The 576,716-nt window shown below is 42.3% G+C and overlaps 1 protein-coding gene and 1 long non-coding RNA gene across 4 annotated transcripts; one reads left to right on the forward strand and one right to left on the reverse strand.

Annotated features, from left to right (window-relative positions):
* Window positions 1-109,118: 109,118 nt before the first annotated feature.
* Window positions 109,119-463,200, reverse strand: NRP2 (neuropilin 2). 2 transcript variants are annotated; one of them, XM_033944681.1, is made up of 17 exons: window positions 462,671-463,200; window positions 399,851-400,028; window positions 366,039-366,220; window positions 345,204-345,434; window positions 343,750-343,905; window positions 342,945-343,114; window positions 336,266-336,421; window positions 306,167-306,311; window positions 301,364-301,713; window positions 295,916-296,060; window positions 271,940-272,047; window positions 264,857-264,997; window positions 209,491-209,756; window positions 205,211-205,307; window positions 193,261-193,302; window positions 119,820-119,879; window positions 109,119-109,867 (listed from the first exon to the last, which is right to left on the reverse strand). In XM_033944681.1, exons 1-17 carry the CDS (start codon window positions 462,741-462,743, stop codon window positions 109,551-109,553), a joined length of 2,817 nt encoding a protein of 938 aa, XP_033800572.1. In that variant the 5' UTR covers window positions 462,744-463,200; the 3' UTR covers window positions 109,119-109,550. The 2 variants fall into 2 exon arrangements, with proteins under 2 accessions (XP_033800572.1, XP_033800575.1); XM_033944684.1 differs by lacking the exons at window positions 109,119-109,867; window positions 119,820-119,879 and adding an exon at window positions 159,770-164,748.
* LOC117360626 lies at window positions 234,000-264,983 on the forward strand. 2 transcript variants are annotated; one of them, XR_004539468.1, is made up of 4 exons: window positions 234,000-234,212; window positions 261,040-261,163; window positions 262,017-262,102; window positions 264,848-264,983. It is a non-coding gene; the product is annotated as an uncharacterized LOC117360626 (long non-coding RNA). The 2 variants fall into 2 exon arrangements; XR_004539469.1 differs by lacking the exon at window positions 234,000-234,212 and adding an exon at window positions 241,759-242,288.
* Window positions 463,201-576,716: the final 113,516 nt, after the last annotated feature.

Here is a 576,716-nt window from a genome sequence, read left to right on the forward strand (position 1 = left end):
TGTTTACACAGATGACATTTCAATACTCATTCCTCTAACCAAACTCACTTCAGAAGTGTTAAATTATATAGCTTTTATTCATACACAAGTGGAAATTTGGACATCTACATTTAGATTGAAATTAAATCTGGGCAAATCAAAATTCTTTCTAGCTAGTCCTAATGAAAAAATTACTGAAACAACTTTACTTCTAAACGGTCAATCTTATTCGATATCTCCTTTGCTGAAAATTTTAGGGGTTATTTTAGATCGGTCCTTATCTTTTAAGGCCCATACAGATTCTCTGGTTAAGAGATGTTTTATTGTTCTCTGGAAACTACATACTATTAGGAAATATTTTGATTTTATATCATTTAAAATCCTGGTTCAATCTTCAATCCTTTCAATATTGGATTATTGTAATGTTATTTATCTGGGATCGTATAAAATAACTACTAGTCGATTAAAAATCATACAAAATACAGCTATTCATTTGATTTTTAATCTGAAAAAACACGATCATATCAGTGTATATTATCAAAGCTTCACTGGCTACTGTTTGAGGCTAGAGTACTATTTAAATTCAGATGCATTTGTTTTAAAGTTTTATTTGGCTTAGCACCGGCTTACCTTGTTTCTCATTTTAGTTTTTTTATTTCTAAGAAAAATATTTGCAGATCTGGTTGGTTTTATTTTCCTTCAGCAAATGCATGTCGTTACAAAATTTTTTTAGATAGGACCTTAGCATTCCAAGCAGGATTAATGAATTCATATTTGAATCTTCTTGTTTCTCCATTTCTTACTTACTATCAATTTCAAAAAGATCTTAAAACCCACTTATTTAAACATTATAATATACATTATTGATTTTTATATTATCATGTAGTTATATAATGTACTTTTTAATCTTTTATCTATACTTATTTTAGTTTATATTGTGTTGTCCTTATTCATTAGTTTTAATGCTTGTATTAGTTATTTAGAATTTTATTATGTATGATGTTATTATTATATTGTATGCTGAGTACCTATTGTGTAAACCGCTATGAACTGCTGGTTAGGCGGTATATAAAATAAAATTATTATTATTATTATATTGGTCAGGCCCAGTAAGGCTATTCTTATGTTCTTATAAGAGAACAATTAATAAACAGGAAACATGAAAAATATGCATGAAAATGGCAGTAATAAGAACCAATCTGCTATGTGCGCAATGAGCATGAACTCTAAATTAGCCAGCGGCTAAGATATATACTCACTTATATCTACTGGTTGGAAGATACTTGGGCCTGAAAGGAGAAACATCCACAGCAGAAAATGCAGGTGATGCAGAAAGAATCAGAATAGACAGAGGGCGGGTCATTCAGACTCTTGCATGGATTAATAGAAAGATTACCAAAGGTAAGAACCTAATCTTCTATTCTGTTACATATACTCTGGAGTCTGTACAATAGATGATGTACCAAAGCAATGGCAATGCCTAGGATGGAACAGAAGAGCCTGCCCACAAAACCGAGGTCCCAAAAGCAGCATCAGATCGAGCCACCACATCCACTCTGTAAATCTTTGTGAAGGTATGAAGCGCTCTACATATCTCGGCCAAATGAACCACTTAAGACTCCATTCATGAAGCTGCGACACTCTTGATCGAGTCAGCTTTGAGAGGAACCAGCGGCTGCTTACCACAGACAATGTAAGTCGACAAAATGGCCATGCAGATCCATCTGGCAATAGAGGCCTTGGACACTGGCCAACAACACCTGGATAGACTAGTCAAGACAAATAGATGGTCAGAAAGATGGAAATCATTGGTTCTTTCTAAGTAGTGGAGTAAGACTCTATGCACGTCTAGTTTTCGTAAGATCTTATCCTTTTGCTCCGACCCCGTGGGACGAAAAGCAGGCAGACAAACTTCCTGTTTGACACGGAAATCTTAAACCATTTTTGAAAGAAAGGAAGGAACTGTATTGGGAGATCTGGAGAAAGGGCTCTCTACAAGAGAGCAGTTCAGAAATATGCCTTACTGAGACAATCACCATGTACGCATATGCATAAGTGGCTCAAAAGGAGATTCAGCAAGCCCCTACAGCACATTTGGATTCCACATAGAAAAAGGCTGTCGCAGGAGTGGTTGCAAGCAAAGTGCCCCCCTGAGAAAGCTTGCTTTTTTATATAAGATTATGGTTAATTCCTTTGCTATTGAAAATTTTGAATAGGAAAAAAAATCATGTTGCCTTGGATTTTGTAACTCATTGGATTGCAGGAAATTTACTATCCTAAGTCCAGGAAATTCACTTGCTAACACCTAATCACTAGAATTTACATCGGTTATATGTATACATCGGTTAACTGACACATTAATATATGCATATTTTCAGCAATTTTGCTAGTATTCTCTAAAGGAAAGACATTTACTTTTATTTATAAAATAGGTGCCATAACTACCGCCTCTGGTGAGTGCCCTCTTATAGAATTACTCTCTACCTATGCATATGCTCCACATCTCATTAATATCACAGGAAGTCCAGCAGAAGACAAACCCATGTAAACAACAAGAGCCAGGCACAACTGGGATAAGACAAATGGATTTTCCACAATAAACAGAGCCAACAGGATGATGTCAAAATGTTTATTATATCCAATCATAATGGTATGGACCCGACACAGTACTGCGTGGGGTCACAAATACTAAAATTAAAACAAATATTAGATAAGTGTAAACCTGATTAAAACTTATCAAAAATATAAAAGAAACATGAAAAAAACATATGGCCAACCTATGGGACGAGCATGAATGGAATAAAATCAATAGCGCTTTAAAAATAAAGAATAAGAACATTGTCCTTAAAAAAGAAACAAAATATCACATAAAATGTCATATAGATATGCAAGATGACACTATCTCATTAATTTCATGACTTGGCTGCTAAAACTGATTTTAGCCTGCAGACTAAAATGTTTTTTACATACTGCTCTGTGACATGATCCCGTAATGACAAAATGTTAGCATGCATACTACCTAAAGGAAATAGATAAAAGACAAGACATAAAATCAATTATGGTTAGATATGAATTGGGCCTGAGTTCATACGTTTAAAAATGAATGAATGTAGACAGGTCAGGGACGTTTGTGTCCTTGGAGATTTCCATTTCAACAGTGTCATGAGCAATCTTTTCAACCAAAGCCAGCATGGCATAGCATAAAAAGAACAGAGCCTATTTCTGATTTTCTGCAATGCCGTGGCAACTGTCACAAAATTTGTCTTCTACCAGAGAATTTGCTTCTGTCTGTGAAACCAGAGGGGCTCTGTTGCACTGGTTGCTGCCTCTGACAATTAAAACCACTCTCTGCTCTCAGATTCTCTTTCTCCCTCCTCTGCTGCTACAGCAACTAGACTCTCTCTCCTCTTTGCTCTCTCTCCCTGTCTGATATATTTTCATCTTCCCCACTGGTCCATCAGAGTTATTCCTCAGTACTTCCAAATCTTACCAGCAGATGATTTTTCTCGTTTCCTCTCCCTCCACTGAGTCATCACTCACTGGGGGCAATTCTGTAACATAGGCTTTAATATTTATGCAACCTTGCACAGGTAAATGTCTGGAATATTGACATTTCCGCATAAATTGCACTTACACGCATGTAAATGCCAAAATTCCCCCTCAGTGCTATTCTTCAAAAATACCTGTTTAACTTACGTGGAGGAAATACAAGCAAATAAAACAGGGGAAACAAAACCACAAACTCAAACGCAAAAAGGCAATGTGGAATTGTCCCAATCAGAATTGTGAACACTAAAAAAAGTGTCCTTCAACTCATCTGATGAATACAATTATCTTTATTGGTTCAATATCTTGTATATATATCCAAAGACTCAACGACCCGACATGTACATGTTTCGGCCCAACCAGCCTGCCTCAGGAGTCTACAAATATATACATGGATATATATGTTAAAAGCAATCAAAATATTTATTACATTAATAAAAAAGTTAAAAACATGTGAAATCAAATATGAATAAATAAACAGCAAAGAATAGGCATAATTGCTTAAAAATGGACATGTGGTCTCATTAAACTCAAAATAAACAAATCTGATACAATCACAGGGGTTAATACATATATAAGCGTCCTATTTGTTATATGCCATTGCAACTGATACATAGCGATACAAAAAGATAACCATAAAAAGCCAAAAACCATGTGCAACCATATAAAATCATATTAAAACAGCTACCATATAAAAGGTTAAAAAAAATTATATATATGGAAGTAAGTTATAAAAACATGTAAATAACTTAAAAACATAAAAATATATATAGGAGTAAGGCTATTCACACTATATGAAAATATATATAAAAGGAGTTAAAATTATTGCTAACAAATTAGCCATCAAGGTGTGAGTTTAAAGAAGAGGAGATAGTAAATATGTGCTATATTAAACTTATAAAAAACTTTGATGTAGAAGATAAAAATAAATAAATAGCAATATGTGTGCAACATACCTTATGAGCCTATAAAGGTTGTATGAGAAAATCACATGGGATACAAAGTAGCACACACTCTCTTACATGGAGGGCCATTTTCAGTATGACATCTAAGTCCGAGTTTGGATGTTTTCTGAAGTGTGTCAAAAAATCTGGTAGAGAAAATGGCCATTATTGAAACTGCAAAATGTCATTTTCAAAAATGACCTTTTTAGACATGTTCGCCCTTAGTGCATACAATATATCTTCCCCCCCCCCCATTTTCGAAAAACAAAACATCCAAACGAAAAACACATAAAAACAAGCCATTGGGATGTAGATGGGCCAGCGTTTTTAGTAAATTGACCCCTCAGACATCCCAGAAGAGTAGTGGGGTACCTTAGGGGTCACTGCAGTGAGCTCCACATAATGGGCCCAGGTACACATCTCACCATAATACCCTTACTCACCTAAATCTACTGTACCCAACTGTATACCACCCCAATAGCCCTTATGCCTTCAGGTGTTACCTATATGTCAGTAGAGTAGGGTTTTAGTGAACTCACATGTTCCACCACAGATGTAGTACTTAGAGTGTGGCTTGGGTCCCCATCTCTGGAGTCCACTGCACTGACCAGCAGGTTACTCTAGACACCTGCTTGCTGCTCTACTGTGACTGGCCATAACATTCGCTGCTATCATACAGACAGGTATATACTGTATAAATCATATCTTTGGGGGAGGGGAGAGGGTCAGTGACCACTCAAAGACTGTAGGGGGTTATGCCCTCATGCCACCAATGGTCATATGGTCAGTTTGGGCACCTTCTTGGCACTTGTTATTAAAACAGGTCTAGCCTCAAACGTGCAAATTGTGCCTTGGACGTTTTGTAAAATGTTTATTTACATAGGCCAACAAAATAAGATTTTTTTCTTGGTGCCTTGGGTTTTTGACCTGTTCCTGGGATTATATGGGATGCTGATTCAGAAAACTGCATTGGATAGACCGCATCAGCTCTAGTTTCTTAGATATGGTTATGAGATAGTAGATATGTCTTTGGGATAGTAGAACCAAACATGAACAAAAAAGATTGGCCTCTGAGGGAATATATGGTCGTTGGAGGACAAAATGTAATCAATGAACCTTAGGTAGCATGAGATAGAATCATACTGCCACCACTACATAAAGCTAGGCATGTTGAAACAATTTGTAAAGGCTTTGAATAAAGATGGTTCGTGTATTGAATACATAGCGCATATATTACCTGGACTTACTATGGAAAAACTGAAGGCAACTTATAAATGACCCACATTTCATAGCATCAATGAATGAAACCAAATCATGTGCCTGGTCTTCATTTGTTCTTGTGAAAAATTTTCTTGGCAACAAGAAGGCAGACAGCTACACACAATTAGTAGAGGATATGCTTTTTCATTTCAACAGGCTTGGCTGTAGCATGGGTGTTAAAGTCCATTATCTGCACAGTCACTTAGATCGCTTTCCAGAGAACCCTGGTGATGTAAGTGAAGAGCAAGGTGAAAGATTTCACCAAGGCATAAAAACAATGGAAGCCAGACACCAAGGAAGATGGGATGCTCACATGATGGCAGACTATTGTTGGAATCTTATGCAGATTCCCACTCTCGGAAGTCTTACAAAAAGAGCTTCTTGTGTGTCAAATGACAGGAAAGTTTGTATCATAAGCTTATGCTATTGGTATGAAATAAGTAGATTTTCATGTTGTACACTTTTAAAATGTTTTTAATATGTTTCCTTCATGCTTAAAAGATATTAATATAAACACTACATTAAAATATCCTGAATTTTTAATGGACAAGCAGAGTGAAGAGTGGTATATGGCACATGTTCTGTATCTCAAAACCTAGAGATAGGAGAAAACTGGTGACATTTTTGGAATCAGCAGGTCAAATATACCCTGAAACAGGTCTAACAAGCACCAAAATGAGTGTTGGCCAGTGTTACCACTGCAAAATATCCAGGTTATAAGCCCGTCCTAATCTTGCCCAAAACACGCCTCCAACACGCCCCCTTGAAATTTAGATGATCTACACTTCTCCTTTGGTATTCGCGGGGGTTAGGGGCAGAGCCGGACCATGAAATATGAAAAACCGCAAATAACTGTGCCAGCTCTGAACCACCCCCAGACTTTACCTGGTGGTCTCCGCCTCCGATCGCCTCCTTCCGTGCGTGTTTGCAGGGGCCAGTGCAGGTGCTTCGGTCTCCTCTTTCCCCGTTTCGGTGTCGGGCCAGGCAGAGTGAAGATCGTTCCTATCTGGGCTGGGCAGCCTGTGCCGACCTTACCTGGTAGTCTAGCGGGCTTTCGGGTCAGGATCAATCTTCCTACACTCCTGCCCCATGCAGATTGCCAATAGAAAATGGCTGCCGTGAGCTCCCGATGGGAATTAAGACTACGACGGGAGCTCATGGCAGCTATTTCCTATTGACAATCTGCATGGGGGCAGGAGCGTAGGAAGATCGCTCCTTCCCCGAAAGCCCGCTAGATCACCAGGTAAGGCCAGGATGCTGGGGGGAAGGCGGGAGGGAGGCGGGGAAGGTCCAAAACAAAGCTTTTTTTCCCCCTAAAAAAAAATTGCGAATAACCGAATCCGCGAATGCTGAAACCACGGATTTGGAGGGGGAAGTGTACTGACAAACTGCATAGAAATCCATCTAGAAAATAGGTTTTGAAAATGGTGATTAAAATGTCCAAGTGCTGAGAGCATGAGCGGGGCTCACGCTTACACATATAAATTATAGAATACTATGATTTACAAGTGTACCTCTGACTTTTAGGCACTCATACCTACATTAGCTTTATGATGGGCATAAACATTTGCACCTATATGTTACTCAGTTAGACTAGTATATTTTTTATACAATAGGATTCTACCAGGTGCCCTCCTGACACCTAATTTTGGTGCCCTGTTTTATAATTGTACCGATTATACCATTATGCCTTGTGCTTTGTTCCCTTCAAGCATGGATTGTCTTCTTTGTGTCTCTGTACAGCGCTGCGTAGGTCTGGTAGCACTGTAGAAATAATTAATACTAATAGTGGTAGTATTCATAACACTGCCCTGTGAATTCTTTTCCATGCTTCAAAACTGGACCACATTAACCCTTTACTGATTAAACAACACTGGTTACCAATTACTACTGATTAAATTGCTTACATTACCACATAAGGTCTTACATTCCAGTAACTTTGGCTACCTCTTTTCACTAACTCCCATGACTGGACAGAACCATTCCCTCACTCCACAATGCCTGCTTTTTCAATCCCCCAGTTTTATGCACTCAACTGGAGTCTATAGGTCAGTCTTCCTTTTTTTGTGCTGTTCTTCTTTGAACTCCCTCCCTTTCCCGCTATGCACTGAACTGTCTTTCCTGAAATTCAGAGTAACACTCAAGACCCCCCCTCTTTAAACTGGTGGTTGGAGGTGGAGTTCAGGCCTAGGGATGTGCTGTGTTGCTATCAGTTGATGTGTCATCATTGCTGATGCCAATACTTCACCCGGTCAGCCCTCCCCTTTACTTGTATCTTTCACTCTGCTTTTCCCTGTCCTATGTACAATGAAGTTCTTCTTCTAGTTTTTAATTGATTTAACTGAAAACTGCCTTGTTATTTTTGTAATGACAAGTGGTATATAGAAAATCCATAAACCATAGACTTGCCTGCTACAGCTTTTGATCTTTTCCCATCACGCAAGCCATCACAAGAGTTGCTGTGGCACTTCGTGTAGTCTTCTAGCAGGGCCACATCACAGACATCAGGCACATGAGTAGAAGCATGGAGGAGAAGAGGAGTGAACCAGCCCTAGAACTAGGGAAGCCAGGGTCAGCTCTCATTGCTACTCTTTGGGATCTTGGGCAAGTCACTTAACCCCCTATTGCTTCAGGTACAACCTTAGACTAAGCCCTCTGGGTCAGGAAAATATCTACTGTACTTCACTATAATTCCTCCTGAACTATTGAGAAAGGAGTGAACTAAATCCAAGAGCATCAGTTTGAAAATTAGCATCAATGCTATCCCAGCTTCTTGCCTAGGACATCAGAAGAAGTGGTGTTTGCCATATTAAAGAGGGAGGGGAGTTAAGGGGCTGGGATCAAAGCATAAGCGTCCTTTATTTTTTTATGGAGGAAGGGGGAACAGAGTATGCTGACCCCCTTCTGTCAGGAGATGGGAATCGAGGTTCCAAGAAGGACAGAGAAGGGAATAAGGTATGCAAGACCATATCAAAGATTGGGGGAAGTGATTGGGGAATGTTGACTGCTTATTGCTGTTGGTGAGGGGGTAAGTGAGAGAGGATTCAGGGATCACAGGCCTCTTAAATTTTGTGTTGGGGAATTAGGGGACAGAACTGAGGTATGCCAACACTCCTCTAGCACCGAACACAACCACCATCTTACATCAAGCAGTCACCGCCAGGAGAGGTGCTGAATTTCGTGATAGTTCACGAGATTACGTGCACATGAACAAGTTGCACTGCCTCCAGTGGTTACCTTACATTCTGGAACGTTGCCCACCTCACTGCTGTAACCTCACGCAAGTGCTTTCCTGCATCTGTACGAAATTGTCCTCTCCACTGCACCTCACAATCGCGTACAGATGCAGGAGAGTGCTTGTATGAGGTTATAGCAGTGAGGCAGGCAATGTTCCAAAACAATGGTAACATACCTTGAGTTTGAGACCACTGTTGTAGAGGATACTTTAGCTTGCTGTGATGTGATAGATGTCTTGGCCAACAGAATATCCAATCTTAGGACATCCAACTTTGTTCGCCATTTTAAAATTTTTTTTTATGTTTAATTTTGTATTTTTTTACCAAATGCATATAAGTAGGTTATTTTCAAAAAAATAATAACAGGGACTTTTGTGGTGTTGCCATTTTCAAAAATGGCTGTTTCTATGCCTCCGACTTTGTCCAAAGTCAGATTTAGACATCCTATCAAAAATGCCCCTCAATATCACCTTTTACCTGTAATATGTAATGACCTATACAGTGACTCCGCCTTTCCTATTAGCAGTTGAAGAATAATACACTTCTCCTATCCAACCTTGCTGTAACTTTAAGTGTTTCTGCTCTATGAGCCTTGTCTCCTGCAAGCACACAATATCCACCTTGTGTCTTTTAATCTGAGCTAAGATTTTACTGCACTTAACAGAAGATGAGACGCCTGAGATGTTCTGAGAGATTATTCGTACAGATTTTGACATCAGTAACTCTCTATCCCATCTTTTTTTTTTATTTAGCACTTTCTTGTTACCACTTAATCTAATTTCTCCAGGTGTCCAGCCCTCACCCAGAGATCTAAGTACCATATGGAACACAAGCTGGTAACAAGCCCGATAACTTACATATATTGAAACTCCAAACATCCCACCACTTCCACCCATCATCCCTTGTAGTCCCCCAACTACCCCATGCAAAAATACCCCCCTTTCCCATCCTTCCCCCCCTCCAACTGTGCTTTGCGTTCTGGATGCATACATCCACCCAGAGGAAGGCGAGTTATGTACATGTTCAGGAGGACTCCCCCCAGACTCCCCTCCAAATAAGATTACTGTATAAATTGCCATTCACAATCAAAACTATTTCATTTTAAAACAGACCACATTTGTATCATACTGTCTTGAATGATTAGTTCATTTTCAAAGTTCCAGTTCAAGAACTAGATAGACAGCAAGCATGGTAGGTGTAACCACATCATACAATGTAAGACAATTTAATCCTGGCAGTATCCAGTGTTAATAACCACTCTTGAGCCAGGTAGAGTAACATAAAGAGCAGCTTACATTCCACCAGAACTGCACAAAAGGCATAAAAGCCTTTTGACGCTCCGTGAGAGATGGCGAATAATCCTGAAAGATACGAATTTCATAATTGTCATATTTAATATCTGGCCACTGCTGCTTAAATCTCCACTTTTTGAGAATAACTGTAGAATTTGGCGACAATTGGGTGAGGCTGCACTGAACCCTTGCACCTGCGGCCAATGCGATGTGCGCGTTCCACGTGATAAGCTTGATCTCAAGTACTGAAGAATTTTCCAATCCATGCTCACCTTCCTCGGAGTCAAAATCTCGAATAACCTCGCAGAGACAGTTAGAATAGAACCCAAGCATGCTCTATGCCAGAGGAAACTGAAAATTCTACTTTTTGATAACTAATATCTACATGTACCTTTTTCTTTTGCTTAGTTTGATTAGGCCCTTCTTCTCCTTTTCTCCTCCTTCCCCTTCCCTCCCTCTATGCCCCAAGACACCCTTTCCCTCTGCAGGTTTCCTTGAGCCTGTTTAGTTTTGTGCGACGCACAAATAATAGATTAGATTAGATCTCCAGCAGGAAGCAGGAATACAGAGGTCAGCCATTCTTCCAACATTCTTCCAACATTCATTATTAGGCCTGGTTACAACTATTCACTATTTTCTGGATCAACATAAATCTGTTATTCTCATATCCCTTGACTTAGCTGCGGCATTCGATACAATTGATCATTGTCTATTACTTCATCGACTTTCCTCTATAGGTCTTACAGATCAAGTATACGAATGGTTCCGTTCTTACTTTACAGATAGATCTTCCAATGTTTTCTTTAAAAATTCCTTTTCTAAGCCTAATCAAAAAAACAATTATGGAATACCACAAGGATCCATACTTTCACCATTATTGTTTAATATTTATTTGGCCCCATTATTAACACTATGTCAATCCATAGGCTTCACTGTATATGCCTATGCAGATGACTTCCAACTCCTGCACACCATTGACCCCAATAGTTTGCAAGACATAACAGAAATCAATAATAAGTTAGCAAAAATTCATGAATGGTTAAACAATAATCAACTTTCCTTAAGTATTAATAAAACCACAACTGTACTCTTTTCAGAGAAAAACGGAGTTCAACTTACAAGTCCAATTATAATTGATAATAAACCCCTCATTCAGACCATTAATACAAAAATCTTGGGGGTTTTAATAGATAACAATCTTACTTTTCGAGGACATATCAGTGCAACGGTTAAAAACTGTTTTTACAGATTAAGAATGATCCGTTCACTTGCTCCCCTTCTTGATTCATCTTCTCTTAATACACTGATCCACTCATTAGTTATCTCAAAATTGGATTATTGCAACTCCTTATTAAAAGGGGTTTACCAAAAGGATATAAGGCGTCTTCAACTCGTTCAAAATACTGCAATAAAGATAATCTCAGGTTCCAAAAAATTTGATCACGTCACACCCTTACTTCAAAGTGCTCATTGGTTGCCAATATCTTATAGGATTACTTTCAAAATAGCTCTTTTAGTTTTCAAGACATTAAAATCCAATACTCCTGCATTCATAGATAGGCTCTTGATCCCATACAGTTCATCTAGAACTCTCAGATCATCTTCACAATGTACTTTAAATGTCCCCTCTCTAAAAATTATTGGAACCCGTCGTGCTTCAATTTTCTCCGTAACGGCACCAATGTTATGGAACTCTCTTCCTTTATATTTAAGATTAGAACAGGATTTAAAAATATTCAAAAAGAACCTTAAATGTCTTCTTTTTAAAGAAGCTTTTAATTGACAGATTATAATTTCTCATTTTTTAGATTTCCTTTCGGTTTCTCAGTTTTTCCCTTACCTCCCCAATGTGTTTCCCTTTTATGTAATCTTTAAATAAATATTGTATTTCCTCCCCACCTTCCCATTGTTATCAGCTGTCTTCTTGTCTAAATATGTTTCCCAGTATGTTTCATGAATATTAATTGTATAAGTAAGTCCACTTTATTTTATTTATGTAAAACGCTTTGAAATTTTAAAAGCGTTTAATCAAACAATATAATAAACTTGAAACTTGAACTTGAAACTCTATTTGATTCTCCGGCAGCATTTCTGGAGAAACCAATGAAACACAAGTTATCATGGTGGGAGTGATTTTTCTATATCATCAAACTTAACATAGTAGATGACGGCAGATAAAGACCCGAATGGTCCATCCAGTCTACCCAACCTGATTCAATTTAAATTTTTTTTTTTTTCTTCTTAGCTATTTCTGGGCAAGAATCCAAAGCTTTACCCGGTACTGTGCTTGGGTTCCAACTGCCAAAATCTCTGTTAAGACTTACTCCAGCCCATCTACACCCTCCCAGCCATTGAAGCCCTCCCCTGCCCATCCTCCACCAAACGGCCATACACAGACACAGACCGTGCAAGTCTGCCCAGTAACTGGCCTAGTTCAATATTTAATATTATTTTCTGATTCTAAATCTTCGGTGTTCATCCCACGCTTCTTTGAACTCAGTCACAGTTTTACTCTTCACCACCTCTCTCGGGAGCGCATTCCAGGCATCCACTACCCTCTCCGTAAATTAGATTTCCTAACATTGCCCCTGAATCTACCACCCCTCAACCTCAAATTATGTCCTCTGGTTTTACCATTTTCCTTTCTCTGGAAAAGATTTTGTTCTACGTTAATACCCTTCAAGTATTTGAACGTCTGAATCATATCTCCCCTGTCTCTCCTTTCCTCTAGGGTATACATATTCAGGGCTTCCAGTCTCTCCTCATATGTCTTCTGGCGCAAGCCTCCTATCATTTTCGTCGCCCTCCTCTGGACCGCCTCAAGTCTTCTTACGTCTTTCGCCAGATATGGTCTCCAAAACTGAACACAATACTCCAAGTGGGGCTTCACCAAACTTTTCTGTCGTCTCCTGGATTTGGCTCGTTAGGTATTCGAGGTCACGCTGGTAAGTGGCTGCATTATCCTCCAAGTTGGAAACTCACATTTCAAGCTCTCCTGTTTGTTTCATGACATCCAATAACATGCCATGCACCGAGGTAAGATGTTCAGAGAGTAAAGTCATCTTTACATCTAGGGCCAACAATATAGCAGTCATGATTTCATCCTTTAAGAGACCTCACGTTGTTACAGTCAAGGGAGGCCTCAAATCCACCATCTTTTCCGCTGATGGTTTAGTGACCACCTTATCTCACTTATTTGGCTTGCTGGACACTGTCTGCTGCTTTTACCACAGGTTTGTCCATAGAGTGTTTAGCTTGCAAGCCAAGAGAAAAATCCAACAAAGGGCTTAGCAGAGAAGTAATTTAGGAAAAATCCAGGAAGAGTCTCCGAGCAGCTACAGGCAAATATGTCTGTCCCTGCTCACAGCATCACGTGACTCCCTTCAAATAACATTTAAGCAAAACAGAAAATGGATCATTTAACTTATATTTAGACTTGTGCTCGCTTCAGGTCTTGCTCAGTACTGCAAAGATGGCCTTAGGCATCTGAGCCAATCAGGGCCTTGGGCTCCTACCCGTGTATCACATGATGCATCGAGGAGGGAAGGCCTGCCATTTTTAATTGTCAGGCCTTGAAGGTAGAATCACTGTGCTTTCCTCCAGCTTCCATCTTTGAAAAAAGATTTGGGGGGGGGGGGGTTTGAGGGAGCATCCAGTAGCAGGAGGGAGTAGGCATCCCTCCTGCCTTTATTTGGGGGAGTGGAAAGGGTAGGGTAGGGTATGGTTTGAGGGGCACCTGGCGCTGGAGTGGGCCTTCGCTGGCAGGAGGGAGTGGACATTTCTCCTGCTGTTTTGGGCTGCCCTGGGAGGAGATGATTGCTTCCTGAGATTTCAGGTGTGCCATGAGACGCCAGGGAGGAGGAGAGGCACCAGCGCAGGCTGACTGCCTACAGGACGTGCCTCTTGCAGTGAGAGGCACATCTTGTAGGCAATCATCCAGCGCCAGCACCTCTCCTCTCTGCACTTCTTCTCTTCTGGCACTTCACACTGGCGATTCAGGGCTCTTCTGGAAGGGCATGCGTTGATGTTGACGTGATGATGTCACACATGTGGCATGATGTCATTGCATCGATGCCTCGAGCCACAGCCACTACTTTTAGTATGCTGCGGTTTGACAAAGTTTGCGAGGCATTGCTCTAGAGGATCTCACCTCCTCCTTCCTGAGGATATTTCCTCTTCTTATCCTCTTCATCTTTCCAAATGCTAATCCCCCACTCCTCAACCTGGCCTTTCCTGACTCTTTCCCCTTCTTATCGGTGCTGGTCAGATTTGTATGGGCTGTGTCCCAGAAATGACAAGATGGATTCAGACAGGCTGGAGTGGGCTTCAAAGACAACTCCAAAAGCTGGAACCTAAGAACAATACTTCTATGGTCTATGTTGCAGAAGTGCTTAAGAAATAAAATACTTGATCATTGTCTATCACATTCATTATTGGTTTAATCATACATTAATAATGAGTGTGACTGGGCAGATACAGACTGGATATACCATTCTAGTCTTTATCTGCCATCATTTACTTTGTTACTCCCTCCTTCCTTCATTTGGTCTTCATCCCTCCCCTTTCTGTTGGCTCTTTTGCTGCCTCTCTCTTCCAGCGTTGGATGAGATCATAGATCAGGATTCTAGTCATTGTGATCCCTATAGGCAGTGACTTAGCGAGGGTAGGAGGCACCTGGGTTGGTGGCACCCGCCTATCCCATCCTCCTTCCACCCTTCCCGCTCCTTCCGTGCCCCCCCATGCCATACTCGCATCCTCCCTTCCCCCCATACCTCTTTAAATGTTTGCCAGCGTGAGCAGCTTCTCCAGCCTGCTTCTCGCTCCGGAACTGGCTTTCCCTATGACATTACTTTCTGGCCCCACAACTAGGAAGTGATTTCAGAGGGGAGCCAGGCTGGAGCAAACAGTAGGCTGGAAAAGTTGTTTGCACTGGCAAAGATTTAAAAAGGTACCGGGTGAGGGGGCTGGGTGGATGGGAGGGCGCGAGCATGGCATGGGGGGGGGGGTTGGAGAGGTACCAGCGCCCCTACCAAGATTTCACCTGGGGCAGTCTGCCCTCCCTTACTATGCCACTGCCTACAGGATCTCTTTTCCTGCTGCCAAGGGGCCATTTTCACAGACACAGAATTTCATGGCTCTTTTCATGAGACTGGCCCTGTAGCAGCAGAAGATGACATCCAATTAAATGTTTCTCCTGCTGCAAAATGGGGGAGATCCCAGTAAGGAGGAAAATCAGAGAAGGCATTTCTGCAATCTCTGCAGGAAGAAAAATAGTTAATGCCTCTTGCTCTGTATGAGTTGGCAGAATGAGGTGAAAAGAGGAGGGGGGAGATATACTGTTTCATCATAATTACATTCAGGAGGGAGGATGACTGGTCAGATTTAGGCCTGCAATTGCAGCACCTTGATTTAGCTGACCCAAGTTATATGGCTAGTGCTAAAAATCAGTATTAGCCAACTACCTTTCTCCTCCCAACTTATCCCCACCCCTAGGCCTGCCCAGAATTTGACCAGCTAGATTTAATCTTCACATTACAGTTAGGTAACTAAATTAAGGGTAGAAAACCTCCAATTCCCATGGCTTCCAATTAACTCTGGTTTTTAACCTACCCCTAATGAATATGCATGAGATCGATTTGCATACAATTGAAGCAGTGTGTGGGCAAATCTCTGTGATGCGCACTGATTAGAAGATTATTGAAACCTGAGTAGATTGATAGCTAGAGGTTTCCTAATCCTGGGCTAAATTTATTTATAGCTTCCCAACCTGGTCAGTTTTCAAAGGCTTTGATCTAGCTGGCTATATCCTTATTTATCTGGATAAAATCTCTCTGAATATTGACACCAACTTTTTCCACAACAAAATAATATCAATAAGAGCGAACATAACCAATAGTGCCAGTGCATCTTCACCCAAAGATATCATGGATAATTTAGATTTAGATTTAGATGAAGATCAAAAATTAAAAACCAGGTCCCTACATGCCACTTGTTCCAACTTTACCCTTCCATCTTTAACAGAATTAAAACAGCTTTTTCAAGGTCTAAAACTTAAAGGGTCTATATCTGAACCCTTTCCACCTTTTCTTCTCAAACGTTACTTCTCTGTATTTGGTCCAGCTATCCTTCAAATTATACATACAAGTCTGTCCACTTCATCAGTTCCAACGGATTGGAAGCATTCTGTTCTACTTCCTATTATCAAGGATACCAAAACCAGTTTGTCCGACTGCTCTAATTATCGTTCAATTTCGAATCTTCCATTCTTAGCCAAAATCACTGAAAAAGTAGTATTTCAACAATTATCAGAATTCATCGACAAAACTCAGGTACTACACCCTAATCAAACAGGATTTCGTAAAAATCATTCGACTGAACATGCATTATTAGGCCTGGTTACAACTATTCACTATTTTCTGGATCAACATAAATCTGTAATTCTCATATCCCTTGACTTAGCTGCTGCATTCGATACAATTGATCATTGTCTATTACTTCATCGACTATCCTCTATAGGTCTCACAGATCAAGTATACGAATGGTTCCGTTCTTACTTTACAGATAGATCTTCCAACGTTTTCTTTAAAAATTCCTTTTCTAAACCAAATCAAAAAAATAATTATGGAATACCACAAGGGTCCATACTTTCACCATTATTGTTTAATATTTATTTGGCCCCATTATTAACACTATGCCAATCCATAGGCTTCACAGTATACGCCTATGCAGATGACTTCCAACTCCTACACACCATTGACCCCAATAGTCTGCAAGACATAACAGAAATTAATAAGAAGTTAGCAAAAATTCATGAATGGTTAAACAATAATCAACTTTCCTTAAGTATTAATAAAACCACAACTGTACTCTTTTCAGAGAAAGACGGAGTTCAACTTACAAGTCCAATTATAATTGATAATAAACCCCTCATTCAGACCATTAATACAAAAATCTTGGGGGTTTTAATAGATAACAATCTTACTTTTCGAGGACATATCAGTGCTACGGTTAAAAACTGTTTTTACAGATTAAGAATGATCCGTTCACTTGCTCCCCTTCTTGATTCATTTTCTCTTAATACACTGATCCACTCATTAGTTATCTCAAAATTGGATTATTGTAATTCATTATTAAAAGGGGTTTACCAAAAGGATATAAGGCGTCTTCAACTCGTGCAAAATACTGCAATAAAGATAATCTCAGGTTCCAAAAAATTTGATCACGTCACACCCTTACTTCAAAGTGCTCATTGGTTGCCAATTTCATATAGGATTACTTTCAAAATAGCTCTTTTAGTTTTCAAGACATTAAAATCCAATACTCCTGCTTTCATAGATAGGCTCTTGATCCCATATAGTTCATCTAGAACTCTCAGATCATCTTCACAATGTACTTTAAATGTCCCCTCTCTTAAAATTATAGGAACCCGTCGTGCTTCAATTTTCTCTGTTACGGCACCAATGTTATGGAATTCTCTTCCATTATACTTAAGATTAGAACAGGATTTAAAAATATTTAAAAAGAATCTTAAATGTCTTCTTTTTAAAGAAGCTTTTAATTGACAGATTACAATTTCTCATTTTTTCAGATTTCCTTTCGGTTTCTCATTTTTTCCCTTATCTCCCCATTGTGTTTTCCTTTTATGTAATCTTTAAATAAATATTGTATTTCCTCCCCACCTTCCTAATGTTATCAGCTGTCTTCTTGTCCAAATTTGTTTCCCAGTATGTTTATATGAATAGTAATTGTATAAGTAAGTCTACTCTATTTTATTTATGTAAAACGCTTTGAAATTTTAAAAGCGTTTAATCAAACAATATAATAAACTTGAAACTTGAAACTTGAAACACCATGCGCTCTTGTAAGCAACCCAGGCCATTTGCTAAGGTGTTTGAGGCTTTTCTTCCTGGAAATGTGCTGTTGCTAAGAACTTCTCAAACCTTTGCACTCCAAAGTAAATACCAAGGCAGCTTGGATGACTGCCTACCCTCTGGGGAATTTGTGTGCTGATCTTCAGACTGATCAAATGGGCTTGTAAAAACCCCTTTTGCAGAAAACATTGTCCAGTATTCAGTTTTTTGGCTTCCCAGCATTATAATAGAATAATCACATCTGGTTTTATAAAGTACACACTGGAAGAATATACTGTACACATATTAGGCCTGATGGAGAAAAAATGCAACCAGGACAGGGCTATGACGACTTTATATAAATTACTGTGTTTGATCATTATGCTGGCATCTTTTGTGCAGAGAACCACTGTACGATCTGTGTTGCTCATCACAAAGCTTGATGCATTAATGCAAACCACAAGCCTCAGTGCAAAGGTATTCCACAACAAACATCACAAACATAATCCAGCTCCTGGGCAGAGGACAAACTAAACTCTTAATGCGCCATGCTTTTGCTGGGATCAGCTTCTGTAAGAAAAGAGGTACAGTGAACTGATTTTGAATTCAAGTCTTGTTTTTTTATGAAAAAGCAATATAGAAAAAAAATCAGATAGGGGGGGCTTACAATTCAATGTTTTTCTTTCACACGGTGCTCCTTGTTTAAGTTAAGGGGCCCCATTTGAGCACTGAGTGAAAATATAGTTTAAGATAAGGATTTTCCAGTGGACAGGGCTATTGCAGCCATATTAGTTACCCTAGGTATATATTCATTCTTACATGCCTCTCAATGAATTTTCACAGCTCTAGGAACCCAATCCTGAGATACTGATAATTAAACTCAGCTATCATCATATAACACCTTCCTCCCAGAATGATCCTATAAAAATGTATTATTGGGCATCATAAAGGCAATTTCATAACCTACACTGTATGCATGTAAATGTTTAGAATACTAGCACTTTCACACCCTACGCCTCGAACTGAGCGTTTCACTCGCAAGAAGAAAAGCAATTGTACGCACCCTCCACCTTAAGAACGCCCCAAAAAGATCTTACTCGCACTACCTAGTACTAGGGTTACCGTATTTCTGTCTATAGAAACCCGGACACATGGTCCCGCCCCAATCCACCCCTAGCCATGCCCCATTCTGCCTCAAGCCCCGCTCCCCCTCAAAGCCTTGTCTTTGTTTTCTGACCTCCAGGCAGCATCTGGAAGGTCTCCAAGCATAAGCGGATGCATGTGATGTCATCCGTGCATACTCAGAGGCCCACCAGACACAGTTGGGGGGTCGGGGCTTTCCAAAACCCGAACAAACTACCGGTTTTTGGAAAGTCTGTTCAGGCACCCAGACAGTTCTCCAAAAAAGAGGACATGTCCGGGTTTTCTCGGACATCTGGTAACCCTACCTACTATGCCTCTGAAACAAACTATACTTCGCCCTCCGTATTCGCTGTGATAGAGGATTAACAGACTCGCGAATACAGAAAAACCGCAAATAACTTTTTCATATGTTATTTGTTGTTTTCTATTAAAAACCATTGTGACTATGGTGAAATCGCAAATAACATGGTGGGAAACCTGGCCTGTTCCTGAAAGAGAGGCAAAACACGGCGAAGAAAGTGCTGGGAATCAGCAATTTCTCTATGAAAGCTGATGTAATTTGGGCAGGGCAGGATTAATTATTCGCGGCCCACCCCACCCATGTTCTGCCCCATTTATCTGTTTTCTTATTTACTTCTTTCTTTTTTCTTTAAATTCAAAACAAAGATTAGCATACCAGTGCACAGTTTTTCTTCTATGCAACTCCCAAACATCTCTGAACAAATGCCCCTTCCTTCCCTTCCCACCTACTTACCCAGGAATTTAACTCTGAACCCTTTCCATGCATATATAAAAGTGTTCAAATATTTATAAAGCAGTAATACTATCTGAAATATAAGTCTATATTAATAACCAAGTTTACAACGCCTCTCAACTGGCTTACTCTACATCAATCAACTGTAACCCATATGTATAAACAACCAAATCTGTAACTCCATGTATGTTAACTTGCAACAAAACAACAAGGCAAGCAGTCCACCAAAGAATCCAACATGAAACATAAGAAGATTGGCATAAAATAAGGAGATTCAAATCAGGTTAATTCAAGGTGCTCCCAAGAACCATGCCTGATGCATTTCGCCAAACAAGGCTAGTCAACGCTAAGAAAAAACCATCAGAGTACCTAAAACACCTTTGCCTAGTATGGAATATGTAATCACAAACTAACCTCTCCCCCTTTTACAAAACTGTAGCCATGGCCAGCGCTAAAAAATGCTCTACAGTTTTGTAAAAGGGGGGATAAAATAAAAATATGTAGACAAGGTTAAATAAAACCACCAAGAAGCAGGACTCTGCATACAATGCAACACCACAGAAACAGCGATGCATGTCCCCTAAAGAAAAAAAAAAAAAATAGAAATGTTTTCTACCTTTGTCTTCTCTGGTTTCTGCTCTCCTCATCTTCTTGTCACTCTCTTCCTTTCATCTTCTGTCCTTCTGTGCCTTTTCCAGAAATTGTCTGCCTCTCCCTTCCATCTCTTCTTCCCCCCCATTGGTGTGGCATCCATCATCTTCCCTTCCCTCCTCCAATGGGCTGGCATCTCTCTCCTCTCCTCCCCTTCCCTCTCCCATACCCCCATGGTCGGGCATTTCACTCTCTTTTCTCCCTTCCTCCCACTTCCATCAGCCTCTGCCCCCTTTCTTTCCCTTCAACCCAATTCCATCTAGTATCGTTCCCCTTATATCTCTCCCCTTCCCCTGCACACAAATTCAATCAGCCCCTTTCTCTTCCTCCACCACCCTTCCAAACCATCCTTCTCACAACCCTTCTATACCACCCTACCCCCTTTCTCTCCCTCCACCACCCATCCATGCTCCTTTCTCTCTCCCCCTCCAAACATTGCAGCTGCCGGTTCTGCCCGCTGAGCTCCTTTGCCCAAAGCAGCATTAAAACAGCTGACGGCAATGGGTTACCACCCCATGGCAATGCTCCCCCCCCCCGCAGCACGGGCACTCCCGTAGCAATGGCAACGGTCTCCCCCACAGCAACGGCAACGGGCTCTCCCACAGCAACAGCAACGCGACCAAATCTGTTACAGGAAGGTCCCGTGATGACTGCTTCTGCCGGTCCATCTCCCTGCTGGTCCATCTTCCGGAGCAAGTAAGTGACGTCGGAGGGGGATGGACCGGCAGAAGCAGTCATCGCGGGACCTTCCTATAACAGATCCGGCTGTGTGTCCGTTGCTGCGGGGGTGGGGGGCATTGCCATTGCCGTTGGGGGGGGGCCGTTGCCGTTGATCCCGGGAGGGGGCCATTGCTGTTTAAAAAAATGGCAAGGTGATTCATCCTCCTTCAGTGGGCCCCCCTCACAGTTTCAGGCCCTAGGCACATGCCTATTGGGCCTATTTATTAATCCAGCCCTGAATTTGGGGGTTGGAGCCAGCAAGCTAAAAACCGCAAATAATCGAAACCTCAATTGCTGAAACCGCGTATACGGAGGGAGAAGTGTACCTCCACACATAAAATCAGTAGGTCTACTTGGACTTCAGGAAGGCAGTAAAAACTTACCTCTTCCTCTGACCCTTTCTGAGAGTTTGCCAATCCAAACTCCCTGGACCTTCTGACAAAGGACCCCAACCCTCCACTATCTCGAATCTCAAACACTGATGTGATTTGTCCTCTGTCTGACTATACCATGTTCTACCACGCTATGCCATACTGTTCACCATCCTTGTCCTACTACACTATACTATATGCCATATTTAGCATACTGTGTTTGCCATATTATGTCTGCCATGGTACAATCTCTCATGCCATGCTTGTCACACAATGTTTGCTGTTCCATGCCTTCCATGCTTTATTTCATCATACACACTTGTCTTACCATTTTTGCCAAGCCATATCATACTATATTAGCCATTCTTTGTAATACAGTACTCCCCCTAAATTCGTGTGGCTTACATTCCAGAGATCAGGGGAATTGTCAGGGTGTGTGATCAACTGGAAGGAGTCCTCAGGGAGAATTCTCAGGGTTTGAATCTGGGAAAAGACAACTGAGTGACTGGAAGTTCAGATCTGGAAGAAGGAATAGCTGGAGGGCCAAGTAGAGCTTGGAGTCCAGGAGGGATGCAAGCTTAATGACCAGTAAAGGGACCGGTGAAGAGTGTCCAGGACCTATGGGGGCCCTGGCTGTGGAGTAAGGGACTGGTGGTGGCCCCACATGAAGTAGGAAGAGTCTGAGGTACTAGGCTGCCAGAAGACCCAAGAGGAAGCCTGTAGACCCTAAAAGCATTGGCCAAAGATGACTGGTGAGTGACTGTCTGAGGGACTGGCAGTGCTGGTGGTGACTGGTGGAGAGACTAGTAAATGGTACCGGGAGCTGTCTGAAGAACCGAAAGACCAATGAGGGGCAGAAAGGACCAGAGATGACCAGGGAGGACCCAGAGATGACTAGGAAGAGCCTGGAGGAAACTGGTCATGTGTTTTAAAAGTGTATGATTGATGTGTGTTTTTTTGTTTGTCATTTTAATAGTGCCTGATGACAGAGGAGGACCTCTTTATGTGCAGAGGTACCTGGGGACAGATGTGTGACAGGTATTGACCGCTCAGCCCGATCACAATGTGGTAACAGCAGTTAGTGTAGCTGCATTTAAAAAAGGATTGGACAGGTTCCTGGAGGAAAAGTCCATAGTCTGCTACTGAGACAGACATGGAGGAAGTCATGGGATTGGTAGCATGAAATGTTGCCACTATTTGGGTTTCCTCCAAGTATTTGTGACCTGGATTGGCAACTGTTGGAAATAGGATACTGGGCTAGATGGACTATTGGTCTGGCCCAATAGCTATTCTTAAATTCTTAAATCTCTTTTAAAGCAAACATATCAATTTTAATGTTTTTTAAGTTATAACATTTATAAAACTTATGAAACTTCACTTTCATGTTTCTAATCTGTCTATAGTGATTTTCTTATAGAGCAGAACCTGCTGAATTTGGTATGTAAGAAAATAGCACAGCCGTCTCTCTGGTTGTCTGGCTTCATTTTAAAAACTAAGAAAAAATTGCAGACAATATGTACAAGATGAAGTCTGTGTTTATTATATGAAATAGTAAATGCGGTCACTAATACCACATTTTTATAAACCAAGGGACCCAACACGTTCCGTGTTTCGGTAAACACACCTTCTTCAGGGGTCCATGGTTGATAAGGTTTTAAGGTAAACCGCAATTAAAACATTGCATTGCATTTGTATTGCATTTGTGATTTCTATTCTTAGAGCCTTGCGGTTCTAAGCGGATTACAGTTAAAAGAGATCAGGACATTACCGAGAGAATTACATTACAACGATTTAAGTAAATTACATGTTGTGGTATAGAAATACAAGTATAAGATATCTGGATTTATCGATAGAATAACTTGACAGGGTTCAAGTAGTTACAAGGTTCAGTGGGGAAAACAATATAGGCAACTGAAGAAAGATACCTAACTTTGAAGGAATCAGTTAAGTGGATACCTAAGGGAGATGCTTATTTAGGAGAAGGTTAAATGGATACCTAAGGGAGATGCTTATTTAGGAGTTTGGATATTTTTCGTAAATGAGGTTCAAGGGGATGACTAGTGTGTTATTTGCTGGGGAGAGTGCATGTGCGATTGGGGAGGGGAATATTAAGTAAGGACGTGTTTTTTGAAAAGAAATGTTTTGATTTCTTTCCGAAACACTTTGATGTCTGTTGTTTTGATCATCAGTTTGGTGATGGTGGGGTCAATTTTCGCTGCCTGAGTTGCTAGAAGGCTGTCGTAAAGTTTCTTACGTCGGGTACCATTATGAGGGGGGAAGGTATAAAGATTCTGAGTTTTTCTTGATCTGGGTAGTCGGTAGCGGCAAAGACGGTTGTTCAGGTAACTGAGGGCCATACCATGGGTTACTTTGAAAAGTAAGCAGTAGAGTTTGAATTGAGTTCTTGCTTTTATCGGAAGCCAGTGAGAGTCTACATAGGTGGATGTGACATGGTCGTATTTGCTGAGCGAGTAGATGAGTCTGATAGCTGTGTTCTGAACGGTCTGTAGTTTTCAAAAACAACAGCCTATGATAAGGTTTTAATGTAAACCGCAATTAAAACAACAGCCTATGTAATCAGTGATCACCAGCCGACGATTCCAGCACAAAATGAAAACCGGAACTAAACAGAGTTTCACTGGAATTGTCGGCTGGTGATCACTGATTACATAGGCTGTTGTTTTAATTGCGGTTTACATTAAAACCTTATCAACCATGGACCCCTGAAGAAGGCGTGTTTACCGAAACACGGAACGTGTTGGGTCCCTTGGTTTGTAAAAAGGTGGTATTAGTGACTGCATTTACTATTTGATATAATAAACACAGCCTGCTTCTTGTACATATTGTCTGCAGTTTTTTCTTGGTTTTTGACTGCTGTACTGCAGTCTTCGTTTGATTCCTTTTTGTTGTTTATCATTTTAAAAACTAGCTGTGATGAGCTGGGAGCAATATGGGTTCACTGCAGCCCTTGAAAGGGACCTGTGGACTGCAGATGTGGTACAAATTCTGGAAGCGAAAGTAAACATACTCGCACTGTCCTTTTCAATGGTCAGAATTTTACCATAAAATTATGCATGAGGATTTGAAAATTCCATCTATGCACATTCTTCTCCTTTCTCAAGCTAAAGGTCTCTCTATGCCTTTGTCCTCTCAATGCAGCTAAAATTCTTTGGGGCTCTTTTACTAAGCTGTGGTAAGCACGAATACTGCAGAAATAGGACATTCAGCCATTTACCAGCAGCACTAAAACTGGCCTTAGCTCGCAGGAAAGATCCATGTTGGAAATAACGCAGGCCACCTTTTTGCGCTGCATAGTAAAATGGTCCCTTTGCGTTGTAAAACAATGCACAGGCTTTTAGCTGCATTGGAAGAGGGCAGTTTTGATCTATGTAAATCATTTATTCTCCTGCAGTCTTAGCTCACAAAAAAATTAAGGTAATTCATTAACAAAAGCTGCATTACGGTAACATTATGGATCTAAGACAAGAAAAAAATTCTGTCCCCTTGCTTTACATCAACCATAACTCATACTCTTTTGCGCTGTCATTGTGTCACAAATGGTTTCCTATGACATCATTCAACAATTATGGGAAATACAGAAGTTTGAATATTTTCCCATTTAGAAATGCAAGCCTTAAAAGGATTCCTGACTCCTGGCCAAAATGAAATACCATTTGTCAGCACTTTATCTGACGTTCACAGAGGCAATTGGAAATTCATGTACAATGCAAAGATGGGCCATTGGGAAGGAACTTTAAGAAGGAGATGAGTTTCATGTTTGAAACTATGTGCTCCATTGAAATGGTGGCTATATGCTTGATTATGAAGCCAGCGTACTAACCTGAGAGAAAAGGTTCCGTACAATTGCCGAAATAGCACTCTATTTTCTATCCAAGCTTACCTGCATGTAAGCCTTTGTAGACAAATACCTCATAGCTTCTGTAGTTTTCCTATAGGGAAGTTTGCATGGAAATGATTACACATCATGTTGAAATGTAGGAGTTTTTCTTTCTGTTTTTGGAAATTCTGTCTTTGATGCAAATTCCGTGTGTAATTCAAAGCCATGGTAGAGGTTTCTACTATGGCCCAATGAGGTAAATGATCTGATGTTCATAGAATTCCTATGAGCGTTGGGGAATTTACCTTGCCGGCTGGTGGTAGAAACTACTAGTCAGCTTTGTAAAAGGGGGCCTTAGTAATGATCTGCTTAGCATAATTTTGCATAACAGCAACTCATTAAGTATAAATTTATATAAAATTATGCAAGCATTAAGGCCCCCTTTTATCAAGGGTTTTAAAAAAAAAAAATCACTGGCCACTGAGGTAAAAGCTCTAACACTCATAGGTTTGTATAACTGCCCCATGATATGCAGCTCTATTCTTTGGTTATTTACTGTTAAACACATTCTGGCCGATATTCAAAGTGATTTAGCCGGCCACTGGCCAGTTAAATTCCTTGGTAGGGGCTAACCACTAATTTTTAACAGCACTTAACTGGCTAAGTGCAGTTGAAATTCGCGTTGGCACTGAACACAAAGCTGGCTATGTTGGGGACGTTCTGGAGGAGCAGTCAACACTTGGCCACTTAAGTGTTGATATTCTTAAGCAGCCAATATGGTACTTAAATAGGACCACAATAGAAGCTTGTTCTATCTTTATGCTCTAACCCATGGTTGCTTAAGTGCTGAATATTGACTTAATGGGCTATATGTTAGGCAGCTCAAAACTAACTGGATATTCAAAGCCGAAGCCTGGCCAGGGACAAGCTTTGAATATCCATTAACAGTCAGCGGTGAGCACAGCGCTCACCATTGCTGGCTGAATATCAGGCCCCATAAGTTTATTACATAGAGAGAGTGAATCAGAGAAAGTTGGAATATGATGGTAGAGAAGGACCCTTAATTCCATCTAGCACGCAGAGCTTTCTTCCTAGTGCAGAGCTAAAATGTGAAATAGAGAAACAGAAAAATGAAGGCAGAAAAGACCATATGGCCTATCCAGTCTGCCCATCCATTTCATCTATGAGGGACTGCTGAACAATTCTTAGCGCAGCCAAGAAGAGAACGATGTGAAGCCATGAAACATACAAGTTATTCCACACTTTTCTTGACTCTTTTTGTTTCATCTCTTATCATTGAAATGAAAGTGTCAAAAGTGTGGAGTAACTTGTAAGTTTCATGGCTCCACATAGGTAATTCTTTTGGGCTGAGAACTTTTCAGTGGCCTCTTGTACTATCCTTCCTCTCCTTTACAGATTCTATACACTTGTCCCAAGCTCTCTCGAATTCAGATACGCCCCCTACAAAGCTGCCCTAGCATTTTTAGTGCCAGCAACCGTGGTAACAGCTCTGAAACTCATAGAATTCTTATGAACGTCTGAGCTGTTACTACCGCAGCCAGCGCTAAAAATGTTAGCCCGGCTTTGTAAAGGTGGGGGACAGTTTCATCCCCACCACCTCCATTCTACAAATTCACCACATTTTCCGTGAAAAGGTCTTGTACTTCTAGGCAATAACATCATTAAAGAATCAGAAAATCCTCTACAAAAAAGTCAATAGAACTTGAAGAACTGTAGAACCTGGTTATTCTTGTCGCAGAGCACAAAAATATTCCTCTTAGATGCTTGTTGCAATATGTAGGGGAGGCACTCTCAGGAGTATGTTTTAGGAGTGGACAGTCAGAAAATTTTTGTTCAAGTTGCTCTATATGCCATTTAGGGGATTTTTTGTTTTATCTGTGGGTAGTTGTTTTTTTTTTTTGCCATGTTGTCATTATGAGAGCAAAGTGCGCTCTTTTGAAAATAATATGCACTGTTTTCAAAAGTGTACACTGTTTCCCAATGGTTCACTCATGTGTCATGGTTCTATTACACTGGCTTACACATTTTGGTGCCTTAAATGTTAGACCTGTTTCTGGGTATATTTCACCTGCTGATTCCATACAATGGTACCAGTTTTCTCCTAGCAGCTCTAGTTTCTGAGAATTTTGATTTGCATTTAATCAAAAATTTTAATAAATTTGAAACTTGAAACTTGCCATATACCACTCTTCACTCTGCTCACCCATTAAAAAATCAGGTATTTAATTTAATGTTTAAATTAATATCTTTTAAACATGAAGGAAACATATTAAAAAATTTTAAAAGTGTACAACATGAAAATCTACTTATTTCATACCAAAAGCACAAGCTTATGATACAAACTTTAGAGTCATTTGACACAAAAAAGCTCCTTTTGTAAGACTTCTGAGAGTGAGATTTGCCAGGACAATCCCACATAAGATTCCAACAATAGTATGCCATCATGAGTGCATCCCATCTTCCTGGGTATCTGAACATAAGAATAGTCTTACTGGGTCAGACCAATGGTCCATCAAGCCCAGTAGACCGTTCTCATGGTGGACAAACCAGGTCACTAGCATCTGGCCAAAACTCAAAGAGTAGCAACATTCCATGATACCGATCCAGGGCAAGCAGAGGCTTCCCTCATGTCTTAATAACAGACTATGGACCTTTCCTCCAGGAATTTGTCCAAACCTTTCATAAATCCAGCTATGCTATTTGCTTTTACCACAACCTCTGGCAATGCGTTCCAGAGCTTAACTCTTCTCCGAGGGATAAAATATTTCCTTCTATTGGTTTTAAAAGTATTTCCCTGCGGTTTCATTGAATGTCTCCTAGTCTTTGTAATTTTTGATGGAGTACAAAATTGATCCACTTGTACCCGTTCTACGCCATTCAGGATTTTGTAGACTTCAATCTTATCTCCCCTCAGCCTTCTCTTTTCCAAGCTGAAAAACCCTAACCTTTTTAGTCTTTCCTCATATGAGAGGAGTTCCATTCCCTTATTCATCTTGGTTGCTCTTTTTTGAACCTTTTCTAGTGCCGCTATATCTTTCTTGAGATAAGGAGACCAGAATTGAACACAATACCCCAGGTGAGGTTGCACCATGGAGCGATATAGAGGCATTATAATATCTTTAGTCTTGTTAACCATCCCTTTTAAAATAATTCCTAGCATCTTGTTTACTTTTTTGGCCGCCACCGCACATTGGGCGGAAGGTTTCATAGTTTTGTCTACAATGACACCCAGATCTCTTTCTTGGGCGCTAACTCCCAAGGTGGACCCTAGTATCCGGTAACTGTGATTTGGGTTATTCTTCCCAAATAGCATTTTTCCACATTAAGGGCTCCTTTTACTAAGCTGCGTTAGGGCATTAACGCGTGGAATAGCGTGTGCTGAATTGCTGCACGTGCTAGACCTTAATACCAGCATTGAGCTGGCATTAATTCTAGCCACGTAGCATGCGGTAATATCCTGTGTGTGCTAAAAACGCTATCACACCTTAGTAAAAGGAGCCTTAAATTTCATCTGTCACTTGGATGCCCAGTCTTCCAATTTCCTATGGTCTGCCTGCAATGTTTCACAATCCGCATGTGTTAAGTTTAACAACTTTGAACAGTTTAGTGTCATCTGCAAATTTAATCACCTTACTCGTCGTTCCAATTTCTAGATCATTTATAAATAAGTTACATAGCACCGGTCCCAGTACAGACCCCTGCGGCACTCCACTGTTTACTCTCCTCCATTGAGAATTTGACCATTTAACCCTACCCTCTGTTTTCTATCTGATAACCAATTCCTAATCCACAACTGAATTTCACCACCTATCCTATGACTCTTTAATTTTCTCAGGAGCCTCTCATGAGGAACTTTATCAAAAGCTTTCTGAAAATCTAAATACACTATATCAACTGGCTCACCTTTATCCACATGTGTATTCACACCTTCAAAGAAGTCAAGCAAATTGGTGAGACATGATCTATGCTATGAAATGTGGGTCATTTATAAGTTGTCTGATCTGTGGACCATTGAAAATTCATAGTAACATAGTAACATAGTAGATGACGGCAGATAAAGACCCGAATGGTCCATCCAGTCTGCCCAACCTGATTCAATTTTAATTTTTTTTTTTTTTTCTTCTTAGCTATTTCTGGGCGAGAATCCAAAGCTTTACCCGGTACTATGCTTGGGTTCCAACTGCCGAAATCTCTGTTAAGACTTACTCCAGCCCATCTACACCCTCCCAGCCATTGAAGCCCTCCCCTGCCCATCCTCCTCCAAACGGCCATACATAGACGCAGACCGTACAAGTCTGCCCAGTAACTGGCCTAGTTCAATCTTTAATATTATTTTCTGATTCTAAATCTTCTGTGTTCATCCCACGCTTCTTTGAACTCAGTCACAGTTTTACTCTCCACCACCTCTCTCGGGAGCGCATTCCAGGCATCCACCACCCTCTCCGTAAAGTAGAATTTCCTAACATTGCCCCTGAATCTACCACCCCTCAACCTCAAATTATGTCCTCTGGTTTTACCATTTTCCTTTCTCTGGAAAAGATTTTGTTCTACGTTAATACCCTTTAAGTATTTGAACTTTAAGTATTCCTGCCTTCAGTTTTTCCATGGTAAGTCCAGATAACACATGCACGATGTATTCAGTGCACGAACCGTCTTTATTCAAAGCCTTTACAAATTGTTTCATCAGACCTAGCTTTATATCTACTGGTGGTAGTATGGTTCTATTTTGTGCTATCAAAGGTTTGTTGATTACATTTTGGCCTCCAATTACAATATATTCCCTTGGAGACCAATCTATTTTTGCCCAATGTTCCCAATTCTGCAGAAGAGATCTTTTAAATAACGGTAAAAAAATTAATAAATTCAACCATATCTAAGAATAGAGCTGATGCGGTCTATCCAATGCAATTATCTGAATCAGCGCCCCAAATAACCCCAGGAATAGGTTAAAAAAAACAACCTAAGGCACTGAGAAATTTTTTTCTGTTGGCCTGTGTTAACAGGAAATAGAGCTTGCTCTTTCCAAAATAGTGCACTCTATTTCCTAATAGTGTACAATATTTGTGATGAAAGAAAAATACAAAATGTCATGTTGTTTCTGCTCATTTTCAGTTAATGACATGCAATGACATGGAATCAGTGGTGTAGTAAGTGGGGAGAGGGGGTAGACCATCCCAGATGCCATCTTAGTGGGGGTGCTGGCAACTCTCTGCCCCCACGCCATGCTCGTGCCCGCCTTTCCCCGCCCCCCTAAGAACATAAGAACATAAGAATCGCCACTGCTGAGTCAGACTAGTGGTCCATCATGCCCAGCAGTCCGCTCACGTGGCGGCCCTCTGGTCTAAGATCAGCACCCTAACAGACTAGCCCTACCAGTGCACGTTCTTGTTCAGCAGAAACTTGTCTAACTTCGTCTTGAATCCTTGGAGGGTGTTTTCCCCTATAACAGCCTCTGGAAGAGCGTTCCAGCTTTCTACCACTCTCTGAGTGAAGAACTTCCTTACGTTTGTACGGAATCTATCCCCTTTCAACTTTAGAGAGTGCCCCCTTGTTCTCCCTATCTTGGAGAGGGTGAACAACCTGTCCTTATCTACTAAGTCTATCCCCTTCAGTACCTTGAATGTTTCGATCATGTCCCCTCTCAATCTCCTCTGTTCGAGGGAGAAGAGGCCCAGTTTCTCTAATCTTTCGCTGTATGGCAGCTCCTCCAGCCCCTTAACCATCTTAGTCACTCTTCACTGGACCCTTTCGAGTAGTACCGTGTCCTTCTTCATGTACGGCGACCAGTGCTGGACGCAGTACTCCAGGTGAGGGTGTACCATGGCCCGGTATAGCGGCATGATAACCTTCTCTGATCTGTTTGTGATCCCCTTCTTTATCATTCCTAGCATTCTGTTTGCCCTTTTTGCTTCCGCCGCACATTGTGTGGACGGCTTCATCAACTTGTCGATCAGAACTCCCAAGTCCCTTTCCTGGGAGGTCTCTCCAAGTACCGCCCCGGACATCCTGTATTGAGATTTTTGTTACCGATATGCATCACTTTACACTTATCCATGTTGAACCTCATCTACCATGTCGATGCCCATTCCTCAAGCTTGATTATGTCACGTTGCAGATCTTCGCAATCCCCTTGCGCCTTTACTGCTCTGAATAACTTCGTATCATCCGCAAATTTAATCACCTCGCTTGTCGTACCTATGTCCAGATCATTTATAAAGATGTTAAAGAGCACGGGTCCAAGCACTGAGCCCTGCGGCACCCCACTGGTGATGCTCTTCCAGTCTGAGTATTGTCCATTTACCCCCACTTTCTGTTTCCTATGCTCCAGCCAGTTTTTAATCCACGTGAGTATTTCACCCTCAATTCGATGGCTTGCAATTTTCTGAATTAGTCGTTCATGCGGAACCTTGTCAAACGCCTTCTGAAAATCCAGATATACAATGTCGACCGGATCGCCCTTGTCTATCTGTCTGTTTACTCCCTCAAAGAAGTGCAGCAAGTTCATCAAAAACACGATCTGCTTTGCTAAAACCGTGCTGACTGGTCATCAGCCCGTGTCCGTCAAGGTGATCAATGATGCTGTCCTTTATCAGTGACTCTACCATCTTTCCCAGTACCGAGGTCAGACTCACCGGTCCGTAGTTCCCTGGATCTCCCCTCGAACCTTTCTTGAAGATTGGTGTAACATTCGCCACCTTCCAATCTTCCGGAATATTTCCCGATTTGATCGACAGATTGGCTATTAGTTGAAGCAGTTCAGCTATGGTCCCTTTCAGTTCCTTAATGACCCTCGGATGGATACCATCCGGTCCCAGGAATTTATCGCTCTTAAGCCTATCAATCTGCCTACATACCTCCTCTAGACTGACCGTCAATCCTATCAGCTTTCCGTCTTCGTTTCCAGCATATAGCCTGATGGGTTCCGGTATGCTGTGTACATCTTCTTCGGTAAATACCTCTTTAAATCTTTGCCAGCGAAAGCAGCTTCTCTGGCCTGCTGTTTGTGCTTGCAGGTCTTATAGAAACACCGAACCATTAAAAAATATTTTAATGTAGCCAGGCAGGATTAATTCTTCTAGGGCCCCTAGGCACACAAGTACACCGGAACCCCCTGGACTTGCCCGCCCCTGCCCCACCCCTATTTATCTGTTTTCTTATTTACTTCTTTATTTCCACTTGTATTTCTTTCTTTTTTTCATTCAAAACAAGCAAAGATTAGCATACCAGTGCACAGTTTTTCTTCTATGCCAACCCCAAACATCTCTGAACAAATTCCCCTTCCTTCCCTTCCCACCTACTTACCCAGCACTTTAACTCTGAACCCTTTCCATACATATATAAAAGTGTTCAAATATATTGTAAAGCAGTAATAGTATCCAAAATATAAGTCTATATTAATAATCATGTTTACAACGCCTCAGTCTACGTCAGGGGTGTCAAAGTCCCTCCTTGAGGGACGCAATCCAGTTGGGTTTTCAGGATTTCCGCAAGGAATATGCATGAGATCTATTAGCATACAATGAAAGCTGTGCATGCAAATAGATCTCGTGCATTATGTGACAGGGAAGCGCCTGTCAGCAGTTTAAACCCGACTTTAAACCCTGCCTTGCAAAGGGCTGCCCCTATCCCTAAGCCCAGGAAGCTGCCAAGTAACCCTGTTCCTATCACCAAGAGCCAACAGGCAGGGCAAGGCAGAGAGAGAAGGGCAGAAACCACAACATCTGGTTTAAGGCACTATAATCCCTTTTATAACTCCTTGGGCAGTTCTCTAACAAAACCTCTAGTAAAGAAAACCAGCACAGGCATGGTTAATGAGAGGGGTGGGGCTGACAGGCAGGACGAACCCAGAGGGAGAGTGGGAACAAGCCTGCAGCATAAAATCAGCACAGCTGGGAACACTCGGGGAATACAGAGAAGGCAGGGGAGAATACAGAGAATGCAGGGAGGAATTCAGGAGGGAATTCAGGAACTGCTAGAACAAGAAGTGCCGTGCTGAGCAGGAAGGAGCCTGCTAGGAGTTCTCTGTCCCAGACCAGAGCTAAAGCACAGGCTGTCTTACAACCCTTCCGAGCTAACAGACTTCTGGCTCCTAAGCAGAAGTTCAAGGGAGGAGAAAGGTTCCCAGGGCAGGGCTGGCCGTTAGCTGACCCTGAAGGGAGTTCTTACCCGGTCTCAGAAAGCAGAGAGTCCCTAATGGAATTAGAGGGAGAGCTATCTGGAAGCAGTGAAATGGAGTGTGATCTAGCAGCCTGGGATCTCCTGTAGAATCACAGTCAATAAGGTATGAATGGGGGAGGGGAATGAAAGTGAATGTATTTTGTGTAGCGTTCTTTCTCCCTTAGGCAGAACTGTAAGCATGTGTGAATGAATCAATTAGAGCCTGAGAGAGAGGCCTTGTAGATAAAGGGAACTCAGAGACCCGACATCACGTAACCCTGAAGCAGGGAACTTTTGGGAGGGGACTTACACCAGTCATAAAAGGTTGGGTTATATAAAGTTCCCTAGCCCTACCCAGGAGCATAGGGGTAGTGGGGGCATTGGACTTCAGGTGGGTCAGGTAGAAAAGCTTCCTGAAGTATCTGCAGAGAAAAGTAGTAAAACTAAAGAGAAAACGTTTTGGTTTATTTTTGGCTTTTTGCCTGAGCAGCAGGCTGGACTATATTATAAGGAAGAAGCCTTGTGAATGTATGATTTGTTTTAAGTCCACTCAACCAGAGGGACTACTGGAACCCCAGTGCTGTGAACTGGGGGTAATAAAGATAAAAGCTGAACTTTACCCAAAAAGCAGTCAACTAATTATTCTACTGATTATCCAGTGGGAGTCCTCCTGGGAGCGCTCCGTCCTATGCCTGGGGCAGGAGCTGGGTTGCCCGCGCTAGGCTTACTCCTGGCCCCGCCACAATATTCATTGGGGAAATCCTGAAAACCCAACTGGATTGCACCTCTGCTCTACGTCAACCAACTGTAACCCATATGTATGTATAAACAATCAAATCTGTAACTCTTCTAGTACGTTCCACTCCATGTATGTTAACTTGTAATGAAACAAGGCAAGCTGTCCACCAAAGAATCCAACATGAAACAAAAGATCGGCAGAAAATAAGGAGATTCAAATCAGATTTATTCCAGGTGCTCCCAAGAACCATGCCTGATGCATTTCGCCAAACAAGGCTAGTAAACGCTAACAGAAAACCATGTCTTTCTTACACACAGAACACAGATACACCCTCACCCAGTAAGGAATAAGTAATCACATATTAAAAATAGAAATATATAGATAAAGGTTAAATTGAATCGCCGAGAAGCCAAACTGCATACAGTGAAACACCACAGAAATAATGACACATAACCCCCTATACTCTGCAAAATATAAATATACCAGATGTAAATTTGAAGAAATTGACACATTTTGATCACTATTGAAAATAAAATCATTTTTCCTATCTTTATTTGGTGATTTCATGAGTCTCTGGTTGCACTTCCATCTGACTGTGCATTCTTTTTTTTTTTTCCTCCTGCATGCTTCCTCTCCTCCAGACCTCATCCCAACCAACATCTCTCTTTCTGTCCCTCCATGAGTCCAACTTTTTCTTCCTCTCTCCCTTCCCCCTCTTTCTTTCTTTCTCTCTCCCTGCTCCTTTCTTTCAGGCTTTCTTTTTTCCTGCCCCTCCCCTTTCTTTCTTTCTCTCTCTCTGCCGCTGCTGCTGATTTCGCCAAGCCACCGCCCTCGAGTTCCTCCTGCTTCCCCGATGCAACGGGCCCACAAGCCTTCCTGCCGAATGTCAAATCTTACGTCGGAGATGAAGTTACGGGCCAGCCAATCGCTACCTGGTTGGCCCAGAACTTCAGAATTGACTTCGGGGGGTGGGTGGGGGAAGGAGGAAGAAAATTAGTAAAAACAGTTGATTGATCAATTTGTAACCTGATTCACTGTTTTTAATCTTTTATCCTTTTATCTTGTATGTATTTCTGATGATTTGTATTGTATTTTTTTCGCTGATTGTCCAGTACTTCTCATTGTAAACTGCCTCGAACTATTATGGCTTTGGCAGTATACAAGAATAAATTATTATTATTATTATTATTATATCAGAGGGAAAGTCAACGCCAGTGCAAGCATCAGGCTGGAGAAGCTACTCACACTGACAAAGATTTAAGGCTCCTTTTACAAAGGTGCTTGGGCCATAACGCGTGGAATAGCGCGTGGTAAATTGCCACATGCGCTAGCCGCTACCGCCTCCTTTTGAGCAGGCTGTAAATTTTCGGCTAGCAAGCGCTAATCCGGTGCGTTAAAAATGCTAGCGCACTTTTGTTAAAGGAGCCCTTAAAGAGGTAAGGGGGTGGGAAGAGAGGGCACGAGTGTGGAATGGGTGAGCGGAGAGGAGGGTTTGGGGAGGGGGGTACCACCACCCTGGGCACCTCCTACCCTCACTATGTCACTGCATGGGATATGTCTTTCACAATTCCTACGTCTTTGCAAATGACAGCCTATTCCCAGTCCTCTAGAAAGAACTAAAACCCACAGGGTCAGTATTCTAAAGGGTTTAATTCAGGGCAGCCCAAGTCCAGTCCTCGAGATCTACTGGCAGGCCAGGTTTTCAGGATATCCACAATGAACATGCATGAGAGAGATTTTTCCTGCATTACCTTCTTGGTCTATGTCAGAAGAGGAAGCCCAGAACAGGGGTAGGGAACTCCGGTCCTCGAAAGCCGTATTCCAGTCGGGTTTTCAGGATTTCCCCAATGAATATGCATTGAAAGCAGTGCATGCACATAGATCTCATGCCTATTCATTGGGGAAATCCTGAAAACCCGACTGGAATACGGCTCTCGAGGACCGGAGTTCCCTACCCCTGGTCCAGAAGGATGGCCTCCCTTAACTGATTCTTCTGGAGCAGCTGAAAAGAGATGATCACATGTTGACTGAATATGCATCTAAGGCTCTAAGAGAGAACTCTCCCTCCCCCCCCCAAAAAAAAAGTCTCAAGTTTCTGAAAGATATTCAAGAATCAAGATGAAGAGGAGAAGTAGGTTGTAGTGAGAGTTTCTACCTAAGTAAGGCCTCTTTTACAAAGCTGCGGTAGGCTTTTTTTTATCACCGGCTGCGGCGGTATTAGCTCTGCTGCTCATCGAATTCCTATGAGCAGCAAAGCTAATACCGCCACAGCCGGTGATAAAAAAACCCCACAAAATTTAATGCGGCTTCGTAAAAGGAGGGTAAACGAAGTTGCTTTTTAACAGAGTATCTCAAATAGTTGCAGAGGGAAATTGCCTCCCTGAAAGCCACGTTGCAAAAGTGCCCAGCCCAATCAGTGCAGCAAGCGATAGTTTCTAACTATGGCTGCGAATACTGAGGGGTCAAATTCTACTGGTTGAGATGTGCCAAGAGTTCACCTCATTCAAGAAGGAGTTGGAAGTGCTTCAAGGAAGTTATGCAGCCTGTTCTCGAGGGGAATTAGGGCAGTCAAGTTCGTCATCTGCTACCAATGTGGATGGGGAAGGACACAAGCAAAGAATCAGCACAACCCCAAAAGATTTGCAGAGAGAGGCTCAGGAATGGACTTAGGGCTAGATTCACTAAGGGCACAAATCCGTGAGAGATCCAATCCAACCCATGTCCGGGGGCCTGATTTACGAATCCCTCATGCAAATCACACCCCCAACCAACTTGAATCTAGCCTTTTTTAAAACTCCTTTTCTTTGCGAGCCCATGGTTTTAACCCGCTTTAAACCCATGGGTTAAAACCATGGGCTCGTAGTGCGGGGAAGGGCAGGAGAGTTGGGGTGGTGAGAGGAGGAGATTCAGGGTGGCAGGAGAGATTTGAGGCAAAAGCAGGGCAGAGAGTTAGGTTGGAAAGAAGAGGGTCTGATCGGTGCCAGATACAGGATGGGAGTTGTATCACTGAGACTTCCAGCAGCTGTTCTGTGCCCGGCAAGACAGTAACAGACAGACCTTGATGGATCCCAGCACTGAGGAAGCTTGGACTTCTGGGGGAAATTTTACAAGCTATTGGAATTGTCAAGTGTACCGACTGCCTGTCTGCCTCCCTGTCCACCCCAGTTTCCAGTGCAGTTTCACTTTGGGTAGCGGCAGAGAACAGGAGAGCCAGGCAGCGAGCCAGCAGAGAAAGTCGGGGAGGCAGAGAACAGGTCATGGCAGAGAGAAAAAGCTTATTGCAGGGCTGGCAGGACAGTCGGAAAAGATGTGAGCGACTGGTCCCCAGCAGTTGCTTCTTCTGTTGATCGGCCAGCCCAGTCGGTGTCCCAGATTTGTTTAGTGAATCGCTGCCTGCCTGCTTTGCATGCACGGATCGGATCGGCAGATGATCAGGACAGAAGTTAGTGAATCGAGCTGGAGAAAAATCAGGTCGCAAAGGGGTCGCAAACCAATCGGTACACGATCGGTTTACTTAGTTAATCTAGCTCTAAGCCTCCCAATCCCCCAAAGATAACTTCAAAGGGGCCCAGTGAAGGAGAGCCTGGTGTCCTGCAAAGCAAATAACACCAGTTCCTGATCAGTGTCAACCAACACCTCTGCCTCAGCTGCCCCAAAGGAATTATTTGGACCAGCTCTTCTGATGACAGAGAAAGTAAAAAGTTTCTTAATGAAAGAATTATTAGTGGATCATAGATTTCCATCATCTTTGGCTACTGGTATGAACTTATCTGAAGCATCTACCTCTATACCCTGTAGAAGGCTTGACCATCTGGGCCCTCAGTGAAATCTGCTATCCATATCAAAGGTATGTGACAGATCATGTGGATTCAAGAGACTGTAGCAGTAATGGCTCTTGTGTGCCCTGAAGCACAGGAAAGAACAACACCCTAGTTATCAAAGTCAAAAGAAGTTTTCCTCCCAAACTGGGGCTTTATAAAGAACTTTACTCCACAGGAAGAGTTGGAAATCAATCAGAGAAAGACATCAAACAACTTCCTTCTGCCACAGGAGGAACTAGTGGATTACCCAAGCACTCAAAAGTGGAGAAAAAAGACCTCAAAGCAACACAGGGGACATACAAAACAGTATGAAGTTATATCAACGTAAACCCACTGTCATCATAGGTCAAAAAAACTCCACTGAATAATGCGAACTCACTGGTTCCCTCCTTAGCAGGTAACTAATAGTAGCTGTGAAAAGTTCAAACAAGCAGGAGGCAGTATCATATGCCAGGATTACATTGCAGTTCAGTAACCAGCTTCAATCAATCCCAGCATAAAGCAACCAAAAATCACTTATCTGTGTATGTCATCCACTGCTGATGACCACAATCTGTGTAATCCCAATAGGTGACCCCGTTTTGCCAAAGTGTCATCAGGGGAAAAATTCCCCAGCATGTCACACCGGCTACTCACAGCAACTATTATTTACCTGCTAAGGAGAGAAATGGTGAGTTTGCATTATTCAGTGGAGTTTTTTGATGTATGATGTCACCGCGGCAGAGGGACTCACCGGCAGAAGAAAGCCGTGAAGCAGCCTGTTTAGCGTGCTGCGGCTGCCAACGCTGGAGGGAGGTTTGTTGTTAAGGTCATCTCGCTGGGAGGGTCGCATAGGAGGGAGAGATAGGAGAGTCAGTGGGTCTCGGAGCAATGATGCTGCCGCTTAGTGAGTGAGAGGAGGAGTCAAAGCACGCATTCACACTCTTGCCGGCAACGGATGGACGGATCACACCGATAAGAGTGCGCATGCGCGCTTAAGGTTTTATCCATATATTCTGCTTGTAAGGCAGAAGCAGGAAGTTCGGAACCCACTAACCATTCAAGCAACTGTTCTTTCTGCATGGTGGACCTTTCCAAACATCAAACTGGCAAGCATGCATCTGCAATCACATTCCTTCATCCATTGCCCCAGTGTGACTCTGGAATTTTGTTATCAAGTTTCAAGTTTATTAGGATTTTATATACCGCCTATCAAGGTTATCTAAGCGGTTTTTACAATCAGGTACTCAAGCATTTTCCCTATCTGTCCCGGTGGGCTCACAATCTATCTAACGTACCTGGGGCTATGGAGGACTGAGTGACTTGCCCAGGGTCACAAGGAGCAGCGCGGGGTTTGAACCCACAACCCCAGGGTGCTGAGGCTGTAGATCCAACCACTGCGCCACACGCTCCTCTTATGGATTTAACTCTCAGAAAGTGTATCTATTGTCCATTGATTACTAAAGTGATGAATTTTAAACAGTTTTATCAGTTTTATTTGTGCTGCATTGAATGTTTTGGGCATAATGATGTCTTTGCGAGTGTGGCTGGGAGCTGGGACACGAATAGTTCATTTTAGGCTGACACTAACCAGCCTAATAGGGTAACAGGAGCAATACTGTTAAGAGTATGTGCTTGTGGAAACAGTGAGAAGCATGTTGAAGTAATCCAGGCATGGATAATGGTCTTAGCAGTGAACTCAAAAAGGAAACTTTAGATTTTAGCAACATTGTATAGAAATAAGTGACACATTTTGGCGGTTTGTTGGATATACAAAGAGAAGGACAGAGACAAGTTAAAGATGATCCTGAGGTTGTGAGCCAAAGAGGATGAGAGCATTAGCTACTGAAATAGAGAACCTAGGGAGAGGAGAGGCAGTTTAGGAGGAAAGATAAGGAGTTCAGTTTTGGTCGTGTTTAACTTTAGATGGCAGCGAGACATCCATGCAGCAATGTCAGACAGGGAGGTTAAGACTCAGGCCTGGAGTACCATAGAAATTTCTGGTGTAAAGAGGTAGATTTGTGAGACATCAGCATAGAGATGGTACCGGAATCCATCTACAGTGTCAAAAGCAGCAGATAGATCAAGGAAGATGAGGATGGAGTAGTGGCCTTTGGATTTGGCCAGGAGTAGGTCATTGGAGACTCTAGCAAGGGTAGTTTCTGTAGAATGGAGAAGGTGAAAGCCCGATTGAAGGGGGTCAAGAATAGCTTGAGATGAAAGGAAGTCTAGACAAAAGCAGTGAACAGCATGTTTAAGTAGTTTGGATAAGAAGGGGAGAAGGGAGACAGGGTGATATTTGGAGGGGCAGATGGGTCCAGCAAGGGTTTTTTGAGGAGCAGCGTAAGTACGGCAGGTTTGAAGGCATAGGGTACAGTCACAGTAGAGAGGGATAGGTTGAGGATATGGCAAATAGAGGTGATGATACAATATTTCCCTGAAAATAAGACCTACCCCAAAAATAAGCACTAGCATCATTTTTGGAGTAAGTCTTAATATAAGCCCTACCCCCAAAACAAACCCTAGTCCCGGGATTCACCGGCAGTAACAAGGCAGATTGAATTCCCCGACAGACAAGGCTGAAGCAGCCTGTTTAGATTGTTGCCAGCCTGACGCTGTTTTGGATGAAGGTAGGGCTCACTCATGGTTGGCGGCGAGCGAAGGATAGAGGGTCAGCAGGGGACGGGGGGGGGGGGGGTGCTTAAGGATTCTGCTGCACAAGGGATGGGAGGGAGGGAAGGATATAAGCTGGGCAAGGGTTCTGCTGCATGAGGGATGGGAGGGTGGGAAGGCTAGAAGCTGGGCAAAGTTCTACTGCACAGGGGGTTGGGAGGGAGGGAGGGGAGGAAAGATACTGCACATGTGGGGGGAGAGAAAGGAAAGAGGAAGAATTGGGGTAATGGAGAGGAAGGGAGAGATGATCATGTGCATACCCCGAAAATAAAACCTAGTGCGTTTTATGGGTCCAAAATTAATATAAGACACTCTTATTTTTGGGTAAACACGGTAGTAGGAGAGAAGGTGATCAGTAGACAGGAGGAGATGAATTAGAGAGTTGCACAGGGACAGAAATTTCTCTTATCTCCTGTCCCCACTGGAATCTAACTCATCCCAGCTGGAATCTCCTTCATTCTCATTTACACCCATAAAAAAAGAAATAACTATGTTGGAGATGAAGGGGGCTGGAGGTGATCGACAGAGATGATGGCTGTGACACAAAGAAAAGATAGGTAGGCTGGCCTGGCATTATACTTCTGCAGAAACCGCACAGTTATCTCCTTAGGATTCCCGCTGACCTGAAGGAGATCCTCATGGAATTCCTGTGGTAATTGTGGGATTCCTGCTAACCCCATTCCCCTGCAGATCTCTGCTCTGAATACACCATAAATCTTTTATCAGATATTTGCCTAAAAGAGAGGTAACCTTATTCTAAAATTGGGAAGGGCTCATTATGTAGTGATTTGCAAATTATGCAGAGTAGCAAGACTGAAATGAAGGAAAGATAACATAATTACATGGGTAGAGCTTTTCTCACTGTCTCACAATAGCCTTAAATTGGAATGCACTTGGTGTAAAGAGAGAGAGAGAGAGAGCTGATGGTCGTAAAATGAAATAGGAAACTGTGAAAGTTGCTTGAAGAGAGAATAAGTAAACTTTAATGACTTTGCAGATGCAAAGCAACCTTAATGGAGATTTGCTTTTGTGCTTTTGTGAAGATGAATGATGTTGTTGGAGAGCTGTTCCCATTGCCTCTCTATTGTAAAATAAACTCAGCCAATGTCATAAGTACTTGAATTTGTGGTATGAGGTTTAGGCTTGAAATACTAATTGAATGATGGTGCATTCGGATCCTGATAGCTAATTATACTTATACCCTTAGCACCTGTAGTCCACTGCAACTCCTGTTTGATCAACCTAAATTAAAATTCAACACCTGTTCCCAATTATCCTGCAGGGAACCTGGTGGTGTTCGTTTCAGTTTCCATATTGATGTCCACAGAGGCAGAATACTTTTAGATACTGAAGCTAATACTTTGCTCTATGCCAGGGGTAGGCAATTCCGGTCCTTGAGAGCCACAGGCAGGTCAGGTTTTCAGGATATCAACAATGAATATGTATGAGATGGATCTGCATACAGGAGTAAATTCTCTATTACTGCGTTTAACTTAGGCATGCTTTGGACGTCCGATGTAAGTGAATAATTACGGAGTTAAGGGTCTTAATTAATGTTAATTGGGAAATAAACGACACATAGACGTCCCTAAGAGGTAGTTGACAGACTGACGTCTACAGAAAGCATAGTCCCGTCTCCAGCTCTGGACGTGGGCGTTCCGTGGGCGTTCCATGGGCGTGCCAAATGGGGACGCTAGATAGGCGCTACCTGAGCGAACGCCTGCGTCTAAATATCGTGTATTATGTAGACGTAAGAAACCCTGTTCTAACTTGGATTTCAATGCCGTTTCAACTTTCGTAATTGCGGCTCTTTGTTAGACACGAGGCAGACGTTCACTGTGTTTTTCATCAATAATTCCAATAGTGAGTTTGAATAGGTAATTTTCATCTTTTCTCTGTCCTAATAAATATAATGTCAATGGAACACATTATATTGCATGGATAACAAACCACATTTCTGCCCGAACAATAATATAATTTACACATGGCTTTTACAACCCTCTTTTTTTTTCTCAACAGCACTGCAATCGGCTCTCTTTTGAAAGCAAAGAAAAATCAGCACACATTATCAGCACTTAAAAAGAGAATAAACAGATACACATCTTAACATTCAGCTTCCCTTATTGCAAAATGGAGGTCTTCAGACAAAACACTGAAGTGGAAAGCATCATCAAAGTGCACCTGGAAGGTAGATATGCCACAAGTAAAATACAGGCTGGGATTTGAACCCTCAAAGCCCGGAAGATTGGTAGAGAGTGCCTTTCCTCACTGAGCTACAGCAACTTTTGCTCCAATGTGTGCTGTTTTTTCTTTGCTTTCAAAAGAGAGCCGATTGCAGTGCTGTTTGTTGTTCACTTTTGTTTCCTTGCATCCTAACAGTTCTCAGAAGTGGTGGAATTTGCTGTTTCTCCTCAGCATTCTGCAGCCACAGGTGCATGAGATACTTTTATGAATGTGTTTCTTTTGATGCAATATAGGCATTGGCCAACAGCTATGAGTTAAATCAAACTTCAGAGGGCTTGGACAGGTGAAGAATGATCCAGTTAGGGGGGGATGTTTTTGGTGGGGGAGGGTGTTCAGCATGAGAGAGAACAGGTTGCATTAAATATTAGACAATGGGCTGCACATAATAAAAGCTGAAGCAAAATATTGATATGTAAAGGCAAGGCTAAAGAGTTACCAGGTGTCCTGGCTGAGAAATGAATATAAACTATTTGCTAACCTTACTCAAGACTTGAACCCCCTGATGTATGGAAGATGAAAAGCAATGCCTTAAGGCATAGAGCTATAGAGGTAACTTTGTTTAGAACATAGAGCTTCGTATCAAAGATGTGAAGGAAATGACTACAACGTCACTACAGCTGTATATGGCAAAACGACATCCAATGCACATTCAATTAGATTTGAATCCTAACGGTTCCTATGACGTCAGCCGCTAATTAGGCGTGCATAGTATATAGAAAGCTTTGGCACAGCCATTTATCCTATGTAGGACCCCCTCATGTGAGTTGGTGTTTGTGGTGTTCCGTAGCCAAACTTTGTGCTATGACTTGGCTGTTCTCCTTTATACTCCCTTCTGCCTTTGACACTCCTCCCCACCCCCATTATCTGTATTTCTTTAGTTTATGGATTTTTCTGGGTGTTGGTGTAAGGGATTGTTGAGGACTTAGGTTTTGTGTTAAGTGTGGAGGGGAATCAATTGTTAGGGAAAAGAAGGGGCCAGGCCAGGTTACACACAGATGCCCACACCCACCACTCTCCCTGCTTTCATAATGTCATGGTCTGCCCCACCTCCATTTTCCATATCTGCAACTCTCCATGCAAGAAATTCGATTTCCGTTTTGGAGCCATGTTGTAAGGTGAAGACATCTTTTCAGGCTACTTGTAGAACACGTTCAAACACACCCCCATAGGACAGCCAATGAGGTGTGATGGGCGTGGTTAGGAAGCGGGACAAGCAACCACGCCCGAACGGCGCCCAATAGTCATTGGGAAAGTTTTCCCGCCCTACTGACGTCAGACGCTACATAGGCGTGCATGGGTATAAGAAGGTCCAGGTGAGTAGTGTTTCCTTTCTATTCTGTCCTATTGCTTATGCAGATGTTTGAGACTTTACTCTGCTTTAGTCTTTTACATTTTTTTTCTTATCTCTGCCTCCCATTTCTCTCTATTCCACAGAGCCATTAACAAGCTACATGTCATTCTAATATGTTGTTTTATCTTTTCTAGAAGCAGCTCAGATAGTAAGTCCAGGTGAGAATGATATTTTGTAAGCTACTTAGGTGTCCTTATGATAGAACTAAAGAAACCAACCAGAAAAACTGACTTCTCTTTATGGGCTTTCATTGTGTGCTATTGTTTATAATAGTTATTTTATTTCTGATATCTCCTACTCTCCATTCCACAGGGCTGACAAAAATGACTGAGAAGACTGATAAAGACCATGCTGATAGAAATTTTGCTGGTAGAAAATGGATATGTAAGTAAAATGGATGTGTTCACACATCTGAGAGGGTTTACTCATAGAGCTAAAGTTAATTCTTTGTAGAATCAAATTACAGGCAAGTTAAAATCAGGTGAGGAATGGTTCTGTGTACTAACTCATTGATAAAAATAGGTCGGGTGTGTTGGGGGGGGGGGGGGGGAAACACTGCCATTCAGTGGACATCCAATCAGTGTACATGGTTCAGGTGGAAAACTCCTAATGAGTGCCTAATGGCTGCCATTTTTAATAAGGAGTCTAAAGGTATATTAGCAGCTCTGTTACTTCTAGGTGTGTGTTCTGCCACAACTTCAGTGTTTAATTTTGGAGACATAGGTCTTTGTTAACAGTTTCTCTCTATTCTTCATTTCAGGTTAACTCTGCTCATCACCTATGTGTTTGCCAGAGAGAGACCAGACGAGCAGCTCAGCACACCAGCTTGCACCTAGCCAAACAGTTGTAGGTGAGAATGATATATGGTAACCTTTATTTGCTTACTCTACTATTCTTCACTTGAGTCACTCTTCTGATGAGTGAAATAAATGTTCACAAAGCTAACATGTTTCACACTTCTATTGTTCTCTTCACACAGGTATCCTTGATGACTTTCAGGAACAATAGTAAATTGATAATGTTGGCCTCATAGAACACCATGGCACGCATTCCTGCTGTTATATGCACACAAACCTTTTGTTTTCAGTTAGTCTATTCCCTCACATGAGTTCTAAACAGTAGCAGTGGAGGATTACAGGTGATATTAACCCACACCATCAGCGAGTTAAGGCTATTGCTTTAACAACTATACCACGGTGACATCTAAGCAGCTCAACATAAATGAGGTTAATACATTGCTTCAGGGAAGGGAGGACAGATATGGACCTTGGGGGTTGAATCCCCTGTTTGTGAACCTTGTGTAAACCATCTTCTCCTCTTTTCTGTTTTCAGGTGTCTTAGACAGGCAACTGCAGTATTGTCAGATGGAGTTTTGTATTACTGAGAGCAGTGCAGCTGTGAGCATCTTTGTGGTTTCCACACCTGTTTAACCAAAATAGTGCAGCTCAAGAACCAGGAGGATAGATTGAGGTATGTGGCCTTTACTTCCATCACCTTCCGTGAAAGGAAGAAAAACCCACATGTCTCATTTGGATTCTCCTGGTGTGGAGCAAACTCTTACTAGCAGTAACCCTATTCCTCAACAACAAATCTACCACAGTGACTTATATTCTCTTCCTTATGTAGCCATTTACTTTGGAACAGGGACTGGCTTACTTTGCACATCATAGCTGAGATGTCGTCATCTACCTACAGTTGCATATACCCTTGCATTCACTTGCTTCTTTCCTAGATTCTGCAATGATTTGACATTAGAGTGGCTAGCAGGTAATAGAATGAATGACAGACCCCAATAAAGATTGTCAAACTTTCTATATGTCACCTTGTTGTTATATTGAAAAGGGCCCATTCAGCAGTCCCTCCTGAACCCCTATCTACCTTGGACTCTGTCCACTAAACTGCTGATGCTACAAGGTTAAAACCACACAGGAAAGTTTAAACAATTTTTTTATTCAAATATAAAACTTTTTTTAAAATTTAAACTTTTGAACAAAATAACTATTTACATAGCACATAACGCAGGGAAAGAGGGTGGGTGCCCCCCAAGAGCAGCTTGAGCTACCTCAGGCGAGGGGGGCGGAAGAGGTGCAGTTATTGAGAGGGTGTATGGCTGCTGGCACCATGCCCTCTTTCGGCTACCAGCCACAAGAGGGCATGTTCCATCCTCTCAACACACCCTCTCAATACCTGCACCTCTTCCAAGAGGGCAGAGTAGGGCTCTATCTCCCTAACCACCCCCTCCTGAGGCTGATCGGGCTGCTCCTGGGGGGGAACAGCAAGGAAAGGGGGTGGGATGGGAACAGGAAGGGCAGGAGAGTGAGGGGAAGGGCTATGGGTGGGGAAGGGGAAGGTCCAACAGGGGATGGTGGTGGTGGTCCTGGAGGTAGTGGTGGGGCAGGCGGTGGAGGTCCAGGGGGCAGTGGTGGAGGTCCAGGGGGCAGTGGTGGGGCAGGCAGTGTGGGTGGTCCTGAGGGCTGCCAGGCCTCCTCCTCCTCCTCTTCCCTCTCCTCTTCCTCCTCCTCCTCCGCCGAGGACCAGGGTGGGGCTCCCTCCATTAGTTGCGGGGCCTCCTGAGGGGGTGCCTGTGCTGCTGCTTGACAAGAGAGAAATAGGATACAGTCAGATATGTCCACAACACTTTTGAACATGACATTCTTTACTAAGTTATTTTCTTCAAATGCTAATAACAGGATGCAAAGCACCTACTCCACTGTAAACATCAAAATGTAGCGTAAGTAAGTGAGGCAAGTAGAACACCATAAAGCCATTGTGACATGATATCACAATAGCAGCTTTACTGCAGATTTTATGATTAAGAATGGTTTACAGCTACTCAAGCATTTTCATCTATTTATTCTGGTAGGCTGATCACAAAGAAACACACGCTGGACTCATTACTCACCGGCTTCAGCGCACAATTCCTCCCTCACCCCCTCAAGGAAGGCCCGCTCCTGGCGCCTCAGCAGCCGCCCCCTTTTCCTGAGATCCTCAACCTGGATATTAGAGAGAGAGAGAGAAAGAACAGAGAGGGAGGGATATGATGAGTGCCATCTAGCACTGTGGCATAACATGTTTACTTAAGTATTGACCTCTATAAGCACATAAAAATGGAGTATGCTGCCCTCCAAGAGCCCCTATCCGCTTTGCTGCCTGCCTCCACCCCCTTCTGCCACATGTTTTACATGAATGTATTCACGTACTCCAGCATTTTCCCCTTTCTGTGCTGGAGGCATCGCTATCTCTCTACTGTACCTGGGACAGTGGGGGGGGGGGGGGGGGGGGTTTGAGGTGACATGGCCAGCATCACAAGGAGGAGTGTGGGATTGAACTCACAACCCCAGGGTGCTGAGGCTGTAGCCTATCAGCACTGCCCCACATTACAGCATGTCCTGGTGAGCTTACAATCATGCAGCAGGGGCAATAAAATAGTTTGGTCAGAAGGAGCAGCGTGGCTTGAAACCCCTGACGTCAGGGTACTGACGCTGTCACTTTAAACGTCATGCCACTATCTCCCTAGACCAGCAGATTGATACAGGAAAGTTGAAGGTATTTGAAATGACATAGCAGCACTTTAATATATTTGTTTTCCTTTGGCAAAGTTGATTTCAAGATGTTTCTATTACAAATGCGATGTTCATGACCCAAAAATTAGTTGTGTGCATGTTGTGAATGGAATAGATGCCTTATAGGAGCTGAATTTGTCATTTAAAATCCTACTACTGCTCCTTTGGGATGTGCTTTAATTTCAGTATTCAATGTAAAAGATTTTATTATGCAAAATTGTAGTTTTTAAAAGGAATCAAGATTTACCCACAATAACATGACCAATTTGATTGAGACAGGTTTCCATCATCATTACATGATTATTTGTGAGGGCCTGACTTGGAATACTTACTTCCCTGGGACATGAGGCTCTTCTGTTATACCGCCGGGTCAGGCGGGTCCAGGAGTTCCTGAACTGCAGGTATGACCTGCGATTGCCTGCCACTCTAAAATAGTGGTGCTCATGGACCAAAAAGAGCCTGGCCAGCAGCCTGGAGTCCTCAGTACTGAAGTTTGGCTGTCTCCTGGCAGCCATTTTAGGAGAAATAACTGCATATGAAGAACGGGTGATTCTATGACGTCACAACGCAAAAAAACGCGATGACGTTTTTGTGCCGCTTGGGCGTGCTTGCAGCGGCTGCTCCGCACTACATCAACACTGTTGATTACATCCTAAACCACGCCGATATCGCTGTTATACAAAAAAGTATAGCAGAACGCTTAGAAGCTTACCATGTAAACCTAATGAAACTTCACCTCCCCCAAACACAATGACAAGTTATAAATTAAATAAATGAAGATTGGGAAGTGAGGTTCACATATTTTAGCTTAGCTAAAATATGGTGGGTGAAAAAAAATTAATATTATGTCTTTGGTAACCTTAGTCAGGACTTGAACCCCTGCCCTTTGGAAGATACATGCAGTGCTTTTAAGCACTTAAGCTATGTTGGGGATTTGGGAATGGGAGTCTCCAGACATGACTTTAGGTACAAGCTTAGAAGCTTACCATGTAAACCTAATGAAACTTCACCTCCCCCAAACACAATGACAAGTTATAAATTAAATAAATGAAGATTGGGAAGTGAGGTTCACATATTTTAGCTTAGCTATGCATGTTTGGGTGGGTGGAAAATAAAAAGAATATTATGTCTTTGGTAACCTTAATCAGGACTTGAACCCCTGACCTTTGGAAGATACATGCAGTGGTTTTAAGCACTGAGCTATGTTGGGGACTTGGGAATGGGAGTCTCCAGAAATGGCTTTAGGTACAAGCTTTGACAAGGGGTAATCATTGCAAGTATCTACAGGTGTATTTGATCTGAGAACACCCAATGAACGTCCAAAACGATTTCAAAATTCTAATGGCTTCTATGACGTCAGATGCTACTTTATGGTTAGGGTTAGGGCTACAGTTAAGTAGCTCGGTAGCTCAGTGAGTAAACGCGCTGTACCAATCATCCATAGGTTGTGAATTCAACTCCCGGCTTGTCTTTTACTTGATTATAACTTTTACTTGATTATGCTGCAGGAGTGTGTTGTTGGGGTGTTGCAGGGGTGTCTAGGATGACAGAGAATAGTCACTTGCATTTTCAACAATGCATTTGAATTTCTTAAGATGAAACCTTAGTGAGCTGGGGGAGGAAGGTCACCGCAGCCTCGCGCCTCAGATGAAAAGGTTAATTTTTTAGGGACTGTGTAAGCTGATCTGGGACAGTCTTCAGCGACTCGGAGCCCTCCTCCCGGGTGGGCAGAAGGAGGAGGCATTGGCGGTGGTGGTTTTGGTGGTGAGTGAGGGCGGGAGGGGGGAGTCGCCTGGCTGCTGCATCTGCACTCCTGCTGGCCACAGACCTACTGATCACAGAGCAGAGATCACAGAAGCACGCAGGTATGTGCGCATGCGCGGCTAGGGTTTTATTATATAGGATATACACCTATCGCATCTCATTTTCATCACAAACACATTAGTGAGACTATACACAATACATTACAAAGTTGAGCTTGGGTTTGATAAAATAAACAGCATAATTTTGACTCTGTATTACATTTATTGAACCATACTTAAGAATATGGGTGTTGCATCCGTGACAACGGTGCTTTACACCATTGAGCTACCAGTCTTTTGCCTCAACTGACTGTGATATGATAGCTAAGTAGAGTATACTTTAGCACATCACTAAGGTATGCTATGACAGAGGAACCAGAGACACAGGTGTAGGTCAGTGAGTAAAAGCACTATATCGATCATCTGTAGGTTGTGAGTTCAACTCCCGGCTTGTCTTTTACTTGTGGCATATCTACCTTCCAGGTGCACCTTGATGATGTCACAATGAGATCAGCATTGTGCTGCTTGCTACTTCCTCTTCCTGTGAACTAGAAGCCACATTCAGGTCTAATCTGTGTTTTGATTCTGTTTCTAAGTTGGGCCAGTGTAAGTTATGGGATTTACCTTTGTTCTGAAGAATGAGCTGATTGTTGCAATGTTTTAAGACCAGGAGAGTGTTCTTTCGAGCAAGATATCACTTCTAAACTATCCTCTCTGAAATAATGTCTCTGGGAAATCGAGAGAAAGCTTATTGGATGACTTAGGGTGCCTTTCCTGCCAGTCTTTGTGGAACTTAAACAAAGTTTATATGGTGTTCAAAATCCTATCCTTTCCACTTCTAATAGGAGGTGAGTATGACATTTCTGTACAGCTTTCTGTGTAGCATACATCTACCGGTTCCCACCTTCCATACTGATAATGTAAGTTCAACACCCACTCGGTACGTTTCATCTTCTAGTTCTCCTTTGAAACATAACATATTTTTTTCCTTGTATTAATGGTAAACTGTACAATTCTGATATCCTAGAGGAAAAAGATACAACACAGCAGTGTTCTCTGTCTGCCATTCCCTACCTCACTGATATTGCTAGATCAACTAATATATAGTTTACAAAATGTCTTAGTTATCTTTTTCATCATCCAATACTTACAATGCTGAATGAGTGATAATAAAGAGTATAAATAAAGTATAATTTAAAAAAAAAAAACAACAAAAAAACAAAACCGTACCCACGTCTATCACGGGTCCATTGGAGACATCTTAATGACGTTTCAGAAACCTGCGTCTATTTTGCGCGAAGAGGTTGTAGGAACGTCTACCGCACGCCTAAGTACCGTTTGATTGACACTTGCGTTTCCCAGACGTCTAAAGCACGCCTATGTTAGACGTACTAATAGAGAATTTACCCCACACTGCCTCCTTGAGATGCAAATTTATCTCATGCATATTTATTGTGGATATCTTGAAAACCTGACCTGCCTGTTGCTCTCGAGGCATAGAATTGCCTACTCCTGCTCTATGCAGTATAGCGGTGATATGAATACTATGGCCACAAAAGAAGAAAACTATAGCACACAGATGAAAACAAGTGGACTTATAAACCGTGGGGTAAATATTTCGCCAGCAGTGATCAGCTTTTTTTTTTTTTTACTGCTGCCAGTATTAACCTCTAATATCCAATGTTAGGCCATGTCTGGTCACTGGTATTGATTCTCTGGGTTTATGTGGGCAGATGAAACTTATATATAGAAAATTGCCTGACCAAGTGGTCCAAATAATAAGCATAATTAGTCAGTAATATATCCCACTCTATTGAAAGGGAATCCTTTTTCAGATTGGAGCCATACGCACTTGTCAATAGAATAGACTCATTCATTTAGCGTATTTGGACAAATTTGCTCCTCAGTTCAGTCATTGGTCCCAAAACCCCCATTTAGATTATTTCTTTTAATCTTTTTTGTTAATTTTCTACTTATTTCTATTTGTTTAAATTTTAACTTTTATTTTCATAAAAGGAAACTCCAGTAATTTAAAAGTACCAACAGAATAAAAGATTAACTTATCTTCTTTTTGTTGCAATCTGAAATTCTTCTGTGCCGTTCAAAAGAACACCTGGGCTGATGCGGCCAGCGTTTCGCACAACTCAATTCTTCTGCTGCTTCAGGGCCGGATATCTCAGGCACGTTAAGCTCTGCAAGAACAGGAACATACATTAGCAGAAGATGATGGGAAACTGACTGGGTTGATGGTCAGTCTAGAAGAGGTAGGCAGGCAGATTGATAGGCTTAAAACAATAAATCCCCTGGACTGGATGGCATCCATCTGAGGGTCATCAAGGAACTGAAAGGGACCATAGCTGAACTGCTTCAACTAATAGCCAACCTGTCGATCAAAATGGGAAAGATTCCGGAGGACTGGAAGGTGGCAAATGTTACACCAATTTCCAAAAAAGGTTTGAGGGGAGACCCGGGAAACTACAGACCGGTGAGTCTGACCTCAGTACCGGGAAAGATGGTAGAGGCGCTGATAAAGGACTGCATCATTGACCACCATGACGGACACAATCTGATAAGTACCATCCAGCACAGCTTCAGCAATGGAAGATCTTGTTTGATGAACTTGCTGTACTTCTTTGAGGGAGTTAACAGGCAGATTGATAAGGGTGACCCGGTCGACAGTGTATATCTGGATTTTCAGAAGGCGTTCGACAAGGTCCCGCATGAATGACTACTTTGAAAAATTGCGAGCCATGGAATCGAGGATTAAAAACTGGTTGGCGGATAGGAAACAGAGAGAGGGGGTAAATGAGGAATTGGATAAAATAGTGACATAATTTTTACATGTTGGAAGGATTTCCCCCATTACTAGGGATTTACTTTGTAGCGTGGCCGTCCCTTAGGGCATAGCAGGGACTGGCACACAACCAGAAAATAGCCCCGGCATGCTTCTTCAAAAGGGAGGAAGTCCCTATGGTAGAGAGCTTACCTTGTGGCTAATGAACAAAATGGCATCACACAGGTAAGTATCAAAAGAATGAACTTAAATTTATTTGTCATCCAGTCAGGGCCAAAAAGAATACAAGAAAAGCAAAAGTGTAAAAATATCAGCAACAATAACTAGCAGCACAATAATGCTATACTCATCAGCCTGGTCTGATTAATACTCAACAGTGTTCACCTTATGTCCCAGGTAAGTCTTACTTCATTGTGGCAATAGAACAAAACTCAATTCAGTCTCCAGTAGTCTTCAATGCAAACACAAAAAAATCTTATCACTTTGCAATGTTGCAGATCTTCACTTTTCCCCAGAGTTCAGGAACAGAAGGTTGGTGGATTTGTCAAATTGGTTCCTTGTCAAGGCAAAGAACAAAATAAACCCTCAAATCCCACCACAAAGATGTTGGGCAGATCCTGCCCCAACCTTCAGGGTTTTCCAACTCTAAGAAGGACACTGCTAGTGTTGCCTCACTGCAGCCAAGCCTCAGCTTGCAGTGGCCATCTTGGCTAAAAAAAACAAAACAAACTTCCAAACAAGTAGAATAAATTGCTAGCACACTTCCTTCTTCTAGCATACACAGAAAATTCACTTCCTCAGTAGTGACTTTCTCCAAAACATAACAGCAGTTAAATCATTGTCCCAGCAGCCAAAACCCAAAAAGTCCAGAAAAAGAAAACTTTTCAAAAACAAGCACAAAATCCAATTAGCTTACTTCCATTTCTTCAGGAAGCACAAACTTTGGCAAAGCACTCCAGTCCATCTCCTCTGGTTCCTGGTTTATCTAGGCTGTTTCTTCTGTCTCTGGGTTCAGCATTTCCTTGTCTGCTGGCTCTTGAAGAGGTGGGGGCTCTTTCAACATGGGGGGTTGGGGTGGGGTTTCAGAGGGTTGAAACTTCTAAAAGGTGGAGTCATGCAGCAAAAGAACCAAAAAGGGCAAAAGCTTCAAATTTGAATAAACATTTGCATTGTGGTAGTCCTCTACTTTTTTTTCTGTTTTTGATAGTGGTGACATTATCATGGACTGCAGTTTGCAATGTAAAAAGTCATAGATTGAGGCTCCAAAAGGAGGGGCATGCACTGGGGTGGAGCCAGGAAAGAGAGTGAGAGACGGTGGCACTGGCAGTCAGTCGGGCAGATGATGGAAGTGGGGAGAACATAAGGGAGAGAGAGAAAGGGGCAGGGTAGATGATGGAAGTGGGGACTGGAGAAGGAGGCAGATGATGGAAGGGGGGAGAACTTGTTTTGTCAGTGTCAGGCACATATGGGAAAACAGCAGTAGTGAGGGGCCCTCACCTCCTCACCACTGCTGCTGCTTTCCCACATGCTGGATGGGGGAGCATATGCTGGAGGGGGGAAGAAGACAGAGTTAGTGAGATAGTGGAGGGGTGAAGGAAAGGGGTGGCAAGCTGTGAGTAGACACAGTGAAAAGAGGGAAATTGAGGACTGAATAGTAAGAGAGAATGTAATTTAGACGGAGGCAGAAAATAGAGAAGGAAGACCAGAGACTAAAAGGAAAGGGAAAAGAGAGGAAAGCGATGCCAGAGAAGAACGGGGTAGGAGACAGAGATCTGAGTGGAGGAAATGAAAAGAGAGAGATGCTAAAAACCACAAGGGGGAGGGAAATAGAGATGGAAGGAGAGAGATGCCAGACCATGAGGGGAGGAGGAGAGATGGCAGGGGGAGACAGACAGTTTCTGGAAGGGGCAGACAGTGGATGGAAGGAAGAGAATGACAAGAAGATGGGAAAGCAGAAACCACATGACAAAGGCATAAAAAAATTCTATTTTTTATTTTATTGCTTTAGGATAAAGTAGTATTGTAGCTATTTTGATAAATGGTTAGAAATAGAAATGGTGATCCTTTTATTGGACTAATTTTAATACATTTTTGACTAACTTTCAGAAAACAGGTAGATAAATGGAGGTGGGGTGAGGCAGGGCATGGATGGGATGTGGGTAGGGCTTGGGCGGGGCAGGGCTAGTGGGCCCAGTGTACTTGTGTGCCTAGGGGCCCTTGAAGAATTAATCCTGCCCTGAATAAGCACCAAACATCACTGTGGGAAAAGAAGGATATGGATGGGTAAACTAGATAGGCCATCATTTTCTGTTTCTATATTCCATTTAAAATTTAGTATTACATTTTGGTGTTGCATCTACACAGAAATTACATGCTAGCAGAATCACTTACCTTGGTCATATTCAGAGCTGCCAAAGGGGTCAACCTACAGTACTTAATGGGGATTTAGGGCCTGCCTTATTCTGCCCATTGCTCCACCCAGCACTGCCCATTGTTCCACTTGACCCAACCCATTTCTCCGCTTCTGGCACAGCTGATTGGTGGCCAGAGGTAAAAGAATTGGCCTCCCCATTCAGGGGCAGAAGGAAACACCTTCATAGAATGCCATCTCTTGTTTCTGTAGGATTAGGGGCAGCAGAGATGATGTAGTATGAAGAAATTTCTGCTGCCGTTGGACAGGGAAGCCAATCAACGGGGAGATCGTGGCTGCCCAGCAGGAGAGGATCTGCAAAAGCAGGAGTCTCCCGCTGAAAATGAGAGACTTGGCAGGTCTGCATACATGCAAACACAGTTTCCTGCCAAATACATAACAAGGGACCACTAAGGTTGCTGAGGGTAGAACAATAGTGATACAAGATTAAAGATTTATATGGAACTTGCAGTATAGGTTATGTTTTGGAGCTAGGCTTGCCAACCAACTAGTATTTTTTATTTGCTGAGTTTCAATTCTTATTTTTTTCTTTCTTTTCTTTTTACCTCTTGCCCCACCATGTTGTGTTATCCATATATGTTCTTTCTTTGCTATAACTATTGTAATTCATCCCCATATCCATTCTGTAGCAGTCCGGAGTTTGTACGTACGTATTGTCTCCCCCCATTTTTAGATTTGTAATACACTTTGAAATATTTGACAATGCATGTACATCAAATTTGAATAAAAACTTGAAACTCGAAACCCTAAGTTATGGACCAATAATTATTTCTCGGCTACTCTTTTTAGTCCATAAAACAACTTGTGATATCGAATAGCCTCAAAACAAGACCCAATACAGCAGTTTATGAGCCATGTTAGACCAATTGCTTTCTGTTTGTATTAAGTTGGCAACCATTTACAAACTTTTTGTGCCAGTAAAGCAGCAGTCCCCAACCTTTTTTGCACTAGGGACTGGTTTCATGCAAGACAATTTTTCCACAGACCGGGGAGGAAGGGGGGGTTTACACTTATACATAAGAACATAAGAAGGTGCCTCCGCTGGGACAGACCAGAGGTCCATCCTGCCCAGCGGTCCGCCCACGCGGCGGCCCATCAGGCCTATCACCTGAACAGTGGTCCCAGACTAATTTTGTAACTTACCTCTAATCCTATCCTTATAACCTACCTCTACTCCTATCTGTACCCCTCAATCCCTTTGTCCTCTAGGTACCTATCCAAACCTTCTTTGAAGCCCTGTAGCGTGCTCCTGCTTATCACTTCTTCTGGTAGCGCGTTCCATGTATCCACCACCCTCTGTGTGAAAAAGAACTTCCTGGCGTTTGTTCTAAACCTATCCCCTTTCAATTTCTCCGAGTGCCCCCTTGTACTTGTAGTTCCCCATAATTTGAAAAATCTACCACCCCAATAGCCTTTATGGCTGCACTTGTCACCTAATGGCAATATAGTAGGTTTTGGGTGGATTTTGGTGGGCTCACACCTTCCACCATAGATGTAGTGGGTAGATTGGCTTATGGGCCTGGGTCCTCCTTTCTATGGTTCATTAGCCCATCTACAAAAAAGGAATCCAACAGAGCTGCAGTAAACGTCAAACAGTCAAAACAAAGGAAAAATGCTGCACAGCTGATGTATTAGATGCCAAGTCTTTACTTAACTTCTGATCTCCTGCGGCGTTCTTTCACTCTGGCTTTCAACTCCTTTTATGCACTAATGCTTTACTACGAGTTTCGGATTTCTTGAATGTTGCTGTGGCTTTATTAAGGACAGTCTGTGTATGCAATCCTATTTATCGTAAGACCTCTAACACCCGAAGGACTACTTATGCACTTTTTCATGCTCTTGCTGGGGTTGGATAGTCATCATCGGTCTTTGCGTGAATATTATTATTTTCAATGCAGGCCTACTAGTATTTCATTACATTTTTATGGTGAGTTTATGTGTTTAAGAAGAGCTGAAAAGATAAGTGCTCTTCTTAAACACATAAGCTCACCATAAAAATGTAATGAAATATTAATAGGCCTGCATTAAATAAGAATAATGTTCACGCAAAGACCAATGATGAATATCCAACCCCAGCAAGAGCATGAAAAAGTACATAAGTAATGCTTTGGGTGTTTGAGGTCTTGCGATAAATAGGATTGCATACACAGATTGTTCATACCAAGCACGATTTATGTTAGTTGAACAATCTGATTTTCCTCTTTGTGGTTTGGCTTTATTAAGGATCCATTTGGACCCCTGAAGAAGACGTGTTGATCGAAACACGGACCATGTTCTACTATAGTAAAGCAATACAATGGAAAAACAATGTTTATTGACTGAAATGAAGACGGCATCTAGTACATTAGCTCTGCAGTGTTTTTCCTTTGTTTTGACTCATTAGCCCATCTACCAGGCTACTTAAGACACCTGTGTGATGTTCTACTAGGTTTTCCCATACCAGGTGCTGCTGTTCTAGAGACGGGTATGCATTGTTTTCTTTTACATCTTTGGGGGATGGGAGGGGGTCAGTGACCACTGGGGGAGTGTAAGGGGGCTCCAGTTTCGGTACCTTTTGCCCCTTATTCACTTTTAAAACTGGTCTAACTCCGAATGTCTAAATGATGCCCTGGACATCTTGAAAAAGGTTTGATTATCCCTGCAAGATGTCAGAGTACTAGGTCCACCCAAATCCCACCCAATCCATACCTCTTACACACCGTCTTAACATTTAGACGTCCTGGAGGGTGAATACCCTGCAATACATCTATAAAATTAGTTTTGAAAATCGTCACTTGGACATTTTTTTCGATTGAAATGTCCAAGTGCCGGTTTATGCTGTTTTTTGATGTTTTTCTCTTTTGAAAACGAGCCCCATTGTCTCCATTGTCGTGTCATTGAGGATGCTGGCTGAATGTGTCTTAAGGATCATATTGAAAATCAGTGCTCTAAAGTGTCTTGAAGTACTATCTGTGTTTGTAGAAGACACTTGGGGCTATTGAGGGTAGAGCAAATGTATGGAGATCTATATAGAACTTGCACAATGGACTCTTTTTTGGAGCATGTTGTAATAGGATTACATTTTGCATCAGTCACTCAAATATTGTATTTTATTGCCCACAGGAACATCTTGACACCAATACAAAATCTCCAAACCTAATGCACAGTTTGAGTTGGCTACCCAGAGATAGGCTCATTTTCACTTATATTTCTGCAGAACTGTAAAAACATTTTTCTCAAAGGTATTTCCAGGGGGAAAGATTAAAGATACAGTATACTAAATATCCAATGTGAGATTGCATTTCAAATTATTTGGAAAGTAATTGCAGTTGTGGAAAATATTTCTGCCAGTAATATCCATGGCTTTAAAATTCACCCATAATTACTGCAAGGGTATATCAGTCCTAGAAATATACATTTCATGGAAATAGGTTTATGTTTGATCTGTGAATCTGAAGCTGTTCTAGCTTAAAGAAATCTAATCAGATCAGTATGTAGCCCAGGTGCTGTAATTGCAAGCTCAGTTTGTTGCATCATTACAAATAGGATTAATAGTTTCCTGCCAGACAAGATGTTGAGTTCACTAATATTTGCTAAGCTCTGCTAACATTTATACTTGTCAGTTAAAACATGATAATCTCCATTAAATTGGGTTTTAACATCAGACAAATCATATGGAATGCATGTAAATGCATGCAATGCAGCTCATATAATGGCAAAAACACTTGATATTGCCATTATACAATTACCCTCCAATTCTTTATACTGCTCCCAAAGTTTCACTTGCAAATCTATGCATATTTCAGATTTACGCATGCAACTTAATCATTAACAAGCCAATCAGCACCAATAATTGACAATTAACAAGTAATTATTGGCACTAATTAGAATTTACATGCACAACTTTCGAAGCATCTTCTATAACGTAAATTCAAGTGTGCAGATCTCAAAAAGAGGCATGGTCAGAGGAGGATCATGGGAGGGTTTTGGGCATTCTAGAAAATTATATTATAGAATATGCCTGATCCACTGACAAGTTCTCAGCCCAGCCAACAATGTTGGGGCAGTCTACATCGAGGGCTATACTGTCCAGAAATTTTCCACTTTTTTCATTCCGTATTTTTCCGACAGAATAAATAAAAATGGAAAATCACTGGACTAAGTGTATAGCTCTCGATGGACAGGGGTTTTGTTGATTCTTGTTCTGTAATTCTGGTTGATAAAATGATAGCTGTACAGAATATTGCGTCTTTTTATACTTAAAACAGACATCAAAGACACAGCAACATATTTAAAGCACACATACAATACATATGTGTACATAAAAAAAGTCCATAATAAGGTCTATATTGGAACCTGGGTACCCAGACACTGTTCTAGAATAGTCATTCAGCATCTCAGCCCCTATAAAGAGGTGCTTACTGTACTTATAGAATGACCTCTATACTTCCCCTACACATACATACATATAAACATAGAAATATGATGGCAGATAAAGACCAAATTGACCATCCAGTCTGTCTATCCTCAGCATCCACTATCTCCTCCTCTTCCTAAGAGATCCCACGTGCCTGTCCCATGCTTTCTTGAATTCAGGCACAGTCTTTTCCCTCACACACACACTCTTCGTCCCACATACACTATCTTCATCTTTCCCCCATGCACAAAACCTCTACTTCACATGCTCAACCCCATGCACATATAATCCCTGCACCCACAGCCCCTCTGCACTTACCCTGAACAACCCTACACATATATGTCCCTGCACACATATCCCTATACCATCCTCATAGAGACAAATATATATTACATCATACACTTAAACATAAACCACATGCAACATTACTCATAACAAATACACACCACATACCTTTTCTTATCCAAAGATCCCCTATCAAGACTCACTTCACCATACTTCTGTCCTCCACAAGTACACATTCTAATCTCTCAGGGAAATGTGCCATTCTATCACACTAAGGAGGCCACGTTAGAAAGGTGCTTCTGCACCCATTTTACATGCAGAAAAGAGACTTTTCTAAAATGTGGCTGCTAGGGATGAGCAGCCAGATTTTTCTTTAGTGTCATTTCTCATGTTCTGGAGGATTTCCATTTTGTTTGGGTTCCCTCCCCCCATGCGTTGTGTCATTATAGGAGATAATACAAAACCAAAATGTTCTGGGTCCACTTCATATAGTCCCCTCTATATGATCCCTCTGCCTCCCTGTTGGCCCCCTCCCCACAGCCACCCCTTCCTCCCTCCAAATCCATGTAGACCTCAAGGCCTTCCTCAATCCCTGGTGGTCCAGTGGGGGTTCATTCGGGCAGGAACTATATCCATACACTCCTTTTCATAGCTATGGACACATCCAATATGGCAACCATGACCCTCTTCTGTGGGTAGTGCATGCATGTCCCAAAACAACCATGGGCCACCTCATTGTGCCTCACAATATGCCATTTTTTTACTGCAGTAAGCATGCCTTAGGGCTTATAGCAGCTTTGTAAAAGGACCCTTTGGTGTTTTAAAGCAATGTGGATTATAAAATTTAAAAAAGCTACAGCCTCAGCACCCTGAGGTTGTGGGTTCAAACCCACACTGCTCCTTGTGACCCTGGGCAAGTCACTTAATTCCCCCATTGCCCCAGGTATATTAGATAGATTGTGAGCCCACCAAGACAGACAGGGAAAATGGTTGAGTATCTGAATAAATGCATGTAAACCGTTCTGAGCTCCCCTTGGAAAACAGTATAGAAAATTGAATAAATAAATATATGCATCTATTATGGCCACTCAGTATACTGAGACTTTAAGGGTGATCATGCAACTTCTGTATGGAGTCCTGGTTTTTAAGATAGCAGGAAACTCAGCTATATTTCCCCAAACTGATGTAGAAAATAAGGACCCCTTTTACAAAGCTGCAGTAGCAATTCTCCAGCGGCAAATCTACCCAAGCCCATAGGAGCTGAAAGGGCTTCGATGCATTTGCCATGGGAGAATTGCTACCATGGCTTTGTATATGGGGCCTTCAGACTTACAAACAAATGAGCAGGAGATGTCACTGAAAATATGCTGTACTGAGGCCTCAAATATGATGTGATGCGAGACAATAGTGAATATCACACGATATAGTTAAGTTTGTGTGATAAGAGGGAAAGGGGATGGAATATGATATACTGTATTTCCTTTCTATGGTTACAATCAAAGCAATTTATGTATTATATACAGGTACCTCTCTTGTACCTGGGACAATGGAAGGTTAAGTGGCTGGTTTGGAGTCACAAAGAGCTGCAGTGGGAGTTGAACTCAGTTCTCCTGGTTTTCAGACTACTGCATTAGGTTTCCTTTCCACTCCATTGATAAAAATCCATTGAAAACGTATATAAATACTTCAGTATGTGAGCATGTAATAAATGCCATTTTTTCTTGCCAACTAAGGTGATAATAGCAAGCTTTAGATAACTCTGTTCTATATAACATCATTTGCTTGGCCATGGAGCTAAAAATGGACTAAACCTGCCCTTACAGAGACCAAGCAAGAAAAAAAAAAAAAAAGAGATATGACAGATCAGGGGGGATGGTTATTACCCATAAAAGAGAGGCCTCTGAAAAGGTTAGAGTACTGGTCCTTGGAGAGGGAAGGGCTATCAATTACTCTGACAAGGCTGAGAAGACAGGCCGTTGAATGTCAAGGGGAAGGGGGTAGGGGGGAGTTAGTGCATGAAGGTTGGACAGATCTATTTTCTTACCTACTCTTCTAAGCAGCCAAGGAGATCAGAGAGTTTAGAAACTAAGAAGGGCGCTTAATCCCAGAAAAGCATACCAGCAAAATATAGGGTACCTGCCCTCACCTCCCCTGTTGACCCACAGCGATGATGAATCACCAACGCGTAAGCACTAGCTTTCAACTTACTCCTTTCTTTACCCTATTGTTCTCTGTTTTGTTGTTAGACCTAGATTTCATTTTTCTCTCTCTTTATATTATTTTATGTCATAGATATAACCTGTACACTGTAGTCAGGCTGTGTCTTCTGTTTTTATAGCCCCTCCTTTGCTGGGCCGACCTGTTTAGCTGTCTCTGCAGCATTTGTATCAGTCTGAGGTGTACATAGTGCTCTGAGAGGGTCAGCACAGTCATGCATCCTCAATTTACTTTAATTCATAGTGGTGGGAATTACTAAGATTGGGAGCTTTCAAACACTTTAATATCCCCTTGGGAATGAAAATTAAGGTTGGAACAAAACAGGAGCTCTGAGAGATTTTGATTTGGCTGCTGCTGTAATCATCACACATTTTGCCAGAGACCTGCTGCTTGTTTAAATGGGTTGTAAGGTTGCCAGCTGTCTCCATTTTCTCCTAACAAGCTGATCCATTCCTGCTTATACTGCATGGCATACTTGAAGGAAATTAAACTGCAAGGCCAAAGATACTAGTGGATAAACTCTGAGTCTGAACTGGATCAACTTTTCTGTAAAAAATTGGGTCAGTTGGTAATGCTAATTGGTTATGATGACAGTTGCATATGGGTTGTGCAGTGGGTCCCAAACTTGTTGTAGGGAAACCCCACCAAGTCAGGTTTTCTGGATATCCACATTGACTGTGCATGAGAGAAATTTGCATGCAGTAAAAGCAGTGCATGTAAATCAATTTCATTCTGCATCTCACCCTACTCCTGGCCATTCTCACTGCATTCTGGGATATGAAGTCCTATTTATTTCAATAGGGAAATCGCAGAATGCAGAGAAATAGATTTTAAGAAAACCCAGACTGGATGCAGCTACCAAAGATTGCCTTATTTTATTCATTTGCATTTTGGCTCATGTCTTTTTCAGTTGTAGCTCAAGGTGAATTACATTCAGGTACTGGAGACATTTAAACTGGTCACAACACTCATTCTCAAGTTGGGTTGTTGGGGTGAGGGGGAGGGAGGCCTGAAACACAGAGACCAGAGTAGCTGAGGTGTTCTGCTCCAGTCCATCCATTCCAAGCAGCCCGCAAGAAAGAGGAGGGGAAGGGGTGAGCCCTGTGCAGAGTAGAGAACACTCATTCAGCCCCTTTGCTCCTGCCCCTAGCTTACTCTGTCCTCCCCAGCCTCTCTTTCACTTTAGGCCAGATTCTATAAGCTGAAAAAGAAGTAAATAAGACAGACTAGACAAGTATTTTGTATTTTGTCCTTTAATGATGCTAAAGAAGAATGTGAAGGCAATCTTTTTAGATGGATATGATAATAAAAATAAATCTTTGTAGATGTTTCCAAATGTAAAGGTGTTTATGCATCATGGTTGTATTTTCTCCCAGGAGTGATCAGAATGAAATAACCCAGCAGGGTGGAAGCCAGACTTGATATTGAGGAAGAAGTACAAAATTAGCATGGGTGGGTATGAGCCATGCAGGGCTAACCTATACTAATTATACTCTTAGGCCCGGATTCTATATATGGCGCCCATCATCGTCAGCCGCCATAAAAATGGCTACCAATTGTGTGTCAATCACATGATGGTGCTGTTTATAGAATCGCGCCTTTGGGAAAGGTAGGACATGTAGACCGCGGTAGGCCAGGCGCCCACCTTTCATGTGAATCTCACCTAAAGATGCACTTTATGACGCCTAATGCCACTTCCAGCATTAGCTATGCTTCCAAAGGCGTTAGGCGTCATAAAATGTCTCCGTAGGTATGATTCTGGTGCCTTTTTTAGCCGCCAGTAGGCATCTTTCTCAAATGGTGTTTTCAACTTACGTTATGCATCAATAGGGTGTCTACCAGCGCCTAACTTAAGGCACCGTTTATAGGATCTGGGCCTTATTGGCAAATAATAGCCCCCAATTACTAAGGTGATTAGTGCAGGCTAGCACGGTAATTGTACTGAAGCCCTTTAAATCTCTATGAGCTTTGGTGCAGTTTCCGTGTGGTACTTGCTAATACCACTTAGTAAAATGGGGCCAGTGCCTTAGAGTTTAGTTTACATGTGAATGGAAAGAAAATATTTAGCACAGCACTACCTCTATAACTGTAAATGGAAAAAATATCCTCATGAGGCTATACCTGCACAAGTAACAGAATTTACTATAGATATATAACTTTATATCAGTGGTTCTAGATCCTGTCCTGGGAGACCACAGCCAATTAGATTTTCAGGATACTGAATATTATTTCTCCTTGGGGAAATCCTGTGTAGACTGGAACGTATGCAGAATTCTGCACAGGTAGCAGCAGCAGTGGACTTTCCCACCAAAATTCAGATTGGTGATCAACAGACTTTCCTGCTTCATTCACCTCAAGCCCCATCCAATTGGATTTGAGGACCCAATGGTGTAGTAATGGGGGGGGGGGATGGGGCTGTCCATCCTGGGCGCCATGTTGGTATGGGCGTCGGCACCCCTCCTCCTCTCTGCCCCACCTCTTCCCATTCCTTCCCTTCATGTGTGCAGCCCCCTTCCCTCATACCTCTAGTTGAACTTGTTTGCAGTGGTCCACAACGTGCTTTTGCAACCCCGTTGGCTATCCCACTGACGTCACTTCTGGGCACCATGCATAAGAAGTGATGTCAGAGGGAGAGCCAATGGGGTCGTGAGGAGCATGTTGTTGACTGCCACGAGCAACAACTTCAACTAGAGGTATATGTAACATGACCATTTATTTTTTCCATCAAAACTAGACATCTATTAATTTTCAGTCCCGCCCCAATCCTGCTCTAGCCCCGCCCTCAATTTCTGCCTTTCATTTTTCATGTATACATAATATCTTATTAATTCATAATGGTAACCATAAAATTAAAAAAACCAAAAAACACACTGTATGCAGAGAAAATGTTAATTATCATTTATATTTGGGGGGTTTCAAAGATGTCAAGGCAGTTGACTTTAAAATATGCAATATCACCTCAGTAACTATAGAAAAATAGACAAATATAGTGCAAAATATAGGCAGCAGATATAAATTCTCAAAACTGACACATTTTGATCACTAAATTGAAAATAAAGTCATTTTTTCTACTTTTGTTGTCCTGTGATTTCATGAGTCTCTGGTTGCACTTCCTTCTGACTTTGAATCCAATATTTTTCTCTTTCTTTCTCCAGCCCATCTCCTTTGGGTCCAGATCTCTCTCTTTCTTTCTCCAGCCCCATCCCCTTAGGGTCCAGGTCTCTCTCTCTTTTCCCTCTGTTACTCTCCCCAGATCCAGTGTCAGTTCTTTGTACCTTTGTTCCAGGTCTCCCTCCTCTATTATGATCTTGCATCTCTCTGCTCTTCTTCAGGGTCTCTCCCCCTCTGTCTGCACTCCTTCCCCCCTTTGGTCCAGTCCTTTCTCTCTCTAGACTTTCTTCTGCTTACACCCCCCCCTTTCTCTGCCTCTTTCTCTCCTTCCTTCTTCCCTCCCTCCTTCCTATGTTCCCCTCACTGCCTTCCAGCCTTTGTCCCTCCCCCGAAGCCAGCCAGCCAGCCTACCTCCCTCCCTGATGCGCCAAAGCCAACCTGCCTGTCTGCCTCCCTCCCTCAGAAGCCTGCTACCACCGATTCAACACCCCCCTCCCTGTCTGCTACCACCTGCCGCCTGCTGCAACTGAAGAAAAGGATGGTCAGGGACCTGGCTGGCCCGGAACTTCCTTTCCGACATCAGAATTGATTGGAAAGAAGGTTTGTGGGCCGGCGCCTGGACTTTCCTTTTCTTCAGTTGCAGTGGGCAGTACTGGCGGTGGACAGGGAAAGGGGGGGTGTTTTAATCAGCAGTAGCAGACTTCGGAGGGAGGGAGACAGACAGGCAGGCTGGCTTTGGTATGGCAGGGAGGGAGGATAAGCAATAGCCTGTCCCATTGTCCCCACACACAGCTTCAGGACACTGTCTCTGAAAACGGGACATTTCGGCGTCCCAAAGCTGTGCGTGGGGACAACGGGATAGGGGATCTAGAAATGGGACGGTCCCGTTCAAAACAGGACATATGGTCATATTAGGTATGGGGGAAGGGAAGGGGGCGCATGCGACAGGCGGGAACGGGGAAGGATCGGGGTTGGGGTGGGGGTGGAGACTAGGGTAGGAGAGGGGTGCCACCACCCCAGGCACTTCTTATCCTCGTTACTCCACTATATATAAAGACAAACTGCAAACCTCACAGCATACCCTGAAGAAAGCCACAGCATGATAGCTGAAATGTTGGTTCTACCTGCCCAGAAGTGGCAAGACCCAGAAAACTGCAACAAGCATTTTAGTGTGGTTTAGTATATTCAGTATGACAAAATAAATATACTGTAAAACCTTGGATTGCAAGAAACTTGGTTTGCAAGTATTTTGCAAGACAAGCAAAGCATTTTATTAAATTTTAACTTGATATACAAGCAATGTCTTGCAATACAAGTACATACAGTATACACACATCACAACTGAGCCGAAGGTTCTTCTCTCTCTGATGCTGCGGAAGTGTAATGACTGTTCTAAACGAGCGAGGTCTTGCAATACGAGTATGTATAGTATTTTGTATTACAGTTTTTGGGTTGTGGAACAAATCATCTGAGTTTCCATTATTTCCTATGGGGAAATTTGCTTTGATATACAAGTGCTTTGGATTGCAAGCATGCTTCTGGAACAAATTATGCTCACAAACCAAGGTTTGACTGTACAAATAAGACACTGGGGAGGACTGAAGTAGTGGGAAGATACTGGGAAGAGGGAGAGGGAGAGGGAGAGGCAGGGTGATGAGGAAGGAGGAACAGGGATGAATGCTGGGGAAGGGGGAGAAAGGGGTGAAGATAGATGCCAAGGAAGAGGCGAAGAAGATGTAGGAGGCAGCTTTAAAGGCTATAGATGTGTCTCATCTACTTGATCAAGCTTGTCCAAGTTCAGTCCTCAAGAGCTGCAAATGGGTCAGATTTACAGGATATCCCTAATTAATGTTCATGAGAGAGATTTGCACAGAATGCAGGACTTGCAGGTAATGGGCATGGAAATCTTTCTTATGCATAATTATCATGGATCTCGAGAAAATCTGGCCTCTTTGCAGCTGCCTAGGACTCAATTTGGAGCAGTTTGTTCTAGACTTTAAGTAGGTCATTGTATAACTGGGCACCCATGTTTCAGCGCCATTTGTACTTGTGACTGTACAGAATACCTGCATGCTCGCAGGTAAGTGGATACTAAAGACATGTGTAAGTGGCAGCATAACAGGTGTTATTTATGTAAGGGTGGACATGGCCTAGCTGTACAGGGGTAGGCAATTCCGGTCCTCGAGATTCAGAGCAAGGTCTGGTTTTCAGGATATCCACAATGAATATGTATGAGATGGATTTGCATGCACTGCCTCCTTAAGATGCAAATCTATCTCATGCATATTTATTGTGGATATCCTGAAAACCTGACCTGGCTCTGGCTCTCAAAGACCGAAATTGCCTACCCCTGGCCTAGCACATCAATGCAAATGGGGCATTCACATAGGCGCAGCATGGAAGGGACATGGGCAGTGCTACCACTAATGAGCATCCAAGATACTCATGCCCTTCCACATTTAGGCTCCCACAGTTACACCAGATCTATGGTTAGTATAACTGCGGGCACCTAGATTTTAGGCATCCTGATAACGAGTTATACTAGTATTCTATGACAGCATCTCTGTGCCCAAGTGCTAAGCAGCAACCAAAACAACAAAGGTGACCAATTGGTGCTCAATCTCTTTTATCGTGCTAGACTCAACACGATTGTGTTTTGGCCCAAGAGGGCCTGCCTCAGGAGTCTGGAATGGAACATGTGACAAGAATATACATTTATATCAACATCCTCTAAAAACAAAGAAATGTGCCCAGGCGCTAAAACAGAATGGGCTGTTGCTGTTCTGTATCGGGATCAGTGGTGTAGTAAGGGGTGGGGCAGACCGCCCCGGGTGCCATGTATGTGGCGGCACTGGCACCTTTCTGCCCCGCCCCACCATACCACGCCATGTTTGTATCATCCCTCCCCTCCACCCTGTATCTTTGTAGGTCTTTGCTAGCGCAAGCAACTTTTCCTGCTTGTTGCTCATGCCAGCCTGGACCCCCTCTGAATCACTTCCAAGTCACGGGGCCAGGAAGTGATGTCAGAGGGAAATCCAATGCTGGCGCAAGGAGCATACTGGAAAAGGTCTTCGCACTGGCGAAGATTTAGAGGTATGGGGGAGGGAGAGATGCGATTGTGCCACCGCTCTGGGCGCCTCCTATCCTTATTAAGCCACTGATCAGGTTGCCTAAAAGGAAGCACCCACTTATAGAATTAACTCCAAAGCGTATCCAGCAAACTTGGCTGCTTTTGCTCCTAGCACATCACCTGTTTGCTCTCCTCTTATGATTGCTGACCAGCAGTGATTTCCAGGCTGTGCTGTGGTGGGACAGGTCTGATGCTGATTTAGTTGTTTAATCTTTCTCCCACGACCAGAACACTGACAGCATCTCCCTTTGGTATCAATCAGCATGCTATGTCTTCCTTCTGAGGAGGGGGAAGAGCTGTCTTGCTTGCATTTTGTGCTATCGTCTTCATCTGAACTGCCAGTCAACCTTCACTGCTTAAGAGATGTACTCTTTGTGGGGGGAAGGAGGTCTATATTGAAACTGTGACACTGGGAAAATTCCATCTCCTTTATAATGCAGGCTTCTCCCATTAGTGTTAATTTTTTCCGAACACGAGTGATAGAAGAAGAACCCCCCCCCCCCCACACACACACACACATTTTCCCTTCTTTCTTCAATTCCTTTTCTCTCTAACCTATTTTATTTAGGATGGCTCTGTGCTCTTTGGAAGAAAAGATGAACACCAGATATTTTTCTGTTTCTTTCTTTGAATCCTTCTCCAGTTGAGTGCTATATTCATACTTTTAAGATCCAGTAGATGTCACTATATTGTAAAATGTGTAATAAATAGGGATATTATGCAAGCCCAAAATATTTTGTTTAGTTTTCCATATGACCTTTTGTTTTATGTAGGTTTTTGATAATTCTTTTCAGTTTCGAGGGCAATGTCATCAAAGTACCAGTTGCTGAAATAGTGCACGCTGTTGTTCAAATTATACACACTATTGCACAATAGTGCCACCCCATTGCTCACTAGTGTGCACTATTGCACAGTAATGCACTTATTGAGAAATAGTATACTTTATCAAGCAATAGCGTGCACTATGTGACAAATAGTGCACACTAATACACAATAGTAGAAACTGTTGGGGTTTTTTTTCCTTTTTCAAGTTAAAAATGAAATGGCAGCCACATTTGGCAGCTAAAATTTAATGCTAAGAAATACAAGGTCATGCATTAGGGCTGCAAGAACCTGAAAGAACAGTACAGTTTAGGGGGTGAAGAACTTATGTGCACGACAGAAGAGCGGGACTTGGGTGTGATTGTATGTGATGATCTTAAGGTGGCCAAACAGGTTGAAAAGGTGACGGTGAAAGCTAGAAGGATGCTATGTTGCATAGGGAGAGGTATGGCCAGTAGGAAAAAGGAGGTATTGATGCCCCTATATAAGACTTTGGTGAGACCTCATTTAGAATATTGTGTACAATTCTGGAGGCTGCAGCTTCAAAAAGATATAAAAAGGATGGAGCCGGTCCAGAGGAAGGCTACTAAAATGGTGTGTGGTCTTCGTAATAAGGCATATGGGGACAGACTTAAAGATCTCAATCTGTATACTTTGGAGGAAAAGTGGGAGAGGGGAGATATGATAGAGATATTTAAATACCTATGTAATGTAAATGCGCATGAGTTGGGTCTCTTTCATTTGAAAGGAAGCTCTGGAATGAGAGGGCATAGGAAGAAGTTAAAGTAATCTAAGGAAATACTTTTTTACAGAAATGATGGTAGATGCATGGAACAGTCTCCCAGAAGAAGTGGTGGAGACAGAGACTGTGTCTGAATTCAAGAAAACGTGAGATAGGCACGTGAGATCTCTTAGAGAGAGGAGAATGGTTACTGCGGATGGGCCATTTGGCTTTTATCTGCCATCATGTTTCTATTTCAAATAAATGCGCGTCCATAGTAGTAGCTGGTGAGTGATAGGAAAGATCACTGCTTATAATCTTATATCAGTGACTTCATGAGTCACTATGGGAAATGTTATCCAGCGGAGCAAGGGAGGGAGAGTAAAAGCCTGTGACTCTCCAGGTTCCTGAAGGAAGCGTGCCTTTCTTCTCAAAGGAGGAAGAGCTTTTCCTCCCACTTCTGTGAGTTAAAGATTGGAGTGGCTTCAGGAAGGTTCTACATGCATTCAGATTTAGGAGGGCTTCTATTCTTAGCTCTAAAGAATAAGGAGGATTTTCAAAGGGATAGAGTTCACCAACAAGGTATTGTAATACCATTTTGAAGAGAAGACAATTTCTAATGAACAGGTTTCCAAGGGAGAGCGAGTGGAAGTCCATGTCTCCAGTTAAATTAATTATAGCGGCTTGAGAAACAGTGCTTTGTGATTTCTCCTCTTTTCATCATGTGAACTGTGCATTTCTTGTGATTTTGGTGCTAGTGAAGCCTCTTATTTTTGTCTTTGGTAAAGATAAATTTTGTTTGGAGCCACATACATCATGTGGATGTTTTTGGAACGACTGTGTGATCCTCTTGGGCCCCATACTGCAGGCTGCAGCTCAAATGAAGAATCAAGAATCTGAAACTTTAGAGAGTTTATAAGGAGGTGCAATAATTAAAGGTGTCCTCTAAGAGGGCCAGTGTAATCCACTATGCACGCTATACACTTGCCAAGGACAGTGATTCTGGTGGAATAATGGCGGTGGCAATGCCAGTAGGGGGCCCAATAGCAAGAGAAAAAGCAGTGCAAGCTCTGGTATAAGGAAGATGGGCAACACAAAGCCAAGTGCCAGAAAGAGAAACAGAATAGCTCCAGTAGCAGGATGAAATACAGCCCAAAACTTAGCATTTCTTTTTTCTGCTTCAGAGTTCCTTTCCAGGTCACAGCAACAGCTTATGACATCTATTAAATGATTCATTTAAGGGGTACAACTTTTGTCTTGAGACTCTCCCCCACTCCCACCCCCAAGTACTAGACATAATAAATAATAATAAACTTTATTTTTGTATATTGCCATACCAATGAGTTCTAGGCGGTTTACATAAAAAAATCTGGAAATCAGCGAATCATATAAATACACTTCATATACATATCATAAATACAGTACTAAACAATCAAGATATGAATTTATCAAACAAATAGGTTTCCAATACTTTTCTAAATGAATGACTGGTCTGCGTGGCATTTGGAGCATTGAGATAAAGCATCAAATTACTGCGTCTCAATGGCCATGAATTTGGGCTTGGAGGATGAGATGTACGGCGTCGGCATCTATGAGATAAACTTGGGTTTTTTTGTTACATAGAGCATTTTGGACCCCAGTTCGTTTACAGAAATTAGACAGCTCTAAGTTTAATAGATGCTGGCACTGTCATCTCAAAGCTTGGACATTAGATCATTTACTATTCTATTGTCCATTGATACTTAGTTTTTGGAAATCCATTTGGGGCCAAGTGAATAATCTACTGGAAAATCCGGTGGCATTATCATATGACACAGTGTTATTTGGTACTTCCATGATAGCCAAGAGTCAAATGTCTTCTAATAATAATAATAAACTTTTGCTCATCATGACAGGGGTTGCCATACAGCAAATTATGAAAAACTGGAAAAATTGGGATCGGCTGAATTATAATTTTTGATGGAATTCGTTATGCCAAATCTTTAAAATGGAACAGGTAATAGCCATACAGCAGGGATATTTTAAGAAATATTACTTTTTTCCCTTTGTTCATACACATCCAGGGTGGAGAGGTGGGAGGGAATATTTTCTGATTTATTATGCTTAAGAACAATTGTTGGGTATAAGGGAGGGGGATATTTGATGTGAGTTTGAATTTGATAGTATATTAAGTGATGTTAAAGTATAAAATGATTGTATCTTATGTTACACTTGTTGAAAGTTTTAAAAAAATGAATGCAAGGTCATGCATATAGGGAAAAAGAACCCGTTGTTCAACTACAAATTGGGGGGGGGGCATTGTTGGGAGACAGCAGTCTTGAGAGAGACTTGGGTGTGCTGGTGGATGCATCACTGAAGCCATCTGCACAGTGCGCAGCAGCCTCGAAAAAAGCCAACAGGATGCTGGGCATCATAAAGAGGGGCATAACAACCAGGACGCGGGAAGTCATCATGCCATTGTATCGAGCGATGGTGCGTCCACATCCGGAATACTGCGTTCAATATTGGTCGCCGTACCTCAAGAAGGACATGGCGGTACTTGAGAGAGTCCAAAGGAGAGTAACGAAACTGGTAAGAGGGCTGGAACACTGCCCATACGCCGAGAGGTTGGATAGGCTGGGGCTCTTCTCTCTGGAAAAAAGGAGGCTCAGGGGAGATATGATAGAGACCTTCAAGATCATGAGGGGCATAGAGAGGGTGGATAGGGACAGATTCTTCAGGCTGAAGGGGTCAACAGGCACGAGGGGCATTCGGAGAAACTGAAGGGAGATAGGTTCAGAACAAATGCAAGGAAGTTTTTTTTTACCCAAAGGGTCGTGGACATTTGGAATGCGCTACCGGAGGAAGTGATCAGGCAGAGTACGGTACAAGGATTCAAACAGGGATTGGACGGATTCCTGAGGGATAGGGGGATCGTGGGATACTGAGAGAGGTGCTGGGATGTAACACAGGTATAGAAAGCTAACCAGGTAATAAGTATAGAAATCCAACCAGGTTGTGCATGTGCAAGACCGGAGGGTTAGGACTTCGATGGGAAGATAGGACTCAATGGGAAACCAAGGAGGCAAGGGGGCCCCTTCTGGTGACTCAGACAGGCCGTGACCTGTTCGGGCCGCCGCGGGAGCGGACTGCTGGGCGGGATGGACCTATGGTCTGACCTGGCGGAGGCACTGCTTATGTTCTTATGTTCTTAATAAAGATTAAAAAAAAAAAGAAAGACATGGTTTTCTGATAGTGTTGACCAGCCTTGTTTGGTGAAATGCAACAGGCATGGTTCCTGGGAGAACCTTGAAAAATAAAACTGATTTGAATCTCAAAAAAAAAAAATGTTAGATTGAGCTTGAGGAATTAGAGTACTCCACCAGGTATTCATTTTACTAGCCTGGAATGCAAATGTTTGATCAAAAAATCTTGTAACGACAAGATTTGGGTGATGGAAACGCAAACCAGTAAGATTTGCCTGTGTTCATGTTCATTCTATGAAATTCAAAATGAGATACAAGATAAGCTGGGGTTAAAGCTGGGGTTAAACCAATTAATACTTTACAACAAATACAATCAAATTTAAACAGAACTTTTGCCTCACATGGCAACCCAGTGAAGTTGTCTATAATAGGAGCTAACATGGTCATATTTTTTTTAAACAAAAGATCAAGCGAACTTTCATAAGAGTCACTTGCTGCTGTGACCTAGGAAGGAGTTTTTAAGCAGAAAATAAAACAGAAGTTATCCTGGTCTTCCAATTTATTCAGTTCTTCCTGAAGTAGTTCCAAGAGATGACTGCTAGCAGTCATGGTGCCCATTTTAGATCCCAGTGCAGTCCTGGGTGGCAACAGGTACCACTGGACCACTCGGGAGACCCCAGTAGACCCTAGTGGGGGAGGGGGGTCAATGGAGAGTCTCTCAGCGCTGACATAAAATAAAACACTTTTACATAAAGCTATGACTGGTTATTAATGGATAGGAATCTAGAGATCTTGAACTGGACTGTTTTGTATTGCCCAGAGATACCAGTTACTGCTTGGGACTTGGTAAGAAATTTATTCTTATTCCAGTACTGTATATGGCTGGATTTTTCTGTTTGGTTCCTTCAATGTCTCTGAATCTCCCGTTTTATTTTTTTCTCTTGCTCATGCAAAGTTAATCTGGCATTATGGAGACTTTGAAAATGGTTTATTTAACTGAAGCATCTGGCCATATACTTCTGCTTGTACTTTTGTTATTTCTAGGAAAAACCGGTATTTCTATTTCTTGATATAGTTTATGAGATTATTTGTTTGTATGTGCCATGTGTTATGACGGTTTGTGATATTGTTTTAATTATGCATGTTTTATTGTAACTCGCTCAGAATTGTTGGATGGTTGAGAGTAATACGTTTTTAAATAAATAAATTTCACAGTTGAGAATATTTATTTTATAATCTCAGTGACTCACACTTTGGGTTTGTTTGGGGATACACTTCTCCCTCCGTATTCGCTGTGATAGGGGATTAACAGAACCGCAAATACAGAAAAACTGCAAATAACCTTTTCATATGTTATTCGCTGTTTTCTATTAAAAACCATCGTGAATATGGTGAAACCGCGAATAACATGGTGAGAGACTTGGCCTGTTCCTGAAGGAGAGGCAAAACACGGTGAATAAAGTGCTGGGAATCGGTGATTTTCTCTGTAAACGCTTGGAATCAGCAATTTCTCTATGCAAGCTGATGTAATTTGGGGGGAGGAGCCAGCAAGTTAAAAACTGAATAATCGAAACCGTGAATGCTGAAACCGCTAATACGGAGGGAGAAGTGTATTCTTCTTTCCTGTTTGAAGGATCCTCGAGCCCCCTCTGGATGATGCCCCTCTTTCATAGTTGAGAGGCTTCCCAGGTCTGTCCCTTCTATACAAGTTTCAAGTTTAATAATAATTTGATTAATCGCTTAATCTAAATTCTAAGCGATGTACATGTTAATAAAATTACAAAGTAAGGGGGATAATACAATAAATAAAAAAATTAAGACTAACAAGACTATTGACAAATTTGACAAAACTAGGAGCATAAGGGAGGAGATGGGTAAGAATTACAATTTGTATAAAAGTTAAAGAAACAAATAAGGGGGATACATAAGGAAAGGGAAGATAAAAAAATTACTTCAATAAAATTGTAGAAAGAAAAATAAAATTAGTTCAAAGACTAAATGATTAGTTTATAAAGGCATCTTTAAAGAGAAAACTCTTCAGTTTACCTTTACATTTTTCTATATTGGGTTCTTCCCTTAAATGACTAGGGAGAGAATTCCAAGTTTGGGGGGCCGTAACTGAAAAGATCAACTGTCGTCTAGTATTAATAATTTTAAGGGAAGGAATCGTTAGCAAATGCTGTTTAGTGGATCTTAATGATCTATTGGAGGTGTAAGCCCGGTCTCACCTGCAAAGCTAATTACAGCAGCCTGCAGAGGATCGCTGGTAGGTAAAATGATTGAAATGTGGCAGTTTTGAGAATTTATATCTGCTGTGTATATATACCAATGGAGATCACAAGGATCACACGCAAATCTCTGTAAGATGATTCAAGTATTAAAAAAAAAAAGCTACCAGAGGTCAAAAAAAAAAATCAGTCAATAACCATAGCATTTTATCATGTAAGCTGGATTGTATAAAGACTTATGATACCCAGTAGCAATTCAGTCCAACATACAGATGGCAGTGTCTAGTCTGAAACAGCAATATGTAATGTAATGTAATGTAATTTATTTCTTATATACCGCTAAAACGTTATATCTGACTAACTTGCTTGTCAACATGTATATGTACACTCACATTTGCAGGTTTTACAGACAAACATCAACTAAAAAAAATATAGTGTGATCTATAGAACATAATAATGAGGACTATAAAATGTAAAATGAGTATTAAATCATGTGTGCATCAAAACAGGAAGTAACTGAATGCAACGCCTCCCAATTTTGAAATTACATGAACAGAAATGAAAATGTGACCAAAATTTCCATGAATATAAAACGGGCTTTTTAGCATTCAGCGCATACTAATTTCATTACCACACGCAAAGTTTTAGTCATTTCTTTATACAAGCTTTTGATTCATGAGCACTGCTGTTACAGTTACGGAGAGCTGAAGATTGGTTAAGAAAGTAGAGAGGAGGAGTGAGACTGAATCGTGCAATACTGATCGCTTTTTATTTTCTTTCTTTACTTTTGTTTTAATTTTTCTAATTAGATATTATATATTGCAATTTTTTTCTTTTTTCCTCTCACATCTTTTTTCATTTATTACTGATTATTTGACAAATGTAAACCATTTAGATGTGATAATAACGATGAGTGGTAGATCAAGTTTTAGTTAAACTTGTAACTTGAGACTCCCAGAAGAATACCTTGGTTTGTGCACTGAGCAGTTTCCTTGACATGTGGGACTTGATCTACACTGAGCCATTGCTTTGTTAATATAACTTTGCTGTATGCAGTAGTAGAGAAGGCTGCGTCTGCAATAAATCTCAAATTCTGGAATCTATCCCGGATTCCAATCTGCAGCTGCAAACTGTTAAAGTAACTTTTGTTTTGATGTAGTGCCCTGAATGAATAATCGAGGGAACACACAGAAAGAACAGACTCAGTGAAGGGGTGATTGTGCTGCATGGACAGTGAGCTGAGGGGGGAGATAGAGGCTTTCTCTCTTGCAGTTCCTAGAGACCTCCCTGTGAGCAGCTGTGGATATCATGCAGTACTCAGGTAGCAGCCCAGGTCCATGATGACATTAAAGAGATGAATTTGCTAAGATTGGGTTCAATTCCGGCTGAGATTAGAGCTTCTGAAATGTGGGAATGGAAAAACAGGTGCCACCCTCAGCACTTCATCACTATCTGAGCACGCAGACCTGGAGTCCAAATCCAGATGGGTCTTGCCTTCCCACAGACACTTCTTGCCTCTTCCAACCTCAACCCAACATTCCAGTGACTTTTCCTGAGGATGGCAGGGCTCTGCTGGTACAAATTGGGTAAATATTTGCACAAGGACCCAGATAAGATAACATAGATTATGTAAACACAGGATACTGGAACACTGGAAGGTATTACAGGCGCATTAGCAATGTTACATATACCTTGCAAATAGGATATACACAGTGAGCAGGGGAAAAACACGCAGAATAGTTCAGGCTTTATTTCTGGGATATTGGATCTGCTTCTTTTATTTAAAATAATTTGTTTGCTTATGATCTAGTCATCAGGAGTCAAAGGTGATTATTACTCATTTCAAGCACACCATAATAAATGTTACATCAAACAAAAGTACCACACATTTTTGATATGCTTTTGAATTATGATTTGTATTAGTTTTGCCTTAATGCAATATGGCTTCAAGAGGGAGCAGAGCCAGTGATGGGTTTTAACATTCCCACCATTTTACTTTGTGGTAGGGCAGTGTATCTCAAACTGTGTGCCTCCTGATATTCCAAGTGTGCCACGGCACACTAAGGAGGAAGAGAGGTGCCTGCCAGTTGACTTCAATATGCGGTACAGCGCCAGCACTGCCTGATTCTCTGAAGGCCTGCATGTTTCCCCCTTCTCTAGCGTCCTCTGGCTTCCCCCGGCCTCCCGGTCTCACCTGCAAAGCTAATTACAGCAGCCTGCAGAGGATCACTGGTAGGTAAAATGATTTTATCTTCTATCTATATATATAAAATCGGAGGTATGTATGTGTGTGTGTATGTGCCACGATCACGCAAAAACGGCTTGACCGATTTGAAAGAAACTTGGTATGCTGATCCCTCACTACCTAGGATGATATGTTCTGGGGGTCTCGCGGCCCACCTGCACACGTGGGCGGAGCTACAAACAGAAAATCAGATTTCACCCATTCATGTCAATGGAAAAAATGTAAAAAGCTGCCATTCTCACAGTAATTCAAAAACGACTTGACCGATTTGAACGTAACTTGGTATGCAGATCCCTCACTACCTGGGGTGATATGTTCTGGGGGTCTCGCGGCCCACCTGCACACGTGGGCGGAGCTACAAACAGAAAATCTTATTTCACCCATTCATGTCAATGGAAAAAATGTAAAAACCTGCCATTCTCACTGTAATTCAAAACCAGCTTGACCGATTTGAACAAAACTTGGTATGCAGATCCCTCACTACCTGGGGTGATATGTTCTGGGGGTCTCGTGGCCCACCTGCACACGTGGGCTGAGCTACAAACAGAAAATCAGGTTTCACCCATTCATGTCAATGGAAAAAATGTAAACAGCTGCCATTCTCACAGTAATTCCAACTATAAAACACTTTCTATGACACTATAACCACTAGGGACATTGTTTCTATTCTACCACGGACACCATACATATAGAGTTTGTATGTTCTAACTGTGTTTGTAACTGTTTCCTTCATGCACCCCAGTTCATAATGTTATTACATTACATGAGTACTCACATATCCTGAACTAGGAACACAGGTTCCATTCTGAACCGGGAACAAACTGCATGGAGTTTCTTTTCAACCTGAGTTTCCACATATTGAGTTGTTTAAATCAATACTGAAACTTTTGGATGCCACTTATTCCAACAGATCTTCCTTTTCAGTTTAAGAGATTGCAAATTCCAGTGAGACTTGCATTCTCTATCACAATCAACAAATCACAGGGACAGACTATTACATACTGTGGAGTGGATTTAAGATCCCCCTGTTTTTCCCATGGACAACTCTATGTTGCTTGAAAGAATTTATATGTTCTTGCTCCTGGAGGTGAAACTAAAATTGTTGTTTATAATCAAGTTTTGTGTTAGTTGTATTGTATTCATTTTGTCAAATATTTCACATTATAATTTGATTATTGTACTTTTTATAAAGCTGTAAAAAAATAATTTCATTCACCACTATAAAGTATCTTTATTTCAATCCATTTAATGTGTTATTGCTATAATTAAATACCCGTGCAACGCCGGGGCATCAGCTAGTTTTCTATATAGTGATTGAAATGTGGCAGTTTTGAGAATTTATATCTGCTGTGTATATATGAAAAATGAATGGGAAAAATTGCATTACAATTAGTAAAGGGGATGGGATCTGGGGCAGAGCTTGGGTGGGCCTAGGGAGGTCTGTGGTTGGGGAACTCAGTTGATATTTGTTAGACTTAGGGGGTACTTAGCTTGACGTAGTTGAGAAACACTGCTGTAGGCAATCAGCTGTAGGCACCCCCTACTGGCATCTCAGGGCCCATCTGGAAGGTCTCTGCACATGTGTGGACGTTGACGTGATGATGTCACACATATGCGTGATGTCATCACGGCGACATCCGCACACTTCTGGGTGCCTCAAGCCGTGGCCACTACCTTTAATGTGCCCCGGCTCGAGAAAGTTTGAGAGACACTGTGGTAGGGGGATGAGGAGAGGTGTAACATTGATCTGCTAGGATTCCTTGCTACTGATTGGATCCTGTTCTAGTATGCCCAGTAAATATCTTAGTCTATTCATCAGTAGTGAAGAACCTGTGCATGCTGGTTGAGCTTCTCAGGTACCAGTTATTTTATTTATTTATTTAAAAAGTTTTATATCCCGCTTATACCTAGTTAGAATCTATTGAACAGGTGGAGGGGGCATAATCAAGAATGTACCTAAGTCTATGGTTGGATGTTTTGTTCAAGACGTCCACAAACCCAGCAGGAAAAATGGCCATTTTCAAAGCTGCCAAACATCTATCTTTTATTTTTGAAAATGAGCTAGGTATAAGTTTTGGTCCTTAGGATGTCTGCCTTTTTAGCCCATTTTCAAAAATAAAAACGTCCACGCGAAAAACATACAAAAGCAAGTTTTGTAGACTTACCCAACTACCTTGTCTTATCGTGGAGCCCTAAACCCCTCCCCCTGACATCCCCCGGACCTTCCCCTGACATCCCTGATATCCTGCTGACATCCTCCACATCCTCCTGACATCCCCAATATCCCGCTGACATCCCAGACCTCCCCCGACATGCCCTGATATCCCCACCTCCCATTCCCCCACTCCCACATCCTGGACCCTTCTCCGTACCTTCGGAAGAGCAAATGACAAGAGGGAAGCTCACTCCCTCCTGCCTACGGGGCTTCCTCCTCCCAATGCATCTTGGGATGCAGTAGGAGGGGCCGAAGGATCTGATTGGCTGAAAATTGGCAGGGGAAATCCCCATCAGCTGAGCCACCAGGAATCCTGAAACCGGCTCAGCTGATGGGGATTCCTTCAGCCACAATCAGCTGATGGGAAGGCTACGGGTTGTTGTTTTTTTTCCTCTTTGGGTGGTGAGAGGTGGTCGTGACCACTGGCGGAATAAGGGGGGGGGGGGTCATGCCTTAAATTCTCCAGTGGTCTTCTTGTCATTTTGGGTGCCTTTATGGAACTTAGACACAACTCAAACAGGTCTAACTGCTGGCGTCTAAGGGCTAGATTCACTAAACCTTCCGATCCTGTACCAACGATCGCAAAACCAGTGCATCCCCAGCAAAACGCAGCCACAATTCTGCTACCAAACCTAGCAAATCCTCCAAGAGCTCCAAGAAGGCTCATCTTGAGGTGGCTGCTCCTTGGAATTCCATTTTTTTCCACTGGATTTTATTCATATGCTATGCCAAGCATATTTGGCAAAAAAAAAAAAAAAAAGGAAATAAATAAAAATTTGCCATGTCCGCTCCCTATGGCGTTGCTTTTGGAATCGGGGGGTTCCCCCATGGCCTCTGCTACAGTCACCCTCTTCAGGGATTGTCAGTCCGATCATCGGTTTGTGCTGGTTGGCCCGGTCCACAAGGGCAGATCTGTGTTTAAGGCCTCCCTTTCTAGATTTATTTATTTAAGCATTTATAGACTACTTATAGTCTAAGTGGTTTACATTCAGGTACTCAAGCATTTTTCCCTATCTGCTTGACTATTTCCTCTGCTTAGGTGTCGACTTGGAAGCAGCCTCCCCTTTCGGTGGAGGCTCTTTCCACTCGAGATGTTGCCTCTTCATGGGCAGAATCCTCTGTTAAGATTTGCAGGGCTGCCACTTGGTCCTCTTTGTATACTTTTGCAAGGTTTTACAGAACTGATGTGGCGGCCCAACAGGATTCTGTTTGAGGGCTCTTCAGTTTTGGCGGAGGACTCATCAGTCCCACCCTGACTCTACAGGACTTCAAGTTTCAAGTTTTATTTTAATTTGATGAGTCGCTTATTTAGATTTACTAAGCGAGTTATAACATTAATAAAAAATATAAACATATATTTAGACATACCATTTAAAATTTTAAAATGATGGGTTAGAGTAGACCAACAGACTTACAGACTAATCAATACACAAGGTAAGGAGGGGTAGAACTACAATTCAATGCTTTAAAATACAGAAAAGAACCATAGATGGAAAGATCATTAGGGAGGGAAAAGTAGAAACTTGAAGGGAAATTAGTATAAAATTTGAACATAATTTAAAGATTAAAAGCATCTTTAAAAAGGAAACTCTTTAAATTACTTTTAAAATGGCTAAGATCATTTTCCTCTCTTACATGCTGAGGCAAAATGTTCCAAAGTTGCGGAGCCATCACTGAAAACATTTCATGTCGTCGAGTTCCAATAACTTTCAGAGAAGGGACTACTATGAGCTTTTGATTAGTGGACCGGAATGAACACGATGTACTATAAGGGATAAGAAGTTTATTAATAAATTGTGGTTCATTGGTGGAAAGAGTTTTAAATACTAAGCATAAAATTTTATAAGTGATATGGTGGTTAATTGGGAGCCAGCGTGATTTAATCAGAAAAGGAGTGGCATGATCATATTTTTTCCCGTTATGAATGAGTTTAACGGCCATATTCTGGATTATCTGAAAGCACTTATTTTCTTTTTGTGTGATATTTATTAATAAAGAATTACAGTAATAGCAAGTTTAGCAATAATTAAAGAGTGAATTAATATATTTAGTGATTTTGGCTCAAGAAACTTAGAAATCGAGCGAATCATTCGTAGTCTATAAAAACAAAATTTGACGGTATTGCTTATGTGTTCGTGGTAAGAAAATTTATCATCAATGATGACACCCAGTATTTTTAAAGATGTTACTAAATCCAGATGAATATTATCAAGGGTGAAAGGAACACTCAAGCTTATTCCCTTTTTCCATGGAAAAAGTAAAGCTTTTGTTTTCTGTATATTTAGAGCTAGCATGTTGGAATTAAGCCAGTCTTTAATCATCTCAAGTTTTTTTTGTTAATCTCAAGTATTTCCTCTTCTCTGTTATGTCCCACTTATCCAGGAATAGAGTGAGATTGTACAAGAACAAAAGATTAGGTTCTTACCTTTGCTAATCTTTCTTGTAAATCCATGCTCTATTCCTGGAACCCGCCCTGGAAGTTGCTGATTGTCTGCCTTAATAAGTACTTTTGAACTGGACTTCTGGTTTCCTGACCAGCTTTTCTAAGTGTACCATCAGGATATGTTCACATTTGCCTTGGGATTCCCTAGTTGTAGCACCCCTTTTCATTAGTGTGGGCTATGTCTCCGTATAGCACAGTTTATTTCAGGTTTATACTTTTTCATAATCTGTTTCAATTGTTATGATCTTTTATGTTCTGAGCAGATTAGACTGATATGACAGGGAGTTTCCTCGTACCCTCTCTTTTCGCTGTGTCCTGTACAGGTGACTGCTTTTATACGAACTGGATCAGTGACATGGAATGCTGATACAATTTGGGTTTTTCTCAGGTTGTGACTTGGATTGGCCTCCATGAAGGTGGATTACTGGGCTAGATGGAGCATTGGTCTGACCCAATAAGGCTATTATTATGTTCTTATGGCTTCCTGAAGGCAGTCCTTGAGGTAAGAGGATGAGGCAAAAAAGTATGTAAATAAAGCTTCCTACAAGCAGTCTGGCAACATGAGATATATAACCCACTTGTCCAGGAAGAGAGCGTGAATTTACAAGAAAGATTACAAAGGTAAGAACCAAGGGTTAGATGCTCTAAAGTCAGTCGTTAATACTGATTGGATTGCTTTTAGCCGATTCTCTGGTCGACTGTGGAGGAGCGATCGATGCAAATGATTTGCACGGAGGTGCAAACCCAATAGATCAATCACTCAGTAAACGATTGACACATGTGCAGAGCTGGGGAAGCAGCCTCCTGTCACTGCTGTTAAGGCTTTTTTTTTTTAAATGGCACAGATGTTGTGCGTGTGTTATACATGCACAATCTGCCCCATGAACTGGCACCGCAACCCCCTCATGGCAGTAAAAATGGCAGAAGGGATGCCTACTCCTTCAAGCCTGGCCAAATACCACTGCTCAAAAACTGAAACCCTTGTTGCTGATAATTGTCCAATCTATAATTGGCTAACACTCTTAATCCAATGGGAATAGCTGTTTTCAATCGTCTGGGATGGCAACTTGAGAAAGACAGTAGATTATTTCTTTCAATAGATTTGTGATGTATCTTGGTGGATAATCTCCCATTCTCCAAAGTGACAATTGCATCCAAGAAAGTAATGGAATGTCTATGACTTGTCATTGTGAAGCGTAAACAGTTGGTAAGAGAGTTAAGCCAGTTTGCAAAAGCTGAAAGATGTTCTTCAGAATTAATCCAAACAAAAAAGATTTCATCAATAAAGCGTATCCATCCCTGGACAATTTTTACGTGCCAGGGTGAAGAATTTAAAAGACAAGCCCAGATTTTGCAAAAAAAAAAAAAGTTTATAGCCAGAGGTTATCCCAAAAATGTTATTCATAAAGCTTATCTGAGGGCTTGGCCTGATGTTGGCTGAAAGTAGCAAGGAAGTTTCAACTAATCAAATTTGTGTACTTTCTCATTCTACTCAATCTTCTGCAATGGCCGCAAATATCAGATCCCACTGGCATGTCCTACAGTTACATCTGGTTTTTCAAGAAAACCCTTGCATCGCTTTTACTCATAGGAAAAATTTATCTGAGCATTTAGTTTCTTCTGATTTTCAAAAGAAACATTATCGTCAACGTGGCAATGGTTATCATTCCCCTTGTGGTAAATGCTCGCTATGTGACATGTCCCACTCAGGGAGCCAGTGGGTATATCCTATCACGAAGAAAGTTTATTATCTTGGGTCTCAAACTACCTGTGAGTCCAGTTTTGTGGTGTATGTGAGTTCTTGTCCCTGTGGATTGACATATGTGGGATGCACTACACGCAGCATTAAGACCAGACTAATTGAGCATTGCAGCTGCTTGAGAACAAGTAAACTCACGGCTCCGATGGTCGTTCATTATATGACTTACAATCATGACTTTTCTCAATTTAAATGGTGCATTCTAGAACAAGTTTACCTTATTGCCTCGGTGTTCTACACTTTGATGTCATCACGCCAATAATGTGCACTGTTCTCGCGGGGCTCCAGGGCATTTTTTTAAAGGTTTGATTGCACTACACTCTCGAGGATTATGCCGACAGGTTTAAATATTTCCTGTCGCTTTGCCAGGATATTGTTCCCTTGGTGATTTACTGCACTAGCACTTTAATCTCCATTCTTGATGAAGATGTCGAACGGAGCTCTGTCGAGTGGTGATATGAACTGTTGTGTGACAGTATGAACTTTCAATAGGATTCAGCTAAATATTTTTTAGAGAAAAAATATTCTTTTATGAATTTTTCTATGAACTTTTACTTTAAATATCAATTTTTCAATGAAATTTTTTTAGTGGTTCTAATGCACTTTGAAAACCAATTATTCAGTTTTATGAAATTCCAATGGGACTCAGCCTAGCACAGCACTTTCATGAATAATTTTAGCACAAATTTTTTATGCGAGCACTTTGCACTTACACATTTTTGATGCAGATTGATGATTTTTGGAGCTTATTAAGCCTTTTATTTTTCTCCGGTGTGAATGTTTGTTTATGACATATAATATTTTGACTAATTAATTGCACTAAACTGAACTAAATGATGTATGGGGCAGTTCTTATTTAGACTTATTTTCTGGTGCTGGTCATCTATGAGTTACTGCCCAAGCCCACAGTCCCTCATTTGTAATGGGCTCATACTGATGTCCATTATACTAATTTTTTTTTAACATTCAATTCTTAATTAAGTCCAAACATTTTCCCCAAGGGATTAAGAGGGTTAGCCAATTATAGATTGGAAAATACCACTGTGCCATGCCTGCACCTGGTCCTGGACCTCCTGCATCACTGACCCCCCAACCATCCCCTCCCCTCCCCCTTCCTCCCCCCAAAAAGGCAGGAGGGATGCCTACCCCCTCCTGCCACTGGATGCTCCCCTGAACCCCCCCCCCCACTCTCTGAACCCCACTTACCTTTGGCAGATGTTGGGAGCTGGAGGGAAGCACAGTCCCTCCAGCTCCAAGGCCTGCATGTGGAAAATGATGGGCCTTTCCCTCCACAGTGCACCATGTGATGCATGGGGAGATAAGGCCAATCAGGGCCTTAGGCTCTTCCCCTTGCATCACATGGTGCACTGGGGAGGGGAAGGCCTGTCAACTGAAAGGAAATTCCAGAGTGAGAAGGCATTGGTGTATTCTAAGGAACTGTGTTTTTACAAAAAGGATAGTAGATGCATAGAATAGTCTCCCAGAAGAGATGGTGGAGACAGACTGTATCTGAATTCAAGACAGTGTGACACAGGTACATAGGATCTCTTATGGAGAGGAAGAGATAATGGATGCTGCCGATGGGCAGACTGGACCTTTTTCTGCCATCACATTTCTCTGTTTCTTTGTTTCTAGGTCCTAGTGTAACATTTGTAGTGCTGCCTATTAATAGAACATAAGAACATAAGAATTGCCATCTCCGGATCAGACCCTGGGTCCATCAAGTCCAGTGATCCGCACACGCAGAGGCCCCGCCAGGTGTACCCTGTCATAGTTTTAGTCCCCATATCACTGTATGCTTCTCAAGGGAGATGTGCATCTAATTTACCCTTACCCGTATCACTCTATGCCACTCTTAAGGAGATGTGCATCTAGTTTACCCTTAAATCCTAGAACGGTGGATTCTGCAATTACTTCCTCTGGGAGAGCATTCCAGGTGTCCACCACTCGCTGTGTGAAACAGAACTTCCTGATATTCGTCCTGGACCTGTTCCCCCTCAGCTTCAGTCTATGTCCTCTTGTCCGTGTCACATTGGACATTGTAAATAACTGCTTTCCCTGCTCCATTTTGTCGAATCCTTTCAGTATTTTGAAAGTCTCAATCAGATCCCCTCGCAGTCTCCTCTTCTCAAGTGAGAACAACTCCAGTCTCCTAAGTCATTCCTCGTAATCCAGGTTCTCCATACCTTTCACTAGCTTCGTTGCTCGTCTCTGCACCCTCTCTAGCAGTTTTATATCCTTCTTTAGGTATGGAGACCAATACTGGACGCAGTATTCCAGGTGCGGTCTGACCATGGCTCTGTAGAGCTGTATTAAGAACATAAGAGTTGCCTCCACTGGGTCAGACCAGAGGTCCATCGCGCCCAGCAGTCCGCACCCATCAAGTCCATGACCTGCTAAGTGTCCCTGCCTTTCCTGTACCTATCTCTATGTCTATCTGTCCTTGCCTTTCCTATACCTGTCTCTATGTCTATCTGTACCCCTCAATCCCCTTATCCTGTAGGTATTTATCCAAACCTTCTTTGAACCCCTATAGCGTGCCCTGCCCTACCACATCCTCCGGAAGTGCGTTCCATGTGTCCACCACCCTCTGAGTAAAGAAGAACTTCCTAGCATTTGTTCTAAACCTGTCCCCTTTCAATTTCTCCGAGTGCCCCCTTGTATTTGTGGCTTTCTCTGATCTACTCATAATTCCCTTCTTTATCATGCCTAGCATTCTATTTGCTTTCTTTGCCACCGTCGCACATTGCGCCAACGGTTTCAGGGTCCTATCTATCAGTACACCCAGGTCTTTTTCCTGTTCGTTCTTTCCCAGAGTTACACCTGACATACTATACTTGTGATCTTTATTTTTTCTGCCTAAATGCATCACTTTGCATTTTTCCACATTAAAATTCATCTGCCATTTATCTGCCCACTTTTCCAATTGATTCAAGTCGCTCTGGAGTTCCTCGCTGTCCTTCTGTGATCTGATTGCCCGGCCAGTGACCTACCTAGGGTATGTGGCACCCGGGGCCCATCATTTTTTGACATCCCCCCCCCCATGTACAAAAATATTTTTTGAAATGACCATGAAACGGAATAAATGGTCAGAATAGAAACAGGCAGTGAAAATTTTCTTATATTCCAAACATAACATAACATAAATTATGTCTGAATTGTCATGACATCAGAAGTACATATGGAGTAGTTGCAGGTGATGCTTGGGACAGTTCTGATTGTGTTAGTTTGGTTTTATGTGTTTTTTGAATAGAAGAGTTTTTATTTCTTTTTGAAGGTTTTGTAGTCTGTGGTCGAGGTCAATAGGTTGTAGAATTGGGGGTCGAATGTTGCAGCTCGAATGGCTAGGAGGTTGTCGAACAGTTTTTTTCTTTTGACGTTTTTGGTTGGAGGGTGTGTGAATGGTGCGTGAGTTCTCCTATGTCTGTTTGAGGTGGATTGAATTATTTAGCTGAAGAAATTAGTTACCCCCTCATCCCACAGACATTAATTCTCTTCCATTTTTGTTCCCATTATAAAAAACACTGATAAGTTCCCAGAAAAAAAATACATTAAAATAAGAAGTGAAAACAAAGGCCCCTACAGATGAGAACATAACATAAGAATAGCCTAACTGGGTCAGACCAATGGTCCATCATGCCCAGTAGCCCATTCTCATGGTAGCCAATCCAGGACACTAATACCTGGTCAAAACCCATAGAGTAGCAACATTCCATGCTACCGATCCAGGGCAAGCAGACACTTCCCCCATGTTTTAATAACAGATTATGGACTTTTCCTCCAGGAATTTGTCCAAATCTTTCTTAAAACCAGCTACACTATCTGCTTTTACCATAACTTCTGGCCACTTCATTTTTAAGTTTAGATCTTTCCTTTCAAACAGAGACCTTGCTAGATGTCAAATACAGCACAAGGTAACTTCACATGGACTTAGCTGTGCAGGAAATGTGAATCTCCTCATACACTCACCATATAGTGCAAAAATGTTCAAAGGTCTGTTTTTTTCTTTCGATCACTAATGCCACACAAGCAGCGCTGTTACAAACATATTCTGTAGGTCAATGCTAAGGATAACAAAGTTTCCTTCCTTGGACCAGAAGGAGATACTGATAAACCACTGGAAGAGATCTCAAAACAACACCCAAAGACCCACTCAGTGTGTGAACCAGTTGAGTGGAGTGGACTAACTGGGGGGTGGAAATGGGCCCGGAGTTTGCTCAGCAGAATTTCCCAGACCACCTCTTCCTCTCAACACATTGACACACTGCCACAACCACCACTAGGAACACCTCACTGGGTAGGCCAGCTATGCTATAAACTTTATAAAACACATTATTATATTTCTTATAAAGCACATATTTTAACTGAACTCTCTGACATCCTCAGCCTTTCCATTCACAAAAATAGAAGGAAGAAAAGTTCCCATTTCCTGCTGTCTCATGTCCCCAGCCTATACAATATTTTTTTTCTGCAGACCCTTCAAAAGTCTGACCAAATCCTCGTTTCACTTGCATTATAAAGTACTGAGGATGCCATCTCTCCCCAATCCCAGGTTCTAAAGTCTAAGACAGTAGCGCAAACTAATGCTGCCAGATTCAGGAAAAAAAAATTCGATTTGATTCAGCCTATTGAATTGGTTTTTCAATTCGATTTTCCTGCCCAGTTGGGTGATTTTTTTCAAAACTCCTGGTGGGTTTTATAGGTTTTTCACCCCCTTTGGCTTCTCCTAACCACACTGGTGCTGTGGTGTAAATAAAATAAAGAAACAAAAAGGACTTTTCCTCTCTCTGTTAAATCCTAGCTTACGTTTGCAGTCCAACACCAGCTCTGGCAGGATACACATTTCAAATCTGACATATTGTAATCACAAAACAGAAAATAAAATTAATTTTTCTACCTTTTGTTTTCTGGTTATATTTCAAATCTTGTTGGTCCAAAGCTCAGGTTTTCTTCTGATAACTTGCTTGCCAGGGTCTCCTTCTTTCTTCTTTCTGCATGCTAACCATCCATCTGCCAACTCTGTCCTCCCTTTCCATTTCCCTTCCCTCCCCAGGAAGTCTGGTATCTTTCCTTTTTTTCATCTCCCTCTACAGATCCACCTTTTCTTAACTACCCTTTCATCCGGTATCTCTCCCTCCTTCCCCACAACCCCAGAGTCCACCATCTCTCTCTTTCTTTTCCCAATTACCCTCCTATCCAGTATCTCTATCCCTCCTCCACACCATCCCTTGTGTCCAATTTCTCTCCCTTTCTGTTCCTTCCCTCCTTCCCTAAATCCCATGGTCCATCATCTCTCTCCCTCTCTTCTATTTTCAGACCCATTATTTCTTCCCCACCCCCAAAGTTTGGCATATGCACGTCTCTTTGAACACCCCTTCCCTCCGTGTACTTCTAAACCAGGGTCCCCCTTAAAAGTCTGCCTGTACCCCCTTTGAAGGCCTGTTCCCCCCCTTGAAGGCCTGTCCCCCCCTTGTAGGCCTGTCCCCCCCCTTGTAGGCCTGTCCCCCCCTTGAAGGCCTGCCTGCCTGTCCCCCCTTGAAGGCCTGCACCCTCCTTGAAGGTCTGCACCCCCCCGAAGGCCTGCACCCCCCCCTGAAGGCCTGTCCCCCCCTTGAAGGCCTGTCCCACCCCCTTGTAGGCCTGTCCCCCCCCCCCCCCTTGTAGGCCTGTCCCCCCCTTGAAGGCCTGCCTGCCTGTCCAACCCCTTGAAGGCCTGCACCCCCCCCGAAGGCCTGCACCCCCCAAAGGCCTGTCCCCCCCTTGAAGGCCTGTCCCACCCCCTTGTAGACCTGTCCCACCCCCTTGTAGGCCTGTCCCCCCCTTGAAGGCCTGTCTGCCCCCCCTTGAGAGCCTGTCCCTCCCCCTTGAAGGCCTGCACCCCTTGAAGGTCTGCACACCCCCCGAAGGCCTGTCCCCCCCTTGAAGGCCTGCGTGCCTGCCTGTCACCCCCCTCCCCCTTGAAAGCCTGCCTGCCTGCCCACCCCACCCTGAAGGCCTGATGCCCCGACCCACCCCGAAGGACCGCTCGCCCCCCTGGTCTCCCCGCAACACCTTTGAAGCAGCCGCAGCAGGATCGTGACATCAGCGATCCCTACGCTGCTTAGGCGCTGCTTCCTGTGCTGCGGTCCCGCCCCTCCTCTGACATCAGAGGAGGGGGCGGGACCGCGGCACAGGAAGCAGCGCCCAAGCAGCTCAGGGATCGCTGACGTCGCTATCCTGCTGCGGGCTGCTTCATAGGTGGTGCAGGAAGGTCAGTGGGGCGAGCGGTCCTTCGGGGGTGGGGGTGGGGGGGGACTGAACGGCAAGGCCGGGAGCACCCCCTTAGGGCTGGCACCCGGGGCGGACCGCACCCCCCGCTCCCCCTTGGTACGCCACTGTGCCCGGCATAGCTTTGTGTCATCTGCAAACTTGATGATTTCACTGGATGTTCCTTCTTCCAGGTCACTTATGAAAATATTAAATAAGATGGGTCCAAGTACCGAGCCCTGGGGTACACTGCTAGTCACTTTTTCCCATTCTGAGAACTTTCCATTTATGCCCACTCTCTGTTTTCTGTTCTCTAGCCATTTGCCAATCCATCTTAGTATATCTCCCTCTATTCCATGGCCTCGTAATTTCCTGAGAAGTCTTAAATGTGGAACCTTGTCGAACGCTTTCTGAAAGTCCAAGTATACAATATCCACTGGTTCTCCATCAATTTGTCTGTTCACTGTCTCAAAAAATTGAAGTAGGTTCGTCAAAAATGATTTCCCTTTCCTGAGCTCATGTTGAGTGGCTCTCATCAGGTCGTGTGTGTCTATGCTATCTTTGATCAGCGCCTCAACCATCTTTCCAGGGACAGACGTGAGACTCACAGGTCTGTAGTTGCCTGGCTCTCCTCTCGATCCTTTTTAAAATATCAGCGTGACGCTCGCTATCTTCCTGTCGTCCGGTATCTGTCCTGTTTTGATTGACAGGTTGGCAAGTTTTTGCAATAGTTCTCCAATTTCAAATTTCACTTCTTTTAGGACTCTCGGATGAATTCTGTCTGGTCCAGGAGATTTATCACTTTTAAGTTTGTCGATCTGGTGGTCTTGCTGTTTGAATCATTGGAATTAGTGCTGCAGTTATGACAGTTATGCTAATTTATGTGATTAATTTTTGCTTTGGATAATATGTTTACTATAACTGTCTATATTTGCAGATTGAGTGATTGCATTTATAAATGTTAGAGAATTTTATACTGCTTTGCAGGATTCCTCTACTCCCAACCAGCTACTCCTTCATGCCACCTGGTTGCCAAAGTTTCGGGGATGACTGCTGTGGTATCAAATGTGTAAATGTTAGTATCAAAGTGTAAATCTTGAGAAAAGCACCAGTTAGGGGGAGAGTGTGACGCAGAGAGTTAAAGCTACAACCTTAGCATCCTGAGGTTGTGGGGTCAAACTCCCACTGCTCCTTGTGAACCTATGCAAATCACTTAATCTCTCCATTGCCCTAAGTACATTAGATAGATTGTGAGCCCACTAGAACAGACAGAGAAAAATGCTTCAGTACCTCAATAAAATTAATGTAAATTGTTCTGAGTTCCCCTGGGAGAACAGTATATAAAGTTGAATAAATAGTCCAAAATTTTGTTCATAATGTTGCAAATTTATCAAGGCTGTGGATTCAGAATCCAAATCAAAGGTAATGTGGGGTGGAGCTGAAGCTGGTAAAAATGTACCGATTCCATCTCCAGCTTGAAAATAAAAACATACACAACATTATGGGGTCCTTTTACTAAGGCGCGCTAGGTGTTTTAATACACGCTAAATATTAGCGCATGCTAAACGCTAATACGTCCATTATAGTCTATGGACGCGTTAGCGTTTTACGCGCACTAAAACGACTAGCACGCCTTAGTAAAAAGACTCCTATATTATTTTATTCTTATATATATTCTTTTGTCCTGGATCTAAAGTAGCTCCAGATCAAAAAATTTAAAGCCTATTGCGAGTATCAGTTGGAGCTGGAGTCAGAGTTGGAGTCAATCATACAGTAGAAAATTAGAGGAGTCAGAGTTCAAAGTTTGATGTACCAATTCCTCCACAGCCCTGAAATTTATACTTCTGTTAGTGATATTCTTGAACATTTTTTATATGAAATGTATGAATTTTCCAGGTAGATGTAGATACCAGCTTCCTTTTTATCCACAAATGAAGTACTGTGGCCCTTTTCTATAAATGGCGTCTTAAGTTGGGTGCTGGTATGCTCTCTACTAGTGCCTAACTTAAGTTGAAAATGCTGTTTAAAAGAATAAAAAAGCATTTTAAAAGGCAGAATGCAGGCACTTACCAGCGCTTGCAATGTGCCTAAAGAGGTACTTTACAATGCCTAACGCCACTGTAGGCGTAGCTAATGCCGGAAGTAGCATTAGTTGTAGTAAAGCACTTCCGTAGGTGTGATTCATGTATATGGTAGGCACTGGAAATGTAGACCTTGAAAACCCTGGCCTACATTTACAGTGCCTATCTTTTCTGAAGTTGTGATTCTATAAACGGCACCGTCGTGTGATTGACACTCGATCGGTGGTCGTTTTTTAAGGCAGCCACCGACAGCAGCACTGTTTATAGAATCTAGGCCTGTGTGAATAGGATTTGGTCCTGGTCCTGCTCCCCATTGCCAGCACTGCCCCCAATTTCACTTCTTTTTTTTGTCTACAAATTAAGCCCTTTGTATGGCACAGTCCATTATTCTTTAAGTTCATTTCTTGTACATTTTCAAGTAGTGCACAAACATTTACACCTGTTCCCACGCAGGCACAAGTGTTTGTGACTTCATTGTAGCCATGACTTTGCAGCTTTTCTGGGTCAATTATGTAAAGCACTGGCACTGTTTCCTATATCATATACCCCATACACAATCTCTCAAGACCTCAGCGGGACCGCTGTGCGAAATTCATTTTCATACGCACAAACTTGTGGCACCCAAATCGTCACCGGTCTTATCTTGTTTAGTGTTTAAATTTTTTAGTTTATATTTTTCAATAAGTTCAATAAGTTAATACTCATCTTATATATCAACTCGGCAAGGGGATTTATAGCTCCGACAAGGACGTTCCTCTGAAACAAAAGAATTAAATTCAACACATGTATATCTTTACCAAATTCCCTTGCAGAAACATGCTTTAAAAATTCTACCTTGTGTGGCCAAGTTGAAATCAAGGAGTTTATAGCCAATAAAGAATGCTTCCATATGATTTGTGGACATTGCCAGTGGTGAATAGCCCCTGCTTCTAGAAGAATACACTACTCCACTTCTCAAATATCATGTGAAAGCAAAGGAGTAGTCTATCTTATTAGATGCCCGTGTGATCTACTGTATATTGGTAGGACATGCAGTCTCTATAAGACTAACAGAACATAAATCTAGAATAACTACAGGGGACCTGGAGGCTCCGCTAGTCCAACACTGTCGTGATAAGAAACATTGTATCTCTGATATCAAATGGAGAATCATTTATCAAGTTGAAGCTGGGTGGGAGGGAGGTAATGAAGAAGCAAAATTAAATTTTAAAGAACAAAAAGGATTTATCAATTAAATTCTATTACTCTGGAAGGACTTAATATGGAGAAAGACTGGATGACTCTTATTTAAACTTATTCAAAAGTTCTGTTGAATATCTTCCCTTTTGAGTTGCTAGTCCCTTTAAACTGGCGCTTGCTGTCATTTGATAGGGCTTCCCTGGTTTAGGTACGTCAGAAATGACATCTGCAGTGACGTTTAGAAGGAGATCATGTGACAAGAATAAAAAGGAAAAAAAGCCGCGGCCATGTTATTCTTGTTTCAAAGTAGCGATATGGGAATGACTAACTCGGCCACGCACGGTAGAATCTTTAAAGCATGTTTCTGCAAGGGAATTTGGTAAAGATATACATATGTTGAATTTAATTCTTTTGTTTCAGGGGAACGTCCTTGAAAAACACAGTTCTATGTAGGGGCTATTAATCCCCCTGCTGAGTTGATATATAAGATAAGTATTAACTTATTTAACTTATTGAAAAATATAAACTACAAAATTTAAACACTAAACAAGATAAGACCGGTGATTATTTGGGTGCCACAAGTCTGTGTGTATGAAAATGAATTTTGCACAGTGGTCCCGCTGAGGTCTTGAGAAATTGTGTATGGGGTATATGATTCAGGAAACAGTGCTAGTGCTTTGGATACACCCCTCATTCAAGTTCTATAAATCTAAGGTGCAGGTTTATGTGTATTGTCAATTATGTAAAGATGACCTGTTATAACATTACACTCCGGATTGGTGGAAAAATTTTTTTTTTCTAGTTAGACAACTTAACATCGCATTTAGCAGCTGTCAGGTCCTTTGTTTTCTACAAATCATGTGCAACAAGTAACTGATTTGTTCCCTATTCAAGTTAAAGGACTGGGCAAACTCGCACCACTGCTGCCTCTGCTGAGTTTAAAATAAGGTTCCTCCAGTCACACCAGTATGCTAGGTGTAAGCAATTTCAATAAAAATGCTTTCCTTCTCTCTCATTTCAGCACACTAGCCTCTAACCCAGGGGTTTTCAACCCAGTCCTTGGACACACCCAGCCAGTCTGATTTTCAAGATATAAGAACATAAGAAGTTGCCTCCACTGGGTCAGACCAGAGGTCCATCGTGCCCAGCAGCTCGCTCCCGCGGCAGCCCACCAAGTCCATGACCTGTAAAGTGATCCTTTGTCTGAAACCCTTCATTCCCCTTTTTCCTTCTATCTATTAACATTTCATAGTCCTATCTCTACCCCTATCTGTATCCCTCAATCCCTGAATCCTTCAGGAATTTATCCAATCCCTCTTTGAAACCCCGTAATGTACTCTGTCCTATCACAACCTCCGGAAGCGTATTCCATGTGTCCACTACCCTCTGAGTGAAAAAGAATTTCCTAGCATTGGTTTTGAACCTGTCCCCTTTCAATTTCTCTGAGTGCCCCCTTCTTCTTGTGGTTCCCAATAGGCTGAAGAATCTGTTCCTCTCTACCTTCTCTATGCCTTTCATGATCTTGTATGTCTATCATGTCTCCTCTGAGTCTCCGCTTCTCCAGGGAGAAGAGCCCCAGTCTTTTTAACCTGTCTGCGTATGAAAGGTTTTCCATACCTTTTATCATTCTTGTCGCTCTTCTCTGAACCCTCTCAAGTATCGCCATGTCTTTATTTAGGTACGGTGACCAATACTGGACACAGTACTCCAGATGCGGGCTCACCATCGCACGATACGGTGGCATGATGACTTCCTTCATTCTGGTTGTGATACCCTTCTTAATAATATCCAACATTCTGTTTGCTTTCTTTGAGGCTGCTGCGCATTGTGCCATTGACTTCATATGAATGAGAGAAATTTGCATGCACTGCGTCCATTGTATGGAAATGTATCTCATGCATATTCATTATAAGTACCCTGAAAACCTAACTAGCTGAGTGTTTCCTGAAGAATGGGTTGAAAGCCCCTGTTCTAACCCAACCAACACTGGTGTTAATGGACTAGCTATTGGTGTCAATCTCTTTTGATAATGAGAGTATTCAATATATTAGTATGATAGTGGGACAACTCTTCCTTGTTCCACTTTCAGTTCTCATTCACGTGCTTTATAACATACTAGCTGATGCCCCGGCGTTGCACGGGTATTTAATTATAGCAATAACATTGTAAATGGATTCAAATAAAGATACTTTATAGTGGTGAATGAAATTATTTTTTTACAGCTTTATAAAAAGTACAATATTCAAATTATAATGTGAAATATTTGACAAAATGAATACAATACAACTAACACAAAACTTGATTATAATTTTTAGTTTCAACTCCAGGAGCAAGAACATATAAATTCTTGGGTGAACCCACCCTTGAGCAAGCAACATAGAGTTGACCATGGGAAAAATAGGGGGATCTTAAATCCACTCCACAGTATGTAATAGTCTGTCCCTGTGATTTGTTGATTGTGATAGAGAATGCAAGTCTCACTGGAATTTGCAAGCTCTTAAACTGAAAAGGAAGATGTGTTGCAAGTTTTGTTCAAATCGGGCAAGCCGTTTTTGCGTTGGCAGCTTTTTACAATTTTTCCATTGATATGAATGGGTGAAATCAGATTTTCTGTTTGTAGCTCCGCCCATGTGTGCAGGTGGGCCGTGAGACCCTCAGATCATATCACCCCAGGTAGTGAGGGATCTGCATACCAAGTTTAGTTCAAATCGGGCAAGCCGTTTTTGCGTTGGCAGATTTTTACATTTTTGCCATTGACATGAATGGGTGAAATCTGATTTTCAGGTTGTAGCTCCGCCCATGTGTGCAGGAGGGCCGCGAGACCCCCAGAACATATCACCCCAGGTAGTGAGGGATCTGCATACCAAGTTTCTTTCAAATCGGGCAAGCCGTTTTTTCGTTGGCAGCTTTTTACATTTTTGCCATTGACATGAATGGGTGAAATCTGATTTTCAGGTTGTAGCTCCGCCCACGTGTGCAGGTGGGCCGCGAGACCCCCAGAACATATCATCCCAGGTAGTGAGGGATCTGCATACCAAGTTTCGTTCAAATGGGGCAAGCCGTTTTTGCGTTGGCAGCTCTTTACATTTTTTTCATTGACATGAATGGGTGAAATGTGAATTTCTGTTTGTAGCTCCGCCCACGTGTGCAGGTGGGCCGCGAGACCCCCAGAACATATCACCCCAGGTAGTGAGGGATCTGCATACCAAGTTTCGTTCAAATCAGGCAAGCCGTTTTTGCGTTGGCAGCTTTTTACATTTTTTCCATTGACATGAATGGGTGAAATATGAATTTCTGTTTGTAGCTCCGCCCACGTGTGCAGGTGGGCCGCGAGACCCCCAGAACATATCATCCCAGGTAGTGAGGGATCTGCATACCAAGTTTCGTTCAAATCAGGCAAGCCGTTTTTGCGTTGGCAGCTTTTTACATTTTTTCCATTGACATGAATGGGTGAAATGTGAATTTCTGTTTGTAGCTCCGCCCACGTGTGCAGGTGGGCCGCGAGACCCCCAGAACATATCACCCCAGGTAGTGAGGGATCTGCATACCAAGTTTCTTTCAAATCGGGCAAGCCGTTTTTTTCGTTGGCAGCTTTTTACATTTTTGCCATTGACATGAATGGGTGAAATCTGATTTTCAGGTTGTAGCTCCGCCCACGTGTGCAGGTGGGTCGCGAGACCCCCAGAACATATCATCCCAGGTAGTGAGGGATCTGCATACCAAGTTTCGTTCAAATGGGGCAAGCCGTTTTTGCGTTGGCAGCTCTTTACATTTTTTCCATTGACATGAATGGGTGAAATGTGAATTTCTGTTTGTAGCTCCGCCCACGTGTGCAGGTGGGCCGCGAGACCCCCAGAACATATCACCCCAGGTAGTGAGGGATCTGCATACCAAGTTTCTTTCAAATCGGGCAAGCCGTTTTTTCGTTGGCAGCTTTTTACATTTTTGCCATTGACATGAATGGGTGAAATCTGATTTTCAGGTTGTAGCTCCGCCCACGTGTGCAGGTGGGCCGCGAGACCCCCAGAACATATCATCCCAGGTAGTGAGGGATCTGCATACCAAGTTTCGTTCAAATGGGGCAAGCCGTTTTTGCGTTGGCAGCTCTTTACATTTTTTTCATTGACATGAATGGGTGAAATGTGAATTTCTGTTTGTAGCTCCGCCCACGTGTGCAGGTGGGCCGCGAGACCCCCAGAACATATCACCCCAGGTAGTGAGGGATCTGCATACCAAGTTTCGTTCAAATCAGGCAAGCCGTTTTTGCGTTGGCAGCTCTTTACATTTTTTCCATTGACATGAATGGGTGAAATGTGAATTTCTGTTTGTAGCTCCGCCCACGTGTGCAGGTGGGCCGCGAGACCCCCAGAACATATCACCCCAGGTAGTGAGGGATCTGCATACCAAGTTTCGTTCAAATCAGGCAAGCCGTTTTTGCGTTGGCAGCTTTTTACATTTTTTCCATTGACATGAATGGGTGAAATGTGAATTTCTGTTTGTAGCTCCGCCCACGTGTGCAGGTGGGCCGCGAGACCCCCAGAACATATCACCCCAGGTAGTGAGGGATCTGCATACCAAGTTTCTTTCAAATCGGGCAAGCCGTTTTTTCGTTGGCAGCTTTTTACATTTTTGCCATTGACATGAATGGGTGAAATCTGATTTTCAGGTTGTAGCTCCGCCCACGTGTGCAGGTGGGCCGCGAGACCCCCAGAACATATCATCCCAGGTAGTGAGGGATCTGCATACCAAGTTTCGTTCAAATGGGGCAAGCCGTTTTTGCGTTGGCAGCTCTTTACATTTTTTCCATTGACATGAATGGGTGAAATGTGAATTTCTGTTTGTAGCTCCGCCCACGTGTGCAGGTGGGCCGCGAGACCCCCAGAACATATCACCCCAGGTAGTGAGGGATCTGCATACCAAGTTTCGTTCAAATCAGGCAAGCCGTTTTTGCGTTGGCAGCTTTTTACATTTTTTCCATTGACATGAATGGGTGAAATGTGAATTTCTGTTTGTAGCTCCGCCCACGTGTGCAGGTGGGCCGCGAGACCCCCAGAACATATCACCCCAGGTAGTGAGGGATCTGCATACCAAGTTTCGTTCAAATCAGGCAAGCCGTTTTTGCGTGATCGCGGCACATACACACACACATACATACACACATACATACCTCCGATTTTATATATATATATAGATAGATTAAAGCATAGAATGAGAGAGCACTGCTTAGGTAGTGAGGAGACAGCACTTAAAGCCTAAGACAGTGAATGATATGAGTCTCAGGTGGTGTTTCTGAGGGTCATTAAAAGCAATGCTAATATGTTATAAAGCAAGTGAATGAGAACAGAAAGTGGAACAAGGAAGAGTTGTCCTACTATCATACTAGTTTAATACATTTGGCAGGTGTCAGTTGTTAGCACTAGTAGTAGGCACGGCTAATGCTGCAAGTGGTGTGAGACCAATTTTGCCAAGTCGTGTCATTCTATGTTAATCATGCTTTGCAATACTAGGCTCACCATACCATGTTTGTCATATTATGTTAACACTTTTATATAGGGTCTGATTTGTTCTGATTGAGGACTGACTGTGTAATGTAGGTTTTGATGATTTTTCTCTCTTTTGTACTGTTTTAAAGTATTATGTATGTGGATATACTGTAAAACCGCCTAGGAAATTAGACGGTATAGAAATTTTAAAAATAAATAAATAAACTATGTTTTGCCATCCCTGTCAGACAATGTTTGCCATGCTATCTCCTACCATACTGTGTCTGAGAGTGTGCTGCAGGGGTTGAAACTGCAACCTTAGTACCCTGAGGTTGTGGGTTCCGACATGCGCTGCTCCTTGTGACCTTGGACAGGTCACTTGGTCCCCCAATGCCTCAGGTATATTAGATAGATTGTGAGCCCACTGGGACAGACAGGGGAAAATGCTTGAATACCTGAATTAATTCATAAAAACTGTTTTGAGCTTCCCTGGGAGAATGGTATAGAAAACTGAATAAATAAATAGCAGCTTCCAAGTGCATTTACTCTATAGCCCCCCCATATCTCTCCTCACTTATCTCTAGCGTGCTCCCCCCCCCCCCCAGTGAATTCCATTCATCGGGTAAGTCCCTCTTATCTGTACCCTTCTCCTCCACTGCTAATTCCAGACTCCGTCCCTTCTTTCGTGCTGCACTGTATGCCTGGAACAGGCTGCCTGAAGCAATACGTCATACTCCGTCTCTAGCAGTTTTGAAATGCAAGCTAAAAGCCCACTTTTTTGAAACTGTTTTCAACTCTTAACTCCCACTCACTGCTGTTAGATACCTATACCCATTGTATCATTTCCTGTACCAGAATCTTCCCAACCCTGAGATATCCTGTCTGTCTGTCCAAATTAGATTGTAAGCTCTTCTGAGCAGGGACCGTCTATTGTATGTTACATGTACAGCGCTGCGTACGCCTTTCAGCGCTATAGAAATGATAAATACTAGTAGTAGCCAATGTTCTCTTTTTATTCTGTATACAGCACAGGAAGTGTTTTTTGGATAGCATGACACAATTAGTGTTTACTGGATATCATCACTTGAATAGAATAGTATCCGGTAATTGGCTCACTGTAATGCCTGAAGGGCAGTCTCTGGTGTCACAAATGTGACAGAGAAATTTAATGCAACACAGCCTTTACTAGCTAATCCTTTAATATTGATTGTGAAACGTATTACCTGCCTGTAGAGTAAACAACAGTGGTATGGTCCCTTGCAGTGTTTCTATAAAGTATTTTCTATTTCTACCAAATTGCAAAGCCTCTGTTGAATAAAATTTGAAGGAACACAACACACATACACAGTAAACAATATACAATCCAAATTTCAATGACCACATTCATTTAAACCACAGTTGAAAACCAGTCTCTGTTGTATTTATTAAATAATTATTTAGAAAAGAGTTTTTATACAAATTATATTACACAGTTTGATCTTTTTTTTTTTTTTTTACATTGTAGTAGCACAGGTAAAGCTCTGAAGTCCTTGTATGCTGGCTCAGCCAGTAAACATAGATTCCTTTAATACTGCAAACTATGAGAAAAGAAGGCATTAGAGTACAGTGTCTGGTGACATAGGGATAACTAGAGGAGAATTGTTTGTCCAGACTTTTAACCCTACGTATGACTCACTGCACACTCTCCCAGCCGGTAGGAGAGTAATGTTTCATGCTGCACCTGCCTCCTCTGCTGGAGAGTTTCACTCTGGCAGGTCTTATGAAAATGTAAGTCTTTATGAGTTTGAACCAGCAGAGTGACACCAGGAGTAGAGACTGGGAAAGCAATAAAGCATCTTTCTTTTCTTTCTAACCAGAGAGGGGAAGGGAAGCTGAGAGAGGATCATGTAGGTGGAGAGGAGGATAAGGGTTTGAAAGAGAAGATAACAGGGGCATGGGCGATGGGATCATGGAAAGAGGGGGATCCGGAAGGTTCGCCCCCCACATTTCGCCCCCAGCAATTCGCCCCTCACATTTCGCCCCCCACATTTCGCCCCCAGACACATTTCGCCCCCACACATTTCGCCCCCACACATTTCGCCCCCCGGATGTTTCGCCCCCACACATTTCGCCCCCACACATTTCGCCCCCAGCAATTCGCCCCTCACATTTCGCCCCCCACATTTCGCCCCCAGACACATTTCGCCCCCACACATTTCGCCCCCACACATTTCACCCCCCGGATGTTTCGCCCCCACACATTTCGCCCCCACACATTTCGCCCCCAGCAATTCGCCCCTCACATTTCGCCCCCCACATTTCGCCCCCACACATTTCGCCCCCAGCAATTCGCCCCCAGGTATTTTTCGCCCCCACACATTTCGGATCGCAAATCCTTACCTCACGGGCCCTCAGTCCAGCTGCTGGTGTGCGCGAGCGAAGCCAAGGGGGGGAGGGAGTCGAAGTCTGGCCCCGCCCCCAGGCTTTCCCCGGTAACTGCGCCAACTTAAAATAAAAGAGACCCAAAATTAGGCTGCATTTTGTAAAAATTCTCTGCATCTGTTTTGCAGATGCCCACTCCCTCCCTCTATTCTGGCAAGCAGCTCCAGTGTCAGGGTAGTTCCAGCCCCTGCGGTGTCTCCTCCCGACTCTGCTCCATGGCATCACTGTCATCTGACGCCAGGTCCGAGGCGGTGTCTGAATCGCTGGCTTCCAGGCATGCCCGAGCTGGATTCACAATAACAGCCCGCCGTTTTTCATCCTCCAGCTGCAGTTGGTTCTCTTGCGTGCCTTCAATGTGCTGAATTACTAGACCAGCGTTTCCTGAACCCTCTCCATTAGGCACATGATCTTGAAAATGTGATGGCTATATTTCCGCCGCGGCCAGACACTGCCCCCCTCCTCCTCCCTGCCCTATCTTCCTACCTCTGCCGATCGTTGGCAAGCTTTCCGAACTCCTGCCCCGCTACTAACCGGTTGCGCGGATCCACTTAGTCCATCTCAGTGGCACGAGCAGCAGCGCGATTTGGCACTGCTTCTCAGCGCTGAGCAGCTTCCTTACTGGCTCCCAAGAATTCTCCCGAGAATTTGGGAGCCAGTAAGGAAGCCGCTCAGCACCAAATTGCGCTGCTGCTCATGGCATTGATTTGGACTAAGTGGATCCGTGCAGCTGGTTAGCAGTGGGGCAGGAGTTTAGAAAGCTTGCGCCTGCCTGCTGCTCTGACTGCCTCCCTCTGGCCCAAGCCCCGATCCCCCTTCATGTCCTAGTGGATCGCGGGGGCGGGGCCAGACTTCGGCGCTGCTGCTCATGGCATTGATTTGGACTAAGTGGATCCGTGCAGCTGGTTAGCAGTGGGGCAGGAGTTTAGAAAGCTTGCGCCTGCCTGCTGCTCTGCCTGCCTCCCTCTGGCCCAAGCCCCGATCCCCCTTCATGTCCTAGCGGATCGCGGGGGCGGGGCCAGACTTCGGCGCTGCTGCTCATGGCATTGATTTGGACTAAGTGGATCCGTGCAGCTGGTTAGCAGTGGGGCAGGAGTTTAGAAAGCTTGCGCCTGCCTGCTGCTCTGCCTGCCTCCCTCTGGCCCAAGCCCCGATCCCCCTTCATGTCCTAGCGGATCGCGGGGGCGGGGCCAGACTTCGACTCCCTCCCCAGCAGCTGGACTGAGGGCCCGTGAGGTAAGGATTTGCGCTCCGAAATGTGTGGGGGCGAAAAATACCTGGGGGCGAAATGTGGGGGGCGAAATGTGAGGGGCGAATTGCTGGGGGCGAAATGTGTGGGGGCGAAATGTGGGGGGCGAATTGCTGGGGGCGAAATGTGCGGGGGCGAAATGTGTGGGGGCGAAACATCCGGGGGGCGAAATGTGCGGGGGCGAAATGTGTGGGGGCGAAACATCCGGGGGGGCGAAATGTGCGGGGGCGAAATGTGAGGGGCGAATTGCTGGGGGCGAAATGTGGGGGGCGAAACTTCCGTGAACCGGAAAGAGGACACCCCCTGCCAAATAACTGGATGCCTCTCAAAGCCCTGACAATGCGTAAAGTATCTCTCTCCCTCCGCCTCACCGCCAACTTCCTGAATCCTCCATCCACAAAGGTCAGCCAGCCTGAAAGGATGTGTAATGTGAAGATAACATACATGGGAGAAAAGGTGTAAAAAAAAAAAGCAAAAGCAACGATGCACTTCAAATAAAAGATTGCAAATGGATACAGATCAAGTATTCTGCACAGGCAAAGAAAAATGGATTGAAACACACTAAACGTTTCCCTGTTACAAATACCATAAAATACAGCTTTGTGCATTATAACAGTGATACAGCCAGTGGCGGGACAATGAGGTACTAGTTCATCTCAATCACTAAAACATGAACGTTGGAATACCACAGACTGCTGCTTCCTTCTTGCTGTAGAGTGTAGAGCCTTAGAGGTCAATCCTTCCTCTAGTTGCCCTATGGCAGGGATCTCAAAGTCCCTTCTTGAGGGCCGCAATCCAGTCGGGTTTTCAGGATTTCCCCAATGAATATGCATGAGATCTATGTGCATGCACTGCTTTCAATGCATATTCATTGGGGAAATCCTGAAAACCCGACTAGATTGCAGCCCTCAAGGAGGGACTTTGATATCCCTGCCCTATGGTTACTTTGAAGGTAATTCTATAAAGAGGTGCCTATTTGGAGCCTATTCAGTAAAGGAAGACAGATGCTTTCTTCCTTTATAGATTACTAGTGTAACCAGATATATGCCATCCAATATATGCACAAACTTTCAGAATAGCACAGAGTCAATTTATTGCTATTTACGAGAGGGTGCTAAAAAGTTCTCAGCCCAGACAAGAAGAGAATGACATGGATAGGGTTCAAACAGTGATCTGAAACAAGGTCAAAACATAGAATTTCGTTTCTGCAAATACATGGTATTTAATGAAATAAGATAACACTCTTTTCAGCTACAGTGGCAAAATAACGCTCAGAATTTAGGACAGGGGTCTCCAAAGTCCTTCCTCGAGGGCCGAATCCAGTCAGGTTTTCAGGATTTCCCCAATGAATATGCATTGAAAGCAGTACATGCACATAGATCTCATGCATATTCATTGGGGAAATCCCGAAAACCTGACTGGATTTGGCCCTCGGGGAGGGACTTTGGAGACCCCTGATTTAGGAGCTTGGTTGGTGGGGGCTGAGAACTTTTCAGCACCCCTTCGTCTGTGTGTATGTGTTCACAAAAAAAACCCCAACCATTTTTGAGGAGTGGAGGAACTACAAAAATTCACGAAAAACAAAATCTCTCCACTCTACGTACTACAGGCATACATGTCGTGCCATGTTGTAAAAGCAGCAGTACAGTGGTCTTTGGAGTGATTTATTATTTGGTTAAAATACAGCTATCCTGTAGGTTTGTTTTTTTTTGATTTGTAGAATGGTCCTGTTGCCCTGGAAGTGGTAGATGCTACGAAACACTGGCCAACATCAGGGATACTATGAAATGATTCTAATATAACTGTAGTTTAAGGGCTCCTTTTACAAAGCTGTGTTAGCAGTTTAACGAGCGTAATAGCGTGCACTAATTTGTCGGCCGCGCTAGCCACAACCACCTCCTCTTGAGCAGGCCATAGTTTTTCGGCTAGCGTGGGGATTAGCGTGCGCTAAAAATGTGCGTGCAATAAAGCCGCTAATGCAGCTTCGTAAAAGGAGCCCTAAGACCTCTTTCTGTTAAAGACTGCGTGCTATTATGGGCTATTGAAGGTCTTTCATGCCTGTGATGGGCTATTTGAGTAGTGCATGTACAATACTGCTCACTCTTTGATCTGAAACTTTTCCTTTGTTACCCTGATCTAAGCGATACATATGTGCCTGTAGTGCATATAGCGGCGAGATTTTGGGGAAAATTCTATAAATAGTGCCTAGGTTAGGCGCCACTAACCACATGCACCTAGCAATGCCTAGAATTACTATGAGTGTCGGAGCTGTTACCGCCATGGCCAGTGTTAAAACCCGTGCTACAGCTTTGTAAAAAGGGGGGGAGGGGTAAAATTTGAGCACACTTTTTTAAAATTGGTGTAGTAATTGATCATGCCATTAAAAACCAGTTTTTAAAAAAATCAGGTTTTCAGGATATTCACATGAATATGCATGAAAGAAATTTGCATACAATGGAGGCAGTGTATGCAAATCAAGTTTGTGCATATTCATTGCAGATATCCTGAAAACCTGACTGGCAAAGGGGTACTCCAGGACTGAGTTGAGAAACACTGTACTAGACTACTGGTATTTATTTGCAGCCTAAGTCTTGGCAGCTCCTTATAGAATTATCTCCTTTCTAGGTATAAACATGGTGGGCTGCAGAAGCAATTGGAACAGGTCCATCTGCCTGTTGGAACAGGCAACTAATGCCTCTTCGGGCGTTAATAGAGAATGACACGGGGAGAGATCCCCGCAGTGAGCCGTGGGGAGCCTGCGGTTTGGCTGCGGGCTTCAGAGACTCTCTACTCAAATCGCCGCAGACACGGGGAAAAAAGTTTTCACCGCCCGCAGGCGCAGGTGAAAAGATTTGTCCCCGCAGGCCAATGTACCCCCTTCAAAGAACCGCTATTTACCGTGTCTTCACCGTGAGTCTTTGGTCGTGACCGGGTGTCATTTTTTTTCCGGCGGCCATGTTTGTCTTCGCGTGGTCTGTCTCCTCAACCCGACTTGCACGTTGCCGCATTGACTCCGCCCCCTAAGAAGAGGACCAATCGCTACTGCCACACCTGTAATTAAACCTCCTTCGCGGCTTTCTCCTCCCTCTGACGCGTCACTGATGACGCTACTGTTGGGAGGTTTGCTGCTTTCGCTGGGAAAGTCGGAAAGGTTCACTTGGGGGGGGGGAGATAGGAGGATCAGCGGGGGTTCGGCTCGGAGGAGGTTCGGGGGTTCGGTCTGCCTCGGTGCTCCAAGGCCTGGCGCCATTACCTTTTTCACCCCTCCCGCCCCCCCCCCCTCCTTGGTACGCTACTGCTCTCCAGCTTTCCTTAGTTTGCCGGTTTTCTTTTTCGGCCTTGTTCTCTGCCGGGTCCTGCCTACTTCCTGTTTTCATGAAGACAGGACCCGACAGAGAGGAAGGCCTGAAGCGGGCAACAGAAGTGAATTGTGAATGCTGCTGCTGCCCGATGAAGTTCAGGACATCGAGGAAGGAGCAGGGTGAAATCGGCTGCTGGCTTGGGGGTGAGGGTAGGGAAAGAATCGTGGAAGTGGAGAAATTGGCACGATGGCACGAAAGAAAGAGGGGGACCAAGGGGGGAGAGAAAGAAAGGCAGAAAGAAAGAGGGGGTCAAGAGGGAGAGAAAGAAAGGCAGAAAGAAAGAGGGGGTCAAGAGGGAGAGAAAGAAAGGCAGAAAGAAAGAGGGGAGCCAGGGGGAGAGAGAAAGAAAGAGGGGGGGCAGGAGAAGAAAGAAGAAGGATCAGAAGAAGGACCAGAGACTCATGAAATCACCAGACAAAAAGGTAGGAAAAATGATTTTATTTTCAATTTAGTGATCAAAATGTGTCAGTTTGAGGCTTTTATGCATGCTGCAGTGACGGTGACGGGGCGGTGAATGTGATGGCAGTGGCGGTGACGGGGCGGTGAATGGAATGGATGGCAGTGGCGGTGACGGGGCGGTGAAGGGAATGGCGGTGACGGGGCGGTGCAGAGGATGGTGAGACGGGGACGGGGCGGTGACGGGGACCAATTTTTTCACCGTGTCATTCTCTAGGCGTTAAGGCTTGCAATGATGTTAACAGTAGTTTCTCCTGGATTCTACAATACATCTGGCACCTGGATCTGTGAGCCCAAAGTTTTGCACGTGCAATTTAATTGAATAACCAACTCAAAAACATCAAGAATTGAGTGCTAACAACTAATTGGCATCCATTACAATTTGCATGTGCATCTGGCTGTGTGCTATTGTACACGGCAGCGTACCAAGCTCCCAAGTGAGGGGCCTAAGTTAAGGCACCATTTATAGAATATGGGCCCTAGGGCTTATTTTTTTCAGCACCAAATATAGAATTTGGCCTTATATTTATATATACAGTTAGTCTAGTCCCTATGATCATAAGTTTTACAGATGCCAAGTAATGCCAGTATAAGTAATAATTCTCCCACATTCAAGATACAGTAATTGCATTTGGCCAAATACTTATTACATTTAGTAATTGTGTATATATAAATATTCAGCCTGTAGTGGTCACCCCTTTTGAAAATACTGATACTCGGTGCCGGGCCTAATCTGTGTGCTGGCATTGAATATTCAGGACTTTTGTGGCCTCCAGAAGTTACTCAGGTTCAGCCAATATTCAGTGTCAGTACCCTGGTAACTAACAAGGCAAATTATGACAGCGATCATCCAAATAGTTACCTAGACAATGCCTGGATGACTCCTGGGTCTGTCCCAACTCAGCCCCCAGACTGGATGTTCCACTGCATATGCGCTCTCAGCCCACTTGGCATTAGTTAACTAGTGCTGAATATTGAACCCCATCATTTTTACCAAGCTAGTGCAAATCAGTTGCTTTGAATTTCTATTTGCAATGAACACAAAATTTAGAACCAGACTGGGAAGAGTGCAAGGCTGTTATATTACACCCTGCTGCAAACACCTGGACTTCACAATGGACACTAGAGATGTTTGTTCTTGGAGTGCGGAGAGTTTCTTCATATGATCTACTGTGGCATATATTTAGAAGCTACAGTATATTGCAGGGAGTTTAAGGTTCATTCCTATTATATGGCTGTTTAGCAAGAGAAAATATCCGTTAGTCAGGGCTCATGAAGCATTCTTTTTTGACACCAAGAGTAGGAGGAAAGGGACATGGGGGGATGGAGGGGGAAGCTGTTGAATCAAGCTGGTATGATACAAAATTTAGCTTATACCACCTTAGTTTGCTACAATAATTTAATTAGAGGGATCTATCGTGCAGATATTGTACTCTTTACTCTTTCTGATCATCCAATTGATTAATACAGTTGGTAGCAACAATATTTGCTATACTGTACATGGATGCTTTATTGTTAAACCAGTGCAGTTAATACTTAGATCTGGGTGCATGTAAACTGTTCTTTTTCTTGATATAGGGTGTCCAAAATGTGCCACATGAATTGTCTGGTAGAAGCATCTAGAATTACTGAACGAGGTTTGGTCAAGTTGGCTTCTCCCATTGCACATCAAATCTTGGTAGGGGTTGTTATGCTTTTTTTTTTTAGGAAAGATCAAACTATATTATCGTACATAAGCTTCTGGGATCACAAAAGTACTCTCTTCAGTGAAGGTCACATGAAGAGCCAAAAATAAAAGTATGCTACAAAGTCTGCAGCATCACCAGTTTCCAGACCAAAAAGAAAATAAAAAGATGGGTTTACTTATTATCAAGGCACTTGATAAATGATAATGCTAAATTCAAATGTTTGGGATGAGGTGATTAACCAGGAGGAACTTCATTTAGAAAGGACAGAAATACACATTTTTTGGTCCAAGCAGCTAACCATCCTTTGGTGGCATTAGCAGTGGTTCTGTAGCTTAGACCTGACCCTCATCAGGTAATAGAAGATGGCCAAAAGCATTTGTCACGAGATTGAGATGGAAATGATAAACTCAACTGATACAAGAGGGTAAGAGGAATTTCACAGTACCTTCCTATGCTCTGCTCATTTTTCCAATCTGTGTGACTTTCTGCATAAAAAGCAACATGGGTGAAATAAGCAACAACTGCCTTCTACTTTAAACCCCTTATCCCCCCCAAAAAATAAAATCAAAGCCAGCTCTGAATTTTTAAAGTCTTTTGATGGTTGTAATTTTTTATGAAAAAGAATAAGGAAAGAGGGTGAGGTATAGGAAAGAAACCATGTCCCCATTTTAAAGGATGTTGTTCCACAGTTCAAGACCTGGGTGCGGAAAAATGGCTCATGTTCCCAAGATACTTTAAGGCTTTTATCAATTTGTTTTTAAGAGGTGCCTCACACACCAAATTCCTGAAATATTTTGTTTCATCTTTTTAGAAAGTGTTGCAGTTGCTGCTTCTGTTCACCCATCAAATGGAGCACTTGCAATACAAGACAAAACAATTACCTTCAGGATAAGAAACATTAAAAGGCAACGTCAGGCTTTTTTTCAGTAATCAGAAAAGCTGTCAGACTAATTTTTTTTTCCAGTTTTTTAAAGCTTGGGTATTTGTATAGCCTGAACCAGAAAGAGTATTTGAAAGTGTAGCTGATTGAGTTTTAACTCTGTGTTTTGCTTCAAAAGATGGGGTACGCTTATAAAAAGTGTTCTGATTCTCAGCCTTCTTTAAAAACCAAAAGGAAAGGAGAAAAATTTACATCTTTTTTTTTTTTTTTTGCAAAATTTCCTTTCCTTCCCTTGTCTTTGTATGAAAGGAAATAGTAAGTAAAACAAAACAAAAACCCTTGTATTGTCCCAGTTATAGATTTAAAAACTGGTGCCTTACTCAAAATGTATTAGGTATCCTAGAGTTTGCAGTTTGTAGTCTGATTAATTCAAGTCTGCTCTTGTAGCCTAGCCTAGGCCTTGTGAGAGCCATCATCAGTTTTCTGCGCCAGTTTGCCTGAGGTTATGGCATTCAGTCTATGTAGACATACTTGTCTCCACTGTCCAGTCATGCTGGAACAAAATGTCATATGCAACCGTTGATGCCATCCATCATGCTTCTGAGCAGCATTTCTGAGGATTCATTTTTACCTTGTGTTTGATGCCATCGTACAGTTCAAAGTTGTAGTTCTCCAGTGTGGTGGAACTGCGAGATGACAGGCCTGAGTAAGAGCATGTGCAATAAAGGAGCAGCCCTGCACAGATAGCCCCCAGAAGAACTCCTAGGGCACTCAAGGCAATGATGGTGACCAGGATGGGATCAATTGTGTAGAGCCAGCTCTTCTCCTTCTCAGACATGGGGCTCATTGGCAAGTCAGTAGACATGGAGTTGACAGGCAAGGAGCTGGTAGAGAGTGATGACCAATTAGCTGCAACAAAATAAATGACACATATCAGTTCTGCAGTCGATACTGTGCAAAGCATTCATACTTCTAACATTAGGAGATAACTGGATAAAAGTAGGTTTTTAAATTCTGAGGGTTGCTAAAGGCATAACTTCTGGCCAATCATCTTGATCTTTGACTAAGGGCTCCTTTTACGAAGCCGCGTTAGCAGTTTAACACGTGTAATAGCGCGCGCTAAACTGCTAGCCGCTACCACCTCCTCTTGAGCAGGCGGTAGTTTTTCGGATAGCACAGGGGTTAGCGCGTGATGAAAAGCCCTGTGCGATAAAGCCACTGACGTGGCTTTGTAAAAGGAACCCTAAATGTTATCCATTTAAAATCAGAGGGAATCAGTTATGTGTCAGGGGTCAGCATCAATCTGTGATTGGAAGAGTAAATTAACGTTTTCAAATCTATATGTGTTATTTTCCACTGAAAGTTCACCTGCACAAAAGAAGAGGTGCAAAGTCATTTTCAAAATGGAAAATGCACCCGTACCTTCCCTTTGAAAATTAGGAACAAGGGGAAGTAATTCAATAAAATAGGCACTAACAGTTACAAGGGGGTGCTGAAATGTTCTCAATCCAACCAAGAAGAGAATGACATGGATAAAGTTCAATCAATGATCTGAAACAATGAGTTTTGTTTCTGCAAATTGGCACTTAACGAAATAACACTCTTTTCAGCTACAGTGGCAAAATAATGCTCAGAATTTAGGAAGTTGGTTGGTTGGGCTGAGAACTTTTCAGCACCCCCTTGTAGATTCCGATTACACATATAAATGATAGCATATATGCGTGAACATCTGTTACATTTATGTATGTAGCTAATAGAATACTATCAATTACACAATTATTTAAAGCATTAGATGCAAGTACTTACACCAAAACTATAGTTGACTTAAGTGCTCGTGCTTAAATTACATTTCTTTCTAGAATACGTGCTATTTAAATGCCCTGTAATAGAATCACCCCAATGTACTGTGCATTTAGACATTTTCCCATGAAATGTCAACCCCTACTGATAGCTGCTCACTTTCTTTGGACCTGATGAAAAGAGTGCAATTCAACGTGAACAGTATGAGAAGCATCACTCCACAACTTAAGTCCTATTAGGCATTAAGAACTGGATTTTTGCTGCTACTATTTGGGTTTTTGCCAGATACTTGTGACTTGGATTGGCCTCCATGAAGACAAGATACTGGGCTAGATGGACCATTGGTCTAATCGAGTAAGGCTATTGTTATGTTATTAAATGGCCAATATTTTCAATGCAGAAGGGTAAATAGTGGGGTTCACCAATTTTTACCTCCCTTCTGAAATACTTAAAGTCTTTACAACAGTTCAAAAATATGAAAAACTATGATCTTCATTGTCAAAAATGTTTGAGCACTATTAAATACCATTAAAGGAGGAAAAAGGAGGAATAAACCTCAGATCCCCGTATGCTGCAAGTACAAGACTGAAAAAGCACACTAGAGAGGTGAAACCACCTCATCGGCTAAAAAACCTCCAAAACTTCCCAATTTGAGCATATGCTGGAAAAATAACATTAATTCTAATTTTCTTCAGTCAAATGAAGGAAAATAAAGTTGTTCACTCCACGTTCAAACATTCTGTGCACTGTATGCTGCCTCTTCTGTGTCCCGGTCCATGACCGAGATATAGTGGATAGAGAATATATGAACAGCTGAGGTATATTAATTAATTATACAGTACATGCTATAGGCAGTGGCGTACCGGGGGGGGGGGGGGGCGGTCTGCCCCGGGTGCAGCCTTAGGGGGGTTGCACAGCCGGCCAGGTCTGGAAAATTCCTGGGCTGCAACGGTGACGGCACTCAGCGGCATTGGCGATGGCACTCAGCGGCATCGGTGCTCTCCCCCCCCCCCGGTGACGGCACTAAGTGGCATCAGTGCCCCAACCCCGCGATGGCACTCAGCGGCATCGGCGCCCCCACCCTCCACGACAGCACTCAAGTTTGGCCTCCTTCTCCCGGCATCAACAGAACTTCAGATCGGCAACAGGTGCTCAGTCAAAAGCTTCCCCTGACTCAGCTTCCTGTTTCTGCCCAGGCAGTTCAGTCAGAGGGAAGCTTTTGACTGAGCAACTGTTGCCAATCTGAAGTTCTGTTGAAGCCGGGAGAAGGATGCCAAACTTGAGTGCCGTCGCAGGGGAGGGGGGGGGGGGCCTTGCCAATCTTGTTGCCAAAATCGGAATGGTGAGGAAGGGAGTAAGATGGGCCTGTGGTGGATGGAGATATTGAGAGAAGAGGACAGATGATGGAAGTGGGGAGAGAAAAGACGGCAGATGATGGAAGTGGGGGGAAAGAGAGAGAAGGGGCAGATGATGGAAGTGGACAGAAGGGGGAGAGAGAAGAGGGCAGATGATGGAAGTGGGGGGAAAGAGAGAGAATAGGCAGATGATGGAAGTGGGGGGAAAGTGAGAGAATGGGCAGATGATAGAAGTGGAGAGAAGGGAGAGAGAGAAGAGGGCAGATGGTGGAAGTGGGGAAAAGAGAGAGAAGGGGCAGATGATGGAAGTGGGGAGAAGGGAGAGCAAATGCTGAATAGAAGTGGAAAAAGAGAACACATACTGGATGGAAGGAGGGATAAAGAAAAAGGACATATGCTGGATGGGGAAGAAGATAGAGTTAGTGAGATAGTGGAGGAGTGAAGGAAAGGGGTGGCATGCTGTGGGTAGACATAGTGAAAAGAGGGAATTTGAGGACTGCATAGTAAGAACGAATTTAATTTAGATGGATGCAGAAAATAAAGAAGGAAGACCAGAGAAGGAAAGGGAAGAGAGAGAGGAGAGAGAGATGCCAGAGAACGGGGAAGGAAACAGAGATATCAGATTTGAGCGGAGGAAATGAGAAGAGAGAGATGCTAAAAACCACAGGGGGGGGAGGGAAAGAGAGATGAAAAGAGAAAGATGCCAGACCATGAGGGAACAGAGGGAAGATGATAGATGCCAGACCAAAGGGGGGGGGGGTCTAGAGGAGAGATGGCAGGGGGAGACAGACAGTTTCTGGAAGGGGCAGACAGTGGATGGAACGAGCAGATGCTGGATTGAAGAGACAGGGCAGACGCTGGAAGGAAAAGAGTGAAAAGAAGATAAAAGCAGAAACCAGAGACAACAAAAGGTAGAAAAAAATCATTTTATTTCTATTGTTTCATTAGAATATATCAGATTTGAAATATGTATCCTGCTAGAGACATAACTGGGGACTGCAAAGCCCAGGCAGTGCTTCTTTAGCTTCCAGCTGGTTTAGGGCTCTCTTGGACCAGGGGGAATTCCCCTAACACTATTCCTGTCATGTTTGACTGCAGTATTCTGTTAGCATGATATTTCTGTGTAGCATTCTATAATAATTTGGCTTGTTTAGTTTTCTTGATAGTAGAGGGGATATATGTGAAGGGGAGGGGAGACAGGAGTTTTGTTGGTCCATGTTCTGTATATTTATATTTATAAAATGACAATTGTACAGAATATTGTTTCTTTTTATACTTTAATAAAATATGTTCAATATAAAATCATAACTGAGACTTATGCGGATGGGATTAGATGGTTTGCAGGGACTGAGCTTGTGGAGATGGGGCAGAAATGTGTTTTTTAAATTTTAGTCTTAGTAGTTTGCCGGTCCACAAAATAATTCTTTTATTTCTGCCAGTCCATGGGTGTAAAAAGGTTGAAAAACACTGCTCTAGAGCAGAGTCGGCAGCTGCGCTTAGGTGCAGGAAGGTCCCCCGATGACTCGTCTGCTGGCTATGCTCCGGAAGATGTAAGTTATGTCGAAGGGGTTGGACCTGGCAGACGCAGTCATCGCGGGCCCTTGCCACAACTCCCTGCATCTGCCGGGTCAACCCCTACCGACGTAACATACTTCTTCTGGAGAAAAGCCTGGAGTCATCGCGGGACCTTCCAGCACGTGGCTGCCGATTCTGCTCCAGAGCTAGTACGTCAGAGTGGGGTGGACCAGCAGCCGGCAGCTACAGTCATCGCGAGAGAGGAGCAGGACTGCTGGAATGAAAGAGTGGTGCAGGGAGAGAAAGGAGGCAGGGTGGAATGGAAGGGTGGTGCTGATGGAACTGATGTACAGGGAAAGGGGAGAGAGACATAAGGGGGAAGGATACTGGATGGAATTGGATTGGAGGGAAAGAAAGGGGGCAGATGCTGATTGAAGAGGGGTGGATGGAGAGAGAAAGGGCAGACATTGGATGGTAGTGTGGCGGGCAGAGGGGGAGCCTATGCTGGATGGAAGTGCAGATGGGAGAGATAATGGAGCAAATGCAGGAAGGAAATGGGAGGAGAGAAAGAGGGGAGCAGACGATGGAAGTGGACAGAGAGAGGAGAAGGTACTAGATGGAAGGGGTAGAGAAAGAGGGCACATGATGGAAGGAGGGGATAAATAAAAGGAGGGCACATGATGGGGGGGAAAGGTTTGAGTTATGGAAATACTGGAGGGGGTGAGGGAAAGAGGTGGCGAGCTGTAGGTAGACAGTAAAAAAGGAAATTGATGAGAGGGTAGTATGAACGTAATCTAGATGGATGCAGAAAATAAATTGAAAAGGAAAATGAGGGAAGAAAAGAATTGCAGAAGAGAGGTGTGGGAGAAGGAAGGAGAGGAGAGAGATGCCAGACCAATGGGGGTGAAAGGAGAGATGGAAGGGGGGAGGCATACAGTTTCTGGAAGGGGCATAGGAGAGAAGATGCCATAAAAGGGCAGAGAGATGGCAGACAGTGGATGGAAGGAAGAGAGTAACAAGAAGATGAGGAAAGCAGAAACCAGAGAAGACAAAGGTAGAAAAAAATTTTCTATTTATTTATTGCTTTAGGAGACATGTGTCACTGTTTCTGTGGTGTTGCATTGTATGCAGAGTCCAGCTTCTTGCTGGTTCAATTTAACCTTTGTCTATGTATTTCTATTTTATCCCCCCTTTTACAAAACTGTGGAGTGTTTTTTTAGCACCAGTCATGGTGGTAGCAGCTCTGATGCTCAGAATTCTATGAGCATCAGAGCTGTTACCACCATGGCTAAAATCCACACTACAGTTTTGTAAAAGGGGGAGGGGTTAGTTTGTGATGACATATTCCATACTAGGCGAAGGTGTTTTCTGTGTTCTGTGTGTTCGAAAGACATGGTTTTCTGTTAGGATTGACGGTGTAGGATTGATCTGTACTAGTCTGGCTTGTTTAGTTTTATAATGGGTGTATTGATGTTGTACTGCTCACTGTAAGATGCTGCCTTTTTCTAGGTACTCATGTGTGACGTGTGGCTTGTTACTAAAAATCATGTTTTTCGTACAGATGGGGGGGGTTCCAAAAAAATGATAGGCCCCTGGTGTCACATATGTTAGTTACACCACTGGCTATAGGAGAGATAAATATCCGAGCTACACTAATCAACTATAGTAGACATATACATAAGAACATAAGAACATAAGAACATAAGCAGTGCCTCTGCTGGGTCAGACCACAGGTCCATCCTGCCCAGCAGTCCGCTCCCGCGGTGGCCAAAAACAGATCAAGGCCTGTCTGAATCATCAGAAGGGCTCCCCTGCCACCTTGGTTTCCCATTTAAGTTCTGCCCTCCTATCGAAGTCCTAGCCCTCCGGTCTTGCACATGCACGACCAGGTTGGTTTACTCAGTACCCCACGATCCCTCTATCCCTCAGGAATCCATCCAATCCCTGCTTGAATCCCTGTACCGTACTCTGCCTGATCACTTCCTCCGGTAGCGCATTCCAAGTGTCCACTACCCTTTGGGTGAAAAAGAACTTCCTTGCATTTGTTTTGAACCTGTCTCCCTTCAGTTTCTCAGAATGCCCCCTCGTATTTGCTGTCCCCTTCAGTCTGAAGAATCTGTCCCTATCCACCCTCTCTATGCCCCTCATGATCTTGAAGGTCTCTATCATATCTCCCCTGAGCCTCCTTTTCTCCAGAGAGAAGAGCCCCAGCCTATCCAGCCTCTCGGCGTACGAGCAGTGTTCCAGCCCTTTTACCATTTTTGTTGCTCTCCTTTGGACTCTCTCAAGTACCGCCATGTCCTTCTTGAGGTGCGGTGACCAATACTGGACGCAGTATTCCAGATGCGGACGTACCATCGCTCGATACAATGGCATGATGACTTCCCGTGTTCTGGTTGTTATGCCCTTCTTTATGATGCCCAGCATCCTGTTGGCTTTTTTCGAGGCTGCTGCGCACTGTGCAGATGGCTTCAGTGATGCATCCACCAGCACACCCAAGTCTCTCTCGAGTCTGCTGTCTCCCAACAATACCCCCCCCAATTTGTAGTTGAACAACGGGTTCTTTTTCCCTATATGCATGACCTTGCATTTGTCTACGTTGAAGCGCATTTGCCATTTGTTTGCCCAGTCTTCCAGCTTGTCCAGGTCCCTTTGTAGGTCCTCACACTCCTCCCTGGTCCTCCTTTTCCAGGTCATTGATGAATATGTTAAAGAGTAAAGGCCCCAGCACCGATCCTTGTGGCACACCACTCGTGACTCCCCGCCAGTCAGAATATTGGCCCTTTACTCCAACCCTCTGCAGTCTACCCGACAGCCAGTGCTTGATCCATCTGTGCACATCCCCTCCCACCCCGTTGCTCCACAGCTTCTTAAGTAGCCTTTCATGTGGCACCTTGTCGAAAGCCTTTTGAAAGTCGAGGTAAATGATGTCTATGGGCTCCCCATTGTCCATCCGGCTGCTTATTCCCTCAAAGAAGTACAGAAGGTTCGTTAGGCACGACCTTCCCTTACAGAATCCGTGCTGGCTTGTTCTCAGTAGGCCATTCCTCTCGATGTGCTCACAAATGCCGTCCTTGATCATAGCTTCCACCATCTTCCCTATTATTGAAGTCAGGCTCACCGGCCTGTAGTTCCCGGGGTCACCCCTCGATCCCTTCTTGAAGATCGGTGTGACATTTGCCAATTTCCAGTCCTCTGGCACCTCACCAGTTTTCAAGGATAGGTTGCAAACATGTTGGATTGTGCCCGCTATTTCTTGTCTTAGTTCTTTCAGCACCCTTGGGTGGATCCCGTCCGGGCCCGGTGATTTGCCGCATTTTAACCTGTCTATCTGTTTGAGGACATCCTCCCTACTTACCTCTATGTGCTCTAATTTTTCAGCCTGTTCCCCACTCATGAGCTCCTCTGAGTCCGGTATATTAGATGTGTCTTCGCTCGTGAAAACCGACGAGAAGAACGTGTTCAACCTCTCAGCTACCTCTTTATCCTCCTTAATCACTCCCTTCCTGTCCCCATCGTCCAACGGCCCTACCTCCTCTCTCGCTGGTCGCTTCCCTTTAACGTAACTGAAGAATGCCTTGAAGTTTTTCGCCTCCTTGGCCAACCCCTCTTCGTATTTCTCTTTTGCTTTTCTAACCTCCCGGTGGCATTCCTTTTGGCATTTCCTGTGCGCCTGGCGATTTTCCTCTGTTGGGTCCTCTTTCCATCTCCGGAAAGATACTTTTTTGTCCTTTATCGCCCTCTTTACTTCTATTGACATCCAAACCGGGTCCTTTGATCGCTTGTTCTTGCAGCCTTTCCTGAAATTGGGGACGTACATTCTCTGTGCTTCCTGCAGGGTGTCCCTAAATAGGGTCCAGGCGCTTCCCACAGTCTCCATCCTCAAGATGTTTCTGAGCTTCCTCCCCACCATTTCCCTCATAGCAGCGTAGTTCCCTTTCTTGAAGTTCAACGCAGTTGTTGCGGTCCTCCTAACTATGGGTGTCCCTCTTTCTAATGTGAATCTGATCGTGTTATGATCACTGTTGCCTAGTGGTCCTCCCACTTACGACCGAGATAATCTAGTTTACTATATATGCTTTGGTGAGGAACTTATCTCTATGGTCTAGTTGATGAGTTTATCTGAGATCAGTTAGGCTTGGTCTTTTCATGGAGCTGGATTTGTGAAGAGGAAGGTTTTTATGGCCTTCCTGAAGTTCCATAGGCCATCCAGCAATCTGGTAGATGGAGGAATGAGGTTCTAAAGTTTTGATCCTGTTTTGAAGGTGTGCCCAGTGGGTATAGACAGCCATCTTTCTTTCTGAGATCTTAACGATCAGCTTGGGTTATAGATTGGTAGCTTGGGGACCATATAGCCTGGTACCAATTCCTTGAAGGTTTTGAATGCCAGGACTAGGTCTTTGAAGATACAGCGCTTCTTGATAGGTAGCCAATGAACTAATGCTAGCACTGGGATGATGTGGTCATGGGTGCTCAGGTTTTTTAATAGGCAGACTGCTGCATTTTGGACACATTGAAGGCGATATAGATTTTTAGCAGATAGGCCTACTAGTAGTGTATTAGAGTAGTCCATATGAGACAGCACGAAAATGTATAGTAACTGGACAAATTCAGGTTCTGAGAAGTATGTACGGATGCACTTCAGCTGCCGAAGGCAGTAAAAGGAGGTCAACACTTTGGGAGACATGGTCCATGAGTGATAGATTTGCATCCATTAGTACTCCCAGGCTGCGGACGCTGTCTTTGGCTGTGAGGGTCTTAGTTCCCAAAGAAAGACGTGGATGAGGGTATATGCAGTTTTCTTTGCGAACCCCGAGGAGCTCTGTCTTTGATGCATTTAGCTGTAGCTTGTTTATGGTCATCCAATCCTTTGTTCTGGACAAACAGTACTGTAGTTTCTTGATTTGCTCAGTTCGATTTGGGCCCAGGGGGAGGTAGAGTTGGAATGGATTTAGATGTGGTATTTTTCTGCAATGTCAGTTACTGTGCAGTAAAGGCAGGGGGATGTCCCCTACATATACTCTGGATTTAGGGCCTGATTCTATAAATGGCACCTAAAACTTAGGCACCGAGAAATGTGGTGCTTAAATGTGATTCTATAAAAGTTAGGTGCACTTTATAGAATTGCACCTAGCGGCATCTAAAGTGGGCTTAGGTGTTGATAGTGTCCTAATCTTAGGCGCATCCTATTTATGCCGGGGTTTTCTTGGCCTAAATGAGTGCACTTAAGTTAGGTGCCTAAGTCCAAGACAGGTGCCTACATGACAAACACGCCCATGAACCACCCCTAACCATGCCTAATTTCTGGTAGGCACCTTGGACTAGGCGCCTGCCTGACAGTGATAGGTGCCTACCAAATTAGGCACCTTCCATCCAATTATGTGCAATTTATCTCAATTATGAGGCACTAATTATTAATTATCAATGCCAATTAAGCCTTTATAACAATTAAGTTAGGCACCTAGATTGGCTAGGCATTCCAATCTAGGCATCTAACTTTGAGTCATTTCGCGACCTTAGAATTACAGGGTTCTAAGTGACAATTTTCAGTATTTTTAACTCCGATGACTTCCGGGTTCTATCTGACATGTAGATGTTACAACACTCATGAGGATTTATTGCAACTTAACCGTTCCTTCATTTCATAAGAAATTACATGGTTCTATGTACATAAATTAGTCTATGCATGGGATTACATAGCTCTAACTGCGAGCCAACAGTTAGAACCATGTAATTCTAAGGTCGCGATTTATAGAATCTGGGCCTTACTGCGCAGGGCACCCAGTTAACATGCAACAGGTACTGCAGTTCATGCAGTGCAGAGAGGGTGGGAGCACTTGTGCTGTCAGGTGTTGTATGTAAAGCAACCAGGCCCACTGAAATTAAATATATAAATAAGAACTGCTGCAGCAGCAGCAGTGTACCCCATCTCCCTCTTCCTCAATCTGATCCCCCCATACCAGCCAAGGTCCCATAGCCCCAGGCCCTCCCACATGATCCAATTTACCCTGATCATATTTCTGAACCTGTTCTGGGCTCCTGGGGAGGACCGGCTATAAAAATGAATAAATAAATATGATACCCATAAAGTAACAGAGAAATATACAAAACACATAAACTTCATTTCAGTTTACTGCATATAATAATATAGAAATTCTCATGCCTACAAACAGACAGAATCAAGTACTTACTATTATCACTGTGTTCTCTGGGGTTTGATTCCAACCCATGGCTGACTCTTGGAACTTCCACTGAAAGAATAAAAGAAACGCAGTGCAGTTCTCAGTACTTTCAATAACAAAATAGAATGTTAGGCATGATAAAGAAAGGAATCACGAGTAGATCAGAGAAAGTTATAATGCTGCTTTATAGAGCAATGATCAGACCACACTTGAAATACTGTTTCCAACACTGGTCTCCCTACCTAAAGAAGGATATAAAACTGCTGGAGAGGGTGCAGAGGTGAGCAACGAAGCTAGAAAAAGGTATGGAGAACTTGGATTACAACGAACGACTTAGGAAACTGGGACTCCTTGAGAAAAGGAGACTGCGAGCGGATTTGATCGAGACTTTCAAAATACTGAAAGGAATCGACAAAATAGAGCAGAAGAAAAAGTTATTTACGATGTCCAATGTGACTCGGACAAGAGGTCATGGACTGAAGCTGAGGGGGAACCAGTCCAGGACAAATATCAGGAAGTTCTGCTTCACGCAGCGAATGGTGGACACCTGGAATGCTCTCCCAGAGGAGGTTATTGCGGAATCCACCGTTCTAGGATTTAAAGGCAAGCTAGATGCACATCTCCTTGCAAGGCGCATAGAGGGATACGAGTGACTAAGGTTACGCCAGGGTACACCTGGCTGGGCCTCCGCGTGTGCGGATCGCCGGACTTGAAGGACCTAAGGTCTGATCCGGAGATGGCAGTTCTTATGTTCTTATGTAAAATGTTTTTAGTGATTTAAGAAACATTTTAATTTGGAAGGTTCATATAATACCTACATTTAATGAAGCTTGCTTGCCTACAAAACTTAAATACACTACAATACAAACTAAGGAGTGATGAATGGAGCCAAAGCAACTTATCTAATTAACCAAGATAGAATGGAGCTTTTTTTTTAAACCCCAAACAGGTGTGTGTGTGTGTGAGTGTTGGGGTGGGGAGGGGGGGGGGGTTGATATTCAGCATTCGACATCAAACAGTTTGTAAGCTTCTCACAGCCACAAGCCAATTTCATCCTGGATATTCGATGCCGGGACATGACTGACCTCCAGCATTTAGTATCCAGGTTAGTGTGGAAATTCAATAATTAACCGGACACTGACCGATATTGGGATCAGTGCTCAGTTTTCATGACAGATAAAATTAAGGCAGCCTTTCAACTGTTTTAGCTTTATCCATTCACACAACCAGTTAGCGGACTGAATATCACTGCTACATGGTTAAGTACTGGCTGTGCACATGCTTCACCCTGGACCACCTCTAACAGGTTAAGTGCCATTGAATATCTGGACAAGGCCGATTCAGTTGAGTTTAACTAGCCTTTGAAAGGTTACGATGAAATTCATTATCAGTGAAGCATAGCTTGTGTAAAGTGAGTAGATGTCCTTTGATGCTAGAGATTGACATGTTTCAAACTATTATTGTAAATCATTAACATACATTGGGATGACCTCCAGGGGGTCTGAGGGAGTTGTGTGTGTAACCAGGGGAGTGAGTGGCAGAGATAGTCTTCACATAAAACGGCTGAGGGATGGGAAGGAGTCTTCCGGAGTGTTCAGGAGAGTGGCAGAGAAGACCAGAAAGATCCTCAGGATGTGCATCCAGGAAAAGACAACTAAGGAACTGGGAAAGTCCTCAGCCAGGATCCAGTGTGTGAATCTGGGAAAAGACACCTAAGCAACTGGAAGAGGGTCTGGAAGAAGGAGAAGCCGGAGGGCCCAGTAGAGCTTGGAGTCTAGGGAGGGCTCAGGCTTGATGACCGGTGGAGGGACTGGTGAAGAATATCCAGGACCTGTGGGGACCCAAAAGTCTGGGGATTAAGGGACTGGCAGTGGCCTCATAAGCAGCCTGAAGAGTCCAAAGTCCTAGGCTGAAAGGTGACTGGTGAGTGACCGGCAGAGGGACCGGTGGCAACCGGCAGAGAGACCGGTAAATGGTACTGGAAGTTGCCAGAAGACCCAAGAGGACGCAACCTGTAGACCCTGAAAGAATTGGTCAAAGGTGATTGGTGAGTGACTGGCAGAGGGACTGGCGGGGCTGGTGGGTGACCAGCGGAGAGACCGGTAAATGGTACTGGTTGCTGCCCGAAGACCCAGAGGCCTAATGAAGGGTTGGAGTGGACCTGGAGAGGAATGGAGAGCCAGGGAGGACCTGAAGACCAGAGGTGCCTGGGGACAGATGTGTGATGGGTGTTGACTGCTCGGCTCGATCACAGCACCTAACTTTCAATTAAGTCCAATTAAACCCAATTATCAGCACTGATTAAAACTATTAATCAAATAAGTTAGGCACTTACATTGGCTAGACATGCCAATGTAGGTGCCTAACTTTAGGCGGACGGTATAGAATTTGTCAGTAAGGGCTCTTGTGTGTGCTAACTAGTTAGTATGCAAGAATGTAGATGCACTGATTGGTTAGTGCAGGAATATCCACTCTGTGCCCCAACCCCTCCCCCAAATTGTTTAGCATACCGGTTAGTGCGTGCACATTAAAAAAACAACTATGGGACACTGTAATGCCTCTTGCAGTAGACCTTGACTTGCTGCATTAGGCAGGCATTAAACCTAATTAATGCACCTTAATAAAAGGGTCCCTTTAATTTGAAAATGTTTTTTAAAAATCTATTGTTTAGAATGTTTTATATTTCTCTTTTATGATTATTATCAACAATGAAATAATAGGCTTTTTGTTTAGTTTGTTGAGCCACAAATTGTAGTATTCAGTGTGTCACACACAGGAACACTGTCTGTCAGGTATGTCACAACAGAAGAAAGGTTAAGAAACACGGTCAGTGCCATTCTCTTCCAGGACCATTTTCTTACTGAAGAAACATTAACCAATTTTAATTTGTATCATCAATGACCCTGATGATTAAATTTAGGAGGCTCAAAAATATTACACTGCTGCGCATCTTGATTTAATTTAGGGGAAACTCCAGCTGACTATTCAGAAGGGATGGTTTAAGTTTTCTGAGGAATACAATGCACCATGTGGTCTCTGCCATATGCAACTGTTTAATATATCTGAACTGAGCCTATTAAGCATATTCCATCTGACCTTTTAGATTGCAGCATTATGTCCACTTCTATTTTTAATAGCTCATCTCATCTGATCTGTTGACACCATTCCCAGATGCTTCCTGTATGATTTTTCTGCATTATCTAATTTCCCAGGATAACATCAGCACATTTTTTTAAAAATTGTTCACAAAACCAAAGAGGACAACAATTTGAACCATGGTAGAGAAAGATACATACTACAGATGTGGATATAAAAATGACAGAGGCAAGTGGCATCTTATAGACTTACCAAATTATTCAGGCATGAGCTTTCGAGGACCAGAGTCTGAAGTGTTGCTCACTATGGGCTAGATTCACTAAGCATACCGATCATGTATTGATCGGTTTGCAAACCCTTTGCAACCCGATTTCTCTCTGACCCGATTCACTAACCCGATCCATGCATGCAAATGAGGGGAAACAGTATGCAAAGCAGGAAGGACACGATTCACTACTTTTTCCTGACACACCGACTGACTAGCTGATCAAAAAACAAGCGACAGGTGAGGACCAGTTGCTTGTGTAAAAAACTGCTCTCTGCCCCACCAAAAGTGCCCTGCTCTCTGCTCTCTGCCGCCTCTCCTTCTCAGAACAGCACCGAAGGCTAGCCTTTATACTGCTCTTGCAGCCCCAACTCTCCTGCTCTCTGCCGCCCTGCCCCGCAGAGCGAGCCCGTGGTTTTAACCTGAGGATTGTAAAGCGGGGTTGCACTGAAGGGAAGGGCAGCAGAGAGCAGGAGAGTTAATAATTATGCTTGCTTTAAAAAAGTTAGCTGTGGTTCTTTGCGGCAGGGGCTAGCTGGGGCTCTTCAAGTGGCAGAGACTCACCGGGGCAGTGAACTTGAGCGCCGCTACAGTCTGCACTTTTGTCGAGTCGGTGATGGGGAAGAGGCTGCCGCCACCAGGGATCACCCTTCCCTGGGAGAGCAGGAGAGTTGGGGCCAGTAAAAATAAAATTTAACCCCCCCCCCAGCAAAAACGGACAGCATAGACATGCGCAAACCATCTACAGGCAAAGTAGATGGTCTGCACATACGTGGGGATTGCTACCTAGCGATCCGTGCCCTCAGATGGGGGCGTTACTCTGATCGCCCCCATTTGAATATTCTTCCTTTCTGAATCGATTGGCCCTGTCCAGATCGGTAACAGATCGGTTACGATCGGGCAGGTTAGTGAATCAGGCCCTATAAGCCTGAAAAAGGACAATGGCTCACTACAAGTGTGAATGAACTTCACTATCCTGTTTTCTCTCACTCACTATTGAACTATGCTGCTGTTATCCATAGGATGCAACTTTTAAAAATTATTAGGGGTTTTAAAGCCAATGTAAATGATCTCTCCCTGAACATAGTCAAGGAGGTGTTTCAACACTGGAGGTGCTCAAGCACCCAGACAGCTAGCTTTTATGCTGTTATCATTCTCTTTCAACACCCTGCCTGCACTTTTCAATAACTTCTTTGAATCCTCCTCCTATCCCCACATGCAACAGCCACCTCCTGATTTCACTTCCTGGATCAAACCAAGTAGATTCTGGTCCTTGAAAGCTCATGCCTCAATAAATTGGCTAGTTTGTAAGATGGCACTGTATCTGTCACTTTTTTTTACTCCAGACTAAGATAGCTACTCTGGAAGTTTTAAAGAAATGGATATAAGTGATGTCACTTCCTGGCCCTGTGACCCGGAAGTGATTTCAGAGGGGTGCCAGGCCGGCGTGAGCAGCAGGCCAGAGAAGTTGCTCGTGCTGGTGAAGATTTATAGGGGCGGGCGCAAGCATGGTGTGTGTTTGTGTGTTCGGGGGGTAGAGGTACCGATACCCCCACCATGCTGGTGCCCAGGGTGATCCACTCCCCTGCCCCCCTTACTACGCCACTGATTGATCTATAAAGGGCGTGAAAGGTTAGGTATCATGACGCAGCACCCAAAGCACTAAGTCTACAACAGCATCCTGATTCCATTATAGAATACTATTATGTATCAACATTTAGGTGCACCCAATCACACCAAGTCAACAGCAGACACCAATTCAAGTGCCTATACATGGCACTTTGGCATAGGCATGTGTGATCTCTCAGAGAGAGAAAGAGATAATGGTTACTGCAGATGGGCAGGCTAGATGGCCATTTGGCCTTTATCTGCCATCATGTTTTTATGTTTCTAACTTACAATATTCTGTAAGTTATGCACATAAATGTGGGGCTCTCCCATGCCTTGAAGCCCCGCCCACTTGTATGCTCCCCTTGCATTTATTCCCAAAGCAAATTATGTGCCTGTGTTGTGGAATACTGCTGAGCATGCAGCTAGTGGTTTCGTGCATAACTGTAATAATCACACATATACTTACCAACATTCTGTACCTTATGGGCCTGATATTCAGCCTGCGGCAGTATGCAGTGTCTGAGCCATTCACAGCTTTGGGATGACCTGATCCCCAGATATTCAGTGTCAGGGGCATGCAAGGCTCCCAGTATTGAATATCCAGGTATCAATGGTTACGCAGAAGTCAACTGGGCACTGTCCGATATTCAGACTGGTGCCCGGTTAACTTTAACACATAAATACTGGCTTTTACAAAGCCACTTTATAGGTTTCTACTGAGGGCTGGCGAGGTAAATGCTCTGATGCTCATAGAATTCCTATGAGCGTCGGAGTATTTACCTCCCCGGCCGGTAGTAGAAACCTCTACTGTGGCTTTGTAAAAGCCAGTATTTATGTGTTAAAGTTAACCGGGCACCAGTCTGAATATCGGACAGTGCCCAGTTGACTTCTGCATAAAAGGAGCCCAAAGTTAGGTCTGCCTTTTTTTCTCTTCTAACTTTATGTGGTGACTTACCTGGTTAGCGGACTGAAAAGTGCCGCTAACTGGCTAAGTAGACACTTCACCCACACTTTGCCTCCAGCCCATCTGTAACTTAAACAGTTGTTAGGAGATGGGTGGTCAGTGGCAATATTCAGTGGTAAAAACTGGTTAATTGCCACTGAATATCTGGTGTCAGGTCACTCAGCAGGGTTTAACAGTAATTCAGAATCTATCTCTTTAGTCACTCAACATCCTTCAGTCTTGCAGTCTGTCAACCAATGGATTATCATTCAGCTTCAGGGACTCATCCTGCCTAGGCGGAACTCTTGGTTTTAACTATCTCCATGCAGTAAGTCATTTGTTTCATTTATTTGCAATAAATATTTGGAAATTAAGAAAGCAAGTCTTCCTTTGGATGTAGGCTTGGTTGAACTGGATGTTTATTAATGCATGGAAAAGTGTTGTGAGAACAGCACACATGTGTAAAATCCAGTTTCAAAAAAGCACAGTTACTTACCGTAACAGGTGTTATCCAGGGACAGCAGGCATATATTCTCACATGTGGGTGACGTCATCTACGGAGCCCCGGCGCGGACAGCTTTTCAAGCAAACTTGATTGAAGTTTCAAGTTTGCACACTGCACCACGCATGTGCGTGCCTTCTCGCCCACTAGAGGGCGCATCCCACCTCGTGGTCCTCAGTTCCATAACTAGCAAGGAAGCCATCCCCGGGGAGGCGGGCGGGTTGTGAGAATATATGCCTGCTGTCCCTGGATAACACCTGTTACGGTAAGTAACTGTGCTTTATCCCAGGACAAGCAGGCATGATATTCTCACATGTGGGTGACCTCCAAGCTAACCAAAAAAGGGCAGGTGGGAGGATGGCAATTTAGGAAAACAGATTTTGCAAAACTGACTGGCCAAACCGGCCGTCACTCCTGGATAAAGTGTCCAGACAGTAATGAGAGGTGAATGTATGAACCGAAGACCAAGTGGCAGCCTTACATATGTCCTCCATCGGAGTGGATCGGAGGAAAGCTATCGAAGCTGCCATCGCTCGGACCTTGTGCCCCGTGACTCGACCCGGGGGAGGAAGGCCAGCCTGAGCGTAGCAAAAGGAAATGCAAGCGGCCAACCAGTTAGACAGAGTGCGCTTGGAAACTGGATGCCCTAATCGATTGGGATCGAAGGACAAAAACAATTGAGGAACCTTCCGATGAGGCCTGGTGCGTTGAAGATAAAATGCCAACGCCCTCTTACAGTCAAGCGTGTGAAGCGCCGTCTCGCCAGGATGGGAGTGGGGCTTCGGGAAGAACACAGGAAGGACAATGGACTGATTGAGGTGGAAGTCAGAAACAACTTTAGGTAAAAACTTAGGATGGGTGCGGAGAACCACCTTGTCGTGATGAAAGACAGTGAAAGGAGGGTCCGCAACCAAGGCTTGCAACTCCCCAATCCGCCTGGCGGAGGTGAGGGCAATTAGAAACACCGCCTTCCAAGTCAGAAATTTCAAGAGGGACTTGTTGAGTGGCTCAAACGGGGGTTTCATCAGTTGAGCCAGAACCACATTCAAATTCCACACGACAGACGGAGGCTTAAGAGGGGGACAAACCCTGAGTAACCCTTTCATGAAGCGTGTCACCAAGGGATGGAGTGACAGAGGGCGTCCCTCCAGAGGTTGGTGGAAAGCAGAAATCGCACTGAGATGAACCCGCACCGAAGTGGTTTTCAAGCCGGAGCGCGACAAATGACACAAATATTCTAAAACCGAGGATACCGGAACTGATACCGGATCCAGGTGAGCAGACGAGCACCAGGTGGAAAACCTGGTCCATTTCTGCGCATAGCAAAGCCTCGTCGAGATCTTGCGGGAGGCTTCCAACACCTCCTTCACCGATTGAGACAGGTCCGGAGGAGTCAGGGAACAAGAAACCAGGCTGTCAGGTGCAATGACTGCAGATTGGGATGTAACATGGATCCTTGACTCTGAGACAGCAGAGAAGGAGAGACAGGCAGGGGAAGAGGCTCTCTGGCACTGAGCTGGAGCAGCAGGGAGAACCAGTGCTGACGCGGCCACCGAGGTGCTATGAGAATCATCGTGGCCGTGGACGATTTTAGGTGTACCAACGTTCGCATGATCAGAGGGAACGGAGGGAATGCATACAGGAACCTCCCTTCCCAGTCGAGTAGGAAGGCATCCGCTTCCAGACGGTCCTGCGAGTACATCCGAGAACAATATAGTGGTAGTTTGTGTGTCTCCGGAGAGGCAAACAGATCCACATGTGGCGTTCCCCAGCGAGCGAAGACCTCGCGTAGAACTGCTGAGTGTAGAGTCCACTCGTGCGGTTGCAGAAGTCGACTCAGTTTGTCCGCCAGGCAATTCCGTTCTCCTTGGATGTAGACCGCCCGGAGGAAGATGTTCCGGGAGGCCGCCCACTCCCAGAGGCGAAGAGCTTCGGAGCAGAGGGGCCATGACCCCGTTCCTCCCTGCTTGTTCACATAATACATTGCCACCTGATTGTCCGTGCGGACGAGGACCACCTGGTCCTGCAATATGTGAACGAAGGCTCGAAGTGCTAGGAAGATGGCTCGCAGCTCTAGCACGTTGATATGACACTGACGGTCTTCTGACGACCACAGGCCCTGCGTGCGAAGACCGTCGAGATGGGCTCCCCACGCGTACTCTGAGGAGTCCGTGGTCAGGACCTTGCGAAAAGGCGGAGTGCGAAACAATAGCCCCCTGGACAGATTTGAAGAGTCTGTCCACCAACGCAGCGATTTCCGCAAGGGCGGAGTTACCGAAATGAGGCGAGACACCGGGTCGCACTCCTGACGCCACTGGGACGCGAGGGTCCACTGAGGGATCCTCAGATGTAGCCTCGCAAACGGCGTGACATGTACCGTCGAGGCCATATGGCCCAGCAGCATCATCATGCGCTTGGCCGACACCCTCGATAGTTGAGAGACCTGGCGGCTCATCCGTACCAAGGTTTCCAACCGCTGGGTCGGCAGGTAGGAGCGTAGGCGCACCGTGTCCAGCACCGCACCTATGAATTGAAGAGACTGCGACGGCCTCAACTGAGACTTTGGAAAGTTTATCTCGAACCCGAGAGTTTGCAGGAAGGCAATAGACTGTCGGGTCGCTGAGATAACCCCCTCCCTGGTCGGGGCTTTGATGAGCCAATCGTCCAGGTAAGGGAACACATGGAGTCCACGTGACCTGAGGGCTGCTGCAACCACCACCATGCACTTCGTGAATACTCGTGGGGACGCGGCCAGGCCGAAGGGCAGTACCCTGTACTGGAGGTGGAGGTCCCCCACCTGGAATCGTAAGAATCTTCGACAGGCGGGGTGCACCGGAACATGGGTGTATGCTTCCTTCAGGTCGAGGGAGCACATCCAGTCCCCTTCCCCCAAGAGGGGGTACAAAACCGGGAGAGATAGCATTCGAAACTTCTCCCGGGCCAGGAATTTGTTGAGCTTCCTGAGGTCCAGTATGGGGCGCAGGTCCCCGGTCTTTTTTGGGACCAAAAAGTAGCGGGAGTAAAACCCCGTACCCCACTGGTCCTTGGGGACCGGCTCGACCGCCCGAAGCTTCAAGAGGGCTTTGGCTTCGGTTATAAGGGTCGGTAGCTGCGAACGGTTGCAGGGGACTAAACTTGGGGGACTGTCCGGCGGCGAGGACACAAAGTTGAGCGAGTAGCCCTCGGAGACGATCCGGAGCACCCAAGCGTCTGAGGTAATCCCGGTCCATGCCTCCCGGAAGGACCGAAGACGGCCCCCGATAGGAAGGGGTTCCTGTGAAAGTGCGGAGGGGAACCCGCCCCGTCCGCTCAGCCCGTCAAAAGGAAGGCGCGGGCTTAGAAGGGCCCTGCGCCGGGGCTTGGGTTTGTCCCCCTCTGCCTCGCTGAGACGGACGTCTCGGAGGCGGTCTCGAGAAAGCCGGGGTCGACTTCTGAGGGTATCGGCGCGGCGGAGGCCGAAAGGGTTTCTGCGGCGGGGGCCTAGGTTTGGGGCGGACCAGGGATGCTAGAGAGCGCTCCTGTTCCGACAAGCGCTTGGTCGCCGCATCCAATGACTCGTCGAATAACTCGGACCCCACACAAGGCAAGTCTGCCAGGCGTTCCTGCAGGTTTGGGTCCATGTCGAGGGTGCGAAGCCAGGCCAAGCGGCGCATGGCCACCGAGAGGGCCGACACCCTCGAAACCAGCTCAAAGGCGTCGTACACTGCGTGGAATAGGTACAACCACAATTGAGACAGGTTGGACATAAACTTATCGAATCCTGCTCTTTGGGAGTCCGGTAACGAGTTTCGATATTGAGGAAGGTCCTTCACCATACCACGCAAATAGGAGGAGAAGGTGAAGGCGTAATTTAGAACCCTGGTGGCCATCAGGGAATTTGAATAGAGGCGACGGCCAAACTTGTCCAGGGTCCGCCCCTCCCTGCCTGGTGGAACCGCCGCAGAAACCCGTGAGGGCTGTGATTTTTTAAGAGCAGACTCCACCAGAAGAGACTGGTGTGAGAGCTGCGCCTTATCGAACCCTTTAGGGGGAATCGTCCTATACTTCGATTCCATTTTTGAAGGTACAGACGTGGCTGTAAGAGGGTTTGACAAGTTATTCAGCCAGGTTTGCAGAAGGACACTGTTGAGAGGGAGTCTAGGCACCTCCCTAGGAAGAGTGGGGAGGTCCTGTTCCTCCAAAAATTCTTTGGAATACCGAGAGCCTACCATGAGGTCAATCCCCAGGGCTTGGGCCATGTCCTGAACGAAGGATGAAAATGAGGACGGCCTAGCCTGGGGGGACGGGGTTCTCGACCGCCCCACCGAGGAGAGGGGGGAGGCCTCATGGGAATAATGAGCATCCCTAACCGATCCCGAATCCCAGGATCCCCTCTCGAGGGCCCTCGAGGGGGAAGGGGAAGTTATCCTCCTCGCAGAACCCTTGGGTGAGGACCCCGGGGTTCGTGGGACACTCTCCCGTTTCCTCGGCGAGGCGGCCCGGGAAGACTTCCCATGAGGTGAGCGGAGGAGCCTCGGGTTGTCGAGGCGCAACTCCGACACCTGCAGCGCCTCGCCCCCGAACGACGAGGAACGGTCGCGCCGAGGCGAGCCTCGGGGCCGCTTAGACTTCCTCGATCGACGCCCCGTCCGAGGTCGCGTCGAGGGCGAGGCGTGTCTGGAAGACCCGGAGGAAGAGGAGGAAGGACGGCGCACTCTGCGCAACTTTTCTTTGGGCCTTACACTCCGCTCAGGGGGTTCCCCCGAGGTCGAGGTCCGGGGCGGGGCCGAGACCGAGGTGAACGGGGCCACCGTACCCGAGGCCGATGTCGCCGAGGCCGGGGCTTCCGAGGGAGCCCAGGCCGGGGCCTCCGAGACCGAAGGCGCCCCGGCCGAGGTCGAGGCCACCGGAACCGCAGCACGCTGCAACACTTCCAGGGCTCCCGACAGCTCCGATGAGATCAGAGCTCGGAGGAGATCCTGGAAGGCCGGAATCCCCACGAAGGTGGGGAGTTCCGAGTCCGGGGCACACTCCCTGGAGGGCGACCTCGGTTTCGAGTATTCCCTCGGGGTGTGCGGAGTCGAGGTCCGATGCGGGGCCGGGGTCGACCCACCCGCCTTGGCCTGACTCGAGGATGGCTTCTTTGCTGAAGGGGATGGAACAGAGGACTTACCCGAAGCTTGCTTCACTGACGACGCCTTCGAGGAAGAGGGCCGAGGCGAGGCCGAGGCCCCCGAGGACGCCGAGGCCGAGGTCAAGGCCGGGGCCGAAGCCGAGGCCGACGTCGAGGCCTTAGGCGGCGCGTCGACGGCGAACAATTCGGCCATTCTTGCCTTACGGCGACGGAGGGCCCTGTTTTGGAAGGTAGCACAGCGATCACACGAGTCTGTCGGATGTTCGGGCCCAAGACAGACAATGCACCACCGGTGAGGGTCAGTGATGGAAAGCAACCTCTCGCACCGGCTGCACTTTTTGAATCCCGTAACAGGACGGGACATCCACGAAGAAAAAGAAGAAGGCCGGGAACGTACCGACGTCCCGCGGCCACGGATTCCGGGAGCCCCCGGAGCCCGATGAAAAACGAAAGACTTTTTTTTTTTTTTTTTTTGAAGGGAAACGAAAAGAAAAACAGCACCGCGAACTAATTCGAAGGAAAACAAACTAAACGCGGCAGCTAGAAGGCAAAAACACTGGAGCTCAGATCCACAGGGCTTTCTTGCTCCGCGGAAAAATTTGAACTGAGGACCACGAGGTGGGATGCGCCCTCTAGTGGGCGAGAAGGCACGCACATGCGTGGTGCAGTGTGCAAACTTGAAACTTCAATCAAGTTTGCTTGAAAAGCTGTCCGCGCCGGGGCTCCGTAGATGACATCACCCACATGTGAGAATATCATGCCTGCTTGTCCTGGGATAAGCCAATATTTACACATGTAAAGCTATACTGCATGCTAGGAGGTGTGAATTGGGTGGAACCAAAATCTACATGTGTCTATTCCCTATTTCAGACAAGGAATGCACAAGTACATTCTAATACTTCAATATTAGGATTTACTGCTACTTCTTTGTATGTAAAACTTTAATTAGACGTGCTTCTTTCAGTTAGCCCTTTATAGAAGGAATTAAGGGAGATATCCTCCTTAATCACTCAGGCCAAAATTCTTAACAGAACCCATTGCAGTTAGGCAGCGGTGGGTGCCCTTTCACCGCCTAACCAATCAATCAGGGGGCACATTTCTAAAAAAAAAAATTGAAGGCGCCATTCTAAGGCGCTGGTCTCCTATGAATGCCTAAGTCCGGTGAGGTCATGGTTTGCACTGAAAGTGACCTTAGGCGTCCATAGGCATCCCTATGCGCCTCCGTAGGTGTAAGACCAGCGAATTAAATGTAGACCTTTAAAACTCTGGCTTACATTTAAGGCACCTGTGTTAAAAACACAGCCGTGATTCTACAAATGGTGCTGGAGCGTGACTGACACGCGATTGGTGGCCATTTCTTAGGTGGCCGCCGATACCGGAAGCGTTTATAGAATCCAGGCCTCTTGGTTTATTTTCTCCTCCAAATTAAAAATAAATAACAGTTGCAGCCTCTGTATTCAATTAGCAGTATTCACATGTGTAAGTTTTCAAAATGGCTGCCATGTACATATAAGTGCTGAGCTTTACATGTATAAGTAGTAAAATACCATGTTACATGAGTAAGCACTGGTACAAATTGTGTTTTCTCTACTGTTTTTTTCCACATTTATAATTATAAAATGGCCACATGTACTGCCACACACACCCATTCCTGCATAAACTGTATACTGTATTGAAAAAGACTCTATGTCGCCAATCCTTTTGTAAAATACTGTCAGAACTGAACATGTCCCAACTTGGACATAACAATTTCAATTTCTACATTCTATCTGAAATGGACCTTTTAATTACATTTACTTTTAAGAAACTTGATGCAGGGTTTCTTGTATCATATCTAATTTACATCCATTTCTGCAGAATGCAACTTTCTCTACAGCAGTACAAACTCTTGTCCTGTGCAGTTTTGTGAACAATGCAAATCCTTATAGTTGTAGAATATTTTTGCTATATAGTATGGGACAATTAGTTGTATTTTCAACCTGATGATCAATATAGCAAGAGAGTGAACTCACACATTCCTTGGCTGCCAGTGAATATAAAAGCCCATTTAAACATCAAGACAATAAGTTCATAAATCACATTAACACATCTTAGTAAATGAGGGCCTAGGTTAGAGCAGAGATGTTGAACTGACTTATTTGCATACACTTCCTTTTCAGGACTGTATATCAGCCAAGTTTTAGTAGTCTCTATTCTCTGCAGAGGGTGTGTGAATGAATGTAAGCAAGTGTTCATGTGTTAGTTTCAGGAAGGTCACACATCCTGAGAGAAGTGAAGGAAACCCCACTTCTAGGAGGAGAAGGAGGAGGACGAGAGGGAATAAGCAGTGCATTAAAGTGTTTCTCTTTCAATGCTGAACCTTGCTCTATGACCCTGTTTGAATAGGAGAAGAACCATTCCACAGCCAGCAAAGGGCTATTTCCTAAAAATAATTCTCTTATTGAGAAATGTATTTGCTTGTATGAGTAAAGGGCCAAGGAGAACGACTGTGAGAATGCATAACAGTTACATTTTTCCAAAAACTGGAACACTCTTCAGTCTCCTCTTTCATTTGAATGATAAGAATGGAGCACACAGATAACACAGCTTATATGCAACAGGAGCTAGAAGGGAGGCTCTGTGAAGGGAAGAATGGTTGCAGATACATGATCAAACGTTTGGTGATGTTTCATCTACTGTAGCAAGTTACCTGCATCACAGTAGCACCCACTGATGAATTCCTTTCTTAACCAGCTATGTTTTAGCCAGCTCCATAAACCTGGAAATTTAATGCTTGAGCCTGGATATGACCTGATATTAAATTCCTGGGCATAAGGCCAGTACTCAGCAAAACGCTGAGCATTGCCAGTTGAATGTCGACTCCTAATCTCCTAATTTTAGGAGCATAAGAAGTGGGCACCAACAGCAGTGGATTTAGGGCAGGGAAGAAAGTTAGGAGCCCCCTAGTCCCACCCTGTTCTATGATCCTGCTGCAGAGTGGTGTAAAGCAGTGTAAGAAATGGGTTCTGCAGAGCCGGAAACACCTCTGGTCACTGAGCTTCCCCCCTCTCTCACAGTCAGTTAGTAACATGGGCTTCTCCTCCTGTGCTGTGCTCAGCAGCTCCATCACCACCAATGCTGTTCCATCAAAGATTGCATTATGGGACTGTCCTCTTCCCACCTCCCTGTTCTCTAGTCTGACTGGGCATGTGCACATGAACTTTGCTTACCACTCAGCTCTTCTGCTCATGAGCCAGGCACGTTTCTCCTCCTTACCCAAAAATAACTTCTCAATGCTCAATCACTAATAGTCCACGTATGATTTGCATGCTATTGGTGTTCATCATTGGGAAGTTATTTTTCAGCGCTGTTCTCTGCAGTATTCTCCTGCACTATAGAGAACAGTACAGAAGTTCTGAGCATCAGCCTGCTAGTGAGCAAATTCCCCTTCTAGTAGCAGCAGGAGATGCCTTAATAAAATTAAACGAACCGCTGTATTTTGAATTAACCTTAATCTTCCTAAGATGGTTTTATAAGCTCTCAAATAGATTATATTGCAGTAGTCAAGAATAGATAAGATTAATGCTTGAACTAATAATCTAAAAGAAGTAGGGTCAAAGTATTTTTTAATGGAACACAATTTCCATAATGCAAAGAAACATTTCTGAACAAGCATATCGGTATGTTAAATGGTAGTCAAGTGTAATTCCTAAAATTTTAAGAGAAGAGATTATTGGATATTCTTGTCCTCTTAAATAAAGAGTTTTATCCGTAATTTTATCGTTCCGATTAGCCAGGAAAAATCTGGTTTTTTTCAGTGTTTAATTTCAATTTAAATTCAATAGTCCATTGTTCGATCCAATTAAGGATAAAAGTGATCTGTTTTTTATTTCAGTAGTAAAAGAAATAACTGGTATCAGTATTGTGATGTTATCAGCATAAATGTAAAAAATTATATTTAAGCTTTGTAAAAGATTGGCCAAGGAAGCAACATAGATGTTAAACAAAGTGGGTGATAATGGTGAACCTTGAGGAACCCAAAAGGGTTACTCCAAGAATTGGAATACTGACCATTGCTAAAGACTTGGGGCTCCTTTTATGAAGCCACGTTAGCGGTTTAACGTGCGTAATAGCGCACGCTAAACTGCCGGCCGCACTAGCCGCTACTGCCTCCTCTTGAGCAGGAGGTAGTTTTTCGGCTAGCGTGGGGGTTAGCGCGTGATAAAAAGTCACGTGCAATAAAGCCGCTAACATGGCTTCGTAAAAGGAGCCCTAGATACGATCTTTTTTCCAAGAAACCCTGAAACCAATCTCGGACTTTTCCAGAAATTCCCATAGCATCCAAACAACCCAATAGAATCTCATGGTCCACCAAGTCAAAGGCGTTACTAAGATCAAATTGAAGTATTAGTGCGCTAGTGCCTTGGCTGAATAAGGAATGACTATGATCAAGCAAAGAGGTTACAACTGTTTCTGTACTGAAACCTTGTCTAAAACCAGATTGGTGAATGTGAAGAATATGAAATTGTTCTAGATCAGGGGTAGGGAACTCTGGTCCTCGAGAGCCGTATTTCAGTCGGGTTTTCAAGATTTCCCCAATGAATATGCATTGAAAGCAGTGCATGCAAATAGATCTCATGCATATTCATTGGGAAAATTCTGAAAACCCGACTGGAATACGGCTCTCGAGGACCGGAGTTCCTTACCCCTGTTCTAGATGTTTGACTAATTCTAAGTTGACCAGACCTTCCATTATTTTACAGAACAAGGGTATACTTGCAATGGGTCTGTAATTTGTTTTGGTAGATATAGTTTCTTTATGATTCTTTATAATAGGAGTAATCAAAATATGACCCAATTCATTCAGAAATAGCCCATTTATCAAAGAATAACTAATCCATTTAAACCAATGGTCTCAAATTCAAACCCTTTGCAGGGCCACATTTTGGATTTGTAGGTACTTGGAGGGCTGCAGAAAAAATAGTTAATGTCTTATTAAAGAAATGACAATTTTGTATGAGGTAAAACTCTTTATAGTTTATAAATCTTTCCTTTGAGCTGTCTTAATAATAATATTGTCATTTATAGCTAAAGAGACATATGATCAAGAAACTGTTTTATTTTACTTTTGTGATTATGATAAACATACAGAGGGCCTCAAAATAGTACCTAGCGGGCCGCATGTGGCCCCCAGGCCACGAGTTTGAGACCACTGATTTAAACAGATCTGCCTTAAAGGTAATTGGGGCCTTCTTCATAATTGTCGGAGAACCCATATCTAGTAAACAGCTTGACTTAACATATTTGTTGTACAACTTAATAAATTGTTGCCAATCTGGAATATCATATTCATTCCAGTGCATGTCAGCCCTTACACCTTCTCTCAGCTGCACTGGTGGAAAATGGGGAAGATCATTAGTAGATTGTAAAGTAGCTCTTAAGGTACAAATTTTCTTATTAAAGAATTCTGCTAATATATCAGCAGACGGAGATTTTTCATTGCTTGATTGCTTTATAGAAGCAGTATCAGTTAACGTGTTCACTAATTTACCGTATTTTCACGCATATAACGCACGCGTTATACACGATTTTACAAACCGAGTATAACCATGCGCGTTATATGTGTGATCGCATTATACAAATTTTTTTTTTCAGTGTGATCCGGCATCCCCCCTGCGAACCGGCATCCTCCCCCCCGCTCGCATCACCCCCCCCCCCCCGCGATCCTACATCCCCCCCCAGCACCGCAAAGACATCGGTCGCTTACCCGATTGGGCACCGGCACCAGCACCAATGCACAGGACGTGCCAGTGCCAGTGCCCGAAGATCCTCCCTCGTTAGGCTGGGCTGGGCTGGGCGGTGCGAGGGAGATTCTCCCTCTTCCCTGTGCCGGGCTGGACTGGGCTTTGAGCATTTGCGCATGCTCAAAGCCTTCTGGTCTTGCTCTCTCCGAGAAACCAGAAGGCTTTGAGCATGCGCAAATGCTCAAAGCCCAGTCCAGCCCGGCACAGGGAAGAGGGAGGATCTCCCTCGCACAGCCCAGTCCAGCCCAACGAGGGAGGATCTTTGGGCACTGGCACTGGCACGTCCTGTGCATTGGTGCTGGTGCCGGTGCCCAATCGGGTAAGGGATGTAGGATCGTGGGGGAGGGGGGGTGACGCGAGCGGGGGGAGGATGCCGGTTCACAGGTCAGAAGAGGGAGTAAGGGGAGTGGAGGGAGGAGGTTATAGCAGCATGCGCGGTATACGCGTGTGCGTGCTATATAAAATTTTTTTTACATAAATGGTTTGGACCCGCGCGCTATACGCGTATGCGTGTTATACGCGTATGCGCATTATATGCGTGAAAATACGGTAAATAGTTCTCTACTGTTAAGAACATAAGAACATAAGCAATGCCTCTGCTGGGTCAGACCTGAGGTCCATCATGCCCAGAAGTCTGCTCATGCAGTGGCCCAACAGGTCCAGGACCTGTGCAGTAATCCTCTATTTATACTCTTCTATCCCCTTTTCCAGCAGGAAATTGTCCAATCCTTTCTTAAACCCCAGTACTGTACTCTGCCCTATTACGCCCTCTGGAAGTGCATTCCAGTTGTCCACCACTCGTTGGGTAAAGAAGAACTTCCTAGCATTCGTTTTGGATCTGTCCCCTTTCAACTTTGGTTGTGCCTATCTTTTGTGCATAATAATTGGAGCATTTATCTTTAATAAGATTATTGTAAATTTTATCTCCAATTTTCTTTGTCTTTCTCATTGCCTGTTTTTAACCAGATCCTTTCCAGTTTTCTTAATTTCTGCTTAAAAACCAATAATATCTCCTGCTATTGCTGGAAGTAGAGGTGACTTCTGGTACCATGGGCCAAGAATCAGAGTATTCCAGGGGCAGAACTGTGCAAAGGGATGGGTGAGGATCAGCAGAGGGATGGGTAGAAGCATGGGTAGTCTGGGGAGCATGCCTCAAGTCTCCCACAGAAAAAGCAGGCCTCCTTGGCACTCCATCCGAGATGTTCTCCTTAGGTGTTTGTCACATACAGTTGAAGGCTGCCTCACTCTCTTCATGCATCAAATTCTCAGTACCAGCACTCTTAATCAGATCACTGCTCTGATGAGATAAAAGCTTAAGAAGAGAAAAGCCAGGTGCCCTCACATGTGAATAACTCAAGAATGGTATGTGTGTTACCTTTTACAAATGGATCAAATTATATCATTAACAGCATGAAGAAATATTGGCACATATTAAGAATGATCCCTAATGTCTTTGAAGAATTCCCCAGAATAACTTATAATCGTGGAAAAAATATAGGAGAACGCTTGGCACGTCATCGCTACCACGTGGAGGACAGGGAAACTCAAATTATCCATGGCCATCAGAAATGCCATAAGTGCCAATGGTGCAATACCACAATTGAAGGGCTGGAATGGCAGCCCCCGCAGAAACACACTTGTATCAAGGCTGACACAAATACTTCATGTAAGACACAGAATGTGGTCTATATAATCCAATGTCCATGTGATCTAATCTACGTAGGCAGGACTAGCCGTCAGGTTCACATCCGCCTTAATGAACATAAATCAAGAATAGTGAACAAAGTGATGGAGGCTCCGTTAGTCCAACATTGGGAAACCCATGCTCATGACATCAGAGATATAAAATGGCGTATTATAGCTCATGTAAAAGTTGGGTGGGAGGGTGGAAATTTTAAAAACAGATTAAACTGGCTTGAACAAAAATGGATATATAGTTTGAATACAGTGGAGCCGGGGGGCTTAAATCAAGAGGTAGAATGGAGTTCTTTGATATAATGTAGGTATCCTCTATTCGCTGAAGCAATGACGTCATTCAATAGGGGAGGTATTTATAGCCGACCAAAAGACGCCGCGGCCATCTTGATAAGATCAGAAGCACTTTAGTATCGGGATGGTCAGATAAAATAAAAGGGTGAGCATATGATTATTGTTATCTCATTTTCTATGTCTACCCAAAGAATAAGAAAAATATAAGGGTCATGAGTGAAACTGTCTTCTTTTGTTTGTGCAGGGGACTTAATCTTGAGAAAGCCTTGGGGGCGAAACATGTTGATTTGACAAGTCCCTGACCCGATCACATCAAAGAAAACAACGCATTTTTAAGATAAGTTATTTCACTTTAAAGACTAAAATATTTATGCAAGTATAAAGTATAAGCATGAGCACTTTATAAGAGGAAAAAAAACTTAAAAAAAACAAAAAATTTTTTAAACTGGGCGAATGAAGAAGTTACAGCTACAGACATAGCCAAAAGAGTTCTATATCGCTAAAATAGAAGCGAATAGTTGGAATGTCTGACGCCCTAAAAATAAAAATGAAAATGATAATGAAAAAGACTTTTAGAGATTGAAAAGACATTGACAGCAAGTTATTGGTTGTATATTATAAATCAATGTAAAGAATACTGGCTGATATAGTTACATCTCCTTACGAGAGGCATAGAGGGATATGGGTGACTAAAATTACATCAGGTGTATACCTGACTGGGCCTCCGCGTGTGCGGATCGCCGGACTCGATGGACCATGGGTCTGATCCGGAGATGGCAGTTCTTATGTTCCTTAATGGTGAAACTGAAGTCAGGGGGCCGGCTTGGGGTTAATAGCAAGTAGAAATACACTATTTAATGCACAGAACAATAGCAGAGACCGCCTCATAATATCAATGTAAGACAAGATAAGTAGCACTGTTTAAAGAACAAGTAAATATTTTTTGAAGTAGGAAAGAGGTGGAAAGGGACCCGATGGTGCTATGATGGTCCCGTGACAACCCATGCTGGTGAATTTTATATTTCACCTTGTTTTGAGATTGTGGGTCTTAGCACATCACTTATTTTCAAATAAGTAAAATGAAAAATATATGAGATAATTTATTGAATTTTGAAATGAGATTCTGTAATATTAGTATGAGTTGAGATTTTGAAATCACAGATATTACATGTTCTTTCCCATATCTGTGAAAAAATTAATATACAGGAAACAAGTTTCTTTCAATTGAAAGGAAGCTCTAGAATGAGGAGGCATAGAATGAAGGATGTAAGCTCTTTTGAGCAGGGACCATCTCTTGTGTGTTTGTTGTATAGCACTCTGTGCATCTGGTAGTGCTTTGTAAAAATAATATAGTAGTAATATTAGTAGAAGGTGAAAGGATAGACTCAAAAGTAACCTCAGAAAATACTTTTTCACAAAAAAGGGTTGTGAATGCTTGGAATGGCCTCCTGGTGGAGACAAAATTATATCTGAGTTCAAGAAAGCTTGGGACAAGTACATTGTATCTCTAAGGGAGAGGAAGGGATAGTAGATAGGCAGACTGGATAGGCCATATGGTCTTTATCTGCCTTCATTTTTCTCCGTTTCTATGTGCAGTCTGAATACCTGAGTGTTTTTCTTGACTCTAGGTTATCTTTCCAAGCTCTAATCTCATATAGGACATAATTAAGTTCGATTTCCTGGCCTTATGCAAACTGCATCACTTACGAAAGCTGCTTGACTTTTCAGCATCTCATACCCTTATAAATACATTCTTAACATCTCTCTTGGATTTAACTTTTTGTGAACATAAAGATGATCCTCAGTGCCGCAAAAGGTAGAAATGCAAGGAACCTCATTTATCTGATTCAATCAAGGGTGGATTTCCCTGATGTATATTTAGTAAGTCAAGTGCTACTGGGAGTCAAGACTAGGGCTTGGAAGGCTGTGCTGCTGCTGCCAGGTCCATGCAAGAATTAAGCTATATCTGAATACAGTTGTTCGTATGCTTTTTCATAAGACCTGCTATGACCATGTTACTCCCCTGTTAAAGACTCTCCCAAGAGCTCCTGTGCTGTGAATGCCTTGTCAAGAAGAGGTAAGTCAGATGAAGAAACCGTCGGATGAGGCATGGTTAGGAAGGAATCTGCCAAGGAGGTCGAGTAAGAGGAATCAGATGAATATAATGACTGATAGAAGGAGAGGAATTGAGATGATACCATAGGATGCACTTCACATTTGTTAATGACATTGTTATAATGTGCTCCTTGTTGGAGCACGCATATTGTTGGCTTTGTATTTCATCTTTTATAAAATCAATAAAACTTTTTGAACTAAAAAAAAAAAAAAGACTCTCCATTGGTTGCCTGTGCAGGCTAGTTTAATGTACTATGCTAGTTTTTAAGATTAGGAATGGTTTATGTAGTGATTATTTATTGCCACTGATAACATCAAAATTCACTAAACTTTCCACCACATCTATACACGTCAATATGATTCAGTATCTTTTCTTTTCTAATGCATAATTAGCTTCTTTTAAGAAATCTTTTGTCTTTTTTGTAGTTCCACAATGGAATGCTCTTCCTCCTCAGATTCAATCTGAAATTGACTATCTGGAAATTTCATAAACTACATAATACTTGGCTGTTTAACAAATACTATGGTTGATTTTATAATTTTATTGTTCTGTAATTTGAATTTATTTTTATAACTTTTTTTTACATTTCGTTCTCATGTTTAACATCAAGGAATATTGTTTTGTTTCCCTTATTCTGACTTATTGTAAACCATTCTAAGCCTTTAGTTTGACACAGTATATAAAATCAGCTATATTATGTTACGAAAAATAAGCCAGGGACCTCCGAGCTGCTGCAGGGCTCAAAGCTCTGCTGCATGAAACCCTCTGGAGAGAGATTTTGAACGCGACAGGATTTGTTTATTGAAGGCATTATGATAGTTGAGTTAGTTCACTGGCAAACAGGGAAAATGGTAAATTACATTCTAAAACCTCAGTATGGAGCTGGAGGGAAGAGTCACTGCAAATTATTGAACTTACTGTAAAAAGAGGGAACACTAACTGTGATCATTTCTACATGTAAAATTATTATATCTGCTAAAGGTAAAGAATTTACAGGGGTGGGCAATCACGGTTTTCAAGATTTCCACAATGAATATGCACAAGATTAATTTGAATAGACTATTTCTATTGTATGCAAATCAATATCATGCATATTCATTGTGGAAATCTTGAAAACCCAACTGAGTTGCGGCCCTTGAGGACCGTGATTGCCCACCCCTAAATTAGAATATGTTTAATGAAAGGCATATATTGTGCAGGAGTAACAAAAGCTATTTTGGGTAATCGCACAAATGCCTCACCCTGAAAGATAATTAGGGCAGCTGAGGTGGCCCTAGATGATCTGTGTGATTTTTGGGGAGATGGAAAGAGAACATATGAACATAAGAATTGCCGCCGTTGGGTCAGTCCAGTGGTCCATCATGCCCAGCAATCCGCTCATACGGCAGCCCTCTGGTCACAGACCAGTGCCCTAACTAAGACTAGCCCTACCAGCGTATATTATTGTTCACCAGGAACTTGTCTAACTTTGTCTTGAATCCCTGGAGGGTGTTTTCCCCTATGACAGACTCCAGAAGAGCATTCCAGTTTTCTACCACTCTCTGGGTGAAGAAGAACTTCCTTACGTTTGTACGGAATCTATCCCCTTTCAATTTTAGAGAGTGCCCTCTCGTTCTCCCTACCTTGGAGAGGGTGAACAACCTGTCCTTATCTACTAAGTCTATCCCCTTCTGTACCTTGAATGTTTCGATCATGTCCCCTCTCAATCTCCTCTGTTCGAGGGAGAAGAGGCCCAGTTTCTCTAATCTTTCGCTGTACGGCAGCTCCTCCAACCCCTTAACCATCTTAGTTGCTCTTCTTTGGACCCTTTCGAGTAGTACCGTGTCCTTCTTCATGTACGGCGACCAGTGCTGTACGCAGTACTCCAGGTGAGGGCGCACCATGGCCTGGTAAAGCGGCATGATAACCTTCTCCGATCTGTTCGTGATCCCCTTCTTTATCATCCCTAGCATTCTGTTTTCCCTTTTCGCCGCCGCTGCACATTGCGTGGACAGCTTCATCGACTTGTCGATCAGAACTCCCAAGTCCCTTTCCTGGGAGGTCTCTCCAAGTACCACCCCAGACATCCTGTATTCGCGCATGAGATTGTAAAGAAAAATAGGAGCGGGGTTCAGTTGGAAAGCTGCAATTAAATGTCTTAGCCTACAAAGAGTTAGAATTCAAAGGGATCTAGACAAGAAAATTCTCTCTCTCTCTCTCTCTCTCTTTCTCTCTCTCTCTCTGTCTGAGAGGAGGGGGTTTCCTCAGTGCTACAAAGGCCTCTGTTAAAGGACTTGGCTAAAAGAGGAACCAGATTCTCAAGGAGCTAACATTAGAGGGGTTCCTCAATGCTGGAAAGGCCACAGTTACAGAACTTGGCCAAAAGAGGGCTGAGGTTCTAAAGGAGTTAATACAGTGTGATTCCTCTGTGCTGGGAAACCTGTTCGTGCAGGTCACAGTTGACAGAGAACTGAAATCCTACGAGAGCTAAACTCACAATGATGTTTATTTGGATTTTCCTGGGTTGAAAGAAGGGAAATCTCATCTACTTTCTACCTTGCGTGAGGGCACCAGGCACCACAAACTTTAGGGACCAGCAGAGGTTGCCCAGAAGGAGACTTCTGCCAGGTTGGGTCCTTGAGAATGACATGGTGACAGAATTTGTCACCGTCTCTGACCCTATGGGAAACCATCTTCATGTCATTCTTTAAGGAGAGAGGGAAAAATCAGAGTACGAATGGGCACAGCCACTGACCCTCAAGCCTTGCATTGAAGAATGCTGGTGTAGAAGGACTGAGGTTGAGATAAATACTAAAGAATGACATGGGGAGTTTTCCCGCAGTTATCTGCAGAGATGGTGACAAATTTTGTTACATGCATTTCTATCTCTTCTTATAGGCCCACCATTAGGGAGTGGCATCCAAATCAATTTCCCTGGAACTCCTTACAAAAGGGGTACAAGCCAGGTTCAATCTCAAGGTTATATAGCCTGAAGGTGGATTTTAAAACCCACTCTCCAGTTTCTGTCCTGGACCCCTGAATGTCTAACACTGCTCCTGCTCTCATGGGAAGGCTGTGCCAAAGGAGAAGTAGAAATACTGAAGGGCCTTGAGCCCTAAATGGCTCAGAGGCCTGGTGCTTATTTTTTTAATTGCTGCAAAACTGGGCTGGGTTGCAGGGATCCATCTCGTAGACAGTGTTGGTGAGGTAAGGAGATGGAGTGGCTAAAAAAAATTTGCTGTGCCAGTATTTTGGTACAATCCATCCTTTGAGTCAATTAACAAGAATCAAAAGTCTCCCGCTTTCACCTACTCATCATGCCTGAGACTGCCAGTCCTGAAGAGCTTAAAAAGTTCCTAGTTATTAGAAAAAATTATGTGAAAATATGTGGTAATCTCTAACTGCTTTGAAAGACCCTTAGAATAATAAGGCCTTCTGTATTTGCAACCTAATGTTATCTTCTGGAAGAAACAGTAAAGCTTTTGCTATGCCAGTGATTCCCAAATCTGTCCAGGTAGCCTTTCAGGATATCCACAAGGAATCTGCATGAGATAAATCGACAGGCACTGCCTTCACTGCTATAAACTCTGTGGTTTTCTTGAAAGGGACAGCCTGGCACTATTGCCAGATAGTATATTTTCAGCATGGGATTGGTGTATCCCAGCTGGGGTTGAGCTGGTCCCGGCCAGAAGATACCTAGAAGGCTCTACAGGGGTTCAAACTACTTTAAAGGGTGACACTAAGGGCTCCTTTTACTAAGGTGCACTAGCGTTTTTAACATGCGTAAACCATACGCTAAATGAAAAATACTAACGCAAGCTCTATGGAGGCATTAGTGTTTAGCGTGCCTTAGTAAAAGGAGCCCTAAGTTGGAAGCTTTGCTGTTTTAAATCACAGTGAGGCTTAGACTTGAGGGCGTCTGTGTACTAGGCATTCTCTCCATAGACACATGGAAGGTAAATTATTACCAGGTTACCTAAGCTGTAAAGACACAGAGGCACAGGTGTTAAACTTATGTACCTTTATAAAATACCCCTCTCTTTCTGTGAAGCAGATGCAGGCATTTACCCCTGCTCTGAGTCAGGCAGAAATGGTATGCCTATGTTTGCATATTTTAGTATACAGAAACATAATGGCAGATAAAGGCCAAATGGCCCATCCAGTCTAACCATCCACAATAGCCATTATCTCTTCCTCTCTCTAAGAGATCCCACGCATTCTTGAATTCAGACACAATTTCTATCTCCACCATCTCTTCTGGGAGACTGTTCCACACATCTACCATCCTTTCTGTAAAAAAGTAATTCCTTAGATTACTCCGGAGCCTATCACCTTTTAACTTCATCCTATGCCCTCTCATTCCAGAGTTTCCTTTCAAATGAAAGAGACTCAACTCATGTACATTTACATTACGTAGGTATTTAAATGTCTCTATCACATCTCCCCTCTCCCACCTTTCCTCCAAAGTATACAGATTGAGATCTTTAAGTCCGTCCCCATACGCCTTATGATGAAGACCACGCACCATTTTAGTAGCCTTCCTCTGGACCGACTCCATCCTCTTTATATCTTTTTGAAGGTGCAGGCTCCAGAATTGTTAGTTTGTAAAACTATACTATATGTTTACATATACTATATGTTTACATACATGTTTACATATACTATATGTTTACATGTATACATAAAATTCTACATATGCATAAGGCAATTCTACAACCTGGGCGCTCACAGTTATGTTCGTAAATGTTTAGAATACTAGCATATATTCATGGATAGGCCAACATGTCACCTAATTACTATTCTGCAAATATATGCTTACTTTACATAGCACCTATTTGCAAGGGGGCATGCACAGAGGCAGAGCTTGGGCAGGACACAAGCAGGCCTCCCACATATGTGCTAACTTAAAGAATATAACATAACAATCCACTTATATACTGTTATATCTTTCAGTTCTAACGTACATGCACAGTGACTACAACGCACATATTAAAATTTATCAAATAAATAGGTCTTCAACATCTTTCTAAAAACCTGATAAGAATGAGAACCTGATTCTAACTTACTGAAACTCTTATCCCAGCATGCCGTTAGTAGGCTAATACTCTCTGAAAGTAACACTTATAAGTACAGCCTTTCACTGTGGGAAAGAAAATATAATATTCTTACGCAAAGATAGTTTTCCATCTGCAAAATTGAAATGGCCAACAAGATAAGTTGGCACCAAGCCATAAAATGTTTTATAACAGAATCAAGCCATTTTGAAAAGTATCCTTGATTCAACTGGAAGCCAGTGCAGTATTTGATAGCAGGGCAGGATTAACCAATAGGCCAAGTAGGCACGTGCCTAGGGCACGAAATGGTCAGGGGGGCCTGATGAAGGAGGGCATCAACATTGTTTTTTCCAAACGGCGATAGGCCCCTCTAGCATCGATCGGCAATGTGGGCCCCCCCAATCAGCAACGTAGGCCCCACCCCAATTGGCAACGCAGCCCCCCTCATCGGCGGAAAGTAAGACAAGCAAGCAACGCTGGTAAGAAAGGCAACGGGAACTGTAATTGTGCAAGCGGTGCTGCTTGCCCAAAGCTTCCCTCTGACGCAGCTTCCTGTTTCTGCCTGGGCGCATGGTGGGGCGGGGTGGGGCAGGGGGCCCAATGTACTTGTGTGCCTAGGGGCCCTCAATGAATTAATCCTGCCCTGTTTGATAGTACTTAGTCACATGATCAAATTTTTTCAGATTAAAGGTCAATCACACTGCCGTATTCTGGATGAGCTGCATTCTTTTCAAATTCTTTTTAGGCAAAACTAGATAAATAATATTGCAATAGTCTAAGAGACTGAGGATCAGTGATTGTACCAGAAGTCTAAATGCTGAAAAATTGAAATAAGATTTAATTGGCCGAAGTTTCCAAATATGAAATAACTTTTCTTAACTAAAGTGTCAATTTGTGCGGCAAAAGTCAGATTACGATCTAAAAGGATGCCCAGCCTGTGTGAATCTTGGGGGGAGGAATTGATCCTGTGCTTCTTATCTAACGAAGGCGCCTCTGTTTCATGGCTTGAGCGAGAGTCTATACAGAAAGGCTATTCATCTAAGTTATGTTTCTGGATTGGTCTGGAGAGGTCATCTGATGAACCAAGTGGAATGTGCCTAATTATTAATTTAGTCTGTGTTAGGATGTAAGGGAGCTCGCATCTTATCATAGGTGTTTTCTGCACATCTTCTATAATAATTAAGACCTGGAAAGTTACCTCTTGTGACTCTGCCTGAGAGAGAACCGGACTTTTAAACAGATCTGGATTCCATCACATAAAGGAAACCTTTGCTGCTAACCTAATTTACAGCTGTTCCAGTGACTAACAGACTCTTGTGCCTGTACCAAGAGAATTCTTATCTTCAGTGCTGAGTAGAAGACGTCTTCCCTTTCACCTGACCTAATTGGATGGTGAGAATAAGGAATTTATCTATCTTATCAGCTGAGGTTAGATAAAAGAATTCTATTGTGGTTCGGGATAAGGAGATGTAAAGTTACTCGGGGTGATAAGCTATATTTTTAGTTGCTGCTATTCAGGAATTATTATTATAAGGAATTATTTAGAGTGTAAGAATTAGTTTTACTCATTTATCTAACAAGTGTGGTGTGATAATTATGTACTGAGTTTCATATATGTATTTGGATAGTTTGTGAACAATAATCATTATTTGCTATTTGCTTATGAATTATATTTTTATATTTCTAATAAAGTATTTCTCATAGCCTGGGTCTCTGTGTCGTGTAAGTAGGCAAAGCTTGCGAACCTGGATGAGATATTATGTTCTTCCCTAGAAAACTAACAGGCACATATTTGTTTATGTAACTGATTAGTCAACCATAAAATCTTACTACAGAAGGAAGGTGTTGATGCCCCTGTACAAGTCATTGGTAAGGCCCCATTTGGAGTATTGTGTTCAGTTTTGGAGACCGTATCTGGCGAAGGATGTAAGAAGACTTGAAGCGGTCCAGACGAGGGCAATGAAAATGATAGGAGGCTTGCGCCAGAAGACGAATGAGGAGAGACTGGAAGCCCTGAATATGTATGCCCTAGAGCAGTGGTCTCAAACTCAAACCCTAAGTAGGGCCACATTTTAGATTTGTAGGTACTTGGAGGGTCTCAAAAAAAAAAAAAAAAAAGCTAATATCTTATTAAAGAAATGACAATTTTGCATGAGGTAAAACTCATTATAGTTTATAAATCTTTCCTTTTAGCTAAGTCTTAATAATAGTATTGTCATTTATAGCTATATGATCAAGAAACTGTTTTATTTTACTTTTGTGATTATGATAAACATACCAAGGGCCTCAAAATAGTACCTGGCAGGCCGCATGTGGCCCCCGGGCTGCATGTTTGAGACCACTGCCCTAGAGGAAAGGAGGGACAGGGGAGATATGATTCAGACTTTCAAATACTTGAAGGATATTAACGTAGAACAAAATATTTTCCAGAGAAAGGAAAATGGTAAAACCAGAGGACATAATTTGAGGTTGAGGGGTGGTAGATTCAAGAGCAATGTTAGGAAATTCTACTTTACGTAGAGGGTGGTGGATGCCTGGAATGCGCTCCCGAGAGAGGTGGTGGAGAGGAAAACGGTGACTGAGTTCAAAGAAGCGTGGGATGAACACAGAGGATCTAGAATCAGAAAATAATATTAAATATTGAACTAAGGCCAGTACTGGGCAGACTTGCACGGTCTGTGTCTGTATATGGCCGTTTGGGGGAGGATGGGCTGGAGAGGGCTTCAATGGCTAGGAGGGTTTAGATGGGCTAGAGTAGGTTTTAACAGAGATTTTGGCAGTTGGAACCCAAGCACAGTACCGAGTAGAGCTTTGGATTCTTGCCCAGAAATAGCTGAGAAGAAAAAATTAAAAAAATTTAAATTGAATCAGGTTGGGCAGACTGGATGGACCATTTGGGTCCTTATCTGCCGCTGTCTACTATGTTACTATGTATGTTACTATGTTAGCCTCTCCTATGGGCGTATCCCTTTTTGGGTTGTGCGCTATGGGATTTAGATGCCCAGCGTTATAGAATAGCTCACAACTAGATGTACATACAAATCCTAATTGGTGCCAATTAAAACCAATAATTTCTGGTTAGCATCCAATTATTGATGGTTAACAGTTCGTTAGCCAATTAAGTTATACGTACATCTTGGCGCCATATATAGAAATATAGGCGCCAGATATAGAGAAATCGGGGATTAGTGTGCAAAGTTGTGCAAAGTTATAGAACAGTGCCAGTTACATGCATAACATAATTTAATAATTAGATACTAACAACCAATTGTTGGCTATGATTAGTGTTTACTGGTGCTAATTGGCACAAGTATCCATTAGTCAGGATTCTAGAAATGAGGTGAGTAACTGTGAGGGGGCAAAGACATGGGAGCGGCATGGGTGGGTCAAGAATCCGAGCACATGTGGAGCAGAAATAATTAACCCTTTTTATAGATTAGTGCTTAAAGCTGAGAGGTTGAAATAGGAGTGACTATTAGGGGACTAAGCAATTAGTAATTCATGGGGTATCCACAGTGCTCACGCAAGTGCGCACACACATACACACCTACTTCTCCCTAATATTATTTTAATGTTGTCTAAGTTGCTGCTTGTGTCATGCTAAATGCAGAATTCTGCCGAGTCGTTCTGCTTCTCCCTAGAGAAGGCTTATAGATGATATATCCCATCTCCAGGGCTTTCCCAGAGTGAGACGTATTCTATAATCACATTTAGCAATTTAGCACTTAGCAACTTTGGCAAAATCCCACAACAGTCATCACAACCGGCTCAGCTGTGCGAACCCTAACAAGGAATTACAAAACTAAAAGCCTGCATTAAATCAGCCAAGGATAAAAAAAAAGAAAAAAGCCCTCTTAAGAAAATGTGTCAAGACATGAAATAACAATATGTCTAAGTGTCTACAAAATCATCGCTCCAACAAGCCAGAAAAGAAAACAGATTTTTTGTATAAAAATATCATTTTATTACATTCCACACAAGTACAGTTTCAAATTAAGTCTCAGATCTCCACAAGCTATTTTCACACACAGGCAGCCGGGTGAGGACTGGAGATGTCACACTTACAAAATGAAAGGGTGCAAAAAAACCAAACAAACTTTATCTCTCTCTCTTTGGTGATTTTAACATCCTTTTTTTTTTTTAATATGTGTTTAAAGAAACCTCTAAATGATTTCCAGATGTTTCTCCCATTCTTTCGTTACTGGGATGCCATGCATAATGCACACAGTCAGTAGATGAACAAATGTTGACTGCTGTTGGTGATCTTTATGGATTTTTGCTTTAAGGGCTCTCTTAGAACAACTAATATTTGCTATTCTATCAGCTGGAAAGAACAGAGCCCCTGAGCCTAAATAAAGAAAGAGCAGGGCCAGTGTCTTATTATACATCCCCAAACATCAACTTGCATGTCTCAGCTCTACTGTATAAATCCCTCTGGTTTTTATTTCATAAGATGTCAGTGTGTTCTTCTGGAGTAACCTGTGGTTCAAGTAAAGCTACTTTGCCAAAACTGATAAAACAGCAATGAGAAACTCTGGGTTACAAGACAGGTCCTGCAGCAAAATGCATAAACATAAGCTTGGCCAGGGCTCACTGGGAACCACCTCAAGCAGGTCAGGCCAGCCATCTTAATTCACTTTGTATGTTTGCACTATGCTCTTGAGAGCAAATGTAGGCCCTCTTTTACAAAGTCAATTAGTGCGACGGTTGCAGTAATTGCACTGAAGCCCATTGGGAATTAAGGGGCTTCGGCGCTGTTGCTGTGTGGCTTTGTAAAAGAGGTTATGAAATGATTGCCGAGGGATTTGACTTTTTATGTGCTCCCCCTTCAGGAATGCAAACTTGGAACACACACAAGGGTAAACTTTTAATAGTATTTTTGCATCTGAACTTTCACATGCTTAAAGGTGCTTAAAAATAAGCACTGCAAAAAAATTGGTGCTAAGCACTATTCTAAAAAGCGCTCTGGAATGAGTGCCCTTCCCACATCTAAAGTTCAGTGCTGATATTTACGCCAGCTGAAACCTTGTGTAAATACCAGCACTGAACTCATTGCATTTCAGAGCGTAAATGGCACTATTCCTTAAAACTGTTCAAATCTGACCCGTCCATGTCCCTCCTCTGACCACACTTCCTTTTGAATTGCATGCCATAGGAATTAGGTGCCTGGTATTATAGAATAGCGTGCAGGCAAATGCACACGCAAACCTAAGTTAATGTCAATTAACTTCCATAAGTGATTATAATGGCCAATTAACTTCTACATAATGGTTCATTAACCAATTTAGTTGCAAGCGCTTCTTGGATTTGCACTATTTTACCACCAAATATGGAATCTGGGGAAAGAATTGTCTCTTATAAAATTACCCCATGCATTACATAAATGTAGCTACACATACTGGCAAGATGGCATGTGCTTTTCAGTCACCCATGTGTAGGCTCCTAGGGGCATTGTTTAAGTGGTACACAGGTAGAGTCATGAATAGGTAAGTTGTATATTAAATATGTGCATACATGCCTACATTTACACTTACTCTTGAGTATGTGCAAATGAGCGTGGGTCCATTTTGGTCATGATTTCTGCAGGCTGAGTAAGGCAATTTTACGTATTATAAGGACACATATGTGGCTATGTGTCTTTATGAAAAAATTAAAAATATATACATTCTTACTCTCTTAACTTAGGTGCCCTGCTATAAAATCACTTTCTTAATGTACACATGGTTTTCAAGCATTTCCTAAGTCCTCTGAAACTCTGATCTACAAATTAAGGGCTCCGCTTATCAAGCTGTTTTAAGTAAATGCTCCACGCTCATCTAGCGTGTCTGCACCAGCCCACACTAAAAACCTCTAGCACAGCTTGATAAGAGGGGGGGGGGGTAAAATAGATATTTATGTTAATAGTTTGGAGTATCATTACAGTTGCAAGCAGAATACTGCCGCTAAATTGATTTTCGGGAAACGCAAGTTCGATCATGTGACACCGTTGCTTCATAATCTTCATTGGCTTCCTGTTTATTTTAGAGTTCAGTTTAAATATGCTTGTGTCATTTTTAAAATTCTATATGGTATCTTCATTCCCTTAATTCCTTTATCCTGGAATCTTTATAGATTCTCTTTTGCTAGGGGTGACCAACAACTTAAACTATCTTTTCTTTCCAGAAAAGGGATCAAAGGAGTTAAGACCTTTGGTCAATCTCTGATCTTTAAGTTTTCCCAACTTTGGAATGATCTTCCATTTCTTTTGAGAAGCTCCGGTTCCCTTTCATTTTTCCACAAGTCTTTGAAAACTATTTTATTCACTAAGGGGCTCATAATCGAAAGAGAAAAACTTCCAAAAGCCGGCCTAAGTCGGCACTTAGACGAACATTTCCCAAATATGTCCAAGTGTTGATAATAAAAACGGGTTTTGGATGTATTTCTAAATGACCGAGGCCTTCATAGTGCTGCTGAACGACCAAAGCTAAACGGGGTGTTTTGGGAGGAGTGTCGAGGACAGGAGTTGGGCGGGACGTGGGCCAGCTTAGACTTAGTGGTACACCATGTATAACTGAAAGTTATACAGGCAGCATCGACGGAACTTTGACATTGTGACTTAGACCAGTGTTCTTCAACCATCGATCCATGGACCGGTGCCGGTCCACAGAACTTTTCTGCTGGTCCACAGGGCCAGCATGTACATCAGGCCCAAAACAGTGTTCTTCAACCGCCGGTCCACGGTGCGATCGATGTGGCGTTATCTTTGAGCCAGCTCCCTCTTCCTCACTGATTGAGTGCACAAAGCCACGGGCAGTGGCTCCTACGCGCATCCTGCGCCTGAACTGGAAGCCTTCTCTCTGACGTTGCAACGTCAGAGGGAAGGCTTCCAGATGAGGCACGGGATGTGCAAGGAGCTGCTGCCCGCAGCTTTGTGCACTGCGTCAGTGAGGAAGAGGGAGCCGGCCTGAAGATAATACCGGGGGCGGCATAAAATGGCCAGGCGGGAGCAGGCCAGAAGGTAAGGCATAGCATGGAGGGAGGGAGATAACAAAGGTAGGGGGGAATGATTTTATTTTTGAATTTAGTGATTGTATTATGTCAATTTTGAGAATTTACATCTGCTGTCAGTGTGCTTTATAGTTTAATTTTGTGGTTAACCATTATGTGTTGTTAATAAGATTATATTGTGTATCTGTGAAAAATGAATGGAAAAAAATAGTGTTACAATTAGTACTATTATGGGGCAGGGTCGGGGGTGGAGATTGGGTAGAGATGGGTGGGGTCTGGCCCATAACTTAGCCCAGTGTTCTTCAACCGCCGGTCCACGGACCGATGCCAGTCCACAGAATAATTATTTTATTTTTGCCGGTCCATAGGTGTAAAAAGGTTGAAAAACACTGACTTAGGCCATGTAAAACATGATCTAAGTCACAAAAACCCACTTAAAGTCACCAGATAAGCACTACAAACACATAAAACAGACTCCCACACACTACCCCAGTGATCACCGACACTCCCACCCCCATAAAAATATTAATCACACCTTTAAAATTCAGCCTCCAGACCATCATCATTTGGCAGCCTGGCATAGGAAAACCTAGTCGTCCAGCACAGAGGCGGCTTAAGCCGTCTTGAGGGTGGGTTAGGGACTCATGGAGAGGAGGACCCATGCCCATAAGCCCCTGTAATCACTGCATTGATACTTAAACATGTGCACTGCCCTATACACTCCCTTCCAAACCCTTTTTTACTGGCAAATAAGTGGCTCCTGCAGCCATAAGGGCTATTAGGGTGGTAGATAAATGGGTCTAGTGGATTCTGGAGGTGGTTTGGGGGGTTCACCATGACCTATAAGGGAGCTGTAGTGAGGAGAAGACATGGCACCCTTTTTGTGAAGTTCACAGCAGTGCTCTGTAAAGTACCCCACTATTTAGGTGCCATGATGGGTGTTCAGTCCATCACTTTGCAGACCCCTCCCACGTCCAACAGGGCTTGTTCTAGGCATTTTTGACTTGGATGAAAAGTTGGACGAAAATGTGGTATAAAGATGGACGCTTTAGTGACTTGGATGATCAGATCGGCAGGATAGTTAAGACGATTTTTGAAAGAAAAAAAAATTTTGGACATATTTTTTGAAAATGTGTCCTAGGCTGATTTTTACTTTATACAACTTGCGACTTAGACGAAAACAAACTTAGATGTCCCTTTCGATTCGAGATGTCCCTCTCTAAGAATTTTGGAAATTAATCTCTTTTGATATCTTTTCTTTTATAGCTCTCATTTGTTCAAGTACATTATTGTAAACCGAGTCGAGCTTTCCTAGATTGAAGTCTCGGTATATAAAACCAAATATTAGATTAGATTAGATTAGAACATAGGCTACTGTTAAGATGTGCTATTTTCACACAGGCCCCATGTTATGCAATGAGACCTAGTTACACCAGCCTAGTGGTTACAACCCTGAGGTTGTGAGTTTGATCCCAGCCAGCTCCTTGTGGCTTTGCGCAAGTCACTTCATCCCTCCATTGCCCCGGGTACCACAGTTAGATTGTAAGCCTGCCGGGACAGATAGGGAAAATACTTACGAATACCTGATTACTATTCAATGTATTGTAAACAGCTTTGGATGAATCTCTTCATGAAAAGTGGTAATAGTAAAATAACACATCTTTACAGTTGCCCACTTTTCACCCTAAACATAGTTAATATGAAATTATTTCTGCTCTGACACAGAAATAAAATCATTCTTTCTTTACTAATTTTTTTATACACTGTAGAGCCCTATATACTGTAACATGGCTCAATATAACATGTGATTGCTTATAATACAGTCAAGAATTGGACCACTTTTTTTGTTATTACATATTATATAGACCTGATATATCCCCTCCTTTACTAATGGGTTTTAACGCTGGCAGCAGCGGTAACTGCGCCGACGCTCATAGAATTACGATAAACGTCAGAGCAGTTACTTCTGCTGCCGGTGCTAAAACCCGCGCTACGCATTAGTAAAGGAGGGGAATAATGTGGATTCATTTATAACCCAGTCAAATATCTTGAACCCCCAACATCCACTGATGTGAACTAACATGGATGTTGGGTCCAAGGTATTTGACTGGGTTATAAATGAATCCTCATGATATCAGATAACAATGTATGTTAAGGCTCACATTTTAATCTTTCTAGACTAGCAATCCTCACTGTTTGTCACTCGATCAAGTCTAACGGGTATGTCTATTAAAGGATATTAAGCCTTAGGGTTCCTTTAACAAAGGCACGCTAGAGGTTTTAGCGCGTGCAAAATGCCACGTGCGCTAGCTGCTACCGCCTCCTTTTAAGCAGGCATTAGTTTTTCGGCTAGTGCATGCTAATCTTGTGCGTGCGCTAAAAACGCTAGCGCACCTTAGTAAAAGGAGCCCTTAATGTGCACTTACAGGCAAATTCTGTATATAGCGCATAAAGTTGTGTACATATATTGGTATGCGTAGCTGACATACGCTTACAGCTTAATTGATAAGCCTAATCAGCACTGATAATGGGCAATTAACACCTAATTACTGGTGTTAATTGGAGTTAATTGAAAGTTGCAACACAACTTGGTAGGCGTATAGCAAAAGTGTTATGCATCATGTCCAATGCTCGTATCTAAAAGGGGGGCGCGATAGGGGTAGTTCATGGGTGTGGTTTTATGGGCAAAATTTTGCCTATGCGCCGATGTACACACAACTTAGGCACAGACATCTAGGCCAAGTTTTCCTAGGCTTTTAAATGGGTGCGCCTAAAGGTTAAGACGCATATTGGCACATATCAGCACTGAGTGTGATTCTAGAAGGTGTGTATAACTTTTATAGATTCGCACTTAGTGTCAAATAGAGAATGACACGGGGACACATTTTTTTCCCATCGCTGCAGGAACACATTTTCCCGTCTTGTCCCCGTGATTTCTTTTCCTGTCCCTGCCCTGTCCAAGCTCTGTCTTCGTCTGCACAAACCTCAAACACTTTAAAATCATAAGTGTCTGAGGCTTGTGCGGTTAAGGCAGAGCTTACAGGAATGTGGCAACAACAAAACTCATGGGGACGGAATAGGGAAATTGAGTTCCTGTGGGGACAGAGACAAATTTGTCCCCGTGTAATTATCTAGATGTCGCACTAGTTGGCACCAATTTTTTAGGTACAAAGCAAAAAAAAAAAACACAAAAAACCATCCATAACTCAGCATGTGACTATAAAGAACCCCATATAGCTGTATATAAATATGTTCAAGTTCAATTTATTAGATATACTGTCAATATAAAACCAAGGTTAAAATCTAAGCTGTTTACAATAAAAGGATAAAAAAGGGGAGGGGCATTAAAAGAAGCAAACAAACCAGCAATAACAAATACAACTGAAAACAAGAGAAATAAACAGTAAGAAATTAAAATAAAATATTAGGTAAAAAGATCTGAAGGGAAGGAAAAAAAACAAAAGGCAATAATGTGCTCAGAAGTGTTGTTGAAGAGACCAAATGTGGAGTTCTGCCCTGCGTGTATTGTTCAACTACACTTTCCCCTCCGCATTTGCGGTGATAGGGGAACGGTAAGGCAGCAAATAGAGAAAAACCGCAAATAACCTGACCTGTTCCAGTGAAGAAAGTGCAGCTGGGAACAGCGATTTTCTCTGTGCAATACTGGGAGCAGCAATTTCCTGTGATGTAAATTTGGGGGTGGGGCCTTTGATCGAAAAGCTGCGAATAACCGAAACCATGGACCGTGAAACCGCGAATATGCAGTTCTAAATCATTGCACAAATTGCTATGTCCAAATCAGAAAACTCTTTTAGCATTTACAAAATGATGAAACAGTGCACTTCTCTTGTATAACAATTAGAGAATGACATGGGGAAAAAATCTGTCCCTGTCACTACCCCGTCACCGGACCACCGTCCCCTTCTCCGCCCCGTCCCCGTCCCCTTCACCGCCCCATCCCTGTTGTATCCACCCTTCCCTCTCACCACCTCACTGCCCTTCAATGGCCCGAGAATCTCCCTCCCTCCCCCTTACATTCGCGGCGCGTTAGTAAAGAAACTTACTGAAGCCGGTGGAGACTGCCTGCCTGTGCCTGCAACTTCCGGTTGCATCAGAGGAGAAGCTTCTGCCCACACACATTCTACTGCAGGCAGGCAGGCTTCGCCGGCTTCAGTAAGTTTCTGTACTAAAGCACTGCGAAGGTAAGGGGGAGGGAGGGAAGGAGATAGTTTTGGAGATAGGTAGGAAGGGAAGGGGCCACGCGCGATCAGTGACTGCGTGCCTTCCCTCCCTTAACTGCAGGGACAAGGCCATTCACTGCTCCACGGGGCGGTGGATGGCCTTGTCCCCGTGCCTACAGTGAGCACTTTTCACCCCCCACCGTTTCGGCGGGTTACCCTTGGCTACCCACGGCTAGCCGCTGGTAACTGCCACCATGTCATTCTCTAATAACAACTCCTTTAACATACAAGCTTTTGAAATGAGACCACATGTATGCTGAAGGAGTCAAAGCACGGGGGTCTTCTGCAGCAGCTCCGGCAAAACACGTCAAAAATTGACACAGGCGTACATCCAATATCCTATTATAGAGGTGCTCAGAGCTCCCATATTATGGACAAGTTAAACAGTTAGCATGCCAGAGATGTCAGCTTGCTAGCCGAACTGTGCTTCGGTGTCCATTCTCTGCCCCAACCTACTCCCTCCAAATAATTAACAATAAATATTGCATACTTAGTGTGCACAAATGGCAAAACTAACACAAAGGGCCTGAATCTGTATAGGATGCCCGTTCTCAGCAGCTGCCTATGGGAGGGGCCTTAGGTGCCTGGGCCAATCAGAGCCTTAGGCCCCTCTTTGGTGCATCCCAGAATGCATTGGGAAGGGGAAAGTCCACTATTTTGGAAGAGGCGGCCTGCTGGCAGGAGGGACTTGGTAGCCTTCTTGCCTGCCATTTCCTAAAGGTATGGGGAGGGGGATGTTGGGGTATGAGGTAATGTCGGGGCATGTTGGGAAATGTCGGGTGAGTATCAGGTGGGGAGTTTTGGGGAGTGTTGGTTGGGTGTTCGGGATGGTTGGGGGTGTTGGGGAACGTCAGGTGGGTGTTGGGGAGTATTGGGTGGGTGTTAGGAAATGTCGGCGAATGTCAGGTAGGTGTTGGGGAGTGTCTGTGTTCGGGAGATTGACAGGGTTGGCAGCAGGAGGGAGTGGACAACCTTTCTGCCAATTATATATCCCCTTTTTTTTAGATTTTCAAGTTTGCAAATTTTTTTTTTTTCTCTTATCATCCTTATGTTCTAACCCAATCTGATTAACACATTTTTTTTTTTTATTGTATTTTTTCTTATCCCTCCTTTCCTACTGTTCCATGTGTTTGTTACCCCAGTTCGTTTTTTAATTTTTAAGTAATTATTTTTATTTACGATGTATTTGTGATTTAAGAAATCCAATTTTATTTCTTTGTAAAACGCTTTGTATCCCGAAAAGCGTTTAATCAAATAATTTAATAAACTTGAAACTTGAACTTGAAACTTGGATGGGGATGTCAGGAGTGTTGGGGTTCGGGGGATTGACAGGGTTGGAGCAGGAGGAAGTGGGCATTCCTCTTGCTGTGGACGGTGTCGGAGGCAGCAGCAGGAGGGAGTTGGCATCCTTCCTGCCGGCTGACTTCACGGGGTGGGGGCAGATCCCTGCCATGGCCGCTCAGCTGATCATGGCAGTGAGACCAGCTTTTTGTTGGCCTACATTTCAAGTGCCTATTGCGGCTCTACAGATATGCCTAGGGCTTCTTAAGCTCGCCCAAGGTTACTTCTGGGCGAAACCAAGCCCACACCCAGTTTTGGGCGAGCTTAAGCATCCCTACTCATCTCCCTCAACTGTGACAGATTGCTACAGTATAGGTGGCCTGTCTCGGGGTGTTTAAAAAAAAAAAAAAAGTGCATCCTGCTTGGCAGGTTAGACCGGTAGGATGCCTACCACTGCCTACGGTCAGGACACCGTTAATAGAATTTGGTCCAAAATGTTAGCCATCCTACGTTAGGCCATTTTTTTCTGCATTAAGAGCATGTTAGCACTTAACACATTATAGTAAAAGGGCAACTTATTCGATAATCAAGTTTGTGAGTCATTTTGTTATGTTTCACAATTACCAATTGATATAAATAGAATAGCACAAAGATATGTTTTCTAATATTTTGACTGCATTACCATTGTTATGTCATGAGGACAGTGGGCGTTTTTTTTAAATGTGCATTCAAAATAAGACTTTTGGAAATTGAATGGGCTTCATCGCATTTGCCATGTGAGAATTGCTAGCACAGCATTGTAAATTGAACTCTTGATTTTTTTTCTTACTATATTAGGGTATATGTTTATAAAATAGGAAATGTCAATGGGCGAAGATGAACTATAACAAAGGATCTCACTAACTTAATTACTGGATAAGTGAGTCATTGGAACATATTTAGAATCTATTTCTCTCTTGACACAAATTAGTTTGGAGTAAAAAAAAAAAAAGCAGCATTGAAAGCATAATTATTGAAAGCATAATTAGAGACACTCAAAATTGGCGCACTAAGCCAAATTCTTTCCATGTTGAAGTTCAACCTACTTTGGTTGCTTGGTCATAAACTGGTTGAACAATGCCTTGGCGTGTCCATTTATTACAGCAAAATTAAATAAAATTATATAGAAATGGCATCTTCTGTATGTGTGCAGTTTTGTTAGAATTTCTACTAACCCCTAAGGTAAATGGATGTAAGACGAATCAGATGTATGTAAGTTCACCAGCCCTGTTAGTTCTGCCTACTTGATCTTTTCTTCAGGCATAGTGTTTCGAGCAGTAAAGCAAACAAATGCAGATATAATATGTTGTTGATGGAACGGGAAAAGGAAGTATGAAATGGAAATATCCTGTACGGCCAATAAATGCTTCCTTGGTGACAGATTCAAAACTGAACGAGATCAAAAGCTTTTTACTACCTGTGACTAACAATCCAGAATTTAGAAAAAAACAAACAAACCTGAGACACTTAAACAGTTTACTAGAACATTTTGGCAGCCTCTCCCGCTAGCTTTCCATATGTGCTGGAGCGCCTTTACAAAACATCTCATATGTAAATTGTCAGCTGGAGGCATTGCAATGCAGGGATCACAGTGTGAAAACAGTTTACTAGGGAGCACTACGATATAGTAATTATATTGGTTATTTAAAATCTGTAATTTACTAGCTACAGCACAACCCTCATTTCACTACCTGACCTAATAAATTTGGGAACTGTTGTCAAACCGCAAATGCACATTTTGCCCCTCCAAGTGGTTACAAATTAAAACTGGTTTGAAGTTGCTTTCAAATGGCCTCAGCAAATCATATCTGCTCAGTTTACTGATTAGGAATATCCTTTGCACGTTCTGTTACTGCATACCAGTAAATTCCTATTTATCACTGTTGGTCGGTTAAATAGAAAACTACAGGATATTTGCAACCTGTTATACATGACTTTGGGAACTGTACATAGCAAAATAGAATTTACTTTAATATGTAGAGGTATTTATGAAACTTTCTTGTGCCCGGAGCTTAAATAGGTCACATTACCTAACAGAATGAACTATTGCCCATATATAGGGTAATTCTATAAAACAGGATAAATATGTGTGAATGGGCTTAGGCACGAGTGCTTCCATCAGCCACAGAGATACATGTGTGACTTATAGTGTTCTGTACATTATGTGCATGATGGCCCACCCATGCTTCGCCAGACTCTACCCACCCATAAATACTAGGAGTCCTTTAATTAAGCTGTGGTAAAAAGCTGCCTTAGCAAGTCCTTATCTGCTTTTTCCCGTGTCCCAAGGCTGTTCTTACCGCAGCCGGAAAATGGCCAATATTTCATTTCCAAATAAATGGCCATGTGCTAATGTTGCCATTAGCGCGCAGCTACAATTAAAAATTAGCGTGCGAGCTCTTACGGGCACCTATTTTGTAGGCAGTAAGGGCTCACAAACTCATCTCATGCTAATCAGTTAGCATGCAGTAATGTGGCCGTGCTGATTTATGCTGTCATACTCACTATCTGTCCCACAGACATGCTCTCTCTGAGAAAAATAAAGAAACAGCTTTTAGCACATGGTTTGTGCATGCACATTGGGCTGTTACTATATGTTGCCTGAGCACGTCCCACGGTAAGTCTTTTAAAGCTGCAGTAAGCATACATTAGTGCTTGTCATAGCTTAGTAAAAGGAGGCCTATGTATGATATATGCCATCATAGGAGGTCATACCAAAAAGAGTGCACCAAGAATATGTGTAAATGACCAGTGGATCAGCTTATAGGCACATATGTGGGCACACTCTTGCATAAAGGCGAAGAATCTGGTTATGCACCATTCTATAAAATGCCACCTGAATGTGATGGTGTTTAGTTTGAAGGTAGGCAAGCTTATAGGTGGAGTCAGTTACACATGTAAATTATAGAATACTCTAATTTAAGCATGTTTCTTGGCAATCTAGACCCAAGCTTTTAGGCAATCTAGGCTATTAGCTTTATAGCTGGTGTAAATAGTTATGCCTAAATTATGAGCACATATGTGCACTGCTATTCCAGCATTCTATGAAAGAAAGTAGGGGTCTATTTTCTTTTATAGAACAGGTTCTAAATAAGTACCATCTCATAGGAGCCTATTCTATAAAAGAAAATAGGCATCTACTTTCTTCTATAACAGAGGTTCTTAACCCAGTCCTCAGGAATTCAGCCAGCCAGTCTGGTTTCCAAAATATCCACAACGAAAATGATTTGATAAATTTGCAAGCATTATCTGCATTGCATGCAAATGTATCTCATGCATATTCATTGTGGGTTTCCTGAAAACATGACTGGCTGGGTATGTTCCAAAGCACTGGGTTGAAAGTTCCTGCTCCATAAAATACTAACATAACTCGGTAGACATGTGCGCAGTATGTAGGAGACCGTTCCACCAGCCACAGACCTAGTGTAACTGTGGGCATCTAAGGGGGAATTCATCAATGGGCGCTAAGCTATTTAGCGCATGCTAAGGATTAGCATGTATTAAACACCATAGGAATATAATGGGCATCTTAGTGTTTAGCATGTGCTAATTATTGGCACATGATAACATGGTTAACACACTCAATTGCTTAGCGCCCGTTGATAAATTCCATGCTAAATGTCAAAGATATCTGCAAACTTTATAGCATTCTATTAGGTATTCAAGTAAGCATTAGTCTCGACCAGGCTATGCCTGTGTGTAACTACCTTGCAAATATGCAATATGCAAGATATATGTGTATTTACAGGACAGAACTTAGGTAGAAATTTGACATATATGTGTATACATGCTGATATTCTAATTATTTATGCATGTAACACACACATAAAGGATACATCCTATTTTATAGTTTTTCTCCCTAAGTGAGTGCCTGATGGTGTTCAATAGTCTTTGAACTATTGACTATTGCTATGGTAACCAATTCCCTATCTCATGCAACTGTTCTGGATACCTCTTCCCATATTCATTGTAAACATTCGGGGTCGATATTCAAAGCAATTTCACCAGCCAGAAATGGCTCCTGGCTAGTTAAATCACCTGTTCGGGTTAACTGGTTATTTTCAGTGGCACAAATCTATTTAGTGCTGCTAAAAATAACTGGTTTGCACCAAACTGAAAACCAGATATTTGGGGGGCATTCTGATCAGTTAAGTGCAGATATTCAATACTTAACCGGCCAGGTTAACTGCATAAATAGGATGGCATAAAAGTTAGTGCTATCTTTATGCAGTAACTAATAGCTGGTTAAGTGCTGATTATTGGACTTAATCGGCTATGTGTTACCTAGATCCAGAAACCCGAAAATTCAATGCTGAAGCCCCAACATGGCTCGGCATTGAATATCCAGGAATAATGTTGGCGGTGGTCAACAAAACTCCGATTGCTGCAGGTTGAATATCAGGACCACTATCTTCTATAAAGAAAAATGGTTCTCTTTGTCCCTCAACAAATAAACAAAAGCAGTTGTTTTTTTTTTTCTCACAATGTAGACAGCTGGAGTGGAGAAGCTGGCAAAAATGTGGATGAGCAAGAACCGTAGCCTGTTCTAAGAACATCATAAATTTGATGGGGACTGGGCCTGTTAGATCTGTAGGAAACTGCTGTCCACTTGGGGTGGAAACATGGTTTACAGAGGATGAAAATATCTTATATAGGTCAAACCGTCATTCATGTCCAATCCTTAGACAATAATGTCGGCCAGTAATCCAGAAATCCAGTCAATAGTTGGAGACTATGACATTTTCTTTAAGAAAAGAGTCTACCCCACTACACAAAAAATAAAAAATAAAAATTCAACACCCACTCAACATCATCAGCATCATAAATTCCAACTTGCTCACACTACAGTATTTAGCATCTGCTGAAGTGCTCAAGTTTCTCAAAGATTGCATTTAACTGCTATAAACTAAACATTCACTAGAAGCTTTTTTGCTATATGGCAGCTTTACAATAACTCGCTCAGAGAGGGCCTTTAGTTCCTGCAGGTTCATTTACTAGCAAGTTGTAATCAGTAAGGCAGAAGGATGATTTTTTGAACATTCATGATATCCAGAACTTAACAGGGTTTTGTAACTTTTTGATTCAATTGTCTATATCCAGAGATATTAAGTGGGTATCGAGTGTCAATCCATTTAAATTCAAGCAAGAGAGAGGAGAAAAAGGTATGAACATCTCTCCCCAAGTAAACAAACCAGCAGATTTTCCAAAAGATTTCCCAAGATTTCAAGCAACAGAAGAGAATTGAGAAGGATGTCCTCCAATTTCACAGCACTTCAGTTCCTCACACACATTCAACATCTGTACATACACATGTACAGATTTTCAGATATGAATATATACATGCTTTCCGGCTTTCCTTTCTGTCTTCTGGCCGGTTGGGAAAAATCAGTCTTTTGTGGGAGAAAGGGGATAAAAGGCATTCAACTTCCAAGACAAAAGCCAGCACAAGAGCAAGTGCGTCTCTTCTAACAATCCAAGATGCAGCATTATGATTTGAGCCAAACTCAACCCCCACCTCCCCATAAAAATCCCCATAAAAGTGGGGACTGGTGAAAAGTGTTTTACAGTCCGTACGGATATTGGGGAAGGGGTAAGTGCAAATTGAGGCAACATTTTTCTGATGTCTGTTTTGTCCTTGCGCTGGTTTCGCCCTCAGCAGCGCGAGCTGTGCTGGTCATCACGTTCTACTTTTATTGTTAAGGTGGGCTCCACAGCCGATGGGGTCCCGTTGATGTAGTGCGAGGTTTGATAGGTGATGGCGTGATCACTCTTCTTGGCTGCATAGCGAAATCGGTGGTAGTGAAGCACCAGGGCCAGTGCCACAGAGACCAGCACTAGAATGGCGCCTCCAGCAGCCATAACGTAATACCAGTAGGTTGGGATGGGCTGCACTGACACTGTGTCCACTGTGGGCTCGCTCCCTGGCAGAAGGGTGCCCCCTGGTGGAGAGACACAGAAGAGTGTTGCTAGGTGGGATGCATGCAGACTAAGAAATAGAAACAGACATGCTTTAACGTGTGCAAGCAAGCAGTACATGTGCAGGACTATAATTTAATCCAATTTTATTCTTGATACTTCAGCTTAGTCATGATTGGTTTTTAATAATCTTTCCTTATAACTCTCATCCCAATGCATCATGGTACTTGTTGTCCTATAATTAGAACTGCAAGTAGAAGGTGCTTTAGAATGGTAACTGGAATCCAGGCTGTGCCAGAAATGCCATTCATTAAACTTAGCTGACTTGCTAACCTTGTGAGTGGAATTTGATTCTCTTATGAAAATTGATGCCTACTATAACTTGGTGTGGGGGGGAGGGGGCCGACAAAGAAAGAAACCCAAAGAACAATTTACTTTGACGAGCAGAAATGTAAAGCATTTCTTTAAAAATGTGGGTGGCTGAAAGCATAAATAATTCCCATCTTATGCTGGCAGGTCAAAAATCAGCTTATTCTGTGGACAAACCAGTAATTGCTACCAATGAAGACAAATACATTACCTTGTGAGAGGCTAAACTTACAGGAGTGTATTTTTATGCAAAGAATTCTGAAGAGAAATTGCAAAGACAAAACCTAATCTTGAAGAAGTGTGAGAGCCTGTGAGAAACAATCAGAGCCATATTCAGGAAACGTGCAGAGGACAGGGTAAAGTGAAGAAGAGGGAGGAAGTTAGTGGAAGAGAAGTAAAAGAGAGAGAGGTGGTCCAATAACAGGAAGGCGAGATGGGTAGAGGTGAGAATGGACAGAAAACCAAAGAGCTAGAAAGTAGATGGAGAAAAGTGGAGGGATTTTTCTGTCTCCCATTCCCCTCCTTTCTCTCTCTCATGCTCTGTCCCCTCCCTTCCATTCTCTTGCTCTGTCTCTCCCCCTCTTTCCTCACTACCCTGTAGTTTGGTTCTTGCTATAGGCTCATGTTGGGGTTTTTTTTGCCCCCCAGGCATTCACTTCTTCCTCTTCCTCATCCTTACATTGGGAAGCTGCTGTGGTTGGCTCTGGTTGCTATGAAAGCACAGTGGTGGAGGTAGTAGAGTTACCAGATTTCCTGCCCCCAGCCCCGCCCTGTTCTGCCCCTGGCCCCGCCCCATTCCACCACCAGCTCTGCCCCCACATGAACCTTGTGTCTCCTTCCCTGAGCTCAGCGCCATGTCTAGAGGGCTTCTGTGGATGCGTGGACGTCAAAGTGATGACATCATGCTCATGCGCACATGTGTGTGTGTGATCACACTGATATCTGCACATGCGCAGAGGCCCTCCAGACGCGGTCCCAAGCTCAAGGCCTTCCAAAATCCAGACAAACTGCCAACAAATATCTTCCTACTTGGGGTCATGACACCAATAATGCATCATGACATTCATTCTTACCAGAACACCTGGCTTGGACACAGATAAACCCTATGCAAATACAGGACCACAAACTAAAAGTCTTAATATATCCAGACTCTACATGCAGTACAACACCAGAGAAATAGAAAGAAATACATTTCTTTCTTAACAGTACAAAATATAGACAGTACCTTATAGTAAATTCTCTACTTCTGAAACAGTTTTTCAGATTAAGCTAAGATAAGTGAATGATCTCTATTTATAAACTAAAAACACTTTGGGTGAAGTGGAGGTTTGATCAGTGAGGAGGCTAGCTAAGGGATACTTGAACTGGAATGAAATATTAAGTTCAGGTGTAGCCACTGAGGTCTTACTTCAACTAAAAGCTCATTTTACAAAGGTGCGGTAGCGTTTTTAGCACACACACCGGATTAGCGCGCGCAAGCCAAAAAACTACCGCCTGCTCAAGAGGAGGCGGTAGCATCTAGCGTGTGCTATTCCACGCGTTAAGGCCCTAATGTGCCTTCATAAAAGGAGCCCTAAATGTCAATTGAGTTATGAATGAGCACTTTTTGAATATATGCTGAATAATTATCCTGATAAGAAGGTTTAGCGGAGGACAGAACTATTACTGAACTAATTAAAGATAAAGGAATTTATTTATGATTGGGAAGCACTGTGTTTTGATACTCTGTGGATCTGCTTCTTTAATATCTTACAATCAGAGATTTAAGCCACTTTATTAAGTGCTTTTTAAAAACCTGGCAGTTTATCTGGGCTTTTGAAGGCCCCAGCACTGCCAGAGCCACGTCTGGAGGGCCTCCGAGCATGCGCATATGTGACGTGATGATGTCACACGCATGCACGTAGTGTCATTGCGTTGCATCTGCACATGCTCGGAGGCCCTCCAGATGTGGCCCAGAGCTCAGAGAGATAAGGTTTGTGTGCAGGCAGAGCTGGAGGTAGAACAGGGCAGGACATGTCCTCTTTTTTACTTATACAAATATGGTAACCCTACCCAACTCTAGCAGCTTCCTTGTTGATGGGAGGGGAGAGGGACTGATGCCCTTAAACTAATTCCTTCCTCCTGTACTCAGCATGGTGGAGGAACCAGCTGTACACAGCCAATTTTTGGTCTGTATAGTATGACTGTTGCAAGGCCTTGCCAGCCATAAGGTCTGGTGCATTCTCACTGATCTAAAAGCAGCTCTGAGTTTGAAGGTAAGAAAAGCATTTAGTTACCTTTGCACATTTTGCCTGTGTAGTATGCCTGTGTAGAATAGGGAATGGCTGTCCAGAATGGGGCGGGCCTGGGGGCGGGGCCATGGTTCTGGATAGTCCGTTTGGAAAATCTGTTAACCCTAGTCCTGCCAGTACTGTATATAGTTTTAATGAATACACCTGAGACACGCCTTTAATACACATGCCTGAGATGCACTTTTAACACATACTTTTTTGGGGTGATGCATGTATCTTATACTTTTTGAACTTCCACCTTTCATGCAATCAGCAGCCCCAGACCTGTCATAATAGGCTTTTATCACACATGGCTCAACACTACTAGCACCTCCAGACCTGCTGGTAATTTTGGAGCATTAAAGGTCAGCGCTTCATTTTGTGCATCACCCGGAGTGCTCATATTAATATTAATGAGCTCACTGTATTTCATTTCCATACTATTCTCTGAGACTGCTACGGGGCACGGAAAAGACCACGCGGAGACATTCTGTGCATCGGAAGCTAAAATGCTTGCACACTAAACCAGCTAGCAATGGCTTAATGACGAACGTTAAAGGCACAGTAAGTTTAGAGCACTGGGGCCAAAGTTAGGACAGCAATTCTTCTGTTTTGATTTTTATCCAGGCAGTTTTCTGGATAGTGGTGCCAATATTGCCACTTTTAACACCACTCCGGTACTCTCTGGACTGTGCCACTGGATATACTGTATAAGGCCAGTGCCAGCGAAGGCATTTATCCAAATAAATGGATTTGAATATTGACCCATATATTTCAATAAAAGATCTCTTGTTTCACTGTAGTTCATTTTAATATCTTCAAAGCTATATATCTCTACAATAATGATCCTGTCTATGCTGTACTAATTACAAAGCAGTCCTTAGAATTTGCATGGGTCTGGAAGGTGTCTTTATTGAATAAAGAAAAGCTTTTTCTCTTGCTGGTACGCCTGGGAAGGTGTATTGGTTTTCTAACACCCTTTCTTCCATGACTTGCTCTCTCCTATGAATGAGGAACTGATCCCTTAACAAACTGCAAACAGATGGTGGCTGTACTGAACTGATATCAGCAGTTAGTGGGCTGTTGTCAGCAGAGCAATAAAGCTCGCTGCCTAGCAACCATCAAGTGACTTTCTTCTGAGCGTGCTCAGTAACATCCAGAGGGAAATCAATTAACTAATCATGGTATAACGCAAAAAATACACTGTTCTAAGAGTCTGTTACCTGAGGGATTCACATGTGAAACCTAGATTTCAGTGCTCCTTACAGCTGTATAGAGTTGAAAATCTGAGGTGTACTGTTTCAGAACGAGAAAAATAATCATCAACACTACATCCTGTTATGGTGCATACTGTACTTCTTGTTGAGTTTTTTTCCGTTTTCGCATTCCCTGCCCCACTTCTGTGAGCCCTGATAGAAGATTTGAAATGACACTGGGGAAGGAACATGTTTTCTAGGTGCATTCCACATCCTAGCTGAGGATATCATTTTCAAGGATGCATTTTGTTAAACAAAGGATGCATTTTGTTAAACTTTAGACATATCTACCTGTGCTTTACTCTAAAATCTTGATTGTTGCAGTTACAGGATATCCTGAAATATGCAATGTTTTAGTAATATTGCTTACTAAATCATTGGTGGTACTACATTCTATAGAAATTAGAGGTTAGAACTAAATTCAAGTTACACAATGTGCAAGACTTAATGCAAATATGGCTCCTTTTCAATCAGAGAATTACTGCATATTTTATCAGTCTCCAAACAAGGTTCTGCTATAAAACTTTAGCAAGTCAATATTTACACCTTGTGAGACAGCAGAAGGAAATGAGAGACCTGGTTTAGCAGGTAGCAGAGGGACATAGAAACGCAAAGCAAGCTAGAATAATGGTCCAGAAATACAAACAAAAAATAGGTATTGTAATGACTGAGCCATTCAGAGATGATTTGAGAGCTAATCGGTTCTAAATTTAAAAGCAATATGTCAATGAGTGGCTTCTCTGTTACAATAAACTGCACATAGAGCATTATTTGAGTTGCAACCATTATATCTGTCTAACTTACGGGTCCTTTTACTAAGGCGCGCTAGCCGTTTTAACGCACTTTAAAAATTAGTGCGCGCTAAGTGGTTCATAATTTTTAAAAAAGTCTAAAAAGTGGCCTAAATGGCTACTTGGACTATTCTGGTTGGCCCAGGCACCTTAGGCCCCATGTGTGGGCGGGGTTTCAGACGCCTGGGCCAAACCGGCTCCATTCTGCAGCCGTCCGGCCAACATTTTACAGGTATGGGGGGTGGGATTGGGAGTGGGGTGGGGTCGTGGGGTTAGTAGGGGGTCATGGGTCAGCGGGGGGGGGGCCGATCGGAGGTTCGGGGGGGGCAGTCATTGGGGGGTTGTATCAAGGGCAGGAGGGCCTGGGATGCCTCCTGCCCATATTGTAATGGGGGGTGGGGGGTAGGGGGTCCGCCTGAGCAGGAGGGGTTGGGCTCCCTCCTGCCCGATCATGTAGGGAGGTGGGGGGCGAGAGGCCAGGAGGGCTTGGGCTCCCTCCTGGCCTGATCATAATCGGGGGGTGCCGCAGGTGCCAGGGGCAAGAGGGCTTGGGCTCCCTCTTGCCCCGATGTCTTCGGGGAACGTCGGGGTGCCGCGGGGCAAGAGGGCTTGGACTCCCTCTTGCCCCGATGTCGTCAGGGAGGTCGGGGGTGCCGCGGGGCAAGAGGGCTTGGACTCCCTCTTGCCCCGATGTCGTGGGGGGGGGGTGGATTCTGTAACCGGTGTTGTTTTTGACAGACATCGGTTACAGAATCCAGCTTTTAGGTGAAGGACTGGCTCCTCCTTCGCCTAAAAGCCCTTGTGTTGGACGTTTGGGGCTTAGGCGTTTTTTTGGTTCACTATGGGGTATAAGTGTAGACGTCGTGGGGGTATAAGTGTAGACGTAGTGGTGGTCTGGGCATTTAAACAGCTGAATGTAGAGGCAGGCCATTATTTAAAAAAAACCTAATTTTGGACTTTTTTTTTGATTATGGACATTTTCCCTGCTTCTACTTTCAACGTTTAAGGCCTTAGGCCAAAAAGGGACTTAGACGTTTTTTTTGATTATGCCCCTCTAAATGCTAACGCGTGCTAACGTGCCCATTATATCTTCTAGCACAGCTTGTTAAAGTTAGGACACCTTTTTCATGTCCTATTTCTACCCAGTTATCTAGCCAGTTAGTAATCTAAATACCACCGCTAATCAGATAATCAAAGACTCCACCCAGACTCTGGACAGTGCTGAGGTAGTCAGAGGAGATATTCAGTAGTACTCTCCAGCTAAGCCCTGATTCTATAAAAGATGCCTAAAGTTAGGTGCCTAGATCGGCACACCTAGCCGAACTAGGCACTTAACTTTTTTAAATTGGCTTAATCAGTGCTGAATTGAAAGTGCCATTATGAACCAATTAAAAGAGATTTAAAAAATAATTAGCCAGTAGGCGCCTAACGCGATAGGCATCTATCACTTTGAGATAGGCATCTACACCGAGGCACCTACTTGTAAGTAGGCAAGTTAAGGATGGATTCGAGGCAGAATTTGGGTGTGGATTGACTTAGGTGCCATTAGGTGCCTACCTTGGGTGCACTCATTTAGACCAAGAAAACCCTGGCCTAAATAGCAGTGCGCCTAAGGATTTATGCTTAGGTGCCTAGTGGATGATTGACAATCGCTCCTACTGGTGCCTACAACTTAGGTACCGTTTATAGAATCAGGGCCTTAGTGCAACTAAATATTCCTCTTACCATCTGGTTATCTGATTAGCAGCACCTATTAACTGGATAAGTGTCATGCTCTTTGTTTCTCTAGGCGAGCTGCAATGATCAAGTTCAGTGCTTTCAATTCCAAATTCCAGCCCACCTGCTAAGCCCCAATATCTGTCTTCTCATTCCCTCTGATTCCCCTATCTGAGCACTATGTATTGATGCACCTTTTGTCCAGTTTATCTTGACTAGATTGTAAGCTCTTTAGAGCAGGAGCGGTCTCTTCGATGTTTGATGTACAGCGTGCATATGTCTAGTAGCGCTATAGAAATGAGTAGTAGTAGTAGAATATCGGCCTCTTTGTTTTGAAGTGGGTGTTTTGTTTCTTTAAATTCACGTTTAATTCACATAGTTGTAGAACACTGTCACCTTATTATAATTTGGCTTTTTGGAGCACTGAGTATGGTGATGCTAAATGGATGAAGCCTGGACTGAAACTTTGAGTTTTTCTAAAGAACATCTTAGAATGTTATTTACTGCTATCCAGTTATTTCTATATGCAGAAGTCTCACCACAATAAACAGACCTTAAAGTGTTAAATAAAAAAACTGGTGAGATTAGAGTTACTGTATAGGGGTGTGCAGTATTCTTTTTGGATGCGCTATTTTTGAAAAGTATAATTTTAAAAAATATATCTGTTTTATCCAGCTTCCTGTTTTATTTAGAGGATTTTTCAGTACATTTTCCTTTCCTTTTACACATTTTTAGTTCAGGAGCACTATCGTTATCAGTATACAGTATTTGCAGAGTGTGCACTAGTTTTAATAGTTAGCGTTACTAAAAAATAGTACACACTCTTCACAAATAAAGGGGGTGGAAAAGGGGGGTGTCTTATGGACCGAATACACTGCGCCCCCCCCCCCCTTCTTTAGTGGTCGTGGTCCAGCACGGTCTCCTGGATGGCTGCCTTGGTCTGTAGAAGAGCGGCACAGGACTAGGCAGGAAGTGCAAAGGTCACGCTCCTGCGTTGCGTGTCGCTCTTCTAAAGACCAAGGCAGCTATCCAGTAGACTGCACTGGACCACCACCACTAAAAAAGGTACCGGGGGATGAAGGCAGCTTCAGGCTTTGGGCGGCTGTGGACAGCACCAGGCTTTGGGCGGCTGTGGGCAGCTTCTGGCGGCTTCAGGCTGCAGGCGGCTGCGGGCTTTCCAGCACCAGACCACCAGACGCACCTACGTGTAGAGGAGGAAAAACCAAGAGGAAAAAAATTCTGAACCAAGTTTTTTTTCTTGGTTTTTCCTCCTCTACAGGTAGATGCGTCTTATGGACTGGTGCGTCTTATGGACTGGTGCGTCTTATGGTCCAAAAAATACGGTAATATATTCTCTTTAAGTAGCTGATCCTCCAAATTTAGGGCTGAGAATAATCCCTGAGAGGATATAAACAGTATTTTATGGGATGTCTGTGGCTATAAATTACTCTCTCCTCCACTACTCTTGAACCAAGTACAAAGAGCAAAGATAAAGGATTCTTGGTAGGTGGCTTAGGACTCCAATTGTCTCTGGGCAAGAATTCACACTCTTTATGAAGTGTATGCTCATTCAGAAGCATGCACTGTATTAATGACACATGGAAAAGCCAAAGTTTCAACAGAAAGCAACTTATCCCAATTCTTTGTACCATGAAAACTGAGATCAGTAATCTGAAAAATCACCAGAACTCATGTCTCTACTTGATTTGTCACATGATGACTCCTCTGAAATGGTCATAACCACCACCTACTTTTTAGCTATGGATAGACAAAGTTCTTATAATCATCTTCATTGTGCATAAACTTCTTTTTTTTTTATTACTGTTTTAATATCCCCATGTTCCTTCTAAACTCTTTTAAAATTTAACATCTAAGTCACTTAGCACTACAGTTGCTTTAAGGGTCACCAAATTGTTCTCTATGTTTTGGCAAATCTGATCAGCTTACAACATTGCCTGCTCTACAATCAAAATCATCAGATCCAGAGAGCATTTGTTTAACACCTAGTTGGTCTTGATGACATAATCCACATTATCAAGGATTAATCAGGGGGGGGGGGGTATGTACAGTATTCAATTTTGATGCCATAGTGTAATAGAGATATGTAGTCATTTGAAATGACATAAGAAATGTCAACAACCGTTCCAAAGTAGTTTAATGATGTTTTCAAATAGAAACAACAGTTAAAAAAAAGAAAACCTGAATTTTCATCACATTTTGCCTCATTATTTGCGCTTCCTGCCTAGTCCTGTGCCGCTCTTCTACAGACCAAGGCAGCCGTCCAGGAGACCGCGCTGGGCCACGACCACTAAAGAAGGGGGGGGGGCGCAGTGTATTCGGTCCATAAGACACCCCCCTTTTCCACCCCCTTTATGGGGGTGGAAAAAGTGCGTTTTATGGTCAAAAAAATATGGCATTTTCTTATTATAAAAGACCTAACTTCTTGACAATCTTTCTGTTGATTTTACAGCTTAAAATGAAGATAATGAAATGCAACTTAAATGCAACTTAAAATGAAGATAATGAAATAACCTGTGGAATTCATTGTGGGGTAAATTCTATAAATGGCGCCTTAACGTAAGCGCTAATAGACCCCCTACTGGTGCCTAAGTAAAGAGGGAAACGCCATTTAAAACACAACTTAAATATAAATTCAAAGTGCCTTCTTGCTAAAACTACTCTCTTTCTCTTTCTGTGTGTGTGTCTCTCTCTCTGCAAACTTAATCAAACTTAATCAAAGATTGAACAAGGTCATTTCAATGGTAACTAGGGCAGATAAGTTGTTTTTCCAAGTTCGACTTACGAAATGTCTGCCTGCAGATTTCCTATGTACCTTCTGCTTTACATAAAGATGATTTCTTTTCATGAAGACTAAGTGGTCTATGAAACAACTTTTCTTTCTTCCATCAACTAAGAATTATATTAAACTGTTTTGTTTGCTTCAGTTAAGAGCAGATCAATCTTGAATGGTCAACAAATGATAAAGTCTACCATATAACAAGTCATGCCAATCAGAACAGATGGCTCAGTTATGCCTAGTCTTCTGCCAGATGGGAGGGCAAGGAGAATGTGTGCATAGTTTGATTTCATTACAATGGTCCATGAATTTCAAGTTGAAACTCAATACTGAGAAGACTAAATTTGTTATGGCCAGTCCTAACGATAAAATCACAGATATGTTACTCCATTTCAATGGACATGATTATCCGATAACAACTTCCATCAAAATTTTGGGAGTTACATTAAATCGTCATCTAACCTTGGTTCAGCATACTGACCTACTGGTAAAAAAATGATTTTTTTGTCTTGTGGAAATTGCGGACCATCAAAAAATATTTTGATCCAGTATCATTTAGATTACTGGTACAGTCATTAATTTTGTCCATCTTGGATTACTGTAATACTTAGGATCCTACAAGAAAATCTTAAGAAGATTGAGGATAATCCAAAATACAGCTGTCCGTTTGATCTTTAGCTTAAAAAAGAACGATCACGTTAGCCCGTAATATCGACTATTGCATTGGTTACCTATGGAAGCAAGAATATAATTTAAATTTGCTTGCACTTGTTTTAAATTGGTATCAGGATTGTCTCCAATTTATCTTTCCCCACACTTTGAATTACACAGACCTTTGAAGGAAACTAGAAGATTTCATTTATTTACCTATCCCAAGGTAAAAGCTTGCCGATATAAGACATTTTTAGATAGGACATTGGCATTTCAAGCAGGCAAACTGCAATCTTGGTTAGGTGAATGTATCCATCAAGCTTTGTCTTACTGTTCTTTTTGAAAATTAGTTAAGGCCACTTTGTTTGACAAATTCATTATCTAAATTAGGAGTTTTTAAAGATTGTAATTAGTGTATTCACTGTGCGATTGTATTCTCACTCCAATTTCTCTTTTGTGTAAAGCACCTAGAACTGCTGGTGAAGGCGGTATAGAAGAATAAAGTTATTGTTATTATTATTATTATATACTGGTTTGCTATGGATTAACACATATATGAGTACAGAAAAAAGGGGTAATATCTATAGAGGCATTTTAGAAAAAGTGCCATCATTGAACATTTTAAAATAAAACTTGATTATAATAAATATGTGAAGTGTTAACAGATATGGCAACATAATTATCTCGCTGATTAAGAATGGCTGCATAAAAGCCAAAAGAGGATGAAATATAAACATGCGAACAATTCATAATCAAACTTAAACCAGGCACTCTTCTGATTTGAGTATGACATGAATTCCAAATGTATCTGTCAGATTTTCCTCTGTGGATGAATAGAAAATGTGAGAAAAGTTAAATGAATCTGAAAAAACTGCATCTACTTTGAAGTGGGCAACATTGAAGTGGATTCATCAATTTAACATAATCCACTTCAGATCTTTCACAGATCTCAGAACAGATTTTCATATCAGTTTAGGAGTTTCTTTAGAAGGATTCGCTAAACACATACAATGAATCCATGAAATGTTTCCAGATTTCTCAAATTGTGCTTGAACCTATTTTGATTGAAATTATAAGGATATCAGGTCTCTATGAGAGTAATTTTATAAAGCTTTTTTTACACATAAATGGAACTGAGACTTTGGTGGCAGAAAAAGAATTGTCTTTTAGTACTATTCTACAAAAGGTGCTCTAGGTTGAGTGCCATTTAAAGAACAGCACTTAGGCCCTGATTCTATAAATGATGCCTAAATTAGTAGGCACCTAGGGAAACCGAGCTTGCCGTGGTGAGCAGCTATGTAAAAGCCTAGACGCCTGAAATGTAGGCAAGGGTTTTAAAGGCCTACATTTCAGGTGATAGGCGCCTACCCAATTCTATAAAAGGTAGGTACCTATTGCCTAAGTGGGCATTTTTATGGACGGAATGTGACTTAGACTCTGCTAGGTGCAATTCTTTTAAAACTTAGGCATCTGAAATGTAGACCTTTAAAACCCTGCTCAACTGGAGCAACTTTATGTGACCTGGAGTTCTAGGAACCAGGTCTAAATGCTAATGCTCACCTTTTTAGACACATATGACCCTTCCTCTTCTGAAACTGGAGTTGGACACCCATATTTTGTTCCCGCTCTTGTCCCACCCAAAACACACTGGAGCATACTTCCTTGACATAAGGACATACTGCAGTTTTAGATGTCCATATGCTGGCTTTATAAAATCAGGATTTGGATGTCCATGACATATGGATACCTAAATGCTGGTTTTCAGACATCCAATACATGAATAGAGCTTCTAAAATAAGAGCCATAGGTACTTCTTTTTTCTTTGTAAATTGGGACAAAAATAGACACTTTCTTACACAATTATTCAAGGAGCGCTGTTACAGAAATACCCTATTTTATGAGGGGCCACTGAAAAGTTCTCAGCTCAGCTAAGAAGAGAATGATGTAGAGCCATGAAACTTACAAGTTATTCCACACTTTTCGTTTCAATTATATGAAATAAAACAAAAAGTGTCAAGAAAACTGTGGAATAACTAATCTCCATATCATTCTCTTCTTGGTTGGGCTGGGAACTTTTCAGCAGCCCCTCGTAAGCCAATTTTATACAGACAAGTAGGCGTATTTATAAAATACTAGCTTAAGTAGCAGAAATCAAGCCTAAATACCTGGTGTAGACATTTACCGTGGAGCAGATGTAAATACCTACGCCTCTATTTGTAAGTATATGCATAATTTGGCCTACTTTATAATCTACATATATGCATGCATGATCTGCCCATCACCATCTGAACTCCACCCCAGTACATGCCTACCAGTAAAATACATTCCATCATGTCTAACACATACTTTTATGCTGGCTGGATTTTATAAGAAAGCATTGATACCACACATAGGCAAAAAATGATTTTATAAAATGACTACTTTTAAATCTAAAGTTATAATCATTAATGTGTGGGGGTTGAATGATCAAACTTTTATTCTTTGCACATTAGTACTCCATTAAACTTTTGGGGCCTGATTCTATAAACGGTGCCTAACTCGGAAGGCGCCTAGGAAAATGTTGCCTACTGTGTGTCATTCAAAGTTAGGCACCATTTATAGAATCATGCCTAACTTGAATTAGGTTCCGGTAGGCATAAAAAACTAAGGCGCCAGTATATTAGGCCAAAGTTTTCTTGGCCTAAAAAACTGGCGTCTAACACAATCCACACCCAAACTCCGCCCCTAACCATGCCTGCTTTTCGGGTAGGCGCCGGTAGGAGCCTTGGTGTAGGTACCTAACCATAAATTGTTTTTTTTAATGGTGCTGTTCAATTAAAAGCACTGATTGAACCAATTAAAAAATTGTTAAGCACGTAGATCAGCTAGGTGTGCCGATCTAGGCACCTAACTGTAGGTGTCTTTTATAGAATCAGGCCCTTTTTTTTCCTATACATCAACGTCTTTAGATAATTATTACTATGCATCCACAAATATATCACAGCCTGCAAAGCAATCTGATGACTAGGAGATCAATTTAGATGCTCTGTGCAGTTCTGTGATTGCTAAGCTCACTAAACTGCTTCTCTTAATCTGAAAATGTTACCGAAGAACTGAATAGGATTCTCAGAGGACCATCAGCTTCTGCAGGCATCACAGTGGATGCTTTGTATGTCATCACACTAATGCGTACAAGTCCAGTTACAGTACACTGAGATCCATTTACACTAGAATAAGCATGACACATCAAAGGATCCAACATTTTGTTAAATGCTACTCTGAAATGAATCCAATATGTCTCAACAATATTTTGCTGGTGTAGTCAAGAACTAAAAATAGTTAGTCTTGTAGCTTCAAAATGCTAATATCCTGCTCAAATTTAAAACTCTATTTTTCCTGGGATATCTGAAGTGTTGGGAAGACTTCAGAATACTGGATACAAATGAAATAATTTTCCCTAACATTTCTAACAATGCTTGACTTAGACTGACTGGGAGATCAGGATCAGAGAAGTAGCTATTGGGATAGAAGTAACCATCCTTCCACTGTGATTGAGAGCAGAGAGTAAGACATCTAGGAATACTTGGTTTTAAAAAGATTTGGACATGTTCCTGGAGGAAAAGTCCATAAACTTTCATTAATAAGGTAGACATGGAGAAAGATATTGCTTTTCCCTTGTGGTAAGCAGAATGGAATCTATCTACTTTTTTGTGGATCCTACCAGATACTTGTAAACTGGATTGGCCAACGTTGGAAAAAGAATACTGGGCTTGATGTACCCTTGACTTGACCCAGTATGGCAGCTGTTAGCATTTTGACTATGGCTGAAAATAATGTATCCCTTCACAAACTGCATGCTACTACCTTCATTAAAAGGAAGAATTCCTGGAGGATTAACATAGGGCTAGATTCACTGACCTGATATCCGTGCCCGATCCGTGCCTGATTGCATGCAGGCCGACTAATTCACTAAAGGCCTGCATTCAAATGGAGGCAATCGCTGGCACGCCCCCCTCAGACCGCATGGATCGCTGGAGAGCGATCCTTGACTGTAGATGGTCTGCGCATGTGCTAGCCCTTCGTGCCTGTGTTTTTTTTTCTTACTTTACTTTTACTGTTTTTTTAAACTTTGTGAGCCCATGGTTTTAACCCGCTTTAAACCCTTGGTTTAAACCATGGGCTCGCACTGTGGTGAAGGGCAGGAGAGTTGAGGCAGAGAAGACAGCAGGGTGGCCAGAGTTGGAGAATCGGGGCAGAGAAGAGAGCAGAGAGTAGAGTGGCCAGAGCAGGAGAATCGGGGCAGAGAGCAGGGTTTTAGCACAAGCAACTGGTCCTCACCAGTAGCTAGTTTTTTGATCGGCCAGCCAGTCGGTGTGCCAGAAGAAGTTTTGTGAATCGCATCCTTCCTGCTTTGCATGCCGATTCGCCTCATTTGCATGCATGGATCGGTACACGGGTTAGTGAATCGGGTCGCAAAGGGCTCGCAAACCCATCGGTACACGATCGGTTTGCTTAGTGAATCTAGCCCATAGTCAGGGGGAAAAAAGTACACATGCAGATCAAAGCTCCAAAAATGTCCACATAGAGGTCATATCTTCGCTGGTGGATCTAACAGCTGGGGTAAATTTCATATAAAGGTGTCAATGTAAATATTCCAGAAAAGTACCCATTTTATACCAATTTTATAAAAGCAATACATGCTTTTATGTGCCTTTATAAACTGAACTCCACAGTAATTGTACCGCCAGAAGTGAACAAATCCATTTGCACAAATTTGCACCTATTCCAAAGAAAGTGTAAAAGCATGTGTATTCTATGCATGTACACGTATTTTAAGAGATCTGTGGAGAACAAAAAAGTTTGATCATATCACTCCCCTTCTCACCTGTTTGCACTAGTTACCCATTATGTATTGGATCTCATTCAAGATTCTCATTCTCATCCCATCCTATACCCCATCTCTGTCGCTGTGCTCTTTAGATTCAAATTGACTAGTACTACTTCACCTTAAGAATGCACATCTTGAATCTACCCAGCACACCGCCTTCTTCTTGTTGCCAAAACTATGGAATGATTTGCTGCCTCCTATTTGTAGTGAACTTTCTTTCCTCAAGTTTAAGTTGCTATTAAAAACATACTTCTTTACCCTAACTTACACCTCTTGAGTTTTCCAGTTGTGGACTTGGGCTTGGTTGATAACCAGATCTACTGGATTAAGCAAAGAATGTTAAAGTTAGGTGCCATGGACTCGTGTTCAAGTCCTAGCAATTTGTTGAATTAAAAAGAAATCAGTTTTGTGCTAGTCCGTTAAGGTCCTCCAGCGTCATCCCCATGGCTGTTTTCAACGTGTCCAGCCATATGATTGTAGGTTGCCCTCTTCACCTGGTTCCTTTGATCTTCGCAAACATGATGTCCATCTCCAAAGATATTTCTCCTCTGATGGTGTGACTAAAATAAGACAGTCGTAACTTCATCATTTGGGCTTCAGGTGACATCGCCAATAGGATCTCTTCTAGAATCGATCTGTTAGTTCAGCACCAAAGCTCAAATGAGTCAATCTTCTTTTTGTCTTGTTTCCGTAGTGTCCAGCTTTTACATCCAAAATTGACTACTGAGTAAATGAGTGCATGGACAAGTCTGATCTTTGTATGGAGTGTTATTTCCTTGCCTTTGAATCTGAATTTAAGTGGCTGTTTTTCAATAATTGTAGTCTTCTTTCTTTTTAACAATGGAGTATTTTCTTTCTTTTCTGTTGTTCTAAGACTGTACATCACTTAGACCTGCTTGTCAGGCTATGTGGTATAAAAGGTTTAAAAAAAACCCCATAAACATACGCATTATCAAATACTGTACAACTGAATGCCTCAAATCTGTCCCAAGATGTGCTATGAAATATCCTCACAGTAAATATTTGTGCTTAGAATTTCAAAAAGTATTATCAATTCTTCAGGCTTTCCCCATTACAATATTTTAAACAAAAATTTCATATCACTCAGTATAGCTACATTGAAACCTGTACCTTGAATGAAATGATATGGTCCAGGTGTAGCCGTTGAGGTTTACCTACTTTCCAAATTCATTCAACACTATGCTAAGTAATACGAAATTTTTGTTTAAAATATTGTATTGGGGAAAGCCTGAAGAATTGATAATACTTTTTGAAATTCTAAGCACAAATATTTACTGTGAGAATATTTCATATTACATCTTGATTCACAATAAACTTCACAATAAGACACTTGAAATTGAGCTGAATTTTGCTGTGACTATCAAATCTGCCCCAGCCATGCCCAAACTACAATCCAGGGCATAGGCAGCATAACGCTTTTTTGTTTGGGGGGACCTGAAAGCTCCGCCCCGACCCTGCCCAATCTCCGCTCCCAGACCCGCCCCTATAATAGTACTAATTGTAATACAATTTTTCCATTCATTTTTCATATATACATACAATATAATCTTATTAACCACACATTATGGTTAACCACAAAATTAAACTACACAAAGCACACTGTATGCTTCTAAACATTAATTCCTACCAGAACACAGATAACCCCTAATCAAATATGGGACCACAAACTAAAAGTATTAATATATAAAAATGAAACCCTAAGATGCAAGACTCTGCATACAATGCAACACCACAGAAACAATGACACATGTCCCCTAATAATGTGCAAAATATGAAGACAGTAGATGTAAATAGTAGTAGTAGTAGTAGTAAATTTGAAAAAAACTGATACAAAACAATCATCACTTTACAAATTAACAAATAGAAATAAAACAAATAATGAGAAATAAGAAAATACCATTTTATTGGACTAATCCATTTTTCAATTAGCTTTCAGAGGCCAAATGTTTCTTCAGGACAGTACAGTATACTACTGTTTTGGTACCCTGTCCTGACCTGAGGAAAGGGATTTAGTCCCCCCAAAATTGCCTTATTTCCATTTCATATTTATAAAATTTTAACAATACAGTTACAATACTACTTGATTCTACAAATAGCAACAAAAAAATTTCTTTCTACCTTTCGTCGTTTCTGCTTTAATCATCTTCTCTTCGCTCTTTCTATGCAGCGTTTTTCCTCTCTCCCTTCCATGCAACATCTGCCCTCTCTCTGCCCCTTCCACCCAGCCTCTGCCCTCTCTCTCTATCCCATCTACTGTCCACCCTCTCTGTGCCCCTTCCATCCACTGTCTGCCCTCTCTGCCCTTCTCATCCAGTGTCCGCCCTCTCTCTCTTCCATATGGCATCTTCCCTCTTTCTATGTCCCTTCAATAAACTATATATCCTGTGCCCCTTCTCTCCTTTGTACATGATTCATTTCAGCTTCATCCCCTCTCCTATACTCTGGAATCTCTCTCTTCTCCTTTCCTTCCTTCCTTCCTTCCTTCCCTCCCACTCCACCCCATGGTCTGGCAACAATATCTCCTTCCCTGCCCCCATGCCCTTGTATCTCTCTCCTCTCCTATCTCTCCTACCATGCTCTGACACCTCCTCTCCTTCTTTTACCTCTGGTCTGGCATTTGTCTCCTTAGTTTTGTTTCCCTCCATCCATGCCCTAGCATCTCTCTCCTCTCCTTCCATCTCCCCCTCCATTATCTGGAATCTCCTCTCCTTCCTTTCTTTCCCTTCTTACTGCTTTCCTTTCCCCTAGTCTGGCATCTGTCTCCTTCCCTCCTCCCCATGCCCTGGCATCCCTCCCCCTCCATGGTCTTGTATCTCCTTTCCCTCCCTCCTCCTTTCCCTCCCTCTACTTTCCCTCCTCTCCTCTCCCTTCCCTGGTCTTCCTTCAACCTCTTTCTCTCTCTCTCTCCCCAATGGATGCTGCAGCAGCATTTCTCTTCCCTCCTCCCGAACTTGGTATCTCTCGTTCCTCTCCTCTCTCTTCCCTGGTCTTCCTTCTCCCTCTTTCCCTCTCTCTCCTCAATTGGGTGCAACAGCAGCATTTCTTCCCCTTCCCTTCCCTGGTCTTCCTTCTCCCTCTTTCTCTCTCTCTCTCACCAATTGGTTGCAGCAGCAGCATTTCTCTTCCCTCTTCCATCCCTCCTCCTTCCTTCCTTCCTCCTTCCCTATCACAGTTCAACATTCACAACTCGCTTCTCCTGCTTGCTTTGGGCCTTCCTCGCTGCCGGGTCCCACCTACTTTCTGTTTCCATGAAGGCAGGATCCGGCAGCGAGGAAGGCCCGAAGCAAGCAGGAGTAGCGAGTTAAATGCCTCCCTCCCTGTCCTATCTCCCGTCAATGCCGCCCTAACCCGAAACAAACAGGAGCAGCGAGTTGAAGCCTCCCTCCCTACTCTATCTCCCGCTGACGCCGCCCTAGCCAGCAAGCGACTTTACCCATGCTCTGGGGCTCTAACACTGTGCTTGCCGGCTTCGCTTCTCCTCCCTTCCCCCTCAAGACCTAACTTCTGGTTTCGTTGGAGAAGGGTTGGGAAGTCGCCAAACATAGCGTTAGAGCCCTGGCTACTGCGGGAGATAGGCCAGGTGCCCTGTTTGCTCCCCCCAGTGCCGGGCAATGTTTTGGGAGGCCACGACTCCTGTGGGACCCCCCCCATTCCAACGCCTATGATCCAGGGAACAATTATGCAGGTCGCTCAACAGCGGGCAAAAGTTTTTAGTGTGTCTGCCTTTTACTCATGTCCCGCACAACTTTATGAAAACCATTTTACATATGTAAAAAAATTATTAAGATGTTTATATCTACATAGTCATTTTTTTTTTTTTAAACAAAAGCTACTCACATAGTTTGTGTTTGGAAGGCAGTCTAGTTTGTACAGGCTGAAAAGTACACATACATCCAGACTCTATACATGGCACCCAAATTTGCACCGATCCTGAAATCCATACACAAATAAACTACACAATGAGGCCCAGATGCACTAAACAACATCGGTTAGATCGTGTGGGTCCGCTCCTCCGATTTTTGACCGATTCTAAAAGAGCTATTGATGTCCTAAAGATCTTGCATGCAAATTATGTGCGTGGAGTCTTGTCATAATCCCCGTCTCTCCCATCCGATTGATCGCTGTGAGAGCAACTCTCCCACATGCACAGAGCTGGCAGGGGAAGCCCAAACAGCTGAGAGGCAGGAAAAGCATCTTGCCACTCAGTTATTTGGATAACCAAAGAAAAATCTTTCCTTGGTAGAGTGAGAATAGCAGAGGACCAATATGAACTCAGCTATTTGGGGCAGGAAACCATTTTTTCCCTTTAATAGGCACAGATGCTGTGTGTGTGTTACACATGCACAATATATGACCTATTAAAAAAAAGCCCCCCCACCACCGATGACGGTGCTCCCTGACATCCCCCGAAAAACTGGCACTGGGAACGACTCACCCTTCCCACGACAGCGCAAATGGCAGGAAGGATGCCCACTCCCTCTGACAAAAAGAGGCCTCCTTGTGCCAAGAGCCACCCCCCTAAACTAGCCCCTACTCCCAAAAAGGCAGGAGGGATGCCCACACCCTCCTGCCACAGGATGTTCCTCTGAACCTCCCCCACCCCAGTACCTTTTTGTGAATAGAGCAGGAGGGAAGCTCAGTCCTTCCTAGCTCTGAGGCCTGCCGATCCAAAATGGTGGGACTTCCTGTTCTCGGAGTATTATGTGATGCACGGGGAGGGGCCTAGGGCTCTTATTGATTCAGATGCCTATGGCCCCACCCCTTAGGAGGGGCCTTAGGCAGCTGATCCAATGAGAAGGGGAAGGCCTGCCATTTTGGATCAGCGGGCCTCAGAGCTGGAAGGGACTGAGCTTCCCTCCTGCTCTATTCATAAAAAGGTACTGGGGGGAGGGTTGGAAGATGGGGAAGGTTCGGGGGTGGTTTGGAGAAGCATCCAGTGGCAGGAAGTGGGCATCCCTCCTGTCTTTTTTAGGGGAGAGAAGGGATAGGGGATGGTTTGGAGGCTGGCGCGCCTGGCTTGGCCTCCATTGGCAGGAGGGAGTGGGCACCCCTTCTGCCAATTTTTTTCTCATGCTGGGAGTAGGGGGGCATGGCAGAAGAGAGTGGGTATCCATCCTGCCATTTTTGCTGCCATGGGGGAGGGGGTTGGTCCCAGTGCCGGTCTGTTGGGGGAATGTCAGGGAAGGCTTTCATCGGTAGATGGGGGGACTTTTTTCTTTTTTTATTGGAGCAGAAATTGTGCATGTGTAACACACACACAGCATCTGTGCCCATAAAAAAATGGTTTGGAATGCTATAAATACTTTTGTATTGGTGGGATAGGTCAGCGACTGGTCTTGACTAGTCACTTTTTTCAGATCACTAAAAGTGATCACTTTTTTTGTGTGCATCGGGAAGCCATGTTAGCGCATCAGTCGCTCTGCTAGTTTGCATGGCATTTCAATATTAATGAGCTTATTTGCATGGTTGGATTGGAGAATGAGCAATCGTGCAGAAAACCATGCAGTGAGCCATTTTCTGCATTGGGTCGGTAAATGCGATCGTCGCCAAATCAGTCAAAACTGGTTTAGTGATGATTGTTAGATGATCGCTGACTTTAGTGCATTTGGCCTTGAGTCATCATCAGTTAATAATTGGCTGTTAACAAGCAATTACTGACATTAATTGGTACTAATTTTGATTTGCTTGTGGATCTTCTACTACTACTAGTACTTATCATTTCTAAAGTGCTACTAATGAATGCAGTGTTGCACCTTGGGAAACAGTTTGGCACAGTGGTTAAAGCAAATCAATCCCAAAGACCTGCTCCTAGTCCTTTGTATTCTAGCTTTGCACATGCACCCTTACCATTCAAAAGGAGGAAATTGTATTAAGTTAAATTTGCTATGGTTTACACAGGGTGACTACCGTAATTAGTTCATGGGAACTTAAGTTCACCTGAGCATATCCTCAGCGCATGAGCGCAGAAAGCGCCCTACAAGGTTTATCCACAAACATCACCTTCCGTCACCCCGTGAACCTTTTAAGTCAAAAGTGCCTTTTTTATATATGAAAAAAATAAATAATAAAGTGCTAAGTGCAAGTTTAGAATCAAAGAAATCATCAGTGTATCAATAAAAACGTTGAAATCAAACAGTTCTTGATAATAACAGTTTCCTCTACTTAATCAAATATGAAGGAAAACTTAGCTTTCATGAGTCCACAAGTTTTCCTTCATATTTGATTTAGTGGAGGAAACTGTTATTATCAAGAACTGTTTGATTTGAACGTTTTTATTGATACACTAATGATTTCTTTGATTCTAAACTTGCACATGGCACTCTATTATTTATTTTTTCATATATAAAAAAGGCACTTTTGCACTTAAAAGGTTCATGGGGTGAAGGAAGGTGATGTTTGCGGGTAAAACCTTGCAGGGTGCTTTCTGTGCTCATGTGAACTCCTTATAAAAAAGTATTTAGGAAGTTCTCATGAACTGATTAGTCACCCTGTGTAAACCATATCAAATTTAACTTAATACAATTTCCTCCTTTTGAATGGTAAGGGTGCTTGTGCAAAGCTAGAATACAAAGGACTAGGAGCAGATCTTTGGGATTGATTTGCACTTGAGACTGACCCCTCCTCATACATACATATGTTCTTAGGTTTTTTGATATTTTGGGGCAGTGGTTAAAACTACAGCCTCAGCACCCTGAAATTGTGGGTTCAAACCCATGTTGCTCCTTGTGACCCTGGGCAAGTTACATAATCCCCCCATTGCCCCAGGAACATTAGATAGATTGTGAGCCCACTGGGACATATACTCTCTCTCTAATTTCATTAGTCTTTTTCCCTTTAGAAGGAAGACTAATGACTTGAATAAATGATTTTCTAATGAAAGCTCCAACCTTTGCAAAGATTAAAATATGAATGGAGAGGTCAGTCTGAGGAACCTTGTTTTTTAAATCCTCTGCGAAACAAATATCAGTTAAATGTCTTTAGTCACGTTGCTGAATATTTCTATAATGAAGCAGTCACTTTCAGCACACTCTCACTCTGTCCATTTTCTGGAAACAACTCCCCCAGGACATCAGAGAGTTGTTTTTGCCACTGCTGTTCCTTAGGTCTGTGCACAGATGTGCTGCTTCCTCCCATTTTCATCTCTTCCCTGCAGCCTCTAGGAGTTATATTATGCTTGTCTGATTGCTGATAACTGTACAAATCATCCTAGTTACATTTCCACAATATGTTCAACAATCTGAACTCAGTAGAAACCAAATGTGTTCAATTCTGGTCTCCTTATTTCAAGAAAGATATAGTGGCGCCAGAAAAGGTTCAAAGAAGAGCGACCAAGATGATAAAGGGGATGGAACTCCTCTCGTATGAGGAAAGATTAAAACGGTTAGGGCTCTTCAGCTTGGAAAAAAGACGGCTGAGGGGAGATATGATTGAAGTCAACAAAATCCTGAGTGGAGTAGAACGGGTACAAGTGCATCAATTTTTCACTCCATCGAAAATTACAAAGACTAGGGGACACTCAATGAAGTTACAGGGAAAGCAATTGGAGGAAAATTTTTTTCATTCAGAGAATAGTTAAGCTCTGGAATGCGTTGCCACAGGATGTGGTAAGAGCAGATAGCGTAGCTGGTTTTAAGAAAGGTTTGGACAAGTTCCTGGAGGAAAAGTCCATAGTTTGTTATTGAGAAAGACATGGGGGAAGCCACTGCTTGCCCTGTATCAGCAGCATGGAATATTGCTACATCTTAGGATTTGGCCAGGTACTAATGACCTGGATTGGCCACCATGAGAACGGGCTACTGGGCTTGATAGACCATTGGTCTGACCCAGTAAGGCTAATCTTATGTTCTTCTGATTTCCAATCCAATCCTTGAAGCCACCTGAACAGGTCTGGCTTACAGAAGACTCAATGATTATACCTGAGATACATTAACAATCCATAGAGGATGTGTTTTATGGGGCGAAAAATACGGTATATGCGCAGTTATTTTAGAATAAGGGGGAGGGGGTATTCATGCTGAGGGTTTACACCACGTTTCAGTTGGTGTAAATGGCTGCATCTAAAGTTAGCAGTAACCAGAAAGGAGACAATCACCTTTTCACGACTAGCCACAAGGTCTAATAGAAGAGAGCAGAGTGCGCCTGGTCTTCTAAACCCACTTTATTAGCAACCAAACATAAAAACAATTGACAATAGTCTTATCAATCATAACAGCATGATGCATTGTTTTACATTTGTTTGCTAATTGGACCTTGCATGATTCCCAGCACCAAGCACTATTCTATACAGCGCACATAACTTTGAGTGGTGTTTAAACTTGCAGTGGTTCCCAACCCTGCCCTGGAGGACCACCAGCCAGTCAGGTTTTTGGAAGAGCCCTGATGAATATGCATGAGAGCTTTGCATATAATAGAGGCGATAGATATGCATCTCTGCTCCATACATATTCATTAGGGCTATCCTGAAAAACTGACTGGCTGGTAGTCCTCCAGGGTTGGGAACCATTGATTTAAAGAATAGCACTGAGCACTATTTTTTTTCACCATTTACAGAATCTAGTCCTTAGGGCTGGATTCAGTAAATGGTGCTGAAATTTCAGCACAAAAAAAAAAAAAAATCAGTGCTGAACAGTATTCTAGAAGGGGCATTCAAAGATCAGCACCCTTTATAGAAAAGCATGTAATATGCTTAGCTTTGGACACAAAGAGTGACGCCAACTGAAACCAGGTGTAAATTCCAGCACGGAATTTGTGCATGGATCTGTTCTATTCTATAAAGTCTGGGCCAGATTATACAACAGCCACTGAAAGTTACGTGGCGGTAGCCACCCTACCGCCATCTAGCTTAATTGTTTTAATTGGGTTTAAGTAGTGCATTAATTGGTTGCCTTATTAAAACCTAATTAAACCCTAGTTTTTAAAAAAAATAGCCATTTCTATTTGGCCTCGGTACCGGCACCTAGGTTCCTGGTGACGCTGAAGCCCAGAAATGGGAGTGGTTAAGGGCAGCATCGGACTTTGGCACCAGTATATGCTGCTGGGCACTGAAAATTTAGGCCTATAAAACTTAGGCCTATAAAACCTTGGCCTAGATTTCTGGTGCCTAGAGTCCTTGGGAGCTGCGATTCTGGAAGCAGCGCCTGTTGGTGACTGACATGAGGCAGGCACTGATTACAGAATCAGGGCCTGTATGCTTTTTAAGGGAAGGCCCTAACACACCCATGCTCCTCCCATGACCATGCCCCCAGTGGAGTAGTAAGGAGTGTGTGGGGATGGTGGTCTGCCCTGGGCATGGTGTTTTTAAGGGCGTGGCATACGTCCTCCCCTATGCCCCCTCGCCTCCACGCTCCTCTCCTTGCCTTCTCTTGATCTTTTTTACTTCCCTGGCCTAAGGTTGCTGCCCACGTTGGCATCGGTAATTTCTCTGATGTCGCTTGCAGGATCCGCGCCTAAGAAGTGATGTCAAAGGACAAGCGGACATTGTCGTGGGCATACTGTAAATGCCGGAGAAGTTAAAAAAAAGTACAGGGAAGAGGTGCATGAGCGGCGGAGGAGGGGGGAAGGGGCACCACTACCCCGGGCACCGCTCACCCTTTCTATGCCACTGCATGCCCCCTTTGCAGATCCACACTGAAACACTTGGAGGGCATAATCGAAAGGGTCGTCTAAGTCCGTTTAAATCCATCTCGCAAGTCGCCCAAAGTTAAAAAGAGCCTAAGACACATTTTCGAAAGATACATCCAAATTTTTTTTCGTTTTGAAAATCGTCTAGTTATACGTCCTGCCGATTTGATCGTCCAAGCCGCTAAATCGTCCATCTTTATACCACATTTCCATCCAACTTTCCGTCCAAGTCCAAAACGCCTACAAAAAGCCCTGTTGGACGTGGGAGGAGTCTGAAACGTGATGGACTGCACACCCAGACATGCCACCTAAATAGTTGGGTACCTTACAGGGCACTGCTGTGAACTTCACAAAAAGGGTGCCATGGCTTCTCCTCACTACAGCCCCCCAAACCACCTCCAGAATCCTCTAGACCCACTTATCTACCACCCCAATAGCCCTTATGGCTGCAGGAGCCACTTATATGCCAGTGCAAAAGGGTTTTGGGGGTGTATAGGGGAGTGCACATGTTTAAGTATCAATGCAGTGATTGCAGGGGCTTATGGGCATGGGTCCTCCTCTCTATGGGTCCCTAACCCACCCCCAAGACGACTTCAGCTGTCTCTGGGCTGGACTACTAGGCTTTCCTATGCCAGGCGGCCAGGTGATGATGGTCTGGAGGCTGAAATTTAAAGTTGTGAATAAAATTTTTATGGGGGTGGGGGGGTTGGTGATCACTAGGGTAGTGTGTGTGTGTCTGTGTTATGTGTTTGCAGTGCTTATCTGGTGAGTTTAGGTGGGTTTTTGTGATTTAGACCACTGTTCTTCAACCGCCGGTCCGCGGACCGGTGCCAGTCTGCAGGAAATTTCTGCTGGTCTGCGCAGGGCCGGCAAGATTAAAGTGACCATAGGTCCGTTTTCAGACCTCCTGTCCCGTTGTCCCCACACACAGCTTTGTGAAAGCGTCCCGAAGCTGTGCTCGGGGACAACAGGACAGGCGATCATTTCCTGTTCCTCCCTCCTTCCTTTCCTCGGGTCCCTTTCTCTTACCGCCCTGCCGCTGCTGCTAAAGCCGACAGGAAGTCTTATTTCTGACGTCAATTCTGACGTCGGAGAGGACGTTCTGGGCCAGCCAATCGCTGCCTGGCTGGCCCAGAACGTCTTCTCCGACGTCAGAATTGACGTCAGAAAGAAGACTTCCTGTCGGCTTTAGCAGCAGCGGCAGGGCAGTAAGAGCAGGAGAAAGGAAGGAGGGAGGCTTTCTTCTTTTTTTTTTTGCGGGGCGGGGAGGGAAGGTGGTAGGCAGGCAAGCAGGCTGGCTTTGGCCAGGGAGGGAGGGAGAGAGATAGACAGGCATGCAGGCTGGCTTTGGGGGTAGGGGTGGGACAAAGTGTGGAAGGCAGTGAGAGGGACATAGGAAGGAGGCACTGAGTGCACTAAAGAGATATGAAGGAGGCACTGGGGGCACTAAAGACATGGGAAGGAGGTACTGGGGGCCCTAAAGACATGGGAAGGAGGTACCGGGGGCACTAAGAACATAGGAAGGAAAGAGGGAGGGAATAGAAAGGGACAATTTTGGGGCCTGAGTGCAGAAAGAAAGAAATGAAAGAAAGGATACACAGACAGAAGGAAACGCAACCAGAGACTCATGAAATCACCAGACAGCAAAGGTAGGAAAAATGATTTTATTTTCAATTTAGTGATCAAAACGTGTCAGTTTTGAGAATTTATATCTGCTGTTTATATTTTGCACTATATTTGTCTATTTTTCTATAGTTACTGAGGTGACCGAGCTCGCGGAGATGGGGGTGGAAACGGGGTTTTTAAATTTTAGCCCTAGTAGTTTGCTGGTCCACAAAATAATTATTTTATTTCTGCCAGTCCACAGGTGTAAAAAGGTTGAAAAACACTGACTTAGACCATGTTTTACATGGTCTAAGTCACAACGTCCAAGTTCCATCTAGGCTCTGTTGTTAAACTTTCAGTTATACATGCTGTATGAGTAAGTCTAAGCCGGCCCACGTCCTGCCCAACTCCCGCCCTTGACACATCTCCCGAAACGCCCCGTTTACTTTTGGACGTTGAGCGGCACTATGAAGGCCTAGGTCATTTAGAAATACATCCAAAACCCGGTTTTATTATCAGGGCTTGGACATTTTTGAGAAATGTTCATCCAAGTGCCGACTTAGGCCGGTTTTTGGACGTTTTTCTCTTTCGAATATGAGCCCCTTTGGCTCTATTCTATAAATGGACTCATAAGTGTTTTTTTCATATAGATATGGCGTTTTTGCCTTCTTTGCCTTACATTTCTTAAAATGCTTTTTCATGCTGAAAATTCGGCATGGAAGTAGCACCCAATGTTTGGCATCATATACAGAATTCCCTCATAACCGTTAATGTGACAGATAACATAGTGAACTTAAAGGGTAATTCTATAAGGAATAGTGGTTTTAGGTGGCAGGATTCTACTCATTTATGCACATAAATGACAACTTATGCATTTATATGATCTCTTATAGCATACCACCTAGCAAAAAAGTATGCACCGTGTTTTAATGGCATGGGTGGAGTCTTGCTTAAGTATAGGTGGAACATGCAAATTATAGTATTCCATAATTTACACACATTCTAGCTAACAGGGTTGTGCATTTACACCAGCTATAGGGCAGGTTTAAGTGATAGCGCCATAAATGTAAGCATGTGGAGAGATATTTTTAGTAGGATGTCTATATCCAACTTTAGACATTTCCACAAGGATGTCCAAAAGTCGGGTCAGGAAAATGACCATTTTTGAAACCACAAGATGTCTATCTTTTTTTTTCGAAAATGACTCGTCTAGACATTCTGGCCCTTAGGACGCCTACATTTTTTGGCCTCTCTTCAAAATCAAAATGTCCAGAAGAAGCCCATTTGGACATGGAAGGAGCAAGAATTTTAATGGACCGGCCACACAGACATGCCAACAGGGGCACCTTAGGGGATACTGCTGTGAACTTCACATAAAGGGTGCCAAATACACATTTCACCATAACAATACAAAACTCCCCCAAAACCTACTATATGCACCTGTCTACCACCTCATTAGCCCTAAAGTAGTGGTTAAGATGGGATATGGGCCTGGCTCCCCTTCTCTACGCTTCTCTACGCTTCACTACACCGCTCACCGGGCTACTCCAGACACCTGCTTATTGCTCTACTATCATTTCCCATAATATCTGCAGCTGTCATAGAGACTGGTATGTACTCTTTCTTTCATATCTTTGGGGGGGTGGGAGGGGGATCAGTGACCAATGGGGGAGTGTGTTGTGGGGGGTCATACCTTCATGCATCCAGCAGTCACCTGGTGAGAGTAGGTACCTTTTTGGCCCTTAAGCACTTTTGAAACAGGTCTAACTCTGAACGTCTAAATGACGCCCTGGGTGTCTTCAAAAAGTTTTCATTATCCTCTGTAAGATGCCCAAATCCTAAGGCTATCCTAATCCTGCCCAAAACATGCCTCTAACATGCCGCCTTTAGACATACTGGAGGGAAAATGACCCACACGATGTCTAAAATGTATGTTTCAAAAATCGGCACTTGGACATTTTGGCGATTAAAACGTCCAAGTGTCACTTTAAGCCGTTTTTTGGGATGTCTTTCAGTTTTGAAAATGAGCTCCATTGTCTGCCATTTGTGCTAATATTCCACAAAGAGAAGTATGTGCCTACTTTTCTTTATAGAATAGGTATGAAATAGGCACCTGCTTACCCTCTTATCCTCAGTGTCCTGTTAAGAATTAGCTTCCACATGCTACTTCAAGAGGTATAGCTAACTGCATTAAGTTTTCTACTCTTTTCTCTGTGTTAACTGAATGGCAAAATTCTGGGACTGTCCCTAACAGCTAATACAAAGTTTTTAAAGTTACTGTGTACAACTGCAAACAGGATCCAAAGTTTATCTACTTATTTTTTTTCTTTTTTGGGGGTGGGGCTTGGGATTCCTGAAATGGACAATGAAGTCCATTTTTCTAGTTGCATTGTATTGGCACATATTTGAGTGTAATCTGGATTTTCAAACATTACACTATGTCCAGCCAGAGTTAAATAAGGTTGATAAGTTTTGTAGTCTTTAGCAATAAAACAAATAAAAAACCCAACATAAAAAGCCAAAGCACAACAACGGCATAACTAACTGAATAAACAAACAATTGTAGCTTACCTGGGCGGTATTCAGGGCTCCTTGGAAATGCAGTTAGCGGTTCTAAAAAAGACACACAAACAAAATTAAACTTTTAGATTCAATCAAAAAAGCTCAGATTTATCATTCTACAATGCTCTGTGCTCATTTATCATTGCTGAGGCAAAGCCAACACTTGAACACCTACCTGTGCAACAAGTAGCACTTACATGTGTTTTATAGAAATATAGAAAAATGAAGGCAGATAAAGACCATATGGCCTATCTAGTCTGCCTAACCATGCCATCTACTATCCTATTCATGTTTCCCCAAAAATAAGACCTACCCCGAAAATAAGCCCTAGCATGATTTTAGGGGTAGGTCTTAATATAAGCCCTACCCCCGAAAATAAGCCCTAGTCGCCAGCAGCAGCAGCACTTCCCCCCCGCCACTGCAGCGCATCCCCCCTGCTGACTCATCTCTCCCTCCCATCTGAACCACAAGACTGGAATACCTTATAACAAACCGGCAGTGTTGGCATTCGGCAGCAATCTACACAGGCTGTTTCATGGCCTTCTATCTCCTGGGCGTTCCTCTGCTGATGATGTCATCAGCATGCTGAGTGCCAACTGAGGTCTTCTCTTACCAATTATTATTAATTTATTTATTTATTATACCTCTCTTTGCTGCGCCTCACAGTTTGTCAAACAGTGACACTATTAGAACTTTTTTTGTTTCAGTTCAGGAGTTGAGTGCTAGAATTTACATCAGGTTTCAGCTGGTGTAAATACTGACATCCAACTTTTGGTGTGGGAATCAGCTATTCTATAAATGGTGCTCAACCCAGAGTGCTGTTTATAGAATACAGCTCCATGTCAATTTTTTTCAGTGCTGATTTTTCTGTGCTGTTTATAGAATGCCCCTGTACATTTCTGATCCACTCAAACATACCCATAACATGCCACCTTACCAACCCTGCTGTGGCTTTTGCATGTATAAACATCAGTTTCTAGATTCATTATAGGGCATTTGATTAAGTGGAAGCTGCTCTTTATATTTGTAAAAGCTGCATAAGCCCTCTAAAATTACCTCCCCAGTTCCTAGGACTTCTGGAAGGGGAAAATAAAGTTCTAGAGAAAAATATTACAAGCAAACAATTCCACAAAAAGCACTATGAATCTTTTGCTAAGTGCTGTACTATTAAATTCAAAAAACAGGCCAACTTTTTCCCCTCCAGAAATTTTAGAAAATGACCCCCCCCCTTTTACAAAACTGTTGTGCAGTTGTTAGCCCCCGTCGCAGTGGTAACAACTCTGACACTCACAGGAATTCTATGAATGTTAGAGCTGTTACCACCGTGTCTTGCGCTAAATACCACTTAATGGTTTTGTATGTGTGTGTGAAATCTGTAGGCCAGAAAGAAAAGTCTACTCCAAAACTGTGAAAGCAAGCTATTTTGCATAGTTTATGAACTTATTTCACTTTTCTGTTTCCTGAAAATTAAAAATCCAGTCTTTGATCTCTTTCATTAGGTCATGTGTAAAATATATTATTCGCTGCAAACGGAAACAGTCATTCCTATTACTATCATTACCACAGATGGCTATTATGCGATGTAAGTATTTAGCAGACTACTTCCTTTCTCAGAAGGCAATTATAATGATTTATGTCCAAGATTTTAGCTTTTTTTCCCTCAATTCTTATACAAAAATAATTAGTGCATCCTTTATATTTGATGCTTATTACTTGTACTCTGCCTTGATACTCTATGGACAGACGGAAAATAAATTGAATGAATGAATAAATAGATAAATTCAATTTTCTCCATCTGCTCCAGTGACATCACTGCTTGCAATGAATCTTGGGTAAAATCCCCTTATTTTTGCAACAGCCTTAGGGTAGATTCTGTAAGAAGACAGAGGAACTTCCACAGCTTCTCTGTATAAAATATGTCCATATATCAACAACAGTGGCAAATGACAATCATTACATATGGAAGGCAAATGTTTCTCTTACTAATTCGATACTAAAAGCCATAGTATTACAACTACTTAACTATTTGTGGGTAATTAAATCAGTGAATAGCATTCGATGTCACATTAGATGATATACGCAAAGCTCTCAAGCCCTGATGCTCAAAAGCCTGCCATGCAAGTAAAACTAGTTGTAACAAGTCTTACTTTCAAGGTAGCTCAATCTCTGATGCTCAGAAGGGTTCTTGAGGGCTTTTACCAATCACTGTAGCAGCCACCGAGAACCCTATGCATAAGCATTACAAGGAGCTCAGTAGTATTACAATAAGCACTTCTTGTGATGCACAGAAGAAGTCAATTTTTCCAGCAGGTCCGGAGCTGCCCATGGTGGGTATGTCCAGCTCAACTGTTAGATGCGGGACATACTCTCACATAACAGACATACAACAGTTGGGTGCATCCAAAATCACTCTAAAACTTTTCCAGGATCAAACCCAACTAGTGACTTTACAGTTTATCCTTAGGGAATTCTTGTGCAGGGTACTCTCAAAGGCCTTGCTGAAATCTAACTATACTATATTTAGCTATTTCCACGATCCTACTCATAACTACCCAGTCTAAGAAAGTGATTGAATTCATTTGATAGAATCTACCTTTCTTTTTTTTTAAATTCTTAATTGATTTCCCAAACATCAAAAGTGCAAACCACAAATATGTATCCATATAATAAGTCAATAAAAGCACATTCATCGTACAAATATACATGAACAACCATTTTTTCCACCTATCCAATGATTAATCAATAAAAACATAAAAAACATAGATTCTTTCAATAACCTTCCCCTATTTAAAATAGTAATGTAATCCCACCCTCCCTGGATGTATATACTCAAAGGGCTAAAATTAGGATAGAAATAGAAATAACCTCCCCCCCTCCCACCCTTCCCTGTATGTGTATGAAAATAAACAAAAATTATATTATAAACAAAGGACAACTATAGTGAAGTAACAAAAGATGTCAACGGGGTCCAAACCAGCTTAAATAAATTGTTATGCCCCAACATGTCAGCATTCATTTTCTCGTACTTATAGCTGGAGCATAAATTTGCCCACCAGAAAGGAAAATTCAGGTGATTGTAATTTTTTCCAATTACGGGTTATCATCTGCATGGCTATCCCGGTTATAATTAGGAAAAGATGGCATTTCTATCATTCCATGGGAGGCTTAATATGTAATAGTGTTCTACATATGACTAACTCATATGTCAGTGGAATTGATGCTTCCAATATGTTATTAATCTTTTCCCATATTGACTTCCAAAAATTGAGTATCAAAGGACAATAGAACAGATGATCCAGTGTCCCAATGTCTAGATGACAGTGCCAACATCTATTAGATGTCTAACTTTTGCAACCTAACCGGGGTCCAAAAAGATCTATGTAACAAGAAAAACCATGTTTGTCTCATAGATGCTGATGCTGTACATCTCATCTACCTTTCTTAAAGATATGTTGTCTTGAATTCTCTAATCCATTTGATTCCAGAAACTGCACTATCCACCTATTTTTTTTTTTTTTAGAAGTGATTCCATTAATTTAGTCACCACTAAACTAACACACTTCCTTTCTGCTTTTTCCTTTTTGTGGAGAGGAATCATATCTAGCTGCCCTCATTTCATTAAGACCACTCCAGGAATCATATCTAGCTGCCCTCATTTCATTAAGACCACTCCAAGCTCCAGTGAAGCCTGAAAATGTTTGATAGTAGAGCAGCCAGAACTTCCCTAAGATCTTTTAATGCTCTAAGACAGAGGTGTCCAACCAAATTTTTTGGGGGCCGCACAAACACGTAAACGCTGCAACAAGACAGTGGAGGGAGCCGGCAAAATGGTAAACACCCAGGGGCAGCAGAGGAAAACACTTCATCGCCCTCGACCAGGGCCGCACAAAATACTTCACAGGGCCGCAGGTTGGACACCCCTGCTCTAAGATGTATCCAATCAGGACCCTGTGGCCTTATGTACCTTTAGCTTTGCTAGCTCATGAACAAATCTAAGAATAGTTTAAGGCCTACTCCACTTGTTTTCTTATGACTGACAAATTTGGGGGGATTCTATCCCAGATTCTTCCACAGCGAACATTGCATAGACAAATTATTTTACCAAGTCTCCTTTATACTTGTCCTTCTTAACATAAATCTTTCCATAACCTATGCTACTCTTACGATTCAGCTTTTACATTCCATCTCTTCCATTTGTACATTCTCTCTCCTGTCTTTCCAGCTTCTCTTAGCTTTCCCAATAATGTTGTTTGTTTGCTCTCTCTCCCATGAATATTAATGGTTTATGAAATCTAATCTTTTTGACCTTATCACGTGAGCTATTTCTTTCAAAAACTACAGAGTTCTTTTCCTATTACCTTTATTCATTTTCTTAACAAAAAGGTTGTTGCCTTACAATTATTTCTTTTTTGGGGGAGGGGGATTCCACTGGCCAGCTACTTCCCCTAGCTTTCTTCCCACTTTTAATGCTTCCTTGAGGTGTACCTCCATCTTATCAAAATTAGTTTTCTTGAAGCCTAGGACCTTGTCTTTGCATGAAGCATCCTGTCTTTGCTCCAATACTGAAGCACACCATTTATTTCTAGCTTTCATGAGTTGTGCTTCTTTCCAAGTTTATTTTAAATTTTCTATCCTTCCCTAGGAAATTCAATGCCAGGACCAACATGTCTTGGTTCCGACATTCAATTTCTAGGTTTACGGAACCAGCTAAACCATAGCTGGTTAAATGCTATATTCGGCACTTAACCAGCTATAGCGAACACATAAAGACAGAAACATAGAAACATGATATGATGGCAGATAAAGGCCAAATGGCCAATCCAGTCTGCCCATCCGCAGTATCTACTATCTCCTCCTCTCCCTATGAGATCCCACGTGCCTGTCCCACGCTTTCTTGAATTCAGACACAGTCTTTGTCTCTCCCACATCTACTGGGAGACTATTCTAAGTATCTACCACCTTTTCTGTAAAGAAGTATTTCCTTAGATTACTTCTGAGTCTATCACCTCTTAACCTCATTCTATGCCCTCTCACTTTGGAGTCTCCTTTCAATTAAAAAAGACTTGTCTCATGCGTATTTATGCAAGAGAGGCATTTAAACATTTCTATCATTCAGAGTGGCTTGCAATCTAAGACATAATAAAATAACAATACAATGTACAAAAATAATCCATACCCAATAATAATAATAATAACTTTATTCTTCTATACCGCCATAATCGTGAGACTTCTAGGCGGTTTACATTGAAGAGAGCTGGACAGTCAGCGAGTTACAATATGCAGATAGTCAGTGAATTACAGTATGCAGAATCTTTAAATGCAGCGAATTATAATATACAGATTGTTAAAAAAATTTCAGACTTATACGCAGGGGTGGACATGTTAGAAATAATAGAATTTGATTTAGTGTTTGGTGTAGTTACTGTTTACATAAGTTGGTGTTCGAGGGGAGAAATATAAAAATATTAGCAAAGAAAGAAATTAACATTAGGGATATTCTTCTGTTTTCCAAGATACCAATAGCGCTACCCGTTAAACCTGAGAATATGCATCAGAGCAAAGAGAGATCTTTAAGGGCTCCTTTTACCAAGCCGCGTTAGCGGTTTAACTCACGTAATAGCGTGCGCTAAACTGCCAGCCACGCTAGACGCTAACGCCAGCATTGAGCTGGCGTTAGTTCTAGCCATGTAGCGCGGCTTTAGTGCACGCTAAAAAGCTGCGTGCGCTAAAACCACTAATGCGGCTTCGTAAAAGGAGCCCTAAGTTTTCCTTGACCTTATCAACTGAGGTTATTGTTTTGATTGCCAATGTTAATGAGTTCCAATACTTTGGACCGGTGACAGAGAAAATTACGTCTTTTACATGTTCATGTACAATATCTTTATATGATGGAATTATAAGCAATTGCTTATTTGTAGATCTCAGATTCCTACCAGCTATGCCGATCTGATAAAGTCAGTATAACACTCAGAACCTAGTCGCAAATATTTTACATTAATTCATTACATTACATTAAATTAGTGATTTTTATTCCGCTATTACCTTGTGGATTACAGAAGAGGATTTCTGGACATGCCCAGATGTGTTACAGAGTAGAGCGGGTTGCTTCAGAGGACTGAAATGTTTCATACGGTGTTAGTTAGTTTTAATGGATTTCTTGAATAGCAGGGTTTTTGTTTCTTTACTGAAAGTTTTGTAGTCTGGGGTCGCGATTAGTAGATTAAGTAAAAAGTTACCTACAGCCTGTTTCTTGATCATTATTTGTATGTATCTAAGTGGATTAGCATGGTATCTAACTTATTCCAAACCACCAAAAAAAGAAAAAGAAAAAAGACCATTTCTCAGTTCACCCAGGGAATGAAACATTGTCACTTTAATTCTCATGCAAGAGCCCTCATGTCAAGTGCTTCTCTTCTCTCTTTTTTTTTTGTTAGTATGTTCATGCTCGCTCTAGCAGCAGGCTTCCTTTAATCTATCTGTCCTTCCAAGCATGTAATGTTGCCTGGCAGATGATTTCCCTTTCTGTTGAGATTTTTCCGAGTAAGAGGCAGACATCGATGAAAAGGTCAGTATGGCATGCAGAAACACATTTTGTGTGTGTCTATCATTTTACTATTGGCTGAATTATCTTCTTCTCGACCAATTCCCACCCTACCATTCATATAGCCTCTCACATGCCCCTGCACTAACACAAATTGTAGAGTCATCATTTGTTGGTTAGGGCTTCCTGAACTGCAAAACTAAAAAACAGTCAATGAACGAATATGAAAGAAAGAGCCATCATTACTGATTAGCTATTGAGCATTCTAATCTATAAAACTTACAGGCCTGATATTCAGCTGGTGGTGACCAGCGTTTTACTGACTGCCATAGGCATTATCTGTGGAAATTCAATGCCAGGACCATGTCTTGGTTTCGGCATTCAATTTCTAGGTTTATGGAAACAGCTAAACCATAGCTGGTTAAATGCTATATTCGGCACTTAACCGGCTATAACGAACACATAAAGACAGAAACATGATGGCAGATAAAGGCCAAATGGCCAATCCAGTCTGCCCATCCGCAGTATCTACTATCTCATCCTCTCTCTAAGATATCCCACGTGCCTGTCCCACGCGTTCTTGAATTCAGACAAAGTCTTTGTCTTTACCACATCTACTTGGAGACTATTCTAAGTATCTACCATCCTTTCTGTAAAGAAGTATTTCCTTAGATTACTCCTGAGCCTATCACCTCTTAACCTCATTCTATGCCCTCTCACTCTGGAGTCTCCTTTCAATTAAAAAAGACTTGCCTCATGCGTATTTATGCAAGATAGGTATTTAAACGTTTCTATCATATCACCCCTCTCCCGCCTTTCCTCCAAATTATACATATTGAGATCTGTCCCCATATGCCTTATGACAGACCACCAAACATTTTAGTTGCCTTCCTCTGGATCGACTCCAGCCTATTTATAACTTTTTCAAGGTGCAGTCTCCAGTATTGTACACAATATTCTAAATGAGGTCTCACCAGAGTCCTATACAGGGGCATTAATACTTCCTTTTTTCTACTGGCCATTCCTCTCCCTATGCACCAAAGCATCCTTCTAGCTTTCGCCATCGTCTTTTCAACCTGGCCACCTTAATATCATCACATACTATCACACCCAAGTCCCGCTCCTCTTTTCAGGATTCAAAAGTTCTTCCCCAGCCCCCGCCCTCGAATTGTACCATTTCCTCAAGATTTTGTAGCCCAAATGCATGACCTTGCATTTCTTAGAATTAAATCTTAGATGTCAAATTTTAGACCAGTCCTCAAGCTTCGCTAAGTCCTTCTTCATGTTTTCCACAGGGGTGTCTACTCTATTGCAGATTCTGGTATCATCTACAAGAAGACAACTCTTATCAGTCAGCCCTTCAGCAATATTTCTTTCAAAAATGTTAAGAAGAACAGGCCCAAGAACAAAACCTCCTCAGAGCAATCTCCATTGACCATTACCCTCTGTCACCTTCCACTCAACCAGTTCCTGACCCAGTCTGTCACTTTGGGGCCCAGTAAACAGTGTTCCCTCTAAGGTGAGCGCATGAGTGATTGCTCACTATTTTCAGTGGCGTCGCTCATACGCTTTCCCCTGTCGCTCATTCGAGGGAGGTGAGAGGAAGCGGCGACAGCGGCCTGTATTTTCCAAAGTTGAAAGATGCAGGGGCGGCTCCTCTCAAGATCCCCGACTGCATCGGACTTCATGAGAGGAGCCATTGCCACATCTTCAGTGGCTACCAAGGGGGGGGGGGGGGAGCGGTCCGCTCCGGCTGTGCACATCCCCTAAGGCTGCAGTCAGAGAGGAAGTTCGTGCCAGCCAATCGCTGCCTTGCTGGGCGGAACTTCCTCTCCGACGGCAGAATTGACGTCGGGGGAAGCAGAGAGAGCTTGGGGCAGCCGCGGCCTTGGGGCCTGTTTCCCCCGATGGTTGCGGCGGTGGTTTTGGGGCCTGTTTCCCCCGATGGTTGCGGCTATGGCTTTGGGGCCTGTTTACCCCCGATGGTTGCGGCAGTGGCTTTGGGGCCTGTTTCCCCCGATGGTTGTGGCGGTGGCTTTGGGGCCTGTTTCCCCCGATGGTGGCAGCAGTGGCTTTGTGGAGGGTAGGGAGCAAGAAAGGGGGTAGGCAGGGAGACAGAAGGGAAACAGAAAAAAAGAAAGGGGGCATCAAGAGGAAAAAAAAGAAAGAAAGGGCAAGGAGAGAGGAAGAAAAAGTTGGGGGAATGAGGTCTGGAGGAGAGGAAGCATACAGGCTGAAAGAAGGGAAGAAAGATTGGATGCACAGTCAGAAGATGAAAGTGCAACCAGAGACTCATGAAATCACCAGACAAGGTAGGAAAAATGATTTTATTTTAAATTTAGTGATCAAAATGTGGCTGAATTTATATATGCTGTCTATATTTTGCACTCTGGCCCCCTTTTACTAAACCACAATAGTGTTTTTTAGCGCAGGGAGCCTATGAGCGTCGAGAGCAGCGCTGGGCATTTAGCGCAGCTCCCTGCGCTAAAAACTGCTATTGTGGTTTAATAAAAAGGAAGGGGGTATATTTGTCTATTTTTGTATGGTTGTTACTGAGGTGACAATGCATAGAGTCATCTGCTTTGACCTCTTTGAAAAAAACCCAGAATAGGAATGATAATTAACATTTTCTCAGCGTATAGTGTGCTTTGTGTTTTTTAATTTTATTGTTGGTAGATCATTTTGACTTGGTCATTTTAAAGTAGCTCGCAAGCCCAAAAAGTTTGGGCACCCCTGAGCTAGAGCGTTGAAGCTGTGTATTTCTATTTTATCCCCCTTTTACAAAACTGTGGAGCGTTTTTTAGCGCCAGCCGTGGTGGTAGCAACTCTGATGCTCAGAATTCTATGAGCGTCAGCACTGTTACCTCCGTAGCTAAAATTCACACTACAGTTTTGTAAAAGGGGGAGGGGTTAGTTTGTGATGACATATTCCATACTAGGCGAAGGTGTTTTCTGTGTTCTGTGTGTTCGAAAGACATGGTTTTCTGTTAGGATTGACGGTGTAGGATTGATCTGTGCTGGTCTGGCTTGTTTAGTTTTACAATGGGTGTATTGATGTACTGCTCACTGCAATATGTAAGATGCTGCCTTTTCCTAGGTACTCATGTGTGACGTGGCTTGTTACTAAAAATCATGTTTTTCGTACAGATGGGGGGGGGGTGCCAAAAAATGATGGGCCCCGGGTGTTACATATGCTAGGTATGCCACTGTATGAACCAGGGTAAGGATAAACTACATTTGTTTAAAAATGCGTCCTCCGCGCCTGCTCATAAATTTGTGGAGTATGTAATTTGTCGCTCATGCATATTTTTTTTGCACACACCTCATCAATCCTTAGAGGGAACATTGGCCCAGACTGAGGGCACTCAGTTTATTTATTAGACACCTGTGTGGAACACTGTCAAAGGCTTTCTGAAAATTGAAATGCACCACATTTAGCACTCTTCCTCTATCCAATTCTCTGGTCACCTAGTCAAAGAAATTGATCAGTCACCTAGTCTTGCTTAATGGTTAGTAACTCACAGCTTCATTCATATTCTACCCCTGAAATGTTCAGCAGCATTGGCTAATGCCACTGGGTATGTCCCTAATTAGGGTTACCATATGGATCCTGAAAAAGGAGCATTTATCCAGGTAGCAGCAACTTTTATCCACTGAATGGCACTTGCTATCCAAAAAAGTGCTACTGCATAGCAACTACTACCTGGAGAAGTGCCGCTGAGTAAAAGGAATTGGTTTTGATATACCACCTTTCTGTGGTTAGAAATCAAAGCAGTTTACATATTATATACAGGTACTTGGGACAATGGAGGGTTAAGTGTCTTGCCCAGAATCACAAGGAGCTGCAGTGGGATCAAAACTAGGCCATGATGGGTAGAAAGGGCCCAAGCTATACCTAAGTGTGCGTAAACCTCTGACTTCCCCTAGCTTGTGCCTAAGACTATTTTCATCAGTCCTTCCTACCAATAGGAATGTCATGTGACCAGCTACTCATCCCTCTCTGTCTCCTGATAAATTGCGTATCTCTTTTTGTCTTCTGTTATGATTTGTATTTAGTATATGTTTTTGTTGTATTGCATACAGCCTCGCTGTTAGGATTTGAAATAAAGTTAGGAAACCTCTTAAAATTACTCTATGATTTCATCTTGCTTCAAGTGCTTATGATACACGATAGGATCTTCTACAAGGCCACCTTTCAATAAGTAAATAATGTATATTATACTACAGTGGAACATGGCAGAGGTAAGCATTAGCAGAATACCACTATCTGATTCTCCAGCCAGGCACCGGAATGGAGGAGTAGCCTAATGGTTCGTACAATGGATTATGATTCCTTGGAAACTGGGTTCAATTCCCATTGGAGCTCCTTATGACTCTGGGCAAGTCACTCATCCTTCCATACTCCAGTTACCAAAACCACTAGGGCCCACTAGGGATAGAAAGAGTACCTGTATATAATGTACAGTGCTGCATAGGTCAGTGTAGCACTATGGAAATGATAAGTAGTAATAGGAGTTAGAAATCTTAATTTCTCATTGGACAGAGTATCTTGTAGTCACTTTAGTCCTCTTTGGGTTTTAAAGAGAATCAACAATCCAGCATATGAAAGAAGGGGGAGTGTGGTTTTTCAAGGGGAAACACAATTTAATGCAAAGTATGGAAATGCTGTGTCATTAAAAAGGCATGGGACTGTGGTAAAGTCCTTGACTTGTGGCCTCAAGACTTTACCTAGAGCCCAAACCTCTGTCAGAACCACCCCTTTACCCAACAGCTGATATTTGTTTCCATAATTAAAACTGAATGCTAGTCCATTTAAGATTCAAAACTAGAATAATACAGAAATGTTCTCACAACCTTTAACAAATTATCAACAAAAAAAAAATCTCAATATATTAAAAAAAAGGTCCCAGGTACTTTCAAGATGAGGGAATATCCTTAATATTACAGAAATTCCTCAAGTTACAACAGATCCGATATTCAGACCATGGGAGGCAGTCTGGCTAACTCCCGTGGTCAGCTTGAGCTCAGATATTCAATGGCAAGCCATTTTCAGCTGGCTCAAACTTAGCTGGCAAAATCTTTTTAAGCACTGGCTGGCTGAGTTATAGCTGCCAAAGAAAGACCAGCTATTTGTGCGGCCTGATTTAGCCACTAAACTTGGCCAGTCAGCACTTAAAACTTGGCCAAGTTTTAGCTGTTAACCAGAAGTGGTTCCTGGCCAGTTTAATAGCACTGATTATTGTGAGGAATGTATGCATTAGGCAATAAAACTGAAATATTGTCCTTCTGGTAGCAAAATGCTGTTCCAGACTCCTGGTTGATCTGAATCTAAAACTATCCCCCAGCTGTCTGCTGTTCACTTTTAATTCTCCCTGTAGAGCCTCAAGCAGCAGCATAATGTGATCACAGATAACATACCCATGCAGTTTTCCAACGGGATGTCGGGGTCTATCCGGATTTCATCAATGGAAATCTCTCCTGAGTGGCTTGCTCCCACAATGCCTTCGAATACAATCTACAAGTATAAAACCAGAAGATGAAATACATTATGTCTTCCTAAAATTTGCTTCCTCTTGACCAAGAGCTTGAAGTGGCAGGGATAATTCTAGCTCTACATATGCTGAAACAAATATACAATCAGTGCTGTCCAGTTTGATCTATTCAGCCGTGGTATATTTTGTGCAAGCATGTTTGCTTGCAGTGGAAAAACAATGCAATTAATTTTTAACATAAAGTAACAGTGCCCCCTACTTGTGGCAAAGTTAAAATTTGAGGTTGGTTGGATGATAGTCTTTCCAGCAGTGAAGCAAAAAAATAACCAGGCCTGGTTTTTCTGTTTTCTGAAATAGTCCAATCTGAAGAAAAAGCACAGTTAAGCGAAATAGCACAGATCTGAGAAAATAACTAGAAAGAGCACTCCCCACACACACACCACCACTACCACCCATTAGCCTCATTGCCCTAAAATAAGGCCTACCACCCTAATCTGTTATTATTATATGTCAACACCATGAGCTTGATAAAGACTCAGGGGAGGCATTTTCTGTATGATGTTCTTATGCATCATTAGATCTGCACATTGGAAACATATCCCACAAGTTTTTAGCAAGCTTGCATTACAGGGCCAAAACAACAAGCTCCAGCACCTTTTCCTGCTACGAAATTCCTGCAGGCTGGATGAAAAGGCTCATCAGGTTAGAAATGGCCCATGAACTGTACATTTGACATTCCTGCCCTAGACCAATCAGTAAATTTTCCCCATAGTGCGTTTATCTTTTCACTGTATAAAAATACCAATGTTCTTTCAACAGGGGTATAACAAACAAGACAAAAGAGTGAGAGAAAGAGAGAGCAGGCCTGGCAATTATTTACCCATTCCAAATGAATGCATCAGTTCTTTGTTTTTCAAGAAAGTACTGCAACTAAGGAAGTGGTCCTCACAGTTTTGTCGCTGTACTGTGGAAAGGGCAAAACTCATCTATGTGGCAGTTTGTGATTTTATTTTTTTACAAGGCTCTGTTTCTTTTCAAATACACTTCTCCCTCTGTATTTGCAGTTTCAGCATTCGCGGTTTCGATTATTTGCGTTTTTTTAGTTTGCCAGCTCCTCCCCCCCCTCCAATTACATCAGTTTGCATAGAGAAATCGCTGATTCCAAGCGTTTACAGAGAAAATTGCTGATTCCCAGCACTTTCTTCACCGTGTTTTGCCTCTCCTTCAGGAACAGGCCAGGTCTCCCACCATGTTATTCGCGGTTTCACCATATTCCCGATGTTTTTTAATAGAAAACAGTGAATAACATATGAAAAAGTTATTCGCGGTTTTTCTGTATTCGCGGGTCTGTTAATCCCCTATCACAGCGAATACGTAAGGAGAAGTGTAGTTCTAAAAACATGACATGACTCAATGAGGTTGACAAGTGTTTTCGTTTGTGCAAATCATATCGGTAACTCAGATTGCTGAGAGAAATGTTTAGCATATCTGCCTGCTCTGTTACTGATCTTTGCTTATTCAAGCTTGCTGTATTTTCCCTGTCAGTGTCTGGAAAGTGAATCCAGGAAGTGGCTGCCTTGCCAGCCAAAACCTAGTCTACTGCTGGTTTTGAGCTGGGGTTAGATGAACTGGCTGCCTTATCCATGTTGTCCCATGAGATCAGACTGCTTGCTTTGATTCACCTTCCAACTTTGTCAAGTGTGCAACTACTGAAGTCCCAGTGCCAATATTGTAATAGTCACTTAACACAAGTCATTAGTCACAGTTGCTGGTTTCCATCACATGTAGACATTACCAGAAACAGAGTCAGCAAACTGATTACAGTTTTAGTTATGGTTTCAGCTACTCAGGAAACTACACATGGGAAAAACAAGCAAATCTGGAAGATATTTCATCAATATTTTAACTCTGCCCCCAGCATAACACAATTTTTAACAGAAAGAAGTCTATTTAATCATTGCTTGAAAGAAGAGAGAATCCCTCTAAATAGAAACTAATAGTTTTCCAAATGTTATTTCTTAAACAACTACAGGGTCTTTTTTACTAAGCTGCACTAAAAAAATGGCCTTAGGATGCCCTTGCACAGATTTTTCCCACATGCTAAGGCTATTTCTACCGCAGCAATAAAATGTCTGATTTTCCAATTTTTGTCTTAATGTTGCAATTAGTGCTTGGCCTTTAAAATAAATTAGCGCATGTGTATTTACCAACACCTATTTTGTAGGCGGTAAGGGCTTGTGCGCTAAACTTGCACTAACCGGTTATGCCGCTCCAGTGAAATTTTTAAATATTTGTTAGCACGCGGTTCGCATGTGCCAATTTGAAACTTACTGCAGGATGCCAGAGCACATCCTGTGGTAAACCATTTAATGCTGCAGTAAGCCTGCTCTAGTGCTTGCTGAAGCTTAGTACTGTAAAAGGGCCTCCTTATTAGCTGCAGTTCATAAGAACAAGTTACATTGCTTGGTTAAAGTACCGTCACTGGTCCTAAGCACAAGCACTGGCTTATAGCCAGAAAAATACTTCACAATGCATCTTGAGCAAGCAGTTTGATCTTATGGGACACATGGAAAAGGCAGCTATTTTATCTAACCGCAGCTCAAAACCACTTCCATCAGCTGCTCAGCACCTCCCCAGCACTCTGATGTCTCAAGCAGCCATTCCCCCCCTCCTCCAGAGTCTCAAGCTGCCGCCACTCCCCTTCTTCCAAGGTCTCTCAAGCCGTGCCGCATACCTTTAAGAAAGCAGCTCTTCACCAGCAGCAAGCAGTGTGACTGATTCACACTGCTTGTGCTGGCCCCACATCCTTCCTTATGATGCAACTTCCTGTTTCCGCATAGGTGGTATACGTCAGAAGGAAGGCTGTGGGGCTGTGAGGGAATCAAGTCATGCTGCTCTCTGCTGGTGAAGGGCTGCTTTCTAAAAGATATGTGGTTTCAGCGGCTGTTTAAGGGTACATGGGAGGGAAAGGCTTTGAAACATTTTAGCTGGCAGGGCTTGGGAATCTCCACCAGCTACCAGCTCATAGGTATGCTGCTACTGGGTGGGCCTGGGCCCATCCAAGGCTATGCCAGTGCTGGAGTTCCACTTTCCTACACTGTGAGACATAATCTGAGGGCTTCATTTACTAAAATGCGTCAACATGAATTTAACAGGGGTCAAATTTTGGAACTCATTCCCTGGTATCCTGAGGGCCTGTTCTGACCATTTACAATTTAGAAAGATGTTGAAGACACAACTGTTTGTGGGGGCTTTTTTAAAAAATTATGTGAGACATATTTAATAAGAATTTTAAGCTGTGGTTATTGCACTTTATTCAATGGGATGGCTACTGTGTAAATTCATTGAGCTCTCAAGATTATTTTAAGAGGATGAAATTACCATGAATGAATTTTGTAAATGTTTTGTTTATGAATTATTATGAATGTTTCTTAATTGTTAACTAATTAGTTTTAGGCGGTCTAGAAATTTTAGAAATAAATGAATAAATAAATAAATAGCACAAGCTCCATTATCCTCAATGAAACCTATTTTCTATTAACACGCTTAACTCGAATAAACATATGTTAATGTACATCAATGCAACTTTATTGGTTACAGCACTTTAGTAAACGAAGTCCTGAATTTTTGTTGCTCCATTTCTCATCAAAAAAAATCTGTCCCACTGATTATCTTAGTGCCTTCTTTGGCCTTTTTTTACTATCTAGAATGAAAATGCAAATAGGCTTAAGGGAAAAGCATCTGAAATGGACCGAAGAGAGGCCAATTTGCTGAGCAAGTTTTCACCCATGTTTTAAAATGCATCTGAGGCCATATTATAAAGCAGTGGTTCCTAACCGAGTCCTAGAGGACCATTGGCCAGTCGGTTTTCAGGATAGTCCTAATGAATATGCATGGGGCAGATCTGCACTCCTATCATCTTCATTACACGCAAATCTCTTTATGCATATTCATTAGGACTATCCTGAAAACCCAACTGGCTAGTGGTCCTCCAGGACAGGGTTGGGGACCACTATTATAAAGGACTCCTATTGAAAGGTGTAAGATGAATAACAAAGAGAACACAATTTAGGTACCATAAAAGCATAAAGTAAATAAAGAGTCTGCCAAAGTGAACTGTTGAAGATGAGTGATTAAGGATGAAGTGAGTATTGGAAACATATTTCTTGAGATTATTTTACGACTAGGATCTTATATGTATCATACCTGGTATTCCATATCATAGCTTGGCAACATGATTCGGCCTTCTTTCCAGCCATTTCCTTGGTCTTCATTAATGACCCAGAATAACTGCATCTCTTGGTTAGATTCTCGCCGTACCTGCAGAGCTCCTCCATTTCCATCTGATCTTTGGTACTGGAATACCATGCACAGGGCACTCCTGGGAAAGTGGATCTTGGGACTGATTAGTCGGGCATGGTGTCCCTCTCTTCTCCCATTGCTAGGCAGCCTTAAATAATTTTTATTATCACCTGAGAAATGAAAACAGAAAGAAAATTACACATGTTTCGAGTGCCATGATGTTTCCTGTGTGGTCCAATCTTAGCACAAAATCATTGACAGGAGGATTTATTTTCCTTGTGTATTACATGCACACAAGAACATTACATTTTGAATATCATCATGAAAAAATTGCCCCTAAACAAGGAACAAACGAGGAACAGAAAATAAACCTGTCAAAGTTAATACTATAGTTAATCTGAAAACGAATGCAGAAAAACAAACTATGTTGTCATCAGCTCTATCATGATTTAGTCCATAAGTCATCATAACTCTGATGGTTTATTTCCCTATTCTATTCAGAGGAAACCATTTAGAACATAAGACATGGCAAGACAGTCCCTATGATTGTCTTCAGTCATTGTCAGAGTAGTGAAGACATAGGAGGATTGTGAAGATCTGCAATGTGACATAATCAAGCTCAAGAAATGGGTAGCGACATGGCAAATAAGGTTCAACGTGGATAAGTGTTAAGTGATGCATGTCGGTAACAAAAATCTCATGCATGAATACAGGATGTCCGGGGCAGTACTTGGAGAGACCTCCCAGGAAAGAGACTTGGGAGTTCTGATCGACAAGTCGATGAAGCCATCCGTACAATGCGCGGTGGTGGCTAAAAGGGCAAACAGAATGCTAGGAATGATTAAGAAGGGGATCACAAACAGATCGGAGAAGGTTATCATGCCGCTGTACCGGGCCATGGTGCGCCCTCACCTGGAGTACTGCGTCCAGCACTGGTCACCTTACATGAAGAAGGACACAGTACTACTTGAATGGTTCCAGAGGAGAGCGATTAAAATGGTTAAAAGGCTGGAGGAGTTGCCGTACAGTGAGAGATTGGAGAAACTGGGCCTCTTCTCCCTAGAAAAGAGGAGACTGAGAGGAGACATGATTGAAACATTCAAAATACTGACTTATTAGATAAAGACAGGTTGTTCACCCTCTCCAAGGTAGGGAGAATGAGAGGGCTGTCTCTAAAGTTGAAAGGGAATAGATTCCGTACAAACGTAAGGAAGTTCTTCTTCACCCAGAGAGTGGTAGAAAACTGGAATGCTCTTCCAGAGTCTGTTATAGGGAAAACACCCTCCAGGGATTCAAGACACAGTTGGACAAGTTCCTGCTAAACTGGAACGTATGCAGGTGAGGCTGGACTCATTTAGAGCACTGGTCTTTGACCAAAGGGACGCCGCGTGAACGGACTGCTGGGCACGATGGACCACTGGTCTGACCCAGCAGCAGCAATTCTTATGTTCTTAACAAGACAACACAGTTTCATCTGATTTCTATCATGTTTTATTTTCAATGGAAGGGAGAGGAGGTGGCTCTGGCAGTTGCATTGGTGTTTCTGAGGTCTGTCCTGCTCTGCTATTGGAGCATCACTGGTCCTGCATTTTCACTTTGCAGGTAAAGAGATGACACCCCACCATGTCATCACTGGGAGCTGGCCTTGGACCTTTTATTATTTATTTGATTTTTTTAGCCTGTCCTCCCAAGGGAGCTCAGAATGGATTACAAATTAGGTACACAAACATTTTCCCTCTCTGTCTTGGTGGGCTCACAGTCTATCTCAGTAGTTCTTAAACTTGACCTGGGGGACCCCCGGCCAGTCGTGTTTTCAAGATATCCCTAATGAATATCCATGAGAGAAATTTGCATGCCTATTACCTACTTTATAGGCAAATCCCACTCAAGTAAATTCATTAAGGATATCTATGGAGGCACGATTCACATCAAAAGTAGGTGCCAGAAATATAGGTATGGAAACCTTGGTCTACATTTCCAGTGTGATTCTCTAACCGGCACTATCGCACATAATCAGCAGCCACCGATGATGGCATCAATTAGATAACCTGGGCCTTAGTGTCTAACCAAATGGCTGTCTAAATGAGGGGGTTGGCATTCTTTGACTATAACCCCTAGCAAGTACATACCACAGTAGAAGATGAAGAAAGTAGATATATCCTTTTAAAGCTTTCCCTGCATCATCAACGCTTTACATTTCTTAATATTTATGCTTAAAATACTAATCAGGGATTATTTTTTGAGCAATTAAATGTGTTGCTGGCCTGTCTCCTGGATGGGGACTCGCTCATAGCTGGTGATTTAATCTTGCCATGACCCGATACTGGATAACTGGCTGTCAATGTTCAGTTTTCTGGTGCAGATATGGCTTCAGTAAATTGTTTTATTCAACATTGGAGGTTAGAAGTTTGTGGAGAATTCATACCTGTTCCCGAATAGTTCTCTGGTTTGGGGATGGGTGAATTCTAACCCATGTGAAAGATATTCAAATTCAATCTTTCACATGGTCTGACCATGGTCCTGTCCTGTTATATTTGCTCCAGGATAGACCACAAGATAAATATATCTCTGGATATTTCCTCAAGCATTGCTTTAGGACCCCATTAATGTGGAAAAATTGGAAAAAGACTTAATTGAATTTTTGGGCTTTAATGACACCCCTAACATTGAAGCATTCACTTTGTGGGAAACATTAAAAGTGGTACTAAGAGGTAAAATTATTTCTCTCCAAGCATATATTCATAGAACTAAATTAGTATAGGAAAAGCAAATCCGAGTATCTATCCAACAATTAGATGCTCAATGTAAAACAGGTCAAGCCAGTAATTTACAGAAAAGTGGTCTTCATAAAGCTAGGGTGTCATTGAAGGACTTAGAACAGTGTCTCACAAACTTTTTTCTGCCCCAGCACACTAAACTCGAGCCTCCACGCATGCGTGGATGTCAATGCAATGACATCACGTGCACGCATGATGTCATCATGTCAATATCTGCCCCTGCACAGAGACTCTCCAGATGCGGGCCCTGAGTTTGGGGACTTCCAAAACCCAGACATACTGCTGGGTTTTGGAAATCCATTCATTTGCTAACCCTGAAATTACTACATAGGGGGAGGGGGGGGGAAGGAGCAGAGAGGAGGAGAGGCTTCAGTGCTGGCTGACTTGCGTAAGGGATGTCTCTAACAGCATACCTGGAATCTCACCATGGCACACAGTTTGCTATTCACTGACTTAGAACATGTGGATATCAATATACAGTTGCAGCGAATTAATCAAGTTTACTTTGAGTTTGGTAATAAAACCAGTAGGCAATTAGAATGGAAGCTCAAAAAACAAAACGTAAGAAACTATATTCCACTAATCAGATAGGGCCTCTCTAGTTGAGGATTTGGATATTCAAAAGGAATTGGATGTCTGGGACTAGAGCTATTTTAATAATCAGTAAGTGCCAAAAAGGTGCCCAAACAGGCCAGATGACCACTGGAGGGATGTAAACATGACCTCTCCACTCCCCTAGTAGTCATGAACCCCTTACATCCCTCAAAGATGTGAATGAAACAGTAAATACATGCTTGTATGTTAGCTTCAGATGTTATGGCCAGTTCTAGAAGAGCAGCAAGCAGGTTCCTGGAGTAGTCTAGCGGGTGGTATAGTCAACCACAGGGATGGGGACTCAGGCCCATATCCCACTCTAACTACTACACTTACAGCAGGGATCTCAAAGTCCCTCCTTGAGGGTCGCAATCCAGTCGGGTTTTCAGGATTTCCCCAATTAATATGCATTGAAAGCAGTGCATGCACAAAGATCTCATGCATATTCATTGGAGAAATCCTGAAAACCCGACTGGATTGCGACCCTCAAGGAGGGACTTTGAGTCCCCTGACTTACAGTATGATGTAATATGTGAGTCTTCCAAAATCCAACCAAATCGTACTGGATTTTGGAAGGCTCACCATATATCATAAGGGGATTATGGTGAGATGTGTGGCTGGAACCTTTTATGCGATGTTCATTGCAGTGCCCCACGGCTCTGCTGGGATGTCTGTGTGGCCAGTGTATTACAAATGCTGGCTTGTTCTGTGTTTTTCATATGGATGTGGGCTTGGGTTTTTTTTTTTTAATGGTTCAAAAAGGTAGATGGACAGAGCACAAACATATCTATTCCCCCCCTCCAAACTCCCCCCCTCCAAGATAAACATTTAGCAATTTTGAAAATGGGCTTGTTTGATACTGGATTTTTGTGTATCTTCCTCAAAATGGCTAAACTCGGATTTAGACGTCATATCGAAAAAGGCCTTCCACATCTTCACCTGGATGTTTGTAGCATTTTCAAGCTTCAAGAATAGACTGCAAAAAGGGATTTAGCTTGATGAATGCTGTTAAAACTAAGATGAGAAACGAGGTAGAAGTTGAACAGCTTGACAATTTAATGGGGATTAAAATATATCTACAGACTGGAAACATTGTTAATCTGGACTGTGTTTATAAATTATGGACAATGGAGAGAGGAAGAAGGGACACAGTTTCTACCCAGTAATTTATAAGTACTCATGTTTTTCTGTATATTTTCTGATACACTGTCAATCAATCACTGATATGTCTTAAAGGTTTTCTCAGCAACTAGCAGTTGCTATCTCTCCATCAATTGAATCCCTCATTGCACTGGTAGATTACCCCCTGCCTGAACACCTGCTGAGAGCAGATCATAAAACAGCAGTGAATATAATCCAAAACTGTGCGCTGCATATTTATTGAAGTGGTACATGACATCTGAAAATGGACATATTTCTATTTTACACTCTTATGGAACCTGAATAATTAAAACAAATATGCCATTTCAATAAATACATGTCAAGTGTGTTCTTTAATGAATTGCTAACTTTGCGTAATAGCAAGTAGTGGCCATAGGGAAATGTACCTGGAATTTTTTTTTTTTTTCATATAACAACCCAGTTCTTAGAGAGAAATATGTTATGCTCCTTCTTAAATGCCTTAATTTATTATTTGAAATTTGTTTGGGTTTTTTTTCTCTCCTTGATGTGGACTTTAAAAATGTTGTATTTCTGATTTATTTTCATTTTTTTTTTTCTTATTGCTTTGTGACCAGAAATGTTGCTGATATTTCTAACTCTGTAGTAGAGTAATAATTAAAAAAAAAAAAAAATTTGCATGGAAAGGGTCCACATGATGCGATGAATATGATTCTCAGGGGTGACGTGGTGAAAGCACAATATCAAATCATCCCTTTCTATTTACATAATAGACGTCATACATAAGACACACAAAACAAAACAAAAAATGGAACCAATGTACTGGTCAACCAAGTTTATTCCAGCATATAAAAAGGCAAACTTAAAAGTAAATGAGCTTATTGAACAATAGTTTGCACAAATGTGATGAACTTCAGCAGGGAGACCCTACATAGTCTGAGTTTCGGCCACAAATTAGCCTTCCTCAGGGGTCCTGTAAAATATGTACAACATATATATGGAAAAACAATTAAAAAACTTTTAAATAAGTGGATGTGTGATGCATGAAAAATCTGTGGTGCTAGAAATATCAGGTGCAGCCACATGTATCGTTACAGATCAAGTGCTTAGATGAAAAAAGAATGGAAAATGTGTGACATCAAACATGTAAAAGTATGGCATAAAATGCATGTGTTGAGTGTGAGTCTTTAAATAAAATCGTATAAAAATGTCAAAAAGAAGTGGCACCTACCCCACCCCTGCGGGCTTTGTCCTCATCTGCACAAGCCTTAAACACTTTTGATTTTATATTTAAATCTTTTTATTAAAGTTTCAAGTTTATTATGACTTAATATACCGCTTTTCATTTTCAAAGTGGTTTACAACATTACAGTGTTAAAAAGTTAAAAAAAGTAGAATTGCGGGTGTTTCAAACACATATACATAGTTAGACAAACCTAATAAACAACTACATTTTATAAAAATGGGAAGAGGGTAGGGTTACATTTCTATGAAATAAAAAAGGTAGTAGGGAAGGAAAGGCCAAAAGAGCATACTGCGGAATTTAAGTCAAGCTCAAGGTCTAGGTCTCATATGCTTCTTTATAGAGAAAAGTTTTGAGCATCGATTTGAATTTGGAAAAATTGGATTCTCGACAGAGTAAGTGGCAGTGCATTCCACAACGTTGGGGCTACAACTGTAAAAATTGGTTTTCGAGTGGTGTCATAAAAGAAATAAAAAGGGACAATATTCTGTGCAACTGTTGTTCATAAATCACAAATAGAGCTTTCCATTTCAATCTGGTTTTGGTACAGGCTTTCCAAAGATTCAATTGCCTGTGCTTTTACATCAGCTGGAAAGATAATCAAGACTGTCTTCCAGACATTGTATAGAAGGGACCCTAAACTGTGTACTGGATGAACAGAAAAATAAGTGTCTATTAAATGTTGGAAATGTTCCTTGATGTCAGCAACAACTGATGAATATGTTGCAGTAACAGTTAGATGCTTGAGCAGCTGGTCACATGATGGAAGGATGTTGCAGATGGTAGGAGTTTGATCAGCAGTCAAGACTCTTGCTGCCACATCAAAGGCAGACAAAAATGATGTCATTTAACACTATTTTATCCCAAAACAGCATCTGATATTTTTTTTTAAATCACTGAATTCAGTTGTCTAAGATGTGTTAAGTTTTTTACATACCGATACTAGCATTTAATAGATATCTAGTTGGTCCCCGTTCCCATGGGCTCTGTCCCTATCCTTTGCCCTGTTCGCATGAGCTCTTGTCCATGCCTGCCCCATGGTTAACAGAAGGCCCCCATCCATGTATCATTCTCTAATTGTGAGGGAGAGCTATTAAGCGAAAGGGACAGCGTACTTTGGAATCCCTTACATAATGCCTTTACAGAAGTAGTTCATGGTACGTTACAGTCCATGGCATCACGAGGTAGGAGGCGCCTAGGGTGTTGGTACTCCCCACTCCATCCCTGCCCCCCATGCCACACTCATGCCCTCCCTTCTCCCCCGTACATTTTTTAAATATTCACCAGGGTGAGCGGCTTCTCCAGCCTGTTTCTTGCACCAGCGTTGGCTTTCCCTGTGATGTCACTTCCTGGCTTTGCAACCGCGCAAGTGATTTCAGAGGAGAGCCAGGCAGGCGTGAGCAGCAGGTTGGAGAAGTTGCTCGCACTAGCACAGATTTAAAGAGGTATGAGGGGATGAAAATGGAAGGCGCGACCATGGCGTGTGGAGGCGGAGAGGTACTGGCGCCCCCACCAACACAGTGCCAAGGGTGTTCCATCCCTCTTACTATGCCACAAGTTACAGTGTATTTCTTTGTCTCCAGAGTGCTTAAAATCTACAAGATCCTGTTACTAAAGGGCTTTAAGCTCTACTATGTATTTAGCACTTTGAAAATAAAAAAGGCTTATTACAAAATGCATTAAAACATTTGGTGGTAATTTGCCAGTTTGTATGTGCTAATTACTAATTATTTACTTTTTTAAAAACATTTTTGGGAGGGGGCATGTCATGAGCAGATATAGGGATGGAAATGTTATCCAGCTGGTACATATACATTAGTGTGTGCTAACTTAACAATGTAGACATAATGAGGGAGCAAAAATTTGCATGGAGCCTAGAAAAAGATATTTTAAAAGCCCTAAATATTGCTGCATTAAATCTGGGCTTAGTACATGGGAAATTTCTGGATTAATGCCTTAGGGCCAGATTTTAATGTGATTTAGTAAAAAGATCCCTAAGTTAGGGTTACCAGATGTCCGGATTTCCCCAGACAGGTCCAGGGGTCCGGACAACTTTTCAAAACCCGGCAGCCTTCCTCCCTGCCTGACAAAATCAGGCAATGGGGGGGCGGGACTGGGGGCGGTATTAGGGCATTACAGGACAGGCATGGGCAGAACTGGGAGGGCCTGGGGGCAGGTCCAGGGGTCCAGATTTTCCAATTGGAAAATCTGGCAACCCTACCCTAAGTTTGTACCTGAGGCAATGGAAGGATCAATGACTTGCTCAAGTTCAATGAGGCCCCTTTTGCTAAGCTGTGCTAGCAATTCCCTCACAGCAAATATGACCCCCTTTTACAAAGCTGTGCGGCAACAGCCCTGAAGCCCTTTGATCCCTATGGGCTTTGGGGCAGTTACCACAGTGGCCCACACTAAGGGCCTGATTCTCGAAATGTGCATCCTGATTGCAGTGATGGTAGGCATCCTACCGCTGTCTGGCAGCCTTTTGGGACACATGGGGGGTTTTTTTTTTTGGTTTTTTTTAAGTGTCTGAGGCAAGATGCCTACATTGTAGACCTGTGTAGCGCATCTATGGAGATGCATAACCATGTTTAAGCACACCTAAAGCAGGGCGTGGGCATGGTTTTACCTGGAAGTGGCCTTGGGTGGGCTTATGTGTCTGTACACGCCTCCGTAGATACGAGACAGACGCCTTAAATGTAGGCCTGCAAAATGCTAGCCTACATTTAAGGTGTCTGTACAGGAGTGTAGACATGATTCTGAATAGGATGCCGATGCGTGATTGATACACGAACAGCGGCCGCCTAAGAAACGGCCTATACAGAATCAAGCCCTAAACGACTTCGTAAAAGAGGCCCATGATGAAGCCCATAGGCACTGAATGGGCTTTGTTGCATTTGCTGCATTGGAACTGCTAGTTGGGCTTTGTAAAAGGAGCCCAAATAGCATAAGTGGGATTTGAACCCTGTTTCTATGTGTCTTAACTCAGTGTGCTCACCATTAGGCTAGTCCTGTACCCCAAGATGTGTTGAACAACCAAGCTGGAATGCTTTACCCCTTTCCATATGTACCAAACCCTCTTATACATAGTTTAGGTTAGCCTTTAAAATGTTTTTTTTTTCAGACTGCATTCACTAATTAATTGGGCTGGAACCTATCCAAATGGCTCCTAAGAGTATATCCCTTTGTTTATTAGATGACAGAGATGGCAACTGATATTCCCAGAATTTCTGAGACCAGAGTAAGGCTTAAACTAAATTGTTAGATTTTTTTCTGAGTTCTCTATAAATGTAATCTTTACCATCATTTTTATGGAGTTCTTTTCCCTTTTCATTTTATTATATATATTGTTCATTGCCTTGGCATGCTTCACATATAAGGCAGCATATTAAGTCTGAATAAACGATAAATCACCTGCAATGACGAGAAAATGAGCCGAGGTGGATTATGCCAGTGTTTTCTATATAAAATTTAATGGCATCATTGTAAAGAAGGAAGAAGTCGGGTTAGTGACCTACGTTCTGAATTCAATTCCATAGCCACTCACTGTGATCTCAGGCAAGCCACTTTGGGGTCTTTTTAATAAGATAAACTAACAGATTTAACCAGGGCTGTGGAGTCGGAGTCGGAGTCGAGGAGTCGGAGTCTGAGGAAATTTCGGGTACCTGGAGTCTGAGTCAGAAGTATAAAAAACTGAGGAGTCGGAGTCGGAACATTTATCTACCAACTCCACAGCCCTGGATTTAACACATTCTAATAATTAGTGCGCGCTAAATGCCAATGGGCTGCATGGTTGTAAGTGTGCGCTAAATCCAAGGTGAAGAGAACGAGAAGGTACTCGCTAAAGTTAGAAGGGAAAAGATTCCGTACAAACATAAGGAAGTTCTTCTTCACCCAGAGAGTGGTAGAAATCTGAAATGCTCTTCCAGAGGCTGTTATAGGGGAAAACACCCTTCAGGGATTCAAGACAAGGTTGGATAAGTTCCTAGTGGAACAGAACATACGCAAGTAAGACTAGACTCAAATAGGGCACTGGTCTTTGACCTAAGGGCCGCCGCGTGAGCGAACTGCTGGGCACAATGGACCACTGGTCTGACCCAGCAGCAGCAAATCTTATGGGGCTGATAATTGAAAGAGAAATACGTCCAAAAACCAGCCTAAGTCGGCACTTGGACGAACATTTCTCAAATACGTCCAAGTGCCGATACTAAAAACGGATGCATTTCTGAACGACCTAGGCCCTAATAGTGCCACTGAACGACCAAAGCTAAATGGGGCGTTTCGGGAGGATTGTCGAGGGCGGGAGTTGGGCCGGACGGGGGCAGACTTAGTATAACCGAAAGTTATACAGCCCACGATCGATGGAACTTAGACCATGTTTAACATGTTTTACATGGTCTAAGTCACAACGTCCAAGTCACAAAAACCCACCTAAACTCACCAGATAAGCACTGCAAACACATAAAACAGACCCCCACACACTACCCCAGTGATCACCGCCCCCCCCTAAAAATATTAATCACATCTTTAAAATTCAGCCTCCAGACCATCATCACCTGGTCGCCTGGCATAGGAAAGCCTAGTCGTCCAGCACAAAGGCGGCTTAAGTCATCTTGGGGGTGGGTTAGGGACCCATAGAAAGGAGGACCCATGCCCATAAGCCCCTGTAATCACTGCATTGATACTTAAACATGTGCACTCCCCTATACAACTCCAAAACCCTTTTTTACTGGCATATACCGTATTTTCACGCAAATAACGCGCACCCGTGTAAAACGCGCACACGGGTATAGCGCGCAGAAATCACGATGATATGTACAAAAACTTTTGTATACCGCGCTCACGGGTATACCGCGCATGATGCCCGACGCTCCTTTCGCCCGCCCTGACTTTCCGTGCGCTGTCCCGACTCTCCGTTCACCCCCCCTGACTTCCGTGCACTGCCCTGACTTTCCGTGCGCTGTCCCGACTCTCCGTTCACCCCCCCTGACTTCCGTGCACTGCCCTGACTTTCCGTGCGCTGTCCCGACTCTCCGTTCACCCCCCCTGACTTTCCGTGCACTGTCCCCCCTTGAAGTCCTGTCCCCCCTTGAAGGTCTGTCCCCATCCTGAAAGCCTGATGCCCCCCCCGACGTCCGATACATCCCCCCCCCCGGCAGGACCACTCGCACCCCCACCCCAAAGGACCGCCGACTCCCCAACAATATCGGGCCAGGAGGGAGCCCAAACCCTCCTGGCCACGACGACCCCCTAACCCCACCCCGCACTACATTACGGGCAGGAGGGATCCCAGGCCCTCCTGCCCTCGACGCAAACCCCCCTCCCCCCCCAACGACCGCCCCCCCAAGAACCTCCGACCGCCCCCCCAGCCGACCCGCGACCCCCCCTGGCCGACCCCCACGACCCCCCCACCCCCCTTCCCCGTACCTTTGGTAGTTGGCCGGACAGACGGGAGCCAAACCCGCCTGTCCGGCAGGCAGCCAACGAAGGAATGAGGCCGGATTGGCCCATCCGTCCTAAAGCTCCGCCTACTGGTGGGGCCTAAGGCGCGTGGGCCAATCAGAATAGGCCCTGGAGCCTTAGGTCCCACCTGGGGGCGCGGCCTGAGGCACATGGTCGGGTTGGGCCCATGTGCCTCAGGCCGCGCCCCCAGGTGGGACCTAAGGCTCCAGGGCCTATTCTGATTGGCCCACGCGCCTTAGGCCCCACCAGTAGGCGGAGCTTTAGGACGGATGGGCCAATCCGGCCTCATTCCTTCGTTGGCTGCCTGCCGGACAGGCGGGTTTGGCTCCCGTCTGTCCGGCCAACTACCAAAGGTACGGGGAAGGGGGGTGGGGGGTCGTGGGGGTCGCCAGGCGGGTCGCGGGTCGGCTGGGGGGGCGGTCGGAGGTCCTTGGGGGGGGCGGGCGTGGGGGGGAGGGGTGTTTGCGTCGAGGGCAGGAGGGCCTGGGATCTCTCCTGCCCGTAATGTAGTGCGGGGTGGGGTTAGGGGGTCGCCGTGGCCAGGAGGGTTTGGGCTCCCTTCTGGCCCGATATTGTCGGGAAGTCGGCGGTCCTTAGGGGTGGGGGTGCGAGTGGTCCTGCCGGGGGGGGGGATGTATCGGACGTCGGGGAGTCGGCCGGGCAAGAGGGCTTGGGCTCCCTCTTGCTCCGATCGTGGATGCGGGTGCGGGTGGGAGCGCGTGCGAGCGGTCGTTCGGGGTTGGGGTGCGAGCGGTCCTGCTGGGGGGGTGAATCGGGCGTCGGGCGGGGTGGGAACTATGTTTAAAAACTTTTGTATACCGCGCTCACGCATATAACGCGCGAGGGGTATGCGCGGTAGGTAAAAACGCGTATAACGCGCGCGTTATATGCGTGAAAATACGGTAAGTGGCTCCTGCAGCCATAAGGGTTATTGGGGTGGTAGATAAGTGGGTCTAGGGGATTCTGGAGGTGGTTTGGGGGGCTCACTGTACCCTATAAGGGAGCTGTAGGGAGGAGAAGCCATGGCACCCTTTTTGTGAAGTTCACAGCAGTGCCCTGTAAGGTACTTATGTACCTTATTGGAAGGACCTCTTTATCTTCCTGTGCCAAAACTGCCCACTTCTGAGTAGGGACTCTGTATGTGGTTTGAACTGTGGCCTGGTTTCAAGCATAATAATTACTCCAATAAACAAGAACCGGAAAAAGATCAGGAGAAACCTATTTCTTAACAAATAAGAGGTAACAAAATAAAATGTCTCTTCACTGTGTTGGGTTTCTGTTTGAAAGAAAAAGAAAACACACATCCAAATTAAAATGGTGATGGAGTTAGTTCTTATCAAGGTTATCTAAGTGGTTTTTACAATCAGGTACTCAAGCATTTTCCCTATCTGTCCCGGTGGGCTCACAATCTATCTAACGTACCTGGGGCTATAGAGGACTGAGTGACTTGCCCAGGGTCACAAGGAGCAGCGCGGAGTTTGAACCCACAACCCCAGGGTGCTGATGCTGTAGATCCAACCACTGCGCCACACACTCCTCCAACCACTGCGCCACACACTCCTCCAACATGATCAACTTTAAACTCGATGTCGGGAAGAGGAAAGGTACTAAAACCTCAACCATGACTTTAAACTTTAAAAGGGGAAGATACGATAGCATGAGAGCCATGGTGAAACAACGGATCAAGAAAAAAATGGACAAAGTCAAAATGGTAGAACAGGCATGGTCCCTTCTGAAAAATACTATCATGGAAGCACAAAGCCTCTACATTCCGCGGATGTCCAAAGCAAAGAAAACCAAAGGCAAAAGAGAGCCGGCGTGGCTTACTAAAGAGGTGAAGGAAGCCATAAAAGAAAAGAAGGATTCCTTTAAAGAATGGAAACGCACGAAAACAACCAAAATTTGGAACAAACACAAGGATGATCAGAAGAAGTGTCACAGGGCGGTGAGGGATGCCAAAAAGGGCTATGAGGAGAAAATAGTGCAGGAGGCCAAAAACTTCAAGCCCTTCTTCGGGTACGTGAAAGGGAGAAAACCTGCAAAAGAGGCAGTGGGACCGCTGGACGACCAGGGAAGGAAAGGGTACATTAAGGAAGACAAACAAATCGCAGACAGACTTAATTCCTTCTTTGCGTCTGTCTTTACAAAGGAAGACACTGCAACAATTCCGGAAGCAGTGAAAGTGTTCAAAGGAGTAACAGAGGACAGCCTTACCACAGTAGAAGTGGACTTGGACCAGATTTACCACCAGATCGACAAACTCAAAAGTGACAAATCTCCTGGACCGGACGGAATTCATCCGAGAGTCTTGAAAGAGCTAAAAGTGGAAATCGGAGAACTATTGCAAAAACTTGCCAATTTGTCAATCAAAACAGGACACATACCGGATGACTGGAAAATAGCGAACGTCACGCCGATATTTAAAAAAGGATCAAGAGGAGTACCAGGCAACTATAGACCTGTGAGTCTCACGTCGGTGCCTGGGAAGATGGTTGAGGCGCTGATCAAGGATAGCATAACCTGGCACTTAGACACACACAACCTGATGAGAGCCAGCCAACATGGTTTCAGGAAAGGGAAGTCATGTTTGACGAACCTACTTCAATTTTTTGAGATAGTGAACAGACAAATTGATAATGGATAACCGGTGGATATTATATACTTGGATTTTCAGAAAGCATTTGACAAGGTTCCACATGTAAGACTCCTCAGGAAACTTCAAGGCCATGGAATAGAAGGAGATATACTAAGATGGATAGGCAAATGGCTGGAGAGCAGAAGACAGAGAGTGGGCATAAATGGGAAGTTCTCGGACTGGGAGAATGTGACTAGCGGTGTGCCCCAGGGCTCGGTACTTGGGCCCATCTTATTTAATATTTTCATCAACGACCTAGAGGATGGAACATCCAGTGAGATCATCAAGTTTGCAGATGACACAAAGCTATGCTGGGCCATCAAATCGCAGAAGGACAGTGAGGAATTCCAGAGTGACTTGAGCCGATTGGAGAATTGGTCAGATAAATGGCAGATGAAGTTTTTAATGTGGAAAAAAGCAAAGTGATGCACTTAGGCAGAAAAAATAAGGAACACAAGTATAGTATGTCAGGTGCAACTCTGGGAAAAACCGAACAGGAAAAGGACCTAGACGTATTAATCGATAGGACTCTGAAAGCATTGGTGCAATGCGCGGCGGCAGCGAAGAACGCAAATAGAATGCTAGGCATGATAAAGAAGGGAATCACGAGTAGATTGGAGAAAGTAATAATGCCGCTATATACAGACCACACTTGGGATATTGTGTCCAACATTGGTCTCCATACCTAAAGAAGGATATAAAAATGCTCGAGAAGGTGCAGAGATGAGCAACAAAGCTAATAAAGGGCATGGAGTACTTGGAATATGAGGAACGACTTAAGAGACTGGATTGTTCTCCCTTGAGAAGAGGAGACTGCGAGGGGATATGATCGAGACTTTCAAAATACTGAAAGGAATTGACAAAATAGAGCAGGAAAAAGCATTATTTACAATGTCCAATGTGACACGGACAAGAGGACATGGACTGAAGCTAAGGGGGGGACAAGGTCAGGACAAATATCAGGAAGTTCTGCTTCACGCAATGGGTGGTGGACACCTGGAATGCTCTCCCAGTTGCGGAATCCACCATTCTAGAATTTAAGGGTAAGTTAGATGTACATCTCCTTATGAGAGGCTTAAAGTGACATGGGTAAGGGTAAGCTAGATGCACTTCTCCTTATGAGAAGCTTAGAGTGATATGGGGACTAAAACTATGCCAGGGTACACCTGGCGGGGCCTCCGCGTGTGCGGATCGCCGGACTTAATGGACCTAGGGTCTGTTCCAGAGATGGCACTTCTTATGTTCTTAACCTTAACAACTTAACAAGCAATACAAAATATAAGCCATTACAAATTTTTCATGGAACAATAATTGTCAGCAGCTTTATTTTATTTCAATCAGTATTAATGTAACAAAGTCAAATTTAATTCAGCTCTTCTTCGAAATTAGCCTTTAACTCTAGCTGCCCAGTCAGATCAGAATGTGTATTAATGTTGTCAAACCAAACCAATTCCCTACGAGATCTGTAATGTCACTGTATACCACATTCCAATCATTTTCCTTTACAATCAGTGGTGTAGTGAGGGTGAGAGGCCCCCGGGGTGATAATGCACCTCCCCTGCCCTCTTCTCCGTCCCCCCCCATTGCCATCTGCTCTTTCCTGCCATGCAAGCATGCAGCCCTTCCCTTCCCCCTTATCTCTTTAACATTACGGGCGCGAACAGGAACCCCAACCTAGAGATTAGATAAACTGGGCCTCTTCTCCCTTGAAAAGAGGAGAATGAGAGGGGACATGATCGAAACATTCAAGATAATGAAGGGAATAGACTTAGTAGATAGAGACAGGTTGTTCACCCTCTCCAAGGTAGAGAGAACGAGAGAGCACTCTCTAGTTAAAAGGGGATAGATTCCTTATAAACGTAAGGAAGTTCTTCTTCACCCAGAGAATGGTGGAAAACTGGAACGCTCTTCCGGAGGCTGTTATAGGGGAAAACACCCTCAGGGGATTCAAGATAAAGTTAGATAAATTCCTGCTGAATCAGAAAATACGCAGGTAAGGCTAGTCTCAGTTAGGGCACTGGTCTTTGACCTTAGGGCCGCCGCGTGAGCGGACTGCTGGGCACAATGGATCACTGGTCTGACCCAGCAGCGGCAATTCTTATGTTCTTATGTGCTGCTCACACCAGCGTCGGCTCTTCCTCTGACATTACTTCGTAGGTGCGGAACCAGGAAGTGATGCCAGAGGAAGAGCCGATGCTGGCACAAACAGCAGGTTGGGGTTGCTGCTCATGCCCAGAATGTTAAAGAATTACGGGGGAGGGGAAGGGGTATGCACATGTGGTAGTGGGGAGGGGGGGTACAGGGAAGGAGCAGGGGAGTGGAGAAGAGGACAGGTACTGGTGCTCCCCCATGATGGTACCTGTTTACAATCCCTTCCCCAAAACTGATGGCCACCTGGAGTAACACTGCTTCTTTTCCACAGTTGTGACCCCTTCCCCTCTCCAACTTATCTTGAAACCATAAACCTAGAAAACAATGCCCACAGAACCATTGTTTACCCACCCCATCAACATCCATGCCCTAATCTCTGACATCTCCACAAGGAGGCCCCCATAACTGCACAGGAGGGAAGGGACAGGCAAAGGAATTGGAAAAACAGCCCAAACCTCCTACCTTTTCACAAACGACCTATCTCACAACTATTCCCCACAGCCCTTCTACCTCTTAAACTTGCCAAAAAGCACAGTTACTTACCGTAACAGGTGTTATCCAGGGACAGCAGGCAGATATTCTTGACTGATGGGTGACGGCACCGACGGAGCCCCGGTACGGACAATTTTAGAGTGATTGCACTCTAAGAACTTGGAAAGTTCTAGTAGGCCGCACCACGCACGTGCGAGTGCCTTCCCGCCCGACAGAGGCGCGCGGTCCCCAGTTAGGATAAGCCAGCTAAGAAGCCAACCCGGGGAGGTGGGTGGGACGCAAGAATATCTGCCTGCTGTCCCTGGATAACACCTGTTACGGTAAGTAACTGTGCTTTATCCCAGGACAAGCAGGCAGCATATTCTTGACTGATGGGTGACCTCCAAGCTAACAAAAAGAGGGATGGAGGGAAGGTTGGCCATTAGGAAAACAAATTTTGCAAAACAGATTGGCCGAAGTGTCCATCCCGTCTGGAGAAAGCATCCAGACAATAGTGAGACGTAAAAGTATGAACTGAGGACCAAGTAGCAGCCTTGCAGATTTCCTCAATGGGCGTGGAACGGAGGAAAGCTACAGATGCTGCCATAGCTCGAACTCTATGGGCCGTGACAGAACCTTCCAGTGTCAGTCCGGTCTGAGCATAACAGAATGAAATGCACGCTGCCAGCCAATTAGACAACGTACGTTTAGAAACAGGACGTCCCAATTTATTCGGATCAAAGGACAGAAAGAGTTGGGGAGCTGATCTGTGGGGCTTAGTACGCTCTAAATAGTAAGCTAGTCTTACAGTCCAAAGTATGTAGAGCCTGTTCTCCAGAATGAGAGTGAGGTTTCGGAAAGAAGACAGGCAGAACAATGGATTGGTTGAGATGGAATTCAGAGACAACCTTAGGGAGAAACTTTGGATGTGTATGCAGAACCACCTTGTCATGATGAAAGACCGTAAAAGGTGGATCTGCAACTAGTGCATGTAGCTCACTGACCCTCCTGACAGAGATAAGAGCAATAAGGAAAAGTACTTTCCAAGTGAGAAACTTGAAAGGAGTGGAAGCCAAAGGTTCAAATGGAGGCTTCATTAAGGCGGAAAGAACCACATTGAGATCCCAGATTACAGGAGGGGCTTTAAGAGGTGGTTTCACATTGAAAAGACCCCGCATGAACCTGGACACCAAGGGATGAGCTGAGAGAAGTTTTCCATGAACCGGCTCATGAAAAGCAGCAATAGCACTGAGGTGGACTCTGATGGAAGTAGACTTAAGGCCAGAGTCAGACAAAGAAAGCAGATAATCCAACAATGTCTCCACTGCCAGGGAAGTGGGATCAAGATGATGAAGAAGACACCAGGAAGAAAATCGTGTCCACTTCTGATGGTAACATTGCAGAGTGGCTGGTTTCCTATAGGCATCTAGAATGGAATGAAGGGCTGAGACAAAAGAGTATCATGAGAAGTCAGCCCGAGAGATACCAAGCTGTCAGGTGCAGAGACTGGAGGTTGGGATGTAGAAGGGTCTCCTGATGCTGTGTAAGCAGAGAAGGAAACAGTGGAAGAAGAAAATGTTCCCTGGAACTGAGTTGAAGTAGAAGGGAGAACCAATGTTGCCTGGGCCACCTCGGTGCAATCAGAATCATGGTGGCTCGTTCCCTCTTGAGCTTGAACAAAGTTCTCAACATGAGAGGCAGAGGAGGGAAAGCGTACAGGAACAGATTGGACCAGTCGAGGAGAAATGCATCCGCTGCCAGACGGTGAGGAGAGGAGAGTCTGGAGCAGAATAGGGGCAGCTGGTGATTGTGAGGAGCTGCAAAGAGGTCTATCTGAAGAGTGCCCCATTGAGCGAAGATGGACTGCAGAGTGAAAGGATCGAGTGCCCACTCGTGAGGCTGGAGAATTCTGCTGAGCTTGTCCGCTAAGGAATTCTGTTCTCCCTGAATGTAGATAGCTTTCAGAAATAGATGGTGATCTATGGCCCAAGCCCAGATCCTCTGGGCTTCCTGGCACAAGAGGCGAGAGCCTGTCCCACCCTGCTTGTTGATGTAGTACATTGCAACTTGATTGTCTGTGCACAGCAAGTTTCAAGTTTCAAGTTTATTAGGAGACTTGATAAATTGCTTGATCGAATATTCTAAGCGATGTACATTTTAAAATTTACAATTAAAAAAACGAAAAACAATAACAATGTAATACATTACAGTACATACAATATTTAAATAATGGTTAAAATACTTGAGGACTTGAGGAAAGAGAAGATGTTGGAAGGCCTTGAGGGCATAAAACATCGCTCTGAGTTCCAGGAAATTGATGTGATGCTTCATTTCCTGAGGTGTCCAAAGTCCTTGGGTTTGGAACTCGTTCAAGTGAGCTCCCTAGGCTTAAGGGGAGGCGTCGGTGGTGATGATGTTGATGAGGAGGTAGATGGAAGAGAAGACCTCTGGAGAGATTTGAGGATATCAACCACCATTGTAGAGACTGACGAAGAGATGATGTCACAGATATGTGACGTGAGCAAGGATCCATCACTTGGGACCACTGGGTAGCTAGGGTCCATTGAGGAGTGCGCAGGTGAAGACGTGCGAAGGGTGTGACATGAACTGTGGAGGCCATGTGACCCAAGAGTATCATCATTTGCTTGGCCGAGATGGAACGTTGTGGAAGCACCTGCTGACATAGAGATTGAAGCGTTTGAAGACGGTTGGATGGCAGGAACGCTCTCATGAGGACTGTGTCCAAGACTGCTCCAATGAATTGAAGTCTCTGAGTGGGGATGAGATGAGATTTGGGTAGATTGATCTCGAACCCCAGAAATTGAAGAAACAGGATGGTCTGGGTGGTGGCCTGAAGTACTGTCTGAGATGAATTGGTCTTTATCAACCAATCGTCCAGGTAAGGAAACACCTGAAGGTGGTGGGAATGTAGAAAGGCAGCCACCACAATCAGACATTTGGTAAACAATCTTGGAGAGGCGGCAAGACCGAAGGGAAGCACCTTGTATTGGTAATGACAATGATTGATCATGAAGCGTAGATACTGCCTGGAGGCCAGATTGACCGGTATGTGAGTGTATGCTTCTTTGAGATCGAGGGAACATAGCCAGTCGCCTTGATTGAGAAGAGGGTAAAGAGTGGCCAGAGAAAGCATTCTGAATTTTTCTTTGACCAAGCACTTGTTGAGATCGCGAAGATCTAGGATGGGTCTGAGATCTCCTATTTTTTTGGGAACTAGAAAATAACGGGAGTAGAAGCCTTGCCCCTTTTGATCTAGAGGAACTTCCTCTATGGCGTTCAGAAGGAGGAGGGATTGGACCTCTTGAAGAAGGAGGGAAGACTGAGGAGTGTTCAAAGCAGACTCTTTTGGTAGACTTTGGGCAGGAAGAGTCTGAAAGTTGAGAGAGTAGCCGTGGCGGATGATGTTGAGGACCCATTGATCCGAGGTGATGGTTTCCCAACGGCTTATGAGAGAGTCCAAAGGAGAGCAACGAAACTGGTAAGAGGACTGGAACACTGCCCATACGCTGAGAGGTTGGATAGGCTGGGACTCTTCTCTCTGGAAAAAAGGAGGCTCAGGGGAGATATGATAGAGACCTTCAAGATCATGAGGGGCATAGAGAGGGTGGATAGGGACAGATTCTTCAGGCTGAAGGGGACAACAGGTACGAGGGGGCATTCGGAGAAACTGAAGGGAGATAGGTTCAAAACAAATGCAAGGAAGTTTTTTTTCACACAAAGGGTCGTGGACACTTGGAATGCGCTACCGGAGGAAGTGATCAGGCAGAGTACGGTACAGGGATTCAAACAGGGATTGGACGGATTTCTGAGGGATAAAGGGATCGTGGGATACTGAGAGAGGTGCTGGGATGTAACACAAGTATAGAAAGCTAACCAGGTAATAAGTATAGAAACCAAATCAGGTCGTGCATGTGTAAGACCGGAGGGTTAGGACTCTGATGGGAAGATAGGACTTCAAATGAGAAACCAAGGTGGCAAGGGAGCCCCTTCTGGTGATTCAGACAGGTCGTGACCTGTTTGGGCCGCCGCGGGAGCGGACTGCTGGGCAGGATGGACCTATGGTCTGACCCGGCGGAGGCACTGCTTATGTTCTTATGTTATGTTCTTATGAGTAAGGCGTCCTCCAATAGGCAGCGGAAGATGGGCAGATGGAGGGATACTGGCTATGTCCTGGAGAACCAAGTCAAAAGGGTTGTGAAGGTTTTTGTGGAGGAGGAGGCTTCACCTGTTGTTGCTGCTGTGCAGGTCTAGTGTTTTGCCTTTGTTGTTGCCTCTGACGCCTGGGTTGTTGAGCTGCCGGTGGCAAAGGACGAGCCACAAATCGACGCTGGTAGGCCGATTGCTGACGAAAAGGCCTGGTAGGTGGGGTCTTCTTTTTTGTTTTGAGGAGAGTATCCCACCTAGTTTCATGAGCCGAAAGCTTTTGAGTAGTGGAGTCCATGGATTCTCCAAACAGCTTATCCCCCAGGCAAGGTGCATTAGCCAGTCGATCCTGATGATTGACATCAAGTTCTGAAACTCTGAGCCATGCCAGTCGGCGCATGGCCACCGACATAGCCGTGGCCCGAGAGGTTAGCTCAAAGGTGTCATAGATCGATCTGACCATGAACTTTCGAAGTTGTAAGAGCGATGAAGAAGTTTGGCGAAAGGCAGATTTTTTACGGTCAGGGAGGTACTTCTCAAAAGCAGTCAGATTTTGTATGAGATGCTTGAGATAGAATGAGAAGTGGAAAGCGTAATTCCCTGACCTGTTGGCCAACATCGCATTCTGGTACAACCTCTTGCCAAATTTGTCCATGGCTTTACCTTCTCTGCCAGGAGGGACTGAGGCGTATACACTAGCTCCCGTGGATTTTTTTAGAGTGGATTCCACTAATAGAGACTCATGTGGGAGCTGTGGTTTGTCAAACCCAGGAATCAGGATGACTTTATATAAGGAGTCTAACTTGCGGGGGGCTCCAGGGATGGTCAAAGGTGTCTCTAAATTCTTGTAAAACGTCTCTCTCAAGATGTCATGGAGAGGTAATTTGAGATATTCCCTTGGAGGTTGGTCAAAATCCAGTGCATCAAGAAAAGCTTTGGATTTCTTTGACTCAGCCTCCAAGGGAATAGAGAGAGAGTCACACATCTCTTTTAAAAAAGATGAGAAAGAGGTTACATCTGGTTTAGAGGATGGGTCTAAAGCAGAAGGATCCTCATCACCAGATGAACATTCCCCTTCAGAGAGAAGAGGGTCCTCTGAGTCACCCCACAGATCAGGATCCCGAACCTGAAAACTGCGGTCTCAAGATTCCGGTGTGGAGGGTTCCAGGTGTCGGGATTTGCGTGCCGACTTACCTGACCTCATAGACATGGTACCGGGAGACGTTAAGGGCTGCATCGGTGCCGAAGTCTGAACAGCCTGGTGTTGAGCTCTCGGTTCCGGTGCGAGGACTGGCATGGAGACCGAGGAAGCAGAATGTACCAGTACCGACAAAGTGGATGCCGAAAGAAGGGGCTGCTCCACTGTCAGTACCGGTGGCTCAGACCGGACCGGGACCGGAAGGCTCGGTGTCAAAAGTGCAGGAAGGAGTTGTTGCAACTGTTCCTTAAGCTGCACCTGCAGGACAGCGGCGATCCGCTCGTCCAGCGAAGGCACCGGTACCGCCTTTTTCTTGAGCGGTACCTGCGGAGCCGCTCTACGCCCCGAGGATGAGGAATCCGAGGTCGAGGGGCTCACCTCTATTGGGGCGGAGCGCTTCCGTGGGCGCCTCGAGATCGGCAGGACTGGGCTCGCTGCTACTGAGACCGGAGGACGCTCCAACGGGGAAGGCTTCTTAGCCGGCTTACCTGAGGGATGCGACGCCGACGTGGTATCACGCGGTGTTGACGAGGTGGGTGCCGACTGAGACGGGGGCCGATGTCGGTGCCAGTGCCGCAGAGTCAGACATCTCGGCACCAAACAATAACTGTTGCTGGATCTGCCGATTTTTCAGAGTTCTCTTTTTCAAAGTCGCACAGCGGGTGCAGGTAGACGCTCGATGGTCAGGACCAAGACACTGTAGACACCAGTTGTGTGGGTCAGTGAGTGAAATTGGTTGTGCACACCGCTGGCACTTCTTAAACCCGGGTTGAGGGGGCATGAAGGTAAAAACGGCTTCTGCCAAATCGAAGGCCGAGGCCTTGATGGTGGCAACAGGCCCCGCCGGGGCGAAATTGAAAGAAGTGAAAAAAAAAAACCAAAGTTTTTTTTATTTTTTTTTTTTAAAGAAAAGAAATAAAAGAAAATGAAGGAAACAATATTTCCTTAAGGGTTTACGCGAGCGGGAAGGCGATATGAAAAAAGTCTTCAACAGCCATTGAAAGAAATGCGTCTTCTTAGCTCTGCGGAAACTAAGAAACTGGGGACCGCGCGCCTCTGTCGGGCGGGAAGGCACTCGCGCGTGTGCGGTGTGGCCTACTAGAACTTTCCAAGTTCTTAGAGTGCAATCACTCTAAAATTGTCCGTACCGGGGCTCCGTCGGTGCCGTCACCCATCAGTCAAGAATATGCTACCTGCTTGTCCTGGGATAATATTATATTCCTTTCCCTCAGAGATCAACTTCCCTGCCTTGCCCTAACCAATCACCTTGCCTTCACTATTCCACTAATCCCACTCCTCCTCCTCCACTTAACAGCCAGTTTTTCTCCTACAATGTTATTGATTATACACACTTTACCATCCCGTTCTTTTTTCTTCACCCTCCTAACCATCTGGTCCATCCCCTCACAAACCTCCCACCCAGGGGCAGACTGACAGTGATCTGGGCCTCCGGGCAATAAAGATCATAGACTCTTAATTACCTATCGAAAATGATTAAACTAGATGGAGGCTAGAGGAGAGTAAATGCCCTACTGCTCTGGTTCCTTGGTCACTGCTCTATTGTTCCAATGGTCAGTCCATCCCTGCTCCTACCTCCACCTTACCCCCATCTTTACACCTATACACGAGCCTCTGCCCTGTCAGTGGCTTGGCCAATGTTATTGGCCTCCTGCCAAAACTGTGGGCTATCCATAGCTACAATAAAAAACTGTTGTCATAATACTGTATAACAACAACTGTCTTTCTGATCAGCCTAACAGAGTAACCTGCAAGGCCTAATCAATGGAAAAATGGCACACCTCAACACTTGAACTAGAAAATATTCTTCCTGGAAGAATTAAGATATTCTAATCTTTCCATAAGTGCAAGCAGACATCCCATGGTATACATCTGCTTTATAATAGTTCAACCATCGATCACCACCATACTTGGACAACTACTTAATATCCTATTCATTATGTTCTTCACAGCAAAATCTCTTAGTAATTCCATCAATCAGACAAATAGTTTATTCATCTACTAGAGACCATTCTTTTGCAGTCATTGGCCCTCAGCTTTGGAACGCTCTTCTGAATTACATTTGAATAGAAAAAAATCTTGAAAGCTTTAAAATATTGCTAAAAACTTTTCTGTTTACAGATGCATATGATCAATGAAATTTCAAGGATGCAGGAGACAGGCCTAACTTTGATCTGAAATAATAAGTACACAATCAGCTTTTATCGATAATTTTTATTTTTCTTTCTTTTACTATTGATATTATAGTTCTATCTCTTAATATTTTATATATTAATTTTATATAAACTGCATAGATGTTGTCCGATTGCGGTATATCAAGTGTAAAATAAACTTGGAAACCACAACATGCCATTATCTCACTCAGCAAATGTCACACCTTGTGGATTACATCATTTAAGTTATATTTTTGCAGTCTTTAAATTTTTTAAAACCATGCTTGCCTCTTAAAAATTCAATGGCCTTCCATTTGTTAGAACTATTTTAAAAGGCAACAACTGTGCCCACTTTCAGACTGATAGCATTCCAATACCTTTGAACCTGATTAGAAGATTTTGCCTCACTTCTCAACTAAGCACAGCTGTTTTCTTTCGGCCTGAACTGGTTGCACTGTGGGGCTTTTTTGTCAGAAGACCACCCGGCAAAAAGAAGACATTCTTTATCCTCTCTTGACTTGGAGTCTAGCAGTGAGTTTCATACTGGAAGGAAAATCCAGGAGGGGGGTGAAAATCATTTGAGGAATTAAGAAGCCGAAAGAGAACAATAAAACTATTCTCTTTCCTGTCAGGAGGTTATATGGTAAGAGATTTTTTTTCAGCATGAGATATTTCTTTTCTAAAAATAGCAAAACTGTCTTATTTCTCCCTTAGTATCTCCACTCCTATTTTTTCTTAAAAGAGCTAATAAAGTTGCTATAACAGGATTTTTATAGAAATGGAGACACACACACACATTTTAATAGCCCCTATAAACATTTTTTCCTCGGTATTAGTGAAGTGCCTGATATACTCACAAATCCAAGCTCATATCCAACCACCTCATAAACCACAAAGCGTAACTAATCCACAGGCAAGGCCAAGATGCAGAATCCCAGGGCCAGCAGTACAGATGACAGTGAGCATTTCAGGTGATAAGAGACTGACAGCAGGGATTAGGGGAGAATGGAAGAGCCCAGCTTTGCCGAGTGCTGCAATCAGTGTTAAGCTTGGCGCACAACAGTGCTATGAACAAAAACTTGGATGACTTTCAAATTTGCCTATAAAAATGAAAAATATTTTTTAAAATTAACAATAGATTACAGAGACAAAAAAGGTGATGGAATTCAAAAAGGTGTGGGTTCAAATCCCTCGCTGCTCCTTGTGACCCTGGGCAAGTCTCTTAATCCCTTCATTGCCCAAGGGGTACTAGATTGAGTTTGAGCCCACCGGGACAGATAGGGAAATATGATAAAGTACCTGAATGTAAACCACTTAGTATATAAGTGTCATATTAAAAAAAATTAGAAGATCCCTTACTAGAAAATGGATGGTATAAAAAACAAAATTTAAATGACTGCATATGTGTTGATGTGTTGAGCAGTGCTTAGAGAGCGACTCTAGCTATGAAGAACTACGGCCAATGCTCAGCAGACTTCTATAGTCTGTGTCCCTTATATGGAAAGACAGTTTAATATGGGCTGGAGATGACTTTGAAGGCAACTCCAGTAGTTGAAACTTGAGGACAATGTCAGATGGGCTTCTATGGTTTGTGTCCCACACATGATAAGACAGATTGGGATAGGCTGGAGTGGGCTTTGATAGCAACTCTAGTAGCTGGAATGTAAGGACAATGCTGGCAGAATTCTATGGTCTCTGTCCCAGAAATGACAAAAAAAAAAAAAAAGATCCAGTATCAAGTATTTATACTACATTTGTTCTTGGTTAATCATGAATTGTTTATGTTTATTAAAAACTTGATAGCCAGTCATTTCTGGGCGCAATTCACAATGGCTTACAATAAAATTGATAAAAGGAAGGAATGCCAATATGAGACAGGAAAGGAAAAAAAAAATATCAATCACACAAGAGACACTTCTTACAACAACAAGTTTCACCCTGGGGGTCTGCCAACTTGCAGAAGCCTTAAGGATTAGAGCAGTGTTTTTAAACCTTTTTACACCCTTGGACCGGCAGAAATAAAATAATTATTTTGTGGACCGGCAAACTACTAAGACTGAAATTTGAAAAAAACAAAACACATTTCTGTCCCGTCTCCGCAAGCTCGGTCCCCACAAACCATCTGATCCCATCCACACAAGCCTCAGTTATGATTTTATATTGAACGTATTTTATTAAAGTATAAAAAGAAGCAATATTATGTACAATTGTCATTTTATAAATGTAAATATACAGAGCAAGGACCAATAAAACCCCTGTCCCCCCTCCCCTTCACATATATCCCCTCTACTATCAAGAAAACTGAACAAGCCAAATAATATCATGCTAACAGAATACTGCAGTCACACATGACAGGAATAGTGTTAGGGGTGTGCCCCCTGGTCAGAGAGAGCCCTAAGCCTACTGGAAGCTAAAGAAGCACTGTCTGGGCTTTGAAATCCCCAGTTATATTTCTAGCAGCAGATATATTTCAAATCTGATATATTCTAATGACAAAATAGAAATAAAATTATTTTTTCTACCTTTTGTTGTCTCTGGTTTCTGCTTTCATCTTCTTTTCACTATTTTTCTTCCAGCGTCTGCCCTGTCTCTTCAATCCAGCATCTGCCTGTTCCATCCACTGTCTGCCCTCTCCCCCTTCCTTATGTATCTGACTTCTTTCTATGCCCCTCTCCCCTTTCCATCCAGCCTGTGCCTCCTCTCTCCTTTTTACGTCATTCATTCCAGCTTCACTGCTTTCTTCATTTTATCTCTCCTACACCAGATCTAGCATCTTTATCCCTCTCTCATTTCTCTGCTGACCCCCTTTCCAGCATCAATCTCTCTCTACTTTCTCATTCCTCTGTCTCTCCCCTTTCCCTCATCTGATATCTCCATTCCACTCTGACCCCTGACCCCCCTTCCCCTTCTGTAATCTCCCTGCCAGCTGTTTCCTTCCTTTTTTCCTTCTCCATTCTCTCCTCCCCCCTATCCAACATTAACTCTCTTCCCATCCCTTTCCCTCCTCCCCTCCCAGCAGCATCTCTCCTTCTACCTCCCTCCAGGTCCAGTAGCAGCTCTCCCTTTATTCAGCAGCTTCCCAGCCTCCAACAGTGGCTTCTTCCCCTTCCAGCAGCTCTCTGTACTTGCCTGCAGCAGTGATTTATTTAGGCAGCCTTGGATCCGTTGCCGCCTCTGAGGAAAGAGGAAGTTGCCAGTGAATCACTTCCCTGGCAAGTACGAGAGCTGCTGGGAGCGGAGACAGCCACTGTTGAAGGCTCCCCACATGCTGACCATCTCCCTCCACCTGCACCTGTACCTGCAGCTCTCTCCCTTCTACCTGCACCTTCCCCACGGCCCTCTTCAGCAACTCGGCAGGGGCGGCGATCAAGATAGGCTGCGAACGTCGGGACCTTCCCTCTCTGAGTCCCGCCTACTTTGTTTCAACTTCCTGTTTCCAAACAGGCGAGACTCACAGAGGGAAGGCCCCGACATCGGCAGCCTGTCTTGATTGCCCGAGGCTGGGCGGAACAGCAGCCTTCCACCACTACCGCAGTTTTCAGGAAATTTAACCGCCAACTCGATCTCGCCGGCCCCACGGACCGGCGGTTGAAGAACAGTTGATTAGAGGATCATGAATTAGATTTGGAAAGCAGAACTACCAAAAGTTATCCCTAAAAATGTGAGCCTTCAGCTATATCTTAAACCTTGGAAAGGATAACTCTGTACAAATAAAAGGAGGTAAAATATTCCAAAGAAACATCAACAGAAAATAATAAGCAGTGGATGTGTAGACTTGAATTGAGTATATCTGGGAGATAGAAGAAATAAATGGAATCAAACGAACATAATGAATGGGAGGTCATGTAAAGAATCATAACAGAAGGGTTGTTGGGTAAGATTTGCCTCTTTGCGAATGATACCAAAATCTGCAATAGTGTAGACACGCTGGATGGTGTGAATAACATGAAGAAAGACCTGGCGAAGCTTGAAGAATGGTTTGAAATTTGTCAGCTAAAATTTAATGCTAAGAAATACAAGGTCATGCATTTGGGCTGCAAAAACCCGAGGGAATGGTACAGTTTAAGGGGTGAAGAACTTATGTGCACGACAGAAGAGCGGGACTTGGGTGTGATTGTATGTGATGATCTTAAGGTGGCCAAACAGGTTGAAAAGGTGATGGTGAAAGCTAGGTTGCATAGGGAGAGATTTGGTCAGTAGGAAAAAGGAGGTATTGATGCCTCTGTATAAGACTTTGGTGAGACCTTATTTAGAATATTGTGTACAATTCTGGAGGCCGCACCTTCAAAAAGATATAAAAAGGATGGAGTCGGTCCAGAGGAAGGCTACTAAAATGGTATGTGGTCTTCATCATAAGGTGTAAGGGGACAGACTTAAAGAGCTCAATCTGTATACTTTGGAGGAAAGGCGGGAGAGGGGAGATATGATAGAGACGTTTAAATACCTATGTAATGTAAATGCGCATGAGTTGAGTCTCTTTCATTTGAAAGGAAACTCTGAAATGAGAGGTCATAGGATGAAGTTAAGAGGCGATAGGCTCCGGAGTAATCGGTGACAGGATAATCGCGTGCCAGACACCAATGCGCCGAAAAGCCAGCCCTGACAATTCGGCACAAGAAAGAAGCGCGCCGCGGGAAAACTTCATTTTAAAGAGCTCCGACAGGGGGTGTGGGGGGAACCCCCCCCCCACTTTACTGCATCGTGTTCGCGCTGCCGTTGGGGGGGTGTGAGGGGTGCAACCCCCCAGATTATAGAGAAAATGGAACTTTTCCAGAAAAAAATCAGAAAAAGTTCCGTTTTCTCTATAATGCAGGGTTCCAACCCCCCAAACAGCAGCGTGAACACTATGCAGTAAAGTGGGGGGGGGGGGGGGGTTCCCTACTCATACCCTGCTTTGGAGCTCTTTAAAATTAATTTTTTCCACGGCGCGCTTCTTTCTTGCGCCGAATTGTCAGCGCTGGATTGTCGGCACACTGGTGTCTTGCGCGTGACAGACTATGAACCGAGTAATCTAAGGAAATATTTTTTTTTTTACAGAAAGGTGATAGATGCATGGAACAGTCTCCCAGAAGAGGTGGTGGAGACAGAGACTGTGTCTGAATTCAAAAGGGCCTGGGATAGGCACGTGGGATCTCTCAGAGAGAAAGAAATAATGGTTACTGCGGATGGGCAAACTGGATGGGCCATTTGGCCTTTATCTGCCATCATGTTTCTATGTTCCTATGTAAAGGTATCAAGGTGCAAGGCCTTGTGAGTGAGGTAGAGGAGCTTAAACCGGCATCTGAACTGGACAGGCAACCAGTGGAGATGAATGAGCAGAGGAGTTACGTGACTTGTCATTTCGCTTTACAAAGAAATCTAGCTAAGGAATTGTGAAGGGTTTGTAGAGGGGGTTAGAAATGAAACAGATATCACAGTAAGGACAGAGAGCTTCTCTGAGGGAGAAGGACAGAGAGCTTCTCTGAGAACTGAACTTGCTGTTCAAACACTACTCTTTCAGTGATTCTGAATAATACACAAAGATTAGAGATTGGATGGTAAGGTTCAGGAATGCTGGGATCTAATAAGGGTTTCTTTAAAATGGGATTCACAACCCAGGCAGAAGGGACAACCCCAGTAGAGAGACTAAATTGAACCAAATGAGCTTATGGAGTATGAATGTTGGGTAGGTCTTTATCTACCATCATCTACTATGTTACTGTGTTTGTGACCTGAGTTCAGATTCCACACTAGGATTTCTGTCAGATAGCTGACCTCTTGCTGGCCATTCCAACCATCAATCCCCATTCAGTTGATAAATGAGTACCTGGCTTTAGCCACAGGGTGAAGACTGGGGAAGACAATGACAAAACCACTGTGATGATAGTCTGGCAAGAAACCGTCACAGAAATGGAGGATTTCATAAGTTGAACAAACAAAACAAAACTGCAGATCTGTACAAGACGTAGGCAAAATTTATTAGTGACAAAAATATATATATGCAAACCCTTTTACCAATCAAGGGACCCGACACGGTCCGTGTTTCGGACAAACCTTCGTCAGGGGTCCATGGTAAAAATAGAGGGAAAAACAAAAAAATCACAAAGATACTGTATAATGGTGACAAGACATAAGCGACGTCAAGGTCCGTCACTGTAAAAAGCCGTCAAAAGGGATTTCATAAGTTGTTCATGACTTAGTAATTTGTATAGAGGAGCCTACCTTTACTTTCTTTACTATTCTTCAAAATGTGGAGGCCTGCAAAATATGTTTCTGGGGAAAATAGAGTGGTGTTATATGCCATGAGGCCTGCAGGAATAAAATGGACTTTTTGGCAGATAATGGTTGTTAACAAATCTGGTGGCAAATGAAGATTGCAAGAGCAGTCTGGCCTGCCCAGTTTCTTTCCTGGTGCAATGCCCTGGACCAGTTGGACAAACTTCATACAGAGGGCCAAATGAATATCTGCACTACTCCTTGGGAGTTACAACATTACTTAATGTCAGAACCAGAAGTGTATAGATCTTCCCAGACTTTCTGTGATAAATAAATAAGCAAAAATGTAATGAAAAATGATACAAACAAGCTATTAGAATGGCTATTCTGAAAATATTTGTGACATATAGCATTTAGAATCACCAGAACTCTGGTTAATAACGTTTTCTGTGTATACTTTCCATGGTCTTGAGGGCCACATAAAATTTAATGGTGGGCCGCATTCAGCCTCTGGGCAGCAGATTGCCCAGCCCTGCTTGAACTCTGGCTGCCCCATAACTTCTTCAGAGCCAAAAATCCTCTGTGCTTATCCCAGGCTTTCATATTGTCACAAGCCTAGCACCAGTACCAGCCCTGTCCCAGTTAAAAACATCAAAACCACACTTGTAAAACCAACTAGAGCTGACCAGTGTGGTGCTGACACTAATACCCCAGAGTCATATTCTGAGCAGGAGAGCATTTCATTTTCTCAGAGGATGCCAGGAAACATATCTAGGTACACACCGAGGAAACAGAATTTGGTCCCTTTAAGTGCTTCCTTGGTTAAGTTGCTGGCTATGTAGGGGAAGAGCACTGAAGACCAGAGCTTGTTCCCATCTCCAGGCAGAGCTGGGTGGGGCCAGGAAGCACACAGGCAACTTAAAGCCTGGGAGCCTCAGTTGGAGGAGAGTTAGGCAAAGGAAAAAAAACATACTTGGTGAAGCTCTTGCTTTAGCGGAGCCTGAGGATTTGCTACTGAATAGAGAATGACACGGTGACAAAATTCATCACCGTTCCCGTCCCCACGAATAACCGCGGTAAACAATCTTCATGTCATTCTTTAAGGAGAGAGGGAAGAATCAGAGTATGAATGGCCACAACCACTGACCCTCAAGCTTTGCTTTGAAGAATGCTGGTGTAGAAGGACTGAGGCTGAAATAGACACTAAAAAATGAAATGGGATTATTTCCCGTGGCTATCCGCGGGGACGGGAACGGTGATGAATTTTGTCACCGTGTCATTCTCTACTACTGAATGCTGAGGAGCCTATGGAGATTCTGAATTCTCCTAGCCAAAGTCTGAGGAGTGCATGGAAGTGAGTTGATGATTTTCTGGTTTAAAAAGGAACTTTTTTGTGCTATTGTTTTTTTTTTTAAAGGCTTTTCTTGGATTTTGGTTTGAAAAGCTGTTTGCCTATGAGAGAGACTATGAACATTATAGAAGTCAGTGAAGCTAACTGACCGGGTGTGGCTCAGGGTCAGGCCAGTTTGTTGGAAAAAAGCTTTGTTTCCTCCTGCCTCAAAAGTGGGGTTTTTTTTTCCTCCCTTTGTGTGTTGGGGGCAGTGCACAACATGGCTGCTAAGGGAAAGGACAAGGGTTGAGCCAGTACAGGTTGAAAGCTGGCACTGAACTGTATTTTTTTGAAAGTTTGTTCTGGCAGTTATATTTTTCCTGTTTGATTAAAGCACCCAGGAGACTAGAGGGAACTGGGAAGAATTCACCAGCTCATCTCTGTTGAGGCAGCATTTTGTCTAGTGCTGAATAAAAAGATGAATTCGCTAATTCTCCCTCTTGCAGCTCTCATGAGCTGAAGATCAGCTGCTTGGTGATTTTTGGTGCAGCTGGGAAAAATGCCATAAAGAAATGTTTGGAACTTTGCAACTCTGCAGTTTTCTGCTTTGATTGGATTGATTTGAGGTTTGTTCTTGTTTTTCCTTCTGTGAAGAGGTGGATATTGAAACTGAATTTATGTTGTAGCCGCACTGCTATGAGAGGGAAACTTTAATGACTTGGAGTATGCAGCCTGGAGGCCTTGCTAGGCCAGGGTTCTGGGTCTATTATTGAAAAGCCATTCTGACCACATTTTTCTGTTGAAAAGTTTGGGGCATATTTTGATTCTTGGAGCCACAGTTTGGAATAAATAACTTTTTTCTCCCTGATACTTACCATTGCATACTGTGTGGTTTATACAAAACAATTTTGGGAAAATTCACCTAAGCAGGTTCTTCCTCCATCTTGGGGAAGCATGCCAGGCTTATAGAAAGAAAGTGGTGTGTGCTGGTCCCTGCTGCTGGCCAAGGGATGTCCAAGTTACAATATCTGACCTCACTGCTTTTCTCTCTGACACCTCCACTAGGAAGCCATCCAATACAAACTCCTTGGGCCAGAGGTATATATTCTCTGAGCTGGTCTGAATTCATCTTTTAAAGCATGAGAAAAAAATTCTAAGAGTTGATCGTCTTCAGACTTTCTGATATTTATGCAGGTAACATTTTTGCAAAACAGAGACAATAATACCTTGTTATAACAATGTGTAATAGTGGTAATTTCAAAACTCAGCACCTAAATGAAATGTCTAGCAAATCACCTGTTTTATGCCTATTTATAAAACAATATAGGTGCCTATGTATCTTTATGAAATATGCTCCTGCACTGAGCCCCAGTAGTACATTAATTACATCTGCTCTAAAGTAGAGAGCTGAACAGGGATGATGGGAATCCCGCGGGACCCATGGGGATCCCATGGGTTCCCCCTTAGGGTCATGGAGATCCCGTGGGGACATACCCTCGGGTTGCAGGGATCACGTGGGGACCCTCTCAGTGTCTCGGGGATCCCATGGGCATGGAGGCAGCTCGAGCCGAGGGGCTCGAATATCTTTGTGAACATCTCCTTTTCCTGCCCTCCATTTGCCTCTGCTATGCAGCGTTCCCAGAATGCCACCCATAGCTGACCCGGAAGTCTTCCCCTGATGTAAGAGCTAACGTCGGAGGGAAGGCTTTGTGTCAGCCACGTGCAGCATATAGGGCCTGCTGCCCTGCGAAGAAGTGCGGCTGGAAGGTACAATCTTGCGGGAGGGGTGCAGAAAAGAAGGGAGGGAGCGAGTGGGCAAGCATGCGTTTCAACAAGCAGGAAGAGCGTTGGGACATGGGAGGGGTGCTTAAATCTTCTTGACACTAATAGAATTGCCACCTTTGTTTTAGCGTAGCCATTTCCAAGTGATAGTCATTACTATTTGTGAAAATAAACCGTCCAATCAATATTCAACCTCTGTAGTCAGCATTTGTTTAAATGCCAGCTGCAGCATTCAAATTTTGTATGTCTATTCAGCATCCTATCTGCAGAAACAGTGACACTGAATAATATACGTTTGGCAGTGCCTAACTCTGCAGCTAGTGGTGATATTTAGCTTCTCTCTGTAAAGCTATGCAATTTAAGTTAGGACAGTTCTTTTGCTGGTATAGCTTTATCTGCATAGCTATGTGAAGAGTGTTACATATTACCCACTATCTGTAGAGCTAAGCAGAACACCCATGCTCCGCTATGCACTATCTAGATAATGCTGAGGCAGTCTGCAGGATCAGTCAGCGGCACTATCTGGCAATTGGGGCACTCATCCATATAGTGGCTGATGCTTTTGAATACTGGGATGCCTCCTTGAATTGATACATGTCAGATGCAGGTACCCTATGCCTACATATTATAGGACAATAACAGATGATATGAGGGAGAGATAAAGAGAACAGGAAAGTAGAAAGGAAAGCCTTCCAAGAGCCATCAACAAATTAAACTCAAATTATCTTCATAACCATCACTTATAGCCAAACTCTTCATCTAGCCTCCCTCTTTCCTCCCATTTCTGAACCCTTTAACAAAGGAAAGGCCAATTATAGATTCTCAGGGGAAAGGAAATGAAATAGAAAATCCAGTCCAGGTTATAAAAATAGGTTTTGCCTTCTTTCAGGAGACTCGTTATATTAATTAAAGATTATTATACTAAAAGAGAGAGGCAGAGAGTGATTACATCAGAGTCTGGTGGGAAATGTTCTCTGCTACTGCCCAGCCATTTTTAGTTATTAGCAATCATCCAACACTCCAAAAACAGTGAGGCAACACTACAAAGTACTGTCCTGTGACACAAGCATTGTGAGCATACATCAGCTACAAAATACCTTCTTTATACTGGTTAAAAATTTGGGCCTACAGTGCTGCGTATGCCTATCAGTGCTATAAAAATGTTAAACAGTAATAGTAGTCATTTAATAAATTCTGGGCTGCACCTCAAGTGTTATGGGACTTTCCTTGGGCTCCCAGACACTGTCCTTTCCCCACTAGATTAGACCCTGTCATTAATTCTGGATGTCTGGAATGCTGGAGTGACCTAATCCTTTACTCCGTTGGTCTAATTGATGCAGAACACCAAGAAGCTCGCAATTTATCTCCCTCAATATTCAGCTGATGGTGGTCAGCATTTCTTTAAGTGCTAGTTGGCACTGATCGAATTAAAAATGGATATCCACAACTTACCCCATCTGGTTACCAGCACGTACATAACACATGGGGGGGGGGGGAGGGGGGAGGCTAAGAAGTTAAGACAGGAGCAGGATGGTTATCCTAACATCTGCCAGTTTGTTCTGGGTTTCCATTTAGTAGTTACTAAGCCTTAGAATTCCCTGAGCTCTTAAGCAGATCTCGTCAACTGCTCTGCTTGGCAGTCAAGCAAGTCTTAAATACTTGTTTGATCATACTTTTTTGTGTTTTTGTGAAACAAATGGCCTTGTGAGATTCAAAGGAGGGGATTATTGGAACAATAAATCTGTGTAATAGGCATATTTTTGGCTCTCTCATGAAATTCTACATTTTAAGGGGTCTGTCTTTCCCTTTTTCATGTGCAATTTCATACAGGAGGATAATTTTGGTAACATTTCATCTAGTTTTTGTAGCATGTTCCTAAAATACACCAGTTCTGAAAAGGAAAGGGCACTCATAATTTCTGTATGAAAATTACTCCACTATTACTACTACTACTACTACTACTACTACTACTATTTATATAGTGCTACCAAATGCACACAGTGTTGTACATTAAAAACGCAAAAGACTGTCCCTGCTCGAAAGAGTTTACAATCTAATTATGACAGGACAAAGGGTGAATCAATATATGCTGCTCATAAAGGGGAACACAAAGGAATGAAGAGGTAGAGAGGGTAGGGGGCTACAGAGGGAATGAGAAACAGATATAGTGTATTACAAGTTGGAAGGGTTAGGACCTAAACGCAGCTTCATAAAAGTGGGATTTGAGCCTGAATTTGAATACTGCCAGAGATGGAGCCTGGTGTATGGATTCAGGCAGGTTGTTCCAGGCAGAAGGGGCAGAGTAAGGAGTTGGCAGTAGAGGAGAAAGTACAGGCAAGAGAGACTTATCTGAAGAACAGAGTTCAAGGGGCAAGTTACAGGGAGAGATAAGAGAGGAGAGATATTGAGGAGCCGCAGAATGAATACACTTGTAGGTAAGTAAGAAGAGTTTGAACTTTATGTGGAAGCGGACAGGGAGCCAATGAAGCGACTTGAGGAGAGGGGTAACATGAGCATAATGACACTGGTGGAATATGAGGTGCATAGCAGAATTCTGAACAGATTGAAGGGGGGAAAGATGGTTAAATGGAAGACCCGTGAGAATTACGTTGCAATAATCCAGGCGAGAGGTGCCGAGGGAGTGAATAATGGTCTCGGTAGTGGGCTCAGAAAGGAAACTCCAGATTTTAGCAACATTATATAGAAAGAAGCAACAAGATTTGAAAAGGACAGAGACAAGTCAAAGACAACTCCGAAGTTGCAAGCTGACAAGACAGGGAGGATAGAGTGTTATCCACCAAAATGGAGCACATAGGGAGAGGAGAGGCAGGTTTAGGAGGAAAGATAAGGAGTTCAGTCTTGACCATGTTTAACTTTAGATGGCAGCGATATATTCATGTAGCAATGTCAGACAGGCAGGCCGAGACTTGGCCTTGGATTGCCATAGAAATTACAGGCATAGAGTCAACAGCATAGAGATGGTATCGGAAGACATGGGAGGAGCTTAGAGTGCCAAGGGAAGAACTATAGATGGAGAAAAGAAGAGGTCCCAGGACAGAGCCCTGAGGTACACCGACCAAAAGCAGAATAGCAGCAGAGGAGGATCCTCCAGAACATACACTAAAAGTGCAATGGGAAAAGTAGGAAGAAAACCATGAGATAAGAGAGTCCTAAAATCCAAGTGAGGACAACGTATTGATCAGTAGCTGGTGATTAAACGCCACAGATAGATCAAGGACGATGAAGATGGTGTAATGGCCTTTGAATTTGGAGACTCTAGCAAGGGCAGTTTCCATAGAATGGAGAGGGCGAAAGCATGATTGAAGGGTTCAAAAATAGATGAATGAAAGTCAAGGCAACGGCAGTGAAAAGCACATTTAAGTAGCTTGGATAAGAAGAGGAGGAGGATGATGGGGCAATAATTGAAGGGGCAGGTAGGGATCCAGCAAGGGTTTTTTGAGGAGCAGCGTAACTATGGCATGTGTGAAAGGCATCAGGTACAATTGCAGTAGAGAGGAATAGGCTGAGGATATGGCAGATAGCAGGGACCACAGGAGAGATGGTGCTCAATAGATGGAAGGGGATGGGATTGGAGGAACACGTGGTGAGTTTGGAGGAGAAAAGAAAATGTGCAATTTCCTCCTCTGTGATTTCAGAGAAGGAAGAAAATGCGGCATTGGTCAGCGGAAGGTCGTTGGGGCGGACACTAGGAGGTAGAGTGAAAGTGATTTAGTTGAGAACTCAGTTAAGCTTGTTAACCTTGTTGTGGAAGTACTCAGCCATGGTCTGGGGAGAACCTCCACCAATACTATAAACACTTACAGCTGATATTTAGCATATACAAAATATTTTGAGAAAATTTGCATACATACTTTGAAAAATCCAAAATGTATCTGTATAGGTCTGACCCTCCTTCCCCCCAGCTCCATTTCAGTAATACTTTTGTTTATTATGAGTAAAATTATAAACAAAATGGGCTTGTTAATTCATGTACTCACATGTGTTCTAGTCAATTCTATAACAAACCATTTCTGCATATAAACCTGCTTTTCATGCACAAATGGCTTTTAAAATTCCTCATTTTTAACACTCTCCCTTGTGCTTAGAATTCTTAAGGAGATGGTATGTTGGACTACATAAGGAAGAACACTCTCATTGATTAAGTACACTCACTAATGAATCCATAGCCAAATGAACGTTGTGACATATGTAATATATGATAACACAGTACCAGTGAGGATGTGTTAAGGTGAATAAGACATAAAGTAAGGGATTTCTGTAACATCTTACTAGTTTATAATCTAAAGGGTTGATATTCAGTATGGCGTAATCAGACAGGAGAGGTTCTAGCCCCGTTAAACCGCACTGTTCCAGGTCAGGAGTTGCTGTATATCTGCTCTGACTAACACAGTACTCTCTGGCAAGTGCTTGCATGGTCTGGGAGTGGAGTCAGAGCATATCTGGAAGTTTTCTGGGCACCATTAATATTCAGTTCTGGTGCCCAGATAACTATCTGGGCAAGTAGGAATGGGCACTGAATGTCAGCGAAACCCATATTACTTCCAAAACTGGAACAACTTCCGAGTTTTGTTACTTTGAATTGTGGTATATTTCTGCCAATTGAATTCTCCTCTAAGATTTTGTGTATTATCTTGGACTCTTCATTATCATTTCAGGATCAGATAAATTCCTTGATGAAGAAAAGTTTCTTCAGTTTGCAAATGTTGAGGAAAGTTAGAGCTCTGTTTCATCAGCAGCACTTCTCGGTATTGGTACAGTCAATTATTTTGGCCCAGCTGGATTTTTGTAATTCAGTTTATTTAGGCCTGAGCAAATATAATTTGCAACGGTTTCAACTTAAACAGAATACTGCAGCCAAATTAATTTTCAGAAAAAGAAAATTTGATCATGTCTCCATTGTTTGAACGACTCCATTGGCTTCCGGTATTTTATAGGATACAATTTAAATATCCTATAACATGTATAACATTTAAACTTATATATGCTACCTTTCTGTCCTTTGCTTCACTGTCTATGAACGCTATGCGATGGTCTGATTCAAGAAATTTGCAGAAATTTAAACTTTCTTATCCTTCATTGAAAGGTATAAAGTCTATTGGCAAGTTGTGTCAATCTTTCTCGTTCTGGCTAACTGAGATTTGGAATAACATTCTTCTTTCTGTTAGAATGATCATCTCTTTTCAAGGTTTTCAGAAATCTATGAAAACATTATTATTTCAACGATACTTAAATTCTCATTCCAGAGTAGCAAAATGATATATCTGCATTATTTTTTTGTTTTCTTCTTATTTTTACCTAATTTCTGTTAATCGAGTCGAGCTCCTTTTAGGTGATGATTTGGTATACAAGACTAAGGGCTCCTTTTACTAAGCCGTGTTAGGGCTTTAATGTGTGGATTAGTGCGCGCAACATTGCTGTGTGCACTAGACCTTAACGCCAGCATTGAGCTGGCGTTAGTTCTAGAAGCATAGCGCGCGGTAATTTCCTGCATGCACTAAAAATGCTAGCGCACCTTAGTAAAAGGAGCCCTAAGTTTTAGCTTAGTTTTCATTTAATTAACAATGTTTGAGAGAGAGTGTGTTTTTGGACCACTAAGGTCATGGCCCAACTGACTTTTTACCTTATGCAACATCAATAACTAGCGAGCATTATGGGTGAGGCACAATTTGGTTAGTTAGACCCTCTTAATTAAAATGTTCTATTGCCCCTGGACAGAACTACTCTTGTTTTATAAAGACCTTGGTTTTGGTTTGTGTTTGTGTTTGTGCTACTCCCTCTTCTTGTCTATCCTCTGAAGAAAGGTAACTGTATCTGTTGTTGCAAAGACTTCTCGCCAGGTCCATCCACCGTTCAGGTTTCTTTCCACTGATGATAATCTTTCAGTGCTCCTGAGATGACCTCACCATGATGAGCTATACTACTAGAGTGGCAGTTGGACTTTTGTGGTTTACAAGAGATGAAATCATAAAGCAGTTTAATCAGTGCAGCCTACTATGCTGGATACCAGAAAAAAAAAATAATCTGACCAATTTTTGGAAGACATGGAGGGGGAGGATGGAATAAATGGAGTCAGTAAAACTGGCTGTTGATGATTAAACAGTGGTAAACAGGAGTGGGACTGGAGAAGGATGTCAATAATTTGTTTGTTACTGTGCTCTTTGAGCCTTGAGTAGCATCATGGGCATAGTTTGGCTTGATTTACTTGCTTCATTCCAACAGTTGCTTTTATTAAACAACATGCTTTCTTTATGGCAAAACCTCTACTGTGAAGTATCCTGAGTTGTGACTTGAGACCATCTTTTTACTTTTCATGGGGAAAAATCATTTTTCAAGTTCTATTTTGTATGTTTTTTTATCTGATATTTATGTTGTATTATTTCTGCCTAGAAAATGTGATAGGTGGAATATAAATGTTTTAAAGCCATAAATAAACAAATACATATTATTATAAAGTGTGACAGCATTTGGGGGAGAGGGGAATCAGGCTGCTCAAGAGACTTCCCCCACTTTCCTTCTAAATGCAAGGCATGCTGCTACTCCTCCTCCCCCCCCCACACCTCCTCAACCTTGGGTTTAAAAAAAGTAGTTTCCTATAAGTATGCTATAAACTTAGTATAATAGTTCTGCAAAAGGAGTATATGTTTGTGCAACCCCAAAAAAACATGGAAGAAGGAGTTGGAATCTTCCTGACACTTCAAGCAAACAGGCAAATCAAATCTTCACATCAAAAATAATCGGGATTGAGATACGTACACTTGGACAAACGCTCCATATTGGCATTTTGTAATTCAGTATTTCCCACCCAAGTTGATATGATATGTAGCAATTACATTGAATCTAGAGTATCGTCAACCCATTGAAGTAAATCAACATTGCAGCGAGAGACCACATCTGACAAATTCCTTTGAGGTCTGCTTACCAACAATTTTTTATGTAAAAGGGAAACCAAAAGAGGGTCTCCTCAGATAACTCCTGGAATTTATTATCCACATGAATCATCAATGAAGAAGGAAGGGAATGGGAGAACTGATGATATGCTAAAGATGACTTACAAGAATTTATTTTAAGAAATTCTCTTTATTCTTGGTTTAACCTACTTTTAGGTGATGTAAATTTACATTTAGAACTGTAAAATGAATAATAATAATAATCAGTTTATATACCACAAGGCTGTAAAGTTCTATGCGGTTTACAATAGTTAAAAAAAAATAAACAATAAAAGAAGTTGAATAGAACTAAAAAAGTTAAAAGCCAATAATTAGAGATACTAAAATGATCAAAATAGTGCATATTAAAATTTTTACAAATTAGCTGCCTAAATACTCTGATAAGAATGTTTTGTAATTTTATTCTTTCTTAAATGCTTTACGTTTTTGTTGTTTACCATCTCATCCTACACATGTTAAGGGTCATCAATTGGATGTGTTATCATATACTCAAATTTTAAGATCTAAACAGGGAGCTTGGCCACGAATGAAGATGACAGCATAATCTCACTGCTCTCCCCTGCCTCACACAACTGAACATTCTGAGGGATTATAAACCATCCTTTTTCTCTATTTTTTTTCAAGCACGGATATACTAAGCCTTAGGTATGGCATCAGGAAAGCAAAATAAGAAAGATGCTGCAGGGGGAGAGGCTAAAAGGCTGAAAGCTGATCCCTCTACACCATCAAAGATTCCTATGCCTAAGGACTCCACTGAACTTTTGTCAGGTTATAGCAGATCTCCAGATAATAAAAGAACTACTTAAGGAGACTACATCGAGGCTAAATGGGTTTCAAATTGAGGTTTCTAATTTATCCCATCAAATGACAGTGAGCAATGCTCGGGTTGAACAGTTAGAACAAAGGGTTGTGGCAGTGGAGGAGACTGTTTCCCAGAGCCATTTGGATCATAAAACTGTTGCCCAGCTGTCTGCTGATCTGGAGGAGATGGAAAACAGAAGTAGAAGGGAAAATGTCAGGATTTTGAGAATTCCTAAAGGTTTAGAAGGGAAAAATCCCATTGCTTTTCTTACTATTTTTATCCCAGAACTTTTATCCCTGCAGTTTTTGGAACTGTTTGAAATTAAGAGAGCACATAGGGTGCCTTCTCATATTCAGAAGAATCAGAGGGGACCTAGACATATACTGATTAAAGTATTACGTTTCTAACATGTCATGAAGATGTTTGAGGCTGCCAAAAAAATAAAAGCAGTGAAATGGCAGGATAAGCAACTACATTTTCTTCCGGATTTTACCAGGCAGACTGCCTCTGTCAGGAAACAGTTTTGGAATCTGAGAGTGCAGCTCCGAGATCTGGGAGCAAAATATGGTTTATTTTACCCTGCTGTTATGCGGGTTACTTTTTTTTATTTTAAATCTTTATTCATTTTTAAACTTATAATAAGCGTGATAACATATCCATACAAATAACCATAAATATATCACTTAATAATCAACAATGATACATATAATATTCTCTTATCTCCCACCTCCCCACCCTTATCTATCATATAATCAATACTTATACAACATGTAACAATAAAAATACCCTCCCTCCCACCCCATAATTGAACTTGTAAATTTAAGGGAAACAAGATTTTTCTAATCACTACAATACTTTGTTAATGGCTCCCAAATATCTTGAAATTTCCTGAAACAACCCTGTTGTATTGCAATAAGTCTCTCCATTTTATAAATATGACATAAGGAGTTCCACCAAAAATTATAATTTAATATATTCCAATTTTTCCAATTATATGTAATTTGTTGAATGGCAACCCCAGTCATTATAAGTAATAATTTGTTATTATTTGTAGATATCTGACTTTTTGCTCTCATTGCCATAACAAACAGCACAGTATCATATGATACTTTTAATAATGAAACCATCAATTATCGAGATCCTGCAAAACTTGTGGAATTTATAAATCAACAAAAACATTGTATGGATGTTTAATGCTGAGTAACAGTTGGCAGGGCAGTTAGCCTCTCATTCCATTTATGCTTTTAAGTTTTGTTTTTACTTCCTCGCTATTTTCAAAGATGGTGCTTTAATGAGATATTGGTATGCTTTCATAATTTTTATTGATTTTACTTCTGTCATGTTTTATTTCTTTATTTTTGAAGTCATTTTATATTTTTTCTGAACATTGGAGAGACTACCAATGGGAGAGAGCCTTTCATAAGGGCAGGACTCCTTTTCCAGTGCTCTGATTCGAGAACCTACTTTAATAGGCTCATATCTGAGATGTGATTTTGTTTGGTGTCTGTTATTGCTGCAGTTCCCTTGATATTTACAATTACAGTGGACTGGGGACAATGAAGAACCATAACGTGAGAGGTAAAATTGTACTTTATTCATCATTTCAGAGGGCATTTGAATGTTTGGGAAGACGCGCTGAAGAGTGAGCAGGAGGAGTTGTGCATGGTAAATAGGCCCAAGCCATATGAGACAAAGCACATAGAATTATCATTGGTGCTGGTGGTAGAGGAGAGAGACCTGTGATAATTTAATCCTTTTTATTTAATGATGCTTTTATTAATTAATGATCTAATTATCTGTTGCTTTCTTGCCCCGTCCTTAAGTGTTTTTTACCCTTTTTGTCTCTTCCTTCTTAGACTAAGAAAATTGTAACTTTGCCCTTTCTTTCCTAGTGTATCTAGTTAGTCATGAACCTCTTAAAGTTTTAATAATGTTTGTTATATATATTATTGTTTTTAAAATGTGTTAAAATTTGTTTTAGGACTGTTAGTTCACCCATTAGACGTTTTAAACTGTACATCGCTTAGAAAACTCTGTTTATAGGTGATTTATCAAATAAAATTGAACTTGAACTTGAAATTGAGCTGCTGCCTGGAGCCTATGGTGTGTTTGGGACAAGGATTACGAGGTCTGAATGAGTGCTCTTCCTGCACTTGCTGCCAGGCCTGCCTCCAACCCGATGGTTAACTGGATGAGTATGCGGGAATCTTTTGTGACATACATAGTATTAATTTAAAGGAGATGGGAAGTTATGGATCTGCTCACAATATTCTACCCTCAGTATCAGGAACTGATCTATCTGCACTTTTTGATAATGCTGGAGGCACTGTGAAGCATTTAGTTGTTTTCAAAAAGATCACATAATGGTTCTTCTACAGCTGTCAGCAATTGAAGTCTCTACCTCAATCGATTTGCATAATTACAACTTCGAAGATAACTATCATCTGAGGGTGACTTTCTCCAAATTAATTATTTGAAATAGCACAGATTGAGGGTTTAAAGCATTGTTTAGTGTATGTGTCACCAACTGTCTGTTTGGGGAGAAGTTTATTTTTTTATTTTTTTTCTTTCCCTCTCTCTTTTCTTTTCTCTCGTGCTGTTATAATCCTTCAGTTAATGGAAAATAAATGGATAAATGCATTAATGAGAGAAAGACAGAAAGGATACATTTGTTTGTTTTTTCAATTGCTGGTTAAAGGCAGCCATTAGTTTGTTGTTGTTTAAACAAAGGGCTCCTTTTGCTAGGCTGCAGTGGCATTTTTAGCGCACGCAGAATTTTAGTGCACGCTGAACCCACGCTACGCAGCTGGAACTAATGCCAGTGCCGGTTTGCTCTCCTCCTTCTCGCGACACACCTGGAATCTTGGATGGCACATAGTTTGTGATACACTGACGTAGAGCTAAGGGCTCCTTTTACCAAGGTGCATTAGGGTCTTAATGCGTGGAATAGAGCGCGCTAAATTGCCATGCATGCTAGACCTTAACACCAGCATTGAGCTGGCGTTATTCTAGAAGCGTACTACACAGTGTAGCTTGCGGTAATTTTGTGCGTGTGCTAAAAATGCTAGCGCACCTTAGTAAAAGGAGCCCTAAATGAAGAAAAGCAATGTTTGATTATAAATTTATAAATCATTATAAATATAAATTAATTGAAACAAGAAGGATTTATTATTCTAACTTAATATGTTTAGATGTTTCAAATACAAGTAGATTGTTTAATATTGTTAATTCACTTGTGAATACAGCTAATGTTGTTAATAAGTCAACAGAGAAAGCTCCGTCAGCTAATTAATTTGCCACTTATTTTCAAACAAAATACAGTTAATTAAAACTCAATATTTAAAGAGCCCAGATGATTTTAGCTCTTTTAGAATGAGGGGTGAAGGTTATATTCCTGGTGAATCAAATCTGGTTGAAGTTTAATAAAGTAGGATGGAATGAGTTTCTAAAGGTATATAATAGATATGTTAAGGTTTCATGAACAGCAGGATTATTATCCAATATATCTTCTATGAGAAGCTTCTATTATATTTAAAACTTTAATTTTTAAATGAATTAAAGAGAGATTATAAACTGGATCCTTTTCTAATGATTTGAAAGAGATTATTTTAATGTCAATATTAAAGGATTCGAAGGGAATGTACAAGGCGGTGCTGAAAAGTTCTTGACCCAACCAACTTCCTAAATCTGATGTTATTTTGCCACTGAAGCTGAAAAGAGTTTAGTTTATTTTGTTAGAGTCTGCAAATTGGCACTTTGCAAAGCTAAAATAACACTCTTTTCAGTTACAGTGGCAAAATAACATCAGATATAGGAAGTTGGTTGGATCAAGAACTTTTCAGCACCCCGTCATACGATCAAGTTTTTAATTATAGACCAGTAGCGTTTATTCCATTTTTGATAAAGATCATAGAGGGATTGGTGAATAAACAACTTATCTCATATCTGGATAGATTTGATATTCTTTACTCCTCTCGGTCAAGATTTAGTGTAAGTCATAGCAGTGAGACAGTTGTTTGGACTATGTTTGATAAAATAAAATCATATGTTGCAGAAGGTAAGAGTATTAGTTATGCAGTTTGACCTATCAAGTGCGTTGATTTGCTATATAATAACATATTAATGCACTTAATTTGTTATTTATACTATTGTGTGCACTTGTCCAAAGATTTACGTTGGGCAAACGACTCGTCCTTTAAAGACGAGACTCACTGAGCATAAAAGCTGTCTACATACCAATAACTTGCAAGCCCAGATTGTGGCCCACTGTTTAGAATACAGAAGTAAATTCGAAGAACTGCGATGCTTTGCTATTGATTATATACCAACCACCACACATGATAGGAAACAGTTTTTACTGCATCGGGAAACTTTTTGGATTTATACACTGAACAGTGAAGAACCGACAGGTCTTAATTCAAAAATGGAATGGAACTTTTTTTCTGAAATTAATCTAGAGGGGCACAACTGTTAGCTCTTCTGTTGACAGCTTTGATCAGTTCCAACAAATGAAGTTCGAGTTTCAGCATTGATAAGCCATGCAGAATAGAAGCGTGATAAGTTCTCTGTCAGTTTTTATGTCACACACCCGGGGCTTACTTAGGAGCTCAATATGCCGCAGCCATTTTTGTACAGAAGAGGTGCCTGTTACTACATAAGTTTTTGGAATGTTGCATTTATATAAGTACATAGAAGAGAAATCACTATGGGCTCCTTTTACAAAGGTGCATTAGGGCCTTAACGCGTGGAATAGCGTGCCCTAAATTGCCATGCACGCTAGCTAGCCTCTACCGCCTCCTCTTGAGCAGGCGGTAGTTTTTTGGGTAGTGCGTGCCATAGCGCACGCTAATCCAGTGCGTGCGCTAAAAATGCTAGCACACCTTTGTAAAAGGAGCCCTATGTTTACAGGCATTGATGTAGTTAGAGACTTAAGCACCCTGATGTAGCCATCGCGGCAAAACACCAATTGACGTTAGTGCCATATAGCTCCATGTTATCAGATAAGTAGTTGATTTTTTGCAGTATTTGAATAAATTCTGTACACGATTGAAGTCTTTTTAACCACATCTCTTGCATTGCACAGGGCTCTTTAAATTGAGTTCGTGTCATAGTAAATGGGAGGTTTTTATGCCGATCACGTGTTCTTGATCCCATATATGCTCTGCCCGATCTCTGGAGGGTAGTGGTTGGGCTCTGAGGCTCTTTCCTCCCACTTTGACACAGAGCCTTGTTCTTATTCAGGATTATGTGGTACATTAGTTTATTCTAATCATAACAAAGTTTTGCACACCTTTGATTTCTGAATCTATGAGTAGATCACTAGGTCGTACATATATTGCTCTTTAGCAGGGTTTTCTAATAGATAGTTGGAATATGGCTTGCGGAGTTCCTCAAGGTTCTCTGTTGCCACCTGCACTTTTCAATATATTTGTACATTTACTAGGTTTTACGTTGGAAAAAGCTAATTTCTGAACATTTATATATGCAGATGATGACATCATGGTTTTGGTTCCTACTCTTATTATTGTAGAAGAAATAATGAGTGATATTGCCAACTGTATGAGTTTAATAGAACAATGGATGCAAGAATTTCAATTGAACAAAATTTATAATAGTGGATTCATCTAATATATCAATATAAATCATTGTCTATAGATAATACTGATTTTATTGTTTCATCAGTTATTTGGATTTTGGTGTCTATATAGACAGAAATTTATCTCTGGAACCTCATATTAATTTACCCACCTTTTATGAAGCCTTGTTAGACTTTTTTATCACCACCCGTGACAGTAAAAGCTACTACTACTACTTATCACTTATATAGCGCTGAAAGGCGTATGCAGCGCTGTACATTTTGACATTTATAGATGGTCCCTGCTTGTACGAGCTTACAATCTAACTTGGACAGACAGACATGACATATAGGGTTGGAGATGCAGATCCCAAAGTGAGAGGAGTTAGGAGATGGGCTTTTAACTGGGCCTCGCGCACTGCCAGAGATGGAGCCCGCCGTAGGAATTCGGACAGTTTGTTCCAAACATACGGCACAGCAAGGCAGAAAGGATGGAGTCTGGAGTTGGCAATTGACGAGAAGGGCACAGATAGAAGGGACTTACCAACTGAGTGAAGCTCACGTGAGATGCGTGGGGGGGGGATTATAGGAGGAGATAAGTGAAGAGAGAGTGAGGGGCAGCTTAGTAAAAGAGTCCCATTGATTGTTGTTGCATTTGTGACTGCACTGTTTGGTATCTATCTACTGACTACATGGCGATCTCCTGCTGGTATTGTATTGCCAAGGATGGGAAGGGGTGGGGGTAGGGGGTAAATTTTAAAACTTTATTGTTCAACAGACTTGTTGTACCTGGCAATGCTCCTTTTTTCTTTTGTTTGCTGTTATTTGTACTGTTATGCCTACTTTTAATAAATATGTTTTTTTTTAAAAAGGAGTCCCATTGATAACAATGCCCCTAAACAGATAAAGGTACAGGTGGGAGTAGTTAATACCGCCATGGCTGACAATAAAAAGGCCTAACATGGCTTCATAAAAGGGGACCTTAGTGATTGAAAAGTTTGATTCATTTTGGAAATAGAGAATGAGAACATTTTTTGGAGAACATTACATTACATTTGTGATTTCTATTCCGCCTGTGCCTTGCGGTTCTAAGCGGATTACAGTTAAAAGAGATCAGAACATTACCGAGAGAATTACATTACAACGATTTAAGTAAATTACATGTAGTGGTATAGAAATACAAGTATAAGATATCTGGATTTATTGATAGAATAACTTGACAGGGTTCAAGTAGTTACAAGGTTCAGTGGGGAAAACAATATAGGCAACTGAAGAAAGATACCTAACTTTGAAGGAATCAGTTAAGTGGATACCTAAGGGAGATGCTTATTTAGGAGAAGGTTAAATGGATACCTAAGGGAGATGCTTATTTAGGAGTTTGGATATTTTTCGTAAATGAGGTTCAAGGGGATGACTAGTGTGTTATTTGCTGGGGAGAGTGCATGTGCGATTGGGGAGGGGAATATTAAGTAAGGACGTGTTTTATGAAAAGAAATGTTTTGATTTCTTTCCGAAACACTTTGATGTCTGTTGTTTTGATCATCAGTTTGGTGATGGTGGGGTCAATTTTCGCTGCCTGAGTTGCTAGAAGGCTGTCGTAAAGTTTCTTACGTCGGGTACCATTATGAGGGGGGAAGGTGAAAAGATTCTGAGTTCTTCTTGATCTGGGTAATCGGTAGTGGCAAAGACGGTTGTTCAGGTAATTGGGGGCCATACCATGGGTTACTTTGAAAAGTAAGCAGTAGAGTTTGAATTGAGTTCTTGCTTTTATCGGAAGCCAGTGAGAGTCTACATAGGCGGGTGTGACGTGGTCGAATTTGCTGAGCGAGTAGATGAGTCTGATAGCTGTGTTCTGAACGGTCTGTAGTTGTTTTATCATAGTATTTGTGCAAGGTAGGTAGCGGCTGTTGCAGTAATCTAAGGAGCTGAGTATGAGGGATTGTACAATGATCTTGAAGTGTTCTTTGGAAAATAATTTTCTTATTTTTCTTAGGTTTCGCATGGTGAAGAATGCTTTTTTTATGGTTTTGTGTATTTGTGTTTGCATTGTGCAGCCTCTGTCTAGGTGTGTTCCCAGAATTTTGAGAGTATTCTGTATTGGATATTTGATTGTGTTTACATCTAGTTCTGTTAGGGATGGTTTTTGTTCCTTCTCTAGTAGTAGGAATTTGGTTTTCTCCGCATTCAGTTTTAACTTGTGGTTTGTCATCCATTTTTCTACAGTTTCCAATGTTGTTTTCAGGCGTCCGTTGGAGGTGGGGTCTTGGATGTCGAAGGGGAGGAGGATGGTTATATCATCCGCGTAGCTGAAGGATGTAATGTTTAGGGCGTCTAGGGCCGTGCCTAGGTTATGCTATGAAGAGGTTGAAAAGTATGGGCGATAGAGGGGATCCTTGTGGAACTCCGCAGGGGTTTGACCATGAGTCGGATAGAAGATCATTTGACTTGACTCTGTATGATCTTGTTTTGAGGAATCCTTGGAACCAGTTGAGAACATTACCTGATATTCCTATGGCATCTAGTATCTGGAGTAGTATGGAATGGTCAACTAAGTCGAATGCTGCTGAAAGATCATTTTCGATTATGAGTGCAATCGCTATTCTTGTCTTTGATAGATTATCGAAACATTATCTACTTAGACTGTTCAAAATTGTTATTATAGACTGCAAACTTTATAAAACACAGCAATTCGATTGATTTTCAGTCTAAAAAAGGGCGATAGCATCTCACTCTATTTGTTAAAGTTGTACTGGCTTCCTGTGGCAGCCAGAATGTGGTTTTAAGTTTTATTGTCTGTTATTCAAAATTTATTATGGAAATGCACTAACTTATATGATCTCTTTAATATGTTTTCCTGTGGTTGGAAAGTACTATTTAAGAACAAAATCTCCATTTCAGTTTCCAGAGTTGAAAGGAAAAAAAAATACTAAACTATATTCTGCAACTTTTGCATACCAAGCTGCTAAATCTTTCCCAGTTCGTATTGACTAATTATAAAAGTTTTAGAATGACATTTTAATTTAGGCTTTTTATTTTTTTGATTGAAATGCTGGAATATGTCTCTGTTTTTAATATTTGTAAACCGCAATGAGCTTTGCAAAGGCATCTGCAGTATATAAACAATGACTATAATGCAATGTAATGATAAGCAAATATCTGCCAGATCAGTGCTGGGACTCAAGAGTGAAAGAAGGTATAGCAGTATATTTCTGTGACTCGATGGCCACGGATTTGGGCTTGGAGGATGAAATGTACAGCGTCAGCATCTGAGACAAACTTGGTTTTTCCTGTTACATAGATCTTTTTGGACTTCTGTTAGGTTAAATAAGTTAGATAGTTCCAAATCTAATAGATGCTGGCACTATCATTTCGACATAGGGACACTGGACCATCTGTTGTTCTATTGTCCTTTGATACTCAACTTCTGGAAATCAATATGGGGGAAGATTAATGCAATACTTGAGTCATCATTTCTGTTAACATATGAGATAGTCATATGTGGTACGTTGTTACATATTAAACCCCCCATAGATCGCTATGAAGGTCGTCTCCTCATAATTATGACTGGAGTAGCAAAGCAGATGATAACAAAAATTGGAAAAATTTTGATCGTCCTAACTTCTCTTTATGGTGGGCAAATTTATCCTCCACATATAGGAATGAGAAGATAAATGCAGATATATTGGGGCAGAGTAATATATTTAAATTGGTTTGAGGCCCATTGGCATTTTATATTACATCAGGATAGTTTTAATTTGGTTATTTCAATGCACATCCGGGGTGGGTGGGAAGATGGGTAAAAATGGCTGTTATTTATAATGATTATTTATTGGAAGGGAGGGTGGGATAAATTGAATGTGCATAAATATTTGTAAGTTGTATGTGCTTTTACGCTTTATTGTCTGTTATTAACCTATAAATTGCACTGTAAAAGTTTTTTTGAAACTTAATAAAAAATGATTAAACTAGAAAGAAGGTTTTCCATTTTCGTCTAGTGATAAAAAATGTTTAAGCAATTGCAGACCAAGGTCTTTCCATTGAACCACTCGTGGATTATCCAGACCTGGCAGAAATTCTACATTCCCATGAACCGACAGTAGACATCATAGTTTAGCCACATCCTTCCTTCTGGTTGAGTTTTTCTGAATACATCTAGTAGTGGACTCTGAACCTAATTACATCACAATAGAGACAACCCAGAGACTATATGGAAATGTAAGGGTGAGCCTGGACAACATCATGGACACCACTCCAAAATCCTGTATTTAACATTCTGAGTGGTATAGAATGGGTGTAAGTGAATCGATTTTGTATTCTATCAAAAAAATTACAGAGACTAGAGGGCACTCAGTGAAGTTACATGGAAATACTTTTAAAACTAAAAGAACAGTTAAGCTCTGAAACTCGTTGCCAGAGGATGTGATAACAGCGGTTAACATAGCCAGACTTAAAAAAGGAGGAAAAGTCCATAGTCTGCTATTGAGAAAGACATGGGGGAAGCCACTGCTAGCCCTATTACTACTATTTGGATTTCTGCCAGGTACTTGTGACCTGGATTGGCCACTGTGGAAATAGGATACTGGGCTAGATGGACCATTGGTTTGACCCAGTATGACTATTCTTATGTTCTTATGTTTGTTATCAGCACTGCAAAGAGCTTTCTTTCATGGAGAGAATTACAGAAAGAAAGACAATCACAGTCTTGGTGCTTTCTAAGTACTTAGGCTTGGGTTGTATCAATGGCACAACTTCGGGTAGAATACCAGAGAAGGACAGAAACTGTGGAATATAATGTTCTTGAATTGTTCTTTATTGTAGATTAAAATCGAATCAAATCAGATGCATCCACTATGAAGGGAGGCTGACCCAATTGGTAGCAACGGACCCGATGTTTTGGCACTTACGAATCATCCTCGGGGGTTCTGGGGATGTAAAATACAGTGTAAGTGTTTCTATGAAAAACTGAATGAATTTTTGGGTTCTACCCTGGTGAATGATAAGGCTGCAGAAGCTTAGACATGGTAGTGGAGTGAGCTGTTTAATTTAGGTGACTTGAACATAGTGGAGCATATAGCTAAGTGGGACAGAAAAATATGAACAGTGTTTTTTGTGTGAAAAATGATGTATCTGGTGCATTCGAAAAATTGTGTGAAACTAAGAGTGTAGGTAGTGCTACCAATTGATGATGGGTGATGAGGTGTGAGCAGGGATGGTAACGTGCCAGATAATATGATATTGTATTTAGAGGGGAGAAAAAGCAATTTTAGATTGTACGTACCAGGTCAGTAAGCAAACAAGTGAATGATAGGGTGGATGTGAATACAAATCAAATATCTCCTGGTGAGGGAAAGCATATAATAGAAAACCTATATTACATTTTAGGAATGAATTAAAATAAAATATGACAAACCACATATATCAGTGGTGTTAAAAATAGAAAATTCCAGATAAACTAAAATGAAGAATGAATACTTAAAATGAAAATGAACTAAGACCATAGCCAAAAAGAGTAGATACCAGAGAGACAGGGTCATAATAAAATGATAAAAACATAGAAACTTGAAAACAAGTTTTATAAAATGAAAAGCTATTGGAACTTATGGACAAAACTGTGGAGGACCTCTACTGTGCAAAAATAATGTGGCCATATAACAATGTGGAAAAATGGCCCACGGAACATTACCTTACAAAATGTAATAACAGACAATATGAAAAGACAATCTAAAAAAACTACTTTTAAAAGTTTTTTGAAAAGTTATAAAGAGTTTTAAAAAGGGGACTTGTTTCTTACCCAGGTTTGAAAATTTGTGCAACAAAACTTTGAACCAATCTGAATTGTAAACCGGATGTGTCTAAGGCCTGAACATTTTGTAATACCGAGGTGAGCGAAAAACACTACAATTAAACAATAAACAAGCCGGACAAAACAAACCAGCTAATAGTGAAAGAACCTGGTAAGTTTTGACCGGCCCGAGAGATATCACATTTGTCATATTAATGCACTGATGATACTTGCCTATTTATTGTGGGCTGAAGAGCTTTACACTGCTGAGAAAGGAGCAGCTAATGTCTGGTGTGACTGAGGTAAACCATTCAGATTTTGACATTGCTAAAAACTGATTAATTGACTAAAAACTGAGGATTGCTGAATTGAAGGTGAAATGATACTGCCTAGAGAACGGGACTGAAAGATAAATGTTAAAAGTATGGAGTTTTGGTTTCCCTGAACTTATGAGGGAACAAGCCCAGGTTATGTGAAGAATCATGTTATTGAACCAGACTGCTGAGCTGAACTGAGAAGGATTTTCTGCTCTGGTCTGTGAAGAAACAGACTCAGGTCCTGTAAATAAATAAATAAAAGTGTTTCATTGTACCTTCCAAGAGTCTCTAGAACATGTAGAATGTGTGTGATTACGCAGAGGATTATTAGAAACCCTAGCCAGGAGCACTGTATATGCTGGTAACGTGACCATAAATAAAGTTGTACCTAAAAAAGTCCAATAAACAATCTTGGAACTCTGAATCTTTAATAATGCTCAAAAGATTCTGTAGAAAAATTAAAAGTCTATGGAGACACTTTAAAACTTAAGATTCCTATAATGAGTGTTGTGCTCAATTTAAAATCTTCAAAAAGCTATTGAAGAGCCAAAAAAGAAGTACTATGCACGCTTGATTAACGAGTTAGATAATTCATCTAAAACCTTGTTTTCAATTTTTCATAAATTGACTAAAGTGGGTCAACTTACTACAATTAATGAATATTTGCTACCAACTTCTACGGAGTTAGCTGACTTTTTTCAATCCAAAGTTAGCAAAATTAGAGAAACATTTGATTTAAAGTCAGATAACTTCTTGAAATGTGGCTCTTAACAGGAGCTGACTACAAATAATATGACTTTGGGACAAATTAAACCAGTCTTCACTCACCTCTGTAAGAAATTCACTATAGAAACACTCAAAAAAATCATGCATCCTGGACATATGTCAAAGTCTATCTCAGCCAAAGGCATTTCTTGGTTAGCTTCTTCCATAAATTTGGCACTAAATGCAGGGCACTATCCTAAGGATATTTCAGAGATTGCTCATACTCTGCAGTTCTAGATCTTACAAAAGTTGACAATTGTAGCTGGTATTCCTTGGTTTGCTAAGCTATTGGAGCTTGATGTTTATGAACTATCTAAGTATGCAATAAATTATGATGTCCTGAATCCTAGCCAGCATGGCTTTCATGCTCTCCAAAGTATGGAAACACTATTGTTAACTTTGGTTGCAGAGATCAGAACCTCCCTTAGCAAAAGACAGCATATAGTTCTTTTATAATCCCTCGTACTGAGTCTACTTGACTACTGTAACATCGTCTATTTAGCAATTTCCCAAAAGAACGTGCAGCGTTTACAATTGATGCAAAATGCAGCAGTCAAATTGATCTTTGGGCTGAGGAAGTTTGACCACGTGACACCCTACCACCGGCAGCTGCATTGGCTGCCAATGGAGGCGCGCGTAAAGTTTAAATTTGCCTGCTTCTGCTTCAAAGCACTACACGGACTTGCCCCTAAATATATAACTGACCTTTTCGTCTTCTCAGCCAACAGACACATGAGAAGCTCACATTCCAACTTCGTTTCCCCCCCAGTGAGAGGTTGTAAACTGAAAAAACACCATGAACATCTTCTCTCACACCAAGCAGCATCATGGGGTAAAGACCTAGAACAATTGCTTTCGCCCACTACTTATGAGGAATTTAGGAAACGTCTGAAAACACACCTGTTCCTAAAGTATCTAGACAACTGATCCTCTCTTCTCTCTCCCCTCTATAGCGATTAACTTGTTCTATTGATCACTCTCTCCTCAAAAATGGATTTCCTGTCCTATTAACCCTCTTTCTTCCTCCCCTCTTAAAGTCAATCAATTTGTACTTTTGCTTAATCTTTGTAAACCGCATAGAACTTCACGGTATTGCGGTATATAAGCTGTTATTATTATTATTATTATTATAATTTGACATTTATGCTGCTTTTGCCACTATAGATCACCATGTCATGATTTTCAGGCTGGTTGACTGAATTTCAGTGCAAATGATCATACAGAGTACAGAAGAAAGGTAAATTTTCTGATCTTTGGCAACCAGAATACGGAGTTCCATAGGGCTCACACCTCTCTCCTTTATTATTCAACGTTTAACTAAGATCATTAGAAGACTTCCTAACTCCTAACTTAGGCCTATAAGTATTGTCATATCCTGATGACATCTCCCTGCTATGCCCAGTACTGGACTCAAACATCAAGACCCTTGAATATCTAAGGCTATTGGAGTTGTAGACACCTGGGCTACAAACAATTTTCTCAAACTAACTCTCCCTTTTACAAAACCGTAGCATGGTTTATAGTGCTGGCCATGGCGGTAACAGCTGCAACGCTCATAGAATTCCTGTGAGCGACAGAGCTGTTACTGCTGCGTCTGGTAATTGGGAGAAATAGGGAGATGGCTGTTTTTTGACTGTATGTTTCACATTGAGTTAGACAAGAAATACAAAAAAGTGAAAACTAAACATTTTCAGCAATGAAAGCACATGGATGCATTCACCATGTTTATTAAGCTTTAATGCAATATTTTTTGCTTTTTTAGCATACTTACCAGGAAGGGGCTCTGAACTTTCTGTCCAGGGACTTCTTGGATGAAAAGACCATGCAACATCTCCTGTGGTTTCCTGAGACCAACCGCAAAAGTCATCAGGGTGATCAAAATTGCAGTTAAAACCCGGTGGGAGCTGAGGTTCTTGCAAAGAAACAGACAAAATGTAGGATTAGTGACTGGCCTGGATTTCTAACATTTCAAATCCTTATCTACATGCAGCTGCTCTGCCAAATATACTGTACAATAGCAGGCAAAATGATCTCAATTCCATGACTGATACCTTTAATTCATCTCATCTCTCACCAGCTTCAAGGATCAGCTACAAGCTCTACAACTTCCATAAATTCCTGCTAAACCCACCTAATCCACAAAGCAAAACAGAGATATATATATAGAAAACAGGAACACACCAAATATCTTTAGACACATGAAGTGTTTCTATTTGTATAGGCAGAAGAAACAATTTTGGTTGACGCAGAGTTTAGATAGATATTATACTAATCAAAGAATATTTATTTGAAACACATCAAGTAATTAATTTTCTCTTGTATTTCGTGCAATCTCCTGAGGGCAGGGGAAAGAAAGCTAATGTAAATTGTATTACAAGGTATTCGCAAGATGTAGTTTTATTTGTTTATGGAAAATACTAATAAAGGACCCCTTTTATCAAGCTGCATTAGGGTTTTTTTTTTTCACTGACTGCTGCGGTAAAAGCTCTGATGCTCATAGGAATTTTGTGATAATCGGAGCTTTTACCTCAGCAGCTGACAATAAAAAAACCTTCCATGGCCACACCCCCTTTTCAGTTGAGTACTATAGGATTTAAGTGCACATCTTTATAGTATTGTGCTTAGCCAGATGTGTGTAAATCCAAATTGTTGCCAAGTAACACCAGAAATTGGTTGTTAGGGCCTAATTATTAGCGTTAATTGGCTCATTAACCAATTAAATTGTGCATGCAAATTGGGTGTGTGCTCAAATTTTGCATGCATAATTTTGAGCACAATATACAGAATCTGGGGGGAGAGTGTGCCAATGATAGCTGATCCCTGATGCAGGCTGTTTTCTAAAACAAGGTCTGTGTTAGGTTCTCCAATTAAATGTGTTAAAGTTCATCAGTGGACTCCTTTGTTCCTTTCTTGAGGCCAGATTCACCCCTTTGGTTATAATTTTCAAACAGACCATTTAGTTGGGTAATTGGCTCATGGAAATTGTGCTCATTGAATTTTATAGAGTCATTCCTGAACGTATGTATGTAAATGACCTCTTATACAATACTGACTGAAGTAAAGTACATTCTTTGGCATGAAGGTGCATACTTTACTGGTAGGCATGCACATGCAGAATGGGACCCTTTATCGCAGCCCTTTAAGATCCACCAGTTCAGTGCAGTCCTTCCATCACTGCTGATTAAGAACTTCCAGTTCAGCGAGGCCCTTTCATCGTCATACTATTCTGTGTGATCCTTTTATTGCGGGACAAGTTCAGCACAGCACTTTGACATGATGTGATGAGGCGGAGGAATTAAAAGGGTGATGAGGCAGAGGAATTGAAATAAATCTCAGTAAACCTGGAAGACGTATTAAGTCACATTGACAAGTTTAAGAATGATAAATCACCTGGACTGGATGGTATAAATCCCAGGGTACTAAAAGAATTCAAACATAAAGTTGCTGATCTGCTGTTAGGGTAGGGTTGAATGGCCATTTTTCTAAGTGTAGGACGGTAAATAGTGGTGTGCCACAGGGATCTGTGCTGGGACTGGTGCTATTTAACTTATTTATAAATGATCTAGAATTTGGAACTATGAACAAGGTGATTAAATTTGCAGATGACACTAAATTGTTCAAAGTTGTTAAAACTTATGCGGACCGTGAAAAACTGAAGGAAGACCATAGGAAACTGGAAGACTGGGCATCCAAATGGCAGATGAAATTCAATGTGGACAAATGCAAAATGATGCACATTGGGAAGAATGCTGAACAATATGCTGAAGCCTTCCGCCCAATGTGTGGCGGCAGCCAAGAAGGCAAACAGGATGCTAGGAATTATTAGAAAAGACTATGAACGTTATAATACCTCTGTATCATTCAATGGTGTATTGCGTTCAGTTCTGGTCTCCTTATCTCTCAAAAGATATAGTGGCACTAGAAAAAGTTCAAAGAAGAGCAACCAAGATTATAAAGGGGATGGCACTCCTCTTGTATGAGGAAAGACTAAGAAGGTTAGAGCTCTTCAGCTTGAAAAAGAGACGGCTAAGGAAAGATATGATTGAAGTCTACAAAATCCTGAGTGGTGTAGAACGGGTACAAGTGGACTGATTTTTTTACTGCATTAAGATTTACAAAGAATAGGGGCCACTTGATGAAATGACAGAGTAATACTTTTAAAACCAATAGGAGGAAATATTTTTTCATTCAGAATAGTTAAGCTCTGGAACGTGATGTCAGAGGATTTGGTAAGAGAAATTAATGTAGCTGGTTTAAAAAAAAATTTGGATAGACATGGGACGGTAGCATGGAATGATGTTACTATATGGGTTTTTGCCAAGAACTTCTGACTTGGATTTGCCTCTGCGAAGATGGGATACTGGGCTACATGGACCCTTAGTCTGACCCAGTAAGGCTATTCTTATGTTCTTATGCTAGCTCGAGTGCGCCCCCCCCCCAGGTGGAGTGCTGATGGGGGTATGTGGATTGAGGTGGAATGCTGATCGAGGGGTACAGGGAGTAGGGCTTTGCCCCACCACTACATGCTCTACATGACATGGATCAAGGTGGGGGTGTAGATCGAGGTAGATTGCTCATTGGGATTGTGTGGTGGGGCATTGCCGCCCACCCCCACCCCCACTTGCACCACATGCTATGAAAATGAAAATTTAACTCTTTAAATAGCAACACATACACTAGCGATTAGGTAGCGAATTTTGAAGTGTAAGAGCAAATGTGGGGAAGGGCCGAACTGAACTTATTCCGTGATGAATGGGCCACACTGAATAGACCCACGATGAAGAATCCGCGCTGAACTGGTGACTCTTAATCGGCAGCAATGGAAGAGCTGTGCTTAACTGGTGGCTCTTAAAGGACCGTGATGAATTGTCCTAGACTCTGCACATGGGTTGAGTTTGGGTGGAACATGGGCAGAATATGCAAGTATGTGTAAACTCTTCCCATGCAAAGTAAATATATATGTTCATGCTTGCAATAGGGTGTGCATTATGCCACTTATTCTAGTATTTTATAAAAGATTCATAGTGCCTATGTGTCTTCATAAAATTGTGTTTAAATAGGTACCTATTTTCTTATTTAAGTAGGCACCTTCTTATAAAGTTACCCTTATTAAGTGCAATTTTATAAAGGGTGACAAAAGTTAAGCACAAAGATGCAGATCACTGAGCATGATTTCTATAATGGCAGCTGGGTGGGTAAGTCAGCATTTATGCGCCAATATATAGGTGCGCCTACTTATGCCATGTCAACAGCAAACATAAATGTGGAATTTTAGCACATAAATTACCATGTTCTATGAGGGTAAATAAAAAAGTAAAGGCAAAATACATTTAAAGGTTTTACTAGAAGTAACTATGAGCAATTGAATATATCACTTTTCCTTATAGTCCCCACATAAGATGACACATTTGTTGTATCGTTCAACTAACTTCTGCATTCCTGCAGAGATGTTCCGAAAGTCAGGTGAACACTGTTTCCTTTACTACATCATGCTTTGTCTTTTGTCGCAGTGATACACCCTTGTCTCGTGACAATTGGCTCCAAAATGCTCGGTTCTTCTTCATAATGTCTCAGGAACTGGGTAGCAACCTCCACATACTGTTGCTTGTGCAGCTCAGTAAGCTGTTTGGGAACCTATTGTGCACAGACTTTCCTGTATCCCAAGTCATCTTGCTTCATGGCAAATGCAGATCCATATATGATATCCAATTTTGCAGCCAATTGAGACACTGTTATCCATCAGTCTTCTCTAATCAAGAGATCCGCCTTGTCAATGTGCTCTTGTGTGTGCGATGGGCGACCAGAATGACCTCTGTCGGTTACACCTATTCTTTAAAACTTCTGCTTTAAAACTTTTTACCCACTCATAAACCTTTCATTGATTCATGGCGCTATGTACATACTGAGTCAATATCCGACAGTGAATTTCAGCAGGTTTTACTCCATCTGCTCAAAGAAAGTGCACTATTGCACATTGTTCTTCGATGGTGCAATCTTGCAATGGAGCATCCATGTTTCTGACCTTGTGGCTGCCACTGCACTGTGTATGGACGAACTATCCCACAGGCAATGTACGAATACATATATTGCATTTTGCTAGCTCTGTTCCAGTAATTTAACAATTGCTTTAATTTTTGATTCATCCTCATATAAGCACAGGTGCTAATGTTATAGAATACCAGTTAGCACCCAACTAGCAATCGTGCCTGTAACTGTAACAGTCATGTGTGTAAGTCCTAGTATTCTTTAACTTACACACTCAAATTGGAGCCTAACTGTAAGTTATCTGTTATAGAATGGGAGGATAATGAATATACCAGGTGATATTCAGTCCACTGTGGTCAATGTTTTTATAAACGCTGACCACCATGGGCTGATTTGTGCCTAATTATTCAGTGCCAGTCCCCTTGGATAGCAATTTGGGCACTGTAGAACTGTGAATTAGCAAAGTCAGGACTGGGCCAAAGTTCTTGGGGGAGGGGTTAGAAGGGAAGAATAGAGGAATATTCCAGTGCTACTAAGAAGTTATGTGGGTACCGGTAAATATTAAGTGCCAGAACCTACATAGCTAAGCAAACAAAATTAGCACAGTATTTTCCGCAGTCCTATTTTTGTTGCTTAGCTATGTGGTTACTGGCATTGAAAATTGCCGATACTTGCATAACATCAGGCTCCTCCATGACTCCGCCCCTCCACTGCCAGATTCAACCTCGGATGGTTAGAGCTGATATTCCAATCCAGTCCTTACATTTATACACTGAATCATCCCCAGGCACTGGGGCTCAAATCAGTTTACATAATTATTGTAAAGAGAAGAACATTGGGACAGAAAAGTTGTCCAAATTTATTGGCACTCATAATATTAATTTAGATTATACGTTCATCTAAGGGCTGTTTAAAGAGAAGGGTTTTCAGGGATTTCCTAAATAGATGGAGAGAGGTAACAGATTTGATTTCATAAGGAAGTGTGTTCCAGATCGTCACAAAGATGTATGTAAAAGAATGAGAAATATATCCCATAGCCTTAACACCCTTGATAGAAGGGAATGAGAGTTTAAGTGTTAGAGATAATCTTGATCCTGTAAGTTGTAGGGAATTAAATGGCACTGTCTGTTTTTTTACCTAATATAAATAAGTCAAAATATGTAACTTTTTAGGATAAGGAGGAGGATAGGAACAGTTTTGAAAAATTTACCTTATTTAGAATTTTGTTGCCAGCAACTATGAAATGAACACATATTACAAGATTAAAGAAAGCAAAAGTAAGTAAGGGAAGGAGTTAGAAAAAGAATGCAAAATAGGGATACACCCAAAACTCAGTTCCTGGCATACAATAACCATGAGAACCAGATGCTGACAAGCTACCACCAACAGTATATGGAAAGGTCTGCTGTCACTCCTCCAGACATTACTTTAGACCTATGGTGCCAAAAGGGATGATTCATGAAACTTTTCGAAATGCTTCACTTCAACATGCAAGTAACTGTGTCCACAATTTTCCCTGTAAAACATTTTCTTCTATCATCTAGAGCAATGCTGATCAAATGTTTGTGCAGTGTGCCCATAACTGTGGCCAGAGAAAGCCTGGAGACATTGGCTAATAATGTTTCTGTGTACAGACCACCCAGGTCGTGACCCCCAACTGTGGGTTTTGTGACCCCCATTTGGAGTCACAATCTGCAGTTGGGTGAAGCCCTGATCTAGAACATCTGTCAGCTATACAGTATATGGAAGGAAAAGCAATGGATGGAAAGGCAATCTAAAGAGCAAGAATCATTAGCTTTCCTGAAACTTCCAATGATTATCTATAGATTTCTGTTGAGGTTTTTGCAGAATCTCTTCTCTGGGAGTCAAGTAGTTTTATCGTGATCATTTGGACTTCCAGATGAACTGGAATAGATCCCTCTTACTCTACAGTGCCAAGAGCTTTCATTTCTTCCTGGAGAAATGAGGTCCTCCCCATGACAATGTGATGTACAGGTCCCATATTGATCTCTGATTTTACCTTCACTTTCCTACCATTAAAACTTCTCTCCATGGAGTAGCTGCCTAAGGTGGTAGCTTCTGGGGTGGGGGTGGAACTGCAAAGAGCTGCTGCATTGACAGCAAAGGATTAGGTCTTGACAGCCACACAAACATGTAAAGGGCACAGTAGTTAGAGCTACAACCTCAGCACCCCTGAGGTTGTGGGTTCAAATGTCATGCTGTTCCTTGTGACCTTGGGCAAGTCACTTAATTCCCCTTTGCCCCAGGTATATTAGGTAGAGTGTGAGCCCACCGGGACAATAGGGAAAAATGCTCGAGTACTTGAATGCTAAAAATAAATAAATAAAATAAGAACCATTCGAATATGCTATTAGCATTCTACAATGGAATCTGGGCTCCCAAGTACTATTGTAGACTAGTCTTTCACTGCTCAGCACTGGAATGCCTAAAAGAAGGCATCCACTTATAGAAATGTACCCTTGATGGTTAATTAGTGGGAGAAAAACTGAAGGCTTGTCTAGGGTGTCTATTACCCTTATAGTGGCCTCACTCCTCTCCTGAGCTTTTTTAGAACTGCCCCACTACTATCACTGGGAGGTTGTTTCCTACATCTGCTACTTTTTCTGTGCTCTCCTTCTGCTGTTATACTTTGGCCAATCCCCCATAATCCCCCGTCTTTTCAATAATTTTGTAGCCCACCTATGATCTTCCATGCACTACTTAATAGAAACAGATACTTCCAACAGTGATTTGTGTAAGACAGAGGAGCACTGATAAATGCCAATGAGCTCAAGACATTGAAATCCTGGCACAGCAGGGAAATGAGCCTAACAGGGATTAAAGTGTCATCTCAGAACACATACAGTACCTTCATTATCCATACAACCGTATCCACATTCCTCATCTGTAGGGTACTGTGTGGTGGTTTCTTCACTCTTTAAGGTGGGTTTTAGTGTCTCTGAAGTGGGCTTTGTTTCTGCATAAAGACAACATGTAATACAATCATCATTTACAATGGAAGAAGCGAGCCATTACACACCACATGCTGAGTTTGTCTGGCAAGGTGGTGAGATCCTTTTGCAATGAGATGTTTTATATCTCATGAAACTTTTCTGATCTAGCACCTTTGCTTCATAAAAAAAATAACATTATCAAGAACATTCTTAATTAAAAAAACAAGGTGTAAATCAGGCAGCATGGGAATGTATGTCAGCTAATATTCAAAGCAATTTAAGTGGGCAGGAGAGGCACCTCCCAACTTAAATCACCCGAGACTGCCCAACCACCAATATTCAGCAGCACTACGCCAAGTCAGGGGCAGTATTGGGAAGCAGGCAGCAATTATGCGGGTGCTGGGACCTGCATAGCTAAATGGGTGGATTTAGGACTGCTCAAAAGCTGTCCAAAATTCAACCAGGAACCTATGTGAGTGCCAGCACTAAATATTGTCTGGAACCTGCATAAGGGATAAAGTGTTCCTCAACCCCTCTGATACACCTCCCTCCCAAAGCAGTCCCCCCATGTCTGTATGTTTGAAATTTGTTACAATCTCCTACAACAGTAATGTAGGCAGAGGAATGCATCCTGCACATAAATAAGTAATTTAAAACAATATTTCTATGTAAACCCTAGATATCAAAGACAGGTGTTAACTCTGTTCCCTGAGGTGAGTGTGGCCTACTGCTTAGAGCTACTACCTCAGCACCCTGAGGTTGCAAGTTCAATCCCAGTGCTCCTCCAATAAAAAAGGTATCACCTTATTTCCTTTGTATTTTGTTTTATTTTTTTGTATTTCCTATTCAATATATTATAACCTGCTTTGGGTGATCTCTTTATTGAAAAGGCAGTTGATAAATCCAAATAAATAAATGCAAAAAAAAATCTCCTCCAGGAAAGGATGATCTTGTTTTATAGGAAGCAAAAGTGTTGTGGGCAGCTATAAGAGATGATTTGCTGAAGTATGCTGTGTGAAACAGAAAGTGAGAAAAAGAGAAAACCTTTGTTTTGCTTTGCTGTAAAGAAACAACTGCCTACCAAGCTACAGCTTCCTTAAAGTAATTGAAACCAGATGTTCATGCCTTCAAAGGGAAATAGAATGGGCAAAGTAATGTTCTCTGAAACTCAGCTCTCTGGAGGAAAGAATTTGGCAGGACACTGAAACTAGAAGCCAAGAGTTTTTTCTTCCCCATATTCTAAAGCTCTCAGCTGTGGATCACCATTGGGTACATATAAATATATTTTATTTCCATGTGTTAATTGCCCACTATTCATATGCATAAAGCAATGTACATAATAAAACCATCAATTGACAGCCCACAGGTAACAAAATGGACATCTTAAGACACAGCCGCCACAGTTACCTATTCCAGAAGGGAGACTTTTTGACTGGTCCTGGATTTCTGTCCCTGATGCATTATGGGACCCACAGCACTATTTCAATGCATAAAATCATGGACTACAGATACTACACTGCTGCAGGATGTAAGTTTAAAACCAGGACCGGCCATAAAGTCTCCCTCCAGGAATGGGTAACTTGGCAGCTCTGTTAAGATGTAAAAAACCTTATACACCAGTGGGACATAAAGAATGTGGGCAGTTGGGAGTAAGTAATTAACAATCTCTCCTGTAAAGTCCCCACTTCAGACTCCTGCAAATCGGCTGAGGATGAGGGGAATGCTCACACAGCCAGTAATCACAGGAGGTGGAAGGAGAGAGTCCCACGTAATGCTCTCAGCATGAAATCTGGTGGATAGCCAAAATGCTTTAGCTGGAAGGAGCTCTAGACAGAATTCCACTCTGCTCCCTGCACAGCAGGAGGGCTTTCCTGGACCTAGTTTATTTTTTGAGAGGGCTAGGATGTGTTTTAGAAGTTAACAAAACATCCAGAAGGTCCCTGAAAGCGAGTCAGGTGGGAAACAATGATGTGTGAATCCATACAGCATGTTACCATAAAATGTATGGGTATGAGTTTTGATTCAATGGAATTAGCAAAATACAGTTTTAAATAATTGTTGGCAGCATATCAAGGTTTTCCCATATTCTTCTGACTTATATTTCGTTCTGAGGTTAACATTTGAAGTGTTTCAAGTATGTTCAGCTATTCCTACCCTAAGAAATCTAAGGAGCTGTGCGTGCTACTATACTGAGGCTCGAGGCCTTAGTAAGGGCTTCGCAAGCAATACCTGCACACAGGGCACAAAGAATCACCAAAACTGCTCTCACCCTACCATTTCCTCTTGTTGCCAGTGCTAAAGTGGGTAGAGCAAGGAAGCCAGCGGGTGAGTCACATAGGGCACAGCTAAAAGCTTGGTACGATCCTGCTAAGGCTCTCATTAAAATCTCATGTGGCAGCACATTGATATGTACAGAGTACCAATAGAGCACCAATAGCTGAGAATTTGGAAATGAGATAATTTTAGAAAGGGTAAAGGGTGGTGGATTTGATATACTGCCTTTCTAAGATACAATCAAAGGAGTTTACATATATACAGGTATATGGTCTGTTCCTGGAAGGCTCGCAACCTAAGTTTTGTATCCAGGGTAATGGAAGGTTAAGGGACTTGCACCAAAGGAACCAAATTTTCAAAATTATTGGAGGGGGGCAATATCCTTCCTCCCCCAGCCATCACCAAAAAAGAAAACACACTTAGAACCTATAAATCAAGCTTGTCATGCTATTACAGAACTGTCTATGCTAAGAGGCAGCACTTCAATAATTATCACCCTGAGATCTAGAATACCATTACACCATCACCTTCTAAGGGGAAAACAGCATAAGCTGCACTGCTACCAAAACTAATTCTTGAAAAATACAAATATACAGACAAAACCTGAACCCCAGGAAGACAGAACACTGGAATATCTGAGGCCTAGGAACACCCACAGCATCCAGTGTTTAACAAAAATGCTAGCTATCATGGGTTGAATATCAAGCAGAAAAGTGGAGAGGTGCCCACAACTATTAGGATGACTGTGACATCTGTGGAAGAATATAAGATGTAGCCACAAGCCGTGAATGTTTCTTCATTTTATTTTGTGTTTAGTTTTTTAAAAATTTAATTTCACTCTTCAGTATTCTTTAATTTCTTCTTGGTTTTCATTTCGTTAAAATTCAGGGGGCCTTTCGTGAAAGCCTGGCACACACTTAACAGCCATTAGCGTCTGTTAAGTGCCACGCAGCATTTAGAGTGCGCTAATGTCTGTTAGCGTGTGCAAAGCTTTAGTAAAAGGACTTCTAAAAAAAAAAAAAAAAAAGATAAACAAATAAAACAAAATGAAAATTAACAAAAAAAAGTCTGCTCCCACCAAAGCCATTTCCTTGATAAATATGACTCAACCCCTCCACCCCCAGATCGCTTTCAGGCCACTGCCTGCTCCTAAAATCCATTTCTTACTCTATTTAATTATCTTTGGGAAGGAGTGATCCCCTTTTGCTCCTGATTCATCCCTATTCTCATCTTTAAGATGGTGGCAGCTGACCCAAGACCAATGCCATGCTGCTCTAAGGGACAGTTCAACAAAATAATGCCAGGATCAGGTTAGCTTGACAAGGAGAAGATAAGCAGAAGAGGCAGAAGCAAAAGGGGATGCTCTTGCTCAAGGAGTGTAAGAAGGGGGTTAATGGGATATGGAGAGTATATAGGGAGTTAATAGTAGAAAATCCTTTGTCACTCATATAATTGCTGCTTTCTCTGCCCGCCCGCCTGAGTACCCCACTGTCTGACCTGGCTTGGAGACCTTTGCCAACTTCTTTCTCTGCCACCCTCAGTCACCTGCACTTTCCAATCCTTGCTTCTGCATTTGTAATTTGTTACATTCTCTCATCTCTCTGTTATGGGACTCTGCTGCCAACTTCAGTGTACTGATTCTGCCATGATTTTCCCTATCAATGCCTCCTATCTGCCAATCTGCCTGCGTGTGTTTGTCATCCTCTTGCTGTTATGACAGCTGTTGCTATCATTTGCTGACACCTGCCTGAGATTTTGTACTAGCTATTGGGGCAGTCCTATTTCCAAAATAAAGGGACTTTGCTTCTAGCTTCAGCTCCCCATTTCTGGAAAAATCAGCATTGTTAAGTGGTGGCAGAGAAGGTCACAAGATATTATCAGGGGTCAATTGAGCTACAGTGCTGTATCATTCAGACTTTGTGTTTGCCAATCAAGGTGGCTCTTCTAAGATATTAACCTCATGGGATTCAAGCTCTGATCTTGACTTCTGATAGAAGAAATCCAAGAGTAACATAACATACCAAGTTTTATATACCATCTCAATGGCTCACAACCAGAAATGCCAATAAAACACCCCTAATAGAGAATTTGGAGCTTCAATTATAAGTGAGTCAAGTGTAGGATTATCAGATTTTAGGTTCATAGTCATTCGCGCGCGGGACTTCAACGAGCCAACACTGCAGCACAGACAATTCTGCGCAAGACCCTAGCACGCTGCCTAAAAAGTTACTTTTAAAGAGCTTCGATGGGGGAGGGGGGAACCCCCCAGTTTACTTCATATTCTTCGTGCTACCGTTGGGGGGGGTTGGAACCCTCCATTATAGAGTAAATTTAACTTTTTCCTGATTTTTTAGGAAAAAGTTAAGTTTTCTCTATAATGTGGCAGGTTGCACCCCCCAGACCCCCCCATCGGAGCTCTTTAAAAGTAACTTTTTAGGCAGCGCGCTGGGATCTTGCGCTGAATTGTCTGCGCTGCAATGTTGGCGTGCCGAAGTCTCACACGCTTTTGTCCTGTCACCGGATTTTATGATTGCAAAATTCGTGTGAGATCACCACATTGCATCTGCGCATGCACAGATGCCCTCCAGATGCGGTTCCGAGCTCGAAGCTTTTCAAAGCCCGGACAAAGTGCCAGGCTTTGAAAAGCCGTCTGGACACCTAGACAGTCTTCTTAAAAGAAGACATATCTGGGTAAATCCGGATATATGGTAACCCTAGTCAAGTGGTGTGTTAGTCCATTTCTAAAGGTAATAAATAGAAATAAAACAAAATCTAGAAAAGTCTCTCATCCACCCTGTTTCACCTTACCCATCTCTACTTTCTTCCTATGGGACTATCATTGGAATGCTTTTACGTTTCACTTATACTGTATATTCTAACATTTGTCAACATTTGATTGTTTTATTGTTTTATTATTAGAATTGTTATTATTGAGATGTTGATTGTTATAGTATTTTATGAGAAAAAAAAATTAACTTTTGCTCTTATTTTTTCCTTTCCTATTTTTAAATGGAATTCTTGTCTTAATGCATGTGAACCATACATTGTAAACCGATTGGATCCTTTTTAGGCTGTGATGCGGTATATACCCCCTCTTCTACGAAACTACAATAGCGTTTTTTTGTGCAGAGAGCCGCGCTGAATGGCCCGTGCTGCTCCTGATGCTCATAGGAACTCTATGAACGCAGGGAGCAGCGTGGGACATTCAGCACGAATCCCTGTGCTAGAAACTGCTAGCGCAGTTTCGTAGAAGAGGGGGATAAAGTTTTTAATAAACATAAACATTTGTTCATTTCTGATATGAAGAAGGTATTTCTTTTATAAACTAATCAAAAGGCATATTAAGTTATTCCAATAAAAAGGTATCATCTTATTTTATTTTCTCTGTTTTGTCTTATTTTTATTTAACATTATAACTGAAAAACCCTGAAAAATGGTTTAAAGTTTCTTTAAAAAAAACACACAATACTTTATTGATTTTCATAGCTAAAACACAGTGCCATAAATTACACAGACATGAATAACAATATAAGCACTTAAATTCCATTAATAACAATGCATAAGATAAATATCCCACCCCTCCCCTCCTTCAATTTAATCAAGAAATAATCCAAAAAGATATCCTCTCCACCCACCCTCCCCGTCCTGGACAAGTCTAAAAATAAACAAAAGATTTTTAAACCTAGATAACTATGGGCTCCTTTTACAAAGCCGCGCTAGCGGGGTTAACTCACGTGACTTTTCATCACGCACTAACCCCCGCGCTGGCCCAAAACTACCGCCTGCTCAAGAGGAGGCGGTAGCAGCTAGTGCATCCGGTGGTTTAGCGTGCGCTATTACGCACATTAAACCGCTAGTGCGCCTTTGTAAAAGGAGCCCTATGTTAAATTAACAAAGGATGTCAACGAGCCCCAAATCAAATTAAATAATTTGCTATGCCCCAACATATCCGCATTCATCTTTTCGTATTTGTACCCTAAACATAAACTGGCCCACCAAAACGGAAAGTTGAGGTGATCACAATTCTTCCAATTACCTATACCTTCCAATTACCTGCTTACCTATCCCTGTCATAATCAAGAAGAGCCTACCTTTATACCTTTATATGGTTTCAAGTTTCTTTATTTTTGATATACCGTTTATCAATGGTTAACAATAAAATAGAATATAAAAATAAAAACATATCTAAGCTAAAAGGTGGGAAGCACTTACGCATTGACGTACATGATATGAAAGGGAAAAAATGGGGAGAGGAAAATTATTAAATACATTGAGATGGAAAATAAAAATAAAGAGAAGAAAGCGGAAAAGGGAAGTACATTTGGGTAGGGGGCCGCTTCATAAGAAGCGTTTTGATTGTCAAAGAAGTTCTGTCGTTGAAGTCAGGGTTTACAGAGTGTAGGCGTCTTTAAAAAGGAAGGTTTTGAGTTTGATTTTAAATTTATCTAAAGAATTTTCTAATCAAAGATTGGCAGGAAGGGCATTCCATAGGGTGGGGGCTGTAACAGAGAAGATGGATTTGCGGGTAGTGTCGTAGAAGAGTTCTCTATCGAAGGGATGGTCCTGCTAGGAATACTCCAAATTCATTCGCAGTTGCCAGATGGCATCACCACATCAGGCAGTAGGAGATGGGCAGTCATTACAAATGACAAAGTAAATGTCAACATCTCCTTTGTCATTTCCTGTCACTGGCAAATGAAAACGTGCAGGAATTCATCTGCCAATGACAGGTATGGCAATGACACTCCCCACCCCCTGCCAGTGATCCAAGACCCCTCTTCCCCCTTGCTGCAATCTCTAACTCCCCTGTGGGCCATAGGGAGGGGCCCATGGGGAAGGTGGGGGGAGGTTGTCTGCTTTTGGCAGGGGGGCTGTGGAGAAGTGGGCATTGTCTGATTTGGGATGGGGAGTACAGGAAGCAGGTCCAGAAAACGTTTATTATGTGTCATCTCTTGTGATGATAAAAGCAGGGGAATTCCGGAACAAAACGAACAGTCCCCTAAACAACTAGAAAATAACACAAAATTAACGTTTTCTGGCTGCCCATTTCTAGTAGGTGAAAGTGCTTGAGGATCTACCTGCTGAGTGCTGGAATTGTCTGTTGAGTGGCGGAAGCTTGCTGCTTTGCCCTTGCTATTCAGCCTGGCTCTCAGCCTCTGGCTGCTGGCACCACAAGAGCAGATACATCTCACTAGACACAGGAAGGACCTGCTCTCATGTTTGAACTTTTACAAAGTGCTCACTGCAGGGGACTGAGAGGCAGGCTGAGCAATGTGAGGGAAGCAGCAAGCTCCTGCCATTCTGAGGAGAATTCCTGCATTGAGCAAGTGGAAAAAGGGGGCTGATACTGGGGCTGAAGGCTGCTGGGGCTGGGAGAAGGAGGCTGATGATAATAAGCAATGAGGATGGGAGAAGGGGACTGATGCCGCAGCAGTAATATTACTGGCCATTAGTAATATGCTGAGGCTGGGGGAAGAGGGCTGGAGGCTTATATGTTGTTGGTGTTGGTAAAAGAGGGTTATGCTGACAGATGGTGGGAAAAATTGAGGTGAAGGGACGTTGATGCCGGGGCTAGGAGAAGAGGCTGGCACTGGACAATTGTGTTTTTTGGACACTGAATGGAATTTACTTAAAAAGTCCCAAAAATTGTTTTGAGATGTGAATTCACCAAATAAACCACAATTTTTCTGACCCAGAAAAGCGTGTAATGACTCAAAAATAAACTCCCAAAAGTCAACAGGAATGAGAAACCCCAATTATAAGTATAGAGTGTGGCTACAGGAGTGGGCGTGGCTAGCAGGATGGATGTTGATGTCACAAAGACTGCACACACTTATGAATTTGTGACCCACCTCTTATAGTATAGGCCAGAACAGGATGCACTGAGTCTATCTGGCTGATATATGTAAAGAAGTATTCAATGTTACCTTACAAGAAGCTATTAAAATGTTTTTCTGGGGTTATGAGACACAGGATCATTGCATTTCACATGGCTTATGGCTCTAGGTAGTGGCAATCACCAAGTAAATCTCCAGGAGCTTCTGAACGTGGTGAGGGGGGGGGGAGGTGTTATAAGGAGAGAAGAAGTTACGGCAAACCTAGGGGAGATACCGATGTTGGATTTGTATAAAGGAAGCTATGATGGGCTTTTTTAAAAGTCAATAGGCCTCCAGGATTACTGGGAGTGCTATTACATCTTGGGAAGAGTGTTGTGTTTTATGTTACATTAATCCAAAAAGCCATGGCCCTCTTTTCACTCCACATGGAGTTTATTGAGTAAGTGAACAGGTGGGGGAAGGGGGCTCTCTAGCTGCCAGGATTATGTGATTCATCATTGTAATATGCTAAAAGCAAATGTTTCTAAACAATTTAGTCTCAGAATGTACTCAAAAAATAACCTTTGATGATCATTTTTTCAAAACTTTCCAGAAATGTCTGTTCACACTAACAGATATTTTAGTCACATGCATACTTCTGCAGTAACGAGGAGCTGTCGCTAGAAGGAGAAAGGTCAATAGACTTTGCCAACTCTTATTTAATCATTTTGCCATCTCCTTTAAGAAAGTCACCCTTCCCCTTGTTGGCTGTCAGCTGCCTGTTAAGGCACAACAAAGGAGAAGAACCTTCTGCCTTTGAGGTGCCACCATTCTTTGCAAATTATGTTCTTACCTGTTAATTTGCTTTCCTTTAGACACAGCAGATGAATCCAGAGACTAGTTGGATAGCACACATCTACCAGCAGGTGGAGATAGGGAAAGACAGTTCTAGATGTAAAGTGCCATTAGGCCAGTTTGCTCTGCTCTTAGAGCATCCACAAATTCGGAAAGAATCTCTACTAGGACCAGGAATTATTTCTATAACGCTACCAGACACAGAGTGCGCTGCACAGAGGCCTGAAAAGAAGACAACATTCAATTATGTACATGCTCTCTATAGAGAGATCCTGAGAAGGACGAAAAGAAACCCATACAAAGTACTGGTACTCGCTAGCTGCTGACAGCACTCTGCAGCAATGTACCCTCTGGCTACCCAGTTCACAGACAAACTGAACTGGGCAGTTGAGAATAGATTGAAGTCTCCCTCTAATATGCTCTCAGACCTATCTTGATTGCCCCCAAGCCACAAGAATGCGCAGGAGAAAAAAAAACACTCACAGAGCCCAACTGTCGCGTCAAAGTGATTTGTAGCTGCAGTAGTTCCACCGCGTTTGACTCCGACAAAAGGGAGGCCTCGGGAAAAAAACAGCCTACAAGCTGCGGCACTGCCGACAATGGAGGAGCAGAAGTGCGTTTCATCTTCGCACAGGAAATTGAACAGGGAAGCCGCGGCCCGCTTAGAAAAGTCAACCACGGGAAAAAACTGCCTATACGCTGCGGCGCTGCCGACAATGGAGGGAGAAGAAGCGCGCTTTACCTGTGCGCAGGAAATTGAACAGGGAAGCCGTGGCCCTGCTCAGACAAGTCAGCCTTGGGAAGAAATAGCCTACACACTGCAGCGCTGCCTACAGCGGAGGATAACAAGCGCGCTTTACCTGCGTGCGGGAAAATCTTTGTTCCTCAACCGCTTGTTGAATAGAGACCCGGAGCCCATTAATAAAATATTTTCAAACAACAAGAAGTTAACCCCCTCTTAATCTGTGCACAAACCTCTATTCTAACCAGTAGAACTGCCCAGAAAACATTAGCGCTTTACACAGACTGAAAAAATTGTTGCGCTCACGCGACAACCAACTGGCAGCTCCAACACAACAGCAAAACAGAACCCGCTGTTCCAACACAAATAAAAAAACATAACCTGCAGTTGCACACAGGAATAAAACAGAACCCTCAGTTCTAACACAATTATACTCACAACCTCGTTGTCAGTGATGGGAAATGCTGGTAAATGCCGATTGCTCAGCACTAGTAGGGCATAAATGCAATTTAGTAACTATGGTCTCTTCCTTTTTTTTTTACATTAAGGGAAAGAAGAAAAATGGAGACCAAGTCAGACTCTCTATCACTGGAGGGAGGGTGAAGCAGGAACCTGGGGGGGCCCAGGTGTAACCCCTAAAGTTGGCACCATTCAGCCGGACACCCCTGTCTTACTGAAGAGAAAACCTCAACAGGAGAAAATAATTGCCCAGTCACAGCCAGAATTCAGGAGCTAGTTGAATAGCGACCATCTGCCTGCTGGAGTTAGAGCATACTGAAGATACAGGAGGAATGCCAGCCAATAGGACCACCTGTTAATTAGTTTCTCTATCTGCTGCTGTTGCTAAGGAAGTTTATCTTTCAAAATTTTGCTGTAAAAAATTGTGAACCATGATAAAGGTAAAACCATGATAAAGGTAAAAAATTGTGAACCAGATAAAGGTGGTATAAAAATCTGACAAATAGAACATAATAGAATAGAATACATGTGAGCCTTTGTGATGGCAAGCTTCAGATGACAATGTAACCAAGGAAAAGGGCTTTTATTGAAATTTGCCTACCCTGTATCTAAGGAAATGTACTGTATGTGTATACTTTATCTACTTTTTTGTGAAAGCATATCCAAAATGGGATGAGGCTGAGGGAGGCAACAACATGCACAGTCTTACATTACCAAAACTACATGCCCATCAAAACATCAGGTACTAATCATCGGAGCCAATTTTTCAAAATGATTGGGGGCGCTAAACCTAATGGAAATTACCCTTCCCCGGACACATTCAAAGAGCTTTCTCAATTCGGGGGGGGGGGGGGGAGGGGGTGCACAAACACCACAGCACCCTACAGAGCTAGCACCTATGGTACTAATCTCCGTGGGAATGTTAACTTTGGCAATTTCTCAAGTGAAAGGGAAATGTTTTGCAGTCGATTTTGCACAGATTCTCAAACTTTGCACCTGCCACCTGCCTGCACAAAATTGTCCTGTGCATCATAATCAGTTCTTAATGCTGAGTAAATATTAGTTATGAATCCTCATAAATGTAAGAGATTCTTTCAAACGCTAAGATTTCAGTATTTTATTTTGGAACAAGACATAATCACCCTCACTTGAAAATCAGCTGATTAGATGTGCTGACAAAATGATTCTATTCTCTAGTACCTCATGTGGTATGCAGGTGGAAGAACTTTAGGGTCCCATTTCATAATGTGTTAATGACTTTAACCCACTTTAATGAGGATTCTTTTGCTAAACTACTTTAGTAACTAGTGTAGTTTTTTTTAAGCTTAACTATAAAAGCAACAATTGAGTAAGCCATAGCAGCTCACCCCTCTGACCTTTCCCTCCTGATCCAATCCCTCTCCAAAGAGCTAACCCCCTGATTTGATCCCCCTTCAAAAAGACCCTAACGAAGCCCTTCCAAAATCAAATCCCCATTCCATGCCCTTCCCCCAGCCTCCATGACATACTTGGGGGTCTTCCTGATAGTCTAGTGCTCTGAGATGAGAGCAGTAGTGTAATGAGGAATTTCTCCGATGGGGAGGAGTGATTTTTTTGCATTACCCAGCAGAATGCTCAAGTAGAAAGGAATAGCAGCAGAAGCAGGCAGCAGTGAGCGGCTATGATATCCAGGGGAGAGGGGAGGGAAAATACCTCTCTTGCCCTACTCTCTATTCTCATGAATAAGAACAGTACTCTCTGTCCCCTGTCCAAGCATTGCCTTGAGTTCAAAATGATGACAAATGACCTCTAGTTGTAATCTTGAGATACAACCACTAGAGGTCATCCTTCCATGTAGTACCAGAAGGTGTACTGCTGTTAGGTATTAGGGGTAATCAGCTATCTTCTACACCCTGGAGAGCAGAGAGAAAGGAGCAGAGGAGGTTAGTTCCCATCTCAGATCCCCTGACTACCACAGGGAGACCCCCCTGAAAAAGTCCTAGAGGTTTGGTGAGTGGAGATAGGGGCAGCATTTGGGGGGGGGATCACTCTGGTGGTGCTTTGAGAGGGGATGAATCAGGAGGGGAAGGTTGAGGGGGGGGGGGATGAACCAGTGCAGCTTACCCAATTGTTATTTATGCAGTTATAGTGCGATAACTGCAAAGACTTATCGTACATTAGTAAAAGACTCTATAGTTAGTAAACAGGCCAAAATTGAGAATAATGAGGTTTGCATTATTTATTTAATTTGATTTCTATCCTGTCCTCCCAGTAGTGCAGAATGGGTTACAAGCAAACATTCACAGTGGAATACATTTGGACAATACAAAGGGCTCCTTTTACTAAGGTGCGCTAGCGTTTTTAGCGCATGTAGGAAATTACCGTGTGCTACGCTTCTAGAACTAACGCCAGCTCAATGCTGGCATTAAGGTCTAGCGCGTGCAGCAATGTAGCGCGCACTATTCCGTGCTAAAGCCCTAGCGCACCTTAGTAAAAGGAGCCCAAAATCTATACAGCAGCTTAAGTATAGGTTAAGAATAGAAAAGTGGGTGCAGGAGGAAGCGGGAATGGGAAAGTGGGTGCAGGAGGAAGGGGGAATGGGAGCAATGGGGAGCGATGGGGGTTGATTGCAGTTGGAATTTTAGTTGAAGAGGAGAGTCTTTACAGCTTTCCGGAAGGTCATCAATAAGTTCTATTAATATATAGTTACTGTTAACCGGTTAATATACTGGTAACTGGTTAATATATGGTTAATGCATATTAATAAACGAGGCCCTTAGATAGAGCTGAAATTATTAATTCTCTTGTTAAGCATCATTTCAATATTTTGTGTCCACGAACACCAAAGCATTTCATTAGGCCCAATGCTACAAGCATGGAAATTTAGTATAATAAAACCTATACTTAAGGATAAAAATTTGCCATCCTCAGATTGTTTAAACTATTATCCAAGAGCAAATTTACCTTTCTTAGCAAAAGTTACAGAAAAAATTGTTCTTTCACGTATTACAGAGTTCTTTGATAAAACAAATGTATTACCCTAATCAAATAGGCTTTTGAAATAATCACGTTACTCAGGGCAGGATTAATTTGTCATGGGCCCCTAGGCACCCAAGTACACTGGGCCCCCTGCTCCGCCCCACCATGCGCCCAGGTGGAAACAGGAAGCTGCGTCAGAGGGAAGCTTTGGGCAAGCAGCACCGCTTGCACTATTACAGTTCCCGTTGCCTTTCTTACCCACGTTGCTTGCTTGTCTTACTTTCCGTTGATGCGGGGGAGGAGCCGCATTGTCGATCGGGATGGGGCCCGCGTTGCCAACTGATGCTGGAAGGGCCCATCGCCATATAGAAAAAACAATGTTGATGCCCTCCTTCATCGGGCCCCCCTGACCATTTTGGGCCCTAGGCACGTGCCTACTTGGGCCTTTTGGGCCCTAGGCACGTGCCTACATTCTATTGGTTAATCCTGCCCTGATGTTACTAAATTATCTCTTCTAGGTCTTAGTACTTCTGTACTTTCTTTTCTGGACCAAAGAAAATCAGTACTTCTCTTCTCACTAGATCTTACAGCAACGTTTGACACCACAATATAGATCACTTTTTAACACTAGATAAGACATTTCTTTTAATTTGCCCCTTTTTATTTCTTTTTAATCTCACTTTATTGTACACCATTTAGACATACTCGAAACTTAGGGCTCCTTTTACGAAGCCGCGTTAGCGGTTTTAGCACACGTAGCTTTTTAGCGCATGCTAAACCCACGCTACACGGCTAGAACTAACACCAGCTCAATGCTGGCGTTAGCGTCTAGCACGGCCGGCAGTTTAGCGCGCGCTATTACGCGCATTAAACTGCTAACGCAGCTTCGTAAAAGGAGCCCTTAAACTTGATCATTTGGATGACATAGGCATAGGGAGAACCCTCTTACTTTGAAAATAGTTCATATTAGGATTGCCATCAGGAAATCTCCACAACTTTCAGCTTAGTGTTCAGAGTTCACCAAATTTTAATTTTAGCACCTACACTTTTCAATATTTTTCTTGTCCCACTTCTAACTTTAGCTCAGTCCTTTGAATTTATTCCATATGCATATGCAGATGACATTCAGCTGGTACATCCTACTGATTCATCTAATAAACATGAAATCCAACCAAAATATCAAACAAAATCTTGAAAAAATCACTTCCTGGTTATATGATAATTGTCTTTCTCTCAATTCTAGTAAGTCAGAACTATCATTGTTTTCAAGGGAAAATCATACTAATCTAGTGTCTCCAATATATCTTATGCATATACCATTACCATTAGCATCTTCAACCAAAGTTTTAGGATAACAAATTAGATTTTAACTTGCAAATTTCATCAATGACTAATACATGTGTTTATAAACTGCGATTAATACAATCCATTTCATCTTAGAAGCTTATTCAATCAATATTCTGATCCATTCATTAGTTGTATCCCACTTGGACTACTGTAATGCGCTTTATTCAGGTATTTGACAAGAGGACTTGCATCCATTGGTGTAGTAAGGGAGGGGGGTGGACCACCCCAGCACCATCTTGGTGGGGCACTGGCACCTCTCTGCCCCCCTATGCACGCTCTCTTCCCCACCCCCCCACGTACCGCTTTAAAAATCTTCACCAGCGCAAGCAACTATTCTAGCCTGCTGCTCGCACTGGCCTGGCTCCCTCTGAAATTACTTCCAGGTCACGGGGCCTGGAAGTAATGTCAGAGGGAATGCCAGCACGAGCAGCAGGCTGGAGAAATGGCTTACGAATGCGAAGATTTAGGGGTATGGGGGTAGGAAGGGAGGGCGAGTGTGGCAGGTGTGGGTGTGGTGGGCGGGAGGGAGGGGTCATGGAAGGAGTGGGGAAAAAGCAGAAAAGAGGGTGCGGGTGGGCACCACTGCCCCAGGCGCCTCTTACCCTTACTACGCCACTGCTTGCATCATTTACAAATCATCCAAAACACAGCAATAAAACTAATTACTGGCAAAAGGAAATCTGATCATATTACATCATTATTGAAAGCTGCTCAATAGCTTCCTGTTAACTATAGGATACCATATAAGAACATTTTACTTGCATTTAAAATCTGTCTCTTCCGTACTCCTGTAATTTTTGATCGAATTCTAATTCCTTACATTCCACTCAAAACATTATGTTCCATTTAAGAGAGTCTGCTAGCTGTCCCATCCTCAAGACCAATTTTTTTATGACACAAGAAAAACAATATTTTCAATTACTGCCCCCTCACTATAGCATGCTCTTCCGATTCACCCTAGGATAGAAACTTCTCTTGATAGATTTAAAATTTCGCTTAGCATCAACGTTTCTATGATTATTTTCTAGTTATATGCTCAAACTCTGCAAGATTCTCCTTGTGTGTTTTCTATTGAAGACAGCCTACGAAGGACCTCCCTTCTTCCCTCTCCCTTCTTCCCCTTGCCCCCTCTTTTCTATTGTAAAAAAAAATGGAGGTCTCCCCCTTCTTTATTCATGTTAATCCAAAATATGTCAAAACTTGTGCAATGACCTCCTGTTGTGCGGGAGTGACATTATGAAATTCACTGGTAGGGCAGTTGAGAAAATGTGCTGATAGAGGAAGCTCCTCAAAACACAATTGTTTGTCAATGCTTTTTTATAGGGCTTGATTTGTCCTGTTTGAGGAATTACTGTGCATTTAAATTTTAGATGATTTGTTCGTTTCTTGTGCTGTTTTAGCTATTATGTAGGTGCATATTTTGTAAACCGCCTAGGAATTAGACGGTATAGAAACTTTAAAAATAACTAACTAAATAAATAAATGTTTATTCCTTTTGCTCCTAGGAGTAATTTTGTATTGTTTAGTCTTTTTTTTCTCTGCCAGTTTATGACCCCCTTTAATCAACCCGCATTAGGGTTAAAAAAAAAAAATCTCTGTCCGCTGCGGTAAAAGCTCCAATGCTTATAGAATTCCTATGAGCGTTGGAGCCTTTACCGCAGCGATAAAAAAAATCCCTAACACGGCTTGATAAAAGGGGGCTTATATGAATTAACATTTTAGAGTAATTTTGTATTATTTTGTTTGATATATTTTAAAGATTTAATTGTAAACTGCTTAGACATTTTGATGGTCAGTATGTCAAATTTTTAATAAACTTGGAAGAATAACCCAGGCAGTGACCATTCCATGAAAATAAAGGAGATGTATTTAAGCTAGAAAGTCTTTCTTTTCTACATTTACAATACTGTATTAAAAAGAAAGGGTGTCCATATAACAATAACATTTAGATTGCTTTTTATTTACTAGGAACATCTAGAGAAGTTTTCAAAGTTATCTAATTCTAGAAGGGTGCAGTTCCCTATAGAAGTAAAATATAACACACACATTTCTGTACAAAACGGAACCAAATTGGGAGGGTCATTTAAGGAATGCAAAGATCAAGACAAATAAATCCTATGTGAGGCACTTTAGGAGATTAAAGACTACATTCAGATCAATTTATCACTAAGTCTTTAGTCAGGCTTTTAGAGTTCTTTTTAATGATGGAAAAAAAACATTGGAGGCCCTATTCACTTGCTAGAAGAGGTTAGGAAAGCCCCAGTGATTTGGTAGGTAGGCTATTTCAATTCTAAATATCCTGCAACTAGAAATACCTTTTACAGATGTGGTTTCTAAAGAAAATCTAACTCCTTTATTTCTGACATCTGGACTGCAGATCCAGATCCCAAATTGCAGACAATGTCCAGGAGTAACTCTTGGCCTAAGAACAGTCAATCCCAAAAAGTCATGTTTTTGAACTTCAGGTACAGGCATTTCAATTTCACTGGCTCTCAAACCCCCCCTTTTATGAAGCCGTGTTAGGTTTTATTACAGGGGTGTCAAAGTCCCTCCTCGAGGGCCGCAATCCATTCGGGTTTTCAGGATTTCCCAATGAATATGCATGAGATCTATTAGTATACAATAAAAGCAGTGCATGCAAATAGATCTCATGCATATTGTGACAGGGAAGCTCCTGTCACGGTGAAAACTACTACTAAAACTCCCCAGAATGCAGCACAAGGCTGGATAAAACCAGGCATGGAGTCAGGACAGCTGGCTCAGGCAAAGGAAGGCAAGCCCAGGCAGGTTCCAGCACAGCTGAAGAGCCAATTAAGAAAGGCTCTGCAGACCACTGATTTCCCCTATCACTCCTTTCCTGAAGTCAGGGAGAAACCTGAGGCTAATTTAGAAGGGGGTGGAGTCAGACCCCGGGGTTGGCCTTATAGGAAAGATCAATTTACTGGAGAAAGGAGAAGGGAGGAAACTAGAGAAGGAACGCGAGTGAAGAGAGAGGAGAACCAGAAGGAGTGGTTGAGAGGCCAAACTACTCACGTGGGTTCCAGGTCACAGAGGGTGCCTCAAGTCCAGCAGGAACGGAGGGCAAGAAGCCCACACCTAGGGAAAGGTGTTACTGCCCTGGAGAGGTATTGTGACTGGCAACTCAAGCCCCAAAGAGCAGGGCTGGGAAAGCCTCCCCAGAGAAAAGCTGCAGATAGTTTTGCAGACGTACAGAGAGGGGGAGGGGAAGCACAAACAGAAAGAAGTGAAGAAACTTCAAGCCAGAGTTCCCGGGAGTGTGAATGGGAAATGGACAGCATACTAAGTAATGAGATAAGTGAAGAGGGCATGGACCTTGGAGAATATGATGTTTGCATGTCCTAAGTTAAACTCCTGAAGAACGGTTTCCTATTGTTTGTTTGTATACCCGACAGCATGAGCAGTGCGGGCAGAGTTAACAAGGTGCTAATAATGTGTTAAACAAATGCAGAGAGCTGAGAAGGAAAGGCTGGACGCAAGCCGTGCTCAGCTAGCTAGGCTCATAAAAGGTGAAGTCCAGAGTGAGAGCAATCAAGCCCGGCTGGGGCTACGAGCCAAGGAAAGCATTAAATGACTTATACGTTTGCTGGGATTTTACCGGTGATAAGGAAGTGCAATCTTGCTCCTTAACAGAACATGGACTGTAAGAGTATAATGGGGGGAGAGGCCCTCTAAGCACTGTAACCAACTGAGGTGAATGTTTTATGTTTTTTTCTTCTGCTGTTTTATTTTCTTTGAACTTTGGGTTAGTAATAAACCTGATACTTTATTCTAAAGAATCCGGTATCCGGGTCTTCCTTCCACTGCCTTATAAAAGGCGCATCAAAAATCTTACTTGTGGTCCGGGCCGCAGTTTCCTACTTACTCGGGGACGGGCCCGGTCACAATATTCATTAGGGAAATCCTGAAAACCTGACTGGATTGCAGCCCTCGAGGAGGGACTTTGACACCCCTGCTTTATTATCAATTCCTATGAGCGTCGATGTTAATACTGCCGCGACCAGCAATAAAAAAGCCTAACGCAGCTTTGTTTGCCTGTATTTGTTTCAAGCAAGTCTGGGGATTGGCACCTTCTTACCTACTACCACATTTCATATTACACAACCCCACACGACCAGCCAGAAACCATAACATATTTACATATCTAAAGATCTCAGGCTGCAAATACAAATCCTTTCTGGACAGGTCTTTCATGTTCTAAGCAAGTAAACAGCAGTCCTGGCTAGGAAATTACATCAAAGAATCCAGGCTGACCTACGGCGCAGTCCAGAAAGCAATTAAAACCGTATTATATGACAAATTCATCTCCTAAACAGAAGCCTTACCACTTACTAAGGCATACCTTCTCTCTGTCAATCTCAGTGTAATATGCTGTCTTTTTATCTATTTCTTGTGTAATAAGTTGTACCCTCACTTCTTGCATTCTGTAATTCGCTGATTGTCCAGCCTTCTTCAATGTGAACCGCCTAGAAGTCTTTCGACTGTGGCGGTATAGAAGAATAAAGTTATTATTATTATTATTATTAAAAAGGGTGGGGGGAGTGATTTCTCTGCAGTTTCAGGTGTCAAGCACCCCAACTGTTCAGCTTACTAGATGAACAGCAACAAGTACATTTCTTCATATGTCCTATAGGAACGTGGACCAACAAGATCCCTTAGAATACTAAATCCTCAGATACAGAGAAAATAACCTGCAATTTAAAAGTGATGCTCTAATGCTATATTTTACAAATAGACACCAGCAGAGAACACTTCAACCTCTCCAATCTTTTCACAGTAATAAAGCTGAAGTATCTCTTTAAAAAGCGTGCCAGCACTAGGAAGTCTTTCAATGAGTAATCTTTCACACTTTTGTGTCTTCCCTGCAATTATCTTGCATTTTAAACTTTTCTTTCCTGTTCTTTTGCCACATGCAAGTACATTTTTTTATGCTATTTCTGTCCAGGGCAAGTTCATGCTGTGTGTGACTCCCCAGGCTTTAGGGCCATTTGTCCTTCCTGATGGTGAAGAGACAAGTAGGGAGAATAAATTTCCAACTGTGAGAAAGCACAAATGAAATAGAGTTAATTACACTGAACTCTGAATTTCTCTCTCTCTTTGAAAATGTGCTTTCCAATGAGGATTTAAGCTCTGTGAACATTCTTGGTCCCAGAGCACTCTTCTCAGGCATAGTGACATTAATCCTGGTATGATGGTCTGCATTCCATACACAATCTGCCTAGTCTGGCATCAGACACATTTTCCTATGTAAAAGACTTAAGCTCAGTAAACAGCCTCCCCCCATCCCAACACTTACTCTAATAATTTCCTAACCGTCAAGTAACCTGCTCCTGTATTAGACCATAAGAACATAAGAATTGCTGCTGCTGGGTCAGACCAATGGTCCATCTTGCCCAGCAGTCCGCTCACGCGGCGGCCCCTAGGTCAAGACCAGTGCTCCAAATGAGACCAGACTCACCAGTTTAGCATGAACTTGTCCAACTTTGTCTTGAAACCCTGGAGGGTGTTTTCCCCTATAACAGACTCTGGAAGAGCGTTCCAGTTTTCCACCACTCTCTGGGAGAAGAAAAATTTCCTTACATTTGTACGGAATCTATCCCCTTTCATCTTTAGAGAGTGTCTTCTCGTTCTCCCTACCTTGGAAAGGGTGAACAGTCTGTCTTTCTCTATTAAGTCTATTCCTTTCAGCATTTTGAATGTTTCGATCATGTCCCCTCACAGTCTCCTCTTTTCAAGGGAGAAGAGGCCCAGCTTCTCCAATCTCTCACTGTACGGCAACTCCCCATCCCCTTAATCAATTTAGTCGCTCTTCTCTGGACCCTTTCGAGTAGTACCGTGTCCTTCTTCATGTATGGCGACCAGTGCTGGATGCAGTACTCCAGGTGAGGGCGCACCATGGCCTGGTACAGTGGCATGATAACCTTCTCCAATCTGTTCATGATCCCTTTCTTAATCATTCCTAGCATTCTGTTCGCCTTTTCGCCACCGCCGCACATTGCGGACAGCTTCATCAACTTGTCGATCAGAACTCCCAAGTCTCTTTCCTGGGAGGTCTCTCCAAGTACCGCCCCAGACATCCTGTATTCGTGCATGAGATTTTTGTTACCTACATGCATCACTTTGCACTTATCCACGTTGAACCTCATCTGCCATGTTTATGCCCATTCCTCAAGCCTGATTATGTCATTTTGCAGATCTTCATAATCCCCCTGTGTCTTCACTATTCTGAATAACTTCATGTTGTCCGCAAATTTAATCACCTCACTCGTCATACCAATGTCCAGATCGTTTATAAAGATGTTGAAGAGCATGGGTCCAAGTACCCCGCTGGTGATGCTCTTCCAGTCTGAGAATTGTCCATTTACCCCCACTCTCTGTTTCCTATGCTGCAGCCAGTTTTTAATCCACGTGAGTATTTCACCCTCGATTCCATGGTATGCAATTTTCCGAAGTAGTCGTTTGTTGAACATCTTCTGAAAATTCAGATATACAATGTCGACCAGGTCGCCCTTGTCTATCCACCTGTTTACACCCTCAAAGAAGTGCAGCAAGTTCGTCAGGCAAGATCTGCCTTTATTGAAACCGTGCTGGCTTGTCCTCATCAGATCGTGTCCATCAAGATGATCAATGATGCGGTCTTTTATCAGCGCCTCTACCATCTTTCCCGGTAACGAGGTCAGACTCACTGGTCTGTAGTTTCCTGGATCTCCCCCTCGAACCATTTTTGAGGATTGGCATAACGTTCGCCACCTTCCAGTCTTCAGGAATCTTTCCCGATTGGATTGATAGATTGGCTATTAGCTGAAGCAGTTCAACTATAGTCCCTTTCAGTTCCTTGATGACCCTTGGATGGATGCCATCCGGTCCCAAGGATTTATCGCTCTTAAGTCTATCAAACTGCTTGCATACCTCTCCTAGACTGACCGTCAACCCTGTCAATTTCCTATCTTCGTTTCCAGCATATAGCCTGATAGGTTCCGGAACAATTTTTTATCCTTCTCTAGTTGTCATCCTAGAACAGGGGTGTCAAAGTCCCTCCTCGAGGGCTGCAATCCAGTCGGGTTTTCAGGATTTCCGTAATGAATATGCATGAGATCTAATAGCATAAAATGAAAGCAGTGCATGCAAATAGATCTCATGCATATTCATTGGGGAAATCCTGAAAACCCGACTGGATTGTGGCCCTCGAGGAGGGACTTTGACACCCCTGTCCTAGTAGGTTAAAATCTGCCATACCTCTAGGTCAATTTTTACATGCTAGAAGAATTTGAACTACTGATGCTGATTTTAAAAGGAATGCAAAGATTCTTCTTGTTCAGGAACTGAATGGATTCACCCCAGTACTGGAAGCTCCTATAAACTATGATCCATAACATCTTGCAATTCTACTTTTGTGATTTCCTGTCCTTGTAGGCTGATATATGTGGTTTGCACCTCCCGGGCTATTAAGACGAGACTGACGGAACATCGCAGCTGTTTAAAAACAGCTAAACACACAGCTCCCATGGTCTCTCACAACATTCAACAACATCATACATTTTCAGATCTCAGATGGTGTGTCCTAGAACAAGTATCATCCTCTTTCAACAGTGACAAAATTTCTTACCTTCTTAAGAGAGAAAATTTCTGGATTTTTCACCTAAAAGCTTTTTCTTTGCCGGTTTGAATGAAAATGTAGATAAATGTTTCTCTGCTTAATTCATCTTTAATTTTTTTCACATTTTTTGTTTTTTTGATTTTGAGACATGCTTGTGACGTCATCATGCTAAAGAATTTGCCGTTCTCGCGGGATTTTCACAGTGTCTTTAAAAGCCTTAGTTGTCATAGCTCTAGCTTCCAAAGTTGGGTGTTATTTTGCCACCAGCTGGACCTGTTATTTAAAAAGACTTTCCTGAGATATGTCTCCAACTGGCATTTAATTGCATGTTTCAGCTCCTGAGGAAGTAGCGAAACGGAGCTCTGTCAAGCCGAGACATTTAATCCGATTCAGATAAATTTATTGAATGAATTAAACGAACCGTGATCCTGAGTGGTCACGTGTTGGATCTATTTATGAACTTTAAATGAAATTTTCCTTTTATTTTATGAGATAAGTTCAGAGAATGGACTAAATGAATTGTGATTTGCATTTACATGTTGGAATGTACTCATGAATTCATCTACTTATGAACTTTGAATACAATAATAGCTTGCTTATTTTATGCACTTTAGATATTAATCTTCATTAAGGGCTCGTTTTACAAAGCTGCTTAGCGCGTGCTAAATTGCTGCGCGCACTAGACGTTAATGCCAGCATTGAGCTGGCATTAGTTCTAGCCGCGTGCACTAAAATTCTGCATGCGCTAAAAACACTATCGCAGCTTAGTAAAAGGAGCCCTAAATCTTTTACTCATATTATGCGCTTAGCACTTTGCACTTTGACAATTTTGATAACATTTTTAAGGACAGCTTTTTTAGCCGCTTTTTTGTCCCTCTATTTTCCTCTCAAAGTTTTTCACTAATTGTTTTATTTAAACTTATAACTATTATAGAGACCACATGATGTAAGGGGCAGAACTTATTTAGGATTCATTTTAACCTGGTGCTTGTTATCTATGAGCTTTCTGCCCAGGGTCATGAAAGTTACCCATGTTTAATCCAGGCCCATACTGAGGTGTCTCATTCACTATTTACAGTCAAACTTCGGTTTACGAGTAGCCCGGTTTGCGAGTGTTTTGCAAGACGAGCAAAACATTCTTGCAAAACTTGTCTCGCAAACCGAGTGTTGATTCAATTTGCGAGCACCCCCCCCCCGAGAACTGGCATCGCTCCCCACCGCTCGCAAAGGCCCCCCCCCCCGCGCGAACCGGCACCTCCCGCACGAACAACTTGAAACTTACCCCCCGTCTGGCACCGGCACGCAGCCCACAGGACGTGCTGGTGCCACTTGAAGAACTTCCTGCCTCTGCCGGGCCTTGAGCAAGCATCTGCGCATGCTCAAGGCCTTCTAATTCTCCCTCTCGCCAGGGAAACTCGCTTTGATATACGAGTATTTTGGTTTACGAGCATGCTTCTGGAACGAATTATGCTCATAAACCAAGGTTCCACTGTATTATATAGTTTCTTGTTATTATTTTTGTTATTATTGTTCCATTTACATATAGTGAACTCCTCTGAGAGCCACTACCATTTGTTTTGTGTTTCAGTTGTTTTTAATGAGCCAACTTTAATTTTTATAAAAAGAATACAGATCAACAAATACATTATAGGAGATACGTTTTTACTGGATTAACTAAATACATACATCTGAGACTAACTTTGTATGTTGAGCTTTATTTTTTTTGTCTTCCAACGGACTAACAAAGCAAATACAAGCATTATTCCATGACTTACTACTGCAGTAATCTCACAAGAATGAATAAAACAAATAGGATTCTCCTTACCCATCAAATCACAGCCTAGTATTTCCAGTCGCATCCCGATCCCTGCAGGAGACCATCTCTCAGGATATACCCGGATGTACTGTGCAGGCACAGGGTCAAAACGCCGGACCTCAGGGGTGTCGTAGTGCATATTTCCCTCAAACAACTGCAAAAGATGGAAGCTATGTTAGGCTCACCATATGCAAACACCGGGGAATTTGGAGTAGCAACTCAAGTTGAGTTACATTCTGATTCAGTATAACATGGTAATTCTATATATTAGGGGCTAAATTCAGTAAATGATGCTCAAATTTGGATGTCAGAAAATGAGCACTAAGCACTGTTATATAAAAGGCACTCCAAGTTAGGCAAAAGTAACAATAATCAGAACTGAATGCTTGTTATAGTACACTTCAAACAAACACATTCAGGTTCACAGCAGTATACAGAAGAATAGCAACCTATTAACTTAAGTTAACCAGTGGAGAAAAGACCTCAGCGTCATGTAGGATCGAATAGATAGATCCTTCGGACCAAGCAACTTCAAATAGCGAATTTAAAGATGCAGACACATCCTCGGTCATAAAAACTCCACTGTTTTTTGTATTTCCTCTTTTGTTTGAGTTTAAAATATAGCATAGATAAATAGTGTATCAAAACTCTTAATCAAAAAAACTCAAAACAAAGATATAATAACAAACTTATCTGTTGCAAAGATCTTCAGTAGCTGAGTCTAGAGATAGCAACGGGTCCAAATCAATCTCTCGCGGACCCCTTGCGGAGTTGGCTGGAAAGGGGTCCGCAACAAACATTACATTTTTTTTTGAACTTGGCAGGAGTGGAAGTGAAATCAGGGGTATGTTGGTCCAAGTTTTGAGGGATAATGCCAAGAAGAAAATGGCAGTGTACAAATGGATTAAACATTTTCTGAGGGGAGAGGAAGCGTCACTGATGAAAAGAGGTTATGGCAGCCAGTAACGAGCAGAACTGATGAAAACATTGCAAAAATTTGTCGATTTGTGTGACTGTGAGAAGCTTGATAGCGAAACAGGAAAATCTTAACTGAAAATCTTGGCATGAGAAAGATGTGTGCAAAAATGGTCGCTCATGGCTCTTGCATCACAACAATGCACCAGTTCACACAGCACTTTCTGTGAAGGAGGTTTTAGCCAGTAAACAAATAACTGTATTGGAACACCCTCCCTCCTCACCTGATCTGGCCCCAAATGACTTTTTTCGTTACTCGAAGATAAAGGAAATATTGAACAGAAGACATTTTGATGACATTCAGGACATCAATGGTAATACGACAGCTCTGATGACCATTCCAGAAAAAGAGTTCCAAAATTGCTTTGAAGGGTGGACTGGGTGCTGGCGTCGGTGCATAGCTTCCCAAGAGGAGTACTTGGTGACCATAGTCAGTGGCGGTGATTGGCGGTGTCCCTTTCCTGCCTCCCCCTGCTGCATGCACCACTTCCCCTTCCCTTTTTATCTTTGGCACGATAAGCCATGAACTTGCTGCTCGCGTTGGCTTCAGCACTCTCTCTGACGTCACTTTCTAGGTGCAGGTCCCAGAAGTGACATCAGAGAGAGTACCAAAGCCGACGCAAGCAACAAATTCGTGGCTGCTTGCACCGAAGTTAAAAGGGTATAGGAGAAAGGGAAGCGACGCACGCGCAGCAGGGGGAGTAGTGGGATGGGAGCAGGAGGGGTGCCAGCGCCCTGAGGAAGACCGTGCCACTGACTATCGTGATATTCAGCAATGAGGTATGTAACAGTTTTTCTAGGATGAGTTCATGAACTTAATTGTCACACTTCTTATTACTTTAAGAACAAGTGTGTCGTCACTTAAAAAAAATAAAATTATACAAAAAAACTCCTTAGATTTTTCTGATTGATGATTCTTTTTGTCACAATTTGCTAATCACAGCAGGGTGTCTGAGATGTTTTCCTCCTTTAATTAAACAAATGTTTAGTTATTCATGAACACTGATGTAGAATTGTCCCCTTAGTTTGTGCCTGAGGCAAAGAAGGGTTAAGTGACTTGCCCAAGATCACATGAAGCAGCAGTGGGTTTTCAGCTCACTGCTCTAACCATTAAACTACTCCTGCTCTCCTACATGAAGCTTCAGGCGTTATCAGTAGCAGTTCATAGTTTATTCCCAGTTTTATTGTTTCACACAGAAACATAAGGGAAAGATCATGGGTGATTCTAGGAAAGACAAAGTTTCAAATGTAAGACCTGGGGTTTAATGTAACAATTAAAGTTTATCGTGAGTACTAGGCTGCCCTTTGGTCTTGATAGACATAATATCCTTAAGAAAAGGTGGCATTCAAATACATAGGGCTAGATTCACTAAGCAAATCGATCGTGTACCAATCGGTTTGAGAGCCCTTTACGACCCGATTCACTAAAGTGTTTAGTGATCCCCTCCCAATCCATGCATGCAAATGAGGGAAATGGCACGCAAATTTGGGAGGGCAGCGACTGCTGAAGACCAGTTGCTTCTATCCTGGCCGACTCTCCTGCCCTCTTCTGTCCTTTAAAACTACAGGCTGGCCCCCTCACACGCTCTAAGTAAGTCCCTGATTGGCTGAGGCGCCCCAGGCCTTTCCCAAGGGAGGAGCCAAGACACCTCAGCCAATCAGGGCCTTAGGCCCCTCCCTATGCATCAGATGCTGCATCAGGGTGTAGCCTAAGGCCAGTATCGCAGCAGAGCAGCAGGAGCAGGAGGACTTTTGCCCTTCCTCCTGCTCCCGAAGACCACGGGACTCAGGAGGCCTGAGAAGCAGGAGAGACTGGGAACCCCTCCTGCCCCCACCATTTCTAAAGGTACGGGGAGGGGGGTGGGCCTACCTGAGCCCAGCCAGGTGGCATTTGCGATGGCAGGAGGGAGATGGCATCCCTCCTGCCTTGTGTTCGGTGGCACATCGGCACAGGGGGCATTTTTTAGGGGTTTGGGGAGGGAGGAGGCACTTCATGGGGGGTGGGATTTTTTATTTTAACTGAGCAGTTATTTTGCATGTGTAATACACACAAAATATCTGCCCGATTAAAAAAAAAAAATTTAAAAAGGCAGCAGAAGCCCTGACAGTAGTGGCAGGAGGCTGTTTCTCCTGTCATTACTGGCAGGGCTTTAGCGATCCTTGCAGTTGGTTGAGGGCGTGCCTCTGATTGCCACCATTTGCATGCAGATGGTTGGCGAATCGGTCGGCCTGCCTCCAATTACACACGGATCACACATGGATAGGAGGGTTAGTGAATCTAGCCCATAGTATAAGCTGATGCATTTTGAGTCCATTTAAGAGTGGAGGACTGGATAACATGCACTGGGTTCAAAAGAGAATTACATGCATTTATGGAAGATAAGAATAATCATAGTCTGTTTACAGGATATAATTCACCCTAGGTTTGACTGCTGGAAATGGAAAGGTTATGAGATAAGTCTACACATGTCCGATCACTTTAATACTTCCTCTAAGAACCAAGGAGGTAATTATATAAGGAGCTGCCTAAATTTAGGTGGTCAGTAAATGCCTGTTTTCTATTCCTTTATGTGGTATGTGAACAAAGACTTGTAAATGACAATCTCATGGCTTTACGTTATCCTGTAAGTAGGTGCTAATCTTCGATGTAGGTAAGTGTTGACATGGGCATATTTTGGGTGCAGAGTGGGTGGATGCACACTTACACATGTATATCATAGACTACCATGATTTACATTCGTATTTCCCCAATGTAGGTGTGAACATTTCTCAATGACTCTCTTCTTTATTCTTTCCAAGTTCCTCATCTTATCTCCTCCCTCATGTCTAAGCCCTTCCCATACCTTCTCCCTCTTTTTCTTCTACCTTTCCAACTTCTGTGGCCTCCATCTGCTCCATTTTAGGTTCCTCTCCTCATCCATTATTAAAATCAACTTATATATGTATATTGTCTCTATCACAAAGACATCTGACCTCTCAGGTACCTTTGCAACTACTAGCTCCCTCTCATAAGTTCTTACCTTTTTTTTTTTTTCCTTTCTCGCATCTCTCCTCTTTCCTTCCTTCTTTAATGCTCATTTATCTTCCTTCCTCCAGGTTCTTTTTTCCTTCCTCCACCTATAATGTGATCTCCTAGTTTACCTCTCTTAATCATGTTTGTCCTCCTTACCTCTCTTCTCTCCCTTTTAGGATCCTTTCTTTCTCTCCTCTTATGTCTCTTTCCTTCTTTCCTCCCTCCTAACTTTGCAGCATCCTCATTCCTGGTTGATCCAGGGAGCAAAAGTCCTGTCTGGAGAACCATACCTGCTAACTTTCTCATTGAAATGCACCGTGCTTAACTTTGATCCAACAGGTCGGCCCACATACTTCTTTTCTAAGTAGAAATATATGAGGGAAAGGGGAGGAGCATCACCAAGGGTCAGGAGCACAAAATATCATTCTGTTCCCACATTATCATGCTGTCTGTGCCAATGCAACTGCGAGCAGGTGTCAAAGGGGTGGTGGAGGAGATGATGGAGAAGATTCTTGGAATGATTGGCAAGATGCATTGTACAAGGCCTCAGCTGCCTGGGAGAAGTCTACTACACTTCCAGTTCATCTTAAAGCTTGCCATTGTCTTAGCTTTGAATTACAGAATAACACAGGAACAAATTTTTCCTTCTCCCTGAGGAACTCATATTCCCATCCCGGCAAGTTCTTTTCCTGTCCCTGCCCCATTCCTGCAAGCTCCGTCCTCATCTGCACAAGCCTCAAACACTTTAAAATCATAAGTGTTTGAGGCTTGTGCAGTTAAGGAAGAGCTTACAGGAATGGGACAGGGACAGTGACAAAACTTGTGGGGAAATTGAGTTCCTGCAGGGACAGGGGCAAATTTGTCCCCGTGTCATTCTCTACTTTGAATCACTCAATCTATTTTGTCTTCTTCTGGCTATAACCCTATTTAGCACACTTTCCTTCTCATGCTACTCTCTTGCCTGTATTTTCGCTGAGTCTAGAAGAGTCAACATTACTAAAGACAACAGAAAAGCACACAACTGTTAGGACCTGGTCAACTGAGTTGGCACCCTCATTGAGTGAATGGGGGTGAGTTACGCATTGACCACAACTAAATCCATCATACAGAGTAGAATGAATTATAAGATGGTCACTGGATTCGCTAATGGCCTTTCAGAGAGCAACAAAGACCTTCCTTTTTGACAAAGATACTGAATGGCCTGGCTCCTTGTAAACTGACCCCTTCGAAAGCTACTCTAATCCCTTTATAGTTAGGAAACTGTCCCCTTATATGCTTCTATTGGTATCCTCACTTCCTTTTTTAGTTCTTTTGTCCTCTATAGTTCTTGTCTTTAGCGTCATATCCTCTCCCTACACTCTGAATGTCCTTTTGTAACCCGTTCTGAGCTGTTGGGAGGACGGGATAGAAATCTAAATAAATAAATGGATTTGTTAAATAGAAACAGTAGAAAGGATTTAGCATCCTACCTTAGGCTGTTCTGTTCTTGAGTCCTGAATGTACATCCAGTCATTTCCATCCATGCTGTAGGCCACTTTAAATTTCCGCACAAAGGCTCGGTTCTCTACCGCAATAAGACTGTCCCCTCCCCGAGCTCCCTGAACGATTACTCCTTTCACTGACTTCGGAGCACCTAGGTCCACTTGCAACCACTCTTCACCAGGCTGAGCTTGTGGTATGCGAGGGAACCAGCCTGAGCGGCTGCTGACCAAGCGTGCCACACCAGGAGTCCAGTGATACTCTCTGGTGGAGGAAGCTGAGATCTGGGAGTCGGTGATCAATCCCGAAAGCATCCCCAGCATATCGGAGCAGGGAGAATCTGTACAGAGAATGAGAGCAAACAAACAGAGGTGAAAACCCAGTGTAAACATATTATATAAAACACTACAGCGGACTCAAGTGCAGGCTTCTGATATTCGCGCTTGGAAAACTTTTCATCTTACTTGGAGGTCATTTAGGGACTGACTCCCACTGTACTTGCGCAGTTATTTGCTGCATCTTTAACCCTACTGGAGGATAGTGCATGGTTTGCTTAGTTTCCGCTCATCTCACACCTTAGTTCTCTTTCTAGTTGGTGGGTGGGTGGGAGGGTTGGAGGATTGGGTGGTGGGGTTTGGTGTTTTATAAACTTTTGTATCGCTTGTTTATCTGTATATTTGTGATTTGTAATAAAAATGATTTATTCATAAAACACTACATGGAGTGCCTCTGTATCTTATTACTGTTGCTATTACCTTAATTTCATAGTTTTGTTTTTAAATTCTTTTGGAGTGCACAGGAGACAGCAATGTACAATACAAATTATTAAAGAAAGAAAATATAAAAGTTCCATACATATAAGACCATTCACACATAAAACCAAATTGAAATTATTCTAAAATTAATTATTTTCTGGTATATAGCATTTTTTATGAAGAAGAAATGCATCCATGTCTAAAGTTTAAACTGATCTCATAGAAAACAAGTTTGTTTGGAAATCAAAGGACTCCTTTAACAAAACCCACTAGTGATTCTTGCACGGCAAATGCAACTAAGCCCATTCAATTCCTATGGGCTTCATCGCTTTTGCAGCACGGGAACCGCTAGCATGGCTTTGTAAAAGGAACCCAAAGTGTATTTAAAAATTTTTTTTAGATCAGCGTGTGAAAAATATCAGCTGCAATAATTTAATATGAACCAGCACAGTGAAAATGGAGGAATTGTCAAATCACTGGTTAATGCCTGTGCATTATACAAAGTAAGACTATGAAGAGAGAGCCCAGGGACAGGTGAAATGACCTGCATTGCTGATTGCCCTCAGTTCAGTGCAAGGATTATCAGCAATGATTAGAATGCAGAATTCATTAGCCTCGAAGCCACTTAATTAACATGCTGTGTAGCTGGTGGCTGCATGAAGGAGCAGGAAAGTATGGATCTGATTAATTCCAGCAGATTCCTATGAAGAGAGCAATGTTCTAGAATCTAAGCCATTAGCCATGAATAAAATCAGGGTTCTATAAGCAAAAACTTGATATTTGACAACTGCCCACCCTGGATATATCTAAGATTAAGCATATTGTCCCACAATGCACATTCTTTTCCCCACTTCAGAGATGTATATGGAACAAATTTTTGGTTTATTTTCAGTTCATTTGCCGACTGTTTTCTGGTGCTGACTTTTAGACTTTTTTTTATTTCTTTCATACATTTCTGTGATCAAAAGTTTTTACTTGGTTAGAACTTTTTACAGTCTGTTAGTTAACTTTGAGGGGCACTGTTGATATGATGTCCAAATGTAATTTTGGTCATTTGCAAAAAAAAAAAAAAAATCATCCAAAATTCCAATGTCAAACGTTCATTTTCGAACCAGAAAAATATTTATCTTTTTGGTTCAAATATCTACTACTACTACCATTCTATTCCAAGCTGAAGCTTTTCCAAGGTGAAGAGTCCTAACCTTTCCAGTCTTTCCTCATATGAGAGGGATTCTATCTCCTTTATCATCTTTGTCGCTCTTCTTTGAACCTTTTCTAACGCCACTATATCTTTCAAATCAATTGTGACAATTCTAAATGAAGTACAAGTTGCTTTGTGTAAAAATTATTATTTTCTTTTTTTCTTTTCTCTAGGTGTCACCATACAGATTAAATGGATCAGTTGCTTTAACTCAGGTAAGTGAATGTGAGTTCTGCTTGTCAGTACTAGTGCTGCCCGATTTCCAATTTGAATCGATTCACCGATTCAAATCAATTCTTTTTTAAAAAAATCAGCCTTGCCGATTCGGTTACCAACCTTCGCCCCCTAAAGCAGGAGCAAATACACAACACCAAGTGAGCCCTCCTGCAGCCGTGATAAGAAACCGTGAGGCATTCAGCAAGAAAGTGTGTTGCAAAAGCAGTGACAAGGTTCCACAGCGCACCCGACATATTTACCCCGGAACAGGAGCTTTTGAGAAAAAGGAAGTAGATTGGGATGCAAAGGAGTCTCTCCCCCCCCCTACAGACAAACCTGCCGAGCCAACTGCTAGGGTGTGATGCCCCCCAGCGAAGGAGGAACTTTACACCGCTGCAACTGTCTGGGGACCCCAGGCAAGCTGCGATGGCTTGCACAGAAGATTTAGGGCTCCTTTTACAAAGCCGCACTAGCGGTTTTAACGCACATACCGTATTAGCGTGCGCTAGCTGGAAATCTACCACCTGCTCCAAAGGAGGCGGTAGAGGCTAGCGCATGCGGCAATTTAGTGCGCACTATTCCACATGTTAAGGCCCTAGCACAGCTTTGTAAAAGGAGCCCTTAATGTTCAAGGGGTTCTTGAAAAAGAGAAAGGATAAAATGGTAAGTTGTGCGGACTTGTGTAGGCGGGTTTGGTAGTTTTAGGACGTCGGGTCTGTCTTGAGCGGAGACTAAACCCTGCGCTTGAGCTTTTCTCCTGGAAGCATTTTCTTTCTCGCCAATAGCTCCCTTCAGCTTGAAGCACACTTTTCAAAGAATAGGGCGATCTGGCAGTGTTCATAAAGGATTATGAGATAGCTGGAGGCTGTAATCCAGAAAGAATTCAAACAGCAGCTACAACGGGATTTTCACGGTTAGTTAAAACACTTGCATCAGCTTCATTGGATGGAACCAATCAACTTGGGCAAAGTGAATCTTTCTAGGCAAATAGTCAGACTGAAGTGGGGTAAGGCTGAATAAAGGAGTTACAAAAGGGGCAGTGTATAATGTTGGGTCTGGTATACCTCTATGCTACTGCCAGAGACAGAAGGATGTTGTGGAACTGTAGTATGGACCAGTGTGCTCCCATGGGGAAAAATCGACACCAAAGCTTCTGCCGGCCCTGTTCAGAGTCTGTGCAGGGGGCTGGGGAAGCTGAGAATCAGGCAGGGGGGCTGGGGAAGCTTTGGGGATGATTTGCTTTGGGGATTGGGAAGTTGAGAATCGGGCATGGGAAAGCTTTGGGGATGTTCCTATTATTGACATTATATTGCCTTGGTTAAATAAAATGTTAAAAAGCTGTGTTATTGAAAGTAAATCGAATCGAATCAAAAAATCGATTCAACAGGGTGAATCCAATTGAATCAAAAATTTTTTTCCTGTATCGGGCAGCACTAGTCAGTACCTGGAAGATGTTAAGAGACGTCAACAGAGGGTAGAGGAGAGTGAGAAGTTGTAATTCTGGCCCTGGCAAAGATGATTTGTATGGTACTGGATGCATTGGAAAACCACTAGAGGGAAAAGCTGAAGGACTGAGGAAGGCATCAACTGCTGAAACACAGACCATGTTGGGTCCCATTTAGGGTTGCCAGATTTCCTCTATGAAAAAAGAGGACACCTGGCCCCTGCCCTATTCTGCCACCAGCTCCTCCCATTCCATCCCCCCATCCTACCTCCATACGAATCTCCCCTGAGCTCAGGACCGTGTCTGAGCCTGCGCAGATGTCGACATGATGATGTCATATGCATGCGCGCATGCATAAGACATCATCGCATTGACTCCCACGCATGCGCAGACGCTCTCCTGATGCGGCCCAGAGGTCAGGAACTTCCAAAACCTGGACAAACTGTCAGGTTTAGTAAATCCCTCCGGGCACCTGAACAGTCTGCTAAAAAGAAGACAACTCAGAGTTTCCCAGACATCTGGTAACCCTAGTCCCATTCTACATCTCTGACCACTAGTTACATTTGAGAACTGACTTGTATTTTTCTCTGTCATCTACAATCAAGATTGTTTCTTTAATAAATTTGTGTGGTGTTTTATCCCATTTTTCTAATTGTAACTGTTTGTCAGTACCATAATAGCTCAGTCTGCTTCATTTACTGTGCTGTACTCAGCTGAAAAGAGCATTGCTCTCTGAGTTCTGAAAGACTGATGATGATAGGGGTGGAAGGGAAAGTAAATGACTTGAAAGTCTCCCAGAAACTCCAGGAAGCTTGGGTTATCTGTAATGGAGTAATAACAGGTAGGTTGAAGTTCATTATAGTACCACCCTTAATCCTGATCAATGCCATAAATGAGATATAAGTAGGAAAAAGGGATATGCATTTGAAAAATTATGCACAAAAAAAGCATGTACTAAATCACCTTTGTGTAAATAAAACCTCAAAGTTAATGCACATAAAGTTAACTTATGTGCATTAAAAAAAAAAGCTCATACAGATTTAATTAAATTTTACATGCATTAATATCTCAAACTGAAAAATATTCGTAAATCAGCCAAAAAATTCAAACTTGATTGGAAAACAAGCTGAAAATATTTTCCTCTTTTGGGAGAGGGCAAAGAAAAGATGTCACCGACCTGTGATCTGACAGCCAAAGAGCTCAAGCCTCAAGGCAATGCCGCTGTGCCAGCTCTGAGGGCGGATTCTGACAAATCGAGTCAACACTGGCTGATGAATCTTGTTCAGAACGACTTCCGATGGATCAGTATTTCCTTGGAATATCTGCAGTTTCAGAGGATGAAAATTCATACACATCAATAGTAAATACAGTATAGAAGCAAACTTAAATATAAGAACTCCCCCATCTATACCATAGGCTTACTGCCTTCAGATGATTCATGAAAGGCATTCAGTAATCTCCTTCCTGAACTCTGACCTCCTTAAAATTAAATCCATCTCCCACAATGTCTGGCCGGTGCCTCTGCTCCCTAGGGACTCATCTCATTGCACTGCAGTGTACAATCCAATATGGCAGCTAGAAATGACCGGTTCAACAGATGGCCAATCAATAATTACCATATGGATTTCCTTCTGTACTCCTTCCTTCCTCTTATTTTCAAATGAACTTCATTAAACATGCCTTCATTTCCTTGTTATTTATGTCGAAAAACACTATTCCACTTAAACCTAAGTGGATTACAGTAAAACATACATATCTTACTTTGCGCAATGACTTAAGTTGTAAACTGTAACACCTCTAAGGTGTGTGAAATAAAATGGATAATTTCTTCTTCCCTTTTTGTATCAAGCAGACTACTCTCTGGAATCTTCTCCCCTCACATAGGCAAGCTGAAAAGGTCATTTATTTAAAACATATATCGTTTGATACATTCCTTGGGATCATGAATTCTTATTTTATTGGGCTTTATTTCAATCTTTCCTGACTGAATTTTGGAAATCATAGTAATTTCTAGCATAGCCTACAGTACCTGAAACTTATATAATCTGTTTTAGAATAATGCTGGATTTAGCAGAATAGAAGAATCTTGGATCAGATTAGACTAGACTGCTATTTGTTTTATTCCATTCTCTGTAGCATAGGCACTGTATAAGACTAATATTGGGGGCAGCAACTTTATAATTCACTTCTGTCCAACTGTTTGTGAGAGAAGGAAACTGTTTAACAGAAATGAATTAGCAAATGGAACTTACATGAGGCAGAAAGATAAACTTCAATTGTTTCAAAAAGAGAAAGCCCTCTTCCGCCCCACGGTTACTCAATTTTATAAATGCCAGCTACGAAGTTTAAATCATTCATACATATTCATTGCTGCTATAAACAGAGTTATCAGCATTGAAAATATGCATGAGCACTCAAGAATACATAGAGGCCCCGATTCTATAAATGATGGCCAAAGTTAGGCACCTAGATTGGCATGCCTAGCTGATCTAGGTGCCTAATTAATTGAAAGGCTTAATCGGTGGTGATAATTAACAATTAGCATCTTGTAATTGATGAAAATTGCACTTAATTGGATGGGAGGTACCTACCACTTTGAGGCGCCTACCACAAAGAAGGCGTGGTTAGGGGGCGGATCATGGGCATGTTCTTCATGTAGACGCCTGTTTTGGACTTAGGCGCCAGTAGGCACCTAAATTAGGTGCACTCATTTAGGTCAAGAAAGCCCTGGTATAAATAGGGTGCGCATAAGGTTAGGACACCTATCATGCCTAAGCCCACTTTAGGCGCCAATAAACATGATTCTATAAAGTATGCCTAGCTTTTATAAAATTTTGCTTAGGTGCCACATGACTTAGCCCCAAAGTTTTAGGTGCCATTTACAGAATCGGGGCCATAGGGTATAATTTTGTATAGATTCAGAGCCAGCTTAACCTTTGGACCAGGTGAAGCTCTGGCTCAGGGCACTGGTGCCTCATTTTGCAGTCTGGAGTTTTTAACCTCCCGCCCCCTCATGGAACCAGCACCGCTCTGACTCTCTTTATTCTTATAGCCCATCCCCCGAGTCCAGCACCACTCTCTCTTCTCCTTCCCCTCGGGCCATCAAACCTTTTTCTTTAGCACTGTTTCCAGCAATAACAGACTGAGCTGGTGCCAGATCCTTCCCTTCTGCCATGTCATGCCCTCACATACACATTTCCCCTATTAATAGCCAAAGTGTAATGCGTATGTATGAAGGACAATTATAAAGGCCACCCCGAGCATGACAAGATGTGATGGTAGTAAAGATTGCAACATAAACAATATTAGCAACTCACTTCTTAGGAATGCAACTGGAGCGAAACAAAACAAAAAACTATATAAAAAAAGATTACCACTGAAAAATAGCTGGAAAGTACGTAATTACCACAAATGCTCACAGTCTAAGCAACAAAGATCATGATCTGCAAGCTCTGATGTTAGAGGCAGACCTGGCTATTGTTGCTATCACAGAGACATGGTTCAGTGAATCCTATGGATGGTATGCAAACATACTGGGATATACCGTATTTTTAGCTATAAGAAGCACTTTTTTTCCACCCAAAATTGGGTGGAAATTTCAGTGTGTCTTATGAAACCAAGGTAACTTTTTTTTAAACACCCCCCCCACCCCGGTGTACCTTTTGAAAATGACCCACTCGTTGGGGGTACGCAGGCTGACTGCTGCCTGCCGCTGCTCCTGCTCCCTGCTCCCCGCCGCTGCTCCCTGCTGGCCGCCGCAACTCAAAGAAAGGCTTCCAGGGGAGATCTGAGAAATTACAGACCAGTAAGCCTGGCTTCAGTGCTGGGCAAAATGGTAGAAACAATTATAAAAAATAAAATTGTGGAACATGTATGATTTAATTGAGACAGAGTCAGCATAGGTTCATCCCATGTCCCGAGTTCGTGCCTCCTTGTCCTCACTGCCTTCCAGCCTTTGTCCTTCGTCCTCCCTGCTGCGCCGTAAACTGCCTTCCTCCCCCCCTGCACGCTGAAACCTGCCTACCCTCCGAGGATCCTCTTGCTCTGGCCCCGGTCCACCACCGCTGCGCTGCAACTCAAAGAAGGGAAGGGCCAGCAAGCAGCAATTGCACATCGCCGGCCCGCAAGCCTTCGCCTGATGTCACAACTGACGTCAGTTTTGACATCGGGAGAAGGCTTGTGGGCTGGCGACATGCAATTGCTGCATGCTGGCCCTTCCCTTCTTTGAGTTGCAGCGCAGCGGTGGTGGACCGGGGCCAGAGCAAGAGGATCCTCGGAGGGTAGGCAGGTTTCAGCGTGCAGGGGGGGAGGAAGGCAGTTTACGGCGCAGCAGGGAGGACGAAGGACAAAGGCTGGAAGGCAGTGAGGACAAGGAGGCACGAACTCGGGACATGGGATGAACCTATGCTGACTCTGTCTCAATTAAATCATACATGTTCCACAATTTTATTTTTTATAATTGTTTCTACCATTTTGCCCAGCACTGAAGCCAGGCTTACTGGTCTGTAATTTCTCAGATCTCCCCTGGAAGCCTTTTTAAAAATCAGCGTAACATTGGCCACCCTCCAATATTCAGGTACTACAAATGATTTTAGCGACAGGTTATAGATCACTAACTGCAGGTCAGCAATTTCATGTTTGAGTTATTTTAGTACCCTGGGATCTGGTCCAGGCTGAAGTTAGGACCCAAAGTGGTGAACTGAATTAGAAACTGGTTGACAGACAGATGCCAGAGAGTGGTGAGTAGTGGAGTACCTCAAGGTTCGGTGCTGGGGTCGATCCTGTTCAACATGTTTGTGAGTGACATTGCTGAATGGTTAGAAGGAAAGGTTTGCCTTTTTGTGGATGATATCAAGATTTGTAACAGATTAGACACTAAGGAGGGAGTGGAAAACATGAAAAAGGATCTGCAAAATTTAGAGGAATGGTCTAATATCTGGCAACTAAAATTCAATGCAAAGAAATGCAGAGTAATGCATTTATTTATTTATTCAGTTTTACAGCTTGTCCTCCCCAGGAGCCCAGAACGGGCATTTGGGGATTAGAAATCACAAGAAGAATTATGTGCTGGGAGGTTAGAGGTTGATATGCACAGATGGGGAGAGGAACCTTGCGTGATAGTGTCGGAAGATCTAAAGGCAAAGAAACAGTGTGACAAGGCGGTGGCTGTTGCCAGAAGGATGCTGGGATGTATAAAGAGAGGCGTAACCAGTAGAAGAAAGAAGGTGTTGATGAGGCCCCACTTGTAGTTTTGGAGATAGTATCTGGCAAAGGACATAAGAAGACCTGAAGTGGTCCAGAGGAAGGCAACAAAAATATTTGGAGGTTTGTGCCAAAAGCTGTATGAAGAAAGACTGGAAGCTCTGAATATGTATACCCTAGACTAGAGGAAAAGAGGGACAGAGGAGATATGATTCAGACGTTCAAATACTTGAAAGGTATTAGCATAGAATAAAATATTTTACAGAGAAAGGAAAATGGTAAAACTAGAGGACATAATTTGAGGTTGAGCGGTGATAGACTCAAGAGTAATGCATATAAATTCTTCTTTACAGAGAGGGTGGTTGATGCCTGGAATGCGCTCCCGAAGGAACTGGTGGAGATTAAAACGGCGACTGAGTTAAAAAAAAAAAAAAAAAAAGTGTGGGATGAACACAGAGGATCTCTAATCAGAAAATAATGGCATATATTGAAGAACTAAGGTCAGTACTGGGCAGATTTGCATGGTCTGTGTCCGTATATGGCCATTTGGTTGAGGATGGGCTGGGGAGGGCTTCAATGGCTGGGATGGTTTAGATGGGCTAGAGTGATGGAGGAGATTTCATTAGATAGAACCCAAGCAGGCAGGCAGAGCTTTGGGTTTCTGGCCCAGAAATAGCTAGGAAAAAGGACAATTTAAATTAAATCAGTAATTTAAACAGAGGGCAAGGTTGGTCAGACTGGATGGACCATTCGGGTCTTTATCTGACATCATCTACTATGTTACTGTGTGGCCATTGATAAAAATTTGCATGTGAGCACTTACTGCCACCTAATGTGTAGGTGGTAAAGGCTCACATGCTAATCCTGCACAAATCAGTTATCATGCAGTAATGCAGATGCGCCAACTGATTAATACAGAAACGCCCTCTCTCCACTCTGAAAAAAAAAATGTACATTTTTTTTTTGTGTGCGCACTCTGTGCATGTAGATTGCATAATTACTGTGCAATGCCTCTGCTGTAAGCCCTTTCAGCTGCAGTAAGCATGTGCTACTGCTTACTGCAGCTTAATAAAAGGACCCCACTGTAAGTTAAGCAGAAAAGTGCGTAGGCAGAATTTTGCATTTATGCACATATGTGCATATAAATGTGCTTATTGTGGGGAATGGCAGCATGGAACTAGTTAATACTGTTCTTAATAGTTTTACTTTTTCCTGAACTGCATATCAGCTGTATAATTTTTTCTCCAGCATGCGAGAAGAACCACGGTTGACACAGTGCCAGTCAATGTTGGGCTAATTAACGGAGGTGAAATGGAGGTGAAATGTGTTTTTATGCTTTGAACTGCAGGTGCTGAAAATTGGCAGAGCATCAGCTTGCCTTAAAGAAGATAAGAATGTTATGGGAAACAACATGCATCTTATTAACTTTTTCTGTTTTTTAAAAACTTAACTTTTCTGTTCTTGGGATTTTTCTGCTTTAATAATCTGACACGATGTTATGTAGAACATAGGGCTCTTTTTACTAAGGTGTGTTAGGGCCTTAACATGCGGAAAAGCGTGCGCTAGATTGTCGCACGTGCTAGACCTAGAAGCACACCACGTGGTTTAGTGCACGGTAATTTTGTGTGTGCGCTAAAAACGCAAGTGCACCTTAGTAAAAGGAGCCCATAGAATACTTAACTCATGTGGGCTTCTTGTAAACTAACTTTCCATAAGATTTCTAAAGATAATAATAATAATAACTTTATTTTTCTATACCGCCATAGTCAGGTGACTTCTAGGCGGTTCACACTGTAAGAAGGCTGGACATTCAGCGAATAACAAGGTCACAATACAATACAATAAGTCAACATACAATACAAGACAAAACAATACAATACAATACAATACAATGAGTGTATACAACACAGTACAATATAATACGAGTCTAAATATAATACAATACAATAAGTCTAAAGACAACACCATACATAAGTCTAATACAGTATCGTACAATGAGTCTAAATATAATACAATAGTGAAGAGGGGAAAGTTACAGATTGGGGTTCAATGGGTAATGAGTAACTGAGTATTTCTTTAGAACTTCCATTTGAATTGGAGTACTATGGATAGCGAATATCTGAGTACATGAGGGGCATCTTGAGAAAGAAAGAAAGGCGTTTAAAGGGAGGGGAGTCCTAGTGCGGGAGGGGACGATTTTAGTCCGTGAATTTTTCGAATAGGGCGGTTTTGATCGATTTGCGAAATGCACTGTAAGACAGGTTGGGTTCGTTTATGTAGTTTTTCAGCCAAACTTGCTGTCTGTTCGCTTGGAACTTAAAGGTTCTATCCAGGAATGATTTGTATCTGCAGCCCGTAATCTTTGGGTATGCAAATATGTTTTTGTTTCTGGTCGCTCGTGTGGGGTTGTGTAGGATGAAGTGAGTTTGTAGGTATGAAGGTGCTAGTCCCCAGACTTGCTTGAAACAGGTGCAAGCAAATTTGAATAGTATTCGCGCTTCAATTGGAAGCCAGTGCAGCTTTTTATAGTATTTATAGATCCACTAGTATTTATTCTACTTCTTTTCTTTCAATGGCTTTCCTATCTGTTGCAACCTGGAAATGTCCAAGCTCCTTGACTGGAATTTCTTTTCTGTGGACTTTTTTATTTCTCTGCTGATAAGAAACAATTGGGGCTAGTGCTTCACCCCTTACAGTTTCACATTCTCTTGTCTGCTTGTTTCTGAAGTTATGTTGCTCTTTTCCTGGATCAGTAGCATGGATTGTTGCTACTATTTGGGGTTTTGCCAGGTACTTGTGACCTGGATTGGCTACTGGGATACTGGACTAGATGGACCATAAGGAGATCTGAACAAGCCAAAAATCAATTATTGTCTCCCAATTAAAGTTTTACCCTCCAATTATAAATTTGTTGACAACATAAGAAAAACAGCACTTGAGTTTTCTGTTCTCCTGAAAGTACATTCTTTTGTCAATGATGTAATATTATTCAAATAGAAAGGTTGATATATACCTTGTTATTTCTAAAAATGATGACATATTTCAGATGGGAGAGAAACTTAAAAAGGACATGAAAGAGATTGAAATAATTAGGGAAAGTTTGTAGCTTGACTCTGAAGTCACCAGAACAAATTTGGCCAATGTTAGAGGAATATCTATAAGTTAAGTGGACTCTGTCCAGACTGCTGCAGGATATGTTATTCTGACAGATTCAGATTCCCATCTTTTCTTCCCTGTCTGCATCTTGGTTATGAGTGAGTATGATTATATGTTATAATAGCTTTCAATAGTGCTCTGTGTTTGGGGAATGGGCTATAAATTCTTATAGGTTTTTATATGTTTCCATAAGCTTCTATAAGTTTTTCATAAAATTTTTATAAGGTTTCTGTTACTATATCCTCAGCATGCAATCTTTTCTGCTCTATAAGGGTGTGTTATATTGTGCTAAGTATCCTTAGAATTTGGTGTGAGGAATTTCAGCTAGATTTGGCTGTCTGTATTTACTTTATATCTTTCATTTCCAGTGAGTGTATGAGATTATATTCTAACCCAAAATAAAAGCAATGATAAGAAAGAAAGACAGTGGCAGTGTCTGTATACAGATTTGGGGTGGGGGTGGGGTGCCTCTCTGAGCCCTGTCCTGCTTTATTATAAAAGTGAGTGTGTTATCTTAGTTATCCTTAGTGCTTTGTAGTTTTAGGTAAGAACTATACTATTATTATTTAGCCTATTCTCTGATATAATATATTTTCTCTATAAGTATGTGTACAAATATATTCAACCAGAATAAATATAAGTTTTCTGACTGTGCGCAGTGTGCGGTTAGTGAGTTACTTGGGACTAGGTATATATGAGATTAGGTGTTTGGCCTATAGGGTAACTCCAGGACAATTTGGTCCTTTGGTTCTGATGTAACATCCTGTTTCTGGGTCTGGCAGATCCAGGCAAGGGCTACCCTTCCTCCCTGCCCCCCCCCCCCCCCCCCCCCCCCACCCATGAAGCCTTTAGTCCCATGAACAGGATGTTGCATCAGAGGTAAGGCTCAGGGATGACGCAAGAAATCAGCATGAGTCACTGCTTGTTGCTAGCCCAGCGCTGAATGATTTAAAAGGTGGGGAAAAGTTAGAGACATGGGATCTCTGGGAGTCTTCAGCTGGCAGGGTTTGGAGGATCCTCACTAGTCCCAAGCTAGCTGTGCTACTGCTAGGTAGGCCCACTCATGGCTACTCCAATGTTCCTGGCCACTTACTGGAAATCAATTGTACAGGGCTTATTTGTTGATATTCAGTAGCATTCATTTCTTACTCTCTTTGAAAATGACCAAATCTCTTTTTGGTAAGATCTTTTTGTAATACTTCCTTGATAATTATTTTGTAATCCGCCTTGAACTGCAAGGTAATGGCGGAATAGAAATCCCTAATGTAATGTAATTAAGTGCTGTTAGTCAGTACCTAACAACTTAAATTAAGCTGCCAATTCAGACCACATACAACATAGTCCTATTTTTATGTGGTGTCACATAGTTAAGTGCTGAACACGTAAGGGAAAGGGATTCGTATACCGCCTTTTTATAGTTATACAACCACACTCAAAGTGGTACGTCAAGTATTTTCCATATCTGTCCTGATGGGCTCACAATTTATCTAATGTATCTTGGGCAGTGGAGGATTAAGGCCCAAATTCTGTAACCAGCGCCTAAAGTTAAGCACTTATTTTGGAGTCGCCCAACTAGATAGGCGCCTATCTAAATTGAAGAACAAGCTCAATTAAGCTTTTTAATCAGCACTGATTGAAACCTAGGCGCCTATCAAGAAAGCGCAATTCTGTAACAAGGCGCCTTTAAAAATTTAGGTGGCCTTCAAAAAAATAGGCGCTATGCATGTTAGGCGTGGGCGTGGCTACGTGTTAGGCGCCTTCTTACAGAATCGCTGTTCTTAAGCGTGCTTAAGCGCTTGCATGGGTGCCTATATTTTAGTTGTACCTAGAGCTGGCCATTTTATTTGGCGCCTCCAAAATAGGTGCCCAAATAGGTGCCGCTCAGCGCGATTCACTAAACAGCACCCAATTTTACTTGAATCCCGCTGAACAGTGCCTAACTTTTAGGCGCTTTTTATAGAATTTGCCCTTAAGTGACTTGCTCAGGATCACAAGGAGCAGCATGGAGTTTGAACCCACAACCTCAAGCTTTAACCACTGTGCCACACTCATCTGCATACGAGATAGTCAACCGGATAAATCTGAATATTCAATGCTGGTGACCAGACATAGCCCGGCATTAAATAGCCAGGGATAATGCTGGTGGTGGCCAAAACAATGCTCAGCACCACCAGCTTAATATCTACCCCCTGGTGGTTCACACATGATAGCTTACATGGACCACAAGTTCTTCATAACTAAAACACTTAGATGATGTTTGCCAAACCCAAGCTGTGCACAGAACAGTCCTTGCTTTGTTCGCTCATGATTTTTAATGTCTAAAATAACTTTCTTGGAATGTTTTATTTAATTCAGAACGAGTTCAGCTTTTACCTACATGGTGATTCACGAGCGAGTGAGTGCGTGCGTGTGCACAGATCATGAGAAGCGCCTGTGGGTGAACTCTCTGTACACAATTAACTCTACTATTAATCTGGACTAAAGAGAAACCTCTTTTTGCTACAGGAACACAACAGAGCTGTCTTCCTTCCAACAAACTTTGTACCCAGCAATTAGAGGTAGGAAAGAAGGTACCAAAAGAGAGCAATAGGAAAGCTTGAAATAGATTTAAACATCCTCACACAGGTGGCTAAAGTGTAATATCTTCACTAGAGGATCAAGAGCATCCTGGTTAGTTATCTTTTCATAAACACTTTTTTTTCCATTTGAGTCTGGCTTGCAAGGCTATTCTCATTTAAAGAAATTGCTAATCAATAAATGTTGCTTTTCTTAATTAATTGGTTTCAGAAGTGAAGGAAGGAGAAACAGCCTGAGCCAGTGTTACATAGTGTAATGTTTTCCCCCCTTCATCTTTCTCTTTCTTGTAAATTATAATCATGATACTTTTCACTTTAAAACTTCCTCTTGTAGGCCGCAGGATTTTTTCTTCCTAAGCTGCATTAGTTCCAGTTCTGTGGGAATTCTGCCAGCTGCACAGTTAGGGCTGAAGCATAGGAGAGCGAAATGCCATTAAATACAAATGGCAATTTATGGCTGTGATCTCCTGACTTATTTATTTTAGTGCTGGTTTTGTCATCAAGTGATTCTTTGGTGGGACAAGAAAGAAGAGTGTTGTAAATGGTCCTCGGCTACGGAAGGACACTGGTGCTCCCATTGAAGGGTCTTGTTGATGGAGTCTGCTCCTTTTTCCCCAGGGAGGCTCTAAGATGTAGAATTTAGCCTGTTAACAGGATTAAGTGTGCAGAACTTCAGACCCAGAGACATAAAACTCAGAAATCAAATAGTCTGACTGGTTGGCAGCTCATCCAAGCAATATAATTTTAGCTCTGCAATTACACAGTACGACAATCGTAAGCCTCCCAGCCCCCTTTGTATTAGATGGCACTGCCATGGTGCTTAGGTTTTTATAAAGTCTGTAAGGGACCGAGGATAACATTTTTCTAGGACAGATTTCATGTTATAATATTTGTAGCAGTAGCGTATTCTCATTTTAACTGGCAAAAGCTAATCAACCTTGTCTTGTATCAGATGTACAGCTGGAAGCCAATAGCAAATGCCCTGTCAGTCATGTCATTTTAACAAACCATCAGCAAAAAGAAAGGCAAAAATGGCAAAAGCAATCAAAAGACAGATAGGAGCACTGAGGACAGAAGTATGGCAAAATGGTGTTTATTAAACAACAGAAGACCCAACACAGCCACGTTTCAGCAGCTGCCTGAATCAAGGGTATAATTTCAGCTTTGCACACAAAGTCATAAGCAAATGACCATCCACATCTTGGTCTTAGAAATAAATAAGCAACAACTCAATTGACAGTTACACAGACCTCCGGTGCAGAGAATAATGAAAAACAGCCAGCACTCTTCAACCGTCTCTTTCCATGAATGTCTGTGCTTACCATCCACCATCATCCGTCCAAATCATAAAACAATACTTCAGGTTTGAAAGTAACTCAACTGCCCATTTTCCAGCACTCAAACCATGATAAAACCCTCAGAAAAAGCTGATGGCATTGTGCTTTGGGTTTAATGTACAAAAGTCAATACAGGACAATAAGCTCTGATGTCACTGCTGTAGCATCAGGCTATGCTTCTCTGAGGTTTAGGGTCCTGTGGTGCTGTATTATAATATGCAGAGAGAAATGCAACCTTGTAGGATCAGGTCATCTGAAAGAGCATGAGGAGAATGTGAAGGGTCAGTGATTTGTGAGATGTGTTTAAGAGGGATATTGTATATAGCCCTCCATGAGCTATTCAAGCTACTCTGGAGATTTTCCAATAATTTTGTTGAGATCTTTCAGGGTTATTGCTGGAAACTGGTGTATGGAAAAGACTGTTAAGTGCAGACTTGAATGCGCAGGCCAGAAACATGAAGACTTAGAAAGTATTTGGGGGAGAAAAAAGTAGAGAACAGTCAATTTGTGGAATGGGATTATTTTTCCATCTTGAAGTTATTGGAGAGAGATCCCACTTAGAAACATTCTGACTGAGTTCACTGAATAGAAAGGGCTATTATAGCAGTTTAGTCTCTTTGCCTCCCCACACCTGAGGAACCTCAGAGGATTTGGGTTATTATTTACAAATCCAGGTCCCTTTTGTGTCAAGAGCAATTACATATCCTATTCCTTGGGGATTTTGTGATTCCTCTGCACAAAATAAACAAGTCAGGGCTTGTAAATCTGGATTTGGCATCTCACAAATGGCCTTTAGTTGTCACATTTCTGATTGGTGGATGATTAAATGTTTTTTTGCCTGCCCCCCCTCCCCCGGAATAAACCAAAAGATTTGTTGTGAAGCCCAGCAGTGCAAATGTATAGAGTGAAGTGAAGGGAAATAGAATAATGTTTCATGGAGATGAAAACCAGCATACAAAGTGGAGGGATCATCTAATGCAGGGGTATCCAACCTGCGACCCCGTGAAGTATTTTGTGTGGCCCCGGTCAAGGGTGATGCAGTGTTTTCCTCTGCTGCCCCCGGGTGTTTACCGTCTTGCTGGCTCCCTCCTCTGTCTTGCTGCAGTGTTTGCGCGGCCCCAGAAACATTTTTTTCGGCCAATGCGGCCCAGGCAAGCCAAAAGGTTGGACACCCCTGGACTCTAATGGTTAGTGCAGTAGCCTGAGAACCAGAGGAACTAAATTTGATTCCCACTGCAGCTACACTGGAAAAGTCACTTAACCCTCCATTACCCCAGGTACAAATAAGTACCTGTATATAAAACATAAACCTCTTTGACTGTAATCACAGAAATACTGTCTATCAAATCCCATCCCCTTTCTCCTCCTATCAAAGCCATAGTAGAGTCCCTCATTACTGAATCTGTGGATTTTAAGGAACTATTTACTAAACCATGTTAGAATTACAGTTATGTTTTTCAATGCTTGATATACTGTCCCTCAGCAGGATATTAGAGTGATCTATAGTTAAAATCTAACAGGACAGAGAAGAAAATAGATCAAAGAAAACATCAGTGTAGAAAAAAAATTGAAAACGTACTTGTTTAAGCAGGTTTTCTTAACTTAAGAAGATGCTGGTGACAGACAGGGTGGAAAGATGCTGTTTTTAGTATTGTCTAATTTATTATGTGGTAGGCAGTTTATAAATGTAGTAACTAAATAAATAAATAATTAAAACCAGGCTCTTGCCCCAACCAGTGACCTCTAGCACTAGCCAACTCTACCAGCACAGACCAGGTGCACAAGGAGGGGACTGTACAAACACAGACAACCAGACTTTGGAGGGGGAAATAAATTCTTTAATTCTACAGTAGTATGGAGCCAGTTTGTTCACAGGTCCAAGATTTGAACTAACTCAGTCCAGATTCTTTGTATGATTGCTCTGTCTTGCCCCAACCAGCTCCAGTGAACAGCTGCAGAGAGTAACTGGTTACAATGTTTAGTTAGGCACTGGAATAAGGGTAGAATTCCATTATGGCAGTTCCTTACCTCAGGTAGAAGCAGGCTAGAGCTCCCTCTCAGTTATCCCATGCCCTACTTTCAGTCTGAGCACCCTCTCTTTAACTCTGGCTTTTCCTTTTAAGGTCTCATGAGCTGCTTCCTGGCTTTTCCCTCTTCTCCCATCTCTAGGTTTAACATATGGCTCCAGAAAAAGGAGGATGGATTGAGATATCTGGGTTTTACTTTCATTAATAGCAATGGAAGTAAAGCCCAGATGTCTCAATCCATCCTATTTTTTTCTGAAGCCATATGTTAACCCTAGCCCTCTCCCCTCCCTGAAGCTGTCTCTTTCTGAGTCGTACCTGTTTTGCCCTAAACTGATCATGGTAGCAGGTTTTCCTGAGGGACAGTTTCAATCTGGGCAGAAGTACTACGCAGGGGAAGGGGTAAGGTTTCATAGCCTCTGTCACCCAGGCCCTTAAGCAACGGGAAAGTAATGCATCTTAAGCCAATTTGGTTTTACTATTGAAAGTGGAGATTTTTGAAAATAGAATTCCACAACAAAGGCACCAAAATGCTCTACCACATACACCTTCTAGGCTTATGTGAGATGGAGATGGAATTGTTCTAGTCTGTTGCTCTAAGACAGGGGTCTTCAAAGTCCCTCCTTGAGGGCCGCAATCCAGTCGGGTTTTCAGGATTTCCCTAATGAATATGCATTGAAAGCAGTGCATGAACATAGATCTCATGCATATTCATTGGGGAAATCCTGAAAACCCGACTGGATTGCGGCCCTCAAGGAGGGACTTTGAAGACCCCTGCTCTAAGACCTCAAACAACAATATATCATATATTATAAGGAAATTAAATAGTGCTAAAGGATATATTTCTAAAACGTTACATACAAAATACAGCAACTTAAATCTAGCCCTATAGGCAACAGGGAGCCTCAAGAGCAATGAAAGTGAGTCTCGGTCAGCATGCTTAGCAAACTGAATGAGTTTTAATGGTTGTGTTCTGATCTACTTATAATCATTTAATCAAGAACAGTTGAATAAAGTATTACAATAATCCAACCTTGAGATGGTAAGAAAGTGTGTCTTAGTGAGCAAAGCTTCTTTATCAAGATGGGCTCCAACCAAACTAATTTAGTGTAGCTTGTACAAGCATGAGTTTACAACAGATGAAACGTGAGGCTCACAGATGAGAATCAAGAAAACAACCTAAAACTTTGAAGGAAGAAAAAAGAGAGAATTGCTATCCCATCAAACCTGGAGTTACAGGAAGCAGGGGATGCCATCCAGTGATCCACATCATTGAGAATTTACTGGGATTAATTTTTAACCTGCTAGCTGTGATCCATTGAACAACTTCTGTTAGATAATGTCCCAAAGATCAGGTTGCTTAGAGTCAACATATTAATGGAATCGAACATCATTGGCAAAGAAAAAATCTACTGTATAGAAAGAAGAATAACAAGCAGAAGAAAAGAGGTGGTAATGCCCCTATATAGGTCATTGGTCAGGCCACACTTGGAGTATTATGTTCAGTTTTGGAGGCCGTATCTGGTGAAAGATAAAAAAAAGACTTAAAGCGGCCCAGAAGGCGATGAAAATGGTAAGGGGTTTGAACCAAAAGAAGTATAAGAGACTGGAAGACCTAAATATGTATACTCTGGAGAGGAGGGACAAAGGAGATATGATACAGATGTTTAGATATTTGAAAGGTATTAATATAGAACCAAATCTTTTCCAGAGAAGAAAAAATGATAAAATTAGAGGGCATAATTTGAGGTTGCAGGAAGGAAGACTCAGGAGCAATGTTAGGAAATTCTTTTTCATGGAGAGGATAGTATGCCCTCCCAAGGAAAGTGGTGGAGAGGAAAACAGTAAATTAAAGAACTAATGCCGGTACTGAGCAGACTTGCACGGGCTGTGTCCCATACATGGTGATTTGGAGTAGGATGGGCTGGGGAGGGCATCAATGGGAAGTCTAGTAACTTGAAACATGAGGATGTTACTGGACAGACTTTATGGTAGATATCCTGCAAACAGGATGGTTGGATAGGCTGGAGTGAGCTTGGATGGCAACTTCAGCTTTTGGAACCTAGGACAATACCAGGTGGACTTTACAGTCTATGACCTAGAAATACCAAAGACGAGACAAGTTAATTTAATCATGTATTTTTAATGGGTATAACTGATGGGCAGACTGGATGGACAGTTCAGCTATTTATCTGCCGCCATTTACTATGTTACTATGATACTTTTAGACTGAATAAGTGTGGCAAGGGGAACTATAAGTAGATGAAAAAGACTGAGGTAATTAACGTGGGTTTTATTGTACATTAACAGTTATGCTGCCATGTTTACAGCAAATGCCAACTACCATATTACACAACTAATGCCGAAATTCCAAATAGGAGGTTAGGATTGGGAGGGATTGAGAGGAGATTACACCTTGTCATTTCCATAAGTTAACTGCTAATGTGGCAGTGGTAACCAAAGTGTTGGAACACCCTTAGCACTTTCCAGAGGTTTTGCATCTAACATACAATAGATGTAGGTGCTGTTTGCATGTAAATACACTTATCTGTATCTCCTTGATATTCAGCCGGTGGCAGGCAGTGTTGTTAATGTCTTCTGCCAGCACTGAACCCAGATATTCAATGCCAAGTCATATCCAGTTGCTGGCATTGAATTTCCAAGGTTTTTTAAGCTGGCTATTGCATGCCTGGTTAACTCAATATTCAGAGCTAACAAACCATTCGTTAGCAATAAAGATAGGACTGCTATTTATGTTATTTAACGCTGGCTTGTTAGCTCAGAATATTGGGAGCTATCTGGACTTTACCCCCCCCTCCCAGAATGCCCCTGATATAACCATCATGCACTTTGATGCTAACTGGCCATTTTCAGCAAAGATAACCAAAAATGACCAGATAGCTGCTGATAAATAAATTAACTGGACAGCCGCTGTTCCCAGCCAGTCAATTCGCTTTGAAAATTGACCGGCATGTGTTTATGTGTTTCCTTTTCTACTGAAAATACAGGGACGCATTGCAGCAAAACTTCCTAAGCAGTCCCATGAAGGCCTTCTCCCTGCTTCCTCCGCTGTCTCGAGCATTCATGAATCTTGTTTTCCTCATTTTTCTTACTAGCCTATTCCGTTCTCCGTGCTGGGCTGCACCAGTGTTTTGTTATGTTTTTAATTTTCCACCTCATACAATGAAACAACTCAGCGCATAACAGACACCATAGCACTTCAATTACTATGAGAACGCATTAATAACACATTATCAACAAAGCAACCTGGGAGAACTGACGTCTTAGATTTCAAATCCTACAGAAAGCATCACTGTTCTCCCTCTTTTTTCTGCACTGAAACGTCACATTTTGCCCCTGCAGTCTGGAGAAAATATTAGCCTCTTCCTTTCCTCTATGCTCTGCTTTCTTTCCTCCCTTTTTTTTTTATCTCTTCATTGTTGTTTTGTTCATCTCCTAATGGTGTAGACATTGGCTGACCTGGCATCGCTAGCACAGGCTGGCACAGTGCCCGCGTTGCTGCAACAGCAGGGACTAACTCATGGAAGGCTGCATCAGCCTGACATATATAAATGTATACCCATATATCTCTGTGCAGGCCTCCTCTGTGGCACGGAATCAAACTGCGGCAGATTTGACAAATCTGTTTGGCACGGCTCACTCAACTCTTTCAGCTCGGGCTGTTGCGGAGTGCAGCACTGACGCACCAGGAGCAGAGTGGGCTCTGCACATTAAATACAGACATCTGGGAGCTTTTCAAAAGAAGAAAACAGCAGAGCATAATGGCAAAGGAATGACAGAGTTGTGAAGACTAAAGGCAGAGTAGAGGCAGAACAGCTTTCTGGAGCTGCATAGCTCAGGGTTGTACATGCAGTTCTGAGCTTATCTACCCTACTGTTTTTAACCTGCTGAAGACCAAAAGGTACAAATTCATTTAGGGATGGATTATATAAAGTTACTCACCCAAATATGACTAGTGAATTTGGGCATGCAAGTTATAGAATAGGTCCAACGTAACTAGGACGATTGAGCTCGCATGAAACAATCACCCCCAAACTTCTATCATCGGCATAAACAATGGATTTTTAGATTAAATACAGTTCACCATTTAGGAACTTGGAACTAGATCCTCAGTATAGATCAAGTTCAGATGAACACATTGTTTAGTAAATATTTCAATTGTAACCTGTCTCGACTGTATCCATTCTGAGCTCATGGGGAGAACGGGATAGAAAATGAAATAAATAAATAGGGCTAAATTCATCCATTGTTTGGGTGCACTTTTCTTAATCTGTGATGTACTGTCAAGAGCAAATGTTCGGTCCCAATTTGAACAGCTGTAGCACTTAGCTGAGGCTGTCTTCCCGCTTGTTCAATCACTCGCCGAGGTGTCAGTGAGGTGGGATTGTTCATAAAGGTGCCATGTTTCACTATGCTTAGAGAAGCGGCAGTAAGCAAGAATCTGCTTGGTATGTATCTCGCTTCTCGCTATATAATTGCACTTTTTGCTTATCAAAGTTTGGCAGGAGTCACAAGGATTGTTTATTTTGCTTTTGTAGATTCGACAGTCCCTGATGTAGCGACCGTAGGGACACAAAACGATGGCCACAGCACAGGCAAGCAAATGGCTATCTTGAAGCACAGATATGTAGTTTTAAATTCTACAGAGGTTTTGTGCTATATAAATACAATATTTGAGGTTTTGATCATTCATCAGCCTTGAAGGTTTTTTGTGCTGAAGATAGAATTTGGGGGTTAGTTGGTTAAGTTGGAATTATTTCCAAGTAGCTTCTGAGGCTCTTTCCTTCAGTGTTTGTTCTAGAATTGATTGATGGCAACTGATTGATTGATTCGCTGGAGCTTTTTGTTATAGATTTGTAAGTACTCCAGTCCTTCTAAATTTTGGTTTTTTTGGTTATAGAATAGTGCCAGCTGTGTGTCTAACTTAGTAAAAGGGAGCCTAAGCGGCAAGAGTGAGTGCCATGTGGCAACTCCACTGAAGCCCTTAGGGATTTAAAGGACTTCAGTGTAGTTAACGTGCCAGCCCACGCTAATTGCCTTAGTAAAAGGAGGACTTATTGTTAAATTGGCTTTAGGTTTCAATAGTGTTAATTGGTGCTAACTGACACTAATTTGTGGTTATATGTGCAACTGTACTAAGGCACTATTCTATAAATTTAGGCCTGTTGGTTAAAGACATCGTGGCACATTTTTTGTTCTCCATTTGGAACATAACCAAATTGCAAGAGTTTATGCTGATTTATTCAAGATAAGTAACTCATTTTTTTCCATATATATTTTTTAAACTTATATGAGACTATCTGCTATGAGTATTTAATTAGTGGAGATAGGGAGGGCCTGTGCTTGAATAATAATAATAATAATAATTTTATTCTTATATACTGCCAAAGCCATGATAGTTCGAGGCGGTTTACAACAAGAGGTGCTGAAAATCAGCCCCATACAAAGACATCGAATACAAGCTTACAGAATGGAAGAAGTGAAAAACTAAAAAGTATCTTAGGTTTCAAATCAATTAAACAAATTCGTTTTTGCTGATTTTTTACAATTAAATTCTCTTATGCTCTCTCTCTCTCTCTCTATATATATATATAATAATAATAATAACTTTATTCTTATATACCGCCCGCCATACCCATATATATATATAAATTTTTCTGAGAATTTAGTTATTTAATCATTATCTTTCACCTGTATTTACGTGTTGGATTAACAATAATTCCTAATTACTGCCAATAATTTATTATTGGCGCTCAATTGACTAATTATTTTACACATGGATCTGGGATCTATGCCCAAATGTGTCTGGGGGATTATTTTTAAAAATCTTCAATCCTGCATTCCATGCTTCAGTTGTCTGTCTTACAATCATTCTTTCCACTTTGCAATTTAGCAGTTGTAGAAGATGCTGATAAGGATCAGCTCAGCAGCTCCCTGACTTATTTAGATTCATCACAGTAAAATCAGTTAAGCTGAAAGAGCCTTCTAACATTAAACATCGAAACAAACCACAATGGCAAAATGAATCATAATGAAGCAAAATTATTCCTCTAGCCACCATCTGATGTAATAAGAACAAGACATGGTCACACATCTGCTTTAAAGAAGTTCATTTTTAGGCAATCTTTACAGAAGAAAAACATAATAACATCTTATGTTCAGGTTGTACCCATCTAACAGAAGGAGGGGGAAGGGTGGATCTTGGATTTAGCTCATTCCTTGTTCTGTAGTAGCACAAGATGTTTTACGTTTGGGTACTGTAGGTATTTTCCTGTCTTAGGAGGGCTCACCACAGTGCTTATGAATTATTTTGAGGCCAAATAAAATTGTGTGAACCCCCCTAGAGATACAGTAATGATGCACCTAAGGCAGTGTTTCGTAAAATGTGTGCCACGGCACATTCCAGGTGTGCCGCGAGAGGCGTCAGCGCTGGCTGACTACTTACAGGACATGCCTTTCACAACCTGTGCCGATGACTCTCCTCCTCACCGGTATCTCTCCTCATCTCCCTGCACCTCTTCCAGGATTCCCCATTGGCAAAGTGACAGGTTCAGGGTCATGGCATGCGTGGATGTCAATATCGCATTGACATCCGCTCACTTCCTGATGCCTTCCGGCTGTGGCACCAGGTTTAGTGTGCCGCGGCACCAAAATGTTTGCGGGACACTGACCTAAGCAGATCTTACCCAGGTAGTGACCTTAAATATGGGCTTTGTGACCTTATTTGGGGATCCTGGCTTGCTGTCTAGGTCTGTATCTCAGGAAACTGAGGGTAAATAAAGTGACTTGCCCAAGGTCAAAAGGACCGGCAGTTCAGTTGACAAATTTTGCTAAGGTCTGAGATGTCAAATGGGTTGAAAATGATACTTCAGCCAGGGCTGGTGTTAGACATGCAGGGGACCAGGGCAGAAATTATGGATGGGACCCCATCCCCTTTCCTCATTGTCCCCTCCCCCTATTTCCTGACTCACCACTACATAGCACAATTTTAAATGACTTTTTCACACACAATACACAGACAGATCTTCACCAATACAGAACAAGGCATCACAAATTAGAAATACGAATATCAAAACTAAACTGTGAACTTCATGAAGTTATTCTTGGAAAGTACTACAACACAGGGCGTCCACGTGGCAGATGAAATTTAATGTGGACAAATGCAAAGTGATGCACATTGGAAAGAATATCCCAAATCACAGTTACTGGATGCTTTGGGTTAGCGCCCAAAAAAAGGATCTAGGTGTCATTGGAGACACTATGATGAAACCTTCCACCCAATGTGCGGCAGTGGTAACCAAAAAAGCAAACAGGATGCTAGGAATTATTAAAAAAGGGATGGTTAACAAGACTAAGAATGGTACAATGCCCCTGTATCACTTCATGGTGCGACCTCACCTGGAGTATTGTGTTCAATTCTGGTCCCCTTATCTCATGAAAGATAGAGCGGCACTAGAAAAGGTTCAAAGAAGAGCAACCAAGAAGATAAAAGGGATGGAACTCCTCTCATATGAGGAAAGGCTAAAACGTTAGGGCTCTTCAGCTTGGAAAAGAGATGGTTGAGAGGAGATATGATTGAAATCTACAAAATCCTGAGTGGATCGATTTTTCACTTCATCAAAAATTACAAAGACTAGGGGACACTCGATGAAGTTACGGGGAAATATTTTTAAAACCAATAGAAGGAAATATATTTTTTCCAGTCAGAGAATAGGTAAGCTCTGGAACACATTGCCAGAGGTTGTGGTAAGAACATATAGCATAGCTGGTTTTGAGAAAGATTTGGAGAAGTTCCAGGAGGAAAAGTCCATAGTCTGTTATTGAGAAAGACATGGGGGAAGCCACTGCTTGGTAGCATGGAATGTTGCTACTCCTTGGGTTTTGGCCAAGTACTAGAGACCTGGATTGGCTAGCGTGAGAATGGGCTACTGAGCTTGATGGATCATTGGTCTGACCTAGTATGGCAATTCTTATGTTCTTAACACTGGAGAAATAAAAACAGATATGTACTTCATTTTGTAATGAACACAATCAGTGGCATAACCATAAAAAGGGGTGGCTTAGTCTCCCCTGCCCCCAAATTAACATTTACCTTGCAGTGGCTGGTGGGGACACCCAAGCCTCACTGGCTCTACCTTCTCCCCCTCTACCAAGCTCTGCAGCCAGCAGCAGTATTTCAGAGCTGCTGCAGCCCCCACCTCCACCCCAACCCCAACCTATGTCTGTTCGGCTTTCACACATGCACAAAAACCAAACATTTATAGTGGGGGAGGGGCGGCTGTGGTAACTCAGGGACACTGCCATCAGCCACAGAGCTTGGAGATTTCTTGCTGCTGAAGTGGAGGAGGTGATCTTCAGATTATGGGGCTAAGGGATCTCTGTCAGCTCCAGTATTTATACAGGATTTTGCATTTGAGCAGGGAGAAAATTTGGTGCTCATCTACTTGGGCTCAAGCCCTCTCCCCCACCTCCAAAATAAAAATCAGTGGTCTGCCTCTGATGTAACTCCCTCAGATTGAAAACGCTAAGAAATTTGATCACGTTACCCCTTTGCTCGAGAAAGCACATTGGTTGCCGGTTACATATCGAATAATGTACAAATTAAATTTGCTCACTTTCAAATCAATAATTTTTAAAACTCCGGCTTTTATTTATAAACTTTTAATCCCCTATAATACTTCAAGAGTGTTACGGTCAACTGATCAACATTTATTAGTTGTTCCATCGTTAAAAGTTATTGGTACACGACGACATTCTATTTTTTCAGTTACGGCTCCTCTAGCCTGGAACGCCTTGCCAATTTATTTAAGAGAAGAAAGAATTTTAGACAAATTTAAGAGCAAACTTAAGGGATTTCTTTTTAAAGATGCTTTTAGTGATTAATTGATTTTTTTTCTACATTTTATATTAAACCTTTTCTACATTTTATATTAAATTTCTTCCCCTTAAACTAATGTTTTTTAACCTTAAGTGTTTCTTTTATATTGAATTGTATTTCTTCCCGTAACCTTACCTTTCTGTGATCACGTATGTTCATTGTCCTGTTGTTTATGTTTAGTCATGTTATGTATTTTTATGTTATTTTAATATGTTTAATATTAAGTTGTTCTAATTATGTATGTTTACCCTAACTTTGTAATTTAAGCTATACATCGCTTAGAATCTGGAATAGGCGATTAATCAAATCTTGTAATAAACTTGGAAACTTAGATGTAACTGCCTTAGATGTAACTTCCTGTTTCTGACTGCGCAGACTGCAGCAGAGGGAAAGTGCAGTGAAGGCCGTGGGCAGCCTGTCAGAATCGCTGCAATGCCTTAAGTAAATTTTTTAAGTTAGGCCAGAAAGGCCAGGGGGATGCTAGATGGGGATGGAAACAAGGGGAAGACATGCCGGCCTACAGGGGCCCCCCTTAAAGCTATGGACCCCAGGGCAATTGCCCTGTTTGCTCCCTCTAACGTTGGCCCTGCTTCCAGCAGGATCACAGAAGCTGGAAAGCACTATCGGATCCCAGCTCAAAAAGAGGAGGGGGTGAGAAGAATATAATTACTGGTGCGGAGAGAGGAGAAGGCTGAACAAAAGTGGGGACAAGGAATGGCTATAAAGAATGCCCTTAGAAATGTGGTGCAGAATAGGAGAACATCTTTTCAATGTATAAATTCTTCATAAACACTTGCTGTAGTAGAAGACTAGCAGCTCTCATGTGGAGAGAGTATGGCATGAGTCTATATAGTTAAACCAGGAGAAATGCTGGTGACTCCAAGTGGGATGGAGGGGGTGGATACTGACAATGTGTGATTCTGTTCCTATCTACAATTTGCAATCCACAGGATAGGGGAAAGGAAAAGAAGAACGATGCCAGACTGGGATTTTGGCATCCTTTATCACCAGTAAGGGAGGGAGGGGAACTCAAAAGAAGGAGGAGATACTGGATTGCGGGGTGGAGGGGGGCCAATACAAAAGTTGGCTCTGTGCACCAGGGTTCCTTGAGCTGGTCCTGATTTCTGGATTATATACATGCTAAGGCAATAACAGGGTTAATCCCCCATCATTTTATACAACTCCCACCTTACAAAGAACAGTATTGAATTGCAGAAGCTACTGATGAAGGGACAGCATGAGGGGCTGATGCAGAAAGCCATGTGGTAGAGCTGCATGCCAGTAGCTGAGTACACAGCTTCTACCACGAACATAATGAACATATATTCTGCACTGATGCAATAATCAATGAGCATGCAAATTATTGCTAAGTTAAAATGCGTGCACTATCAGAAAACAAGTGCACACCATGGCAACAAACTGCAGTTCATTGCTAAAATGTTCCCTTTCTCAAAAAGATAAAAGGCAAAAATAATGCCCAATTGCTCCTGCACATGACAATGCTGGCATTCAGGATGCCCTTCTAAGGGTCAAGCTAACAAATAAGAGAAATATTACTTTATACAAGTGGTTTCCAGCCAGTTGGGTTTTCAGGATATCCCTAAAGAATATGCATGAGACAGATTTGCATATAATGGAAGTAACGGATATAACAGAAACATAACATAAAACTCACTTGTATACCGCAAATACCATTAAATTCTATGCGGTTCACAAAGACTAGTAATACAAATGAATAAACATCCAGACCCTGATTCTCTAAAAGTGCGTCCCGATTTTAGGCAGCTGTAGGCGTCCTACAGCTGTCTAATCAGCCAATCGGGATGCACGTTTTTTAAAAAAAAATGCTCCCTAGGCAGGCCGCCTATATTGAAGGCGAGGCCCGCAAGACACCTAGGCCCTGATTCTGTATAGGACGCCCGGGAGAGGCGTCCTATTCAGAATCGTTCTAAACTAAACCCCGATTCTGTAACCGGCGTCCATGTTACAGACGCGGGTTAGAGAATCGGGTTAGATTAGACACGGCCCGCTACACTTATCATGGCAAGGGATCTCTCTGCCGCTATAAGTATAGCGGGCCGTGGCCCCCTGACCGATCACTGGCAGGAGGGTGCCCAAACCCTCCTGCCCGAAGACGCACCCCCCTCCCCGACACTACCGACCGCCCCCCCCGACACTACCGATCGCTGGCAGGAGGGTGCCCAATCCCTCCTGCCCGAAGACGCACCCCCCTCCCCCCGGCGCTAACAACCCCCACTCCACCAAACCTGTTCTTACAGATGGGTCTTGCACGTCGAGCAAGCAGGCACGCCTCGTCGAAATGAGGCGGGCCCGCCCCTTCCCGGCCCATCCCGCTGAAGCCTAAGGCCTGATTGGCCCAGGCTCTAGAAGCCTGGACCAATCAGGCCTTAGGAATAGCGGGTCCGCCCATCCCTACTAAGTCTAAGGTCTGATTGGCCATCTGACTTTTTGAGATGGGTGGTGAGGGTCTCGGAGATTTGGGGAAGGAAAGAGAATCCACTAGACTACCAGGGATTTATTTTTTATGTCAGGAGCAAGAGGTCAGTTCATGGTGGAGGGAAGAGGGAATCCACTAGACCAGTGATTCTCAACCCTGTCCTGAGGGTCCCCCAACCATTTGGATTTTTAGGATATCCCTAATGAATATGCATGAGAGAGATTTGCATATAATGGAGGAGACAGGCATGCAAATATGTCTCATACATATTCATTACATATATCCTCAAAACCCGACTGGCTGGGGGTCCCTAAGACAGGATTGAGAACCACTGCACTAGACTACTAGAAGTTTGGGTTTTTTTTGTATCAGGGGCAGGGCTTAGGTCAGTAGGGGGAGAGAAAAGGGAGGCCACTAAACCATCAGGGCTTACGTGTCAATCAACGGCAGGGGGTCATGGTCAATTTAGTATGGGGGAATTCATAAAATTGGCTAAATCCTCTCAACTAAGCCTTCTATGACTCTTCAGAACTGGCGATAAGTTTCTCATGTTATGTTTGCATTAAAATTATCTGTGTACTCCCCTGTACTGTGGTAGGAATAACTAACAGCCTCATTACCATTTGTTTTAATATGCTGTGTGATGATGTCTACCATGAGAGTTATTTCTGCACTGAACCTCTTTCTACATTTTGTGCCCAGTAATGTGCGTGTACACCTTGCAGTCACCATGCAGTTCCGCCCAGGGTAGCTTTTCGCATCAGCCCAAGGGCTCAGTGCACCACATAAGCATGAGTGCTGTTGCAGATCCAGCAATCCTGCCAAGCTGAATCATTTCCCCATTATTCATTGCTCGCTCCATTCTCCAGGGCACTGTGATCCCTTCTGAGCAAGCATGCCCTTTCGCTTCCAAATCTTGCCAGCTACCTCCTGAACTTTAGCAGCATGTGGTTTTGTGATTGTTCACCCAGCATGAGAGGGATAGGACCCGCTCATAAATTCCCCAGGAATCTCCTGCATGACAGAGATGACTGAGCTGTGGAAGTAATTTCCTCTTCATTTGCAGTCAAGGAATATACCAGACTTTGGCAGCCCTGGCAGAGAATGTCTTTTACAGAGTGACGTCTACTGTTTGAAGCCGAAAAGCATCTCTGTCCCTTCATTATTTCTTTGTGACTTAATCTGTGCTGGGTTCACTAGCATTCCTGAAATTATGAAATGCACTGAAAGAAACCAGCTGCTTGATCAGCTGATAGACTTGGGAATGATATCACAAGAATATAAACTGCCAAGTTCCTGTTAGAACCAAAAATGCTAAATAAGATACATATTTTATTCACAAATTCACTTCAGAAATCCTGCTGGTAAAAATACAGAAACAATAAATGTCCTTCCTCCATGCAGTGGCGTAGTAAGAGAAGTCTGTGACACACATCTCCCCCTCCCCTCCACTCTTCTTCGCTGCATCTTCCACCTGCTGCTCATGCTGGCCTCATCTCCCTTCTGACGTCACACCCTGGTCCTGCAACCAGGAAGTGACATCAGAAGGGAGCCAAAGCCGGTGTGAGCAGCAAGTAGAAGATGCTGTACGTGAGAGGGCAGAGAGGAGGAGAAGTGCCAGCACCCCTCACAAAGATGGTGCCTGGTTGGCCGTCTCCCTGACCCCTCCCCTCCCCCCCCCCACTTACTATGCTACTGCCTCCAAGATCAGTATCCACCATTATTTCTCTTTAAAGGAAAGACTCTTATCTGAACTCTCACTTCAGGAGGCTAATGGCCACCTAATAGCTGCATCTCACAAAGCAAACTCTGCTCCTCGAACCCTCATGCCTCAATATATTGGTTAATCTATAATAGGGTTTCTCAATGCAGTCCTTGGGACACACCAAGTCAGTCTGGTTTTTCACATACCTCAATGAATATGCATGAGATAATTTAGCATACAATGGAGGCAGTGCATGAAATCCTGGCTGGCTTGGGGGTGGCTCAAGGACTGGATTGAGAACCTTCTGATCTACATGGTGCCACTAGCCTCTGTCATTTTGGTTTCCCAATGGTACACCAATGGAACTGTTATGATGTATAATGCTGGTATCATACATAGAAACATGATGGCAGATAAAGGCCAAATGGCCCATCCAGTCCGCCCTTCCACACCATCCACTATCTCCTCTTCTTCCTAAGAGATCCCACATGCCTGTCTCTCACTCTCTTAAATTCAGAAATAGTCTTCATCTTCACCACCTCCACCGGTTGTCTTACTGTTTCTCCATTTCATGTTTTGTCTATTTTTTTTCTTGGGGTTTTTTAGTTCATTTTTTAAAAATTCTTTTGACATTTTATTGTAAACTGCTGTTTGGTATGGCAATGAGAGCAAAAAGTCAGATATCTACAAATAATAACAAATTATTACTTATAATGACTGGGGTTGCCATTCAACAAATTACATATAATTGGAAAAATTGGAATAGATTAAATTATAATTTTTGGTGAACTCCTTATGTCCTTATAAAATGGAGAGACTTATTGCAATACAACAGGGTTGTTTCAGGAAATTTCAAGATATTTGGGAGCCATTAACAAAGTATTGTAGTGATTAGAAAAATCTTGTTTCCCTTAAATTTACAAGTTCAATTATGGGGTGGGAGGGAGGGTATTTTTATTGTCACATGTTGTATAAGTATTGATTATATGATAGATAAGGGTGGGGGGGGGAGATAAGAGAATATTATATGTATCATTGTTGATTATTAAGTGATATATTTATGGTTATTCGTATGGATATGTTATCACACTTATTATAAGTTTAAAAATGAATAAAGATTTAAAAACAAAAGAAGCATTTTCTTACATTACTCCTGAGCCTCTCACCTCTTAACTTCATAGAGGCCCTTTTATTAAAGCTTAGCATGCACTAAAGGACATTAGCATGCACTAATTGCCACATGGTCCATTTGTATAAACATAGGACGTGTAGCATTTAGCAAGCACTAAAGTCCATTAGCGTGTACTAAGTTTTAGCAAAAGGACCCATATTGCTGTAGCAGATGGATGACATGGTTATAGGACCTTCTAATCCATCCTTCCCCTTCCAAGCTTACAAACAAAGGACCTGATGCCTGACAGCCACTGGCTTAATTAAGCTCCAGTGTGTACGATCACCTGGTAGTTAACCAGGTACCGGCCAATATTCAGAATAGTGTGCAGTTAGCTCAGTGGGCAAAGTCAGGACAGCCTTTTTGCTATCTTACCTTTAAGTGTTTACTTAACTGTTAACTGGTAAAATCCAGCCTCCATCCAAACTCAGTTTTCAGACTACTCCGGCACTAACTGGATGGCGCTGCAGTGATCAATTTATTCACTGGAAGTACCCACTTAAGTGCTGCTGAATATTAGTGGAAGGCCAGTTCAGTGGGGTTTAACCAGGCAGGAGCCTATTCTGCTTAGTCAAACCCTTTTAAATATTGGTTACTAAAGGATGTGTTCACTGAAGGCCAGATAGTCATGGGGTTATTCCCAGCTATTCAAAGCCGAGCGGCTTCAGCTTTGAATGTCTGGTTATTTTTTAGCTAACACATAGCCACTCAAGTCAATATTTGGCATTTAAACAGTCATGGGGTAGCGAATATAAATAGGACAGACTTTTATACAGTCCCATTTATGTGCTAAATCTGGTCACTTAAGGGCTGAATATTAAACCATAAGCAGCTAAGTGCTGACTCCATCCCCCCTTCCCCCTGAAATGCCCACATAGCAAGCTTTGAGTTAGGTGCTAACCGTGAATGTCAGCGGCATGTAGCTGGTTAAATGCTGCTGAAAATTAGCAGCTAGCCCCAACCAAGTGAGCTAAAACGCTTTCGCCAGTGAGAATTTTTTCTCATAGACACAGAGGAGATAATTCTATAAGGAGCCACCTAGATTTAATATGTTCTGCAAGGTTTAGTTTTTCATTTGTTTTGTTACCCCCTAAAATTTTGTAATTTTATTGATGTGTACATCGCTTAGAATTTTGAATGAGCGATTAATCAAAGTTATAATAAACTTGAAACTTGAAGCAAGATGAGCACACATAGTCATTTATGCAGATAGATATATATGTGCTAAAGATCAGTTTCAATGCTATATATTGGGAAGGTGGGTGGTCCATTGGGCACAGTTTGGGAGGAAGATAGGTGGGGCACACATTCTTTAACAATTTAGGTGCGAGCTCTATAGCATAGTCTCTCAAACTTTTTTAGCTTCAGAAAACTAAACGGAGCAGATGTTTTCACGGTACATTATAACTGAAATTATAAAATTGCAAAACTAACAAAAAATTAAATTTGAGTTATTTATCCAAAGTTCTTTATGCCATGTATGGGTAATTGTAACAATGGTGAAACTATAGTAGAAAGAATAGAATTTCTAATTAACTCAATGAATATGCTTGTTTTTGAGTGCAAATGAACTCAAAACGTGACTCAATAGTCGACAAGCAAATACGCATTTCATCGTCCACCATCTGCAGTCGTTTTCTTTTCTCTGATTTAATTTCTGTCACAGCTGAAAATCCAAGTTCACAAAGATAAGAAGATCCAAATGGTAGCAAAGCCTTGATTGCTTTGTTGATCAAGTCAGGACAACTACTGCATAAAAACTAAAACTACTTGCCAGTAGTTTTCAAGGACCAATGGTGTCAAAGAATGATGCTTGTCTGGGCTGTTGAATCCTTATGCACGCAGACACTCAAAACACTGACAAACTCTTGAGTACTTGATGTACTATTCTAGTGTAGACTTATGAAGGGAATTTTTAAAAATGAAGTAAAATTCTGGAATTTCTCGTGGCACACAGTTTGAGAGACACTGTCTACAGCTAATGTAACTTCTTGCAACTAAAATTATAGGAAAGTATTTAACCTGCTATGCTAGAGGTGGTGAAAAGCAAGAGTGATAATCCACTATAAAGCTAAGTGACACTCTAATCTTTTACAATATGTTATACTAAGTAAGATGTATTAAAAGAAAAACTATTTAATAAAAATCAATAAAATTATGAACTGCTGAGGACAATAGCGACCGTTAATCTATAGTGTCCGGCTGCACTCTGAAAGTCCATACAAAAACATATATAAACAAAAATATTTATATATAAAAGAAAGATATAAAAATTTAGTATATCAAATTGTGCTTTATTGAAAAGTTGATTTGAGCTCCACTGCTATGAATAATCAGCAGATTTGACTGGCTGTGACAACTGAATTGAGTTAACAACAGTGGCACATATATTTTGAGTATTCTATAAAGAACAGTAGGTACCTACTGTTTTTTTTAAAGTATAGTCTCAAAATTGATGTGTTCTTGGTGCCTAAACAAAGAGTATAGAATTACCCACAGAATGGAGAAAAAAGCCTCACTGAATGAAACTCTAAGCTTGATCACAGCCTTGCTAAGAATTACACACTGACTCTCCTAGTTCCATAGTTTTACCTATAAGCTGCAATAGTAGCTCAACACTTTGTATCTCACTGAGTAAATACAGATTTGACCGACTGTCTATATGCTGAATGTGTATTTTTTGAGGTATCCGCCAGTCACTGGCTTCCCCCGAAGTCCCACTGGTAACACCATAAAATCTGAATTTACCTTTTGATTTTTGCCATGACGGAATATCATCCAGTCTTCTCCGTTGGTGCTGACCTCCAACTTGTATGACTTTACATAATAACCAGTCTGTGTTTCCCTGGAGATGGCCCCCTGGGTGGCAATGGCTGTAAGCAGTGTCAGGAAGCGAAGGTCCACCTAGGAATTACAAAGGAGGTCATGTTATCCATTTCATTATTTAAGATAATACTCCCTTTTATTACATCACCCTATTTCAAATTCCCTGTCCCCCATCAATTCTTTCTTCTTCAATTTCTTTAATGTTTTACTTCTGATTTCATCGTTAAAAAAGATCAAACACTCTAAAGCAAGCACAAGGGGACTTCATGGAGACATTTGAGTTCTCACTTAATATCAGACTGTCAGATACTAGGGCTGTAAATTTGGTTGACCATTTGTCTCCATCAGTTTTCTCATCCCTTTCTAAAAATCTCACTCCCCTCTCCCTCCCCCAATTCTTTCACTTTATAGAGATTGGATTTTGCATAGAACTAGCAAATTGAAAGTGGACAAGGCCAGATGGGATGCAACCTCGGATCTGAAAGAAGCCTACAGAGGTTCTGACAGGATGAACCCTAATGGTTCTGTTCAAGTACTCTTTGGAGACTAAAATCATTCCAGAAGACATAAAGCCAGAGATGACTTGGGCATTGTGTAATTGTGAAAGGAAAGACTACTAGGAAGACAAAATGGGCCTAGTCTTTTTTTCTGCAGGCACTGCTCAGTTTCTGTGTTTACAGCCATTTAAAGCTTTGAAACAAGCAATGCTATTGTAATCCAATGTACAATCTACCTGGAAATTCATGTCACCATGCTTTAGCTCACTTTCTACTAAGATAAAGCCTTTATAATTCTCCAACCTGGTCCAAAATGTCATTAAGCTATTGAAAAGGTTTCACTTATAACCTGTTTGGTGACCTTATTCCTTCATGTTTTGCAGAGCACAGTGGGTGTGATGATGTTCTTCATGGATTTCGGTCCATGGACTTGCTATTTTCTTTCAATGAAAGTGATTGTACTGGGAAACTAAACCTGCTACCTGAACATTTCTTTTTGCCTTACGTTTGGTCACCACTGGAGTTCTGTCAGAGGCCACTGAAGAAATTTGAAGATGGATGATAAAAAGAAAGATGAAAGGCATTCCTTTTTTTAAATAAAGGAAATATACGAGGGGCAGCTGAAAAGTTCTCAGCCCAACCAAGAAGAGAATGATGTGGAGCCATGAAACTTACAAGTTATTTCACACTTTTCGTGACACTTCATTTTATTGATATGAAATTAAACAAAAAGTGTCAAGAAAAGTGTGGAATAACTTGTAAATTTAATGGATCCACATCATTCTCTTCGTGATTGGACTGAGAACTCTTCAGTAGCCAATCGTACACATGTATGTGCCTTTTTAAAACAGGTAAAAGGTAAAGGCAGTCCCCTGGATGCAAATACTGTACCAAATCTTCAATGATTTATGGGGTCATCACTTCAGCGATGATTTCGCGGCAGCCTAGAATCATTGCCTTCCCCAGTAAACTGTACCCCCTCCCTCCAGCTAAGGCTGGATGTTCATTTACTGACTAAAAGTGAATGGATGGATGGCTGAGTTAACCAGAGGCTGGCTAATTAACATAGTTCCAGTGTGGGGTTCAAACTCAGGTCACGGGTATGGTAGACAAGCAATCTCTCAATTGCACCACAAGTCAAAAATAGATTTCTAAAATAATTCCCAGTAGAACAGAAATGTTCATGCACTGTGTTACACTTGTATATCTGTGCCCGAGAATGTCTGTACAACCTGCATAAAAGATTAAATCAACATGCCTACTGTGCAGACACATATACCGTATTTTTCGCTCCATAAGATGCACTTTTTCCACCCCCAAAAAGTGGGTGGAAAAGGGTGTGTATCTTATGGAGCGAATACACCTCTGCCCACCCTGCTGCTGCAGCTCGTTGCCCCCCTTGGAGTTCTGCCGCAGCTCATCACCCCTACTCCACCACTGCTGGTGCTGCTTGCCACCCTCTTACCCGCTTGCCGCTGCAGGAAATCGGGCCCACAAGTTTTCCCCCGATGTCCATTCTGACGTCGGAGAGAAGATCCGACCTTATCTCCGTCAGAATTGACGTCAGGGGAAAGCTTGTGGGCCTGATTGCACGTCACCGGCCCTTCCCTTCGTGGAGTTGCAGCAGCAGTGGGTGAGTGCAGACCAGGGAGGAGGAATCGGTGTGGCAAGGGAGGCATGCAGGCTTCGGTGCGGGAGGGAGGCAGACTTCAGTACAGCAGGGAGGGAGGAAGGAAGGCAGGCTTCGGTGCGGGAGAGAGGAAGGCAGGCAAGCTTTGGCGCGGGAGGGAGGAAGGACAAAGGCTGTAAGGCAGTGAGGGGATGGGGCACAAACTCGGGACATAAGAAGGAAGGAAGGAGGGAGGGAGGGAATAGAAAGGAAGGAAGGAAGAAAGAAAGATAGAAAGAAAGAAAAAAAGAACTATCTAGTGCAACCAGTAATCACCAGGAAACGAAGGAAGGATTTCGATTTAGTGATCAAAATCTGTCTGCTGCAGTATATTTGTCTATTTTTCTAGGGGACTGGGTTCAGAGGCACAATTTGGTTCAGAATATTTTTTTCTTGGTTTTTCCTCCTCTAAATAAAGGGTACATCTTATGGTCAGGTGTGTCTTATAGCACAAAAAATACGGTATATCCAGATACTGTGCAGATATATATATCCAGAAAACTAAAAGAAATAATGAAGTGGGCCTCAGATGGAACAGAAAGGCTGAACTCAAATCAGAGGAAGTAAAATTTTATTGAAGCACCTGACACGTCCCATGTTTCGGTGCAATGCCTGTAATAAGGGTCAGATGTTGTTCTTAAAGTACAATGATTCTACAGTAGAAACTGAAATCTTCAAGTCCAAGATTTTTGCGAGAGCAAATCTAAACCACAGTAGAAAGAGCATATAAAAACAACAAAGTAATTCTTGTGGAGCTTTCTCCTGTAGCAGTATCAAACTAAAAAACTCTAGGTATCCATGCAATTTTATAATGGACCATTGCCCCAGGTAAAACATGCTTTTTTGCATGGGAAATGCTTTATAAAACTACTCTCTGTGATTCCTTTCATTTATATAAACTATTTTGCATATTTCATTGTTAAGATCTGCCAAATTTGCCTCAGGATTCTTAGGCAAGGGAACGTGTTCTTAGCAGATTCAGATCCACTGCCAGCTATCCATCTAATTAACTTAATGCTGGTGGTCTGGAAAAAAAGGCATGATAAAATATGCTGTGGACTTTCTTTTACTGCATTTTTCATTCAGGGTTGAAAAACAAGATTATAGGCTTTCCTTCTGTTAAGTTTGCATGAGGATGCCTTTTTTTAAACTATGATTTAAGGAGAAGTGGCACATACCAGGCCATAGCCTCATGCTATCGATAGAGACAATTCCTGTATTTATGTTTTTAAACCGTTAGCTTCACAGAGCAGGGCATTGTCTCTTATGAACATCTGCACAGCGCTATGTGCATCTATCATAGGACTGATGTGAAAGTAGTAGGAGACATGGAGTCCCATTTTACAAAGAATGTAGGGGTGGGAGTTGGAACTTCCAGCTTGGGATGTTCACGGTTCCCACCAGGACAGGATTAATTTTTTGAGGACCCCTAAGCACCCAAGTACACTGGACCCCCCTGGCCCTGCCCCACCCCACCCAACCCATGCCCCGCCCCTACCCCACCAATGTCCCACCCCCATTTATCTAGTTTCTTATTCACTTCTATTTTTTTTTTTAATTCAAAACAAACAAAGATTAGCATACCAGTGCACAGTTTTTCTTCTATGCAACCCCCAAACATCTCTGAACAAATCCCCCTTCCTTCCCTTCCCACCTCCTTACCCAGGACTTTAACTCTGAACCCTTTCCATGCATATATAAAAGTGTTCAAATATTTGTAAAGCAGTAATACTATCCGAAATATGTCTATATTAATAACCAAGTTTACAACGCCTCTCATCTGTCTCATTCTGCATCAACCAACTGTAACCCATATATATAAACAACCAAATCTGTAACTCCTCTAGTACGTTCCACTCCATGTATGTTAATTTGCAACGAAACAACAAGGCAAGCAGTTCACCAAAGAATCCAACGTGAAACAAAAGAAGATTGGCAGAAAATAAGGAGATTCAAATCAGGTTAATTCAAGGTGCTCCCAAGAACCTCTGATGCATTTCACCAAACAAGGTTTGTCAGCGCTAACAAAAAATCATGTCTTCGCCTAGTATGGAATATGTAATCACAAACTAACCTCTTCCCCCTTTTACAAAACTGTAGTATGGTTTTTAGCCATGGCCAGCACTAAAAAATGTTCTACAGTTTTGTAAAAGGGGGGATAAAATAGAAATATGTAGACAAAGGTTAAATAAAACCACCAAGAAGCTTGACTCTGCATACAATGCAACACCACAGAAACAGCGATGCTTGTCCCCTAAAGCAAAAAAATAAATACATAGAGATTTTTTTTCTACCTTTGTTTTCTCTGGTTTCTGCTTTCCTCGTCTTCTTGTCACTCTCTTCCTTTCATCTTCTGTCCTTCTGTGCCTCTTCCAGAAATTGTCTGCCTCTCCCTTCCATCTCTTCCCCCCCCCATTAGTATGGCATCCATCATCTTCCCTTCCCTCCTCCAATGGTCTGGCATCTCTTTCCTCTCCTCTCCTCCCCTTCCCTCTCCCACACCCCCATGGTCGGGCATTTCACTCTCTCCTCTCCCTTCCTCCCACTTCCATCAGCATCTGCCCTCTTTCTTTTCCTTCCATCCAGGATCCTTCCGCTTTATGTCTCTCTCCCCTTTCTTTGCACCCCAATTCCATCAGCATCTGCCCCATTTCTTTCCCTTCAACCCAATTCCATTTAGTATCCTTCCCCTTATATCTCTCCCCTTCCTCTGCACACCAATTCCATCAGCTCCTTTCTCTCCTTCCAACACCCTTCCATACCACCCTGCCCCCTTTCTCTTCCTCCACCACCCTTCCATACCATCCTTCTCACAACCCTTCCATACCACCCTACCCCCTTTCTCTTCCTCCACCACTCTTCCATACCATCCTTCTCACAACCCTTCCATACCACCCTGCCCCCTTTCTCTCCCTCCACCACCCCTTTCTCTCTCCCCCTCCAAACACTGAAGCAGCCAGCTCTGCCCACTGAGCTCCTTTGCCCGAAAGCAGCATTAGAACAGCTGACGGCAACAGGTTACCCCCCACAGCAACACACCCCTGCGGCAAACCCTCCCCCCCACGCAGCAATGGCAACGGTCCCCCCCCCCAGCAATGGCAATGCGGCTGAATCTGTTGCAGGAAGGTCCCGCGATGACTGCTTCTGCAGGTCCATCTCCCTCCGACGTCGGAAGGGGATGGACCGGCAGAAGCAGTCATCGCGATTCCTTCCTGTAACAGATCCGGGCATGTTGCCATTGCTGCGGGCGGGAGGCGGGCCATCTATTGCCGTTGCTGCGGGGGGCGGGGAGGGGGCCCATTGCCGTTGATGCTGGGAGGGGGGCCGTTGCTGTTTAAAAAATGGCTAGGTGAGTCGTCCTCCTTCAGCGGGCCCCCTCACAGTTTCGGGCCCTAAGCATGTGCCTATTGGGCCTATTGATTAATCTGTCCCTGGTTCCCACAGTATTTTACAAAAGGCCAGGGTCAGTCCACAGGCTTTGGGCATCTTAAGCAAACCTTAGGTCATACCTTCAACTAATGTTCAGAGCTCCTTCTTTCAACGTTTTGATAATGAAACTTAACAAGTTTGTGAAGCTGTCTGGACCTATTGTGTTGCTTTGACTGCTGATTCTTTTTACTGCCCCTCACAGACTGAAACAGGTCAAGCACCTCTCACTCCTTTACTTTCAGTTCCAACCCCCCTCCCATGCCCTTTTGTCCAGTCCCAACCCCCTTTCTGGTTTAGTTCCTCCTATTTTGTCTTACACTGCTCCGTCTCTTCATTGGGGCCAACGGCTCCAGCTTCCCCACTCGCTCGCAGGTCTGGCGCGTCCAGACGGCTTCCCTCGCTCCCCCCCTGCTGCTGGCACACACCTTGCAGAACATGCTGATCTCTACATAGGCTTGCTCCACGGTGCTCGCGGCCTTCCCTCTTCTGGGCTCCTCCTTATGATGCAACTTCCTGTCTATGCGAAAAAAGGAAGTTGCGTCATAAAGAGGGGCCTGGAGAGGGAAGGTCACTAGTACTATTGAGCAGGCCTGTATAGAGATCAGCTCACAATGCAAGATGTGTGCCAGTGGCAGGGAGGGAGGGAAGCCAGCTGGAGCTGCTGGACCTGCTAGCGAGGTGGGGTGGGCTGGAGCTTCTGGACCCATGGGACTTGTGATGCGGGGAGGAATGGTGGGATATCAGGGAGCTGTGGCGGGTTGGGTTCCTCATGGGAATAAAGCCTTTTAACACTCCACGGAGCTGTGAAAAGCTTTGTTCCCATGCTGGCAGTGAACAGATATTGACTTTACCCATTCTCCAGTTTTACTGCAGTTAACTGCAGTTACCTGCAGGACGGGGTCACAATGTCATTCTCTAGTCCAGATGCTGTTACAGATTGTCCTGCACTTTGCCTTTGTTTTGGCGCCTATTGTTTGCACAGTACACTGACTTGACCCCTATGTACCTGGAGATACTCTTTATTAGAGTCCACATTTGGAGTCCACCCATTATCATCACTGTTGAGCCGGCTCTGCTGTGCAGTCCATCGTCCATCAGTGTAAGTAGAAGATGCAGTAATCTGTTCATTGGAGATCCTCCCAGATTCCATTCCCAAAGGAATATTGCACTGGAATGCTAATGCACACACAAATATATACATAAATGTGCCAATTAATAAGTAGAATTAGCTCTTTCCAATTTTGTCCTGCAAGTCAAAATATGAATAGGAAGGGTGGAAAACAATTATAGAGTAGTGTCTATCTCAACCGCAGCCATTCTACACCAGTATTCTTCAATGCAAAGCTTGAGGGTCAGTGGCTGTGCCCATTTGTACTCTGATTCTTCCTTCTCTCCTTAAAGAATGACATGGGGATGGGGACAATTGTCTCCATGTCATTTTACCATATAATGCAGCCCTATTTATGCAGTTAATCTGGCTGGTTAAATGCGGAACATTGGCACTTTAAATGGTCAAGTGTTAATTCCACCCCTGGAATGCCCCCCAAATTGCCGTCTTTCAGTTTGGTTCTAGCTGGTTATTTTCAGCAGCACTAACTGGTTTAAGTGTCACTGAAAATTAACAGTTGGCCTCGAACAGGCGATTTAACCGGCAAACCCCTAAATGAACACTGGAAATTGGGTTAAGGTTTAATGAGGTTTCTCCTCAATATCTCACACGATGGTATCACTGCCTCACTGATGTTATCTCCAGACAGCTAGAAACTGATATTCCAAACCTGACCCATCGAAGTGTAGCATTTCCAACTCACATTCAGGGACCTCCTGAGGAGACAGGTAGTATCGTGCTGAAAAGCCATCCTTGGCCACTGCCATGTCAGTATGGAAGGTAAGGGAAAGGATTCCTGTAGAAGAGCGGATCTCTGATGGGGTCTTGCTACCGCAGTACCTGCCTATCAACGGGCCCACTACAAGAGAAGCAAAACACATACACACACATTGTAGTGCAAGATCTTCAGTGGTCTTTGTAAATGTGTTAAAGAGGCACTGCAAGACTGAAATTTGAGTTGGCTGTTATAATCTCTTTTCATTCTAAAATACAAAAATAAATTACAGTTATTCTCTTTCCTAATCACTGCAGTCTGTTTTATAAGTCAGTGCGGGGTCCAAGAGGCTGACCTGGAGGCATATGCTTCCTGAACTTGGCCACAGAAGGGGTTAGAATGAGGGAAGGAGAAGAAGAGACAGAGTTCCTAGTGTAACTACCCAGCAATCGTCCATTACTCTGCTTATCACAGTTTTTAGAAAAACTATGCTAAAATGCTTCCTTAACACCATCTGGCAGAAAAGTATCACTGGTGTTAGGTGGCAAACTCTGGAGAGTCAGGGTAAAACCTGAGCAGAACTGTGCTGTAAATAAAAAAGGACTTCTTATGATTTAATATGCACATGACATGTCTTTTATAATCCTCCTTTTGTGGCAATGAAGAGATATTTGAAATAACAACATATTCATGTTTATTCATGGTTAAAAGAATGCAAATGAATTGTTCCACCAGCAAATCTCAGCATAGCCCTGGAAGCAACATCCCTACTGCTTGTAAGGAAGGATCTTCTTTGCAGGAAAAGGGCAGTGGTTATTTTTCACTTGCATGGCTTGAGAGACCCAGTGGTTTGCTTAAGATCAATGTATGAATTAACTCTCCTAGAGCCTGCTCTGATTATGCCTGCTGCAGCTCTTGGTGGCGGCGCTGATGGCATGCCACTTGGGAGAAATCTTAAAATGCAGCAGTAGATTTCTTTTCACTCTTTTGTTGGCTAAATGTCAGTGAACATTAAAAAGGCTGCATACAGTTAAATGGCTCTGCAACATCCCAGGTTTCTGCATGGATAAAAACATCATAGACTTTTAATGTCAGCTCTGGCAGATAGAATCTATGGGTAAATTTTACTGGTAATATCTATCTTATCCATCACAATTCAGTCAAAGTTAGTATCGGAGATCTGTGAGGTTCAGTTTGGGTTCAGTTAAAAATGAAATGCTGAGGATACAGGCATAGATTCCTGCCAGTCACTTAAAGAAGCAGAACCACTTTCATAATGAAAAACATGGCTAATAAACTTGGCACCTTTCTTCCTGCACATTCTCCAGTCTCATTTTTCAACTTAGCTCACTGTTTGCTGCATTATAACCAATAAAGAAATTGCATACAAGAACAGCAATGAATGCAGCTGAAAAGCTCCACTGCCCTCAGAGACTGCTTACCGTTAGGAACCCCATCCCAGATGTCCAGCCAGTCATACTTGCAGTCCCCCTCTCCAGACTGCAGAGGGTCATGTTCCAGATCAAAGGTCAAGAACTGGAGAATGATTTCCATTTTCGGTTTGGCCAAGATAGTGAAGGTGCAGTCCAAATTGTGTGGGTACTTATCAGGAAACCCTAAGGATTCGATGGTGCCATTAGGGCCCGTGAAGTTTCGAGAACAGTCTTCAGAACCTGAAATGGTACATATAGATGTATTTACAACATTTGTTTCTTAAAGAAGCATGAACTACAATGATGTTTACTAGGAATATGCGTAAGGGAAAGGGATTGGAACCTCAAAGAGGTTTACTTACAAGTACTTCAAGCATTTTCCCTATCTAATGTACTTGGGGCATAAGGCACAATTTTTGATTCATGTGGATCTTTTTCCTAGTTGTTTTTTTTTACTTTCTTCTAGTTCATTTCATACACTTGTTTAAATAAAATATTTCCTTTTAACAAGCATTAGAAATTTTTGACTCATGGTAATACACTTAACTCATACTAATTCAAAGGTTAATGCATGCTAAATTCATTAAAGTATACTAACCCCCCCTCCCTTCCGGGTTAGACTTTATTATCGCCTGCCGCAGCGGTAAAATTTCGGATGCTCATAGAATTCCTATGAGTGGCGGAGCTAAAAAAAAAAGCCTGATGCAACTTCAGAAATGGGGACCTAAATTTTTTAAGACATGCTAACAAGCAAAATGCACTTCAGCAAATACACTTCCCTTGTGGCTACACAATGGAGTGATTATCTCTATAAATGTAATTGGAAAGGCGCCTATTGTCCAATTACAATTTTTTCCAATTATTGTGGCTATTAAGGGTATTTTGCCAATTAAGTTAGGTGCCTAAGAGGCACCTAACTTTAGGCGCCCTTTATAGAATCAGCCACCAAGAACCCTACTGTATGCAAATGCATTACAAGGAGCTCATTAGCATTAAAATGAGCATTCCTTGTAATGCACAGAAGGGAATACCGACTTCATGCCGGGCAAAATTTTCTGGCAGACCTGGAGCTACTCTTAGCATGTTTTGTGTACGTGTTTTGTGTACGTGTGCATGTTTTGTGTACGTGTGCATGTTTTGTGTACATGTATATCCCATGCCTATGGTCAGCATGCAACTGTTAGGTGCAGGACACACATTCACACAAAGAATGCACAACAGCCTGTCTTCATATTGTGTCCAAACAGCAAGAACAACAAAAATAAACTTGCCTGAGAGCTCTGGTGATCAGGAACTATAGTGGGCCTGCACAGAAGAACTGTGCCTGCCGCTCAGGTGCTAGGCACACTTCCTCCCCTCTTTCGCCTGGTTACTCAGCACAAATAGTGTGCATACGATTTGAATGCTATTTGTGCTGAGCATAACCTGGTAAATCAGAATTGCTCCCAACCTAGTGGTTTTTTTTACTGGGCTGCAGGAGCTTTGTGCATCCTGTCCTAATAAAGCAGGGCATTTTTAGGGTTACCAGACGTCCGGGAAAACCTGGACATGTCCTCTTTTTAGAGGACTGGCGGGACGCCCGGAGGGATTTCCAAAACCCGGCAGTTTGTCTGGGTTTTAGACGTCCTGAGCTCAGAGGCCGCATCTGGAAGCCTTTGCGCATGCATGGCCGTCACTGTGATGATATCATATGCACATGCGTATGTGTGTGACATCATTGCCTCGACGGCCGTGCATGAACGAAGGCTTCTAGGTATTCTGATAGCTTATAGTTTTTCTGTCGGAATCTAGGAGCCTGATATTCAAAAGGAAATATCCAGATAACACCTGCATTTATCTAATTATTTCACTTAGCCAGCCATGGCTATTTGCTGAAAGTACCACTAAATATCATTAGAGATCATCTTAGTACTGTTTGGATAATGCTGGGGTACTATGAGGGTGGAATGAGAACAGAGCCAGAAGCTATTCAGTTAGTTGTGATACTAAGAGGGGCATTTTCGATATGACATTCAAATCCGAGTTTGGATATTTTGTGGAAGACACACAAAAATCCAGTCGAGAACATGACCATTTCTGAAATAGAACCACATCTATCATTTTTTGTTTCGAAAATGGCCATTTCTTACATGTGCGTCTATCTTTTTGAACCATTTTTGAAACAAACATGTCCAAAAGAAAAATGCACAAAAGAAGCCATTGGGATGTAGGAGGGGCCAGCAGTTTTAGTAGACTGGCCACACAGACATCTCAGCAGAGCAGTGGGTCACCCTAGGGGGCATTGCAGTGAACTTCACATAAAAAGGCCCAGGTACACATCTCAGCATACCCTCCTTATAATGTATGGTGAGCCCTCCAAAACCCATCCAAAACCTACTGAACCCAACTGTAAACCATTCCAATGATCTGTGTTGTTAGGACAGCAAAAAGGCTCTCCTAACTTTGTCTGGTTATTTATCTAGGTAGCATCACTATATAGATATTGGCAGAAGTTATCGCTGAATTTGAATGTTCATCTCTGGTTGCTATCCAGATATTAGACTTGGCCTCATAGCTATTAACACTGAAGAAAAAAAAAAAAAAGGTAAATTTAATAACAGTGGAACGAAACTTAATATTTCAGGGATTTTTTTTCCTGTCCTTTCAGGTTACAGTCAAATTTAGCTGAGTTCTTCTATCAGCATTTTTATTTAGGTCACTAAGGGGAGGATTCTCAAAAGTTACTGTGTTCGCTATACCGGTTACAGGCAGGTTAGCATGACAGTAATTATCAGAATGGCCTTTTCCGAGCTTCGTGGCAGTCTCCAACTCTGGCATGCAAATGTAGTACAATGAGGGGCCTTAAGCATCTGGGCCAACAGTGATTTAGGTCCCTCTCCAGTGCATCCCAGGATGTATCAGGAAGGGGAAGGCCCACCATTTTGAAGAGGCAAGACTGCCGGCCGGAGGGAATAGGTATCCCTCCGGCCATCCATCATCTGAAAGGCACAAAGATGTATGGGTGGCCGGGGGACCCCAGCAGCAGGAGGGAGTCTGGGTGGCCGGGGGACCCCAGCAGCAGGAGGGAGTGGGCAACCCTCCTGTCAGGAGTGTTGGGGGCTGTCAGGGCCCAGCAGCAGTGGCAGTGCATCCCTCCTGCTGGGACTGTCGGGGGGGGAGCTGTCAGTGGGCATCCCTCCTGCCAATCTTGGGTCAGTGTGTTGGGGGGTCTGGGCAGCGGTGGGAAAGGGGGTATCGGCAGGAGGGGGGAACATTTCCCTCCACTGCTCTCTGCCGGTCGATCAGTTGAGCTGGCAGGACCTGTGAGATCTGCGGCTCAGTTGATTAGGTCAGGGAGAGCAGCTTTGACAGGAGGGAGAAGCTGTGCTTAGTGATTGCTCTTCTGAACAATCGCTAGGAAGCCGATATGGTTCTCCAACCTAGTGGCTGAGAAAATAAAGGCGAAAGAGTTGGCGTTCATGAAATATAAAAAAACCCAAGAAGAGGAGAGCAGAAAGGACTACAGGGTGAAACTGAAAGAAGCCAAGAGAGAGATACGTTTGGCGAAGGCACAGGCGGAAGAACAAATGGCTAAAAATGTAAAAAAGGGAGATAAAAATTTTTTCAGATATATTAGTGAAAGGAGGAAGATAAAAAATGGAATTGCTAGGCTAAAAGATGCTGGGAACAAATATGTGGAGAGTGATGAGGAGAAAGCAAATGTGCTAAACAAATACTTCTGTTCTGTGTTCACAGAAGAAAATCCTGGAAAAGGACCGAGATTGTCTGGCAAAGTTACACGAGAAAATGGAGTAGATTCTGCGCCGTTCACGGAGGAGGGTGTTTATGAGCAACTTGAAAAACTGAAGGTGGACAAAGCGATGGGACCAGAAGGGATCCATCCCAGGATACTAAGGGAGCTCAGAGAGGTTCTGGCGAGTCCTATTAAAGACTTGTTCAACAAATCTCTGGAGACGGGAGTGATTCCTGGGGATTGGAGGAGAGCGGATGTGGTCCCTATTCATAAAAGTGGTCACAGGGATGAAGCAGGAAACTACAGGCCGGTGAGCCTCACTTCAGTTGTTGGAAAAATAATGGAAGTGTTGCTGAAAGAAAGGATAGTGTATTTCCTTGAATCTAATGGGTTACAGGATCCGAGGCAACATGGCTTTACAAAAGGTAAATCGTGCCAAACGAACCTGATTGAATTTTTTGATTGGGTGACCAGAGAGCTGGATCGAGGACATATGCTAGATGTAATTTACTTGGATTTCAGCAAAGCCTTTGATACAGTTCCTCATAGGAGGCTGTTGAACAAACTTGAAGGGCTGAAGTTAGGACCCAAAGTGGTGAACTGGGTCAGAAACTGGCTGTCGGACAGACGCCAGAGGGTGGTGGTTAATGGAAGTCGCTCGAAGGAAGGAAAGGTGACTAGTGGAGTCCCTCAGGGTTCGGTGTTGGGGCCAATCCTGTTCAATATGTATGTAAGTGACATTGCTGAAAGGTTAGAAGGAAAAGTGTGCCTTTTTGCAGATGATACCAAGATTTGTTACAGAGTAGACACCGAAGAGGGAGTGGAAAATATGAAAAAGGATCTGCAAAAGTTAGAGGAATGGTCTAATGCCTGGCAACTAAAATTCAATGCAAAGAAATGCAGAGTAATGCATTTGGGGATTAATAATAGGAAGGAACCGTATATGCTGGGAGGAGAGAAGCTGATATGCACGGACGGGGAGAGGGACCTTGGGGTGATAGTGTCCGAAGATCTAAAGGCGAAAAAACAGTGTGACAAGGCAGTGGCTGTTGCCAGAAGGATTCTGGGCTGTATAAAGAGAGGCGTAGTCAGTAGAAGGAAGAAGGTGTTGATGCCCCTGTACAGGTCATTGGTGAGGCCCCACTTGGAGTATTGTGTTCAGTTTTGGAGACCGTATCTGGCGAAAGACGTAAGAAGACTTGAGGCGGTCCAGAGGAGGGCGACGAAAATGATAGGAGGCTTGCGCCAGAAGACATATGAGGAGAGACTGGAAGCCCTGAATATGTATACCCTAGAGGAAAGGAGAGACAGGGGAGATATGATTCAGACGTTCAAATACTTAAAGGGTATTAACGTAGAACAAAATCTTTTCCAGAGAAAGGAAAATGGTAAAACCAGAGGACATAATTTGAGGTTGAGGGGTGGTAGATTCAGGGGCAATGTTAGGAAATTCTACTTTACGGAGAGGGTGGTGGATGCCTGGAATGCGCTCCCGAGAGAGGTGGTGGAGAGTAAAACTGTGACTGAGTTCAAAGAAGCGTGGGATGAACACAGAAGATTTAGAATCAGAAAATAATATTAAATATTGAACTAGGCCAGATACTGGGCAGACTTGTACGGTCTGTGTCTGTGCATGGCCGTTTGGAGGGGGATGGGCAGGGGAGGGCTTCAATGGCTGGGAGGGTGTAGATGGGCTGGAGTAAGTCTTAACAGAGATTTCGGCAGTTGGAACCCAAGCACAGTACCGGGTAAAGCTTTGGATTCTCGGCCAGAAATAGCTAAGAAGAAAAAAAAAAAAGAATTTAAATTGAATCAGGTTGGGCAGACTGGATGGACCATTCGGGTCTTTATCTGCCGTCATCTACTATGTTACTATGTTACTCTTTACCAGCGATTCTCTGCACAAATAGTGTGAATATAATTTGCATGCTATTATGATGAGAATCGCCCGTAGAATAAAAGTTGCTGCCACTCCGTGTACTACAGAGAGAACAGAGAGAGAACGAGATAATGGTTACTATGGATGGGCAGACTAGATGGGCCATTTGGCCTTTATCTGCCATCATGTTTCTATGTTTCTACATCGACTCGCCGGATTTTACAGGCAAATTTTGAGTTCTGAGAATCTTCCTCTAAGTCAATCTTTCAATACCTTTGCTTTGACTGGTTCATTCTGTCACTGCAGGGACTCATGAGGCTTGAATATTACACTAGAACAGGACAAGAACTAGGACTGCTCAAGCTTAGTCTGTCATTTTACTTCCAAATGCATCCAGCACAAAAGGGCAAACTTAGATTACTGAAAGCAAAGGGCTAATCAGGAAAAAGGAACTGAGAGTAACAGAAATAAAGGCACAGCTAGGGACAGGCAGGCTATAGCAGATTTTCAAGAGGCAGAATAGCTCTACCTGGAAGGCAGCTGCTCCCTAATTTGATGGTTATGACTGGAAATAAAAAAGTTCATTCTGGAGTTTACTCATGATGTTTCAGATTACATTTCCCCCCAAAAAGCTGAGGGTTAAGCAGGATCTGTACTGTTGCATCAGGAAAGAAAACTGGGTAGACTAGAGTCTTTATTGTCTCAATCTGCTGATATAGTTATAATTTATATTTCCTTGTAGAGCTAACATGCCAACTTTGGCACTATTCTTTGCCAAATGTAGCACTAACATAACTTTAACTCATATGACTATTACATTTGCAAAATAATCCCCAGCCCAAGAACAGAGAATATGAGCTAGAAATTGAACCCAATCCTGGCCTGTAAAGTAGTAGCCACTGGGCTAACATCCTGGCTTAACAGAATGCTGGCTTAAATGATAGGGGTTTGTAAGGGTGTCACATATTCCATTTCCCTCTTTCCTTCAGGGTAATTCCATAGAAAACTTTCTTTCTAGTCTAATTTCCTGGGTAACACCTGAAGCCACAGGAGCTCAAAAAGCCACAAATGGTAGGGATCCCTGCTTGCCATTGTCTTTATTCTCTGGCTACTGAACGATTTTAGAGAGGGGGGAGAGTGAGGAATTTCACTGAAAGGATGAACAGAGCACTCTTTCTCACTTACTCAGCTGTCTGCTTCAGTAATGTTTAGTTATTTCAGTCCTTTAGGGTTGTGGACTGCCAATACGGCAGACAAGAATACCACTTATTTATCGCTGACCTCAACACTGGCCTCCATTGTACGCTGGCCCGTTAAGTGCCTCCTCTGTCTTACAGATCCAAGGTGCCTGGGGAAGGGGCGGGGAGGCTGGATTCTTATTCATGTAATGGTTGCATTAAGACCGCCCCAGGGAAAGTCAGAACAATTAACAAGAAGAACCTAAAGCCTGCCAGTCCTGAAGAAAGGGGAAGAGGGGAAAAATAAGAGAGAATATTCGCCCCCTAGCCTCAAAACTGAACAAATATTTTAAAACACGGTTACATTTTTTTCTCTTTCGTCTGCACAGCTGCTCTGTCGTCCACACCTTCTGCCTCATCTAAATCTGCCCTAGCTTCACACCCCCCAGTTTTGATAATCACTGTAGTTTACCCTTTTTCACCCAATTCCTTCCACCTCCCTGTACCAAGAAACGCTATAATTTCTGATCAATGGTGATACTTTATTCCTTTGTCATTCACACCTGACCTCATATAAAGAGCTGCAGCGAGTATTCCTAGCGCAAAGAAGTTCACTATTAATTCTACTCACACCCACAGTACTATGCAACTTAAGGCAGCAGGTCAAGACGTTAATACAATTACCAGTGTTCAATAATATAGATGAAGTAATACTGAAAGGTAGCTATTAAGGATCTTCAGTGATTAATAGGGTGACCATTGTGGTCAAGACCGTTTTTTATTTTTTTATTTTAACAGCTCCCTCTCCAACAATACAGAAAAATGAAATGGAAATTAATTCTGTTTCATATAATGTATATTACACTGCAGACAAGAAAAGAAAGATGGAAAAAAAAAAAAACCAAACAAACAAGCGTCAGAAAATCTACTATGCACTAATGGGAAATGGATTTAAATTTGCTAGGATAAAAAGGTACTTAGATTTATGAGCAGAATCGCTTCAACAAAACACAGAGGGAATACACAGGAATATTCAATAAACCAGGTGTTCACTGGCAAGGAATGTCCTCTAGGGATCCTCCTGAAACCTAACTATGTCAATAAACTGATGTTAGCTAGTAAGGATGTCTGCATCTGGGGCTCCTAGAGCAGGTGGAATATCCATCAATAGCTTGGTTTAAGCAAAGGCAAAGGCACCTTACAATAAATTGGTATTAAGTGGTGGGGAATTCCTAAATCAGATGATCGTTTAAGAAAATAATTAGTGCATGAAGGACACTCAGAGATGCTGGAAGAAGTCCTTCAGAGGAGAAAGGTCAACCACATACATTTTGTTAAGGATGTTTTCTCAAACAAGGCACTCGTAATCCTCCAATAATTCTGAGTCACTCTGGTTTTACTCCCCACTGCCAACGGTCACGCATAGAGTATTTAGATTTACTTGAGCAGAAAGAACTGCATTAGTGGAGTATATGAGAGGATACCACTGAGGTCAAAGTCTTTGACCTTACTATATAACCAGCAGGGGGTGCTATTAGTGCATGAAGACAGAATATGTGAAGGCTGCAGTTCCACTATTGAGAACTGGCAACTACTGTAGAGCAACCGGCTTAGATGTTACAATATCCACAAGAACTTAATTGGTAGTACAGAATTCAGAGCATAAAATTAGTCTTATGCCTTGCCTCGTAACTTCTATAACAGGAAGACAGGGAGTGAAATAAAGGACCAATTTAAAATGGGGGTAAATAATTATGCAATCATTTGAATGTGTATTTGTGATCTCTTAACAGGCAATCTATGACCCTTTTAGAAAACAAAAAGTAGCTTCAGATGTAATCTTCTTTTACCCTGTATTTTGCAAAGTTCAGCACTTGAATCAATGTTCTTTTTTTACGACATAATAGAGACATTTTAAACAAATGTAGAAACCAGAAGGAAGCAAAGGAAAAAGGATGTGGTAGAGCCACATGAACCGCTAAAGATGGGATGGCCTAAATTGCACTAGATAGCTCACAAATCATCTGTGCTGGCTACATGTAGAAACTAAACATGTTACAATTTAGGGCCTCACATATTGTTTTGTTTTGTTATCAGTTTCCCCCATCCCACTTTGCTCTACTGCCCCCTGTAATTTTCTATTTTTCTCTACTGCCCCCTGTAATTTTCTATTGCTCTTGTATAATATATGCACGTCACTATTGGCCTCTTTTACAAAGCCGCGTGGCAACAGCCCCGAAGTCCTTTAAATCTCTATGGGCTTCGGGGCCATTAGCGCAGAGTAGCAGCTAGCGCGGCTTTGTAAAAGAGGCCGTATGCTATCATTTTCAAATGGTGGTATCAAGTTTCAAGTTTATTAGGTTTTTATATACCGCCTATCAAGGTTATCTAAGTGGTTTTACAATCAGTATTATTCCCTATCTGCCCCGGTGAGCTCACAATCTATCTAACGTACCTGGGGCTATGGAGGACTGAGTGACTTGCCCAGGGTCCCTTCCATGTTTCCCCTCCCTTCTCAACTTTCTTTTCTCCTGTGATCTCTTTGTAGCTCCCCTAAATCTTTATCAACAGCTCTCTAATCATTTTCTTCCTGTCATTAGTATCCCATAGCTCTGTTTAAGGCGAATCCTATGGGGGATGTCCCAGTAATACCACAAAAAGAGGGAAGAAGAGGAAACAACGTAAGTGGTATTGACTGTCTTTCTATCTTACCCAGGTGAAGCCAAATTTTGCATAGGTTACCTATACTAAGTAAAAAGAAAAAAGCACCAACAGACTTAAAAAATCAGGATCAGTCTCAATTGATTGATCTGACATAGGCTGTGTTTTGCTAAACAGTCTGCGTCAGGGATTGTATACCACATTGAGTAACCACAGAATGCTAATAAAATGCAATAATGTCTCTGCCACAAGAGTTTAATTTGAGGTCACATAAATATCAGCGTTCTACCAAAGAATGGCAGTAAATCCACACAGGTTATCAGAAGAGGGATGTCTAAGTTGGAAGGTTCACATCAGAAGTACAAAAGGCTAGCTGAACACAGGGTCTTAAGAACATAAGCAATGCCTCCGCTGGGTCAGACCTGAGGTCCATCGTGCCCAGCAGGCCGCTCATGCGGCAGCCCAACAGGTCCAGGACCTGTGCAGTAATCCTCTATCTATACCCTTCTATCCCCTTTTACACCAGGAAATTGTCCAATCCTTTCTGGAACCCCAGTACTGTACTCTGCCCTATTACGCCCTCTGGAAGCGCCTTCCAGGTGTCCACCACATGTTGGGTAAAGAAGAACTTCCTAGCATTTGTTTTTCCGAATGCCCTCTTGCTCTTTTATTTTTTGAAAGTTTGAAGAATCTGTCCCTCTCTACTCTATCTATGCCCTTCAAGATCTTGTAGGTCTCTATCATATCCCCTCTAAGTCTCCTCTTCTCCAGGGAAAAGAGTCCCAGTTTTTCCAATCTCTTAGCGTTTGAAAGGTTTTCCATACCTTTTATCAAACGTGTCGCTATATACAGATACAGGAAAGCACATGCATTTGGTGGCATGTGCAGTGAGAGCAACCATTTCACAGAAAAGAATTTTAAAAAGAATGATGTCACTGAGTGCTTTGCACATGTAAGTAGAGACATGTTCACGTGTAAAGAGTCGATTTTGCTGCCAACACATGCAGGTACTGGATTCTGCAAAACTGCATATCCAGTAGGAGTTAATTAAATTGTTTGGCTGCAAAGCATTTGCTATTTGAGGTGGTTTTGAACCCCAGGAAAATAACCACAGTCAGTACCATACTAAGAGGCTAAGTGAGTAGTGTGGCTACCAAATATGGAGGGGCCCAAAAGTTGTTGCTAACGTAGAATTTCCTCTCATTTGCGGTTGTGGGGGAGGGGGCGCAGTAGGCAAGTTGTATAGGGCACAACTATAACTTGGTACGGTCCTGACCGCATTTCTCTCATAAACCAATCATAATTTAACTATGCAGTTGGCTGACAGATGTGCATGCCTCTGAGCAAGAATAAATGCCAAATGGGACAATTTTGAAGCATGCAGGTATTTCATCTGCAAAATAGGAAATTATAGTTTATTATTTCTATTCTGCCTTGTACCAAGGCTTATTACAACAAACATACACAGTTATAACACTTTCAACCACAGCTTACAGAAGAAACAATAATACAGTTCCAGCAACAAAATTTCATAAAGTTGCTTTCATCAAGCAATAGTTTCTTAAAAGTGCGCAAATCTGCTTGATGTTTAAGAGTCAAAGGCAGCCTGTTCCATTCAGTATAATTTTGAGGTCTGCCAAAACATGCCACCCAGAACATGCCACCTTCAAATATGTACATGATGGACGCATATAAAATCACTGTTTATATGTACGTGACAAATTTACACGTGTAAACCTTCTAGCATTGCCTCCTTCTTGCAAAACTGCCAAGCCAGTAACATCTGAATCTGAATCTGTAGGAGGAAGGGCAGCGTTGACAATGGAAGTGACGGCATCAGCGTGATCTCTGTCAGCAGTGGGAGGAAGGGTAATAGCAGCTAATATATGTCAGAAGCAGAAGCAAAGGCAACAGCCTGAACAGTGTTGGTAGCTAACAGGATAGAGATGGTGGTGATAGCAGCTAGATCAGTGTCTGCTATCTGGAAGTAGTGGCAGTGGAAGGGCCGAGATAGCTGCTGTATGAAGGCATCAGTAAGGGAGTGGGTCTAAACACACGTAGGGAGTGGGAGTCAGTGCGCTTTCATGTAATAGGCTGGGTCGACTCTTTCCTGTAATTCCTCAGTAAGAGGAAATGTCTTTGGCATTAGCTCAGTGGTCATCCCTCCCTATCCTAGAGGGCTGCCAAAGAGTCAGGCTTTCAGGATGTCCCTAATGAATGTGCATGAGAGAGACATACAAACAATGGAGGTAGTAGCCATGCAAATGCCTCCTACATATTCAGTAGGGATATTCTAAAAACATGACCCCTTGGTGGCCCTTGAGGACTGGGACCGAAGACCAAGGTTTAGTTGCAGTTGCGGAATCAAGGGGGGGGATGGGGCATCTATTTGCATCTACATATATGGATATCTCAACATGTACATTTAGGGCTCCTTTTACTAAGCTGTGATAGTGGTTTTAGCTCGCGCTTAGCACGTGCAGAATTGCCTAAAATTACCATTGAGCTGGCGTTAGTTCTAGCCGCGTAGCGTGGGGGTTAGTGCGCGCTAATATTCTACGTGCGCTAGAAACGCTATCGCAGCTTAGTAAAAGGAGCCCTTAGAAGTATGGATATCTGCCTCACCTCATATGTAAAACTATGACCACCAGCACTTGCCTTTATCTGTACTGTTTTGCAATCTGTGTGTTCTTTTCTCCCCGAAGAGTCTGGGTTGGAGATTAAAATGATGCTTATTTTTATTTCTTTTAAAATATTCATTTATTGTATGTTTATTTTAAGTTCTGCCAACAGTACAATTCTGAGTGCATAAATTACTTCCCTTGTGCTTATCTGAAGATACATGTATATAGACACCTATGAACACACAGGCAGAATGGCATTCTCCTACCAAGTGATTATTTTATGGCAGGGCCTTTTTCTTATAAACACAATATCGTAAATATTTAGAGAGAGCCTAAATGCTGGCGACAGCTTTTACTGTCCTTGAGGAGCTGTTTGCAGAGGGATTCTGAATACACTCAGCCGTTCCCCAGGATGATATGCTGGACAGAAGCCTTTGTCGCCCAGACACACGCCAGCTATAAAACCTTTGGCTTTCAGAAAACTAAGGCAAACCCTGGCTCACCAATGCACTGCTTGAGCTGCACATATACAGGAAAGAGGGGGGTTCTCTGCAATTCTAATGACAAGAGCGAACTCCACTCACACCCTGATTTAAGTCAAACAAAATTCCATTAAAGCAGCACAGATAAAAAAAAAAAAAAGGCTAGTTGCATGGGACCCTTTCCCACAGAGGCATGATGGAAGAAAACCTTTAATGTGCTTGTTAAGAGATAACTTAATGAAGTGACCTGGTTTTTCTGCCAAGGCAGGAACCGCAAGACTCAAAACACCATGGTACTACTGCATTACAATTAAGGGCATGTGTGGGCTCTTTGTGTGGACAGAAGGGAAATAATATACACAGAGAAGGAAAGAGTGAGGAGGTTTATCTTTCATCTGTGTCTAAAGGCATCAACCGTATGAAAAATAAAGGGAGTTAGATTGCTCAAGGAAATCAGTATAGGGATCTACCATGTTTCCCTGAAAATGTCGGCCAGTCGGGGTGCCGCGGGGCAAGAGGGCTTGGGCTCCCTCTTGCCCCGAACATAATCAGGCAGTCGGGGTGCCACGGGGCAAGAGGGCTTGGGCTCCCTCTTGCCCCGATGTCATTGGGGAGGTCAGGGGTGCCGCAGGGCAAGAGGGCTTGGACTCCCTCTTGCCCCGATGTCAGGGGGGTGGTGGATTCTTTAACTGGTGTTGTTTTTGACAGACACCGGTTACAGAATCCAGCTTTTAGGCGAAGGACTGGCTCCTCCTTCGCCTAAAAGCCCTTGTGTTGGACGTTTGGGGCTTAGGCGTTTTTTTGGTTCATTATAGGGTATAAGTGTAGATGTAGTGAGGGTATAAGTGTAGATGTAGTGGTGGTCTGGGCGTTTAAACAGCTGAATGTAGAGGCAGGCCATTATCAAAAAAAGGACGTTTTTTTTTTTTTGATTATGGACATTTTCCCTGCTTCTACTTTCAACGTTTAAGGCCTTAGGTCAAAAAGGGACTTAGACGTTTTTTTTTATTATGCCCCTCCACGTCTATTCCCTTCAGTATTTTGAATGTTGTGATCATGTCCCCTCTTAGTCTCCTCTTTTCAAGGGAGAAGAGGCCCAGTTTCTCCAATCTCTCACTGTACGGCAACTCCTCTAGCTCTTTAACCATTTTAGTCACTCTTCTCTGGACCCTTTTGAGTAGTACCGTGTCCTTCTTCATGTATGGCGACCAGTGCTGGACGCAGTACTCCAGGTGAGGGAAAGTGGCATGATAACCTTCTCTGATCTGTTCGTGATCCCCTTCTTTATCATTCTTAGCATTCTGTTTGCCCTTTTTGCCACCACCGCACATTGCGCTGATGGCTTCATCGACTTGTCGATCAGAACTCCCAAGTCTCTTTCCTGGGAGGTCTCTCCAAGTACCGCCCCGGACATCCTGTATTCATGTATAAGATTTTTGTTACCGACATGCATTACTTTACACTTATCCACGTTGAATCTCATTTGCCATGTTGATGCCCATTTCTCGAGCTTGATTATGTCACGTTGCAGATCTTTGCAATCCCCCTGTGTCTTCTCTACTCTGACTAACTTCGTATCATCCGCAAATTTAATCACCTCACTCGTCGCACCAATGTCCAGATCATTTATAAAGATGTTGAAGAGCACGGGTCCAAGCACCGAGCTCTGTGTCACCCCACTGGTGATGCTCTTCCGCTCTTCCACTCTCTGTTTCTTATGTTCCAGCTAGTTTTTAATTCACATGAGTATTTCACCCTCGATTCCATGACTTGCAATTTTCCAAAGTTGTCGTTCATGTGGAACTTTGTTGAACACCTTCTGAAAATCCAGATATACAATGTCGACCGGGTCACCCTTGTCTATCTGCCTGCTTACTGGCTCAATGAAGTGCAGCAAGTTCATCACACAAGATCTGCTTTTGCTGAAACCGTGCTGGCTAGTCCTCATCAGACCGTGTCCGTCAAGGTGATCAATGATGCGGTCCTCTATCAGCGCCTCTACCATCTATCCCGGTACCAAGGTCAGACTCACCAGTCTGTAGTTTCCCAGATCTCCCCCTCGAACCTTTTTTGAAGATCGGCGTAACATTCACCACCTTCCAGTCTTTCGGAATCTTTCCTGATTTGATCGACAGATTGGCTATTAGTTGAAGCAGTTCAGCTATAGTCTCTTTCAGTTCCTTGATGACCCTCGGATGGATGTTATCTGGTCCCAGGGATTTATCGCTCTTAAGCCTATCAATCTGCCTGCATACCTCTTCTAGACTGACCGTCAACCCTGTCAGTTTCCCATCTTCGTTTCCAGCATATAGCCTGTAAATTCAGATGCAAAAAAATGTGTTCAGTTTGTCGGTGATTGCTTTGTCCTCCTTTAGCACTCCCTTTATTCCATGGTCATCCAACGGTCCCACTGCTTCCTTCGCAGGTCGTTTCCCCTTAATATACTGAAAGAACGGCTTGAAGTTATTCGCTTCCTTGGCTATTTTTTCCTCATAGTCTCTTTTGGCCCCTTTTACTGCCTTATGGCACCTGTGTTGATGTTGTTTGTGCTTATTTCAGTTTTCGTTCGTTCTTGACCTTTTCAATGGTTGAAAGGAGTTTTGAAAGGATGAACATATCAAGTGGCAAGAGATACCAAATTGTCTGAAATATGGAAGGCTAGATGTGGCTAGGGTTCACCTTTGTCACATTCTTTATTTAATATACAGTATATATGAGTGAAATAGATAAATCTTTTCCACATTTAGGTTACACAATATATACTTATGCAGAGAACATATTTTTACTCTGTCCACTTATGGAAGCAACTGCAAATGTTTCTGAATATATTAGTCAAGTTTTAGGTAAAGCTAGTGACTGGGCTAGGAAAAATATTTTTTTAATTGAATATGGCTAAGACAATTCTGGAAACTGCTGTATACTATACCCTTTGTGCAGCTAATCATCAATGGCTGTCTATCATCAGCTTTTGAACTACAACGGGGTACAAGATACAATTGTCCACTTTTGACCCTGTCCTTCCTCCTTTTACTGGAGCTATCATATTAGATCTGATAGTACCATACAGAGTCTTAGGGTGGGATCCCAGGAAAGTAGAATTAGTATGTTTGCTGATGACATGCTCGATTTTGTTAACCAGAAAGATATTAACTATGACAAATGGAGGCCTTGCCTCTCAATGTGACACCATCAGATGCTTATATCTTCATTCAACTATAGGCTATATCACTTACTAAACATGTGCTGTTCAATAAAGCCAAATATATTTTAATACTGTTTGCTACAATTATGTGATATTACTACAATAAACGACAGTGTATATATACTTCAACATAACTCTATCATAACTATTTGCAGATTCCTCAAATGTGCCTCCAGCAACCAATAACTATTTTCAACAGCTAGACAACAGTTTAATGGCACATACGGCATCATCAGATCTGCTTGTGAAAGTGCTTTGTGCTCACAGTGATATTATGACAATAAACTTATCTCATTAAATATCTTTAAAATCTGCATTGGGAAGGGACCCATTTGACATGTTTCGCCACCTAGCTTTTGCAAGAATAATCCCCCCTACAATCTCATAGCATACCATCCCGACTTTTCCAAGCTGAAGAGCCCTAACTTCTTTATTCTTTCTTTCCTCATACGAGAGGAGCTCCATTCCCTTTATCATCTTGGTCACTCTTCTTTGAACCTTTTCTAGTTTCATGATATCTTTTTTGAGATAAGGCAGCCAGTATTGAATATAATACTTGCCTTTTTACCTTTTGTTCCTGTTTGTCTTTGTTTTTAAAAGTCTTCGAAAGTTATTGTTACAGTTTGGTGACGCAATGTCAGCTTAGGCTTGTATTTTAGCTAAAGTATGTTTTTATGAATTTGTACAACGCCTAGAAGGCTGATTGGGCGGTATAAGAAATTTTAAATAAACTTGAAACTTGATACTCAAGGTGAAGTCACACAATGGAGCGATACAGAAGCGTTCTAATATTCTTAGTTTTGTTAACCATCCCTTTTTAAATAATTGCTAGCATCTTGTTTGCTTTTTTGGCTGCCACCACATTTTGGATGGAAGGCTTCAGCATATTGTCTACAATGACACCCAGATCTTTTTCTTGGGCGCTGACACTAACATCTAACAACTATGATTTGGCTTATTCTTCCCAATGTTCATCACTTTGCATTTGTCCACATTAAATTTCATCTGCAATTTGGATACCCAGTCTTCCAATTTCCTAAGGTCTGCCTACAATTTTTCATCATCTGAATGCGTTTAACCAACTTTGAACAGTCATCTGCAAATTTAATCATCTCACTAGTTCCAATTCACAGATCATTTATAAATAAGTTAAATAGCACCAGTCCCAGCACAGAGCCCTGCGGCACTCCCCTATTTACTCTCTTCCATTGAGAAAAATGTCCATTTACCCTCTGTTTTCTATCCAATAACCAGTTCATAATCCACATTGTCTCCTATCCCATGACTCTTTAATTTTCTCAGGAGCCTCTCATGAGGAACCTTGTCAAAAGCTTTCTGAAAATCTAGATACACTACATCAACTGGCTCATCTTTATCCATATGTTTATTCACACCTTCAAAGAAGTAAAGCAAATTGGTAAGGTAAGCTCTCCCTTGGCTGAACCCATGCTAACTCTCTCTTATTTTCTCATGTTTTATCTTGTTGATATCTGTATGGTCTACTGAATACTTGCACCAATGGTGGGGCAGATAGAAACATAAATCGGAAGGAAGTGGGGGCTTTCCTAAATTGACAAGAGAGGGGAGAGGTGGGCTTAAAAGAAAGAAGTAGTTGCCGCTCCCTATATTAATGATTTTATCTGACCAAAAGACATTACTTAAACTGAAACCTATTCTCCTTGAAGGTGAGATCAGATAAACGTGCAGGCCTGAGACATAAATAGTTAGGAAAAATATATGTGCTAGCAATGCCCTTAAACTTGTGACTGCACAGATGTGCCCTATAGATGAAGCTGTTCCATAGATCTTAATGTACCCAATCTCATAACTAATATTTAAAGCATGGCTTGTCATTCTAACTCTCAGCTCAGCATATGCGACTTCTTGTGCACCACAATATAAAATATGAAAACAGAGGATAGGCACAAGAGTGTGAAAAAATCAGGGATGGTCTGCACCACTCATCTGTGGCTCTATTTCTTGTCAGCCACCACCAGGTCTAGTTTTAAGCATAGTAAAACTACACAAATATTTCATTTTATAAATTGGGATTTATATATATTTCATTTTTATAAATTGGGATTTATTAACTGCCTGTGTGAAGTCCAAGGGTAAGTAAATATAAGGGATAATATTCAGCTTGTGACAGGTGTTTTTAAATGCTGGCCACTGCCAGCTGAATTGTGCCTAGATCAGTGGTGTAGTAAGTGTGTAGGGGGGGATGGTCCCTCCAAACATTTTGTCTGCACGGTGCTCTCTTCATTGGGTCAAAAGCAGCTGGAAACGATTCTTACACGCTACCTGCCACTAATGCATAAGCCTCAGAAAAGCCTCATTCCCCCCCCCCCCCGGCAATTTCCTGTTTTTCCGTGGCACAGGAGAGGCTTCTGAGTTTGCGGCAGGCAGCATGTGAGAATTGCTGCTGCCTGCCATTGACTCATTGAAAAGCAAGGAGAGTTGTACAGATACTGGGCATGGGGTGAAAGGGGCTGGGGAGAAAGGGGGCGGAGTCTGGTGCGGACAAAAAAGCATTCCACAAAGTGATGCACATTTGAAAGAATAACCCAAATCACAGTTACTGGATGCTAGGATCCACCTTTGGCGGTTAGTGCCTAAGAAACGGATCTGCGTGTCGTAGACAATACGATGAAACCTTCCTCCCAATGTGCGGCGATGGCCAAAAAAGCAAACATGATGCTAGGAATTATTAAAAAAAGGGATGGTTAACAAGACTAAGAATGTTATAATGTCTCTGTATTGCTCCTTGATGCGACTTCACCTGGAACATTGCATTCGACTCTGGTGTTCTTATCTTAAGAAAGATATAGCTGCACTAGTAAAGGTTCAAAGAAGAGCGACCAAGATGATTAAGGGGATGGAACTCCTCTCTTATGAGGAAAGACTAAAAAGGTTAGGTAGTCTTCAGCTTGGAAAAGAGACGGCTGAGGCGAGATTTGATTGAAGCCTACAAAATCCTGAGTGGCCTAGATCGATTTTTCACTCCGTCAAAAATTACAAAGACTAGGGGGCCACTCGATTAAGTTATAGGGAAATACTTTTAAAACCAATAGGAGGAAATATTTCTTCACTCAGAGAATAGTTAAGCTCTGGAATGCATTGCCATAGATTGTGGTAAGAGTGTATAGCATAGCTGGTTTTAAGAAAGGTTTGGATAATTTCCTGGAGGAAAAGTCCCTAGACTGTTATTGAGAAAGACATGGAGGAAGCAACTGTTTGCCCTGAATTAGAAGCATGGAATGTTGCTACTGTTTGTGTTGTTGCCAGGTACTAGTGACCTAGATTGGCCACAGTGAGAACGGGCTAAAGGGCTTGATGGACAATTGGTCTGATTCAGTAAGGCTATTCTTTATGTTTTCATGTTCTATGGTACATCAGCTGTCTACTGGGAGTTATCTGAATCCCATCATTGAATATCCAAGCAGTCAGTGGTCTGCTAGGAGTTGTGCAGATACTATCATTGAATATCCGGGCAGTCAGCAATCTCCTGATAATACCTGGTAATTAATTTAGGCCAGCCCTTTTGGTGTCCTAAGATACACAAATAGTTATCTGGGTACCACCACTGAATATCGACAGTGCTCGGTTAACTTCCTGCTATGCTTTGACACCACTCCCAGACCACTCAGGGACTAAACAGATAGGGGCTCATAATCAAAACTTAAACATGTCTAAAAACCCACCCAAGTTGGCACTTGGACGACTTAAAAAAAGGTCGTCTAAGTGCCGATAAACTAATTTTCTGGACGTGTTGCGGGACTTTTTAGGCCTCTGAATCCTGCTGTGCTCCTAGAGCTAAAAGGGGCACATCTGGAGGAGTGGTTAGGGCAGTATGTATACAGGATGGGGGCCGACCTAGACTTAGTCATCCTGCAGGGATAATCAAATGTTTTACTAAACATCTTGGACGAAACTTATACGTTATGAGTTAGATGATGCAAAAACAGGTATAAGTGCCAAAAGGTATCCAAAGTGACCAGATAACCACTGCAGAGACAAAGTAAAGACCCTCACACACTCCCCCAGTGTTCACCGACCCCCCTCACACCCACAAAGATCGGAATAAAAAAGTACCTGTCTCCAGAACATCAGCACCTGGTATAGGAAAGCCTAGTAGACCTGCACACAAGTGTCTTAAATAGCCTGGGGAGTGGGCTAGAGAACCATAGAGAGGAGAAGCCAGGCCCATAAGCCACTCTAACCACTACATATATGGTGGAACATGTGCATTCATCCAAACCCCCCAAAATCCTGCTCTACTGCCATAAAGGTGCCACTTGCAGCCTTAAGGGCTATTTGGGTTGTATACATGTGGGTATAGTGGGTTTGAGGGGTGTTTTCAGGGGCTCACCATAACCTGGCACCCTTTTTGTGAAGTTCACAGCAGTGCTTTCTAAGGTGTCTCACTTCTAGGCTGCCATGTCTGGGTGGCCAGTCCATTACAAGATTGGCCCCTCCCACATCCAAATGGTCTTGTTCTGGGTGTTTGGGACTTAGATGAAATTTTGATGGAAAATGTGCTATAAAGATAGATGTCCTGGCGGTCTGGACAAACAATAGCCTGGACATTCAGATAGTCAATTTTTGAAAAAAAAAAATATATATATATATACATATATATATATTCTAGACCTATTTTTTGAAACTGGGTATTTTTCCACTGCAGACTTTGGGCGTCTAACACCATACATATGAATCAGACTTAGATGTTTGTTTTGATTATGTCCCTCATAGTGTTGTGGCAATCTTCCCAGATTTTCAGTCATACTACCACGTTATCTGTTGCCAAAAATCCAGGGATCACTTGATCAGTGGGAGATAAATAGGTAGGAAGAGCTTGTTCTACTCAGCAATCTCCTTCTGAATATCAGCCTCATAGTTCCTACATTTTCAATGTTGGATACTCTCAACCACCAAATCAGGAGTGTCTCACAAACACTATAGTTGGAGGCCATTGATATATGGTCTCACTCCTAACAGTCACAAAAGATAAGAGCTGCAATATTGCCTTCAGTTTTTCAGTAAGTTGACATACTATATGGAAATCCACACACATGGAACTCTGACCTGTTTTGAAGATCTCATAGCGTAGTGAGAAGCCGGCACCTTGTCGAGCATAGTCTGAGATAAACTTGATGTAGATGGAGGAGCCTGAGGAAATGATGGTAGGGGGAGCGATGTTCCCGCAGTGCTTCCCCAGCAGGTCTGCTGCTTCATTGTCACCATCTCGGATTTCTATAAAGTCGTATCTACCAAAAGAGTGAGATAAATTTGTAGGTGTTAACCCGGATTATGTTGAGCCTTTCATTCAGACAAGGTACTGATGTTATTCAATTTAATACTATAGAAACAGATATGGAATGTGAAGAACACTGTATGTATGTATACTGTATATTACACTGTAAATAATTAGGAGTATAAAGACTGTATTGCCGGTATATGTTATATAACTAACTCAAATTAATTACCAGCTTCTTTACTTAATTTATTCAAGAAAACTATTGTTCTTATTTATATTCAAATGTGCTGTGTATATTCTGTTCTCTTAGTATTAATTATTAAATATTAAAAATTATTTCTTACTACTGTTAATATGTGTTTAGTCTCTCATCTTCTGCATAGGAACCACAGCGAGATCATTCCGGGACCATCATCGAACTTATAGGTCCCTTATTGTATGTTATATCTGATCTCAGGATGTTAAACATCCAGCCTGTGCTTGTATATTTTTCAATTACGTTTTTCTACTTATAAATAAAGCACTTATCTTCTCCAGCGTGGGTGGATGAATGAATCTCGTGGCTCCGCAGGCTTTCTTTTCCAATGTGATCATATAAATATGTGCAAATGTGCTGACTAGTAAGTAAGTAAGAAATAATTTTAACATTTAATAATTAACACTAAGAGTAGAGAATATACACAGCACATTTGAATATAAATAAGTAAGAACAATGGTTTTCTTGAATAAATGAAGTAAAGAAGCTGGTAATTAATTTGAGTTAATATATTACAGCCATATATTTAATGCCAGGCCATGTCCGGCCTGCAGCACTGAATATCCAGGTCAGTGAGGGTAACCTGGAAGTTAATTGGGCAATGGCAGATATTCATACCAGTGCCTGGTTAGCTTGGCAGATAAATTTAGGTCAGCTTTTTTGCTTATTATATGTGTATAGTTATCTTGTCAACAAATTGAATATCAGCACTGATGGCTAAGTGCTGACTCCATCCAAGCTCAGCCCATAGACAGCTCCTGTACTAACTAGACAGTGCAGTGGAAATCAGAACACTGCCTGGTTAAGTACCATATCAGCAGCTGGCCCACTCGATATGGTTAAAGCAGGCAGGAGCCTCTCCTGAACACTTAAGCAACAGTGAATATTGGTCTTTAAATGTGTGGCACAGTGGTTAAAGCTATAGCCTCAGCACCCTGAGATTGTGGGTTCAAACCCACATTGCTCCTTGTGACCCTGGGCAAGTCACTTAATCCCCCCTATTGCTCCAGGCAGACAAGGAAAAATGCTTGAGTACCTGAATAAATTTATGTAAACCATTCAGAACTCCCCTGGGAGAATGGTATAGAAAATTGAATAAATAAATCAACATTGGGCCTACTCTTTTTTTAACAATTTTCTAAAATTATCCAATTCTTTTATATCGAGAGCAACAAGTGAAGAGGTAGCTGATACACAGGCCTGCCTCAGAACAGATGTAAATGTTGATGGGAAAATATTTCAAAATGTCCATTGCAAAATGGGAAATACATGTCTTTTTTTTTTTTTTAGACTGCTCAGAATAGACCACCTTTGAATCTTGTGTCCCATGACAATTCTACATCTAGAAATAGCCACATTTTATAAGTGGCATTTACAAGCATATGCAATCTACACATGTAAATGCTGCTATTAGAATTGCCATGCAGGGCTTCTACCGTGACCTCAATAGTGTTTTTCTTCAAAATGCCTTAACCATAAATTATTTGAATAACAGTAATGGGGGGGGGGGGGAGAATTGTGCTAGTGACAGAGATTAAGGATGTACGGCCCTCAGAAAACAGTCTGCTACTGCTACTACTTATCATTTCGATAGTGCTATTAGACATAGGCAGCACTGTACACAAGAGACAGCCCCTTAATGACAGAGCTTACAATCTATTCAAGACAAACAGAACAAATAAGATATTAGGGAGTTTCATTTATTATGGGAATGATTAAAACAACAGTTCTTCCTCTACATTCCACTTTATACTTATACAGCATACTTCTTAGGTCCTACCAGTTGTTTAGGCGAGATGCTCCATTTCACCTCACCTTACTCAGAAAACAGCTGGAACGTTGTTTTCTCAAGTGTTCCCCCTCCTCTAATGACATCTGTTTGTTTACATAAACCTGAAGAACAACATCTTGGAAATCTCTTCATCAGTTGGAGTTAGTGAAGAGTAGGATGGTAAGGAGAAAGTTTATGCTCTGCTGAAACCATTACAAGAGGTTGTGTGTAGGAACTGAGAACAAGGCAGCTCAGGTCCCGTGAAGAAGAGACAAAAGTGACTGTGTGTTCTGCAAGACTGCCATCAACAAGCGATTGTTTGCAAGATCCCAGCTCACAACACATGTCACCAGTGAGAGCAAAGATAGGGGGATGGATTTCACATTCCTTTCCTGAAGCCCATCGGAAGGGTCTCCAAGCTCATGCCTCAAGCTAAATGTGAAATGAAGGAAAAAAAACAATGGGACTGAATTCTGAGACCTGAGCAAAGTGTTTTAATGGTAAAAAAAAGTTCATGGAAAATCTGTCAGCTTTATATTATTTCAGTCCAGTTCTTCTAACAATATCATTCTTTTGGACTTTTAATTTATCAAACTGTACACCAAAAGAGTGATCACAGAAAAGAAAAAAAACCAAATTGTACATACTGTAGTAACAAAGTATAAACAAACAAGAAGGACATGTTTGACCACAAATATATAGGGTCAAGCTAAAAACCTAACAAAAGAAATCTAGAAAGCTCATTCTGACTAAACAACCTGCAGTCCACCCTTCTCTCTCCTCTGCCACTGCTGCTAAGCAACATCACCACTTTTCTATTTACAATTAGCCTGAAAACATATAATCTATATATATAAAATCGGAGGTATGTATGTGTGTGTGTATGTGCCGCGATCACACAAAAACGGCTTGACCGATTTGAACGAAACTTGGTATGCAGATCCCTCACTACCTGGGATGATATGTTCTGGGGGTCTCGCTGCCTACCTCCACACGTGGGCGGAGCTACAAACTGAAAATCAGATTTCACCCATTCATGTCAATGGCAAAAATGTAAAAAGCTGCCAACGCAAAAACGGCTTGCCCGATTTGAACGAAACTTGGTATGCAGATCCCTCACTACCTGGGGTGATATGTTCTGGGGGTCTCGTGGCCCACCTGCACACGTGGGCGGAGCTACAAACAGCAGCGGGGAAATCTGATTTCACCCATTCATGTCAATGGAAAAATTGTAAAAAGCTGCCAACGCAAAAACGGCTTGCCCGATTTGAACAAAACTTGCAACACATCTTCCTTTTCAGTTTAAGAGCTTGCAAATTCCAGTGAGACTTGCATTCTCTATCACAATCAACAAATCACAGGGACATACTATTACATACTGTGGAGTGGATTTAAGATCCCCCTGTTTTTCCCATGGTCAACTCTATGTTGCTTGCTCAAGGGTGGGTTCACCCAAGAATTTATATGTTCTTGCTCCTGGAGTTGAAACTAAAAATGTTGTTTATAATCAAGTTTTGTGTTAGTTGTATTGTATTCATTTTGTCAAATATTTCACATTATAATTTGAACATTGTACTTTTTATAAAGCTGTAAAAAAATAATTTCATTCACCTCTATAAAGTATCTTTATTTGAATCCATTTACAGTGTTATTGCTATAATTAAATACCCGTGCAACGCCGGGGCATCAGCTAGTGTAATATATAAGGTTGCTAGATTAACACACACAGCAAGAATTTGGGAGCAAAGATGAATATGTTTGTATCAAAAGCACCCAAGAAACAGTGAAAGCAGAGAACAAACAACGAAGGTGACAAGTCGGTGTTCAATTTCCTTTATTGTATAATATGACTCGAAACAATCGGCCCAAAAGGGGCCTACCTCAGGAGTCTGAGTAATGATGAACAATCATAAAGCATAATGTTTCAAAAGGTCGCCGTACCTAAAGAAGGATATGGTGATACTTGAAAGGGTTCCGAAGAGAGCGACACGTTTGATAAAAGGTATGGAAAACCTTTCATACCCTGAAAGACTGGAGAAACTGGGGCTCTTTTCCCTGGAGAAGCGGAGACTTAGAGGGGATATGATAGAGACTAACAAGTTCATGAAGGGCATAGAGAAAATGGAGAGGGACAGATTCTTCAAACTTTCGAAAACTACAAGAACGAGAGGGCATTCAGAAAAATTAAAAGGGGACAGATTCAGAACCAATGCTAGGAAGTTCTTCTTCACCCAACGGGTGGTGGACACCTGGAATGCGCTTCCAGAGGGCGTGATAGGACAGGGTGCAGTATTGGAGTTCAAGAAGGGTTTGGACAATTTTCTGAAGGAAAAGGGGATAGAAGGGAATAGATAGAGGGTTAAATACAGGTTTCTGGACCTAATGGGCCGCCGCGTGAGCGAAATGCTGGGCATGATGGACCTCTGGTCTGACCCAGCAGAGGCACTGCTTATGTTCTTATGTTCTTATGCTTCACGCAGAAATCTTTAGATATCCGATCTGGTGATCCGATCTGCGTGAAGCTTTTGAAACCTTATGCTTTATGATTGTTCATCATTACTCAGATTCCTGAGGCAGGCCCCTTTTGGGCCGAAACACGATCGTGCCGAGTCATATTATACAATAAAGGAAATTGAACACCGACTAGTCACCTTCGTTGTTTGTTCTCTGTATCAAAAGCAAACAATAAGTGGTTTTGCCTTTTCGAATGATTCCCAAAATGAAAATGTTACTTTTTGCACATCCACTGAAATTCTTTCTTCTCCTCTTGTCCAGCCATCTGAGTAATAGCTCTCAGCCAGAAACCACAGAGTGCAGTTCCCTGAGAATGACACGGGAACAAAGTCTGGCCCTTTCTCCGTAGGCTCTGTATCCTTCTGCATGGGCTCTGCCCCCATCCCTGCCCCATGGTTATCTGCGAGTACCCGTCCCTGCAGTGGCGTAGTAAGGAGGACAGGAGGGTGGACCGCCCCAGGTACCATATGGGTGGGAGCACCGGCACCTCTTCTCTTTTCCACCTTCACTCCTTCCCACCCCTCCTCTGCCACAGGCACACTTTCATTTCCCCACCCTGTACCTCTAACCCTTCACTTGTGTGAGCAGCAGCTCCAACCATGCTGCTTGCGCTGGCCTTGACTTTCCCTCTGATGTCACTTCTTGACATCAGAGGGGAGAGCTGAGGCCAGCATAGGCAGCAAGTTGGAGATGCTGCTTGGAACTGGGAAATTAAAGAGACATGGAAAAAGGGAAGGTGCTTGCGTGCATGTTGGGAAGATGGGGAAGGAAAAGGGGGCAGGGGTGCCTCCACCGCGGGTTCCTCCCACCCTCACTACGCCATTATGTCCCTATGCCATTCTATACTCCAGAACTCAATGGACATTCACTTTAAGAGTTAATGAGGGGGACAGAAATTAGCAGTTTTATAAATAAAAATTAGCAGGGAAACTGGTGCTATATAATAGGGTAAGACCTATCACGAGACTAATATTTGTTTTTGCTTTCTGATTACCTTTAACAGGATTATTTTGATATTATCTTATGTTTTTATTCTTTTTTAAATTTATTTATTCTTTATTTATATTTTAACACTTTATCAAGAAATATACTTCTTGTACAGAAATGAATAAGATATAGAATTCATATCGAAGGAAATTAAGTTAAAGAAAATAAAATTATTCACTTAATCAATATTTAAAGTCCGATATTGATGAAATCCAAGATTCTAATGAGTGAAATTCAATAAAGAAAAAAAAGAAAACACATCCTATTTAACAAAATAAGCTGTCAACTGTTAGTGATTACAGAAACAATTTCTTATTTTTCAGTTGTTGTTACAATTTCCCCCTCAAGACGTTTCATGGTTAGAAATCCTGACAGCTGAGAAGGTTCAAAGAATATATAAATACTAGACATATTTTATTTGCATGGATATCATAGAAGAAAAACTGCACCCATTGCAGTCACCCCTGGCTTTAGCAACAAAAATTGTTTTCTACATCTCTGGGTTTCTTTTGTCACACCTAGAAACACTCAAATTTTTTGACCCAGAAATTCCTTATGTCTGTTCTTGAAGAATAATTTCAATATCCAATTCTTATCAGGCAACAATACTACTGTGACCAACAAAGTAGCTGGTCTAACTAATTCTTTCAATGATGTATCCAACATAGTTGTTAAATCCATCTGTTGATCCTGATCTTGTTGTTGCTAAGGTTGTTGCCCCTCTTGATTTTTTATTGGAAGATAATAGATTTTTGAGAAAGGAGGGAAAACTTTTTCTGAAATATCAAGTATATCATGAAAATATTTTTTTAACATTTCTTTAGCTGATATTGAGGAGATTTTGGGGAAATTCAAAATTCTAAGGTTATTTGATCGACTATTATTTTCCAAAATTTCCATCTTCCTTCTCAGGTTCAAATTATCTCTAATCATAGTGGAATTAATCTGATTAACTTTCAAGAGGTCTTTTTCAATTTTTTCCACTTTTGCATTTGTTATGATATTATCTTATTTCAAAATTTTTATGTCCTCCTTTTGTTCCTGGAACTAAGGGGAGAGGGACCTTGGGGTGATAGTGTCCGAAGATCTAAAGGCGAAAAAACAGTGTGACAAGGCAGTGGCTGCTGCCAGAAGGATTCTGGGCTGTATAAAGAGAGGCGTAGTCAGTAGAAGGAAGAAGGTGTTGATGCCCCTGTACAGGTCATTGGTGAGGCCCCACTTGGAGTATTGTGTTCAGTTTTGGAGACCGTATCTGGCGAAAGACGTAAGAAGACTTGAGGCGGTCCAGAGGAGGGCGACGAAAATGATAGGAGGCTTGCGCCAGAAGACGTATGAGGAGAGACTGGAAGCCCTGAATATGTATACCCTAGAGGAAAGGAGAGACAGGGGAGATATGATTCAGACGTTCAAATACTTAAAGGGTATTAACGTAGAACAAAATCTTTTCCAGAGAAAGGAAAATGGTAAAACCAGAGGACATAATTTGAGGTTGAGGGGTGGTAGATTCAGGGGCAATGTTAGGAAATTCTATTTTACGGAGAGGGTGGTGGATGCCTGGAATGCGCTCCCGAGAGGTGGTGGAGAGTAAAACTGTGACTGAGTTCAAAGAAGCGTGGGATGAACACAGAAGATTTAGAATCAGAAAATAATATTAAATATTGAACTAAGGCCAGTTACTGGGCAGACTTGTACGGTCTGTGTCTGTGTATGGCCGTTTGGTGGAGGATGGGCAGGGGAGGGCTTCAATGGCTGGGAGGGTGTAGATGGGCTGGAGTAAGACTTAACAGAGATTTTGGCAGTTGGAACCCAAGCACAATATTGGGTAAAGCTTTGGATTCTTGCCCAGAAATAGCTAAGAAGAAAAAAAAAAAAAAATTTAAATTGAATCAGGTTGGGCAGACTGGATGGACCTTTCGGGTCTTTATCTGCCGTCATCTACTATGTTACTATGTTTGTGGTGGTAAAGTCTGACCCAAAGTCATTACTAAGTCCCATATTGATTCCAGGGTAACGTTAGTGGGTTTAGAATTTGTAAAGATACTTGCAGTCTGTGATTCTTCCTCAGCTGCCATGGGTCCCTCCTGAATGCCTTGTTCCTCTTGCTCCAGCGTTGGTTTCTCCGCAGTCAAGCTCTCATCAAGTTATGCTTTTATTCTTAATGAGGCTGATATTCAGCAGGAGTTGTCCAGGTAGGAAAAGATTCTAGCAGGATAACCCCCACTCACTGGATCTAAAATTCAGTTGAATAGCTACTTGTTTCAGTTGGTCAACCTGGTGCCACTTGTCCCTCATAGTAGAGAAGGACACAAGGACAAATTTTCCCCGTCCCCGCGGGAACTCATTTTCCCGTCCTGACCCCATGAGTTCTTTTCCTGTTCCTGCCCCATTCCTGCAAGCTCCATCCTCATGTGCACAAGCCTCAAACACTTTAAAATCATAAGTGTTCGAGGCTCGTGCGGTTAAGACAGAGCTTACCGGAATGGGGCAGGGACAGGGATAGTGACAAAACTCGCAGGACAAGGACAAATTTGTCCCCAAGTCATTCTCTAATAGAAAGTAATAGAGAGAATTCATTGGTGTGATGCTAAATCCAAACAGTCAGCTGACTCACATAAATGACGACTTTCATACCTTTTAAATACATGATTACCGGTATAACAGCCTGTCTGAAAATACAGTATTTTTAATACATATCTGCGGCTTCTTGATCTCCAGAAAACACAAATCCAAGAGAGCTAGTACGACTCTCCTTCCATCCCCCAGGAAATAAAGTGTCTTTTACAGCTGACAAAGGCTTTGATTAAAAATATGCAAATCTGTCACTAAATCTTCAATGTTACTCAATACCTTCCTGCCGAGTCCCTGCTGGCAGGACTATTGGATGTGTAGGAGGGATGTGTACCCTTAGCAGGTTCCATACATGGATGTGGCTAAAAACCTGTCCCTCCATACCGAAAGGGACCAACCTGACTTGAGAGATTTCTGCAAGCTGTTAGTCCAAACATCACGTGTCACATTTAACATTATTTATGTCTTGAAGCTGTCTCAAGATATTCATTGTTGCACCATCATTAACTGAGACAGTTCCCAGTGAGCAATGTTAAAACAGCACAACGCTGTTTCTCAGAGAACAGAGCAGCCAGTTGAAGAATCCAATAAAGATCATTTACTTTTCAGTACCCTGCTCTCCTCGGGTGCTAGAATCAGGGAATACCACAGCTTTCTTCCACACCCAACATTCTGTCACTTGTGTACAAGTGGAACCTACTCTTGATAAGTATTTACTAACAACAGAGTGGTTGATATTCAAAGCAATTTAACCAGCCACAAACAGCTCCTGGCCAGTTAAATTGCCAGCTCAGGGCTAACCTCTAATTCTCAGTGGCACTTAACTGGTTACAGGTCTCCCTCCATATTTGGGTACAGCCCCCTTGCAAATACCATAAATTCACAAATAACACAAATCTCATCTCCTTGGCACGGTACTGAAGATCTTTCTGAAACAGCAGAGCCACGCATAAAAAGCCCAGCCCCACACCCAGCAAGGTCGTACGTACCAGTGCATGTACTTGGATATAAGCGCATGTCAACTTGAGGTGTGGGAAACTCTTAGTACCGAAGCACTTTGCTTCCACCTCCTCCTTCTACCATCTGAGGTAAACAATTGATGTTCTGTTGTACTTAAGGGGGAATGTCGAGAACTTGCAGAAGGAGACATGAGTGATACTCTCTACCCGCTTTTGCAATAAAAGTTAGAGACCATTATAGGTAGTGGAGTGAATGCGGGAGCAGTTTTTGAGGAGGTTCAAATATACAGGTCTTCTGTAATCCGTAGCCTCCTATGGTACCCTATGGCTGGTTATGTGCCCAGGAAGCAGGCCAGAAGAACACTATCAGGTAAAAAGAGGGTAATTAGGACAAATAGAAATTCCCCCTTTATCAGTACATTCCGGGTTCTGGGAAACTGACCCCAGAGCTTCAGTGTATGTACTGTATACAGGTAATCAGTTGCTTAGAGAAATTCTCTGCCAGCTCCCACAAAGCTATTAACCAGTGTGAGACAAACTGATTCTCCCTACTCCAAACTGTTCCACTCCCCTTCTCTCTCCAACTGCAGTTCTCTCTCCCTCTACACCAGTGTGTTGCAAACTTTTTAAGCTGCAGCACACTAATCTCGGGGCTGCGGCTGGAGGGTACTCAGAAATGCTCGGATGTTCTCGCAATGACGTCACGTGCGTATGTGATTTGAGAGACACTGATATATTGAATAGAAACAGTTTCAGGACCTATCTTTGAGGCACAGAAGGTTAGGGCTCTTCAGCTTGGAAATGAGATGGCTGAGGGGCGATATGATTGAAGTCTACAAAATCCTGAGTGGAGTAAAATAAAAAGTCCGAGAGTCTGTCTCGACGGACGGCTCTAATGCGGAGCTGGGAGGCCGGTGGGGCCGTCCGTCGGGAAGGAATTAGTGAAGGGGGGGGGAGTTAAGGAAGGAGGAAAATTTGAAATCGGGGGGATAGAGGCCTTCCCACCGTGGGATTGGCCTCTGATAGGGCAAAAGTCGCGGCCCTAGTGGGGGGTGGGTAGTGCATATAAGGAGGACACTCGGAGGACCTTAACGGTTTCCAGTCCTCCGAGACAACTTTCCCGCCCTCCCGCCTGTTAGTACCTGGGGGTTAGTGTTTGATTCAGTTGGCGGTATCCCGAGCTACTGGCGGCTGGTCTCATCATGGGGATGAGCGGTGGGCCGGTTGGGAGCCATGCCTGGTGGTTCGGATGACCCTGGACAATGGGGCATGTGGGGACATGCCACCCCTCGGACCCTTGCTTAGATGGCAGGGTCGGGGGCCATTTACATCTGAGTCAGTAGCTCGGGATCTGGGTCACAATGGTGATACCATTGTGCTGGTTTAAGGGATAAATTGTTATTTAATGTTGTTGGTAATGCTATTTATAATATGTAAATGTTATTTAAATATGTTAATAGTCAATAAACAGGGCTGCGGCCAGGTTTCTCCACTCAGGTTTACGTGTCTTCTTGGGGGTTTGATTAAGAGTATGATGGGCAGGAAGATGTTTGCATTAAGAAAGCGGGCCGCTCCAGCTTCCGCTGTTATAGGTACAAGTAGATCGATTTTTCACTCCATCAAAAATTATAAAGACTAGGGGACTTTCAATGAAGTTATAGGGAAATACTTTTAAACCAATAGGAGGAAATATTTTTTCACTCAGAGAATAGTTAAGCTCTGGAACGTGTTGCCAGAGGTTGTGGTAAGAGCAGATAGCATAGCTGGTTTTAAGAAAGGTTTGGACAAGTTCCTGGAGGAAAAAGTCCATAGTCAGTTATTGAGAAAGACATGGGGGAAGCCACTGCTTGCCTTGGATCGGTAATATGGAATATTGCTACTCCTTAGGTTTTGGCCAGGTACTAGTGACCTGGATTGGCCACCGTGAGAACAGGGCTTGATGGACTATTGGTCTGACTCAGTAAGGCTATTTTTATGTTCTTATTATCACCGTTAACTGGTTAAATGTCACTTCTGCCTATACTCCACTCCCAGACTGCCCTGGTACTAATTGAACAGAATCACGGAAGTCACAGATAGCATTCAGCGACACTAGCCACTTAAATGCCACTGAATATTAGCAGATGGCCAGCTCGATGAGGTTCAACCAGGCAGGAGTCTCCCCTGTCCAGTTAATCCCTTTTGAGCATTATTTAATTATTATATTATTATATTATAATAATTAAATTATTATATTATTATATTATAATAATTATATATTATTATATATTATTATATTATAATATTATATTATAATTATTATATTATAATATTATATATTATAATTATTATATTATAATATTATTATATTATAATAATTAAATAATTATATTATAATATAATTATATTATATTATAATTATATTATAATATAATTATAATATATTATATTATAATAATTAAATTATATTATAATAATTATATAATAATTATTTAATTATTATGCTTACTGTTTTTGCTGGTCAACCTCTATACACAAAAGTTATTACTCCAGGGCACATACGAAAAAGTTAGCTGAAGGCAGGAACACATTTACAGCAACAAATTCATTCCTTGCTGCTGCACATTCCATCTGGAACCTTTGCTGACAAATTGAATGAATAACATTTGCTTTCCTTCCCTCTATGTCTTCCCTCTCTGTCTTCTCAGCAATTGGCTCTGAATCTTGCGATGTTTACCCTTAGTTCACATAGTCCAAGACTCTCACAGACTCCAAAGATTGTTTTAAAAAATTATTCTCTTTCCCCTTGAGGGATCAATTACTGACTCTGACACTTCAATGCCAGCCCTTACATCTCCTGATGCCAAGAGCTCAGAGACAGGAAAAAAAAAAAAAAGGGCAGGGCTCTTTTTAGAGTGGACTTCAGAGGAAAACCTGAAGGATGGCTCATTCTTTGAGCACTGTGGCTGGAAACAGAGGCTGCACTTCAGTGCAGGGGAAACTTTACAAGTCAACCAGAACAGAAGGCCGAAACCAGCTATAGGCCTTGCAGAAAATGTCTCTTCCTTTCCTTCAGTCTGTCTCATAGGACTCCACTAAAGTAATCGACTCCTCCTAAATCCCTTCTCAACATTGAGAAGCTTTTCAAGCTGCTGTGACCATGCATTGCTTTCACTAGGAGGAAGAGGAGTATCTTTTTGGTTGACCTCCTGCGGTGATTTTCAGAGGTTGCCTGGTTTTGGATTTTAATTCACTTTTCCCATTGTTGTACTTTTGAAAGTTCTAGTTACTGGTACTTCTGCTTAAGTGTATCAGGTGTAATACTAAAGTAGTTTACATCCAAAATGAGAAAAAAAGTCAAACAAAAAAACAATTATATTTAAAGACAGCATAATTTATAAGCTTCAAAAGCATATTAGAACCCCCACAAAGGCCCCTTTTCCAAAGCTGTGGTAAATCCACCGAAGTCCGTTCAATTCCTATGGGCTTCGGTGCATTTACCACAGCAGCATTGCTACTGGTGCTTTGTAAAAAGTGCCCAAAGTAAACAGCATAGAATAAACAAACACAAAATATAAATTTCTAAACAAGACAATACAATTGTTAATTTAAATGTGTCCTCTTCTAATTCAGGACAAAACATTGTAACCTACTGAAAATTCTTTTTTGTAGCTTCACCATACCCGTTTGATACTAAAACCTCATTGTGTACAAATAAATTCAGCTATCCTATTCAATCTACCATTAAGGTTTTGGGAATAATACTGGACCAGGGCTTGACTATGAAGAACTAGGTGGACTCATTGGTCAGAAAGGGTTTCTTTATTCTTTGGAAGCTCTGGTCCGTTAGGGCGTATTTTGATGTTTCATCACTTAGAGTTTTGGTATAGTCTCTTGTACTAAGCCAGCTTGATTACTGCAATATTGCCTATTTGGAAGTTTCCCAGAAGAATATGCAACGATTGCGAATAGTATAAAATGTGGCGGTCAGGCTGATTTTTAGGTAGAAGAAATATGATCACGTAACACCCTCCTATCGAGTACTGCATTGTCTGCAAATGGAGGCGCGGGTGAAGTTTAAGTTTGGTTGCTTCTGTTTTAAGGCTTTGTTTGGTTCAGCCTCCAAATATATAATTGAGCTTTTCTCTTGTGCAACCAATAGACATAAGAGAAACTCACATCTGAATTTTGGTTTTCCACTTGTTAGAGGATGTAAACTTAAAAAACATCATCAAAATCTTTTTTCATATCAAGCAGCGTTATGGGGTAAGGATTTAGAACAATTGCTTTTGCTTATTGACACTTATGAGGAATTTAGGAGACATCTAAAAACATATCTGTTTTCGAAGTATTTAGGCAGCAAATTTGTTAAAATTTTATTATGCACTATTTTGATCATTTTAGTTTCTCAAATTATTGGCTTTTTAACTTTTTTAGTTCTAATAATAATAATAATAATAATAACAGTTTATATACTGCAGGACCGTGAAGTTCTATGCAGTTTACAAAGATTAAAAGATGGTACAAATTGATTGAACTTAACAGAGGTGAAAGAAAGTGGTTAATAGGTCAAGAGAACCGTTATTGAAGAGGAAGAGTTGTACAGGTCAGCTGTCTAGATACTTCAGGAACAGATATGTTTTTAGGCGCTTTCTGAATTGGGCGAAAGCAATTGTTCTAGATCTTTACCCCATAATGCTGCCTGATGTGAGAGAAGGTGTTGATGGTGTTTTTTGAGTTTACATCTTCTAACTGGGGAAGAAACGAAGTTCGAATGTGAGCTTCTCTTATGCCTGTTGGCTGAGAAGGAGAAAAGGTCAGTTATTTATTTAGGGGCTAGTCCGTATAGTACTTTAAAGCAGAGGCTTCTTTTATTGTTTATTTGTTTAACTACTGTAAACCGCATAGAACTTTACGGCCTTGTGGTATATAAACATTATTATTTCTCTCCTCACAGAGGCATCTTCTTCCCGCCATCTTACATGTCCTCTTGCTTCTCTCTGGCCATGCAACTTTCCTCATTTCCAACAGAGTATGCAAAACCTGGCCATGCATAAAGTATGGTACAAACCTGAAGCCTAGCCAGCCCTACAATTTGGGGTCAGGCCACCTTCAGAACTTCAGCATCCACTTTTACCTTTACTGGCGGGGATGATGAGCCCTGCCTACCAAATAACTACAGTACCGCCGCTCCCTGCTGCTTTCTTTCTGCTCTGAGCATATTTTGATTTCTCGTGCATGCTCATAGCATGTGCGAGAAGTCCAAGCATGCTTGGGATAGAAAGAAAACACAGGGAAGTGGCGGCACTGTAGTTATTTGACTGGCGGGGCTCCACATCTGAGGGGCCAGTGCACTCTCTCCTTAAAAACTGCATTCTTTGCATATAGTGCAAGCTCTTTTCCAATAGACATGCACATGTGAATTTTCATGAATGTGCGCACATGTGCTTTCTATCGGGAAAGAGCATGCACTATGTGCAAATAGTGCACATCTTTTTAAGGAGAGATGCACCTATATGCAGAAAGTACACGCTCTATGGATGACATTCATTTTAAACAACAGCCCATCTCTAATATTTTAGAGAGAGAGATTAGTCATTTAAAGAACCAGAAAGTGATTGAAATAAAAACTTGCTTGAAAAATCAAGTCTTCAGACTTCCCCTAAATGGCAGATACTGAGGCCTCTAGATGGTTTGGGGTTTTTTGTGTTTTTTTTAAATATAGTCGCGTCTCACAGACTTTTCTGATCTTTGAAAAATGAGCTCTTTCATTTGAATTCATTATATTATTTATATATAGTCATAGATTTAAGCACACTACAATCTGCACATAAAAGAGCTTTGATTCAAACTTTCAAAGATCTGCAATAAAATATGACAAAGAAAAACATTTTTGGAACATTTGGGGTTTGAGCAAGACCAAGCAATGATTATATAGTAACTGCTACCCTACACATTTAGAAAGTAGAATCATAGCTATTATGATCTCATCTTGTGCTTCTTTTTACGTCTCATATCTCGTGAGTTGAGAGAATTACTAACAAAACTACAATCCATTTGAGGTTCCACTATTCCTTTAAATCATTTTTACATCAGCACACTAAAGTGGTGACCACAAGGAAAAGCCACTACTTTGGCATGCTTTTCCGTATCACAGTCCTCACAAAATGTATTTTATTTTTGAAGTTCTTATTCTTGTAAATGCTGTATCATGCCAGGACTGTTGCAAGGGTATTAAGTACCCTAGGCAAGTCTTCAACCTTGCACCACTCCAAATAGCTTTTATTTCCCTTGGCCCCCCAGCAATCATGATCATCCAACATCACCCCTCCTGGGTAAATGGAGTTTTTGAAAACTGACCACCCTCATTCAGTATTCTTGCTCAAGGTCACAGTTCTGCTACTGTTGCCCTAATTTTTAACCTAATGCATCTTCTCCTTGATGTTGAGAGATCTCAAACCCTTTCTTGTGTGTGTGTGTTGGGGGCAGGGGTGGGGTCCACTGGTGTGTGAGTGAGAGTTCCTGAATCTCTACATAGTAGACTTGATGACCATGGACTCATAAAGTAGTTGTGTCTTGTCAAGCCCTGGGCATGGTATTTAACTTCAAGTCTTTTGGATACTAGGGATCCAATGAAGAACATATGCCACACCTTGGCTCTGCATTAAGAGAGGTGCTGGTGTACCAGCATCGCTACCATGGTTCTAGATATGTCCAGGTATTTGAGTATACCTAGGATCTCTTGTAAAGAGTCTGGTGTGTCATAGGGAGAGAGAAGAATCAGAGTGGTTAACTTCCAAATGAATTTGGGGTATGTAACATCCTCTGGAAACAATATAGGAAGGGGGTAGAAGAACTGAGGCATCAAAGAGGATGCTGGGTGAATTGTGTGGAGGACTTCAGGGGGTGGTTAATGCACTCACTTCTCAGAATGAGCCCCCAGAGTTGTTGCATTCTCCATCTTCACAAGAGAGAATTGACCTATGTGCATTGTCATGGTGCCAGTGAAGATATGGAGGTCCATGATGTGCTGAGTCTCACTGGTGGTAGTGTGCTAGGAGGTTCGGGTAGCTTGGGAGCAGGTGGAGTCATGTGCTCAGCCAAAACATCAGGACCCAGTGGTAGCCAGGTTCTGTTTCTATGGGGCAGGCAAGCCTCTGGGGTCCTGAGTGGGCTAGCGTGAGGGTATCCTTCATTTTGCCTTTTGAACCAATGTGCATTGCTCCTGCAGGGGGGAGGAGGAGGAGGAGCTGGAAGAATAAATCCTGCTTCTGGAACATTTGTGCCTTCTGAGGGCTGTTTTTGCTGCTGCATCCCCTGTCTGAGTTGCGTTGGGAATCTCCCTTGGTTTGCTGATGTGGTGATCTGTACTAGCTCTTGTGGTGGTATGGGACTGCCCTGTTAGCACTGTCCATTGGTGCTCTACTGCACTACTGGGTTGTACCAATGAACTACTGGGTTGTACCAGTACTGTGTCTTGTCAGTGTCGGGGGAGGCAATTCCCAGTGCCTGAAGGAGAGATTACTGTACTGACTGCCTCCCCAGTGCAGGCAGAGGGAGGCAAGAGGTTGTGGCTCATTGCCATCAAGGGATGCCCTTCAGCCTTGGAGCCATGGCAACCAGAGGATGAAATCAGTGTGGAACTCAACAGTGTGGTCAATCTGGGAGCAGCATAGATGTGGGCAAAGCTTGAAAAGGGATTGAAGAAGAGGCCTTGGACTGTTGTAGGAAGTCTCCTAGAATGTTCTTTCTGTATTTTCTGAAACGGGAGAGCTGGAGAAAAATCTGTCCATTGGGCCTGGTAGTTAAAACAGATTGAGGGGCCAATTCTCAAAACATATCACTACCATTAAGGCCAGCTAGTGCACATCATGCATATTAATCTGTGCAGAATGTGCAGATGGCTGTAGCGCAGGAACATAAGAATAGACATACTGGGTCAGACCAATGGTCCATCTAGCCCAGCATTCTATATTCAAAGTGGCCAATCCAGGTCACAAATACCTGGCAAAAATGCAAATAGTAGCAACATTCCATGACAAAGGCAAGCAGTGGCTTCACCTATGTCTGTCTCAATAGCAGACTATGGACTTTCTCTCCATGAACTTCTCCAAACCTTTTTTTAAAACCAGCTACGTTAACCACTCTTACTATATCCTATAGCAATGCATTCCAGAGCTAAACTATTCTGAGTGAAGAAATATTTTCTCCTTTGGTTTTAAAAGTATTTCTCTGTAACTTCATCAAGTGTCCCCTAGTCTTTATAATTTTTGATGGAGTAAAAAAATCGATCCACTTGTACCCGTTCTACACCATAGGATTTTGTAGATTTCAATCATATCTCCCTCAGCTGACTTTTGTCCAAGCTAAAGAGCCCTAACCTCTTTAGTCTTTCCTCATATGAGAGAAGTTCCATCCCCTTTATTATCTTGATTGCTCTTTGAACCTTTTCTATTTCCGCTATATCCTTTTTGAAATACGGTGACCAGAAATGAACGCAATACTCAAGGTGAGGTTGCACCATAGCAGTGGTGTACCCAGGGCCCATCATTTTTTGACCCCCCCCCCCATCTATATGAAAAATATGATTTTTAGTAAAAATCCACATATCGCACAAGAGTGTACCTAGGAAAAGGCAGCATCTTAAACACTGCAGTGAGCACTAGAACACCAACACATACATTGTAAAACTAAACAAGCCAGATCTTGCACAGTCAATTGATCCTGTACAGTCGATGCTATCAGAAAGCCATGTCCCTTTCATACACACAGACAGATACACCCTCGCCCAATATGGAATAATCACAAACTAAAAATAGAAATATGTAGAAAAAAGTTAAACTGAACCGCCAAGAAACCAGACTGCATACAATGCAACACCACAACACCACAAAAACAGTAATACATGTCCTCTAATACTGTGTAAAATATAAAGACAGTAGATGTAAATTTAAAAAAACTGATACATAACAATCACCACTTTACAAATTAACAAATAAAAATAAAACAAATAATGAGAAATAAGAAAATACCATTTTATTGGACTAATCCCCGTAAGCTCGGTCCCCATCTCCGCAAACCCCATCCACACAAGCCTTGAATTGTTTTATATTGAACTTATTATATTAAAGTATAAAAAGAAACAATATTCTGTACAATTGTCAATTTATAAATCAGCGTCTTCTCCCCACTCTCTCTTCCCCATTTCCCTTCAGTGTCCTCAGCCCACTCTCTCTCCACTTTCCTTTAGCGCACGCACATAAAAACAAGGAAGTGATTTTATATCATTTTCATTCTATTCATTCATAGAAATTAAAGTCTAAATAATGCCAGTCACATAACAAAACATGATTTTACAAAAATAATTCCCTGCACAGTCAAGCCTGCAAGGATTACTAGATGTCTTTCAGCAGCTCCCCTTCCTCCCTCCCCCTTACCTTCATGGCCAAGTCAAAATGATCTACCAACAATAAAATTTTAAAAACACAAAGCACACTGTACGCAAAGAAAATGTTAACTATAATTTATATTCCACGGGTTTTCAAAGAGGTCAAGGCAAGGGAGGAAGTGGGACCCTTGGATGATGGAGACAGAAAGGGATTGGTAAAAGAGGAAAAGGAGATAGCTGACAGGCTAAATGAGTTCTTCACTTCAGTCTTCACGAGGGAGGACACAACCAACATTCCGGAACCCGAGGAGATCATAAAAGGAGACCAGGATGAAAATCTGGTCCAACTAGAGGTAAGCAAAGTGGATGTCCTCAGGCAGATAGACAGGCTAAAGAGCGACAAATCTCCAGGTCCGGACGGACCCAAGGGTACTCAAGGAACTAAGGAACAAAATAGCTGAGCCACTTAGACAAATATGCAACCTATCCTTAAAAACTGGAGAGATTCCGGAAGACTGGAAAATAGCAAATGTCACGCCCATCTTCAAGAAAGGCTCAAGGGGAGACCCAGGAAACTACAGGCCAGTGAGCTTGACCTCAGTCCCGGGAAAGATGATGGAAGCGCTGATTAAAGACTGCATCTGGGAACACATCGAAAACACTGGGCAGCTAAAGCCGAGCCAGCATGGCTTCTGCAAGGGCAGGTCATGCCTCACTAACTTATTATACTTCTTTGAGGGGGTAAACAGCCAGGTGGATAAAGGGGAATCTATAGACATCATTTACCTTGACTTCCAAAAAGCCTTCGACAAGGTACCACATGAAAGACTGCTAAGGAAGCTATGGAACCACGGGGTGCAAGGGGAGGTCCACCGATGGATCAAAAACTGGCTGGCGGACAGGAAACAGAGGGTTGGAATAAAGGGCCATTACTCAGACTGGCAATGGGTCACGAGCGGAGTTCCGCAGGGGTCGGTGCTGGGACCGCTCCTGTTCAATATATTTATTAATTACCTGGAGGCAGGAACAAAATGTGAGGTTATTAAATTTGCGGATGACACCAAATTATACAGCAGGGTTGAAAGCAAGGAGGACTGCAAAAATCTCCAAAAAGATCTGACAGCGCTGGAAGAGTGGGCCAAAAAGTGGCAAATGAGCTTCCAAATGCAAGGTCATGCATGTAGGGAAAAAGAACCCGATGTTCACTTACAAAATGGGGGGATCACCGCTAGGGGTGAGTAACCTTGAAAGAGACCTGGGAGTGATGGTAGACACATCATTGAAGGCATCAGCGCAGTGCGCCACAGCCTCAAGGAAGGCAAACAGAATGTTGGGCATCATTAAGAAGGGTATCACGACCAGGATGAAGGAAGTCATCCTGCCACTATATCGTGCAATGGTGCGCCCGCACCTGGAGTACTGTGTCCAGTACTGGTCGCAGTACCTCAAGAAGGACATGGAGGTACTTGAGAGAGTCCAGAGAAGAGCAACTAAGCTAATAAAGGGTATGAAGACCTCTCATATACTGACAGACTGAAGAAGCTGGGGCTTTTCTCCCTGGAAAAGCGGAGACTTAGAGGAGACATGATAGAAACCTTCAAGATCATGAAGGGCATAGAAAGAATAGACAGGGACAGATTTTTCAAATTACGGGGAACCACAAGTACAAGGGGGCACTCAGAGAAATTGAAAGGGGAAAGGTTTAGAACAAACGCCAGGAAGTTCTTTTTCACTCAGAGGGTGGTGGATACATGGAACACGCTACCGGAGGATGTGATAAGCAGAAGCACGCTACAGGGCTTCAAAGAGGGTCTGGACAGGTACCTGGAGGACAAAGGGATTGAGGGGTACAGATAGGAGTAGAGGTAGGTAATAGGGACAGGATTAGAAGATTAGAGGCAGTTACAAAATTAGTCAAGGACACTGTTCAGGCAATTAGGTCTGATGGGCCGCCGCGGGAGCGGACCGCTGGGCAGGGTGGACCTCTGGTCTGCCTCAGCGGAGGCAACTTCTTATGTTCTTATGTTCTTATGACTTTATGCAATGTCATCTCAGTAACAACTATACAAAAATAGACAAATATACCCCCTCCCTTTTTACTAAACCGCGATAGCAGTTTTTTAGTGCAGGGAGCTGCGCTAAATGCCCCACACTGCTCTCGACGCTCATAGGCTCCCTGCGCTAAAAGGGGGCCATAGTGCAAAATATAAACAGCATATATAAATTCTCAAAACGGACACATTTTGATCACTAAATTGAAAATAAAATCATTTTTCCTACCTTTGGTAATTTCATCAGTCTCTGGTTGCACTTTATTCTTCTGACTGTGCATCCAATATTTCTTCCCTTCTTTCAACCTCCTGTATGCTTCCTCTCCTCCAGACCTCATTCCCTCCCCAAACTTTTTCTTTATTTCACTCTGCCCCATTCTTTCTTTCTCTCTCCATGCCCCCTTTCTTTCTATATGTCTGTCTTTCTCTCTCTCTCTTCGTGCCCCATTTTTTTCTTTCTTTCACCCTGCCCCCTTCTTTCTTTCTCTCTCCATGACCCCTTTCTTTCTCTATGTCTCTCTCTCTCTCCATGCCCTTCTTTTTTCACCCCGCCCCCTTCTTTCTTTCTCTCTGCATGCCCCCTTTCTTTCTCTATGTCTGTCTTTCTCTCTCTCTCTCCGTGCCCCATTTCTTTCTTTCACCCTGCCCCCTTCTTTCTTTCTCTCTCCATGCCCCCTTTCTTTCTGTATGTCTGTCTTTCTCTCTCTCTCTCCGTGCCCCATTTCTTTCTTTCTTTCACCCTAACCCCCTTCTTTCTTTGTCTCTTCATGACCCCCTTCTTTCTCTATGTCTGTCTCTCTCTCTCTCCGTGCCCCATTTCTTTCTTTCACCCTGCCCCCTTCTTTCTTTCTCTCTCCATGCACCCTTTCTTTCTGTATGTCTGTCTTTCTCTCTCTCCGTGCCCCATTTTTTTTCTTTCTTTCTTTGTTTCACCCTGCCCCCTTTCTTTCTTTCTGGCTCCGTTCCCCCCTTTCTTTCTTTCTATCTTCCTCCCTGTCCTCCCCCATGCCACCGCCATTGGGAAACATGCTGCTGCCACCGCCGCCGGGGAAAGGCTGCCACTGCCTCCATCGGGAACAGGCCGTTGCCGAGTTCTCCCTCCCTGCTTTTCTTCCCTGCGGAGCCGACCAACTCTTGCCACCCAACGTCAATTCTAACATCGGAGAGGACGTTCCGGGCCAGCCAGGCAGCGATTGGCTGGCCCAGAACGTCCTCTCAGACGTCACAATTGACGTCGGGTGGCGAGAGTTGGTCGGCCCCGTGGAAAAGAAAAGCAGGGAGGGAGAACTCAGCACCAGCCTGTTCCCGATGGCGGCAGTGGCAGCCTTTCCTCGGCGGCAGCTTATTCCCCGGTGGGTGGCCAGCTGTGCACCCCCTTGGGGCGTGCACCCAGGGCTGACCTCCCCCCATCCCCCCTTGGTACGCCACTGCACCATAGAGCAATACAGTGGCATTATAACATTCTTAGTCTTGTTCACTATCTCTTTTCTAATAATTCCTAGTATCTTATTTGTTTATTTAACCATCACACCACATTCAGTGTAAGGTTTCAGTGTACTGTCTACTATGACACCCAGATCTTTTTCTTGGGTGCTGACTCCTAAGGTGGATCATTGCATCTGGTAGCTATGATTGGGATTATCTTTCCCAATGTGCCTCACTTTGCATTTGTCCACATTAAATTTCATCTGCCATTTGGATGTCCAGTCTTCCAATTTTTCACAATCTGCATGCATTTTATCAACTTTGAATAGTTTAGTGTCATCTGCAAATTTAATCACCTCACTCGTCGTTCCAATTTCCAGATCATTTATAAATAAGTTAAAAAGTATCCGGCTCCATGTATGCCAGAGAAGGCCGCAAACTGTATTAAAATATAATCAAAGGGTATTAATGAAGTCATTTGCTAAGACCTCCCAATGCTCGAAGAACAATACACAAACAAACCCTGTTCTTACCACTGGAAACCTACCTCCAACTTGGAGCCGGCATTGGGGGGTTTGAAGAGAGGATTTCTTTTGATTTTCAGTTTAAAATTTGGGTTTGATTTCTTTTGGAAATTGAAAAAAACCTGTGCAAGTGTATAAGCATCGATACTGAGAAAGAAATGTGTGTCAATCCAAACAAACACAAAAGTGAAAGCACAAATTGATGCCTATTTTTTCTCCTTAAATATAAGCCTTGCAGGAAAAAAAAAAAAAATTAAAAGTTTATATTTAAAGGCACAGAAGAGCTGCACTAATATGTGCTTCCTTTTTCGGTTTGTTTACCATGAAACTCTTCTGCGCATGCTCAAAGTGCATTCCCCCCTTGCTTTCACTTTTAGAGTGCACACAAAATTTGAATACCATTTCCTATGAGCCTTGGCAATCTAGTTTCTTGCACTGTTCTGGCAATATGGGGAGTGTGCTGTTATCTCTAACATGGGCATCCTGAGTATCAGTTCCTGAGACAGGAAGTTAGTTGCTCGCCTTGGGGGGTGGGGTGCCATAGGATGACAATACCTTTGCTGGGATGACTTATCCTGCTTGTCCATGGAGAAAGAAGTTAAACAGGAGATGACAGGAAGAGAAGAGTGAAAGATGAAACATAGAAACATGATGGCAGATAAAGTCCAAATGGCCCATCTAGTCTGCCCACCCACAATAACCATTATCTCTTCCTCTCTCTAAGAGATCCCACGTGCCTATCCTAAGCCTTCTTGAATTCAGACACATTCTCTGTCTTCACTACTTCCTCCGGGAGACTGTGCTATACATTTAAAACCCTTTCTGTAGAAAAGTATTTCCTTAGATTACTCCTGATCCAATCAGCTCTTAACAGTTGATAGACAGTTAACCACTAGAGGGAGATAGAAGTTACTTTTTCTAGTTGTATTACATTTACACCCTACAGTAAAACACAGTAAATCTAGGGTCAGAATAAGACCCCTGCCTACAAATTTACTCACTGCATATGTAACTGCACTGCTTAGTAAAATAAAATCTCAGCTGCTGCTTAAGAGGATGGAATCCTTCCTAAACTGTTTTTCTACTCATTTCAATTTTTATTTTAGTAGGATGGATGTAATGTTCCCTTACAGAGAAAGATTAGGGTAAATATTCCACCTATGCTGGAGTTAAATTTGGAGCCTGATTTTCTTTTAATTTTTTTTGTGGGGAGAGAGAGAATTGAGACGCTGAGCCATGCTGCTGTTCCCCAGTGCCTGCTTTAAGTGATTTCTGAAAACAAAGTGCCTGATGCCCAGATGATTCATTTTTACCAAGAAGGAAGTACTTCTGTCCCCATTCCTTGGAAAAATAATTTTGACGAAAACCACTGTGGAGGGGGGAAGCATGGCTGGAAAAAAAGTGCTTAGTTGACTGTGAGTCATGGAATATTGAGTTTTTCATGATTGAATATTTTAATATAGGCAAAACTGATTTTATGTGCTGGAATAGATGTGTAGACTTAGGCATTCTTTCTGTATGTCTACCTTTCTTTCTCTTTCCCTGCCCACTTTCTTTCTTTCTTTCTGTCTCTCTCCCTGGCCCCCTGTCTGTATGTTTGTCTTTCTTTCTGTCTCTCTCTCTCCCTCCTGTCTGTCTTTCTTTCTGTCTCTCTCCCTGACCCCTGCCTGTCTATCTTTCTTTCTGTCTCTCTCCCTACCTGCTGTCTTTCTTTCTGTCTCCCCCCCTGTCCAGCAGCATCCCTTCCCTGCTCCCCCCTGTCCAGCAGTAGCCCTTCTCCCTTCCTTTTACCTCCCCCTGTCCAGTAGTACCCCCTTCTCCCTTCCCTGCTCCCCCTGTCCAGCATCCGCTAGCCTGGGCAACCTCGGGGCTTTGGCTAGGCCGGCCTGCCTCGCATTATCGAAGTGGGCCAGCCTAGCAAATACCCTGCGGCTGCTTGATGAAACTGCGGCTGCTATCGCTGCTGGTCCGGGGATGAGAAGAAGAGGCATCCCAGCATAGTCAAAAGGCAGAAAGTCAGCCGGCGTCAGAGATCGGGGTAGGAAATCAGCTGAGGCAGGCACTGCGCATGCGCTGCACGGAGTCAGGGATCACAGACGCACGGAGTTTGAAGTGCGAATGTGCGCTAAGGGGTTTTTTTTTTTATAGCGGATATAATATTTTTATATAGGTTTTGATTACAGGATATTGGAGCATCCTGCAACAGAGACAGAAGGGGTGAGGAGTTTAAGAAACTGGCCCAGTTGGGGGACAGCTTTGCTCCGTCTACTCTGGGGGAAATATTTTAGGTCTCTAGCCCGAGGTTGTACAGGAAAGGATAGAATGTAATCTTAAAATGACCATGTACTGACATGTGTCACAGTGATAACATTTAAAAGGAAAGAGTATGCTTCTTATCCCTAACCCAAGAGTTGCACATACCAAGGGCCCTGTTTCTGGCAGCCCTTCCCAGCTTCTGCATTTTGTTGGAATTTGTGAACTCCTACCAGACAGTGGAGCTAAACGATTCTGCATCTGAATCTCCAGCTAACTAAGAAGTCCTGGGACAATAGCTCCTGAAATGCAAACAGCTAGGGATTAGAGGCAGCCCCTATTACAACAACTATCACTGCTTATTGCACTAGACTAGGACAAGTTACTGGAGGGCAAGGGATGAGACAAATAAACAAAAGTGGGAACGCAGTGGCTGCTGAGCACCCCCAATTTTGAGCATGCTCTTTAACTGTGTCCAGGCAGAGGTAATTTGTGTTGTATTTAGCACCTCCAATCATTTCAGAAGTTTGGCACCTATGCGTGGGAGTCTAAAAGGGTGAAACCGGACTGCACAGAAATCTCCCATTAACGCCTTTGCTCTCAAGAGGAAAGCCATGGAATTGTTTGTGTGCAGAGAAGACACGGGATCAGCTTTTGTTTAATGCTCATTCAGCCTCTCCAACAGTAGCAGTGGCAAAGTTGCACATTAAGCAATTCCAAGGAAGCCCGAAATCAAGGGAAGATTCTCAAAACTTTAACATGGTCGCTAAACCTGTTCCAAGCAGTTTAGCGTTCATGTATTTTAGTGGCGGATTATCAAAACAGCTTACCATGGTCTTTTCCGAGCTTCCTAGCAGTTTCTGACTCTGCCATGGAAATGTATTACAACGAGGTCATTAATATTTAAACAAGCACTCCGGGCAATTCTCTATTATCGCTGGGTGATCGACTAACCTCGCTGTCCTACATTTGTGAGCAAAATTTTCTGGCAGGTCTGAATTGTCCTAACTTTACTTTCTGGTCAGTGCCTGAGCACTGATTGGCTCAGGCATTGACAGGAAAGGAAGGCTTGACAGGTCAGAACTGCAAGAAATACCCCTCCCCGACACTCACACAGCAGCAGGAGGAATAACCACTCCCTCCCTGCCATTAAGCAAGCTCCCCCCTCCCCCGGCACTTCCCCAGCAGTGGGAAGGATGCTCACTCCCTCCTGCCGCTGCCGTTAAGCAAACCCCCCAATATCCACCCCAGCAGTGGGAAGGATGCCCACTCCCTCCCGCCACTGCCATTAAACAACCCCACACCCACCTTCAGTAGCAGGAAGGATGCCCACTCCTTCACCCCGCTGCTGTTGTGCCTCCAATAACCTCCCCCCCCCCCCCCCCGGCCCCCTCTTATCTTTTTTATGAAGACCAGCCAGAGAGATGCCTACTCCTTCCGGCCATCAAGCATGCCTCTTCAAAATGGAAGGCCTTCCCCTCACCGGTACCTCCTGGGATGTGCCGGGGAGAGGCCTAAGGCTCTGATTAGCCCAGGTTGCTTAAGGCCCCTCCTATGACGGCAGTGGTGTGAGGAAGAGGGCATCCCTTTCGCTGCTGGGCGGTTGAGGGGTTTGCTTAAATGCAGCAGCTGGAGGGAGTGGGCATCCCTCCTGCTGCTAGGAGGGTGTCGGGGGAGGGGGGGTTGCTTAATGATAGTGGTGGGAGGGAGTGGGCATCCATTCCGCTGCCAGGGGAGTATGTCAAGGAGGGAGGTTGCTTAATGGCAGCGGCAGAAGGGAGTGGGCATCCCTCCTGCTGCCAGGGGGGTTTGCTTTGCGAGGTGGTGGGAGGGAATGGACATCCCTCTTGCTGATCTTCGATTTGGGGTCTTTTTTTATAAATTTTTTTATTTGTGGGTTTATTCTGCACATGTACCGAATGCTATCATCAGTAATTGGCACATGGAAATTCCACGACTCTCTGTGAACCTCATTTGCATGCACATTTTTTAAAGAATTACTCACCTTTTTTAAATCATTACAGTAGTGGCTGCGATAGTGGCCCATCGGATTTTACCATAAATATTTGAGAATCTTCCCCTCAGTGTCTGCCCTGATCTGTGGCGGTGGCCCTTACCTCTAAGTGTGCTGCTGATCGTGTCACTTTCCCTACATTACTTTGGCAATGCACATCAGATAAAATCTGTCAAGCCAATAAAGCGATCTGGATGTGAATCTGCTTGAGATTCCTCGGCCAGAACCGATGGTTAGAGGAGCCCAGCACAATGCCAAGTCTCTGCCTTAAAAGTGCCTGGCACAAAGAGAAGCTCCCGCAGAGACAAGACCTCCCAGCAGCTCACCAAACATTCCCTATACAAGTACCAAAGACAGAGGGGGCTGGAAGAGATCGGAGCACGCGTCAAGCAAGGAGAGCAGGAAAGCTCCCCAGAAACCCCAATCCGTTATCCTTGCAGGGAAATTACAGTAATTGTCTTCACCACAGCTAATTAAAAACAAAGAGCCCTTTTCTTTTCTTTTTTTTTTTTTTTTTGCAGTAAGTGTTTCTCTGAAATGTGCAATCACTTTTTGGGAAAACATCTGGTTCGAATTTAGTTCTTATGCACGCAGTGAGGGTGTATATGCTGTACACTAAACATCAGTTTTTTTTCAATGATCTATATGAAATCTGTTTTTAATGTGATTATTGATTTACCGAGATAATATCACATCATTGAACACAGACTTGCCCGTTGTCCACCACCAAAATCACTTTGTTGCACAGGATGGTTTCATAGAGCAGATATGGAGTGTCACATGCATTTTGTAGTCGAAAAATATCGGTCTCTAGAAAGAGAAATAATGACCTCTGGGACTAATATCATCTGTCAGTCTACTACTGCTTTTCTCATGGGAACATTTTTTCCATCACAAACCCAATCAAGCTGTTCGTGAAAGCCACAAATACAATTTCTCTGCTGTGTGTGCACGTATAAATACAGAAATGTGTATTTATATATAAACATTTTTGAAAAATAGTATAGTAGCAGTTTATTTTTGTCTCACTGTGGTAGGCATGGGATATTTCAGACGTTTCCGTTTTCACCCACCCCTATCACCTGCTCACTGTCTCGCATCCATTTTTCTAGCGCCAGAAAATTACAGGGTCTAGGAATGAGCTTATTTAGGAAGCTAATGATACTGCATGGATTGAACCTACTAATTATTCTTTACTAGCTGGCAACTGTTCTCTCTTTAAAGTGTCCCTCTGGTGCTAAAAGTCACTCTGAAGAATGAGACCCAGGGGTTGTCAATGTGTGTCTGCTCTGTGACTTCCAGCTCACTTTAATCAGTGTCTGAATTACCAGAACTTTTTGGTTACTTGGCTACAGACTAGTGAAAGAGCTGTGGGTTTTTTCTTCTGCTTGCATCATCGGTGGCTCTATTTGCTGCAGGCTGCTTTGTGGTGATGCCATGACAGGAAAGAAAATAACTGGGGTTTCATAAGCCATTTCTACAGAGAGTCTATCAAAGTGAGCTCAACTGAGACATGCCATCAGAAAGTCAAGAAGTAGCCAGGAAAGTACAGGCAAATTCAAACTTTCCTTTAAAATTAAAAAAAAAACAGAAAAACCCTTGCTCTCAATTTAACTCTATGGCTGTCCCGCCCTTCCCTTAACCCTATGGCATGAAACTAGTTTAAATAACTTTAAAACCAATCTTAAAAATTTCTCTTCAAAAATGCTTATGAGATTTTCAATTGATAATAAAAAAATTAAAAAAGCGAAGAGGCTTGTTCCAGACACCCAACTTCCCTGATGTTTTCTCCTGAACCTTTTCCTTTTATTTTTAATATTGTATCCCTACCCTTTCTCCCTTTGTTTCAATTTTTGTCTTAATGGTCGTTATGAGTTTGTTTGTCCATTCCTCCGACTTTTAATTTTTTAACACTGTAAAGATTTAAACCGCATTGGTATATAAAGCGGTATATCAAGACATAATAAACTTGAAACTTTAACAAGAGGACTCAGCACGTAGGTAAAAGTTTGGCTCTTCACCCAGGTCTTTAACTTACCAGTCACACACACAAGGAATGACACTGTTTGCACATACTAAAGCAGGGCATGTTTATCCACTCCTACCCCATCTGAGATAATATTCAAGCACCTTTCTGACCTCATGTGTGGATGATTGTATATGATGATCTTGTTAGGTGCCTAGCGACTCGATAATGATATCGAGTTTTCCTGGCAGAATACAGAAGTAGATTGCCGGGCCTTTCTTCTGCACAGTATAAATTTGATGTTGTCACATCAAACGCAATCCTCCACCTCCAACACTGCCCATCTGCTGCTGCCAAGATGGGTGGTACATCGTCAGTCTGACATCTCCACTGAAACCTGTCTAGCTTTGGAGGCCCTGCTGGTGGTGAAACTACCGATGGCATAGCTTTCAGCTTCACAGATGTGCGCAAGTTCCAGTGGCACGACAAGCCCATTTACCATGACTGGAGGTGATGATCTTAAGGTGGCCAAACAGGTTGAAAAGTTGACGGCAAAAGCTAGAAGGATGCTAGGGTGCATAGGGAGAGGTATGGCCAGTAGGAAAACGGAGGTATTGATGCCCCTGTATAAGACTCTGGTGAGACCTCATTTAGAATATTGTGTACAATTCTGGAGACCGCATCTTCAAAAAGATATAAAAAGGATGGATTTGGTCCAGAGGAAGACTACTACAATGGTGTGTGGTCTTCGTCATAAGGCGTATGGGGAAAGACATTAAAGATCTCAATGTGCATACTTTGGAGGAAAGGCGGGGGAGATATGATAGAGATGTTTAAATACCTACATGGTGTAAATGTGCATGAGTCTAGTCTCTTTCATTTGAAAAGAAGTTCAGGAATGAGAGACCATAGGATGAAGTTAAGAGGTGACAGGCTCCGGAGTAATCTGAGAAATACTTTTTTACAGAAAGGGTGGTAGATGTGTGGAACAGTCTCCTGGTAGTAGTGGTGGAGACAGAGAATGTGTTTGATTTCAAGAAAACCTGGGATAGGCACAGGGGATCTCTTAGAGAGAAGAGATAATGGTTACTGTGGATAGGCAGACTGGATGGGCCATTTGGCCTTTATCTGACATCATGTTTCTATATTTCTCTTTAAATTAGTCCCCTTGTTTTCTTACTGCTCTTATCTGTCTTTATGTTTCAGCTTTGCTTACACCCTATGCGATCTACAAGTATTAAAATGTTTTAAGGTGTAGGGTATTGGCATTGTGCTACAACATGATATGCCATACTTCGTATTGTTGTTTGAATACTTTTACTGCTGTAATTGTCACTTATGTTTGACTTACTCTTGCTGTACATTTAAAAAGTAAGTAAATAAATAAAAAGGGACCCTTTTACATAGCTCGGGTGCAGCAAATGTGATTCAGCCCATAAGAATTGAATGGGTTGCATCACATTTGCCGCACTGGGACTAAATTAGACAAGACTAGGTGGTTACCTAAGGCAGCAGCTTCTTGAGGTCACCAAAGAGCAGCTGTGATAGGTGCTGACAATCACACAAACACAATGAACCAACAACACATACCGTAGCCTGTATTTTTATAGTATGTTTGTGTGTTGATCAAGATTGCTGAGTTTAAGGGGAGTCCTTACACCCACTTCCTTTGCACTGGTTCCTCTTCACTGGTTGCGATACTACTTTTATTGAGTCACCATAGCAATTATCCAAAGATGATGGCAATCACGGGTTTTCCACATGTAGCAATCATCACATCTGAAGCAGAAGCCTGACCAACTCGGCTATAAATGTGTGCTCCAACAGTACTGAGGTCTTCATCTTCACTTTAATTGCATATGGTGGTATTTTTACACCTTTTCCCCCCTCTTTTTTTAGATTGAATGTTTGAGCTCATAGGCTTTTTACACTTTTCTATCAATATTTATATATTTACCAATTGTTTAGGTATTTTGCTCCAACACAAGACATTTATGAGCTGCAGGGACTCCACTTTTCTCCAGAACCAGCAGAACTTTGGCATTGAAAAATCTTGCATGTAACTATGCCAAATTTAACCTGTAAACTGTATATTATGTTTATTGGTATAAGATCCCTAGCATGTGTCAAGTTAGGTAAAAAAAACTTGTATTGAAAAACCTTGCACTGTAACTATGGCAAATTACAACCTGTAACCTGTTAACTGTATGTTATGTATGTTAACCTGTAACCCGTTTTGAGTTCTTTGGAGAGATCGGGATAGAAAACGATAGAAATAAATTATTAAAACTGTAGAGTTATTAGGATTAAAGCATCATGTCCGTGCCCTTGAGTGTTGTGTTCCCTTTAATCTATGAACCTAGGGCTGTAATTTAGACCCACCCTTCTGTTGCATAGAAGTGCCTTATACTGCAGGCAATCATCCAGTGCCAAGGCGGTGTGTCAGAGAAAGGAAGGGAGCAAAGTGAGGAAGAGTGAAAGGGGAAGAGATAAGCGAGGGAGGGAAATTTAGCACACAGAAGGAGAAAGAGATATAAGGGGAAAATAGGAATGATTAGTAAAGCAGGACAGAAGGAGAGATTGAAAAGAGGGATGGAGGTGATTATTAGTAAGGGAGTAAAGATTCAAAGAGAAGGGGATGGGGAGGAGACAATAGAAAGGAAGGGATAGAGATCAGAGAAACAGCACGAAGGAGATATCTTTGGTTGACTCTGCCCCCTCTCAACAACTTTAGTATCAATAGCACAGATCTCGAATGAGCATAATATTTAAGAGAGTAATATTCAGCCTGTGGACTTAAGTGCTTTATAAACCTTGGGGGCTGGACCTAACCTCAGACATACAAGGCCAGTCTCCCATTATTGAGGTATGTCCATTGACCAGGAAGTTAACTGGGCACTGGCTGATATTTAGACCAGTGCCCAGATAGCGTGGCATATAAAGGGCCCTTTTATTAAAGCTGCCGTGGTACATGCTCCAAGGAACTGAATGGGCTTCAGTGCATTTACCACGGCAGTATCGCTACCACAGCTTTGTAAAAGGAACCCAAAGTTAGGTCAAGTATTTTGCTGTCCTAACTTCATGCACTTACTTAGCCAGTTAGCAGACTGAATATCATCATTGCTAGCTGGCTGTGTTGCTTCTCCGCCTTAATTCTGCCTCTAACCTAACTAGTTAGGGGATAACTTAACATAACATTTTATTTCTATTCCACAATACCTTGCAGTTCAATGCGGGTAACAAACAATTAAAGAAACAGTTTCATGAAGAATGTCCCCCGTTTGGTGCATACCGATAATATAAGTTCAAGTACAGCGAAATACAAGTATAACTCACACAATGAATAAATCGACAATCATAAATGAATATGATATATATCTAAAAATGTCATAAACAAGTAGTTAGCAGTGCTATTCAGTGGCACTACTCAGTTAAGTGGCACTGAATATCCTTTACTGCCCAGTTAAACCTTTTTGAAAATCGACCTTTGAGCTCCTAAATTAATGAATTTTCAGTTGAAAATTTAGGTTTCTAGGTTTGGCTGAAAATAAGGCATAAAGGGGTCCTTTTACTAAGGCGCGCCAGCCAATTTAGCGCACGCTAAACGATAATGCGTCCACAGAATATAATGGACACGTTAGTGTTTAGCACATTAGCGCGAGCTAAATCGGCTAGCGCCCCTTAGTAAAAGAGGGGGGAATTTAGGAGCTTAACTTAGGGTCTTAAATTTAAGAGTTCAGCTCTTCCGCTTATCAAGCCTTTAGTTTCTTTAGGCACTTGTCCAGTCATTAGAAAAGGCAAGTCATGATTGCTTATTTTGACATTGTACTATGTATATCAGTTTGTATTTGTTTTTTAAAAATGTATCTATTTGTTTAATTTAGGCCCTTTTATGAAGCAGCAAAAGTTCTGACGCTCATAGGAATTCATAGGAACAACTTTATATTTATTTTCTACGCCACCAGTGAGCCAGCCAAAGGTGGATTATAACAGCTAAAAAAATGCAATCATCATAAAAATAAAAATACAAAACATTAACACCCCCCCTCCCTTTTTATGAAGCCGCATTAGCAATTTTTATTGCCGGCCACGGCGGTAAAAGTTCTGACGCTTATAGGAATTCTATGAGCATTGGAGTTTTTACCACCATGGCTGGTAATAAAAAATGCTAATGTGGTTTCATAAGGAGGGGGGGGGGGCGAGTGTTTTATATTTTTTGTTTTAATGATGATTGAACTTTTTAAATGTTGTAATCCACCTTGGGCTGGCTCACTGGTGGCGTAGAATATAAATGTCAAATTAAATTGCATTAAATTAAAATTAAGATGGAGACCAAGGAGAAAGAGCAGCAGAGATGTGACATGGAAGGATTTGCTGCCAGTGCTGAGAATATATGAGTCTCCAGCAAGATGCAGGAAACTTGGAGGCTATATAACAAACTTCAAGAAAGAAGGGGAGAAGAAGAGATCAGGCAGTAGAAAGATGAGCAGGCAATAACTGAAAGAAAAATAACAAAAAGTGTGCAGAGTGAATGCAGAAATCAGCCAAATGGTAAGAACAAAGACCGGTTAACGGCATGTTCTACTGAAAGCTACTGTGTGTACTGTATATTTGTTTTAGGTTCCAAATGAGGCATCCATTACCCCCCCACAAAACCGAACATACTGGCTTGAAAGATGTAAACACACGCAAAATCACTCCCCATTGCTGGAAGATAGAAGGAATATCAGAGCTGTGTGTAAACGATCAATATATATCAATGATTTAGCACTAGAATGCAGTCTCCTTCCCTCTAAGTGCAAGAGAGATGTTCAGGAGCATGTCGGTGGGTCAAGTTAGGCGAGTGTTTACTCTTAATGATAATGACATAATAAGCAATGCTCAGGAGACTGGAACCAGCCACTGGTGTCATGTTCCTAGAGTTATTGATCCTTACATTATGAGATTAAGGGAGAAGGGGACACTCATTTAGAGAGGGCTCTTACTTGCAGTCATGCTTCTCAATCTCAAAGTGAGGGTTGAAGTTTAGCACAATCTTCTGATTAGGTTCCGGGGTATAGATAATCCATTCGCAGTTCTGGTAGGATGGGTAGTCATTGGGGTATCCCGGTGATGTGATGTACCCGGCTTCTTTGGCATTCAGCCGACTCCCACATGACTGACCTAGAAAGAAAACAACGGCAAAAGACTGTGACTATAATTCGCTCTTGTTTGGTTTTTCAACCAGTGGTTATTAGGATATTATATGCTGTAACAAATTAAGCATCATATTTTAAGAGACCCAGGCCCAGATACTCAAAAGCTTTTTATGCACATAAGACTGGTTAAAGCCAGTCTTACTTGCAAGGAAGTTCAGCCTCCAATGCACAAAAGAGTTCTCTGTGGCTGCTACCGATCCCAATAGCAGCCACCTAGAACCCTCTGCAAATGCATTACAAGGAGGTCATTAGAATTATAATAAGCACTCTGCGCAAAGCACAAAACTGAACGCTTACTTTTTACGGGCAAAATTTTTCAGCAGGCCAGGAGCTGCTGGTAGCTGTTTGTATGTGTGTTGTGTGACTATATGTCCAGTGCACACAACAGCTGCGCCCATTTTAGGGCCAAACTCTGCCCCCAACCCATAGCTGAATCGGCAGCCCCCATTCTCCCTCTACCGGCTTTGCTGATTGCAGCTCCTGCTGGTAACCTATGCTCTACCTCTACCCAGCTGATCGTAGCTCCAGAGCTGCGATCAGCTGAGCCAGCAGGACTCACCGGTGCCACTGATCAGCTGAACCAGCAGCTCAGCTGATCACAGTTCCGATCTCCATCTACCAGGTCAGCTGATCAGCAGCTCCGGTGTGTCCTGGAGCCACGATCAGCTGGGTAAAGGGAGAGCATAGGTGACCAGCAGGAGGAAGGGGCAGCCTGCAGGAACTACTGGGCCTGCTCAGAAGAGCTTTGCCTACTGATTTGCTCTTCTGACCAAGCACCAGGCACACTTCCTCCTCCCCCTTTACCAGAGCTGCTCCGCACAAATAACATACATATAATTTGCATGTTTTTGTGTTGAGCATCACCCAGTAAATTGAAATCACCCCCAACATAATATTTATTACCATATTTGTGCATCCTAGAAGCAGACATATGAAGTTGCAAACAGCTTCACAAATGCAATTTCACACATATTAATAAGGCAAAAAACACACACAAAGGTATTTGAGATCTTTTTTGCTCCACTTTTATCAAGTTCGTGCCTGCTTCATTGTACATCTGTCTGCAGTTTTCTTTGTTTTGTCAAGTTCATAGAAGCATAGAAAATGACGGCAGAAGTTCATGCATGACATTTTGCATTGGCAACGTTATCTGCAAAATTTATGTAAAATCATTTAATGATATGAAAAAGAATGCAAATGAATTCATGGGCAATTCTTCATGATCAACATTTTGCATGCAAAATTTCACAAAGCTAAAATTCTGTATGAAACTAAATTACACTTGGGAAAGAATAGGATGTTTTTGGTTTGGTTTGGTTTTTTGCAGAAAACCTTATGAATATGTAAGTTGGCAAAAGAATGCTATGATTCAAATCTCCATATTATTTAAACGAGATAGTACTTCAAGCAAATTTCCCATGGTATTGGCTTATTTTGGAGAAAATATTTGCTGGTTTATACATCAGCATCCTAGTGTGACAGCAAATACAACTTCCGGCAAAGGAGGAGTGTGTGGCGCAGTGGTTGAAGCTACAGCCTCAGCTCCCTGGGGTTGTGGGTTCAAACCCCGCGCTGCTCCTTGTGATCCTGGGCAAGTCACTTAATCCTCCATAGCCCCAGGTACGTTAGATAGATTGTGAGCCCACCGGGACAGAGAGGGAAAATACTTGAGTACCTGATTGTAAAACCGCTTAGATAACCTTGATAGACGGTATATAAAATCCTAATAAAACTTGAAACTAAGGTGGCAATTCAACAGTACAAATTGGCACCATGATTTAGGCATCCCATGCCATGTGCTTAGCTCAAATTCTACACTTGCATCTGAGTGCTACGATTCCATTACAGCATAGGAGCATGAATCGGTATTTCTGCATCTAAAGTTAGGTGCCAACAATTACACTAACGGCTTCTTTTACAAAGCCGCGCTAATGGCCCTGAAGCCTAGAGATTTAAAGGGCGTCGGGGCTGTTGCTGTGCGGCTTTGGAAAAGAGGCCGTAAGTCAATGGTGGTTGTAACTGATGGCACTTAAGTGAATCATTGTATTTGAAAAATTATAAAATAAAACATATTTTAAAAAGGGTTACCAGACGTCCAGATTTCCTCAGAAATGTCCTCTTTTTTTTTTTTTTTTTTTTTGTAATTGTTTATTTATAACAAAAATCCTCAGACCACCACAGCAGTACAATACAAGAACAGTACAGTCAGTCAGATTACAAAATAGCAAAACCCACTGAGGTCATCCCCCCTCCCTCCCAACCTTCCCACCCCCCCGGTAACAACATACAACAACCAACTTCCCCCTTAAACCAAAGATCCCCCAAAGGGCGTCAAGCACCCAAAGAAAGGAAGGAGAAAAAGAACAGAATCAAACAAATAAGAGCACATAATCAGAATATGACAAACCCACTGTACCCAATTTTGAGGACATGTCCAGAGGTCCGGATGGCTTTTCAAAACCCAGCATTTTATCCGAGTTTTGAAAAGCATCCCGACATAATCGCGTCGGGAAGGGGCATCTGCACATGTGTGGACGCAATGCAGTGATAGTCAGGTGCACGCGTGCATGTGACATCATTGCATCGTGTCCGTGCATTCGTGGATGCCGTCTGGGGGTGGGGCTGGGGGCAGAACAGAGCGGGAAAGAGGCATAACTGGGCAGTCCTGGGGGGCGTGGCCATGAGTCTGGATTTTCCCGAAAGAAAATCTGGTAACCCTACTTTGAAGTACCCATAACTTATAATATTCTATAAGCTATGCACATATTTCAGAGACATTCCAATGAAATGTCTACTCTCTGCTCATTGGAGAACACTGTATTATGGTGTCACTGTAAGGGCGCATACATGTGAGAGGGGCAGGGGCGGGGCAGGGCTCCCAGTTACACATGAATAAATTACACATGTTTCAGCTAAATTTACATGACCTCAGCTGTTGTAAATAAGGTTGTGAAAATATTAAGTGTGCCACCACTGGCTTACACTAGAATTCTATAACATCTGAGACAAGGAGTCATTATCAAACAGGCTCCTTTCACGCTTTATCGAGGCACCACTTACAGAACAGCCTCTTATATATGTGTCGCTCTCTCACACACACATTAAAGGAATCCTTACAGTGCTAATCTGACATTGCACTGTTATGATGCTAATCAAAAAAAGGCAGCAGTCCAAAAATGTGTCACACCATCAGTACTGAAGAGGGCGAGAACATCATAGCATGGAATCACTGCATTTTCCAACCATAGGTTTCTAAACAGTATCGAAGTTCAAAAGCATAGCGCACGTACGGTTTGGTTTATGAAGACCTTTTTCCACATTCTGTGGCTTTCGGAAAAAAGCCTAGTAAAGTCAGGAACTAATGTAGGATTCTTAGCAGCTCCTCCATTGCCTCATATACAAACTTAGGGGTCGATGCTCAAAGCCATGCACAGATGGTCCCACAGAACAACAATAGTGCAAATATATATATATACAGCAAAACCTTGGATTGCAAATAACTTGGTTTGCAAGTGTTTTGCAAGATAAGCAAAACATTTTATTAAATTTAACTTGATATACAAGCAAGGTCTTGCAATACAAGTACATACAGTATACACACATCACATAATTCTTGGTTCTTCTCTCTCTGACGTTGCAAGAGTGTAGTGACTGTTCTAAACGAGCAAAGTCTAGCAATACGAGTACATATAGTATACATGCATCACATCATCACAACTGAGCCGATGGTTCTTCTCTTTCTGACACTGCAAGAGTGTAGTGACTATTCTAAACGAGCGAGGTCTTGCAATACGAGTGCATACAGTATTTTGTATTACAGTTTTGGGGTTGTGGAACAAATCGTCCGAGTTTCCATTATTTCCTATGGGGAAATTTGCTTTGATATACGAGTGCTTTGGATTACAAGCATGCTTCTGGAACAAATTATGCCCGCAAACCAAGGTTTCACTGTATATATATGCTTGACGCAAGTTGTGTGGCTAAATCATATTATCATATGGCAAAGCAAGCGAAATGTTTGTGCATTTGTTGAACACAGTTATAGCAGCATGGAATTGCACAGTTTTCTCAAGCATGTGCCGTGGCTAATATTCTGTGTATTATGTGACATGTCTGTGTGCCTATTAAAAGTGCATGTGTGCCATTAAGGAAGGAAGTACTATTGAAAAAATGCTGTAAATGCAGGGGTCTACATAAGGCACACATCAGCATTTAATCTTCAGTACCTAATACGAACTTCATAAATGCAGAATTACTAACATATGGAATTTTTGCAAAGCTCATGTTTAACTACAGAAGAACAGGCATGGGTGTGTGCTTTTACTTTCCATTTTCCTTTCTTCTAGGTTATAGAAATAGTCAGGGACCACTACACAGGTGATAGGCCTGAGGGGCCGCCGCGGGAGCAGACCGCTGGGCGGGATGGACCTCTGGTCTGACCCAGCGGAGGCAAATTCTTATGTTCTTCTCATCTTGAAAATGTGCAGGAGACTCTTTTTGCTTGTAAAAGAAGGCAAAACTGACACAGTTCAATGTGAAATTGACAGGAAATCCTCTCCTCACAACCTTCTATGCTGCCCCTGACCTGGCAAAGATATTTTGGCATTACAGGCTATCATTTCCTTCTGTGCACTGCAGCGCTTCCGTCGGTGTATTGCGAAGGAATACTTATTGACCACATTAACAGCCATTTTAATACAATTTCAATACAATTTGTGGCCAGGTGTACCGCGTACGTTAATACTGACGCTCAAGCCCTCTGAGCATTTGACGCACAATAACAGTGCAATTATGCTCGCGGTAGCTTTGAGCCTTCCAGAGACTGGATAATACCTACTGTACCTTAATGTCAATCGCCTTGAGCTAGAACTGAAAAAGGTGTGAGCTAATGCCAACTTCCTTTCCTTTCCCTTCTCTTCCCTCATATAAAGATTGTAAACCTAAACAGGTTACATCAGACTCCTGCCACCACTCTGGAGTAGAAGGAGATCAACACGAGCAATTCCTTAATCTCTTATTTGTCCTGTTTGTCTGTTTTGATTAGATTGTAAGCTCTGTCAATCAGGGACTGTTTCTTATGTGTTCAGGGCCATATTTTATATAATATCACCCCCTTTTACAAAACTGTAGTGAGGTTTTTAGCGCTGGTCAGGGCGGTAACAGCTCCAATGCTCATACAATTCCTATGAGCATTGGAGCTGTTACCGCCATAGCTGGCACTAAAAACTACGCTATGTTTTTTTTAAAAAGGAGGGCTAGTGCCTAAATAAATCAGTGGTGACTATAATGGTGCTTAGCACATTTCTACAAGGTGCACAAATATTTTATAGAATCGCACTTAGCACCTGTGTGCAATGCATAACTTAGGCGCTAAACCCAGGCCAAACCAGCTACACCAGGCCACCTAAAACCAGGCCTAGGCTGTGCGCAGATTGGGAGTATTAAATGTGCATAACTTTTAAGAACACCCTTGGCCATGCCTTTCTTCAAATTCATGCACTGCAACTGGTGCATATTTTTTATAGAATCACACTTTCCAAATTGTATGCGTAACTTTTAATTAGTCCCAATTAGCAGCAATTGTGAGGAGTTGATTGCCAATTATCGGTGATTAGGCCACTCAATTAAGTTGTACACACACATCAGCTATGTACGCTGATGTGCGCATATAACCTTATAAGGGTTAATGTACAGCAGTGTCTCTGTCTCAAATTGTGTGCAATGGCCCAGTGGTGTGCCTTGAAGAGAATCTGAGGGTGCCATGAGAGATTTTAGAATTTTACTTTAATTTTAACAATTCCCTTCATTAGTATACACTAGAATAGATGACAAGAAGGTCGCATACACGAGTCTGTCAATGTTATGAGCATCTGTGTGCGTAAGGATACAACCGCCCAGACCAGCATCATTCTTTGACGTGATTGGTTCTTAAAAACTAACAGCAAATAATTTTATTTTTTATGCTGTAGTTATCCAAACTACTTGACAACAAAGCAATCAAGGTTTTGTTACCGTTTGGATCTTCTTATCTTTGCAAACTTGGCTTTACAACTCTGAGAGAAATTAAATAAAAAGAGAACTATTGCAGATGGTGGATGATGAAATGCATGTTTGTCTGTCAACTATCGAGCCACGTCTTGAGTTAATTTGCACTCAAAAACAAGCACCTCCATCGCATTGATTTACTGTTCTAATCTATATACTTTAGTTTCACTGTTGTTACAATTACCCATACATAGCTTAAAGAACCTTAAATAAATATCTCTCAAATTTAATTTTTTGTTGGTTTTCCAATTTTATAATTTCAATTATAATGTGCAGCAAAAAACATTTGCTTTATTTAGTGTGCCGGAGCTAAAAAGGTTTGAGAGACATTGGTGTACAGCATTGCAGACGTCTATTAGTGCCATAGAAATGATAAGTAGTAGTATATCCTCTCCTGTTTATGGTATGTATCGAATCTGAAGTCTCGTCAATTTCAGATGTATGATGACGGGAGAGGGGAGATATGGTATAGATGTTTAAATACCTATGTAATGTAAATGCGCATGAGTCAAGTCTCTTTCATTTGAAAGGAAACTCTGCAATGAAAGGGCATAGGATGAAGTTAAGAGGTGATAAGCTCCGGAGTACTCTAAGGAAATACTTTTTTACAGAAATGGTGGTAGACGCGTGGAACAGTCTCCCAGTAGAGGTGGTGGAGACAGAGACTGTGCCTGATAGGCACGCAGGATCTCTCGGAGAGAGAAAGAGATAATGTTTACTGCGGATGGGCAGACTAGATGGGCCATTTGGCCTTTATCTGCCATCATGTTTCTATGTTTCTATGAAAGTCACAAATCTTACACTGTACAGCAGTGAATTGCAAACTGTGTACTGCAGCGAGATTTGTAGGTGTGCCGTGAGTCACCTGTGCCTGCTGACTACCTACAGAACATGCCTCTCACAGAGAAAGGAGCATCCTGTAGACAGTCAGCCGGTACCTCTCCTCATCCCCCATGCCTCTCCTGTTGAGCACCCCCTCCCACTGTCTCCATGCATGCGCATGATGTCATCACGTTGACATCCGCACACTTCTGGGTGCCCTCCAGCCGCGGCTCCGGATAATTTGCAAGACACTGCTGCACAGGAATAGAAAATTGAGTCCACATTCATCATACTGCATACAAACAACCAATACTTAGTGATGCATTTATGATTTGATCCCAGGAAACCTTAAACATGATCAAAAGAGTTTGGATACTCATCGAACTTAGGTTTGACTTGTCCAACCCCACCCAAGTAGTTGTTCCCTCTTCACGCCAATTCTTCTGCCATCCTCCCATCTTTCTACCTTACTCTTTCTCCTGTGGGTTCCCCCCCCCCCCTACTTTCGGAGAATTCTGTGAACAAATTCTAACAGGCTGAATTCTCCACTCTGATAATTGACAATGGTGGTTTTGCGGTACAGACCCACAGATGGTCTGGTAACAATTACACAAAGAGGAAAAGGAGCACTTCAAGGCTTTGAGTTACAAGAGACCCTGGAGAGTGATTGCAGCTTCATCTCATAAATGCCACAAAGCTGATTTATTAGGCTATTATGTGCTGGAACAGAAAGAATCTGCATGACAATAAATTGATAACGCACCTAGAACTTCAGCTAAGTCTTAAATTCCATCTACATTTGCAATGGATTTGTTCTGTTAGAATCTTGTAGGATGGCAGCCCTTTATGGTGCTTTATAGTGCAATTTTTATAAAAAATATATCTTAGAAATATAAATACTCATCTTAATTTTATTGCAAAAACGCATGAACTTTGAAACGTGGGAGATATTGCTCCGGCAGACTGAAAGGGGAATTCCTTGATACAGTCTGGTGGCGAAACATAGTCCTATGTCGGAATATGCACACCCAAGCAGCGTTTTTGCAATAAAATTAAAATGAGTATTTATACTTCTAAGATATATTTATTATAAAAATTGCACTATAAAGCACTTTATAGAAAATTAGACCAATGATGAGTCTAAGACTGCGTGTGTTAAAACTTGATTCTCACACAGCGACACCGCCGAGTATTCTATAATGACATGTGGGCACCGAGATGCTGATAGAGAATAGGTTCTCATCCTGCAGCGTCGTGGTGCCTATGTGGAGGTGACCAGTGGTGTAGCGATGATGAGAGGCGCCGGGGCGGTGGCGCCCCTCTCCTGCCCGTCCCCAATCTCCCTGCCCCGCACATATCCCCCCTTCCCTTCCCCCGTATCTCTGGTTGTTCACTACCATGAGCAACAAGAACATAAACGCGTGAATGGTTTGGATTACAATATAGAACAATCCATAAAAATACTGAGTGTGACTCTGACAAACATCTCACATTGGAACAACACACTGATTTATTGTTTAAGATTTGTATTTCGGTGCTTTTGGAAGCTTCGCACCATTAAGAAATATTTTAATGCAACTTCTTTTTGTTTATTGGTACAGTCCTCTATCTTAAGTATTCTTGATTACTGCAATATTATATATTTAGGTGCTTACAAGAAAATTCTTAAAAAAATTGAGGGTGATTCAGAATACTGCTGTTCGCCTCATTTTTTATGTAAAAAATGGGACCATATCACTCCTTTTTATCAGAAACTTCATTGGTTACTGATAGAGTCTAGAATTTTGTTTAAATTCTCTTGTATTTGTTATAACTCAGTTTTTGGTATGTCACCTGGGTATCTTGTTCCTCACTTTTCTTTGAATCACTAACAAGAACATACGCAGAGTGCACCTGTTTACATATCCCCCTATAAAATCTTGTCGTTACAAGAAGGTTTTTGAGAGAACTCTCTCATTTCAGGCTGAATGTATGGCTTGGAAAAATTATGTTAGAGGTTGCTTCCTATTTTGATTTCAGAAAACTGTTAAAGACACAACTATTTGATAGATTGGTATCTTAATGCATCCTGTTTTAACTCTATCAAGTTTTTTCTTATTTTAACCTGATGTATTTTTATCTGCATTATATGTATTAGCTCTTCTTTTTGTGAACCGCCTTGAATTTTCCTGGTATGGTGGTATACAAGAATAAATTATTATTATTCCTCGCGACCCTGTCGGCTCTCCCTCTGGTGTCACTTCCTATGCGCAACACTCGGAAGTGACATCAGCGGAAGAGATGATGCGGTCGCAAGGAGAATGTTGAGGTTGCTGCTCGCAGTTGTGAACAACTGGAGGTATGGGGGAAGGGAAGGGGGTGTGCACACGTGGTGAGGGAAGGAGTAGAAAGAGGTGGGGACGGAGAGGAGAAAGGGTGCTGGTGCCCCACCAACATGACGCCCGGGGCAGACCGCCCCTCTGCCTCCATCCCATCCCCCTTTACTTCACCACTGGAGTTGACCATTTACAGACTTGCCTTCCTAAAGCATCACACTTTTGTAATTCAACACGCCAGAAACACATGCCCAAAAAACCATGAAGGTGAATGACTGGACAAGCATTTCTGCTATCCAAATGCTACAAAGATTTTTTAAAAAGTGAACAAATATTAACATAAAACTGCTTATTTCTGTTGGGTGAACCGACACACAAGGGAAATAAATGGGTCGATATTTAAAAGGGTTTAACTGGATAAGAGAGGCCTCTGCCCAGTTAAACCTTGCAGAGCTAACCATGCACAGATATTCAATGGAACTGAACTGCATAGTGCTTTGACCGCCAAAGCACTGACTGGTCAGGAGTAGTTCAGGGATACAGCATGGGTGTAGCCAGCATTTAATTGGTTTGCAGCGTTATTCAGTCGCTAACCAGCTCAGCGAGTGGATAAAGTTCGGAAGCTGAAAGACTGTCTAACTTTAACTGCCAAGCTAACGGGGCATCGGTAGCAATATCAGCCAGTCACCTGTTAATATCTTGGTTGCCACACTAACCTGGATATTCAGTGCCAGAGGCTGGTCATATCCCAGCATTGCATATCTAGGATGATGTAGCCCATGGCTGGGAGCAACTTAGAAACCACTTACCACCCAGGACTGACTCCACTCAGTCTGAATAAATCATATATGTACAAGCTATAAATATCCTTCTTTTTTCTATAACCTTAGTACTTAAATGTAAGCACCATTTACACACTATGGCCCGTATTCTCTATAGGGCTCCAATATTGGTGGCTGCTGATCGCATGTCAATCACGCGACAGTGCCATATAGAGAATCGTGCCTCAGTAAAAGATAGATGTCGGACATATAGGCCAGGGTTTTCCGGGCCTACATTTCCGGCACCTAACTATGCAGAGAATTGCGCTGACATAGGCGCGTTAAGGCGCCTAAAGTCACTTCCGGAGTTAGCCATGCCCATAGTGGTGTTAAGCACCATAAAGCAAGTAGGCGCGAATCTGACACCGGTGGGTGCATTATTTTTACTGTTTTTACCATTTTAAAGATGTTTCTCAATTAACTTAGGCACAGGTAGGGCACCTACTGGCGCCTAAGTTTCAGCGCCGATTTGAGAATCTCCCCTTAAGGTTCCAAAATTCAAAATGATTTACAAAGCCAGGAGAGGCACTTGAACAGTTTTAAATGATTTGCATCAATAGAACCACATAAAAGGCAGCCCTATCTTTATGCAGTTTGGTTAAGTGAACATTATTGCATAGTTGGAATAATCCACCCATGTGACCGCCCCTTTTGCAGTTACACGCTAGGCAATTTACATGTGCACTTTATAACTCACCCATGTAACTGCAAATTGTTGCCAATTAGTGCTAGCTAAGGCCAATACCTAATGGATAGGGAGGTGGGGCCGCTGGATGAAGGAGATAGGAAGGGAGTGGTGAAGGAGGAAAAAGAAGTGGCGGATAGACTAAACAGGTTCTTTTCGTCAATATTTACAAAAGAGGACACATCCAACGTGCCGGAACCTGAAAAAATCTTCAAAGGAGATCAAGCAGAAAAATTAACATCCTTGGAGGTAAGCCTCGAAGACGTACTCAAGCAGATAGATAGATTAAAAACTGACAAATCTCCGGGCCTGGACGAAATCCACCCTAGGGTATTGAAAGAACTAAAGGAAGAAGTAGTGGAATTACTACAGCAGGTTTGTAATCTATCCCTAAAATCAGGGGTGATCCCGGAGGATTGGAAGATAGCAAATGTTACACCCATCTTTAAAAAAGGATCGAGAGGTGACCCAGGGAACTACAGACCGGTAAATCTGACCTCAGTCCCGGGGAAGATGGTGGAAGCGCTGATATAAGACGCATCGATGAGCATCTAGAAAGGAACAAACTGATAAAGCAAGCCAACATGGTTTCTGCAAGGGAAGATCATGCCTAACGAACTTACTGCACTTCTTCGAAGGAATTAACAAACAAATGGACGAAGGGCCCCCATAAACATCGTATACTTGGATTTCCAAAAAGCCTTCGACAAGGTACCCCATGAACGCCTACTACGGAAACTGAAGAACCATGGGGTGGAAAGAGACGTACATAGATGGATCAAAAATTGGTTGGCGGGCAGGAAGCAAAGGGTAGGAGTGAAGGGCCACTACTCGGACTGGAGAAGGGTTACGAGTGGTATTCCGCAGGGGTCGGTACTCGGACTGCTGCTGTTCAATATATTTATTAATGACCTAGACACAGGGACGAAGTGCGAAGTTATAAAATTCACAGATGACACAAAACTTTTTATTGGGGTTAGGACTAAGGAGGATTGTGAAGATTTACAAAGGGGCATGAACAAGCTGGGAGAGTGGGCGAATAAATGGCAGATGAAGTTTAATGTAGAGAAATGTAAAGCCTTACATGTAGGAAACAGAAACCCAATGTACAGCTATATGATGGGAGGGCTGGTAATGGGTGAAAGTAGCTAAGAGAAGAACTTAGGGGTACTGGTGGACAAAACAATGAAGCCGTTGGCACAGTGCGCAGCGGTCTCTAAGAAGGCGAACAGAATGCTAGGTATTATCAAGAAAGGTATTACAACTAGAACGAAGGACGTTATCCTGCCATTGTATCGGGTGATGGTATACTGCGTCCAATATTGGTCGCCGTACCTTAAGAAGGATATAGCGATGCTCGAGAGGGTTCAGAAAAGAGCAACGCGCTTAATAAAAGGTATGGAAAACCTTTCATACGCTGAAAGATTAGAGAAACTGGGGCTCTTTTCCCTGGAAAAGAGGAGGCTTAGAAGGGACATGTTAGAGACTTCCAAGATCATGAAGCACATAAAGAAAGTGGAGATGGACAGATTCTTCAAACTTTCGAAAACTACAAGAACGAGAGGGCATTCGTAAAAATTGAGAGGGGACAGATTCAGAACCAATGCTAGGAAGTTCTTCTTCACTCAAAAAGTGGTGGACACCTTGAATGCGCTTCCAGAGGATGTGATAGGACAGAGTACGCTATTGGGTTTCAATAAGGGATTAGATGATTTCCTGAAGGAAAGGGGATAGAAGGGTATAGATAGAGGATTATTATATAGGTCCTGGACCTGATGGGCCACTGCGTGAGCGGACTGCTGGGCGCGATGGACCTCCAGTCTGACCCAGCAGAGGCACTGCTTATGTTCTTATGATAGTTATCACCAAGTAAGTGCTCTTCAAGGACCAATTAAGTAATTACAGTAAGTTATGTACGCAGGTGATTCTATTCTATAAGTACTCATGCAATTGCACATGTAATTGAAGATGTGTATAACTTTATGTGCATATGGTTATGCACATATAGGACTAATTTTTATATGCACCTATTTCCATGCACAAATCACTGATTACATGAAGAAACGACTTTTGCAATTGTAATCCTAATGTTTTGGAGCAATTTCTTGAATACGTAAATTGCTTTAGGATAAAGCTTATTTCAGGAACTGCCATTTTAATGAGGGGGAATTAAACTCAGTTCTTTGGATTTGAGAGATCTGGGGTTTTAGGTTTTCATTTCACACTGTACAGTCACACTGAATGTTACTGCTGTCTCAACAGGTAAATTACAAGGTACACAGGACAGCACCTTGTCTCCAATTCCCTCCTTTCAGAAGAGACAGCTCTTTACTTTCAAATGTACAGGCAGAGTTTGTCCATCTTGATCAATAGTAAGTGTTCTTGCCTGAAACCTGTCTTTTAGCACTCACATAAAAACAAGCACAATGTGAAGCCAAAAGTATGAGGAGTTCAAGCTTCCCTAGAAACTACAAACGCCTATATATATAATTCAGTGTCCAAATGTAAGCAAAGTTATGAAGGTTGTTTTCTTTCATGGGAATTAAACTAAACTAAGCTAAAACTTAGTTTTATAGACCGAATCATCAACCATGAGGAGCTTAACTCAGTTAACAATAATGTAATACATAATACATAAACTTGACAAGGAAAAGTAGACTGAAATAATTAATTTCCAAAATGTTTAGCAAACCAAAAAGTTCTCAGAGCTTTCCAGAATAAAGCAAAAGAACCTAAACTTCTTAAGGCAAGAGGTAAAGCATTCCAGAATTCGGTTAATTTAAAAGCAAAATAATGATTAAATCTCTTAAAAGTTCTGTTTTTACCACTGAGAGAGGGAAATGTAAGTTTTAATTTTTGAGAACTTCTGGCAAGATAAGGTCTATGAACATTCCAATCTAAAGGAATCAGAGTGGCAAAAATGCCAAAGGGGCTGATGCAGAAAGCAACTGCGTTGTTAGCGCAGGTTGAACGCAACAAGCAATCAGAAAAAAGCTTGTGCATGGTTGTTTACTCACAAGAAAAACACGGTTGCATATTGTTTTAAAATGTATGTTGATGAGCTAATTTACCCACCCACTCCCTTTTACAAAACTGCAATAGCGGTTTTTAGCACGGGCCGGCATGCTGAATGCTCTGCGCTGCTCCAACGCTCGTAGGAACTCTTTGAGTGTCGGGAGCAGCGCAGAGCATTCAGTATGCCGGCCTGCGCTACAAACCGCTATCACGTTTTTTTAAAAGGGGGGGGGGGGGGAATTAGGTAGGTGGCCTAGAAGGTTTTGTGGATAGGATTTCTTGTCATTCTTACATTTTTCCCCTGGGAGTCAGATTTATTTATTTATTAGGATTTATAGGCTGTCTTTTAAAAAAAAAAAAAAATTCACCCAAGGCAGTGTACAGCAAGAATAAGTAAAACATAGGCAAAAGACAATTATAGCAGTAAAAATATTCAACCAGTACAAGTATGGCATAGAATGCTACTTACAGTGTCAACAGTAATATATTACATACATAGATATAAACATAAATTATACACATAAATGGTTTTCTGTTAGAAAAATGAAAAAATAAAGTTAATTGTCAAAGAATGAACTACAAAATATTTGAAAATAGCAGATAGATGCATTTATCTAGTCAGGACAAGACATCCATACAGAAAGAATGAACATCTTACACTGCAATAGAGCAAAACATACACTGAAATACATGCTTTGTAAAAAAAAAAAAAGAAAAGTATATCTTCATGTAGGAATTATAAGATCTATTAAAGTCACAAGACTAAGCTAGTCACTACTGGTTTTTCTTAACAGTGAGATCGCTTTCTTATCCCATGACAACAGATTGGGACGGAGCAGGGCCAGCCAGATAAATGCTCAAAGGCCCTCCTCAGTCAGAATCCACTCTGATCCTTGCTCTACAAAAGCCTGGACTCAGATGTATCCACTGTAAGAGGAAGGGTCCTCTTGTAAAGCTCATGTAAAGGCATTGACCTAATTAGCCATGATGGCAGCCAGCAGGATGCCAAATCTTTCAAATTGAGCTGCCAGTTTCGTCTTGTTTTGCAAGCAGAAGGAAGTTCCTGCAAGGTTTAAAAGCAGGTGGAAAGTAACAACCATGTGCATGTGTCGCAACAAAACCAAAAGTGAAAGCACGCGTTGAGGCGTGTTCTTCTGTGCCTAAATATGAGCCTCTCAAAAATTTTAGGTGGAAGCAATTTTTTTCAAGGCTCTTATTTAGGTGCTGATCAATATTACTGACACTTTCAGTTTTTCTTTGGACATGCACACAAGAAGTCACACCTACTGCAAAACCTTTTCTGCATGTATCCCACATGCTCCCATTTGTCGCAGGTTTTCTGCATATTTGCATGTGTGACCCCCCTGAAAATTGCATCTCCTGCAGAGCAAGAGACACTGGATTTTTGAGGGTGTTACTGAGACTCAGATTCTCAAAAGTTTAACGCCGTCTCGAAACTGTTTTCCGATGGTTTAGCCTGCACGCATTTTAGTGGCGGATTATCAAAACAACTTAACTGTTTTTAGCGAGGTTTCTAGCAGTCTCTAACACTGACATGCAAATGGGCTCTTCAACATTAAAATGAGCACTCCGGTGGATTCTTTAAAATCGCTGAGCCATTCTCCAAGAGCGGTGTTGGCTTTTGGTGACAAAATTCAGCAACTGGTTCAGGGATGCCGGTACAGTGACAGCAGTGTTTTAAACCCCGGCATAGCAGTTTAAGAGACTGCTAGAAAAGCCGTTTGGAGAAGCATCCCCTCCTCCCCCCCAGCGGCGGGAGAGATGCCCATTTTCTCCCGCTGCCACACGACCCCCCCCCCCTGCAGAGAGAGAGATACTCACTCTCTCCTGCAGCCATACAACACCCCACCCCCCAGCAGCAGGAGAGTTACCCACTTTCTCCTGTTGCCAAGCGACCACCTCCCTGCAGCGGGAGAGATGCCCATTCTCTCCCGCTGCATTACAATACCCCCCTGCCTCCGACCCCTCTCCCACATACATTTAATTAGATGGCTGACCAGAGGGAGCCATCTAATTAAAGGTACAGGGAGAGGGGTTGGAAGCGGGGGGGGGGGGAGGGGTTGTAATGCAGTGGGAGAGAATGAGCATTTCTCCCGCTACAGGGGGGTTGCTTATCAGCAGGAGAGAGTGGGCATTTCTCCCGCAGCAGTGGGGGGGGGGGGTGTTGTGTGGCAACAGGAGTGATTGGGCATCTCTCTCGCTGCTTGGGGGGGCATCTCTCCCGCTGCAGGGGAGGGGCGGTGTTGGTTGGCAGCAAGAGAGATTGAATATCTCTCCTGCTGTTGTGTTCTGGGGGTTTTTTTGCTTTTGCGTTTTTTCTGCACATGTCCATCACTATCACCAGCGATGGGCCCATGCAAATTTAGTGAGTCTTCGCTACTCTCCTCCAACCTCATTTACATGAGAGTTTTTTGGAGAATGACTCGCTTTTTTTAAAATTCGCTATCAGAATGGCTGTGATATAGCAGCCCATCATATTTTAGCGTGTTCTTTTTAAGAATATAGGCCTGAGTGTATAAGCTTATGGATAACAGAGATCAGTGGGAGGAGCTGAAGGCCCTTTGCCCGCGTGGAATGGGGTATAGTTTAAAAGGGGAGTTAAGTTCTAGGCTTTTGGTTACCCTGATCTCCTGCCAGAGCCCTAGTACTGAGGAAGACTCCTGAAGTACTGACTGATTGTGGAAGGAAAAGCCTGAAAGGGTTTGCACCAGAGCAGATGACAGACAGGAGAGAAAGGGGATTAGGAGAACATACAGGACTTTTACTTTTCCAAAGGGTCATCAGGAAAGGACAGAATGAAAGGTGTGTGGAGAGCTATCTCGAAAGGAAAACAGTGAATGAACAGACGCTGTATAAGGCAATGTCTGTGCTCAATGTTTCAGCTTGGCCGGAAAGATACAGTGGTCCCCGGTTAAGAAAAGAGGGTGAGACCCAGGAGTGGCTCCCCTTGTGTAAGGTGGATCGGAGTGAAGAGACTGGGGAACACAACAGGAGTGTTTCTGAAGTTACTTTATTCTAAACTGTTTGTAAAACCAGTTTCAGTATTCCACACTTGAAGAAGATGTAAATAGTTTATGCATTAACTCTTCAATCACGTTTAAGTAGAAGTTCCAGTTATCAGTTGCACCTTGGTCTCAGTTTGATTCTTTTACCCCAGAAGCCAAAGTGAGGACTATGACAGAGCCCTGGAATTGTGATCCTTTGGCCTTACAGACCAGTGAGTTTGACCTCGGTTCCGGGGAAACTGACGGAAGCACTGATTAAAGAACACATCGATGAACATCTGGAAAGAAACGAACTTTTGAAAACAACCCAACATGGTTTCTGCAGGGGGAGATCGTGCCTAACGAACTTATTGCACTTCTTCGAAGGAATTAACAAACGGATGGACAGAGGAGACCCCATAGACATCATATACCTTGATTTCCAAAAAGCCTTTGACAAGGTGCCTCACGAACGTCTACTCCGGAAACTGAAGAACCATGGAGTGGACGGAGACGTACATAGATGGATCAGAAACTGGTTGGCGGGTAGGAAACAGAGGGTAGGGGTGAAGGTCCACTACTCGGACTGGATTGGGGTCACGAGTGGTGTTCCGCAGGGCTCAGTGCTCGGGCCGCTGCTATTTAATATATTCATAAATGATCTAGAAACAGGCACGAAGTGTGAGATAATAAAATTTGCGGACGATACAAAACTATTTAGTGGACCTGGGACTAAAGAGGAATGCGAAGAATTGCAAAGGGACTTGAACAAATTGGGGGAATGGGCGGCGAGATGGCAGATGAAGTTCAACGTTGAGAAATGTAAAGTATTGCATGTTGGAAACAGAAACCCGAGGTACAACTATACGATGGGAGGGATATTATTGAATGAGAGCAACCAAGAAAGGGACTTGGGGGTAATGGTGGACATGACAATGAAGCCGACGGCACAGTGCGCAACAGCCGCTAAGAAAGCAAATAGAATGCTAGGCATAATCAAGAAGGTTATTACAACAAGGACAAAAGAAGTTATCCTGCCATTGTATCAGGCGATGGTGCGCCCGCATCTGGAATACTGCGTCCAATATTGGTCTCCGTACCTTAGGAAGGATATGGCGTTACTCGAGAGGGTTCAGAGGAGAGCGACACGCTTGATAAAAGGGATGGAAAACCTCTCATACGCTGAGAGATTGGAGAAACTGGGTCTCTTTTCCCTGGAGAAGAGGAGACTTAGAGGGGATATGATAGAGACTTATAAGATCATGAAGGGCATAGAGAGAGTAGAGAAGGACAGATTCTTCAAACTTTCGAAAAATAAAAGAACAAGAGGACACTTGGAAAAGTTGAAAGGGGACAGATTTAAAACGAATGCTAGGAAGTTCTTCTTTACCCAACGAGTGGTGGACACCTGGAATGCGCTTCCAGAGGGAGTAATAGGGCAGAGTACAGTACAGGGGTTTAAGAAAGGATTGGACAATTTCCTGCTGGAAAAGGGGATAGAGGGGTATAAATAGAGGATTACTGTACAGGTCCTGGACCTGTTGGGCCGCCGCGTGAGCGGACTGCTGGGCATGATGGACCTCAGGTCTGACCCAGCAGAGGCATTGCTTATGTTCTTATGTTCTTATGTAAGTCCAGCCCCGTCCTACACCCAGCTCGAGAAACTTTTAAAAGAACAGCCCCACAGAAACAAATCTCTTTTTTCTGAGCCCTTGTGACCCACAGAGCTCACTGGAGCCCGTGGACTGAGCACTAGCTTCTTGCATGTTGCAGTATTATGGTCCCAAAGTGTGGCCAGCCTATTTGCATCGACCCCTTAATGTCTTATTGTAAACACAGCAACAAAGGTTGTTTTCTTTCACAGGAATTAAAGCTATTCTCTACCCCATGAAGGGCTAGATTCACTAAGCCCACCAATCAAGTCCCGACCACTTTGAAACCACTTAGCGACCCGATTCACTAACCTCGTGGCCTATCATCCTCCAATCCGATCCGATCCATGCATGCAAATGAGGGAAAACGGCATGTAAAGTAGGCAGCGATCCACTAACAAAAAACTTGAACGCCGAGTGGGCTGGACGATCAACAAACAAGCAACTGCTGGGGACCAGTCGCTCACGTCGTTTCCAACTGCATCTCCTGCTCTCTGCCCTGCCCCAAGTCTCCTGCTCTCCTGCTCTCTCTGCCCCGACTTTCCAGCTCTCTGCCCCTGACACCCATGCTCTCTGCCCCGACTCTCCTGGCCTTTCCCTGCAGTGCAGACCCATGGTTTTAACCCACAGGTTTAAAGCGGGTTAAACCATAGACTCGCTATAAAAAATAAAGTAAAAAAAAAAAGGTTGCTGCTCTGTAAGCATGCGCAAACCATCTACAGATGGTCTGCGCTTGTGTTGGGATTGCTATTCAGCAATCCGTGCAATCGGTTGGGGGGGGGGCGTGATTCCGAGCGTCCTTATTTGCATGAGGATGCTTCGTGAATCAGCTCCCCGCCCACGGATCGGATCCGATCCCTGGGCTTAGTGAATCTAGTCCAAAGTGTTCTTTGACTGTTTTCCAGCAACTACAGATAAACACTAAGCAAAGAGATAACAGACAATCAAATCATTAAGGACAATTGTAGATAAGCTAATCATCCCTCATCAGTCCAGTGTCAGGTACTGAGGAAAGGCTACCCAAGAAGGGAACCTGATACCATTCAACACAGCTGAAGGTTACAGTATTTAACTATTAAAGCTGCGCATTTGTTAGCAAGCATTCAATTCATTGTTGTGTTTATTTATTTATCCTAAGTGGTTTTTACATTCAGGTACTTTATCATATTTCCCTATCTGTCCCGGTGGGCTCAAACTCTATCTAGTGCACCTGGGGCAATGGGGGAATTAAGGGCTAGATTCACTAAGCTCACGGATCGGATCAGATCCCTGAGCGATCCGATCCATGGGCAGGGGGGCTGATTCACTAAGCGTCCTCATGCAAATGAGGATGCTCGGAATCACACCTTCAACCGACTGCACGGATTGCTGAATAACGATCCTGACGTATGCGCAGACCATCTGTAGATGGTTTGCGCATGTTTACAGAGCAGCGACTTTTTTTTCTTTACTTTTTATAGTGAGCCCGTGATTTCAACCTGCATTAAACCCATGGGTTAAAACCACGGGCTTGCACTGCGGGGGAAGGCCAGGAGAGTCGGGGCAGAAGCAGGGCAATGATCAGAGCAGAGAGCTGGAAAGTCAGGGCAGAGAGAGCAGGAGAGTCGGGGCAGAAGCAGGGCGGTGCTTGGAGCAGAGAGCAGGAAAGTTGGGGCAGAGAGAGCAGGAGAGTCAGGGCAGAAGCAGGGCGGCGATCGGTGCAGACAGCAGGAGATGCAGTCGGAAACGATGTGAGCGACTGGTCCCCAGCAGTCGCTTGTTTGTTGATCAGCCAGCCTAGTCTGTGTTCAAGTTTTTTGTTAGTGAATCACTGCCTGCCTACTTTACATGCCGTTTCCCCTCATTGGGGGATCAGATCAGATTGGAGGATGATCGGCCACAAGGTTAGTGAATCAGGTCGGAGGGAAATCGGGTCGCTAAATGGTTGCACAGTGGTCAGGACTTGATTTGTGGGCTTAGTGAATCTAGCCCTAAGTGACTTGCCCAGGGTCATAAGGAGCAGCAAGGGATTTGAACCCACAACCTCAGGGTGCTGAGGCTGTAGTTCTAACCAATGCGCTACAGTGTTAGGTGCCATCGAATCGAAAAACCAATTCAATAGGCTGAATCGAATCGAAATTTTTTTTTCCTGAATCGGGCAGCACTAGTTTGCGCTACTGTCATAGACTTTAGGACCTGGGATTGGAGAGAGATGGCATCCTCAGTACTTTATAATGCAAGTGAAATGAAAATTTAGTCAGACTTTTGAAGTGTCTGCAGAAGAAAAATATTGTATAGGCCGGGGACATGAGACAGCAGGAAATGGGAACTTTTCTTCCTTCTGTTTTTGTGAATGGCAAGGCTGAGGATGTCAGAGAGTTCAGTTAAAATATGTGCTTCATAAGAAAATATAATAATGTGTTTTATAAAGTTTAAAAGCATTGCTGGCCTACCCGGTGAGGTGTTTCTAGTAGTGGTGGTAGTGGCAGAATGTCAATGTGTTGAGAGGAAGAGGTGGTCTGGGAAATTCTGCTGAGCAAACTCCGGGCCCATTTCCACCCCCCAGCTAGTCCACTCCACTCAACTGGTTCACACACTGAGTGGGTCTTTGGGTGTTGTGCCTGGGTAGTTGTTTTGGGATCTCTTCCAGTGGTTTGTCAGTATCTCCTTGTGGTCCAAGGAAGAAAACTTTGTTAACCTTAGCATTGACCTTCAGAATATGTTTGTAACAGCACTGCTTGTGTGGCATTAGGCTATGTAGTGACTGAAAGAAAAAAACAGACCTTTGCACATTTTTACACTATATGGTGGGTGTATGAGGAGATTCACATTTCCTGCACAGCTAAGTCTGTGTGAAGTTCCCTTGTGCTGTATTTGACATCTAGCAAGGTCTCCGTTTATAAGGAAAGATCTAAGCTTAAAAATGAAGTGGCCAGAAGTTATGGTAAAAGTAGATAGTGTAGCTGGTTTTAAGAAAGATTTGGACAAATTCCTGGAGGAAAAGTCCATAGTCTGTTATGGGGGAAGTGTCTGCTTGCCCTGGATCGGTAGCATGGAATGTTGCTATTCTTTGGGTTTTGACCAGGTACTAGTGACCTGGATTGGCTACCATGAGAATGGGCTACTGGGCATGATGGACCATTGGTCTGACCCAGTTAGGCTATTCTTATGTTATGTTCTCATCCGTAGGGGCCTTTGTTTTCACTTCTTATTTTAATGTATTTTTTTCTGGGAACTTATCAGTGTTTTTTATAATGGGAACAAAAATGGAAGAGAATTAATGTGTGTGGAATGGGGGAGGTAACTAATTTCTTCAGCTAAATAATTCAATCCACCTCAACCAGACATAGGAGAACTCACGCACCATTCACACACTCCAACCAAAAACGTCAAAAGAAAAAAACTGTTCGACAACCTCCTAGCCATTCGAGCTGCAACACTCGACCCCCAACTCTACAACCTATTGACCTCGACCATAGACTACAAAACTTTCAAAAAAGAAATAAAAACCCTTCTATTCAAAAAACACATAAAACCGAACTAACACAATCAGAACTGTCCCAAGCATCACCTGAAACTACTCCATATGTATTTCTGATGTCATGACAATTCAGACATAATTTATGTTATGTTATGTTTGGAATAATGGTTACATATATGAGGTTCAAGAAAATTTTCACTGCCTGTTTCTATTCTGACCATTTATTCCGTTTCATGGTTATTACAAAAAATATTTTTTTACATGGGGGATGTCAAAAAATGATGTGCCCCGAGTGCCACATACCCTAGGTACGCCACTGCCGCAGGATAAGTTCAGATGTCCTGTGGTAAGTGCTAATTTAATGCACGCTAATCCACATGCTAAATTTTTTTTCAAAGGGGGCACACTAACTGATTAGCGCAGAATTACACAGGAGCCATTACTGTCTACAAAATGGGGGCAGTGAGGGCTCACAAAGTAAATTTTTTTAATGGCCACATACTAAAGGCGAAAAGAACAAATCCAAAAAGTCCCAGCAGGAGCGATCTTCCTTCACTCCGGCCTGTGCAGAGCCGCTAGCTAATTGGAGGATATGTGTTGGGGGTGGGGTGGGGTTGTTTTATGGCAGTGGCAGAAGGGAGGGGGGGTGTTATAGCAGATGTGGGAGTGAGTGGTCATCCCTCCTACCAATCTTTGATTTGGGGTCTCGGGGAGGGGTGGGGGGTTATTTGCGAGGTTGGGGAGGTCTGAGCTTTCAAATCTTACTTTCTTGTCAGTGCCTAGGAAAGTAAGACTATGACAGCTCAGACCCTGCTGTAATAATTTGCTTGCAAATGTACTACAAAGAGGTTAGGGAATCACCTGGCGATGATAACAAAGTAACATAGTAACATAGTAGATGACGGCAGATAAAGACCCGAATGGTCCATCCAGTCTGCCCAACCTGATTCAATTTAAATTTTTTTAATTATTTCTTCATAGCTATTTCTGAGCAAGAATCCAAAGCTCTACCCGGTACTGTGCTTGGGTTCCTACTGCCAAAATCTCCGTTAAAACCTACTCCAGCCCATCTACACCCTCCCAACCATTGAAGCCCTCTCCAGCCCATCCTCCCCCAAACGGCCATATACAGACACAGACTGTGCAAGTCTGCAATATTTAATATTATTTTCTGATTCTAGATCTTCTGTGTTCATCCCACGCTTCTTTGAACTCAGTCACCGTTTTCCTCTCCACCACCTCTCTCGGGAGCGCATTCCAGTGCTCATTTTAATATTAATGACCTCGTTGTACTACATTTGCATGGCAGAGTCAGAGACTGCTAGAAAGCTCAGAAAAGACAACAGTGAGCTGTTTTGATAATCGGCCGCTAAAATACATGCATGCTAAACTGGCTGGAACAGGTTTAGTGAACATCTTTAGACAGGGAGGAGTTTTCAGAATCTTCTCCTATGTTAGTTTGGGCATTTTTTCAGGAAATCAGGTATAAAAAGGAGAAACTTACATGTTTTATATTACTAATTTCCAGCTGTGGGAGAGGGAAAGTTTGCAAAAATACTTGGATGATGAAATGAAACCACCACAGGGAGAACTTGCCCAGGAAAAAGTAGAATAAAATGCTGAACAGCACTAGACCTCAGGTTTGCCAAACTCAGAGTAAGTTTTTCTTTCCAGTTAAAATGCCATACCAAAGTCTGTGGAGCTAGAGTTGTATTACTGCCTAGAGACCACACTTAATTTAAAAATAATAATGATTTCATATCATGTTTGCAGTGGGATGGGGTCCTGGAGCTCATTAGAGTTCACTCTTGCATGGGTCATCAATGGGAAAAGAAACATAGCTAATATGCTTCACCGTAAAAATGATCTCTGTCTCACTGTACTGTTGAACTTTCAAGAAAAAGTCTATCCAGTCCGACTGGTGACTTGGTTTGAGCCCCGGCTCAAAGAATTTAACAATAGTGACAGGAAGTTTCCTCACAGGAGGTCTTTAGTTCTCATCTGTAGAAGAGTCAGCACTTCCTCATCCTTGCTCTCCTATCATACAGAACAAGACTATTTTTACCCATGAACAGAAGGCCGTGATCTTTCTTTCAAAACATATTACTCATGTAAAATATTTCTTTGTATCTAGCTCAGTCTTGATGTCTACTATACTCCATATACCACCTCCACCCTAACACACAAAATAGCTTATGCACACTTTTTTTTGCCTATCTCCCCCATCCACAAAATAATAATAAAAAAAATTGAAGCAGTATAAAGTGAAAAAAAAAAAATCTGCTTTTACTCTACAGGGAGATAATGTTCATCATACAAACACATGGAAACCTACATTCCTGTCCAAATCTCTCTCTCATATATATATATACATACAAAGTCCAGGTAGTGTGATGTGCAAGCACTGGTTCTGCTCCAAGCCAGGGATAGATCCTTTGAAAGAAGTGAAGACTCGGCCCAAACTCAGGGAGGGAACTCCTGGAAGCCTGGAAGCAGTATCTTTAAAGGGGGAAGCTACTCCCGGGGACATTTTAGACTAATCCCAGTTCCCTTGGGAAACTAAGCAATATGCCTTTAAGCCAAAGATGAGCGGCAGGGAAGGGGGCAGGATCTAAGCCTTATATAGCCCCTGCAGAGTCAGACAGAGGAGGAAATCCCTGAGCAAATGGAAGGAGTGGGCATCCCTCCTACCGATCTTTACAGGTGTGTGTGGGGGGGGGGGGGGGGGGGGGGCGGCGGATCTGGGTGGCTGAGGCTTGAAGGAGTGGGCATCCCTCCTCCTGATTTATTTTTTTTTAAGTTCAGGGTTTGGGGAGGGAGCCATTGTTAGGGGGGTCCCAACACATCTTTTTTTTTTGTAAACCATTTTTAATTGGGACAGATATTGTGCGTGAGAATTTACACAAGGTTTCAGTTGCTGTAAATCTTTGCAACCAAAATTGGCCATGATTCCTGGGACCAAATGCTATTCTATAAATGGCGTCCAACTCTGAGCAACATTTAGAGAAGAGCGCTTAGTGCTCATCTTTATTAGTGCCGAGTTTTGGGGCACCAGAGTTAGATTTCACTCTCTCCCAGTTTCTAAAATAGTATGCAATAGTGAATCTCACACCCAGTACCAGGCATGCCCATGGCTTACACTCTTTCCTTCTTATACAAAGAGGGAAAAATATTAATCCTTCTAGGTGGATTTTCCTTTTGTTCTCCTTACCATTTTAACCTACCTGCTCCTCCAATTATCGACCCGTCTCCCTCCTCCCCTTCTTATCCAAGCTACTTGAACATGCTGTTCACCATCATTGTCTTGGCTTTTTGTCTCGAGTCAGCCTTGACCTTCTTCAATAAGGCTTTCACCCACTCCATTTTAAAGTCTCCAGTTATCCTGGCCAAATCCATAGGCCTCATCTTCATCCTCCTTGATCTATCTGCAGCCATTGACACTGTAGATCACCACCTACACATTGATATGCTATCCTTGCTTGGATTTCAGGACTCTCTTATTTTATGGTTCTCTTCATATCTCTCCTATCACACTTTCAGCGTATGCTCTGGAGGATCCAACTCTGCTGCCATTCTTTCCTGGGACCTCTTCTTTTCTCCATCTACACTTCCTCCCTTGGTGCTCTAATCTCCTCCCATGGCTTCCAATACTATCTCTATGCTGATGATTCACAAATGAGCCTCTCGACGCCCAAAATTTCTACAGGTATCAAAGTCCGAGTCTCAGCCTATCTGTCTGTCATTGCTATCTGGATGTCTCACCACCATCTAATTAAACATGGCCAATACTGAACTCCTTATCTTTCCTCCTAAACCTACCTCTCCCCTTCCTCCATTCTCTATTTTGGTTGATAATGCTCTCATCCTCCCTGTCTCATCAACACACAACTTTGGGGGTCATCTTTGACTTATCTCTTTCCTTCTCTTCGCATACCCAACAGACCGCTAAAAATTGTCGCTTCTTTCTATACAACGTCGCTAAAATCCAGATTTTCCTTTCTAAGCACACTGCCAAGACCCTCATCCACACCCTCGTCACTTTATGCTTGGATTACTGCAACTTGGTTCTCTTAGGTTTTTTTGCTAATCCATCTCTCTCCCCTTCAGTCTGTTCAGAAATCTGCAGCGCGCCTCATTTTCTACCTGTGTCATTATGCTCGTTACCTCACTTCTCAAGTCACTTCATTGGCTCCCTGTCTGCCTCCACATACAGTTCAAACTCCTCTTACTGATCTACAAGTGTATTCACTCTGCGGCTCCTCAATATCTCTCCTGTCTTATCTCTCCCTAAACTCCGCGGAATAATAAACTATAATAATAATAATTCTCTTCATGGTTGGGCTGAGAACACTTCAGCAGCCCTTGGGTCACAAACATCCCTTCTTTGGCATGTCCTTTGTGATCTTTAAAGGTCAGTGTGTAACCATCTCGTGCTAAGACTTCTGACATGCTTGTGTGAGCTCTTATGGTTAGAAAATCTCCTCCGGAGTCTGTTATAGGGGAAAACACCCTCCAGGGACTCAAGACAAAGTTGGACAAGTTCCTGCTAAACTGGAACGTACGCAGGTGAGGCTGGATGCATTTAGAACACTGGTCTTTGACATGGGGGGCCGTCGTGTGAGCGGACTGTTGGGCACAATGGACCACTGGTCTGACCCAGCAGCTGCAATTCTTATGTATCTTCACAGATACAGGACCCAATTTTGTATATGTCACCTAAAAAAATCAGTGCCAACTAGTGGGGCACTAAGCATGATATTATAAGTTAGGTGCGCTGGATAGAATCGTGCATAGCGCCATCTGTGTCATAAGCCCTTAGTCATTGCTAGGCGTCCTAACTTTTAGACGCACCATATTTATGCCTGCGCTTAAGTTAAGCACATATCAGCCCATATTCTATAATAATGCACATAACTTAAAAAAAATTGACCTCTTAATTATGCCCACTTTTAGATAGGTGCTTTGGGCAAGACACCTAACTTTTACAGAATCATGTCTGCCAAGTTGTGTGCATATATTATTACATTGGGCCAACACAAGGAATCTCTTCTGTTTTTGTCAGGACCAGTATAGCTATTAAAATCTATAATCCATTGTGGCTACTGCAAATGATAAAATCTCATTCAGTAACTCAGCCACTTAAAATGGATTTGAGTCTGCAATTATTTGGCAAAGTGGCAATAAAATGAGCAAGGAGATTGTTACATATAGATTTGCTGCACTTCTTCAATTGCTACCTCTAACCTGGTGTTTCTAACAGCTTTGGAAAGAAAGAAATTATCCATGGATGCATTTTGGCCTGCTAAGATCTATCAGTATGTTACAGCATGTGAATGAGGCTTTAGTGGTATAGATGTTATGAGAAAAGGCAGCATTTTCATGAACTGTGTTCCCTCACCTTTCATTATACTCCTTCTAATCTATAGGTGGTGACATTTTCCTCCATTGTTTCTCCATGCTGACTATCCCACTTGTTCTCACCTTTATCACCAAACAGGCAAAAAGCATTGATGATTGAGCCGAGAGAAACAAGCTGAGATGGATAAACAGAAATGCTGACTTGCCACCTGTTAAATTACAAGAATCTTGGCATCTTACCAGTCTCCCCCCCCCCACCCCAATTACCATCACTTTCTGTATACTGACAAGAAAACTGTTACTAGTAGCAGCTTGGACGCCTGACCGGCCTTCTGTGATAAGATCAGATGGCGACAGAATTTAAAACAGGAAGAAAAAAAACAGGAGTTCATTACAGTTATGGTTACAGTTTATTCACTGTCTATACCAGCTTTACTGTTGGAAAGGTCAAAGCAGTGTACTCAATAAATTTTAAAGGAAATATATATTTTCAGGTGGATTTAAAAGTAAAGGTAGAAGAACCACACATCAGAAAGGATATGTGTTATGAGTATATTCATTCATCTAGGGCATGCAAGCCCTAGAAGGATGAATGGCCAAATACCAAACCAGTAGCAAAGCAATATCACCTAGTATGTTTTCCATCTATTGGCCAAAAACGGAAATAACAGCATGTAAACAAAAATAGAGGCATTGGAGATAGTGAGAAAAAAACGTGGATTTGCAGTGGTAAATGTATATTATCTGGTCAATATTCAGTGGTGGCGGCCTTTACATGCTTTCACTGGCTAATTTAGACCTTGATGAAGTGACGTAAGAAGGGGCCGCCTTAGTGTGGGTGCTGGCACACTCCACCCTCCATGCCATGCTTGTGCCCTCCCTTTCTCCCATATCTATAAATCTTTGCCATGCAAGCAACTTTGGCCTGCTGCTTGTGCCAGCCTGGCTCCACTCTGAAATCACTTCCTGTTCACAGGGCCAGGAAATGGCATCAGAGGGAAAGGCAACCCCAGCACGAACAGCAGGCTGGAGAAGCTGCTCCTGTTGGTGAAGATTTAAAGAGGTATGGGGGGGAAGTAGGGATGTGAGTGTGGTGTGAAGGGCGGAGAAAGAGCAGGGATGTGTGGAAGGAGTGGAGGGGGAATGGAGAGGAGGGCGCAGGAAGTGTCACCACCCTGTGCGCCTCCTACCCTCACTACGTCAGTGCGCCAATTATAACTGCTGTATATTTCATAAGCCGCAACGCTCCATCTTGGGGCTGAGTGCCATTGGGCTGTGGCTGCCTGCATCATTAAGATAAGTGATAAAATTATTTTGCTGAATACATGTTTTAAGGCAACTGAATGTGAAGAAAATGAGATATTTCCTTAAGGGTGTTTTAAGAAGAATTTAAAATAAATAGTTTTTAAACAGCAAAAGATTCAATATTAAAAAAAGGAGGGAGGAGGTTATTAAGGATCGATGAATGAAACGTGGAACCATATACGTCTTGGCTTAGATTCATTTACCAACTACCAAGCTGGTTTCTGAGATCCTTTTCCTCCTTCATATCCACACTCTATGCACTAGAGCAGTGGTCTCAAACCTGTGGCCCGGGGGCCACATGTGGCCCGCGAGGTACTATTTTGAGGCCCTCGGTATGTTTATCATAATCACAAAAGTAAAATAAAACAGTTTCTTGATCATATGTCTCTTTAGCTATAAATTACAATATTATTATTAAGACTTAGCTAAAAGGAAAGATTTATAAACTACACAGAGTTTTACCTCATGCAAAATTGTCATTTCTTAACATAGTAACATAGTAGATGACGGCAGATAAAGACCCGAATGGTCCATCCAGTCTGCCCAACCTGATTCAATTTAAATTTTTTTTTTTTTTCTTCTTAGCTATTTCTGGGCGAGAATCCAAAGCTTTACCCGGTACTGTGCTTGGGTTCCAACTGCCGAAATCTCTGTTAAGACTTACTCCAGCCCATCTACACCCTCCCAGCCATTGAAGCCCTCCCCTGCCCATCCTCCTCCAAACGGCCATGCACAGACACAGACCGTACAAGTCTGCCCAGTAACTGGCCTAGTTCAATCTTTAATATTATTTTCTGATTCTAAATCTTCTGTGTTCATCCCACGCTTCTTTGAACTCAGTCACAGTTTTACTCTCCACCACCTCTCTCGGGAGCGCATTCCAGGCATCCACCACCCTCTCCGTAAAGTAGAATTTCCTAACATTGCCCCTGAATCTACCACCCCTCAACCTCAAATTATGTCCTCTGGTTTTACCATTTTCCTTTCTCTGGAAAAGATTTTGTTCTACGTTAATACCCTTTAAGTATTTGAACGTCTGAATCATATCTCCCCTGTCTCTCCTTTCCTCTAGGGTATACATATTCAGGGCTTCCAGTCTCTCCTCATACGTCTTCTGGCGCAAGCCTCCTATCATTTTCGTCGCCCTCCTCTGGACCGCCTCAAGTCTTCTTACGTCTTTCGCCAGATACGGTCTCCAAAACTGAACACAATACTCCAAGTGGGGCCTCACCAATGACCTGTATAGGGGCATCAACACCTTCTTCCTTCTACTGACTACGCCTCTCTTTATACAGCCCAGAATCCTTAAATAAGACATTAACTATTTTTTCTGAGATCCTCCAAGTACTTACAAATCCAAAACGTGGCCCTGCAAAGGGTTTGAGTTTGAGACCACTGCACTAGAGGGTGGGACCTGATTGTATTGGAGTATGCCAGATGTATCCACACAAAAGTTTGTGGTAAATGCTAATATACAGTGTTCCCCCACGAATTCGCAGTTTGTGAATCGTGGACTTGCTCATTTGCGGTCTGCTCCGACCGCCTCTTCCTGTAGTAAAGTCGGGCTACACCAATTAGGAGCTGCGGGACAGATTCTTCAGGCTGAAGGGGACAACAGGTACGAGGGGGCATTCGGAGAAACTGAAGGGAGATAGGTTCAAAACAAAAGCAAGGAAGTTTTTTTTCACCCAAAGGGTCGTGGACACTTGGAATGCGCTACCGGAGGAAGTGATCAGGCAGAGTACGGTACAAGGATTCAAACAGGGACTGGACGGATTCCTGAGGGATAAAGGGATCGTGGGATACTGAGAAAGCTAACCAGGTAATAAGTATAGAAACCCAACCAGGTCGTGCATGTGCAAGACCGGAGGGTTAGGACTTCGATGGGAAGATAGGACTCAATAGGAAACCAAGGTGGCAAGGGGGCCCCTTCTGGTGATTCAGACAGGTCGTGACCTGTTTGGGTCACCGCGGGAGCGGACTGCTGGGCAAGATGGACCTATAGTCTGACCCGGCGGAGGCACTGCTTATGTTCTTATGTTCTTACTTTACTACAGAAAGAGATGGTCGGAGCAGACCGCAAGTGATTTTCTTCAAACGCCAGCACTTCAGCTGCCCTCTCCAACCTCCCTTGCCTTTTGACATGTGAAAAACCACATTTGGGAGTTCCTGCTGCGAATTTAGGGGAGTACTGTATATATATATACTATATGGGCTATAACTAAAAAAAACTGGGTATACTGGCCCTCAGGATGGACATGATGCATGAACTTTTAACAGTTGCCATTTGAAAAATGACAAGAGTCACCCTTTTTGTCTTATTTATTTTTTGTTCTTTAGCATCATTATTTCTTTTTACTTTTTCTTTAATATTTTCTTAGTTTTTCCAATTCATTTTGATCTTATTATGTTAATCCTGGAGCCTCTTTTATCTTTCCCAGCGGTTTGGCTCGTGTCTAATAGTGAAGGTGGCCCTCCTACCTACTTGCTGTTGCTTTGGATTTGTTGTTGGGGGAATGCTGACTCCAGCTGTATCGGCAGTTTGTCCTTTTTTGGCATCGGCAAAATTCCAGTTTCACCTAGGTTCCCTTACATGCTGGCGGTTTTGGTTTTTCATCTTGGTTCTTTTTACATTTTATTATTTGAATTCTTGAAGTTTTTGTGAAATATTTGATCTTGTTTTCTTCTCCTTTCTCTGTATATAACCGCTGGTTCTAACTGTCTACCGGTTTATCCAGCAGTAGGCATTCTACTATGCTATATGAAATCTATATGAGATCATTTGTACTATTGATGATTATTAAGTGATATACTTATTGTTAATCTGTTTTAACATATTGACACACCTATAGTAAGTTCAAAAATGAATAAAGATTTAAAAAAAAAAAAAAAAGAGATCTATTCTGCACTAAGGGGACTGGACTGATATTATTATTATTTTTCTTCTTCTTTTTAAATTTATTTTGTTAGGTTAATATGTTAATAAATGTTTAATATAGTGCTTTAGTTAGATTGTGAGCCTTTTTGGAAAGATAGGGAAGTTTTAAGCACCTAGTGTTAATTGCCTTGATCTGACAATAATTGTACAGTGGTATATCAAATAAATTAAACATACATATATACTTCTTTTCCGCATGTCTAAACAAAAACTGGACACACTTCAGTGGTTGTTCTTCTGTGCCTAGATATAAGCCTCACAAAAGCTGCTTACACATAAAATTTTTATGAGGCTCATATTTAGGCCCAGAACAAGTGTTGATGTGTGCTTTCCCTTTTGGTTTTGTTCCGACACATAACATGTTTGTCATTTTCCATCTGTCTTGAAGCTTTTTCAGGGGCTTCCTTCTGTTTGCAAAACAAGTCAAAACCAGAAGCTCAATTTGAAAGATAGACAAGAAATCCTCTCCACAAAACCTTCTACTTAGTGGAAAAATTGTCATGTTGTGTTCACATCAAAAGTGAGCAGCATATTCTCTGTATTGCATGAATACCTAAAGTAGCTTATCAATTAACACCCACGGACAAATTCTCTGCGTTACTCCGTACTTACAACCCACAGTTGCTTTCTACTTTGGCCCTAGTTACCAATAAGGTGTGTTATCGGCATTGGCATGTGGTAGCACAGGTTAGTAACTAATACTTAACTCAGAAATTGGCCTTATTAGCTATTTATATTAAATCTTGGGGGAATACTAGGGGATTGAAAGTTAATTGAGTAGGAGGCGCGTAAGTGAAAGTTTGCTTAGGGAACTTAATATCTTTGTACCAGCCCTGTATAGATGCCAATAATCCAAAGTAGGATGCAGCTGTGCAGTGCATGTGGGCTGTCAGAAATCAATAGAGCTTCTAGCTTAATAGTTTTAAAAGTAGGAAAACAGGACAGAGTGCTGAAACTGGGGGTGTAGCCAAACCAGAAAGCAACCTGCTTTTATCCACAAAATTAAAAAAGATATGAGAACCAAATGTCCTTAGACAAAGAAGAGGAGAGACTCCAGAATTAAGACAAACAAAGGGATGACAGGGTAAATTCTTATTCTGCAGAAAACATTTATTGTAACGATTCAGTTGCCATTTGGAAAATGGCAAGACTCACCCTTTTTTATCCATTTTTTTCAGTCAGAGAAATGAATGTTTCGAGGTCAGCCTCTCTTATCACAATGAATCTCGGTAGGTCAAAACTCCATATAAGCATTACACTGACTACAGCTCAGACAACTTAGGGAACAAGTTATTTAAAGGCAAGAGCCACAGCTATACCGTAATTAAAAGTTAATGGTTTCTAAAATATAAGAGATCCGTTAAGTCAAAAAAAGAGGACTAGACTTAAAAATTGAGACCTAAGTGGAGCAATCAGGTTGATAAGTCTGAGGTACTGCTGCACTGGGAAGAGTCACTTTAGGAATAAAGATTCATTTGGCTTGCACGTGTACCACTGCTTTATGACTTCCAGATCATCTCTCTTTCATTATCTAATTAGAATTCTCTTAGTTACTGCTGGGTGTGAAAAGATTGTGTGGCTTGTGAATGGTTTTTCCTCCTTAGGATCTCAGACCGTGGCCTGGGGATTGTTCAAGGAGGTATTTATCTTTCCTCATTACTATGTTAATATGTTATTATGATGTCATAGCCAGGAAAAACACACAGTCTGAGCATTGAAATAATATTCAGTGGGCTATAACTGACAGGGTGATTTAAACAAAAAAAAAATAAATGTGTATACTGGCCCTTAGGATGGACATGATGCATGAACTTTTAACAGAAATGCACAGGCAAAAGCTGATAATGTTCCAAGACAAAGAATTCTGGAAATTTCAAATGTATTGATTTGAAGGAAACCGAGAACTAAGATCCCAGAATCCTTTGGAACAGGAGTTCTACATTTCAATCACTTTCTTATTCCATCATCAGGAACAGTTAGTCAAGTTAAGCACGTTCACAGTGCAAATTAAAATTGCTGATGGAAGATATTTCTTAGGCCTATACAAAAACCTCTAACAAAATGAATTAAAATTAGATTTGACTTCACCATTAAAATCATTCTATTTGTGTGAAAAGAACCTATCCTACCAACACTTGAAAAAATGACAAGCTATTGTACAGCAAACATTCAAGAACTCTCAAACTTGGTCCCTAGTCAGGCAGTGCATGGAAAACACTCTCATAAATATTTATTGTGGTTATACTGACAACCTGACTGGCTGAGGGTATCCCAGGATAAGATTGGGGACCACTATGACTGCACATCTTGGTCTAATATATACAAAATTACACAGGATTTTGGCAAGCATATTCCAACAGCACTGTAAATAAGATCACAACTCACATGATTTCAGCCTTATCTCAAGAGCTACACCCTCACTTTAAGGATAATCTCTCATGTCTCAGCATTGTTTGCCACCATAAACTTTTTGCATCACCCTCATTCATAACAGGCTGTACAAAGCAAGGGATTTAATTTCTCTGTTCCAGCTTATGAATTAGAGCATTTACTTTCACCAACGAACCAGCCAGCTGAGAAATTTGGGGCATATGAAACATGTTAGACAATCCCTTTCAGCAATGGTTGAGCAATGTTGGATGCAGCCTCTGAGGAGAGTGGGAACTAAAATCCCAGCATCTGTAAAGCATCAGAAAGGCTGAGCCAAGCTATTCACTAACCATGTTCCAGGGCTCACATGCAAAGCATACACATCACAGCTGAAGGAGAGCAAACTGTTTTATCTGAAGCAAAGGACTGCCGAAATGCTTATGATTTAGTCAATAAATAGAGCCAAAGTTCCCAGAATCCATTGAAAGGAATAAAAATAAAAAAAAGAGCAGAAATGCAGATCTGTAACTAATTCTGCAGGGCGGGGGATAATACAAAATTGTTTTCATTATCGGTCAAATGTTTCCTTCCTTAAGCTAAGTTCTTTGTTTTTCTTTCTTTGTAGCACACTGAGAATGCAGATGTCAGAGCAGAAATCTCCCCAGTGCACGGTCTCTGGTGGGAAATCAATGGGACGGCCAATTACTGGAATTAGCCTTCAGTAAATTGCATTGATAAGAAACATAATCACTGATGGTGGATTAAAATCCCTAACCTCCCATCCCGGATCCATTCAGTCTGCCTACCTGTTGCATCTATTGACCTACTTGGTCACTGGTTTTTCCCTCCCTGTTAATGTATTAGATGCATAATAATGACACTGGGAGAGCAGCCGTGAGGAGTACTGGCATGTTCCTGCTTTACCCTATAAAAACTTAAGAAACATATATTTACAATGGAGCTGGGAGTGATATGACAGATCACGAGCATATGTTGTGGGATGGGTGGAGACAAATAGAAGGGGCATTTTATGAGTCCTGGAACTCTTTGGGAGCCAGAATAAGTTATTTTAGATTAGCTGAGGAGGAATCAAGAACTTTATTCACTTCTATCTCTACAACGTCACCAAAATTCGCCCCTTCATCTCTGAGCACACTACCCAGACCCTTGTCCACACTCTCGTAACCTCACGCTTAGATTACTGCAATCTACTTCTAACTGGTTTCCCGCAGTGCCGCCTCTTCCCCCGCCCCTTGCAATCTGTGCACAACTTTGCTACACGACTCATCTACCAAACTCGCTACACTCATGTCACCCCTCTCCTTAAATCACTTCGCTGGCTCCATATCCACCTTCGCATACACCTCCCAGAGAACGCTGCTCTTAGCTGTACCCTTCTTCCCCACTGCCAATTCCAGACTTTGTTCCTTTCATCTAGCTTTCCCCTATGCCTGAAATAAATTGCCCAAGTTTGTCCACCAAGCCCCTTCCGTTACCTTGTTTAAAAGCAGACTGAAAACCCACCTTTTTCATATAATCTTCAATCCATAACCCTACTCCCCACTGCCCACCAAGCCAGCCAGCAGAATAACCGTTCCCCTTAATTGTATCCATGACATCCTGTTTGTCTGTTTATTTTGTAAGCTCTTTTGAGCAGGGACTGTCTTCTTTGTGACTCTGTACAGTGCTGCATATGTCTGGTAGCGCTATAGAAATAATAGTAATAGTAGTAGTAGAATCTGATCCTTCTGTACATTATCACACTCTCCCCCCATGCATTTCCCCTTACTTGTTGAGCTAGTATCAAAGATTCTTGCTATAGTATTTTATTCCCAATAAGCTTGTTAATCTCCCATTACATATTTCACCCAGTGCTTAGCCTTAGATCTTCACTGGGGATCATGTCCCAGATCCCTACTAGTTCCCCTCCCAATCCAATCATGGTTCGCAAAGCTCCTTGCCTTAAATATATACTCATATCTGCTGTAGTGTCTACCCTAAAAATCCTGCAAATAAGACTTAAGGATCTAACTGGCTATAACCTGGAGAGAAGAAAGGGAAAAATCTGATAGATCCTACTGCTACTATTTTTTTCTAAAGGGCTTCTAGACATAGGTAGAAATAAGCAAACTTTTTTAGTGGAAAGGAAATTCTCAAATAAAGAGTCATGAAAGAGTTCAGTTTTCAAATGAAACCTACTAGATGTGATCTTTGAATTGCCAGTCGTACCGATGTTGGACTGAGCCTCAACCCCCCTCAAAACCTCGTGCTGCGATGCGGGGGGGGGGGGGGAGAAGGAAAAATGCAGCTGACCCTCGATTAAGCCTGGATGGACTGGGACAGGGCCAAACAGCCTACACTCAAGTTCATGATAAATCAGGGATGTGAGCACACTACAAGAATGAATCCTGAGCTCCATAAATATTAAGCAGACTGGGACCCAGACTTCTGCAGGGGTTGATCCTGCTATCAGCAGAACTCCATCCAGTAAGTCTGTGTCTTTTCCTAGGCAGAGGTCCCAGTGGAAATCTCTGGGCACAAAGCCTCAGACTTTGGATATAAGAGAAAAAACCCGAAAACAAAACAAAAAAAATAGCCACAGAGCAGGTCAGAAAGAAAGCTTCTCAACTTACTTGCAGAAATAAAAACTGAGGAAGAAGGTGGAGTTGAAAGATGAGTGGCATCCTTCTGCAATCAACTAGAGAGTTCAGTTTGATAACCCTAGCATTTAGGACTACTAGATACATTGCACTAGAAGCTGTGTTAAGATTTTGAGGTATATGAATGTTAACTACTAGTTAACCTATGGTTGCTCTAAAACCCATACAGTAACTTTTCCAGCACTTTAGTGAAAGCAGCCACACGGCTAACACATTAACAGCATGGCCACTAACATGGAATGCTGTTAACAGATCCACAGTGTCTGACATGTTAGAAGTTAACACATGGTAGTAACTTTGGTGTGGTTGCACACAGCACAAGGGAGGCTGAGCTGCCAAACTTGTACCTGTCCATTGGCTTCCCTTGCCAATGTGATGAAAATGGATGGGTTAGGAGCAGGTCGGAAACATTTGGAAGGGCGTTATACAGGGTACATTTGTGGTTTGCAGCATTCTTGATCCTTAGTCTCTAGTGATGCTATGAGGTAATCTGAGCAGACTAGATCAGCCTTGGGTTCACTATTTGTCATCATAAACTATAAGGCCAGAGGGCAAGGAATTCTAGTACCTGACAGAGATCACTTCAGTGCTACTATCATGTTTTATTGAATTTATTCATTTAGGAGGTCGATAGTCATTGGGCATTACATGGGAGGAGTGCCTCCTGCCCAGTTAACTCCCACTGACCAGCTCCTGATATGAGATTCAGTGGCACTTAACCAGATAGTGCCACCCAATATCATGTCTGACCATCATGGCACTGTCCAATTGGTGGTAGTAAGGAGCTGGAATTGGATAACTATTCAGGCATGTGGCACCTCATAAATGGCAGTCCTAACTTGCCCACATAGCCATTCAGTATAGGGTTGCCAGATTTTACGATTGTAAAATCCGGACACCCTAAACCTGCCCCCAGGCCCGCCCATCTCTGTCCCAGGCCCGCCCTAGCTCCACCCCGGCTACCTGCTTTGGTCAGGCAGGAGGCAATCCGCGCATGCGTAGATTGCCTCCTGCCCGATGCGATTGAGAGGAGGCTTTTCAAAACACAGACAAAGTGATGGGTTTTGAAAAGCCATCCGGCCCCTTGGACTTGTCCTCAAAAGGAGGATATGTCTGGGAATATCCAGACATCTGGTAACCCTAATCCAGTACCGGCTGTGAATATTGGCGATACCTGGATATCTTCTGGTAGTTGGATATGGCCAGTGTTTAAAAAAAAAAATCCACTGTCTGCAAGAGGCTGAATCTCCACAATTACATTTTACCTATAGACAAGGCCTGAGAGGAAGGTCTAGTAAACCAGGCCTCAATTTGATTTCAAAGGTTTATCACACCAGTGGTCTTGCCTGATCTTTATCTCGCAGCCATGATATTGTAAAGAGTCATCATCGCCTAATCTGTGTTTCTTATGTGAGCCACTATGGATTAGCCGATTATCAATTCACAAAATAAATACAACAAATTACTCTTTATGCTTTCACTCATTATACTAAATTAGCATACACAAGAGCTGGAAACTGCAAATGTGAGAATACTTTCTCTCGAATGTAAACAGTAGATGATGATGTATGCTAACAGTTTTCCTGTATAATAACTATTTTTGCTTTAGCTCATGTCTTTTCATTGGTAGCTGGAGGCACATTATATTCAGGTACATGTTTCATTTCTCTGTCCTAGAGGGTTTCTAACATAATGGGTCAATCTTGAGATGGCAGCTGAATAATTTAGACCCAAATATTCAATGCCAGGCCATATCTGGGCACCAGATCTGAATATCTTCAGTACTAGCATAACTTCCAGGACCATTCTGAATCTGCACCTATATTGCTGCAGCAGTCAGATCTGACATTCATCGGCACTGCCCAGTTAACAGTTGTTGAATATTAGCTGCCAGCCAATTCGGCATTTCCAAACAGAAGGTCATAGTATTTTAACTTGAGGCTGTTTATCCAAAAAGGTGCCTCAGAATAAGCTATTCATTTTGAGTTGCTAGTTACCACAGTTACCTCTGTGTTTATGACAAGAGCTACTTAAGTGTTACAAAGTACCTTGTAAAGCACAATTTACAATTCAGGGTATAATTATCAGTGCTTGCTCCGTCAGTTCAGCTACTGAAATTCATTTGCACATGTTTTAAACAAGGCTTCTTGGGGTGAGACCAGAAAAGGCTACCTTTGGGAGGTATGTTAGGAGAATAGAAAGGTGGTGGCATGGAACATTCTGACAGTCAAGGCTCCTGAAACCTTGTACAGATGGATCTGGGGATGGAGGAGAGGGAGATAGATGCAGGATAAAGGCCCACCCATTCACTCTGGACCCACCTTAAATGAGAGATTTGGCTATGCCTTTGATTTAAGCATGTAATTATAGCATAGCCCTTATTATAATTTATGCACAATATTATACGGTACACTTAGGCCTGGATTCTCTAACCGGAACCTATTTTTTTTAGGTGCCCAAGTTCAGCAAAAAAAAAAAAAAAAGTAGTTTGAACAACATTTTTAACTGAATTTCAAGGCGCCTAAAAAATCGGTGCCAGCATCACACCTCCAATGTCACTGCAGGCGTAGCTAACACCAGAAGTGGTGTTAGGCAGTCTAAAGCACCGACGGAGGCATGATTCACTTCAAAGGTAGGCGCCGGTAGCGTAGGCCTGGAAAACTCTGGCTTACATTTCCAGCGCCTGCTTTTGCCAGAAGCGTGATTCTGTTCCCGGCACCGTCATTTGATTGACACACAATTGGTGGCTGCTTTTTAAGGCAGCCACCGACAATGACACCGGTTACAGAATCCAGGCCTTACTTGTTTAAATGGCAATATTCAATGTGATTTAAGGAAGTAGGAGAGACTCCTGCCTTCTTACATCACTTAGGGCTGCCCAACTGCCAATATTCAGCAGCACTTAACCAGGCAGTGCCACTGAATATCGACTCTGATCAGCCCAAAAAAGTGGGCAGGTGACTGGGCATTGGCGCACGCAGTGCTGTACATGGTACATGGAAGAGACGGTCCCTGCTAAGAAGAGCTTACAGCTAAGCAGGAAAATTTAGGACAGCTCAAAAGTTCATCCACTTAGGATATGTAAGCCCTGGCACTGAATATAGGCCAGGACAGCAAAAATTAGCCCTAAATATTCAAAGCTGGTGCCCACATATGCTGGCCCTGAATAATTTTGCCAGTGATAGTCTGCATTTTAAAAAATGGTAACCTCCACCAACTGAATGTCAGCTAGTGTATATTTAAGCATATAAAATACCTTAATTTAGGTAATCTGTTACAGAATGAGAAAAGCACCTTCTGAGCTATGGTCATGTTTTAATATTATGTTAACTAGTCACTACATACCACTATTTCTGTTCACAGCAGGTCAGGATTTTTCTGATGCTAAACTTTACATATCTGTCTAAATGAACAGTCATTTTACAGGATAGAAAAAAAAGGATTTCCAAACAGCAGAACTTTTAGGTTCACGTACCAGAATCAGCATATAAGTTAGCCCGAGAGCTAGTCTCGACGGGCGTTAGTAACACGGGGCAGGAAGGCCCTTTGTGTCGACCCGTCAGGATTGGCTCTCGAGGGGGAGGGAGGAGGGTTAAGGGTTGAATGGGGAGTTAGGATAGGTTAGAATGCATCCTGCCGAGATTAGGGCTGTAGGATTGGTTAGCGGCAGGATGCTGTAGGCGGGTCTATATTTAGCTGCAGCTGTCAAGTGTCGGGTCTCTTCCTGTCCTCGGCGGCGGCTTTCCTATCCTCCCTCCCTTTGCAGGGTAGTTGGTTCCCAGGTTGGGAGCTCAGGAGTCTCAGGCAGGGTTCAAGCTACCAAAAGCCGGGGCTCATCCGGAGATGAGCGGCTGGAGGGCAGCTGGTTCGGAAGTGGGTCCCAGGTGAGCTGGTGACCTGACCAAAGGGGCAGGGCGGCTCCTGACACCCCCCCCCCGACCCTTGCTGACAGGGGCGGGGTCACGGGGGCCAAAAAGCTGTTTATATGTAGTTGTGTGGTAGCTTGATGGTTGCTTATAATTCTATGTTATTTTGTTGTTATAATAAACAGAGCTGCGACTCTATTTTTCCAAGTTGTAGTTGTGTGTCTTTATTTATGGTTACCTAAGGTAGGGGATTTTGGTAGGGATACATGAGGGGGGGGGGGGGGGAGAGACCGATGGGCCTTTCCAGATCCAGCTGTTACTGATATGGCTGTTTCACTTCCCCTTCTTGCAGTCTTCTTTCAGACATGCTGCTAGCTCACACAAAACAGACATGTTTTAGAAGATATTACTGTGTTTAGTAACACGGGGTTTTTTTCTCTTCCAAGTGACTCCAGGCTGCTGCCACGAGACTGTCTTGTAAAATCTCTCTCCCTTAGTTGAAGCCAGAAGAAATGTAGCAATCCATCAAGTCTGGAATGTAAGTGTTTGACCACTTCCAATCGGGCCAACTGGCAGTGTAACAAGGTCAATTTTACAGTATTGGACAGCAATGAAGGCTAAACTTTTAATGAAAATTGAGAAGGGAAAAAAAATTCCTCCAGTGTACACAAACATCACAAATGCATACATGCTGCTTACATGAGCTCTGTTTAAAACAAAATACCATTAACATACAGATGCACCACTCGCTACAAACCCTAACAAAAATACCAACATCCCATGCACCATAAATGCAAAATAAAACAAATAAAAATTAATAAAAAAAAAAAAAAGATAAAATACAAAGTTCAATTTACAAAACTAAATAATTAAAAATAAAATAGTCTGGCAAATGTTCGGTCAGAGGCAGCCAGTGTTTTTTTAAACTCTGATTGTCAGTGGCTAAATTAGCCCTGAGTATTCAGTGCCGGATCATGTCCAGACACTGGCACTGAATATCGGGGCTAAATTTGGTGGGAATGGCCACCAGAGCCTATGCAGATCCCAGTTGAATATCAGTTGGGATCTACATAACTAGTTTTTACCTTCTAAGGATCCCCTAATCTTTCTCAAGGCCCCCTAAACCCCCCTCCTTCCTACCCTCTCCCCCAACTCACCAGAATCAAAGCCCTCGTCCCCCTCAAACTGGATAAAGCCCTCCCTACCCCCAACCCTCCAAGGTCTAGACAGGTCCCTCTTGTCCCTGATGGTCCCAGTGGAGGCATTGGGAGCAGAAGCAAAACCCCCCTTGCTCTTACCCCTTTGATTGTTGTATACAAATGACTGCCATGACCTCTTATGGCAGCTCGTGATCACAGTACTGCAAACTGTCTCAAGAGTTTGTAGCAGCCATTTATAAATGGTAGTCCACAAGGGGAGCAAGGGGATTTCACTCCTGCCCCCAATGCCTCCAGTAGCACCATCAGAGATACAGGTAGACCTAGGGAAGCCTACGTCGAACTTGGGGAGGTGGGAAGGGTTTGTTCCGGGGGAGAGGTGAGGAGGGCTTTGAGTCTGGTGGGAGAGGGAGGAAGAGGTAGTAAAGGGGGGGGGGGGCTTTTGAGGGGGCAGGACTCGCATAGTTAGGTAGATGAATTTTAGACAGCTTTTGAACTGTAAGGAAACAACAAGGCAGCCAGTCTACTAAATATAGTGTGGAACAGAAGACGAGATGCAGACCATATGAAGAAAAGTGATTTTTTAATGTTCCCAGGAGATAGTGCTTTTGAGCTGCCCTAAAATTCACCTGCTTAGCTATGTGGGTTCCAACAATGAACACTTCTGGCACCTGCAAAACCCCTCTAATGCTTCTCCCCTCTATCACCTTTTTTTGTTGGGCAGTCAGTAGAAATATTCAATGGCATTGTCCGGTTAACCGCCGCTGAATATCACTACTTAGGTGGTGATAAGTGATTTAACTAGGCAGGAGAGACTGCCTGCTTAAATCCTATGAATATCGGCCAGAGTGTTTCTAAAGCCCTATACAAATTTTCTTTATAGTCTGTTCACATGAAAAATACAATCAGGAGACAGATTGCACTTAATTCGGTAGCTGAATCCTCTCGTGAGAACCCACACAATTTTAAAAACATTCTCTCATTTAATATTTTCAAATGAAACTTTGATAAGTTTTCACATTCTGGCTTCTCATAATGCCATCAGCTATAATAAGGTTATTTGTAATTTTATAACAGAAAAAAAAAACCAACCAAATACAATTTCAATAGTCTAGGACAGACAAAGTAATGGCATTACTGAATATTTATATCCACTTTTCTCTGGACTTTTCTGCTAATATGATAAACGTGCTATTATTGATAGGCCTGGAAGTTCAATTCATGGCTATTTGTGTAATCATGTGAATGAGGGGAATAATTTTTAAAAAGCCATCACCACACTCTGCTGGCCTTTAGCAAATAACATTACCCGAGCTTCCCGAGCTTTTTGTGCTCTTTCCATGCTATGAACAGTCAAAGAAGATTTTGTCTGTAGAACACAAAATACTAGAGGCAATTCTATAACTGAGCACTGCAATTTTGGTGCACAAATCACCTATGTAAGTATCCTTAAAGAATATTAGCATGTCAGCATCCACATGCCTATATTTAGTTGCACCCACATATGAGGAGATGCTGAAAAATGCTCAGCCCAACCAGCCAACTTCCTAAATTCTGAGCACTATTTTGCCAGTGTAGCTGAAAAGAGTGTTATCTTATTTTGTTAAATACCAATTTGCAGAAACGAAATTCTATGTTTTGACTTTGTTTCAGATCATCGATTGAACCATATCCACCTCATTCTCTTGACTGGACTGAGAACTTTTCAGCACCCCCTCATATGCCATGTCAGTTACAGGCGTGTGCATGTACCTAAATGTGACACAAATATTTTTGAACAGGAAAAACACTGGGATTTTCTGCTCAAAGATACGGGAGGATAATTTTGCAATTAAAATGTCCACAATGAACAGCCATTTTCCAAAATGAAATGTCCAAACTATGAATGCCAAAACAAGCAGGCTGTCAGGTAAGATTTGCCTCTTTGCGAATGATACCAAAATCTGCAATAGAGTAGACACTCCGGATGGTGTGAATAACATGAAGAAAGACCGAGCAAAGCTTGGAAAATGGTCTGAAATTTGGCAACTAAAATTAGGGGGTGAAGAACTTATATGCACGACAGAAGAGCGGGACTTGGGTGTGATTGGATGTGATGATCTTAAGGTGGCCAAACAGATTGAAAAGCTGTAAGCTGACGGTGTAAGCTAGAAGGATGCTATGATGCATAGGAAGAGTATGGCCAGTAGGAAAAAAGTGGTATTGATGTCCCTGTATAAGACTCTGGTAAGACCTCATTTAGAATATTATGTACAGTTCTGGAGACTTCAAAAAGATATAAAAAGGATGGAGTCAGTCAAGAGGAAGGTTACTAAAATGGTGCGTGGTCTTCGTTATAAGGCATATGAAGACCGACTTAAAGATCTCACAGTGTTTCGCAAACTTTTCTGGCCGGAGGCACACTAAAACCAGTGCCCCGGCCAGAAGGCACCTGGAAGTTAACACGATGATGTCACATGCATGCGTAATGTCATCGCATCAACGTCTGCGCATTCGCACAGGCCCATTTGGCCGCAACCCCACCGTTACAGGGATCCGGGAGGTGCGGGGAGAAGAGGAGAGACGCCGGCCAGGAGGAGAGTCAGCTGCGCCCACTGACTTCCTACAGGATGTGCCTCTCACCACGAGAGGCACGTTTTGTAAACTAAACTAAACTAAACATTAGGTTTGTATACCGCAGGAAGGCAGCCGACATGGATGACTCTCCTACTCGCCCGTGTGTCACGGCACACCATAAAATCTCAAGAGGCACACAGTTTGCAAGAGGAAAGGCAAGAGAGGGGAGATATGACAGAGACGTTTAAATACCTACGTGGCGTAAATGCACATGAGTTGAGTCTCTTTCAATTGAAAGGAAGCTCTGGAATGAAAGGGCATAAGATGATTTTAAAAGGTGATAAGTTCAGGAGTAATCTAAAGAAATACTTTTTTACAGAAAGGGTGGTAGATGCATGGAAGTCTCCCGGAAGAAGTGGTGGAGACAGACTGTGTCTGAATTCAAGAAGGCGTGGGATAGGCACGTGGGAGAGAGAGGAAGAGATAATGGTTCCTGCAAAATGGCAGACTGGATGGGCCATTTGGCTTTTATCTGCCATCATGTTTCTATGTAAAAACATCTGTCTGACATCGTCTACACAAAAATGGCCACAGACATCCCTGCATAGTAAGAAGGCAGCCTAGTGGTCAGTGCAGAGGACTTTAAACAACAAGACCCAGGTAAAATACCACCTTATTCCTGTATATGTTATTGTGAGCCCTCCAGGAACAGATAAAAATTTACTATACCTACAAGTAAGTACACTACTATAATAGCCATCATGCTTGCAGGTGTCATATAAAATTAGATACAACAGGTATTTCTATGTTCCAGGATGGCTCACATATTTGTACAGAAATAAAAGATAAAATGGGAGTTACATCCAACTCCCCTTGTTCAAAGTCCACTGCAATGACCATTAGGCTACTCTTTACACCTGCTTACTGCTCTACTAAGAATGGCCATAATACCCGAAGCAATCATAGAGCCTGTATCCACTGTCAATTTCACTTATTAGAGGGGCGGGAAGAGGTCATTAACCACTGAATGATGAAGGAGGGATCATGCTTCAACCCTCCAGTGATCAGCTACTTTTTGTCCCCTGGACATGATTTAAACTGGTCTAGATTTTTTAAAACTCCTTCTTTTTTCGCTTTGGACATTTCCTCCTGTCCCATTATCGCTGAAAGACATCCTAATTTTGGGCCCGTTCTAGTCCCGCCAAAAACACGCCTCCAACATAACCCCTTGCTATCTGGATGATCTGCAGTATAAAATGGCAAAATCCTGCCTGTTGAAAATCGCATTTTGGACATTTTTGGTATATGGAACATTTTTTGGCCATTTTGAGATGTCCATCTTCTTAAAAAATGAGGAACTATGATATCTAACTATGGCCCTTACTGGACTAGCACAAAACAAATTTCTTTTTATATCAGTAATTCATCATCGCTAGGACTCAAGCACAAGTCAATGGCACTTAAGAAGAACCAGAGTTGGTTGGCCATAAAAAAGAGAAATGTTGTAAGCCTCCAACATAACCCCTTGCTATCTGGATGATCTGCAGTATAAAATGGCAAAATCCTGCCTGTTGAAAATCGCATTTTGGACATTTTTGGTATATGAAACATTTTTTGGCCATTTTGAGATGTCCATCTTCTTAAAAAATGAGGAACTATGATATCTAACTATGGCCCTTACTGGACTAGCACAAAACAAATTTCTTTTTATATCAGTAATTCATCATCGCTAGGACTCAAGCACAAGTCAATGGCACTTAAGAAGAACCAGAGTTGGTTGGTCATAAAAAAGAGAAATGTTGTAAGCCTCCAACATAACCCCTTGCTATCTGGATGATCTGCAGTATAAAATGGCAAAATCCTGCCTGTTGAAAATCGCATTTTGGACATTTTTGGTATATGAAACATTTTTTGGCCATTTTGAGATGTCCATCTTCTTAAAAAATGAGGAACTATGATATCTAACTATGGCCCTTACTGGACTAGCACAAAACAAATTTCTTTTTATATCAGTAATTCATCATCGCTAGGACTCAAGCACAAGTCAATGGCACTTAAGAAGAACCAGAGTTGGTTGGCCATAAAAAAGAGAAATGTTGTAAGCCTTGCAGTTAGAGAGCTGTATCATGCTTCAGAAGACTTCTCAGTGAATGAGTGAAAAACTCATCATCACTGACTCTGTGCACCACCTTGGCCATAGGGCTAGTTGCCAGTTTTCCATTAGACAGATTAGGCGGTCACCTAGGGCTGCAAGAAAAGAAGCAAATTGCAAAAGAAAAATGTAACCATAATCTTCAGAATGTCAAGCCCACAAATAAGAGAAGAGAAAATATAAAGGAAAATGAAAACAGAGATAATAAATACTGAGAAGAAGAAAAAATGACGATAGACACAGTAAATCAAATACAATTGAAGTCAGCCAAATTCAGCAAAACCCCACCAGGCTGTCCATATCTCTTTCCTTTGCTCATTTGCTGACAACTGAATTCCACCCTGAGAAAGTTTCAAAATACTAGAATCCATTTGCACAAGAGTTCAAAAGTTTCTTCAGATGCTCCATGTCCAAAAACAGAATAACTAGGCCAATTTAAACTACAATACCATTTAAAGGAAACAGGGGCGCTTTTATTAAAGTGCATTAAGTTTTGGACTTAACATAGTATAGTATAGGACTTTAATGCATAGCAAGCTCCAAACTAATACTGCATCAAGCAAGGGCATTCCAGATATTTTTTATTGCAGATCATGCATTAACACTTAGATTATTGTGTGGTACCTGCTCTTGATTAATGCGGAAACACTTAAACAGCACCTAACTCCTAGGTGCCAATGAGTACAATTGTTAATCACCCGCTAGGCCCCATTTATAGAATCACATATAGTTTAATTGTTTAATTGTTTAATTAGTTTTTTGATTAAACGCTTTATCGATTCTGCAAAGCGTTGTACAAAGCATTAAATAAAATAACATTTCAACAAACAAAATTACAATAAAACATACTTTCAAAAAAAGAACTATAAGACGAACTACTACACATACTAGGTTAATTAAGGACGAACGAACAAAAGACACACGAAGGAAAAAGGGAAGAAATACAATAGCTATAGTAAATGAGAGAAACATTAAGGGTAAGCACAAAAGGGCAGGAATTAATAGAAAAAAAAAGAAGACTAAAATAACTTTAGTTAAAATCAGCTTAAAAAAAAGAATGATAAAACTTTAGTTAAAAGCATCTTTAAAAAGGAAAAACATTTTAAGTTGCTTTTGAACGTTTTTAAAGTATTTTCCGTTTTTAGATACAGTGGAAGAGCGTTCCAAATCATAGGAGCTGTTACGGAGAAAATGGAGGTTCGACGTGTGCCTATTATTTTTAAGGAAGGGATAACTAGATTAGACTGGGATATGGATCTCAAAGATCTCGGTGGGTCATAGGGAATCAATACTCTATCTATGAAAGCTGGGGAATTAGTCTGCATAGTTTTGAATGTCAAAAGGGCTATCTTATAAGTTATCCTATGTGAGATTGGTAACCAGTGAGCGTCTTTTAGCAGAGGGGTAACATGGTCATACTTAGTTGCTCTGGAAATTATCTTGATGGCCGTATTTTGAATTAGTTGCAGACGTTTCAAATCTTTGTGATATATACCTTTTAAAAGCGAATTGCAATAATCTATTTTTGAAATTATGAGTGAATGAATCAAAATGTTGAGAGAACTGGTGTCAAGAAAAGGGGCCAATGATCGAATCATTCTTAGTTTGTAAAAACAGTTTTTAACCAGAGCACTTATTTGTGGACGGAAAGTAAGCTTATTGTCTATAAGGACCCCTAAGATTTTTATAGTTGAGGTTGTTATGAGTGGTATGTTATCGATGATAATTGGAGAGATTAAGTGAGCTCCCTCTTTACCGGGGAATAGAAGAGTGTTAGTTTTTGAGATGCTTAAAGAAAGCTTATTAGAATTTAACCAATCGTGAACTTTACTTAATTTATTATTGATTACCTGAATCTCGGAATGATTAGTTGGTTCAATTGGGTGCAATAGTTGGAGATCGTCAGCGTAAGCGTATACTGTGAACCCGATCGATTGGCAGAGAGTCAGGAGCGGGGACAGATAAATATTAAATAATAATGGAGATAAGATGGAACCTTGAGGGATACCAAAGTTTGAATGATAGGGTTTTGATTTTGAGTTATTAAATATAGTGGCACCTAAGCAGTCTTAGGCACTGGTAGGAATCAAAAAATTAGGCACACTAACATTTAGGTCAGTGTTTTCTTAGCATAAATGAGTGCACCTAAGTTAGAACCTACCAACGCCTAAGTTGAACCACACCCAAAATCTACCCAGAATCTGCCCCTAACCAGGCCTACTTGCTGGTAGGTACCTCGGAATAGACACCTATCTTGAAGTAGTAGGTGCTTACCAAGTTAGGTGCTTATCAGCTAATTCATTTTTTTAAAACTGATTTTAAATGGTACTTTCAATTAATGGTGCCGATTAAGCCAATTAAGAAAATTAAGTTAGGCGCCTAGATTTGCATGGTGTGCCGATATAGGCATAGTGGTTAAAGCTACAGCCTCAGCACCCTGAAATTGTGAGTTCAAACCCACGCTGCTCCTTGTGACCCTGGGCAAGTCACTTAATCCCTCCCCCCCCCATTGTCCCAGGAACATTAGATTGTGAGCCTACCGGGACAGAGAGGAAAAAATGCCTGAGTACCTGAATAAATTAATGTAAACCGTTCTGAGCTTCCCTGGGAGAATGGTATAGAAATTTGAAAGAATAAAGAATCAGAACTTTAGTGCCTCCTATTTTGAAGATAGTAAGTGGTCTTATATTCTCTGCATTAGCCAGTCCCCCCCCCCCCCAAATTCTATATATCATGCTGATAGTTGCATGCCAAGATACATATGAATTTTTTTAATGGGCCCTTACCCAGCAATAATGGGGCACTAACAACCAGTTATTGCAGTTAATTGGCTTTGACTGGCAGTTGTGCACACATCTTCCTATCTATATAAATCCATACACAATTTCTATAGCGTTATCTGAAAAGGTGAAAAGGCCAGAGGCCTCCAAAAGTTTTCTCCAAAAGTTATGCATAGAATTATACAGTAGAATTAGGACGCTCTGCACCTAATTCAGGTGTCAGCATTTATATGTACTTTTAGTGCAACAGTGCAGCCCCCCAATTCCTCTCCTCACTCATCTCCCCCTATGCTTCCCCCCCCCCACACACCTGTGAACTCTGTTCATCAGGTAAGGCCCTCTTATCTGTACCCTTCTCCTCTGCTGCCAACTCCAGACTCCGACCCTTCTATGTTGCTGTGCTGTATGTCTGGAACAGACTGCCTGAGTCAATATGTCAAACTCCGTCTCTAGCAGTATTCAAATCCAAGCTAAAAACCCATTTTTTCAAGACTGCTTTCAACACCTAACTCCCATTCACCGCAAGATACCTATGTCCATCCTATCATTTTCTTTGCAAGAAGGTTCCCAAACCTATATGTCCCATCTGTCTGTCCAAATTAGATTGTAAGTCTACTGAGAAGGGACCTTCTATTGCTTGTTAAATGTACAACGCTGCGTACACCTTTCAGTGCTATAGAAATGATAAATAGTAGTAGTAGTAACAGTTAGGTGCAGAGCCATGCCTAAGAGCAATTCTATAAAGGGTGATCTATAAAGCGCACATATTCTTTATAGAATCATGCTTAGCACCATTTTTGGAGGTGTGGAAGTTTGAGTGCCATTTATTGAATTCCCTTCAGTAAGTGCAATGCACTAGTTTATAGTTTAGTTTTTGTTTATTTAGAACAGGGGTGTCAAAGTGCCTCCTCGAGGGCCGCAATCCAGTCGGGTTTTCAGGATTTCCCCAATGAATATACATGAGATCTATTTGCATGCACTGCTTTCATTGTATGCTAATAGATCTCATGCATATTCGTTGGGGAAATCCTGAAAACCTGACTGGATTGTGGTCCTCGAGGAGGGACTTTGACACCCCTGATTTAGAACATGCCATACCGCTGCGGCTAACAATCATATTCAAGAGCATTCACACCTGTGGATGACAGAGGGGGAAGGGATGATAGGAGGAAGGCAGAGGAAGGAAAATAGTAAGGTGAAGGCCAAAAAGAGGGGGGGGGGGGAGGAGGGATAAGGAGAACAGCAGAATAGAAGCAGCCATTCTAGATACCAGGGTCTTATGTAAGGCCATAAGCCTAGATAAATAGCCAAGTCTTTATAGCAGAATTGAATATCTTAAATGAATGAATGATGACTCAGCATGAATATAAAAAGGGTAGAAGTTCCAAAGAAATGGTGAAGCAAAGATCTTGGCCCAGGGAGTACCAAGCAGTGATCCTTTTTTATATCAGGGGGCACAGCATGGCATGGGCAGAGAGTGGCCATGGAAGCATTAACCAGCTAGCTTATTAACATTGACATTTAAGGCCCACAGGATACCCTCCCTCAATATTTATCTTTTCTCACTATTCCTTATTCGCCACTCCACTTCTTCCATTCTATAAATGATTCTGAAAAATGTAGTAACCCTCAATTTAATATGTGGGAATAGGCAAACTACTGCAAAACCCCTTAAAACAGTCATGTGGTAGCCTGTTTCCACATGTTAACCATGTGTTAAGCATTTTGTGTTTCACTTCCTTTAGTAAAATAGCTCCTAAAAAAAGAAGGTACCCCCCCCGCCGCCCCCCTAGGTCTAGAAACCTTTTTCTCTCAGCTCCAGAAACCTTGAGGAACTCTAGAAAAGTCTGGAAAACTTTGACATTTCCAATATAGAATAACGAATCCTTATTACAGAAAACAGATTTAATACTCCAATCTTTATCAGGAGGAGAGTGTGGCGCAGTGGTTACAGCTACAGTCTCATCACCCTGAGGTTGTGGATTCAAACCCTGTGCTTCTCCCTGGTACATTAGATAGATTGTGAGCCCATCAGGACAGAGAGGAAAAATACTTGAAGTGCCTGAATATAAACTGCTTTGAGTGTGGTTGTATAACTTCAAAAAGGCAGTATACAAGTCCCATCCTTTCCCCCCCCCTGCTATTGCAAACAAAACCAATAAATTTGCCCTTGTGACCTACTCAATAAATGATTCCAATAATGCAGTCCAAACTACCCATTGTCAGGTTTCCTAGACCTTCTGCCTGAGGGGAAGCTTCCTATTAAAAGACAAACAATAAGTACTTAGGGCTAGATTCTCAAAACTTTGTAGTAAAAACCGATGGGCTGCTGTCGCAATCGTTATTGTAGTGATTTCAAAAAGGTGAGTCATTCTCAAAATACCACGCATGCAAATGAGGTTGGTGGAGAGTAGCGAAGATTCACTAAATTTACATGTACATATAGTGATCGGCACATGTACAGAATATACCACGAAAGAGGCGTAAATGGGTGCATGTGCTGGGAATAGGCATAAATGGGCACATGTGCCATGGCACACAGTTTGCAATACACTGCATTAATGCATGCTTACAGCAACCTAAAAAGCACAATTGTGGGGCATGCTTAGGCATCCCACAGTAGTTTTGAGATTTGCACACACTTCTTGCATGCTAAAAAATAGAATTTATTTTTTAGCTTTGGGCGTGTCTGGAGCAAAGTGTAGGCATGTTCTATGCTTATCATTAGCGCACCTACATTGCTGCATGCTGACTACACAATAGGTGGTGGTAAGGCCTCACACACTAATGGCCATGTGCAAATGGGGAAATTAAGTGGAAAACTAGAAAATGGGGCCATTTTATCACCATGCTAAAAGTAGCCTATGTGTGCAGAAATGAGCTGCACTGAGGAAAGCACTAGCTGTAGCTCAAAGAGGAAGAGCTGTGGCTCACTGATTAAGCTGCTTCCTCTGCACTCAGAGGTTGTGAGATCAAATCCTGGTGCTGCTCCTTGTGACCTTGGGCAAGACACTTAATCCTCCAGTGCCCACCACTTTGAAATGGCAAAGCAACAAAAAGGTAGTATACCCTTTCCCCCACTTTTTAATGGTGTTTACTAAAAGGGCTGCCTAGATTGTGAGCCCACTAGGGGGCAGAAAAAGTACCTGCATATAAAATGCAAACCACTTTGGAGGCATCACAAAAAAGCAGTACTGTATTTTCAGACATATAAACACACTTGTTTTTATAAACCACCCCTTCCCCCCTTGTATGCTATATGCATGGGTGCGCTATATCAGTGTATTTTTACTAAGACAAGCTAATTACAAAACTAGTGCATTTATTTTTAAGGCTTTACTTGTCAGGTTTTTTTTGCAGGTACTGTGCACTAATAATGCCTGCAAGAACCTGAAAAGAACAGCCCTTAAAACCAAATGTGTTAGTTTTGCAATTAGCCCATCTTAGAAAAATAAACTAGTGGCACGCATTATCCTCCTAATTCTATATATAATGCTCAAAAGTGCATGTGTGCTCAAATTGTGAATGGAATTTAATTGCCTAACGAACCAATTAGCAGTGATAATTAGGTATTAGCAATATTTATCATCGCTAATTTGCAATAATTGGAATTTATGTGCATATCTTTATAGTCACTGTTCTATAAAGATGTGTACGTACATTTTTCTGAATGGATCTGAAAAGAGAGCGTGGCCATGGAAGGGACAAGGGCAGATCAGGGGCACTTATAGGATTTGCGGGCAGTGTTAGAGAATTCAGGAGATCTGTACCTTTAATTTAGGCAAGAAGGTTCAATTGGTTAAATCCTCACTCCTAAAATTCAGTGCGGATCCTGACGCTAAACTTTATTCTATAAACAGTCTCCAACTTTGGGCACCATTTATAGAACTGAGGGCCAGATTCTCAAAACTTTAACACTGTCGCTAAACTGTTTTCCAGCAGTTTAGCTGCACGCATTTTAGCGGCGGATTATCAAAACAGATTATCTCTGTCTTTAGCGAGGTTTCTAGCAGTCTCCGACAATGGCATGCAAAGGTGCTCCTTAACAATGAAATGAGCCCTCCAGTGGATTCTTAAAAATTGCCGAGGGATTTTCGAAGAGCGGTGTCAGCTTTTGGCGACCAAAAATAGTGACTGGTCCGGGGGTGCCGTTACAGTGCCAGCACTTGTGTTTTGCCTGTGGCTAATGAAAAAAATATGTATCTATATATTTTTAGTGGAGGGTAGTAAAATCACTCTTCTTTTGAGTTTTGGGGAGAGACAGGCATGTTTCATGCGCACTTGTTAAAAGCCAACGTTTCTTCTTGAGCGTGAGTATGATACCCTTGTCTTGTGTGTTTCTGGCTGTGGATCTTGAATAAATTATACATTAAAAACAAATTACAAGATTTACCTGAATTACAGTAGTTTTTTTGGAGAAAATGCATGTTTTATGTGCGATTGAAAAAAAGTAGATGTTGCTTCTCCCCTCCTCTCCTTTCCATTCTTCCAATAGTGCAGCAGGATCGTGTATTTTTTTTTTTTAACAGCGTGTTTCTGTGCATGCACCCATCAGCGATGGGCACATGCAAATGTAAGAAATCTTCGCTGCTGTCCGCTGATCTTATTTGCATGCGCGATTTTTAAAGAATGTCTCGGGTTTTTAGATTCGGTATCAAAACGGCTGCAGTAGCAGACCGTCACTTTATAATGCGAGTTTTTGAAAATCCTGGCCTGAGTCCTGTATACGTAGGCGTGTTATACCAATTTATTTTTCACATAGACTTGCAATTTGCATCTGTTATATGCATACACATTATAGGGACAAAAGAAGGTATATGAAATATATAACCTTACCCTTAACTGGAGAACATAATCATTTTCTAATCTTGCCCTTTTTTCCTTCTGGTGCACTCAATTGTCCCTATAGGGCAGAGGTACAGGAACAGGAGCTCTTGGCTTGTAGATCTCATGTGTAATAAAGAGGAGTTGTATTAAATGATTTTGTCCACAATGCTTTTCACTTTAGCCTCACCAAGAGCCTTGTGAGCAGCAGTAAGCATTACTCTTGTACCAATTAGAAGCAGTAAGGATGCTCCATGCCAGAAAGCACCTCTGGGGAGATCATGAACAATTGTTAACTTTCCACCTTTTATTTGGGGGTTGGGGGCCATGGTAGGCTTAGATTAGGTCACTCGTTTATCCAGTCCCATCAGGGATTTGATGTCTTTGGCTGTTTTGCTGAGCTAAAGCTATTTTTCTTCCTGCTCATGATTTCCCCGAGTTCCGCTAGAAAACCAGACTAGAAGATGTTACATATTCTGGACAATACCTTGCAGCGGCTGTTTCATGCTGAGAAATTAACCATTGCTGAGTGACTCACTGGAAAAGTCCCAAGCAGGCACCAAAAAAGCTCCCTTAGCAATGACTTGATGGAGTCAGGCAGGCAAAACAAATTGGGGAAGTGAAAGAAAGAAGGTACCTGAAAGGGCCAATTAATAATATTTTTAAAAAATCAAAACTAAAACCAAAACTGAAGAATCCAAGGATGTCCTTCGACCCACAGTACAAATAAGAACTGGACCTTTATTACCAATCTTCTCCTTCTCCCCTATCCATGTAGTACTAAATGTATGTATCCAAATATTACAGGATTGCAGTTTCTTTAGAAATGGTCTGATGTCTGTTTAGACAAAATCCAAGTTTTCACTAATCTGTGGTTTATTTTTACACCACAGCTGGCCTGCTAAAGGTCACATAATTTGGCAAGCAGCTCAGTGGCTGAAAATTATTTCCCCCCCTTATTAATACACTTGGAATCCCACAGGATAAGATCATGGTCTTATCTTCACCTGACAGCTTCCTAAATCCTGTCAAAATTGCCTCCTTCTTCGGAATTCTCTCTGGTGCCAGGTCTTGGAGCCTAACGGTACTAAATCCTGTTAGGAAACCATAGATGTGTGGCAAAGATCATCTGTGTGTGTGTGCGCGCGCATGCGTGCGCATGTGTGCGCGTGTGTGTATGTGTGTTGGAGCACTTTTGGAAAAGGCATATCTGCCTCTAACTGCAATTAATCTGTGATCTATCATCACTCTGAGCTGGAAAACTGATACACAGCACACAAGGTTATAATTCTAATGATGGATCCCAAATGAGTAAGGCTGTTGTATCTTTCCACTTACAATGCCATTCCTTAATTCCAAAATCACTTTTGGACGACATGGAAAAACACTGAGGATATGTGATGAGCCCCAACTTCCACAGTCAGTATTATGCTGTAATGCAGGGGTGTCCAATGTCGGTCCTCGAGGGCCGCAATCCAGTCGGGTTTTCAGGATTTCCCCAATGAATATGCATGAGATCTATTAGCATACAATGAAAGCAGTGCATGCAAATAGACCTCATGTATATTCATTGGGGAAATCCTGAAAATCCGACTGGACTGCGGCCCTCGAGGACCGACATTGGACACCCCTGCTGTAATGTATGCATTTATTTTTTTTTGGGGGGGGGGATCTTTATTCGTGTTTAATGTTAAAGAACAGGCAGCTGTGAATTTTACCTCCTATCTTTTAATATTCTTTCTTGTGACTCCAAGCACACTGCTCAGCATTAGAAAGTCTACTTTACAAACTGCATAAATACAAAAGAAGAGGGGCTGAATATTAAGGTGATTCCTTATCAACAGGATGCTTGTCTGTTATGGATGGACTGCTGCTATGCATACAGCACGGAGAGTACTCCGCTACCTTAATATTTGTTAACAACTGCGGTGCAATCAGTCCTGAGTGCTGCGAAGGCTGCAGCTTAATCACAGCTCCCTATTAACTGATGTTGGCGCTAAAGAGAAATCCATCAGTTAAAATGAAGCATTATGCACAATTTTCCCCTCACCAGACTTTAAAAAAAATCCAACGACATTAGTCTCATTTACAAAGGGAAGGGCTCCTTTTAGGGAGAGTTGCACATGCGTTTTTATCTTGCCTCACACCAGATGGTTGCAGTAGAGGGTTAAAGGTGGAGAAATGAGTCCTCTGATGCTCAAGAGAAAGTGGGAGAAGGGCCAGAAGAAAGGGATGGTGTCAGTGGAGCTATAACTAAAGAAATTCTCCATCCTTTCAAGGCTACCTCTTTGTGTTATACGATGATATTGTACCTTGGAGTAATAGAATTGTCATGGATTGCCTGAGACTGCCTTTAGTTTGGTTCCTTGACCTTAACAATCGATGTTAACTGTTAATGATTATCCTTTGGATCAGGCAGGCTGCTAAGGGTAGAGGGAAGGGAACAGCCGGGAGGGGGAAGGGGCTGAGGCAGCTGACAGGCTGTGGGAAGACAGGTGTAAACTGTACTAGTTGGGGGGGGGGGAATTGTTAATGGGCAGCCTAAAGGGAGGAAAAGAGCAAGCCTGGTTGGTGGGGGAGAGGAAAGTAGAAGCGAAGGAGTGAGCCATATATCCAGAAAAATGTGGATGTATAGAACAGGCAATGAAATGGGGGTGGGACAACAGGGCTTCGGTTCAACCAGCTTTTCCCCCAGTCAGCTTTCCCCCCATACAGCATCAGCAACGTTAGCTACCCCTCGCAAATAAAAACCCTGCCCTTCAGTGAGTATCAGTGATCTAAACCAGTGGTTCCCAACCCTGTCCTGGAGGATCACCAGCCAGTCGAGTTTTGGGATAGCCCTAATGAATATACACGGAGAGATTTGCATATAATGGAGGTGACCTGCATGCAAATCTGCCCCATGTACTGTATATTCATTAGGCTAGCTATCCTGAAAATCTGACTGGCTGTTGGTCCTCCAGGACAGGGTTGGGAACCACTGATCTAAACTATTTTATTGAGTAAAAGGAAAGCAAGGCAAGTGAGCAGAGGGCACTGATGTTGAATAGTACGCAATGATAGGCATAAGAGCCCTTTAGGCTCTGCTCACTGACATCCAATCACCACTGCATTTCTAGCAGACTGGTCCACAGCTGTCCTCAGCAGCCTGTAGATAGCTTCTACTGGGGATGATATAACATAACATAAAAATCAACTTCTAGACCACATAACCTTGCAGATCTATGCGGTTTACAAAAGATTATATCTACTTACAACCGAGCAATCATCATGGAATTTAATTACCCCCAAATCTAGAGAATAAGCAAGTTTTCAAACGTTTTTTTTAAAATTCCAGATATGAGAAAGACATAAGAGATAGTTGTTTGAATTCTTTGTCCCAACTGGCAGCCTAATATGAAAGCATGAAATCTTTTGAACTTACAGCCCTTCACCAATGGAGAAACAAAAAAAAGCATGAGCTTTAAGTGAATGCTTTTGAGTAGCAAAGGAGAATGAAATTAATCAAAAAAGCTGGAGATTGATATACGCAGAACATGACAGTAATGAATCTGACACCTAAGCCAGGGTATGTGGAGTATAATCTCAGTCACCAACATTGACATTAATGCTTGCATTGTATCAAAGAGAGCTTCCTTCTGGAGTTCATAGGATGTAATACTGTATATGCAGGTAAGTTATCAAAGTATGCATGGAAATTATGATCAGAGACCGGAGAAAGATACAAAAACATTCCCTATCATGCCCGGACTCTGACTGCATTTCTTGAAGATCTTCTGTTTGCACATTGCCCAAAATAATCAGTAGGCACCGACACCGCTACATTTATTATCAATTTCATTTTCATGTTTTTGTCCTCTACCACTGTGTCTGGTTTTGGTGCTGCAAGCTTCTATCAGCTGGTGAAAGAACTAATGTAGGGAAGAAGTGGGAATCATGCACACAGCATGGAGGAGTGTGGGCTGGGGAACCTGGTTCAATTCCTACTGCAGCTCCTTGTGACTCTGGGTAAGTCCCTTTACTTTGCATTTTCCCAGATACAAAACTTAAATGGTGAGCCCATAAAGAGACAGAGAAAGTGCCTGCATATAATACAGGTAAACTGTTTTGGCTGTATTACAGAAAGATGGTATATTATATCCGTGACCAGTGGCGTAGTAAGGGGGGGGAGGGCGAGGGCGGCCTGCCCCGGATGCCGGGACCCATCCTCCTCTCCGCCCCCCTGCTCCTTCCCAACCTTCCCCCCAGCTGCACGCGTGCACCCCTTTTATTCCCCCGTACCTCTTTAATTTTCCCGACGCAAGCAGTATCACAACCTTGCTGCCCGTGTCGGTGTCGGCTCGCTCTGACATCACTTCCACACCCAGGAAGTGACATCAGAGGGAGAGCCGACACAACGTGGGTAGCAAGTTCATGATGAGGGAAGGGAAGGGGCTTGCACACAGCGGGGGGGGGGGGAGTGTCGGGAAGGAGAGGGGAGCAGAGAAGAGGGCCGGGGAGGGGTACTACCACCCCAGGCACCACTCACCCTCGCTACGCCACTGTCCGTGACCCTTTTTTTTAGTGTCTCTCCTCTCCATCAGACCCCTCCAACCTGATGAAGGGCCAGAAACCCAGAGCCCTGCCCAGTAGTGTACTTAGGTTCCATCTACTGGAGTCTCCATCAAAGCTCACTCCAGCCCATCTTAACCATCCCAGCCATCAAAGCCCTCCCCAGCTCGTCCTCAACTGAATGTTCATATACGGGACACAGGCCGTGCAAGCCGGCCCAGTACTGACCCTAGTTCCTTCAATGTATATCCATTACTTTCTGATTAGGGATCCTCTGTGTTCATCCCATGTTTGTTTGAACTCTATCACCATTTTCTTCTCCACCACCTCCCTCGGGAGCCCATTCCACGCATCAACCACCCTCTCTGTAAAGGCTGCTTGCCTGTATTGTAACATTACTCTTGAATCTACCACCCCTCAACCTCAAATTATGCCCTCTGGTTTTACCATTTTCCTTTCTCTGGAATAGATTTTGTTCTAGTTAATACCTTTGAAGTATTTGAACGTCTGAATCGTATCTCCCCTGTCCCTCCTTTCCGCTAGGGCAGAGGTGTCAAATGTCTGTCCTCAAGGGCCGCAATCCAGTTGGGTTTTTAGGATTTCCCCAATGAATAGACATGAGATCTATTTGCATGCACTGCTTTCATTGTATGCTAATAGATCTCATGCATATTCATTGGGGAAATCCTGAAAACCCGACTGGATTGCGGCCCTCGAGGACCGATATTTGACACCCCTGCTCTAGGGTATACATATTCAGGGCTTCCAGCCTCTTCTCAAACATCTTCTGGATACCTTATAGCACTGGATTCCAACCTCAGCTGCCAATGAGATGGCCTCTTTTAGGCTGGTATTAATGATCCTTTCTCATGAAGAGATCATTTCTAAGAAATCAAATAAGATTACTTTGAAATAACAATAAAGGGAAACCAAGTGATTTGTGATTGCAACTCAAGAATGGGTAGAATTCACAGCTGCCTGTATTGTAAAGGCAAGAAAAAATAAAAACAGGCAGAGCTGGAAAGGTAGCTATATTCCTGACATAGAGGGTTTGGGAGTTGCTCCCACTTACCCCAAGACTCTCCGAATACAGATAAGTCTTCCATGCAGACCTGTTAGATCTGCCCACTGCCCTAGGAAGCCCAAACCAGCAAATAAAAATGAATAGGCCAAACCCTTCACTTTCACCCCAAAAGATTTTCTACCTGTTATGAAAAGTATCTTGAAAGGGGAAGTTAGGGGTAGGAGTCACATAAATGCTAGCAGGAGGGTTGTCTAAAGTTCACGTCTAATGCATTCATCTGGAGTCAGCCTTTCCAGACAGGGATCCGTCTGCTCAAAGCTCAGGAAAACTGCTCCCCTATCTGCCAATCTAAAAGACTCAGGGACTCACTGTGCAATATTTCAAATTCTCAATTTCTGAATAATGAACTACAGTACTTAAAAAATCCCAAAAAGCATTCATAGCTTTCGAAAGAATTTTTTTTCCACAGAACCTGCTAGACCCCCGGATTATGTTTAAAACTAAGTGAAGACTTCTGTAAACTTGTGATTTTTTTTGCTATCTGATTTTCATCATTGAACACTTTTAGAAAATATAAAAACAAAAAAGAAGAAAACAAAAAGAAATTTAAAAATGATATTGTTATAACCTAGCATTTAGCCTCAGAGATTGATCACATGATCTAACGCAATGACTGGACAGTGAACTCCTGGGGGGGGGGGGGGTTATCACTCCCCATTAGAGTTTCATATCTCTGAGCGTATAAGTATATGATCCATCTACTGAGACTACAGTTCTCTTCACTAGATAGGAGTCAGTTTACATTTATATATGTTTAGTACGTTTTACTGATCTCCCACTTCTGAGTTGCAGTACCGTGGTTGCTTTATTTGATTGGATTAATACCCCACAGAGAGGCAGATTCCAAAGACCCAAAATCTGGAATGAACTCCCAAGCAGCTTACGTCAATTTACCACATACTGTACTTCCAATTCAGCAAGGAAATGAAGACGCATCTATTCAAGGGAAGGGGTAAAACGCGGACCTCACGGACCTCACGGACCTCGCGGATCTAAATCCGCACGTGCTTAAAAATCTGAGGTCCGTGCCGCTTGTAGCTAGTTTCTGGCTCTGACAGACCTTGGTGACAATTTAGCTCTGATGGATCCGTCTCAGCATAGGGAGGGAAAAGTATTAGGATCCGTCAGCGCTAAAATGTCACCGAGGTCTGTCAGAGCCAGAGACTAGTGCTGGAGCGGCTCTAAAACGAACCTTTAAACTGGTTTCCTGCAGCCCCAGTAAATTTTAAAAAATCTGAGGTCCGCGGCTCTGACAGACCTCGATGACATTATAGCGCTGACGGATCCTAATACTTTTCCCTCTCTTTGCTGAGACGGATCCGTCAGCACTAAATTGTCACTGAGGTCTGTCAGAGCCAGAAACTAACTACAAGTGGCACGGACCTCAGATTTTTAAGGACGTGCGGGTTTAGATCTGCGAGGTCCGTCAGGTCCGCGTTTTACCCCTTCCCTCTATTCACTTCGCTGCACTGACCTGTTACAACGTATTCATATGCATGAAACCTATATCTCTGTATCATTCTAATATTATGTAAGCTGCAATGATTCCTAGCCGACATTTGCGGGATACATGAATCAATATGGCATGGTATATACAAATCCCCCTTACTATTCATTCACCCTAGTGCTGTAAAACACATACCCACAAACAAAAGTGATTCTGTCGAGTTTCATAGATGTCAAAGGTTTCCTGAGTGCCACAGTCCGGGCAACAAGACTCACGGTTTTTCCAAGCATGCAAAATGCCTAGAAATGCGCTTTAAACTGCTCACTAGGGAGAAATTGAACTCTAGCATTCTTGAAAACAAAGTGATTCTAGTTTCAAATTGAACCACATCCCCCCCCCCCAAATAGCATAACAGTTCAGTGCACAATTGCTTTCGAAATCACCAAGTTAAATTGCAACCAGTGTTTCCTTCTAATTCAGGCTCAACAAGTGGTTGTTATGGTCATTACCTCATATATATTAAAAAATCACCAGATCTACTAGTTACTAGTTCTAAATTATTCTCCCCCCCCCCCCTACTTAAATTGCTGACCCAACTTAAAGATCAGAGGAGGGAGGGGAATAGAAAATCTGAACTTTATGTCCTTTCCGGATAACTTTCTTATCCCGGTTCAGAAATTTGTAATATGCAAGATATTCCTTATGAAGCGCAGTTCCGCAAAGGCTCTCTGTTTCTTATCTCTGTACAGTGTGTACCACATTACTCTCCCCTGCTTTCTGGCAGCTGAATTCCACCCTGAAAAGTTTCGAACCACTTCACAGGAGCCATAGATCTCTGAGACTTCCAATGTTTGTTTTCTCGCTTTAAGCATGTATGCCCATGGCCTCACTTTTTCTCAGAAGCACACAGGGGGAGAGAGAGAAAGAAGCGTTACAGAAACACACAGGGTGACAGCAGAGAATCCTCCCTGGGATGGATATGTTCAACTACTGGCTGAAGTAATGCGTTTGCCCTGCCAGTCACTTGAACGTACAGAAATACACGTCCACAAACACAAAACTAGATACTGGTGGTTTCTTACTGGACAAATGTAATCCGTTTCTTTACTAGATCTGGGGAATTAGAGCTTAGGTCTGGCTAGGCTCACTCTATGGGCGAACCATGTGCTCTGCCAACCTCAAGGACGCCACCACCCTTCTATTTCTCCACTCCCAGCAAGGTTTCTTCCTTCAAAAAAGGGAAAACCAACAAAACAGGAACATAATCCCCTAATTGAATTAGATGGTTTTTTTTTACGCATTTAGATGGATTTTGCAATACATGATTTAATGCCCCCTCCTGAAGAAAACCCGTAAGAGGGTCCGTCTGCTTTGTTTCTAGACATGCACAAAATAAATCAGAATAAAAACGTATAATGCGAAAGGCTTTGTAGTATTTATAAACCTTTGATTTACTCCAGATGCGACATCCTAACGCCGCCAAAACCCTGTTTCGAAACAGACACGCAGGGACCTAACGCATCTCGTTACAGAATAAGACAGAAAGAGGAAAAGCACATTGGAAAAAAAAAAAAAGCCACTCTAGAGCAACGACGAAGATGCCACGATGAGTTTCTGTTCCCTTTTTTTTTAATGGAAAGATATTTGGTTCTGTGCACATGTTGCATATTCAGAATGGAAAAGCAAATGCCAGCAAGAAAACCCACAAAAATCTCGACGGCTCGGCTCCGATCCCTTACCTGCCTGCCCTGTCACTTCGCATCCTGAAATGCACAGAGCCAAAATTACGGAAAGGAGACGCGGTGGATCCATTTCTCGTCCTTCCCCAACCGAATAATTCTTCCTTTCCCTGAGATCCGCCGCTCCTGCCCTTTACCCTCAGTCCCGCACAAAGATAACGAGTCTTGGGGGAAAAAAATAATAATAATCAGAATCCAATTTCTCTTTTCAGCACGAGAGCACTGATGTCTTTTCTAATCATCTAAGCAGTCGGCTTCTTAAAAGTTTCACTCCCGGAGACGTAACGTCGGAAAAGGTTTCCCAAGTGCGGTAGAGAGCGGCATCCCAGGCAAGGCTGAGCGCAATCAATGGCAAGTCCGGGTGGGCTACTTCCCCCCAAGTCCTATCGCTAAACGATCTCCCACTCAGCTCAAGGGATGCTGCAGTCAGTCGCCTGGCCCCCGTCTGGTCTGTCTCTTTGACTGAGAGGGAGGGGGGGGAGGAGGGGTTGTGGGTTCGCTGCCGCCTTCCTGCTTCGCCTCTGCCTCTCTCCCAGCTCCTCGCAAGCCTTTTTCAGGGAGCGCAGCCCGCGCATGTGGGCTCGGGGGAGGCAGAGCTCTGCCGGGGCCCCGCCCATCCCTGGCTGCGTCCGATTAAAAGCCGCGCGGCGCGAGCGAGGGCCAGAGGCGAAGCGGCAGCGCGCGCTCGCTCGAGGCGGGCCTCTCCCCCCCCTGGCTCCGCTCCGCGCGCCGAAGCAACAGGTCTCGCGCCCTCGTTTTCGTTCCGGGCTGTTCCAAAGTCGCCTTTCGTTCTTTTCGGACCAGGTAGACGGGAGTCCCCGGATCCAAGGGCGAGACCCCCCCCCCCCAGGGGTTAAGACTGCGAGGTGGAAAACCCGAGCACCCCGGAGACGTTGAATCCAAATAGGAAAGCACATGGGGGGGGGGGGTCGAAGCATGCGGTCTTCGCCCCCTTTTTCCAAAATAAAGCAGCGCTAAACAAAAGCGCTGCTTGAGTCCCGTCAAAATGCAAGCTCTAGAGCTGGCAGTATCGGCACGCCCGTTAGTTCATGAATAGGGATTGCCACACAGAAATCCAATATTTGCTCTGTTAGAGGTGGGAGTCTGCGGATTTGGGATGCTTTTTTTTTTTGTTTAAGTTTGGGGACATGTAATTGTTTTAGGCGTCAAAAAGAACCAGATTCAAATAACAATGGGTTCTTTTTAATTCCGTGCTTCATTTTTCAAGGTTTTTTTTAAACACCATTTGGAGGGGGTGGGGAATCAATTTCCATCAAAAGGGATTCATTTGGTTAAAACTCCCTATTATTTAATCCACAATAGGCACCCACAGTATTAATAGAGAAATGAATTTTTGCCCGCTAGACGCGAAATTTTCATCTGCAAATGTACTGTAATTCATAGTCTTAATGACTGTGTGGTCAGAAGTGCTCCGAGAAGCCGAGGAGATATGAAATCAACAAATTACTTCTGAAGGTGTGAACATTTCAGAGAGGCCGGCGCTAACAACATCTGAAACACTTACACCTCGGGCTTTTTGTTGATTTCCTTTGTACCTCGGTGCTGTGAACATTTATTACTTTAGCACTGTTATCACTGTGAATAGCAAATTAGTCTAATTGCAGCATAAAATAAATTTAACTTTTAGGATTTCTCCTCAAATTTCGTCTAAGGATCTTCCTCTGTCCTGTAACTTTTTTTGTGTATATCTTTATCTGTGTGTTTGTAGAGCATAATCAAACACAATCTATCTGTCTACACTTGTTCACATTCAGATTGTAAGCTCTTTGTAGTAGGGTCATCAAAGCTGTCTGAGCTATTAAACTATAGATAGATAGAGTAGTATACTAATATACTACTGTATATATATACTACTGTAGTATATATATACAGTAGATATACTATTATATATACTACTACTATATATATATATATATATAAAACTATATATAATAGCGGTTCTCAATCTTGTCCTCAAGGCATACCCAGCCAATAGATAGATAGAGTAGTATATTTACTAATATACTACTCTATATGCCTTGAGGACAAGTTTGAGAACCACTATTATATATATATATATATAATAGTGGTTCTCAAACTTGTCCTCAAGGCATACCCAGCCAATTAGGTTTTCAGGATACACCAAATCGCCTTTATAGCACTACTGTTTTATAAATTAAGGTTATTGCAGAGCTGATGCAAAGTTGTTGAGTGCCTGACCTAAGCAAACCAGCCTTACACCCTTTTAGTAATTAAACTTTACTTAACTATCATGATCATCACACAAACATCCTATAAAAATGCCGGTTGAGGTAAAGGGTTGATAGTTTATTGAGTTTTTGTGGGTGTCAGGACATTGTTTTGCTGCTCCCAAGAAGCTGATTACCTAGGTGGCCTCCTAGTCATGCCTATTGGTTGGGCCAGCCTTGTGTTGTTTTCCTGTTTTTAAATATGTAAACCAAACATCCTGAGAATTAGAACAGAGGACTTGTGAATGTGTTGTGTTTTTTTTAACAGGATTCTATTGCCCCATCTGCAAGCATAATCTCTATATCATCAAAGGTGGAGGAAGAAGCAAATTCCTTCTAAAGACCAAGTTTTGTCATTTATGATTTAGTTTTGCCCACTGACCTAGTTCTGTCCCAGGTTTGCCCCATTGCATGGAGAGATTTGTAGTCTTGCCTTTTCTAGGGAATTCAATTGGAAAATGAGACCCACAAGACTATATATGTGATGGGATAAATTTAGAATTGGATCAACCCAGTTGGATGAATCTGGAGCCAGTTGGCAATATTAAACATTTTTTTCAACCTGAGAAAATTATATTGCTTGGTTCCCATTAATCTTCCTGAGTGAAGTTTGGGGGTGGAGTTAATTTTTCATGTCAGCAGTCAATAATCAACTGCTAGTGACTGTTGCCATGGTAACGAGCAATGGCTTCCATCTACATGGGGATCACGTGTCTTCACCAAACTGATTGGACCACTGTTTATTGGCAAACTGCGATGTTGAGATCCTGTGTCATACATGCTAATGACATCTTTGTGCCACTTCTAATCTCATTTATGTTCTGCCCACATATTCACTTTTTGCGAACAGGTGCAGCACACAGAAAACCAATTCAATTATCATAGGCATGTTTTTTCCCATTTTGTTGTCCAAATACAAATATGAACATAAATATATTTAAGTGCTCCATTGCAAGAATCAGGTTTATTTGCTTTTTTCACGGACATACCATCCTCTAAGCCAAATTTGCATATACAAATCATATATAATTACTGAGCCTATTGGCGGCTGGGTCCCACAACCTTCTGTACCTATATGTGTTTTTATGGTTTGCAGTTGCTGTGAATAGATTTTTTTTAAAACTAATTTGTGCTGCAGTCCCCACATAAACATAATGCTTTCCATACTGATGGAAGAAATAATTGTTAAATTGCAATCAAAGATAAACAAAATAAGACTGACAGCGGAATACTGGTAAAACCTGAAATGAAAAATTTAGAAGATGGTGCTTGAGGATAGAAGCACTGACAGTAAATAGAACTTAAACTTTACGTTGAAGGAGGTCATATCCTTCTATAAATAGAAAACATCAGTCCAGTTATTTAAACTGATTGAGCTGGCAGAAGGCAGTGCTATTATGTAAACTTATGTGAAAAAATCAAATCGGATATGAAACCTACTATATAACATTTTTTTAGTAGCAGAGATTCTTGTTTCTTTGTAAAATGCATGAAGTTCTTCAGTCAAGTATCCATCGTTTTGGAAGAATCAGCTAAGAATAGATACCTTGTCAGGCAAGATGAAGAATAACTGCTTTAAGTCCAAAATAAAATCTGTAACAAAATAACATCTGTAAATGGGTCCTATGTGTTAAAGGCCACGTGTGATACTATCCTTGGATCATTTTCATAGTGATCTATAGAAGGGGGCACCGAAAAGTTCTCAGCTCAACCAACCAACTTCCTAAATTCGGAGCACTATTTTGCCACTGTAGCTGAAAAGAGTTATTTTATTACATTAAGTGCCAATTTTCAGACACAAAATTCTCTGTTTTGACTTTGTTTCAGATCATTGATTTGAACCTTATCTAAGTCATTCTCTTTTTGGGTGGGCTGAGAACTTTTCAGCACCCCCTCCTAATGAAAGCATATAAACTTCAAATAATCTACTTTTCTCCAGGAACAATAAGGTCTCCATTGCTCAGTAAACTTAGTGAACACATTGTAGTAATGCTCTTGAGTGCTGTAGCAGATATCTGCATCTCCCTTCATGTCATGTGATCTCAGTGGAATGGTATATAAGAAAATGTAATGTAGTTAAGAACATGCTAGAAAGTATATTCCCCAGAGGTGTGCAAGGGAGGCAGCACTTTGTAGATCTGGAGTTGTTGATGGATACCTTTTTTAGTGACTAATAATGAAATTTTGTGGAATTTGGAGTCCAAGGTGCAGTGGACTGATTGGATATGTCGGGCACTGACAGATCAGAACTAGTTGATTGGTTGGCCATAGATTTGTTACAAATTACAAATTATCCTCTCCTCTCCCCCCCCCCTCCCCATTTTACAAAGCTGCATTAGGATTTTTTTATCTTGGCCACAGCGGTATTAGCTCTGACGCTCATAGAAATGCGCTGTTCTCCTTCTTTCTTTATTTTGGATTTGCCAGAGGCTGTTGGCCATTTACCTAAAGGAAATAGCGCATTGTGTAGGAAAATGAGTCTCTTGGCTAGAAAATGTATATTACAATATTGGACGATCCCCGATCCTCTGAGGTTTCGGCATTGGCGAAACCAATTATATCAGTTGGCCATTTGGGAAGCTAGAGATGCTGGAATTATAAGAAAGCGAAAGATGTTATTTATACAAATCTGGGGTTCATATTTGCAAGATTTGCATCCTAAGGGCCGTAGTACGATTTTAAGTTGGATCTCTTAATTGGGCTTTTATTTAGTTAAATGAAAAGAGTATCATTGGGTAGAGAGTACTATTGGGTGGGGAGGGGTGGGTGTGGAGAAGGATGGTAATGGTTCAAACACATATAGATATAGTGGGGGTTTATTGAAATTGGAATTTGTCTTTTATTATGTATATTATATTATAATAGTTGATGCATTATTGATGTGCTTTGATGTTGTATTTGCTGTATATGATGATTGCATCAATAAAAATTGTTTGAATCTAAAAAGCCTAACGTGGCTTCGTAAAAGGGGACGGGGGAGGCCATTGTTATTAAGGTTTGTGATCATATCAGGCTCAAAAAAAGGCACCTATATGAAATGTAAGAAAAAAAGTGTTATTTTTATGTCAGTTTTTGAAAGGCAATACAGGCATTTATCTGCCTCCAAAATGTACTCTACTCAGCACATGTACTTGGATGCATGACCCCCATATTGTGTGGTGATTGCCAAAATTAATGCTCGGCATCTGCAAAACTTGTGAATTAACTGTTGAGGGCATTCTCAGTATCCTCTCTACTAAGAATGTTCTTTATTGCCTGGTAATTGCATTGCAGATAACACCATATAGTTAGTTACACCTGCAGAGTTAACATTAACTGGGCTGCCTTAACATCCATGTTAAAGTTAACAGGTGGTAAACAGTCTCCATCTCATTCTAAATACCCTATTAATATGCCGCCCAATATTCAAAGCAATTTAAATGGCCCAGAGAGGCTTCTGGCTGCTTAAATCACTTGTCTAGGGCTAAGGGAAAGGGGAGTTGAGACTTGAGCTAACCACAAATATTAGTAGCACTGAACCAGTTGGGGGGAATGCATCAATGGGTGCTGAGTAATTTAGCATGTGTTAATCCTTAGCGTGCACTAACGCGGTTAGTGAACGCTAAATTGCTTAGGGTCCATTGATGAATTCCCCCTTAATGCCACTGAATATTCATGGCTAGCATCTGACAAAACTGGTTAATTGTGGGCATTCCAGGGGCAGAGCTGGCACTTATGCAGTTAAGATTATGCACATAAGATTACTGCATGAGTTGGGTCGCATAAAATGCTGTCTTGTCTTTATGTGGTTCATGTTATTTGGTTAAGGGCTGAATATTGCAATTAACTGCTAACAGCTGGATCTGGACTGTCCCTTCCTCCCCCCCCCCTCAGGCAGCAGCTTTGTTTATTGAGCAAAAACACCACCATATAGTTTACCAACAGTTAAACCCCACCCCACCCACCCCTGGAGCTATAACAATAAACCACACATTGCAACAGACAACTAAATATTCAATCCCGGTGCCCAGACATGACCCAGCATTGAATTTCTGGGACTGCAGCGAGTGGCGAACTTAAAAACACTGACCAGTGCCAGTTGAATATCGGCAGGATGGAGATTATGAGGGGCCGCTGAAAAGTTCTCAGCCCAACCAACAAAGTGGGAAATCACTGGACTAAGTGTATAGCTCTCAGTGGAGACTGCCCCAGCTTTGTTGGTTGGGCTGAGAACTTTTCAGTGGCCCCTCGTACTGTGGGGTACCTCCAAAGTGCTACATTAACTGTTCATGAGGCACCCACATTACAGGTTAGTGTACTGTCATTGCTTCATGAACAGCTAATCCAGTTTATAAAAATATGTCCCTAGGAGTTCTTGGAGTTGGAAACAGAGCCTTTGTTGTATAACAATGCATCTATATGTGTGTCTATAAAGAAGCTCATGGAATGTGATGTTATTGTATATATGTACACATTCAGATTCATATATAGAGACACACGTACATATGAAAAATACCTAACTGCTTTTACAAACTTTGAAAAGAAAAAAACCCAAAATAAGAACACTTTAAGTAGGGTTACCATTTGGCTTCAGAAAAAAAGAGGATGCATTGAGATATCCGGATTTTACAGTACTTCCATTGAAAGCAATGGAAGTAAGGAGGACAGATAGAGACATCTGGTTTTACTTCCATTGAAAGCAATGGAAGTAAAACCCAGATGTCTCAATCCATCCTCCTTTTTCTGGACCCATTAGGTAGCTCTAACTTTAGGGGTTGTACTCATTTTTTATTGGACCAGCTAATGAATCTCCAATTAGAGAATGACACGGGGACAAGTTTTTCCCCATCCCTCGAGAACTCATTTTCCCGTTCCGTCCCCGCGAGTTCTTTTCCTGTCCCTGTCCCATTCCTGTAAGCTCCGTCCTCATCTGCACAAGCCTCAAACACTGTAAAATCATAAGTGTTCGAAGCTTGTGCAGTTAATACAGAGCTTACAGGAATGAGACAGGGAAATTGAGTCCTCGTATCATTTTCTAAATCTTCACCAGACAGCAGAAAGTTGGTTTGGACATCCAGACATTGATAATAGCTCTATTGATGCTACAGTGCTTGCTCACCCCAAAATTGATCAAACTCCCTTACTCAGAAATAGTAGTATTCCCCTTTTTTTTTCAATTTAGCATTCCCAATCATTGTCTGTTGTGGAAGAAACAGGTGTTAATCTGACTTTGATAATGAGGAGGAGGCCTGATTAGGCATAGAGAGGCATGCAGTGCCCTTTTGGGACAGATGATGCTGCCGGATTGTTCATTTCCCTCCCACAGCAGTGGTTCATTTACAAGCTGTTGCTTCATGTGCCTGCCCACACAGTTTACGGAGGTGCCAGTCAAACTTGACTAGTGTGCTTTGATGACTTCCTTCCTCCATTCTGCTCTGAAATAATAATAGTTCCCCATATCAAACTGAATATATGTGGCCAGTTACTCTGCTTCTTTAGGCTGGCATGCATAGCAGATGGGGGTTGGGGATTTCCTCAGCCTTTTTATCGCAGCACTGAGAAGTAATATATCAGAGAACCAGGAGGGGGCAGCTGTGACCAAAGAAGAAACAACCAGAAAGGGAAGACCAGACAGGAGAAAGGAAAACTGACTGGATCAAGGAAGATGAGATCCTGCATCTAGAAAGAAATGGCAAACCACTGCAGGAGAAATCTAAAAGCAGAATCATAAATGTAGAAAAGGAAGAAAACAGTGGAAGAAAACCAGACTACACTACGTAATAAAGAAAAGTGTGAGATTATTTTAAAAAAGTGAAGCCATAAAAAAATCATCTAAGGAAAAGTTATGGCATTAAATATGTTTTTAGTGATATACAAGGAATTGTTGCTCAGTATTTAGGCTTTACTACCAGAAATATGTACTACTGTCCCTGTTAAGGGGTGAAATACTTTTTCATCTTTCTAACTTTGTCTCCTTCAGAATCACTCAGCAGTCCAATTGTCAAAAGCTAGTGTTTAGAACCATTTCCAGCAGAAAATTTTTCAAAATGATATATGTTTATCACTGGTTCTATCCTGCTAATTCTATAATCTTGTGTGCCGTTTTCATTCTTAATGTGCAAAATTATGCAAACCATTTACCATATAGAATACCATCAGTTACACACCGGCCATTGAGCTAACGTAAGTGCTGATGCCTAAATGTAATACTTAAAACTACTCACCACTTATCTTATACATTTATGCTTCAAGTTTTCACCTAAGTGGTGAATAGTTTTTTAACTAAACCATGATAGCAGTTATTAGCCCAGTGAGCCGCACTGAATGCTCCGCACTGCTCCCGACGCTCATAGGAATTCTATGAGCATCGGGAGCAGCGCAGAGCATTCAGAGCTCCCTGCACTAATAACCGCTGTCGCAGTTTAGTAAAAGGGGGGTATAGTGAGAAAAGTGAGAATGAAAAAGCGCAAAAAGGTTGAAAAAGCGCAAAACAGCAGAAAAAAGAAATAAATTATGATTACAATTAGAATTATAGATACAGTAATGGGATTGATGACCTATGCAGTCGGAAGTTTGACATCTCTGAAGATCCATACAAAAATTCTAATCACTATATTATAGTATGTCTAATCTCATGTGCTAAATGGCATGTATATAATTCAATTTAAAGAACCCATTCTCAACGGAAGAAAAAGCCTCAGGTTTTCTTTAGGTAGGGCATAAAAGCTCAAACCTCCTCTACCAACATCATCAGCTAAGAAGTAGAACAAGCATCTCAAATGGTGGTGGAGAAAAGTGGAATATCTTAAGCCCTGAAGAAACGGTCTTAGACCGTGAAATGTTGGCTATTATTGAAATAACACTTGTTACCTCACAATTGGAAGCAATGGCAAGTTCAGTCCTGCAGCTAGAGTAGAATGTGGTAATTGGCACATTCTTTCCGGAAGTTTTTTAGCCGATGATATTGGTGGAGGAGGTTTGAGCTTTTATGCCCTACCTAAAGAAAACCTGAGGCTTTTTCTTCCGTTGAGAGTGGGCTCTCTAAATTGAATTAGTGGAGTACACTTGAGCATTGAATATTAATTACCCACTAGCATTAAGATTTTGATGTATATATATATAAAATCTTATAGTTCTTGAGCTTTCTAAGATTCAGTGTGTGAAATATTGTACAGCTAGCACTTTATATAATAAAGATTGAGTGAAATTGTGCTAAGCAAAGTAGCTGTGATATATTGAAGAACTATTTGAGCTAGCATGCACTGTAGGGCTATCCCCTTTTGGGAAGCGCGCCTGGTTCTCTGTAGTGCTGCTTAGTGGAGGGTTACCGCTACAGGCCATGTGGACCCCGGGAGTCGACACCCTGTATGCCTTATGTTGAAGACCACTGACCATTTTAGTAGCCTTCCTTTAGACCGATTCCATCCTGTTTAAATCTTTTTGAAAGTGCTTTCATTGTCACCTTTTCAACCTGTTTGGCCACCTTAAGATCATCATAAACTATCACACCCAAGTTCGGCTCCTCTTTCGTGCACAAAAGTTCTTCACCATACCATTCCCCTGAGTATTTGCAGCCCAAATGCAAGACCTTGCATTTCGTAGCATTTAATCTTAGCTGCTAAGTTTCAGACCATTCTTCAAGCTTCACTAGGTATTTCCTTATATTATTCACACCATCAGGAGTGTCTTTTGCAGATTTTGGAATCATCCGCAAAGAGACAAATCTTACCTGACAGCCCGTCAGCAATACTGCTTACAAAAATGTTAAAAAGATGTGAGCATTCACACCAGATCTAATGATGACATAAGCGCTTGTGCCTAAATTATAGGCTAGGGGTGGGCAACCTGCAGCCTGTCATTGAATTGTATGTGAACCCTGAGACCATAGGAAGTATGCACAGAAAACATTATTAACCAAAGTTTTGGCTATTCCAAATATTGTATTTTAAAAATATTTTCAGAATAGCAACTCTAGCAGTTTGTGTTTATTATTTTAGTTAAATTATAGGTACATATAGCTGTTACACACCTACTTTCATTTATAGACTGGGCATCTAAATATAGGTGTACTGCTACAGTATTGCCCTCATTTTGCCAGGAAAGAGTTAGAGTGGAGCATGGGGGAGGGGCTAATGGCCCACTGTACATACATAAGGTAATTCTATAAGGAGCTACCTAGATTTATGTGACAAGTATGCATGTACTGTAAATCCAGTATTATTATAATTTACACATGTATGTGTTCACATGATTGTGCATGTACAGTACTCCCCTGATATTCGTGGGGGTTCCTTTCCAGGAACCCCCGCGAATGTTGAAAAACCGCGAATATGTTTTTTAGCAGGGGAGACAGGAGAGAGAGCCGGAGAGGCAGGAGAGGGCAGCCAGAGTGCTGGCGAGTGAAGGATATCACTCGCGGTATGCTCCGACCGCCTCTTCCTGTACTAAAGTCGGGCCTCACCAATCAGGAGCTGCATGTCAAAGCAGTCAGTTAAACTCAAACACTTGTAAAAAGGTTATATTCAGAACACCTGCTAAGTACAGTAGTAAATGTTCAAAGCAATTTTGAGGTTCTTCAGCTGGAGGTCTGTTTTGCCTGGGGTGGCTTGCTACACAGCAGCTGGCTTGACTCTACTGTAGTGAAAACAGGTTTCGTGTCCGGACACCTTGACAGCTGTGGAGGAAGAAATGAGGACAGTGAAAAGGCCTATCCACCTAGGTTTCAGGGGTCTGACTTCCAAGTTTTGAGCCATACCGTATCCCCAGGGATGCATCCATGGACTTGTGTGGCTATCGGTAGTGGGGCCCTTTCCAGGACCCATTTATGGAGTTCTTGGAGGGCCTCAGCTAAGGATTGGACCTGACTCTGGAGGATATCCGATCCCAGTGTAGCAAAGGAACCAGGATCTGGGTTCACAATGGGTGGTGACTGGCTGAACATGAGCTGAAATGGGGACAATCTAGTGGGTTTGGATGGGGTGCATCTAATCTGAAATAGGACAGAGGGCAGTAGGACAGGCCAGGACAGATTGGTTTCTTCAATTCATCCTCTTCCAGGGAGCCAGACGGGGGCCAGCCCACACCAAACATTGGCCATTCTAACTGGCACAGACGAATAAGGGTTGATCTTTTAAGTGTAGTCCCATAATCAGAGCCAAATCCCTTTTTAAAATGAAATAATATTGTATCAAGGGGGTCCCCATAAATAGAATGACATCCCCCCATTGTGCAATACACTTCCCTGTATTCCTGGCCCTGCCCGTCTCCGGACTAGGGAAACGCTGTACTAACAGGTATGCACTCGCTTCGTCCACAAGGACATCTCAGACACACAAAACACGACAGACTTCAGTTTGGTTACCCAATCAGAAAATAACAGTTCCTAGAATCCCTCCCCGCAACCTCAGTGATGAAATCAAGTAGCTTTACAAGGCAGAAGAAGAGAGACAGGACAGAAGTGATCAATTTTTGCACTTACCAGATGAGTGGCCACTCAAAATTTGGACAGATATCAGTTCTTTTAAACCAGGACTGGATTAATCAATTGAGCTGGTTGAAGTGTCCGAGTTCCACCGATCCCAAGAGAGGACCAAGCTGGCTAGGCGGACGTGTCAGCTCTTAGACCAGACACAAGTGACCGATCGAGTGACCGGTGGTCAAATGACCCTCAAGTCCCTGTTCAGGTGCCAAATGAAAGGTCACTTTGATCAGCCACAAAATTTAGAGACTTGAAGAAAGCACAGATGTTTTATTCAGCATATGCGGACTTCTGAGCCCCCAAGCTTCAGAAGTCCCGAAACCAGGAAGTTACAGTGATATTTATATATTTTCTGGTTAAAAAACTGAATGCTAGAAAAAAACTTCTCACGTGTTACTTTTCTTAGCAATCATTGGTCCTAAGCTCACACTAGCAGGTCACTTATCTAAGCCCTGCAGTCTTTCTGTTACATGTCCAAGAGGGCAGAATACAATACTGTGTATGCTGAGATAACCATAAGAAGCTAAAATACCCAAGCTACAACACCCAGTGTAGGCGGGTTAGAACATGAGATAAGTCAGGTCTGCAATTAAACATAATTCAGCATTTTAATAAGGAGAAAACTTAGTTCAAGACTTAGGAAAACCAGTCCCAGACTCCTTCAGACCCACAACCCCCAGGATGCTGAGACTGTAGCTCTAACCACTGTGCCATGCTCTCCCATTTCTGTTTTTCAACGGCTCTGGGCTTCCCAAGCCTTCTGAGGCATCAGGCCTGCTGCTCTGACAAATCTCCCCCAGATTCTTAAGCCTTGTCCTGCCACAAGACCTTAACTAAGTACTCCAGTCACTCCAGTCTGTGAATGTTGTTGCTATCACAACAGGTTTTCAGAAGTAGAGCTCTCCAGTTCCCAAATTCCAGGGACATCTTCATAAGGTTACCATATGGCTCCGGAAAAAGGAGGATGGATTGAGACATCCAAGGAAGTAAAACTCGGATGTCTCAATCCATCCTCCTTTTCCGCAGCCATATGATAACCCTATGTCTTCCCTTCAGGAACTTTCATATGTGGATGAAGGAATACCATTTGTGTCCTCTTCTCCAAAATTTTACCCACCTAGGACCCTAGACACCTCTTCAACTATTTTCCTGTGGTGAAAAGGAAGTACTGTAATAACTACAGCTTGCCTTCCAAGGAGTAGGCCAGACCCAGGACCCAGCCTCATAGAGAAGAATTTCTGTGCTCTTTCTTCAGCACTTGACAAAAAAGGACATAAAAGATAAATTTTCCTCTCAAACTAGCTTACCTTTGACGTTATTGCTTATTTGATATCAGTTGAATATCTAACCCCTTGATATTCATCCCATAGCAGTCAGCAATTTTTCAAACACTGACTACCACAGGCAAAATAATTTGGATATCCAGCGGCAATTCCCAGTTACTGTATGAATGGCCAGTACTTTTGGGTAGTAGCAATATTCAGCTGCTGTCTGGATAGCTTATCCAGATACACTTAGGTAGGGTTACCAGATGTCTGGGAAAACATGGACATGTCCTCTTTTGGGAGGGGCCAGGGCAGGACAAGAGGCAGAACATGGTGGGCCATGTATCTGGATTTTTGCAGCCTGAAAAATGGTAACCCTTCCCTTATGACAGATTTGTTTGCTGTCTTATCTAGATTGCTAGTGCTGAAAATCAGCAATACCCAGATAACTTTGGTCTCTGACCCAACTCTTCTTCCAGCATTATCTGTACTACCACAGTGGTTTGTAAAAATATTCAGCAGTCCTCAAATAGTCCATAAATAACAAATCACATACATCCAAATTAACTTGTAGTTTATTGGATGAAAATATGTTAGCTACAGGTCAATACGAGGATTAGTGCAAAGGCAGATACTTTAGACAAATTTTAAGATTTGTGCCTTCCCCCAATAAACTTTCAAGTGTCTTGGGGCTTCCAACAATCATGTTCACCCCAATGCTACCTTTCCCAGAATAATCAGGGTAAATTGGTAGTTTGAAAAAGTAGCCCCTGTTATTTCTTTGACTTGAGGTAATTGTCAGGACCTATTATTTTGCTTTGACTGCAGCTATTGGTTGGTGCCTCTTTCTCCCCGGAGTTGGTGCCCTAGGCAGTTACCTAGTTCTGCCTAATAGGTGGGCCAGCCCTGGACTTGTAAGCCAGTGGTCTTACATATTCTGTCTTCTTCCACAAATTATGTGCTTCCCTGGACTTGTTGGACAATGCAATAATGTTGTTATATGATGATATGTTTTAAATTTGTTGTTTTAATATTTCAAATATTTTTCATAAGCCACTTACTGTAGAATTGCTAGAGATGGTCAACATTATATTATTTTAGTAAATACATACATTTCTCTTAGATAGGTTTTCCTCAGCTACTCCATTTCCCAACTCAAAAGCTGGCAGAAAGATATAACATGTGTATCTCTTTGTTCCCAGGTGAGTATAAGGTAGGTATCAGGGGGAGAGTGTGGCACAGTAGTTAAAGCTACAGCCTTGGCACCCTAAGGTTGTGGGCTTAAACCCACGCTGCTCCTTGTGACCCTAGGCAAGTCATTTAATCCCCCCATTACATTGTGAGCCTGCTAGGACAGGAAAAAAATGCTTGAGTACCTGAATAAATTCATATAAACCATTTTGAGCTCTTCTCGGAGAACAGTATAGAAAATTGAATAAATAAATAAGAATATTTGGACTGGTTTTGAAGGTCAGGCTGGGACTTGCAAAGTTAGGAGGCTGGCTAGCTAGCACTTTAATCCACAAATTAATTCAGCACACTGCTTGTAGTCAATAAAATAGTCCAAACAAAGATATCTGTTTTAAAACCATGAAGGGCTTACTCAACCTTGGATATATGCCAGTAGGTATAATCAGGTTAAATGGCAGCAGACACAGTCTCCACATTAAATCTCTATTCTTAGTTGCTAGGCTTAGTAAAGCTGGTTTTCCCTAGAGAGGTATCAGGTGTTGGGAGTTTTACCTTGGTTGATCTTATGGGACTTCCCTTAGCCCCTGTTTTCTACTTGTTTGGCTGGATTTTGTAGCACCTCTTTTCTTTCTTCTAAATGTTCCATAGCAGGCACTGATTAGTAGATGAGCTCCCTATACCTTGAAACAGTACAGCAACTTAACTTGCTCTGAGACTGGTTCCCACTCCTGGTACTTTAGCATCAGAGACTGTGCTAGTCAAAGACTTTCAGTGGAAAAGTCGATGATGCTGCCGCAGCCTGAAAGTTAAAACCCATATTTCCTTCCAAGGGATGTATCCTCTCACCCTGTCAATCAGGAAGGAAGGCAGGGAGCCCCCTGTAATAGAAACCGTGGAGGCGAGAAAAGGACAACAAAAAGACAAAATACTCCACCAAAATGTCATCAAAAGATAAATACCAAACAAGTGGAGCAGGTATATAATCCTTCCTTAATATCTCAAAAATTCATCCTTTCATCAGCTTAATACTCATATTCAAAAAATATGCTGTTGACTGACTCTATGTCACATCTACTGTGTGTTTCAAGTTTCAAGTTTAATAATAATTTGATGAATTGCCTATCAACATTCTAAGCGATTATACAAAATATAATAAAATCAGGGGAAATACAGGCAACAAAAAAGCTTATTGACAAGACAAAACAAAGATCAAACTAATTAACGAGATACAGAAGGGAAAGGGTGAACTACAATAAGATCAAGCAAAGAAAACAACAAAAAACCTGTAAAGATTCAAGATGAGACTAGGATGAAGGCCTAGAGTTAGTGCTCAAAGGTATCTCTATATAGAAAACTTTTTAGAGCTCCTTTAACTTTATGTAGACTTGGTTCCTTCCTAATATAACGGGGTAGGGAGTTCCAGATTAGGGGAGCAGTAACTGCGAAGGATGTAGTTCGTTGAGTGCAAAAAGTCTTAAGAGTGGGAACGAAGAGTAGATTTTGGGAGAATGATCTGAGAATTCTAATGGGCGCATAAGGAACTAATAATTTATCAATGAAAGCTGGTACTCTGGATTTAAGTGTTTTGAATGTAAGTAATGCAATTTTGAAATTGATTCTATGAGGGACAGGGAGGCATTGGGCATTTTTAAGTAAAGGAGTGACATGGTCATATTTCTTAGAGTTTGTAATGATTTTGATGGATGTGTTTTGGATTAATTGAAGTCATCTGATTTCTTTTTGAAAAATGCCTTTAAAAAGAGAGTTACAATAGTCAATTTTAGAGATAACAAGTGAATGAATTAAGATATTTAGAGAGGAGGGCTCCAGGAAACTAGCTAGAGATCTAATCATTTGCAGTTGGGGGTGGAAGGACCTCAGACACTTGAAGTGAAAAAGAGGACACGTGACCTCACCCCACCCACCCCTAACCCCACTCAGCCCTATCCATGGCCCACTTCCCACTAGTCTGCCCTGCCTCTTTCCCACCCCTGACCTGTCCCCACCCCACCCTATCTTTCACCCATTTCCTTAGTCCCCTTTCCCATCTTCTGTGCCCTTTTAGTGCTTCTCTCTTTCACTCCCTTCAACCCTCCTCCCCAAGGGTGCTTCTCTCTCCCCCTCCTTTCCTCCAACCCCCTGTGGGTGCTTCTCTCTCCCTACGCCGTAGGTGCTTTCTTCTCTCTCTTCACACAACTCCATCTGCTGCGGGTTCTCTCTCTCTCCAACTCCTCTTCTGTGTGTGCTTCTCTATCTCTCTTTCCCTCTCTCTACTCCTCCTCCCCAATGAGATGTGCTTCTCTCTCCCCTGTCCCTCACTTACCTTCTCATTGAAACTGAATCTTCAGGCCAGCCAGCAGCAGCAGCAGCAAGGTGAGCCTGCTGCTGTTGGCCTGCCCCTGAAGCCTTTTCTTTGGAGCGACTTCCTGTACCCGTGTAGGTGGAACCTCCCAGAGAGAAGGTTTCCGGGGCAGGCCGATGACAGCAGGCTCACCACTCTGCTACTGCCAGCCAGCCCAAGGATTCGATTTCAGCCAAGCCTAAATAAAACAAACCCTAAAAAATTTATTTTTAAAGATGCCTATTAATAAGGGAATTTTTTTTTTTAAAAATGCTTTTAAGAAGCGTCATCCCCATCTCCCTCTTGCTACTTCCTATCCCTCTACCTACCCCTCCTTTTTATTTTTATTTACATATTGTAATTAAAACTTCTCTATCCCCAGCACCTTTTGTTTTTAACAAGTCTTAATCTGTCTTAGTCCTAGTTTTACCCCCCCCTTTTTTAATTTTAACTAAATCTTAAATTTTATTTTATTTTTCTAATTTTCAATATTGTAAACCGTCCAGATACATGTGATGGTCGGTATATCAAGCCATAAATAAACTTGAAACTAGGGGCTCCTTTTACTAAGCTGTGCTAGCGGTTTTAGCGGGTGCTAAATTGCCCCGTGCGCTAGACGATAATGCCACCACCGAGCTGGCGTTAGTTTTTGGTGCGTAGCGTAGGGGTTAGCGTGCGGTAATCTGCAGCGTGCGCTAAAACCGCTAGCGCAGCTTAGTAAAAGGAGCCCTAGGTGAGGTACAGGGCAGACAGATTAGGGCTTTAGACACTTTCTCCCTGAACAGGTGAGAAAGTTTTCCAGACACCAGGACAGTCCTCTAAAAAGTGGACATGTCCGGGTAGATCTGGATGTCTGGTAACCCTATTTACTACTGTACTACTCAGCCAACAGAACCTTAGCTGTTTCTGCACATGTTTTAATTTTTTGCATTCCATAATGAAAACTTTTAGAGGCCTACTTGCAAAAATGCATTGAATGTGTACTATAGCAGTACAGTTCCAGGACCTCCCTGGCTCTACTCACACTCGGATCCTGCTCTATTCATATAGTGCCAAGGCAATCTGTAAGGGTATTCATAGGCACTAGCTATAACTATAGTGTCTCTGAATATCCCAGTTAGCAGCACTAAACCAGCTAACTGGTGCAGTTAATCAAATAAGTGTTTTTGAATACTGACCTATAAAGCATTTAGGCCCAGATTCTCAAAACCTTAACGCCGTTGCTAAACTGTTTTCCGGCAGTTTAGCCTGTACGCAGTTTAGCAATGGATTATCTCTGCCTTTAGCGAGGTTTCTAGCAGTCTCCGACACTGACATGCAAATGGGCTCTTCAACACTGAAATAATCCCTCCGGTGTATTCTTATACAATGATGAGCCATTTTCAAAAAGCGACGTCAGCTTTTGGCGACAAAAAGAAGCGACTGGTCTAGGAGTGCTGATCAGTGTCAGAGACTGCTAGAAAGCCTGTGTTGTGATGCAGAGGGAGAGATGCCCACTCTCTCCTGCTGCATTTCCGCAACCTGACCAACCTCCCCCCCCCCCCGGCAGCAGGAGAGATACCTGCCGTGACCCGACAAGTGACTCCCCTCATCTAACCGTCCTTCCCCCCCCCCCCGGCAGCAGGAGAGATGCCCACTCTCTCCTGATGCACTAACTACCCGCTGCGACCCGAGAAGTGACTCCCCTCCCCCATCCTGCCGCCCCACTCCCCCTTATGTCAACCAAAAAGCCGGAGGGACCTGTACACCCTCTTCAGAGCTGTTGCTACATCATTTAAATGGGAATGGGACCTTAAACAACCTGGAATAATCAGACCCTCAGGTCCCTCCCCGAATGCATCGTGAAGGGTCCTAAGGCTTTAATTGGTCCAGACACCCCATAGGAGGGGCCTTAGGCGTCCGGGCCAATCAGAGCCTGAGGACCCTTCACGATGCATCTGAGGAGGGGCCTGAGGCTCTGGTTGTTTAAGGACCCTCCTAGCAATGGGCACATGCAAATTAGGAAATCTTCGCTGCTGTCTACCAACATCATTTGCATGCGTGATTTTTAAAGAATGTCTCGGGTTTTTAGATTCATTATCTAAACGGCTGCGTTAGCAGACCGTCACTTTTTTTTTATCCATTTATTCTTATGCATCATACTTTGTGAATAAAAATAAAGACTTTGCCACATTTTAAACAACAAAGGAAATATAGAATTAAGTCTAAGGAACTCAAAACTTGAAATTGCTCAGTCTTATATAGTCCACATATTGGGGGGGGGGGAGGGAGACAATTCACATTTAGAGAGAATAATAGAAAAAAAATTTACAAATCAAATTCGTAATGTTACATCTTCAAAATTACATAGACCTATTTAACTGGGGTCCATTGGACTTGCCTCAGACTGAGGCACTAGGCAATAATACTCCCTTTCTTTCGAGAAAAAATTGCAACTGGGAAGGTTCAAAAAAAATATAAGAATTTTGATCCAATTGGATCATACACTTGCATGGATATCTCCCAGAGCAAGCACATGTTGCCTTAATTCATGGAACCTCTTTCTCCTGGTCTGAGTTGTTTTTGAGATGTCTGGAAACATACTAATCTTACTTTCTAAGAAGGTCACTTCTTTAAGCCTGAAAAATAGCCTTAGAAGTGCCTCCTTGTCCTGCTGAAAAATGAATGACACCAGAAGAGTCGAACGGCACACAACCTCCTCTTCAGAGGTTTCCAAGATATTAGTTATATTCAAAGGACTTGAGGATTCAGACAAGGCCAATGAAGGAGGGGTCTGCTTTTTTGAAGTTGGCAAGAAATATGTTTTATGAAGAAGAGGAAGTCCATTATCAGGGTCACTTTTTAACGCGGGTTTTTGAAAATCCTGGCCTTAGTGGAAAATACACATATAGTATTTCAACCTTCACAAACCACCCCCAAAGCATACTCTCTTTAAGCCTGTGAATTCCAGATTATCTCCAAGTCTAAATAGCAGTATTCTGAAATTGCCACTTACAGATTCATGCAATTTGCATGTGTAAATACTGCAAATTAAACATCAAAGAGTTGCACAAGGCTTTTAACAATGGAACAAAACAATCAGCAAACAATCTGTAAATGTTTTGAAGATGTTATAGGTCTAGATTCACTAACCTTCCAGATCCTGTCTGATCTGTGGCCGATCCAAGGCAGGCTGACTGATTCATAAATGGGGGCGATGCAAATGAGGGCAATTGGAGGCACGCCCCCCACCGACCACACAGAACGCTGGAGAGCGATTCTTGAGCACGCGCAGACCATCTTCTTGCCTGTAGATGGTCTGCGCATGTTCACCGCAAAGGAAGAGCGGAAAACTTTTTTTTTTTAGAGCTGGAAACTTTCACGAACCCTTGTTTTTAACCTGTGGTTGAAAGTGGGGCTACACCGTGGGTTAAAACCACAGAGTCGGTGCAGAGAGCAGGAGAAGCAGAGAGCAGGAGAATCGGGGCAGAGAGCAGGGTTTTTGGACAAGGGACTGGTCCTCAGCAGTCGCTTGTTTTTTGATCTGGCAGCCCAGTCGGTGTTCCTGAAATTGTTTTGTGAATCGCTGCCTTCCTACTTTTGGATGCCCTTCCACTTATTTGCATGCGTGGATCAGAACTAGATTTGGAGGAAGGTTAGTGAATCATGTCGGAGTCGCAAAGGGGTCGCTAAGTGGTTGGGACTTTATCGGTGGGCTTAGTGAATCTAGCCCAGACATGGGCAACTCCGGTCCTCAAGGGCCGGAATCCAATCGGGTTTTCAGGATTTCCCCAATGAATATGCATTGAAAGCAGTGCATGTAAATAGATCTCATGCTTTGTTACGTTGGGATTTCTAATTGTTTTAAACGTAAGTCTATGGTCTTCTAAACTCCACACCTTCTTTCATTTTTTAAGTTATGAGATATTCTTATTGGGTTTGAGATGTTTTTTTATATGTTCCTCAACTTTGACATCACTGAAACACATTCTTTTGAGATATATGTGTTAAAACACATTTTAACCTTTTTAACATTTTTAAAAATAGTTTTAAGTTGATTTTTCACAATGTTTTTAAACATCTCAGATTTTTAGTGATTTGATTTTGAAAATTTAAACGGTCTTTAGGAGTGTGGTTTTCAGCATCAGGCTCTACCTAGTGGTAGAGCTGTTGACTCTTCACCCAGAAGTTGTGGGATCAAAGCCTAGGGTTGCTTCTTGTGACCCTGGGCAAGTCACTTCATCTTCCATTGCCCCAGGTACAAAAGTTCTGCTGAGATTATTAATTGTTGTAACTCATCAGTGATCATTATTATTCATAGGCTTTCATTATTCATGATCATTAATATTCATGACAGCAGACTTTCACTATTTAAGCCTGATTGTGTGCATATGCTGGCCTGTTAGTCCTTTGACAAAGATTAAGGAGACTGTGAGTATGTTTTAAGGACATAAGAATTGCTGTACTGGGACAGACCAAAGGTCCATCAAACCCAGTATCCTGTTTCCAACAGGGCTGATATAGGGCCAATCCAATATCTAGCAAGATCTGAAGTTGTGAAATAGATTTTATTCTGCTTATCCTAGGAATAAGCAATGGATTTTCTCAAGCCATCTCAATAATGCTCTTGGCTTTAATTTAGTAGTTTTTATCTTCAAAAAGGTTCTTGGAATTTTGGAACGTTATTAGTCTAGTTTAGACATGCCCTTGATTATTTTAATTTGAGACAATATTGCATATTTGGAGTAAGCTGTTCATTTGCATCAGCTGGCTTTCGAGCCTCAAATATTATAGCATCCCAAATCTCCAGAGAAGCGGGGTCTGCTGATAGGATGACGGTCCAACACAGAATTCATGAGGTCATCCAGGCCTTAGCCAAAGAAAAACGTCCCCTGAAAAGGGAACCTCGCAAGAGTTGCTGTAGAGGAGGATAGACCAGCCCAGAGTCCGGGCCAGAGCAGACTGTGAGCAGACATCAAAGAAGCTGACGCCTGAACTAGAACCCAGATAAGTATATACAGAGCTAGAGGAACATCAGCTACACCAGAGAAGAGAAGCTGAAGAGGAGGCTATGCAATTATTTGCCAAAGTGCTCAACCAGAACAAACTAGCGCTAGAGACAAGAATGCCACTGAGGCAGCCAGGACCTCGAAAGCCACTTCCGCAAAAGGACTACAGAGAACCACATCCCCACAGTAGTCCTGCATGCCAAGAACACCAACCTATCTGTGCTGGGAAGGAAAGCATGCTTAGACACCTGCACAACTGAAGAGCCCTGCCAGAGGAGCCCATACTCTGAGAGCAGACTGTCAGGAACAGGATGCTAAGAAAATGTGGAACACAGAGCACTCATGCCACACATGAAAGAGGAGAACGTAGAAAGAGCTGGCTGCAGGTCCTAAGGGAGCTCATACAGAGACTTGAAAATAAGGCAGCAGACAGAAAGAACTGCAGGTATGGAGAATCCTGGAGCCAGAAGGCTTTCTGGAATGGGGAGAAAAGGGAGAACATGGTGAGAGCTATGTGGGAATTGAACAAGAATGTGGTGAGTGTTTGGGGTTCAGTAGAGAAAAGAATGCTATGAGATATTTTGAGGGGACAAGGGTAAGAAGTGGAGAGAGGACTAAGGATGAAATAGTGGGGTCAGGGAAAAGTAGAAAGAAATCCAAGGGTGGAATGACAAACACAAGGAAGAATGGGAGAGAATACCGTAGATAGAAGGGTGAGAGAGGAAGAAAAGAATCTAGTTATGGAATGGAGGGAGAAAAGACCTATGGTGAAGAAGTGATGATGGAGATGTGAGAATACAGAAAGTAGGGCCCAACTTTCCCCATCCTCCACCACCACTGGAATAACATTAAGGTTTCTAATTTGCCCCTCACTGACATTATGCTTTTAAATATTAAACTTTGTTAAAAACTCTCCACCCTTAAATTTACAAGTTCAATTGTGTGGCAAGGGGGGGGGGGATTTTATAGTTATGTATTGTATAAGTATTGATTATTTGATAGGTAAGGGGGGGAAGGGTGGGAGTTAAGTATTTATCACTGTTACCATTGATGATTATTAAGTGATAAAGATATTGTTAATTTGTTTGGACATTTTATCACACTTATTGTAAGTTTGAAAATGAATAAAGAATTTAAAAAAAAACAACTCTCCACCCTTCCTGCAGGTAAAAGTATGCATTGATGGTTCTTTGAATGCATATGTCTGTCAAGATCTATTGTTTTGTTTTGACTTCAGCTGTTCTTTGCTGCCTCTCAGAAGCTACTGCCCTGGGTGACTGCCTAGTCTTGTCTAATGGTTGAGCCAGCCTACTCTGGAACATATTGTAGGAGAAATGAATGAGCAATGGAGGAGAAATAAAAGGGAAAGAGAAGAAAATGAGAAAATAAATATATGAAGGACATGAAAGTGTTAAAGTATCCACTCTGAAGGAAAGAAACAAAGGGGAGGGAAAGAACTAAAACAAAAAAAGAACACCAGAGAGAGAGAGAACAAATGGGAACAGAAGCAAAACCAGAGATAAAAAGACAATGAGGCAGAAAATTGCCAGTGACAGAAAAGGTTGGAAATTATTTTATCACCTGATGGAAAATATTAATAACTCATCAGTGTAAAACATTCTGAGACCCAGGTAAAAGCTGCTGACTGGCATGTGTCTCCCACACAGAATTTACATGTTGATGACATCTGGATTTTGTTGGCTGATTAGAATTTTTCTGGTACATAATTAATTCACTTGCATTGCAGGATAGACTTGCCAGCCTTAGGCCTTTGTACTGAGTGAAATATTTAGTGGTAATAAAATTTAAAGTAAACACCTTTAGGTATATTTTGAAAAGCTTACCACAATTTTCCATGGGAACAATTCACAGACCCCCCCCCCCCCACACACACACATACATACATATAAAAAAATGAGCAGCTCAATCACAACTAGCAGCGCAGGGAACACACATCTGATTCACCGACCAGAAATTTAGTATCCCTTCTTAACACATTCATACCTGTAAGCTGCCATCAGTCACTCCTGTAGTGTAGCCAGGCTCAAATTTAGGGGGGGGAGGGGCAATGGTAAATTTGGGAGGTGGCATTAGGTACTGCATTTCTTCTAACTCCCCTTTCTTCTTCCATTCCCTCCATTTTCCAAAACTAAAATGGAAATTTAAAATACGTTAGCTGGTGGGGATCCTCAAACCCTGCCTGCTGAAGAAATCTGGAGCTACCCACAGTCTGTAAAACTTGGCACTCAGTGGTGAACTATGAGGGGAAATGCTCTTTAAGACAGAGATTACTCTCTGAGATCTAGAGTCTGCCAGCTGAGAAAGTCGGCTCAGACGTTCTCTACTCCTATCACATGAGCCGCAGAGAGAACTTGTAAGTGAAGTTCTGCCCACTGGAATAACATCCAAGCTTCCAAGCAAAGGGCAGTGCTTCTGATGCTACCCTGTCTGTTTATGTAATATACTGCTGTGGTGTTGACCAAAAACACCTTGATTGCTTTTCCTGTCAGGAAAGACTGCACCTGAAGCAAGGCCAACTGAAGCAAGGCTCTCATTTCCAGACGATTGATAGACCACTTGCTCTCCGACAGGAACAACTTGCTCTGGAGAGGGTGACTATAGCAGAAGGCCTACCAGTTGCTGAGGCTGGTGTCGGTCATGAGGGTCACCCATGAATCGATTCTGAGAGGCATGCCTCTCACCAAGTTCTCCCCTTAGAGTCACCAACGCAAGCTATGCTTCTCCTCTGCCATCCAGGAGAGCTTCATCTGCAGGGGGTGATGTTGCAGAGACCATCTGATCTGAAGGGAGTGCTGAAGAGGATGCAAATTGATTCTTACCCAGGGCACCACTTCCAAGGAGGCCGCCATCGAGCCTAGCGCCTGCAGATACTTCCAGGCCGTGGGACTCGGAAGGGTCAAGATCATGAGGATCTACATCCTGAACTTCTGTTTGTGTGGCTTGGGAAGAAAAACATATGGACTCCTAGATACTCCGAGCACTGAGTCAGCTGAAGATGACTCTTTTGGAAGTTGACTATCTAGCCCAGGTCCTGTAAGAGGCTTACCACTTTCTGGACCACACATTCGCAGTTCACCATAGAGGGAGGCCCTGATCAGCCAATCATCCAGGTAAAAGTGCACCTGGACACCCATCTGGCGAAAGTGGGCAGCTATAACCACCACCACCTTTGCAAAGGTGCAGGGAGCTGTGGCCAAACCAAAGGGCAGCACCACAAACTGGAAGTAGTGCTGAAGCACGTAGAATCTCAGCTCTCTCCTGTGAGCCGGACAGATGGGAATGTGAAGATACACCTCTGTCAAATCCAGAGAGGCAAAGAACTTTCCTGGAGCCACAGCTGCTATGACAGAGCGACTGTTTCCATATAAAAGCAGGGGGCCTTCAGGGCCTTGTTTACAGACTTAAAATCCAGAATGAGCTTCCAATCTTCTGTGCCTTTGTTGGGCACAGAAGATGAAGTATAAAGTGTATGTGCCTGAGCCTGATTCTTCTTTGGGAACTGATTCTATGACATGAATGTTTACAAGTCATTGCACTGTCACTTGGACTCTGACCTCCTTGGGCCATCCAGCTAGGAAGTCGAGGAACAGATCTGGAGGGGGACGATGAAACCCAATCCTGTACCTTTCCTTGATAATGTCCAGCACCAGCAGTCAGACGAGATATGTTCCCATTTTGTCCCTGAATCCTGATAGCTGCCCTCCAATATGAGGATTGGCCGCCCTCCTGGCACCACCTGCTTTTTGAAGGCTGAGCCACTGCAGGAACTCACAGCTGGTGCCTGTAACTGCCATATCTCTGTCTGGAACACTGAAAGGGCCTTTGAAAGGAGTAGCTGGAGGAAAATTGGTGAGATCTCCTAGAGGCACAAAAGTCAATGTTTGTTGGAGTCGTGAAAAGTCAAACATCTTTCCGTCTAATAACACATCATCCAGTGTACTTATGCCTGCCTGCAGCCAGTGCTTCCAGAAGATCTTAGACTCGCCAATTTGAATCTTGGAGTTCAACCACAAGGATTGACACGTGGATTAATGAATTTTAATAGGTGTCAAGTTATTAATAAATTTTAATGTATGCCATGTGGAGAATAAAATTCTATTGTCCTTATAAATCCTAGGTACTTTGATACTTAAAATATGGCACAATCTCAATGGGGACAGGAGTTGCCATTCTAAATAAAGCCAATCCGGGAGATGTTCCAAGACTTCAGGGGGTTAGCACGTGCTAATCTGCAGTGCGCGCTAGAAACGCTACTGCAGCTTACTAAAAGATTCCGTACAAACGTAAGGAAGTTCTTCTTCACCCAGAGAGTGGTAAAAAAACTGGAACACTCTTCCGGAGTCTATTATAGGGGAAAACTCCCTCCAGGGATTCAAGACAAAGTGGACAAGTTCCTGCTAAACTGGAACGTACGCAGGTGAGGCTGGACTCATTTAGAGAGTGAGCGGACTGCTGGGCGCAATGGACCACTGGTCTGACCCCAGCAGCAGCAATTCTTATGTTCTTATAGAAGAGTAAAAAAAATATACTAAAATAATTAATTGCAGGTCTAATTAGGAGACCAGTGCCGTAAGTACTGTAGCCATTGAAAACACATGGCTAATACTGGCACTTCTGAGGACTTTGCTTTAATGAATTATTATTTACATGATACTATTGTGGCTTGAATAAGTTTTAAGTTAGGCATGCTTCTTTATTAGGTGACTAACGTGTGATTGACAAGAGAAAGGAACAAAGTTTTGGAATGATCTTCCAACTACACTAAAAAAAAGTTTCTTCTTATATCTTTAGAAAATTGTTAAAAACTTTTTTTAAAAATTATTGTTAAATGTTAATCTTGTATGGACATTTTTTAAATTTTTGTTATCCACCTTGAATCTATTGTGAAAATAGTGCAGAATATAAATAAATAACAATAGACTAGAATAATAGGTGCCTATCTTTGTAGACACCATTTACAGAACTCCCCCATAGTGAGTGGCTCTTTTGTTTGTTCTCTCTAAATCTTTCCATTTATGGCAGCTACTTTTTTGCTTTTGTCAAAAATCCCTTATATATCTACTTTTCCAAAAGTTGTCAATATCTTGTAGGTTTTTTTTCTCATGATTTGCCATCAAGAATCAAAAAAGGATTGGGGGTGAACTGAGCCCAAGAAGGCAATTCTAAAACCAAGAGTCACATTTACATGCCCCACATTCACAGGAATTAACAGAATATCAGTACTTATGCATGTGAGTGTACACTTAATTGTAAAAATGCTAGAAGTGCCTCTAGGCACTGTGTGTAAGGGTGCAACTTAAATAGCATAGGGCTAGATTCTATAAATGACACTGAAAGATGGGTGTTGGAAAAGATCAGCACTAAGATCATTTCTATTAAGGCCATATACCCTTCATAGAATTGCACTTGTACCTTAATTTAGGGTGCTGGATTTGTGCTTGCTGAAACCTGGTGTCAGTTGCATGTGATGTAATTTGGGCATCATTTATTATAAAATTATGAGCATCCAGATTTGCATGCAAATCCTAATTGGGGCCAATTAGCATTGATAATTGATTGTTGGCCAATTATTACTCATTAATTGCTCATTAGCCACTTAAGTTATGCACATGTCTCAGGATCACATTTAAATTTAGGTGTCCAAATTTGGGTGCCATATAAAGAATCTGGGGGATAGTGTGTAAATGCAAGAGGAAGAACCCTGCCATGTTTACATGACTACAATTATACCAGCTCTATGGCTAATGTAACTGTAGGCATGTAAAGATAAAGCACATCAGAACCAGGCTAGGCTAGTATTGTATAACAGAATCTGGGAGCCCAGTTACCATTATAGAATAGGTTCTCACCGTGTGTCTTTAGGGTGCTAAAATGGAGGTGCCCAGCTATAGAATTGCCCACTTAATACAATGTGAGCATATATCTTCCTTTCCCCAATCCTTGTAATGTTGGCAATACCACTGCCATGCAGGGCTGTGTGTTTATTCAAGGGTGTATGATCATGGAGGAATGTCTATATCTTCAGTAGTTGCAGAGAAGAAAAAGCTTCAGCAACGAGGCAAAGAGCAGTAGCAAAATATAAAGAGAGGCTATTATTTCCCAGTGCAGCAGCACTATAAAGAAAGAAGAGAATGGATTTCTTTGAAACAGCTATAATCCAGCACTTATGGATACACAATTCAACCAAACGCACTCCCAGCTTTAGCAGGTTAACTTCATTAAAGCCTCCGCCTTCTGCTTTAATATCCTCTAGGGATCCCACTGAGTACATCAGTTCTCAGAAGGAAGGTGGTCTTGGGGCTAAGCAAATTCTGGGGCAGCTGCTGGCAAGTTACTGACAAGAAGCAATCATTTCTACTCTTGTTAAATGGCTTCTTTTCTTCATTTGAGCTCTGCTCTCATTATAAATCATTAAGTTGGCTTGATTATGCTTGCAGGGCTTAGCGTTTGATTTCTCTGCTTGGGAATGTGCTCGTTTTATGCACTCTCTTATTAGCTGCTTTGCTTACAGCAAGTAATCAGTTTCAGATATACAGTCTCTGAACAATTTTTAACACCTACACAGGTTTCAATTTCAGCTTGGCAATTTTGTTAGGGACATTTTATGGTTGCTGATGCTTTTGTCCTTGTGTTTAAGGAATGGTGTGAAATGTAACAGAAAAATCAGACAAGGTACATCTGTGGGGAAAATGCTTGATACAGTACAGCATACCTAACCTTCAATATGCATTCTATAGCTACATGACCTATATACAGGTGCCCAGAGGTTGCTTTTAACTCTTAAGCCTCTTGTCCACCCACTATAGCCTCCTTAGTGACCATGGGCAGGCCTCTTAGCACTCCATTGCCCCAGGAACAAAACTTATCCCCTTCCACTTTACTAAGCCGTGGTAGAGGTTTCTACCCCGGCCCAGAGCGCAAAATGCTCGGACACTGCTCCCATGCCCATAGGAATTCTAGGAATATCAGAGCAGCGTCGGATCAGCTTCAAAGCAGTATCAGAGCATTTAACGCTCTAGGCCATGATAGAAACCTCTACCGCAGCTTAGTAAAAGGGGGGGGGGGGGAGGGATTTGATAGTGAGCCCACTAGGGACATAGATAGTAACCGCATAAAATTTGTACAGCACTATAGAAATGATAATAGTAGTATCTGGTAGGAGCCTATTCTAAGTAACATAAATACCTATTTCCCAATTTAGGTGTTATTTATGCCGGCCAGAGATACATAAGTAGCCTATAGTATTTTATAAATTAAATGCATAAATATCAGTACTGCCATGCTCTATCCAGTCTCCACTCTTCCTGCAAAATACATGCTATATAACATATGCGCATATTTACAGGCTAGGGATCAGGCAAAATTCTAGCATTTACAGAGATATGTGTAGATATGCTATTATTCTAATGATCCGTGGCATACCTAATTTGGTTGCCACCCGGGGTGGAGCACTCCGTCCCCTCCCTCTGCTGCCTTCTCTCCCTCCAGTATAGGGGTGCATTGAGCAGTCATGAAGCAGTAGTCTACAGGCATGCAGCTGTCAACTCTGCCAGTCTCTTGTCTGCTCTGACATTATCTCCCTGTTTCGGTTCAAGGGACAGACAGAGCCAACAGCCAGGTGCTTGGACACTGCAGCTTTCATGACTGCTCAATGCATTCCCATACTGCCTGCAGCTGAGGTGGACCGCACCTATAACCTCACCATTGGTATACCACTGTTAATGGCTTTCTTGTGTAATCAGTATGTAAATGTTGTACAGTATATACTTTACAGAGTTACCCCCTCAGTGGATTTCTTTAATATCCATTAAAGAGTCAATACACTAAAGCATTACCATACCTAGGGTATGTGATGCCTGGGGTCAATCATTTTTTAACACTCACCATCTAAAAAATTATTTTTAGTAACCCCCTAACCCCCCTTAGTACGTCACTCTCTGAGGAAGGGAATTTTGGTCTCCAAAAGTTAGTAAAAATGTATTAAAATTAGACCAAAAAAAGATTACCTTATTTCCATTTTCTATTTATAAATGTTTATCAATACAGCTACAATACTACTTTATTCTAAAACAACAACCCCCCAAAATCTTTTTACTACCTTTTGTTATCTTTGGTTTCTGCTTTCCTCATCTTCTCTTCACTTTCCATTCCATCCTGCATCTGTCCTCTTTTGCTGTTCCTTTCATTTTTATCTTTCTGTCTCCATTCCTTCCCTATGCTCTGGCACCTCACTCTTTTCCTTTCCTTCCCTCCTTTCTACCCCAACTCTCCCCTGGTCTGGCATCTGTTTTCCTTTACCCATGCCCTGGAATCTCTGTTCTCTCTTCTCCTTCCATCTCTCCCTCTCCCTCCATGCTCTTGCATCTCATTTCCTTCCTTTCCCTCTCTCCCTTCTTTCCCGATGGTCTGGCATCTCTGTCTCCTTTCCTTCCCTTCCCTCCCCTCATGTTCTGGCATCTCTCTCCTGCCCCTCCATCTCTCCTTCCCCCTCCTTGCTCTGGTAGCTTCTCTCTTTCCTTTCCCTCCCTCCCTTCCTTCCCCATGGTCTGGCATCTCTCTTTCCTCTCTTCTCCCTTACAAGGTCTTTCTTCTCCCTCCCTATCTCCAATCAGAATTCAAAAGAGGTTGCCAGCACTACCATGAACACAACACTGCAGTAAATGGCTGCCATGGTAGGCAGACGATCAACCCTGATATGCTTGCTGTAATCACTCTGCCAGAAACTGCAAACTTTCAACTTTCAGGGTTTCCCAAAATAAGGGATCTGGTCGGTCACCCCAGTTCACCCTAGCCCAGGATACACTCTGGTTACTTTTTGGCTGTTGAACTAGCCATGCCTCTTTTGCTGATATCAGAAGGATTTCCCCTGAAGTCAGAGGGAAGGCTTCATGCTCAGCCGTGTGCAGCATGCAGGACCCGCTGACCACAGCTTTGTTGAAAAGAAAAAGGGAGATGACCAGAACAGAGGTACACTCGTGGGAAAGAGGCACAAATTCAGGACACAGAATGGGGGGAGGGAGGAAAGAGGGGCAAGCAGGAACACAAGAGGGAAGATGGACATAGAAGGAAGGGAGGGAGCACAAACTAAGGAGGGAGGGAGAAGGGGATGCTGCAAAACGGGAGCACCATCAGGAATAGGATTGCTCTGCTACTAGGGGTGAAGAAACAACGCCAGATAAGTGCATTTAAGATGTGGATTGTTTGATGATTTGTAATATATATCCCTAACCAAATCACCACATTTAGCTGTCAACGTTTGTCTGGTAAAGTCTGGCCGCCAACAGTGGCTACAGCCAAATGTTCACAGTCCAATGTGGTGATTCATCATGCAGAGAATCACCCACTCTGTAGAAATCACTCAAAAGTCCCCATTAGATCAGAGAGCCTATTTGCAGGAAACGAGAATATTTTAAGAAAAATAATAGTGCCCTGAATAATTAGAGACTGCTCAATAATGACACATTTTTTTTGAAGAATATAACAATTAAAACAAAGAAAGCTATAAGAAAACTAAAGTTGGTGCTATTTCTCTGAAAAGCTGTGAAGAGAAAGCTAAAGTGGCTGCAATATAATTTCACTGCAATACATGGAAATCTGTTAACTTCTGTTAATAGATTTCATGAAATTGTCCACTTCATTCAAACTAATAAAAATGTGTATTAAAAACCCTGTGAGACTCTTTATATAAAAGAAAGAGAAGCTGACTGGTTAAAAATCATTGAAGTTCAGCCAGGTCACCTTTGCTTAATGTGATATCTAACATTCCAAGGATTTAAAGTATTGCTGAATGAATGTCTGAAACTTCAATAAAATTACTGAGAAGTGCTGAGCATATCACAAAAAAAGGCTAGAATCATTTTACAGTGTCAAGCACGAAGGAAAGAATGAAACTTTTCTGGGAAATTCAATATAACAGAAAAAGAGAGAAAGGAATGAGTGATAGGTGAATAAGTGGAATAAAATTATACAGCAGCCAGCAACACACCTGTTTTTAAAGTATATATTTTTTTCTCTTTAGCTGCATTTAGAAGAAGAGAGAAATGTGAAAAGCCAGAATCTCATCTTTAAGCCTCAGGTGTGCTCCAGAATAAAACAGTCACTGGATCTATCGAATGACAAAAGAATGGTGAGATAACCAAGTTAACTGTGTAAATATTTTTAGGTCAATATTCAGCCCAAGGCAGTTAGCATTGTTTTTAAATGCCAGCCAACCTGGATATTCAGCACCAAAGTACACTGAATAGTAGGACTGGGCACACCATATCTTTTTGTGTCGTATCGTTTCCTGTGTCATTTGTGTGTGTGTGGGGGGGGGGGGGGGGAGGGATGGTTGCCATTTTGTTCAGACAAAACAGGACATGAAAAATTTCTGGACCTTTCTTCCGTACCTCCAACCACACCAGGACTCCTTCCTGCACCCCCACCCATACCAGGACTCCCTCCTGTTCCCCGCCGTGTGCCGGAAACCCCTTCAACCCAATAGACCTCCAGGCTTACCTTAATTATTGATGGTCCAGCAAAGGATGTTGGGTCAAGAGCAATGCCTACTCACTCCTTCCCATGGTTGTGGTTGCATTTAATATGGCAACTGCAACCTTGTACCCTAGTCTTTCAGTATACCCAATGATTAAGGTAGGCTTGGGGGGCGGGAGGAGCTGTATTATGAGGCAGGGTACACAGAGGTAGATCTGGGGAAGGGGTCTTTACCTTGAGAACCTGTCATTGACAAACAAAACCCTGCCCATTTTCATTTGTCAATGAAAGGCACCATTTCTTCTGTGGTTAAAATGACTGCCCACCCTTACTAAATATCTAGTTATGTCTGGCCACCAGGACTTATCCGAGCATCAGCTGATTTTCAAACTGGTATCCAGAAAAGTGACCAGATAAACTTAGAACAGCCTTTTTGCTGGTCTAATATTATCCAGGCACTTGCCTGGTTAGCAGACTACATATTGCCACTAACTGGTTAAGTCCTTCCACCGCCCATAGGTTGTCCCGGCACTGATCAGATAGTGCTGTGACAGTACATGGTGATATCCAGTAGCACTATCCAATTGACTGGGGAACAAGAAAAGCACAACAGGTCTCAATGACCCAGGAATAAACTTCATTGACCCAACATAGGCCATATTTCAGAGCACAGCGCCTGAATAAGGGGTCCAGCAATGTTTTGAAAAATAAACAAGTCAGCAATGGGATGGAATGGAAAACAAAGATCAAAATGTTATAATGCCCTTGTATCACTCTATACCAGGAGTAGGGAACTCCGGTCCTCGAGAGTCGTATTCCAGTCGGGTTTTCAGGATTTCCCCAATGAATATGCATTGAAAGTAGTGCATGCAAATAGATCTCATGCATATTCATTGGGGAAATTCTGAAAACCTAACTGGAATACGGCTCTGGAGGAATGGAGTGCCCTACCCCTGCTCTATACTACGGCCACACCTCGAATACTGTGTGTGGTCAGCATATCTCAAAAAAGATATAGCAGAATAGAAAAGGTATAGAGAAGGGTGACACAAATGATAAAAGGGATGGGACAACTTCCCTACGAGAAAAGACTAAAGCGGCTAGGGCTCTTCAGCTTAGTGAAGAGATGGCTCAGGGGTGATATGATAGAGGTCTATAAAATAATGAGTGGAGTGGAAAGGGTAGATGTGAATCGCTTGCTCACTCTTTCCAAAAATATTAGGACTAGGGGACATGCGATGAAGCTATTAATTATTAGATTTAAAACAAACCAGAGAAAATATTTCTTCACACAATGTGTAATTAAAATCTGGAATTCATTGCCGAAGAATGTGGTAAAATCAGCTTAGTGGGTTTATAAAAGGTTTGGATAATTTCCTAAAAAAGAAGTCCATAGGCCATCTCATTGAGATGGCTTGGGGAAATCCATTGCTTATTCCTAGGATAAAAATCTGTATAAAATCTGTTTTACTACTTGGGAGCTAGCTGGGTACTTGAGACCTGGGTTGGCCACTGTTGGAAACAGGATATTGGGCTTGATGGACCTTCAGCCTGTCCCAGTATGGCAATTTTTATGTTCTATATTCAGAGTGCCAAATTGTTAAGAAGTTAATTATTGATGTCCTGTGAACAAATCGTGGAAAACTTTACTATCTAATTAACTGCCACTGAATATTAGCGATAGAGACAACCACCAGAATTTAACTGTGTAGGTGTCTTCATACCTGGTAAATCCTATTTGAATATTTACCCCTTTATTTTTACTCCAGAATAAAGTATTTATATTTCTTCCTTTATTTAAGGAACAAAAAAAATACAAGTCTATATATGAAATGATGCATCTACTGTATATTTGGACAACTTCAGTGAAAAGGGTCCTTTGTATATCTGTAAAATTAGATTAAAGAACTGAATTCTTATTCTAGGGAATTAAAATAGACATTTTCCTTTCCTTCCCATTACTAGCACTTGCATAACAGCATTCAATAGAAAACTGATTCAGGTATTCCATGTTTCCTGATTGGCTGTTACCTCTTTTCACACAGCATTATTAAGCTGCGATGTGTATTTGCCTGAAATGACATGGTGAATGTCAACATTTCACATGTCAGGTTTCAAGTTGGTTCTTGAAATGATAGTAAAAAAAAAACCAAAGGGGCTATTTTACTAAGTTGTGGTAAGTGCAAGTATGTGTTTAATGTAACCAGAGTTAAAAGTTTAAAAGTTACCTGAGTGAGAAAAACAAGGTTTAAAGAAGATTTTAAAGGCTTTTAAAGTAAAGAAAATCTGGAAGATAAGATCTGGGGGGGGGGGGGGGGGGGGGGGGGGTCCCTATTTTGAGAAGTTTGGTTTGTGTGTTTTTTTGTATTTGTGCAGTTTTGGTATTCTATTGCTGATCTCCTGCACAGGTTTGCTGTCCTAGTGCAGAGATCAGCATCAGCTGGTGAACATTCCAACTGTCAGATTTGACAGTTGGGAGGGTGGCTTGGGTCTATGTGGAGGTGGTTTGGTTTCTGTGCCTTGTGAGAAGGTAATTATGGTGGTTTTATTTAAATTTGAGAAGGACTGTGAAATTCTGGTTAAGGTTTGAAGTTTGCTATTAATGCTGGTATTGTTCTGTGAGATTTTCTCTGAGAGATCCTATGAAGCAAATCTGTGGAGCTATTCTGTGGAAGTATTCTGAGAGATTCTGTGAAGCAGATCTGGGGAGCTATTCTGTGAAGACAGTCTGTGAACATATTCTGTGAAATTGTTCTGTGAGATTTTCTCTGAGAGATTATCTGTGAAGCAAAGGTCTGGATCTGATTTGTAAAGCTATTTTATAAGATGTCCTGTGATATTTTCCTGTGAAATATTTTGAGAGATCCTCTGTGAAGTAAAGCTGTGGAACTGATTTGGAGTTTTCCTGGGAATATATTCTGTAAAGGTTATTAATTGAGATATTGAGTAAAAGATTTGTATATATATGAAATGTTTAGTGAGGGTATAATTATTGTGGTTGTTGTAGTATAGAACATTTTGGGGAGGGAAATAATATAGGAAATATCAATTATCTTTTTTTTTTTTTTTCTTAGCTAGGAAAGTTAGGCAACAGTTGGGGTACTAGACTAGGGTTGTAGGTTTTTCTTTTTGATTTGGTTTAAGTTAGTGTAGTAGGTTGGTTCCAGAGAGAGAATCTACAAGCAACAACGCACCAATGTGGTACCCCTACACAGAAAAGACAGAACAACATCAAATATACTTACCTGAGGAAGAAGGAGAAGTTTGTGAAGCTGGAGGCTGTTAGACAAATTATTTAAAGAATCAGTTTCTTAGATACAACAGTTGGTCATTTTTAAACAAAAGATTCAGAGAATTAAAGATACTTATCTGACAAGCCTTCATGGTAACAGCTGATGTTGATATCCTATTCATAGGATCAAAGGAGATTTTAATTGGACATTAAGAGAACTGTGCAGAATTGAAGCGTAATTGCATTTCCTAGAGATATTTTACAGTATCTGTTTATTAAATTCTATTACTATTTTCAACTTAGGGCTCCTTTTACTAAGCTGCGCTAGCGGTTTTAGTGCACACTGCATTGCCCCGCACGCTAGACACTAACTCTAGCATTGAGCTTGGCACGTAGCGCAGGGTTAGCGCACGGGGCAATGCAGCATGCTCTAAAAACACTAGCGCACCTTAATAAAAGGAGCACATAGTCTATAGCAGGGCTGCCCAATTCCGGTCCTCGAGATCTACTGGCAGGCCAGGTTTTCAGGATATCCATAATGAACATGCATTAGAGAGATTTGCATATCAAGAAGGCAGTGCAGGCAAATCTCTCATATGCATATTCATTGTGAATATCCTGAAAACTTGGCCTGCCAGTAAATTTCGAGGACCGGAATTGGGCAGCCCTGGTTTATAGTATTTCTTTATATTTACTTTATTATATGGTTTAAATAAACATTTTTATTTCAAGGTAAAAAAAAACCCATTTTAAATGTGTGTTTCCTGAGAATTTTGGTCTTAGGCAAGAACCAGGTTATATCACACATCACATCATTACAACATTATATTATTATTATTTTGTGTAAATCACTCCTCCTGGGGAAAGGTATATGTTGAACCCTCGGACACCCGTGACTACAAACACATTTTATTTCAAGAAGGGATACCTTTTAAAAGGGCTTACCATACGTGGGGCACGCTCAGCAGGGCAGGTTCAACCTATGAATCAGGTGACCTGTAGTAGATCTCAATGTAGTAAGATCTCAATCTGCATGCACAAACCACTAACTAAAAAAAATATTTTTATTTTTTTGTGGAGGGGGCATATCTGGGGCACAGAGTGGACGTTTTTGTGTTAATCAATTAGCACATCTACATTGCCATGTGCATGATTAGCATATGAACCATTACTGCCTACAAAATAGGTGTTGGTACTGTAAGTGCTTATGCACTAATTTTTTTAATGGCCATATGCTAATGGCAACAATAGCAACCTGCATAAGGGTGCAATAAGATCACTTTTTCCCATAGCTTAGTAAAAGGGCCCCAAAATGCCAATAATTTCCTATATCATAAATAGTTTGTTCTCTTCTAAACGTGTACACTTTTTCAAAAGTATTTGGCTATGTGCCCTCTTTCCCAACTGTGCCATACGCACACCATTTTTTTACAGGCGTGAATAGTATAGTGATGCATGCGATATAAGGAAAGAGTGAACAGTCCAGATATGCCTCCTTGGGCCTACATTTTATTCCTGATGATGCAATGGTATCAATGGGGGCAGGAGTGAAGCCCACTTACTCCTGCCCCTTGCAGCTGACTAAAGAAAATGGCTGCTGTTACCTCTCACAGAAACTTGCAGTGTGCGGTACTAGTTTTCACAGGAGTACTTCCTGATAATGATTTTACAAGATCAGCATCAAACAGTACTAGCATTGCTGCCTGGATGTCCCACTGCCACTTAAAAATGAACACGGCCAAGACTGAGTTACTTATCTTTTCACCTAAACCCACCTCTCCTCTCCCCCAACTCTCTATCTCAGTGGATAACACTCTCATCCTCCCTGTCTCATCAGCTTACATTCTCGGAGTCATCTTTGACTCCTCTCTCTCTTTCTTTGCACAAATCTAACAAACTGTCAAAACCTGCTGTTCCTTTCTCTATATCACCAAAATCTGACACTTCCTCTCTACCAAAATCTTTATCCACACTTTTAACACCTCTCGTCTAGACTACTGCAACTTGCTTCTTACAGGTCTCCCACGTAACCATCTCTCTCCCCTTCAATTCATTAGAAATTCTGCTGCATGACTTATATTCCACCAGAGTCGCTATACTCACATCACCACTCTCCTCATGTCACTTCATTGGCTCCCTATCCATTTCCACATACAGTTCAAACTCCTCTTATTGAAGTGTATTCGCTCTGTAGCTCCTCAGTATCTCTCCTCTCATATCTCTCTCTACACTCCTCCACACGAACTCCATTCATCAGGAAAGTCCTTCTTATCTGTACCCTTCTCCTCTACTACCAACTCCAGACTACGTTCCTTCTCTCTTGCTACATAATGACAAGCTCCATCTCTAGCAGTATTCAAATCCAGGCTGAAAGCCTACTTCTTTGAGGTTGTTTTTAACCCCTAATTGAGGCTTGTATCTCCCTACTTTTCCAGTTTGTTCGTCTATTAGATTGTAAGTTCCACTGAGCAGGGACTATCTCTTGAATGTTTAAATGTACAGTGCTTCATATGTTTAGCAGCACCATAGAAATGATAAGGGGAAGGAGGAGGGAGTGCTCTGCCCCAGGTAGCCAGCAAACTGGGAATGCCACTACTGTGTGGTTGTGTGCCATTGAAAATCTTGGGATGGCCCACTCACTACAATTTAACCAGGTAAGAGTCTCCTGTGACCAGTTAAATCATTCTGAATATTGGCCCCTAGTTATAGTAAATCCTCTAGAAACCATTACTTTTTCATGAGAATAATGAAAAAAATATATTACTGAGCCAAAGAGTGGTGGGTTGCCAGAGAAAAATCACACGCAAGCATGATGACATTTTGGACAAAAATCCTAAAATCCTTATTGTAGCTCAACGCATGGGGAAGGAGTGGCTGAATCTTTCCAGTTTTTAACTGCACATATTTCTCTGTTACTTTCATTTATGATTCCAATTTTGCTATCTCTAATTGTAACTCAGCTACTTCTTGTAAGGGGGAAGGGAAAGAATGCAATCTCTGTTTCTGCAATTAGACTTACTATCACCACAAAATTGGTCCTGCAGTTTTAGAAAGGGAGTTATAATATTATTACTGCAGCTCATTACAACCACTAATTGGACAATCATCTGACAAGCACCTTATTACTTAAGACAGACAAAAAGAGACAATTAAGAGGAAGACACAATTAAATCACTCTTTATTGAGAGGAGCACAGTTTTATGTATATTGCCTTGCTCTTCACTATCTTCACTGAGAAAAAATGCTATCGCTCAAAGATAAAGGTCTTCTCAATCTTTTTTTTTTTTTTTAAATTGTTTCCAACCCAATGAAAGATGGAAAGAATTATATAAAAGGGGTTGAGAACGTCTGTCTGCCTCTCTGCCCATCTGTCTGTCTAGGGGCAAAATAGCTTTCCAAAACTTTAACAGAATGAGATGGAACTTGGCATTGGGGAAAAAAAACTGTAAAAAATTTGAGAACAGACCAAATTGGATTGGGGGTTCCTAAGAATGAACCTTTACAAACTGGTCTAATGCATTTCTCTGGGAAAAGGAGTTCCAGCCTGAAAAATTAATGGAATGGGATAAACTTTGGCATGTGGGAGACAGTGGCCAGGGGCAGGAGCAAATGGGGGTTTAGTCCTGCCTCCATTGCCCCACTGATACACCTGGGACATTAGGTAGGCACAAAGGAGGGCCTATCTTAAATGGGAGAGGGTTTGGGAGGAGTATAGACCTAGAGGGGCTGGGAAAGGAGGTTTTGCTTCGGGGGGGGGGAAGGGGATCAGAAGGGGGGCTATATGCTTCAGGGGGAGGGGGAAGGGAGATAGGAGAATGAGAGCACATTTGGCCAGAGCCTACCGGGCACCAACCGATATTCAGACCAATGTTCAGATAACTCCCTGCATAAATTTAGGATAGCCTTTTTTCTATCCTAACTTTATGCAGTTTCTCAGTTGATAGACTGAAAATCGCCGCTAACAGCCTAAGCTTCCACTCTACCCTAACTCTGCCCATGGATCACTATTTTTGGCATGGGTAGTTAGAGGGACTATTCAGTGGCACTGCCTAATCCAGTCATGGTACATGGGCTTGATGTTTCACTGGGGCTTGTGCACATCTGAGAAGCTGAACGCTATGCTGTCGGTAGTTTCACTACCAGCAGGGCATCCCAAGGTGGACAGGTTTCAGCGGAGATGTCAGACTAATGATGTACCACCCATCTGGGCCACAACAGATGGGCAGTGTTAGAAGCGGAGGATCATGTGTGATGTGACAACGGCAACATCGAATTTATACTGCACAGAAGAAGGTCCGGCAATCTACTTCTGTATTCTGCCATGAAAACTAAATGATACATTGACTTTAACCCCTTTGGAAAGAATTCTGCATGACCTTCAAACCAGGATGTCACAGCTTCCTTGACATCTTCATCACTTGAAAACCACTGTCCATGGTGAGATTTCTTCAAAAGTCGGAACAGAAAATAATTTGAGGGAGCCAGGTCAGGATTGAAGGGTGGATGGTTCCGCTGCTGAAATAACAAACTATCTAAAGGTGGAAACAGCCATATAGCAAAAGGCAACTCAAAATTCACAAATGAAAAATGTGCTGTTAATAAGTATTGGGGGGGGGGGGAGGGGAGCCACAGCCACTTAAACATAATTAGACAAAAAAATTATAAATACATATACAATGGAGACAAACAGACCTCAATAGTATGACTGCTGGGCCGCAAGGTGCCCAAAACAGTCTCTTCATACATAAATATTTAAATCTTGCACATCAGACTTCCTTTGGATATAGCTGTGCTTTTTATCTTCAATATATGTTTGATGAAATCTCTGGCTCCACACTAATAAACTTGAATGTTGATGGCTACAACTGGGTAAACTATTAATAAAGCAACGTCAAAAGCTGGTGTGAAGCACTAACAACAGTTCTCAATCCTCTGTCCACAGCAAAGCAATATTTCATATCATTATCAATCAGTTATCTTATATGTCCAGAACAGGCTCACTGGAACACAGTCCTTGTGCTTTTCTCTGTTGGCCTCTCCAGACAGGGGTACACCTGTTTTGCTGCTCAAATGCACTACATCAGGGGTATTGTAAAAATAAAACATTTTTAAACATGCTGGCTCGATCAAAAGACATGGCTATGGCTCCGAGAAACGTGCTCAGCTATTCAACGCTGAGCGTGCTGACATCATCACAATCACAGCACAGGATTCGCTAGGCTCCTTCTCATTTCAATTGTTATATGACTTCAAAAAACCCAGTGTGTCTTCATAACCAGAGGCATAAATGTCTATCAAAGCTGGAATTTACATGGACGACATACTTCAAACCATATATAAATCTAATATAAAAAAGAAAACACTTTTTTGAGCATTAGATATTAAACACCCCTCCTGTTGGCCTTCCCCTATTTGTCTTCTTTCCTATCCGATATTGTATTTCTTACCCTCCTTTCCCATTGTCACAGTAAGTCCTGTATCTTTTATACATTTTCCACCTGATACAATGCGCTGTCGCACAAAATTCAAATATAACCTTCTGACACAATCTGTTTGAGATTAACTGGGATCTCAAGTGCTCACAGCCATAGTATTGACGTATATTTCAAAATCAATGGCCGATACCGTGAGCTATCATTGAACCCTTATGTAATCTCATGCATTCTATTGTGTCTACTTTTTTCTTTTTCCTTTTTTTCTTTATAGTTTTTCCTTTTATAAAATATATAAGTTATTTGTTTTACTTTCCCATATAGTGTGACCACTTATCTTATTTTCTCTTAGTGTTTCTCTTGATGTTCGTTCACTTCAATATTTTATTCTCACTTCCTTCATTGGATATTGTATTTTACTTTCTTTCTACGGAAGATCTCCGTTTCGCCCCCAAATTTTAATGTGGGGCTTCGTCAGGAAAGCGATAACATTCACTATAGAAAAAGCAAATTTCATTAATATTCACTTTAAAACCGGGTACACCCTTAATTCTTACCTATTTATATTAATGTTTTAATAGTTATATCTCAGTCAAATTTAAATGATGTCATGACGTACGTTTAGGGGGTGGAGTCTAAGTAGGGCGGTGGCTTCTCGGGCTTCACCGGATGTGATGTCAGACGCCACCGATAAGTTTTAAATGAGAAAGAGTCAGAGCCAGGCGCATTCTCCGATTGATAGTAGCTGGGTATGGAGACCAAGAAGAAGTCTCTTAGAATTGCTGTGAGACCCCAGTCTAAAGAATCTTCATTTCATGTCATGATCACAAGCGAGGTAGGCGAAAAAGCTATTTTGAGTTGAAGGGGGTATAGAAGATATATGTGTGTTATGGAGGGGTGGATTCTTGTGTTTGTAACATAGTGAGTTATATATTATATAATATAAGGCAGAAGGAAGGTTAAAACATTATGCAAAGAAGAATTATAATATAATATGTATGATGGAAAAATTGTAGAATAAGGAAAAATTGTCCCCAATGGCTATCACCATATTACCAAGTTTAGCGCAAAGTATTAAAACATTAATATAAATAGGTAAGAATTAAGGGTGTACCCGGTTTTAAAGTGAATATTAATGAAATTTGCTTTTTCTATAGTGAATGTTATCGCTTTCCTGACGAAGCCCCACATTAAAATTTGGGGGCGAAACGGAGATCTTCCGTAGAAAGAAAGTAAAATACAATATCCAATGAAGGAAGTGAGAATAAAATATTGAAGTGAACGAACATCAAGAGAAACACTAAGAGAAAATAAGATAAGTGGTCACACTATATGGGAAAGTAAAACAAATAACTTATATATTTTATAAAAGGAAAAACTATAAAGAAAAAAAGGAAAAAGAAAAAAGTAGACACAATAGAATGCATGAGATTACATAAGGGTTCAATGATAGCTCACGGTATCGGCCATTGATTTTGAAATATACGTCAATACTATGGCTGTGAGCACTTGAGATCCCAGTTAATCTCAAACAGATTGTGTCAGAAGGTTATATTTGAATTTTGTGCGACAGCGCATTGTATCAGGTGGATAGTGAATTTCACAATAATAATTTAAGGGGTCTTTTATACATTTGACATATTGTTTTCCTTGAATGTTGTAAAACCTTTTAGCTATATTCATCGCTTAGAAGTATGATTAAGCAATTTATCAAATTTTAAATAAAACTTGAAACACCCCTCCATGCATTACATTGATCCTGACGATGCAGGAACCTTCTCTAAGCAAAGAAAACTGATCAAAAGGAGCTAAATCATTCTATTTAATAAAAAGGTTGCCATTCTAACACTGTGTTCAGTCCAAGAGGATGTAGAGTCTTCAAACAATGTATCCATTGTTCCTTTTGCCATAACTGTCTTTTTATATCACCATGTCTCAAAGGTGGTGGGATTCTATCAATCACCCAGCTTGAAAGATTAGCAAAGTTGTGTTGTGCTTCTACACAATGTGTTACTAATGGAGCTGTCATTTATTTTGGTATTTATACAGCTTTTATGTCCAGTTATTCATACTGGGAGAGATCTTGATGTTTGTCCTATATAAAAAAGATTACAAGGACATTTTATAATGTAAATCACGTTGGTAGATTGGCACGTAGAATTGAGTCTTAATATATATTCTTTAGCATCATTATAGCTAACGAAACTGGTAACCATGACCATGATATAGCAATTGGAACAATATCCACAGGGTTGATGTCCACCTAAAATCAGGGAACATAGCTGAATCGAAAGACTCTTGTTGTGTGGCATAGCCAATCGCTTAACTTTCTATTCCTAGACTGAGCAAAAATGAATAGTTTATTTTCAAAGCAGGGAAGTGTTTTTAGTAATGGCAAATATTTTTTATACATTTGAAAAACCCTTTACGTTACTTGTGTTTGCTTAATGATGCAAGAAATAGTTTCGACATTTTCTTGAGATTGTCGATATTGCAGTAAAGAACTGCAAGGATTATTCATAGCTCGCTTCTTAGCTTTCTTACAGTATGCCAGGATATAATCACATAGTAAATCTTTTCTCCAACATCGCTGCCTCTTGTAAAAAAATTTTCATTAGAGCTGCAAATGTGTCTGTATCTAAGAAATTGTGTTTGAGGCTTGTGTAAATGAGGACAGTCCATGTGGGGATGGGACGGGGACAGAGATGGAACATGTGGGGATGGGGTGGGGACGGGAACCGTGCCGGCAGGGATGAAGCAGGGATGCAGAGCTTATAAGTAGGAAAGCAGTGGGAGTGAAGGACTGGAAGGCAGCTCTAGTCAAAGGAATGGAAAAAGTGATCTGGAAGAAGTTGTGCTGTAGAACTAAAATTCCTGCAAGCAGTAGGAGACTAAAGAGAAATGAGTCCTCTCCTAAAAATGCTTCAATACATTTCTATGGGAGAAGCAGTTCCAACAGCTGCAATATACTGTATATACATAGATTCATTGTGTAGTGATTGTAACTTTCAAAGTGCCTTTCCCTCTCATCTTATCTTCTGATCACAGACACACAGATAGCACATACATGCATGCACACACAAACATACACAAATACACATATATACACCCTTCCATACCCACAGAACATGGATTTGGCCACAGAAGGGTTGGAAAGAATTCCATGAGCCATGCTCTGCATGCTTTGTACACTTGTGCTACATTTTAATACAAAGAATATTTCTCTGCTGAGAACACCCTTCACTGCTCCAGTGATTTACTGCCCACAGATGTATGTCATAAGATTTTAATAATGTTTAGTTTAGTTTAATTATTTGATTGACAGTGTTTAACAAAAAATTATAATGAGTGTAAAAGCTAGACGTCAGAAAAGGAGATTGCAGGGAAAGTAGAAAGCCAGGAAGTACAACATGGAGAAGAAAGTCAAACACATAAATAAGAGAGCATCAGAGTAAGGGTGTGTATTACTATTTAAAAGGGTTTATCAAAGACCTTCGGTCACTTTCCTCATTGGAAAGAATACCAGGAGTTCAAAATAGTATACAAATTAAGTTTTATTACATAAATATAGTATTTCTAGCCATAATCATTAATTAAGTACAGAGTTTGAATCAATACGTTACCGGTTATTGCATCATCACTCCGTCGGGGGACCGCGATCAGGAGGCTTATTCAATATGTCATCACACAGCTCGTCAGCAGTGGAAAAGTCCCTACCTTTTTTCAGGGAAAGCACCATTTATATTGTACTTTTTACCCATCCCCTCCTTTTGGGTTGGATAATCAGACGCGTGCTAATCGCATGCTGAGATGATGTTTACCAATCAGTAGGTGTTAAAAACATCTGGCCTTACTCGTGAGCTGATTACCCATCCCCTCATTGTGGATTGGATAATCAGACGCGTGCTAATCGCATGCTGAGATGATGTTTACCAATCAGTAGGTGTTAAAAACATCTGGCCTTACTCGTGAGCTGATTACCCATCCCCTCATTGTGGATTGGATAATCAGACGCGTGCTAATCGCATGCTGAGATGATGTGTTTCTGTGATCACCAATCAGTATGTGTTAAAAACACTTGGCCTTACTCGTGAGCACCACGTATCTAAGGCAGTCTCACTCAATATCAATATTCCTTACATACCATTCGTTTCTCATTTGTATCACAGGGTGAAAGCACTATTTTGGGTGCCTCACCTCTGCCTAAACATTAGTAAGAGGTCAAAGGCCTATTCAAAAAGCTAACGTCTTTAAGCCAGATTCAAAGAAGGAGTACTCATGAGCTGACGAGATAAGGAAGCAAAGAGATCCAAATATGCATTGAAATGTAAGATAGACACTGATTTAATTCTAGCCTCATTCTGGTTGATGGAGGGATTTCCAAAAGATAATGCTAAGACGATCTTACATTTCAAACTGGGATATAATGCTTGCTTCATGACTGTTTTGGAGGTATCCTGAACTCTGAATTACTTAAGCCACTGTAAATCATTTACATGAGATGAAATTTATATAGGGATGGATGATATCTCATAAATATTGCTTTCTTGAATTCCTCCTATTAAATAGTATTATTGTAATAATTTGTATAGCTCATACCAGATGTACATAGTGCTGTACAGAGACAAAGGGAGAGCAAGCTTCAGATCTGTCCTATACTTGCAGACCTGTAAGTACCAAGAGCCCATGGGCCTACAAATGGAATCTGAAAGAAAATTCCTTCAGAAAACATATAGGAAACTTTGGATTAAGGTTTCAAGATGATTTAAGTAAGAGGAGATGAAATTAGCAGGGGCAAATTTTACACCGAGTATCATCAGACAAGGTATGATGTTCTCATATGATATGGCATTTTCCTCACCATCCAAGTTTGCAATATGATTGGTTGCCCATACACCAGAGTGCAGAAGTGTAACCAGGTTTCACGTCAAGGGGAGCAGTGTAAAACATACACCGATGCAAGGCTGAAGGGCTGATATGCATAGATGCTGTTTCATTCACAATCCATTTGGGGGAGTAGCCATGACCTTTGAGCTCCCTACAGCTATGCTGCTACTGGAGTGACTTGATTGATCCTGAAAAGTAATGATGTGAAATAAGTTTAGGATCAACTGTAAATGATACTGTTCACCAAGCCTTAAGATCTCAGTTACAACACTGACTGCTAATGACTTTCAGCAGTAATACACTGGTGGCAACCAGAGGTTCTTGGAAATCCCTTGCCACTAAATTTCAAGTTTTAACTACCTTGGGATGGTCATGTCCTTTAAGACTTGTGCCTTGGGTTTCAGTAACACTGCTGTTGGCTCATCACACTGTCTGAACTTTTTTATTTTTTATTTTCATTCTTATTTCTAACTCATATGGACATTTATTTACAAAGGATTGTTATGTTTCACAGCTGTGAACGTTTTGATGTCATTTCACATGTCATCACGCGGAGAGTACATTGCCTTCCATGGAGCTCCAGGGTGTCTTTAAACGCTCTGAATGCCATTATTGCTCACTGCTTTCAGCTCTAGTGTGATTGTGCCAAGCTGTTATCTGCAGGATTTATCATTATCCGCTTTCATTGAGTGGATTCTTTCATCTCTCCAGCATTTCATCCCTACTCCTGACGAAGATTTTGAAACGGGGCTCTGTCGAGTGGAGATAGAGTGAAGATGTGAACTTGATAGGACTCAGCTAAGTTGAATTAATAAGAACATAAGAATTGCCACTGCTGGGTCAGACCAGTGGTCCATCGTGCCAAGCAGTCCACTCACGCAACAGCCCTAACTGAGATTAGCCTTACCTGCATACATTCTACTTCAGCAGGAACTTGTCTAACTTTGTCTTGAATCCCTGGAGGGTGTTTTCCCCTATAACAGCCTCTGGAAGAGCATTCCAGTTTTCTACCACTCTCTGGATGAAGAAGAACTTCCTTACGTTTGTACGGAATCTATCCCCTTTCAACTTTAGAGAGTGCCCTCTCGTTCTCTCTACCTTGGAGAGGGTGAATAACTTGTCTTCATCTACTAAGTCTATTCCCTTCATTATTACATTACATTACATTACGTGATTTCTATTCCGCCATTACCTTGCGGTTCAAGGCGGATTACATTCAAACTAAAAACAAGAATTACATTCAAATTAAAAGGAATAGAATAAGCGATACAAAAAACAGGGGAAACAAATCCACAAAATACAAAGGAACAAATCAAAGTGGAAATGTCCAATCAGAAAGGTGCACAAAAAAGTGTCTTTCAACTCATCTGATTGATCCAAAATCTTTATTCATCCAAAGTAACTCAACGACTCGACATGTACATGTTTCGGCCTCACGGCCTGCATCAGGAATCTTGGAAATCTTTGGGTGTATAAAAATGACATCAGAGAAAGGGCTCACTGGCATCGGGAACCAAAGGTAGGCTGCTTCTCCGTGCAGGGGGGGCTGGGGGATGAATCGGATATCAGGGGGGGTGTGCGAGTGGTCCTTCAGGGTGGGGGTGCGAGCGGTCCCTCAGGGTGGGGGGGCGAATGGTCCTTCAGGGTGGGGGACCAGCGGTCCTTCAGGGTGGGGGGGGCAGCGGTCCTTCAAGGTGGGGCATCAGGCTTTCAGGGTGGGGACAGGACTTCAAGGGGGACAGGCAGACCTTTAAGGGGGGACAGGCAGAGTCGGGGCAGAGGGCAGGGCGGCGTGAGGAGAGTCAGGACGTCAAGGCAGGAGCAGGGCCGCGATTCGGGGTAGAGCTGCGAGAGGAGAGTCGGGACGGCAGAAGGAGGTTTTAATTCAAGGAGCAGCATGCGCGGTATATTAATTTGTTTACATAAATTTCGGTTTCCCGCACACTATACCCGTGTGCGTGTTTTACACAGGTGCGCGGTATATGCGTGAAAATACGGTATTTTACAATCAATAAACTATTTTATTACTTATCTTCTGGTTCCAAGACCTGGTTCCACTTTGTGCGCTTTTGGACACTCTTGTCTGTGTTGTGGGATCTTGGTCCTTTGCCTTTGGATTTTGGGCTCGCTGCCTTTACTGCATACCCTTCCGGGGGAGTTGAGGATCACACTTGGAAAGGACATTATGGTCAACATTTACAAACATAATCACCCCTATATCCTTTATGACATAAGGCAACCAGAACAACACACAATACAAGACAGGTTGTTCACCCTCTCCAAGGAAGGGAAAACGAGAGGGCACTTTCTAAAGTTGAAAGGGGATAGATTCCATACGAACATTAGGAAGTTCTTCTTCACCCAGAGAGTATAAAACTGGAACTCTCTTCTGGAGTCTGTCATAGGGGAAAACACCCTCCAAGGATTCAAGACAAAGTTGGACAAGTTCCTTCTCAACGGGAAAGTACGCAAGTGAGGCTGGGCTCATTTAGAGCACTGGTCTTTGACCTAGGGGCTGCCGTGTGAGCAGACTGCTGGGTACGATGGACCACTGGGCTGATCCAGCAGCAGCAATTCTTATGTTCTACATGTGAGTATGGCATGGTCTGGGACTACCAACAAAGAGTAGAAATGGGAAAGCACAACCACCAGGAATAATAATCCAATAAAATGATTTACTGCAACATCCAATATAGACACAACATGGTCTGTGTTTTGGCTCTAATCAAACCTGCCTCAGGGGTCACAATAATCGTGCCTACAACAAATGTATCTTTAAAAACATATGCTAGAAGGAATAATAAAATTAACATATCCATAAAATACATGTTATAAGGAATTTTTTCTAAAAATGAACCTTATGTATATAGAGGACTAACAATGAAAAAAATACAATTTAAAACATAAAAAATGACAAGTAATAAAATACAATCCAATAAAAATGATAAAATGAGGCTACATATGAAAAAGATAAAATGCTGATAAACATAAATAAGAAGTCTGAATAAATAATCTAAGCAGTCCAAATAAATATACATATTCCATACTTACGTTATGGGAGATAATATAAATAAAAAATATATATGTACTTTTATTCCTATACATAAACTGTAGGAAATAATATTGCATAACTATTGCAAAAGAAATATATCATGTACTGTAGATCCTCTAATATATGAGACACTAGATTGGCATACATCTCTTGTGTTAGAGGATGACTCACATGGCTGTACTGATGGGCAGTATATCAAATGATCATGAATATGAACATAAGATGGGAACTTTGAAAGAGAGAGAGACTGAAGGTAACCATTGAGAGTAAGGTCTTGATAAGTGGACCTAAGAACCAAAGCAAAGGAGAATCATGGATTGGATCATTAAAGGGTGATGAAGTGACTTTGGGGTTCATTTTCAAAACAGAAAAATATCCAAACTGTGGCATAAAGGGGCAGATGGATGTTTTTCTTGCCGAACACTTCCAATTCACTATTTTTGAAACCCATGTTCCAGATAGATTTCTGTGGTTGTCTGCAGTGCATGTAAATCTCAAGGGGGCATGTTAGAGGCATGGTTTGGGTAGGACTAGGGCAGACTTATGATTTAAATGTTATTCTGCAATAATTGGACATTTTAGAAAATGTCCAGGGCACAATTTGAATGTTTGGGGCTAGACCTGTTTTAACAATGAATAAGTGCTAAAAAGGTGCCCAAATTGGCCAGATGACCACTGGAAGAATGAAGGCATAACCCCTCCCACCCTCTACCCTGAAGATATGAATGAAACAGTACATACTTGCCTGTACGATAGCTTTGGATGTTATAGCCAGTTCTATTAGAACAGCAAGTATGTTCTTGGAGTAGTCTAATGGGTGGTGTAGTCCAGTGTTTCTCAACCTGTGGTACGTGTACCGCTTCCACCCTGCCCCACAGCCAAAGCTGACCCTGCCATCCGACATGCTCTAGTCCCACTCCCCACCCCCCTGCCCCGACATGCTCCATTCCTGCCCCCATTGCTGCCGTCACTGCAAAAGGAGTGGGCCAGGCTTGTGCAGTGACTGCACTTGGTCAGCCCTCAAGCCTTCCCCTGACGTCAATTCTGATGCCGGAGAGAAGGTTCCGGCCTAGCTAATACTTGACTGGAACCTTCTCTCTGATGTCAGAATTGATGTCGGGGAAGGCTTGTGGGCTGGCCACATGCAGTTGCTGCATGTGCCTGGCCCATTCCTGATGCGGCAGTGGTGGCGGCAGAGGTGAGTGGGAATGGAGCATGTTGGGTGGTTGTTGTGGCAACGGCAGGGGGTGGAGTGTTTGAATGGAGCGTGTCAGTGGCTATTGTGGCAGCGGCAGGAGGTGGGGGTGGGAATGAAGCGTGTCAGTTGGCTGTTGAAGCGGCGGCAGGGGTTCTGGGGGTGGGCAAAGGGGGTGAAGAGGCTATAAAATAAATCCACCAGGATGTTTGAAAAAAACACCCACTTGGGCAGGAAAATCGAATCAAATTATCGATTCAATAGGCTGAATCAAATTGAATTTTTTTCCTGAATTGGGCAGCACTAATAGGAACACCTTTTTGTAACCTGGATGTGCCATGTACTAGGTCCGAATAAGGATGCTTCTTCCCCTTCTGCAATCAGCTGGATGTCTTTATTTTGGCCCCTCCCTAGTCCCACCCAAAACACATCCAGACTCAGTGCACTCCCTTGTCATTTGGATGTTCAGCTGTTTCAGCCATCCATATCATGGCTTTATAAAATTGGAATCTGGACTCCATGCAATATGGATGTCTAAATGCTGTTTTACAAACATCCAAAATACATATAGAACTTCTAAACAACAACTATAAACCCTCAGTATGGGACTTTAATACGGAGGTGCTTTACAATGCCTAACACCACTGTAGGCATTGTAAAGCCGGAAGCATCATAAAGTGCCTCTGTAGCTGCAATTCACATGAAAGGTAGGCGCCGTAAATGTAGGCCTTGAAAACCCTGGCCTACCTTTCATGGAACCTCGATTCTATAAATGGTGCCACTGAGTGATTGACATGTGAACGGTGGCCATTTTTAGGTGACCAATGGCAATGGCGCTGCTTATAGAATCCAGGTCTATTTAAATGGCCTTAAATGGCCATAAATGGCTCCTGGCTGCTTAAATCACTTGTCTTGTGCTAACTGGGCATATTCAATGGCATTTAACTGGAAAGTGCCGCTGAAAATGTCCAGTTAGTGCCTAAGCCGATACCAGCTATTATACAATCATTCGGGGGACAGAGTTGGCACTTAGCTGGTTAAATACCAGTATTCAGCCCATAGCTGACTAAGATAACCACATAAATAGGACTAGATAAAACAGTTCTGTCGCATTTAACCAGCTATGATTTAACCAGCCACATATGTCTGGATATTCAATGCTGGTGCCAGGACACCAAGACATGGTCCAGCTTTGAATATTCGGGAGTAAAGCCAGTGATGGTCAACATAAAATATCAACCTCTAAATGTTTACCAGCTGCTGGTAAACAAATAAGTTCTTTTGAGAATTTTACTCATTTCCCACCCACCGCTCCCTTCTTCAATAGGTGCAGATAAATTAAAATAGCCTTTTTGATGTGCTAAATAGTCATCCTCCTCTTTTAACCTGCTTACTAACAGACTGTAAGGAAAGTTGTGTTTTTCCCTCTGTCTTTTTGCATTCCCTCTCAGCAGGCATAGGCAGGGAAACAAGGATCTAAGGTCTTATCTCTGGTATGTGAGAAGAGGGTAACAATGGGAAGCCTTATGGCCTCTTTCCCTTTCACATGTACAGAGATGAGAAGACTTCTGCTGATAGGCATGACTAGTCTGATTCCTTTCTGCTGTTTGGGAATAGAGCTGAAAATATGCAAGAAGGGGATATGAATTTTCAAACCAATTTAAGCTCCCAACTGAAATTTAGGTTCCCAACTAAATCTATAAAAATTCCAGGAAACCCATGGATCCTGGATTTTCTCAAGTCTAATATTCTGTGAAAAGGCTACATTTGCTGCAAAATATAAGATGAAATAGAATAGATATTGCCTCAAATGCTCTCTCTTTAAATAAAGATTTCTTATGCGGACCTGGGGAAGACCCCCAAGGATTCCCATAGAAGTCCACTAGGCAAAAATGTACCCAATTTCCTGTGGCAAATATATGTGTATAGCCTCTGATGAGAATACTTAGGGCTCCTTTTACTAAGCTGCGGTAGCGTTTTTAGCACGCGCTGTAGATTAGCGCATGCTAACCCCCGTGCTACGCGGAAAAACTAATGCCAGCTCCATGGAGGCGTTAGCGTCTAGCGTGTGTGGAATTGTAGTGCGCGCTAAAACTGCTAGCACAGCTTAGTAAAAGGAGCCTTCAGTGTATGAGTTGTCAACCATTTTGGCCTGAATAACCCTAGGAAAAGGCAATGGGGGTCAATATTTTATGCAATTTATACCTGGTTACATTGCTTGTATAGAGCTATTGCTGATATTGAGTGGCTTTTAACTAGATATTGCTACTGAATATCCGCACTACCAGCCTAAGCTGAAACCAGCAGTCCAATGAGCATTTTGGAGCAGAGTCAGGGCAGAGTGGGCAGTTAACTGGTTAAGTGCCAGCCATCTGCACATACCCGGATATTCAATGCTGGTGCCTGGGCATAGTCTGGTATTCAATATCCATGCATAAAGTTGGTGTCAGAAATAAATAATCACTGACTGCTTTCAGCTGAATGTTTACCCCAATATTATTGACAGATATTAGGGGGAGGTGAAAGCAGAATGAAGGACCCACCAAGCACCAGCTTTTGAGAGGAGCGGATGTCTTCAAAGAGACCCAGCAATTTCTTCCTAGTGCACTGCCCTCTACCAAATGCACATATGTTAAGTATTTAAAATTTCATGGATCAGATGTGTATTGTAAATTAGTACAGCCCAGACATGAATTTTGAATGTACTCTCAGTTCTGGAATTTGAGAGAAAAAGACATATAGCCAGGAGGGCTTTGCATGTCATCATACGGCATGCATGCTGGTTTGTTAACCTTTGGGTTCATGTATAAATTAACAGTCAGCAATCTATTCCTCATTCTACTATTTCCGGCAACTCCAAAAAATAAGGAACTATATCACCGAACATAACTTTACTCAACTTCTCTATGCCCTCGTCCTAGTTGCCCTGGGTAGGCCTGCTCTTGCTATTAGAAGCTAAGCAGGGTCAGGCTTGGCTAGTACCTGGACTGGGGAATACCCAGGCCCTATGCTGGGCAGCAGAAACATAGTGGAGCCACACAATGCATGGGAGAAGGCAATGGCAATGGCAGACGGGATCCATCCCAGGATACTAAGGGAACTCAGAGAGGTTCTGGCGAGTCCTATTAAAGACTTGTTCAACAAATCTCTGGAGACGGGAGTGATTCCTGGAGATTGGAGGAGAGCGGATGTGGTCCCTATTCATAAAAGTGGTCACAAGGATGAAGCAGGAAACTACAGGCCGGTGAGCCTCACTTCAGTTGTTGGAAAAATAATGGAAGTGTTGCTGAAAGAAAGGATAGTATATTTTCTTGAATCTAATGGGTTACAGGATCCGAGGCAACATGGCTTTACAAAAGGTAAATCGTGCCAAACGAACCTGATTGAATTTTTTGATTGGGTGACCAGAGAGCTGGATCGAGGACATATGCTAGATGTAATTTACTTGGATTTCAGCAAAGCCTTTGATACAGTTCCTCATAGGAGGCTGTTGAACAAACTTGAAGGGCTGAAGTTAGGACCCGAAGTGGTGAACTGGGTCAGAAACTGGCTGTCGGACAGACGCCAGAGGGTGGTGGTTAATGGAAGTCGCTCGAAGGAAGGAAAGGTGACTAGTGGAGTCCCTCAGGGTTCGGTGCTGGGGCCAATCCTGTTCAATATGTATGTAAGTGACATTGCTGAAGGGTTAGAAGGAAAAGTGTGCCTTTTTGCAGATGATACCAAGATTTGTAACAGAGTAGACACCGTAGAGGGAGTGGAAAATATGAAAAAGGATCTGCAAAAGTTAGAGGAATGGTCTAATGCCTGGCAACTAAAATTCAATGCAAAGAAATGCAGAGTAATGCATTTGGGGATTAATAATAGGAAGGAACCGTATATGCTGGGAGGAGAGAAGCTGATATGCACGGACGGGGAGAGGGACCTTGGGGTGATAGTGTCCGAAGATCTAAAGGCGAAAAAACAGTGTGACAAGGCAGTGGCTGCTGCCAGAAGGATTCTGGGCTGTATAAAGAGAGGCGTAGTCAGTAGAAGGAAGAAGGTGTTGATGCCCCTGTACAGGTCATTGGTGAGGCCCCACTTGGAGTATTGTGTTCAGTTTTGGAGACCGTATCTGGCGAAAGACGTAAGAAGACTTGAGGCGGTCCAGAGGAGGGCGACGAAAATGATAGGAGGCTTGCGCCAGAAGACGTATGAGGAGAGACTGCAAGCCCTGAATATGTATACCCTAGAGGAAAGGAGAGACAGGGGAGATATGATTCAGACGTTCAAATACTTAAAGGGTATTAACGTAGAACAAAATCTTTTCCAGAGAAAGGAAAATGGTAAAACCAGAGGACATAATTTGAGGTTGAGGGGTGGTAGATTCAGGGGCAATGTTAGGAAGTTCTACTTTGCGGAGAGGGTGGTGGATGCCTGGAATGCGCTCCCGAGAGAGGTGGTGGAGAGTAAAACTGTGACTGAGTTCAAAGAAGCGTGGGATGAACACAGAAGATTTAGAATCAGAAAATAATATTAAAGATTGAACTAGGCCAGTTACTGGGCAGACTTGTACGGTCTGTGTCTGTGCATGGCCGTTTGGAGGAGGATGGGCAGGGGAGGGCTTCAATGGCTGGGAGGGTGTAGATGGGCTGGAGTAAGTCTTAACAGAGATTTCGGCAGTTGGAACCCAAGCACAGTACCGGGAAAAGCTTTGGATTCTCGCCCAGAAATAGCTAAGAAGAAAAAAAAAAAAAAAAAAATTTAAATTGAATCAGGTTGGGCAGACTGGATGGACCATTCGGGTCTTTATCTGCCGTCATCTACTATGTTACTATGTTATGTTACTATGTTACTATGTTACTCTTGTACTCTACCTTGAAACATCACAGGGAGGATTCCTTACTTTGTGTGCAGCCATGGGTTGGTGGTCAACTCAAAGGCAGACACACAATATAGTAAGTATTAATCTATGTATACATTTTTATTCCAGTTAAATGGGGAGAAGGTATAGGGAGGTTAACATAGTTTCAGATTTTCTCATACACTTAAGAACATAAGAATTGTCGCTGCTGGGTCAGACCCGGGGCCCATCATGCCCAGCAGTCCGCATACGCGGTGGCCCTCTGGTCAAAGACCAGCACCATAACTGAGACTAGCCCTACCTGTGTACGTTCTGGTTCAGCAGGAACTTGTCTAACTTTGTCATGAATCCCTGGAGGGTGTTTTCCCCTATGACAGACTCCGGAAGAGCGTTCCAGTTTTCTAACACTCTCTGGGTGAAGAAGAACTTCCTTATGTTCCTACGGAATCTATCTCCTTTCAATTTTAGAGGGTGCCTTCTCATTCTCCCTACCTTGGAGAGGGTGAACAACCTTCCCTTATCTACTAAGTCTATTCCCTTCAGTACCTTGAATGTTTCGATCATGTCCCCTCTCAATCTCCTCTGTTTATGTGATCCATCCCCCAGCTTCCCCTACACCAGGGATGTCAAAGACCTTCCTTGAGGGCCACAATCCAGTCAGGTTTTCAGGATTTCCCCAATGAATATGCATGAGATATATTAGTATACAATGAAAGCAGTGCATGCAAATAGATCTCATGGATATTCATTGTGGAAATCCTAAAAACCCGACTGGATTGTGGCCCTCGAGGATGGAATCAGCTTGTTTGGTCAACCTAGAGTGAGTTGGCAACTCTGTGCCCCTACCATGTCAGTACAATCACTTCAGTGGGCTTTGAGCCCCTCAATGTCCCCAATTCCAATTTCAGCTACCCTATGTGGGAGCATAAGAGTCAACTTTTTGAAATGATTGTGGATGCTAAATCTAACAGAAATTACCCTTCCCTGAGCACAGTCAAGGAGTTTGCTCAATTTTGGGCATGCTCAAGTACCCACAGCACCCACACAGCTGGTTCCTATGTGTGGGAGTGAAGGTTATACAGGACTATACAGAATGCACCCTCCAGTTCTATAATATACATTCCATGTTCCCCAGAAATGAAGATAAGATTTATCCTTCCAATTCACATAAAAAATGTACAGCCTCCCCACATCTATAAAGACAGAGACAAACTACCTCTCCTTCAGGAAAAGACTGAAAACATACTTCTTTGATAAAGTCCTTACAACACAGTAACTCAACCTGCTTGCCTAGCTAAGAATCATCATCAACATTTCTTTACTCCATTTTGACTCTATCGCTACGTGCTCCCATCCCATTTGTGATTCTACAATTGCCATCCCCCAGCTACTGTATATCCCTATAAAATGTAAACTCTTTCTCCCTTTGCCCTATCTATCCACAATGAATTACCTTCACTCATGATGAGATGTAACTAATATTGTCCATACTACCTTATGGGTCTCTTGTAAATTGCCTTGAATCTGTACTGGATAAGTGTGATACAGAAATTCAGATTAGATTAGATCTCAGAAACACTCATGTTTCACTGCCAAACACTTTGGGTTAGACCAGGCTTGACTATGTTCAGTGCTTAAGGGCTGCAAGCTGTCCAAATTTTCAGGATATCCCTAATGAATACAGTACACATCAGAAAGATTTGGATACCCACTACATCTATTGTATGTCATTCATTATTATTATTAATAATAATGATAATAATAATAACAGTTTATATACCGCAGGACCGTGAAGTTCTATGCGGTTTACAATGATTAAAAGAGGCTTATATGATCACTACAACCCCTGATTGATAAAGCATCACTTCAAAAATTGGTTAAGTAGACTTGATTATGGGAATTCTTTTTTTGTTGGACTAGGCGTATAAAAACATAAGAATTGCCATACTGGGACAGACTGATGGTCCATCAAGCCCAGTAGCCTGTTTCCAATAGTGGCCAACAGGTCCCAAGTACCTAACTAGATCCCAAGTAGTAGCCAAGTATCAAATTTTGAGGGTGCCAGAGCACAAAGTGTGTGCAGCCTCCACATACCTGAGCTAGTGAGTGTCCCTAACCCCACCAGCAGAAGTGTTCCTCCCATCTCTGGCCACCGCCACCTCTGTACCAAGCATTTTCAAAACTGGCAAGCCGCTAAACATTCATTTTTTTTTTTAAATTGTCTATTTAGATGTCTTGGCCACCAGGATATCCAGCCTTAGGATGTCCAACTTTATTTGCCATTTTCGACCATAGAAACATCCAGGTGCAAAATGTCCAAATCCAGACCATTTGGACATGGGAAGGTTAGGCATTGTAATGGACTGTCCACATAGACATTCCAACAGAGCAGTGGGGCACCTTAGAGGGTACTGCTGTGAACTTCACATAAAGGGTGCCAGATGTACATCTCACCATAACCCCCTTATAATTTATGCTGAGTCCTCCAAAACTCCCCCAAAACCTACTACACCTACCTGTCTACCACCCCAATAGCTCTTATGGCTGCAGGTGACACCTATAAGACAGTATAGTAGGTTTTGGTGGACTCACAATTTGTACCATACATGTAGTGGTTAGAGTGGTTAGAGTGGTTAGAGTGGCTTATGGGCTTGGGTCCTCCTATCTATGGCTCACTAGCCCACCTACTAGGTTACTTAAGGCACTTGTGTGAAGCTCTACTAGAATTCTATAGACAGGTATGTACTGTTTAATTCTGATTTGGGGGGGGGGGGGCTGGGAGGGAAATCAATGGCCACTGAGGGAGTGTGGGGGGCCATTATTTTATTTCTTCAGTTGTCATCTGGTCAGTTTGGGTACCTTTTTGGCACTTAGACACTTTTAAAACAGGTCTAACTCCTAATGTCTAAGTTCCATCCAGAACATCTTGGGAAACGTTCAATTATTGTTGCAAGACATCTAAGTTTAATCCTGCCCAAAGCCCACCTAGAACACGCCTCCAACATGCCCCCTTTAGTTTTGGATGCACAGCAGGTAGGACAACTCTCGATGTCCAGAAAGATGTTTTTTAAAATTGGCACTTACAAGTGCTGATTTATGCTATTTTTTTGGGACGTCTTAGTTTTTTGAAAATGCCCCTAAAAGCATTCTATATGGTTCTCTACCATTATTTGGATAAATTATTGATTCCTTATAACAGCGGTACCTGGAGTGGCCCGCCTCCTGTTACTTAACACCCCTTCCCCCGTCCTTGTATACCTCTAACTAACCCCAAGAAGACAAAACACACCTTAGTTGGTAAATACCTGGCCGCAGCCCTGTTTATTGAATAATAACATATTCAAGAATTCAACATAATTAAATATACATAAGTTAACAGCCAAACCAAAACATTGACAAACCCCATAACAATGGTATCACCATTGTTACCTGATCCCGAGCTACCCTCCGAAGTAATTGGCCCCCGACCCCGCCATCCAAGCTAGGGTCTGAGGGGTGGCATGTCCCACACATGCCCCATTATCCAGGGTCAACCGACCCACCGGGCACGGCTCCCAGCCGGCCCACCGCTCATCCCTTGATGAGCCCCAGTAGCGAGTAGCTCGGGATACCGCCACAGGCCTGTAAAGCAGGCTCCCTTTGTACCCCTCCCTCCCACAATCCCCCTCGGCTGCGACGCCCCGAGGGGCGGAAGGGGAAGGGGTCCAGCGACCACGGACCGCCCCCCCTTCCGCCCCCCCCGCTCTCTTTCTAACTAGCCCGACGGGCGCCTCGGCGGGCCACCCAGCCCCGCGTTAGGGGCGCCCGTCGAGACTAGCTCTCGGGCTTGCTTATTGTCCCATTTGTACTTTAAGATTCCAGACTCAAGATTGTCTTTTTATGCCATCTTTGTCCTGAGCAAGATTATATATTTTACTAGAGAATCTGCATTTTGTGACTCGTGCATCTGGTAGCGCTATAGAAATAATTAATAGTAGTAGTAGTTCTATCAGGCACCTACCATATGGAACTCTCTGCTTCACTGTCAACTGATGGTTTTAAAAAGAATCTTAAAACTCATTTTATCCTTATTAGCTTTTTCATGGATTGTGATTCCTTGATTATTTTATGCATTACCTGTGTTGTTAAAATCATTTATCTTATTGGCCTGAAGATTTTAATAAATCTATCTGATTTTACAGAAGGGCGATAGGTATGTTAAGTAAAATAAATAAATAAACCCACCCTGCAAAATAGTCTCAAAGTGTATATTGCAAAGATTCAAGACACTATTGCAAGATAGTGTATATCTAAAGATTCAAACTGCTTACCTCTACCTATGACAAAGAAAAACTGTAAATATTACACTAGGTCCTTGCCATGTTCCTATAGGGCAAATAGACCCACCAAGGCTGCTACAGACACAGAATAAGGACAGACCCTCAGCCAATATAGAATACTGGGTCAGAAATTAGAAACAGAAACGTGCAGCCAAAACCTGAAATACAACCTCTAAAAGCCAGATTGGAAAGGATAATACATGAAAAAGAGAAATAGAAATGCATTTTCTACTGTACTTTACAAAACATAAAAACAGAAGAGATTCAAAATTCCTCACGCTGACATAATCCTGTAACTGATCTGCACAACTTTTCCCACAACTGATCTCTAGAACTGTTAGTCACTAATTTCTAACTTTGTTTATTCTACCCAATTTCTAGCATTTTTAGTCATTGTAAACCGCATAGAACTTCACGGTCCTGCAGTAAATAAACTGTTGGAGGAGTGTGTGGCGCAGTGGTTGGATCTACAGCCTCAGCACCCTGAGGTTGTGGGTTCAAACCCCGCGCTGCTCCTTGTGACCCTGGGCAAGTCACTCAGTCCTCCATAGCCCCAGGTACGTTAGATAGATTGTGAGCCCACCGGGACAGAGAGGGAAAATGCTTGAGTACCTGATTGTAAAAACCGCTTAGATAACCTTGATAAGCGGTATATCAAATCCTAATAAACTTGAAACTTGTTGTTATTATTATTATCCAATCTACAGAAATGGAAAATAATTGTTTTTACCTTGCTTCCTTTGTGGTCTGGGCATTTTATTTTTCTAATTAGGTTGGTTGCAGTTTCTTTTTTCCATTTTCTTTATGTCTGTCTTCTCATTTCCTTTCCATTTTTTCTCTTCCTCTTTGGAGGTTATTTTAGACGCTTTATTCATGTTTTGAACTTCTGAAAACCTGTATTTAGATGTCCATATTGCATGGACATACACATCCCAATTCCAATTTTATAAGACCAGGATATAGACATCTGAAACTGGGTGATCTGGGTGTGTTATAGGTGGACTAGGAAGAGGCCAAACGACAGAAGTCCAACTCCAATTGCAGAAGGGGAACGGTCATCCATGTTCATAACAATGGATGTCCATATTTAGACCTAGTAATTGGCACATCCAGGTTAAAGAAAGGTGCTCTGTTTACTGAATGAAGTAAGGGAAATCACACTAGACATTTTCCTGTTCCTGGAGGGCTCACAATGTAAAAAATAAAAATTGCTAAATCTGCAGTGGGACTTAAACTGGCAACCTCTGCCCTTGTTCTTAGCAGGCTGCTGTAACCTTAGACAACTACTGCACAATGACATCTGTGGTCATGTTATAATATGGGGTATTCCTCTGCTGCCACACAGATGTCTATCCATATCATTTGTTTGCTCCATTCATAGTTTGGATGTTTCAGTTTGTATAATGGATGTTCATGCTGGATGTAGCTGGCACTTGGATGTCCATTATTGTATGTTGGCAGATCCTGTTCCGAAATGCAGGAGAAATGTATGTCCATATGTGATGTACCGACTTGGACATCCATAATCTAATAAGCTTTTCTATATGTCTTAGACAATTATCTTTTTTAAATATATATATATTTCCCTCCATTTCTCTCTCTGCCTTTCTTTTTAAAAACCTACTTATTTAAGGATGCTTTTAATCTCTAAATAATAGATGATTAATTATTGTTTACGAAATGTGCTTTGGTAAATTTTTTACCCCTCCTTTTGTACTTCCCTTTTTTCACCATACCCAAAAATGTAACTTTACCTGCCTCCCTATTACTCATGTCAGTCAGAATTGGAAAACATTGTTATTTTACTAAGTTTCTTTATTGTATTTTATTGTACCTTGTACATCGCTTAGAAATTAAAATAGGCGATTAATCAAAAACAGAAATAAACTTGAAACTTGAAACTTGACTCATATCTAGATTTTACCCCTCACTCTCCTTTTCTTTCACCCTCCAGTCTTCAATCCCCCTCTTTCCTTCCTCAGCCTTCTATACTGTCTCTGCCTTTCACCCGCTATGAACAGAAGGAAACTGACAGCCCAAACTGGGAAACCAGAAAATATAGATACCTAGGAAATAAACCACAGATTCATTGTTACAGTACTGTATATCAGACTTCTCAGAGACAAAGAGAAAAAGGGAAATTACAAGTCAAAAAATAATTTATCATCTCCCGCTTTAGACATGTTCATAAAGCTCAGCTTTAGCTGAAAATGGTCTCAGTTCAGTGAGACTCAAGATACATTAGCCAAACCGTCAAGGGGTTGAAAATGATGGAAACTGCAGGGAAAAGCAGCAGACTTGGTGGAGTGTTTGTAAATATTCATTTAGACCCCCATGTTGGTCTCTGAGAAACGAGACCGTGACTAGATTTCAACAGAATAATTGAACCTGCTTTTATTTCCTCAGTCTGTAGGGATGTCTCTAGGGACAAGCAAGGAGCATGAGATGAGGCCTTTAGGGGACAGTGATTGATAGTTTCTCTTCTTCCTTGCCAACAGCAACAGTAAGGTTAGGACATTTGCTTCCCGAACAGTACATGTGAATTAAAGGTCTATGTCTACTGACAATTCTCCAAAGGCAGATTGAAGTTTATACAGGCAGTCATAATCATAATCTCAATAATAGGCTTGTCCAAGGATGATGTCTACTCATTCAAATTTCCTTCACTTATAAAAAATTCTTGAAGCATACTTGTGTTTTGTTTTTTCCTTGTTTCTTAATTATGAACTGGTGCCTTCTCTTTAATCAGTAATATCTCAACCTTTTCTTAAATGTAGCTCACACCTTTTCAGTAGTAGTTCAAGATGAGTTATATTCAGGTACAATAAATATCCACTAATGTTTCCTTCATGGTCATATCTACGAACATTTCTTTTTTCTTCAAGTTGCCTTCAGTTTTCTCTTATCTCCTTCCCTTCTCTCTTTCCCTTTCTATGAGGCAATTCTATAAAGCATTTTCCTCATCTAAAGCATGTTTTACATTCGGGAAAGGACACTTTTAAATTGCATGTGGGCATACATGTGTAAAAAGTAGGCAGGCTGATAAATATTGCCTAATTTATCTTCAGATTAAAAGGGTGGCTATGGGAGCCACAGTTGCCCCTTCCATAGCATGTTTGTACATGTCACAATTTGATGAAAATGGGTGTACCCTTCTCAATATTTTGGAATGGTCCAAATGTGGAAAAGATTTATTGATGACATGTTCTTTGGCTGGGGTGGCACAGATGATCAGTTACAGGAATTCATGCATGAGATTAATGAGCAGGATTCTAATATACAATTTACATATTATTGTGGTTCCCAAAGAATATCATTTTTCGATATAGAGATTTATAAGGTTTAGAATCAATTTAATACAACACTTCACTGTAAAACCTTGGACAGAAACACGTTATTGCAATATCAGTCATCATCCCAGGGCCCTATGTAACAGCATACCCATAGGACACTTTATGAGGATTAGAAGGTTATGCTTTGATGAATGTGAGTTTCAATACCAAGCAAATATTATGCATAACAAGTTTATTCAGAAGGGCTATCATGAGAAGGTAGTTAAGAAAGCTTTGAAACAGGCTAGGTATTCTTGAACATACCCATGAAGTACATTATAATAAAACATGGATGGCAGCAATTTTTATGGCAGGTCAAAATTATGGAATGCCATGAATGGTTCATTAAGATTATGTTCAGATCTTAAGGGCCTCTTCTATCAAACTGCGCTAGCAGTTTTTAGTGTAGAGAGCCGCACTGAATGGCCCGCGCTGCTCCCAATGCTCACAGGAACTCTATGAGCATCGGGAGCAGCACGGGCCATTCAGCATGGCTCTCTGTGCTATAAATTGCTAGCGCAGTTTGATAGAAGAGGCCCTAAATCTTTCAGAAAATTATTTAAAACTCATCTATTTGTTAGAGCATTTTTATAAATAAGGATATGTCCTATTTTTCCTGTAAGGACTAAATTAGAAATGGGAGTCTGATGTATTTTACTTTAAGTTAATTTGTTTAGATATGCAGACTTTGTTAATTTCATGTATTTGGGGTTTTTTTTTATTTATGTGGATAATGTAATCCACTAAGGCTATAAGCAGAATAGAAATTTTTACAATAATTAATAAAGGGAGTGGTTATTAAATTCTACATCTCAAAAGGATGAAAATCCAATAGTCTGGCTTTTGCCAAATTCAATTCAGAGTTGTAAATTGTGAAATATCATCAAGAGATATTAGCCCATTCTGGGGGTTCATCCCCAATTAAAGGAGATGCTTTTAGGCAAGGCAGGAATTTGGGCGAGACACTCAAACTTAGAGGAGTCTGTTACCTCTCTCCTCGAGAACCACATTGCTCTTCTGGACGGTGCGTTTATTGTACGTACGTATTTATCTATGACAGCATATTTTTGACCTCCGATGTTGAGAAAAGGTATTATTTAAGGACTAATATCAACTGCAATTCCTCAACAGTGGTATTGTATAATTTGTCTTTGTAATAAATATTACATAGGTCACACTTGGAGAGCAATAAAGCTGCAAATAGCAGAACATTTATGTAATATTCATAGAGAGACACTGCAGACTCTTCTTGTAGCTCATTGGTTAGAGGAGGGACATGCAGGGAAGGATATCCAGATTAAAAGTCCATCAGGAGGTGATTATTACCTGTTACTAATAAGGGAACAAAAATTCATTTTTGAGTAGCGAACTCTAAGCCCCAGTAGAATCCATGCTGAAATTGAATGGTTTCAGCTTTAAAATTGTGATAATATTGAGAGGAGAGTTTCGTCCAATCATTCTCCTTCTTAATGATGACATCATCATAAGAGTATTTAAAGGGCTATAACAGATTAGCGTACAACTGTAGGAAATCAGTGGACTGCTAGTCCCCCATGATAAGGAAGTTGAAATAAGGTATTTAGATTTTCAAATGTTGAAATTTATGTTTAAACATATAAATATAGATGAGTATGTGTGGTTAGTGTAGTTTTACTGATTAGTGTGTGGTTAGTGTAGTTTTACTGATTGTGTTTTATGTTATTTTATTTAATTTTAGTGTCCCCTCCTGATGAAGTGTGTAAGCGAAATTTGAGTCAAGGAGTGCTAAATGGAACAAGCTTCGCATTGCAGTTTGAAAGGTTGGGAGTGCCAACATATCGAATTACCGCCAAAAGAATAGTTAACAAAGGTAAGTGTTATAAAAAGGTTTTATTTAATGTGAGTCAGACAGAAATTTTTTAATTGGTGGTTGGGACCGTGAAAGTGCCATGATGGTCCCTATGGCTTTTAACTTGTAAGCAATTTGGTTGGTGGGCTGAACACTTCACATCACATTATTTAACTTTGATGTTAATTTTGATAATAATTTTTCATCCTGTGAATATAATAGTCTAATTTTCTGAAGACCAGTTTAGAAGTGATTGAAACAGGATTTTTAGGTTTCAGATAAAATTGAATTTGCAGCCAATATTTGCTACTTGATTTTGGTCAAATCTAAAACCAAAATCAGCCCAACCCAGCCCCTGAATGGAAACAGCCACCACTTCCTCCCTCCTTCACCGAAGCCCCCTCCAAAGCAAAAAAGCTTACTTCTATGACCCACCCTTAGGCGCCCTCTCACCCTCCTCAGGCCTACCTTACCACTCTGATGGCCTAGTGGTTAGTCAGGATATGTGTAGTCTCCACTCACTTTTGCATATGTCATCTCTGCAGTCAAAATAGCTGCTGTGAATTCCAACGACAGTCTCACAATATTGCTGCTAGAGTTCAGAGCAGCCATTTTGGGACTGGAGCTGTTACAGATAGGAGCAACTGCAGATAGCTTCTGTGGATCCATTTTCAGAATGGCTGCTGTGATCTCTAGTGGCAATCTCATGAGAGTGATGTTGGAAGTTATGGTAGACATTTTGATTCCAGAGGTGGAATATACAGAAGCAAGAAAGGATTGCTGCTATCCTGACTAGTAAGACCACCAGGGTGGGGGCCTACAGGTGAGACTGGGAGCTGGCTTCTTTGATTCAGGGAGGAGGGAGGGAAAGAGGATATAGTTTATGAGCTCCTTCAGTTTTTTGGGTGGGGGGAGGGCGGGGAGAAGGACGAGAGCATTCATGAGACATAGCATAAAAAGTTTCTGTTTTAGCCAAAAATGCACCAGCATTTTCAGCCATAACTGAAACATGGTAGAATACAAATTTTGGGTCAATTTTTGCAATGAAACCAAAACTGAGCCTCTAGAGTCTAGACCGTTTGTAAGTATGCCTGGGTTTCTGAGAGCATAGTCCAAATGGAATGGGGATGAATCAGTGATATAATGCATGTTTTAGAAAATACATGTGCACACTTACACTTTCTTTGGAGCAAGTATAAATTTCTTAGTGAAGATTTGTACACTTCTAGGACTGGTTCTTGGTGCCTATTTTATAAAGACACAGAGGTGCCTATGTTGCTTTCATAAAATAGGTTGAAAATTCATACCTTTTTCAAAATTTGACACTGATGCCCTGTTATAAAATTAGCTCCTACAAGGATAACTTTCAAATGGATTTCTGCAGGTAAACAGTAAAATTTCCCTCTGAGTTTCCTCCCTTCTGTTGGTTAAAGTAGGTAGAACTTGAACAGAGGGAGGTTAGGGAGACAGTATACCATACATGTGGAACTTTCAATTTGAATGTACTGTATATACTTTTAGAAGGTACATTTGTACCCGCTTTAAAGCAGGTCCTTTTAAATGCCAAACCAGAGTCCTGTTCCCATGGTTACCCACATTTTCAAAGGGAAATCCTGTGCAGGGCTTCCCATTGAAAATGGTCTTGCAGACCTCCAGGAATAATAAATCTCCTCTTGCAATGCATTAATGCTTCTCTCTCATCTTATGTACTCATGTCTAGCTCTCTTCTGATCCACTGCCATTTTCCATCTCATTGTGAATATAGGTATCATTTTTATGCCTAACATTTCTCTCCTTTTATTCATTCATATACATTTTCTTCAGTAGCGATTTGATTCAAAGCTAATTGCCATGCAGAACTATTTCTGTCAGAAAAATATGGTGATTTTCACAAATAAAATTAAATGTATTCTGTATTAAAAAATGTGATTTGGAAGGTTTGAACATTTGGGGGGGGGGTGGGAATAAACCCCTTTTCATGGATTTTAGATAACTCTTGCTTGAAACTATATATGCACAACTCTCATTCTCCATTTTCAAATATGTGCAATCACTTCTTTTAATTCTAAAGTATTCGGAAGAAGCACACTAATTCAAATAAACTACTTATAGGAGGCCTAGCCATGGGAGGGGGAGGTTAGATTTGGGAGAGACTCTGGCCGCTTCATTTTTTTGACTCAGGCCCCTCTAAGTCCTCAGAAAGGTTTACTGTCATTAACAAGAATTCGATGCTAGCAGAGCAGCCATCTTTCCTGCTGCTCTCAAGGTTTCAAGGTGTATGCACAAAATTTGATATCAGAGCAGCAAACCATAAATAGCAATGAGATGTGGAAGGACAGTTTCCAGCAGAAGCCAGTGGGGAGGAAGGAGGAAAGGCAGAGAACTGGAACTAATGGTCTTATGGAGGGGGAGGGCCTGAAGGCAAGGAGCAGACATTGTAGAGGAAGGGGAGAGGTGGCAGATGGAGATATAGAAACTAGAAAGAGAGAGGCAAAGAGCAAAATGCAGAGGGAGCTAAGGAGAGAGATAGAAAAATGTATGCTCGGGAATTAAGCTACAGAAGATGTAAGAGGTTATTGAGGCAGTGAGGGACAGGGACAGGGAGAGGCTGTGGCTGTGAGGATAGATGCAAAGGATGGATGCATGGGAAGGGGATAAAGAGGCAGGAGGGTAGATAAAGAGAGGAGGAGAGAAAGAAGATGGGGCTAAAGCAGAAATAGGAGGTGGATGCTGAGGATATAGGGACAGGAAGAGCAGGGACTCAAGAGTTAAGTAGGGTCTTGGAATTCTTTTAGAAAGGTAGGGACTTGTATCTGGTGAAGCTTAAGTTATGGGACTTAGCTGGATATTGGAAAGGATAGGGAGAATGGGGCTTGGGCTTCCAGCTTTGGTAGGAGAAGAAGAGTTTGAATAGGGGTTCAGCGTCTAGGAGGATAGTGGAGACTAAGTGACTGGGTATGAAGGATAAGGGTAGGGGTGGGTTTGAGGGGAAGAGGAAAGGTGGGGAAAGATTATGAATCAGTTGAAAGAAGGACGGTAGAGCTCAGCAGAGCTGGGTTTATGTGCAAGGGGAATGGGGTTTAGAATTTGAAGATGTGGGGCTTAGAGAGTTGACTCAGGGAGTTTGGGGTGTTGAGTCGGGAGAATCCAACACTGTCTAGGATGACAGTGGTGACTAAGTGACTGGGTATGAAGGGTAAGTATAGGGGTGGGTTAGAGGGTGTCACCTGCTGGGGCCACAAGAAGACTGCAGGGGACTGCCGACACGTGGCAGCACGGACCCTGGCGTGACTCCCAAGGAGGGAGACCTTACAAAACCAATACAGTTCTCTGGGTTAGAAAAAAAAACAAAAACAAAAATGAAGACAATTGAAATTCCTTTTAATCCATAGTTCAGGCAAAAACAAACATCACCAGGCTTTCTGCCCTGACTGCTACTCAGTTTTAATAGTTCATCAGTGAGTAAAAACAAAACAAAACAATTTCACTGGCTTTTACTCTGATAACCGCCAGGTCATAGTAGCCAGTTTGTATTCCAAAACAAACTCAAGCACTTCTCCCAGGTATGTAACCCCAGAGTTCAAGATAATGTCCTGGGCAGCTTTATACAGTTCCAAACAAGGAAAGAAAAAAAACAATTTCACTCCTCTTCCTAGAGACCTGTAGGGGCATAATTAAAAGGAATGTTTAAGTCCATTTTGGGCCTAAGTTGCAAGTCACTCAAAGCTAGACAAAAGTCGGACATGGAAAAAGGTCCATTTTCGAAAAATAGGTCCAACATATTTTTTTCAAAAATCATCTAACTATATATCTAGCCGTCTGATCGTCCAGACTGCTAAATTGTCCATCTTTATACCCCATTTTCATCCATAAATTCATCCAAGTCACACATGCCTTTTGGGTGCAGGTGGGGCCAGAAAAGTGATGGACTGGACACCCAGACATGGCACCAGAGTAGTGGGGTACCTTAAAGGGCACTGCTGTAAAGTTTACAAAAAGAGTCCCATATAATCATCTCACTACAGCTCCCTTATAGGTCATGGTGAGCTCCCCAACACCCCCAGAATCTACTAGACCCACCTATCTACCACCCCAATAGCCCTTATGGCTGCAGGAGCTACGTATATGGCAGTACAAAAGGGTTAGGGGGTGCACATTTTTCACCATGAATGCAGTAGTTAGAGTGGCTTATGGACCTGGGTCCTCTTCTCCATGGTTCACTAACCCACCCCCAAGACCCACCCCCAAGCCACCTCTGTGCAGCTCTACTAGGCTCTCCTATGCCAGGTTGCCAGAGGATGATGTTCTGGAGGCAGATATGTAAAGTTGTAATTACGATTTTTAGGGGGGTGGGGTCAGTGATCACTGGGGCAGTGTGTGGGAGGTCTGTACTTTGTGTCTGCAGTGTCTTGTCACTTTGGATACCTTCTTGTGACTTAGACCTGGTTTTAGATGGCAAAATCACTGGACTAAGGGCTGGATTCTATAATCAGCGCTGGTATTGACGGCCACCTAAGAAACAGCCACCAATTGTGTGTCAATCACACACTGACACCATTTGAAGAATAGCTGCTGTTTTGTAAAATAGGCGCCTTAAATGTAGGCTAGCATTTTAAAGGCCTATATTTAAGGTGCCAGCCTTGCGCCCTTCTGGTGCAAACCACGCTCCTGCTGGCCTTAGGCATCTATAGGCATCCCTATGTGCCTCCGTAGGCACCTTCAATTTTTTTATTTTAATGTGCCCCCTGATTGGTCAGGCAGCAGAAAGGCACCTCCTGCTGCCTAACTTAAGCGTGTTGTGTACAGAATTTGACTGAATGTGTATATCCTTCGATGGAGACTACCCCAACTTTGTTGATTGGGCTGAGAACTTTTCAGCAGCCCCTCGTATAATAGTCCAGTCTGTTCTCTTTTCACAGTAAGAAATATTTGGGGTTCTTAGGCTTGGTATAATATTCACAGTGCTACATTTTTACATTTCTGTTTCTTGAGACGTGGGAGATTAATAAGTCATTTGCCATATAACAAAGCTGAAGGATATATGCTAAGTTATGTTAATTTGCCATATCATCAGATGGAGTTTTAGAACATTTGACCATGACAGGATGTGATGTGCAATGATATGTTTGTCTTTATAGCAGACTTGTATCTGGTAAAGCTTAAGTTGTGGCATATCACTTCATGAGACATCTTTAAATATAATTGGAATTGTTTCCATATGTATGTATTTGATTTAGCATTGGTAAGTGCTTGAAATAACTGAGTTTAAAATATTTAAAGTGTCACCCATGATGCATGACATTGACAACTGTTAGACTACTTAGAAATTCATTGTCAGGTGCACTCTAAAGCATTCTTTGAGAGCAAGCATATAACTAGCACGGGTCAGATCTGTATGCCTATTGCCCACCCATGTTAATCTTGCTTCCTCCACATTTTCCCCCTCAAAAATTAGTTCTGGCTATGTCACTGATACTGGAAATGACTTTTACATTTCTAGTCTATAGGCTTCAGTGGGGAAAGAGAAAAATAAACAAAAATAGAAATCTTGGCTGTCCTGTAAAAAAAAAAAAAAAGGTTTTATATATATATGTAATGTAATGTAATGTAATTTATTTCTTATATACCGCTACATCCGTTAGGTTCTAAGCGGTTTGAAGAAAATATACATTAAGATTATAAATATCTAATATAATAAAATGGTAGGCCGCGCATGCGCACTAAAAAAAACGTGTTCCCTGAGCTGTCGCGAAAATACGACTGTGCCGGCGGCGGCTTTCAAATAAAAATAAAAAAAATTACACAGCTGCGAGACAGGAGCTGCGGCGGCGGCGACTTTCAACGACGAAGAAGCTGCAGCTTGGGAAGTCGGGGCCTCCCCCGCCACGTACAACCCGCTCCCTCTCCTGCAGCTCAGGCACCACAGAAGCTGTGAAAACGCGCAACCCGGTCCCCGCATCTGCCTACCCTTCCCCCAACACAGCACATTTGCCCCCCCCCTCTCAGAGAGTCCTTTGCCGCTCACCACCCTTCCCTTGCCGCTGACCCGACTACCTACCCGGCGATTTAAGCAGCAGTCTTCACACGCTGTTTCAGGCACTTCTACTGCCCTGATTTGCTCTGCCGCGTCTCTGATGATGTCATCAGGGACGAGCCAGAGTAAATCAGGGCAGTAGAAGAACCCGAAGCAGCGTGTGAAGACTGCTGCACAGGCTGCTTGAATGGGAGCAGGAAGAGGTGATGATGGACAGAGGGGGGGGGGAAATGAAGGGAGGCCTACTGCTGGACAGGGGGAGCAGGAAGAGGTGCTGATGGACAGGGGGAAAAAATGAAGGGAGGCCTACTGCTGGACAGGGGGAGCAGGAAGAGGTGCTGATGGACAGGGGGAAAAAATGAAGGGAGGCCTACTGCTGGACAGGGGGAGCAGGAAGAGGTGCTGATGGACAGGGGGAAAAAATGAAGGGAGGCCTACTGCTGGACAGGGAGAGCAGGAAGAGGTGCTGATGGACAGGGGGAAAAAATGAAGGGAGGCCTACTGCTGGACAGAGGGAGCAGGAAGAGGTGATGATGGACAGGGGGGGAGGTAAAACAAAGGGAGAAGGGCTGCTGCTGGATAAGGGGAGCAGTGAAGGGGTGGTGGTGGACACAGGGGAGGTAAAAAGAAGGGAGAATGGACAGGAAAAAGTGGCTAAGGAGACAGAGAGAGAAAGAAATAAAGACAGACACACACATATATTCTAGCACCCAAGGGAGGAAAATGCTGCACAGGGAAGTAGGGAGGGGGGAAATGCTTATGCACAAGGAAATGGAGGACGAGGGAATGCTGATATGGCTACTGTACAGGAAAGTAGACAAGGGGAGATAAATGCTGCATAGGGGGCAGAAAGAGAGACAAATAGAAAGAAAGACAAATAATAGGAGGGAGGGAGACAGAAAGAAAAGAAGAAAGACACAAGGGCAGGGAGTGAGACAGAAAGAAAGAAAGACAGACATACATATATTCTAGCACCCGTTAATGTAACGGGCTTAAAGACTAGTATATATATATATATATATATAGCTCTCTTTCCTATTTGACATGTATTTCTTTCCCATTATCCCTATCATTTCAGTATGACTGTTTGTAATAGTATTTGTCAACCTAATTCGTTATTTTTAACTTGTAAACTCCTTAGAAGTCCAATAGGTAGTATATCAAATTTCAATTAAACTTGTACTCTTTGAAGAGTAGTTTGTACAAGATGTTTCGGTGGCATGGCTGCTGGAGGACCAGTCCACGGCATCTCTTTACACTTCTCCATCTCAAGAGCAGCAAAGGTAGGTGGCAGCGTTCTGATATTTCACCTCAAGAAGAGAACTCCACCTGTGTTCCCATCCCCAACACCATCTTGGCCTCATACTTTGTAAGTAATGATTTATGTGTGTTTTGATTTATATTTTGTTTATTTAGAAATTTGTATAGGATATAAAAGATACAACACTCTGAAAACGAATACAACCTTAAACAAAACTCAGGATAAGAGAATCTGCCGCATGGTTTCTTCGCAGAGACTGAATAAACCCAACAAAAAACAGATCAATATCCACCATCAACCATAGGGAAAAACAAACCAGACAGGACAATGAGTTAGACTGATTAGAAAATGGTGCCGGTACCGGAACGGATAAAGAAGCCCAAGGTAAACCATAGAAGGTAAAACTATACACTGGGACATCACAGAAAATAAATACCTCGGTTGAAAAACACTGTTCATTGAGCTATAACGCTGAAAAGAAAAAAGTAAGGTAAACAATCCAAGAAATAAAAGCTGGGAAACTGGTAGATAATACAGGGGAGGCGTCCTTACCTTGAGCAGAGCTGAACCAGCGTGTTCGGCTGAGCGCTATGAAAATGAAAGTGAAAACAGTGCAAAAAAGGGGGATTTAAATGCTGGAACTGGCACTGGTCACATGATCAAAAACAGGTTGCCGTATTAGCTAAAGGTAAAACAAGGAGGCCAGGGGGGAAGCTGGAGGACACTGTAAAGGCCTATGCAGCACTTCCCGACTGACCCTCACCCCCTAAAGCAGGAGGGGCAGCGGCAGTGGACACAGCTAGCAAGAGGCAGCGCTACCGCTCCTGCTTTAGGAAAGGGGAAGGGTCGGTCATTGAATCGGGAGGCCGATTTTTTAAAAAATTGAACTGATTCAAATCGATTCACCTGATTCAAATCGGTGAATCGATTTGAATCGTGAATCGGGCAGCACTAGTAGGCACCTATGCTTGCGCCATAGTCAAAATATGCATTTCCTAGCTAACAAAGATTCTTTTTGCAGCAACAATGAATTACCCTTAGATAATCCCAAAGAAGAGAATTGAGAAAAAAGCAGGACATTCACCCGCAAAGGAACTCTTCTCCACATGATCATCTGTAGATAAAGACCAACAAATGACCAAAAGGTTTGCAATCTGTCACAGGACCAGAACATATGAAATAAACCAGCTGGCGTTGAATGGCACTTGGGACAGCTGGCATGAGAGGCAAACCCTGCAACATATGCCCTATAGGGGGAGATTATGGGGCTCATAATCGAAAGAGAAAAACGTCCAAAAACCAGCCTAAGTCAGCACTTGGACGAACATTTCTCAAAAACGTCCAAGTGCCAATACTAAAAACGGGTTTTGGACGTATTTCTAAACGACCTAGGCCTTCATAGTGCTGCTGAATGACCAAAGTTAAACGGGGCGTTTCAGGAGGCTTGTTGAGGGCGGGAGTTGGCAGGATGTGGGCCGGCTTAGACTTAGTCGTACAGCATTTATAACTGAAAGTTTTACAACAGAGTCTAGATGGAACTTGGACATTGTGACTTAGACCATGTAAAACATGGTCTAAGTCATAAAAACCCACCTAAAGTCACCAGATAAACACTGTAAACACATAAAACAGACCCCCACACACTACCCCGGTGATCACCAACCCCTCACACCCCATAAAATTTTAATCATAACTTTAAATTCTGCCTCCAGACCATTTTCACCTGGCCGCCTAGCATAGGAAAGCCTAGTCATCCAGCCCAGAGGCAGCTTAAGTTGTCTTGGGAGTGAGTTAGGGACCCATAGAGAGGAGGACCCATGCCCATAAGCCCCTGTAATCACTGCATTGATACTTAAACATGTGCACTGCCCTATATACCCCCAAAACCCTTTTGTACTAGCATATAAGTGGCTCCTGCAGCCATAAGGGCTATTGGGGTGGTAGATAAGTGGGTCTAGGGGATTCTGGAGGTGGTTTGGGGGGCTCACTGTAACCTATAAGGGAGATGTAGGGAGGAGAAGACATGGCACCCTTTTTGTGAAGTTCACAGCAGTGCCCTGTAAGGTACCCCATTATTTAGGTGGCATGTCTGGGTGTGCAGTCCATCACTTTGCAGACCCCTTCCATGTCCAACCGGGCTTGTTCTAGGCATTTTGGACTTGGACGGAAATGTGGTATAATGATAAACGATTTAGCGGCTTGGACAATCAGATTGGCAGGACGTATAACTAGACGATTTTCGAAACGAAAAAAAATTTGGACGTATCTTTCGAAAATGTGTCTTAGGCTGTTTTTTTAGTTTGGACGTCTTACGGAATGGACGTAAACGGATTTAGACGTCCCTTTCGATTATACCTCTCCTAGTGTATTTTTATTATAATCCGCTTATGTTCAAAGCGGAATAGAAAATTTAAAATAAATATATGAATGAATTATTTATTTATTTAATTCGTTTTCTATCCCATTCTCCCCAAAGAGCTCAAAACAGGTTACAGGTTAACATAGATAATATGCATAACATACAGTCAGACGGGTTACAATTTGTCATCCTAAACAGAGGATCTACTGCCCTATACATTATGGGGCTCATAATAATTTTTTAAAAAGTCTAAAAAGTGGCCTAAATTGGTACTTGGACGATCAAAAAGCCTGATCGTCCAAGTACCCATAACCAAAACTGGTTTTAGATGTATCTAAAATCAGCTTAGGCTTTTCCCCTGCCTCTAAATGCATAGAGTGAAAAGAAGCATTTTTAGAGGAGGGGAAAGGGCAGGAGGTGGGCGGGAGGTGGGCATACCTAGACATAGGTGTACAGCAGGTATAACCAAAAGTTTAGGCAGGTTGCCTAGTCGGCACTTCTACGTTTTGACTTAGACCAAGTCAAAACAGGTATAAGTGCTGAAAAAGGGGCCGCTGAGCTGATTACAGCAACTCAGCGGCCCCAGCAACATGCCTACCACTTAACTTAACTATCACGGCAGCTGAAATGGCTCATCTCTCCTGCCACAATGGTGATTGCCCACCCCCCGAACTGCAGCACTTCAGGGTGAGGATCGCGGCAGGGGAGATGCCCTGCCGTAGTGCTCATCCCGAAGTGCTGCGGTTCAGGGGGTGGGCGATCACCATCGCGGCAGGAGAGATGGCTCATCTCTCCTGCTGCGATTGCGATCCCAAGTGCTACGTTTGGCGGCACTTGGTGGTATCGCTAACGTGGCAGGGGAGATGAGCCATCTCTCCTGCCATGATAGTTGATGGGGATTCTGGAACCGGTGTTGTTTTTCACAGACACCGGTTACAGAATCCAGCTTTTAGGTGAAGGACTGGCTCCTCCTTCGCCTAAAAGGCCTGACTTTGGGCGTTTGGGACTTAGTCTTTTTATTGGTGTAGACATAATGGTGGTCTGTGCGTTTAAACAGCTGAACGTAGAAGCAGGCCATTATTTTTTTTAAAAACCCTCCTTTTGGATGTTTTTTCGATAATGGACATTTCCCTTGCTTCTACTTTCAACGTTTAGGGCCTTAGGCCAAAAGGGGACTTAGATGGTTTTTTAAATTATTATGCCCCTCCACGTATACATTTCTTTTCCCATATGGCATTATACAAAGGGATTTAGGTGAAGAAGTAGGTTTTTTTATCGTTGTTCTAAAGTTTAGGAGCCCTTCAAGGGATCTGATTGTGGGGGTAGTTGATTCTAGTAGCTTGGTATGGAATGGAAGTAGGATCATTGTCTGGCATGCTGTTGATGGAGGGTACAACCAAGGGGGGTCTGGAGACATGTTTCTTCCTGGAAGTGGAGCAACCTGTTCGGTATGTATGAAGGAAGATTAGTTGACAGGTAGCTGGGCACTATGTTATGAAAGGACTTATATGCTAACATTAAGCCTTTAAAGATGCAGTTTTGGCTATGGGTAACCAGTGGCTGATGATAGAACCTGGAAGATGGGCGTGAAGATTCTTTAGGAGTCTGCTGCATTTTGTACACGTTGAAGGCGATTTATGTTTTTGCTGTTAGTCCAATGAAACGAGCATTGCAATATCCATGTGAGAGAGGATGAAGGCACAGAGAAGTTGGGTAGTGAGGTTCAGTGTAGTCATTCCTTATTTTTTGGAGTTGTTGGAGATAGTAGAATGAGAAAGAGACCACTTGTGAAATATGACTGGAGAGAGACAGGAATGGGATTTTAGATGCTATAACTTGCTTTTGATGGCACTTTGATGAAGTATGTAGAAAAATTGGACTAAGGGGCTCTTTTTCTAAAGTGTGCTAAGGTTTTACACTTACTGAACCTTAAGTGTAAAACTTAAGATGCAGTAAATTTAAAGCCTGCATAGTAAATGAAGGAGGTGTATCCAGCATGTGCCATACATTTACCCACTAATTCTATAAAGTTGCTTGCCAAATTTTGCACATGCAGTTTATAAATATGATCAGTTCCATATGTAGCTTAATTTAATAATTAAACATAACATAAATATGAAAATTTATTTTTATACCGCAACACCTTTATTCAGTTAACAGATAAAGATGACTGATCAATACAGTGAAGTACAATAATCAATCTTCCAACACTTTTATAAACAAATATGCTTTCAATAACCTCCTAAAATGTAAGTAAGAAACATTAAACTATGAAACTTAATATCCCAGCTGGCAGCCTGGGATGACAATAATCGCTGAAAGAATTTTTTTATATAAGCAACCTTTGCAGATGGAAAAGCAAATAATGCAAGGCTCTGCAACAAGCCTCTTGGATTAGCAAATGTACAATGATGCACAAGATAACTTGATAAAAGACCATGTGAAATCTTACAATAGATACATCCAAATTTGAAGACAACTCTAGCAACAACAGGAAGCCAATTGGTATTAATTGGGACTTACATAAGAACATAAGCAGTGCCTCCGCTGGGTCAGAACAGGGGTCCATCATGCCCAGCAGTCCGCTCACACGGCAGCCCATCAGGTCCAGGACCCGTGTAGTAATCCTCTATTCATAACCTTCTATCCCCTTTTCCTTCAGAAAATTGTCCAATCCCTTCTTGAACTCCTATACCGTACTCTGTCCTATCACGCCCTCTGGAAGCACATTCCAGGTGTCCACCACCCTTTGGGTGAAGAAGAACTTCCTAGCACTGGTTCTGAATCTGTCCCCTCTTTAAAGGTTATTGGAACCAGAAGACTAGATATTTTTACAGTTATGGGCCCTCAATGGTGGAATATGTTACCACAGTATATTAGATCTGAACCTGATTCTGTTAAATTCAAATCACTTTTAAAGACTTATTTATTTAAAGATGCCTATGATTTTTAACACAGCTTTTTTAATTCTTTTTTACATTGTGCTCTGGTTTTATAAATACCCTCCCTATTGTTCTTTCCTTTTTTTTAACAATACCCTATTATTGTAACTTTTTTCCCCTCTCTCCCTAAACTCATGTATGTATCATTTGTATCTTGTATTTTTGAATTATCTTGTAAGTTTCTTATATTAAAATTGTAACATGTACATCGCCTAGAATTAATAATAGGCGATTCATCAAAAACTGAATAAACTTGAAACTTGAAACTTGAAACTCTTAATTTTTCCAAATGGCCTCTCGTTCTTGTAGTTTTCGGAAGCTTGAAGAATCTGTCCCTCTCCACTTTTTCTATGCCCTTCATGATCTTGTAAGTCTCTATCATATCCCCTCTAAATCTCCGCTTCTCCAGGGAAAAGAGCCCCAGTTTCTCCAGTCTTTCAACGTATGACAGGTTTTATCAAACGTGTTACTCTCTTCTGAACCCTCTCGAGTATCGTCATATCCTTCTTAAGGTACGGTGACCAATATTGGACGCAGTACTCCAGATGCGGGCGCACCATCGCCCGAAACAGCGGCAAGATAACTTCTTTCATTCTGGTTGTAATACCTTTCTTGATTATACCTAGCATTGTATTCGCTTTCTTAGCGGTTATGCACATAATTCCCTTTAGTCAGTATTCTATAAGTTGCATGCTGAAATTCCCAAAATTAGGTGCAATCATTTACACCAGCCATTTCCCTAGCATAAGTTTGGATTATCTAAAGTTAGGCATGTAAATTTGGACTTATGCTAGCATTCCAGAATGGCGGTTGCATGCACAACTGCTGATATAGAATCCACACTTAACGGGCATCATACCAACACTTGACTTTATGTTTTTGTTTATTAAAATTTGATATCCCACCAAATCTTAGAACAGTTCTCAGTGGTTTTACATAACAATAAAAGCAAAGGGGGGAAAAAAAACTCCATAAAATAATAGGAAAGTCCTAAAAATCACAATCATACCTAGAGTAAGAAAAACATACAAACAACTATGTCCTGGTGTGTCTGGAGTGCCTGGTAAGCTCTCAATTAATGAATATGATCAATTAGAAAAGAATTAATTAGGCAACCTTTTGAGAATTACCTCCTTACTGCACTGACACCACATATGCACCAGATTACAGTGTACCTGCCCTGTTTGCCAATGCATGTAATGTGGTGCCAGCCCAATCAACAAAACGATCTGTTTGTGGCACACCTGCATCCTTTACCCCTCCCCCTAAATAGCAATAACCACACTCTGAGAATTGGATAGAGGGAGTATACTAAATGTGGTGCATTTAGATTTTAGCAAAGCCTTTGACAGTGTTCCACACAGACGTCTAATAAATAAACTGAGTGTCCTCAGGATGGGCCCAAGATGATGGGCTAGGTCAGGAACTTGTTTAGTGGAAGATGACAGAGGGTAGTGGTCAATGGAGATCACTCTGAGGAAAGGGATGTTACCATTGGTGTGCTTCAAGGTTCTGTTCTTGGGCCTGTTCTTTTTAACATTTTTATAAACGATATTGCTGAATGGCTGTCAAGTAAGATTTGCCTCTTTGTGGCTGATACCAAAATCTGCAATAGAGTAGACACCCTGGATGGTGTGAATAATATGAAGAAAGACCTAGCAAAGCTTGAAGAATGGTCTGAAATTTGGCAGCTAAAATTTAATGCTAAGAAATGCAAGGTCATGTATTTCGGCTGCAAAAACCTGAAGGAATGGTACAGTATAGGGGGTGAAGAATTTATGTGCATGACAGAAGAGCGTGACTTGGGTGTGATTGTACGTAACATTGTAAATAACGGCAGATAATGACGCAAATGGTCCATCCAGTCTGCTCAACCATACATGCTCCATAAATCAATTATTTAGTTTAAATGGTCCTTTTTTTAAAATACTTCTGGGCCAGAAATCCAGAGCCCTGCCCAGTAGTGTGCTTAAGTTCCATCTACTGGAGTCTCCATCAAAGCTCACTCCAGCCCATCTTAACTATCCCACCCATCAAAGCCCTTCCCAGCCTGTCCTCAACTGAATGTCCATATACAGGACACAGGTCCTTCAATGTATACCCATTATTTTCTGATTAGAGGTCTTCTGTGTTTATCCCACGCTTGTTTGAACTCTATCATCGTTTTCTTCTCCACCACCTCCCTCGGAAACGCATTCCACACATCAACTAACCTCTCCGTAAAGAAGAATTTCCTAACATTATTCTTGAATCTACCACCCCTCAACCAAACCCTGGGTTCAAAATGGCAAATCTGAACCTCACTGTAGAGGTCAATTTGCCATGTAAAGAGGTGGCATTAAGTGAAACTGCACTACCTACAGTAATGACAGCTAGTGTATAGTATGATACATACCGTAACTATCACAACCGGTCATTTTTCCGCTCCACCCATGTCATACCCATGACTTGCCCTTACCCACATTGAGGAACATGTGGGGTTTTTACCACACTGACTGATTTTAATGTTTGATAGTTATTAATGTGAGTGCACTACCATGTAAAGCGCACACTAGCTGTTTAATGCAGTTTAGTTAAAGGACCCCTAAATAAATAATCTCTGTTGGGACAGTGGCACTGGTCTTTTTGCATGCGACATTTAAATGTTTTAAAGTAATGAGAAGGCTGATAGAAATGTGTTTTGGTGTAATTTTTTGACAGAATAAAACAGATTTTCTTCAAAGATAGTTATCCACATAGCAAATTTGTAATCCGCACAGAATAATTTTGACAGAATATAAGGGCTCCTTTTACGAAGGTGCCCTAGGGTTTTTAGCGCACGCACAAAATCTACCGCCTGCTGAAAAGGAGGCGGTAGCGGCTAGCGCGCTTGGGAATTTAACACGCGCTATTGCGTGCATTAAGGCCCTAGCGCACCTTCGTAAAAGGAGCCCTAAATGTACTGAACATGGATAAAGAATCAAATTGCCCCATACCACATAATGGGAACTGTGTTACTGTGTCATAATTCCATTCCAGACTAATGACATCCTACCATGAAATATACATAAGTCTGAGAGCTTTAGGATAAAGACATATTTGCATTTGGATGGGTAGGCGTTTGTTTAGATGACTCACGGGTGGAATGGAAGGTGATAATTTAATATCTCTCAGAAATCTTCCCCTTATGAACTCCAAATACTTTTTATTAGACCACCATGAATATTTTCTTTTGTTGCCAAATATCTCTCCAGTATAAGCTTCCAAGATAACTTCTTTTTCGGATTTTTCCACTGTTCACCCTGTAAAAGGAAAAAAAAAAAATCATGTGAATGAATTGAATATTAGAATCTGGCTTCTCTTTACTAATATTATATGTGAGTATGCTCCTCTTTCTCCTCTTATATGCAGCCAAGTTTCTCTCCTTGTATTTTCTCCAGCAGGTTCCACAGCAACAAATTAAACATGGCAACAGCTTATGGCTTTCTGATCCAACACTGGTGGAGGTTTCACATCTCCTGCCAACAGTTGCCTGTGACATCATACCTGTGTATGGTAAGGGGGGAGCATCACGGAGTGCTTTTTGATTCTGTGCTTCAGCTATTTGCATTTCTCCACAGTTATAGCAACGAAGGGGTGTTGTGTCCATCTGTCTACTCGTTATCCTTTCACCAAAACTTCAAATGGAAAGTCTTCAAAGCAAGGTTTGCTGCTAATTTATTACAATCCTAGATACACTGGGCAAAGAAGGCAGAAGAAGGAAAGTTAATGGGGGGCACCCTGCCTCACCGTGCACCACATGTGCTCCCTTTGTCTACTCTTCATGGTATCAGTCTTTTTTATTTTTTTGTTCATCGTTTTTTAAAAAGACATGTCAAAAATCAACACTTCAAAGCAAGACTTTCTCATCCTCCCCCCCTCAATCCTCCACCCCCCTCAATATGCAGTAACTTGGTACTGTAATGAACATTCCATGCTACTAACTATCTCCTTTCTCAGACCTCCCACTACACTCAGGGTTCTAAAGTCTTCTCTGCGTTACAGAATTTTTCCGATGATAATAGTATTAGCAGCATTACATTTGCAAATGAATGGAATCGGAAGAGGGGCCTTGATGCTCAGCAAGACAGCGGCTTTTGTGATCTGCTTCCAGCTCCTTGGCAGGTCCATGGCGAACAACCAGTGTGCTCAAGCACTGGTTCATTGCACTGGTTACACGGAAAATTCCTTTTGTCTCACATGGCTATTTCATAATGCTGTTATCTTAAAAGCTAAGTCTTCTTTTCAGTCACCTCTTGTTGTTTCAGTCACCTAAAGTTGTTTGTTTCTGGGTTTGTTTGTTTTTTTAACTTATGTATTCTTTATATATACAGTGTACCTTGGAATCCAAACTTAATCCGTTCCAGAACCCCGTTCGAGTTCCAAGACCGTTTTTTCCCATTGAAAATAATAGAAACTGGATTAATCTGTTCCTGGGTCCCACAAACTCAAATTTTAACAGGAAATACACTGGATTTTAAGGTAAAATATTAACAAATATTCCAAAGCAGCATTCAGATTCTGGGGCACAAACACACACATACAATGTGCAGGGTGTTCGGATTCTAAAACAGAGTTCGGATTCCAAGACAAAATTTACTACAAAAAAAGGTTCAGATTCCAAGTCGTTCGAGTTCTGGGGCGTTCGGATTCCGAATTACCACTGTATATATATGTACTGCTATTTTGTATTTTTAAATCATTGTATTCTCTTAAAATAGCAGTACCAGGAACTTTAGAGTAAATTTTCTGTAGGGTGTCTAACAAACAATTTCAAATTATCCCTCAAATTCTATATAGGTCATCCAAAGTTGGATACCCAAGTTTGGGCGCAAAGGACAGATAAACATGTAAATTATGAGTTAACGAGGCATCAGCAATTATTGATATTAATTGGCACTAATTTAGATTTGCTTCTGTGCTATTCTACAAGGGGGTGCTGAAAACTTCTCAGCCCAACCCAGAAAAGAACGATATGGATATGATTCAGTCAATGAGTGAATGATCTGAAATAATGTCAAAACATAGAATTTTATTTCTGCAAATTGGCACTTAACAAAATAAGATAACACTCTTTTCGGCTACAGTGGCAAAATAACGCTCAGAATTTAGGAAGCGTTGGGCACACATAAATTGACTCTTGTGCAACTCAAAAGGGGATGCGTGGCCATGGGAGAGGCATGGGCAGGTCAGGGGTATTCCCAAAATTTAGGCGCAGTGTTATAGAATACTGGGGTTAAGTGACCAACTTACGTATCGGGATTTTCCCTAGGGTCACCAGCTCTAGGGCTGTTTTCAGCCATTTGCACTGGCATTCTAAAAAAGAAAAGTGCCCACTTCTCTTTGTGAAAGAGATTTAATACACTCTAGGTGCCCTAAGCAGTGCCTATAGTGTTATGTTATGTTCCTGGGGAAATGTCCCTTCTCTGCTTTGCATCCATTTTTAGAGGAGAGGCTATGGGGGTTTCTGTGGATGCAAAATATATGTGACCACCTCTGGGTAAAGGTGAGTAAAGTAGCAGGTCTAAAATGTTGAGAATGTTTTCATGTCCATAAGCTGTCTGAAAAAGTTTTGTTTGAACTTCTGTAACTTTTTTTTATTTTTCTTCATACAAAAGGCTGGAATTTGGACTGTTGATTGTCACTTTACATGGACTGCACTAAGCTTTCTTTCTTTTTTTTTTCTCTCATTGACTGGAATTATATTTTATTTTCAGCTTATTACATTCTGCTAATTTATGTTGAATTCTGCATTACTCTTCTTCGTGTTAATCTATTATACCTTTCCTTCTCAGGTATCTCATTTTCTACCTGTTTGGTTTATTTATTTATTTAATTTTTCTTTCTTTCTTTAACATATAGCTTATACCATTACTTCCTAGGCACTTTAGTTATACATATTGTAATCTCAATTTTGGGACAGACAGGAAAATCCTATGTGCCTCACTACTTTATACTAATGGTTTTTCGTGTATATAATATTATTGTTAAAATTCTCTTGTTGTTTTTGCATTTTTGTAACCGCATCTAACCAAAAGGCATTTTGCGGTATATAAATAAAGTCTTATGTTATATCTTATGTTGCATTACAAATTGATTGCTTTAACAGAATTCATTTAAACCTCATTTTTTGCTTTTGGTAACTTTGGTTGATATTATTTATATTAGATTTCCAGGCTACATAATTAAACGGCTACTTTGAAGCATTTACCTGTTTTATTAATACAGCTTAGTAAGGCATTTATATATATATTTTTTTATAAAACAAAGTTAAAGGATATGTGCCATTGAGGTAATTATTTTCCAGGATACTATGACGTATATTGAGATGTTGACCAGACACAAGTCTACTATAATGGCAAAATTTAGTTATGGGATAATATAACTATATTTAAAAATGTCTGGGTTTCTAAAGTTTCCATAAGTATGTATGTGGTTTATGTTCATGCAGGACAGCTGTTGCACAGACTCTGTACTTAAAAATCCATCATCAAGTGAAGTCTAAGGAATTATTTAGGCGTATCTACCAAACATTACTTAAACCTACAAGCCTAGTGCCCACCCATGTTGACTCTGGGCCCTTCCAAAATATGTCTGTCCACGGAACTGTACGATCCAGGCAGCTTCACATGGAAGTGTTTGCAACTTCTACATGTAAGTACTGCTAATTAAGTAGGCAGAATAAAATGCTAATTTGCTTTAATTTTGAAGGCTGAAGCAAGAACTTTTTAAAAACATGTGCGCGCCTCTGAACCAGTGTAAAATCCAATGGAGAAAGTTTTCCCATACATGCCTATTCCCTTTATATAATGGGGATTTTTGTCCTGCCCAAGCCCCACCTTAACTGTGCCTTACCATGTTCCCTTAGAAATATCTGTCTGGATTTCCATGTCAAAATAGTGGTATTCTGAAATTGCCATTTAGGATCACAGTCAGTGTTGTAGCGAGGGTGAAAGGTGCCCGGAGCGGTGGCGCCCCTCCCCTCCCCTCATCTCCGCCTTTCTCCCGCTCCTTCCTTGATCCCCCCCCTGCCTCGCACGCACCCCCTTCCCCCATACCTCTAGTTGTTCTCTGCCGTAAGTGAAAAAAAACTTCAACGTTTTCCTTGTGACCCCGTAGGCTCTCTCTCTGACATCATTTCCTAGGCACGGCACCTGGAAGTGAAATCAGTGGGAGAGACGACGTGGTCGCGAGGAGAATGTGGAAGTTGTTGCTCTTGATGGTGAACAACTAGAGTTCTGGGGAAGGGAAGGGGGCACACGCGTAGTGAGGGGAAGAGTAGGGAGAGGCGGGGGTGGAGAGGAGGAGGGGTACTAACACCCCCACCAACATGGTGCCTGGGGTGGACTGCCCCCCACTCTTACTATGCCAGTAACCACAGTTACCATTGTGGTTATTATTGAGACGTTATTTTACCACTAACTCATATTATTTTACTATAGGTCTCTTTTTGTGCAATGAAATCTCTATGGTTAACAGTACAATAATACATCTTACTCTTAATGGTACCCCATATACCATTCTTGGCTTGAGCACAGGACGCACGCTTGTGTATGGTAATATAGTCTGGCTGCTAGATATTGCCGTCCCGAGAGATGAATGATTTTGTGTGTCAGTAACAAGATCTTGAATTTCACCCTGCTTTCAATCAGGAGCCAGTGTGTGGAAATCAGTTAGCTTAGCAGGGTTTAAAAAAGGTTTGGATAGGAAAGGCTAAAGCCACTAGTGTTCTTCAGCTTAAAGAGATGGCTCAGGGGTGATATGATAGAGGTCTATAAAATACTGTGGGGTGGAAAGGGTAGATGTGAATCATTTGTTTACTCTTTCTAAAAATACTAGGACTAGTAGTAGATTTAAAACAAACCAGAGAAAATATTTCACCACACAATGAGTAATTAAACTCTGAAATTCATTGCCAGAGAACGTAGAAGTCCATCTGGCATTGTCTTCCTCACTGCTGGGGCTTCCATTTAAGCACCACTCCTGCACATCATAAATGACGTTATAGTTATTGATCTGTCAAGTTTTGTGTCAATACTATCCTCTTTCTATTTAGTTGCGCCGGTTGATATAGTATATCTAGATTTTAAGAAGGTTTTTGATAAAGTTCCTCACGAGAGGCTCCTGAGAAAATTAAAGTGTCATGGGATAGGTGGCAAAGTTCAGTTGTGGATTAGGAATTGGTTATCAGATAGAAAACAGAGGGTAGGGTTAAATGGTCATTTTTCTCAATGGAGGAGAGTAAACAGTGGAGTGTCACAGGGATCTGTACTGGGACCGGTGCTATTTAACTTATTTATAAATGATCTGGAAATTGGAATGACGAGTGAGGTGATTAAATTTGCAGATAACACTAAACTGTTCAAAATTGTTAAAACTCATATGGATTGTGAAAAATTGCAGGTGGACTTTAGGAAATTGGAAGACTGGGTATCCAAATGGCAGCTGAAATTTAATGTGGACAAATGCAAAGTGATGCACATTAGGAAAAATAATCTGAATCACAGTTACGGATGCTAAGGTCCACCTTGGGGATTAGTGCCCAAGAAAAGGATCTGGGTGTCATCGTATTAAATACAATGAAATCTTCCGCCCAATGTGAGACTGTGGCCAAAAAACAAATAGGATGCTAGGAATTATTAAAAAGGGATGGTTAACAAGACTAAGAATGTTATAATGCCCTATATCGCTCCATGGTGCGACCTCATCTGGAGTATTGTGTTCAATTCTGGTCTCCTTATCTCAAGAAAGCTATAATGGCACTAGAAAAGGTTCAAAGAAGAGTGACCAAGATGTTAAAGGGGATGGAACTCCTCTCGTATGAGGAAAGACTAAAACAGTTAGAGCTCTCCAGCTTGGAAAAGAGACGGCTGAAGAGAGATATGATTGAAGTCTACAAAATCCTGAGTGGAATAGAACGGGTACAAGTGGATCGATTGGTCACTCTGTCAAAAATTACAAAGACTAGGGAACACTCGATGAAGTTACAGTGAAATACTTTTAATACCAATTGGAGGAAATTTTTGCACTTAGACAATAGTTAAGCTCTGGAACTTGTTGCCAGAGGATGTGGTAAGAGCGGATAGCGTAACTGGTTTTAAGAAAGGTTTGGACAAGTTCCTGGAGGAAAAGTCCATAGTCTGTTATTGAGAAAGACACGGGGGAAGCCACTGCTTGCATGGAATATCGCTACACCTTGGGTTTTGGCCAGGTACTAGTGACCTGGATTGGCCACCCTGAGAATGGGCTACTGGGCTTGATGGACCATTGGTCTGACCCAGTAAGGCTATTCTTATGTTCTTATGATCCTTTGTGTCTATTGCACTCATTTTTGAACTCCATCACTGTTTTTGCCTCCACCACCATTACAGGGAGGACTTTTCCTGATGTTACTCCTAAGTCTACCACTCCACTACCTCATATTATGTCCTCTAGTTTTACCGCTTCTCAATCTGTCCTCCCTTTAGAGCCACATGGTAACCCTACATAGGGGTCATTTTACTAAGGTGCTTTAACCTATTTAGGAATTAGTGCACACTACATACTAAAATGGCCAAAGAAATAAAATGGGTGTCTTAGGATTTAATGCACGCAAATTGTTAGCATGTGTTAAATCGGCTGGTGCACCGTACTAAAAGGACTCCATAGTTATCAATGTGGACTATTATTAAAGACATGTTATTTTACCAATAACTTACACTATTTTAGCACAAGTCCCATTTTTTGCAGCGAAACCTAGTTATTAATAAGTGGAGTTAACTGTAAAATAGCAGATCTTAGTAATAGCCCGCTTTGATATCTTCTCCTAAGTCTGCTATCCAGATAACTTATCTGGATAACTTAAGCACCAAAAAAGCTGTACTACTGGGTTTTTTTTTTGGTTTATTCTTCTTCTTCCTCTTCTAAAGCACGCTTTACAAACTCAACAAATGGCAAAAGAAAGAGAAAAATGAATATAATACAAGAAAATATAATAAATACTACATGAAACAATAAGTCAAGCCCTTATCATGAGGAGAGGGAAAGAACTTATAATGAAGCCATAGGATTCAAATCCAAATCTTACCAGCTGCAATGCAGTTAGATTCATGTCCCACCCTTATATTCAACCAGTATTCAACCAGAAAAAGGAGCTTCTTTACCAAGCAAAACGTTTTCTAACTGAATGGGGTCAAAAAATATAAACGTAATCACCCCCCTAAAATATGAAAATGGCAAGGGATATCAGACTCTGTGACAGCTTTGGAAGCTATGGATATTCATGGACTTTTTATTTTGATTAACTTTTTATATAATGCTTGCAAGCTATCAAAACAGTTCACAAACAGGAACAATAGGTTTAAATGCTGGATGCATATTCAAAATTAAAAAAATACCTCAAATCCACCATAGAAAATGTATTTATAATAATATGACCTTTAGAAGATAGGTATCAGACAGTTGTTTCACTGGTACCAATACCTTAAATTGTGATTGATACAAATTTCCTATATGATTCTTAACAATATTTTTGTCAGGAAAATAAACAATACACTAATGTTTGAAGTGATACTTCAGAACTATCAAATTCCAGGGGGTGCAGTAATTACCTTTTTCCTTTTGTACAGAAACGTTGACCCGTGGTTTGACTGATTAAATTTTGACACCTTTAACTTGGATACAGTTGATATTACCAAGGACACTGGCATTGGAGAAAATATGTTCTTAATTTTTTTTTTTTTTACCTGAACTATTCACTGCCCCTAGCAGTGCTGAGCTGGAAGGTCAATTATAGTCCTTCTGCTTGCAAGTGATGTGAGTTAGAATCTCCAGAAATCTTGTCAAGTGGTGGGAAACACATGTTTCTAGGCCCTAGTGGTAGGGAACAAGCGATAAGACTCCTCCTGAGCAAGACTCGTTTTATAGACAGGGTTTGAAGTTTTCAAACCATGTTTCTAGTTTTAATTTAAAGCAGAAGATCAATAACTTTAAACAGTAGTCCAGTCTATACAATCTTCCAACAAGTAGGCAATAAGTCATAGATCTTCAGTACGATCCATTCCTTCCAGATGGTAACATAAAAGGAAGATGTAAATTGCTTCCAGCCTCAATCCTGGAGGCCAATGCAGAATAAAAGGAAGATCTGGGAAACAGTTCTCAAAGCCCTTCGCATGGGTAAATAGCAGTGTACGTACATGCATAGTTCATCTGTCTGAAAACTGCTCTCTAAAAACAGCTAAAATCATGCACATCAGGGCAATTCTGTGAAGTGCATGTGAAGAGTTACACGGTGATTACACACCTATGCCATTAGAATGATGACATACGAGGCTGGCTAGAAAAGTATGGTCAAAAAGCAAGTTAAACAATGTACTCGTCATTTACATTGAGGGTAATACACTTAGTTCAGCGAGTTTCCAGATTTTTTGTATCACAGGGAAATAGTTTAGGAAAAAACTAGAAACTCGCTGGACTAAGTATATAGCCCTCGATGGAGACGACATTGTTTAACTTGCTTTTTTAATGAACTTTTCATGATATGTGCATATATATGCTTGAACATGCCCAAATCCCTTTGAAGCACTATTCTGTAAATGCATGTTTATCTTACATAGTAATATGTATTTTACAGGTAAGCATATACAGTAGACTCTCTGTTAACCGGAACTCAAGCAACTAGAACTCTCAGGCAACCAGCAAAAAAAAAAAAAAAATCAAAGAACTACTGTAACACTTTAAATAAAAAATAAAATAAAATCAATTTCTGGCGGAAATTTAAGTGTAAACTTGGCATGCAACACCTGAGTACGCCCACGCTTTGTCTACCACATGTCTGTTAGTTTGTCTGGAGCAGTTTATGGTGTGGCATAGTATGGGGGTATCAAGTTTCAAGTTTATTAAGTTTCAAGTTTATTAGGATTTTATATACCGCCTATCAAGGTTATCTAAGCGGTTTTTACAATCAGGTACTCAAGCATTTTTCCCTCTCTGTCCCGGTGGGCTCACAATCTATCTAACGTAGTTAAGTCTATTTTTAATAGTAACAATTCAAGCAACCAGAAACTACATTTATCTAGCATCTATCAATCCCCGTAAGTGCAGGATAAATGCGAGTCAACTGTAGATGGGTGGAGACTGGGCAGAAATCACAGTTATGCATGTAATTCATAGAATACTACAAACCACACATTTATTTTCAGCACTTAGTGACACACATCTATACCAGGCTTTCCAGCTATATGGCTGGTATAAGTGCTCATATCTAAATTAGAGGCATATATTTACACAGTTACATTAGCAGGGCCAGATTCAGTCCATGGCACCCAAAGTTAGACGTCGTTAAGCTCCATGCTAGTCGGAAATTCTATAAAGGTCTCTTAGCGTTAAGCAACCCTTATAGAAAAACGCTTAGCACAGATTCCTGGGCCTAGCTATGGGTGAAAACTTATGCCTGTTGACTTACACCAGGCTGATCTCTAGTAATAATTTTCAGTGTGGTACTAGTGTTCAAGAACTGCTATTCTTCAGGATGGTGGTGCCAGAGGCAGGAGTAGGCCTTGATTCTGCTTCCTGACCTAGGTTGTTTGGGGAGGGGAGCATTTGGGGCTGGGGGAATTCCAGGTCTACTAGGGTCATTAGGGATCTTTTTAAGGGGCACTTCCAAGCCTACTAAAGCCACCAGAGATTTTGCTATGGCAAAATTACAAAAGGTTACAGAATTGGGGGGAATCAACCTTCCTAATTTTAAATTATATCATCGTGCCTTCGTTTTAAGACAGGGACTGTATTGGATAATACCGGTGTTATATGATCAGGTGCCTGACTGGTTACAATTAGAATCTGCTCTGATGTCACCGCTCCTACTTAGCCATTTGACAGGTATATGAATTCCATATATAGAGAGAAACAATGAGGTCTTTAAATCCACTTGGCAAGCATTGTTGTTTCTAGATGACTTACTCGTTACTTCTACTAAAAGCTCCAAGCAAATATTCCTGTGGCTGAATCCATTAATGGCTCTATGATCCTTTGGAAAATCTGGATGCAAGCAGGAATTAGAACCCTGCAAGATGTGATGAGTCAAGGATGTTTGATGTCATTTCAGTCTTTGCAGCAGAAATGTGTCTTGCCATTCTCACAATGTTTTAAGTGGCTACAACTCCAACACGCCATTAAGGCTGGTTTCCCATCACTTAATAATTTAAAAGATCAACTAAGCTTATACTATGGGGGTTCAAGGCCATGAAGCTTCAAGCTGGTATATGCTCCTATGCTCATACCTACATAAGAAACTGCTTTCTGGACTTCATTCCATTTGGTCCAGAGAATTGCAATGTTCGGTTCCATCTGAAAACTGGAAGAAAATATGGACTCATAGGATAAGATGTACAGCTTCTGTGTCATTAAGACAAACTGTTTACTTTGTGCTCCATAGAACATTGTGGACCCCGGTAAAGTTACAGAAATTGGATGCTGCAAGTTGGCGCTGCATGTTGGTGCTGCATGTTGGCGTTGCAAGAAAGAAGTGGGTACATTTGATCATCTTTTGTTCTACTGCCCACGAGTTCAAACATTCTGGAAGGAGGTATGGAATAAAATAAAAAATATATTGGAAGTTCGAATACCTCTTTCTTATGGCTTGGTGATATGTGGAGCACATGCTACTTCAACAACCTTATTGTCAGTAAATAAAAACAAATTGTTCATGATACTATCAGGAATGGCACTACAGTCAATAGTTAAGAACTGGGAGGATTTCACATTGTTGAATTTTCATTTTTGGTGGGAAACTATGTGCCTCTTTTATAAATATGAAGCTAATTTAGCTGAAAGATCGGGGAATATGGCATCATTTAAGGATGTTTGGAGCCCTTTAGATGGTTTTGTAAAACAATGTGTGATGGAATGTTTGACGTGCCAGACATATGGGAGGGAGGTAGGGTGGAGGGTAGGGTATGGGTTTGGGTTAGGGAGGGAGGAATGGGTAGATTATGACATGTTTTTCGTTAAGAATTTTCTAATGTATGTTTACATATGTTTATAATATATTTGTGTGTTGCATTTTTCTGTAAGATGTTAAAACTTAATAAAGATTGAACATATATAAAAAAAGGAAATCAATAAATAAATCAAAAGATCTATAAGATCTCAAACTTTATAGAGGCTTATATCATGACTGGACTAATACTCTCTATACTTGATTAAGGGCCTGTTTTACAAAGCCGTGCTAGCAGCTGCTGCGTGGTAACGGCCCCGAAGCCTATAGAGATTTAAAGGGCTTCGGGGCTGTTGCCACGCAGCTTTGTAAAACAGGCTGTAAATATCTAACCTGAAGGAGATTTTCAAAGTAAATAGGGTCTAAGAATACCAAAGCTTTTCCCCTGCCTGCTAATCAAATATTTACAAGGGAACAAGAAAGTATCTCCCTTCTCAAGCACCCTCAGTTTCAATGCTAAAAACTGTTTCCTCCTTAGCTGGGTGGCTTGAGCCACATCTGGGAAGACCTGCAACCTCTGGCCATAAAATAGCACATCCTTAGTTTTTTTAATCATTTTTTAATACATCGACATTTTGTTTTTTTAGAGGCCAATGTCACAAAAAGAGACTCTCTAGTGTTTATCACATCATTTGAGTTTTCTAAGAAATTACATATTTAAATCTAAACTTTGCTTCACAAGGGCATCCAAGCCTCCATTCATTTCATTTGGCCTCCAAATACAGCTATCAAATCTCCAACTATCATATCATTATCAAACTCTAACAGTTTTAGTACCTCTTTTAAATATTGTTTAAGCAAAATTTCCACTGAAAGCAATCTTGTTAGAGGAAATATAACCCCCCTCCTAGGTTTCTGGAGTGCAGTAAATTTTCTAGCCTCTCCATGTCAAAATGCACGGAAAGGCTATTTTTAATCATTGAAACTCCTGTTGCCTGCAATGTAGCAATCTGAGGCTTCATACTCTGGATCTTCTTATCAATCTCAGTCAAATGTTTATCAACCTCTTCAAACTTATCAACTGTCTCCTGTGTAAATTGGCAAAGTTGTATGTTTTTTAATTGTTATTATTGTTGTTCTGTTCTTTAGGATACTTTTACACTCCTGAGGAAGGCCTCTGTGGCCGAAACACAGACCGTGTTGGGGGTCCAGTATATGCTCTTTTATAAAGGACTCTACATGCCTGCCATAATTTTTTTTATTTATATGTATACTAGTGTGAATTTTAACTGAAATTCTATATTTTAATAAACATATTTGTCCACACAGTGGTCTGACCAGTGTGCCATCCCCACTTCCTTATTCTGTACCTGTACTTTCACCATAGACTCAGTTTTGATAGTGACAGTCCATATAGCTTGAAGAGAAATTTCATGAGAAGGTTTAAGTGGAATAATCACCTTCAGACCTTCCAAATGAAACAGGTATAGGTTTTTTGATCATCACCACTGAGTTCATTTGCAATTCCGGATTTACCAGCTCTGCTCCCTGCACCCGAGTCTGAGGAAGAGATTGCAAGGAAAAAGTAGGCATATGGGTGGTGTCCTTTCTGGTGAGCTAGTGGACAACCCATCAGAAGAAAAAAAGACAGGTGAACTTGCAGCTCCTATGAATGGCACTACATGCTTATCCATGGGACCTCGAACAGGGGTACTTACTGAAATACTTAGATTGGGCTTTCCTTTTCTTCCTCATCATAACAATCCAAAGAGATATTCCCTTTGTCACTCCTTGCAGCAACTCGTGGCTCCAAAGGGGTCTAGAATGCTCCTTGGCCACGAGAATGCCCTTTTGGCCACGAGCCTGTGGCCATGTACCATAAAATGCATCAGAATTTGAACTATTCTGGGATCAGGCTCTGATGACATCATTTGCCGCCACCACAGTTTTGGCCCAAATATGTTATAAAGTTTCATTTCAGCAACAGCTCTCCTTCCTGCTCACCACTCTTTTCCTCCAGCAAGTATGATCTCCATCCCCTTTTAAAAATGAATTTCAAATATTATTACAATCATAATAAATAAAGAAACAAGCCTAATAAATATTACTACAAGAGAAAAACATCACACAAGTGGTCCATTCAACATAAAGTTTAAAAATATTATCTCCAAATCAGATTGCACTCGTGACTTATGCAGACTTGTTTTCATTGGGTAACTGATGAATAAATATAACCAGGATCTCCAAGTCCTCATAACTATACTGCTAGGCTGGCCATGCTGAATTAATAAAGCTAATACTTCAGAAGTATTGATTCAAACCTTACATGTATTTACTACTTTTGGCCTTTCAGTGATCATTGATTTTCTAGTTACAGTTAAGTACTTTAAATACCTACATTGTGATGTAAATATACACATTTTTGTGCCTGCATGGCACTGGTTTATAGTCTTAAGAATCATAACAATACACCCTTCAGTGAATCCCTTATTGATCACCTATTGTACATGTTTCATCATTGCCTTGAGAGCTGCTGAAATCTATAGAAATTGTTTCATGCAGCTTCTTTGCTATTTCTGCATCACTGATCCATCACCCTTCATGCCCTGGCTTAGATTTTCCTCTCCAATTAGCTGCCAGTTGGTGCCTCAGTTTTGAGCTCAATGTTATGAAGTGATCACATTTGACATTAGAGGTATTTCAGAAAGGTGATGAAATAAGGTAATCTTTTTATTGGACTAATTTTAATACTTTTTTTAACTAACTCTAAAAGAGTAAGCTCCCTTCCTCAAGTCAGTACAGGGCACCTTAACAGCAGTATACTGTTCTGGCCTGAGGAAAGAGGTTTTGGCCTCTGAAAGCTTATTGAAAATGAATTTGTATAATAAAAAGACATTATCTTATTTTCCATATTTTGTTTTATTTCTATTTGTTAATTTATACAGTGGTGATTGTTATTTGTCAGTTTTTTCAATTTTACACCTGCTATCTTTATATTTTGCACAGTATTAGGGGACATATGTCATTATTTCTGTGGTGCTGCATTGTAGGCAGAGTCTGGCTTCTTGGTGGTTCAGTTTAACTTTTGTCTACAGATTTCTATTTTCATAGAGCATAGAAACATGATAGCAGATAAAGGCCAAATGGTCCATCCAGTTTGCCCATCTTCAGTAACCATTATCTCTTCCACTCTCTAAGATATCCTACATGCTTATCTCATGCTTTCTTGAATTCAAACATAGTCTTTGTCTCTACCACCTCTTCTGGGAGACTGTTCCATGTATCTACCAACCTTTCTATAAAAAAGTATTTCCTTAGATTACTCCTATCACCTCTTAGCTGCATTCTATGCCATCTCATTCCAGAGCTTCCTCTCATATACACATTTTCTCCCTCTTGAAAAAGACATGATTAATAATGTGTTTATACTCAGGATAAGGGTAAGAACACATAGATATGTGCAGTGCAATTCATGTAAACTAAATGTGTATGGTGAGGCCTGTCATAAGACATAGCAAGGGAGAAATCAATCACAGAAAAAGAAAAAAAAATCTACAAGTTCTATCTCTCACCATAACAAAACCAGTTATTTCTGATTCTTTAAGAACCTAGAGAATGACATGGGGACAAATTTTCCCCATCCCCGTGGGATCTCTCTCTCCCTGTCCCATCCACACAAGCTCTGTCCTTGTTCCTGCCCCATCCTTAGGGTTACCAAAACCCTGTTCTGCCTCTGGCCTCTCCCTGTTCTACCCCAGTCCTGCCCAGCCCCGTCTCTAGTCCCCATTCTGCCCCCAGCTCCGCCACCCCAAAGCCTCTTCTCTTCTTCCCTGATGAGGTCTTGTCGCATTTGGAGGGCCTGGAGTATGCACGGATGTGTGTGATGTCATCCGCACATGCTCAGAGGCGCTCCAGATGCGGCTGGAGCTCGTCAGGTCTTTCCAAAACCCGGACAAACTGCCGGGTTTTGGAAAGTCCATCCAGGTACCTGGACTGTCCTCTAAAAGGAGGATATGTCCTGGTTTTCCAGTGGATTATAATAAAATACAAACATATACACTTTAATATCACTTTTTGATCACACATATATTGAATCATAATATAATTCCTCCCTTCTACTCTCCCTTCAATATAACTTTATAATTTCAGATTAATTTGAAATTAAACCCACCCTCCCACCACCCCATATCTCGATAAATAAAAGGGAAAGAAATAAATTAAATATAATCAATCCTTACAATAATTTATTAATGGCTCCCAAACATCAATAAATATATTATAGCGTCCCTGTTGAATATCTAATATTTTCTCCATTTTAAAAATATGGCACAATGAATTCAACCAGAAATTATAATTTAATCTATCATAATTTTTCCAGTTTTTTGTAATTTGTTGAATGCAACTCCTGTCATTATGAGTAATAATTTATTGTTTTTAGAGGATATGTGACTCTTTTTCCTCATTGATGTGCCAAATAATATCGTATCATATGAAAGCACTACCGGATTCTCAAGTAAATTATTAATTTGACTCCAAACAGATTTCCAAAAATTATGTATTAGAGGACAAAAAAACAATAAATGATCCAATGTACCAGCTTCTAGATGACAGCGCCAACATCTATTAGACTTAGAGCAATCTAATTTTTGTAAACATACCGGAGTCCAGAATGCTCTTTGTAACAGAAAATACCAAGTTTGTCTCATAGATGTAGACACTGTACATCTCATTCTCCAAGACCAAATTCATGGCCATTGAGACGCTGTGTATTTGATGCTTAATCTCCATGCTCCAAATGTCCCGAAGACCAGTCTTTGTTTTTTTTATTCATAAATCCAGATATTAATTTGTACCACTGAGCAGCCTGGTATCCCAGGAAGTCTACCTGAAAACATAAGAAAGGCAAACTGTACTTATCACTAAGATTTTTCCATTCAGGGAACCCTGCCTTGCTTTAATTGCAACCATTTATAGTTTTTGATTTATTAAGATCATATTTATGTTGCAATTGTGAAAAGTCAAGCAAGTTACCATTAGAAATAACATCATCTAACGTACGTATACCTGCCTTCATCCAATATTTCCAGATGACCTTATATTCGCCAATTTTAATCTTGGAGTTTAGCCATATGGTCTGATATGTTGATTTAAGTATTGAAATAGGTGTTAAATCATTAACATATCTTAATGCCTATGTGCTTTGAAAACAAATTTTTTTCAGGGTTCAATTTTAGGGCGTTCAACTGCATCCAAAGAAAAAATTATCAAAGCAGTGGTCTATCTGTTCATAAGTATCTTGTAAAGTAGTAATCATAAGTATCTTGTAAAGTAGTAATCAGTGGAGAAACTAACAAAATATGCATAAATGTAATATGAAATTTCTAAAGACCTGACCCAGAGGACTTAAGTATCCATTAAACAAAATCAGTGACAATGGGATGTCCTGAGGAATTCCACAAGTCAATGAATGAGTTGAGGAAAGTGACCTTAGCCACTGCACTGAAAATATTCTATTTTCAAGAAACCTGTTAGTATCTAGGGAGGGAACCATCCACTCCAATAGAATTTAAATGTGATAACATCAGGGCATGTTGTTATGGCATTTAAATTCTATTGGGGTGGATGTCGAAAACAGCTGACAAATCTAATTGCATTAGGAAAGCTTGTTGACCTTTATCTTAATAACATTCTCAGCTCTGTCAACAAGGCATCCATTACTGTTTCTGCAGTATATAAAGGGTAAAAAAGCTCCAAAAACCTGACTAAACTGTGTCCAGAATTTCAAAATAAGATAAACATGTTTGGAAGTGGTGGTGGCTGCCACTGCTTCAATGATCTTTGCCAATACAGGAAGTATGGTGATTACTGGGGCTTTAGGGCAGCACACTGACAAAATAGCCCTGTTAAAATAGCCCCAACGAACTAGCCATGTAAAAAAAATACTCCTTGACAAAATAGCCCCTGAAATAAAATAACCCTTGAGAAAATAGCCCCTGTATCACAATAGTCCTTGACATGTCTTCTCTCTTCATATCTGCCATCCATCTTGTCCCCACATCTCTATCTGTCCAGCCTCTCTCCTCTGTGTTCCTATTCAGCATCTGCCATCTTAGTGTCCCTATCCACCCCACAGGCCCATCTTTAGAACACACAGACAAAAGGATATCAAGCTAAAAGGTTTAATTATGTGGTGTATGCATTGTGGAAGAGGAAAGTCTCGAATCCTTTAAATTCTGTAAGATATGATCCACACAAAAGCTCAAGGGTAGTGCAATCTAGAGGGAGAGACCAGCCACACTAAATATCATGGACCTAATAGTAACAAAATAGGTGTCTTGAAAGGAAGGAACAGGTCTATAGTTCTGCTGAGATGATCTTAAGGTCCTAGAAAGAGCATATGGGATCAACAACTGTGACAAGGGAATACCAGATTAATGCACTTTATGGACTAACATAGAAAGTTTAAAAATAATTCCACGCAATACCAGTGCTCCTCACAAAGCAGGGGAGTACTCGTACATCGTCATATCTTCTGACACTAAGTATCATAGTTAGCTTGTGAGCCCACTGGGACAGACAGGGACAATACTTAGAGTATCTGATAGGCTATGTTGTGTTAACTGCTGTGACCTGTTGCACAGAAAAAGTGGTATATCAAGCACTATATAAATATACTATATATGGCTGTTACAATGGCCAGAGGATATGGTAACAGCAGTTAACGTAGCTGATTTAAAAAAAATAAGTTTAGACAAAGTTCCTGGAGGAAATGTCCATAGTCTTGCTACTGAGACCAACATTGAGGAAGCCATGGGATCGGTAGCACGACATATTGCTACTGTTTGGATTTCCTCCAAGTACTTGTGACTTGGATTGGTCGCTTTTGGAAACAGAATACTGGGCTAGATTGACCTTTGTTCTGACCCATAAAAACATAAGAATTGCTGCTTCTGGGACAGACCAGTGGTCCATCATGCCCAGCGCCCTAACTGGGATTAGCCCTATCAGCATACGCTCTTGTTCACCAGGAACTTGTCTAACTTTGTCTTGAATCCCTGGAGGGTGTTTTCCCCTATGACAGACTCCGGAAGAGAGTTCCAGCTTTCTACCACTCTCTGGGTGAAGTTTGGATATCCTTATGTTCTTCTAGTATCTAAATAGCAGGCCTAAAATGAAGAGATAGCAGCAATACAGCTGACCTCATTAGACATATATCCTGTACCACTGACTACATATACAGCATCCTGAATTAGGCTTACTTTTCTGCATGCGGTGTCTATTTCCATGTGCACTAAAGGGTTAATCAATAGAGCTTAACAAATGTGAACTGGAGCCAATTAGTAGTTAACCACAAAAAGTGTGTCCAGTCCTATAACCCCTGTGCCTAATTTCCATCATGCTCAACTCCAAAGTGATCATGGCCAGGAGAAAGCACTATCAGATCAGGGTGTGCCTGAAAATTAGGCACAGGGTTATAGAATACTATCATTGCTGTATCTACATATTTGCCAGGATTCTGGCATCAGCTTTGTCTGGTGTTAATGATGGTGACTAAGCGCGAGGCCGTTCTGCACAGAATAGCCTTTATAGAATTTGCACTTAGCCTGCATCATCCCGTTGCCTAACTTTGGGCGACCTTTACTGAATTTCCCTCACAGCAATGCTGAAATATACGGGAGCGATTTAAACTCCAACTGGTGTTTAAATTATTACAGGCACTATCGTTGACGAATTTCAAAAATCAAAGTACATAAACTAAAAAAAACACAAGAAACAAGGAAAACGTATAATCCTGTGTGCCACTAAGGTGAGCAAAGTGATTTATTTATTCCTCAGGAGGTAGACCAGGTGAGAATGAAAACTGGATGTGTTGAAGCATCTTTACCAGCATGGAAAAAACTACAGATACAGCACACCTCTTACATAAGAACATAAGAATTGCCATCTCCGGATCAGACCCTGGGTCCATCAAGTCCGGTGATCCGCACATGCGGAGGCTCTGCCAGATGTACCCTGGCATAGTTCTAGTCCCCATCTAATTTACCCTTACCCGTATCACTCTATACCACTCTTAAGGAGATGTGCATCTAGTTTACCCTTAAATCCTAGAACGGTGGATTCTGCAATTACTTCCTCTGGGAGAGCATTCCAGGTGTCCACCACTTGCTGCGTGAAACAGAACTTCCTGATATTCGTCCTGGACCTGTCCCCCCTCAGCTTCAGTCTGTGTCCTCTTGTCCGTGTCACATTGGACATTGCAAATAACTGCTTTCCCTGCTCCATTTTGTCGAATCCTTTCAGTATTTTGAAAATCTCGATCAGATCCCCTCGCAGTCTCCTCTTCTCAAGGGAGAACAACCCCAGTCTCCTAAGTCATTCCTCGTAGTCCAAGTTTTCCATACCTTTCACTAGTTTCGTTGCTCGTCTCTGCACCCTCTCTAGCAGTTTTATATCCTTCTTTAGGTATGGAGACCAATGCTAGATGCAGAATTCCAGGTGTGGTCTGACCATGGCTCTGTAGAGCGGTATTATAACTTTCTCTGATCTACTCGTAATTCCCTTTATCATGCCTAGCATTCTATTTGGTTTCTTCGCTGCCGCCGCCGCACATTGCGCCGACGGTTTCAGGGTCCTATCTATTAGTACACCCAGGTCCTTTTCCTGTTCGGTCTTTCCCAGAGTTACACCTGACATACTATACTTGTGATCTTTAGTTTTTCTGCCTAAATGCATCACTTTGCATTTTTCCACATTAAAATTAATCTGCCATTTATCTGCCCATTTCTCCAATTGATTCAAGTCGCTCTGGAGTTCCTCGCTGTCCTTCTGCGATCTGATTGCCCGGCATAGCTTTGTGTCGTCTGCAAACTTGATGATTTCACTGGATGTTCCTTCTTCCACGTCATTTATGAAAATATTAAATAAGATGGGTCCAAGTACCGAGCCCTGGGGTACATCGCTAGTCATTTTTTCCAATTCTGAGAACTTCCTATTTATGCCCACTCTCTGCTTTCTGTTCTCTAGCCATTTACCTATCTATTTTAGTATATCTCCCTCTAATTTCATGGCGTTGTAATTTCCTGAGAAATCTTACATGTGGAACCTTGTCGAATGCTTTTTGAAAGTCCAAGTATACAATATCCACCGGTTCTCCACTATCAATTTGTCTGTTCACTGTCTCAAAAAATTGAAGTAGGTTCGTGAAACATGATTTCCCTTTCCTGAACCCATGTTGACTGGCTCTCATCAGGTCGTGTGTGTCTAGGTGCTGGACTATGCTATCTTTGATCAGCGCCTCAACCATCTTTCCAGGGACAGACGTGAGACTCACAGGTCTGTAGTTGCCTGGCACTCCTCTCGATCCTTTTTTAAATATCGGCGTGACATTCGCTATCTTCCAGTCATCCAGTATCTGTTCTGTTTTGATTGACAGGTTGGCAAGTTTTTGCAATAGTTCTCTGATTTCAAATTTCAGTTCTTTTAGGACTCTCGGATGAATTCCGTCTGGTCCAGGAGATTTATCACTTTTAAGTTTGTCGATCTGGTGGTAAATCTGGACCAAGTCTACTTCTACTGTGGTGAGGCTATCCTGTACGACTCCCTTGAACACTTTCACTGTGTCAGGTATTGTTGCTGTGTCTTCCTTTGTAAAGACAGATGCAAAGAAGGAATTCAGTCTGTCTGCAATTTGTTTGTCATCCTTAACACACGCTTTTCCTCCCAGGTTGTCCAGCGGTCCCACCGCCTCCTGTGCGTGTTTTTTCCCTTTTACGTATCTAAAAAAGGGCTTGAAATTTTTGGCCTCTCGTGCTATTTTCTCTTCGTAGACCTTTTTTGGCAACCCTCACCGCCTTGTGACATTTTTTCTGATCATCTCTATGTTTGTTTCAAGCTTCGGATGTTTTTGTGCGTTTCCATGTCTTAAAGGAGTCCTTCTTTTCATTTATGGCTTCCTTCACCTCTTTGGTAAGCCACACTGGCTCTCTTTTGCCTTTGGTTTTTTTTACTTTGGACATCTGCGGAATGTAGAGGCTTTGTGCTTCCGTGATAGTATTTTTCAGTAGGGACCATGCCTGTTCCACTGTTATGACTTTGCCCATCTTTTTCTTGATCCGTTTTTTTACCATGGCTCTCCTGCTGTCATATCTTCCTTTTTTAAAGTTTAAAGTCGTGATTGAGGTTTTGGTACCTTTCCCTTTCTCGACATCAAGTTTGAAGTTGATCATATTGTGATCGCTCGTCCCCAACGGGACCGTGACTTCTACTTCCTTTGCCGGACCCGTAATGCCATTTAGGACCAAGTCCAAGGTGACGTTTCCTCTCATCGGCTCTACTACCATCTGTTCCAGGAAGCAGTCCCCTAGCACTTCCAGAAACTTTGCCTCCTTGCCACAGTTGGAGGTTCCCAGGTCCTAGTCTATCCCTGGGAAATTGAAATCCCCCAAGATTATGACATTACCTGTCTTAAATTCTTGTTTAATTCCCTCTATTATTTCCGAGTCTGTCTCCTCCCTCTGTCCCAGCGGTCGGTAGTAAAGGCCAATCTTTATGTCAGCATCATTGTGTCTGGGAATCCTGATCCAGAGGGATTCCAGCTTCTCTTTCTCTTCCGTCATAGTCTCTCTCACGGATTCTAATCCTTCCTGAGCATATAGGGCAATACCTCCACTTTCTTCCTCACTCTATCTTTTCTGTACAGTTTGTATCCCTGTAGTACTGTGTTCCATTTGTTTTCGTCATTCCACCATGTTTCTGTTATGCCAATGATTTCCAATTCGTCATTTTTTGCTATTGCTTCTAACTCTCCCATTTTGTTTCCCAAACTTCTAGCATTCATATACATACATTTGAGTTCCCTTTGTGTTACCTTCTTGGACTTTTTAAGCTTAGCAGTATCTACTGTTTCTTCCATGGTGTTCTTTTCTGCTGCTGTGTTGTCTTCCTCATTTGCTTTGTGGTTGACCCCCTCCCGTGTCTGAGTAGTTGTCCATAATTCCTTCTACGGGGCATACTGTCACCCGGGTCATCGACTGGTGGTCAACTTGTTCCCCTGTCCTTTAGTTTAAAGCCTTCTCTATAGCCCTCTTCATGTTGCCTGCCAGTACTCTTACTCCTTCCTTGTTGAGGTGCAGTCTGTCTTTTCTGTAGTACTTGCTTTTTCCCCAGAACACCGTCACTTCAGACATTTATCTTTGTAATAATGAAACTTGTGAATCGTGTCCCCTAAGTGAGGCTGCAGAGGTAGAAGTGTACAGATTCATACACTGGAATCATTTCCTGTAACCTATGTGTAACTAACTGGTTGTAGATCTCACAAATCCATCTGCCATTGTTCCTATAAACTCTGGGATTATAAAATAGTGGAGGACCATACTGGAAGCTAAAGTTCAGCACTGACAGTCAATATTTATATTTATATTATATAAGTCTTTTTCTCATCGAATTTCATACTAGATTGCTCTGCTGGAAGGCAAGAAGTAAGATGTATTATGCAATATCACTGGCAGTCAACTATTAAGAGGTATCAAAATTCTCAGTCAATACAAATATGAATCCCCCTAGTGAACAAGCAGAGCTGCTATAGCCAGTGAAAGCAATGGCTTCTGGCAGCATTAGGTATTTTCATCATTATTTGGGAGTGTGTGGCGCAATGGTTAGAGCTAAAGCCTTAGCACCCTGAGGTTGTGGGTTCAAATCCCTCGCTGTTCCTTGTGACCCTGGGCAAATCACTTAATCTCCTCATTGTCCCAGGTACACTAGATAGAGTTTGAGCCTGCTGGGACAGATAGAGAAATATGATAAAGTACCTGAATGTAAACCACATAGAGGGGCATAATAATAAAAAAAAAGTCTAAGTCCCCTTTTGGCCTAGGCCCTAAACCCTGAAAGTAGAAGCAGGGGAAATATCCATTCTCAAAAAAACAGGTCCAAAATGAGGGGGTTTTTTTTTGAAAATGGCCTATCTCTACGTTCAACTGTTTAAATGCCCAGACCACCACTACATCTACACTTACAATACATTACCAACCCAAAAACAACCTAAGTCCCAAACGCCCAAAATGACCTTTTAGACGAAGGAGGGGCCAGTCCTTCACCTAAAAGCTGGATTCTGTAACTGGTGTCTGTCAAAAAGAACACCAGTTACAGAATCCCCCTCCCCCCCCCCCCGCAAAGATTACGGCTGGAGAGATGGCTTATCTACCCTGCCGTGATGGCAATCGCCCAAACTGCCGCCAACTGCTTCAAAAGCTTCAAAAGCAGGAGATGCATCACGGCGTCCCATTTGAAGCTTGATCGGATATGTTATACCCTGAGGCAGCAGACTTGTGAAACGCTGGCTACCGTTGGTGTACCGATCAACAGAAGATAAGTTGAAAGTTATTCTTCTATCTTTTAGCATAAGCATAAAATAGCACTGCACTAAGCTTTTATCTTTTGCAGTTAAATGGAGGTTTTTTGCCAATGAGGTTAAAGCCTAACCACCTTTAACCACCTTTTGTGATGGTGGGAGGGCCTCAGTCTGAGGCTTTTTCCTCCTTTTTCTAGAAATTGCATGTTGTTATTAAGCCTGAGCTGTGCTATTGAATTTATCAGACATTAGGCACTTTTTTGTGTGTGAAAGTGTTTTTGTAATATTATAGAGATTTCACAACATCCAGGTTTTTTTTGGCTATGTAATGTAATGTAATTTATTTGTAATGTAATTTATTTCTTATATACTTATATAGGTTCTAAGCGGTTTACAGAAAATATACATTAAGATTAGAAATAAGAAAGGTACTTGAAAAATTCCCTTACTGTCCCGAAGGCTCACAATCTAACTAAAGTACCTGGAGGGTAATAGAGAAGTGAAAAGTAGAGTTAGAGGAAAAATAAAAATAAAATAAACATTTTAACAAGACAGCATTGATCTAAATACTTTGGAAGGTAGAAGAGAGGAGAGAAAGGAATAGAAGCAGAAGGGGGAGCCGTTGAACAGTAGAATTCTGGAGAAATTTAAATGATAGAAATAGAACAAAACAAAGACAAAAGGCAAAACAATAGATAAGATTAAAGATAAATCATAAGCTGGAAAGAAAAATAAAATAAAACTTTGTCTTCAATCCACGGTTTCAGCGTCAGTGATGAAGTGGAGCAAGTAAGTTTAGGAGGAGCGAATGACGTTTCCAGAAAGGGCTTCTTCAGGGAAGAGACTTGGCAGACAGTCCCAGGATGCCTATGTCTCCTCCCCTTCGATGTTCTCCCATCCATGCATTCCCTCCCAGACACACTGCCCGTGCCCCAGCCGCTCCAAGGAGGCTGCCCCAGATGAGGCCCACGGTGAATGCAGGATTCTCTCCTCTGCGGGAAAGCCGCCCGGAGCCGACAGTCGATCTTCTTAGCGGATTGCATGGGGGGAAGAGTTCACACTCTTGGTAGGATCGGGTCTGTGTGCTCTCGGTGGTTGTGGCTGGTCTCGTTGCTGCTTAGGTGTAAAAGCAGTTGATCTCCACTGCTGCTGATATTTAAAAGCAGGCAGATTGATCTCTCCAATGGACTGCAGGGGGAGGAGTTCACACTCCTGGCAGGATCGGGTCTGTGGGCTCTTGGTGGTTGCGGTAGGTCTCGCTGCTGCTTGTATGTAAAAGCAGTTGTTTTTCTACTGCTGCTGATATTTAAAGCAGGTAGATTGATCTCTTAAACGGGATATAGGGGGAGGAGCTCACATGCCTGGTTGGATCGGGGCAAGGGCTCCTATTATAGGCTGCTTAGGTGTAAAAGCAGTTGATCTCCTACTTCTGATAATATTTAAAAGCAAGCATATTGATTTTTCCAACGGAATGCTGGGGGAAGAGCTTACTTGTTTGGCTGGATCAGGGCAAAGGGCTCTCGGTAGTGGTGGCTGGTCCTGTTGCTGCTTAGGTGTAAAAAACAGTTGATCTTCCTAGTGGACTGCAGGGGGAGGTGGAGCTCACACTCTTGGCTGGATCGGGTCTGTGTGCTCTTGGTAGTTGCGGATAGTTCCGCTGCTGCTGAGGTGTAAAAGCAGTTGATTTCCCACTGTTGCTGATATTTAAAAGCAGGTAGATTGATCTCTCCAATGGACTGCAGAGGGAGGAGCTCACATGCCTGGCTGGATCGGGGCAAAGGGCTCTTGGTAGTGATGGCTGGTCCTGCTGCTGCTTAGGTGTAAAAGCAGTTGATTTTCCTATGTACCAAGCATATATGACATAGCCCATCATTTTTTGACAACCCCCCCCCCCATCTATATGAAAAACATGATTTTTAGTAACAATCCACATGTCACACATGAATACCTAGGAAAAGGCAGCATCTTACATAATGCAGTGAGCAATACATCAATAAACCTATTGTAAAACTAAACAAGCCATACTAGTACAGATCAATCCTTCACAGTCAATCCTAACAGAAAACCATGTCTTTTTGAACACACAGAACACAGAAAACACGTTCACCTAGTATGTAATCACAAACTAACCCCTCCCCCTTTTACAAAACTGTAGTGTGGTTTTTAATCACGGTGGTAACAGCTCAGATGCCAACGCTAAAAAACGCTCTACAGTTTTGTAAATGGGGAGATATAATAAAAATACGTAGACAAAGGTTAAACTGAAGCACCAAGAAGCTGGACTCTGCATACTATGCAACATCACAGAAACAGCGATGCATCTCACCTAAAGCAAAAAAATAAATAAATAAATAGAATTTTTTTCTACCTTTTCTTCTCTGGTTTCTGCTTTCCTCATCTTTTTGTCACTCTCTTCCTTTCATCCATTGTCTACCCTTCTATATGGCATCTTCTCTCTTTCTATTCCTGTTCTAGAAACTTTATGCATCCCCCTTCCATTTCTCCCTTTACCCCCATTAGTCTGGCATCCATCTTCTTCCCTTCCCTCCTCCAATGGCCTAGCATCTCTCCTCTCCTCTTCTTCCCTTCCCTCTCTCACACCCCCATGGTCTGGCATTTCACTCTCACCTCTCCCTTCGCCCCACTTCCATCAGCATCTGCCCCCTTTCTCTCCCTCCAACCCAATTCCATGCAGTAACCTTCCCCTTATGTCTCTTTCCCCTTTCCCTGCAATTCCATTAGCATCTGCCACCTTTCTCTCCCTCCACCACACTTCCATACCACCCTGACCCCCTCTCTCACCCTTCACCATGATTCCATATCACCCTGGTCCCCTTTCTCACCTTCCACACCCTTCCATACCACCCTGACCTCCTTAGCATTTTTTTTTTTTTTTTGCTACTTCAGCTTGTCTGCAGTGTTCTTTGCTCATATGTTTAAAGACAATAGACTGTTTTCAGTCCAATTCTTTATATTTGAGTTTGCAAATCATTGGACCCCTGAGGAAGGTGTGTTCGCCGAAACATGGACTGTATAGGGTCCGATTGAATTTTTATCACTGTACTTTTTAAATTGAATTTTCATGTTTTTACATTGCCAGTGTATAATAAATTATTTCCAGAACATCTGTATCCACAGTTTTTGTTTTTGTTTAAATCTCTCCAATCTCCATTCATATTCTCTCTCTTCATCTCTCTCACCTTACTGCGTATCAGTCTCTCCCTCTATCTCTATCTCTTCTTTCCCACCTCTAAATCTCTTACCCAATCTACTTTACATCTTCTCCTCACTCTCCAGTCTTTCATATCTCCTGCAGTGTTTCATCTCTCTCCTCTATTCAGGAATTGGATCAGTGAGAAGCCCTAGTGCTTCTTTGCCTATAACCCCCCCCCTCCTCCGATTAGTGGCACACTCTGCTTTACCTGTGGGTAAACTTGTATTAGCTGCTGCCTCCTGCGCTCTGTACTCCTGCCTGCAGGTATCCTGCAATAAAATAACTACAGTAATATTCCCTACCAATAAGGAAATCACAGGATAGCCATGGCAACAAGCTCATACCTGCCTCTCGAATCCCTGTCCACGGTGAGTGGTCAGCTGCAGCCAACTGATAGCTGGAGCAGCCAATCTGCGATGAGAAGCTATTCCTGGAAGCCAGACTCACCCAGCTTCCCCTCCTCCTGAGGGAGGGAGAAGTTGTGTGGTTGCAAGTTACAACCAGAAATGGTAAGAGACTCTAATGAAAGCCAGATGCAGGCAGAGGCTGGCCACACAACTGGTATCCATTCTCTGGCAAACGTTATGCCGAGAAAAGCCCTTCTTTTCTGCTCAGCCCCGAACGTTACACTGGGGTAGATTTCATCAGAGCTGTGGACGTCATGACTGTCAGTGCTGCTGGCGTCACTTGAAGAGCGTTGCATTTAAGACTGGGAGTTGTAATCACTGGGGTGCGGTGCTAGGAGAACATGGCGGAAGCTGTGTGCGGTGAAGTGCCGGTAGCAGAGGGCGCCCTGGCTCCAGTTTCCTTCAGTTTCAGTCAAACAGCGTGGCTGGCGATTCTGCTATGGAATAAGTACAGCAGTCGTGCTGAGGTGCCGTTTAAAGCAGCGCTGGAGGTTCCGGACCCGACCGGCTGTGCACCCCCCTAGGGCTGGCACCCGGGGCGGACCAACCCCCCCCCTGCCTCCCCTGTTCCCCCTCCTTGGTACACCACTGGGAACAGAAAATGAGCACTCCAGTGGAGATTACTAATGTAAAACAAAATTGTTGAACTGCTCCTATAGCTTTTCAGCGTTTGGGCTGCTCCTATATGATCGTTTGATCTAGTCTTGTTTTATCAAAGGACCTGTTATCCGTGAACCACAGCTGCACAGTGATCCCTAATGCGGGCATTTTTAGACGCCAAAACACAGCACTGTGTCGGGTCCACAACTTATATATGTGTCCTTGATTGAAATAAACAATTTTGTTTTACATTAGTGATCTCCACTGGAGAGCTCATTGTCCAGTCCCACTTTCTTCTGTGCTGTTTTGTACCCGTGGGTTCCTTGTCCTGTTGGACTTTTGTTGCTTGAATGCATTGAACAGCCATCTAGTGAAGGTAACCCCCCCCCCCCACACAAAATGCAAAATAGAAGGGAAAGCACTGATTCCTGGGGTACTCCTTTTTCAACAGGAGCCAAAGTCAAAACTTTATTATCTGCTTTCAACTAACACATACAATCCCCAAATGATTCTAGCCAAGCGGTGGAGACAAAAAGTACATCCAAATTCAAGAACGCTTGGGATAAGTACGTTGAATTTTTAAGGGAAAGGAAGGGATAGTAGATGCTTTTTAATAATGAGTAAATGCCTGGTGATTTTAACTTATGTTGTTATAGATAATGCCATGCTTTTTTTTATAGTTTATATTTTTATAGTTCATGCGTACTTGTTTTTTTATATCTCATGCATCATATTCATTTTGAGTATATTAGTACTTTGAGCATTTGGATCTCTACCATTTGAGCCCACAGTATTTTGTTTTTTATCTTTTCCACATTCTCAGTTACTTTAGATTATTTTAAAATTGGTAATTGGACTTTGTTTTAATATTAAATAATGTTCTCATCATCACATCTCTCCTTTTAATTTAGATTCCTTTGATTTCACAGTTTTACCTTGTGGATTTTAATCTACTTTCAATTTAGACCATTTTTACACCAATTGGTATATACTGGTTTTACTTTATTGTTCGCGTTTCACATCTACTTTTTCACTCAAACATGCTTCACGTTACTTGCTACCATGTTTCCCTGAAAATAAGACAGTGTCATATTAATTTTGGGTCCAAAAAATGCACTAGGGCTTACTTTCAGGGGGTGTCTTATTTTTTTCATGTACAACAATGATCTCTCCCTTCCTCTCCTCCACCCCAATTCTTCCTCTTTCCTTTCTCTCCCCCCCATGTGCAGCATCTTTCTTCCCCCTCACCCATTCCCTTGTGCAGCATCTTTCTACCTCTCCCTCCCATCCCCCTTTGCAGCAGAACCCCTATCAAGCCTCCCACCATGAAACTGACATACCTCCGCTCCGAGGCCTCCTAAAGCAGCAGGGATGGTGGTTGCTGAATCGATGAGTCCAATTTTTTCAGCAAATCAGGCTGCACTAGTGTCAGGGATGGAATCAGGGAGTGTTGAGTACATTCGGGGGGGGGGGGGGGCTTCATGGGTCGATCTTAACTAAGGCTTATTTTTTGGGTAGGACTTATATTAGGAGCATCTTTAAAAATCATGCTAGGGCTTATTTTCGGGATAGGGCTTATTTTTAGGGAAACAGGGTAGTACAATAGTTCTGCTACATGTTTTGCACCCTTGTTATCCATTCATTCACTTTTCACTTCTTCATCTCCTACATCACAATTTCATTTTTTCACATCTTCACCTTTCACTCCACTTTATTGCACTTTATTTTACGGTCTTTTATAGAATATTCATTTTATTTCCATTGTAACATAGTAACTTAGCAAATGAGGGCAGATAAAGACCCAAGTGGTCCATCCAGTCTGTCCATACATACTCCATAAATTGTGTCTCACACATTCTTATAGGAGCCCCAAAGAAGGCTTTTTTTAGCCGAAACACAGACCGTATTTGATCCGTACCTCATATTGTCTCTGGTTTATTGAGGTCATATTACTTGCACCACTTGATCTGAAATTATTGCATTTATTATGCCTTAGTCCTTTTTGGGCTTTTATGCATCAATAAACTTTTACATCCCAGAACATTGATTCCACAGGGCCTTCTTTTTGTCATGGTTTGTTCTCAGTTCAGTGCTACAGAGCTATCAAGTTTCCCATCTCTAGGAGGGAGACTTTTTGGTGAGTCCTGTTTTTGAACTTATATCCCAATTCAGTGTTCAATTTGTAGTACCTGAGAACACATATTGAAATCAGCATTTCAGATCCCATAAGGTACCAGGATAGGGTTACAAGAATCAAGGACTGAGTTTCCCTTTTGAACTGGGTAACTTGACTGCTCTCCAGTTCTACCCATTCTATCAAACTGCGCTAGCAGTTTTTAGCGCAGAGAGCCATGCTGAATGCCCACGCTTCTCCCGACGCTCATAGAGTTCCTATGAGCATCAGAAGCAGCGTGGGCCATTCAGCGCAGCTCAACGCGCTACAAACTGCTAGTGCAGTTTGATAGAAGAGGCCCTAAGCTTCTCCATTCAAAGTATGGTGATATGATGCAATTACATTACAATTTAATTTTTACAATTAAATATATGAGATGCTATAATCAGGGTCAGATGTTTCAATAGGTTTCCCCTTCAATTTACACCAGCACAGAGATTAAACATTTAAATATTTGTATTTATTTGTTGCAACTTAAAAAACAATAACAATTTGAGGTTGAAAGGAAACTAAATAGGTATGTCCTACAATTGTTTCTATAAGATGTTTAAACAAGGTAAATTAAATTTAAATATACATGAATAGCAAAGCTAATGCACCATTCATGTATGATCAAATTTACATCGATTACACCATTGGAGTTAGCAATAATATTTAAACCTCAAACAAACATGTCATGCCTATCAGCTTAATACCAACTTTGTTCCAGGATTTCCAGAACCACAGGTATTTGACTAGGTGACACTTAAAACCAGAGCGTATTTCTCAGTCCCAAAGTTCAATAAAATAAAAACTGTGACTATATGTACGTACACAAGAGCTAATTATTTTTTTAAAAGTTTTTACTGGTATCACCACTTTCATACATTGGTGTGACAGGCTGAGTGGTCACTTCCTGTCACTTCACCACAAGGCTTATCAGAACATATTACCCCAGTCAATTTGGCCACCACAGATCGTGCCAGCCTTCACTGGTCCTTCTGGCTACCATCACGGGGCTTCTAGATTTTCTGGCTGCTTCCGGTACCATTACCAGTCTCTCCACTGGTAGCCACCGGTCCCTCCAGTCCCACAGCTGGTTCTTCTGACTACTTCCCTTTGGTTCTTCTGGCTGCTTCTGGTACCATTAGCAGTATCTCTGCTGTTTGTCACCAGTCCCACATACCACTGGAACACTGGTCCCTGCAGACCTTCCTATCACCGGTCACTCAAATATTCTCCCTGACCACAGTGGTCCAACTACACACTCCTTTCACTCAGATAATTAGGCTTACTGTGGGTTAGCCTTTTGCCAGCATTCCTCCCCTCGAGGGGCACCTGAGCTCCAGAAGGAGCTCTACTTTGCTAAGTTCTTTGACCTGGGAGTCTTGTTTGCTAACCCCTTTTTCACTCAGGGTGAGTAGAGAGCTCCCAGGTATCTTTGAAGTATCCATATACAGATGAGATCCTCCTTCTGATACTGAGGCTTCCCTCTGTTGGCCAGTGACAGTACATGCACCCCATCACAACTGGGTACCACTGAGTTGTTGTCCTGTCACCTGTCTGGAACTAAAAGGCCACAAGGAGTCCAGCAGGATACAAACTCTCGAAAGCAAAAGCAGAGACAAGGAAGTATGACAGGACAATGGACCTTCCACTCATGCACCAAAACCAAAGGACCAGACCAAAGTCAACAGAATGTAGTAAAGCTGTTTATTCAAATCCAAAAGGAACAGCTCAAACCCAACACAGTACTGTGTTTCAGCATGAGTAACACGCCTGCATCGAGGTACTATAAATAAAAACAACTTTTAAAACATGATACCATAATTGCATTGGGGCATAAAAACAACTGAGACAAATGTAATGAGAAATGAAAGCAACAACAGACTAGTACATCAGAAATATATATAAAAAATATATATCCAGAGAGATACATCAGAGAAGATATATACATATACAGCCAACCTGAGAAAATGAATCCTCTTCAATAGAGATAATGCTTTGCAGGTGTGAAAGCACAACACAACTCTAAAAAAAGAAGCATCAAAATTGTGAGTGTGAACATACAATAAGACTTTTATACCTTGCACATCATAAGTATAAAGGGTAAGTATAAAGGAATAAATAATAAACATACTGCAACTAAATCATGTAAACAGTCAAAAGTGTGCTGCATTGATTTTATAGTTCCCTGTGGCTAAAAAACATCCATACAGTATATAATCATACTGCAGTGGCGTACCTAGGGGGGGGCGGGGGGGGGCGGGCCGCCCCGGGTACCAGCCCTGAGGGGGTGTTCCCGGCCTTGCCGCTCAGTCCCCCCCCACGCCCGAAGGACCGCTCGCCCCACTGACCTTCCAGCACACCTATGAAGCAGCCCGCAGCAGGATCGCGACGTCAGCAATCCCTCAGCTGCTTGGGCGCTGCTTCCTGCGCCGCGGTCCCGTCCCTCCTCAGGGGCGGGACCGCGGCGCAGGAAGCAGCGCCCAAGCAGCTGAGGGATTGCTGACGTCGCGATCCTGCTGCGGGCTGCTTCATAGGTGTGCTGGAAAGTCAGTGGGGCGAGCGGTCCTTCGGGCGTGGGGGGGGCAGTAGCTTAAGGTAGCCCGGCGCAGGAAGCAGCTCCTAAGCAGCGCAAAGATAGCTGACGTCGCGATCCTGCTGCGGCTGCTTCATAGGTAGTGCGGGGAGGCCAGGGGGGCGAATGGTCCTTCGGGGTGGGTCGGGGCATCAGGCCTTCAGGGTGGGGCGGGCGGGCGGGCAGGCAGACTTTCAAGGGGGAGGGGGGTGACAGGCAGGCAGGCAGGCCTTCAAGGGGGGGTGCAGGTCTTCGGGGGGGGGTGCAGACCTTCAAGGGGGTGCAGGCCTTCAAGGGGGGGACAGGCAGGCAGGCCTTCAAGGGGGGGACAGGCCTACAAGGGGGGGGGGGACAGGCCTACAAGGGGGGGGGACAGGCCTACAAGGGGGTGCAGGCCTACAAGGGGGGGGGGACAGGCCTTCAAGGGGGGACAGGCCTTCAGGGGGGGTGCATGCCTTCAGGGGGGGTGCCGACCTTCAAGGGGGTGCAGGCCTTCAAGGGGGGGACAGGCAGGCAGGCCTTCAAGTGGGGGGACAGGCCTTCGGGGGGTTGCAGGCCTTCGGGGGGGGGTGCAGACCTTCAAGGGGGTGCAGGCCTTCAAGGGGGGGACAGGCAGGCAGGCCTTCAAGGGGGGGACAGGCCTACAAGGGGGTGGGACAGGCCTTCAAGGGGGTGCAGGCCTTTGGGGGGGTGCCAACCTTCAAGGGGGGGTGCAGGCCTTCAAGGGGGGGGACAGGCCTTCAAGGGGGGACAAGCAGGCAGGCCTTCAAGGGGGGGACAGGCCTACAAGGGGGTGGGACAGGCCTTCAAGGGGGTGCAGGCCTTTGGGGGGGTGCCAACCTTCAAGGGGGGGACAGGCCTTCAAGGGGGGACAAGCAGGCAGGCCTTCAAGGGGGGGGTCAGGCCTTCAAGGGGGGGACAGGCCTACAAGGGGGTGGGACAGGCAGACCTTTAAGGGGGGACAGGCCTACAAGAGGGTGGGACAGGCAGACCTTTAAGGGGGGATAGGCCTTCAAGGGGGGACAAGCAGGCAGGCCTTCAAGGGGGGGTCAGGCCTTCAAGGGGGGGGGACAGGCCTTCGGGGGTGCAGGCCTTCGGGGTGGGTGCAGGCCTTCGGGGTGGGTGCAGGCATTCGGGGTGGGTGCAGGCCTTCGGGATGGGTGCAGGCCTTCAGGGGGGGACAGACCTTCGGGTGGGGGGTACAATCCTTCGGGGAGGGTGCAGGTCTTCAGGGGTGGGGTTTAGGCGTTCAGAGGGGGACAGACCTTTGGGTGGGAGGTAAAGTCCTTCAGGGGGTGCAGGTCTTCAGGGGTGGGGTGTAGCCCTTCTGAGGGGGGACAGACCTTCGGTGGAGGGGGGTCCTGGTGTAAAAGTACACAGAGGGAGAGAGGGAAGGGGGGGTTCAAAGATACGTGCATATGCCAGACTTTGGGGGTTAGAAATAATGGGTCTAAAAACAGAGGAGTGGGAGAGAGATGGTGCATAATGGGATTTAGGGAGGGAAGGAACAGAAAGGGAGAGAACTTGGAAACAGGGGATGGTGTGGAGGGGGGATAGGATAGGAGGATAGTTGGGAACAGAAAGGGAGAGATGGTGGATCCTGGGGTGGTGGGGAGTTGAGAAAAGGTGAATCTGTGGATGGAGACAAAAAAAAGGAAAGATGCCAGATCTCCGGGAGAGGGAAGGGAAACGGAAGGGGAGAACAGAGATGGCAGACGGATGGTTAGCACGGAGAAAGGAGACCCTGGCAAGCAAGACAACAAGAGCCTGGGACCAACAAGATTTGAATATTGATCAGAGAACAAAAGGTAGAAAAAATAATTTTATTTTCTGTTTTGTGATTACAATATGTTAGATTTGAAAAGTGTACATGAGACAGCTTGAAATGGGAACTTTTCTATTTTTGTGAATGGCAAGGCTGAGTTCAGTTAAAATATATGCTTTATAAGAAAATATAATAATGTGTTTTATAAAGTTTATAAGCATTGCTGGCATACTCGGTGAGGTGTTCCTAGTGTTGGTGGTGGTGGTAGCATGTCAGTGTGTTGAGAGGAAGAGGTAGTCTGGGAAATTCTGCTGAGCAAACTCTGGGCCCATTTCCACCCCCAGTTA

Source organism: Geotrypetes seraphini, chromosome 5, assembly GCF_902459505.1.
Source record: "Geotrypetes seraphini chromosome 5, aGeoSer1.1, whole genome shotgun sequence".
Taxonomy (NCBI): domain Eukaryota; kingdom Metazoa; phylum Chordata; class Amphibia; order Gymnophiona; family Dermophiidae; genus Geotrypetes; species Geotrypetes seraphini.

Excerpts from the sequence above, each read along its gene's own strand:
- NRP2 (XM_033944681.1), bottom strand. The coding sequence starts at position 462,743 with ATGGATCCACCGCGTCTCCTTTCCGTAATTTTGGCTCTGTGCATTTCA. Across the intron at positions 306,312-336,265 it reads GTCATGGCAAAAATCAAAAG|ATATTCCAAGGAAATACTGA; the intron begins GTAAATTCAGAT and ends CTGAAACTGCAG. Across the intron at positions 205,308-209,490 it reads GCTATGATATGGAATACCAG|ATTGTATTCGAAGGCATTGT; the intron begins GTATGATACATA and ends TTATACTTGTAG.